General features: G+C 42.7%; 3 protein-coding genes across 3 annotated transcripts; 2 read left to right on the forward strand and 1 right to left on the reverse strand.

The window, feature by feature from the left end:
- Nucleotides 1-4330: 4330 nt before the first annotated feature.
- Nucleotides 4331-245614, reverse strand: LOC126473669 (solute carrier family 22 member 7-like). The gene is made up of 10 exons (XM_050100902.1): nucleotides 245534-245614; nucleotides 219741-220000; nucleotides 213379-213621; nucleotides 188992-189149; nucleotides 102016-102099; nucleotides 81670-81838; nucleotides 46302-46523; nucleotides 22975-23189; nucleotides 18742-18929; nucleotides 4331-4585 (listed from the first exon to the last, which is right to left on the reverse strand). Exons 1-10 carry the CDS (start codon nucleotides 245573-245575, stop codon nucleotides 4397-4399), a joined length of 1770 nt encoding a protein of 589 aa, XP_049956859.1. The 5' UTR covers nucleotides 245576-245614; the 3' UTR covers nucleotides 4331-4396.
- Nucleotides 245615-302145: 56531 nt separating this feature from the next.
- On the forward strand, nucleotides 302146-378831 carry LOC126473670 (solute carrier family 22 member 1-like). Its single transcript, XM_050100903.1, has 7 exons — nucleotides 302146-302244; nucleotides 310644-310903; nucleotides 342379-342621; nucleotides 354721-354932; nucleotides 356219-356387; nucleotides 361841-362062; nucleotides 378585-378831. The coding sequence occupies exons 1-7, from the start codon at nucleotides 302146-302148 to the stop codon at nucleotides 378829-378831; spliced, it is 1452 nt and encodes a 483-aa protein (XP_049956860.1).
- A 2590-nt stretch (nucleotides 378832-381421) lies between these two features.
- On the forward strand, nucleotides 381422-405165 carry LOC126473438 (solute carrier family 22 member 21-like). Its single transcript, XM_050100483.1, has 2 exons — nucleotides 381422-381602; nucleotides 404694-405165. The coding sequence occupies exons 1-2, from the start codon at nucleotides 381441-381443 to the stop codon at nucleotides 404880-404882; spliced, it is 351 nt and encodes a 116-aa protein (XP_049956440.1). The 5' UTR covers nucleotides 381422-381440; the 3' UTR covers nucleotides 404883-405165.
- Nucleotides 405166-457170: the final 52005 nt, after the last annotated feature.

Consider the following 457170-nt stretch of genomic DNA (forward strand, 5'->3'; position numbering starts at 1 on the left):
TAATTCATAGAAAAATATTGGAATTTGAGGATTTTTCAGTATAGTTTCTCATTGTTCAAGCTAATAATACAGTTCAATTTAAGAATAGGTACACGCATTTCGATAGCTCTACACTTTCACCTTCTTTTGCAAGTGTATCTTTAATTCAACTCTGGCATTATTGTAGTCAGTCCATCTAAGAAGAGCATCTCCAGCACTGGAACTACAAGTAAAAATTACAGTAAGATCCCCCTCCAAAAAAATTTCTTTGTAGTGCCTACAGAAACAGCCAAGCATATTTAGTGGATAGAACACTTCATCTCTCATAGTCTTTACTGTATCATTATTAAGTACGTGTTCTTCCATACTTATTTTACTACTGAGATATGAAGTCAAGCACAACAAAGCTGATGATTAAAAAAAAGAAAGCTCTATTCTAGACATAACATTATTTGCTTCCTTTATGGTTGTAAGAACAAATAGCTCTAACACATAATTAACAACTGATTTTGTATTAGAGTTTTCATCATAAGTTCTACAGGGTATTACAAAAAGGTACGGCCAAACGTTCAGGAAACATTCCTCACACACAAATAAAGAAAAGATGTTATGTGGACATGTGTCTGGAAACGCTTAATTTCCATGTTATAGCTCATTTTAGTTTCGTCAGTATGTACTGTACTTCCTCGATTCACCGCCAGTTGGCCCAATTGAGGGAAGGTAATGTTGACTTCGGTGCTTGTGTTGACATGCGACTCATTGCTCTACAGTACTAGCGTCAAGCAAATCAGTACGTAGCATCAACAGGTTAGTGTTAATCACGAACGTGGTTTTGCAGTCAGTGCAATGTTTACAAATGCGGAGTTGGCAGATGCCCTTTTGATGTATGGATTAGCACGGGGCAATAGCCGTGGCGTGGTACGTTTGTATCGAGACAGATTTCCAGAACGAAGCTGTCCCGACAGGAAGACGTTTGAAGCAATTGATCGGCGTCTTAGGGAGCACGGAACATTCCAGCCTATGACTCCCGACTGGGGAAGACCTGCAATGGACGAGGCAATTCTTCGTGCAGTTGACGATAACCCCAATGTCAGCGTCAGAGAAGTTGCTGCTGTACAAGGTAACGTTGACCATGTCACTGTATGGAGAGTGCTACAGGAGAACCAGTTGTTTCCGTACCATGTACAGCGTGTGCAGGCACTATCGGTAGCTGATTGGCCCCCATGGGTACACTTCTGCGAATGGTTCATCCAACAATGTGTCAATCCTCATTTCAGTGCAAATGTTCTCTTTACGGATGAGGATTCATTCCAACGTGATCAAATTGTAAATTTTCACAATCAAAATGTGTGGACTGACGAGAATCCGCACGCAATTGTGCAATCACGTCATCAACACAGATTTTCTGTGAACGTTTCGGCAGGTATTGTTGGTGATGTCTTGATTGGGCCCCATGTTCTTCCACCTACGCTCAATGGAGCACGTTATGATGATTTCATACGGGATACTCTGATACCTGTGCTGCTAGAACATGTGCCTTTACAAGTACGGCACAACATGTGGTTCATGCAAGATGGAGCTCCTGCACATTTCAGTCGAAGTGTTCATACGCTTCTCAACAACAGATATGGTGACCGATGGATTGGTAGAGGCGGACCAATTCCGTGGCCTCCACGCTCTCCTGACCTCAACCCTCTTGACTTTCATTTATGGGGGCATTTGAAAGCTCTTGTCTACACAACCCCGGTACCAAATGTAGAGACTCTTCATGCTCCTATTGTGGACGGCTGTGATACAATACGCCATTCTCCAGGGCTGCATCAGTGCATCAGGGATTCCATGGGACGGAGGGTGGATGCATGTATCCTCGTTAATGGAGGACATTTTGAACATTTCCTCTAACAAAGTGTTTGAGGTCACGCTGGTACATTCTGTTGCTGTGTGTTTCCATTCCATGAATAATATGATTTGAAGAGAAGTAAAAAAATGAGCTCTAACATGTAAAGTAAGCGTTTCCGGACACATGTCCACATAACATATTTTCTTTCTTTGTGTGTGAGGAATGTTTCCTGAAAGTTTGGCTGTACCTTTTTATAACACCCTGTATAACCTGTATCATCAGCTCCAATAATATTAAAGCTCATGTACAACTGAGTTTTATCAGGATGAAGCCATTTGTCTCCTATATTTATCTTAATATTTGTGTCTCTGTTAAGCATATTTAGATTCTTTTTTGATTTCCCATTCTCAGGCAATGAATAGAACTGATGGCTCTCTGTTTTGTTAACTATTGATTAAAGATAAACATTTGTTAGACCATTTCTAAAATAACTGTTACAGAGGCACCATTGAAGTCAATCAAATCACAATTTTCTTCAGCTACAGTTAGATCTAATTCCTGTATAATATTAAAAAGTGGAATATATACAGCATAATGTGGTTCATGAGCTGTTGGTCCACCAAATTCAGCATTGGACTTGAATGAAGCAATAAGCCTAGTTTCTCAATGAAAATGATCAGTATGCTCCACAAACATTCCATCAGCTAGATTAAAATTCATACTGATGAATTCAAACAGAATAAATTTAGGAACATCATTAGTAACAGTTTTTCAATAATTTGATTACTGAATCCAAACACACTTCTAATACTAAAGTTTATATCCATATATAATTATGTCACCCTCAATAATAAATCTATTTAAAATTTCACATGATTTAATGTGATTATTTGGCTTTGTTGAATGAATAAATGTTTCCAAACTACATTGGAAAACAGGAATTTCTATCGTTTCTCCATCGTAATACAATTTATTATTTTTGTGCAATACATGGAGTTAGAAATGTATAAAACCCAACTACAGCAAATTATTTAATTTTTCTCACGCAAGTACAGTCAATCTTTTTTGAGAACAGATGACTTACCACTCCACTGAAATAGTGACTCATGTAATGTTAATAAAATTTTATTTAATTATACGAAAACAGGTTGCAAACCAAAAATAAGAATTCCAGAGTGAAACCAGAAAATATGCATGGAAGGCTATTACCTAATTCTATTCCATATGCTGTAATAGCTACAAAGCTGAGGAAAAACAACATTAATGATTGATATTTATATTCTAGCTTCAGGATGGTTGAACTGGAATAAGAGAACTCACTTAAAGCTTATATCAACCACAACATCAAGAATTTGTAAAAATGTGTAAGAATGTGAAGATAAAAATAATGAGAAGATTACTATGTTTATTAAAAACGTTGACTAAATTAGAGAACTAGATCTATATTTTACATTGGTGCTGTTGAGGAACAGCAGTCAAAAAACGTATAAACACTTTACAAAACTTTAAAAACACAAAATATTTTCGTCTTTTTAAAATTATTAAAACAAGCTATCGTATATTTCAGATTGTAATTTAAATACTGATATTTGCTGTTTTTTAATTTTAAAAATTTAAAAAAACCCTTTAAATGGCGGTCTTCATTTAACTAAATGTATGCAAAGAGTAGGTGGCGTTTATATCCATATATAATTACACCACTCTCAATAATAATTCTGTTTAACATTTCACCTGCTTAAATGCGTTTTCGAAAGAATGTGGAGTGAAGAGTTGAGGAGGAGGACCCAGAAAAGTGGTTTGGGGTTGCGAACTGTAACACACACACATGGAAGCAAGAAGAGACTTCTGTTAAAGATAGAAGGATGGGTAGATCTCTGGATGGGATTTCGAGGCCAGGTTGTGAGAGGCGATTAAATATATTTTGGAATTGAATGTGGAGCGCTTGTAGGTGTAACAGGTGGGGGAGAGGGGGAGGAGGTAGTAGGTGGATACAGAGAGCGAGGAGAGTTGCGTAGTATCATTTTTGGGGGAGTGTTAAAATTAAAGGTGTGGGTGTAAGGGGGTATAAATCTAGGTGACGTTGGAATAACAGGATTAGTCCTCAGATTAAGGCTGTTAGTTGTGCAGCGTGTAGTTTTAGTCTATTGTGATATTTTGTTTTCTTTGGACAGCCAGTGGGTGCGGTTTCTTTGTTGGTTTAGTTTGGTGTAGCGTTTATTCGATAGGGCGGTCATAAATGGTTAGACAGAAACCATGGAGATGGACGTGGAGACGGATCCTGCAAGTAGTTCGTCCAGTAATTATTGCCTGTGTCTTGTAAAAATTGATTCTCAGGAGTCGCTAGTTGCACCAGAGAGTAAATTTATAATCTAATCCTGGTCAGCCTTAGTTTTCGTGCTACTGTTTACAGATTTGAAATAAAGTTCGACCTGCACTGTTAACCACTCATAGCAGGCCGAGCAAGTCATGGAAGACGTCAGCAAACAGAAGTCGTAGGCTGCTAGCGTCGCATTAACATGTCAGCTGCTACTCTATGACCAGTGTAGAACTACACTATAAGGAAGTTCTGGAAGTCCTTTATCCTGTGGCGTACTGAAGAGGTGGTTTTGGTTTCCAGCTCCAGTAAGGTTGCCCTCTGCCAAAGACGGCACCATCCCTTAACGTCTCTGGCAATCGCTGCATTGCAGATTCTGGTAGGAACGACACAGAAAACGCTACCATCAGCTCGAGGGCACAGAGGATGGCGAAGGGAAGTCGCTTGTCATTCTGCGAAAGGAAAACATACTTGTAAGTAGTGAGAATGAGAGACACGAACCACAGATACGTTTCCACGTGAATTAATACGACTCTAAAACTCCCTTGACAACCATCCAGCAGAAAGCACGTACCAGAATGAGATTACAAACCCTATTAACTGGGCGAAAAGGGGACTGCACCCCCACACTATCCTCGTCATGTACCATGATCTGACCTATAGTCTGCTATGCCAGTGTTGCACTGATGTATTCTCCACCAACGTTCTATTACTCCCTCTAAATCGGTGAGCGTCATGCACCCTGTTCTCCCTTTCAACATCTACTTAGTTTCCCTCATTGTGCCCTTTACCACCCTTATCAAATTCCCACCTCTCCTGCTACACAATGAGCACCTAAGCACATCCAACACTATCTGAAAACTCAACTTCAACATTCATATTATCTCGTCTCTAATTTGCAAACTGCTTTATTGAGTCATAACATTTGAACCTATAATGGGACACATTTACAATTTTGAGAGACAATATACAACTTGGAGATTACATGCATACATGCAGACATACAAGTTTCTCACAGCAAATGCTGGAAGTGCCCTTCACCAACATCGATGTACAACTATATTCGTTTCACCATATTCCGCAGCATTCTGCGACGTGTATCCTCACCAGTGTTGTTTATTTCGTGACTAATGGCCTCACGAACTTCTGCAGTTGTCCGTGGTCTGTTTTTGTAAATTCCGCTTTTAAGATATCCCCACACGAAAATATCTCGGGAGCCTGACGAGGGATGGGGGGGGGGGGGGGGGGGAAGGAGGGGGTGTTGGTCAGGTGATCGGGGAGGGGCACAATTTTTTTGAGATCATCGATCACCATAGACACATGTTACAAGTTGCATGGAAGCGCTAGACATGTGTCATGTTGCTCTATATTGTTGTAAAATACCTGTTTTGTTTCGACATCATCTAGCTGCTCCACAAATGTATTGAAGATGCCCTTGTAAACTGTAGAGTCTTCAGTCGTATCAAGGAAAACGGGGCCAACAATTCTGGAAGCTGACACCGTGCACCACACTCCAACCTTTTCATCATGCAGTGCTGTTTCGTGGACGATATGGGGGTTAACACCAGCCCGGCGTCTACTGTTTCGTGTTTTGGTGTAACCAGGAAGATGCAACCATGTCTCATCTGTAAACTAAGTTATGGAGAGGCTGTTGAATTAGAAACCCCTGATACCATCGACAGTAACGCATTCTTTTCTCATGATCTGTTTCTTGCATTCTTGCATCACGTGCACTCTGTGTGGTCGCAATGCCGATTTCATCGGAGCTCTCTGACATGTGCCATATGAAATGCCTGTCTCCTGGCTCAATCGATGCAACGATTTCCTTGGAGAGAACTTCTCTGCACATTATCAGTAGCATCTGCACTAAGTGGTGGTTTGTGTTTACAACTACAACAGTTTAGCTCGTCGGTTGTCAACAGCTTTTTTACAAATGATAAAATTGTTAGCTTTTCTGGAACATCGCGCATGCAGAATTTTCTCTGGAATGTCTGTCATGTCGTAAACAACAAGTTTGTCTTCCAGTATGTTTTCACAATAACAACTCGCTCTCGAAGTGTGTACTCCATGTTACTGCCAGTTAAAGACTGCGATCGAATCGCTAATTTGCTCGTTACTGTCACGCGACCCGAACTGTACACTCGCAGACTCCACAAACCGTGACCAACGAGACTACAAACGAAGTAACACGAGGCGAGAAAGAGCGGCGTTATACCGGACAAAGGACAACATGGGCAGGAACGACAGTCAACTTGGCACCAACGGGCAGTACTTCTGGTTCTCTCAGCGCTACTGAGATCATTAAAACGACTTCCCCGAATTTACGAGCTTTCCGAGGAAGTAGTTCAGATTTATACGAATCACCCTGTATTTCACGACTACGTGCCCCCCCACATCCGTTCCCAACCAAATTTCCGACCATCTCCCTCTCAGAAAACGAAATATGCCCCGATATTTATCCGTCTATCCGTCGCAACAGCTATTATTCTTGCATACCTATACCACAGTCCGCTGCTCGTGGTCTCGCGGTAGCGTTCTCGTTTCCCGAGGTTCGATTTCCGGCGGGGTCAGAGATTTTTCCTGCCTCGAGATGACTGGGTGTTGTTGTGTCGTCTTCATCATGATCATTCATCCCCATCACGGTCGGAGGAAGGCAATGGCAAACCACCCCCACTAGGACCTTGCCTAGTAAAGCGGTGCGGGTCTCCCGCATCATCCCCTACGCTCCGTCACTAGGTATGGGATTTCATCATCAAGATCACCTCTACCACCCCATATAACGAACCCGCCTTCTCGCTTCCCTCTCTACCTTTCCCTGTCCCTTCTCCTCTTCATATTACAGTCATACCCACGCTTGATATTCCTCCTTGTCTGCGATCCCTCGTCCACTGCGTCCACTTCAGTACCTACTTTCCTCTCTACAGATACTAGCAAACGAACATTTATGCTTACAGCCATACCCTACAATTTCTTCCTGGTTCAAGTTCTCCAGCTTTTTAGTGACGGTGCAGGTTACTTTTTAACATCTTTATCCGTCAGCAACGTCTTTTAAATATTTTTATTTTTTTATTTTTACGGTTCCGTGCGGCAACCTGTAAACACGGTAGTCCTATAGCCTTGCTTTGTCGTCCGTCTCTCTGTATGTCTGTCTATCTGTCCGACTGTCTAGAACAATTTTTCTCAGGAACAAGTAGAAATATCAAGTTCAAATTTACGTCACGTATTAAAGTCTGCAATCCCTTTGTGGAGTGAAAATTTAAAGCTTCTTAGTCAATGCAATCAAAAGTTAAGGCCATATATATTACGTATTTTGATACTCGAAAACTCCCCCTTCCGAACGTATAGGGATTTCCCGTTGGCCTGTTGACCTAGAACAGCAAAATTTGGTAAGAAGCAAGGTTTTGCAGTACAAGCAATGAAAAAAATCAGAAAATTGTTAATGTGTAATCATCTATCTCGAACAAAAATTTTTGTCGTTTTTTATCCATCTGTCCGTCTGTTGCCGACCGGGGTGGCCGAGCGGTTCTAGCCGCTACAGCCTGGAACCGCGCGACCGCTACGGTCGCAGGTTCGAATCCAGCCTCGGGCACGGATGTGTGTGATGTCCTTAGGTTAGTTAGGTTTAAATAGTTCTAAGTTCTAGGGGACTGATGACCTCAGAAGTTAAGTCCCATAGTGCTCAGAGCCATTTGAACCATTTTGTCCGTCTGTTAGGACGCCTCTTTCTCCTGAACAGGTTGGTGTATCATATTCAAATTTATTTCACTGACTAATTGTAAGATCTATCGTTTCTTGGATCCGTAAATGATTTAAGCTTCTAAGTCAATGCAGTCAAAAGATTCGACCATTCATGTCACATGTTTTGATACTGGCAAATTCATTCATCAAAGCCTATAAAGTACTTCTTGTTACTGTTGAATCACGTAATTTAGCAAGAATTTAGATTTCACAGTACAAGTAAAGTAAAAAAAATCTCAAAATTTTAAAAGTGTAATTATATTACATAAAAATTTTCTTTTCGGAATTATAACATAAATTCCATTCGTCATCCATCAGAAGCATAATACACGAACACTACTGCATGCAAACATAAAATGTAAGTTGTACTTCTGTTTTATAAGTAAATAAATTATAAGTAAATAATTATAAGTAAATAAAACATATTTTATTAAATCTTCTGTATCGACATATATAATATGAAGACCCCTGTTCGCTTCTCTTTGTATGTCCGTGGTAGAATGAGCAACTACTGTTGAGGTTTCGGCATGGTCTCAGAATTCCTGAGACTCATATATGGTATGGCGGACAAGGTGTGCAGCAATCAGCGGTTGATTGCAGATGATGCTGTGGTGTACGGTATGGTGTCGAACTTGAGTGACTATAGAAGGATACGAGATGATTTTGACAAAATTTCTGCTTGGTATCATGAATGGCAGTTGGCTCTAAATGAAGAAAAATAAGTTAATGCGGATGAATAGAAAAAAAACTGTAATGTTCGGATACAGAATTAGAAGTGTCCTGCTTGAGACTGTTACTTCGCTTAAATATCTGGGCGTAAGGCTGCAGCAGGTACTGGGAGATGAAGGAGCTAGCACAGGATGCAGTAACAAGGAGAGCTGCATCAAACCAGTCTCAGGACTGAAGAGCACAACAACAACAACAACAACAACAACGTTGCCAAGCGATATGAAGTCGAATGAGTACTTGAGGATAGTGGAAGGGAAGGTGAATGGTCTACTTCGGTTTATTGGGCTAATTCCAGGAAAGTATCGTTCATTTGTAAAGTAGACTGCATATAGGATGCTAGTGCAACCTATTCTTGAGTACTGCTCGAATGTTTGAGATCCATAACAGGTCGGCTTAAAGGAAGGTGTCCAAGCAATTCAGAGGCGAGTTGCTAGGTTTCTTTGTTACCTATAGCATCGAACAACACGCAAGTGTTACGGAGATGCTTCGGGAACTCAAAAGAGAATGCCTGAAGAGAAGGCAACGTTCTTTTCGAGGGAGACTACTGAGGAAATTTAGAGGGCCAGCATTTTATCTGATTGCAGAACAATTCTGTTACCTGCAACATACATTGTGCGTGAGGGCCACAAAGATAAGATGCGATAAATTAGGGTTTATACGGAGGCATATACCTACTCTTTTTTCCTCTCGTTCTATTTGGGAGTGGAAGAGGAAAGGAATTGACTAGTAGTGGCACAGGATATCCTCCGCCAAGCACCGTAATGCGGATTGTGGGGTATCGATATAGAAGTAAAAAAAATGTTTTGCTATTTATTCACGGTATATAGTTTCGATCTTACGCATATTTTAGACTTTTCAGCTATTCGTACCGCTGGCAGACCATTCCCCATCATATGGGGCGAGGAGAATGAAACAATGAATCTTTTTTGTTCTGCAGACCATATTTCCTAAGACACAGTGCGTCACTGAAAAGAACCAGAAAAGACATCTTAAAACCACCAGAAGTTGTTATTTTAACAATTTTTACTGTTTTCTACTAGATTCGGTCTCAAGCGATCATCATGTTGCCAAATATTATCAGCATAACATGAGGGAATGGTTCACTGACATCAAAAGTATAGCGAGAACACAGAAGCTCCTATACCAGCGGTTCTCAGCCTGGAGGTAATAGCTCCCTGAGGGCTAAAATGAAATTTTCTGAGGGATAAAAAGTAAAGCATTTGATTCTTTTTCAGCCACGAAACTAAATTACTTTCGAAAGATCATTGCTATTATCACAACTTTGTAGGACTCTAATATTGATTATATAAGTCATCAAGAATCACTTTTTTTCAATTAGTAGTACCAATGTGGTGGACGTTACAGGTTCCTCATGTGGTCTACCCACTACACACGTATGTTGTGCTTTGTCCTGTACATCACTGATGATAAAAGAGAGACATATACGTAACCAAAGATAAATATTTGAAGAAAATGTCTTCTCCAATTCATAGGTAGAAACTGCAGTAATCCAGAAACTGCTTCATAACTCGCTTTGAAACAGATAAATGAATTAATTGACAACATAACAAGCCAGTAACTATAAGTTGTGCACTATAGTGTTGTGCACAGTTTTATTATTATTTTTTTATAAGAGTGGTTAGATACAAAGCATTAGCAGCCTGAAGTCGTCCAAATCTGCCAGTTCAGAAGTAAGGAACACAGCAATGAAGTGATTTACGAATAGTAAGTATGGTGCACACATCTGAACTTGTTTGATTTCAAATGGGGTTGCAGCGTGCAGGTCAAACAAGTGCCGCAGTGGAAAGCGGTAATGGAGGGGAAGCATGCTTTGTAACAAGTGTCTACACTCACTGTGGACTGTTAGTTTTCCTTTTCTGAGAAGGATTTGTACTGCACCACGAATTCCTCACACATGCACACACAAACACACATACACAAACTAAATATAATTCATTTTTTATCATTTTAAAAATAAAAGTGTTCCCAGAAAAGTCTTTCATTCTACACTTTAGTTAGGTGCTAAAGTTGGTGGTAAGGTTGGGTGTGGGGGAGGGGGAGGGGGCAACAGATGGTAGGCCTTGGGGATGGTGGTACTAGCTAATGTTTGATTCCACTAAGAAAGGTTAGGAATCTACATCTACATCCACACTCCGCAAGCCACCTGACGGTGTGTGGCGGAGGGTACCTTGAGTACCTATATCGGTTCTCCCCTCTATTCCAGTCTCTTATTGTTCGTGGAAAGAAAGATTGTCGGTATGCCTCTGTGTGGACTCTAATCTCTCTGATTTTATCCTCATGGTCTCTTCGCGAGTTATAAGCAAGAGTGAGCAATATACTGCTTCACTCCTCGGTGAAGGTATGTTCTCGAAACTTCAACAAAAGCCCATACCGAGCTACTAAGCGTCTCTCTTAAAGAGTCTTCCACTGGAGTTTATCTATCATCTCCGTAACGCTTTCGCGATTACTAAATGATCCTGTAACGAAGCGCGCTGCTCGCCGTTGGATCTTCTCTATCTCTTCTATCAACCCTCTGTGGTACGGATCCCACACTGGTGAGCAGTATTCAAGCAGTGGGCGAACAAGTGTACTGTAACCTACTTCCTTTGTTTCGGATTACATTTCCTTAGGATTCTTCCAATGAATCTCAGTCTGGCATCTGCTTTACCGACGATTAATTTTATATGGCCATTCCATTTTAAATCACTCCTAATGCCTACTCCCAGATAATTTTTGGAATTAACTGTTTCCAGTTGCTGACCTGTTATATTGTAGCTAAATGATAAAGGATCTTTCTTTCTTTCTATGTTTTCGCAGCATATTACACTCGTCTGCATTGAGATTCAATTGACACTCCCTGCACCATGCGTCAATTCGTTGCAGACCCTCCTGCATTTGAGTACAATTTTCCATTGTTACAACCTCTCGATATACTACAGCATCATCTGCAAAAAGCCTCAGTGAACTTCCAATGTTTTCCACAAGATCATTTATATAGATTGTGAATAGCAACGGTCCTACGACACACCCCTGCGGCACACCTGAAATCACTCTTACTTCGGAAGACTTCTCTCCATTGAGAATGACATGCTGCGTTCTGTTATCTAGGAACTCTTCAAACCAATCACACAATTGGTCTGATAGTCCATATGCTCTTACTTTGTTCATTAAACGACTGTGGGGAATTGTACTGAACGCCTTGCGGAAGTCAAGAAACACGGCATCTACCTGAGAACCCGTGTCTATGGCCCTCTGAGTTTCGTGGACGAATAGCGCGAGCTGGGTTTCACACGATCGTCTTTTTCGAAACCCATGCTGATCCCTACGGAGTAGATTTATAGTCTTCAGAAAAGTCATTATACTCGAACATAATACGTGTTCCAAAATTCTACAACTGATCGACGTTAGAGGTATAGGTCTAAAGTTCTGCACATCTGTTCGACGACCCTTCTGGAATACGGGGTGACCTGTGCCCTTTTTCAATCCTTTGGAACGCTACGCTCTTCTAGAGACCTACAGTACACCGCTGCAAGAGGGGGGCAAGTTCCTTCGCGTACTCTGTGTAAAATCGAACTGGTATCCCATCAGGTACAGCGGCCTTTCCTCTTTTGAGCGATTTTAGTTGTTTTTCTATCCCTCTGTCATCTATTTCGATATCTACCATTTTGTCATCTGTGCGAGAATCTAGAGAAGGAGCTACAGTGCAGTCTTCCTCTGTGAAACAGCTTTGGAAAAAGACATTTAGTATTTCGGCCTTTAGTCTGTCACAGAGTGTCTTGGCATTTTGTTTTGATCCATCTACCGCTTTGACGTAAGACCAAAATTTCTAAGGATTTTCTGCCAAATCAGTACATACAACTTTACTTTCGAATTCGTTGAACGCCTCTCGCATAGCCCTCCTCACACTACATTTCGCTTCGCGTAATTTTTGTTTGTATGCAAGGCTTTGGCTATGTTTACGTTTGCTGTGAAGTTCCCTTTGCTTCCGCAGCAGTTTTCTAACTCGGTTGTCGTACCACGGTGGCTCTTTTCCATCTCTTACGATCTTGATTTGCACATACTTATCTAATGCATATTGTACGACGGTCTTGTACTTTGTCCACTAATCCTCAACACTGTATGTACAGACAAAACTTTTGTGTTGGGCCGTCAAGTACTCTGAAATATGCCCCAAGCGAAGCATAAAGGCTTACAGCAGGGTTGTCCAACCCAGCAGCTCCATGAGCCATGGTGCCCGTGATATGTTCTCCTGGCACCCTTCATAAAAAAATTTAAACACCGACATTTTCTGTTATTAAAACAAATTTCAGAACAACACATTTTATTACACAAATCTGTACTCGTTACTACTCTGAACAAACATTAGACTTTAGACCGCAGTTTTGGAATAGAAGACAGTCACTTTAGTCTCAACAAAACTATGCAACAAACAACAAGTTCTTTCTTTATATTGTTGTTTCTACCGATAGCATCTTCCTGTACAATGTTTTTGCCACTACCCGGTATAAATTGAGAGCCTGTGAGTTTGTGATAGCTAATTCTTAATAAAGTATGGGTTAAAGACGAAGAACCTACAATTCTAACAGCGATTAGGAGGAGCAATATTGTTTTCTCGAATTAAGAGGAAAACCCATGTATTTATTGTGTTAAGGTTGTGTGTTTGTTCCCAAGAAAAGTAATGTAGAATGTCGCTTTCGTTAAATCACGCGGACTTCAGCGCTCACTTCCCTGTTAATTCTGAATTACGAAAATATAAAGTCAGAGACTTGACATCTAAATTGGCCTCTTACGAAGTCTGTTGTGTTTTAGCGAAAAGAAAAAAAGCCTTTCAGTTATAAGTAGTTAAAGATGCAATGCTCAGTATCACGGAATCTCCGTTAGACAGTCACAAAAATAAATTTGCGCTTGGAACAGATTTCTAAAAATTTAGAATCTCAGTTATATCAGGACCTGAAAGAGTATATTATTCACTTCTGTCTGATGGAAGCACAGATATTTCCGATATAGGGGAGTCGTTTGTTTTTTAGGATGGTCTTTCATAATTTTATGTTAAGAAGGAGTTTGTAAAAGTGTTGCCACTTCATGAGCGTGAGACATATTTAATACATTCCTGAAAGTTGAGAAGGTAGCAAGTCACCTGCCTAAACTTATTGCTGTATCAACAGATGGGCTGCCCTCAATGACTCGAATGAACAATGGATTTCTTGCTGCTTATGCTAAGGATGATTCCTCGCCAGAATTTCTTGTAACTCGTGTAGAGAAACTACACTCAATGAGCGATAAAATTCTTTCGAGCTTCCAGCAGCAGCGAGCGGTTTAAAATCCACGAGCTTTCGGTCCAGTACTCCTCGACCACTGTCAAGTGTTGACATTCTTTTGTTGCTTTTGTCGTCCTGCATATAGCCGCTCTGCCTTCTGTGACGCCACATTTTCATTTATGACCAGCGTCAAGAGAATATCAATCCAGCCTGACAGACGCACATTTAGATGATGCATTAAGAACAGCTCGTAGCAGGTAGACATCAGATGTTTCTGAACTTACAGCGATTATGTAGTACTAAATTTCACGTTAATTATGTAAATTGCAAATCCAAGATATTTTAATTATAATTATTTGAAATACTATTATAGTACTATACGTTTGTGTTAGTAGCAATTACAGCAGAAATGCTAAAACAGCGACTATGTTGACGGCAGCAAAAGCATCACCTTAGGCATAAGTTAAATGTGCCAAAACAGTAAACACATAAGAAAGGTGGACAGCACTGCTGTACACCGTTGTTCAATTTTTTGACATCACATGAACAACTTATGAGTGGCCATTATATAACGCGAAAGCAGCTCCGAATAACTGTCGGAAAGCCGGTAAACACTGGAAAGCCACAAAATTGTGAAAGCCACAAAATTGTTTACCAGTATTCATTTCAGGTTTCAGAAGGTTCTTGCCATAAGCGATTTAAGGAAATCACGGAGAAGGTAAATTCGGATGGCTGGAGGGTCCTTGAACGATCGCTGTCCTGAAGATCGCTCCAGCCCATAACACACCACCACGTTGATCGGTCCACCGTCGCCGGGCGTTCTAACACACTGCTTTCCAGGCGGGAAGGCGTTCCGGTCCCCGGCACGAATCCGCCTAGCGGATTAGTGTATATCGCTCCCTCCGCCGTATATCTCGCGAGGAGACCATGAGGATAAAATCAGAGGGATTAGAGCCCACACGGAGGCACACTGAGAATCTTTCTTTCCACGAACGATACTGGAATAGAAGGGAGAACCGATAGAGGTACTCAAGGTACCCTCGGCCACACACCGTCAGGTGGTTTGCGGAGTATGGATGTAGATGTAGATGATAGCTAAGAGCCACGGCCGGCACCAGAACTATATAAGCAAAGTGGTGAAGAGAAATCCCTTAAAAGACACGAACAGTGCAATTAAAGTACGTGTGTAAAGGAGTGAAAGAACTACAAGTGTGTAGTGGTCGGGCTCATTACCCGGAATTTGACATTTCTTCGGACAATTCGACCTAGGAGGCAACATGAAGAAACTTAATAATTTTTTCTTATTGATAAATGTCTAGATAATTATTCGACTCTCATACCGAAGATTCATTTGAAAAGTGTTTAACACTAACGGACAAAAGAAGATTTACGCTCTTCGTTTATTAGTTTTTATAATAGGTTCCTTTCGCTGTTCTCATGTCCTGGAGATAAGAAGTATAAACGAAGTGCTCTGTAATTCCAAGTGAAATTGTGCTAAATAATGAAAGCAACTTCTCAGACAATAAGATTTTCGCATTTACGATACCATGGACACCAGCTCCTGTAATTTTGGAAGATTTTTATTGATTTAATTTTGTATGGAGAATTTAGATGGAGGCGATGATCTTCACTAGGGCGCTGCTCGACAATAGAGGTACGTGAATGTGTTCATCTCTTTCCCTTCGTGGCCGCCAGCGTCAGTTTCAATATCTAGGTCATATTTGCCGCGACATTCAGAACCTGCAGTCTTTCTTTTTATTTAATTACGATGCCCGATTATTTTCTTTCTCAGATGAATAAATGCATTTAAACCACAATTCTTTTTCGCAAGCCAGGGGGAATGATAGTACTTAGAATGTACGTGCCTCTGTTCCAATCGTACGTTCGCATGCAGCTGAATGTGTACCGCCGTAACTATTCTCATGAAGCATTTCCCTTACAGTATTAATTCTTATTTTGAACGACTCACACGCTAGTGTACGTGTCTTATTTTGTGTAGTCCGTCGTAAGTATTGCTTAATTTAGTTTAGTTTGGTTATGTCATGTTCCGTAGACCATTTTCGCGATTATTTTATCGATACGATGTGGAACAAGTCAGGTTACAATATACTACATGTACACACATGAATAGTTCTAACATTAGTATTACTGAAATTTTTAGTTCTACACAGGCAACTACATTTAGAGGTACTTCTTTTTTACCAGTTCAGAACAGAAACTCGTCCATGAAATAAAAGGAGTTGTCCAAAAGAAATGATTTTAAGCTAGATTTAAAACTTGATCTGCTACCTGCCAGACACTTTATGTTATAGGGAAAATGATCAAAGATTTTTGTTGCTGAATTAATGTACTCCTTTTTGAGCAACTGACAGCTTCAATAACGGATAGGAAAGGTCATTTTTTTCTTTAGTGTTGTACGTATGAACATCGCTGTTCTCACGAACTGAGTGGATTATTTATATCGAATTTCATTAGCGAATATATGTAATCTGATGGTGCAGTTAAAATACCTAACTCCTTGAACAGGTACCCACATGACGTCCTTGGGTGAACACCACTAATTATTCTCACTGCTCTCTTTTCTGCAATCAATACTTCTTGTCTAAGTGGTGAGTCACCCCAGAAAACTATTCCATGAGACATTATTGAGTGGAAATATGCAACGTACGTTAGGAGGCTGATCTGTTTATTACCAAGACTAGCGATTATACGAAGAGCGAAAGAAGTTGAACTTAATTACTTGAGAAGCCCAGTAATATGCTTCTTCCAGTTGAAGCTGTCATCAATGTGAAGACCCAAATATTTGGAGAAATCTGCCCTCTTAGCTCAGCCCTGTTCATATGCTACATCAATTGTCGGTATGACTCTGTTTGGTGTACAGAACTGGATACAGTGGGCTTTTTCAAAATTAAGGGAGAGTCAATCTTCTGAGAACCACTTAATAATTCTTTGAAAGACATACTTAACACTATTTCAACTGCTTTTCCTGCAGTGCCATCAGCAAAAAGTATTAGTTCTGCTTCCTAAATGTTAAGTGAGAGATCTTTCACATGAATAAGGAACAGTAGATGACCCAAAATTGAACCCTGTGGGACTCCCTTTGTGATAGCTCCCCATTCATTAGAATTTACCACCCTCCCAACATTATTTGTGTAATTCAGCACAACTTTCTGCTTTCTGTTCGTTAAGTATGATTCAAACTAGCTGTGTGTATAGCCTTCAATTCCATAAAACCTGAGTTTTTCTAAGAGTGTGACATGATCTACACAGTCAAATCCCACGGAAAGATCACAAAAAATACCAACTGGCGATAATTTGATATTTAGAGCTCGTACTATTTTATGGGTAAATGTGTAGATAGCATTCTCAGTCGAGTAAACTTTCCACAATCTGAACTGTGACATGCTGAGTAAATTATTTTCACTCAAATGTGAGACTACTCTTGAATACATAACTTTTTCGAATAATTTAGAAAATGAAGTCAGCAATGCGATTGGTCTATAATTATTTACGTCACTCTTGTCCTCTTTCTTATGAAGAGATTTGACAATTGCGCATTTCAATCTGTGTGGAAAAATTCCCTGTGACAGCGAAGCATTACATATATCGCTAAGGACTCCACTTATTAAATTAGAACAGCACTTCAAAATTCTGTTAGACACTCCATCAACACCACATGAGCTCATGTTTTTCAGAATATTTATAATTCCCTTAATTTCAGTGGTGGATGATGGTGCTATTTCTAAAGACCTAAAGTCCTGGGGAGTGACATTTTAACATATTTTTTTGCTTCTTCAACTTAACCCTTTTACCCTATTTTTGCTGCTACATTCAGAAAGTGATTGTTCAAAATACTTGCAACTTGCGAATTATAACTCAAAAGATCATCATTAAGCTTTATTGCTATGGTATGCTGTGCACTGTGAGGCTGACCAGTCTTCGGATTGACAATATTACATTTAGTTTTAATCTTATTATCCGCATTATTAATTTCTGTCAGAACATTACGTCATCACATTACTTTTAGTATTCAGTGGCTTAGTTTCCACAATGGACCTTGACCTTTGTCGCAACGACGCTTCACACGAAATATTTATTACGCGACATTCATACTAACTCTCATTTCAAAATTATGAGACCACCTGACAAGGTTTTTAACAACTGAACATGGCGGTTACACGTCACTCTTTACACCTCCTCAAGTGTCACTTAGAACTGACTACTAAAATGAGTGGGTTAAGAACCCCTCATCGACCATTGTACGCCATTCTTTTTGACTCCCTACGTACAGTCACTGTTCTATCACTTTGGAACTCCCGAGTGATTACTTCAACTGATTTCGTTGGACTGTTGAGGATTACACTCTGCAATGATCGATAGTCCCAGTTCGTCAGTACATGAGGTCTGATGAAGTCTGTCTGATCTCGGTTTAGCTGTGGTGGTCCCTTCATGTTTCCACTTCACAGTCGCATCATCAGCACTCAACATGGGCCTGATGGATTTGCTATTCAGGTGACAGCCAGTGAATAGTCCGCCGTCGAAGTCACTGGGCTCTTCCGACAGTCCAATTCTGCTGTTCTTTCTTCCCTACTGACAACGCAGTACTCCCCGCCTCGTTTTATAATGGCGCGTCAGCCTCTCGTGACATCTAATGGTCGATTCCGCTTTACAGAAGGGGGTCCTGATAGTTCAGATAGTGTACTTCTGAGGAACTAATAGTGCTTCTTCGATCGTGTGCTCTCAAAATTTTAACAGTATACTTCTCTACGATCCAAAGCACCTCCCAAGCAGCGTCTGCGACTGAACTTGGACGAAAAACCTCGTAATCGAGCAGTAAGGCTTATTTCCACCTACTGATGTGCAACGTCTTACACTTCACGTACCATCAGCGCCAGGTAGGGCAGGGAAGACATGGAAATTCCAGCAATGGCATACTCGACACCCGTTGCGATCTGGCGGAGGCAGGTGGGGTGCAGCTCGATGCTCTGCAGGTTTGCCATGCCCATACCGGCGACGGCGCTGAACTGCATCAGCATGGTCGCCATCACGATGGCTGCACCCGCGATGTGTTCTGTGCAGGAAGAGAAGTTTTGTGTGTTCAGTTCTGAGAGAGATATATACGTTCACCCGCCAATAACAGAGCGAGCTAACATATTAACCTCTTCGTCATTCCCTTGGACAGCGATTAAACAGGAACGTCACACCCTTACTCTAACACACTGGAAGACACATTATGTACGCCACATGTCTGTGAATTTTGCAAACTTTGTTTCAGCAGTTTCGTTTTTAGCTTTTTGTGTTGCTGTAGTTCGGATGCAGACATGTAAATCCAGCCTGGCACAGACACACATAGGTGTTAAGAAACAGCTGAGAACTATATCCAGGTTGTAATTCATGATATGGGCAACTCTTTTGACCCTTTACTTCTTTTTTTCTACAGTTTCCAGACGTACATTCATAATTTAATGATAACAATTGAAATTTAATATGTGTGGATTTCTTAATCAAATTTGAAATCTAAGATTCCTTTTTTTAATTAAATGTTTGGATTCTTTTCTTGATATAATAATCCCATTTTAACCCAATTTGAAATACTCCAATTTGTTTCTACATTTACATTATATTCTGTCAGTGTTACTAGCAGTCATAGTGTTACACTTCACAGCAGGCTCTTTACTATAAAAGTTTAAGTTAGATCAGATGCACCATTTCACTTCTTCTCCATTTCTACTTCAACTGTTTCTGCTTTTTCTAAGTGTAGCTACAGTTATTTAATCCTGTCAATAGCTCCAAACAGTCAGTATAAGGAAATAAAAGGTACCTTAATTATCTTAAAATAAATAGTATGTTCATTGAACTATGGAGTTAATTTATAAGTATTCAACCTACAATTTTTTATTATATTTGTATCGCAATACATCAAGCAGTTTAACAAATTGTAGCAATAATGTCTGGAAGATACTATCTTTAAATGTATATCTGACAAGTATTTGGTATATCATGAATAAATAAACCTATGATCGAATAATATAGGAATAATATAAATTCTGCAGAGATTCTACAGCATTTTCAGTATTTTAGATTAGGTACAAAAGCACTAATCATAACATTTATCTCTTGTAAACGTATTATCCAGTTCTTTAATATGTGATCACATTTTTTTGTTTCAGCACACACATTGATAATGTGTCTCTATAAACCTAACAACCTAGCGTGATACAACATATAATGTACATTTGCATCTTAAAACAATAAATTATATTTCTATTAAGAAATATACCCTAAAATAAATTGGGTTCCAATTCTGAGATGTTATCTGATAAAGTTTATTGATTTTGAGTATGCTTCTCAGATAATTATTATAACAAGTTCAGTGGTGTAGTCCTTATTTTCAAACAGATGCATATTACAAGAAAACTACATCTTCTTATATGTGGGCATTCATCCTTGGTTACTAACAAAATAGTGCTTAACTTGTAAAATAGAGTAACTGTTGTTCCTCTCTTCTATCTGAATTTCATACTGTTTCTTAAATAACCATTTTATGTATAATTATAATAAGCATTGTCAACAGCTTACAGCAGAAATAAATTATAATTATTTGATTTTGTACATTTTCCAAGCAAGAGCTTTTGGATTGAATCCATGATTCTGGACTTGAGTTTAATTATGAGCTGTGGATGGTCTCCACTTTCAGAATGGATTGTATTTTGTAGCTGTATATAGTGCTTGCACCAAACAGTAACTTTAACCAATGTCATGTTCCTCTGGTAATGTACTCGGAAATCATAGGGCTGATTATGGTAAATCGGACTGGTAATTCGCCTTTGTCAGTTCGTGTAGATCGCATTTCATTTACAGAGCTATCTGTGGGCCAACAACAGGCAACAAGCAGAAGTTGTGAGCCACTAAGACTGCCATCTAGCATCAGCAAACGATTTTTTTCCATAATTGATATGGATTTTTTCTCTCATTTTTGTTCTTCCCCATTGTGGAAGTGGCTGAATATTGACACAGAGAGTACTTACACTCGCTTCATGATTTAGGTCAAATTTCAGCAGTTTATTATACTACTGATCATATTGTCAGCATTTTTGCTATTCTTTTCGAGCTGATTAAATTTATGAATTAACTGTATAGCTGTACATTGTATTAATCAGCATATTTGAGTATTTTTTGTGTCCAGTTAAGACAGTATATCGTTTTCGCACTTGTTGTATTGTAGTCCCCATAAAATCTGCTGTCCCATTCATGATCGATTCAATTACTTACAATGACTTATTGCTGTAAATAGGAAACTAAGTGCATTACCCCTTGCTCAGAGCAGAATAGTTTCCTACACTACGCCATTAGGCCAAGGCGAATAAGAACCGCACCAAATTTGCGTTGGGGATGGTATTCTAAACATTCGAGTGTGTAACAGCGTATATTAATCATCATCACATGTTACTGTACTTGGTCATTTATTACTGAATTTCGTCAGTGTCTAACAGGTGGTTATTAATTATACCACAGTCTACGAGCAATGGGAAAAGCGACCATTCTTTTATGAAAATATGTCCACTGCTCTTTCAGTTTTACCAATCTCCAGTGTGTTAGTATCACTCCGTCATAGTCTCTACACAAGATGACTGTATGAGGTGCATTCAAGTTCTAAGGCCTCCGATTTTTTTTCTCTGGACTGGAAAGAGATAGAAACATGTGCATGGTTTTAAAATGAGGCCGTGTTCATTGTCAATACGTCCCAGAGATGGCAGCACCGTACGGCAGATGGAATTTTACCGCCAGCGGCGAGAATGAGAACTGTTTTAAATACTCAAAATGGCGACGTTTTCCTTACTTGAACAGCGTGCGATCCGTTTTCTGAATTTGCGTGGTGTGAAATCAATTGAAACTCATCGACAGTTGAAGGAGACATGTGGTGATGGAGTTATGGATGTGTCGAAAGTGCGTTCGTGGGTGTGACAGTTTAATCAAGGCAGAACATCGTGTGACAACAAACCGAAACAACCTCGGGCTCGCACAAGCCAGTCTGACGACACGATCGAGAAAGTGGAGAGAATTGTTTTGGGGGATCGCCGAATGACTGTTGAACAGATCGCCTCCAGAGTTGGCATTTCTGTGGGTTCTGTGCACACAATCCTGCATGACGACCTGAAAATGCGAAAAGTATCATCCAGCTGGGTGCCACAAATGCTGACGGACGACCACACGGCTGCCCGTGTGGCACGTGGCCAAGCAATGTTGACGCGCAACGACAGCACGAATGGGACTTTCTTTTCGTCGGTTGTGACAATGGATGAGATGTGGATGCCATTTTTCAATCCACAAACAAAGCGCCAGTCAGCTCAATGGAAGCACACAGATTCACCGCCACCAAAAAAATTTCGGGTAACCGCCAGTGCTGAAAAAATGATGGTGTCCATGTTCTGGGACAGCGAGGGCGTAATCCTTACCCATTGCGTTTCAAAGGGCACTATGGTAACAGGTGCATCCTACGAGAATGTTTTGAAGAACAAATTCCTTCCTGCACTGCAACAAAAACGTCCAGGAAGGGCTGCGCGTGTGCTGTTTCACCGAGACAACGCAGCCGCACATCGAGCTAACGTTACGCAACAGTTTCTTCGTGATAGCAACTTTGAAGTGATTCCTCATGCGCCTTACTCACCTGACCTGGCTCCTAGTGACTTTTGGCTTTTTCCAACAATGAAAGACACTCTCTGTGGCCGCACATTCACCAGCCATTCTGCTATTGTCTCAGCGATTTTCCAGTGGTCAAAACAGACTCCGAAAGAAGCCTTCGCCGCTGCCATGGAATCATGGCGTCAGCGTTGTGAAAATGTGTACGTCTGCAGGGCGATTACGTCGAGAAGTAACGCCAGTTTCATCGATTTCGGGTGAGTAGTTAATTAGAAAAAAAATCGGAGGCCTTAGAACTTGAATGCACCTCGTATGTTGGCTTTGCTCCATTTCTACTGATTTCATTATTGACCCAGCTAGTTACCTCAGCTCCCTTCTCTGACTGTTGGACAACTAACTGTGATCCCTTATGATTTTCATCCAATTTTTAGACAAAATAGAGGCTAAATCAACAAAGACGCATGGGTGCAGCTCACCAGTCAGCAGGCAGAAGATGAGGAGACTGGCCAGTGCAGCCAACAGTGCACTCCCTACACTGGGCCAACGGCGACCGAACCTCGCCGCAAAGTAGTTCACCATGAAGTGGGCAGGCAGCTTGGCCGCCCCCTGCGCCACTATCCCCAGGAAAGGGTTCGCACTCAGTCGGCTCACGGCTATCACCAGTGAGTAGATAGCCAGCAGGTGCACTGACCTAGTAACAGCCAGAAATGCGCACATTATTCCGTATCGTTCAAAGAGTCTCAACATGAACGGATTCCGTTAAGTGGGCTTACAACACATTCTTTACTGTACACTCTGTTTAAAAATTGTCATTAAGCGATGTTTGTACAAAAAATGAACTTAAATATACGATTTTACCATCGCTGTACAAAGAAAATTATGAAGATTCTACACAGATGTTAGATGGACTTAATGGTAGGTCCACATATAGAGTGACAGATGGATGGTCAGTCTGAAGCTCCTTTCTCAACAAGCCCTCTTGATCTGATGTTCTTAGTAGCTACACTAACGTGGATTGTCGGTTCTATTAATTTAAGGCCATTCCATTTCCTGATATATACATTACATAAGTTCACAACCGAGTTCATCCTTCGCATCCAGACTATTATCAAGAGGAACTGAAAATTGTGCTGTTGTGAAGCAACTTCAAGCATTCAGTGTGATGTATCCTTTGAACATGGAGATGCTAATAACCATCGGTTCTGGCAGAGTGACATCCAAAGATGGAATCTCTACCTCGACATTGCCCCACTGGAAGAACTGGAAGAACTCGCATACTGAAAGACTGATCAGGTAACCCGTGGTCAGAAAGGGTTGTGTGCAGCTGATAACTGAATGGTTCATGAACCTTGTAGATATACGCAGTGTTTCACTAAATGTGTTTGCCTCTGTAAGTTACGAAGTAACAGGCGACGGAAATATTTACTATGGTAGCTCACCATAAGAAACGTTACACTGTCTGCGGAGCTATGAACATAGTTTCCTGTGTTATTATCCAAAGAGTTACAGCAAAAAGATACAATTTTTTAAATGGAACAATAGTTGTTTCTATCATGCACTTCAATCAGTAACACCAGCTGTGTATACATCAATTTAAATTACACTCCTATCACTTTTAGTTTGGGAGCTACAACCCTTCAAAGTTTCAGGGGCAGATACCACACACGCTGCACATAACGCAATGCACCTTCTAAATGTGGTGCAGCCGAGTTGTAACGTCGCTGGTGTCACGGGGCGAGAAGCTTCCTCGATGCGCTGTTAGACTGCCGACTGTCGCCGCACACGGCAGTTCGACCCACACAAACAAACGGGGCTCAATATACCACAGTTATTGATGTCGGATGAAGATGGCATACACGAACAACGGGTACGTTGACATGTTGCTAACGCTTGGCGAGTGCCGACACGATGCCACTGAAGCAGCCGTGGCGTACGTCGTAAGATATCCTGGGTGATGAGCTCTGGCAGCCATTACGTTCTTACGTGGCGAACGACGACTTCGGGAAACAGGCAGCTTGGTAATGCGCCACAGTAACAGACGAAGAACTGCAAGAAGTGAGGAGACGGAGGTGTTTGTTTTAGCTGCAGTACACCACGATCCTCATGTCAGCTTACGAGCCGTTGCTGCAGTCGCTGGCGTCAGTCTCACATCTGTGTGGGGCATTGTACACAGTCACAGGTTACACCCGTACCGCCTGTCACTGACCCAGGAGCTGCATGGGAACGATTTCCGTGCGAGAGTTACATTCTGTGAATGGGTCATGCGCAATTTCACGCTGGAGTCTCTGCAAAGTGTTATGTTCTCTGATGAGTCCACGTTAATAAATTATGGTGCAGTGAATCGCCAGAACGTGCACTATTGGGCCGCAGACAATTCTCGGTTCTAGGCGCTACAGTCTGGAACCGCGCGACCGCTACGGTCGCAGGTTCGAATCCTGCCTCGGGCATGGATGTGTGTGGTGTCCTTAGGTTGGTTAGGTTTAAGTAGTTCTAAGTTCTAGGGGACTGATGACCTCAGCAGTTAAGTCCCATAGTGCTCAGAGCCATTTGAACCATTTGAACAATCCTCGGTGGGTGCGACCTGTCGACGGTCAACGTAGGTGGTCTATTAATGTACGGTGTGGAATCCTTGGGGATGAAATCATCGGTCAACACTACTTCCCAGGTACACTGACAGGTGAGTTATATCGCACATTCATAGTCGACAGTTTGGGTGGTTTCCTTGAACATGTGTGTATGCACGAGAGTCCATATGCGGATCCAGCACGATGGTCACCCAGCCCATTCTGCGCGTGCTGTTGTGGAAGAACTAAACAATAGGTTTGCAGGAAGGTGGTTGGGCCGCCATGGCCCTCATTCATGGCCCGCAAGGTCGCCCGACTTAACACCATTAGATTTCTTTTTGTGGGGATATCTAAAGGATCGTGTTTATGTCACTGAGCCCACATCCCCAGATGATCTAAAACGGCGCATCGAGGACGCATGTTACTCCATGACACCGGCGATGTTACATCTCGTCTGCAGATCCTTTAGAAGGCGCATTGCATTGTGCATTCACGAACATGGACACACATTTGAATATCTCATTTAAATCAACTTCCCACCTCCAGAACATCCATCACCCACCACAAAGCCATGTATTATGTACAGCGTGTGGTTTCTGCCCCTGAAACTTTGGAGGGTTGTAGCTCCTAAACTAAAAGTGATAGGAATGTAATTTAAATTTATGTATACACAGCTGGTGTTACTGATTCCAGTGCATGATAGAAACAACTATTGTTCCATTTAAAAAATTGTATCTTTTTGCTGTAACTCTTTGTATAATAACGCAATAAACTATGTGCGTAGCTCTGCAGACAGTGTAACGTGTCTTATGGCGAGCTACCACAATAAATATTTCCGTCTCCTATTACTTCGTAACTTACAGAGGCAAACACATTTAGTTGAACACCCTGTATAACTACGGCCAGATAAGCAGTGAGGAGAGACACTTCGCACCGAGATATCAACATGTCCACGTCAGACAAACGCATGCGTGCCCTGTGCTATGGATGACGTCAAAGCTAGGAAGACTTGCATGCGTTACCGTAAAATTTGGAACTGAACTAGCGAGGACGTACACCGTCTTGGATCGCTTAGATTTCACGGAAGTAACAGTCTGTGTGCCACGAACGATGTTGACAAAACCGTGTGCCATGTGGCGAGATTAATTTTCCACTTTCAAGGTGAGCAATCAACTTTTGTTGATTAGAAGTCAGAACGTTAGACCATTTGACTTGGGACTGATGACCATAGATGTTAAGTCCCATAGTGCTCAGAGCCACCGTTTGACTTGGAACTTCCTTTAGAAGTAACCTCTGAACTGTTAATGGTGCTGTTTCCGATAGGAATATTCTTATTATTACTAGTGATGTTATTATATTTTGTGCGTGTGAAGTTTTAAAGAACATACCAATCAGTTAGAACGTAAAACTTTTATTTGTAGTCATAGTGTCTGATCCTGCTAAGTAAATTGCAAGAAGGAACTTGTTTTCTTTCGGTGAGCTCGAAGAGTTGTGTGACCTAGCAGACTGGAAATTATGATCAGTATGCTTTCTGACCGAACGCAAAAACAGTTTTCAGGCTTTCTTAAACGGCGAAGGTAAGGTGTAAAGCACCCACAGACAACTTAAGTGCTTAATATAACGAAGTAACGACAGTAAAGTCTATTTATCCACTGCCCCAGCACTGCTCTGTGGACATTTATGTCCACATATGTAATTTTTTCTAGTTGTTCACTTTCTGCATCTCTGCTTCTAGTAGCAACGGCCATTCAGTTAGTTGGTTTTACCAAACAAATTATTAGATCGTTTGTAGTTGTTATTATTTGGAAGAAAGCAAGCACATGATTGTCATTAGCACTTGAACTACACTGGCATACTGTCACAATCAAAGTACATCAAACCAGAGAAAAACAATACACTATTCAAAATTCAGCAACGTTATTTAAACCATTGATGAGTATGGAACGTATTTCAATTCTGCTAGGAAAGCAGCTATACATTTAAATGACAGACGCACACCGCAAAAACCCTCACTTCATGGACTTGGCGAATTATTACCACAGGTTTGCACCAACATTTTCGGCAGTATCACAAATATTCACTCATCCATTAAAAAAAGGGGTGAAGTATTACTGGTCATTGGAGTAGTTGCTGACGTTTTTGATAATTGAACATTGAGGTAAGACTGAGGAATTATTGAAGCTGTCTGTCAGCTGTTTCCCAGTCAGCTAGAACACGTAGTCTCACCTGATAAACTGTCTCTGTCTTGACCGTGGCCGACAAAGGGCCCGATTTCATCTACCAGAGGTTTCTCATAGCTAAAAAGAACATTTGTAGGAGGTAACAGGGGAGTTATACTAACCAGAAAACATACAGATCACTTAAAAATTTAAATAAAATGTTCAAAAACCACACTGAAATCCGAGTTAGCCTGTTAGAAAATAATCATATCAAACCTGGCATGTAAATATCTGGCTCCAGGTCAATAAAGCAAGTGATTAAAACGAGTAAGTCCTTCAGCCCCTGTTTAGATAGAGTGCACTCAGAGTTATGTTAAAATGATAAGTAGCCGAGAGAACTGAGATGTCTGAATCCCAGGCAGGCGCAGTAAAAAATTACCTATAGCGAAATTTTACTTAGCGTTATCATGCCTACCAATTGGGATGCTAACAGTAGCATCATTATGATAATAACAACCGAAATACTTCTGACAATATTACTGATCAAAGCTCACCAACATGTGCTGTACGTTCCATAGCTGCTATGAAGCACAAGAAGCGTGTGCGCAGAGATGAAAATGTAGGAAACACCCTTGTTAGTGAGAATAACGACCTGCTCCAATCTACTGCAATGGTGCACAACTTCGAAGTGTCTTTCCATGAGTTTAATAAACACAAGAGATACATATAACAGAGATTTTAGTCACCAATAATATGAGGATGTTCTCCTTCACTAGTTAACAACAGTCTGCGAACGCTGGGGTAACTTCTCGATTCAGCGTCTGTAGAAATCACGTGGTTTTGAGGTGAAGTACCCATTGAGCCATGTCCGGAGCGAATTTTCATTGCTAAATGAAGTTCCTTGAGCGTTTCTCGGTAGAAAGCTGACAGGTGAAAATCTGAGGGTGCAAGATCACGTAAATAACGTGGACATGGAGTGACTTCTCAATCCATCTCCTGTATAGTGTTTTTGTCAGTCTAGCGGAATGCGGACAGGCCTCATCGTGGAGTAACATCGCTTCGCGCAGTCTTCCTGGTCATCGTTTTTGGATTGCGTCTGCAGCACATCTCAGCTGTTGACAGTAAATGTGAGCAGTAATGGTTATGCGGTGGGGAAGCAATTCGTAGTACACTACACCATCGCTATTCCATCGGCTGTGTAACCTCACCTTTTGTGGATGCGTGCAGGTCTTCGAAAGGGCCGCTGCTGCTTTGTCTGGTCTCAAACAATCCTTTCTTTTCCCCATGTTAGCATAAAGACAACATTTCTCATCAGTAACGATACAGGGTAGGGAAGGTCGTTGTTGTTCACGAGCCAGTAAATGACGAGCAAGCAGATATGCACATACGGCCCACCCGTTGATTGTTGTGATTTTAGCTTGAAACATTCGTTCGTTACCCATACATCCGATTGCAAATGTCGCACAATGGAGGAGATCACAATTCATAGCATTTGCCAGTTCTCGAGTACACCGACGTGGGGTATTGTATGCGTTTAAACGATTTTCATCAAACCCCGCATGTCTTCCTAAACGTGGATAATGTGAAAAAGATGAAAAAGATCCTGCTTAAAACGAGAAAACCATTTCATTACCGTGCTCTATCCAGTGGTATTGTCCCCACTGACGGAACAAATGGTTCTGGTTGCCTCCGCTGCTGTCACCCTCTATCGAATTCAGGCAGACTTGTAATGCCAGAAATGCATATCCTCCTATTTCCATCTATTGTACTATAAATTTTTTTCCTTATTTTGTTACCTGAAGATATGACGTCTCTCTGTCTTTGTATATTGTAATTGTTTTACTATTTGTATATATATATGCATTTATGTCAATGTATAATTGGTTTGTTTTGTAAATATTATTTGTATTTTTATGCTGGGTCTGGCCTAGGGAAAACTATGCTATCGAACGACTACATCGATAGGTCGTGTGGAGAACCAAAGTGTTTAGGATCTTTGGTAGTGTTAACTCTGCCGCGTGGAGCGCGGACAGAGCAGAGGGAGTCTGGCTGGGGTGGTGCAGTGGAGCAGGTGTGTTGTGTGACGCTCCCGCGAGTTGCCGCGCTTTCGGGGTTTGGCAGCATGTAATTGCGCTTGACTTGCTGTGATAGTTTCTGACACGGTGACGCGGACGGGAAGCATTAGCTGGCGCACATCAAGAGCCTGTTTCGCCTGGTGACCGTGTCGAGAAGGAGGCGCGCCAACATCCAGCTTCTGCAACAGCGACGGCTGACAATGAGTGACTGTCGCCACCTCCTCGATCGACGGCTTCAAACCTTCAACCAACCAACAAGGAAGACTGGAAGCACGTAAAGTTTTAGAACTGTATGGCAGACCTCAGCTTTTAAAATTGTTCCATTCTCAAAATTACAGCAACTTAACATGAACCTTTGTTGCTCATTGCCCCAATTGCATTACCAAGCAGGGTCCCTTCCCTTTCCGGAATGAACCCGAGTGTCGTTGAAATTCAAACGCCAGCATTAAAGTAATATGATTCCATTTCACTGCTTTAATTTCAAAGTTCAGTTAAAGTATTCATAGCTGGCTACAATATTTAGATTACACAAGCACAAATTAAGAGTGCGAGTTTTGTTACCATATTTTAGCTTACCTGTGACTGCAGCTCAGCTTGGTACGTACTAAATTTTACTATTGTTAATTGTTCAGAATCATTTAATTCAAGTTCAAAATTAAATCTCTTATTTCTAAATTGCGTAGATTCAAGTAGCTTTTGAAATGATTGTTGAGGTAGCCCAAGACTAACCTCATTTTATTGAATTTCGTAGTGCTTCAGAAACAAAGATCACTATTAATTCCAGTCACTAAATTAACTTTCAATTTCCTGGTTTTATTAATTCTTCTGCTAAATTAAGTCAGAGTGTAGCAAAATTTATTACTTCTGACAAACATTCAGTTTTCACACAACACGTGTCAAACTTCAGTTGCCACACTTTTAGTGCTAATTATATGTGCATTAATCTTTCATTTTCAGTTATTATAGTAGTTGTCCATAGGACTGGTGACCGTAATTTTCCCCAAATCTCAAGTATCTAATTAACGCCAGTTAATTTTTAACGTAAAGACCGCACATTTACTTTCTTTATTAACTTTACACTTTTTCAAAATTAATTTTCATCAGTTTCATTTGCATTTTTCCTTTCATTTAAATGTAACCCTTTCCTCCCTCTTTACCGACAGATTAACTTCGGTGACGATAGCTTTTCCCAAATTTCCATTAGGTACACGCGGTTTAAATTTTACTGTCATTAAGGTCGATAAGTGAGCGGGAGGTTACAGACTATGTGGAAAATGTTGCCATTTCTCCACTTGGCACTCCATTTTCTAGCGTGCAGAGCACCACTCCAAATGGAAAAGTCATAATATGTAAACTCAAATAGGAACAGTGAACTACATCAACGAGACTACCGATACGCAAAAAAAAGAAAAGAAAAATGTGAGCTTATGCAGCAGTCTAATAGAACTGCAGCTGATTGAGATGGTAAGCACCAATCTAATAATTTTTGTTAACTTGGGCGCTACACCAAGGTCAGCGGAAAGCAGACCCCGCAGTAGACCTAACTAAGGTGGCAGTTACGTTCCGAACAGCGAAGCACAGCCTCGTAGCTCAGAGGTTACTGGAGTTACTGGACAATTTTGAGAAAAGTGAGGCGCCTCGGATGGTCTATTGTCCCTCTTTTGCAAAGTATATGTGGCACAAATTTCAGAACAACGGTTTGGTCAGTCTTTGTGGATTTTCGCCGTCTTGCGAAATATCAAGAATAATTAATCTGGGGTTCGGAAAAATACTCCGCCCGCCCGAGACGACAATCCCCTGATTACGCAAGCCTTCGGTGTTCTCTAATTGCCGAGGAAATCGTTTGATGCCATTTATCTATCAATTAATTTCATCAACTTTTGAAATAATAATCGTGTCAACCCAGGAGCTATGTCAATAGATACATAATTTTATGGACAATGTGGATTTTTCTTTGTCAGGAAACTGGACAGGGCTGCTGTCGTTCCTCTTGCACGCCTTTTGGTAGGTTAGGGAAAAATTTTGCCGAACAAGATGAAAGATGACGAAATAAATCTCGGGTGAACAGCCTGGTATGAGTTTGCATAGGACACAATATTTCGGCAATCGACCCCGTTGCCATCATCAGGTGCGCTGATGTACTGACCGGCGGTGGGCCGGCGCCAGGTATACAGGGTCAGTCACCTAACGTTACCGCTGGACATATTTCGTAAACCACTTCAAATACTGACGAACCGATTCCACAGATAGAACGTGAGGAGAAGGGCTAGTGTAATTGTTTAATACAAAGCATACAAAAATGCACGGAAGTATGTTTTTCAACACAAACCTACGTTTTTTTGAATGGAACCCCGTTAGTTTTGTTAGCACATCTGAACATATAAACAAATACGTAATCAGTGCCGTTTGTTGCATTGTAAAATGTTAATTACACCCGGAGATATTGTAACCTAAAGTTGACGCTTGAAACGTCCGACGTTCAGTTGCGTGTTGTAACAAACACTTCATTGCAGGGGCCCAAACAGCTGCAACATACGTCGAGTTTCTACAGAATGATCTGCCAACGTTGCTCGAAAATGTCCCACTGGAAACGCGTCGACGTATGTGGTATCAGCATGATGGTGCACCTGCACATTCCGCAATTAACATTAGGCTGACCCTTGACAGGATGTTCGACGGGCGTTTCATGGGACGTGGAGGACGCATAAATTGGCCAGCCCGTTCTCCTGATCTTACACCTCTGGACTTCTTTCTGTGGGGTACGTTAAAGGAGAATGTGTACCGTGATGTTCCTACAACCCGAGAGGATATGAAACAACGTATTGTGGAAGCCTGCGGCAACATTACACCAGATGTACTGCGGCGTGTACGACATTCATTACGCCAGAGATGGCAATTATGTGCAGCAAATGATGGCCACCACATTGAACATCTATTGGCCTGACATGTCGGGACACACTCTATTCCACTCCGTAATTGAAAACGGAAACCACGTGTGTACGTGTACCTCACCCCTCATGGTAATGTACATGTGCGTCAGTGAAAAAGACCAATAAAAAGGTGTTAGCATGTGGACGTAATGTGCTGTTCCAGTCTCTTCTGTACCTAAGGTCCATCACCGTTCCCTTTGGATCCCTACGTAATTCGGTGCTCTCCGATACACACGATCGAACAGCGGAGGAGTGGTACTCAAGCGTCAACTTTAGGTTACAATATCTCCGGATGTAATTAACATTTTACAATGCAACAAACGGCACTGATTACGTATTTGTTTATATGTTCAGATGTGCTAGCAAAACTAACGGGGTTCCATTAAAAAAAAACGTAGGTTTGTGTTAAAAACATACTTCCGTGCATTTTCTTATGGTTTGTATTAACCAGTTACACTAGCCCCTCTCCTCACGTTCGGTCTGTGGAATCGATCCGTCAGTATTTGATGTGGTTTACGAAATATATCCAGCGGTAATGTTAGGTGACTCGCCCTGTATATAGGACAGTCTCCCTCCCGCTCCTCCGTCAGGCGCTCCATATGCACACTCATACCAGGCTGTTCACCCGAGATTTATTTCGTCATAAAATACGCCTGGAGAAATTGAAGAATCACAATATCAAAGATGCATAGAGTCGATTGAAGTAGTTGTCAGCAACCGAATATGAAAAGGAGTCTGTTGAGTCATGTGGTGCGAGCAGCCATGTGTTGGGTTGTGTGTCAAGTCAGGAAGTGAATGGGGCGTAACATCTAGTCGTGTATATCTGCAGGGTTCTACATCTACATGTATACTCTCTAAATCACACTTAAGTGCCCGGCAGAGAGTTCAGCGAACCACCTTCACAATAATTCTCTATTATTCCACTCTCGAATAGCGCGTGGGAGAAACGAACAACTATATCTTTCCGTGTGAGCTCTGATTTACCTTATTTTACTATGATGATCGTTTCTCCCCTGTAGGTTGGCGTCAACGAACTATTTTCGCATTCAGATGAGAAAGTTGGTGATTGAAATTTCGTGAGGAGACCCCGCTGCAAAGAGAATGTTTTAATGATGTCAATCCCAATTACTGTATTATTTCCGTGACATTCACTCCCATATGTCTCGATAATACGAAACGTGCTATCTTCCTTGAACTTTCTTGATATACTCCGTTAGTTCTGTCTGCAGCAGTACTTCACAACAGGGCCTACAAGCGTTGTGTAGGCAGTCTCTTTAGTGGACCTTTTGCATCTTCTAAGTGTTGTGCAATAAAGCGTAGTCTTTGGTTCGTCTTCACCCGACATTTTCCATCTGTTACTTCCAGTTTAAGTTGTTCGTAATTGTAATTCTCAGGTATTTAGTTGAATTTACGGCCTTTAGATTTGATTAATTTATTGTGGAACCCAAGTTTAACAGATTAATTTTACCACTCGTGTGGATGACCTCATACTTTTCATTATTTAAGGTCAGTCGGTAATTTTCGCACCATACAGATCTAAATCGTTTTGAAATGTGATTTGAGCTTCTGATGGCTTTACCAGACGATAAACGACAGAATCATCTGCAAACAACCTAAGAGGGCTGCTCAGAGGACCTATAACACTACCTCGGGGAATGCCAGAAATCACTTCTGTTTTACTCTATGAATTTCCGTCAGTTATTACTAACTTTGACCTCTCGGACAGGAAATCACGAATCCAGGCACATAACTGAGACGATATTCCATAAGCACGCAGTTTCATTACAAGCCGCATGTGAGGTACTGTTTCAAAAGCCTTCTGGAAATCTAGAAATACGGAATCAACTTGAAATCCCTTGCCAATAGCACTCAACACATCGTGTGAGTAAAAGAGCTGCTGGGGTGCTTTTAGGTATGGAGGCACACTACCAAGGTTATAAAATGGATGAAGACATGTGCTCCCACTCATTCGTTGCTCAGCTTGCTCTAACCTCCATTACCTTGTCTGGCAGACCATGAGACTGTGGTATAGACGTACGCCAGAGTTTAGGCCACACACACCCGGCGTCGACGCTACGAGTTGCTGTCGCAAAACCGGTAAGCGTTACTGTTTATGCAGCTCCTATCAATGAATCTCTAGAATATCATGGCTACTTAATTGGCTCTGTAAGCTGATTTCCCTCGAGTGCATTTCAAATACGAACCTGTTCTTTGTTTCCTACAAAAGCATGGTAGGCATCTTTCTCTGCTCTCATCTTTTCTTCCATTAGAAAATGCTACAGGCTGAAGGAATAGAACTTTAATACTTTTTCAGTTCAAATATTTTCCGGTGTGCAACAGGGTTATTTTCATTGACTACGCAGCATAGTGGTTTAGTGACTCCCATAATGGAAATACTGCCTCAAATTTAATTTGTGTTGAAGAATATATCTAAGCTAAGTTAAAACTCTCTTAACTGTTTGTTACCCATAACCGTGCCGCCTCTCCGAGTACTACAGCACGTTTTGCATAAACACACACAGTACGGTGAGAAGTCCAACGCTGCCACTGTCATGGTGACAGGAGAATTTTCTCTGGAGGTAAGAAATTACTTACCTGAAAGTCGGCAAAGGAGTGACAGTTAATGAAATACTAATCACACGAGTTATAGTTTGATTTTGAGGTGACTCATCGACCTGGTAAGGCCAATAAAAATTCCAATGGCCTGAGTCGGAAAATATGTATGGTACAATGTGCGAGTATCACTTTTGCAGAATGGCATAATGTGCAAGTTATTGATGTAGATAGCCAAGTATTCGTAATACAATCACAGTACCTTGGGCATGGAGGGTCATACATAAAGATATCAGTCTCGGACCTTGTATTGTGTTACCAGTCACGCGGTGAAATGATAAAAGAGGCACATGATAATGTGTTGACCGGGCACTGAGCCTGTAGAACGACAATGTGACATAAGCCCAACAGTACTGGTGGTGGACACACAGACAACACGTGTTGCAGTATGTGAACTATAGAAAAGATGCTAAGTAATCACGTCATCATAACTACTGGGGGTACTCTGGTACCTTACATAGGGACAGCATTCACTTTGAAGGCACACGAAGTTCTCAACATACGAGATAGTGTACAACCGCCAGATGCCATCACCATTTGAGCAAACCATTGGAGATAAAAACGGAGCATCAGTGCGTAATTTTGTGGAGACCTTACCAACAGTGTGGCGCAAGTGCAAAAGGTACATTTGAGGGACCTAAAAGAGGAGGAGTGTTTGGTACAACGAAATGCCAAGTTACCCAAGTACCGTGTAGGACACTGGACGATGTTGACTATCTCTTACATCCTAGACAGGAAAACGAAAAAGAAATTTAGGCCCATTGCCAGGACCAGCGCCAAGTAAAAGTTCGAGCTCCCTACTCGCACCACAATCGTCCACATTGATCGTATTCGATTCCTTCAGGGCGCGCCACATTCTTTACCACCTGTACAGGTGTCGGTCTCTAACTGGAGGAGGGTGAGATGGGAAGAGTAAGAAGGGGAACTGGCGTTACAAGGTGAGCGGGACACTCCCACTTCAGTGTATTCACTAAGATCGAGAAACAGACTGGCGTAAAGGAGGTAGGAGGGTGATAGGTGTTTCCCTTCTTTAGGTAACAATGGCGCCAAAGGTGGCCGGAAGGAGTGTCGCGATACAGGTGATGCTACACCTCTGGAGTCACGGATCGATGGACGACCAAGGAATCCCGGTAGCAAAATGGCGTCGTGGTAGATCACTAGCGAACATTGAAACAGACGTTGAGCGGCTGCACATTTTCTGTCAGTCACCACGGACCGTGGGAGATGCGTGCCAGCCTCTCTAACGGGTTCTGTTAGGAGTGCTTCTAACTCTACAACCTGTTACCTCACGTACATTTCAGCTCCTTGATTTCTCGAGTTCATTACCGTTTTTTGTAAATACATGTCTTGATGAATTTTGTTAGTAATTAGTGTTTATGAAAATGTAATGTATTTTAATAGGACAAGTAAGAATTAGAGAAAGCTTTTGACAATGTTGATTGGAATACTCTCTTTCCAATTCTGAAGGTGGCAGGGGTAAAATACAGAGAGCGAAACGCTGCTTACAATTTGTTCAGAAACCAGATGGCAGTTATAAGAGTCGAGGGGTATGAAAGGGAAGCAGTGGTTGGGAAGGGAGTGAGGCAGGGTTGAAGCCTATCCCCGATGTTATTCAACCTGTATATTGAGCAAGCAATAAAGGAAACAAAAGAAAAGTTCGGAGTAGGTATTAAAATCTATGGAGAAGAAATAAAAACTTTGAGGTTCGTCGATGACATTGTAATTCTGTCAGAGACAGCAAAAGACTTGGAAGAGGAGTTGAACGGAATGGATAGTGTCTTGAAAGGACGATATAAGATGAACATCAACAAAAGAAAAACGAGGTTAAGTCGGGTGATGCTGAGGGAATTAGACTAGGAAATGAGGCACTTAAAGTAGTAAAGGAGTTTTGCTATTTGGGGAGCAAAATAACTGATGATGGTCGAAGTAGAGATGATATAAAATGTAGACTGGCAATGGCAAGGAAAGCGTTTCTGAAGAAGAGAAATTTGTTAACATCGAGTATAGATTTAAATGTCAGGAAGTCGTTTCTGAAAGTATTTGTATGGAGTGTAGCCATATATGGAAGTGAAACATGGACAATAAATAGTTTGGACAAGAAGAGAATAGAAGCTCTCGAAATGTGGTGCTACAGAAAAATGCTGAAGATTAGATGGGTAGATCACATAACTAATGAGGAGGTTGCTGTTGTTGTTGTGGTCTTCAGTCCTGAGACTGGTTTGATGCAGCTCTCCATGCTACCCTATCCTGTGGAAGCTTCTTCATCTCCCAGTACCTACTGCAACCTACATCCTTCTGAATCTGCTTAGTGTATTCATCTCTTGGTCTCCCTCTACGATTTTTACCCTCCACGCTGCCCTCCAATGCTAAATTTGTGATCCCTTGATGCCTCAAAACATGTTCTACCAACCGATCCCATCTTCTAGTCAAGTTGTGCCTCAAACTTCTCTTCTCCCCAATCCTATTCAATACCTCCTCGTTAGTTACTTGATCTGCCCACCTTATCTTCAGCATTCTTCTGTAGCACCACATTTCGAAAGCTTCTATTCTCTTCTTGTCCAAACTAGTTATCGTCCATGTTTCACTTCCATACATGGCTACACTCCATACAAATACTTTCAGAAACGACTTCCTGACACTTAAATCTATACTCGATGTTAACAAATTTCTCTTCTTGAGAAACGCTTTCCTTGCCATTGCCAGTCTACATTTTATGTCCTCTCTACTTCGACAATCATCGGTTATTTTGTTCCCCAAATAGCAAAACTCCTTTAGTACTTTAAGTGTCTCTTTTCCTAATCTAATTCCCTCAGCATCACCCGACTTAATTTGACTACATTCCATTATCCTCGTTTTGCTTTTGTTGATGTTCATCTTATATCCTCCTTTCAAGACACTGTCCAATCCGTTCAACTGCTCTTCCAAGTCCTTTGCTGTCTCTGACAGAATTACAATGTCATCGGCGAACCTCAAAGTTTTTACTTCTTCTCCATGAATTTTAATACCTACTCCGAATTTTTCTTTTGTTTCCTTTACTGCTTGCTCAATATACAGATTGAATAACATCGGGGAGGGGCTACAATCCTGTCTCACTCCTTTCCCAACCACTGCTTCCCTTTCATGCCCCTCGACTCTTATAACTGCCATCTGGTTTCTGTACAAATTGTAAATAGCCTTTCGCTCCCTGTATTTTACCCCTGCCACCTTTAGAATTTGAAAGAGAGTATTATAGTCAACATTGTCAAAAGCTTTCTCTAAGTCTACAAATGCTAGAAACGTAGGTTTGCCTTTCCTTAATCTTTCTTCTAAGATAAGTCTTAAGGTTAGTATTGCCTCACGTGTTCCAACATTTCTACGGAATCCAAACTGATCTTCCCCGGGGTCCGCTTCTACCAGTTTTTCCATTCGTCTGTAGAGAATACGCGTTAGTATTTTGCATCCGTGACTTATTAAACTGATAGTTCGGTAATTTTCACATCTGTCAACACATGCTTTCTTTGGGATTGGAATTATTACATTCTTCTTGAAGTCTGAGGGTATTTCGCCTGTCTCATACATCGTGCTCACCAGATGGTAGAGTTTTGTCAGGACTGACTCTCCCGAGGCCATCAGTAGTTCTAATGGAATGTTGTCTACTCCCGGGGTCTTGTTTCGACTCAGGTCTTTCAGTGCTCTGTCAAACTCTTCACGCAGTATCTGATCCCCCATTTCGTCTTCATCTGCATCCTCTTCCATTTCCATAATATTGTCCTCAAGTACATCGCCCTTGTATAAACCCTCTATATACTCCTTCCACCTTTCTGCCTTCCCTTCTTTGCTTAGAACTGGGTTGCCATCTGAGCTCTTGATATTCATACAAGTGGTTGTCTTCTCCCCAAAGGTCTTTTCAATTTTCCTGTAGGCAGTATCTATCTTACCCCTAGTGAGACAAGCCTCTACATCCTTACATTTGTCCTCTAGCCATCCCTGCTTAGCCATTTTGCACTTCCTGTCGATCTCATTTTTGAGACGTTTGTATTCCTTTTTGCCTGCTTCATTTACCGCATTTTTATATTTTCTCCTTTCATCAATTAAATGAGGAGGTATCGAATAGAATTGGGGAGAAGAGGAGTTTGTGGCACAACTTGACTAGAAGAAGGGATCGGCTGGTAGGACATGTTCTGAGACATCGAGGGATCACCAATTTAGTATTGGAGGGCAGCGTGGAGGGTAAAAATCGTAGAGGGAGACCAAGAGATGAATACACTACGCAGATTCAGAAGGATGTAGGCTGCAGTAGGTACTGGGAGATGAAGAAGCTTGCACAGGATAGAGTAGCGTGGAGAGCTGCATCAAACCAGTCTCAGGACTGAAGACCACAACAACAACAAGAATTATTCATGTCAAATCATTGTAAATACGTTGGCCATGTCAGGGAAGTTTTTATTGTATAAAGCACACAGAATATCTTTTGTGTAAAATTTTGTTTAAAACTAAAATCGTTGGCGCGAGTGCACGCAGTCGCAGATGTGAAGGGAGAGAAGTAGCTGCGAAACATCTATAGTGCACAACAGATGTATATGTTGAGGTGCAGTTGCCAGAGTGTTTTGCATCGAAAATGGTGATGTAAAATGTGGCAGGGCAAATTATACGTGGGCGAGCAGGTATGTGGGCACAGTATATGGTCATAAAAAGATTTTGGAAGTAATGAGGAACATTGTGAGGGCCTAATTTATTATAACTGCTCGCTATTCAAGAAGAGCCTGTTGCCAATAATAGACCTCATAATAATCACCATTTCGCACCACAAGCAACGCATCGCAAAGTGAGATCGAGCAGTGGATTGTAGCTGTGTAATAGTAACTTTTTGGAACATTATACTATGTTTAGTCAAAGAACGAACTTGTGGAGAGAAACTTCATTGACCTGAGTGGCCATTGGCGAAAAGTGACAATTGGCACTAAATAAAGAAAAGTGCGGGGTCATCCACATGGGTACTAAAAGAAATCCGATAAATTTTGGACATACGATAAATCACACAAATCTAAGGGCTGTCAATACGACTAAATACCTAGGAATGACAATCACGAGCAACTTAAATTGGAAAGAGCACATAGATAATATTGTGGGGAACGCGAAACAAAGACTGCGTTTTGTTGGCAGAACACTTAGAAGATGCGACAAACCCACTAGAGAGACAGCCTACATTACACTTGTCCGTCCTCTGCTGGAATATACCTGCGTGATATGGGATCCTTACGAGGTAGGATTGGCGGAGGACATCGAAAAAGTGCAAAGAAGGGCAGCCTGTTTCGTGTTATCGCGCAATAGGGGTGAGAGTGTCACTGAGAGTTACAAGATGGCCGCCGAGTAAGTGACGCCAGAAACCATTTCCAGAAAGTTAAGTGATTTAGACAGGAATATAATTTAGTTTAACGCTGACAACAAATTAAATACGTGCATTAGTGTATCGTTTAGTCTTGCCGTTAAAGGTTTGACTTTTATTTGCGTATTTTTTCAGAAAACACGAAAAGATCGTAACTTCGCGAAGTCGTGCTTAGGCTTAAATTTTGTAAACGTGTTTGTTTCTTGTTTCAAGGTAATTTAACTAGTTTCTCGGTAACAAATAAGTAAACTACCGTAAATAGCGTATAACTTCATTGTTTTAATACAGATTTCAGAAAAACAGCGTAACTTTATATCAGAAACTTGCCTGTATACATTTGTTTATAGGCCTATTCTCGTAACGTTTTTGGAGAATCAAAGTTAAAATATCTCGTTTAATTGCCCTTTTTTCATTCCATCGAGTGAAATATATAATAAATAGCGTATACCTTTGTTGTTTTAATACAGATCTCAGAAAACCAGCGGAATTTCAAATAAGTAACTTGCTTATATACATTTGTGAATAGGCTTAATTCTTGTAACGTCTTTTTTGATTTTCGGTAATTTAATTGATTTATTGTAGCTAAAGTATTGTTTTTGCCATGAGTGAGAAGTGCCTGACTTGCCGTAGAATTGTTAGTTCCGGGGTTTGGTGTGATGGATGCAGTAGTTTTTTTCACTGGGGGGACTGCAGTGGCGTGGGTGTTGGGAAAGTGGATCAGGCTCATCAGTGGTTATGCAGGATTTGCAGCAGAGATAGGAAGATAGTGGAACAGGAGGGGAAAATTGCTGCCCTTCAGGCTGAGCTAGATCAGGCTAGGGTAGATCTGGACAGGTTAAGGAGGGAGAAGGGCAAAGAGAGGTGGGAAGTGGCAACAGGTAGCAGAAGGAACAGGCCTAGAACTAAGTCTGACAGTTTTGTGGTGAATGTCAAAAATAAGTTTGACCTGTTGCTTCAGTTAGAAACTGATGAGCCTCAAGCAGAGGTAGGTGTAGACAGGACACAACATACTTTCAATAGGAAATTGAAAAAGAATGTAGGAAAGTCATTGAAAAGGAAGAAAGTTTTGTTGTTAGGCAGTTCTCATGCCAGAGGTGTAGGCCAACTTCTGCAGGAAGAATTAGGACCAGAATACCAGGTCACAAATTTTTTCAAACCAAGTGCTAGTCTCGATCAGGTGACAGAGGATTTAGGTTCACTCTGTAAAGGATTTACCAGGGAAGACACCGTGGTTATTGTGGGAGGGCCAGGGAACAGCATCGACAGAGATCCTGGGTACAGTATAGAGTGTGACCTGGTAAAGATTGCGTCGGCATCGAGACACACCAATGTTGAATTTGTATCTGTCCTGAGACGCCATGACCGGCCTCATTTGAACTCTTCTGTTGGGAGAGTTAATTTGGAGTTGGAACGGCTGCTTGGGTCGGGTGCGGGGGCTCATATTGGTGTGGTTCCTGTGGATTATCTCAGTAGGTGGGAATATACCAGGCACGGCCTACATCTCAACAGGAAAGGGAAGGGGAAACTGGCTGGGGTAATAGCAGGAAATTTAAGGGGGGGAGGCACTGCCATGAATGGTAAAATACCAGTGGTTACAGGTGTTGGAGCAGCGCCTTTTTTAGGATAGGTAAGACAGAAAGATGTCAAGTTCTACGAGAGGTCAGGATTGAAACAAATCTTCAGTTTAGGAAAGAAATTAAACATCACAATTCTAGCACATTGGATCACCAGTCACAGCTGTCAATTACAAATTTTCACCAATCACCAGAAATTTTATCTCCACCAAGTTGTATCTCAGTCCTAGGTAATTGCATTGATGAATTAAAGTCACCCAACTCAGTTGACATAATCTGCCTCTCTGAACACCGTGTGACCACTGGTATAGGAACTAGGCCTAAGCACAATGAGAAACTCAGACAGGAGAGTACTGCAAATGTTAGAATAAGGAAAGGTTCTCATAAAAGTATAATTAAAAATAATGTAAGTACATTCATCAAAATATTGGGAGTTTAAAGAATAAAGTAGATGAGCTTCTGGTTTGTTTAGAAGATTTAGAAGCTGAGAATGAAATAGATATACTATGCCCGTCTGAGCATCACATTGTTACTGATATGGATAAGGTAAATGTAAGTGGTTATAAGCTCTCTGCACATGTAATGAGAGAAAATATGGAGAAAGGAGGAGTTGCCATATATGTCAAAAGTTATCATTGTGCAAGAAGTACAGAAACAAAAAAGTTTTGTGTAGAGAAACACATAGAAGCATGTGCCTGTGAGCTTAAATTAAATAAAGGCACATTTATAATTGTAACTGTATATAGGTCCCCATCAGGAAATTTTCATCTATTTCTGAAAAATTTGGACTCCTTGCTGTGCTATCTGTCAGACAGGGGGAAGCAAATTATTATTTGTGGGGACTTCAATGTAGATTCTCTGAAAGAGGGTAATAGGAAAAATGACCTTGAAGTATTACTCGGTTCTTTCAATTTGACACCCGTTATTGATTTTCCTACTCGGCTGGTAAAGGATAGCAGCTCACTGATAGATAACTTCTTTATTGACCAAGATAAGTTTAACCAGATAAATGCTCAGCCTGTTGAGAATGGTCTTTCTGATCATGGTGCACAGCTAGTTACAATATATGACATAGCTCCATTCAGCAATACTAAACAGTCCTCCAAAGTAGTATTCAGTCAACAATTTAACAATTGCAAATTTCAGGGAAAGCCTACAGCAGTTAGACTGGGATGAGGTGTACCGTGAACCTGATGCCAATTTAAAATATAATTTATTTCATGACATTTTTGTACATGCATTTGAAAACTGCTTCCCCAAGAAAATAGTTAAATATACTCGTAAGAAACCTTGTAACAAACCATGGCTTACTAAGGGTATAAAAATATCTTGTAACCGGAAAAGGGAAATGTATCTGACAGCAAGAAAGAGTAGTGACCCAGAAACTATCAAAAATTATAAAAACTACTGTGTTATATTAAGAAAAGTTATTAAAAAATCCAGGAGTATGTGTATCATGTCTGAAATCAGCAACTCTGATAATAAAATTAAAACAATTTGGAATATTATTAAAAGAGAAACAGGTCAACCAAGAGCAGAGGAAGACAGTATTACCATCAAATTGAATGAAAACTTTACGAACAAAAAGTCAGAAGTTGAAAATATTTTTAATAATCATTTTCTAAATGTTGTGGATATAGTAGGATCCAGGTGTTCATTAGAAGATGCTTGGCTGTTAATGGAAGAGGCCATACCTATGCAATTTGATACAATTGAAATCTCACCCACTTCTCCCTCTGAAATAAGGAAAATAATAAACTTGCTTAAAAGCAAAAACTCACATGGAATTGATGGCATTTCCAGCAAAATACTAAAAGCTTGTTCTCAACAGATAAGTAAGATTCTCACCCACCTGTGTAATAGCTCTCTGGAACAGGGCATCTTCCCTAATAGACTGAAATATGCTATTGTTATACCTTTGCATAAAAAGGGGGATAGATTTGATGTCAACAATTACCGTCCAATCTCCCTTCTAACAGCTTTATCCAAAATTTTTGAGAAAGTAACGTATTCAAGAGTAGCTTCACATATCTGTAAAAATGAAGTACTAACAAAATGTCAGCTTGGTTTCCAGAAAGGTTTTTCAACAGAAAATGCCATATATGCTTTCACCAGTCAAATTTTGAATGATCTGAATAACCGAACACCACCCATTGGGATTTTTTGTGATCTGTCAAAGGCTTTTGATTGTGTAAATCATGAAATTCTGCTAGACAAGCTCAAGTATTGTGGCATGAGTGGGACAGTGCACAAATGGTTTAATTCGTACCTAACTGGAAGAGTGCAGAAAGTTGAAATAAGTAGTTCTCGTAACATGCAAAGATCAGCACATTCCTCAAACTGGGGAACTATCAAGACTGGGGTTCCACAAGGGACAGTCTTGGGTCCTTTGTTGTTCTTATTATATATTAATGACTTGCCATTCTATATTCATGAAGAGGCAAAGTTAGTTCTCTTTGCTGATGATACAAGTATAGTAATCACGCCTGACAAACAAGAATTAACTGATGAAATTGTCAATACTGTCTTTCAGAAAATTACTAAGTGGTTCCTTGTAAACAGACTCTCACTGAATTTTGATAAGACACAGTACATACAGTTTCGTACAGTGAATGGTATGACGCCATTAATAAATATAGACCTTAATCAGAAGCATATAGCTAAGGTAGAATATTCCAAATTTTTAGGTATGTCCATTGATGAGAGATTAAATTGGAAGAAACACATTGATGATCTGCTGAAACGTTTGAGTTCAGCTACTTATGCAATAAGGGTCATTGCAAATTTTGGTGATAAACATCTTAGTAAATTAGCTTACTACGCCTATTTTCACTCATTGCTTTCATATGGCATCATATTTTGGGGTAATTCATCACTGAGGAATAAAGTATTTATTGCACAAAAGCGTGTAATCAGAATAATAGCTGGAGTCCACCCAAGATCATCCTGCAGACATTTATTTAAGGATCTAGGGATATTCACAGTAGCTTCTTAGTATATATACTCTCTTATGAAATTTGTTATTAACAACCAAACCCAATTCAAAAGTAATAGCAGTGTGCATAACTACAATACTAGGAGAAAGGACGATCTTCACTATTCAAGATTAAATCTAACTTTGGCACAGAAAGGGGTGAATTATACTGGCACTAAAGTCTTTGGTCACTTACCAAATAGTATCAAAAGTCTGACAGATAACCAACAAGTATTTAAGAAGAAATTAAAAGAATTTCTGAATGACAACTCCTTCTACTCCATAGAGGAATTTTTAGATAAAAATTAAGGAAAAAAAGGAAAAAAAAAAATATTGAAAAAAAATAAAAAATAAAAAAATAAAGAAAAACAAAAAAACACAAAAAATAAAGTTGTTATATTAACTTAAGTATGTTGTTAAATTAACCTAATTATGTCATGTATTGGAAAATTCGACTCGTTCCACATCATTACGAAATATCGTATTCATGATCCATGGAACTAGTATTAATCTAATCTAATCTAATGATATGATATGCCAGTTGGGGTGGCAGTCACTAGTACAAAGGTGATTTTCTTTGCGGCGAGATCTATTTACGAAATTTCGATCACCAACTTTCTCTTCCGAATGCGAAAATATTGTGTCGACACCTACCTACATAGGGAGAAATGATCATCATAACAAAATAAGTGAAATCGGAGCTCGAACGGAAAGATTTAGGTGTTCCTTTTTCCCACTCGCCATTCAAGAGTGGAATGGTAGAGAAGTAGTATGAAAATGGTTCGATGAACCCTCTGCCAGGCACTTAAGTGTGAATTTCAGAGTAACCATGTAGATTTAGATGTAGATGTTATTAACCGTTACCAGGGTCCTTCCTTTCACCATAAAAAGTCATAAGTGAAAGTAATAGTCAGAAGCAGTGAACTTTAATTAAATTTACAGTTTATTTTCAACCGAGTGATTACTGTAACAAAAGAGAGTAATAACGATAGTTGCTCATACAGTATTGCATTACTACTGCAGACAATCAGTTCAAATTAAAAGTGATTTTAATTAAAATTCAGTTTTTATAATAATAATGTGCTTCAGAACTTTATATTGTAGGCGATATTACGTGCACATGTCTACATAACTCTGGTAGTGAAAAAGAGTTGTTGCGATCAATGCAAGTTTTTACTGCATTTATTTGAAAAGCAATCAGATGTATTGATTATTATAGGTGATCATTATGGTAACTAACACCATTACATTCCAAATTAACGTCTTTGCTGTTCACATCACACATCTCTTATACATGTAAGCTTGCCCCGCCTCTGCATTCCACCACCACAAGTGCAGCACTGAAGTTAGAAGTTGCCATCCGGTGACACAACATAGTTCTGGTCGTCTTTGACCCTGAGTGGATTGCAAGGAAATTAGGAAGGTTTCATGTGTTTCATGACTTCTCTTGAAACAGGAAATTGGAGAGACTGCAGATAACGTGTGCCAGCCTTAAGCTTCTAGGTTCTAGTAGAACAAAGACGCGTCTTAAAGTTATTCTGTGAGTCACCTGGCAATGATGAGGAGTGTTGTGTTCCTGACGAGGTTAAAGCTGGAGAAGATGCTGAGGAAGCCCCTCCTGTCTGTCTTGCTCTTGCCCACGGTCTGGATCACCTGCAGGGCGAACGGAGGCACCGTGGAGCCGTTGGTGGCTGCTATGCGACGCACAACAGCCAGCGCCTCCTGCTCGCGACCCCTGCACGCCAGCCAGCGTGGAGACTCGGGGAACCAACTGTCACCAAAAAAAGTACAAGTCTCCTGTAAGTAGTAGCAGTAGTCCTAGTAGTAGTAGTAGTGCAACATTTGTCCACTGATCAATTTTACAACAATATTACATGTGTCAGCTTAGTACATAGAGAAAACACAGTGAAAACTTAATTTATATGTTCAGACATTTAAACCTTTACATTTCGAACTTAAGAATCATTTATCCATCGTGTAAAATTTCTTTGTTATGTTCATAGTCGAAAAAAAGTGAGCTCAATACGGAAACTAATGTTCCGTTATTTGTTCATACTTCATCATTAGACACACAAGAAACATTGCACATGGGAAAAATATATTATAAAACAAAGATGCTGTGACTTACCAAACGAGAAAGCGCTGGTAGATAGACACAATAAAAAACACACAAACACACACACAAATTTCAAGCTTTCGCAACCAACGGTTGCTTCATCAGGAAAGAGGGAAGGAGAGGGAAAGGCGAAAGGATGTGGGTTTTAAGGGAGAGGGTAAGGAGTCATTCCAATCCCGGGAGCGGAAAGACTTACCTTAGGGGGAAAAAGGCACAGGTATACACTCGCACAACACACACACACACACACACACACACACACACACACATATATATATATATATATATATATATATATATATATATTCTCTCATTCACTGACAATTTTCATTGTACCTATGCACTTCAGTCTTTGTAACTCCGAAAAACTGAGTAGATATCCCTCAGTAACAAAATGTATGTTCACATGATGATGAAGTAGTGATAGGAACAACTGAATAAAAGGAATCGATTCAGTCTATTATTGGAAAGCAATGCATTCCGTTTGGCCAGTGTTAAAGTTTATTGTTGACTACAGTCAGGTCGTCACCGTTGTTGCCATTTCGATGTTTGACTTTTATTGAGTGCCGTTAAGTAACTATTAGATCGGCTCTGATGCATATTTATGAAGAGGCGTTTTCTTAATAGTGAACATTGTGTTTGGATCACAATTTCGAAATTCTCAATGGCGTACGGATGGAATAAACCATATTACTGGATAGAAAATGATCCTCAAGGCAAACACAATCGATTTAAAGTATCTGCACAGAATTAATATTCTGAATCTATATTAATTAAAGAAATTCAAAGAAAGTTAAGAATTATTTCTCACAAAAACAGGCTTACAGCAAGTGACAGTATATGTTTCGAAAGCAAGTGATTACGTCAATTTAAAAAATTTTATCTTATGTGCCTTATGTTCACATCACCTTAGCATTTACCGAAAAAGGACGATTGGTGATTGGTGCAAACTAGCGGAAACAGAGAGACAAAGTTTCAATAAATGTAAATAAAAAAGTGATTGTTCAATTCATTCAACGTAAATTTACCATGTACTGTCAGTCACTAACCATTAAAAACCAACCAAAAATCCATATTTAACGCCAATCAATAAATACCTTCCTTTTCAAAATAATTCGTTTTTAGAAATATACTTGTCATTCACCTTTCCTTGAAATAAGGTGCCTTATTTTTCTCCAAAGAGATTGGCGAAACTAGTCATGATTCATCTGTAACCGAGAAGACAGAATAAGTATGCAAATGAAACCTCTCAAACTCAGACACTGAGTAAGAACATAAATATGACTGAGGTAACCATCAGAGATTTGTGTCTGTCGGTTGTCTCATATTAAGTGAAACGACTCAAGCATGGAGAGTGAGTGAAAACAATGATGTAGCTGATACGGCCACAGAGACTAGTTTCATGTGGTTGTTTCATTCGATTGAAACAAGCGACTGAACAAGAAAACAATGCACGTACCAAATGAGAATTATCTCCAGCCCTGTACAAAATTACGTACTATTTGATGGAGAATTTAAAGCTCTATCAATGACAACACATAAAATTATACTAACCCAAAAATTGCTATAAAAATTACTGTCAGAAAAAGTTCACCTCGTTTCTAACCAATAGAAAATACTTTAGAAGGAGAGACAGCATTGGTAGTATTTTTGTTTTTTTGTTTTATTAAACGCAAAATCGATTTTCGGTCACTTAGTGACCATCTTCAGTGCTGTAATATATAATTTAAATTGGTAGGCACTGGTGTCAACAAGCTTACAGCGATTTTGCGTTTAATAAAACAAAAAAATACGACCAATGCTGTCTCTCCTTCCAAGTATACCCATTATATGGTCGTGGTGCACAGGACACTCCATGGAGTCGCCAATCAAGAAAATACTTTATTACGTTTTCATCAAAAGCTCTTATGCTATCTCCTAGAAAATTTATTTTCGGACGAAAGAAGCTTAAGATTGTCGATTTTCGCACGGAATTGGAAAGATGATAGGATTTTGCTCTGCACACATTTTTCCGCAGTCCCTTGCTTATTGAAGCCAGTCATACTCACATTTAGTTTGGACTGGCTGTTGTAACATTTAGCGCCAAAATTATTCACGTGAATTTTTATAGCACCGGTTTCTTAACACTCAATTTTTTGCTAGTGCATACTTTAGATAAACAATGGCAAAAATTTAAGATACGAGAAAACAGCAAGGTGTATGCTTTTGAGTAGTTTATTATTTGTTACACGAATCATTCAGCTTGCGATGTACTAAGCTATCAAGTAAGTTTATCCGTGTAATGCGGTCATTTCGTAAGTTTATATGAGTGATATGAACTATTTACATACTTTACAATCAGAAATTTAGGAAATTATTTGACTCGTTTTTATCATGTTTATGTTTGCTGCTATTTTGTGCACTTTATTACGTATTTATGGTTATTTTTCAAATTTTTGCATTTACAATCTCATACATATGTGAATAAAATGTGAGTAACAATGTAGCAAAAAATAAAAAAACAATAAAGAAATTAAATAAAATTATAAAAAATTAAAAATGTAAAGCAAAATAATGAAAATAATCAAAAGTACAAAAAAATAAAAAGAAAACAAAAAACTCCTGTGGGATATGACCCTGATTTGGTGGGGGTGAGGTTTGTACTCTGAGGATACAGTGGTATATACTGTACATGCTCAATCATACCAGGTAGGTAACTGTAGCGGAACCAGTCGAACGATACCTAACTGAGTAACATGGTTTGGAAGACAAAAAAAAAACTGTTCTGGCAATGGCTGACGATTTTTCTAGATTTTGGGCAGAGGATCGCGGACGTTCATCCACAAATTATGAGATTCAGGTGTGCCAACAACTTGCAGCTAAGAGAAATGACTGCAGAGAACTGGAAAAGAGTATGGCGCTTGATATTTTATTTTAATATGTAAGCTTATTTCGGCTTTATTTTTTCATCAGTACACGTCCTGACATTTCAGATGGTCATTTGTCAACTCTGAGTAAATCATTATTGCTGTCTGTAGTTGCTGGTAAAATTATTTTCGACAACGTTTTAAAGTGGTTCGATAACTTGCTGTTTCATGTTTATTATAATACGTTTTTTACTATGTGACAACTGTAGGAATTCAAGTTTGACAGCTAGTTGCTTACTCAAAGATATAAAGGAGAAGAGATGATTTCGTTGGGCAAGTAGGATTAACTCGTAAAGAAGATAAGCCTTCTTTTGCATCTCTAACTCTTCCTAGGACATATATTGTCCTTTTTGTGATATGATAGGAGCATTTTTTTTTCATTTTGGTAGAAAGTACACTGCTAGAAATAAATTTATTATTCCAGAAAAGACGACGTAAACGTCGATCCGATGACGGCATATACCGCCTGGGGGACAGTATATGTAATGGTAATGGTTACAACGTCGTCCGCCAACAGACCGCATAGTGGCGTTTCTACCAGTGCGCCATCTGTGTCTACCTTTTAGTAGGGAATGCCCTCAGCCAGAAGGTTCACTGTGGTGCAAAAGTGTAAAGTGAACAGGCAACAATGCCACAGAGACGCATCTGTGCTTCCTTCAAGCTACTGAGCGATTTTGAAAGGGATCAAACTGTGGTCTTCCGAGTGGTGGGATGGTCCTTTCGGAGAATTGCCACACACAAGTTGGATGTGCTGCGTCAGTTTCGCAACGATGATGGTATCTGTGGTCACGTGAACGTTATCACGCCCCTAGACAAGGTTTTGTACGTCCACACAGCACAGACGCCCGCCAGGGTCGTCATATTGTAAGGGCAGCAGTGGCAGACGGTACAGCTACCACGGCACAGATGAGAGGCCTTGGGAGCCACAAGTGTGAAGACGAACTGTCGCGAATCGGCTGTTATGGTTAAATTCTTTTATCTTAGCGGCTCGCTCATGGCCACCCAGACGCGGGAGATTGCTGCGTTGCCAGTTGCACGCGCCAAGAGAAGCAGAGCCATAGTATAGTATAGTTTAGACTTACGTTTAGGGGGGAGCGCGCAGACGTAAAGCCACCACGGCCGCATTAACCCTTTCGCTGCTACAGAGACGTGATCCCCGCATTCCACGCTGTGCGCGATTTTGCCATCACTGCACTGCTCGCCTGTGCAGACACATGGTGTTCCGACTGCTTTGACACACTTATCATTCGATTTCACAGAAACTGTTTGGCCCAAAAATTTGATTTTTACACATCTTCTTGACTGATACCTTCCCCCCACAAATGGCTTAATTTTGTTTCGATGATCAACGCAGTTACTGTGCAGTATTGAATGTAGTAAACCATTGCACGAAATTTTGAAGAGTTTGCAGAGGTAAAAGTCCACAGCGTATACTTTCCGTATGGTCGATTTTAGTTGCCACTGGAAATTTCGAAAAATTACATTCAAACAAATAAAATTCATGAAGTGAGATACTTCGATATTGTTTTTAAATAAAGAAAATATTAAACACCAAACAAGGTTTGAACTCCCCACCTTCTGCTTAGCAGCCAAACACCTTAACCATTATGCTAATGCAACTCATCATCTAATACACTTCCTTGAGGACTTTAAAGCGTCACGCAAAATACCAACAAACACTGTTGGTATGACTATGAATTACCCACATTTCGTCGAAGTACATCAGGAAATAAACAATTACCGCTGTTCTTTATTGCGAAAAAGCGGTTAGTGAGAATGAATTTCCTTGATATCGCCTAAATTAGGAGGCTTATTGCTTGTTTGGTTTAATTAATTAATAGAATATGAAGCAATTGGTATGAAGAATGCTTTTTCCAAACATTCTTTCATAGAAAGTCTGCTATCAAGACATTGCTTTTGTTCAATTACTTTAAATAAAGTTTCTAAAACTGAAGACACTCATCCGTGCTCTGCACTGCACTCGAGCTCTGGCAATGTCGTTCTCTGTTCATTGGATGACTGTGTTTCGTGACGTCAGATGCGCAGAACGAACCTAAATTCGGCCGCCGTCGTAAATGACGCGCACTTTAGCAGTGGGACTGCAGACACACACAACTCCAGCCCGTCTTCCACTCGGCCCCTGGCATCGACGTGCACGGCTCGACTGGTACTGTCAAAGGTTTACTTTGAAGATGGAGTGGTGCGTCGCGGTTTCCAGAGATGAATGTAGATCCTGCCAGCACGCAAGTGATTTGCATTCGTCCAAGACAGACTGGCACCATCCCAGGGCTTATGGTCTGCGCTGCAATAACCTACAACTGACATTCACCTTTGGTGTTTATGCTGGGGATGTTAACCAGCAATCGTTTTTGGAGAATGTTGTTAGACCCATTCTTCTGCCGTTTTTGCAACAGGAAGGCGATGCTTTTCCAAGAGGATAATGCTCGGTCACTTACTGCCAGCGAAACTCCGTGTGCTCTGCAAGGCATGCGGCAACTTCTCTGGCCAGTACTATCTCTGGACTTACTTCTGATGGGGCATGTGTGGCGTACGAGGAGAAAAGAAGTGACTCGTCAGCCGACAACTCTTACAGAAGTACGTGAACAGGTCGAGCAGGCGTGGCATAACGTATCCCAGGACAGTATTCGCCATCTGTACGATCGACTGGATGCCGAGTCAGCGCCTGCATTGCCGCCTGCGGAAACTGCACCACATACTAATATCGGTGCTTCAGCATAGGCCGGTACCTGGTACCTCAGAACCGTTTTGCTGTTGATCTGTAAATGTAATAGTTTCATGGTCTGCATATGCACTGTTGCAACAATGAATCTTGGGTGACTTGGAAATCTCTAAAAGGATGTACTATTTTGTTCCAGCAGTGTACATTGTAGAGTGAAGTAGGTATTTATTATTAATTTAAGTTATACGAGGGTATTTCGGAAAGTAAAGATACACCGTACGCCAGAGGAACAGAAGAGTTTTGGCGAGCAAATTGGCAACACTGGTGTTAACCTTGAACCGTTAGTTTCTCCTTGCGGTCGTTCGGCAGTTGAACGTTGCTTCTGGTTGGAGTAGGTCGTGTTTAAAATGGCTGGCGTTACTTCTCGACGTAATCGCCTTGCAGACGTACACATTTTTCACAACGCTGACGCCATGATTCCATGGCAGCGGCGAAGGCTTCTTTAGGAGTCTGTTTTGACCACTGGAAAACTGCTGAGGCAATAGCAGCACGGCTGGTGAATGTGCGGCCACGGACAGTGTCTTTCATTGTTGGAAAAAGCCAAAAGTCACTAGGAGCCAGGTCAGGTGAGTAGGGAGCATGAGGAATCACTTCAAAGTTGTTATCACGAAGAAACTGTTGCGTAACATTAGCTCGATGTGCGGGTGCGTTGTCTTGGTGAAACAGCACACGCGCAGCACTTCCCAGACGTTTTTGTTGCAGTGCAGGAAGGAATTTGTTCTTCAAAACAATTTCGTAGGATGCACCTGTTACCGTAGTGCCCTTTGGAACGCAATGGGTAAGGATTACGCCCTTGCTGTCCCAGAACATGGACACCATCATTTTCTCAGCACTGGCGGTTACCCGAAATTTTTTTGGTGGCGGTGAATCTGTGTGCTTCCATTGAGGTGACTGGCGCTTTGTTTCTGGATTGAAAAATGGCATCCACGTCTCATCCATTGTCGCAACCGACGAAAAGAAAGTCCCATTCATGCTGTCATTGTGCGTCAACATTGCTTGGCAACATGCCACACGGGCAGCCGTGTGGTCGTCCGTCAGCATTCGTGGCACCCACCTGGATGACTCTTTTCGCATTTTCAGGTCGTCATGCAGGATTGTGTGCACAGAACCCACAGAAATACCAACTCTGGAGGCGATCTGTTCAACAGTCATTCGGCGATCCTCCAAAACAATTCTCTCCACTTTCTTGATCGTGTCGTCAGACCGGCTTGTGCGAGCCTGAGGTTGTTTCGGTTTGTTGTCACATGATGTTCTGCCTTCATTAAACTGTCGCACCCATGAACACACTTTCGACACATCCATAACTCCATCACCACATATCTCCTTCAACTGTCGATGAATTTCAATTGGTTTCACACCATGCAAATTCAGAAAACGAATTATTGCATGCTGTTCAAGTAAGGAAAATGTCGCCATTTTAAGTATTTAAAACAGTTCTCAGTCTCGCCGCTGGCGGTAAAATTCCATCTGCCGTATGGTGCTGCCATCTCTGGGACGTATTGACAATGAACGCGGCCTCATTTTAAAACAATGCGCATGTTTCTTTCCAGTCCAGAGAAAAAAAATGGGACGTATTGGACCATCCGCCATACAGCCCGGACCTTGTGCCCACCGACTTCCTTGTCTTCCATTACCTGAAGTCACATCTTGGTGGAAAATCATTCCACGACGATGAAGAGATCAAAGATGAAGTTGTAATGTGGTTCTGACAACAGGCGAGAACCTTCTATGACTGTGGGATACAAAAGCTTGTGCACCGACTTAACAAATGTTTGGATAAGGGGGGTGATTATGTCGAAAAATAACAAATAATCCAGTTAATAAGATGTAACTGATGTTTTCTAAATAAATTTTCTATTTAAGGACTGCGAGCCATTGTATCTTTACTTTTCGAAATGCCCTCGTATTTTATAAATGTTTGCTCTATGTTGTCTAAACCACACGTTACAATATAGTACGAATTATTTAAGAAATACATTGTAACAGTCATTTGAAAATTTTGAAGGTTGTTCTGTGATGATGGATAGAGCTGTTATTGTGATAATTCAAAATTTATGCTCAGTATGCTTTATCAAGTGATACTCTTATGACACATTAAAGTACTCAACTTTTTGAACTAAGCATTAAAGAGGCCCATGTTGTATCGTTCTTATACTTAACACAGTATGAAACTTGTCTTCTTGTTTTGTGCATTTAATCCTGAAAAGTAGGATTCCATCTTAGAGACTGAGTGTATGTGGAATGTTTGTGTGTCCACAGGGCACTGTGTATCAAAATTAGGTTCTTATTTTGTGCATTTAATCCTGAAAAAGGGACTCCATCTCTCAGGATTGAGTGTATACGGCATTTTTGTGTTTCTACAGGGTACTGCACACTACACACTCATCACAGAACTCCGCAGTAGTAAGATTCTGATGCTATTCTCTCTTGAATTAATTAAACTCATTCAAATTAGATGAATAAATCGTTGAGGAAGACACCAGTGTTAACACAATGACACGAAAGTAACTGAGAGTGAACCAAGTGCAGGACATGCAATGTAATGAATATGTGGTGAAAAATGAAAATCTCTTAAAGAACTCGAACTTGGATTTACTGCTCATAACGGCGACTGTATTCTCTTTGCTAGTATCTTCGAGTGAATTTTCTGCTCCGACTTACAGTCAGCTTAAAAGATTTTATGCTTCTAGTGTAATCATACGTACATGTAGTTTGAAAGTATTATGTTTCCTTTTTAAGTTGAAATTAGTAGTGCTTGTTTCCTTCATGCTCATTTCTAGTTTATCAATCAATTAGAAACTTCGTTGAAGTTTAGCACATAGTATGAGAAACAGGATCCTCACATGGCAGCTGCACTGCAGTGTAACACCTATTTTTGACCTAGTTTATATCTGTCTCGATATTTCTATGTCAATTTGTGGTATTGCTTATGTATAATGTTGTATCTGTCACGGAAATTCTTTGACTTTGTATACGTATTTCGGTTATGTGAAACTTTTGAACGATGTTGTTTAAATTATGCTTGTGGATTTAAATAACTACTGGAATGATTGTTATGTAATATACTGTAAATGAGTTGGTCCACAGTTAGGGAACGTAGTGTTGAATGTAAAAGATGTGGGGAAGCAGAGCAGCTCCGAACGTAGCCTGGTAGAGTGGGAAAGGTGTGGCTGGCGCGCAAGTGGCAAAACTTGTCCTTTGTGACGGGTAAGGAGTCTGGGTTGAGCCGTGCTGTGGTTAACACCTTGCTAGCAGCAGCGGATAGTTGTGGCTCATATTCCTGGAGTTTTGATGCTGGAAGAGCTTAGGGGCAGTGTTTATGGGCCTCGGATGCTGCATTTGCTAATACCATTATCATGGCATGGTTTTTGGCCCTATAAAAATATAATTTCGACGCCAAGAAAATATGTAACACGGCGAGGCCAACAGTATTGCTGTGATTCCATCACTGCCAGGTTCCAGTCACCAGAACCACAAGCCTTCCACTAAATTGTTTATATTTGGCATTCTGTAAATGGACCAGGTACTTGTGAAATTTGGTTGATTTTATAATAGTAATTGTGGTGTTGCTAAAAACTATCATACACCCGTGATTATCCCAAATCACAAACCTGGACAGGAATCCTGTACTAGCGAATTTAATTTCAGATGTCCTGATTTATTATGAGAAAGTGGTTCAGATTGAATTTAATGATGTGTTGTCATTTGTAAAGCCAATAATACTTTTGAGTAGGTAAAAAGACTGCTTATCAAAGTGCATTTGTTATTTAAAGAGTTATAGTTTGTTATGCTTTAATAAATTAATAATTAATGATAACAATACTTTCCATTTCTCATACATGCTGGTGTGGTTTTGTTAATGAGCATGGTTCTTCAAACCATGAAAGTTTAAGGGTCCTAGGGTACTAGGCTAGCTAGTTAATGAAGCAATGCAAAGGCTTGCTTCAGAGCCAGTGAAGTTAGACTTGTATTCTGTTTGGATGCTTCAAACTGAGTTTAAGAAAGAAATAATTACTATGTTATCTACTCTAATGCAAGTTGGTTATAGCACAGGCATAGAGACCCCGTACTAAGCGATGAAGTTATTGATTACGATCATTAGCAGACCCCCTGATTTAAATTCAGAATCATTTCAAGCTTTTCCCTGTTCGGTATTGGTACTAGTTTGATTTAACTGGTTTTATGAACTGTTACAGCTGGTTCATTTAAGGTACATGTTATTGAGAGGCATATGCTACTGTTGACTATCTCATTGGCCATTTTCTTGTTAGTAGCACATTTATCTGCAAGGTTGGGTTACTGTGTTGTAGTAGGAACAGATGTAACGAAAGACTTTAGTGTGTGTGTCAACGAAGGTTAGGTTAGCCTTGTGCTTTATCATTTTGCTTGACACAAGAAACCCTAATTAGGCTAGCGACCGCTCTTAATATGTAGTGTTACAACTTTTGTGCTGGGAGAACGTCTGTTCCTGATCCACCGTTTGCTATTGGTTATACTCTGCTGGAGTGTTTCGGAAACGAATCCCAATTTGATTGTTCTGTTTCTATTATTTTATCTCAAGGTCAACTTATCAAAAATTCCTCGCAGAGGTATAACGTTAGCAGCGATTGCCGTTAAAGGTCGTCGGTGGAAGCGTTAAAGTAGGAATTGAAAATAAATTAGACGTAACTGTGGGAAGATGCTTTGGTGACGTGTTCTGTGATCATTGTGTTAACGTATATCCATCGTGCACCGCTTTAAGGACTTCATAAACTGTAGCAGATGCCTGTCTCTCTGAGACATACCAAATCACATCCTTTGGGAAGTAGTATGCTGGAATGGGTGGAAGTTACGTCAACATCATTGCTGACACATATGTATCAGTCTCATGTCTATAAGGATGAGCTGAATGATTATGTTCAAAGAAGTAAGAGACCTAAAGAAGTTACCAAACATGTTCATTCAGAAAAAAGTGAATTTTACAGCAGCTTCAACAAATCAGATGATGTCCTTGCCTGGTTCTTCAGCACTTATATGGAACCCCTGTTGCAAAACTTTTACCTACGTCACAATGAAGAAGATCCTCCAAAGGGTGGCTTCCCTCTTCGTACAGCTGCTTTTGACTGAGCCTAGTCAAGGGTACGATATTAACAAAGACACTCCTCAACGCGGTCTTCACATGGGTCAATGGATAACATTCTAGCAACAAATCGTAGATACTGAACCTGTTTTAGGATACCAATGGGATATTTCAGAAGCGCATCGCGCTAGTCATCGATACGCTACCTGAACCTCACAGATAGTTTAAGATAGATATTTCGTCTGTCATACGGACAGAAGAGTGACAGAGCCGATGGAGAAAAGGCCATCAAAGACAGCAGAAGAGAGCTGACTAAACTTGAGAAATCAGAATCTACACCTGTCAGGGCCAATATAAACAACAGCACTTAATATAGCGCCGCGTGCCATTACTGCTGGAAACCTTATCGGTAAACGTCCCGTTTGGAACTGGCCTGTGGAACAAACACTTATTCGTAGGGCCACACACTGGGGTCAGACACCCGCTCGTTTGGACACAGCCTACCGAGGTGGCTGGAATCTGATGGATCGCTGAACCAGTAAGCAACGCCACATCCGCAATCCGCCAGGACCGAGTACGTTGTTCTCGATGGTGAGTATTCATCGGATGTGAGGGTATCATCTGGAGTGCCCCAGGTAAGTGTGGTAGGTTCGCTGTTGTTTTCTATCTACATAAATGATCTTTTGGATAGGTGGATAGCAATGTGCGGCTGTTTGCTGATCATGCTGTGGTGTACAGGAAGGAGTCGTCGTTGAGTGAAACCCAGCTCGCGCTATTCGTCCACGAGACTCAGACGGCCATAGACACGGGTTCCCGGGTAGATGCCATGTTTCTTGACTTCCGCAAGGCGTTCGATACAGTTCCCCAAAGTCGTTTAATGAACAAAGTAAGAGCATATGGACTATCAGACCAATTGTGTGATCGGATTAAAGAGTTCCTAGATAACAGAACGCAGCATGTCATTCTCAATGGAGAGAAGTCTTCCGAAGTAAGAGTGGTTTCAGGTGTGCCGCAGGGGAGTGTCGTAGGACCGTTGCTATTCACAATATACATCAATGACCATGTGGATGACATCGGAAGTCCACTGAGGCTTTTTGCGGATGATCCTGTGGTATATCGAGAGGTTGTAACAATGGAAAATTGTACTGAAATGCAGGAGGGTCTGCAGCGTATTGACGCATGGTGCAGGGAGTGGCAATTGAATCTCAATGTAGACAAGTGTAATGTGCTGCGAATAAATAGAAAGAAATATCCCATATCATTTAGCTACAATATAGCAGGTCAGCAACTGGAGGCAGTTAATTCCATAAATTATCTGGGAGTACGCATTAGGAGTGATTTAAAATGGAAAGATCATATGAAGTTGATCGTTGGTAAAGCAGATGCCAGACTGAGATTCATTGGAAGAATCCTAAGGAAATGCAATCCGAAAACAAAGGAAGTAGGTTACAGTACGCTCGTTCGCCCACTGCTTGAATACTGCTCACCAGTGTGGGATCCATACTAGATAGGGTTGATAGAAGACGTAGAGATTATCCAACGGAGAGCAGCGCGCTTCGTTACAGGATCATTTAGTAATCGCGAAAGCGTTACGGAGATGATAGATAAACTCCAGTGGAAGACTCTGTAGGAGAGACGCTCAGTAGCTCGGTACGGGCTTTTGTTGAATTTTCGAGAACATACCTTCTCCGAGGAGTCAAGTAGCATATTGCTCCCTCCTAAGTGTATCTCGAGAAGAGACCATGAGGATAAAAACAAAGAGATCAGAGCCCACACAGAGGCTTACCGGCAATTTTTCTTTCCACGAACAATACGAGACTGGAATAGAAGGGAGAGCCGATAGAGGTACTCAAAGTACTCACCGCCACACACCGTCAGGTGGCTTGCGAAGTATGGATGTAGATGTAGATGTCGATGTAGATGTAGATGAGTGACTGTAGGAGGATACAAGATGACTTGGACAGGATTTGTGATTGGTGTAAAGAATGGCAGGTAACTCTAAATATAGATAAATGTAAATTAATGCAGATGAATAGGAAAAAGAATCCCGTGATTTTTGAATACTCCATTAGTAGGTTAGCGCTTGACACAGTCACGTCGATTAAATATTTGGGCGTAACATTGCAGAGCGATATGAAGTGGGTAATGGTAGTTGTGGGGAAGGCGGATAGTCGTCTTCGGTTCATTGGTAGAATTGTGGGAAGATGTGGTTCATCTGTAAAGGAGACCGCTTATAAAACACTAATACGACCTATTCTTGAGTACTGCTCGAGCGTTTGGGATCCCTATCAGGTCGGATTGAGGGAGGACATAGAAGCAATTCAAAGGCGAGCTGCTAGATTTGTTACTGGTAGGTTTGATCATCACGCGAGTGTTACGGAAATGCTTCAGGAACTCGGGTGGGAGTCTCTAGAGGAAAGGAGGCGTTCTGTTCGTGAACCGCTGCTGAGGAAATTTAGAGAACCAGCATTTGAGGCTGACAGCAGTACAATTTTACTGCCGCCAAGTTACATTTCGCGGAAAGACCACAAAGATAAGATAAGAGAGATTAGGGCTCGTACAGAGGCATATAGGCAGTCATTTTTCCCTCGTTCTGTTTGGGAGTGGAACAGGGAGAGAAGATGCTAGTTGTGGTACGAGGTACCCTCCGCCACGCATCGTATGGAGGATTGCGGAGTATGTATGTAGATGTAGATGTAGGTGTAGAATACTCTTTCAGGGCAGTTTGGCCCATCAAACAAAACTTCGCACTTGTTGCCTAGGCACCTCACGTCTACATGAGACATACGGTGTTTGAAATCATATAGACTATGTAGTGTGACGTGTTTTCGGTCACACTGCTATCTATAATGTGAATATTTCTTTTAAAATATAATTAAATGGTTTTTACTCATTACAAACTGTGAAATATTTACAAAATGTTAATATTTTGTGTTTCATATTGAAAGAACAGGGGCCGGAGTGACACCTTCAACGAAGATCAGCGACTGCTGGAAGATTCCATTTTCCACCATTATTAACGTAATTGTAAAAATGAAAATATGAAAAAGATGTATAATTAAACTACTACAACGTTGGGTTGACATTTTTATTTCGTCCTAAAATCTTATTTGTCGTATGACCCAACATGGATCACGACAGCAATACGTTGTGTGTGACTGAGTTTATAATACTGCAAAATATGAAAACAAATATTTTATCTTGGAAATGTGAAGAAGTGAAATGGTGTGAAAAACTTATTTTTCCAAATTTCCGGTTTTTGTCTTGTACAAAAGTAAAACGCAAAAAGTGAAATAACGGTGTTTTAAGTTACTTAGTGAGATACATAAAGTATGATACATAAAACCAAAGACCATAAGGTAGGGCTTGTCGTCTACTTATTAAGGAAATATCTGAAACATAAAATGCTTGACAAAGATTAAAATATTATAAATTTTGTTTAAAGAAATGAAAGGTCGTGTATCTGTGCTGACTGAATCAGAGATTACAAATTATCAATTTAAATTGAATAACGTCTCTGGGATTGATTATAAAACACATCACTGGTCGACGCTGTAGTACCGAAAAGAAACCATTATTCTGAGGCTTTTTCTTACATCGCCGTTGTTGTTGTGGTCTTCAGTCCTGAGACTGGTTTGATACAACTCTCCATGCTACCCTATGCTGTGCAAGATTCTTCATCTCCCAGTACCTACTGCAGCCTACATCCTTCTGAATCTGCTTAGTGTATTCATCTCTTGGTCTCCCTCTACGATTTTTACCCTCCACGCTGCCCTCCAATACTAAATTGGTGATCCCTCGATGTCTCAGAACATGTCCTACCAACCGATCCCGTCTTCTAGTCAAGTTGTGCCACAAGCTCCTCTTCTCCCCAATTCTATTCAATACCTCCTCATTAGTTATGTGATCCACCCATCTAATCTTCATCATTCTTCTTGTCTTCTTGTCTAAACTACTTATCGTCCACGTTTCACTTCCATAGATGGCTACACTCCATACAAATACTTTCAGAAACGACTTCCTCACACTTACATCTATACTCGATGTTAACAAATTTTTCTTCTTCAGAAACGTTTTCCTTGCCATTGTCAGTCTACATTTTATATCCTCTCTACTTCGACAATCATCAGTTATTTTGCTCCCCGAATAGCAAAACTCCTTTACTACTTTAAGTACCTCATTTCCTAATCTAATTCCCTCAGCATCACCCGACTTAATTCGACTAAATTCCATTATCCTCGTTTTGCTTTAGTTGATGTTCATCTTGTACCCTCCTTTCAAGACACTGTCATTCCGTTCAACTGCTCTTCCAAGTCCTTTGCTGTCTCTGACAGAATTACAATATAATCGGCGAACCTCAAAGTTTTTATTTATTTTCTATGGATTTTAATACCTACTCCGAACTTTTCTTTTGTTTCCTTTACTGCTTGCTCAATATACAGATTGAATAACATCGGGGATAGCCTACAACCCTGTCTCACTCCCTTCCCAACCACTGCTTCCCTTTCATACCCCTCGAGTCTGCCATCTGCTTTCTGTACAAATTGTAAATAGCCTTTCGCTCCCTGTATTTATCCCTTCCACCTTCAGAATTTGAAAGAGAGTATTCCAATCAACATTGTCAAAAGCTTTCTCTAAGTCTACAAATGCTAGAAACGTAGGTGTGCCTTTCCTTAATCTATTTTCTAAGATAAGTCGTAGGGTCAGTATTGCCCCACGTGTTCCAACATTTCTACGGAATCCAAACTGATCTTCCCCGAGGTCGGCTTCTATCAGTTTTTCCATTCGTCTGTAAAGAATTTGCGTTAGTATTTTGCAGCTGTGACTTATGATACATCGCCGTACATATTGCGAAACTGTTTGAATTCGAATAACAAATATTTTCGGCAAGCAACCGCTAACAAAGAGATATTATACACACTCTATATACGGCTATGTAACCAAATGTATCTGCAAGAGACATGATGTTTACAACTAACCAGCATACAGTCACGTAAAACGAAGCGTATCCTGTTAATAATCAAGTAACCTATCCCAGGAAAGAAATTGGTCCAGATGGCATTCATAACCCAGCTCATTCATGTATGATTAGAATATTTTACAAACATCAAGAATGCTGTCCTCAAACATTACAGTTTCCTTGCGCACTGGAATGTGGCCAAGGTCCTGATGTTCAGGAAAGCAGGAAAATACAACTCTCTCCCACAAAATTACTCACTCATCATCCAGCTGAGCCCTGCCAGCAGAGTTGTTGAGTAAATAATTCAGGAGCGCCTCACATGGCACTGCATCAACAATGAAGTGCTGAGCCCAGCGGAATTCCAATTCCAGAATCACCACGCCACAACACAATTTCTCCGTGTAATAGAACGCATAACACACGACAACGACAAAAAAAGGAATAGCAGCATTGTTTTCCTAGACCGCCGAATGTATTTGGCAAACAGCTTCATATGCAAATTGAACGGCGTTAGAATTCCGCTCGGTTTCATAGGTGTCATGCACTCATGCCTCGCTGACAGAAGTTTCCAGAGATTCGAGGTAAACAGTCAATACTGCATGTAAACAGGGGGGGAGCACCTCGACGAAATATACTGGAATCCCACGTGTTAAGCCTCCACAACCACGTGATGGTAGCCATACACACCGATGACGTAACTATCCTGGCACAGTACTAGACATTATCAAACATCATCTCAGCCTACAGACAGCATTGAAAACTCTCAGGCTTTGGCTGGAGAAATGATGAGTTTAGTAAGTGCAAGTTAATTATATTCATAAGCAGATCCTTCCCCCTTCCCCCCCCCCAATCCTCCCCTCTGCACAAGCAGAGACAGTGTAGATAAATTACGTTAGACACATACAGGGTGTCCAGAAAAGGGCTCCCTGATTTCAAAATTAAATATCTCGAAAACAAGGATCGATAGAGGAATGCAGTAAACGGTATGTTTATTGTGAAATCTGTAAGAAGTTTATACAGCAGTTTGAAATAATAGTTACAAAAGCTGCTAACAGATGGCGCTGTACGCTGTACAGCTCATATCAGCAAACGTAAATGAAATAATCGAACGAAAACAATCTTTGCAAACAATCACATCACAATGTTTTCAAAATGTTCACCATTGGCACTTGTAACGCCGGAAATGCATATCCTCCTATTTCCATCTATTGTACTATTATTTTTTTTCCTTGTTTTGTTACCTCAAGATATGACATTTCTGTCTCTTTATATATTGTAATTGTTTTACTGTTTGTATATATATATTTATGCACTTATGCCGATGTATAATTGGTTTGTTGTGTAAAGAGTATTTGTATTTTTACGCTGGGTCTTGCCTAGGGAAAACTGCTATCGAACGATTACATCGATGGGTCGTGTGAAGAATCAAAGTGTGTAGGATCTTTGGTAGTGTGAACTCTGCCGCGTGGAGCGCGGGCAGTGAGAGTCTGGCTGGAGTAGCGAGTGGAGCAGGTGTGTTGTGTGACGCTCCCGCGAGTTGCCGCGCTTTCGGGGTTTGGCAGCATGTAATTGCGCTCGACTCGCGATGATAGTTTCTGACATGGTGTCGCGGACGGGAAGCATTAGCTAGCGCACATCAAGAGCCCGTTTCGCCTGGTGACCGTGTCGAGAAGAAGGCGCGCCAACATCCAGCTTCTGCAACAGCGACGGCCGACAATGAGTGACTGTCGCCACCTCCTCGATCGACGGCTTCAAACCTTCAATCAACCAACAAGGAAGACTAAAAGCACGTAAAGTTTCAGAACTGTATGGCAGACCTCAGCTTTTCAAATTGTTCCATTTGCCTCGCAAAATTACAGCAACTTAGCATGAACCTCTGTTGCTCATTGTCCCAGTTGCATTGCCAAGCAGGGTCCCTTCCTTTTCCGAAATGAACCCGAGTGTCGTTGAAATTCAAACGCCAGCATAATTCCATTTCACTGCTTTAATTTCAAAGTTCAATTCAAGCATTAGCTGGCTACAATAGTTAGATTACACAAGCACAAATTAAGAGTGCGAGTTTTGTTACCGTATTTTAGCTTACCTGTGACTGCAGCTCAGCTTGGTACGTACTAAATTTTACTATTGTTAATTGTTCAGAATCGTTTAATTCAAGTTCAAAGTTAAATCTCTTATTTCTAAATTGCGTAGATTCAAGTAGTTTTTGAAATGATTGTTGAGGTAGTCCAAGACTAACCGTATTTTACTGAATTTCGATGTGCTTCAGAAAGAAAGCTCACTATTAACTTCAGTCACTAAATTAACTTTCGATTTTCCGGTTATTAATTCTTTTGCTAAATTAAGTCAGGGTGTAGCGAAATTTATTACTTCTGACAAACTTTCAGTTTTCACACTACACGTGTCAACCTTCAGTTGCCACGCTTCTAGTGTTAATTATATGTGTAATAACCTTTCTTTTTCAGTTACTATAGTAATTGTCCTTAGGACTGGCGACCGTGATTTCCCCCAAATCTCAAATATCTAATTACCGCTAGTTAATTGTTAACGTAACGGCCGCACATTTACTTTCTTTATTAACTTTACCCCTTTTCAAAATTAGTTTCCACCAGTTTCATTTGCATTTTTCCTTTCATTTAGATGTAACCCTTTCCTCCCTCTTTACCGACAGGTTAACTTCGGTGACGATTGCTTTTCCAAAACTCCCATTAGGTACACGCGGTTTCATTTTTCACTGTCATTAAGGTCGATAAGTGAGAGGGGGAGGTTACACGTGGCGACCGTGACAGGACAATCTTCAGATTTGAGGTTGTTCTGGACACGAATTTTCTTTGGTGCAAATGTCGTAACAAAGTACTGGTTACGTACAGGCCGTTACGTCAGCGAGAATAAGTAGTGGGAGTAATCCTAATTACCTTTGAGATTTGTCATTTATATTGAAAATTATTAAAATGAGTGAAGGCAACAATTACCAAAATTTGGTAGACTTGGATACGGAACAATCGGTCGAACAGTGGGAAACGCGCACGGCGGTTCCCATTGTTCAGGGGCAGGCGGCTAGCATGAAAGACGCGACCGCCGAAACGCAACAAAGAGCAGAAATGGAATTCCAAACTTTAGAAAATGTTTCGGAATCGGAAGCGAAAATCAAATCTGTACCCCTTGATGATGAATACGGGGGAACATGTATAGAGGAACCAGCTACGGAAGTAAAACCGGTAGTCTCCGGGAATTTAACTGATTTATTGAATGTTTTGATTAATGAAATCAAGAGTCAATTGGCAGAAATTATAGCTCTGTCTGCCAAGCAAGAAGCTCAGTCTGAAAAGATTGAACGAAAGCTAGACAATCAGAACAAAGCTATTAATGTTGTTAACAACAATGTTGGAGTTGTTAATACAAAAGTTGATAAAATCAAAGAAGATATTGTTGTAATTAATACCGAAATCGGTAATCTTAAACAGGAAATGATAGGCGTTCAGGCGGAAATTGCGAGCATAAATACTCGTTTTGATTCCGAAATTAGCAGAATCGAGAAAAGTGTAGGAGAAGCAGTTGCTCCGATCATCGAGAATAAGGTGACGGAACAAATTCAATTAGTGAAAAAAGAGGATCAACAGAAGGTGGAAACTTTAAAGGCTTTAGTGTCCGAAGTAGACACTAAAGTGAGGGAGCAGGCTAATACCTGCGAAGAGAAAAAGAGGGAAGTGGAAACGCTTGCGACAACCACTTGCCAAGTAATTACGAGAGTGTCGGAATTAGAAAAGAAACTTGACGAAAAACAGAGCTATGTGCCAATCTGTGCACATAGTTCGGAGTTGTTGACGAAAGAGGAGCGGTTCGACCCCTTGAAAAAAGGCGGTATACACCCGACGGATTTCATTAAAAATTGTGAAAGAGTTTTACCCAGATCATGGACTAATGAGAGAAAAATTAATGCGGTTATTGATGTGTTGGCTGGTGATGCCAAGCGTTGGGGCTTAAACCTCAACATTACGAACATGACTTTTGACGAGTTTAAAAATTTGTTTCTGGCTGAATACTGGTCAGAGCAAAAACAGCAAAGTGTCTGGCGCGAATTTGTCGTATCGAGGCCTTTCGATGCGAATTCGCGCGGCTCGATGAAGGAGTTTTGTGAGGGCTGGATCCGCAAGTTGGAATATTTGCGTGATCGCCGCTCGGAATCCGAAATAGTCTGGGAACTCTACAAGAAGCTTCCAGATGATACAAAACGATACGTAGGAAGCAATCACAGGACAATCAATGATTTCCTGGGAAGAGTTGAGGACGAGGACTATTGGCGCAATAATCGCGACAGGGGTAGAGGCCGTGGTAACAACAACGGGTACCACAGCAACCACAACAACAATAACCATGGGAATAATGCATACTGCAACCATGGCAGCAATAACAATAATGGTTCGGACCGTAATAACAATCGGTACAATGCAAATAATAACAGGAATGACGGAAACCAGTATCATACCAACGTGATACGGGCTTCACAGAATAGTAATAACGCCAGAGGGTGTGATCAGCCGCCTCAGCAGCATCCGGGGAGCGTATCTGCTGGGACGAGACAGGGAAACCATTAGCCGCGCCGGTGAAGGGCCCACCGGGCGTGGAGAAATTTTGGCGGCCCAATAACAGGAGAAAACCCAGGTGTCGTCGTTATGAAAATTCCGTATGGAATAATCAACGGCGGGAGAGTGTGCCAGTGTTAAGAGAAAGGAGTGCGCCCACAAGTAGTAGATCAGCTGTATACACGGCAGTAGAAGATACATTCACTGTCAGTGAGAACAATTTAAGTAGTGTTCCGGAAATCGATTATAAGGTGCCTGCTGTAATACCCACAGCGGAACTGGAGATTGAGTTTAAGAATGATTCGCAATTGTTGAGAGAAGATCAGATGTCGGATAACACGTCCGTCATTGAGCGAGGGGATGCAGAGAGGGATGAGGTCTGGTTAAGGCAGTTCGGTCGCTTATACGACGAACTAAGAGATTATAGGGGCCTTTATGGGAGAAGTATTTATGGAGTGCGCGGGCAGAATGTGCCGCGTCTCGTCCCACAGGAAGATAGTATTTGTGAAGTGATGGAAAGTTCTGGCCCTAACCGGCAGACTTTACTAGAAATAGTTGATGTTAATGGGGAGCACGAGCAAGATGCGTCGTGTTTCGTCCCGCAGGAGTTGAATGTTGAAGTAGTAACGGAAAGTTCTGGCCCTAACCGGCAGACTTTACCGAAAGTTGTAATGGTAGAAGTAGCCGACCCATCCGACGCGAACATCCAGTTTAAACATTGCGAGAGTATTAAGGAGAAAGATTACGAAAATTTTAGTGATAGCCGAACACGATTGGTACAAAAGCACGCAGATTACAGAGTGTATGAGGTTAGAGCTGACGTTATACGGTCAGACGATAACGGTGTGGGTTGCGCAGATCTAGAGGAAGTAATTGCAGATACTACTGGGCACATTCCTCCAGGTAGATTGGCAGATGAGATCAATCTGACTAAAGAGGAATCAACGAAGGTGACAATTAGTGAATTGATAGCAATGCAACACTCACTAGTTGACGAGTTACAGGAAAAGGTTTCGGTATTGGAGGCGAAGCTACAGACTATGCCTCAGGACAAACGTGTTGAAATTAAAACTGTATGTGAACAGAGACTGAAAAAGCCGCCAGATAAACCGGATTTAGGATCAAAGCCGGATGGTTTTTTCTGGAATGACCTGGATATAGACGAGGATTTACTGTGGGAAAATAAAGAAACAGTCGAGGACAAGTGTAGACAGATAGTAGTGTCTGTTAATATGCACGACCTACAACTAAACGTGTTGATTGACACCAGTGCAGAATTGAGTGCTGTATCTGGGAAAATATTTGAGTTACTGAAAGACAGACCCGGCATCGTAGTTATACCAGTAACAGGAGTGGAAATTATCGGTGCTACTGGGAAGGCCAGTAAACCGGTCACAAAACAGATTTTTGTCAACTTCGAGATATGTGGGGCACGATTTGAACAAGAGTTTGTCGTCGTGCCAGACTTAACTACGGAAGTTATTATCGGGTTAGATTGGCTATTAAAGTACCGTGCAGTGATTAACTGCGAAAGCAAAACTTTGACATGTATGTCACTAGATAAAACAATGGTAGTTGGTTTTGACGAGGCAGGAGACGGTGTGCATAGGCAATACCAGCCTATACACATTGTTAACTGGCCGGATGACATTGACGTAGGAATGAGTTTGAACTGCCGTAACATGAGGAATTTCGGCATTGACAAAAGTGTAGAAAGTGAATTGGAAGAGACAATCAAATTCCCTCCACGGATTAACATTAGTATTGGTGTGAAAAAAGATCGTTTGCGAGAAGTAATGAAGCTAAAAGCTGATGCTCGCATACGTCGTCATGACGCTAAAGCGCGTTTTGCTAAGTTTGCAATCGGAGACTTAGTACTTGTAAAAGCTCATGAGAAATCGAGCGAGATAGACAATGAAATCTCTAAATTTAAGTTTGTTTATAATGGACCATATAAAGTCATTGGTATACCTCACACAAATGCTTATTGCTTAGAGTATCCAAGCTCTGGAAAGCTATTAGGTATACGAAATATAGTAGATTTGAAATTGTACCAACCTAGGATCGATTAATACCACACAATGGGTAATTTGTACAATATGTAAATATAGAGTGTAAGATTTAAGGTTTGCTAGATTGCCATGCTTTTGACTGACCAAGGTAATTAAAGAAGTTGTAATTAATAAGTAATTAATTTTGATTAATCAATTTAATTTTAATCAATTTAATCATGATCTAATCAACTGAAAAATCCAAGCTGCTAGTTAAGTTTTCAGCTGAGTCACAGTAGATTAAGGAATGTAAATATGATTTTGTAAATAGCTGTAAGATTTCATGAATATGTGATTTATTAGTCATTGCCGATGTACTTAGACGCTGTTTTAAGTTTCAGGCTAGTACATGCGTGTCATGATGGACAGTGTTGAGTTATCCGCTGTGATAGTGTTTATGGACTCCTTGAGATTACTCGGGAGTGAGTTTTTCCGAAAGAATTCAGTGAAACGGACGTTCTGGAAACGCCGTCACAAGGGCGAGTGAGATCAAGCGTGCCGCACACGAGGGCGCAACAATACTGGCGAGGCGAGCCGCTGTCGGCTCTTGTGTCGCTGTTGGCTCTTGGGCCGCTGTCGGCATTCTTTGTACTTGCGAGTACGGAAGGCGGAATTGTTTTTCTTCCTGGACAGCTGAAAGAATTCTACTGTCAATATTTATGTTTTTTTCGATCTGATGTGTATTATTTTCTTGTTTAGCGTTAAGTAGATTCTCGTGACGAGAATATTAATTATGAAAAGGTTATATAAAATGTGTAGTCTATTTAATTATTTATTTGCGTATTTTGATCTACCTGGTTTTATGACCATGCAATCTAATTAATTTTGCAAATAGTATTCCATTCCTCATAGTGTTACGAATTTTAATGATTTTGGAATAGCTAAACCATTTTCTATATTTTCTATGAATTTTAATATGTTGTCAACCTGTTTTATTTTGATCAAGATGACAGAGTGGAATAAGATTAGGAGTGTCTCCACTCAATTATTATGGTCTAAAAAATTGATTTATGGTTAATTAGACGAATGCTAAATTTTGTTGATGTTTTGAGCATATGCATTTCCGCTGTTTCTTTTTTGCGACATTTTCTGAGTCTGTTTACGTTACACGAACATCCTCAGACAATGTGGGGCACGTGTAACGCCGGAAATGCATATCCTCCTATTTCCATCTATTGTACTATTATTTTTTTTCCTTGTTTTGTTACCTCAAGATATGACATTTCTGTCTCTTTATATATTGTAATTGTTTTACTGTTTGTATATATATATTTATGCACTTATGCCGATGTATAATTGGTTTGTTGTGTAAAGAGTATTTGTATTTTTACGCTGGGTCTTGCCTAGGGAAAACTGCTATCGAACGATTACATCGATGGGTCGTGTGAAGAATCAAAGTGTGTAGGATCTTTGGTAGTGTGAACTCTGCCGCGTGGAGCGCGGGCAGTGAGAGTCTGGCTGGAGTAGCGAGTGGAGCAGGTGTGTTGTGTGACGCTCCCGCGAGTTGCCGCGCTTTCGGGGTTTGGCAGCATGTAATTGCGCTCGACTCGCGATGATAGTTTCTGACATGGTGTCGCGGACGGGAAGCATTAGCTAGCGCACATCAAGAGCCCGTTTCGCCTGGTGACCGTGTCGAGAAGAAGGCGCGCCAACATCCAGCTTCTGCAACAGCGACGGCCGACAATGAGTGACTGTCGCCACCTCCTCGATCGACGGCTTCAAACCTTCAATCAACCAACAAGGAAGACTAAAAGCACGTAAAGTTTCAGAACTGTATGGCAGACCTCAGCTTTTCAAATTGTTCCATTTGCCTCGCAAAATTACAGCAACTTAGCATGAACCTCTGTTGCTCATTGTCCCAGTTGCATTGCCAAGCAGGGTCCCTTCCTTTTCCGAAATGAACCCGAGTGTCGTTGAAATTCAAACGCCAGCATAATTCCATTTCACTGCTTTAATTTCAAAGTTCAATTCAAGCATTAGCTGGCTACAATAGTTAGATTACACAAGCACAAATTAAGAGTGCGAGTTTTGTTACCGTATTTTAGCTTACCTGTGACTGCAGCTCAGCTTGGTACGTACTAAATTTTACTATTGTTAATTGTTCAGAATCGTTTAATTCAAGTTCAAAGTTAAATCTCTTATTTCTAAATTGCGTAGATTCAAGTAGTTTTTGAAATGATTGATGAGGTAGTCCAAGACTAACCGTATTTTACTGAATTTCGATGTGCTTCAGAAAGAAAGCTCACTATTAACTTCAGTCACTAAATTAACTTTCGATTTTCCGGTTATTAATTCTTTTGCTAAATTAAGTCAGGGTGTAGCGAAATTTATTACTTCTGACAAACTTTCAGTTTTCACACTACACGTGTCAACCTTCAGTTGCCACGCTTCTAGTGTTAATTATATGTGTAATAACCTTTCTTTTTCAGTTACTATAGTAATTGTCCTTAGGACTGGCGACCGTGATTTCCCCCAAATCTCAAATATCTAATTACCGCTAGTTAATTGTTAACGTAACGGCCGCACATTTACTTTCTTTATTAACTTTACCCCTTTTCAAAATTAATTTCCACCAGTTTCATTTGCATTTTTCCTTTCATTTAGATGTAACCCTTTCCTCCCTCTTTACCGACAGGTTAACTTCGGTGACGATTGCTTTTCCAAAACTCCCATTAGGTACACGCGGTTTCATTTTTCACTGTCATTAAGGTCGATAAGTGAGAGGGGGAGGTTACACGTGGCGACCGTGACAGGACAATCTTCAGATTTGAGGTTGTTCTGGACACGAATTTTCTTTGGTGCAAATGTCGTAACAAAGTACTGGTTACGTACAGGCCGTTACGTCAGCGAGAATAAGTAGTGGGAGTAATCCTAATTACATTTGAGATTTGTCATTTATATTGAAAATTATTAAAATGAGTGAAGGCAACAATTACCAAAATTTGGTAGACTTGGATACGGAACAATCGGTCGAACAGTGGGAAACGCGCACGGCGGTTCCCATTGTTCAGGGGCAGGCGGCTAGCATGAAAGACGCGACCGCTGAAACGCAACAAAGAGCAGAAATGGAATTCCAAACTTTAGAAAATGTTTCGGAATCGGAAGCGAAAATCAAATCTGTACCCCTTGATGATGAATACGGGGGAACATGTATAGAGGAACCAGCTACGGAAGTAAAACCGGTAGTCTCCGGGAATTTAACTGATTTATTGACTGTTTTGATTAATGAAATCAAGAGTCAATTGGCAGAAATTATAGCTCTGTCTGCCAAGCAAGAAGCTCAGTCTGAAAAGATTGAACGAAAGCTAGACAATCAGAACAAAGCTATTAATGTTGTTAACAACAATGTTGGAGTTGTTAATACAAAAGTTGATAAAATCAAAGAAGATATTGTTGTAATTAATACCGAAATCGGTAATCTTAAACAGGAAATGATAGGCGTTCAGGCGGAAATTGCGAGCATAAATACTCGTTTTGATTCCGAAATTAGCAGAATCGAGAAAAGTGTAGGAGAAGCAGTTGCTCCGATCATCGAGAATAAGGTGACGGAACAAATTCAATTAGTGAAAAAAGAGGATCAACAGAAGGTGGAAACTTTAAAGGCTTTAGTGTCCGAAGTAGACACTAAAGTGAGGGAGCAGGCTAATACCTGCGAAGAGAAAAAGAGGGAAGTGGAAACGCTTGCGACAACCACTTGCCAAGTAATTACGAGAGTGTCGGAATTAGAAAAGAAACTTGACGAAAAACAGAGCTATGTGCCAATCTGTGCACATAGTTCGGAGTTGTTGACGAAAGAGGAGCGGTTCGACCCCTTGAAAAAAGGCGGTATACACCCGACGGATTTCATTAAAAATTGTGAAAGAGTTTTACCCAGATCATGGACTAATGAGAGAAAAATTAATGCGGTTATTGATGTGTTGGCTGGTGATGCCAAGCGTTGGGGCTTAAACCTCAACATTACGAACATGACTTTTGACGAGTTTAAAAATTTGTTTCTGGCTGAATACTGGTCAGAGCAAAAACAGCAAAGTGTCTGGCGCGAATTTGTCGTATCGAGGCCTTTCGATGCGAATTCGCGCGGCTCGATGAAGGAGTTTTGTGAGGGCTGGATCCGCAAGTTGGAATATTTGCGTGATCGCCGCTCGGAATCCGAAATAGTCTGGGAACTCTACAAGAAGCTTCCAGATGATACAAAACGATACGTAGGAAGCAATCACAGGACAATCAATGATTTCCTGGGAAGAGTTGAGGACGAGGACTATTGGCGCAATAATCGCGACAGGGGTAGAGGCCGTGGTAACAACAACGGGTACCACAGCAACCACAACAACAATAACCATGGGAATAATGCATACTGCAACCATGGCAGCAATAACAATAATGGTTCGGACCGTAATAACAATCGGTACAATGCAAATAATAACAGGAATGACGGAAACCAGTATCATACCAACGTGATACGGGCTTCACAGAATAGTAATAACGCCAGAGGGTGTGATCAGCCGCCTCAGCAGCATCCGGGGAGCGTATCTGCTGGGACGAGACAGGGAAACCATTAGCCGCGCCGGTGAGGGGCCGACCGGGCGTGGAGAAATTTTGGCGGCCCAATAACAGGAGAAAACCCAGGTGTCGTCGTTATGAAAATTCCGTATGGAATAATCAACGGCGGGAGAGTGTGCCAGTGTTAAGAGAAAGGAGTGCGCCCACAAGTAGTAGATCAGCTGTATACACGGCAGTAGAAGATACATTCACTGTCAGTGAGAACAATTTAAGTAGTGTTCCGGAAATCGATTATAAGGTGCCTGCTGTAATACCCACAGCGGAACTGGAGATTGAGTTTAAGAATGATTCGCAATTGTTGAGAGAAGATCAGATGTCGGATAACACGTCCGTCATTGAGCGAGGGGATGCAGAGAGGGATGAGGTCTGGTTAAGGCAGTTCGGTCGCTTATACGACGAACTAAGAGATTATAGGGGCCTTTATGGGAGAAGTATTTATGGAGTGCGCGGGCAGAATGTGCCGCGTCTCGTCCCACAGGAAGATAGTATTTGTGAAGTGATGGAAAGTTCTGGCCCTAACCGGCAGACTTTACTAGAAATAGTTGATGTTAATGGGGAGCACGAGCAAGATGCGTCGTGTTTCGTCCCGCAGGAGTTGAATGTTGAAGTAGTAACGGAAAGTTCTGGCCCTAACCGGCAGACTTTACCGAAAGTTGTAATGGTAGAAGTAGCCGACCCATCCGACGCGAACATCCAGTTTAAACATTGCGAGAGTATTAAGGAGAAAGATTACGAAAATTTTAGTGATAGCCGAACACGATTGGTACAAAAGCACGCAGATTACAGAGTGTATGAGGTTAGAGCTGACGTTATACGGTCAGACGATAACGGTGTGGGTTGCGCAGATCTAGAGGAAGTAATTGCAGATACTACTGGGCACATTCCTCCAGGTAGATTGGCAGATGAGATCAATCTGACTAAAGAGGAATCAACGAAGGTGACAATTAGTGAATTGATAGCAATGCAACACTCACTAGTTGACGAGTTACAGGAAAAGGTTTCGGTGTTGGAGGCGAAGCTACAGACTATGCCTCAGGACAAACGTGTTGAAATTAAAACTGTATGTGAACAGAGACTGAAAAAGCCGCCAGATAAACCGGATTTAGGATCAAAGCCGGATGGTTTTTTCTGGAATGACCTGGATATAGACGAGGATTTACTGTGGGAAAATAAAGAAACAGTCGAGGACAAGTGTAGACAGATAGTAGTGTCTGTTAATATGCACGACCTACAACTAAACGTGTTGATTGACACCAGTGCAGAATTGAGTGCTGTATCTGGGAAAATATTTGAGTTACTGAAAGACAGACCCGGCATCGTAGTTATACCAGTAACAGGAGTGGAAATTATCGGTGCTACTGGGAAGGCCAGTAAACCGGTCACAAAACAGATTTTTGTCAACTTCGAGATATGTGGGGCACGATTTGAACAAGAGTTTGTCGTCGTGCCAGACTTAACTACGGAAGTTATTATCGGGTTAGATTGGCTATTAAAGTACCGTGCAGTGATTAACTGCGAAAGCAAAACTTTGACATGTATGTCACTAGATAAAACAATGGTAGTTGGTTTTGACGAGGCAGGAGACGGTGTGCATAGGCAATACCAGCCTATACACATTGTTAACTGGCCGGATGACATTGACGTAGGAATGAGTTTGAACTGCCGTAACATGAGGAATTTCGGCATTGACAAAAGTGTAGAAAGTGAATTGGAAGAGACAATCAAATTCCCTCCACGGATTAACATTAGTATTGGTGTGAAAAAAGATCGTTTGCGAGAAGTAATGAAGCTAAAAGCTGATGCTCGCATACGTCGTCATGACGCTAAAGCGCGTTTTGCTAAGTTTGCAATCGGAGACTTAGTACTTGTAAAAGCTCATGAGAAATCGAGCGAGATAGACAATGAAATCTCTAAATTTAAGTTTGTTTATAATGGACCATATAAAGTCATTGGTATACCTCACACAAATGCTTATTGCTTAGAGTATCCAAGCTCTGGAAAGCTATTAGGTATACGAAATATAGTAGATTTGAAATTGTACCAACCTAGGATCGATTAATACCACACAATGGGTAATTTGTACAATATGTAAATATAGAGTGTAAGATTTAAGGTTTGCTAGATTGCCATGCTTTTGACTGACCAAGGTAATTAAAGAAGTTGTAATTAATAAGTAATTAATTTTGATTAATCAATTTAATTTTAATCAATTTAATCATGATCTAATCAACTGAAAAATCCAAGCTGCTAGTTAAGTTTTCAGCTGAGTCACAGTAGATTAAGGAATGTAAATATGATTTTGTAAATAGCTGTAAGATTTCATGAATATGTGATTTATTAGTCATTGCCGATGTACTTAGACGCTGTTTTAAGTTTCAGGCTAGTACATGCGTGTCATGATGGACAGTGTTGAGTTATCCGCTGTGATAGTGTTTATGGACTCCTTGAGATTACTCGGGAGTGAGTTTTTCCGAAAGAATTCAGTGAAACGGACGTTCTGGAAACGCCGTCACAAGGGCGAGTGAGATCAAGCGTGCCGCACACGAGGGCGCAACAATACTGGCGAGGCGAGCCGCTGTCGGCTCTTGTGTCGCTGTTGGCTCTTGGGCCGCTGTCGGCATTCTTTGTACTTGCGAGTACGGAAGGCGGAATTGTTTTTCTTCCTGGACAGCTGAAAGAATTCTACTGTCAATATTTATGTTTTTTTCGATCTGATGTGTATTATTTTCTTGTTTAGCGTTAAGTAGATTCTCGTGACGAGAATATTAATTATGAAAAGGTTATATAAAATGTGTAGTCTATTTAATTATTTATTTGCGTATTTTGATCTACCTGGTTTTATGACCATGCAATCTAATTAATTTTGCAAATAGTATTCCATTCCTCATAGTGTTACGAATTTTAATGATTTTGGAATAGCTAAACCATTTTCTATATTTTCTATGAATTTTAATATGTTGTCAACCTGTTTTATTTTGATCAAGATGACAGAGTGGAATAAGATTAGGAGTGTCTCCACTCAATTATTATGGTCTAAAAAATTGATTTATGGTTAATTAGACGAATGCTAAATTTTGTTGATGTTTTGAGCATATGCATTTCCGCTGTTTCTTTTTTGCGACATTTTCTGAGTCTGTTTACGTTACACGAACATCCTCAGACAATGTGGGGCACGTGTAACGCCGGAAATGCATATCCTCCTATTTCCATCTATTGTACTATTATTTTTTTTCCTTGTTTTGTTACCTCAAGATATGACATTTCTGTCTCTTTATATATTGTAATTGTTTTACTGTTTGTATATATATATTTATGCACTTATGCCGATGTATAATTGGTTTGTTGTGTAAAGAGTATTTGTATTTTTACGCTGGGTCTTGCCTAGGGAAAACTGCTATCGAACGATTACATCGATGGGTCGTGTGAAGAATCAAAGTGTGTAGGATCTTTGGTAGTGTGAACTCTGCCGCGTGGAGCGCGGGCAGTGAGAGTCTGGCTGGAGTAGCGAGTGGAGCAGGTGTGTTGTGTGACGCTCCCGCGAGTTGCCGCGCTTTCGGGGTTTGGCAGCATGTAATTGCGCTCGACTCGCGATGATAGTTTCTGACATGGTGTCGCGGACGGGAAGCATTAGCTAGCGCACATCAAGAGCCCGTTTCGCCTGGTGACCGTGTCGAGAAGAAGGCGCGCCAACATCCAGCTTCTGCAACAGCGACGGCCGACAATGAGTGACTGTCGCCACCTCCTCGATCGACGGCTTCAAACCTTCAATCAACCAACAAGGAAGACTAAAAGCACGTAAAGTTTCAGAACTGTATGGCAGACCTCAGCTTTTCAAATTGTTCCATTTGCCTCGCAAAATTACAGCAACTTAGCATGAACCTCTGTTGCTCATTGTCCCAGTTGCATTGCCAAGCAGGGTCCCTTCCTTTTCCGAAATGAACCCGAGTGTCGTTGAAATTCAAACGCCAGCATAATTCCATTTCACTGCTTTAATTTCAAAGTTCAATTCAAGCATTAGCTGGCTACAATAGTTAGATTACACAAGCACAAATTAAGAGTGCGAGTTTTGTTACCGTATTTTAGCTTACCTGTGACTGCAGCTCAGCTTGGTACGTACTAAATTTTACTATTGTTAATTGTTCAGAATCGTTTAATTCAAGTTCAAAGTTAAATCTCTTATTTCTAAATTGCGTAGATTCAAGTAGTTTTTGAAATGATTGATGAGGTAGTCCAAGACTAACCGTATTTTACTGAATTTCGATGTGCTTCAGAAAGAAAGCTCACTATTAACTTCAGTCACTAAATTAACTTTCGATTTTCCGGTTATTAATTCTTTTGCTAAATTAAGTCAGGGTGTAGCGAAATTTATTACTTCTGACAAACTTTCAGTTTTCACACTACACGTGTCAACCTTCAGTTGCCACGCTTCTAGTGTTAATTATATGTGTAATAACCTTTCTTTTTCAGTTACTATAGTAATTGTCCTTAGGACTGGCGACCGTGATTTCCCCCAAATCTCAAATATCTAATTACCGCTAGTTAATTGTTAACGTAACGGCCGCACATTTACTTTCTTTATTAACTTTACCCCTTTTCAAAATTAATTTCCACCAGTTTCATTTGCATTTTTCCTTTCATTTAGATGTAACCCTTTCCTCCCTCTTTACCGACAGGTTAACTTCGGTGACGATTGCTTTTCCAAAACTCCCATTAGGTACACGCGGTTTCATTTTTCACTGTCATTAAGGTCGGTAAGTGAGGGGGGAGGTTACACACTACAGAGGTGGCGGAAACGAAGAATGAAATTCGCCATCACATTTCGTAGTGTCTCAACCGAAATGGATTCACATGCCACAGAGATCGCCGATTCAAGCTCGTCCAGCGTGGCGGGATGCTTCGGGTAGACCATGTCTTTCACTGTGCCCCACAAAAAAAAAGTCACAGGGAGTCAAATCCGGCGAATATGGAGGCCAATCCATGCCTGCACCAGTAAATTTGGGATATTCCAAAGCAATGACTCGATTCCCGAAGTATTCCTCAAGAAAACGAAACACTTGTCCGGTCCGATGTGGTCGGGCTCCATCTTGCATAAACCATTCAGTACCTGGTCGATCCTCTAACGCTTGCTGTGTGGCGACAAATTGTTCCAAAATTGCAACGTAACGTGCACCAGTGACCGTTTCTCGAATGAGAAAAGGGCCAATAATGCATCTGCTGCATACTGCAGCCCACACAGTAACTTTAGGAGAATACAGGGGTTTCGCTTCGCACCAATATGGCTTTTCGGAACCACAAAATCGCCAGTTCTGCTTATTCACGTATCCATTCAGGTGGAAGTGTGCTTCATCTGTAAACCAGATGCAGTCAACATCAAATCCTTGTGAGCATCTGATTAGCAAAGGCAACCCTTTGTTGCACAGCTCGTACGGGTATGGCCTGGTGCGTTTGAATTTTGAATGGAAACGTGTGTAGGCTCTTTCTCAGTATTTTCCGCGTGCTGGAACGCTTCAAACCAGTCTCAGATGCAATTCTACGGACGGATGACATTGGATTTCGCTGAATAATTCCAGAAACTGTGGCGATGTTTTCAGGCGTAACTGCGGTTTGCTTGCGGCCAACATGCCCCACTAGATCATCAGCTACGCTGCCTGTTCGTTGAAATTTTGCGAAGAGCGTACGGATGGTTTTCGCATCGGGTCCTTTTAGAACATTAAATCGTGCTTGAAAACGTCGCCTTGTTGCCGTAGGACTCTCTTCTAACCTGTGGTACTCTAGCACCAGAAAAACGCGTTGTTCAATGGAGTACATGGTTTTAATCTCTTCCTTCGGTACGCTAGCCTCCTTTCACGTTTCAATAGTGGAACTGATCGCTCTGGGCTTCGGATCACTATTTATACTAGGCATTACGTATGGCGATTACAGCGCCATCTGTTAGCAGCTTTTGTAACTATTATTTCAAACTGTTGTACAAACTTCTTACAGCTTTCACAGTAAACATACCGTTTACTGCATTCCTCTATCGATCTTTGTTTTCGAAATATTTAATTTTGAAATCAGGGAGTCCTTTTCTGGACATCCCGTATTTCTCTGTAAGAATTAGCTGCTTCAGCGTCTAGTCTAGTTACACTGCGGGGGCGGGAGACTGAAACCAGAGCTTAAGTCGGACTTTTCTAATTCTACACAATGCTCAACAGCCAAAGTACATTGAATAGGGGTGTGGCTAGTACAGGGTTATTACAAATGATTGAAGCGATTTCACAGCTCTACAATAACTTTATTATTTGAGATATTTTCACAATGCTTTGCACACACATACAAAAACTCAAAAAGTTTTTTTAGGCATTCACAAATGTTCGATATGAGCCCCTTTAGTGATTCGGCAGACATCAAGCCGATAATCAAGTTCCTCCCACACTCGGTGCAGCATGTCCCCATCAATGAGTTCGAAAGCATCGTTGATGCGAGCTCGCAGTTCTGGCACGTTTCTTGGTAGAGGAGGTTTAAACACTGAATCTTTCACATAACCCCACAGAAAGAAATCGCATGGGGTTAAGTCGGGAGAGCGTGGAGGCCATGACACGAATTGCTGATCATGATCTCCACCACGACCGATCCATCGGTTTTCCAATCTCCTGTTTAAGAAACGCCGAACATCTTGATGGAAGTGCGGTGGAGCACCATCCTGTTGAAAGATGAAGTCGGCGCTGTCGGTCTCCAGTTGTGGCATGAGCCAATTTTCCAGCATGTCCACATACATGTGTCCTGTAACGTTGTTTTTGCAGAAGAAAAAGGGGCCGTAAACTTTAAACACGTTAACTTTTGGTGAATTGCGAATTTGCTGCACGAATGCGTGAGGATTCTCTACCGCCCAGATTCGCACATTGTGTCTGTTCACTTCACCATTAAGAAAAAATGTTGCTTCATCACTGAAAACAAGTTTCGCACTGAACACATCCTCTTCCACGAGCTGTTGCAACCGCGCCGAAAATTCTAAGCGTTTGACTTTGTCATCGGGTGTCAGGGCTTGTAGCAATTGTAAACGGTAAGGCTTCTGCTTTAGCCTTTTCCGTAAGATTTTCTAAACCGTCGGCTGTGGTACGTTTAGCTCCCTGCTTGCTTTATTCGTCGACTTCCGCGGGCTACGCGTGAAACTTGTCCGCACGCCTTCAACCGTTTCTTCGCTCACTGCAGGCCGACCCGTTGATTTCCCCTTACAGAGGCATCCAGAAGCTTTAAACTGCGCATACCGTCGCCGAATGGAGTTAGCAGTTGGTGGATCTTTGTTGAACTTCGTCCTGAAGTGTCGTTGCACTGTTATGACTGACTGATGTGAGTGCATTTCAAGCACGACATACGCTTTCTCGGCTCCTGTCGCCATTTTGTCTCACTGCGCTCTCGAGCGCTCTGGCGGCAGAAAGCTGAAGTGCGGCTTCAGCCGAACAAAGCTTTATGAGTTTTTCTACGTATCTGTAGTGTGTCGTGACCATATGTCAATGAATGGAGCTACAGTGAATTTATGAAATCGCTTCAAGCTTTTGTAATAGCCCTGTACTTGTATATAACTCTCATTACATGGCTGATGACGTACGCAACAGCAGCCTGGGAATACCCAACACCAACAGATCTTCGACCCCTGCACATGATTAATTGTGAACAATATCCCACGACACAACCGCAACAATGGACCACTCCATTGTACAGTGATACGAGCCGCTCGAATGCTCCACGTATCTCGCTACGTGCTTCGCATCACACGTTCCTACACGCTTCACTCGTAAAAATAATCTCCTGGCGAACTTCGGCTCGGCTCGTAGACAAGACACGCTGACTAAACACAACCTGTATATATTCGTCGTCCGTTGCTCATTTAGGTCAAAAACATAAAATTTTAATATTCATTGTATCTTTACGCATCCTCATGTATCGTTTATTTTGCGTGCATTACCTGAAGAAGAAGAACAGCGCAAAACAACTGAGGGCGGCAAACGAGAGGGAATAGTTCCAATTGGGCAGCGCCCAAGACACCAGACCAGCGAGCACCACTCCAGCGGCCATGCTGCAGGATGCGTAGCAGTTGATCGCAGTGCGGTGCTTGATGTCAGTCAGCTCCAAGCCTGAAACACGAGAAAACGTCATCATGTGCTTTCAGTCTTCGGTATCAAATAACACAGACTTCACTTCAAAGATGTTCCTGTGACGTTTCGATAATTTACTTGCGGCCGGCCGGTGTGGCCGTGCGGTTAAAGGCGCTTCAGTCTGGAACCGCGTGACCGCTACGGTCGTAGGTTCGAATCCTGCCTCGGGCATGGATGTGTGTGACGTCCTTAGGTTAGTTAGGTTTAAGTAGTTCTAAGTTCTAGGGGACTGATGACCACAGAAGTTAAGTCCCATAGTGCTCAGAGCCATTTGAACCATTTTGAATTTACTTGCGAGAGAGACACAATAGCAGTATGTATGGTTCCACAACAACAAATTTTTTACGAAAGCCCTCAACTGCAAACGAGCAGAAATTGCTCAGCCAGGGACACTTGTTCTTTGGCGATTGTAGTGAGAATGTTATTCACATTGAAACTGTTATTTCGTTTGCGGGCTGTTGCCGTCAGTTTTCAGGAGTTTTGGTTTATTTCTTGACACGTAACATCAGTCACATCTGCGATGTATTTGTAAGTCAGCTGGCTTATAAATATTACATATAATATCAAGGAAATTATGGCTAATAGACTGACCATTTACAAGACTGGCTTTTACATTGCACTTAATCTGCATTTAAAGATACAAGGGCAGGCCACTGTAGGTAGCGTGGCAAGTTGTTCCGAACGAACGTTTGTTTCAGGATAGCTCGCTGTACATAACTTCGGGAGTTGACATCTAGCGGCCTACCCAGGAGACACACGTGCCTACCGTGTGAAAGCTAATTTCAATATCTCTTACTGAACGCGTACATTCACCACCTATAATAATCTAAATAAAGGATGGTAGTTTTTGTGTAATCGTTTTCAAAATATGTATACTGCATCTAGAATGAAATTTTCACTCCACAGCGGAGTGTGCGCTAATATGAAACTTCCTGGCAGATTAAAACTGTGTGCCGGACCGAGACTCGAACTCGGGACCTTTGCCTTTCGCGGGCGAGTGCTCTACCAACTGAGCTACCCAAGCACGACTCACGCCCCGTCCTCACAGCTTTACTTCCGCCAGTACCTCGTCTCCTACCTTCGAAACTTTACAGAAGCTCTCCTGCGAACCTTGCAGAACTAGCACTCCTGAAAGAAAGGGTATTGCGGAGACATGGCTTAGCCACAGCCTGGGGGATGTTTCTAGAATGAAATTTTCACTCTACAGCTGAGTGTGTGCTGATATGAAACTTCCTGGCAGATTAAAACTGTGTGCCGGACCGAGACTCGAACTCGGGACCTTTGCCCTTCGCGGGCAAGTGCAAGTCTTGGGTAGCTCGGTTGGTAGAGCACTTGCCCGCGAAAGGCAAAGGTCCCGAGTTCGAGTCTCGGTCCGGCACTCAGTTTCAATCTGCCAGGAAGTTTCATATATACTGCACTTTGTTATTAATAGAAAGGTGGTGTGAAAATCTCAGCTTTCTAGCAGGCATATTTTCGGAGACAGGAAAATTTATTTTAAAGTTAGAAAAACTATACTTAACAAAGAAAATTCACCTGGGAACATTTATGACTTGTTTTTGGTTGTCAATTGAAATACTCACCTGAAGTATCAGGCTATATAATTATTTAATCGAAATTTAATTTTAAAATTTCAAATACCTTACAATTTTCGTAGTATGAAATCTAGAATAACTTCAGAAAGCACTATTAAAATCAATATTTATTTTGTTATGAGTTATGTGAGCCTGTGAGTAAACGAGAGTGTGTATGTGGGACATTCGTCAAACTTCAATATTGCATTATACAGGGTGTTACGAAAAGGTACGGCCAAACTTTCAGGAAACATTCCTCACACACAAAGAAAGAAAATATTTTGTGTGGACATGTGTCCGGAAACGCTTACTTTCAATGTTAGAGCTCATTTTATTACTTATCTTCAAATCACATTAATCGTGGAATGGAAACACACAGCAACAGAACGTACCAGCGTGACTTCAAACACTTTGTTACAGGAAATGTTCAAAATGTTCTCCGTTAGCGAGGATACATGCACCCACCCTCCGTCGCATGGAATCCCTGATGCTCTGATGCAGCCCTGGAGAATGGCGTATTGTATCACAGCCGTCCACAATACGAGCACGAAGAGTCTCTACAATTGGTACCGGGGTTGCGTAGACAAGAGCTTTCAAATGCCCCCATAAATGAAAGTCAAGAGGGTTGAGGTCAGGAGAGCGTGGAGACCATGGAATTGGTCCGCCTCTACCAATCCATCGGTCACCGAATCTGTTGTTGAGAAGCGTACGAACACTTCGACTGAAATGTGCAGGAGCTCCATTGTGCATGAACCACATGTTGTGTCGTACTTGTAAAGGCACATGTTCTAGCAGCACAGGTAGAGTATCCCGTATCAAATCATGATAACGTGCTCCATTGAGCGTAGGTGGAATAACATGATGCCCAATCAAGACATCACCAACAATGCCTGCCCAATCGTTCACAGAAAATCTCTTTTGGTGACGTGATTGCACAATTGAGTGCGGATTCTCGTCAGCCCACACATGTTGATTGTGAAAATTTACAATTTGATCACGTTGGAATGAAACTAAAATGAGCTTTAACATGGAAAGTAAGCGTTTCCGGAAACATGTCCACATAACATCTTTTCTTTATTTGTGTGTGAGGAATGTTTCCTGAAAGTTTGGCCGTACCTTTCTGTAGCACCCTGTATACTGTCTTCAGTAACGTGCAAGAGTTACACAATCCTGTTGTGAGAAAATGATCGTGGGGATTTATCCCCTTTGCTGACGACGTTCATGTCTAGGTGTGATTGCTATTGGTGCAGAGCAGCCAGAAAGTGAGCTGGAGTAAAATCTTTATCTAAAGAATATTTACAGAATTATAGTCTTTTCGTTTTCGTTTATTAAACATTACTATAATATTTGTATGTCAGATTGACGCAAATGCGTCTGTTTATAACGATTGGTGCAGACCAGTTATGGCCCAAGTATGATCACCAGCGAGTATTCTGATTGGCAGTCAATATGGTCAGCCAGTCAGAGTTGAGACGGTTACCGCTCGTTACCTGATAGTTACACTGGGAGCGAGGCTGGAAGAAGGACGTGGACGGTCATGTTACTAGTGCCAGTATAAATAATGTGTAAGATGAAGAATTACTTAGTGTTTGAGTTATTGGTGAACTAAGTCGATAGCAGTTGTTGTTGAGGATTGCTTGGCGAAATTTCAGAGGTTTTGACTAAATCTGTTGGACAGATATTCGCGTGTGAAATATTGGTCTTCATAGAATCTGCGTGGCGTGTTTCAGTATTCAACTACCGAGCATTTTTGTCGAGCAGTTTTTTTCTTAGAAATCCACAAGAAGGACCGAATGTAATAACTCTTATTAGTGGTGAAATTAATGACTGTGGAAACGTTGTTTAATTTGGGACGGGTTTGGACAGATTTCTGGCTGCTGTGTGTGTGGAATGTGTGTATGAATCGTGAACTGGAAGGAAATAGCCAGTAGTTTAAATGTGGACTGAATAGTACCTTTTCTTTGGTTATCAAGGACAAAATAAACATTATTGTATGGAAATTTCGGACATTATTTTCCAGAAGCCAATTCATTTTCTTACTGCCCGATAAAATTGGATGATAGTATTTCTATTGAACTTTCTTTCGTAACTAGAGTTGCGCGGCCTCAGTAATTGTAGATATTAGGTGGTGTTTTTTATCAACGCCACTTTTACATCATCTTGAAAGTATCTATGTTGCCGAGTGAAGGGACACTGAGCAGACGCCGTTCTGACGTAGGTGAATTTTAATTTGCAGTCTGAACAGTAACAACGACGAATAGACACGAGAAATTAAACCGCGACCCGCCGCAGCCACGACATTCGTAACATGGATGTGTTTCAAAGTTCGTATACTTTTAGTAGTGCATTAGGACAACGTAATGTGTAAATAGTAAGGCGTACTACTTAGACAATTCCGAGAAAACTGCAAGAGACGGCTTACGCGTCAGTGATGTCCCCGTGCGCTGCCATCCTGAACATGATATGACGGTGGTCATGTGGTTTGCGTTCAAGCTCCGTCATCGGTTAATCAGTGGCCCTTTCGCTGCTACAGAGACGTGATCCCCGCATTCCACGCTGTGCGCGATTTTGCCATCACTGCACTGCTCGCCTGTGCAGACACATGGTGTTCCGACTGCTTTGACACACTTATCATTCGATTTCACAGAAACTGTTTGGCCCAAAAATTTGATTTTTACACATCTTCTTGACTGATACCTTCCCCCCACAAATGGCTTAATTTTGTTTCGATGATCAACGCAGTTACTGTGCAGTATTGAATGTAGTAAACCATTGCACGAAATTTTGAAGAGTTTGCAGAGGTAAAAGTCCACAGCGTATACTTTCCGTATGGTCGATTTTAGTTGCCACTGGAAATTTCGAAAAATTACATTCAAACAAATAAAATTCATGAAGTGAGATACTTCGATATTGTTTTTAAATAAAGAAAATATTAAACACCAAACAAGGTTTGAACTCCCCACCTTCTGCTTAGCAGCCAAACACCTTAACCATTATGCTAATGCAACTCATCATCTAATACACTTCCTTGAGGACTTTAAAGCGTCACGCAAAATACCAACAAACACTGTTGGTATGACTATGAATTACCCACATTTCGTCGAAGTACATCAGGAAATAAACAATTACCGCTGTTCTTTATTGCGAAAAAGCGGTTAGTGAGAATGAATTTCCTTGATATCGCCTAAATTAGGAGGCTTATTGCTTGTTTGGTTTAATTAATTAATAGAATATGAAGCAATTGGTATGAAGAATGCTTTTTCCAAACATTCTTTCATAGAAAGTCTGCTATCAAGACATTGCTTTTGTTCAATTACTTTAAATAAAGTTTCTAAAACTGAAGACACTCATCCGTGCTCTGCACTGCACTCGAGCTCTGGCAATGTCGTTCTCTGTTCATTGGATGACTGTGTTTCGTGACGTCAGATGCGCAGAACGAACCTAAATTCGGCCGCCGTCGTAAATGACGCGCACTTTAGCAGTGGGACTGCAGACACACACAACTCCAGCCCGTCTTCCACTCGGCCCCTGGCATCGACGTGCACGGCTCGACTGGTACTGTCAAAGGTTTACTTTGAAGATGGAGTGGTGCGTCGCGGTTTCCAGAGATGAATGTAGATCCTGCCAGCACGCAAGTGATTTGCATTCGTCCAAGACAGACTGGCACCATCCCAGGGCTTATGGTCTGCGCTGCAATAACCTACAACTGACATTCACCTTTGGTGTTTATGCTGGGGATGTTAACCAGCAATCGTTTTTGGAGAATGTTGTTAGACCCATTCTTCTGCCGTTTTTGCAACAGGAAGGCGATGCTTTTCCAAGAGGATAATGCTCGGTCACTTACTGCCAGCGAAACTCCGTGTGCTCTGCAAGGCATGCGGCAACTTCTCTGGCCAGTACTATCTCTGGACTTACTTCTGATGGGGCATGTGTGGCGTACGAGGAGAAAAGAAGTGACTCGTCAGCCGACAACTCTTACAGAAGTACGTGAACAGGTCGAGCAGGCGTGGCATAACGTATCCCAGGACAGTATTCGCCATCTGTACGATCGACTGGATGCCGAGTCAGCGCCTGCATTGCCGCCTGCGGAAACTGCACCACATACTAATATCGGTGCTTCAGCATAGGCCGGTACCTGGTACCTCAGAACCGTTTTGCTGTTGATCTGTAAATGTAATAGTTTCATGGTCTGCATATGCACTGTTGCAACAATGAATCTTGGGTGACTTGGAAATCTCTAAAAGGATGTACTATTTTGTTCCAGCAGTGTACATTGTAGAGTGAAGTAGGTATTTATTATTAATTTAAGTTATACGAGGGTATTTCGGAAAGTAAAGATACACCGTACGCCAGAGGAACAGAAGAGTTTTGGCGAGCAAATTGGCAACACTGGTGTTAACCTTGAACCGTTAGTTTCTCCTTGCGGTCGTTCGGCAGTTGAACGTTGCTTCTGGTTGGAGTAGGTCGTGTTTAAAATGGCTGGCGTTACTTCTCGACGTAATCGCCTTGCAGACGTACACATTTTTCACAACGCTGACGCCATGATTCCATGGCAGCGGCGAAGGCTTCTTTAGGAGTCTGTTTTGACCACTGGAAAACTGCTGAGGCAATAGCAGCACGGCTGGTGAATGTGCGGCCACGGACAGTGTCTTTCATTGTTGGAAAAAGCCAAAAGTCACTAGGAGCCAGGTCAGGTGAGTAGGGAGCATGAGGAATCACTTCAAAGTTGTTATCACGAAGAAACTGTTGCGTAACATTAGCTCGATGTGCGGGTGCGTTGTCTTGGTGAAACAGCACACGCGCAGCACTTCCCAGACGTTTTTGTTGCAGTGCAGGAAGGAATTTGTTCTTCAAAACAATTTCGTAGGATGCACCTGTTACCGTAGTGCCCTTTGGAACGCAATGGGTAAGGATTACGCCCTTGCTGTCCCAGAACATGGACACCATCATTTTCTCAGCACTGGCGGTTACCCGAAATTTTTTTGGTGGCGGTGAATCTGTGTGCTTCCATTGAGGTGACTGGCGCTTTGTTTCTGGATTGAAAAATGGCATCCACGTCTCATCCATTGTCGCAACCGACGAAAAGAAAGTCCCATTCATGCTGTCATTGTGCGTCAACATTGCTTGGCAACATGCCACACGGGCAGCCGTGTGGTCGTCCGTCAGCATTCGTGGCACCCACCTGGATGACTCTTTTCGCATTTTCAGGTCGTCATGCAGGATTGTGTGCACAGAACCCACAGAAATACCAACTCTGGAGGCGATCTGTTCAACAGTCATTCGGCGATCCTCCAAAACAATTCTCTCCACTTTCTTGATCGTGTCGTCAGACCGGCTTGTGCGAGCCTGAGGTTGTTTCGGTTTGTTGTCACATGATGTTCTGCCTTCATTAAACTGTCGCACCCATGAACACACTTTCGACACATCCATAACTCCATCACCACATATCTCCTTCAACTGTCGATGAATTTCAATTGGTTTCACACCATGCAAATTCAGAAAACGAATTATTGCATGCTGTTCAAGTAAGGAAAATGTCGCCATTTTAAGTATTTAAAACAGTTCTCAGTCTCGCCGCTGGCGGTAAAATTCCATCTGCCGTATGGTGCTGCCATCTCTGGGACGTATTGACAATGAACGCGGCCTCATTTTAAAACAATGCGCATGTTTCTTTCCAGTCCAGAGAAAAAAAATGGGACGTATTGGACCATCCGCCATACAGCCCGGACCTTGTGCCCACCGACTTCCTTGTCTTCCATTACCTGAAGTCACATCTTGGTGGAAAATCATTCCACGACGATGAAGAGATCAAAGATGAAGTTGTAATGTGGTTCTGACAACAGGCGAGAACCTTCTATGACTGTGGGATACAAAAGCTTGTGCACCGACTTAACAAATGTTTGGATAAGGGGGGTGATTATGTCGAAAAATAACAAATAATCCAGTTAATAAGATGTAACTGATGTTTTCTAAATAAATTTTCTATTTAAGGACTGCGAGCCATTGTATCTTTACTTTTCGAAATGCCCTCGTATTTTATAAATGTTTGCTCTATGTTGTCTAAACCACACGTTACAATATAGTACGAATTATTTAAGAAATACATTGTAACAGTCATTTGAAAATTTTGAAGGTTGTTCTGTGATGATGGATAGAGCTGTTATTGTGATAATTCAAAATTTATGCTCAGTATGCTTTATCAAGTGATACTCTTATGACACATTAAAGTACTCAACTTTTTGAACTAAGCATTAAAGAGGCCCATGTTGTATCGTTCTTATACTTAACACAGTATGAAACTTGTCTTCTTGTTTTGTGCATTTAATCCTGAAAAGTAGGATTCCATCTTAGAGACTGAGTGTATGTGGAATGTTTGTGTGTCCACAGGGCACTGTGTATCAAAATTAGGTTCTTATTTTGTGCATTTAATCCTGAAAAAGGGACTCCATCTCTCAGGATTGAGTGTATACGGCATTTTTGTGTTTCTACAGGGTACTGCACACTACACACTCATCACAGAACTCCGCAGTAGTAAGATTCTGATGCTATTCTCTCTTGAATTAATTAAACTCATTCAAATTAGATGAATAAATCGTTGAGGAAGACACCAGTGTTAACACAATGACACGAAAGTAACTGAGAGTGAACCAAGTGCAGGACATGCAATGTAATGAATATGTGGTGAAAAATGAAAATCTCTTAAAGAACTCGAACTTGGATTTACTGCTCATAACGGCGACTGTATTCTCTTTGCTAGTATCTTCGAGTGAATTTTCTGCTCCGACTTACAGTCAGCTTAAAAGATTTTATGCTTCTAGTGTAATCATACGTACATGTAGTTTGAAAGTATTATGTTTCCTTTTTAAGTTGAAATTAGTAGTGCTTGTTTCCTTCATGCTCATTTCTAGTTTATCAATCAATTAGAAACTTCGTTGAAGTTTAGCACATAGTATGAGAAACAGGATCCTCACATGGCAGCTGCACTGCAGTGTAACACCTATTTTTGACCTAGTTTATATCTGTCTCGATATTTCTATGTCAATTTGTGGTATTGCTTATGTATAATGTTGTATCTGTCACGGAAATTCTTTGACTTTGTATACGTATTTCGGTTATGTGAAACTTTTGAACGATGTTGTTTAAATTATGCTTGTGGATTTAAATAACTACTGGAATGATTGTTGTGTAATATACTGTAAATGAGTTGGTCCACAGTTAGGGAACGTAGTGTTGAATGTAAAAGATGTGGGGAAGCAGAGCAGCTCCGAACGTAGCCTGGTAGAGTGGGAAAGGTGTGGCTGGCACGCAAGTGGCAAAACTTGTCCTTTGTGACGGGTAAGGAGTCTGGGTTGAGCCGTGCTGTGGTTAACACCTTGCTAGCAGCAGCGGATAGTTGTGGCTCATATTCCTGGAGTTTTGATGCTGGAAGAGCTTAGGGGCAGTGTTTATGGGCCTCGGATGCTGCATTTGCTAATACCATTATCATGGCATGGTTTTTGGCCCTATAAAAATATAATTTCGACGCCAAGAAAATATGTAACACGGCGAGGCCAACAGTATTGCTGTGATTCCATCACTGCCAGGTTCCAGTCACCAGAACCACCAGCCTTCCACTAAATTGTTTATATTTGGCATTCTGTAAATGGACCAGGTACTTGTGAAATTTGGTTGATTTTATAATAGTAATTGTGGTGTTGCTAAAAACTCTATCATACACCCGTGATTATCCCAAATCACAAACCTGGACAGGAATCCTGTACTAGCGAATTTAATTTCAGATGTCCTGATTTATTATGAGAAAGTGGTTCAGATTGAATTTAATGATGTGTTGTCATTTGTAAAGCCAATAATACTTTTGAGTAGGTAAAAAGACTGATTATCAAAGTGCATTTGTTATTTAAAGAGTTATAGTTTGTTATGCTTTAATAAATTAATAATTAATGATAACAATACTTTCCATTTCTCATACATGCTGGTGTGGTTTTGTTAATGAGCATGGTTCTTCAAACCATGAAAGTTTAAGGGTCCTAGGGTATTAGTCTAGCTAGTTAATGAAGCAATGCAAAGGCTTGCTTCAGAGCCAGTGAAGTTAGACTTGTATTCTGTTTGGATGCTTCAAACTGAGTTTAAGAAAGAAATAATTACTATGTTATCTACTCTAATGCAAGTTGGTTATAGCACAGGCATAGAGACCCCGTACTAAGCGATGAAGTTATTGATTACGATCATTAGCAGACCCCCTGATTTAAATTCAGAATCATTTCAAGCTTTTCCCTGTTCGGTATTGGTACTAGTTTGATTTAACTGGTTTTATGAACTGTTACAGCTGGTTCATTTAAGGTACATGTTATTGAGAGTCATATGCTACTGTTGACTATCTCATTGGCCATTTTCTTGTTAGTAGCACATTTATCTGCAAGGTTGGGTTACTGTGTTGTAGTAGGAACAGATGTAACGAAAGACTTTAGTGTGTGTGTCAACGAAGGTTAGGTTAGCCTTGTGCTTTATCATTTTGCTTGACACAAGAAACCCTAATTAGGCTAGCGACCGCTCTTAATATGTAGTGTTACAACTTTTGTGCTGGGAGAACGTCTGTTCCTGATCCACCGTTTGCTATTGGTTATACTCTGCTGGAGTGTTTCGGAAACGAATCCCAATTTGATTGTTCTGTTTCTATTATTTTATCTCAAGGTCAACTTATCAAAAATTCCTCGCAGAGGTATAACGTTAGCAGCGATTGCCGTTAAAGGTCGTCGGTGGAAGCGTTAAAGTAGGAATTGAAAATAAATTAGACGTAACTGTGGGAAGATGCTTTGGTGACGTGTTCTGTGATCATTGTGTTAACGTATATCCATCGTGCACCGCTTTAAGGACTTCATAAACTGTAGCAGATGCCTGTCTCTCTGAGACATACCAAATCACATCCTTTGGGAAGTAGTATGCTGGAATGGGTGGAAGTTACGTCAACATCATTGCTGACACATATGTATCAGTCTCATGTCTATAAGGATGAGCTGAATGATTATGTTCACAGCAGTAAGAGACCTAAAGAAGTTACCAAACAAGTTCATTCAGAAAAAAGTGAATTTTACAGCAGCTTCAGCAAATCAGATGATGTCCTTGCCTGGTTCTTCAGCACTTATATGGAACCCCTGTTGCAAAACTTTTACCTACGTCACAATGAAGAAGATCCTCCAAAGGGTGGCTTCCCTCTTCGTACAGCTGCTTTTGACTGAGCCTAGTCAAGGGTACGATATTAACAAAGACACTCCTCAACGCGGTCTTCACATGGGTCAATGGATAACATTCTAGCAACAAATCGTAGATACTGAACCTGTTTTAGGATACCAATGGGATATTTCAGAAGCGCATCGCGCTAGTCATCGATACGCTACCTGAACCTCACAGACAGTTTAAGATAGATATTTCGTCTGTCATACGGACAGAAGAGTGACAGAGCCGATGGAGAAAAGGCCATCAAAGACAGCAGAAGAGAGCTGACTAAACTTGAGAAATCAGAATCTACACCTGTCAGGGCCAATATAAACAACAGCACTTAATATAGCGCCGCGTGCCATTACTGCTGGAAACCTTATCGGTAAACGTCCCGTTTGGAACTGACGTTTGGAACAAACACTTATTCGTAGGGCCACACACTGGGGTCAGACACCCGCTCGTTTGGACACAGCCTACCGAGGTGGCTGGAATCTGATGGATCGCTAAACCAGTAAGCAACGCCACATCCGCAATCCGCCAGGACCGAGTACGTTGTTCTCGATGGTGAGTATTCATCGGAGGTGAGGGTATCGTCTGGAGTGCCCCAGGGAAGTGTGGTAGGTTCGCTGTTGTTTTCTATCTACATAAATGATCTTTTGGATAGGTGGATAGCAATGTGCGGCTGTTTGCTGATCATGCTGTGGTGTACAGGAAGGAGTCGTCGTTGAGTGAAACCCAGCTCGCGCTATTCGTCCACGAGACTCAGACGGCCATAGACACGGGTTCCCGGGTAGATGCCATGTTTCTTGACTTCCGCAAGGCGTTCGATACAGTTCCCCAAAGTCGTTTAATGAACAAAGTAAGAGCATATGGACTATCAGACCAATTGTGTGATTGGATTAAAGAGTTCCTAGATAACAGAACGCAGCATGTCATTCTCAATGGAGAGAAGTCTTCCGAAGTAAGAGTGATTTCAGGTGTGCCGCAGGGGAGTGTCGTAGGACCGTTGCTATTCACAATATACATCAATGACCATGTGGATGACATCGGAAGTCCACTGAGGCTTTTTGCGGATGATGCTGTGCTATATCGAGAGGTTGTAGCAATGAAAAATTGTACTGAAATGCAGGAGGGTCTGCAGCGTATTGACGCATGGTGCAGAGAATGGCAATTGAATCTCAATGTAGACAAGTGTAATGTGCTGCGAATACATAGAAAGAAAGACCCCATGTCATTTAGCTACAATATAGCAGGTCAGCAACTGGAGGCAGTTAATTCCATAAATTATCTGGGAGTACGCATTAGGAGTGATTTAAAATGGAAAGATCATATGAAGTTGATCGTCGGTAAAGCAGATGCCAGACTGAGATTCATTGGAAGAATCCTAAGGAAATGCAATCCGAAAACAAAGGAAGTAGGTTACAGTACGCTTGTTCGCCCACTGCTTGAATACTGCTCAGCAGTGTGGGATCCATACTAGATAGGGTTGATAGAAGACGTAGAGAAGATCCAACGGAGAGCAGCGCGCTTCGTTACAGGATCATTTAGTAATCGCGAAAGCGTTACGGAGATGATAGATAAACTCCAGTGGAAGACTCTGTAGGAGAGACGCTCAGTAGCTCGGTACGGGCTTTTGTTGAATTTTCGAGAACATACCTTCTCCGAGGAGTCAAGTAGTACATTGCTCCCTCCTAAGTGTATCTCGAGAAGAGAGCATGAGGATAAAAACAAAGAGATCAGAGCCCACACAGAGGCTTACCGGCAATTTTTCTTTCCACGAACAATACGAGACTGGAATAGAAGGGAGAGCCGATAGAGGTACTCAAACTACTCACCGCCACACACCGTCAGGTGGCTTGCGAAGTATGGATGTAGATGTAGATGTCGATGTAGATGTAGATGAGTGACTGTAGGAGGATACAAGATGACTTGGACAGAATTTGTGATTGGTGTAAAGAATGGCAGGTAACTCTAAATATAGATAAATGTAAATTAATGCAGATGAATAGGAAAAAGAATCCCGTAATTTTTGAATACTCCATTAGTAGTGTAGCGCTTGACACAGTCACGTCGATTAAATATTTGGGCGTAACATTGCAGAGCGATATGAAGTGGGACAAGCACGTAATGGTAGTTGTGGGGAAGGCGGATAGTCGTCTTCGGTTCATTGGTAGAATTGTGGGAAGATGTGGTTCATCTGTAAAGGAGACCGCTTATAAAACACTAATACGACCTATTCTTGAGTACTGCTCGAGCGTTTGGGATCCCTATCAGGTCGGATTGAGGGAGGACATAGAAGCAATTCAAAGGCGGGCTGCTAGATTTGTTACTGGTAGGTTTGATCATCACGCGAGTGTTACGCGAATGCTTCAGGAACTCGGGTGGGAGTCTCTAGAGGAAAGGAGGCGTTCTGTTCGTGAACCGCTGCTGAGGAAATTTAGAGAACCAGCATTTGAGGCTGACAGCAGTACAATTTTACTGCCGCCAAGTTACATTTCGCGGAAAGACCACAAAGATAAGAGAGATTAGGGCTCGTACAGAGGCATATAGGCAGTCATTTTTCCCTCGTTCTGTTTGGGAGTGGAACAGGGAGAGAAGATGCTAGTTGTGGTACGAGGTACCCTCCGCCACGCATCGTATGGAGGATTGCGGAGTATGTATGTAGATGTAGATGTAGGTGTAGAATACTCTTTCAGGGCAGTTTTGGCCCATCAAACAAAACTTCGCACTTGTTGCCTAGGCACCTCACGTCTACATCAGACATACGGTATTTGAAATCATATAGACTATGTAGTGTGACGTGTTTTCGGTCACACTGCTATCTATAATGTAAATATTTCTTTTAAAATATAATTAAATGGTTTTTACTCATTACAAACTGTGAAATATTTACAAAATGTTAATATTTTGTGTTTCATATTGAAAGAACAGCGGCCGGAGTGACACCTTCAACGAAGATAAGCGACTGCTGGAAGATTCCATTTTCCACCATTATTAACGTAATTGTAAAAATGAAAATATGAAAAAGATGTATAATTAAACTACTACAACGTTGGGTTGACATTTTTATTTCGTCCTAAAATCTTATTTGTCGTATGACCCAACATGGATCACGACAGCAATACGTTGTGTGTGACTGAGTTTATAATACTGCAAAATATGAAAACAAATATTTTATCTTGGAAATGTGAAGAAGTGAAATGGTGTGAAAAACTTATTTTTCCAAATTTCCGGTTTTTGTCTAGTACAAAAGTAAAACGCAAAAAGTGAAATAACGGTGTTTTAAGTTACTTAGTGAGATACATAAAGTATGATACATAAAACCAAAGACCATAAGGTAGGGCTTGTCGTCTACTTATTAAGGAAATATCTGAAACATAAAATGCTTGACAAAGATTAAAATATTATAAATTTTGTTTAAAGAAATGAAAGGTCGTGTATCTGTGCTGACTGAATCAGAGATTACAAATTATCAATTTAAATTGAACAACGTCTCTGGGATTGATTATAAAACACATCGCTGGTCGACGCTGTAGTACCGAAAAGAAACCATTATTCTGAGGCTTTTTCTTACATTGCCGTTGTTGTTGTGGTCTTCAGTCCTGAGACTGGTTTGATACAACTCTCCATGCTACCCTATGCTGTGCAAGATTCTTCATCTCCCAGTAACTACTGCAGCCTACATCCTTCTGAATCTGCTTAGTGTATTCATCTCTTGGTCTCCCTCTACGATTTTTACCCTCCACGCTGCCCTCCAATACTAAATTGGTGATCCCTCGATGTCTCAGAACATGTCCTACCAACCGATCCCTTCTTCTAGTCAAGTTGTGCCACAAGCTCCTCTTCTCCCCAATTCTATTCAATACCTCCTCATTAGTTATGTGATCCACCCATCTAATCTTCATCATTCTTCTTGTCTAAACTACTTATCGTCCACGTTTCACTTCCATAGATGGCTACACTCCATACAAATACTTTCAGAAACGACTTCCTCACACTTACATCTATACTCGATGTTAACAAATTTTTCTTCTTCAGAAACGTTTTCCTTGCCATTGTCAGTCTACATTTTATATCCTCTCTACTTCGACAATCATCAGTTACTTTGCTCCCCGAATAGCAAAACTCCTTTACTACTTTAAGTACCTCATTTCCTAATCTAATTCCCTCAGCATCGGTCGACTTAATTCGACTAAATTCCATTATCCTCGTTTTGCTTTAGTTGATGTTCATCTTGTACCCTCCTTTCAAGACACTGTCATTCCGTTCAACTGCTCTTCCAAGTCCTTTGCTGTCTCTGGCAGAATTACAATATAATCGGCGAACCTCAAAGTTTTTATTTATTTTCTATGGATTTTAATACCTACTCCGAACGTTTCTTTTGTTTCCTTTACTGCTTGCTCAATATACAGATTGAATAACATCGGGGATAGCCTACAACCCTGTCTCACTCCCTTCCCAACCACTGCTTCCCTTTCATACCCCTCGAGTCTGCCATCTGCTTTCTGTACAAATTGTAAATAGCCTTTCGCTCCCTGTATTTATCCCTTCCACCTTCAGAATTTGAAAGAGAGTATTCCAATCAACATTGTCAAAAGCTTTCTCTAAGTCTATAAATGCTAGAAACGTAGGTTTGCCTTCCCTTAAGCTATTTTCTAAGATAAGTCGTAGGGTCAGTATTGCCCCACGTGTTCCAACATTTCTACGGAATCCAAACTGATCTTCCCCGAGGTCGGCTTCTATCAGTTTTTCCATTCGTCTGTAAAGAATTTGCGTTAGTATTTTGCAGCTGTGACTTATGATACATCGCCGTACATATTGCGAAACTGTTTGAATTCGAATAACAAATATTCTCGGCAAGCAACCGCTAACAAAGAGATATTATACACACTCTATATACGGCTATGTAACCACATATATCTGCAAGAGACATGATGTTTATAACTAACCAGCATACAGTCACGTAAAACGAAGCGTATCGTGGTAACAATCAAGTAACCTATCCCAGGAAAGAAATTGGCCCAGGTGGCATTCATAACCCAGCTCATTCATGTATCATTAGAATATTTTACAAACATCAAGAATGCTGTCCTCAAACACTACAGCTTCCTTGCGTACTGGAATGTGGCCAAGGTCCTGATGTTCAGGAAAGCAGGAAAATACAACTCTCTCCCACAAAATTACTCACTCATCATCCAGCTGAGCCCTGCCAGCAGAGTTGTTGAGTAAATAATTCAGGAGCGCCTCACATGGCACTGCATCAACAATGAAGTGCTGAGCCCAGCGGAATTCCAATTCCAGAATCACCACGCCACAACACAATTTCTCCGTGTAGTAGCACGCATAACACACGACAACGACAAAAGAAGGACTAGAAGCATTGTTTTCCTAGACCGCCGAATGTATTTGGCAAACAGCTTCATATGCAAATTGAACGCCGCTAGAATTCCGCTCGGTTTCATAGGTGTCATGCACTCATGCCTCGCTGACAGAAGTTTCCAGAGATTCGAGGTAAACAGTCAATACTGCATGGTAAACAGGGGGGAGCACCTCGACGAAATATACTGGAATCCCGCGTGTTAAGCCTCCACGACCACGTGATGGTAGCCATACACACCGATGGCGTAACTATCCTGGCACAATACTAGACATTATCAAACATCATCTCAGCCTACAGACAGCATTGAAAACTCTCAGGCTTTGGCTGGAGAAATGATGAGTTTAGTAAGTGCAAGTTAATTATATTCATAAGCAGATCCTTCCCCCTTCCCCCCCCCCTCCAATCCTCCCCAATGCACAAGCACAGACAGTGTAGATAAATTACGTTAGACACATACAGGGTGTCCAGAAAAGGGCTCCCTGATTTCAAAATTAAATATCTCGAAAACAAGGATCGATAGAGGAATGCAGTAAACGGTGTGTTTATTGTGAAAGCTGTAAGAAGTTTATACAGCAGTTTGAAATAATAGTTACAAAAGCTGCTAACAGATGGCGCTGTACGCTGTACAGCTCATATCAGCATACATAAGTGAAATAATCGTACGAAAACAATCTTTGCAAACAATCACATCACAATGTTTTCAAAATGTTCACCATTGGCACTACAGAGGTGGCGCAAACGAAGAATGAAATTCGCCATCACATTTCGTAGTGTCTCAACCGAAATGGATTCACATGCCACAGAGATCGCCGATTCAAGCTCGTCCAGCGTGGCGGGATGCTTCGGGTAGACCATGTCTTTCATTGTGCCCCACAAAAAAAAGTCACAGGAAGTCAAATCCGGCGAATATGGAAGCCAATCCATGCCTGCACCAGTAAATTTGGGATATTCCAAAGCAATGACTCGATTCCCGAAGTATTCCTCAAGAAAGCGAAACACTTGTTCGGTCCGATGTGGTCGAGCTCCATCTTGCATAAACCATTCAGTACCTGGTCGATCCTCTAACGCTTGCTGTGTGGCGACAAATTGTTCCAAAATTGCAACGTAACGTGCACCAGTGACCGTTTCTCGAATGAAAAAAGGGCCAATAATGCATCTGCTGCATACTGCAGCCCACACAGTAACTTTAGGAGAATACGGGGGTTTCGCTTCACACCAATATGGCTTTTCGGAACCACAAAATCGCCAGTTCTGCTTATTCACGTATCCATTCAGGTGGCAGTGTGCATCATCTGTAAACCAGATGCAGTCAACATCAAATCCTTCACTATCAATCATTGTGAGCATCTGATTAGCAAAGGCAACCCTTTGTTGCACAGCTCGTACGGGTATGGCCTGGCGCGTTTGAATTTTGAATGGAAACATGTGTAGGCTCTTTCTCAGTATTTTCCGCGTGCTGGAACGCTTCAAACCAGTCTCAGATGCAATTCTACGGACGGATGGCATTGGATTTCGCTGAATAATTCCAGAAACTGTGGCGATATTTTCAGGCGTAACTGCGGTTTGCTTGCGGCCAACATGCCCCACTAGATCATCAGCTACGCTGCCTGTTCGTTGAAATTTTGCGAAGAGCGTACGGATGGTTTTCGCATCGGGTCCTTTTGGAACATTAAATCGTGCTTGAAAACGTCGCCTTGTTGCCGTAGGACGCTCTTCTAACCTGTGGTACTCTAGCACCAGAAAAACGCGTTGTTCAGTGGAGTACATGGTTTTAATCTCTTCCTTCGGTACGCTAGCCCCCTTTCACGTTTCAATAGTGGAACTGATCGCTCTGGGCTTCGGATCACTATTTATACTAGGCATTACGTATGGCGATTACAGCGCCATCTGTTAGCAGCTTTTGTAACTATTATTTCAAACTGTTGTACAAACTTCTTACAGCTTTCACAATAAACATACCGTTTACTGCATTCCTCTATCGATCTTTGTTTTCGAAATATTTAATTTTGAAATCAGGGAGTCCTTTTCTGGACATCCCGTATTTCTCTGTAAGAATTACCTGCTTCGGCGTCTAGTCTAGTTACACTGCGGGGGCGGGAGACTGAAACCAGAGCTTAAGTCAGACTTTTCTAATTCTACACAATGCTCAACATCCAAAGTACATTGAATAGGGGTGTGGCTAGTACAGGGTTATTACAAATGATTGAAGCGATTTCACAGCTCTACAATAACTATATTATTTGAGATATTTTCACAATGCTTTGCACACACATACAAAAACTCAAAAAGTCTTTTTAGGCATTCACAAATGTTCGATATGTGCCCCTTTAGTGATTCGGCGGACATCAAGCCGATAATCAAGTTCCTCCCACACTCGGTGCAGCATGTCCCCATCAATGAGTTCGAAAGCATCATTAATGCGAGCTCGCAGTTCTGGCACGTTTCTTGGTAGAGGAGGTTTAAACACTGAATCTTTCCCATAACCCCACAGAAAGAAATCGCATGGGGTTAAGTCGGGAGAGCGTGGAGGCCATGACACGAATTGCTGATCATGATCTCCACCACGACCGATCCATCGGTTTTCCAATCTTCTGTTTAAGAAATGCCGAACATCATGATGGAAGTGCGGTGGAGCACCATCCTGTTGAAAGATGAAGTCGGCGCTGTCGGTCTCCAGTTGTGGCATGAGCCAATTTTCCAGCATGTCTACATACATGTGTCCTGTAACGTTGTTTTTGCAGAAGAAAAAGGGGCCGTAAACTTTAAACATGTTAACTTTTGGTGAATTGCGAATTTGCTGCACGAATGCGTGAGGATTCTCTACCGCCCAGATTCGCACATTGTGTCTGTTCACTTCACCATTAAGAAAAAATGTTGCTTCATCACTGAAAACAAGTTTCGCACTGAACACATCCTCTTCCATGAGCTGTTGCAACCGCGCCGAAAATTCAAAGCGTTTGACTTTGTCATCGGGTGTCAGGGCTTGCAGCAATTGTAAACGGTAAGGCTTCTGCTTTAGCCTTTTCCGTAAGATTTTCTAAACCGTCGGCTGTGGTACGTTTAGCTCCCTGCTTGCTTTATTCGTCGACTTCCGCGGGCTACGCGTGAAACTTGTCCGCACGCGTTCAACCGTTTCTTCGCTCACTGCAGGCCGACCCGTTGATTTCCCCTTACAGAGGCATCCAGAAGCTTAAAACTGCGCATACCATCGCCGAATGGAGTTATCAGTTGGTGGATCTTTGTTGAACTTCGTCCTGAAGTGTCGTTGCACTGTTGTGACTGCCTGATGTGAGTGCATTTCAAGCACGACATACGCTTTCTCGGCCCCTGTCGCCATTTTGTCTCACTGCGCTCTCGAGCGCTCTGGCGGCAGAAAGCTGAAGTGCGGCTTCAGCCGAACAAAGCTTTATGAGTTTTTCTACGTATCTGTAGTGTGTCGTGACCATATGTCAATGAATGGAGCTACAGTGAATTTATGAAATCGCTTCAATCATTTGTAATAGCCCTGTACTTGTATATAACTCTCATTACATGGCTGATGACGTACGCAACAGCAGTCTGGGAATACCCAACACCAACAGATCTTCGACCCCTGCACATGATTAATTGTGAACAATATCCCACGACACAACCGCAACAATGGACCACTCCATTGTACAGTGATACGAGACGCTCGAATGCTCCACGTATCTCGCTACGTGCTTTGCATCACACGATCCTACACACTTCACTCGTAAAAATAATCTCCTGGCGAACTTCGGCTCGGCTCGTAGACAAGACAAGCTGACTAAACACAACCTGTATATATTCGTCGTCCGTTGCTCACTTAGGTCAAAAACATAAAATTTTAATATTCATTGCATCTTTATGCATCCTCATGTATCGTTTATTTTGCGTGCATTACCTGAAGAAGAAGAACAGCGCAAAACAACTGAGGGCGGCAAACGAGAGGGAATAGTTCCAATTGGGCATCGCCCAAGACACCAGACCAGCGAGCATCACTCCAAGGGCCATGCTGCAGGATGCGTAGCAGTTGATCGCAGTGCGGTGCTTGATGTCAGTCAGCTCCAAGCCTGAAACACGAGAAAACGTCATCATGTGCTTTCAGTCTTCGGTATCAAATAACACAGACTTCACTTCAAAGATGTTCCTGTGACGTTTCGATAATTTACATGCGGCCGGCCGGTGTGGCCGTGCGGTTAAAGGCGCTTCAGTCTGGAACCGCGTGACCGCTACGGTCGCAGGTTCGAATCCTGCCTCGGGCATGGATGTGTGTGATGTCCTTAGGTTAGTTAGGTTTAAGTAGTTCTAAGTTCTAGGGGACTGATGACCACAGAAGTTAAGTCCCATAGTGGTCGGAGCCATTTGAACCATTTTGAATTTACTTGCAAGAGAGACACCATAGCAGTATGTATGGTTCCACAACAACAAATTTTTTATGAAAGCCCTCAACTGCAAACGAGAAGAAATTGCTCAGCCAGGGACACTTGTTCTTTGGCGATTGTAGTGAGAATGTTATTCACATTGAAACTGTTATTTCGTATGCGGCCTGTTGCCGTCAGTTTTCAGGAGTTTTGGTTTATTTCTTGACACGTAACATCAGTCACATCTGCGATGTATTTGTAAGTCAGCTGACTTATAAATATTACATATAATATCAAGGAAATTATGGCTAATAGACTGACCATTTACAAGACTGGCTTTTACATTGCACTTAATCTGCATTTAAAGATACAAGGGCAGGCCACTGTAGGTAGCGTGGCAAGTTGTTCCGAGCGAACGTTTGTTTCAGGATACGTTGCTGTACATAACTTCGGGGGTTGACATCTAGCGGCCTACCCAGGAGACACACGTGCCTGCCGTGTGAAAGCTAATTTCAATATCTCTTACTGAACGCGTACATTCACCACCTATAATAATCTAAATAAAGGATAGTAGTTTTTGTGTAATCGTTTTCAAAATATGTATACTGCATCTAGAATGAAATTTTCACTCCACAGCGGAGTGTGCGCTAATATGAAACTTCCTGGCAGATTAAAACTGTGTGCCGGACCGAGACTCGAACTCGGGACCTTTACCTTTCGCGGGCAAGTGCTCTACCAACTGAGCTACCCAAGCACGACTCACGCCCCGTCCACACAGCTTTACTTCCGCCAGTTCCTCGTCTCCTGCCTTCCAAACTTTACAGAAGCTCTCCTGCGGACCTTGCAGAACTAGCACTCCTGAAAGAAAGGATATTGCGGAGACATGGCTTAGCCACAGCCTGGGGGATGTCTCTAGAATGAAATTTTCACTCCACAGCGGAGTGTGCGCTGATATGAAACTTCCTGGCAGATTAAAACTGTGTGCCCGACCGAGACTCAAACTCGGGACCTTTGCCTTTCGCGGGCAAGTGCTCTACCAACTGAGCTACCCAAGCACGACTCACGCCACGTCCTCGCAGCTTTACTTCTGCCAGTACCCCGTCTCCTACCTTCCAAACTTTACAGAAGCTCTCCTGCGAACCTTGCAGAACTAGCACTCCTGAAAGAAAGGATATTGCGGAGACATGGCTTAGCCACAGCCTGGGGGATGTTTCTAGAATGAAATTTTCACTCTACAGCTGAGTGTGTGCTGATATGAAACTTCCTGGCAGATTAAAACTGTGTGCCCGACCGAGACTCAAACTCGGGACCTTTGCCTTTCGCGGGCAAGTGCTCTACCAACTGAGCTACCCAAGCACGACTCACGCCACGTCCTCACAGCTTTACTTCTGCCAGTACCTCGTCTCCTACCTTCCAAACTTTACAGAAGCTCTCCTGCGAACCTTGCAGAACTAGCACTCCTGAAAGAAAGGATATTGCGGAGACATGGCTTAGCCACAGCCTGGGGGATGTTTCTAGAATGAAATTTTCACTCTACAGCTGAGTGTGTGCTGATATGAAACTTCCTGGCAGATTAAAACTGTGTGCCCGACCGAGACTCAAACTCGGGACCTTTGCCTTTCGCGGGCAAGTGCTCTACCAACTGAGCTACCCAAGCACGACTCACGCCACGTCCTCGCAGCTTTACTTCTGCCAGTACCTCGTCTCCTACCTTCCAAACTTTACAGAAGCTCTCCTGCGAACCTTGCAGAACTAGCACTCCTGAAAGAAAGGATATTGCGGAGACATGGCTTAGCCACAGCCTGGGGGATGTTTCTAGAATGAAATTTTCACTCCACAGCGGAGTGTGCGCTGATATGAAACTTCCTGGCAGATTAAAACTGTGTGCCGGACCGAGACTCGAACTCGGGACCTTTGCCTTTCGCGGGCAAGTGCTCTACCAACTGAGCTACCCAAGCACGACTCACGCCACGTCCTCGCAGCTTTACTTCTGCCAGTACCTCGTCTCCTACCTTCCAAACTTTACAGAAGCTCTCCTGCGAACCTTGCAGAACTAGCACTCCTGAAAGAAAGGATATTGCGGAGACATGGCTTAGCCACAGCCTGGGGGATGTTTCTAGAATGAAATTTTCACTCCACAGCGGAGTGTGCGCTGATATGAAACTTCCTGGCAGATTAAAACTGTGTGCCCGACCGAGACTCAAACTCGGGACCTTTGCCTTTCGCGGGCAAGTGCTCTACCAACTGAGCTACCCAAGCACGACTCACGCCACGTCCTCGCAGCTTTACTTCTGCCAGTACCTCGTCTCCTACCTTCCAAACTTTACAGAAGCTCTCCTGCGAACCTTGCAGAACTAGCACTCCTGAAAGAAAGGATATTGCGGAGACATGGCTTAGCCACAGCCTGGGGGATGTCTCTAGAATGAAATTTTCACTCCACAGCGGAGTGTGCGCTGATATGAAACTTCCTGGCAGATTAAAACTGTGTGCCCGACCTAAACTCAAACTCGGGACCTTTGCCTTTCGCGGGCAAGTGCTCTACCAACTGAGCTACCCAAGCACGACTCACGCCACGTCCTCGCAGCTTTACTTCTGCCAGTACCTCGTCTCCTACCTTCCAAACTTTACAGAAGCTCTCCTGCGAACCTTGCAGAACTAGCACTCCTCAAAGAAAGGATATTGCGGAGACATGGCTTAGCCACAGCCTGGGGGATGTTTCTAGAATGAAATTTTCACTCTACAGCTGAGTGTGTGCTGATATGAAACTTCCTGGCAGATTAAAACTGTGTGCCCGACCGAGACTCAAACTCGGGACCTTTGCCCTTCGCGGGCAAGTGCTCTACCAACTGAGCTACCCAAGCACGACTCACGCCACGTCCTCGCAGCTTTACTTCTGCCAGTACCTCGTCTCCTACCTTCCAAACTTTACAGAAGCTCTCCTGCGAACCTTGCAGAACTAGCACTCCTGAAAGAAAGGATATTGCGGAGACATGGCTTAGCCACAGCCTGGGGGATGTTTCTAGAATGAAATTTTCACTCTACAGCTGAGTGTGTGCTGATATGAAACTTCCTGGCAGATTAAAACTGTGTGCCCGACCGAGACTCAAACTCGGGACCTTTGCCTTTCGCGGGCAAGTGCTCTACCAACTGAGCTACCCAAGCACGACTCACGCCACGTCCTCGCAGCTTTACTTCTGCCAGTACCTCGTCTCCTACCTTCCAAACTTTACAGAAGCTCTCCTGCGAACCTTGCAGAACTAGCACTCCTGAAAGAAAGGATATTGCGGAGACATGGCTTAGCCACAGCCTGGGGGATGTTTCTAGAATGAAATTTTCACTCTACAGCTGAGTGTGTGCTGATATGAAACTTCCTGGCAGATTAAAACTGTGTGCCCGACCGAGACTCAAACTCGGGACCTTTGCCTTTCGCGGGCAAGTGCTCTACCAACTGAGCTACCCAAGCACGACTCACGCCACGTCCTCGCAGCTTTACTTCTGCCAGTACCTCGTCTCCTACCTTCCAAACTTTACAGAAGCTCTCCTGCGAACCTTGCAGAACTAGCACTCCTGAAAGAAAGGATATTGCGGAGACATGGCTTAGCCACAGCCTGGGGGATGTTTCTAGAATGAAATTTTCACTCTACAGCTGAGTGTGTGCTGATATGAAACTTCCTGGCAGATTAAAACTGTGTGCCCGACCGAGACTCAAACTCGGGACCTTTGCCTTTCGCGGGCAAGTGCTCTACCAACTGAGCTACCCAAGCACGACTCACGCCACGTCCTCGCAGCTTTACTTCTGCCAGTACCTCGTCTCCTACCTTCCAAACTTTACAGAAGCTCTCCTGCGAACCTTGCAGAACTAGCACTCCTGAAAGAAAGGATATTGCGGAGACATGGCTTAGCCACAGCCTGGGGGATGTTTCTAGAATGAAATTTTCACTCTACAGCTGAGTGTGTGCTGATATGAAACTTCCTGGCAGATTAAAACTGTGTGCCCGACCGAGACTCAAACTCGGGACCTTTGCCTTTCGCGGGCAAGTGCTCTACCAACTGAGCTACCCAAGCACGACTCACGCCACGTCCTCGCAGCTTTACTTCTGCCAGTACCTCGTCTCCTACCTTCCAAACTTTACAGAAGCTCTCCTGCGAACCTTGCAGAACTAGCACTCCTGAAAGAAAGGATATTGCGGAGACATGGCTTAGCCACAGCCTGGGGGATGTTTCTAGAATGAAATTTTCACTCCACAGCGGAGTGTGCGCTGATATGAAACTTCCTGGCAGATTAAAACTGTGTGCCCGACCGAGACTCGAACTCGGGACCTTTGCCTTTCGCGGGCAAGTGCTCTACCAACTGAGCTACCCAAGCACGACTCACGCCACGTCCTCGCAGCTTTACTTCTGCCAGTACCTCGTCTCCTACCTTCCAAACTTTACAGAAGCTCTCCTGCGAACCTTGCAGAACTAGGACTCCTGAAAGAAAGGATATTGCGGAGACATGGCTTAGCCACAGCCTGGGGGATGTTTCTAGAATGAAATTTTCACTCCACAGCGGAGTGTGCGCTGATATGAAACTTCCTGGCAGATTAAAACTGTGTGCCCGACCGAGACTCGAACTCGGGACCTTTGCCTTTCGCGGGCAAGTGCTCTACCAACTGAGCTACCCAAGCACGACTCACGCCACGTCCTCGCAGCTTTACTTCTGCCAGTACCTCGTCTCCTACCTTCCAAACTTTACAGAAGCTCTCCTGCGAACCTTGCAGAACTAGCACTCCTGAAAGAAAGGATATTGCGGAGACATGGCTTAGCCACAGCCTGGGGGATGTTTCTAGAATGAAATTTTCACTCTACAGCTGAGTGTGTGCTGACATGAAACTTCCTGGCAGATTAAAACTGTGTGCCCGACCGAGACTCAAACTCGGGACCTTTGCCCTTCGCGGGCAAGTGCTCTACCAACTGAGCTACCCAAGCACGACTCACGCCACGTCCTCGCAGCTTTACTTCTGCCAGTACCTCGTCTCCTACCTTCCAAACTTTACAGAAGCTCTCCTGCGAACCTTGCAGAACTAGCACTCCTGAAAGAAAGGATATTGCGGAGACATGGCTTAGCCACAGCCTGGGGGATGTTTCTAGAATGAAATTTTCACTCTACAGCTGAGTGTGTGCTGATATGAAACTTCCTGGCAGATTAAAACTGTGTGCCCGACCGAGACTCAAACTCGGGACCTTTGCCCTTCGCGGGCAAGTGCTCTACCAACTGAGCTACCCAAGCACGACTCACGCCACGTCCTCGCAGCTTTACTTCTGCCAGTACCTCGTCTCCTACCTTCCAAACTTTACAGAAGCTCTCCTGCGAACCTTGCAGAACTAGCACTCCTGAAAGAAAGGATATTGCGGAGACATGGCTTAGCCACAGCCTGGGGGATGTTTCTAGAATGAAATTTTCACTCTACAGCTGAGTGTGTGCTGATATGAAACTTCCTGGCAGATTAAAACTGTGTGCCCGACCGAGACTCAAACTCGGGACCTTTGCCCTTCGCGGGCAAGTGCTCTACCAACTGAGCTACCCAAGCACGACTCACGCCACGTCCTCGCAGCTTTACTTCTGCCAGTATCTCGTCTCCTACCTTCCAAACTTTACAGAAGCTCTCCTGCGAACCTTGCAGAACTAGCACTCCTCAAAGAAAGGATATTGCGGAGACATGGCTTAGCCACAGCCTGGGGGATGTTTCTAGAATGAAATTTTCACTCCACAGCGGAGTGTGCGCTGATATGAAACTTCCTGGCAGATTAAAACTGTGTGCCCGACCGAGACTCGAACTCGGGACCTTTGCCTTTCGCGGGCAAGTGCTCTACCAACTGAGCTACCCAAGCACGACTCACGCCACGTCCTCGCAGCTTTACTTCTGCCAGTACCTCGTCTCCTACCTTCCAAACTTTACAGAAGCTCTCCTGCGAACCTTGCAGAACTAGCACTCCTGAAAGAAAGGATATTGCGGAGACATGGCTTAGCCACAGCCTGGGGGATGTTTCTAGAATGAAATTTTCACTCTACAGCTGAGTGTGTGCTGATATGAAACTTCCTGGCAGATTAAAACTGTGTGCCCGACCGAGACTCAAACTCGGGACCTTTGCCTTTCGCGGGCAAGTGCTCTACCAACTGAGCTACCCAAGCACGACTCACGCCACGTCCTCGCAGCTTTACTTCTGCCAGTACCTCGTCTCCTACCTTCCAAACTTTACAGAAGCTCTCCTGCGAACCTTGCAGAACTAGCACTCCTGAAAGAAAGGATATTGCGGAGACATGGCTTAGCCACAGCCTGGGGGATGTTTCTAGAATGAAATTTTCACTCTACAGCTGAGTGTGTGCTGATATGAAACTTCCTGGCAGATTAAAACTGTGTGCCCGACCGAGACTCAAACTCGGGACCTTTGCCCTTCGCGGGCAAGTGCTCTACCAACTGAGCTACCCAAGCACGACTCACGCCACGTCCTCGCAGCTTTACTTCTGCCAGTACCTCGTCTCCTACCTTCCAAACTTTACAGAAGCTCTCCTGCGAACCTTGCAGAACTAGCACTCCTGAAAGAAAGGATATTGCGGAGACATGGCTTAGCCACAGCCTGGGGGATGTTTCTAGAATGAAATTTTCACTCTACAGCTGAGTGTGTGCTGATATGAAACTTCCTGGCAGATTAAAACTGTGTGCCCGACCGAGACTCAAACTCGGGACCTTTGCCCTTCGCGGGCAAGTGCTCTACCAACTGAGCTACCCAAGCACGACTCACGCCACGTCCTCGCAGCTTTACTTCTGCCAGTACCTCGTCTCCTACCTTCCAAACTTTACAGAAGCTCTCCTGCGAACCTTGCAGAACTAGCACTCCTGAAAGAAAGGATATTGCGGAGACATGGCTTAGCCACAGCCTGGGGGATGTTTCTAGAATGAAATTTTCACTCTACAGCTGAGTGTGTGCTGATATGAAACTTCCTGGCAGATTAAAACTGTGTGCCCGACCGAGACTCAAACTCGGGACCTTTGCCTTTCGCGGGCAAGTGCTCTACCAACTAAGCTACCCAAGCACGACTCACGCCACGTCCTCGCAGCTTTACTTCTGCCAGTACCTCGTCTCCTACCTTCCAAACTTTACAGAAGCTCTCCTGCGAACCTTGCAGAACTAGCACTCCTGAAAGAAAGGATATTGCGGAGACATGGCTTAGCCACAGCCTGGGGGATGTTTCTAGAATGAAATTTTCACTCTACAGCTGAGTGTGTGCTGATATGAAACTTCCTGGCAGATTAAAACTGTGTGCCCGACCGAGACTCAAACTCGGGACCTTTGCCTTTCGCGGGCAAGTGCTCTACCAACTGAGCTACCCAAGCACGACTCACGCCACGTCCTCGCAGCTTTACTTCTGCCAGTACCTCGTCTCCTACCTTCCAAACTTTACAGAAGCTCTCCTGCGAACCTTGCAGAACTAGCACTCCTGAAAGAAAGGATATTGCGGAGACATGGCTTAGCCACAGCCTGGGGGATGTTTCTAGAATGAAATTTTCACTCTACAGCTGAGTGTGTGCTGATATGAAACTTCCTGGCAGATTAAAACTGTGTGCCCGACCGAGACTCAAACTCGGGACCTTTGCCCTTCGCGGGCAAGTGCTCTACCAACTGAGCTACCCAAGCACGACTCACGCCACGTCCTCGCAGCTTTACTTCTGCCAGTACCTCGTCTCCTACCTTCCAAACTTTACAGAAGCTCTCCTGCGAACCTTGCAGAACTAGCACTCCTGAAAGAAAGGATATTGCGGAGACATGGCTTAGCCACAGCCTGGGGGATGTTTCTAGAATGAAATTTTCACTCCACAGCGGACTGTGCGCTGATATGAAACTTCCTGGCAGATTAAAACTGTGTGCCCGACCGAGACTCAAACTCGGGACCTTTGCCTTTCGCGGGCAAGTGCTCTACCAACTGAGCTACCCAAGCACGACTCACGCCACGTCCTCACAGCTTCACTTCTGCCAGTACCTCGTCTCCTACCTTCCAAACTTTACAGAAGCTCTCCTGCGAACCTTGCAGAACTAGCACTCCTGAAAGAAAGGATATTGCGGAGACATGGCTTAGCCACAGCCTGGGGGATGTTTCTAGAATGAAATTTTCACTCCACAGCGGAGTGTGCGCTGATATGAAACTTCCTGGCAGATTAAAACTGTGTGCCCGACCGAGACTCAGACTCGGGACCTTTGCCTTTCGCGGGCAAGTGCTCTACCAACTGAGCTACCCAAGCACGACTCACGCCACGTCCTCGCAGCTTTACTTCTGCCAGTACCTCGTCTCCTACCTTCCAAACTTTACAGAAGCTCTCCTGCGAACCTTGCAGAACTAGCACTCCTGAAAGAAAGGATATTGCGGAGACATGGCTTAGCCACAGCCTGGGGGATGTTTCTAGAATGAAATTTTCACTCTACAGCTGAGTGTGTGCTGATATGAAACTTCCTGGCAGATTAAAACTGTGTGCCCGACCGAGACTCAAACTCGGGACCTTTGCCTTTCGCGGGCAAGTGCTCTACCAACTGAGCTACCCAAGCACGACTCACGCCACGTCCTCACAGCTTCACTTCTGCCAGTACCTCGTCTCCTACCTTCCAAACTTTACAGAAGCTCTCCTGCGAACCTTGCAGAACTAGCACTCCTGAAAGAAAGGATATTGCGGAGACATGGCTTAGCCACAGCCTGGGGGATGTTTCTAGAATGAAATTTTCACTCTACAGCTGAGTGTGTGCTGATATGAAACTTCCTGGCAGATTAAAACTGTGTGCCCGACCGAGACTCAAACTCGGGACCTTTGCCTTTCGCGGGCAAGTGCTCTACCAACTGAGCTACCCAAGCACGACTCACGCCACGTCCTCGCAGCTTCACTTCTGCCAGTACCTCGTCTCCTACCTTCCAAACTTTACAGAAGCTCTCCTGCGAACCTTGCAGAACTAGCACTCCTGAAAGAAAGGATATTGCGGAGACATGGCTTAGCACAGCCTGGGGGATGTTTCTAGAATGAAATTTTCACTCTACAGCTGAGTGTGTGCTGATATGAAACTTCCTGGCAGATTAAAACTGTGTGCCCGACCGAGACTCAAACTCGGGACCTTTGCCTTTCGCGGGCAAGTGCTCTACCAACTAAGCTACCCAAGCACGACTCACGCCACGTCCTCGCAGCTTTACTTCTGCCAGTACCTCGTCTCCTACCTTCCAAACTTTACAGAAGCTCTCCTGCGAACCTTGCAGAACTAGCACTCCTGAAAGAAAGGATATTGCGGAGACATGGCTTAGCCACAGCCTGGGGGATGTTTCTAGAATGAAATTTTCACTCCACAGCGGAGTGTGCGCTGATATGAAACTTCCTGGCAGATTAAAACTGTGTGCCCGACCGAGACTCAAACTCGGGACCTTTGCCTTTCGCGGGCAAGTGCTCTACCAACTGAGCTACCCAAGCACGACTCACGCCACGTGCTCACAGCTTCACTTCTGCCAGTACCTCGTCTCCTACCTTCCAAACTTTACAGAAGCTCTCCTGCGAACCTTGCAGAACTAGCACTCCTGAAAGAAAGGATATTGCGGAGACATGGCTTAGCCACAGCCTGGGGGATGTTTCTAGAATGAAATTTTCACTCTACAGCTGAGTGTGTGCTGATATGAAACTTCCTGGCAGATTAAAACTGTGTGCCCGACCGAGACTCAAATTCGGGACCTTTGCCTTTCGCGGGCAAGTGCTCTACCAACTGAGCTACCCAAGCACGACTCACGCCACGTCCTCGCAGCTTTACTTCTGCCAGTACCTCGTCTCCTACCTTCCAAACTTTACAGAAGCTCTCCTGCGAACCTTGCAGAACTAGCACCCCTGAAAGAAAGGATATTGCGGAGACATGGCTTAGCCACAGCCTGGGGGATGTTTCTAGAATGCAATTTTCACTCTACAGCTGAGTGTGTGCCGATATGAAACTTCCTGGCAGATTAAAACTGTGTGCCCGACCGAGACTCAAACTCGGGACCTTTGCCCTTCGCGGGCGAGTGCTCTACCAACTGAGCTACCCAAGCACGACTCACGCCACGTCCTCGCAGCTTTACTTCTGCCAGTACCTCGTCTCCTACCTTCCAAACTTTACAGAAGCTCTCCTGCGAACCTTGCAGAACTAGCACTCCTGAAAGAAAGGATATTGCGGAGACATGGCTCAGCCACAGCCTGGGGGATGTTTCTAGAATGAAATTTTCACTCTACAGCTGAGTGTGTGCTGATATGAAACTTCCTGGCAGATTAAAACTGTGTGCCCGACCGAGACTCAAACTCGGGACCTTTGCCCTTCGCGGGCAAGTGCTCTACCAACTGAGCTACCCAAGCACGACTCACGCCACGTCCTCGCAGCTTTACTTCTGCCAGTACCTCGTCTCCTACCTTCCAAACTTTACAGAAGCTCTCCTGCGAACCTTGCAGAACTAGCACTCCTGAAAGAAAGGATATTGCGGAGACATGGCTTAGCCACAGCCTGGGGGATGTTTCTAGAATGAAATTTTCACTCCACAGCGGAGTGTGCGCTGATATGAAACTTCCTGGCAGATTAAAACTGTGTGCCCGACCGAGACTCAAACTCGGGACCTTTGCCTTTCGCGGGCAAGTGCTCTACCAACTGAGCTACCCAAGCACGACTCACGCCACGTCCTCGCAGCTTTACTTCTGCCAGTACCTCGTCTCCTACCTTCCAAACTTTACAGAAGCTCTCCTGCGAACCTTGCAGAACTAGCACTCCTGAAAGAAAGGATATTGCGGAGACATGGCTTAGCCACAGCCTGGGGGATGTTTCTAGAATGAAATTTTCACTCTACAGCTGAGTGTGTGCTGATATGAAACTTCCTGGCAGATTAAAACTGTGTGCCCGACCGAGACTCAAACTCGGGACCTTTGCCTTTCGCGGGCAAGTGCTCTACCAACTGAGCTACCCAAGCACGACTCACGCCACGTCCTCGCAGCTTTACTTCTGCCAGTACCTCGTCTCCTACCTTCCAAACTTTACAGAAGCTCTCCTGCGAACCATGCAGAACTAGCACTCCTGAAAGAAAGGATATTGCGGAGACATGGCTTAGCCACAGCCAGGGGGATGTTTCTAGAATGAAATTTTCACTCTACAGCTGAGTGTGTGCTGATATGAAACTTCCTGGCAGATTAAAACTGTGTGCCCGACCGAGACTCAAACTCGGGACCTTTGCCTTTCGCGGGCAAGTGCTCTACCAACTGAGCTACCCAAGCACGACTCACGCCACGTCCTCGCAGCTTTACTTCTGCCAGTACCTCGTCTCCTACCTTCCAAACTTTACAGAAGCTCTCCTGCGAAACTTGCAGAACTAGCACTCCTGAAAGAAAGGATATTGCGGAGACATGGCTTAGCCACAGCCTGGGGGATGTTTCTAGAATGAAATTTTCACTCCACAGCGGAGTGTGCGCTGATATGAAACTTCCTGGCAGATTAAAACTGTGTGCCCGACCGAGACTCAAACTCGGGACCTTTGCCTTTCGCGGGCAAGTGCTCTACCAACTGAGCTACCCAAGCACGACTCACGCCACGTCCTCGCAGCTTTACTTCTGCCAGTACCTCGTCTCCTACCTTCCAAACTTTACAGAAGCTCTCCTGCGAACCTTGCAGAACTAGCACTCCTGAAAGAAAGGATATTGCGGAGACATGGCTTAGCCACAGCCTGGGGGATGTTTCTAGAATGAAATTTTCACTCTACAGCTGAGTGTGTGCTGATATGAAACTTCCTGGCAGATTAAAACTGTGTGCCCGACCGAGACTCAAACTCGGGACCTTTGCCCTTCGCGGGCAAGTGCTCTACCAACTGAGCTACCCAAGCACGACTCACGCCACGTCCTCGCAGCTTTACTTCTGCCAGTACCTCGTCTCCTACCTTCCAAACTTTACAGAAGCTCTCCTGCGAACCTTGCAGAACTAGCACTCCTGAAAGAAAGGATATTGCGGAGACATGGCTTAGCCACAGCCTGGGGGATGTTTCTAGAATGAAATTTTCACTCTACAGCTGGGTGTGCGCTGATATGAAACTTCCTGGCAGATTAAAACTGTGTGCCCGACCGAGACTCAAACTCGGGACCTTTGCCTTTCGCGGGCAAGTGCTCTACCAACTGAGCTACCCAAGCACGACTCACGCCACGTCCTCGCAGCTTTACTTCTGCCAGTACCTCGTCTCCCACCTTCCAAACTTTACAGAAGCTCTCCTGCGAACCTTGCAGAACTAGCACTCCTGAAAGAAAGGATATTGCGGAGACATGGCTTAGCCACAGCCTGGGGGATGTTTCTAGAATGAAATTTTCACTCTACAGCTGAGTGTGCGCTGATATGAAACTTCCTGGCAGATTAAAACTGTGTGCCCGACCGAGACTCAAACTCGGGACCTTTGCCTTTCGCGGGCAAGTGCTCTACCAACTGAGCTACCCAAGCACGACTCACGCCACGTCCTCGCAGCTTTACTTCTGCCAGTACCTCGTCTCCTACCTTCCAAACTTTACAGAAGCTCTCCTGCGAACCTTGCAGAACTAGCACTCCTGAAAGAAAGGATATTGCGGAGACATGGCTTAGCCACAGCCTGGGGGATGTTTCTAGAATGAAATTTTCACTCCACAGCGGAGTGTGCGCTGATATGAAACTTCCTGGCAGATTAAAACTGTGTGCCCGACCGAGACTCAAACTCAGGACCTTTGCCCTTCGCGGGCAAGTGCTCTACCAACTGAGCTACCCAAGCACGACTCACGCCACGTCCTCGCAGCTTTACTTCTGCCAGTACCTCGTCTCCTACCTTCCAAACTTTACAGAAGCTCTCCTGCGAACCTTGCAGAACTAGCACTCCTGAAAGAAAGGATATTGCGGAGACATGGCTTAGCCACAGCCTGGGGGATGTTTCTAGAATGAAATTTTCACTCTACAGCGGAGTGTGCGCTGATATGAAACTTCCTGGCAGATTAAAACTGTGTGCCCGACCGAGACTCAAACTCGGGAACTTTGCCTTTCGCGGGCAAGTGCTCTACCAACTGAGCTACCCAAGCACGACTCACGCCACGTCCTCGCAGCTTTACTTCTGCCAGTACCTCGTCTCCTACCTTCCAAACTTTACAGAAGCTCTCCTGCGAACCTTGCAGAACTAGCACTCCTGAAAGAAAGGATATTGCGGAGACATGGCTTAGCCACAGCCTGGGGGATGTTTCTAGAATGAAATTTTCACTCTACAGCTGAGTGTGTGCTGATATGAAACTTCCTGGCAGATTAAAACTGTGTGCCCGACCGAGACTCAAACTCGGGACCTTTGCCTTTCGCGGGCAAGTGCTCTACCAACTGAGCTACCCAAGCACGACTCACGCCACGTCCTCGCAGCTTTACTTCTGCCAGTACCTCGTCTCCTACCTTCCAAACTTTACAGAAGCTCTCCTGCGAACCTTGCAGAACTAGCACTCCTGAAAGAAAGGATATTGCGGAGACATGGCTTAGCCACAGCCAGGGGGATGTTTCTAGAATGAAATTTTCACTCTACAGCTGAGTGTGTGCTGATATGAAACTTCCTGGCAGATTAAAACTGTGTGCCCGACCGAGACTCAAACTCGGGACCTTTGCCTTTCGCGGGCAAGTGCTCTACCAACTGAGCTACCCAAGCACGACTCACGCCACGTCCTCGCAGCTTTACTTCTGCCAGTACCTCGTCTCCTACCTTCCAAACTTTACAGAAGCTCTCCTGCGAACCTTGCAGAACTAGCACTCCTGAAAGAAAGGATATTGCGGAGACATGGCTTAGCCACAGCCTGGGGGATGTTTCTAGAATGAAATTTTCACTCCACAGCGGAGTGTGCGCTGATATGAAACTTCCTGGCAGATTAAAACTGTGTGCCCGACCGAGACTCAAACTCGGGACCTTTGCCTTTCGCGGGCAAGTGCTCTACCAACTGAGCTACCCAAGCACGACTCACGCCACGTCCTCGCAGCTTTACTTCTGCCAGTACCTCGTCTCCTACCTTCCAAACTTTACAGAAGCTCTCCTGCGAACCTTGCAGAACTAGCACTCCTGAAAGAAAGGATATTGCGGAGACATGGCTTAGCCACAGCCTGGGGGATGTTTCTAGAATGAAATTTTCACTCTACAGCTGAGTGTGTGCTGATATGAAACTTCCTGGCAGATTAAAACTGTGTGCCCGACCGAGACTCAAACTCGGGACCTTTGCCCTTCGCGGGCAAGTGCTCTACCAACTGAGCTACCCAAGCACGACTCACGCCACGTCCTCGCAGCTTTACTTCTGCCAGTACCTCGTCTCCTACCTTCCAAACTTTACAGAAGCTCTCCTGCGAACCTTGCAGAACTAGCACTCCTGAAAGAAAGGATATTGCGGAGACATGGCTTAGCCACAGCCTGGGGGATGTTTCTAGAATGAAATTTTCACTCTACAGCTGGGTGTGCGCTGATATGAAACTTCCTGGCAGATTAAAACTGTGTGCCCGACCGAGACTCAAACTCGGGACCTTTGCCTTTCGCGGGCAAGTGCTCTACCAACTGAGCTACCCAAGCACGACTCACGCCACGTCCTCGCAGCTTTACTTCTGCCAGTACCTCGTCTCCCACCTTCCAAACTTTACAGAAGCTCTCCTGCGAACCTTGCAGAACTAGCACTCCTGAAAGAAAGGATATTGCGGAGACATGGCTTAGCCACAGCCTGGGGGATGTTTCTAGAATGAAATTTTCACTCTACAGCTGAGTGTGCGCTGATATGAAACTTCCTGGCAGATTAAAACTGTGTGCCCGACCGAGACTCAAACTCGGGACCTTTGCCTTTCGCGGGCAAGTGCTCTACCAACTGAGCTACCCAAGCACGACTCACGCCACGTCCTCGCAGCTTTACTTCTGCCAGTACCTCGTCTCCTACCTTCCAAACTTTACAGAAGCTCTCCTGCGAACCTTGCAGAACTAGCACTCCTGAAAGAAAGGATATTGCGGAGACATGGCTTAGCCACAGCCTGGGGGATGTTTCTAGAATGAAATTTTCACTCCACAGCGGAGTGTGCGCTGATATGAAACTTCCTGGCAGATTAAAACTGTGTGCCCGACCGAGACTCAAACTCAGGACCTTTGCCCTTCGCGGGCAAGTGCTCTACCAACTGAGCTACCCAAGCACGACTCACGCCACGTCCTCGCAGCTTTACTTCTGCCAGTACCTCGTCTCCTACCTTCCAAACTTTACAGAAGCTCTCCTGCGAACCTTGCAGAACTAGCACTCCTGAAAGAAAGGATATTGCGGAGACATGGCTTAGCCACAGCCTGGGGGATGTTTCTAGAATGAAATTTTCACTCTACAGCTGAGTGTGTGCTGATACGAAACTTCCTGGCAGATTAAAACTGTGTGCCCGACCAAGACTCAAACTCGGGACCTTTGCCCTTCGCGGGCAAGTGCTCTACCAACTGAGCTACCCAAGCACGACTCACGCCACGTCCTCACAGCTTTACTTCTGCCAGTACCTCGTCTCCTACCTTCCAAACTTTACAGAAGCTCTCCTGCGAACCTTGCAGAACTAGCACTCCTGAAAGAAAGGATATTGCGGAGACATGGCTTAGCCACAGCCTGGGGGATGTTTCTAGAATGAAATTTTCACTCTACAGCGGAGTGTGCGCTGATATGAAACTTCCTGGCAGATTAAAACTGTGTGCCCGACCGAGACTCAAACTCGGGACCTTTGCCTTTCGCGGGCAAGTGCTCTACCAACTGAGCTACCCAAGCACGACTCACGCCACGTCCTCGCAGCTTTACTTCTGCCAGTACCTCGTCTCCTACCTTCCAAACTTTACAGAAGCTCTCCTGCGAACCTTGCAGAACTAGCACTCCTGAAAGAAAGGATATTGCGGAGACATGGCTTAGCCACAGCCTGGGGGATGTTTCTAGAATGAAATTTTCACTCCACAGCGGAGTGTGCGCTGATATGAAACTTCCTGGCAGATTAAAACTGTGTGCCCGACCGAGACTCAAACTCGGGACCTTTGCCTTTCGCGGGCAAGTGCTCTACCAACTGAGCTACCCAAGCACGACTCACGCCACGTCCTCGCAGCTTTACTTCTGCCAGTACCTCGTCTCCTACCTTCCAAACTTTACAGAAGCTCTCCTGCGAACCTTGCAGAACTAGCACTCCTGAAAGAAAGGATATTGCGGAGACATGGCTTAGCCACAGCCTGGGAGATGTTTCTAGAATGAAATTTTCACTCTACAGCGGAGTGTGCGCTGATATGAAACTTCCTGGCAGATTAAAACTGTGTGCCCGACCGAGACTCAAACTCGGGACCTTTGCCTTTCGCGGGCAAGTGCTCTACCAACTGAGCTACCCAAGCACGACTCACGCCACGTCCTCGCAGCTTTACTTCTGCCAGTACCTCGTCTCCTACCTTCCAAACTTTACAGAAGCTCTCCTGCGAACCTTGCAGAACTAGCACTCCTGAAAGAAAGGATATTGCGGAGACATGGCTTAGCCACAGCCTGGGGGATGTTTCTAGAATGAAATTTTCACTCCACAGCGGAGTGTGCGCTGATATGAAACTTCCTGGCAGATTAAAACTGTGTGCCCGACCGAGACTCAAACTCGGGACCTTTGCCCTTCGCGGGCAAGTGCTCTACCAACTGAGCTACCCAAGCACGACTCACGCCACGTCCTCGCAGCTTTACTTCTGCCAGTACCTCGTCTCCTACCTTCCAAACTTTACAGAAGCTCTCCTGCGAACCTTGCAGAACTAGCACTCCTGAAAGAAAGGATATGGCGGAGACATGGCTTAGCCACAGCCTGGGGGATGTTTCTAGAATGAAATTTTCACTCCACAGCGGAGTGTGCGCTGATATGAAACTTCCTGGCAGATTAAAACTGTGTGCCCGACCGAGACTCAAACTCGGGACCTTTGCCCTTCGCGGGCAAGTGCTCTACCAACTGAGCTACCCAAGCACGACTCACGCCACGTCCTCGCAGCTTTACTTCTGCCAGTACCTCGTCTCCTACCTTCCAAACTTTACAGAAGCTCTCCTGCGAACCTTGCAGAACTAGCACTCCTGAAAGAAAGGATATTGCGGAGACATGGCTTAGCCACAGCCTGGGGGATGTTTCTAGAATGAAATTTTCACTCTACAGCTGAGTGTGTGCTGATATGAAACTTCCTGGCAGATTAAAACTGTGTGCCCGACCGAGACTCAAACTCGGGACCTTTGCCTTTCGCGGGCAAGTGCTCTACCAACTGAGCTACCCAAGCACGACTCACGCCACGTCCTCGCAGCTTTACTTCTGCCAGTACCTCGTCTCCTACCTTCCAAACTTTACAGAAGCTATCCTGCGAACCTTGCAGAACTAGCACTCCTGAAAGAAAGGATATTGCGGAGACATGGCTTAGCCACAGCCTGGGGGATGTTTCTAGAATTAAATTTTCACTCCACTGCGGAGTGTGCGCTGATATGAAACTTCCTGGCAGATTAAAACTGTGTGCCCGACCGAGACTCAAACTCGGGACCTTTGCCTTTCGCGGGCAAGTGCTCTACCAACTGAGCTACCCAAGCACGACTCACGCCACGTCCTCGCAGCTTTACTTCTGCCAGTACCTCGTCTCCTACCTTCCAAACTTTACAGAAGCTCTCCTGCGAACCTTGCAGAACTAGCACTCCTGAAAGAAAGGATATTGCGGAGACATGGCTTATCCACAGCCTGGGGGATGTTTCTAGAATGAAATTTTCACTCTACAGCTGAGTGTGTGCTGATATGAAACTTCCTGGCAGATTAAAACTGTGTGCCCGACCGAGACTCAAACTCGGGACCTTTGCCTTTCGCGGGCAAGTGCTCTACCAACTGAGCTACCCAAGCACGACTCACGCCACGTCCTCGCAGCTTTACTTCTGCCAGTACCTCGTCTCCTACCTTCCAAACTTTACAGAAGCTCTCCTGCGAACCTTGCAGAACTAGCACTCCTGAAAGAAAGGATATTGCGGAGACATGGCTTAGCCACAGCCTGGGGGATGTTTCTAGAATGAAATTTTCACTCCACAGCGGAGTGTGCGCTGATATGAAACTTCCTGGCAGATTAAAACTGTGTGCCCGACCGAGACTCAAACTCGGGACCTTTGCCTTTCGCGGGCAAGTGCTCTACCAACTGAGCTACCCAAGCACGACTCACGCCACGTCCTCGCAGCTTTACTTCTGCCAGTACCTCGTCTCCTACCTTCCAAACTTTACAGAAGCTCTCCTGCGAACCTTGCAGAACTAGCACTCCTGAAAGAAAGGAAATTGCGGAGACATGGCTTAGCCACAGCCTGGGGGATGTTTCTAGAATGAAATTTTCACTCTACAGCTGAGTGTGTGCTGATATGAAACTTCCTGGCAGATTAAAACTGTGTGCCCGACCGAGACTCAAACTCGGGACCTTTGCCTTTCGCGGGCAATTGCTCTACCAACTGAGCTACCCAAGCACGACTCACGCCACGTCCTCGCAGCTTTACTTCTGCCAGTACCTCGTCTCCTACCTTCCAAACTTTACAGAAGCTCTCCTGCGAACCTTGCAGAACTAGCACTCCTGAAAGAAAGGATATTGCGGAGAAATGGCTTAGCCACAGCCTGGGGGATGTTTCTAGAATGAAATTTTCACTCTACAGCTGAGTGTGTGCTGATATGAAACTTCCTGGCAGATTAAAACTGTGTGCCCGACCGAGACTCAAACTCGGGACCTTTGCCATTCGCGGGCAAGTGCTCTAACAACTGAGCTACCCAAGCACGACTCACGCCACGTCCTCGCAGCTTTACTTCTGCCAGTACCTCGTCTCCTACCTTCCAAACTTTACAGAAGCTCTCCTGCGAAACTTGCAGAACTAGCACTCCTGAAAGAAAGGATATTGCGGAGACATGGCTTAGCCACAGCCTGGGGGATGTTTCTAGAATGAAATTTTCACTCTACAGCTGAGTGTGTGCTGATATGAAACTTCCTGGCAGATTAAAACTGTGTGCCCGACCGAGACTCAAACTCGGGACCTTTGCCTTTCGCGGGCAAGTGCTCTACCAACTGAGCTACCCAAGCACGACTCACGCCACGTCCTCACAGCTTTACTTCTGCCAGTACCTCGTCTCCTACCTTCCAAACTTTACAGAAGCTCTCCTGCGAACCTTGCAGAACTAGCACTCCTGAAAGAAAGGATATTGCGGAGACATGGCTTAGCCACAGCCTGGGGGATGTTTCTAGAATGAAATTTTCACTCTACAGCTGAGTGTGTGCTGATATGAAACTTCCTGGCAGATTAAAACTGTGTGCCCGACCGAGACTCAAACTCGGGACCTTTGCCTTTCGCGGGCAAGTGCTCTACCAACTGAGCTACCCAAGCACGACTCACGCCACGTCCTCGCAGCTTTACTTCTGCCAGTACCTCGTCTCCTACCTTCCAAACTTTACAGAAGCTCTCCTGCGAACCTTGCAGAACTAGCACTCCTGAAAGAAAGGATATTGCGGAGACATGGCTTAGCCACAGCCTGGGGGATGTTTCTAGAATGAAATTTTCACTCCACAGCGGAGTGTGCGCTGATATGAAACTTCCTGGCAGATTAAAACTGTGTGCCCGACCGAGACTCAAACTCGGGACCTTTGCCTTTCGCGGGCAAGTGCTCTACCAACTGAGCTACCCAAGCACGACTCACGCCACGTCCTCGCAGCTTTACTTCTGCCAGTACCTCGTCTCCTACCTTCCAAACTTTACAGAAGCTCTCCTGCGAACCTTGCAGAACTAGCACTCCTGAAAGAAAGGATATTGCGGAGACATGGCTTAGCCACAGCCTGGGGGATGTTTCTAGAATGAAATTTTCACTCTACAGCTGAGTGTGTGCTGATATGAAACTTCCTGGCAGATTAAAACTGTGTGCCCGACCGAGACTCAAACTCGGGACCTTTGCCTTTCGCGGGCAAGTGCTCTACCAACTGAGCTACCCAAGCACGACTCACGCCACGTCCTCGCAGCTTTACTTCTGCCAGTACCTCGTCTCCTACCTTCCAAACTTTACAGAAGCTCTCCTGCGAACCTTGCAGAACTAGCACTCCTGAAAGAAAGGATATTGCGGAGACATGGCTTAGCCACAGCCTGGGGGATGTTTCTAGAATGAAATTTTCACTCTACAGCTGAGTGTGTGCTGATATGAAACTTCCTGGCAGATTAAAACTGTGTGCCCGACCGAGACTCAAACTCGGGACCTTTGCCCTTTGCGGGCAAGTGCTCTACCAACTGAGCTACCCAAGCACGACTCACGCCACGTCCTCACAGCTTCACTTCTGCCAATACCTCGTCTCCTACCTTCCAAACTTTACAGAAGCTCTCCTGCGAACCTTGCAGAACTAGCACTCCTGAAAGAAAGGATATTGCGGAGACATGGCTTAGCCACAGCCTGGGGGATGTTTCTAGAATGAAATTTTCACTCTACAGCTGAGTGTGTGCTGATATGAAACTTCCTGGCAGATTAAAACTGTGTGCCCGACCGAGACTCAAACTCGGGACCTTTGCCCTTCGCGGGCAAGTGCTCTACCAACTGAGCTACCCAAGCACGACTCACGCCACGTCCTCACAGCTTCACTTCTGCCAGTACCTCGTCTCCTACCTTCCAAACTTTACAGAAGCTCTCCTGCGAACCTTGCAGAACTAGCACTCCTGAAAGAAAGGATATTGCGGAGACATGGCTTAGCCACAGCCTGGGGGATGTTTCTAGAATGAAATTTTCACTCTACAGCTGAGTGTGTGCTGATATGAAACTTCCTGGCAGATTAAAACTGTGTGCCCGACCGAGACTCAAACTCGGGACCTTTGCCCTTCGCGGGCAAGTGCTCTACCAACTGAGCTACCCAAGCACGACTCACGCCACGTCCTCGCAGCTTCACTTCTGCCAGTACCTCGTCTCCTACCTTCCAAACTTTACAGAAGCTCTCCTGCGAACCTTGCAGAACTAGCACTCCTGAAAGAAAGGATATTGCGGAGACATGGCTTAGCCACAGCCTGGGGGATGTTTCTAGAATGAAATTTTCACTCTACAGCTGAGTGTGTGCTGATATGAAACTTCCTGGCAGATTAAAACTGTGTGCCCGACCGAGACTCAAACTCGGGACCTTTGCCTTTCGCGGGCAAGTGCTCTACCAACTGAGCTACCCAAGCACGACTCACGCCACGTCCTCGCAGCTTCACTTCTGCCAGTACCTCGTCTCCTACCTTCCAAACTTTACAGAAGCTCTCCTGCGAACCTTGCAGAACTAGCACTCCTGAAAGAAAGGATATTGCGGAGACATGGCTTAGCCACAGCCTGGGGGATGTTTCTAGAATGAAATTTTCACTCTACAGCTGAGTGTGTGCTGATATGAAACTTCCTGGCAGATTAAAACTGTGTGCCCGACCGAGACTCAAACTCGGGACCTTTGCCCTTCGCGGGCAAGTGCTCTACCAACTGAGCTACCCAAGCACGACTCACGCCACGTCCTCGCAGCTTCACTTCTGCCAGTACCTCGTCTCCTACCTTCCAAACTTTACAGAAGCTCTCCTGCGAACCTTGCAGAACTAGCACTCCTGAAAGAAAGGATATTGCGGAGACATGGCTTAGCCACAGCCTGGGGGATGTTTCTAGAATGAAATTTTCACTCTACAGCTGAGTGTGTGCTGATATGAAACTTCCTGGCAGATTAAAACTGTGTGCCCGACCGAGACTCAAACTCGGGACCTTTGCCTTTCGCGGGCAAGTGCTCTACCAACTGAGCTACCCAAGCACGACTCACGCCACGTCCTCGCAGCTTCACTTCTGCCAGTACCTCGTCTCCTACCTTCCAAACTTTACAGAAGCTCTCCTGCGAACCTTGCAGAACTAGCACTCCTGAAAGAAAGGATATTGCGGAGACATGGCTTAGCCACAGCCTGGGGGATGTTTCTAGAATGAAATTTTCACTCTACAGCTGAGTGTGTGCTGATATGAAACTTCCTGGCAGATTAAAACTGTGTGCCCGACCGAGACTCAAACTCGGGACCTTTGCCCTTCGCGGGCAAGTGCTCTACCAACTGAGCTACCCAAGCACGACTCACGCCACGTCCTCACAGCTTCACTTCTGCCAATACCTCGTCTCCTACCTTCCAAACTTTACAGAAGCTCTCCTGCGAACCTTGCAGAACTAGCACTCCTGAAAGAAAGGATATTGCGGAGACATGGCTTAGCCACAGCCTGGGGGATGTTTCTAGAATGAAATTTTCACTCTACAGCTGAGTGTGTGCTGATATGAAACTTCCTGGCAGATTAAAACTGTGTGCCCGACCGAGACTCAAACTCGGGACCTTTGCCCTTCGCGGGCAAGTGCTCTACCAACTGAGCTACCCAAGCACGACTCACGCCACGTCCTCACAGCTTTACTTCTGCCAGTACCTCGTCTCCTACCTTCCAAACTTTACAGAAGCTCTCCTGCGAACCTTGCAGAACTAGCACTCCTGAAAGAAAGGATATTGCGGAGACATGGCTTAGCCACAGCCTGGGGGATGTTTCTAGAATGAAATTTTCACTCTACAGCTGAGTGTGTGCTGATATGAAACTTCCTGGCAGATTAAAACTGTGTGCCCGACCGAGACTCAAACTCGGGACCTTTGCCCTTCGCGGGCAAGTGCTCTACCAACTGAGCTACCCAAGCACGACTCACGCCACGTCCTCACAGCTTCACTTCTGCCAATACCTCGTCTCCTACCTTCCAAACTTTACAGAAGCTCTCCTGCGAACCTTGCAGAACTAGCACTCCTGAAAGAAAGGATATTGCGGAGACATGGCTTAGCCACAGCCTGGGGGATGTTTCTAGAATGAAATTTTCACTCTACAGCTGAGTGTGTGCTGATATGAAACTTCCTGGCAGATTAAAACTGTGTGCCCGACCGAGACTCAAACTCGGGACCTTTGCCCTTCGCGGGCAAGTGCTCTACCAACTGAGCTACCCAAGCACGACTCACGCCACGTCCTCACAGCTTCACTTCTGCCAGTACCTCGTCTCCTACCTTCCAAACTTTACAGAAGCTCTCCTGCGAACCTTGCAGAACTAGCACTCCTGAAGGAAAGGATATTGCGGAGACATGGCTTAGCCACAGCCTGGGGGATGTTTCTAGAATGAAATTTTCACTCTACAGCTGAGTGTGTGCTGATATGAAACTTCCTGGCAGATTAAAACTGTGTGCCCGACCGAGACTCAAACTCGGGACCTTTGCCTTTCGCGGGCAAGTGCTCTACCAACTGAGCTACTCAAGCACGACTCACGCCACGTCCTCGCAGTTTTACTTCTGCCAGTACCTCTTCTCCTACCTTCCAAACTTTACAGAAGCTCTCCTGCGAACCTTGCAGAACTAGCACTCCTGAAGGAAAGGATATTGCGGAGACATGGCTTAGCCACAGCCTGGGGGATGTTTCTAGAATGAAATTTTCACTCTACAGCTGAGTGTGTGCTGATATGAAACTTCCTGGCAGATTAAAACTGTGTGCCCGACCGAGACTCAAACTCGGGACCTTTGCCTTTCGCGGGCAAGTGCTCTACCAACTGAGCTACCCAAGCACGACTCACGCCACGTCCTCGCAGCTTCACTTCTGCCAGTATCTCGTCTCCTACCTTCCAAACTTTACAGAAGCTCTCCTGCGAACCTTGCAGAACTAGCACTCCTGAAAGAAAGGATATTGCGGAGACATGGCTTAGCCACAGCCTGGGGGATGTTTCTAGAATGAAATTTTCACTCTACAGCTGAGTGTGTGCTGATATGAAACTTCCTGGCAGATTAAAACTGTGTGCCCGACCGAGACTCAAACTCGGGACCTTTGCCCTTCGCGGGCAAGTGCTCTACCAACTGAGCTACCCAAGCACGACTCACGCCACGTCCTCACAGCTTCACTTCTGCCAGTACCTCGTCTCCTACCTTCCAAACTTTACAGAAGCTCTCCTGCGAACCTTGCAGAACTAGCACTCCTGAAAGAAAGGATATTGCGGAGACATGGCTTAGCCACAGCCTGGGGGATGTTTCTAGAATGAAATTTTCACTCTACAGCTGAGTGTGTGCTGATATGAAACTTCCTGGCAGATTAAAACTGTGTGCCCGACCGAGACTCAAACTCGGGACCTTTGCCCTTCGCGGGCAAGTGCTCTACCAACTGAGCTACCCAAGCACGACTCACGCCACGTCCTCACAGCTTCACTTCTGCCAGTACCTCGTCTCCTACCTTCCAAACTTTACAGAAGCTCTCCTGCGAACCTTGCAGAACTAGCACTCCTGAAAGAAAGGATATTGCGGAGACATGGCTTAGCCACAGCCTGGGGGATGTTTCTAGAATGAAATTTTCACTCTACAGCTGAGTGTGTGCTGATATGAAACTTCCTGGCAGATTAAAACTGTGTGCCCGACCGAGACTCAAACTCGGGACCTTTGCCCTTCGCGGGCAAGTGCTCTACCAACTGAGCTACCCAAGCACGACTCACGCCACGTCCTCACAGCTTCACTTCTGCCAGTACCTCGTCTCCTACCTTCCAAACTTTACAGAAGCTCTCCTGCGAACCTTGCAGAACTAGCACTCCTGAAAGAAAGGATATTGCGGAGACATGGCTGAGCCACAGCCTGGGGGATGTTTCTAAAATGAAATTTTCACTCTACAGCTGAGTGTGTGCTGATATGAAACTTCCTGGCAGATTAAAACTGTGTGCCCGACCGAGACTCAAACTCGGGACCTTTGCCTTTCGCGGGCAAGTGCTCTACCAACTGAGCTACCCAAGCACGACTCACGCCACGTCCTCGCAGCTTTATTTCTGCCAGTACCTCGTCTCCTACCTTCCAAACTTTACAGAAGCTCTCCTGCGAACCTTGCAGAACTAGCACTCCTGAAAGAAAGGATATTGCGGAGACATGGCTTAGCCACAGCCTGGGGGATGTTTCTAGAATGAAATTTTCACTCTACAGCTGAGTGTGTGCTGATATGAAACTTCCTGGCAGATTAAAACTGTGTGCCCGACCGAGACTCAAACTCGGGACCTTTGCCTTTCGCGGGCAAGTGCTCTACCAACTGAGCTACCCAAGCACGACTCACGCCACGTCCTCACAGCTTCACTTCTGCCAGTACCTCGTCTCCTACCTTCCAAACTTTACAGAAGCTCTCCTGCGAACCTTGCAGAACTAGCACTCCTGAAAGAAAGGATATTGCGGAGACATGGCTTAGCCACAGCCTGGGGGATGTTTCTAGAATGAAATTTTCACTCTACAGCTGAGTGTGTGCTGATATGAAACTTCCTGGCAGATTAAAACTGTGTGCCCGACCGAGACTCAAACTCGGGACCTTTGCCCTTCGCGGGCAAGTGCTCTACCAACTGAGCTACCCAAGCACGACTCACGCCACGTCCTCACAGCTTTACTTCTGCCAGTACCTCGTCTCCTACCTTCCAAACTTTACAGAAGCTCTCCTGCGAACCTTGCAGAACTAGCACTCCTGAAAGAAAGGATATTGCGGAGACATGGCTTAGCCACAGCCTGGGGGATGTTTCTAGAATGAAATTTTCACTCTACAGCTGAGTGTGTGCTGATATGAAACTTCCTGGCAGATTAAAACTGTGTGCCCGACCGAGACTCAAACTCGGGACCTTTGCCCTTCGCGGGCAAGTGCTCTACCAACTGAGCTACCCAAGCACGACTCACGCCACGTCCTCACAGCTTTACTTCTGCCAGTACTTCGTCTCCTACCTTCCAAACTTTACAGAAGCTCTCCTGCGAACCTTGCAGAACTAGCACTCCTGAAAGAAAGGATATTGCGGAGACATGGCTTAGCCACAGCCTGGGGGATGTTTCTAGAATGAAATTTTCACTCTACAGCTGAGTGTGTGCTGATATGAAACTTCCTGGCAGATTAAAACTGTGTGCCCGACCGAGACTCAAACTCGGGACCTTTGCCCTTCGCGGGCAAGTGCTCTACCAACTGAGCTACCCAAGCACGACTCACGCCACGTCCTCACAGCTTTACTTCTGCCAGTACCTCGTCTCCTACCTTCCAAACTTTACAGAAGCTCTCCTGCGAACCTTGCAGAACTAGCACTCCTGAAAGAAAGGATATTGCGGAGACATGGCTTAGCCACAGCCTGGGGGATGTTTCTAGAATGAAATTTTCACTCTACAGCTGAGTGTGTGCTGATATGAAACTTCCTGGCAGAATAAAACTGTGTGCCCGACCGAGACTCAAACTCGGGACCTTTGCCCTTCGCGGGCAAGTGCTCTACCAACTGAGCTACCCAAGCACGACTCACGCCACGTCCTCACAGCTTTACTTCTGCCAGTACCTCGTCTCCTACCTTCCAAACTTTACAGAAGCTCTCCTGCGAACCTTGCAGAACTAGCACTCCTGAAAGAAAGGATATTGCGGAGACATGGCTTAGCCACAGCCTGGGGGATGTTTCTAGAATGAAATTTTCACTCTACAGCTGAGTGTGTGCTGATATGAAACTTCCTGGCAGATTAAAACTGTGTGCCCGACCGAGACTCAAACTCGGGACCTTTGCCCTTCGCGGGCAAGTGCTCTACCAACTGAGCTACCCAAGCACGACTCACGCCACGTCCTCACAGCTTTACTTCTGCCAGTACCTCGTCTCCTACCTTCCAAACTTTACAGAAGCTCTCCTGCGAACCTTGCAGAACTAGCACTCCTGAAAGAAAGGATATTGCGGAGACATGGCTTAGCCACAGCCTGGGGGATGTTTCTAGAATGAAATTTTCACTCTACAGCTGAGTGTGTGCTGATATGAAACTTCCTGGCAGATTAAAACTGTGTGCCCGACCGAGACTCAAACTCGGGACCTTTGCCCTTCGCGGGCAAGTGCTCTACCAACTGAGCTACCCAAGCACGACTCACGCCACGTCCTCACAGCTTCACTTCTGCCAGTACCTCGTCTCCTACCTTCCAAACGTTACAGAAGCTCTCCTGCGAACCTTGCAGAACTAGCACTCCTGAAAGAAAGGATATTGCGGAGACATGGCTTAGCCACAGCCTGGGGGATGTTTCTAGAATGAAATTTTCACTCTACAGCTGAGTGTGTGCTGATATGAAACTTCCTGGCAGATTAAAACTGTGTGCCCGACCGAGACTCAAACTCGGGACCTTTGCCTTTCGCGGGCAAGTGCTCTACCAACTGAGCTACCCAAGCACGACTCACGCCACGTCCTCGCAGCTTTACTTCTGCCAGTACCTCGTCTCCTACCTTCCAAACTTTACAGAAGCTCTCCTGCGAACCTTGCAGAACTAGCACTCCTGAAAGAAAGGATATTGCGGAGACATGGCTTAGCCACAGCCTGGGGGATGTTTCTAGAATGAAATTTTCACTCTACAGCTGAGTGTGTGCTGATATGAAACTTCCTGGCAGATTAAAACTGTGTGCCCGACCGAGACTCAAACTCGGGACCTTTGCCTTTCGCGGGCAAGTGCTCTACCAACTGAGCTACCCAAGCACGACTCACGCCACGTCCTCACAGCTTCACTTCTGCCAGTACCTCGTCTCCTACCTTCCAAACTTTACAGAAGCTCTCCTGCGAACCTTGCAGAACTAGCACTCCTGAAAGAAAGGATATTGCGGAGACATGGCTTAGCCACAGCCTGGGGGATGTTTCTAGAATGAAATTTTCACTCTACAGCTGAGTGTGTGCTGATATGAAACTTCCTGGCAGATTAAAACTGTGTGCCCGACCGAGACTCAAACTCGGGACCTTTGCCCTTCGCGGGCAAGTGCTCTACCAACTGAGCTACCCAAGCACGACTCACGCCACGTCCTCACAGCTTTACTTCTGCCAGTACCTCGTCTCCTACCTTCCAAACTTTACAGAAGCTCTCCTGCGAACCTTGCAGAACTAGCACTCCTGAAAGAAAGGATATTGCGGAGACATGGCTTAGCCACAGCCTGGGGGATGTTTCTAGAATGAAATTTTCACTCTACAGCTGAGTGTGTGCTGATATGAAACTTCCTGGCAGATTAAAACTGTGTGCCCGACCGAGACTCAAACTCGGGACCTTTGCCCTTCGCGGGCAAGTGCTCTACCAACTGAGCAACCCAAGCACGACTCACGCCACGTCCTCACAGCTTTACTTCTGCCAGTACCTCGTCTCCTACCTTCCAAACTTTACAGAAGCTCTCCTGCGAACCTTGCAGAACTAGCACTCCTGAAAGAAACGATATTGCGGAGACATGGCTTAGCCACAGCCTGGGGGATGTTTCTAGAATGAAATTTTCACTCTACAGCTGAGTGTGTGCTGATATGAAACTTCCTGGCAGATTAAAACTGTGTGCCCGACCGAGACTCAAACTCGGGACCTTTGCCTTTCGCGGGCAAGTGCTCTACCAACTGAGCTACCCAAGCACGACTCACGCCACGTCCTCGCAGCTTTACTTCTGCCAGTACCTCGTCTCCTACCTTCCAAACTTTACAGAAGCTCTCCTGCGAACCTTGCAGAACTAGCACTCCTGAAAGAAAGGATATTGCGGAGACATGGCTTAGCCACAGCCTGGGGGATGTTTCTAGAATGAAATTTTCACTCTACAGCTGAGTGTGTGCTGATATGAAACTTCCTGGCAGATTAAAACTGTGTGCCCGACCGAGACTCAAACTCGGGACCTTTGCCTTTCGCGGGCAAGTGCTCTACCAACTGAGCTACCCAAGCACGACTCACGCCACGTCCTCGCAGCTTTACTTCTGCCTGTACCTCGTCTCCTACCTTCCAAACTTTACAGAAGCTCTCCTGCGAACCTTGCAGAACTAGCACTCCTGAAAGAAAGGATATTGCGGAGACATGGCTTAGCCACAGCCTGGGGGATGTTTCTAGAATGAAATTTTCACTCTACAGCTGAGTGTGTGCTGATATGAAACTTCCTGGCAGATTAAAACTGTGTGTCCGACCGAGACTCAAACTCGGGACCTTTGCCCTTCGCGGGCAAGTGCTCTACCAACTGAGCTACCCAAGCACGACTCACGCCTCGTCCTCACAGCTTCACTTCTGCCAGTACCTCGTCTCCTACCTTCCAAACTTTACAGAAGCTCTCCTGCGAACCTTGCAGAACTAGCACTCCTGAAAGAAAGGATATTGCGGAGACATGGCTTAGCCACAGCCTGGGGGATGTTTCTAGAATGAAATTTTCACTCTACAGCTGAGTGTGTGCTGATATGAAACTTCCTGGCAGATTAAAACTGTGTGCCCGACCGAGACTCAAACTCGGGACCTTTGCCTTTCGCGGGCAAGTGCTCTACCAACTGAGCTACCCAAGCACGACTCACGCCACGTCCTCGCAGCTTCACTTCTGCCAGTACCTCGTCTCCTACCTTCCAAACTTTACAGAAGCTGTCCTGCGAACCTTGCAGAACTAGCACTCCTGAAAGAAAGGATATTGCGGAGACATGGCTTAGCCACAGCCTGGGGGATGTTTCTAGAATGAAATTTTCACTCTACAGCTGAGTGTGTGCTGATATGAAACTTCCTGGCGGATTAAAACTGTGTGCCCGACCGAGACTCAAACTCGGGACCTCTGCCTTTCGCGGGCAAGTGCTCTACCAACTGAGCTACCCAAGCACGACTCACGCCACGTCCTCGCAGCTTCACTTCTGCCAGTACCTCGTCTCCTACCTTCCAAACTTTACAGAAGCTCTCCTGCGAACCTTGCAGAAGTAGCACTCCTGATAGAAAGGATATTGCGGAGACATGGCTTAGCCACAGCCTGGGGGATGTTTCTAGAATGAAATTTTCACTCTACAGCTGAGTGTGTGCTGATATGAAACTTCCTGGCAGATTAAAACTGTGTGCCCGACCGAGACTCAAACTCGGGACCTTTGCCTTTCGCGGGCAAGTGCTCTACCAACTGAGCTACCCAAGCACGACTCACGCCACGTCCTCGCAGCTTCACTTCTGCCAGTACCTCGTCTCCTACCTTCCAAACTTTACAGAAGCTGTCCTGCGAACCTTGCAGAACTAGCACTCCTGAAAGAAAGGATATTGCGGAGACATGGCTTAGCCACAGCCTGGGGGATGTTTCTAGAATGAAATTTTCACTCTACAGCTGAGTGTGTGCTGATATGAAACTTCCTGGCAGATTAAAACTGTGTGCCCGACCGAGACTCAAACTCGGGACCTTTGCCTTTCGCGGGCAAGTGCTCTACCAACTGAGCTACCCAAGCACGACTGACGCCACGTCCTCGAAGCTTCACTTCTGCCAGTACCTCGTCTCCTACCTTCCAAACTTTACAGAAGCTCTCCTGCGAACCTTGCAGAACTAGCACTCCTGAAAGAAAGGATATTGCGGAGACATGGCTTAGCCACAGCCTGGGGGATGTTTCTAGAATGAAATTTTCACTCTACAGCTGAGTGTGTGCTGATATGAAACTTCCTGGCAGATTAAAACTGTGTGCCCGACCGAGACTCAAACTCGGGACCTTTGCCTTTCGCGGGCAAGTGCTCTACCAACTGAGCTACCCAAGCACGACTCACGCCACGTCCTCGCAGCTTTACTTCTGCCAGTACCTCGTCTCCTACCTTCCAAACTTTACAGAAGCTCTCCTGCGAACCTTGCAGAACTAGCACTCCTGAAAGAAAGGATATTGCGGAGACATGGCTTAGCCACAGCCTGGGGGATGTTTCTAGAATGAAATTTTCACTCTACAGCTGAGTGTGTGCTGATATGAAACTTCCTGGCAGATTAAAACTGTGTGCCCGACCGAGACTCAAACTCGGGACCTTTGCCTTTCGCGGGCAAGTGCTCTACCAACTGAGCTACCCAAGCACGACTCACGCCACGTCCTCGCAGCTTTACTTCTGCCAGTACCTCGTCTCCTACCTTCCAAACTTTACAGAAGCTCTCCTGCGAACCTTGCAGAACTAGCACTCCTGAAAGAAACGATATTGCGGAGACATGGCTTAGCCACAGCCTGGGGGATGTTTCTAGAATGAAATTTTCACTCTACAGCTGAGTGTGTGCTGATATGAAACTTCCTGGCAGATTAAAACTGTGTGCCCGACCGAGACTCAAACTCGGGACCTTTGCCTTTCGCGGGCAAGTGCTCTACCAACTGAGCTACCCAAGCACGACTCACGCCACGTCCTCGCAGCTTTACTTCTGCCAGTACCTCGTCTCCTACCTTCCAAACTTTACAGAAGCTCTCCTGCGAACCTTGCAGAACTAGCACTCCTGAAAGAAACGATATTGCGGAGACATGGCTTAGCCACAGCCTGGGGGATGTTTCTAGAATGAAATTTTCACTCTACAGCTGAGTGTGTGCTGATATGAAACTTCCTGGCAGATTAAAACTGTGTGCCCGACCGAGACTCAAACTCGGGACCTTTGCCTTTCGCGGGCAAGTGCTCTACCAACTGAGCTACCCAAGCACGACTCACGCCACGTCCTCGCAGCTTTACTTCTGCCAGTACCTCGTCTCCTACCTACCAAACTTTACAGAAGCTCTCCTGCGAACCTTGCAGAACTAGCACTCCTGAAAGAAAGGATATTGCGGAGACATGGCTTAGCCACAGCCTGGGGGATGTTTCTAGAATGAAATTTTCACACTACAGCTGAGTGTGTGCTGATATGAAACTTCCTGGCAGATTAAAACTGTGTGCCCGACCGAGACTCAAACTCGGGACCTTTGCCTTTCGCGGGCAAGTGCTCTACCAACTGAGCTACCCAAGCACGACTCACGCCACGTCCTCGCAGCTTTACTTCTGCCAGTACCTCGTCTCCTACCTTCCAAACTTTACAGAAGCTCTCCTGCGAACCTTGCAGAACTAGCACTCCTGAAAGAAAGGATATTGCGAAGACATGGCTTAGCCACAGCCTGGGGGATGTTTCTAGAATGAAATTTTCACTCTACAGCTGAGTGTGTGCTGATATGAAACTTCCTGGCAGATTAAAACTGTGTGCCCGACCGAGACTCAAACTCGGGACCTTTGCCTTTCGCGGGCAAGTGCTCTACCAACTGAGCTACCCAAGCACGACTCACGCCACGTCCTCGCAGCTTTACTTCTGCCAGTACCTCGTCTCCTACCTTCCAAACTTTACAGAAGCTCTCCTGCGAACCTTGCAGAACTAGCACTCCTGAAAGAAAGGATATTGCGGAGACATGGCTTAGCCACAGCCTGGGGGATGTTTCTAGAATGAAATTTTCACTCTACAGCTGAGTGTGTGCTGATATGAAACTTCCTGGCAGATTAAAACTGTGTGCCCGACCGAGACTCAAACTCGGGACCTTTGCCTTTCGCGGGCAAGTGCTCTACCAACTGAGCTACCCAAGCACGACTCACGCCACGTCCTCGCAGCTTTACTTCTGCCAGTACCTCGTCTCCTACCTTCCAAACTTTACAGAAGCTCTCCTGCGAACCTTGCAGAACTAGCACTCCTGAAAGAAAGGATATTGCGGAGACATGGCTTAGCCACAGCCTGGGGGATGTTTCTAGAATGAAATTTTCACTCTACAGCTGAGTGTGTGCTGATATGAAACTTCCTGGCAGATTAAAACTGTGTGCCCGACCGAGACTCAAACTCGGGACCTTTGCCTTTCGCGGGCAAGTGCTCTACCAACTGAGCTACCCAAGCACGACTCACGCCACGTCCTCGCAGCTTTACTTCTGCCAGTACCTCGTCTCCTACCTTCCAAACTTTACAGAAGCTCTCCTGCAAACCTTGCAGAACTAGCACTCCTGAAAGAAAGGATATTGCGGAGACATGGCTTAGCCACAGCCTGGGGGATGTTTCTAGAATGAAATTTTCACTCTACAGCTGAGTGTGTGCTGATATGAAACTTCCTGGCAGATTAAAACTGTGTGCCCGACCGAGACTCAAACTCGGGACCTTTGCCTTTCGCGGGCAAGTGCTCTACCAACTGAGCTACCCAAGCACGACTCACGCCACGTCCTCGCAGCTTTACTTCTGCCAGTACCTCGTCTCCTACCTTCCAAACTTTACAGAAGCTCTCCTGCAAACCTTGCAGAACTAGCACTCCTGAAAGAAAGGATATTGCGGAGACATGGCTTAGCCACAGCCTGGGGGATGTTTCTAGAATGAAATTTTCACTCTACAGCTGAGTGTGTGCTGATATGAAACTTCCTGGCAGATTAAAACTGTGTGCCCGACCGAGACTCAAACTCGGGACCTTTGCCTTTCGCGGGCAAGTGCTCTACCAACTGAGCTACCCAAGCACGACTCACGCCACGTCCTCGCAGCTTTACTTCTGCCAGTACCTCGTCTCCTACCTTCCAAACTTTACAGAAGCTCTCCTGCGAACCTTGCAGAACTAGCACTCCTGAAAGAAAGGATATTGCGGAGACATGGCTTAGCCACAGCCTGGGGGATGTTTCTAGAATGAAATTTTCACTCTACAGCTGAGTGTGTGCTGATATGAAACTTCCTGGCAGATTAAAACTGTGTGCCCGACCGAGACTCAAACTCGGGACCTTTGCCTTTCGCGGGCAAGTGCTCTACCAACTGAGCTACCCAAGCACGACTCACGCCACGTCCTCGCAGCTTTACTTCTGCCAGTACCTCGTCTCCTACCTTCCAAACTTTACAGAAGCTCTCCTGCGAACCTTGCAGAACTAGCACTCCTGAAAGAAAGGATATTGCGGAGACATGGCTTAGCCACAGCCTGGGGGATGTTTCTAGAATGAAATTTTCACACTACAGCTGAGTGTGTGCTGATATGAAACTTCCTGGCAGATTAAAACTGTGTGCCCGACCGAGACTCAAACTCGGGACCTTTGCCTTTCGCGGGCAAGTGCTCTACCAACTGAGCTACCCAAGCACGACTCACGCCACGTCCTCGCAGCTTTACTTCTGCCAGTACCTCGTCTCCTACCTTCCAAACTTTACAGAAGCTCTCCTGCGAACCTTGCAGAACTAGCACTCCTGAAAGAAAGGATATTGCGAAGACATGGCTTAGCCACAGCCTGGGGGATGTTTCTAGAATGAAATTTTCACTCTACAGCTGAGTGTGTGCTGATATGAAACTTCCTGGCAGATTAAAACTGTGTGCCCGACCGAGACTCAAACTCGGGACCTTTGCCTTTCGCGGGCAAGTGCTCTACCAACTGAGCTACCCAAGCACGACTCACGCAACGTCCTCGCAGCTTTACTTCTGCCAGTACCTCGTCTCCTACCTTCCAAACTTTACAGAAGCTCTCCTGCGAACCTTGCAGAACTAGCACTCCTGAAAGAAAGGATATTGCGGAGACATGGCTTAGCCACAGCCTGGGGGATGTTTCTAGAATGAAATTTTCACTCTACAGCTGAGTGTGTGCTGATATGAAACTTCCTGGCAGATTAAAACTGTGTGCCCGACCGAGACTCAAACTCGGGACCTTTGCCTTTCGCGGGCAAGTGCTCTACCAACTGAGCTACCCAAGCACGACTCACGCCACGTCCTCGCAGCTTTACTTCGGCCAGTACCTCGTCTCCTACCTTCCAAACTTTACAGAAGCTCTCCTGCGAACCTTGCAGAACTAGCACTCCTGAAAGAAAGGATATTGCGGAGACATGGCTTAGCCACAGCCTGGGGGATGTTTCTAGAATGAAATTTTCACTCTACAGCTGAGTGTGTGCTGATATGAAACTTCCTGGCAGATTAAAACTGTGTGCCCGACCGAGACTCAAACTCGGGACCTTTGCCTTTCGCGGGCAAGTGCTCTACCAACTGAGCTACCCAAGCACGACTCACGCCACGTCCTCGCAGCTTTACTTCTGCCAGTACCTCGTCTCCTACCTTCCAAACTTTACAGAAGCTCTCCTGCAAACCTTGCAGAACTAGCACTCCTGAAAGAAAGGATATTGCGGAGACATGGCTTAGCCACAGCCTGGGGGATGTTTCTAGAATGAAATTTTCACTCTACAGCTGAGTGTGTGCTGATATGAAACTTCCTGGCAGATTAAAACTGTGTGCCCGACCGAGACTCAAACTCGGGACCTTTGCCTTTCGCGGGCAAGTGCTCTACCAACTGAGCTACCCAAGCACGACTCACGCCACGTCCTCGCAGCTTTACTTCTGCCAGTATCTCGTCTCCTACCTTCCAAACTTTACAGAAGCTCTCCTGCGAACCTTGCAGAACTAGCACTCCTGAAAGAAAGGATATTGCGGAGACATGGCTTAGCCACAGCCTGGGGGATGTTTCTAGAATGAAATTTTCACTCTACAGCTGAGTGTGTGCTGATATGAAACTTCCTGGCAGATTAAAACTGTGTGCCCGACCGAGACTCAAACTCGGGACCTTTGCCTTTCGCGGGCAAGTGCTCTACCAACTGAGCTACCCAAGCACGACTCACGCCACGTCCTCACAGCTTCACTTCTGCCAGTACCTCGTCTCCTACCTTCCAAACTTTACAGAAGCTCTCCTGCGAACCTTGCAGAACTAGCACTCCTGAAAGAAAGGATATTGCGGAGACATGGCTTAGCCACAGCCTGGGGGATGTTTCTAGAATGAAATTTTCACTCTACAGCTGAGTGTGTGCTGATATGAAACTTCCTGGCAGATTAAAACTGTGTGCCCGACCGAGACTCAAACTCGGGACCTTTGCCTTTCGCGGGCAAGTGCTCTACCAACTGAGCTACCCAAGCACGACTCACGCCACGTCCTCGCAGCTTTACTTCTGCCAGTACCTCGTCTCCTACCTTCCAAACTTTACAGAAGCTCTCCTGCGAACCTTGCAGAACTAGCACTCCTGAAAGAAAGGATATTGCGGAGACATGGCTTAGCCACAGCCTGGGGGATGTTTCTAGAATGAAATTTTCACTCTACAGCTGAGTGTGTGCTGATATGAAACTTCCTGGCAGATTAAAACTGTGTGCCCGACCGAGACTCAAACTCGGGACCTTTGCCTTTCGCGGGCAAGTGCTCTACCAACTGAGCTACCCAAGCACGACTCACGCCACGTCCTCGCAGCTTTACTTCTGCCAGTACCTCGTCTCCTACCTTCCAAACTTTACAGAAGCTCTCCTGCGAACCTTGCAGAACTAGCACTCCTGAAAGAAAGGATATTGCGGAGACATGGCTTAGCCACAGCCTGGGGGATGTTTCTAGAATGAAATTTTCACTCTACAGCTGAGTGTGTGCTGATATGAAACTTCCTGGCAGATTAAAACTGTGTGCCCGACCGAGACTCAAACTCGGGACCTTTGCCTTTCGCGGGCAAGTGCTCTACCAACTGAGCTACCCAAGCACGACTCACGCCACGTCCTCACAGCTTCACTTCTGCCAGTACCTCGTCTCCTACCTTCCAAACTTTACAGAAGCTCTCCTGCGAACCTTGCAGAACTAGCACTCCTGAAAGAAAGGATATTGCGGAGACATGGCTTAGCCACAGCCTGGGGGATGTTTCTAGAATGAAATTTTCACTCTACAGCTGAGTGTGTGCTGATATGAAACTTCCTGGCAGATTAAAACTGTGTGCCCGACCGAGACTCAAACTCGGGACCTTTGCCTTTCGCGGGCAAGTGCTCTACCAACTGAGCTACCCAAGCACGACTCACGCCACGTCCTCGCAGCTTTACTTCTGCCAGTACCTCGTCTCCTACCTTCCAAACTTTACAGAAGCTCTCCTGCGAACCTTGCAGAACTAGCACTCCTGAAAGAAAGGATATTGCGGAGACATGGCTTAGCCACAGCCTGGGGGATGTTTCTAGAATGAAATTTTCACTCTACAGCTGAGTGTGTGCTGATATGAAACTTCCTGGCAGATTAAAACTGTGTGCCCGACCGAGACTCAAACTCGGGACCTTTGCCTTTCGCGGGCAAGTGCTCTACCAACTGAGCTACCCAAGCACGACTCACGCCACGTCCTCGCAGCTTCACTTCTGCCAGTACCTCGTCTCCTACCTTCCAAACTTTACAGAAGCTCTCCTGCGAACCTTGCAGAACTAGCACTCCTGAAAGAAAGGATATTGCGGAGACATGGCTTAGCCACAGCCTGGGGGATGTTTCTAGAATGAAATTTTCACTCTACAGCTGAGTGTGTGCTGATATGAAACTTCCTGGCAGATTAAAACTGTGTGCCCGACCGAGACTCAAACTCGGGACCTTTGCCTTTCGCGGGCAAGTGCTCTACCAACTGAGCTACCCAAGCACGACTCACGCCACGTCCTCACAGCTTCACTTCTGCCAGTACCTCGTCTCCTACCTTCCAAACTTTACAGAAGCTCTCCTGCGAACCTTGCAGAACTAGCACTCCGGAAAGAAAGGATATTGCGGAGACATGGCTTAGCCACAGCCTGGGGGATGTTTCTAGAATGAAATTTTCACTCTACAGCTGAGTGTGTGCTGATATGAAACTTCCTGGCAGATTAAAACTGTGTGCCCGACCGAGACTCAAACTCGGGACCTTTGCCTTTCGCGGGCAAGTGCTCTACCAACTGAGCTACCCAAGCACGACTCACGCCACGTCCTCGCAGCTTTACTTCTGCCAGTACCTCGTCTCCTACCTTCCAAACTTTACAGAAGCTCTCCTGCGAACCTTGCAGAACTAGCACTCCTGAAAGAAAGGATATTGCGGAGACATGGCTTAGCCACAGCCTGGGGGATGTTTCTCGAATGAAATTTTCACTCTACAGCTGAGTGTGTGCTGATATGAAACTTCCTGGCAGATTAAAACTGTGTGCCCGACCGAGACTCAAACTCGGGACCTTTGCCTTTCGCGGGCAAGTGCTCTACCAACTGAGCTACCCAAGCACGACTCACGCCACGTCCTCACAGCTTCACTTCTGCCAGTACCTCGTCTCCTACCTTCCAAACTTTACAGAAGCTCTCCTGCGAACCTTGCAGAACTAGCACTCCTGAAAGAAAGGATATTGCGGAGACATGGCTTAGCCACAGCCTGGGGGATGTTTCTAGAATGAAATTTTCACTCTACAGCTGAGTGTGTGCTGATATGAAACTTCCTGGCAGATTAAAACTGTGTGCCCGACCGAGACTCAAACTCGGGACCTTTGCCTTTCGCGGGCAAGTGCTCTACCAACTGAGCTACCCAAGCACGACTCACGCCACGTCCTCGCAGCTTCACTTCTGCCAGTACCTCGTCTCCTACCTTCCAAACTTTACAGAAGCTCTCCTGCGAACCTTGCAGAACTAGCACTCCTGAAAGAAAGGATATTGCGGAGACATGGCTTAGCCACAGCCTGGGGGATGTTTCTAGAATGAAATTTTCACTCTACAGCTGAGTGTGTGCTGATATGAAACTTCCTGGCAGATTAAAACTGTGTGCCCGACCGAGACTCAAACTCGGGACCTTTGCCTTTCGCGGGCAAGTGCTCTACCAACTGAGCTACCCAAGCACGACTCACGCCACGTCCTCGCAGCTTCACTTCTGCCAGTACCTCGTCTCCTACCTTCCAAACTTTACAGAAGCTCTCCTGCGAACCTTGCAGAACTAGCACTCCTGAAAGAAAGGATATTGCGGAGACATGGCTTAGCCACAGCCTGGGGGATGTTTCTAGAATGAAATTTTCACTCTACAGCTGAGTGTGTGCTGATATGAAACTTCCTGGCAGATTAAAACTGTGTGCCCGACCGAGACTCAAACTCGGGACCTTTGCCTTTCGCGGGCAAGTGCTCTACCAACTGAGCTACCCAAGCACGACTCACGCCACGTCCTCGCAGCTTTACTTCTGCCAGTACCTCGTCTCCTACCTTCCAAACTTTACAGAAGCTCTCCTGCGAACCTTGCAGAACTAGCACTCCTGAAAGAAAGGATATTGCGGAGACATGGCTTAGCCACAGCCTGGGGGATGTTTCTAGAATGAAATTTTCACTCTACAGCTGAGTGTGTGCTGATATGAAACTTCCTGGCAGATTAAAACTGTGTGCCCGACCGAGACTCAAACTCGGGACCTTTGCCTTTCGCGGGCAAGTGCTCTACCAACTGAGCTACCCAAGCACGACTCACGCCACGTCCTCGCAGCTTTACTTCTGCCAGTACCTCGTCTCCTACCTTCCAAACTTTACAGAAGCTCTCCTGCGAACCTTGCAGAACTAGCACTCCTGAAAGAAAGGATATTGCGGAGACATGGCTTAGCCACAGCCTGGGGGATGTTTCTAGAATGAAATTTTCACTCTACAGCTGAGTGTGTGCTGATATGAAACTTCCTGGCAGATTAAAACTGTGTGCCCGACCGAGACTCAAACTCGGGACCTTTGCCTTTCGCGGGCAAGTGCTCTACCAACTGAGCTACCCAAGCACGACTCACGCCACGTCCTCGCAGCTTCACTTCTGCCAGTACCTCGTCTCCTACCTTCCAAACTTTACAGAAGCTCTCCTGCGAACCTTGCAGAACTAGCACTCCTGAAAGAAAGGATATTGCGGAGACATGGCTTAGCCACAGCCTGGGGGATGTTTCTAGAATGAAATTTTCACTCTACAGCTGAGTGTGTGCTGATATGAAACTTCCTGGCAGATTAAAACTGTGTGCCCGACCGAGACTCAAACTCGGGACCTTTGCCTTTCGCGGGCAAGTGCTCTACCAACTGAGCTACCCAAGCACGACTCACGCCACGTCCTCGCAGCTTTACTTCTGCCAGTACCTCGTCTCCTACCTTCCAAACTTTACAGAAGCTCTCCTGCGAACCTTGCAGAACTAGCACTCCTGAAAGAAAGGATATTGCGGAGACATGGCTTAGCCACAGCCTGGGGGATGTTTCTAGAATGAAATTTTCACTCTACAGCTGAGTGTGTGCTGATATGAAACTTCCTGGCAGATTAAAACTGTGTGCCCGACCGAGACTCAAACTCGGGACCTTTGCCTTTCGCGGGCAAGTGCTCTACCAACTGAGCTACCCAAGCACGACTCACGCCACGTCCTCGCAGCTTTACTTCTGCCAGTACCTCGTCTCCTACCTTCCAAACTTTACAGAAGCTCTCCTGCGAACCTTGCAGAACTAGCACTCCTGAAAGAAAGGATATTGCGGAGACATGGCTTAGCCACAGCCTGGGGGATGTTTCTAGAATGAAATTTTCACTCTACAGCTGAGTGTGTGCTGATATGAAACTTCCTGGCAGATTAAAACTGTGTGCCCGACCGAGACTCAAACTCGGGACCTTTGCCTTTCGCGGGCAAGTGCTCTACCAACTGAGCTACCCAAGCACGACTCACGCCACGTCCTCGCAGCTTCACTTCTGCCAGTACCTCGTCTCCTACCTTCCAAACTTTACAGAAGCTCTTCTGCGAACCTTGCAGAACTAGCACTCCTGAAAGAAACGATATTGCGGAGACATGGCTTAGCCACAGCCTGGGGGATGTTTCTAGAATGAAATTTTCACTCTACAGCTGAGTGTGTGCTGATATGAAACTTCCTGGCAGATTAAAACTGTGTGCCCGACCGAGACTCAAACTCGGGACCTTTGCCTTTCGCGGGCAAGTGCTCTACCAACTGAGCTACCCAAGCACGACTGACGCCACGTCCTCGCAGCTTCACTTCTGCCAGTACCTCGTCTCCTACCTTCCAAACTTTACAGAAGCTCTCCTGCGAACCTTGCAGAACTAGCACTCCTGAAAGAAAGGATATTGCGGAGACATGGCTTAGCCACAGCCTGGGGGATGTTTCTAGAATGAAATTTTCACTCTACAGCTGAGTGTGTGCTGATATGAAACTTCCTGGCAGATTAAAACTGTGTGCCCGACCGAGACTCAAACTCGGGACCTTTGCCTTTCGCGGGCAAGTGCTCTACCAACTGAGCTACCCAAGCACGACTCACGCCACGTCCTCGCAGCTTCACTTCTGCCAGTACCTCGTCTCCTACCTTCCAAACTTTACAGAAGCTCTCCTGCGAACCTTGCAGAACTAGCACTCCTGAAAGAAACGATATTGCGGAGACATGGCTTAGCCACAGCCTGGGGGATGTTTCTAGAATGAAATTTTCACTCTACAGCTGAGTGTGTGCTGATATGAAACTTCCTGGCAGATTAAAACTGTGTGCCCGACCGAGACTCAAACTCGGGACCTTTGCCTTTCGCGGGCAAGTGCTCTACCAACTGAGCTACCCAAGCACGACTCACGCCACGTCCTCGCAGCTTCACTTCTGCCAGTACCTCGTCTCCTACCTTCCAAACTTTACAGAAGCTCTCCTGCGAACCTTGCAGAACTAGCACTCCTGAAAGAAAGGATATTGCGGAGACATGGCTTAGCCACAGCCTGGGGGATGTTTCTAGAATGAAATTTTCACTCTACAGCTGAGTGTGTGCTGATATGAAACTTCCTGGCAGATTAAAACTGTGTGCCCGACCGAGACTCAAACTCGGGACCTTTGCCTTTCGCGGGCAAGTGCTCTACCAACTGAGCTACCCAAGCACGACTCACGCCACGTCCTCGCAGCTTTACTTCTGCCAGTACCTCGTCTCCTACCTTCCAAACTTTACAGAAGCTCTCCTGCGAACCTTGCAGAACTAGCACTCCTGAAAGAAAGGATATTGCGGAGACATGGCTTAGCCACAGCCTGGGGGATGGTTCTAGAATGAAATTTTCACTCTACAGCTGAGTGTGTGCTGATATGAAACTTCCTGGCAGATTAAAACTGTGTGCCCGACCGAGACTCAAACTCGGGACCTTTGCCTTTCGCGGGCAAGTGCTCTACCAACTGAGCTACCCAAGCACGACTCACGCCACGTCCTCGCAGCTTTACTTCTGCCAGTACCTCGTCTCCTACCTTCCAAACTTTACAGAAGCTCTCCTGCGAACCTTGCAGAACTAGCACTCCTGAAAGAAAGGATATTGCGGAGACATGGCTTAGCCACAGCCTGGGGGATGTTTCTAGAATGAAATTTTCACTCTACAGCTGAGTGTGTGCTGATATGAAACTTCCTGGCAGATTAAAACTGTGTGCCCGACCGAGACTCAAACTCGGGACCTTTGCCCTTCGCGGGCAAGTGCTCTACCAACTGAGCTACCCAAGCACGACTCACGCCACGTCCTCGCAGCTTCACTTCTGCCAGTACCTCGTCTCCTACCTTCCAAACTTTACAGAAGCTCTCCTGCGAACCTTGCAGAACTAGCACTCCTGAAAGAAACGATATTGCGGAGACATGGCTTAGCCACAGCCTGGGGGATGTTTCTAGAATGAAATTTTCACTCTACAGATTAGTGTGTGCTGATATGAAACTTCCTGGCAGATTAAAACTGTGTGCCCGACCGAGACTCAAACTCGGGACCTTTGCCTTTCGCGGGCAAGTGCTCTACCAACTGAGCTACCCAAGCACGACTGACGCCACGTCCTCGCAGCTTCACTTCTGCCAGTACCTCGTCTCCTACCTTCCAAACTTTACAGAAGCTCTCCTGCGAACCTTGCAGAACTAGCACTCCTGAAAGAAAGGATATTGCGGAGACATGGCTTAGCCACAGCCTGGGGGATGTTTCTAGAATGAAATTTTCACTCTACAGCTGAGTGTGTGCTGATATGAAACTTCCTGGCAGATTAAAACTGTGTGCCCGACCGAGACTCAAACTCGGGACCTTTGCCCTTCGCGGGCAAGTGCTCTACCAACTGAGCTACCCAAGCACGACTCACGCCACGTCCTCACAGCTTCACTTCTGCCAATACCTCGTCTCCTACCTTCCAAACTTTACAGAAGCTCTCCTGCGAACCTTGCAGAACTAGCACTCCTGAAAGAAAGGATATTGCGGAGACATGGCTTAGCCACAGCCTGGGGGATGTTTCTAGAATGAAATTTTCACTCTACAGCTGAGTGTGTGCTGATATGAAACTTCCTGGCAGATTAAAACTGTGTGCCCGACCGAGACTCAAACTCGGGACCTTTGCCTTTCGCGGGCAAGTGCTCTACCAACTGAGCTACCCAAGCACGACTCACGCCACGTCCTCGCAGCTTTACTTCTGCCAGTACCTCGTCTCCTACCTTCCAAACTTTACAGAAGCTCTCCTGCGAACCTTGCAGATCTAGCACTCCTGAAAGAAAGGATATTGCGGAGACATGGCTTAGCCACAGCCTGGGGGATGTTTCTAGAATGAAATTTTCACTCTACAGCTGAGTGTGTGCTGATATGAAACTTCCTGGCAGATTAAAACTGTGTGCCCGACCGAGACTCAAACTCGGGACCTTTGCCTTTCGCGGGCAAGTGCTCTACCAACTGAGCTACCCAAGCACGACTCACGCCACGTCCTCGCAGCTTCACTTCTGCCAGTACCTCGTCTCCTACCTTCCAAACTTTACAGAAGCTCTCCTGCGAACCTTGCAGAACTAGCACTCCTGAAAGAAACGATATTGCGGAGACATGGCTTAGCCACAGCCTGGGGGATGTTTCTAGAATGAAATTTTCACTCTACAGCTGAGTGTGTGCTGATATGAAACTTCCTGGCAGATTAAAACTGTGTGCCCGACCGAGACTCAAACTCGGGACCTTTGCCTTTCGCGGGCAAGTGCTCTACCAACTGAGCTACCCAAGCACGACTCACGCCACGTCCTCGCAGCTTCACTTCTGCCAGTACCTCGTCTCCTACCTTCCAAACTTTACAGAAGCTCTCCTGCGAACCTTGCAGAACTAGCACTCCTGGAAGAAAGGATATTGCGGAGACATGGCTTAGCCACAGCCTGGGGGATGTTTCTAGAATGAAATTTTCACTCTACAGCTGAGTGTGTGCTGATATGAAACTTCCTGGCAGATTAAAACTGTGAACCCGACCGAGACTCAAACTCGGGACCTTTGCCTTTCGCGGGCAAGTGCTCTACCAACTGAGCTACCCAAGCACGACTCACGCCACGTCCTCGCAGCTTTACTTCTGCCAGTACCTCGTCTCCTACCTTCCAAACTTTACAGAAGCTCTCCTGCGAACCTTGCAGAACTAGCACTCCTGAAAGAAAGGATATTGCGGAGACATGGCTTAGCCACAGCCTGGGGGATGGTTCTAGAATGAAATTTTCACTCTACAGCTGAGTGTGTGCTGATATGAAACTTCCTGGCAGATTAAAACTGTGTGCCCGACCGAGACTCAAACTCGGGACCTTTGCCTTTCGCGGGCAAGTGCTCTACCAACTGAGCTACCCAAGCACGACTCACGCCACGTCCTCGCAGCTTTACTTCTGCCAGTACCTCGTCTCCTACCTTCCAAACTTTACAGAAGCTCTCCTGCGAACCTTGCAGAACTAGCACTCCTGAAAGAAAGGATATTGCGGAGACATGGCTTGGCCACAGCCTGGGGGATGTTTCTAGAATGAAATTTTCACTTTACAGCTGAGTGTGTGCTGATATGAAACTTCCTGGCAGATTAAAACTGTGTGCCCGACCGAGACTCAAACTCGGGACCTTTGCCTTTCGCGGGCAAGTGCTCTACCAACTGAGCTACCCAAGCACGACTCACGCCACGTCCTCGCAGCTTCACTTCTGCCAGTACCTCGTCTCCTACCTTCCAAACTTTACAGAAGCTCTCCTGCGAACCTTGCAGAACTAGCACTCCTGAAAGAAACGATATTGCGGAGACATGGCTTAGCCACAGCCTGGGGGATGTTTCTAGAATGAAATTTTCACTCTACAGCTGAGTGTGTGCTGATATGAAACTTCCTGGCAGATTAAAACTGTGTGCCCGACCGAGACTCAAACTCGGGACCTTTGCCTTTCGCGGGCAAGTGCTCTACCAACTGAGCTACCCAAGCACGACTGACGCCACGTCCTCGCAGCTTCACTTCTGCCAGTACCTCGTCTCCTACCTTCCAAACTTTACAGAAGCTCTCCTGCGAACCTTGCAGAACTAGCACTCCTGAAAGAAAGGATATTGCGGAGACATGGCTTAGCCACAGCCTGGGGGATGTTTCTAGAATGAAATTTTCACTCTACAGCTGAGTGTGTGCTGATATGAAACTTCCTGGCAGATTAAAACTGTGTGCCCGACCGAGACTCAAACTCGGGACCTTTGCCCTTCGCGGGCAAGTGCTCTACCAACTGAGCTACCCAAGCACGACTCACGCCACGTCCTCACAGCTTCACTTCTGCCAATACCTCGTCTCCTACCTTCCAAACTTTACAGAAGCTCTCCTGCGAACCTTGCAGAACTAGCACTCCTGAAAGAAAGGATATTGCGGAGACATGGCTTAGCCACAGCCTGGGGGATGTTTCTAGAATGAAATTTTCACTCTACAGCTGAGTGTGTGCTGATATGAAACTTCCTGGCAGATTAAAACTGTGTGCCCGACCAAGACTCAAACTCGGGACCTTTGCCTTTCGCGGGCAAGTGCTCTACCAACTGAGCTACCCTAGCACGACTGACGCCACGTCCTCGCAGCTTCACTTCTGCCAGTACCTCGTCTCCTACCTTCCAAACTTTACAGAAGCTCTCCTGCGAACCTTGCAGAACTAGCACTCCTGAAAGAAAGGATATTGCGGAGACATGGCTTAGCCACAGCCTGGGGGATGTTTCTAGAATGAAATTTTCACTCTACAGCTGAGTGTGTGCTGATATGAAACTTCCTGGCAGATTAAAACTGTGTGCCCGACCAAGACTCAAACTCGGGACCTTTGCCTTTCGCGGGCAAGTGCTCCACCAACTGAGCTACCCAAGCACGACTCACGCCACGTCCTCGCAGCTTCACTTCTGCCAGTACCTCGTCTCCTACCTTCCAAACTTTACAGAAGCTCTCCTGCGAACCTTGCAGAACTAGCACTCCTGAAAGAAACGATATTGCGGAGACATGGCTTAGCCACAGCCTGGGGGATGTTTCTAGAATGAAATTTTCACTCTACAGCTGAGTGTGTGCTGATATGAAACTTCCTGGCAGATTAAAACTGTGTGCCCGACCGAGACTCAAACTCGGGACCTTTGCCTTTCGCGGGCAAGTGCTCTACCAACTGAGCTACCCAAGCACGACTCACGCCACGTCCTCGCAGCTTCACTTCTGCCAGTACCTCGTCTCCTACCTTCCAAACTTTACAGAAGCTCTCCTGCGAACCTTGCAGAACTAGCACTCCTGAAAGAAAGGATATTGCGGAGACATGGCTTAGCCACAGCCTGGGGGATGTTTCTAGAATGAAATTTTCACTCTACAGCTGAGTGTGTGCTGATATGAAACTTCCTGGCAGATTAAAACTGTGTGCCCGACCGAGACTCAAACTCGGGACCTTTGCCTTTCGCGGGCAAGTGCTCTACCAACTGAGCTACCCAAGCACGACTCACGCCACGTCCTCGCAGCTTTACTTCTGCCAGTACCTCGTCTCCTACCTTCCAAACTTTACAGAAGCTCTCCTGCGAACCTTGCAGAACTAGCACTCCTGAAAGAAAGGATATTGCGGAGACATGGCTTAGCCACAGCCTGGGGGATGTTTCTAGAATGAAATTTTCACTCTACAGCTGAGTGTGTGCTGATATGAAACTTCCTGGCAGATTAAAACTGTGTGCCCGACCGAGACTCAAACTCGGGACCTTTGCCTTTCGCGGGCAAGTGCTCTACCAACTGAGCTACCCTAGCACGACTGACGCCACGTCCTCGCAGCTTCACTTCTGCCAGTACCTCGTCTCCTACCTTCCAAACTTTACAGAAGCTCTCCTGCGAACCTTGCAGAACTAGCACTCCTGAAAGAAAGGATATTGCGGAGACATGGCTTAGCCACAGCCTGGGGGATGTTTCTAGAATGAAATTTTCACTCTACAGCTGAGTGTGTGCTGATATGAAACTTCCTGGCAGATTAAAACTGTGTGCCCGACCAAGACTCAAACTCGGGACCTTTGCCTTTCGCGGGCAAGTGCTCTACCAACTGAGCTACCCAAGCACGACTCACGCCACGTCCTCGCAGCTTCACTTCTGCCAGTACCTCGTCTCCTACCTTCCAAACTTTACAGAAGCTCTCCTGCGAACCTTGCAGAACTAGCACTCCTGAAAGAAAGGATATTGCGGAGACATGGCTTAGCCACAGCCTGGGGGATGTTTCTAGAATGAAATTTTCACTCTACAGCTGAGTGTGTGCTGATATGAAACTTCCTGGCAGATTAAAACTGTGTGCCCGACCGAGACTCAAACTCGGGACCTTTGCCTTTCGCGGGCAAGTGCTCTACCAACTGAGCTACCCTAGCACGACTCACGCCACGTCCTCGCAGCTTCACTTCTGCCAGTACCTCGTCTCCTACCTTCCAAACTTTACAGAAGCTCTCCTGCGAACCTTGCAGAACTAGCACTCCTGAAAGAAACGATATTGCGGAGACATGGCTTAGCCACAGCCTGGGGGATGTTTCTAGAATGAAATTTTCACTCTACAGCTGAGTGTGTGCTGATATGAAACTTCCTGGCAGATTAAAACTGTGTGCCCGACCGAGACTCAAACTCGGGACCTTTGCCTTTCGCGGGCAAGTGCTCTACCAACTGAGCTACCCTAGCACGACTGACGCCACGTCCTCGCAGCTTCACTTCTGCCAGTACCTCGTCTCCTACCTTCCAAACTTTACAGAAGCTCTCCTGCGAACCTTGCAGAACTAGCACTCCTGAAAGAAAGGATATTGCGGAGACATGGCTTAGCCACAGCCTGGGGGATGTTTCTAGAATGAAATTTTCACTCTACAGCTGAGTGTGTGCTGATATGAAACTTCCTGGCAGATTAAAACTGTGTGCCCGACCAAGACTCAAACTCGGGACCTTTGCCTTTCGCGGGCAAGTGCTCCACCAACTGAGCTACCCAAGCACGACTCACGCCACGTCCTCGCAGCTTCACTTCTGCCAGTACCTCGTCTCCTACCTTCCAAACTTTACAGAAGCTCTCCTGCGAACCTTGCAGAACTAGCACTCCTGAAAGAAACGATATTGCGGAGACATGGCTTAGCCACAGCCTGGGGGATGTTTCTAGAATGAAATTTTCACTCTACAGCTGAGTGTGTGCTGATATGAAACTTCCTGGCAGATTAAAACTGTGTGCCCGACCGAGACTCAAACTCGGGACCTTTGCCTTTCGCGGGCAAGTGCTCTACCAACTGAGCTACCCAAGCACGACTCACGCCACGTCCTCGCAGCTTCACTTCTGCCAGTACCTCGTCTCCTACCTTCCAAACTTTACAGAAGCTCTCCTGCGAACCTTGCAGAACTAGCACTCCTGAAAGAAAGGATATTGCGGAGACATGGCTTAGCCACAGCCTGGGGGATGTTTCTAGAATGAAATTTTCACTCTACAGCTGAGTGTGTGCTGATATGAAACTTCCTGGCAGATTAAAACTGTGTGCCCGACCGAGACTCAAACTCGGGACCTTTGCCTTTCGCGGGCAAGTGCTCTACCAACTGAGCTACCCAAGCACGACTCACGCCACGTCCTCGCAGCTTTACTTCTGCCAGTACCTCGTCTCCTACCTTCCAAACTTTACAGAAGCTCTCCTGCGAACCTTGCAGAACTAGCACTCCTGAAAGAAAGGATATTGCGGAGACATGGCTTAGCCACAGCCTGGGGGATGTTTCTAGAATGAAATTTTCACTCTACAGCTGAGTGTGTGCTGATATGAAACTTCCTGGCAGATTAAAACTGTGTGCCCGACCGAGACTCAAACTCGGGACCTTTGCCTTTCGCGGGCAAGTGCTCTACCAACTGAGCTACCCAAGCACGACTCACGCCACGTCCTCGCAGCTTTACTTCTGCCAGTACCTCGTCTCCTACCTTCCAAACTTTACAGAAGCTCTCCTGCGAACCTTGCAGAACTAGCACTCCTGAAAGAAAGGATATTGCGGAGACATGGCTTAGCCACAGCCTTTGGGATGTTTCTAGAATGAAATTTTCACTCTACAGCTGAGTGTGTGCTGATATGAAACTTCCTGGCAGATTAAAACTGTGTGCCCGACCGAGACTCAAACTCGGGACCTTTGCCTTTCGCGGGCAAGTGCTCTACCAACTGAGCTACCCAAGCACGACTCACGCCACGTCCTCGCAGCTTCACTTCTGCCAGTACCTCGTCTCCTACCTTCCAAACTTTACAGAAGCTCTCCTGCGAACCTTGCAGAACTAGCGCTCCTGAAAGAAACGATATTGCGGAGACATGGCTTAGCCACAGCCTGGGGGATGTTTCTAGAATGAAATTTTCACTCTACAGCTGAGTGTGTGCTGATATGAAACTTCCTGGCAGATTAAAACTGTGTGCCCGACCGAGACTCAAACTCGGGACCTTTGCCTTTCGCGGGCAAGTGCTCTACCAACTGAGCTACCCAAGCACGACTGACGCCACGTCCTCGCAGCTTCACTTCTGCCAGTACCTCGTCTCCTACCTTCCAAACTTTACAGAAGCTCTCCTGCGAACCTTGCAGAACTAGCACTCCTGAAAGAAAGGATATTGCGGAGACATGGCTTAGCCACAGCCTGGGGGATGTTTCTAGAATGAAATTTTCACTCTACAGCTGAGTGTGTGCTGATATGAAACTTCCTGGCAGATTAAAACTGTGTGCCCGACCGAGACTCAAACTCGGGACCTTTGCCTTTCGCGGGCAAGTGCTCTACCAACTGAGCTACCCAAGCACGACTGACGCCACGTCCTCATAGCTTCACTTCTGCCAGTACCTCGTCTCCTACCTTCCAAACTTTACAGAAGCTCTCCTGCGAACCTTGCAGAACTAGCACTCCTGAAAGAAAGGATATTGCGGAGACATGGCTTAGCCACAGCCTGGGGGATGTTTCTAGAATGAAATTTTCACTCTACAGCTGAGTGTGTTCTGATATGAAACTTCCTGGCAGATTAAAACTGTGTGCCCGACCGAGACTCAAACTCGGGACCTTTGCCTTTCGCGGGCAAGTGCTCTACCAACTGAGCTACCCAAGCACGACTGACGCCACGTCCTCGCAGCTTCACTTCTGCCAGAACCTCGTCTCCTACCTTCCAAACTTTACAGAAGCTCTCCTGCGAACCTTGCAGAACTAGCACTCCTGAAAGAAAGGATATTGCGGAGACATGGCTTAGCCACAGCCTGGGGGATGTTTCTAGAATGAAATTTTCACTCTACAGCTGAGTGTGTGCTGATATGAAACTTCCTGGCAGATTAAAACTGTGTGCCCGACCGAGACTCAAACTCGGGACCTTTGCCTTTCGCGGGCAAGTGCTCTACCAACTGAGCTACCCAAGCACGACTCACGCCACGTCCTCGCAGCTTCACTTCTGCCAGTACCTCGTCTCCTACCTTCCAAACTTTACAGAAGCTCTCCTGCGAACCTTGCAGAACTAGCACTCCTGAAAGAAACGATATTGCGGAGACATGGCTTAGCCACAGCCTGGGGGATGTTTCTAGAATGAAATTTTCACTCTACAGCTGAGTGTGTGCTTATATGAAACTTCCTGGCAGATTAAAACTGTGTGCCCGACCGAGACTCAAACTCGGGACCTTTGCCTTTCGCGGGCAAGTGCTCTACCAACTGAGCTACCCAAGCACGACTCACGCCACGTCCTCACAGCTTCACTTCTGCCAGTACCTCGTCTCCTACCTTCCAAACTTTACAGAAGCTCTCCTGCGAACCTTGCAGAACTAGCACTCCTGAAAGAAAGGATATTGCGGACACATGGCTTAGCCACAGCCTGGGGGATGTTTCTAGAATGAAATTTTCACTCTACAGCTGAGTGTGTGCTGATATGAAACTTCCTGGCAGATTAAAACTGTGTGCCCGACCGAGACTCAAACTCGGGACCTTTGCCTTTCGCGGGCAAGTGCTCTACCAACTGAGCTACCCAAGCACGACTCACGCCACGTCCTCGCAGCTTTACTTCTGCCAGTACCTCGTCTCCTACCTTCCAAACTTTACAGAAGCTCTCCTGCGAACCTTGCAGAACTAGCACTCCTGAAAGAAAGGATATTGCGGAGACATGGCTTAGCCACAGCCTGGGGGATGTTTCTAGAATGAAATTTTCACTCTACAGCTGAGTGTGTGCTGATATGAAACTTCCTGGCAGATTAAAACTGTGTGCCCGACCGAGACTCAAACTCGGGACCTTTGCCTTTCGCGGGCAAGTGCTCTACCAACTGAGCTACCCAAGCACGACTCACGCCACGTCCTCGCAGCTTTACTTCTGCCAGTACCTCGTCTCCTACCTTCCAAACTTTACAGAAGCTCTCCTGCGAACCTTGCAGAACTAGCACTCCTGAAAGAAAGGATATTGCGGAGACATGGCTTAGCCACAGCCTGGGGGATGTTTCTAGAATGAAATTTTCACTCTACAGCTGAGTGTGTGCTGATATGAAACTTCCTGGCAGATTAAAACTATGTGCCCGACCGAGACTCAAACTCGGGACCTTTGCCTTTCGCGGGCAAGTGCTCTACCAACTGAGCTACCCAAGCACGACTCACGCCACGTCCTCGCAGCTTTACTTCTGCCAGTACCTCGTCTCCTACCTTCCAAACTTTACAGAAGCTCTCCTGCGAACCTTGCAGAACTAGCGCTCCTGAAAGAAACGATATTGCGGAGACATGGCTTAGCCACAGCCTGGGGGATGTTTCTAGAATGAAATTTTCACTCTACAGCTGAGTGTGTGCTGATATGAAACTTCCTGGCAGATTAAAACTGTGTGCCCGACCGAGACTCAAACTCGGGACCTTTGCCTTTCGCGGGCAAGTGCTCTACCAACTGAGCTACCCAAGCACGACTCACGCCACGTCCTCGCAGCTTTACTTCTGCCAGTACCTCGTCTCCTACCTTCCAAACTTTACAGAAGCTCTCCTGCGAACCTTGCAGAACTAGCACTCCTGAAAGAAAGGATATTGCGGAGACATGGCTTAGCCACAGCCTGGGGGATGTTTCTAGAATGAAATTTTCACTCTACAGCTGAGTGTGTGCTGATATGAAACTTCCTGGCAGATTAAAACTGTGTGCCCGACCGAGACTCAAACTCGGGACCTTTGCCCTTCGCGGGCATGTGCTCTACCAACTGAGCTACCCAAGCACGACTCACGCCACGTCCTCGCAGCTTGACTTCTGCCAGTACCTCGTCTCCTACCTTCCAAACTTTACAGAAGCTCTCCTGCGAACCTTGCAGAACTAGCACTCCTGAAAGAAAGGATATTGCGGAGACATGGCTTAGCCACAGCCTGGGGGATGTTTCTAGAATGAAATTTTCACTCTACAGCTGAGTGTGTGCTGATATGAAACTTCCTGGCAGATTAAAACTGTGTGCCCGACCGAGACTCAAACTCGGGACCTTTGCCTTTCGCGGGCAAGTGCTCTACCAACTGAGCTACCCAAGCACGACTCACGCCACGTCCTCGCAGCTTTACTTCTGCCAGTACCTCGTCTCCTACCTTCCAAACTTTACAGAAGCTCTCCTGCGAACCTTGCAGAACTAGCACTCCTGAAAGAAAGGATATTGCGGACACATGGCTTAGCCACAGCCTGGGGGATGTTTCTAGAATGAGATTTTCACTCTACAGCTGAGTGTGTGCTGATATGAAACTTCCTGGCAGATTAAAACTGTGTGCCCGACCGAGACTCAAACTCGGGACCTTTGCCTTTCGCGGGCAAGTGCTCTACCAACTGAGCTACCCAAGCACGACTCACGCCACGTCCTCGCAGCTTGACTTCTGCCAGTACCTCGTCTCCTACCTTCCAAACTTTACAGAAGCTCTCCTGCGAACCTTGCAGAACTAGCACTCCTGAAAGAAAGGATATTGCGGAGACATGGCTTAGCCACAGCCTGGGGGATGTTTCTAGAATGAAATTTTCACTCTACAGCTGAGTGTGTGCTGATATGAAACTTCCTGGCAGATTAAAACTGTGTGCCCGACCGAGACTCAAACTCGGGACCTTTGCCCTTCGCGGGCATGTGCTCTACCAACTGAGCTACCCAAGCACGACTCACGCCACGTCCTCGCAGCTTGACTTCTGCCAGTACCTCGTCTCCTACCTTCCAAACTTTACAGAAGCTCTCCTGCGAACCTTGCAGAACTAGCACTCCTGAAAGAAAGGATATTGCGGAGACATGGCTTAGCCACAGCCTGGGGGATGTTTCTAGAATGAAATTTTCACTCTACAGCTGAGTGTGTGCTGATATGAAACTTCCTGGCAGATTAAAACTGTGTGCCCGACCGAGACTCAAACTCGGGACCTTTGCCTTTCGCGGGCAAGTGCTCTACCAACTGAGCTACCCAAGCACGACTCACGCCACGTCCTCGCAGCTTGACTTCTGCCAGTACCTCGTCTCCTACCTTCCAAACTTTACAGAAGCTCTCCTGCGAACCTTGCAGAACTAGCACTCCTGAAAGAAAGGATATTGCGGAGACATGGCTTAGCCACAGCCTGGGGGATGTTTCTAGAATGAAATTTTCACTCTACAGCTGAGTGTGTGCTGATATGAAACTTCCTGGCAGATTAAAACTGTGTGCCCGACCGAGACTCAAACTCGGGACCTTTGCCCTTCGCGGGCAAGTGCTCTACCAACTGAGCTACCCAAGCACGACTCACGCCACGTCCTCGCAGCTTCACTTCTGCCAGTACCTCGTCTCCTACCTTCCAAACTTTACAGAAGCTCTCCTGCGAACCTTGCAGAACTAGCACTCCTGAAAGAAACGATATTGCGGAGACATGGCTTAGCCACAGCCTGGGGGATGTTTCTAGAATGAAACTTTCACTCTACAGCTGAGTGTGTGCTGATATGAAACTTCCTGGCAGATTAAAACTGTGTGCCCGACCGAGACTCAAACTCGGGACCTTTGCCCTTCGCGGGCAAGTGCTCTACCAACTGAGCTACCCAAGCACGACTCACGCCACGTCCTCGCAGCTTGACTTCTGCCAGTACCTCGTCTCCTACCTTCCAAACTTTACAGAAGCTCTCCTGCGAACCTTGCAGAACTAGCACTCCTGAAAGAAAGGATATTGCGGAGACATGGCTTAGCCACAGCCTGGGGGATGTTTCTAGAATGAAATTTTCACTCTACAGCTGAGTGTGTGCTGATATGAAACTTCCTGGCAGATTAAAACTGTGTGCCCGACCGAGACTCAAACTCGGGACCTTTGCCTTTCGCGGGCAAGTGCTCTACCAACTGAGCTACCCAAGCACGACTCACGCCACGTCCTCGCAGCTTGACTTCTGCCAGTACCTCGTCTCCTACCTTCCAAACTTTACAGAAGCTCTCCTGCGAACCTTGCAGAACTAGCACTCCTGAAAGAAAGGATATTGCGGAGACATGGCTTAGCCACAGCCTGGGGGATGTTTCTAGAATGAAATTTTCACTCTACAGCTGAGTGTGTGCTGATATGAAACTTCCTGGCAGATTAAAACTGTGTGCCCGACCGAGACTCAAACTCGGGACCTTTGCCTTTCGCGGGCAAGTGCTCTACCAACTGAGCTACCCAAGCACGACTCACGCCACGTCCTCGCAGCTTGACTTCTGCCAGTACCTCGTCTCCTACCTTCCAAACTTTACAGAAGCTCTCCTGCGAACCTTGCAGAACTAGCACTCCTGAAAGAAAGGATATTGCGGAGACATGGCTTAGCCACAGCCTGGGGGATGTTTCTAGAATGAAATTTTCACTCTACAGCTGAGTGTGTGCTGATATGAAACTTCCTGGCAGATTAAAACTGTGTGCCCGACCGAGACTCAAACTCGGGACCTTTGCCTTTCGCGGGCAAGTGCTCTACCAACTGAGCTACCCAAGCACGACTCACGCCACGTCCTCGCAGCTTCACTTCTGCCAGTACCTCGTCTCCTACCTTCCAAACTTTACAGAAGCTCTCCTGCGAACCTTGCAGAACTAGCACTCCTGAAAGAAAGGATATTGCGGAGACATGGCTTAGCCACAGCCTGGGGGATGTTTCTAGAATGAAATTTTCACTCTACAGCTGAGTGTGTGCTGATATGAAACTTCCTGGCAGATTAAAACTGTGTGCCCGACCGAGACTCAAACTCGGGACCTTTGCCTTTCGCGGGCAAGTGCTCTACCAACTGAGCTACCCAAGCACGACTCACGCCACGTCCTCGCAGCTTGACTTCTGCCAGTACCTCGTCTCCTACCTTCCAAACTTTACAGAAGCTCTCCTGCGAACCTTGCAGAACTAGCACTCCTGAAAGAAAGGATATTGCGGAGACATGGCTTAGCCACAGCCTGGGGGATGTTTCTAGAATGAAATTTTCACTCTACAGCTGAGTGTGTGCTGATATGAAACTTCCTGGCAGATTAAAACTGTGTGCCCGACCGAGACTCAAACTCGGGACCTTTGCCTTTCGCGGGCAAGTGCTCTACCAACTGAGCTACCCAAGCACGACTCACGCCACGTCCTCGCAGCTTGACTTCTGCCAGTACCTCGTCTCCTACCTTCCAAACTTTACAGAAGCTCTCCTGCGAACCTTGCAGAACTAGCACTCCTGAAAGAAAGGATATTGCGGAGACATGGCTTAGCCACAGCCTGGGGGATGTTTCTAGAATGAAATTTTCACTCTACAGCTGAGTGTGTGCTGATATGAAACTTCCTGGCAGATTAAAACTGTGTGCCCGACCGAGACTCAAACTCGGGACCTTTGCCTTTCGCGGGCAAGTGCTCTACCAACTGAGCTACCCAAGCACGACTCACGCCCCGTCCTCGCAGCTTTACTTCTGCCAGTACCTCGTCTCCTACCTTCCAAACTTTACAGAAGCTCTCCTGCGAACCTTGCAGAACTAGCACTCCTGAAAGAAAGGATATTGCGGAGACATGGCTTAGCCACAGCCTGGGGGATGTTTCTAGAATGAAATTTTCACTCTACAGCTGAGTGTGTGCTGATATGAAACTTCCTGGCAGATTAAAACTGTGTGCCCGACCGAGACTCAAACTCGGGACCTTTGCCCTTCGCGGGCAAGTGCTCTACCAACTGAGCTACCCAAGCACGACTCACGCCACGTCCTCGCAGCTTTACTTCTGCCAGTACCTCGTCTCCTACCTTCCAAACTTTACAGAAGCTCTCCTGCGAACCTTGCAGAACTAGCACTCCTGAAAGAAAGGATATTGCGGAGACATGGCTTAGCCACAGCCTGGGGGATGTTTCTAGAATGAAATTTTCACTCTACAGCTGAGTGTGTGCTGATATGAAACTTCCTGGCAGATTAAAACTGTGTGCCCGACCGAGACTCAAACTCGGGACCTTTGCCTTTCGCGGGCAAGTGCTCTACCAACTGAGCTACCCAAGCACGACTCACGCCACGTCCTCGCAGCTTTACTTCTGCCAGTACCTCGTCTCCTACCTTCCAAACTTTACAGAAGCTCTCCTGCGAACCTTGCAGAACTAGCACTCCTGAAAGAAAGGATATTGCGGAGACATGGCTTAGCCACAGCCTGGGGGATGTTTCTAGAATGAAATTTTCACTCTACAGCTGAGTGTGTGCTGATATGAAACTTCCTGGCAGATTAAAACTGTGTGCCCGACCGAGACTCAAACTCGGGACCTTTGCCTTTCGCGGGCAAGTGCTCTACCAACTGAGCTACCCAAGCACGACTCACGCCACGTCCTCACAGCTTCACTTCTGCCAGTACCTCGTCTCCTACCTTCCAAACTTTACAGAAGCTCTCCTGCGAACCTTGCAGAACTAGCACTCCTGAAAGAAAGGATATTGCGGAGACATGGCTTAGCCACAGCCTGGGGGATGTTTCTAGAATGAAATTTTCACTCTACAGCTGAGTGTGTGCTGATATGAAACTTCCTGGCAGATTAAAACTGTGTGCCCGACCGAGACTCAAACTCGGGACCTTTGCCCTTCGCGGGCAAGTGCTCTACCAACTGAGCTACCCAAGCACGACTCACGCCACGTCCTCGCAGCTTCACTTCTGCCAGTACCTCGTCTCCTACCTTCCAAACTTTACAGAAGCTCTCCTGCGAACCTTGCAGAACTAGCACTCCTGAAAGAAAGGATATTGCGGAGACATGGCTTAGCCACAGCCTGGGGGATGTTTCTAGAATGAAATTTTCACTCTACAGCTGAGTGTGTGCTGATATGAAACTTCCTGGCAGATTAAAACTGTGTGCCCGACCGAGACTCAAACTCGGGACCTTTGCCTTTCGCGGGCAAGTGCTCTACCAACTGAGCTACCCAAGCACGACTCACGCCACGTCCTCGCAGCTTTACTTCTGCCAGTACCTCGTCTCCTACCTTCCAAACTTTACAGAAGCTCTCCTGCGAACCTTGCAGAACTAGCACTCCTGAAAGAAAGGATATTGCGGAGACATGGCTTAGCCACAGCCTGGGGGATGTTTCTGGAATGAAATTTTCACTCTACAGCTGAGTGTGTGCTGATATGAAACTTCCTGGCAGATTAAAACTGTGTGCCCGACCGAGACTCAAACTCGGGACCTTTGCCTTTCGCGGGCAAGTGCTCTACCAACTGAGCTACCCAAGCACGACTCACGCCACGTCCTCGCAGCTTTACTTCTGCCAGTACCTCGTCTCCTACCTTCCAAACTTTACAGAAGCTCTCCTGCGAACCTTGCAGAACTAGCACTCCTGAAAGAAAGGATATTGCGGAGACATGGCTTAGCCACAGCCTGGGGGATGTTTCTAGAATGAAATTTTCACTCTACAGCTGAGTGTGTGCTGATATGAAACTTCCTGGCAGATTAAAACTGTGTGCCGGACCGAGACTCGAACTCGGGACCTTTGCCCTTCGCGGGCAAGTGCAAGTCTTGGGTAGCTCGGTTGGTAGAGCACTTGCCCGCGAAAGGCAAAGGTCCCGAGTTCGAGTCTCGGTCCGGCACACAGTTTTAATCTGCCAGGAAGTTTCATATATACTGCACTTTGTTATTAATAGAAAGGTGGTGTGAAAATCTCAGCTTTCTAGCGGGCATATTTTCGGAGACAGGAAAATTTATTTTAAAGTTAGAAAAACTATACTTAACAAAGAAAATTCACCAAGGAACATTTATGACTTGTTTTTGGTTGTCAATTGAAATACTCACCTGAAGTATCAGGCTATATAATTATTTAGTTGAAATTTAATTTTGAAATTTCAAATACATTACAATTTTCGTAGTATGAAATCTAGAATAACTTCAGAAAGCACTATTAAAATCAATATTTATTTTGTTATGAGCTATGTGAGCCTGTGAGTAAACGAGAGTGTGTATGTGGGACATTCGTCAAACTTCAATATTGCATTATACAGGGTGTTACGAAAAGGTACGGCCAAACTTTCAGGAAACATTCCTCACACACAAAGAAAGAAAATATTTCATGTGGACATGTGTCCGGAAACGCTTACTTTCAATGTTAGAGCTCATTTTATTACTTATCTTCAAATCACATTAATCATGGAATGGAAACACACAGCAACAGAACGTACCAGCGTGACTTCAAACACTTTGTTACAGGAAATGTTCAAAATGTTCTCCGTTAGCGAGGATACATGCACCCACCCTCCGTCGCATGGAATCCCTGATGCGCTGATGCAGCCCTGGAGAATGGCGTATTGTATCACAGCCGTCCACAATACGAGCACGAAGAGTCTCTACATTTGGTACCGGGGTGGCGTAGACAAGAGCTTTCAAATGCCCCCATAAATGAAAGTCAAGAGGGTTGAGGTCAGGAGAGCGTGGAGACCATGGAATTGGTCCGCCTCTACCAATCCATCGGTCACCGAATCTGTTGTTGAGAAGCGTACGAACACTTCGACTGAAATGTGCAGGAGCTCCATTGTGCATGAACCACATGTTGTGTCGTACTTGTAAAGGCACATGTTCTAGCAGCACAGGTAGAGTATCCCGTATGAAATCATGATAACGTGCTCCATTGAGCGTAGGTGGAATAACATGGTGCCCAATCAAGACATCACCAACAATGCCTGCCCAATCGTTCACAGAAAATCTCTTTTGGTGACGTGATTGCACAATTGAGTGCGGATTCTCGTCAGCCCACACATGTTGATTGTGAAAATTTACAATTTGATCACGTTGGAATGAAACTAAAATGAGCTTTAACATGGAAAGTAAACGTTTCCGGACACATGTCCACATAACATCTTTTCTTTATTTGTGTGTGAGGAATGTTTCCTGAAAGTTTGGCCGTACCTTTCTGTAGCACCCTGTATACTGTCTTCAGTAACGTGCAAGAGTTACACAATCCTGTTGTGAGAAAATGATCCTGGGGATTTATCCCCTTTGCTGACGACGTTCATGTCTAGGTGTGATTGCTATTGCTGCAGAGCAGCCAGAAAGTGAGCTGGAGTAAAATCTTTATCTAAAGAATATTTACAGAATTATAGTCTTTTCGTTTTCGTTTATTAAACATTACTATAATATTTGTATGTCAGATTGACGCAAATGCGTCTGTTTATAACGATTGGTGCAGACCAGTTATGGCCCAAGTATGATCACCAGCGAGTATTCTGATTGGCAGTCAATATGGTCAGCCAGTCAGAGTTGAGACGGTTACCGCTCGTTACCTGATAGTTACACTGGGAGCGAGGCTGGAAGAAGGACGTGGACGGTCATGTTACTAGTGCCAGTATAAATAATGTGTAAGATGAAGAATTACTTAGTGTTTGAGTTATTGGTGAACTAAGTCGATAGCAGTTGTTGTTGAGGATTGCTTGGCGAAATTTCAGAGGTTTTGACTAAATCTGTTGGACAGATATTCGCGTGTGAAATATTGGTCTTCATAGAATCTGCGTGGCGTGTTTCAGTATTCAACTACCGAGCATTTTTGTCGAGCAGTTTTTTTCTTAGAAATCCACAAGAAGGACCGAATGTAATAACTCTTATTAGTGGTGAAATTAATGACTGTGGAAACGTTGTTTAATTTGGGACGGGTTTGGACAGATTTCTGGCTGCTGTGTGTGTGGAATGTGTGTATGAATCGTGAACTGGAAGGAAATAGCCAGTAGTTTAAATGTGGACTGAATAGTACCTTTTCTTTGGTTATCAAGGACAAAATAAACATTATTGTATGGAAATTTCGGACATTATTTTCCAGAAGCCAATTCATTTTCTTACTGCCCGATAAAATTGGATGATAGTATTTCTATTGAACTTTCTTTCGTAACTAGAGTTGCGCGGCCTCAGTAATTGTAGATATTAGGTGGTGTTTTTTATCAACGCCACTTTTACATCATCTTGTAAGTATCTATGTTGCCGACTGAAGGGACACTGAGCAGACGCCGTTCTGACGTAGGTGAATTTTAATTTGCAGTCTGAACAGTAACAACGACGAATAGACACGAGAAATTAAACCGCGACCCGCCGCAGCCACGACATTCGTAACATGGATGTGTTTCAAAGTTTGTATACTTTTAGTAGTGCATTAGGACAACGTAATGTGTAAATAGTAAGGCGTACTACTTAGACAATTCCGAGAAAACTGCAAGAGACGGCTTACGCGTCAGTGATGTCCCCGTGCGCTGCCATCCTGAACATGATATGACGGTGGTCATGTGGTTTGCGTTCAAGCTCCGTCATCGGTTAATCAGTGGCCCGAACCCCGCTCATGGTTTTCTTAATTTGTATTTTTTAAACAGTAGTCATATTATTTCATACATATTGCAAGGAAATGTGATGAAAAGACAAGTATATTTGCATGAACTTTTACTGAATTTCTAATGTTATTTTGGTATTTTCTAATTTATATTGGCACAAAAACTATTATAATTATGTAGAATTAAACGACCAAACGCATAATGCTATCTTGAAAATGTATGCGTTTCGTGATTTCCGAAATCCCATATACCTGCAGTCGGGTAAGGTACCGAAGCTGCTTCGCGCGCTGGACGCTGCGATCTGAAGACACAGGTTTCAAGGACGAGGGACAGGTTTGGAAAGCCCGAGTCAGATGCCGACAAATACAGAACTTTATCCAATAATAGAATGAGTTACAATATGCCAGAATATGAGGGTAATGTGCGATTAATTGTCCGATGTGCTCCATACAGAATTTGCAGAATATATTTTTAACATAGACACGGAAAACGGTATCTGGCACATATAATTAATGCAACTTTCACGCATGCACAAGAAATCTTCTGGCGTCGATATTTTAAAAAGACTCTTTCTTCCGACAATTTGGATGCAAACCATGGGTAACGCAATATTTTCGTAAATATCGGTGCCGAAAACTGTCGATGTATGACTGGATGTATTTTAACAGCATATTCATGAAAATCAATTTGTCGTTCGTTGTTAGTAAAAAATGAACAGGTCTGAAAACCCTCGATAAAGTTTTTAATTTGCCTGTAGAAAAAAAACCCCAGAATATTTGTTGTAATAATAAAAGTTAGCAAACAGCGAAATATCAATGGAAATTCAAGAAACGTTCATGCAAATGCACGTGTCTTTTCGTCATATTACCTTTCAAATGTAATATGTACGAAATAATGTGACTAGTGTTGAAAAAAAATATACCGGTAACTTAAAAAAAATGAAGAGTGGGGCTCTGTCCAACGATCCACCGATTACGGAGCCTGAAAGCTAACCAGACAACCACCGTCATCTAATTTTCAGGACGGGTTAATGAAGCGTGAAACTTCTCTTGCGATTTTCTCCAAATTGCCTAGGTAGTATGCCATAGTACGAGGGTCACTCCCAAAGAAATGCACACTACTTTTTTTTAAAATACGGTTTTCATTCTGCATGTGTGAAAGTTTTACAGTGTGTAGATACATCCTTCCCACTTGTTTTCAAACTTAGTTCAACCTGTTCCCGTGAGTGGCGCCATCACAGCATGTCTTCAAGGTGGCTGCTACACTTGACGTTCGTCAGAAGCAACGTGCTGTCATAGAATTCCAGTGCTGTGAAAACGAGACAGTGGGAAACATCCACAAGAGGTTGAAAAAGGTGTATGGAGATGCTGCTGTCGATCGCAGTACAGTTAGTCGGTGGGCAAGCAGGTTACGTGATGAAAGCGGGCACGGCAATGTTGAGGATTGTCCTCGCAGCGGCAGGCCTCGTACTGCACACACTCCAGACAATGTGCAGAGAGTTAACGAATTGGTGACTGCTGACAGACGCATCACAGTGAACGAATTGTCACGTTACGTTGGGATAGGGGAAGGAGGTGTTTGCAGAACACTGAAAGTGTTGGCGTTAAAAAAGGTTTGTGCCAGGTGGGCTCCCAGGATGTTGACAGTGGCTCACATAGAAACAAGAAAAACGGTATGCAGCGAAATTTTGGAACAGTACGAGAATAGTAGAGATGAATTTCTCGGAAGAATTGTGACAGGTGATGAAACATGGCTCCATTATTTTTCACCAGAGACGAAGAGGCAATCAATGGAGTGGCATCATGCAAATTCACCCAAGAAAAAAAATTCAAAACCACACCTTCTGCTGTAAAAGTTATGGCTACGGTGCTTTTCGATTCCGAAGAACTCTTGCTTGTGGACATCGTGCCAAGTGGGGCCACCATAAATCCTGATGCATATGTGACGTCACTGAAGAAACTTCAAGCTCGACTGAGTCGTGTTCGACCACATCGGCAAAAGCAGGATGTTTTGCTGTTGTGTTGAGTGGTACTTAAGTAAATAAATTAGTGAAATCAAAGTGAACTAGAAATTAGAATATAAATGGAACACTTGGTTTAGTTTAGAGAGTTACATACTGGCATTCAGCGGGCAGAACAGCAGAACAGAAGAGACAATGACCGTGAAGTCAGCAAGTTCCACATAAGCGGGCGCAGTTGATTCAGCCGTCAGGGCATCGCCCGACTGGCTCACGTGTTTCTCAGTTGCCGCATGTGAGCAAAGGCCCTCGCCCACATTCCAAGAGCCAATGACCGACGTTAAGAAGATTCTTCGAGAAGCTTTTCAACGTCACGGAAGAGGCAATGACCGGCTCACGTGTTCCTCAGTCGTCACATGCGATCAGAGGCCCCCGCCTACATTCCAAGAGCCAATGACCCAGGTCAAGAAGATTCTTCGAGAAGCTTTTCAACTTGACAGAAGAGACAATGGCCGTGAAGTCGTTCACCTCCAGTGAACTGAAGTGAATAAATACGCGAGACGTGGTGGGCCCGACAGATGAAGACAGATGAAGACGGGGACTAAGTCGAAGACAGAGAAGGGAACGGAGATGAAGACGAGAGACGAAGGAAGAAAAGAAGAGTAGCAGTAGTGTTCAGTCAGTTTCGCTGCTGAAGACCATCATGCAAGAAGAGACTGCATCATGCACAGACGCACCAAGTCCGCCGCTGTAATGGAATAGCAAGCAGCAGCCGCGGCGCCAGAAGACAGAAGTTAAAAGGTATTTGAAGTCTGATCTTTACGTACCCGGGTGACTCGTGAGGACGGGAAGGAGACGGCCTCACATCAGTAGTCACCTGTGAGCTGGGATGAAGAGCTGACAGCCGAAGACTGGCAAGCGGGAGTCCGTTGTTCGAGTCCGCCACACTGGCCTTCTCCCGCCGCACCGCTCCGCTGGCCGACGCAGAACACACGCGGCCGCTTAGAGAAGAGAATCACTGGGACGCCACATCCGAGGTATCACCATCCGATACACGACTTCGCTCGCAATAATTAAACGGGCCACCTCGCGCTGCGCGCCTCCAGTCAACTGGGCGAGACGGCGACACGAGATACACACCGCTACGCGTAATCAGACGCCGCCGCCGCCGCCGCCGCCGCCGCTGCCGCAGCAGAAGACTTCACAAACGACACAGCTGCCGCTCTCCGAACCAGAACATCCCGTAAGATACAGTTGTACAAGTCTTCAATAAAAGTTATCTTATGTAAAAATGATGTTTCATTCGACCTCATACCCGAGCCAAGGAAGAACCCACCCTGCCCGCATGTTGTTAAGAGAGAAAAGTTAATTTATTTAATATTTTCACCCTGACAGAATGCTTTAGAATGTTCATCCTGACAATTGACAGCATCAAAAGAGAAAACCCAGTTACATTGATTAACAGAAGTGTCACATTTAGTAACACAACTGTTACATTTAGTGTCATAAGCCGTTTTAGTTGTTACATTTGGTGTCAGAGAAAAAACCCTTGGCTCAATATGAGGTGTGAATGACAGTCACTAAAGGTCCACGGTTAGTATTGTTTAATGTGTGAAAGGATAGAAGTTTGCATAGCAGTCCTAATATTTTCTTTATTTAGAAGTGTATTTTCTCTCATGATTTTAAGAGTTTTGTCGAAAGTATTTAAACATCTTTTGAATTCAGTGTAGTAAGATTGTGTAACTAACAGTTTGTAAAATGATGACACGAAATCGTACAAAGTCAGAGTCAGCACCACAAGCGGTTTCTACTGAGGAAGCTATTCAGAGCTTAGTTAATCAAATAGCACAGCTTAAAAATGATAATAATGCATTATTTAAGCAGTTGTGTGAGGTTAGGCAAACCAGTTCAATCCCTCCCACCCTAGATTCCTCAGCAGCAGCCTTAGTAACTCCTTTTTCAGGTAAACCTGGCGAGGACATAACAGCCTTTTTTGATGATTTAGTAGCAGCTGCAAAGTTAGGATCATGGTCAGATGAACAGCTCTTACAAATGACAAAGTTAAGATTGACAGGAGAGGCTAAAGCACACGTCTTATACCATGAAGAATTACGGAATGCTCCAACATTTGAGGAATTGAAGAAAGGATTGCTTAAACGTTTTCAAAAACAGAACAGCTGTAGATTTTATAGGGAAAAATTACACACTATCACTCAGAGGCAAAACGAGTCGTTAGAAAGCTTTGTAGATAGGATTAGAAAAGTTAATATTAACACCTATCAGTTGACAACTAGTGATGAAGCAAATAGTGTTATTTTACAAGAGGCAGAAGATAAAGCTCTGGATACATTTTTACGTGGGTTACCTCCTGAAACGTCCCGTCGTGTCAGGACAGAGTTTCCTAAAAATTTAGCAGAAGCTGTATCTGTGGCGACAGCTTTTGAAGAAATTGACATTGCCACCAGATACAAGGAGAAGCGAAATATATTTTCAGCAGGAGTACGATGTTTTAGGTGCGATCGACAGGGACATATAGCAAAAAACTGCAGACAACCTCAATGCACTAATTGTTAAAGAATAGGTCACACATTGAAGGAATGCAGGTCTAAGAAAGTTTTTGGAAATAGAAATCAGTTAAACTCAAACGGGAATGTCGGAGCCGCCGCCAGGCGTTCCCAATAAAATTTCATGCCATTAAGGCGAATGTGAAGGCGGAATGCTGGTTATCTGCTACCATACAGGATAGAGAGACAAGGATACTAGTGGATACAGGCGCAAACGTATCAATAGTAAGTAATGAATGTATTGGAGAAAAGAAATATGACCCTCCAAGGTATAGATTGAATGGAGTAGGAGGAGGTACAGTTAAGTCATTAGGATGTACATCATTGATTTTCTATATTCACGGTGTACAATTTCAAGAAGATGTAGAAGTGGTAACAAAGGTAACTGACGGGTACGACGCGATCCTAGGGTTGGATTTCCTGAACAAACATCACGCTAAAGTCGACCTCAGACAGCAAACTGTAGAACTTAGCGGAATAGTGTTTCGGCTAGGTGACACCGCTGCAAAGGGCCCTCTGCCGCAAGATTTCCCTAACCGGAAGGCGAAATCAACTATACTGCGTGCAACGTCCTTGAAGGTTGATTCGCGGGATCAGATACCATCTGGCTCAGGAAAACTTCTCTGGATGAGCGTTGACCACGAAGTACCTACAGATACAGTGTGTCTAATAGAGCCTTTAGAGGAAAATGAGGAATTAGATGTATCACATTGTTTTATACGTAGGAGTGTTGTACGGGTTCAAGACGTTGAGGGAGAAAGAAAAGTACCGGTACATATTGACAATTTCGGAGTGGAGGACAAAGAGTTGCATAAGGGAATATTAGTAGCTACAGTCAGTACTTTTGAAGAAGAAGATTTCATTTGGTCAGATATTAATGATGGTCAGAAACCAGACGCCTATAAAACCGCATTGCGCCAGAAGATTGAGCATTTGAAAGGAAAGGATAGAGACACGATAGCAGCAGTTTTAGTTGAGTTCCAAGATTTATTTAATGCAGAAGGTCCACTGCCAGCAACAGATATCACACAGCATAGGATCCCAACAGGAAATAGCCCCCCAGTTTATAGGAAGCCTTATAGAGTTCCGCATCACTTACAGCCAGTACTGGATGAATTTTTAGAACAGCATCTAAAAGATGGAATTATAGAATATTCTGATTCGCCTTATAATTCAAATATCGTAATTATTCCAAAGAAGTCTGCCGACGGTACGAAACGATATAGATTTTGTTGTGACTACAGACACCTTAACAAACAAACTATCTCAGATGTTTATCCTCTTCCAAACATTACAGATATCATTGACAGTTTGGGTAACAGTAAATACTTTTCAACAATCGATCTACGTAGTGGATATCATCAATTGGAAGTTGCTCCTGAAGATAGGCATAAAACAGCATTTTCTACCCCTGGAGGCCACTGGCAATTTAAAAGAATGCCTTTCGGTTTGAAAAATGCACCAGCAACTTTTCAAAGACTACTCGATGGAGTATTGCGAGGAGTCAGAACTCAGCAATGTTGTGTATATCTAGACGATATTATTGTATTCTCCAGAGACATTAATGAACATGCTGTGCGTCTGCGTAATGTTTTTCAGAGACTTAAAAAAGCTAAATTAACATTAAATATGGAAAAATGTAGTTTTGCATTGACAGAGGTTACATACCTAGGGCATGTCATTAGTGAAAAAGGAATTAAAACAGATCCTCGATTAATTTCGGCAGTTAAGGACTTCCCAACACCACAACGCGTTAAGGAGGTACAAAGTTTCATTGGTCTCGCATCGTATTACAGAAAATATGTTCAAAATTTTGCTGAAATTGACCGACCCTTAACCCAATTGTTGAAAAAGAGTGCAAAATTTCATTGGTCTGAAGATTGTGAATCAGCATTTCAAACCCTTAAAGATAAGGTAACACACTGTCCTGTATTAGCCTACCCAGATTATAATAAAGAATTTATTTTATCCTGTGACGCAAGTGGTCATTCAGTAGGAGTTGTTTTGAGTCAGAATATTAATGGCGCGGAACACCCCATAGCCTATGCTTCGAGACAACTAACAACGGCAGAAAGAAATTATTCCACAACGGAGAAAGAATTGTTAAGTGTTATTTATGGTATCAAATACTTTAAATGCTACTTGTATGGTAGGAAATTCAAGGTTATTACAGACCACGCAGCTTTAAAATGGTTGCTTGGATTAAAGGATCCATCTAGTCGTCTTACCTGTTGGGCCCTATGTCTTTCCGAAATGGATTTCGAAGTTATCCATAAACCAGGCAAAAAACACACAAATGCAGATTGCCTAAGTCGGAAAATAGCACTTTTGGAAGCAACAGGCCGAGATACTGAGGACTGGAGAAAGGCACAAGATGAGGATACAGAATGTAAAAAATACGCAACTAAAAAACAATTTTGCTTTGAAGATGGTGTATTACGCCGTAAAACAAAACTTGGACTGCGAATTGTTGTTCCCCAACACCTTAGACAAGAAATAATGGCAGAGGCCCACGATCATATCCTTGCAGGACACGGTGGACAGCGGACAACCGAAAGACGAGTAGCAGAGCTATTTTGGTGGCAAACCACAAAGCAGGATGTTGCGCAGTACGTTCGTAATTGCATTGCGTGCGCACAACGAGCTGAACTTTCTCGTTCAAAAATACCCTTACAGAGGCTCCCCAAGGCTTCATGTCCATTTCAAATCTGTGGACTGGATCTCTACGGGCCATTTCATAAAACACCTGCTGGTAATAAGTATGTTCTTACAATTATCGATCACTTTTCACGCTATCTAGCTATGGTGAGTCTCCCAGATCAGCAAGCAAATACAGTTGCCCAAGCTTTAGTTAACAACTGGATACTTAAATTTGGCGTACCTGAAGCTATTATCACAGATCAGGGATCTAATTTTATGTCTGAATTAATGAAACAGCTATGCCACTTATTAAAAATACGCAAATTACGCACAACTCCGTTACACCCTCAGTGCAACGGGCGCACAGAAAGAGTTCATCGGACAATTGGCAAGATGCTTAGTTATTATATTAACGAACAACATTCTAATTGGGATACGTATTTACCAATAATCGTGTCGGTATACAACGCCAAAACACATGAAGCAACTGGCATGTCACCTTATGAAGTGGTCTATGGGAAAAAAATGCCGTCCCCTTTTGATGTAATCAGGCAGAAAAACGGAAAAGTCGGAGAAACAGTAAGAGATTTCAGTCGAATGATGAAGGATGTATGGAAAAAGGTTCAAAAATCTAATACAAAGGCTTTAGAACGACAGGAAAGATTAGGTAATACCCAAGCTAAATATACAAATTACAAAATCGGTCAGTGGATTATGCTTTCAACTCCTTACATAGCGAAAGGAAAAACGAAGAAATTTGTAACAAACTACAGAGGTCCTTATCAAATTATTGAGATCACGTCACCAGTCAACGTTAAATTGCAACTGCCCACCCGAACTACCATTGTCCATGCAAGTCGTTTAAAACCTTTTAAGGGCGCTCCAGATGTAATTCCTTCAACAATAGTGTCTGCTTTTCCGAAGGGTGGAGGAAGTTCCCGAAAAGGAAAAAGAGTGGCCACGCCAGCACAACATTCTGACACGGCACCATACAATCTTCGACCAAGAGTGCGAATGTCCTAGTTGAATCTTAGTAGACTGTAGTATACAACTGTAAATAATTAATAAATGATAATGGTTTATTTTTTAAGAAAAAAAAGTTGAACGTAGAAACATGTAGATCTTGTAGTTAACAATGTATTTCCTTTTTTCTTTACTTTTGTTTTTACTAGGTTGGTAGGTTCATAACCATGTTGTTTGCTTTTTTCAGAAAACGCCATGCAAGCATTTCCTACATAAAACCTATCCTACCTCAATTACTCCCTTGACAGTTCCCTTCGGAAGTCATTAGATATGTTCATAAACTCGCAGCAAGGCAAAATTGATGCCAATGTTATGATGCAACATGTCTTACAATTAAGAGGTGAACAAAACTAAAATTATAATGCTAGAAACGGGTATATCTGCAACCTTTGTGTTGGTGTTTCTGCTTTGTACAGACGAAAAAATAAGCCAAATAATAATATACCACTTCATCAAATCCCTGTTAACTGGATACCACACTCTTAACTGGTGTACTTCAGCAGTTACTTTTGAGCATTAATGTATTAATTTTGTTTATTGTACTTCATTCTTTATTAAACAGTCTCTTGTTAACACAAACAATACTGTAGAATAGATATTCTTGCATTAGTATAGGGTAGATTAAACAGCTGTTGCTCTGTAATTTTCTAAGTGCAAAATCTATTTTTTGTTTATTCATTGTCATTGAGATTTGTTACACTTATTACAACCATTTATGTAAGAACTATGTGATTCCTGACCGTACAGTGCTTTTGTAAAGTGATAAAGTATTTTCCACATACTTAATGTGAAGCGTGTGTAATCTTCTAAGTCGAGAGTTTTCAGTGCTTGTGCTTTTTCCGTGTGAAGAGTGGAGGAATGTTGAGTGGTAAATTCGAGGGCGAATTTCTCCGAAGGGTGGAGGAATGTTGAGTGGTACTTAAGTAAATAAATTAGGGAAATCAAAGTGAACTAGAAATTAGAATATAAATGGAAAACTTGGTTTAGTTTAGAGAGTTACATACTGGCAGTCAGCGGGCAGAACAGCAGAACAGAAGAGACAATGACCGTGAAGTCAGCAAGTTCCACATAAGCGGGCGCAGTCGATTCAGCCGTCAGGGCATCGCCCGACCGGCTCACGTGTTTCTCAGTTGTCGCATGTGAGCAAAGGCCCTCGCCTACATTCCAAGAGCCAATGACCAACGTTAAGAAGATTCTTCGAGAAGCTTTTCAACGTCACGGAAGAGGCAATGACCGGCTCACGTGTTTCTCAGTCGTCGCATGCGATCAGAGGCCCCCGCCTACATTCCAAGAGCCAATGACCCAGGTCAAGAAGATTCTTCGAGAAGCTTTTCAACGTGACAGAAGAGGCAATGGCCGTGAAGTCGTTCACCTCCAGTGAACTGAAGTGAATAAATATGCGAGACGCGGTGGGCCCGACAGATGAAGACGGGGACTAAGACGAAGACGGAGACGGGAACGGAGACGAAGACGAGAGACGAAGGAAGAAAAGAAGAGTAGCAGTAGTGTTCAGTCAGTTTCGCTGCTGAAGACCGTCATGCAAGAAGAGACTGCATCATGCACAGACGCACCAAGTCCGCCGCTGTAATGGAATAGCAAGCAGCAGCCGCGGCGCCAGAAGACAGAAGTTAAAAGGTATTTGAAGTCTGGTTTTTACGTACCCGGGTGACTCGTGAGGACGGGAAGGAGACGGCCTCACATCAGTAGTCACCTGTGAGCTGGAATGAAGAGCTGACAGCCGAAGACTGGCAAGCGGGAGTCCGTGGTTCGAGTCCGGCACACTGGCCTTCTCCTGCCGCACCGCTCCGCTGGCCGACGCAGAACACACGCGGCCGCTTAGAGAAGAGAAACACTGGGACGCCACATCCGAGGTATCACCATCCGATACACGACTTCGCTCGCAATAATTAAACGGGCCACCTCACGCTGCGCGCCTCCAGTCAACTGGGCGAGACGGCGACACGAGATACACACCGCTACGCGTAATCAGACGCCGCCGCCGCCGCCGCCGCCGCCCCCGCCCCCGCTGCCGCAGCAGAAGACTTCACAAACGACACAGCTGCCGCTCTCCGAACCAGAACATCCCGTAAGATACAGTTGTACAAGTCTTCAATAAAGGTTATCTTATGTAAAAATGATGTTTCATTCGACCTCATACCCGAGCCAAGGAAGAACCCACCCTTCCCGCATGTTGTTAAGAGAGAAAAGTTAATTTATTTAATATTTTCACCCTGACAGAATGCTTTAGAATGCTCATCCTGACAATTGACAGCATCAAAAGAGAAAACCCAGTTACATTGAGTAACAGAAGTGTCACATTTAGTAACACAACTGTTACATTTAGTGTCATAAGCCGTTTTAGTTGTTACAGTTGCACGACAATGCACGGCTACATGTCAGTCAAAAAACCATGGGAGCGATCACAAAACTCGGATGGACAACTCTGAAACACCCTCCTTACGGTCCTGACCTGGCTCCATGTGAGTATCATGTCTTTGGGAAACTGAAAGACTCTCTTCGTGGAACAAAGTTTGAAGATGATGACTCCCTTGTGCACGCTGCCAGACAGTGGCTCCAACAGGTTGGTCCAGAATTTTACCGTGCGAGTATACAGTTGCTGGTTCAAAGATGGCGTAAGGCAGTGGAGAGGGATGGAAATTGTGTGGAGAAATGAAAATATTGTTCCTAAAGGATGTATCTACACACTGTAAAACTTTCAAACATGTAGAATAAAAGATGGATTTAAAAAAAATAGCGTACGTTTCTTTTGGAGTGACCCTCGTACTTGCACGTTGTGTTGCCCTGATGGACTTCTAAAAGTGACCTGAAAGTCGTGGCCTTCACTTGTTAGTAACTGAATTCCTCTTGTGTAGATGTGTTACCTGCTCTGAAATTAATCAGTGTGGCAGAAACAGTTACTAAGTCGAAATGTCATTTGTTTCAGCTATTTTCACGTCCAGCTGATAAAGAAGGTAGGAGTCGAGCGTATACGGAGGAGCGAAAACATTACGGCTGCTGTCCACCACGAGGCAGAATGTCGCCTGGTGAAGTTGCGGGTGCGTGACGTGGTTAGGAAAGGATAGCAGCAGAGCAGAGACGAAGTGGGAATCGTTCTAGCGATGTTACTCGCCACAAAGGAGGAAAATCTCTGACAGAAGTGAATTCGACTGAGGGCAGATCGCTATGGGAACGAGACTCTCGGATATCGAGAAGCTGGTCGGCTGTTTACGTGCTGCTGTCGTAAGCATCTATGGGAAAAGGTTCAAGGACTGTGGATCCGAGAGCGGGCAACCCGGTGTTGACTTCTACAGCTCACCAGATAACGTGGAGAGTGGAGGCTTACCAGCTCTCTAAATCAGCACAGACGGCGATCTATGGCAGATCTGACGACAGGGTACAGCTCTAATCCAGGCACATGCGTTAGGCAACACGCTGTTCAGTGCACATTACTGAACATGGCTACTGGACCGTGAATGAATCGAAACATGTCGCCTCGTGGGATGAATGACGTTTCTTGCCACACCGTGTAATTGGCCCCACCCACATACGCCGTCACCCAACAGAATGGCTTCTCGATACGCTACTGACGCATCCGGTGGGCGCCGTATTATGCTGTGTGGGACATTCATCTGGACTTCCATGGCACTTGTGGCAGTAATCATGATAGACGTGGACTACTTGAAGATTACTGCGGACCACCTTTATCCCCTCCTGCTTGACCTCTTCCCCGATGGCGATGGTATCTGACAGCTTAACTACTGTCCATGTGGTAAGGCCGGAATCGTGCTGCAGAGGTTTGAGAAGCATGGCAGGGATCCCACATTCATGTCTTGGCTACCAAATCTGCCACATATATTATGCATCAGATGGAACACATTTGGGACGCTATCGGACGCCAGTTCAACGCCCACGACACACCGACCCGGAATTCACGGGAATTGCGTGATGGGCGTAGGAATGTGGTGCTACATCCTTCCGAATAGGCATCAAGTGCTTATCGAACCAATGACACGCAAAATCACTGATGTATAGCGTTCCAAAGGTGTGCCAGTACGCTTTTCAGTGGGTGGATATAATGTTTTGGCTTCTCGACTAACACGATAGACGTCGCCCAGCGACTGTGAGCGTTGGGAGAAATGATGCCTTCGCCTTGTAAGCGGAGAAGTTCCACCTGGAGCCTGTCTCGGAGAGCAGAGGGGACCGTGCGGGCCTTAAAAATCCAGGGATAGCGAAGGGAAGAAGCTGAACATGTGCGGTGAAACCATTCACCCCTGGTGTGGAGGATGAGAACAACGTTTTGTATTTGCTGAGCAACGGGGCAAGGAGGGTATCCGAGGAGGGGATCGAGACCGCCTGTACCTCGTCCTGCACCGACAAACCCAGACGACCAAAAATGTCCAAACCCACGAAAAACTGAGCGGTGAACGAACGACCGTTGTCGGAGATCTGTGTTGGAAACATGCCGCCAACTGAGATTTGGTGAATACTGAAACTACGCAAGTTGCGAGCGTACAGAGACAAAGCTGGCGAGCCCAAGTGTTGCTATGTGGCACAATCCACAGTAGAAACGGAAGAGACTGTGTCGTGGACGACCACAGGAATATGCACGACCTCCAAGGTAAGGAGGAAACGTGCTCCCGACTGGTGAATGATGGTGAATACCCGTCCGTCAGTGGAATGCGAGGCTACGAACTCTTGCGGTGACGATTCGTGACGACCCTGTACGTTCGAAGGAAGCGTGGCACCTACTACGCGATGTTTCCGCAAAGCCTCACCCACAACGGCAGGATAGCCTGTTTGGCTGCAAGCTGTGCCCCTTCCTCTCTGATAGTGGCACTGCGACCATTGGTGAGTCCAGAAGAAACGGTCCAGACATGATGGAAAACGTGCGGAAGACTTTCTGTCACGGAGTGCACCAACGGACCGACGGGCCTCGCGCTCGGCGCTTAGGCAACTGGCGAGCCGCGAAAACAGCCAGATCAAAACGCGGTGGTTGTAGCCGGTGAGACTGTTCGCACGCACGAGTGGTCGGCGGACACGTGTCGAGGCATGGCTCTTGCAACTTCAAAATATCAGCCCGTTACGGCAGACAGTATATCCCAGTTGAAAAAACCGAATTCCTGTGAGCAAGTGCCAAGCGAATAGTGGACCTGCATGTCTGCCTAGCAAGAGAGATTGACTAAGGACAGAAAATATAATGGCGATACGTGTTTAACGCAAGTGCAACAAATAATGTCAAATTTTTCCGTATCTTCTGCTGCTGATTCTGCAGATTTGTACTGCAGTAAACATTACATGTTTTGAGCTGTTACTGTGTTTTCTCAAAGTAACGTTTCTATGTTTGCAGTAACACAGAAAAACCAGAGTGTTTCATTAGCAAAACGTTGTAACTGCAAAAATTCAACGTTGTTCGCCCAGGAAAATAGAAAAGATACTGCTACTTATTTCAAAGATAGCGTGAGTAATTGTGTAATAGCTGTTACAAAAGTATGCAACATGGTGTTTCATGTCATGTACACTGCCTGAATCAAGGAAACCCATATATGTGAGCATGAAATACGTAAGCAAGAGACGTCCAGAACACAGAATATATCAGTTAAATAAAAAGCAAAACCCGTATCTGATTCATTGTGCACTGGAACACACGCTCATTTGCTCGACAGTGAGTGAACGAATACAGTTATTGAACGTTTCATGAATGAAACTCTTGGTGTAGGCAAGAAAAATTCATGTATACAGCATGTCGCTAACTTTGCCGCAGGATCTGCTATTATCTGCCTGTAGTTTTATAATGAAAATAGCTCTTAAGACAATATTAGCTCAAAATGTAATTGTATCTAACTTCATAAGCCACGCACGAAACAGAAACATGAGGCACAAAGTCGCATACAGCCTGATCATAATGTGAATGTTGCGCGTTGTAGCTCGCTCCGGCCGAACGTCCAAATATATCACTCATTTGCTCACGACTGGAATGAGGTATCGCCCTCCTTCCATCGTTAAAAGCAATTTCGATTGTCAGCTACATTTCGTGAGCAACAAACCGTGTCCTAGAACCCACCAAAAGCAAAATGGCCAGGCGACTACTTTCTTCAATGCAAACGTTTCAATATATGCGCGGCGGTACTGGGGAATTATCACAATAACAACAACCAATAACGAAAATAAAACCAGTTCGCTATCAAGCTCTGATGTCACACTATAAGATGCAGAAAATTCACTTTTTTTTTTTTTACCGATTGGCTTCCCCAAAATCGAAGGAGAAATACTGTATGGCGGAAAACACGAGCATATCCCAAACAACAGTTTTTAATTTTTTAAGCGATAAGTAAACGTTTTGCTTAGCAGCTATCTACAGAGACGGATCTAGCTTTGCTTCATCTGGATAAAACAATTTTTTGAAGCACAGGGAATGACTTCAAAATAATGAAAACAACAGCACTCCACCCGACGTCTCCGCCACACTTCTCTTCGGTGCGCCATTTCTGGTTACAAACGGACGCGGCACGAACCACAAAGCGAAGCCTCTGTGTCAATTGTCTCAGTTGTTAACACGGAGGTGGTGCGAAACAGTGCCACATCCCTACCACCCATTTCTGTGTGCATTTGGCCTTACAATTGAGTTCCTACGACTCTTCAACGCATTAACCACGGGGAAAGCTCAGGAAAAGAATATATCAGCACAGCATGAAATACTTTTCTAAATGAAATTTTCAAAAAGCTCTCCACTAGCAAGGATACACGTATCAACCCGCCGTCGCACTGAATTGCTGACCTGTTGATGTGTTCCTCAAGGACTGTGTATTGTTTCACACCCTCTCACATTACGTGCGTGGAAACTGTACGTATTGTATCAGGACTCCGTACACAAGAGGTTTCAGATGTCCCCACAAATAAAAGTCTAGAGGGTTTGGACACGGAGAGCGTGGAAGACAAGGAACTAGACCTGCTCCCCCTATCCATATGTCACGTAATCTGTTATTTAGAACATTAACAGTGAAATGAGAAGGAACTCAATCGTGCATGAAGCACATGGTTTGTCGCTCTCGTAGAGGCACATGTTCTAGCAGAACAGATAGTGTGTTCTCTAAAAAAGCACAGGAAGTTGCTCCGTTGAGCCCGGGTGGAAGTACATGAGGCGCTACACAACAATCACCAACAACATCGGCCCAAGTGTTCACCTTAAATCGTACCCGATAACGCAAATGCACAATTGCGGAAGGATTTTCGACAACCTATACGTGCTGATTGCGAGACTTTACAATCCCATCTCACTGAAACGAAGCCTCATCCGTGAACAATACATTAGCACTAAGGTGAGCGTTGACACACTGTTGAACGAACAACTTGCAGAAGTGTACCTGCGGAGGAAAATCAGCTGCTGATGCTGCCTGCGTACGCTTTGCGTGGTACAGACACTGCACATTCACCTGTAGCACTCGCCACTCCGTCACGTCGTCAGCATTACTTGTTGCAGCTATTGTCTTACGCTGACGCTAGTTTGTCATCGACTGCAGGAAGAGATTCTTCCTCCAGTTGAGGTGTACTCGTCCTTCTGGGTCTCCCCTAGTCGCGAATAGTGGGCGTAAACGTGCCATGCTCCCTAATGCTGCATCCTACATCAGCGTCAGAAGCGACCGACAGCAAGTGACCTCTGGTTAACCCTCGAGTGGTCGCGTGGTTAGCAATAGTCATCCACTGCTCTTCGAATTGCCACCGTTCATTGTTTTGGCAACAATGAGAACCAGCCGCCAGGAGACGTTGAGACACATTGTAGCCACACGCGTCAGTTGAAATTTGCCCTTCGGTAAGAGCAGTTGCACTTTGTTTTGCCTAAATGACATATGTCATCCATGCGACCTTTCGTGTAAGTATTTCTGACTGATGTATTCCTTCAGTGTTTCTCTTACTTAACAATTTTTAGCGTATATTACATCATATTAAATATGCTAATCGCATTTCTTTCTATTTTTTAGTTACGTTCTTGTTTTATTCCAGTAAAAGATAAAGTTTCCATTATGGCAGAAGGAAGTTCAGACCCTAACATTTGGATAAAGTGCTTGGAGTGCGGCGGCGCGGTTCTTTTCGTCCCTTTACGCCGGACCTTCACCTGCCTGTGATCATCAGTAGCAAAGCCGAGTGAAACCTACTGTACTTCGACGTGAACCAGGCTGCAATTAAAGTCACTAATCAACGTTTCGGGAGAAACACGAAATGAAAGGTTGGAAATTTTGTCCTCAATTAATATATTCTGAAACTTAGGTGAACAAGTATCACTGCCAAGCCCGTGCTAGCCTTAACACAGTCGCTCACAATCCCTTTCACTCACGTTAACCCGTTTATGGGGTTACATTTCCCGAAAACGTAATAGGTACAAAAGTATTGATTGTTTTTGATTGATAATGCTCGCCAAATATTAAGTCTGTCGGTACCAAATGCAGTCACAGTTTTTAGCCACCGACCTGCTCAATACGCCACGTGGAATGTATGTATTTTCTCGTCACAAAATTCACTTAAATACTCCGAAATTTATACACGCTAATCGGAATAATTATGCCATCACTCTACCACACTTTTGGTGCATGAAACACTGCTAGATCCGGCAACTTATCGTTTCCATCGGAACTACTGCTACACACGTCCGAACTGTTTCATGACTAGGCTCCCACTCTTCTCTAGAATACTGTAAGTCTTCTCTACCAGCAGAGAAAGGCGCGCGAAGAATACTGCTTTACCATTCGTCAGTTTACTCAACAGCCATTAACACAACAACATTCTCCCGCGTCAATCCGCGCTTTTCATCAATAACCAATCGCAAAATAGTAAATCTAATGACTGCAATTTTTACCGACGTAATTATCTAATACGCTGAAGTTTTGCTTATGCATAAATTTATTTACTATTGTTATTTATACCTGAATTAACTTCCCCTTTACCATAAACTTACTTTACAAATCTATTCTACAAAAATGCCCCTTATTCATATCCATACTTCTTCGAAATGTTCCCACACTAAAACCTACTACATAACTCGTTAAACAATTATCTTCATATTAACCTTAAACCACACTCACGCATCATTCATACTGCTAAAACACATTTATAACATTTTACATACACAAAAAGACATGATAACACTTTATGAAAATACTAGAACAGCTTATGAAAAACATTCTATTACTTTTGTGCACTCTAGTGAGCACAATTGAAACTAAATCAGTCCCCTATCCAATACTGTCCTCTATCGGGTGATACATAAACTACGTGCGCGTCCAGTCTCGCGTCACCATCTGTCAGTATCCAGCTCTGCGACACATCTCCCACTTAACAGCTTCCAAGGCAGGATCGTTATACGGCGCTACGCCTCAGGAGGAATGTGATTGAAACGAAGCTGCTCTAGATTGCGAGAGTGACAACAGTGACTATGATAGCTATTATGTAGCAGCAGAGAATCATAGCTCTGAGACAGAGCAGGAGGCAACTGACTTTGAAGAGAGTGGTAAGGATTGTACTTTAGAGGAATTTGTAGGTATTGATGGAAGCACTAAGTGGAGCAAAAAACTGCCCCGGAAAAATGTGAAAATTCGATCACCGGGACCAAAAGACAGAGGTAAAGACTAAAACAGAAATAGATGCATCTTTCGATGACGGAATAATCAGTATCATTTCAAAATGTACAAATCTGTATATTCAGAAAACTAAGAATAAGTTCTCCAGAGATAGGGATGCTCGTCTCACAGGTGAAATTAAAATTTGTGCCCTGATTGGAATTATTTTTCTTATTGATTCTCGCCGTTGTAGCAAAACAAGTACTAAAAAAATATGGGATAACTCCAAAAGACGTGGAATAGAAGCTTGCTATTTATCAATGAGCGATCGTAGATTTCGTTTTCTGGTGCGGTGCCTCCGCTTTGCTGAGTACAGCACGAGAGAAGACAGAAGAAAATCAGAGAAGCTAGCGCCAGTTCGTGACCTTACGGAACAATTTATAAAGAATTTTCAGCGTTATTTCACACCAGGCGAATACCTCACGGTTGATGAACAACTGCTTCCTTTTAGGGAGAAGTGTTCCTTCCGGCAGTTTATTCCAAGCAAACCTGCCAAATATAGAAGAAAGGTATTCGCACTTGTAGATTGTAGAGTGGTGTACACGATTAATTTAGAAGTTTACTGTGGAAAACAGGAACCAGGGCATTATTTAGTCAGCAGTGTTGGAAAAGATGTTGTCTTTCACCTTGGCAGACCAATTTATAGCTCTAATAGGAATATTACTTGTGATAGTTGGTTTTCCAGTATTCCGCTGGTGGAAGCGTTCCATGAAAAAAGTTTGGACCCTGAAAAAAATAAAAGGGAGCTGCCAAAAGAGATCCTACAAAATAAAAATAAGCAACTGAATACTTCTGTTTTTGGTTTTCAAAATAATAAGACTCTTGTTTCGTACACCCAAAGAAAAAATAAATCCAAGATTCTGATATCTTCAATGCACGATGATGATTCAATTGATGGATCTACTGGAGATAAAAGAAAACCCGAAATAGTCACTTTTTAGAATAAGTCAAAAGTTGGTGTTGGTGTAGTGAATCAGCTTTGTGCAAACATTCGGTGGTGAGGAATGCAAGGAGATGAGCTGCCGTTTAGTTTCTTCCGTCTTGTGAACTTGTCCCCAAACGCACAGTGTATATACTCAGTGAATAATGGCTAAAAAGCAGTCAAACGAGATGATTTTATAGAATCATTTTCCTGGGAGCTGATTTCACCCCAAATACAACGACACGCCGAAAACCCTCAGGTGTCAGTCGAAATTATGAAAAGAGGTGCTCATTTACTCAAGACAGAAGTACCAAAATCCAGTCAAAATGAACACCGGCCTGCAGGTGCAAGGGGAAGATGCCAGATCTGTGGACGAGCGAAAAATAAAACTACGAGAAGAGTTTGCTCAAAGTGCCTAAATTGGGTATGCCCAGATCATTGTTCCGACATGTGTAACGACTGTTTTGAATGATTTTATTTTCGTTTATTAACTTTGTTAAATGGAACTGATATAGGGTCAAAATTACATTTGTAAAGTAGGTTTACGAAGTTTGTGTATTTCATGTCTTGTATTTGTACTTATTTTCATACGAACTAAGATTCATAATTAACAATAAACCATTTTAACGTTTATTTCGTTTTTTTATCCCATACTATGGCAATAATACGTGTTAATAGAAATAATAATACATTATATAATCGTATAAAATAGAGAAACTCATTGGGTGACTATTGTCATCCACGCGGCCTATTGTGTAACTTTCTTAGGCGCGACCACTGGAGGGTTAAGTGACACTCCAGCAAAAAGCTGGAGCATCGGGCGATACCCTTGGGCGTCCTGCGTGCGAGCGACGATCTCCCGCTACAAGATGGCTACTACAGTCGACCAACTGTTTCCATAAAACGGCGCCGCTAAATCGTAGAATACTGTAGCCCGAGAGTAAGGCAGCAAAATTAGCTTTACTTGGGATGATAAGGCGATTAAGGAGGGCTGTGCATGAAATTTACGAAGGGAGAAACCTTCATGGAGAGATACGTAATTTATATAATCAACTACGAAGATCACAAGACAAATTCTTCGAGAATACGTGGATGAGCAGAGAGACATTCAACAATTTCATGAATGACTTAAAGACGAACGTTTCTTACATGACCTAAATCTTTCAACAGCCGATAAAAGCGGAAGAACGATTAAATAGTTAATACAGGAAAATCAGTCCTATCTACAGGAGGCGTACGTGGTGCAACAGTAGCGTTGTGAATGAGTGATACTTACTGTCCTGGGTTCGGCGCTGGTTGCTTACTACATTTTAACTGACTTGGTCGCAATCCTGTCATCAATTCTGTGTACTAAGTTTCTTCTATACTGTCAACACTGCGTCTTGCCAAATCAGCGTCAAAGCATAGCGTTTCAATTAACCCAAATAGTCTGCATAAGTAAAGGATAGATCATCTTTTAAAAGAGTCTAATGTTTTGTGAAATTATTTGTCTAAAAGTAATTAGTAAGACATACTTGAGAAATATTTGATGCACCCTATTTTCTGCACGTGATATCGAGTATCTTTCAAAGGCATGTCAAATATTTCTCTGCTCTGTTCTATTTCTTTTAGACAAACCCTTCGACAAAATATTTGACCGATCTGTTTCACTTTTTTTATTTTAAAGTTTTATTCAGGAAGCATGATCTTGTTGCTACGTTATTTGCATTCCTAGCATCTTCTGTTCTCTAAATTCCCAAAATTAGTACTTGGAAGCCTTTTTGACAGTTACATATTACACCAATTTATCTTTTTATGCACAGAACAGCTAGGACTTGAAGAAATGAACTTTTTGACCCTTCATTTAGATAGCTAGATGCAGCAGCTGTTCGTGAAATATTTCAAGCTTTCCTTAATATAATTAAGTTTTCCTTAATTACCCTGATAGCTTTTAAGCAATTAAGTATTTACCGGGTGATCAAAAAGTCAGTATAAATTTAAAAACTTAATAAACCACGGAATAATGTAGATAGAGAGGTAAAAATTGCTTGGAATGACATGGGGTTTTATTAGAACAAAAAAAAAACGCCCCATATTGCTAGACGCGTGAAAGATCTCTCGCGCGCCACGTCGTTTGGTGATGATCGTATGCTCAGCCGCCACTTTCATCATGCTTGGACTCCCAGGTCCCCAGACCTCAGTTCGTGCGATTATTGGCTTTGGGGTTACCTGAAGTCGCAAGTGTAGCGTGATCGACCGACATGTCTAGGGATGCTGAAAGACAACATCCGGCGCCAATGCCTCACCATAACTCCGGACATGCTTTACAGTGCTGTTCACAACATTGTTTCTTCACTACAGCTATTGTTGAGGAATGATGGTGGACATATTGAGCATTACTGTAAAGAACTTCATCTTTGCTTTGTCTTACTTTGTTATGCTAATTATTGCTATTCTGATCAGATGAAGCGCCATCTGTCGGACATTTTTTGAACGTTGAATGGGCTGTACAGACGTAAGTCTGATGTTGCAACAGACTGGATGCAATTGGTTTCCTCGTTTCTTTATTCTGGTCGGACAATATTCTCCTACCCAACGTACAGAACTCTTGGAGAAGACCAGTCTTTCAACAATGCCTATCACGCAGCCTTTAGCGACAGACAACTGGCGAAACAATTCATTTGTTACTACCTCGCGGTCGTCACGGATGATTTGGCCGACGTGCTGGATGCAGTGCGAAGTTGGTGCAGCCACAGGGCTGTACGCCAGGACAAAAGCTGCAGTCGCGGTAGTGCGATGACGTCCCGTAAGTTTGCTGGCCGTGGTGTCCTTAGCGAAGGGTTCAATCATCCGGGAACGTGTCAGCAGTGTCATCGTCCTATTGTTCATCGCAAGACGAACTGTCTACCCGTGTCGAATCTGAGCAGCAATGTGTCTGCAATGTTTTCCTCGGCCACCAATAAGAAAACCGCTTAACTTCAAAGCTGTGAGTCGGGGTTCTGACCTCCGTCGCCGAGTAGTCAAATGAAGGGGTTAAATGTGGGTATGAAGGTGTGCGACCACTTCCCCATCGTGTGACAGGTAATTTTGCAATGTAAATATTTTAACGCCGCAAATTTAGGTAATGGGAAGAACCCTAGTTTTTGTGTTGGCTTTATGCAAAGAGAAACGCATACCCGAGATAGCAGAGTGTAAGGGATGCGTGATCCCACGAACATAGATGCTAGTATCCGACACCCAGTCGATAGTAGACAGAAGTCGATAGTCGAGCACTGCAGGAGGCAGTAAGACTATAGTTCAATTCTTTTATCTTGGCGGTTCGCGCATGCCCGCCCAGACGCGGGAAATTGCTGCGTTGCCAGTTGTATGCGCCAAGAGAAGCAGCGCCATAGTATAGTTCGCAAACTTACGTTTACGCGGGAGCGTGCAGTTTATGAAGTAAAGCCACCACGGCCGCATTAACCCTTTCGCTGCTACAGAGACATGCTCCCCGCATTCCGCGATGTGCGCGATTTTGTCATCATTGCACTGCTCGCCTGTGCAGACACATGGTGTTTCGACTGCTTTGATAGACTTTGTCATTCGATTTCATAAAAACTATTTGGCCCAAAAATTTTGATACCATCCCCCCATAAATGACTTCATTTTGTTTCGATGTTCAACGCAGTTATTGTGCAGCATTAGATGTAGTAAACCGTTGCACGAAATTTTGAAGAGTTTGCAGAGGTAAAAGTCCATAGCGTATACTTTCCATATGGTCGATTTTAGTTTAGTTTAGTTAGAAATTTCAAAAAATTACATTCAAACCAATAAGATTCATGAAGTAAGACACTTCGATATTGTTTTTAAACAAAAAAATATTAAGCACCGAAGTAGGTTTGAACTCAGAACCTTCCACTCAGCAGCCATACACGTTGACCATTAAGTTAACGCTACTCATCATAAAATTCATCTCTTTCAGAACTTTAAAGTATCACGCAAAATGCCGACAAACACTGTTGGCATGACTATGAATTACTGACGTTTCGTCGAAATATGATAGGAAATAACAATTACCGCTGTTCTTTATTGCGGAAAAGCGGTTAGTGAGAATGATACAAACACCTTTCCTTGCTATCGCCTGAATTAGGAGGCTTAATGCTTGTTTGGTTTAATTAATTAATAGAATATGAAGAAATTGGTATAAAGAATGCTTTTTCCAAACTTTCTATATAAGAAAGTCTGCTATCAAGACATTGCTTTTGTTCAATTGCTTTATTTATGACTGAACGTTTCTAAAACTGAAGACACTCGTCCGTGCTCTGCACTGTAGTCGAGCTCTGGCAACGTCGTTCTCTGTTCATTGGCTGACTGTGTTTTGTGATGTCAGATGCGCAGAACGAACCTAATCTCGGCCGCCGTCGTAAATGACGCGCACTTTAGTGTCGACTGAGGAGTGGGCACTGGAGAGACGGGCAAGAATGGCGGTCGAGTGAGCAGTAAACGGTAAATTCACCAGAGTGTGACAAACGAGCGCGTCCCCCTAATCGTCGTGGGGTGGACCCTCATCGATATCGATTCGCGAGTGGTATGAAACCAAAAATGACAAATGCCAAATTATGTGTTTCGCGTCAACCGCGTCAGCCAGAAGCAACCATGGATTGCAGTGAGGATTGCTGTGAATGTTAATCATCATCATTGCGTGTGACGAAGCACTTGAAATCAGCAACCAATAAAAGATATCACTGTAATTAGACATGTAAAGGCGAAGGTAGCAACTGCCTCAGAATTTGTGTGTTATTAGAAAATACATATCAGTTTGTACATCGCAACCCTTATGGTCGTTAATAATAGACAAACATTCAATCATTAACTATTCCATCTCAGAACAGCCGCACGTGGTTGAAATACCCCCGAAGCCACAGCAGAAAAACTGATAGCCTTTCATCCATTAAGCACATGGTCATATAATTATAATAATTAACTGTTTGGCGGCTTTGGTAAATCACACAAAACCCAATTAAGGACATAACGGGGGGTGTTTCAAGAGCGATCGACGAATGTAAAGTGCCTTGCAACGTTTACTCGCAAGAACCCTCCATGCACAGTGGACAACCTCAGTCGAAGAGTGCGACACTTCGATGACATCACAACATTTAGTGTTACTCAGTAATAGACTTTGATTTCACAGATTTGCAAATGAGTTACTGTCATACTTATTGCCTTTATTTTCGCTGGTGCTAGGTTTGCAGTGCACTGTATAGTTAGTATTTTTGGTCCAAAAAGTTTATTCTTTTACTCACTGATCTCGTAGAAAGTAACTCTATAGGCGTTAACACAGGTTTAGGTGATTTTTGGGTGTTTTATCTGCTGTGGGGCCCCAGGAACATCTGGTTTTTGCGCCAGACGTAGCTAATATGGAGATGCTACTTAAACGTATTATTTAAACCTTTAAAACAATTCAACACCATTTGTTGCTGTTTGAGTAGATGTGACAGAACATTATCTGATGAGTATATATGTGTGTAGAAAAAGGTGAAGTATATTGTCAAAAAAAACTTTGGGGTTCAGACTTGAGAACTTTGCAAGAGGTTCTTTCATATAGTATTTTCGAATATCCTCGGAGGAAAAAAATGCAACACTATCAAGGACAAGGTCATTTTATTCACAAGTGAGGTGACAGGTAGTTCACCATTATTGGTCTGTGTGCGAATATGGTAACAAATTCAGACCAAACGAAACACACATAACACAATAAAGGGTGTACATACAGTTGTGTCAGTACACAGTTTACACCCTCTGGTGGCAATGCAACCGTGTATTCTCCCATGCAAACGATCATTAAGGTGTTGAATAGCGTCCAGCGACAGACTGCATCTAGCATTTTGCGGCTTTTGTTGCAGTTTGGCAATAGTTCTAGCTGTCCCTGGAGAACGAATAAGTTCCAGTATGGTCCTTACATGCTCAGCTGGCGACAGATCGTGTAACCTTGCTGGCCAGGGAAGTTGTTTTACACCACTAGAAGCACGTTGCGCCACAGAAGCCATATGTGGCCGTGCATTGTCCTGCTGGAAAACCACACCGCCATTCTGTCGAGGAAATGGCAGTAGCACATGAATAGTAGCCTGTCTAGTGTAGTGGACAATGGTTACTTTACCCTGCAGAAACGACAAGTGTGACTGCAAGCTTTACTAGTGTCCGCCACACCACGAAGTCTGGAACAGGACATGTGTGTTGTGGAGAATGCACTCAGAAATAGGCAGCTAACCAGGTCTATGCCATACTCCATCACCCACACAGTCAGTACCTATTCTCATAGTTAAAGACGACAGAGTGCCAATTTATTTTATTTAATATATTTAATGGTATGTCTAGGGCCCCCGTCGGGCAGACCATTCCCGGGGTGCCGGTCTTTCAATCTGACGCCACTTCGTCGACCTGCAATCGATGAGAGTGTTAGGATGATGATGAGGACAGCACAACACCCAGCCCCTGGGCGGAGAAAATTCCTGGCCCAGCCGGGAATCGAACCCGGGCCCAGAGGATTGACAATCCGTCACACTGACCATTCAGCTACCCGGGGCGGACAGAGTGCCAATCATCTCTCCAGTCATCTCTCCCGGGACGCAAGAGTAGCCATGCTTGGAGTGTCATGGTGTCAGTGGTAGCATGGCTAAAGGCAACTGTGACCTTAATCCAGCTGCAAGCAGACGGTTGCCACTGAGCCCTCAGGAGACACCAGTGCAACATGTGTCTGGATTTCGGCCCTCGTTGATGTTCGGTTGCGCACTGCAGCTCCCTCCTGCCGGAGGTTCGAGTCCTCCCTCGGGCATGAGTGTGTGTGTTGTTCTTACCATAAGTTAGTTTGAAGTAGTGTGTAAGTCTAGGGACCGATGACCTCAGCAGTTTGGTCCCTTAGGAATTCACAAACATTCGAACATTTTTGCACCACAGCTCGCATAATGCGTCTATTTTGTCGTGTGTCTCTCCTGTGCAGATGTACAAAACCCGGTCTACAGGTGGGGGAATGTTGCCCAGACCACTGTTGAAAACATCCACACACCATCGGCACATTGTACCCAACGTGTGCAGGAGTCCATGTACTCGTCCATCCAGCTTCCCACATCCTCAAAATGAGACACCGTTCAATTGGCTGAAGCTGTTCAAAAGGAGTACGTACTCGTTGGTGGGGCGTGGTTATGCCGTATGAAGAATGTTGTGAACACTACTCACCTCCAAACTGAGCACAGTTACTGCCTGCAGAGCCAAAACTCAGCACTATCTGATTGTCGAATACCGTGACAGATGACTCACTAATACTACACTCCATTAGTATGCACAAATTATACCATAGTTGCGCTGAACGTAGACCTTGAGTGTTGCATTTTTTTGCTCAGGCATTTGAAGTTCATACAGAGCTTCTCCCAGTTTCTGGAATGAGTACAATGCCCCAATTTTTATAAAGGTTTCCCGGTACTGCTCAGATTGCTGCGAAACTTACTCAGTTTTTTTTAACACTCACCAACAGACAAGACCGATTCTACCATGGGCCCAGTTGCGGCTGACACGAGGGATGCTGCCAGGATGAAGAGCGGCAGCACGTGTGGAGCGAGGACGACCAGCACTCTGCTGACCACGTGGGCTGACAGGCACAGCAGCTGCTGGGGGCGTCGGCCGTACCTGTCGGCAGCAAGAGTCAGCTCAACCCGTGTGTCGAGGTCCTGGGCAGTCCAGCTAGCAGATACACTCCCACGATTATGCGCTGCCACTTATTAAACGAAATACTCCATTTATTTGTTGATGGGCTTTGTAGTTGGGACAGAAAATAGCAGAAAATGGAGTAGCCGAGACCTTAGACTGTTTATGAGTGACTGTCAACATTTTCGGCTCTAATCCCATATGCCAAAGGGGCGCGTGTGTGTCGTCCGTGTGGACGGCGCCCGTATCCCGTAAGGGCGCAGCTTTTGAAATGGTTCAAATGGCTCTGAGCACTATGGGGCTTAACATCTGAGATCATCAGTCCCCTACACTTAGAACTATTTAAACCTAACTGACCTAAGGACATCACACACATCCATGCCCGACGCAGGATTCGAGCCTGCGACCGTAGCAGCAGCGCGGTGCCGGACTGAAGCGCCTAGAACCTCTCGGCCACAGCGGCCGGCGCGCAGCTTTTCCATTTGCTGCAATGTGCTTTCCCATGTGCTCCAAGACTTTCGACTTCTGATAGCTGTGGCAGTTCGTATTTTGCCTTCTTGATGCAGCCGACATAAGTATACATGTAAACTCTCGTGAAGAAATGAAGAACAGAAATGTCTTCCAACGAGCTTTAAAGCAAGGAAGCTGAACTTTCTGCCTTTTCCCTTCTTTTTATTTTTGGAAAAGTGTAAGAACACTAGAGCCAAACATCATCGTAATCTAACATGGACAAGACCGGTATAAATTGTGTCAACCAGATTTACAGCTACTACCTAGTTGCGAGAAACACAATGAAGTGGTGAAAAACCCTTCTTTCCCGTTTCCCTAACGTCTACTGTGAATGCTTTTATTTTGTACACGGATGTCACCAAGCAGAAGGTACCTCTAGTGGAACTTGTAAAAAGGAAGTTAGTATGGACTTGTTAGTCGATCACTGGAACCAACAGCAGCCTTTAGCCTGGATAGAAATTTTGGTCATCTTCTTCCAGAACAACAAAGGAAACGCCACGTGCTACTTTAAAGGTCGCTTTGGCAAAGGAAAGAAAGAGTCTGGGAAGCGGATAACGAAAGAAACCAGAATGTCATACAAAGACTGCAGTGTCTGACTTCGTGTACAACAACGTGTGAATTACAAGTCATCATTTTTTGTCATTGCATATGAAGTAAATTTGCAGTTGTGATGTTAATTTTTTTGTTTTTATTTGTGACATGATATAAAAGTTTTTCGAGAGTGGGGGAGGGGGAATTTTTTCTTGTTCTTGGCAACATTAATATACCAGTGCTAACGCGAACGTATATACATAAAACGAAGCCCATTTCCTGATCTCTAATGTGTGGGGTATAAAATGACATATGTATGTGAGTCTCTGAGTCTCTTTAAGTTTACAATCAAAACATCAGGTCACCTACACTGTCGAAGAGGAGAGGTATCAGAGTTGAATGCGTTAAGCCTAGTTACGAAATGCCATCCATGAGGCAAAACATGTTTGTGAAGAACGAAGAAGAGCTGAAATGGTTCAGGGGATGAGGCATGTGACCCTTTTCATAAACAAGATACTGTTGATGATAAAATAACGCGAATATCTCTTCTTTGTCAGTCTATTCGATTTAGTCACTATCCGTCCTCGACAATACGGTCAGCAGCTCACGGGCTTGCGCTTCGCGATGCTGTCTCTCGATCACGGGCCCTGTGTCGATTCCTGGCCAGGTCGGGGATTTCCTCCACTGGGGACTGGGTGCGCGTGAGTTGCCCTCATAATTATTTCATCATCAGTGATGTGCGAGTCGCGGAAGTTGAGTGAAAAAAAAAAAAGTACATAAACTCTGGCGGGCCAACTTCCCAGGATGAGACCTCCGTCCAACAGTGCTACACGCACATTTCATTTCATTTCATTTCAAAGAAACACACGGAACACACAATGGAGTCAACATCTGCAGTTGCGCTGATGGGATGGCCCAAAGCATTATGACCGCCTGTTTACTAGTATGATTATCACTCTTTGGAACGCATATATCAGCAATTCTGCATGGCATGAATTTGCCCGATAGTATACCAAATATTCTCCACCGAGCTCGTGCTAATTTTGTGGCCCAGGTATCAAAATGAGTTCACAATCGTGCTCCTCAAACCACTGTAGCTTGATTCTGGCCTTGTAACGCGGGACAGTTAGCGTGGTGGAAGATGTCGCCGCCGTCAGGGAAGACATTAAAGATGAAGGAATACAGGTCTTCCACAGCAATAAACACACAATCCACATCTGCAGTGGTACCTTCAACAGAGCCATAGGACGGGCGAAAACGCAGTTCAATGTCCGCTGTAACATAATACTGCCTCCACCGACCTGCGTCCATGGGACGGTAAGTTGGCGATATTTTTGGAGTAGCTTGGGAACCCAACAAGTTCGTCTGCTGCAGGTTCAATAACTTGTAGTAAACGGTATGCTCAGAAACAAGTGTGCCTGCACCACCATTATGCTCCGTCTTCAGATCTGCGACAGATCGCTGCCCATTCTGCGTAATGGGCAAACCTCCGACCTTCGTGTTCTGCAATGAGGTATGGACGTTCAAACCCTTCTCGGCTGCTCGTGGTTTCACAGTCGTTCATCCATTTTCCGTAGATACGACAGTAGCAACCGAACAGGAGACCAGCTTCACCGAGATGTTCGTTCCCAGGCGCAGCGTCATAACGGTTTGTACTTTGTGAGCGACGTATCTCAGTGTATTCTCCAATTTGCGTCCTAATATCGTGGCCGACCTCCTTTAGCCCGGCGTAGTAGTGCAACTCGACACAGTATGGACTCAACAAGTCGTTCGAAGTCCCCTTCAGAATTACTGAGCTATGCTGCCTCTATAGCTGTCCATAATTACGGAAGTGTTGCTGGTGCAGGATCTTGTGCGCACACTGACCTCTCTATTATGTTCCATAAATGTTCGAAGGGATTCATGTCGTAAGATCTTGGTGGACAAATCATTCACTCGAATTGTGTGGAATGCTCTTCAAGCCAATCGCAGACAACTGTTTCCCAGCGACTGACGTATTGTCATCCATAAAAACTCTATCGTTGTTTCCGAACATGAAGTACACAAATGGCTGCAAATAGTCTCCAAGTAGACGAACATAACCGTATCCAGTCAGTGATCGGTTCAGTTGGACCAGAGGTCCCAAGCCCATTCTATATAAACACAGCCTATAACGTTATGGAGCCACTACCATTTGCACAGTGCACTGTTGACAAATTGGGTCTATGGGTCGCAGGGTCCGGGCACACTCGACCGCTACGATCAGCTCTTACTACCCCAAATCAGGACTCATCTGACCGAGCCAGGGGTTTCCAGTCGTCTAGGGTTCAACCAATATGGTCACCTGCCCAGGAGAGGCGCTGGCGGCGATGTTGTGATGCTAGCAAGGGCTCTCACATTGCTAGGCTGCTGCCTTAGGCCGTCCTACGTGAGCGACAGAAGCACGCGACAGCGAGCGACAGCTTAAGGCGACAAAACACAACAGCAGGTATAGTTACGGAAGTGCCTACGTGAGCAACATCTGTGTCGCTGCCTGTCTCCCGCTGCAACTGGCGTCGTTTGAATTCAAACGTGTTTAAATCTTGTCACTGCAGCACGCGCAACACAGAGCGATAGGCACGTGTCTTCTTGGCAAAGCAGTCGAGCGGACGCGACGGCAGCTATGAATTACTTATCATCCGATTTTAAGAAAACTATTCGGTGAAAAAATCTGATTCTTCCGCAACCTATAGCTTGATATCCTTAAATGATAAAGGTCAGAATCTATTTTCGTTATTCGTCATAGTTACTGTTCTGCACGAAATTGAGTACATGGCTGCACGTAATTTTTAAGAATTTGCAGAGGTAAGAATCACGTTGTGTAGACTTTCCGTATAGTTCATTTAAGGCCATACATTATCGCATATGAAATGTAACCAATACATCTCAATTGTGTTTAAAGTTGAGACCGCAATGATACCTCGTTTCATTCTTGAGATATTGGTTGTTATATCCCTGGTTTCCTGCGCTTTGGGAATCTAATGGTTGTAAAAATCGTCGTATCTCATAAAAGGTCCAAGATATCGAAACGACAAATTCTGGAAATGGCAGCACGCAGAAAGGACTATTTTATCATATGATTAACACTCAATACGTTTTTGTAAACGCGTGAGCAGAGCTAAAACAAGACTCCCTATAACTTACACCATGAGGTTTTGTCCAAATTTTCATAGTCAAACAAAGGGAGTGAAGCAGGTAAACGGGGTATCAAAGTGACCAGCATGAGGTCTAGTTCGGCATGAAAATATTTAACTGCTTGAATATAATCAGGGTAATGAACGAAGACTTAATTAATAAGCTGAGGAAAAATTGAAATCTTTCACGAAAAGCTGCTATAAATGAAGTGTCAAAAATGACATCTGTTCAAGACATAGCTATTTTGCACATAAAAAGACACATTGGGGCGGTATTAAAATGTCAAAAAGACTTCCTTCGAATCAAGTACGTTAGGAAGGCAAACGAGGAGTCAGTAAGATCATGCTTTCTGAATAAAACTTGAAATTCAAAAGTGGAAGTAATCAGTCAAATATTTTATGAAATGATTTATGTAAAAGAAATAAGTAGGCCTAGGTCAGAGAAACGTTCTACGTGCCTTTGAATGATGCTCGAAATCATGAACAGAAGACGAGGTGCTCCAAACGTTTCTCTAATATTTTATATTTCATACTTTTAGACAAATCATTACACAAAACGTTTGACTTTCTTTTCAAAAACTTTGTAAGCTATACTTTTACAAACTATTTAGTGTAATTGAAACGCTTGGCCTTAACACTCACTGCTGATGAATTACGTTCGCAACATCAAATATCTTTAAAATTTCATGGTTCATTGTAATTTATTAGGAATTAAAAGTGTGTGGTAAACTGGTGTAGGTGTGAAGATAAGTTCTTTGGCAAGACCTTAAAAATATTCTTAGCGATGCAGTGTAAACAGTATACATAAAACATGGTATACAAAATTGTAACTGAATCAGTAAAAATACAAAAACGTCCAGGTATCGAACCCAGAACCTTTTCCTCACATGTGATTATGAACTGTCTACGCTACCCCTACAGCTAGCTGTTGTTAACTGGTGTCAATCTGTGTACTTATGTTGGAATTTAGTGTAGTTAATCATGTAATAGCCATTCGTCCGCATTTATTGGCTGTTAAAAGGTCTTGATCATGTAAAAAAAAAAACATTCATATTTAATTTATTGATGAGATAGTCGAATGCTGCTCTGTTCATTCACGTGTATTGGAACAATTTGTCTGGTGATCTTCGTAGTTGACGATACTTACGAAATTCTCCATGGAGATTCCTCCCTTTGTATATTTCATGCACAGCATTCCTTTCCACTTTATTTTCTTGAGTAGACCTAATTCCGTAGCCTTACTCTCCAGCTACAGCATTCTACAGGTTAAGGACGCCGTTTTACAGAAACAGCTGGTTGGCTCTAAGCAGCCATCTTGTAGCGCGACATGGTCGCTCGCACGCAGGACACCCAAGGTTGTCGCCCGACGTTACTGCTTGTCGCTGGAGTGTCGCGTATCCAGAAGTCGCTCGCCTCTGTCGCTCACGTAGGACACAGCCTTAGCCGATTATTGCCTGATTTCACCGCACTGTCTCAACGGATACTTTCGTCGTGTGCCCCACATTGATTTCTGTGGTTATTTCACACAGTGTTGCTTGTCTTTTAGCACTGGCAACTCTACACAAACACCGCTTCTCTCGGTCATTAGGTGAAGGACGTCGGCCACTGCATTGTTCTTCTTGAGAGATAATGTCAGAAATTAGGTATTCTCGGCGCACTTATGGCACTGTGCATCTTGGAATATTGTATTCCCTAACGATTTCCGTAATCGAGTGACCCAAGCGTCTGTCTCCAACTTCCATTCCTGTTTTAAAGTCTATTAGTTCCCGCCGTGAGGCCATAATCACGTCGGACAACTTTTCACACAATCACTTGAGAACAAATGACAGCTCCACCAAAGTACTGCCCTTTTAAACCTTGCATACGCGATGCTACTGTCATCTGTGCGTGTCAAGTCAGTGTATATACAAGGGGCTCCAAAACGTAGGTTACACATTATTATCGCAGATCAAGTAGCTTTCATTGAATGCTACACTACACTCAAAAGCGAGTCAGATAAATGACAGTATTCTTCAACATTGCCACTAAATCTCTGCAAACAACAACCGGAACAGAATGAGATTTTCACTCTGCAGTGGAGTGTGCGCTAATATGAAACTTCCTGGCAGATTAAAACTGTGTGCCCGACCGAGACTCGAACTCGGGACCTTTGCCTTTCGTGGGCAAGTGCTCTACCAATTGAGCTACCGAAGCACGGCTCACGCCCGGTACTCGCAGCTTTACTTCTGCCAGTACCTCGTCTCCTACCTTCCAAACTTTACAGAAGCTCTCCTGCGAACCTTGCAGAACTAGCACTCCTGAAAGAAAGGATATTGCGGAGACATGGCTTAGCCACAGCCTGGGGGATGTTTCCAGAATGAGATATTCACTCTGCAGCGGAGTGTGCGCTGATATGAAACTTCCTGGCAGATTAAAACTGTGTGCCCGACCGAGACTCGAACTCGGGACCTTTGCCTTTCGCGGACAAGTGCTCTACCAACTGAGCTACCGAAGCACGACTGACGCCCGGTACTCACAGCTTTACTTCTGCCAGTACCTCGTCTCCTACCTTCCAAACTTGGCGAGGTACTGGCAGAAGTAAAGCTGTGAGTACCGAGCGTCAGTCGTGCTTCGGTAGCTCAGATGGTAGAGCATTTGTCTGCGAAAGGCAAAGGTCCCGAGTTCGAGTCTCGGTCGGGCACATAGTTTTAATCTGCCAGGAAGTTACATTTCTAGATGTCGCTTCATATACGAGGGTGAGTGAAATGACAACCTTAAATTTGTAATAACAAATCGAAAATTTCACGCCGTTATCCTGCAAGTTGGTAAGCGTGCTACAAACAGCGTGCAGATTGGCCTGTAGGTGGCAGCATAGTGCAGATGCACACATACCGTCGCAGTATCAGTATAGAGATTACCGCCCCCCTTGCGACTTGCACCAGGGAAGAACAGCGTTCTGTTATTCGGTTTCTGCGTAGTGAAGATGTGAAACCTATTGAAATTCATCGACGAATGAAGGTTCGGTACAGTAATGCATGTTTGTCACAGCAGCAATTCTACAAATGGAGTAGGAAGTTCGCAAATGGTGTGACTTCAGTGGAAGATACTCCTCGTCCAGGTCAGGCACAACGAGTTGTGACTCCACAGGACATTGCAGCAGTTGAAGCCATAGTGAAGGAAAACCGCCGAGTGACACTGATTGACGCAATGGGGGGAAAGAAGTTCCGTTCTGATGAAGAGGTACGCCACATGGTGCATGAGTGGTTGTGCAGAATACCAAAAGAATTTTTTTCTAAAGGAATTTATGCACTTTGTAAGCGCTGGAGGACTTGCATTGAGCGTGGGGGAGATTATGTTGAAAAGTGATACAACTTTGTACCACTTCTGCACAATAAATAATATTTAAAAAAATATTAAGGTTTTCATTTGAGTCGCCATCGTAATTTGCACGTTGTGATGCACCTGTTATCTGTACCGTAGCACAATGGTCAGTACAGGAAACCCGGAACATAACACAAAAAGGGAAGGGACCCGTGGTCTAGGGGTAGCGTCTTTGATTCATAACCAAAACGTCTTTGGTCCTGGGTTCGATCCCCACCATTGCCTAAATTTTGATAAATAATCGGCATTGGCAGTCAAAGACTTCCGGCATAAGAAGTCAGCCTCATTCTGCCAACGGCCTTGTCAAAGAGGGCGGAGGAGCGGATAGAGGTTAAGGGCACTCTCTTGTCCTAGGGGTGGGAAATTGCCCCTAAAGGTGGAAGAATCAGCAATGATCAACGACATGAGGATGCAGAAGGCAATGGAAACCACTGCATTAAAGAGACGTAACGTGTATCCACAGGACATGTGGTCTGTAATTGAAGAAGTGTTATGATGATCTCTCCATTGGCAAAAGATTCCGGAATAGTCCCCCATTCGGATCTCCGGGAGGGGACTGCCAAGGTGGAGGTTACCATGAGAAAAAGATTGAATAATCAACGAAAGGATAACGTTCTGCGAGTCGAGGCGTGGAATGTCAGAAGCTTGAACGTGGTAGGGAAACTAGAAAATCTGAAAAGGGAAATGCAAAGGCTCAATCTAGATATAGTAGGGGTCAGTGAAGTGAAGTGGAAGGAAGACAAGGATTTCTGGTCAGATGAGTATCGGGTAATATCAACAGCAGCAGAAAATGGTATAACAGGTGTAGGATTCGTTATGAATAGGAAGGTAGGGCAGAGGGTGTGTTACTGTGAACAGTTCAGTGACCGTGTTGTTCTAATCAGAATTGACAACAGACCAACACCAACAACGATAGTTCAGGTATACATGCCGACGTCGCAAGCTGAAGATGAACAGATAGAGAAATTGTATGAGGATATTGAAAGGGTAATGCAGTATGTTAAGGGGGACGAAAATCTAATAGTCATGGGCGACTGGACTGCAGTTGTAGGGGAGGGAGTAGAAGAAAAGGTTACAGGAGAATATGGGCTTGGGACAAGGAATGAAAGAGGAGAAAGGTTAATTGAGTTCTGTTACAAGATTCAGCTAGTAATAGCGAATACCCTGTTCAAGAATCACAAGAGGAGGAGGTATACTTGGAAAAGGCCGGGAGATACGGGAAGATTTCAATTAGATTACGTCATGGTCAGACAGAGATTCCGAAATCAGATACTGGATTGTAAGGCGTACCCAGGAGCAGACATAGACTCAAATCACAATACAGTAGTGATGAAGAGCAGGCTGAAGTTCAAGACATTAGTCAGGAAGAATCAATACGCAATGAAGTGGGATACGGAAATACTAAGGAATGACGAGATACGTTTGAAGTTCTCTAACGCTATAGATACAGCAATAAGGAATAGCGCAGTAGGCAGTACAGTTTAAGAGGAATGGACATCTCTAAAAGGGGCCATCACAGAAGTTGGGAAGGAAAACATAGGTACAAAGAAGGTAGCTGCGAAGAAACCATGGGTAACAGAAGAAATACTTCAGTTGATTGATGAAAGGAGCAAGTACAAACATGTTCCCGGAAAATCGGGAATGCAGAAATAAAAGTCGCTGAGGAATGAAATAAATAGGAAGTGCAGGGAAGCTAAGACGAAATGGCTGCAGGAAAAATGTGAAGACAGCGAAAAAGATATGATTGTCGGAAGGACAGACTCAGAATACAGGAAAGTCAAAACAACCTTTGGTGACATTAAAAGCAACGGTGGTAACATTAAGAGTGCAACGGGAATTCCACTGTTAAATGCAGAGGAGAGAGCAGATAGGTGGAAAGAATTCATTGAAAGCCTCTATGAGGGTGAAGATTTGTCTGATGTGATAGAAGCAGAAACAGGAGTCGATTTAGAAGAGGTAGGGGATCCAGTATTAGAATCGGAATTTAAAAGAGCTTTGGAGGACTTACGGTCAAATAAGGTAGAAGGGATAGGTAACATTCCATCAGAATTTCTAAAATCATTGGGGGAAGTGGCAACAAAACGACTGTTCACGTTGGTGTGTAGAATATATGAGTCTGGCGATATACCATCTGACTTTCGGAAAAGCATCATCCACACAATTCCGAAGACGGCAAGAGCTGTCAAGTGCGAGAATTATCGCACAAACAGCTTAACAGTTCATGCATCGAAGCTGCTTACAAGAACAATATACAGAAGAATGGAAAAGAAAATTGAGAATGCGCTGGGTGACGATCAGTTTGGCTTTAGGAAAAGTAAAGGGACGAGAGAGGCAATTCTGACGTTACAGATAATAATGGAAGCAAGGCTAAAGAAAAATCAAGACACTTTCATAGGATTTGTCGACCTGGAAAAAGCGTTCGACAATATAAAATGGTGCAAGCTGTTCGAGATTCTGAAAAAAGTAGGTGTAAGCTATAGAGAGAGACGGGTCATATACAATATGTACAACAACCAAGAGGGAATAATAAGAGTGGACGATCAAGAACGAGTGCTCGTATTAAGAAGGGTGTAAGACAAGGCTGTAGCCTTTCGCCCTTACTCTTCAATCCGTAAATCGAGGAAGCAATGATGGAAATAAAAGAAAGGTTCAGGAGTGGAATTAAAATACAAGGTGAAAGGATATCAATGATACTATTCGCTGATGACATTGCTATCCTGAGTGAAAGTGAAGAAGAATTAAATGATCTGCTGAACGGAATGAACAGTCCAATCAGTACACAGTATGGTTTGAGAGTAAATCGGAGAAAGACGAAGGTAATGAGAAGTAGTAGAAATGAGAACAGCGAGAAACTTAACATCAGGATTGATGGTCGCGAAGTCAATGAAGTTAAGGAATTCTGCTACCTAGGCAGTAAAATAACCCATGACGGATGGAGCAAGGAGGACATCAAAAGCAGACTCGCTATGGCAAAAAAGGCATTTCTGGCCAAGAGAAGTCTACTAATATCAAATATCGGCCTTAATTTGAGGAAGAAATTTCTGAGGATGTACGTCTGGAGTACAGCATTGTATGGTAGTGAAACATGGACTGTGGGAAAACCGGAACAGAAGAGAATCGAAGCATTTGAGATGTGGTGCTATGGACGAATGCTGAAAATTAGGTGGACTAATAAGGTAAGGAATGAGGAGGTTGTACGCAGAATCGGAGAGGAAAGGAATGTGTGGAAAACACTGATAAGGAGAAGGGACAGGATGATAGGACATCTGCTAAGACATGAGGGAATCACTTCCATGGTACTAGAGGGAGCTGTAGAGGGCAAAAACTGTAGAGGAAGACAGAGATTGGAATACGTCAAGCAAATAATTGAGGACGTAGGTTGCAAGTGTTACTCTGAGATGAAGAGGTTAGCACAGGACAGGAATTCGTGGCGGGCCGCATCAAACCAGTCAGTAGACTGATGGACCAAAAAAAAAAAAAAAAAAAACTCTCTTCTGACTGTGTGCCACTCTTGTTGCGCATTAGTCTTAGCGTGAGGCGACATGAGTATCTCTTCTTCTGAAGTCCCCATGTGCTCTCCTTACAGCTTCAAGTGTCGCCACAGGGCGGCATTCAGTGTCGTGGTGGGTGGTGGTCGTAACTGTTGGCTCATCACTGTAGGTACAGCCCGTGATGGGTTATCTCTCTACTTCTCGTTCTTCTTTATCTTTTGTCATTAACCAATAGCGTTACACTGAGGTGACAAAAGTATTGGGATAGCGGTATGCACATGTAGAGATGGCAGTAGAATGGCGTACACAACGTATGAAAGGTCAGTACGTCGCCGAAGCTGTGATGTGTACTCGGGTGATCCGTGTGAAAAGGCTTCCGAACGGATTATGGCCGTACAACGGGAATTAGCAGACTTTGAACGCGGAATGGTGGTGCTACCGAGATGTATGAGACATGGCACTTCGGAAATCGCTAGAGCATTCAATACTACGAGATCCGCAGTGCCAAAAGTGTACCGAGGGCACCAAATTTCAGGCACTACCTCTCACCGAGGAGAATGCAGTGGCCGACGGCTTTCACCTAACGACCGAGCGGTGTTTGCGTAGAGTTGTCAGTGCTAAAAGGAGAGCAACACTGCGTCAGATAACCACAGAAATCAATGTCGGATGTACGACGAACGTATCCCTAAGGACAGGCCGGCGAAATTTGATGTTAATGGGCTTTGGCAGCAGACGACCGAGGTGAGTGTTTGCTAACAGGGCGACATCTGTGCAGTGCCTCTCCTGGGGTCGTGACAATATCAGTTAGACCCCAGACGACTGCAGAAAACAGTGGCTTGGTCAGAAGAGTCCCGATTTCAGACGGTAAGAGCTGACGCCAGGGTTTGAGTGGGGCGCAGACCCCATGAAGCCATGGACGCAAGTTTCAACAAGCTACTGGTGCCTCCATAACGGTGCGGGCTGGAATGAAGTGTATCCTCTGGTCCAGTTAAACTTTGACTGGAAATTTTTATGTACGGCTACTTGGACACCACCTGCAACCATTCATGGACTTCATGTTCCCAAACAAAGATGGAATTTTTATGGACGACAATGAGCCACGTCAGTGGGCCACAATTGTTCGAGATTCCTTTTCAGAACATTCTGGACAATTCGAGCGAATGATATGGCCAGCCAGGTCGCCCGACACGAATCCCATTGAACATTTAAGGGGTTTAATCGAGAGGTCACTGCGTGCAGAAAATCCTTGCACCAGCAACGCTTTGACAATTTTGGCGGGCTGTGGAGGCAGCACAGCTGAGAATTTTTGTAGGGGACTTTTAGCGACTTGTTGAGTCCTTGCCATGTCGAGATGCCCCACTACGTCTGTGAAAAGAAGGTCTGAGTCGATCTATCTTAGGCGGATCCCATAACTTTTATCACCTAAGTGTGCAATATCTATTGGCATTAAACTCGTCACTCGCATTAGCTACAAGCCACAGAATGCTGTGGACAGATATATCTGTAGAACCCAGTGAGAGCGAGCATACCATGGACGGACATATGCGTCACACCCACTTGCGCACATGCTGATAACATCCTTCGGCCATAGAACTGAGCTATAGAGTGATATACAGTTCAACGTGAACCCTCGAACCACAGTGCAACTACGCATATTTCGTATATGCAAATCACTCCCGAATGTGAAAAGTATCAGATAAATATTGTGGGATTGACTAGGTGCCAAACCCATGACCTTTCGATCGGTAGTATAGCTCTCAACCACTGAGCCACCAAACCACATAAGTGGATATTAATACCGTATTAATACTGTTAAATTAACATCATCATCATCATCATCATCATCATCACCATTTAAGACTGATTATGCCTTTCAGCGTTCAGTCTGGAGCATAGCCCCCCTTATACAGTTCCTCCATGATCCCCTATTCAGTGCTAACATTGGTGCCTCTTCTGATGTTAAACCTATTACTTCAAAATCATTCTTAACCGAATCCAGGTACCTTCTCCCGGGTCTGACCCGACTCCTCCTACCCTCTACTGCTAAATCCATGAGTCTCTTGGGTAACCTTGCTTCTCCCATGCGTGTAACATGACCCCACCATCTAAGCCTGTTCGCCCTGACTGCTACATCTATAGAGTTCATTCCCAGTTTTTCTTTGATTTCCTCATTGTGGACACCCTCCTGGCATTGTTCCCATCTACTAGTACCTGCAATCGTCCTAGCTACTATCATATCCGTAACGTCAACCTTGTTGATAAGGTAACCTGAATCCACACAGCTTTCGCTCCCATACAACAAAGTTAGTCGAAAGATTGAACGGTGCACAGATAACTTAGTCTTGGTACTGACTTCCTTCTTGCAGAAGAGAGTAGATCGTAGCTGAGCGCTCACTGCATTAGCTTTGCTACACCTCGCTTCCAGTTCTTTCACTATGTTGCCATCCTGTGAGAATATGCATCCTAAGTACTTGAAACCGTCCACCTGTTCTAACTTTGTTCCTCCTATTTGGCACTCAATCCGTTTATATTTCTTTCCCACTGACATTACTTTCGTTTTGGAGATGCTAATCTTCATACCATAGTCCTTACATTTCTGATCTAGCTCTGAAAAATTACTTTGCAAACTTTCAATCGAATCTGCTATCACAACTAAGTCATCCGCATATGCAAGACTGCTTATTTTGTGTTCACATATCTTAATCTCATCCAGCCAGTCTATTGTTTTCAACATATGATCCATAAATAATATGAACAACAGTAGAGACAGGTTGCAACCTTGTCTTACCCCTGAAACTACTCTGAACCATGAACTCAATTTACTGTCAACTCTAACTGCTGCCTGACTATCCATGTAAAGACCTTTAATTGCTTGCAAAAGTTTGCCTCCTATTCCATAATCACGTAGAACAGACAATAACTTCCTCCTAGGAACCCGGTCATATGCCTTTTCTACATCTATAAAGCATAGATACAATTCCCAGTTCCACTCATAACACTTCTCCATTATTTTCCGTAAGCTAAAGATCTAGTCCTGACAACCTCTAAGAGGCCTAAACCGACACTGATTTTCATCCAATTGGTCCTCAACTAATACTCGCACTTTCCTTTCAACAATACCTGAGAAGATTTTACCCACAACGCTGATTAAAGAGATACCTCTGTAGTTGTTACAATCTTTTCTGTTTCCATGTTTAAAGATTGGTGTGATTACTGCTTTTGTCCAGTCTGATGGAACCTGTCCCGAATCCCAAGCTATTTCAATTATCCTGTGTAGCCATTTAAGACATGACATTCCACTGTATTTGATGAGTTCCGACTTAATTTCATCCACCCCAGCCGCTTTATTGCACTGCAATCTATTGACCATTTTTTCCACTTCCTCAAATGTGATCCTATTTCCATCATCATTCCTATCCCATTCTACCTCGAAATCTGAAACATTACTGATCGCATTTTCACCTACATTGAGCAACTCTTCAAAATATTCCCTCCGTCTGCCCAAGGCATCCACAGGATTCACCAGCAGTTTTCCTGACCTGTCCAAAATACTTGTCATTTCCTTCTTACCTCCCTTTCGAAGACTGCTAATTACACTCCTGAATGGTTTTCCAGCAGCTTGACCCATAGTCTCCAACCTGTTTCCAAAGTCTTCCCACGATTTCTTCTTGGATGCTGCAATTATCTGTTTGGCTTTGTTTCTTTCTTCAACATAACTTTCTCTGTCTATCTGGGTTCTGGTATGTAGCCATTTTTGATACGCCTTCTTTTTCCTTTTACAGGCTGCCTTGACTGTATCATTCCACCAAGCTGTTTGCTCCATCCTACTTTTACACACTACTGTTCCAAGACATTCTTTAGCCACTTATAGTACTGTGTCCCTGTACCTTGTCCATTCCTTTTCCAATGACTGTAATTGACTACATTCAACTATGTGGTACCTTTCTGAGATCGCTGTTATGTGCTTGTGCCTGATTTCTTTATCCTGAAGTTTCTCCACTCTTATCCTCCTACATATGGACCTGACCTCCTGCACTTTCAACCTCACAATCCCAATTTCACTGCAGATTAAATAATGATCAGTGTCATCAAAGAATCCCCTGAATACACGTGTGTCCCTCACAGCCTTCCTGAATTCCTGATCTGTTATTATATAGTCAATGACAGATCTGGTTCCCCTGCCTTCCCAAGTATACCGGTGAATGTTCTTATGTTTAAAAAAGGAGTTTGTGATTACTAAGCCCATACTGGCACAGAAATCCAAGAGCTGTTTCCAGTTCCTGTTGGCCTCCATATCCTCTCCAAATTTACCCATAACCTTTTCATACCCTTCTGTTCGATTTCCAATCCTGGCGTTAAAATCACCCATGAGCAGAACACTGTCCTTGTCCTTTACTCTATCAACTACATCACTGAGTGCCTCATAAAAACTATCCATCTTATCATGATCTGTCCCTTCACAATGCGAATATACTGACACAATCCTAATTTTCTTGCTAGACACTGTCAAATCTATCCACATCAGTCGTTCGTTTACATACCTTATTGCAACTACGCTGGGTTCCCCTTCTTTCCTGATGTAAAGCCCTACACCCCATTACCCTATTCCTGCTTTGACTCCTGACAGGTAGACCTTGTATTCTCCCACTTCCTCTTCTTTCTCACCCCTTGCCCGAATGTCACTAACAGCTAAAACGTCCAGCCCCATCTTACTTGCAGCCTCTGCCAGCTCTACCTTCTTACCAGAGTAGCCCCCATTGATATTAATAGCTCCCCATCTCGTTACCATTCGTTTGCCGAGTCGTATCTTAGGAGTCCCTGGTTTGTCAATTAGAGGTGGGACTCCGTCACCTCCAAAGGTCTGAGGCATTTTGCTCTGATTGTTGCCAGCATCATATTTATAGTACCAGGGAAGCATGTTGCTAGCCTTACTGGCCCCGGGTCCCATTGAGTTTTACCCCTAACCGCTGAGGGACTAACCGGTGGATTTGGTAGTCTTTGCCGTATGAGCACAAAGGTGACCACGACTCAGAATATGTCCGAGATGCCCAGCCTTCTACCAAAGTAACTGGCATCCAGACTGTCAGGACCACTTACTTGGCCACTCACACGTTGCCCGTGGTTCATGAACTAGGACATGATGCCAGGAACCCACACCATGAACCATTAAATAACCATTAGGTGATAATATCTTGGATTGTGTAATAACAGTATAAATTTCAAGGTTAAAAATTGTCACCTGGCTATCGACCAGCGCTGCCCCCGACACCCACTGGTCGTGATTATCCAGATCTCCATTCCGACCTCCATCAAGATGGATGGTCTGTCGTCTATGTCTGGACCCCAGGTCACGTTGGGATCCCAGTGAACGAATATGCTGACCTGTTGGCCACGTTAGCTACCAGATCGGCGACTTTGGAGTTTAAAGGTTCAGAACTTGGCCTGCAGTCGACTCTCCACCATCAGCTGAGCACCGCTTGGTGTGCCCTGCTTTCTCTGAACAAACTGCAAGAAATAAGCCACCGTTCTATGTGGCACTCTTCCCTTCGTGCTTCTCACAGAGAATATGCCATTCTCTGCCAGCTTCACATTTAGAGACAGGAAGATAGTGGAACAGGAGGGGAAAATTGCTGCCCTTCAGGCTGAGCTAGATCAGGCTAGGGAAGATCTGGACAGGTTAAGGAGGGAGAAGGGCAAAGAGAGGTGGGAAGTGGCAACAGGTAGCAGAAGGAACAGGCCTAGAACTAAGTCTGACAGTTTTGTGGTGAATGTCAAAAATAAGTTTGACCTGTTGCTTCAGTTAGAAACTGATGAGCCTCAAACAGAGGTAGGTGTAGACAGGACACAACAAACTTTCAATAGGAAAGTCATTGAAAAGGAAGAAAGTTTTGTTGTTAGGCAGTTATCATGCCAGAGGTGTAGGCCAACTTCTGCAGGAGGAATTAGGACCAGAATACCACGTCACAAATTTTTTCAAACCAAGTGCTAGTCTGGATCAGGTGACAGAGGATTTAGGTCCACTCTGTAAAGGATTTACCAGGGAAGACACCGTGGTTATTGTGGGAGGGCCAGGGAACAGCATCGACAGAGATCCTGGGTACAGTATAGAGTGTGATCTGGTAAAGATTGCGTCGGCATCGAGACACACCAATGTTGAATTTGTATCTGTCCTGAGACGCCATGACCGGCCTCATTTGAACTCTTCTGTTGGGAGAGTTAATTTGGAGTTGGAACGGCTGCTTGGGTCGGGTGCGGGGGCTCATATTGGTGTGGTTCCTGTTGATTATCTCAGTAGGTGGGACTATACCAGGCACGGCCTACATCTCAACAGGAAAGGGAAGGGGAAACTGGCTGGGGTAATAGCAGGAAATTTAAGGGGGGGAGGCACTGCCATGAATGGTAAAATACCAGTGGTTACAGGTGTTGGAGCAGCACCTTTTTTAGGATAGGTAAGACAGAAAGATGTCAAGTTCTACGAGAGGTCAGGATTGAAACAAATCTTCAGTTTAGGAAAGAAATTAAACAGCACAATTCTAGCACATTGGATCACCAATCACAGCTATCAATTATAAATTTTCACCAATCACCAGAAATTTTATCTCCACCAAGTTGTATCTCAGTCCTAGGTAATTGCATTGATGAATTAAAGTCACCCAACCCAGTTGACATAATCTGCATCTCTGAACACCGTGTGACCGCTGGTATAGGAACTAGGTCTAAGCACAATGAGAAACTCAGACAGGAGAGTACTGCAAATGTTAGAATAAGGAAAGGTTCTCATAAAAGTATAATTAAAAATAATGTAAGTACATTTCATCAAAATATTGGTAGTTTAAAGAATAAAACAGATGAGCTTCTGGTTTGTTTAGAAGATTTAGAAGCTGAGGATGAAATAGATATACTATGCCTGTCTGAGCATCACATTGTTACTGATATGGATAAGGTAAATGTAAGTGGATATAAGCTCTCTGCACATGTAATGAGAGAAAATATGGAGAAAGGAGGAGTTGCCATATATGTCAAAAGTTATCATTGTGCAAAAAGTATAGAAACAAAAAAGTTTTGTGTAGAGAAACATATAGAAGCATGTGCCTGTGAGCTTAAATTAAATAAAGGCACATTTATAATTGTAACTGTATATAGGTCCCCATCAGGAAATTTTCATCTATTTCTGAAAAATTTGGACTCCTTGTTGTGCTATCTGTCAGACAGGGGGAAGCAAATTATTATTTGTGGGGACTTCAATGTAGATTCTCTGAAAGAGGGTAATAGGAAAAATGACCTTGAAGTATTACTCGGTTCTTTCAATTTGACACCCGTTATTGATTTTCCTACTCGGGTGGTAAAGGATAGCAGCTCACTGATAGTTAACTTCTTTATAGACCAAGATAAGTTTAACCAGATAAATGCTCAGCCTGTTGAGAATGGTCTTTCTGATCATGGTGCACAGCTAGTTACAATACATGACATAGCTCCATTCAGCAATACTAAACAGTCCTCCAAAGTAGTACGTTCAGTCAACGATTTAACAATTGCAAATTTCAGGGAAAGCCTACAGCAGATAGACTGGGATGAGGTGTACCGTGAACCTGATGCCAATTTAAAATATAATTTATTTCATGACATTTTTGTAAATGCATTTGAAAACTGCTTCCCCAAGAAAATAGTTAAATATACTCGTAAGAAACCTTGTAACAAACCATGGCTTACTAAGGGTATAAAAATATCGTGTAACCGGAAAAGGGAAATGTATCTGACAGCAAGAAAGAGTAGTGACCCAGAAACTATCAAAAATTATAAAAACTACTGTGTTACATTAAGAAAAGTTATTAAAAAATCCAGGAGTATGTGTATCATGTCTGAAATCAGCAACTCTGATAATAAAATTAAAACAATTTGGAATATTATTAAAAGAGAAACAGGTCAACCAAGAGCAGAGGAAGACAGTATTACCATCAAATTGAATGAAAACTTTATGAACAAAAAGTCAGAAGTTGAAAATATTTTTAATAATCATTTTCTAAATGTTGTGGATATAGTAGGATCCAGGTGTTCATTAGAAGATGCTAGGCTGTTAATGGAAGAGGCCATACCTATGCAATTTGATACAATTGAAATCTCACCCACTTCTCCCTCTGAAATTAGGAAAATAATAAACTTGCTTAAAAGCAAAAACTCACATGGAATTGATGGCATTTCCAGCAAAATACTAAAAGCTTGTTCTCAACAGATAAGTAAGATTCTCAGCCACCTGTGTAATAGCTCTCTGGAACAGGGCATTTTCCCTGATAGACTGAAATATGCTATTGTTATACCTTTGCATAAAAAGGGGGATAGATCTGATGTCAACAATTACCATCCAATCTCCCTTCTAACAGCTTTATCCAAAATTTTTGAGAAAGTAATGTATTCAAGAGTAGCTTCACATATCTGTAAAAATGAAGTACTAACAAAATGTCAGTTTGGTTTCCAGAAAGGTTTTTCAACAGAAAATGCCATATATGCTTTCACCAGTCAAATTTTGAATGATCTGAATATCCGAACACCACCCATTGGGATTTTTTGTGATATCTCAAAGGCTTTTGATTGTGTAAATCATGAAATTCTGCTAGACAAGCTCAAGTATTGTGGCATGAGTGGGACAGTGCGCAAATGGTTTAATTCGTACCTAACTGGAAGAGTGCAGAAAGTTGAAATAAGTAGTTCTCGTAACATGCAAAGATCAGCACATTCCTCAAACTGAGGAACTATCAAGAATGGGGTTCCACAAGGGTCAGTCTTGGGTCCTTTGTTGTTCTTATTATATATTAATGACTTGCCATTCTATATTCATGAAGAGGCAAAGTTAGTTCTCTTTGCTGATGATACAAGTATAGTAATCACGCCTGACAAACAAGAATTAACTGATGAAATTGTCAATACTGTCTTTCAGAAAATTACGAAGTGGTTCCTTGTAAACGGACTCTCACTGAATTTTGATAAGACACAGTACATATAGTTCTGTACAGTGAATGGTATGATGCCATTAATAAATATAGACCTTAATCAGAAGCATATAGCTAAGGTAGAATATTCCAAATTTTTAGGTGTGTCCATTGATGAGAGATTAAATTGGAAAAAACACATTGATGATCTGCTGAAACGTTTGAGTTCAGCTACTTATGCAATAAGGGTCATTGCAAATTTTGGTGATAAACATCTTAGTAAATTAGCTTACTACGCCTATTTTCACTCATTGCTTTCATATGGCATCATATTTTGGGGTGATTCATCACTGAGGAATAAAGTATTTATTGCACAAAAGCGTGTAATCAGAATAATAGCTGGAGTCCACCCAAGATCATCCTGCAGACATTTATTTAAGGACCTAGGGATATTCACAGTAGCTTCTCAGTATATATACTCTCTTATGAAATTTGTTATTAACAACCAAACCCAATTCAAAAGTAATAGCAGTGTGCATAACTACAATACTAGGAGAAAGGATGATCTTCACTATTCAAGATTAAATCTAACTTTTGCACAGAAAGGGGTGAATTATACTGCCACTAAAGTCTTTGGTCACTTACCAAATAGTATCAAAAGTCTGACAGATAACCAACAAGTATTTAAGAAGAAATTAAAAGAATTTCTGAATGACAACTCCTTCTACTCCATAGAGGAATTTTTAGATATAAATTAAGAAAAAAAAAATATTAAAAAAATAAAAAAATAAAAAATAAAGTTGTTATATTAACTTAAGTATGTTGTTAAATTAACCTAATTATGTCATGTATTGGAAAATTTGACTCGTTCCACATCATTACGAAATATCGTATTCATGATCCATGGAACTAGTATTAATCTAATCTAATCTAATCTGGCCCCACTCGGCTGACCCACAGCCACAGCCTACAACATGAGGATTCACCCCACTGTCGGTGTGGTGCCAATCTGATGGGTGTCCACATCCTTCTGGAATGCTCTAAACTGGCCACTGTACCGTCAAACCCTAAACCTGCAGATACGCTGCTTCTGGTGCTAGTGGATGACGTCAGAGTGGCTGATCTGGTTTCACATTTTACCCATAAAGTTGGTTTCTACTCCTCTCTGTGAGGGAGGGCACAATGGCATCGTCAGTCACTTGAGGGTTGGAGGGGTACCCCCTCTCCTGCTCCAACCCAGGGGATGGTCGGTGATCCAGCCTGGCTTTTGCCCTTCCCACCTCTCAAGTCCTTATTCTTTTACTCATATATCGTTGGTTTACTGTCTCATCGGTGCTATTGTCTTCCATGACGTTTAATAAACTTGCCTGTTTTGCTAGTTTTTATTGTGATAATGGAGGGAGAGGAAACGCCAGTCGCATGCAGAGGGTGCACCTCAGACATGACATGTTTTGGATGCCTCCAGCTATTTTCTGAGTGGAGAAACACACCCCCATTCTCCCGCTTACCCGTCACTCACTTCTGCTTGCTTCTACTAGTATCTTTTGGTTTTATTGATCCTCAGTTACAACACGTTCATCAGGGTTTGCCTTCTGCGTCCTTCCACTCTGAGGACACTTCCCCACTTGGCACATATAGGATGGACCGACTGATAACCATGTAGTTTGGTCTCTTAAACCCCACCAATCCTACAGACAATGGGCATCAGAGTAATAAGTAAAAATAGTAACTCGGTTTACTATAAAAATCTCTTTCAGGAATTAAAGTTTATACTAATATCATGGAGCACATTTAATAACCTTTTATCCACATTAAGAAAACATCAGTTGGTAGTCCCATAAAGTTCTGGTTATGATTATAGAGCATGATCAAACTTGACGTTAAATATAGGAGGAAAAAACAAATGGAAAACTCAGAATAACATTTTCTTCCTGGGAATAAAAATGTGCTGTAAACTGCTCAAGGAAAATAAGAGGACAAATAAGACCAATAAATTTGTGAAATACATCTTACATCGTTACGATATATATTACATTTTCCTATACAACTGAATACTAATTGGCAGAAATGTGTCATAAATTAATAGTAAAAAACGATTCGAGAACACACTTTCACAATGTAATACATCGTACTGCAGTATCTTAATCTTAGGTCAATTACGTGTAACATTAATCTACTTTTAGCTCCTTGGACTCAATATTTACTATAGAAAAGTATGAAGGATAGGTGGGTGTGTATGTCTGTGTGTACAAAAGTCGTAAAATTCTTAACCAACTAAACCCTTAAGTACCTTTGGCTTCTATGTACGAATAAGATTAGCTTTCGGTTTCCTCTTTTTGCTAAGATAAATATCTAGTACCACTTTAAAAAGAATCCATGGAGCATAAACAAGTAACTAACTTCACCACAGAGCCTAGAGAAAAAGATACAATGCGAAAGAACAGTTTAATGCACGTGACATATAGGAATACATCGATAATAATAATAATGCACTCTTATTATAGTGACTGAAACGGTAGTGATATGTGAAATGTACTACATATCTGTCGCTATGGAAAAACCTATCATAAATTCTAAAAATAATTTAAATTCTTATACAGGGTGTTACAAAAAGGTACGGCCAAATTTTCAGGAAACGTTCCTCACACTCAAAGAAATGAAAAATGTTATGTGGACATGTGTCCAGAAACGCTTACTTTCCATGTTAGAGCTCATTTTATTACTTCTCTTCATATCACATTAATCATGGAATGGAAACACACAGCAACAGAACGTACCAGGGTGACTTCAAACACTTTGTTACAGGAAATGTTCAAAATGTCCTCCGTTAGCGAGGATACATGCATCCACCCTCCGTCGCATGGAATCCCTGATGCGCTGATGCAGCCCTGGAGAATGGCGTATTGTATCACAGCCATCCACAACATGAGCACGAGGAGTCTCTACATTTGGTACCGGGGTTGCGCAGACAAGAGCTTCCAAATGCCCCCATAAATGAAAGTCAAGAGGGTTGAGGTCAGAGCGTGGAGCCCATGAAATTGGTCCGTCTCTACCAATCCATCGGTCACCGAATCTGTTGTTGAGAAGCGTACGAACACTTCGACTGAAATGTGCGGGAGCTCCATCGTACATGAACCACATGTTGTGTCATACTTGAAAAGGCACATGTTGTAGCAGCACAGGTAGAGTATCCCGTATGAAATCATGATAACGTGCTCCATTCTGCGTAGGTGGAAGAACATGGGGCCCTATCGAGACATCACCAACAATGCCTGCCCAAACGTTCACAGAAAATCTGTGTTGATGACGCGATTGCACAATTGCGTGCGGATTCTCGTCAGCCCACACACGATGATTGTGAAAATTTACAATTTGATCACGTTGGAATGAAGCCTCATCCGTAAAGAGAACATTTGCACTGAAATGAGGGTTGACACATTGTTGGATGAACCATTCGCAGAAGTGTACCCGTGGAGGCCAATCAGCAGCTGATAGTGCCTGCACACGCTATACGTGGTACGGAAACAACTGGTTCTCCCGTAGCACTCTCCATACAGTGACGTGGTCAACGTTACCTTGTACAGCAGCAACTTCTCTGACGCTGACATTATGGTTATCGTCAACTGCACGAAGAATTGCCTCGTCCATTGGAGGTGTCCTCGTTGTTGTAGGTCTTCCCCAGCCGCGAGTCATAGGCTGGAATGTTCCGTGCTCCCTAACACGCCGATTAATTGCTTCGAACGTCTTCCTGTCGGGACACCTTCGTCCTGGAAATCTGTCTCGATACAAACGTACCGCGCCACGGCTATTGCCCCGTGCTAATCCATACATCAAATGAGCATCTGCCAACTCCTCATTTGTAAACATTGCACTGGCTGCAGAACCACGCTCGTGATGAACACTAACCTGTTGATGCTATGTACTGATGTGCTTGATGCTAGTACTGTAGAGCAATGAGTCGCATGTCAACACCAGCACCGAAGTCATTACCTTCCTTCAATTGGGCCAACTGGCGCTGAATCGAGGAAGTACAGTACGTACTGACGAAACTAAAATGAGCTCTAACATGGAAATTGAGCGTTTCCGGACACATGTCAACATAAACATCTTTTCTTTAGTTTGTGTGTGAGGAATGTTTCCTGAAAGTTTGGCCGTACCTTTTTGTAACACTCTGTGTACTGAAAATAATAAGTGTGTCTTTTCATGGTGGATGAAACCGGTAATAAAAAAAATAGCTACGCACATGTCGCCAATGTAGCCAAACAGTAACCCCAGGGCCACTCCAATAATCTGTGAGTAGAAGAAGACGTCATTGACGGCCTGCCGGTTGTCGCAGACCCAGTTCATCTGTGACGTCACCGTCAGGGAGAACCACGTGTCGTCATACTCCCAACCGTGCTGGCACTTCACAGGTTCCCTGCTGCCGCCGAAGTCAGTCACATCACTCCGGTTGTACATCAGGCACTTGCTGAACGAGGCTCCTTCCCTGTAACAAGCAGGACATAACTTAGGGCGTAAAAGAGGAGCCCACAGCTTACTCATGTGACGCGAAAACAGTGATGATGAGGCGCCATACTCCGAGGAAAGTAGGGAAAGATGCAGGAGACCCGCGCTGATGACTAGGTAAGGCGCTAAAGGAGGTGGTTTGCCATTGCCTTCCTCCAACAGTAATGTGGATGAATGATAATGATGAAGACGACACAGCAACACCCAGTCATCTCGAGGCAGGGAAAATCCCTGACCCCGCCGGGCATCGAACCCGGGAGCCCGTGCGCGAGAAGCGAGAACGCTACCGCAAGACCACGAGCTGCGGACCGAAAAGAGTGGAAAAATAAATATACGAAATAATTACATCCAGACAAGAAGAGAGCTTCTTGATACTACTGAAGAACTTTTCGTCGTGTCATATTAACACGCTATTGTTTTGCGACCTACAGTTGTCTGTTTACGCTGTGAAATGCACAAAATGTTCTGAACACCAGTACATGCAAAAATGTAAATTTGGACAGAGATAGGCTCTAGCTTGTGTCCAGCCACTAGCAACTGAACATATTTCCTAAGTACACAAAGTCTCAATATTAATAGTGATTTTTTTTTTCAGTCCTCGTACACGACGTTTCTAAGGGAGCTTAAGAACACGCTTGTAGTAAATGGTCATTCCCCTGTGGTTGAGTTGATGGAGCAGGTTCAAATTCTTCGCAGCGCAAGCAATCGGAGTTCGAATCATAATCGCGGACTAACGCGCCACGAGAAATAGTGCCTTTGCAGTGGGTGCAGTATCAGTTCTTCTGCACGAATGTAGGTATCTGGCTGACGACATGAAATTTCTGACTCGGTATGCGGACAGATGTCTGAGAAAAGTTAGAACAGGAATTACTGGAGCAACAAATGTATTTTATGTACGGACCTAGAAGGGAGATGTTACGTCACGAAGCATCGTTCCAATATACAGGATGGTCCATTGATAGTGACCGGGCCAAATATCTCACGAACTAAGCATCAAAAGAAAAAACTACAAAGAACGATACTCGTCTAGCTTGAAGGGGGAAACCAGATGGCGCTATGGTTGGCCCGCTAGACGGCGCTGCAATAGATCAAACGGATATCAACTGCGTTTTTTAAAATAGGAACCCCCATTTTTTATTACATATTCGTGCAGTACGTAAAGAAATTTGAGTAAACACTCCACTTTTTTCCCTTTGTAATAGTCACAAACGTACAAGTACGTGGTATCACGTAACATTCCACCAGTGCAGACGGTATTTGCTTCGTGATACATTATCCGTGTTAAAATGGACCATTTACCAATTGCGGAAATGGTCGATATGGTGTTGATGTATGGCTATTGTGATCAAAATGCCCAACGGGCATGTGCTATGTATGCTGCTCGGTATCCTAGACTACATCATCCAAGTGTCCGCACCGTTCGGCGGATAGTTACGTTATTTAAGGAAACAGGAAGTGTTCAGCCACATGTGAAACGTCAACCACGACCTGCAACAAATGATGATGCCCAAGTAAGTGTTTTAGCTGCTGTCGCGGATAATCCGCACGTCAGCAACAGACAAATTGCGCGAGAATCGGGAATCTCAAAAACGTCGGTGTTGAGAATGCTACATCAACATCGACTGCACCCGTACCACGTTTCTATGCACCGGGAATTGCATGGCGATACTTTGACCGTCGTGTAGAGTTCTGCCACTGGGCACAAGAGAAATTACGGGACGATGACAGATTCTTTGCACGCGTTCTATTTAGCGACGAAGCGTCACTCATCAACAGCGATAACGTAAACCGGCATAATATGCACTATTGGGCAACGGAAAATCCACGATGGCTGCGACAAGTGGAACATCAGCGACCTTGGCGGGTTAATGTATGGTGCGGCATTATGGGAGGATAATTGGTCCCCATTTTATGAATGACAATCTAAATGGTGCAATGTATGCTGATTTCCTACGTAATGTTCTACCGATGTTGCTACAAGAGGTTGCACTGCATGACAGAATGGCGATGTTCTTCCAACATGATGAATGTCCGGCACATAGCTCGCGTGCGGTGAAGCGGAATTGAATAGTATACTTCATGACAGGTGGATTGGTCGTCGAAGCACCATACCGTGGCCCGCACGTTGACAGGATATGACGTTGCCGGATTTCTTTCTATGGGGAAAGTTGAAGGATATTTGCCATCGTGATCCACCGATAACGCCTGGCAACATGCGTCAGCGCATTGTCAATGCATGTGTCAACATTACGGATGGTGAACTACTCGCTGTTGAGAGGAATGTCGTTACATGTATTGCCAAAAGCATTGAGGTTGATGGACATAATTTTGAGCATTTATTGCATTAATGTGGTATTTACAGGTAATCGCGCTGTAAAAGCATGTGTTCTCAGAAATGACAAGTTCACAAAGGTACATGTATCACCGAAATAAAATGTTCAAACGTACTTGCGTTCTGTATTTTAATCTAAAAAACCTACCTGTTATCAACTGTTCGTCTAAAATTGTGAGGGATACGTCTGTGACTCTTACAGCGCCATCTATCACAAATCGAAAAAAGTGGTCCAAGTAAAACATTCATATTTCTTTACGTACCACAGGAATATGTAATAAAAATAGGGGGTTCCTATTTAAAAATACGCAGTTGACATCCGTTTGACCTATGGCAGCGCCATCTAGCGGGCCAACCATAGCGCCATCTGGTTTCCCCCTTCAAGCTAGACAAGTTTCATTCTTTGTAGTTTTTTCGTTTGACGCTTATTTCGTGAGATATTTGGCCCGGTCACGATCAGTGACCACCCTCTATATCAGACGGTGGAGGTGAAACTTCCTGGCAGATTAAAACTGTGTGCCCGACCGAGACTCGAACTCGGGACCTTTGCCTTTCGCGGGCAAGTGCTCTACCATCTGAGCTACGGAAGCACGACTCACAGCTGTACTTCTGCCAGTATATCGTCTCCTACCTTCCAAACTTTACAGAAGCTAAACCTCATTCTGGAGACGGTGGAGGTGTTCATCAGGCAACAAGTGTTAAATGATCAAACGTTCATTCCGTTCGAAAATGGTGTAAATGATCAACATCAGTATGGGGTTCGACACCCATGGACCCGAAGACACACTTGTATTCATTGTGTCGTGGAAGCAAACTGCCTCCTAAAGGTACATTGGGGAACGTCTTGTCATGCCTGAAATTCAAGGTGGGTCATTCATAAAAGTTGCCGGCTAGAGACTGTCGTGAAGTGTACGTCTTCCTATCACGCTCGAGACGTGATCTGTAGGCGGCAAGCCGGCCGCTGTGGCCGAGCGGTTCTAGGCGCTTCAGTTCGGAACCGCGCTGCAGCTACGGTCGCAGGTTCGAATCCTGCTGCGGGCATGGATGTGTGTGATATCCTTAGGTTGGTTAGGTTTAAGTGGTTCTATGTCTACGGGACTGATGACCTCAGATGTTAAGTCCCTTAGTGCTCAGAGCCATTTGATCCCACTGGGATACAATAAAATGATTAACATCTCGAGCATACAGGATAAGTCTTCCGTCGTTCTTACGGTAATTACTGGATGTATCGGATTGCAATATTCGCTATCTGTTTCTCAATTATTTCATGAATTGTGGTGTATATCGTTCCCTAGCAGTACTGACTACAAACCCCACACGTTATTCCAACCACTTCTTCTTGAGCAGTGAATACTTTTTGCCTGAGTGTTGAGTTACCCCAAAATACACTCCTGGAAATGGAAAAAAGAACGCATTGACACCGGTGTGTCAGACCCACCATACTTGCTCCGGACACTGCGAGAGGGCTGTACAAGCAATGATCGCACGCACGGCACAGCGGACACACCAGGAACCGCGGTTTTGGCCGTCGAATGGCGCTAGCTGCGCAGCATTTGTGCACCGCCGCCGTCAGTGTCAGCCAGTTTGCCGTGGCATACGGAGCTCCATCGCAGTCTTTAACACTGGTAGCATGCCGCGACAGCGTGGACGTGAACCGTATGTGCAGTTGACGGACTTTGAGCGAGGGCGTATAGTGGGCATGCGGGAGGCCGGGTGGACGTACCGCCGAATTGCTCAACACGTGGGGCGTGAGGTCTCCACAGTACATCGATGTTGTCGCCAGTGGTCGGCGGAAGGTGCACGTGCCCGTCGACCTGGGACCGGACCGCAGCGACGCACGGATGCACGCCAAGACCGTAGGATCCTACGCAGTGCCGTAGGGGACCGCACCGCCACTTCCCAGCAAATTAGGGACACTGTTGCTCCTGGGGTATCGGCGAGGACCATTCGCAACCGTCTCCATGAAGCTGGGCTACGGTCCCGCACACCGTTAGGCCGTCTTCCGCTCACGCCCCAACATCGTGCAGCCCGCCTCCAGTGGTGTCGCGACAGGCGTGAATGGAGGGACGAATGGAGACGTGTCGTCTTCAGCGATGAGAGTCGCTTCTGCCTTGGTGCCAATGATGGTCGTATGCGTGTTTGGCGCCGTGCAGGTGAGCGCCACAATCAGGACTGCATACGACCGAGGCACACAGGGCCAACACCCGGCATCATGGTGTGGGGAGCGATCTCCTACACTGGCCGTACACCACTGGTGATCGTCGAGGGGACACTGAATAGTGCATGGTACATCCAAACCGTCATCGAACCCATCGTTCTACCATTCCTAGACCGGCAAGGGAACTTGCTGTTCCAACAGGACAATGCACGTCCGCATGTATCCCGTGCCACCCAACGTGCTCTAGAAGGTGTAAGTCAACTACCCTGGCCAGCAAGATCTCCGGATCTGTCCCCCATTGAGCATGTTTGGGACTGGATGAAGCGTCGTCTCACGCGGTCTGCACGTCCAGCACGAACGCTGGCCCAACTGAGGCGCCAGGTGGAAATGGCATGGCAAGCCGTTCCACAGGACTACATCCAGCATCTCTACGATCGTCCCCATGGGAGAATAGCAGCCTGCATTGCTGCGAAAGGTGGATATACACTGTACTAGTGCCGACATTGTGCATGCTCTGTTGCCTGTGTCTATGTGCCTGTGGTTCTGTCAGTGTGATCATGTGATGTATCTGACCCCAGGAATGTGTCAATAAAGTTTCCCCTTCCTGGGACAATGAATTCACTGTGTTCTTATTTCAATTTCCAGGAGTGTAGTATTCCGTATGACATCACAGAGTGAAGGTATGCAAAGAATATTAGCTAGCTAATTTTTATATCCTCTAACTTAGCAATTATTCTGATAGCACAAGTTGATGAACCTAGTCGCTTTAGGAGATACAAAATATGAATTTTCTAATTAAGATCCTTGTCTAGATGTACACCCAAAAACTTAGTATGCTCTACCCTGGCTACTGACTTCTGCTGATGTGTTATATTTATTGAAGGAACTGTATTCCTTGCAGTAGAAAAGCGGGTGTACTGTGTTTCTTCAAAGCTCAGAGCAAGCCCATTCGCAGAAAACCAATCAATAACTTTTCCAAAGACTATATTAGAAATATTAACGTTAGATTTTAGGATTAAAACAACAGGTTTTATTCCAGTGTAAATGCGATGACAGACCATTTAACTAAGATAAAATATGTGACACATTAATTAATGGACCGTATACAAATTACAATAGTTGTTCACAGAAGAAAATAAACTGAACAATACATATTCGAAAGAGGTGTAATTTACAACAGGGCCTGGCTGGGATTATGAATCTGGTCATTCAGTACTAAGCTTAGGCTGATGGATACATGTTTATTCATTCCAAATTATTTCGAGATAGTTCGTCTTCCTTCCTTTATTTTATCTTAGTTAAATTATCTTACATAGCATTTACACTGAAACAATCCCTCTTGTTTTATTCTTAAACCTAACGTTTACATTTTACATGTCTGGAAATAGAGATACTCTCTAGATGCACTAGTTTAAAATACATGAGGCAACAAAATTTCACTGCAGCACATACTTATCTTTGTACCTGACGGTTGCATAAGAGCCGTTTGTGCAAAAATAATAAATACTGTAGAATTTTACATCGAAGTTGTGTGTGTTCCCATTCATACTGTATAAAACATGCTACCAAGAATCGATCGATGAAAGCTAAAACATTTACTGCTACAAACCTCGGTATGGTGAGGTTCTTCCACTCCTCAACTGAAAGGTTGGAAAGTTCCCTGCCAGGGACGTAGCACCAGTGATCAGGAGTCTGCATAGCCAGGTAGAACATGTTGACGCTCATCAGGTCGAAGCATGAGGCAAAGCAAACGAAGACGATGTTCAGCCTCGTCTGGAACTTCCCCCTGGACCCAATGGCGTCCAGGACCTCTTCGAATGCTGGAGAAGCCTTTGTTTTTGTACTGCATTCATGGATTCCAGTCCTCTCCTGAAAATGAATAACCAAGCAGCGGTGACACGGAAAGGTAGTGAGTCCCCAGGAAAGCAGAAGACATTTGTTTTTTGTTTGTACCGGCTAGCCGGTATAGAATGTGGGCAACAATTTTATGTCTCTATAGAATTATCTAGTTCTGTTTCCAGTGACCAACAGCAGCAAAGTTACAAGTTTCATTGTCGGTAATGAGCCTAATTTATAATTGTACATTGTTTGCTGTGGCAAAAGTAGCTAATTTCTTATGACAAAATGTTAATGAGTTTTATTTATTTATGTCTATGTATAATCACTCAGTCCATCCTGTTTGCTGTCTTCTTTTACAATTACTGTTTTTTTTTCTTTGTTGGATTCAATTCTTATATGCCTGTGACTCACTCATGTCAATATTTGGTGTTTGAGGTATTATTAGCATGTCCAGTAGCTGATGATCGATTGAGGTGGAGCTGTAACGAGGTACGATTTAATGGTAGACTTATGATGGATTCTAGAGGGGGAGAAGTTGCTGCTGGTCAATTTTTCCACTGTCAGGATGCATCAGTTGCATGACATAGTCTTCGTTCGACTCATATACAGCCACGTGTTCTGTATATGATTTAAAGCACTGTCTACTTGCGACTGTTAACGGTAAACCTATCGGTCATCAGTATACTTTTAGACGAACAGGATGCATTTGGGGGAAAAGCAGGATTTTCGCCTTGGCGCCGCGAGGCATTTCAGCGAGACTTGCGGCTGGGGCTACACGGGCCGCGAGACTGTAAGTGTAGTAGCTCTATCTCATAGTTTGTGATTGTATATGGATGAGAATGCAGTCTTTTAGGATGACGATTTCCCCCAGTACTGTGATGCTTTTCTTTCGATCAGCTGTTATAGCTTGTTTTGGCTTTGGTTAGGGCAATTTTTTTTTTAGTACGTGTGTGTAGTGGTGTCTGACGTCAAAAATGGATATGCTATACTCTTGCAGGTAACACACTTTTTTTAAATTCATCTCTGTCCAACACCAGGATCTAGTCAGTTGGACGTTTTTACCCCTAGCTTGTAGGTGTTGGGTAGAGTTTGAGTGTTTCTGTTGCAGGTTTCGAGTGGTATAAATCTTTATTATACTGTGCATACATTTGTGTAATTATGGCGGATCTTTGTGATTAATTACGTAATTAGGATAGATATTTGAGTAACTTTGGTGTGGTATCACGAATTTTTTTCCAGCTGGATAACGCAAGCTTTATGGTATAGTTACTTTTTGCGATTTTAAGCCCTCCTTGTGCAGCGCTATGCATGTTGTTGTTGTTGTGGTCTTCAGTCCTGAGACTGGTTTGATGCAGCTCTCCATGCTACTCTATCCTGTGCAACTTCATCTCCCAGTGCCTACTGCAACCTACATCCTTCTGAATCTGTTTAGTGTATTCATCTCTTCGTCTCCCTCTACGATTTTTACCCTCCACACTGCCCTCCAATACTAAATTGGTGATCCCTTGATGCCTCAGAACATGTCCTACCAACCGATCCCTTCTTCTAGTCAAGTTGTGCCACAAACTTCTCTTCTCCCCAATCCCATTCAATACCTCCTCATTAGTTATATGATCTACCCATCTAATCTTCAGCATTCTTCAGCACCACATTTCGAAAGCTTCTATTCTCTTCTTGTCCAAACTAGTTATCGTCCATGTTTCACTTCCATACATGGCTACGCTACATACAAATACTTTCAGAAACGACTTCCTGACGCTTAAATCTATACCTGATGTTAACAAATTTCTCTTCTTCAGAAACGCTTTCCTTGCCATTGCCAGTCTACATTTTATGTCCTCTCTACTTCAACCATGCGCAATGAATATAGATGTGAAATTAGGACCGATCTTTATAATTAATTAAGTAATTAGGATGGATAATTGAGTCAGCTTGCCAAGCAAAATAAATGAAGTACACTAACTTAACCTTCCTCTACCGCATGTAGACAGTTTCTGTTAGGAGGTGGACTTAGGATTTCCATTCAATAGAATCAGGGTTCAAGTGGCTGGCAAGTTGCATTTTTTTTACTTGCACAGTGTGTTTGTGCGTTGAATTATTTTCAGGTGTTTGAATGCATTATTTCAGTGATCTCTCAACATTCTGCGTGGTGTCTGTTTGCTCTATATCGTGTCTCCCTACCACTTTCGCGCAACGACGCTCTGAGCGTGTTTTTTAGGGAATTGAATAGTTTCAACCTGGGACCTGTTGCTGGTAAGGAGACGTCAGACCACACATGACATGTAGAATTCAGAAGAGTTCGGTGAGACTAGCGATGATATAACCAAATACTTAATGATTTCAGCGTCAGCTCCACTGCACTCCCTGTAAAGGAATCTTAATACTAACTAAATTTAGTGGAAGGGGTTCAAGGCTTCCTATTTTTAGTTAGCTGGTAAAATAACGTCGAAAAAGCAGTTAAGTTTACCATTGGAAATTTTATTCTACTCACAAAACATCGTTCATAAATTGCACTAATGATAAAAGGAAATGTTTTAATACAGGATGGTAACAACCAACTACGTTCAACAAAAGTGTGAACGAATATTCTTTCCAAGTTTTACAATGGATCGAAGGATGACCTATGCCATATCACATCTATAATCTAGGTTTAAATTAAGTTTCACAAAAGAGAAAACTATCAAAATGGTCTACAGTGACCCTCAATTATCTTTAATTACTTATCTAACTTGTCGTAAATTACAGTGGTTGATGTGGCTTCTCAATAACTATATAACAGAGAAATCATCGCGTTTCAGATTTTTACTTCAAGTGGTAAATGTGAACACCATGAGCTTTAATTGACGAACGACACTAGTATTACGCATAAAGGGGGTGTACCAGATGAGACTTCTGCAGTTCTGAGTGAAGCTTTGTGCGCTGTTATGCGGCATCGCGTGCGTTCATTACCTTGTCGGTGTTCGTCAGGGGGCGGTGGACAGCACAACTCCGCTCACCTCGCTGTCTCGGAAGCAACTCTCTCCTAACTTCTCCTTACTACTATTTATCGAAGTTGCTTTAAAAAACTATCTGGCTGTGTTTTCATCTGACCAATCAGGGTCTGAATGTTAACCTTAAGCTCCGCCTACAAAAATTCTGTCTATCCAATGAGAAACGTTATACTTTTCGTGGTGGGGCAATGTTTTTAAAGTTTGCAACGTAACAGAAACGCGAAAAAGTCTCACGCTAAAACTTACAGCTGGTGTGGTCCTTTTAGCGTTATCGTAAGATGTATACTGTACTTCTGGAGGGCTCCAGCTTTTAACACGGGCTGGGGGGTGCTCCTAACGTAACAGAGACGCGAAAAAGTCTCACGCTAAAACTTGCGGGTGGTGTAGCCCTTTTTGTGTTACCGTAAGATCTATACTGTTCTTCTGGAGGGCTCTAGCTTTTAACATTTGCTGGGGGGTGGTCTTGACGTAACAGAGATGCGAAAAAGTCTCACGCTAAAACTTATGGGTGGTGTGGTCCTAGCAGTTAGCTGGCGACGTGGGTGTCCGTCCGTCCCTTATCGTAGTGCCTTCCAGCTTAACACGGTTCTGCTCTCGGCTTCTGTTCTCGTTTCCCCCTCGGAACTGCGTCTGTCTCACGGTGAGAAGGTATGACTTGCATTTAGGCATTCTTGTGTTAGTCTATTGTATTCCATTTGCTCACTCGTTACTCGTATTACTTTGGTTAATTTAATGTCACGATTTATTTGGAGCTATGTGACATACTACTGGATTTGCTTATCATGTCAGGGTTTTCATGGAAGGTGTTGGATTTGCCTGACACCTTACAGATCTACGAGTAGTTTGCATGTCTGCATGGTGTGTACTGGATTATTTGAGTAACTTACGAGTTGTTTGGGTCTCTGCATATCAGCATAATGCATTATTTAAAAGCAGTTTCCAGGTCTGTAAACTGTATATTGTGACCCAAGCACGTCACTGTGAGTGTTTTGCATCAGCATAATAAATAAATAAATTAGGTGAAATCTGTGGCTAAATAAACTGTTCAAAAAATAAATAAAATACCCTCCTTCCTCTCTCCAACATCCCAGAACAGGCTGATCCCTTTTTCACATCAATTCCCCTCCCCCCCCCCCCCTACCTCTAGACCACTGGCAAGGTGAGTTTTTGTACCAGCATAATAAATAAACTGGGTGACATCCGTCCCTCAATGTGTGTAGGAAATATGGTTGGGTGACCTTGAAAAGTAGTTGAAACTAGGTGTCTTCCCTATATGATGGTTGTACTCCCGCTAATTGTTTAAATAAAAACTTATGTCCAGAGCATAATGAGAGCATGTAATACAGCTACTAAAACATGGACCACCTGTATCTCAGCCTCTTGTGGCGGTAACACGACACTAATGCTGTGGGTAGCTAATAAATTTAAAGAAATTTAATCAAAGTTAAATTTATAAAAAATTATATTTGAATTGAATGAGTAGTCTCCAGTGGGGCGACACCATATTAACTTGCCTCAGCTGCAGGAGTAAGCTCTTATAGCAAAATTCACGGCCTTTTTCCAAGAGGATGGCGAAAACACTTGATGGTGGTACTTGTTCTAATTGTTTAAATAAAGATTCATGTGCAGTTCCTAGGAAGAAGCGACTTAGGTTAGTGGAGGTAACCCAAGTGCCCTAACTTTCCCACCATTTTCTTAGGTTAGTAGAGGCAGCCCAACTGACCTATCTTCCTGCCGAAAGCTGCCATTTTCGATAACAGTACTTGCATCATCAGCTGACGTCATGTGGCATTGCATACTTGCTTCACGGTCGCCATATTGGATAATGGTACTTCAGGGTGACGCCGCCCCTGGGGTAATGACGCCCTTCCGCCGTCTTGGATAATGACACTTTGGGGTAGAAACCGCCTTGCCCCACTACTGACGTCTCCCGCTGCGCCTCTGCTGGGTTCATGACCATATGAGTTGGACACCAGGCGATTGGAAAACCGTGACCTGGTCAGATGAGTGCCGATTTCACTAGTAGTTAATGGTAGGTTTTGAGTGACATAGACCACACGAAGCCATGGATGAAGTTGTTGACAAGGCACTGTGTAAGCTGCTGGTGGCTCCATAACGGTGTGGGCTGTGTTTACATGTAAAGTACTGGTTCCTCTGGTACAACTGAATCAATCTTTGATAGGAAATGATTATGTTCGGCTACTTGGAGATCAGTTGCAGCCATTTATGGACTTTATGTTTCCAAACGATAATGGAATATTTATAGATCACAGATTCCTTCTCGTTGGGCCACAACTGTTCGCCATTTGCTTGAAGAACATTCTGGACAACTCGAGCAAATGATTCAGCCACCCAGATCAAAAAATTTCAAATGTGTGTGATATCTTATTGGACTAAACTGCTAAGGTCATCAGTCTCTGAACTTACACACTACTTAACCTAAATTATCCTAAGGACAAACACACACACCCTTGCCCGAGGGAGGACTCGAACCTCCGCGCTGGACCAGCCGCACAGTCCATGACCACAGCGCCTGGGATCGCTCGGCTAATCCCACGCGGCCCACCCAGGTCGCCCGACATGAATTCCATCGAACATTTATAGGACACAATCGAGAGGTCAGTTCGTGCACAAAATCCGGCGAAGTCAACATTTTTACAATTATGGACGGCTACGGAGGTAGCATGGCTCAGCTGGACTTGTTGAGTCCATGCCACGTCTAGTTCTTGCAACATGCTGGGCAGAAAGAGGTCCGACACCATGTTAGGAGGTATCTTATGACCTTTGTCACCTCAGTGTAAACACCCTGTGACCACCCCAGGGTGTTCACTTCCTGCCAACTTGTATGTTGGTGAATACAACAATATAGAAATTTACGTTAAAAACACAAAAACAGATAACTTGAAGTGGTATATCAAGACAAGTGACCACATTTCACGCTGCGCTTGATAAATTGATGGATTAAGAGTGGCATATTATAATTGTGAGAACTCACTCTTGCCTGTAAGGGGCGAGGGAATGTAAGAACAGGAAACAGAAACAAACTATGAATAATAATTGCGAAAACAGTCGATAAATGGTTCAAATGGCTCTGAGCACTATGGGACTTAACATCTGGGGTCATCAGTCCCCTAGAACTTAGAACTACTTAAACCTAACTAACCGAAGGACATCACACACATCCATGCCCGAGGCAGGATTCGAACCTGCGACCGTAGTAGTTGCGCGGTTCCGGCCGGACTGAGCGCCTGAACCGCTAGACCACCGCGGCCGGCTACAGTCGATAAGTCCTACACAAAATCAGTATCAAGAAACGAACAAAACCAGTGGACATTATAAATGAGGACCGATTGGTTCAAAAACAGGCAGCTTGTTTTGTAATATCCCGAAACAGCGGGAAGAGCGTCCTGGATATGATGAGCTAGGCCGGCAGTCATTAAAACACAAGCTTTTTACAGAAACTATATCTACATCCTTTTCTACGCAAATACTCAGAAAGCCACCGTACGGTGCTAGGGGGAGGGTACCCTGTCCCACTGCTAATCATTTCCTTTCCTGTTCCACTCGTAAATAGAGCGAGGGAAAAACGACTGTCTGTATGCCTTCATATGAGCCCTAATTTCTCGTATCTATCTTCGTAGTCCATCATCAGCAACTTTTGAATTTCGTTAATAAACCATGGTGGAAGTTTCCCATCCTTTATCCACTTACTAGGCACGTAACTCCCGAGACCAGGATTTACAATCTGCTTGAACTTTCCTCATAATTCCTCTACGTCGCTCTTGCTGCAACTAAGTGACATCAGTTCAGCCTCTAAGTGAGATGCTAAGAACATCTTATCTGCTCTATATAGCAGAAACGCTCTCCTAGCCGTCTTGACTGTTTTATTAACTTTTGTAGCCATAGCTGCTAAAATGGCATCATGAACGCTATCCCTGTTTCTATCCTGTAACCTCCCCAGAGAAATTTGAAAGACAATATTTAAATGTTAACGAGAATAGAACCTAGTGTAACCTCCCAGCAAATAAAATAATTTATTGACAATGACAATTAAATGAGAACTAGCAATCTGAACCAAGTGTAAGCTGCCCACAAAAATGTAAGACAATTCAATGATAATGAAATCTCAGTGACAATGAAAACGCAAATAGACCGAAATGTCGATCTTAGGCCCTGCGCAACTTTGAATTTAAGTGAAACTTTTCTTTAAGGAAATGCATGGGAGACTTTCTTTCAATTCAAATGATGGTTTTCTTAAAAATGCTTGGTTTGAAAACAAAATTATTATTGGGGCGATTCTTGAACAAATTAATTACAGTTAAGATGCATTACATTATCAGATGAGCGCAATGCTGCTTCATTACCTTATTTAAAAAATATACCTTTTCCTGAATCTTGACCAGAGGGCCATGTCGACGCCCTCCGACTCCTCACACACAACTCCGACTGTCTCTTGCGCGCTACTAGCATTGACTGAGTGCAACTAGCAACTACTACTACTGACTCCCTACATGCAACAGAACTCTCGCGCGGTCAAGCGCAGACTAGCAACGATAAATAACTCTCTGGTCAGAGATTCTGTCATGCCTCGCCATCGCTGCTACATAACATACGTGTTTCAATCCTCATCAACTTTTTCCTCCGAAAGCGGAAATATTTTGTTGATTGCGTAGGGAAAAATGACTATCTACATCCACGTGACTACTCTCTACTTCACATTGAAGTGCCTGGCAGGGGGCGTAATAAAATACGAGAAAAATAAGAGAAAAATGAGATCGCTCAGAAAGATTTAGTTCTTCATTTTTCCCACGTTGTATTCGAGAGAGGAACGGTCGAGAAATAGTCTGGAAGAGGCTTTGTGAACTGTAGAGCAGTTCCGTAGACGCAGATGTAGCCCTCCGTATGTCTTGCAGACTACGTGGCCATTGAAGTTAAAGGCATACATAATAACACGCATTACCATAAAAATGGGTTGCCGAAAAATGAAATTGATTTTGTGAATAAAGAAGTAGATAGTGTCGGAATTTCCATGCGGATTTTCGCGGATGATGCTGTAGTATACAGAGAAGTTGCAGCATTAGAAAATTGTAGCGAAATGCAGGAAGATCTGCAGCGGACAGGCACTTGGTGCATGGAGTGGCAACTGTCCCTTAACATAGACAAATGTAATGTATTGCGAATACATATAAAGAAGGATCCTTTATTGTATGATTATATGATAGTGGAACAAACACTGGTAGCAGTTACTTCCGTAAAATATCTGGGAGTATGCGTGCGGAGCGATTTGAAGTGGAATGATCATATAAAATTAATTGTTGGTAAGTCGGGTACCAGGTTGAGATTCATTGGGAGAGTGCTTAGAAAATGTAGTCCATCAACAAAGGAGGTGGCTTACTCGTTCGACCTATACTTGAGTATTGCAGATCGGTTTGACGGAGGAGATAGAGAAGATCCAAAGAAGAGCGGCGCGTTTCGTCACAGGGATATTTGGTAAGCGTGATAGCGTTACGGAGATGTTAAGCAAACTCAAGTGGCAGACTCTGCAAGAGAGGCGCTCTGCATCGCGGTGTAGCTTGCTCGCCAGGTTTCGAGAGGGTGCGTTTCTGGATGAGGTATCGAATATATTGCTTCCCCCTACTTATACCTCCCGAGGAGATCACTAATGTAAAATTAGAGAGATTAGAGCGCGCACGGAGGCTTTCCGGCAGTCGTTCTTCCCGCGAACCATACGCGACTGGAACAGGAAAGGGAGGTAATGACAGTGGCACGTAAAGTGCCCTCCGCCACACACCGTTGGGTGGCTTGCGGAGTATAAATGTAGATGTAGATGTAGATGAAGTCTTAGTTGCAACGTAGGTGGTACAGTGGTTTGCTTTTTCAAAGCAACCATCCCAGCATTTGCCTTAGGAGTTTTAGAGAAACCGCAGAAAACTTAAAATCCTAACCTTCGTTCATCCATAGTTGAAATGGAAGACAGTGGGACGTCAGCTGTTATAAATTTATATTAAAAATGAAGAAATTGCTCCAGCTGTATTTAAGGAATCGATTTATTTTGGCAACTAGTTACAACGTTGAAACTAGTTGCCAAAATAAAATCGACACCTTAAATACAGCTGGAGCAATTTCTTCATTTTTAATATACAGTCTTAACAGCTGTATTTGACCATGGTCCTCCAATACTCGAAGAAGAAAGGAAGATCTGGGTTTAACATCTCGTCGACGGTGAGGCCATTAGAGACGGACGGCATGTTCAGATTGAGAACAGGTGGGGAAGGGAATTATGGTATTCACCACTATTAAATCTCTGCGTCGAGCAACAGCGCGCTCCATTACGCGCGGGCAAAAAATGCATCGTCGGCCGCACTTGTCCTTGCACCGCCCCCTACTAACATCACAGGTCGGCTTCGTGTGAGCGCGCGCGATTGGTCACCCATAACACTCAGCGATTGGCCGCCCACACTGTACCGCGACCCCAGCCGCCGGCTCGGTTAACTATGGAGCAAAGACCTTGTAAAAAATAACTAGACTCACTGATGGCGCTGCAGTCGCGGGATAATTTGAACCTTCGGCTGGACGCCATTGTAGTGGTTGTAGTCTGATGTGTTGTGTAGTATTGTTCATGAAGATGGTTCAAATGGCTCTGAGCACTATGGGACTCAACTCCTGTGGTCATCAGTCCCCTAGAACTTAGAACTACTTAAACCTAACTAACCTAAGGACATCACACACATCCATGCCCGAGGCAGGATTCGAACCTGCGACCATAGTGGTCACGCGGTTCCAAACTGTACCGTCTACAACCGCTTGACCACTCCGGCCAGCGACTGTTCATGAAAACCCTGATTCAACGTTGTATATTTGTTGGGGCGTACATACAGTATTTGTTACTCGTAATTCTACTGTCTGTACGTTCCAATCAAAAGAAGTACAATGGTGAAGAGTTGTGCAGCGATTAATTGTACGAATAAATTCGAGAAAGGTACGAATATTACATTTCACCGATATGTGAATATTTTAAGTTGTTTTGTATGTCAGTGCACTTAATAAATGATTTTGTAACATGGTATTAGCATAATGTCTGTGCATCTATTTGCAGGTTTCCTTTCTCAAAACCACAGCTGTTACAAAAATGGTTACACGCTGTCAGAAGGCTAGATTTCCGACCGATAGAATACCATTTTATATGTTCTGATCATTTTGAAGAAAGTTGGCTGATCGGTAGTGTTTTCATGGTCTAGATTAGGTTGAAACTTGATAATTTGGTCGTGAGTTGCCAAAGCACTATGCCATAAATAACGCACTTCTCGTCATAAAATCTAAAGCAAGGCAGAATCAGAAAATATCTATTAATGTAGTGGGCAAATCTTAGAGTATTTTGATGCATTTTGCGTACATCTATCTTAAATGAACTACGAAAACTGCTAGGGGTCCAGTACATAACTTTTAGCTACGGCAGATTCCATGTAGTACGTAAGATAAATTCTTAAACAGTGACTAGTTGCTGTTTGTTCATAAATTAAGAAGTATATTGTAGTAACGTATTTAAATGAGGCATTATGTTTGTGACCTAACTCAAGGGAAGGCATTTTATAACCAAAAGCGATGTATAAGCATTCGAACTCCGCGTGTCACTTTACCACTCTAATGGCCGCCGCCCAGCTATTCAATTTGTCCGCTCTTCACAGTCGACTACTTGTGCGGTTGTGGGGGCCTGCTATGGAGCCTCATTTAATGCAGCAACTGACGTCTTCAAGTGAGTTCTCACCGCGCTGTGTTCTACTCTACAACTTTGAAGTGCTACGCTGCAGTGGACCTGCTGTTCGATACTGATTTGGCTGCACTCTGGACTTGGAATCGGAATGCTATACTGGAAGTTGGACTCGAATGTTCACTAGGCTTAGTACGTCGACGGGATTCTGATTTCCGCTGGAAGTCTGCTTTTCACTTGCACTCCCCGGACATTGGTATAACCGCCATCGTTTTATGTAATTTTCCATGAAGTGTTCATCTACAACTTGGCGCCCAGTAACACAGTTATTTGCATCAGTGCAGTGTCAATAAGTCGAGAATGGTGATATATTTATCGTGTTATTCCTAGTTATAACACAATAAAATGGCGGTGGGCTAGGACCCACCTACACTGGAAGTTCTACTCACGCAACTTACTCATCAGCAGAACGAGAACCAACAGCATCTAATGAAAACGTCCTTGCAGACAAACAAAAACTACAAGAAGCGAAATGTAATGTGAGGAGGGCTATGCGAGCGGCGTTCAATGAATTCGAAAGTAAACTTCTATGCACTGACTTGGCAGAAAATCCTAAGAAATTTTGGTCTTATGTCAAAGCGGCAGGTGGATCAAAACAAAATGTCCAGACACTCTGTGATCAAAATGGTACTGAAACGGAGGACGACAGACTAAAGGCCGAAATACTAAATGTCTTTTTCCAAAGCTGTTTCACAGAGGAAGGCTGCATTGTAGTTCCTTCTCTAGATTGACGCACAGATGACAAAATGGTATACATCGAAATAGATGACAGAGGGATAAAAAAACAATTAAAATCGCTCAAAAGAGGAAAGGCCGCTGGACCTGATGGGATACCAGTTCGATTTTACACAGACTACGCGAAGGAACTTGCCCCTCTTATTGCAGTGGTGTACCGTAGATCTCTAGAAGAGCGTAGCGTTCCAAAACATTGGAAAAGGGCACAGGTCATCCCCGTTTTCAAGAAGGGACGTCGAACAGATGTGCGGAACTATTGAAAGGTGGTTACACTGAGTCACAGCGCCAGAGATTGCGACAAAGATTATTATTCCGCCGCCTCCACTAGTCGCAGTAGTAGTTCAGAGGGTGTCGAGGGCAACTGTTGTTCTGTTGGGATGAGAGGGTAGACGATCTGAGTGTTGTACTGTTTGGTTGGTGTAATGTATAGATGGAACAAGATGCAATTGTCAGAATATATTTGAGAAAGGAGATGGGCTTTTGATTTATGATGCTGGTGTAATGGAATATTTTCGTCAATATGTAATGAGGTAGAAAGGTGTTATAGTTTTCTTTAAGAACAATCCCTCTTGCTCACAGTCAACAAAGCATCTGGCTCGTGTTCCTTTATTAGACTTGTAATTCTGGTTTCTATGTGCAATTATAGTATTTCTAGTTTTTCAATTAATTTATTGTAAATGGTGTTTAAAATATTTTGTCGTATTGAGAAAGAACAGAGCCAGATACATGTACGTTGAGTCACACTACCACACACAGAACAGTTACACTTGTGCTTTGTTGTTTCGTTGCTTTTATAGTTGCAGGGGACTTAATTAATCAATTGTGTTAATGGAAATTCCTTGTCATTCTTTATTTTTATTTTATGCAGTCAGATTGCGTGCTAATACTAGTCAGGTCCAACCGGTTACGAGACTTAGTAACCGGTCATACAGCTAGCAAAATTATTGCGTTTATTCATTAATATTAGTCTTTTCTTTTTAGTTAAGCCCCCATGAACGTGGCGACCGCTGCTTCGGATCGTCCCTTGGAATTCTTTTCATAGTAAAAATAGTAGACAGTAGTATTGTTGTAGTCTATATTGCAAGTGTAGAATTTGTAACTGAACATTTATAGTTGTCTTGTCATTCTTCCAATGGTATTTTTGTAGATTTTAATCTTTGATGTGTCGTATAAAGGTTTGACAATTTTGTGCAATTGTGAAGGTTTTAATTGTTCGTTAATCGTGTTTGTCAAGAAGCATTTCGTGTGAATGGTATTGTTGGTGATAAAGTGTTATATTGTGTGTAATTTTCGTATACTGACGAGTTTTGTATGTTTTGTAAATGATTACGCAATCGATGAAAAAGGTAAGAATGATGGATAGTCAGAATAACGAATTTGTTAACATGGCGAACTCGCCAACACAGGAGAACAGTTTGGTGAATAATAAAGTAGAAACCAATTTAATAAGCCGGGAAAATAGTCCGGAACCAGTTCAAATTTTTTCACAATTTTTTCAGAATACGAGATTAACGTTAGAAGATTCTGGAATAGTATCGAACACAGATAGTTTTACGGCTATGACGAAGGAAGTTAGTTTTATGGTAAATGTTAGGGGCGAAAAGAATTTCGAACCACTTAATATGGAGCAGTTGATGAGTGCAATATTAAATTTGGGATCACAAATTGGAACAATTAAAACTGATATGGGAACAATGAAAACACAGTTAGGATCTGAATTTAAAACAGAGATGGGAACAATGGCAACACGGTTAGACTCACGAATAGGGACATGTTTTGAAAACATGAAAGATGAATTAAAGAAAGAAATTAGAGAAGAAGTACAACCGATTTTGAATGCTCACAATAACAGATTAACTTCAATAGAAATTAGACAAAAGGAACAGGATAGAGAACAGGAAGAAAGAGATCGCGTGATAGTACAAAAATTTTCAGAGTTAAATTTACAGCGTACACACGATACGGAAGAAATATCTGAAACAATCGAGGAATCCGTACAAAATGACAAAATAAATAACCTAAAACAACAATATGAACAGTTAACTACTAAATGTGTCAATACTGAAACCCGAGTCGCGACACTTACGGAAGACGTAAATAAACAGAAAGAACAAATAGGTGACTTAACGGAAAAGGTTGAGGAGATTTCAGATAAATTGACAAATCTTAGTTTAAATGGGAACAGAGATTCAGATGATACAGCTCCATTGCCATTTGCAGGAACAGAAGAGTACGAGAATATAAATAAACATGTTGAAAATCAGGGCAAATTTAATGAACGCGTTAAAAGGGAATTTGAGGCTTTACGAAAGCAAGTTACACAAATTGAAAGCGAAATCGTAGGAAAAGACAGTAAAAGAAATTTAGAATCGCCGATAGCGGGGGGTTTTGAAGAAAGTAATTTATTTCATTTACGAGATGCAACAAGAGAGCGCCATGCTCGCGAACTTGACAATAATCGACATTCCGACTGGGACAGACGCGGTAGGTCTTTGTCGCCACGAGGCGAAAACTTCGACTATAAACACTTTTTAACTGTTCGGAAATTTAAGTTCTTTCGCAATTCTAATAATGACATACATCCATGCGCATGGTTAGATCAATTTATGTACGCACTTCCGCCAAATTGGCCACTGAGTCACAAACTGGAATTTATGTGTGGATATTTAGAAAACGAACCGGCGACGCGCATGCGCGCACTTATTAGAGATTTTAATAATTTAAATGATTTTTATCATGCATTTCTATCGGCATATTGGTCAGAAAACACGGAAGACAGAGTCAAACATAGTCTTATTATGCAGTGTAATTTTAAACAGTCTGAGTTCCGCACGCCGGCAGAATACTTTGAAGACGTGATTCAAAAGAATCAATTCCTTTCCAATCCTAATAGCCCGACTGAACTGTTTAACTAAGCTGCCACAATCGATAAGATACATTGTTTTAGCCGGAAGATGTAAAGACGACATTGAAACTTTTAAGACTTTGCTGCAAGAACTTGAGTATGACGACGACGATGTAACTTCTTGTAATTTTTTCAGTAACGGTAACCACAATAGATTTTCAGAGAAAAGCGATAATGATCGGAACGGACGTTATAACGTTAATTTCGGAAATGAGAGACGAAACAGACAGGACAATAAATACCAGCCTTATGACAATAACAGACGTTCTAACAGAAATTACACAGACAATTATAATAACAGAAATTCTTACCGGAATGATCAATCATACAGAAACAGTAATCGGTATCATCAAGACAGAAACTATTCATACAATAATGGGAATTCCTACTACAGGAATAACCAGGGTAGTAGCCCTAACAAGAATTTCAGAAGTGACAGTCGAAATTACACATGAAGTAGTCATGCAGATAGCCATGAAAATAGAAAGTTTAATAACAGACACAGCCAAGAATTTACATCTAACAGACAGGAAGGACCTAATTGGCATCCTCCACGTGACAGAAATTCAGAGAGACAAGTGCAAATCGTAGAAAATGATCCGTGAAGTGACGCGAATAATCAAAGACGTGACACAAACAATCGACAATGACTTGTAGCTTCGGCTTCTGGCAGCAATACAGACGGTTCAGAAAGTAATGACACTACGACTTTACACTACGTGCGCTTGGAAGACATTAGAGATATTTTGCTAGACGAAAAGGAAAACAATGCAGACACATTTTTACATTCTGTTATTGAAGTATGTGTGAGTAAGAATAAGTTCACTGCGGTTTTAGATTCTGGGAGCCCACTGAATTTTATTAGTGAATTAGGTTTTCGTATATGTGTAAGAACTATTGCTTATCCTGTGTTACCTGTTTCTAAAACCACAATTCGAGGAGCTATTTCTGGAAAAAGTGTGGAAGTCAAACAACAGACCAACTTAAATTTCATTTGTCAAGGATATGAATTTTCTGCTAATTTTATTATTGTTCCATTACTCAATACACAAATTATATTAGGTATGGAGTTTCTTAACACATATAAAGCAATTTCAAACTTTAAGGAAGGAAGTGTGAACTTGAATGTTGCCGGAATGCCGAGGTGTTTGAAATTTTTCGAGTGAGTAACGAAATCTGAATCAGACACAAATTGTTTAAGGTTTCTTACTTCTGATGTTTTCGCTGAGTATTATGACGACAATGTGTTCATTCATGACAACGACAGTAGATACAGAGACGCGATGGATGATATGATTAATAGTGAAGAATTAATTAATGAAAAGGTTAACAAAGCTGAAGTGACAGATGACGTTGCAAGAGAAAAATTACACCACATTTTGACTTCACATACTACAGTATTTAGTCATCACACAGGAACTATACAAGGCTTACAATATTTATTTAAAGTAAAAGAACACACACACCATTTCGGGGAAAAACATACGCTATTCCTGTGGCTTATAGAGACAAGGTTAAGAAATAACTTCAATCCATGTTAGATCAAGGCATTATTGAGCCAGCTGTCAGTCCTTATACCAGCCCATTACATGTCGTTCTTAAAAAGGATGGGTCAATTCGTTTGGTTCTGGATTCCAGACTGATAAATAATATCATCATTCCTGAAACTGACGGTCCACAAAATTTAGATGAACTTCTTCAACATTTCCGTGGAATTAAAGTTTTATCCACAATTGATCTCCGTGCAAGTTTTTGGCAAATTGAACTCCACCCTGATTGTTGAAAATACAGCGCCTTTTTAGCCTTTGGTAACTGTTATCAATTTCGGAAATTACCATTTGGACTTACTGTATCTTCAGCAGCATTCATTCTTGGTTTAAATGAAATTTTACCTGTTTATCTTCGTAACAGTATTACTTCATATGTTGACGATATTCTTATTGCTAAACGTTCTTGGAGTGAGCACAACAAAATTTTGGATTCGTATTTTTGCAAGAGTTGGCATTACAGTGAACTTGGGAAAATCTGAATTTGGTCGTTCTCAGGTGAAATTTCTTGGTCACATTATTTCAACAGAAGGTATCTTCCTGATCCAGAGATACGAGACGTTATTCGTAATTATGCTGTTCCTACTACTAAACGTGATGTTTGTAATTTCCTTGGTGTCTGTAAGTTTCTTAGATGCTTTGTTAGATTGGACAATTTGGCCACACCTCGTTTATGTGAACTTTCTGGAAAGAATTCTAATTGGTGTTGGGATGAGGAAGCTCAATTAGAATTTTGTTTGGCGATGGACTCATCATACAAAGGCCTAGGTGCGCACTTATTTCAAGAGATAGAAGAAAACAACGTTGTAGTACAGAAAACTATTGCATTTGGAAGTCGTGTTCTCTCTAAATCAGAAAAGAATTATTCGATCACAGAACATGAAGCTTTGCCTGTTGTTTGGGCTTTCACAAAATTTCGCATCTTTTTGTATGGCAGACATACTAAGGTTTACACCGATCATCGAGCTCTGGAATTTCTTATGTCAACTAAATTAACACATGGAAGATTATCACGAAGGGCACTGTATCTACAGGAATTTGATTTTAGTATTGTTTACATCCAGGGTTCTTCTAATATTATTGCTGATGCTTTATTACATGCACCTATGGGTTTGAAACAAAGTGCTGAGGAAGACTGCAAAGAAAACAATTATTGCTTGATGTATATTCAAGGTGTTGCGTTTGAAAATTTCATGTCGTCTTCGCTCCAGGACATCGCTAAGGAAGCAAAACAAGGATCCAATCTCGAAGGACATTAAGGAGAAGTGGAGGAGAAAGGGAAGCGTAGTGATTAGACAGTATTATTTAGTTCGTAATGATGTTCTTTCTAAAAGAAATTCGGTTGACAACTCTGTTTGGTTAGTTTGCATTTCTGATGAGAGGGTTAATAAATTGATTTGGTATACACATTTCAGCTATGCACACTTTGGTGCATGAAAATGCTTTCATAAATTACGAGAAAATTGCTACTTCAGTAATATGGAAAAACGTATTCGATTTGTTCTTGCTAAATGCAAATTATGTCAAAAGGCTAAGCCGCCAACTATTTCTCACAGAGCACTGTTGTTTCCTATCATTCTAGCGAGATTAAAGGAAATGGCTGCAGTCGATTTGTCCAGTCCAGTGGTTTGTTCTACTAATGGTTTTGCGTACATTATGGTAGTAGTGGAAATGACATCAAAATTTGTGTGTTTTACACCTTTACGCAAAGCAACAACTCCTTCAGTATCTAATGCTTTCATCAAACATTTTCTTAAAGAAGTGGGACATGTTGATAAAGTTATATCAGATAATGGATCACAGTTTCGCTCTAAAATTTGGCTTCATACTCTACGGCGTTGTAAGATTAAACCAATTTTCATTTCACTTTTGCACCCTCAATCTAACCCGTCAGGGAGATGGATGAAGGAAATTAATAAATTGTGTCGTCTTTATTGTCATCATAATCGCAGAACGTTGGATAAGTATTTTCATATTTTTCAAAACATTCTGAACGAACTCCGTAATGATTCAACTTCTTTACCGCCTATATTGATATTAAAAAAGAAAGCACCGACAAATCGTATTTCTGAAATATTTCCTTTTCCACCTACTCGGAAACAGCGGCATTCTGAAGTTGTCAACCTGGTACTACAAAATTTGCATCTGCGGTTGCTAGAAGAGAGAAATCAGCTAAATGTCCCGGTCGTTTCAAAACTTTGTCAGTTGGTCAAAAGTTATTAATTAAGTCTCATCATTTGTCTCACAAAGGAAAAGGCTTGTGTCGCAAATTTTTTCTGCCTTATAGCGGTCCATATATAGTTCGCAAAATTATTCATGATAACACTGTTGAAGTAGAAACTCAACAATCACGGCGCTCTAAGGCAATACATCATGTATCGAACGTTAAAATTTTTGTCGAATGACATACTTTTGAGAAAATTAACAGTTACACGTAAACATGCAGAGAACACATGGATACCGGGCCGTGTTCTAGCGGCAGCACAGACACAAAACGACAGTCAGTCCGCGCGCCGCAGAAGGGAACCGTTGACCGCAAACAATTACTTCCTACGTCACGACTACCTACAGCTAATCGATCGCTCAGTGCGAATGCACTGACAGCCGTAGACAAATACACAGTCTAATTACTCCGGTTAAATTCAGTATAAGGCTATAGTGACTTGATAACTTATGATATTAATGTTCAGTTTTCACAGGATACATTTGTATAAATCTTTAAGAATTACAGTAAATTCTCTGCGTGTCCGACATTAAGAAGACCTGCTATCGAGAAAATTTCAGGAAGAATGTAATTTCGAGGAAGAAAGTAATAAACTAAAAAGGTAACTATTAATTGAGTTTATTTTTCAGGTAACATAAGTCTACTTAAGTATGTACTTTAAACGTAATTCGCTGCTCGCGATTACCTGATTTATACTTTGTGTTAAATTTTATGCTCTATGAATTTACTTGTGCAGCGACATGCTTGCGTACATTTGCTGATTTTGACAATGTTTTATTAATGAACAGGGTTGTTACTTGTGTGTATTTTGCAACACAAGGCTGCTATTCTTATTCACTGATGTCATATATTTCATTATGTGCCCCCCCCCCCCCCCCCGAGGAACCATGGACCTTGCCTTTGGTGAGGAGGCTTGCGTGCCTCAGCGATACAGATAGCCGTACCATAGGTACAACCACAATGAGGGGTTTCTGTTGAGAGGCCAGACAAACGTGTGGTTCCTGCAGAGGGGCAGCAGCCTTTCCAGTAGTTGCAGGGGCAACAGTCTGGATGATTGACTGATATGGCCCTGTAACACTAACCAAAACAGCCTTGCTGTGCTGCTACTGCGAATGGCTGAAAACAAGGGAAAACTACAGCCGTAATTTTTCCTGAGGGCATGCAGCTTTACTGTATGATTAAACGATGATGGCGTCCTCTTGGGTAAAATATTCTTGAGGTAAAATAGTCGCCCATTCGGATCTCCGGGCGGGGACTACTCAAGAGGACGTCGTTATCAGAACAAAGAAAATTGGCATTCTACGGATCAGAGCGTGGAATGTCAAATCCCTTAATCGGGTAGGTAGGTTAGAAAATTTAAAAAGGGAAATGGATAGGTTAAAGTTAGATATAGTGGGAATTAGTGAAGTTCGGTGGCAGGAGGAACAAGACTTTTGGTCTGGTGATTACAGGGCTACAAATACAAAATCAAATAGGGGTAATGCAGGAGTAGGTTTAATAATGAATAAAAAAATTGGAGTGCGGGTTAGCTACTACAAACAGCATAGTGAAGGCATTATTGTGGCCAAGATAGACACAAAGCCCATGCCTACTACAGTGGTACAAGTTTATATGCCAACTAGCTGTGCAGATGATGAAGAAATAGATGAAATGTATGATATAAAATAAATTATTCAGGTAGTGAAGGGAGACGAAAATTTCATAGTCACGGGTGACTGGAATTCGACAGTAGGAAAAGGAAGAGAAGGAAACGTAGTAGGTGATAATGGATTGGGGCCAAGAAATGAAACAGGAAGCGGCCTGGTAGAATTTTGCACAGAGCATAACTTAATCATAGCTAACACTTCGTTGAAGAATCACGAAAGAAGGTTGTATACATGGAAGAGGCCTGGAGATACTAGAAGGTTTCAGATAGATTATATAATTGTAAGACAGAGTTTTAGGAACCAGATTTTAAATTGTTAGACATTTCCAGGGGCAGATGTGGACTCTGACCACAATTTATTGGTTGTTACCTGTGGATTAAAACTGAAGAAACTGCAAAAAGGTGGGAATTTATGGAGATGGACCTGGATAAACTGAAAGAATCAGAGGTTGTACCGAGTTTCAGGAAGAACAATTGACAGTAATGGGGGAAAGAAACACAGTAGAAGAAGGATGGGTAGCTTTGAGGAATGAAGTAGTGAAGGCAGCAGAGGATCGAGTAGGTAAAAAGACGAAGGCTAGTAGAAATCCTTGGGTAACAGAAGAGGTATTGAATTTAATTGATGAAAGGAGAAAATACAAAAATGCAGTAAGTGAAGCAGGCAAAAAGTAATACAAACGTCTCAAAAATGAGATTGACAGGAACTGCAAAATGGCTAAGCAGCGATGGCTAGAGGACAAATGTAAGGCTGTAGAGGCTTATCTCTCGAGGGGTAAGATAGATACTGCCTACAGTAAAATTAAAGAGCCTGTATCTAATATTTTCTGGGTCTCATGAACAAATAAAGCGAGTTGGGTCTCACACAATCGCTGTTCCCGAAGTCCATGTTGATTCCTACAGAGTAGATTCTGGGTTTCCAGAAATGACAGGATACCCGAGCAAAAACCATGTTCTAGAATTCTAAAACAGATCGATGTCAGAGATATGGGGGTATAGCCAAATGACGATCCTCTTCTGAAGTCACACGTGGTCGTCCCTGCACTGGTCTTTGGGACACAGTTTCGGTCTTTATAAACTGCCGCCACAACCGAGAAACAACAGAACGATTCACACTAAGTCATCGGGTCACATCATATTGCGACTGTCCTGCCTCCGTTCTCTCTGTGTTTCTCCACCGCAGAGAGTCTGGTAGGCATCTTCTCTGCGCCATACTGCACAGTCTGTGACTGTGTACACAGCGATTGTGGATGTGGGACTAGCCGGCGAACACTACCTCGTTTCACAGGTGCCCTGATGTCGTCACTGGCATTGTAAGAAAATGTAGGCCCTACAGCCGTCCTTGTGATCTTATTTATTGTGTGGCTAGCAGTTTCGGCGCATCAGCGCGCCACCTTCAGAGCTTAGTTGATGCTGAAGGTCTTATCAGCGTCAACTAAGTTCTGAGGGTGGCGCTGTGATGCGCTGGAACTGGTAGCTTGTAATGCCGGAAATGCATATCCTCCTATTTCCATCTATTGCAGGTCGTGTGGAGAACCAAAGTGTTTAGGATCTTTGGTAGTGTGAACTCTGCCGCGTGGAGCGAGGGCAGAGCAGGGGTCTGGCTGGAGTAGGGCGGTGGAGCAGGTGTGTTGTGACCCTCCTGCGAGTTGCCACACTTTCGGGGTTTGGCAGTATGTAATTCCACTCGACTTGCTATGACAGTTTCTGGCACGGTGTCGCAGACGGGAAACATTAGCTGGCACACATCAAGAGCCCGTTTCGCCTGGTGACCGTGTCGAGAAGAAGGCGCGCCAACATCCAGCTTCTCCAACAGCGACGACCGACAAATAGTGATTGTCGCCACCTCCTCGACCGACGACTTCAAACCTTCAATCAACCAACAAGGAAGACTGAAAGCACATAAAGTTTTAGAACTGTATGGCGGAACTCAGCTTTTCAAACTGTTCCATTTGCATCACTAAAATACAGCAACTTAGCATGAACCTTGGGTGCTCATTGTCCCAATTGCATTACCAAGCAGGGTCCCTTCCCTTTCGAAATGAACCCAAGTGTCGTTGAAATTCAAACGCCAGCATTAAAGTAATATCGTTCCATTTCACTGCTTTAATTTCAAAGTTCAGTTAAAGTATTCATAGCTGGCTACAATATTTAGATTACACGCACGAATTAAGAGTGCGAGTTTTGTTACCATATTTTAGCTTACCTGTGACTGCAGCTCAGCTTGGTACGTACTAAATTTTACTATTGTTAATTGTTCTGAATCATTTAATGCAAGTTCAAAGTTAAATCTCTTGTTTCTAAATTGCGTAGATTCAAGTAGCTTTTGAGATGATTGTTGAGGTAGCCCAAGACTAACCTTATTTTATTTTATTTCCTAGTGCTTCAGTAACAAAGTTCACTATTAATTTCAGTCACTAAATTAACTTTCAATTTTCCGGTTTTATTAATTCTTTTGCTAAATTAAGTCAGAGTGTAGCGAAGTTTATTATTCCTGACAAACATTCAGTTTTCACACAACACGTGTCAGCCTTCAGTTGCCACGCTTTTAGTGCTGATTATATGTGCATTAACTTTTCTTTTTCAGTTATAGTAGTTGTCCATAGGATTGCCGACGGTAATTTTCCCCAAATCTCAAATATCTAATTAACGCCAGTTAATTTTTAACGTAACGACCGCACATCGCTCTTTCTCAAAATTAATTTCCACCAATTTCATTTGAATTTTTCCTTTCATTTAGATGTAACCCTTTCCTCCCTCTTTACCGACTGATTAACTTCGGTGACGATTGCTTTTCCCAAATTACCATTAGGTACACGCGGTTTAATTTTTCACTGTCATTAAGGTCGATAAGTGAGGGGGAGGTTACAAGCTACACAGTTAATAAGATCATAAGGACGGCTGTAGGGGCTTCATTTTCTTATCATAGTGAACGGCCATGGAGACCAAGATCTCCAGTGAAAAGGACGGACATGCAAAAACCCATCAATGACATGGTTGTCCATCGACCGGAATGCCATCTTCTGAGCAGAATAAGATTGTGTGGGCATCTGGTTGACAGTTTGTATCATTATATTGAGAAATAGACGCGGGAGGGGGAATAACGGTTTGTCGCGTTAATTTTGGACACAAAAGTAAATTAAAAATATCTACCACAAGGACCACTCCTTGCTCCATTTCTCTTCAGCGTCTACGAAGCAGACGTTCCAAAAACAAAATCAAGGAAGTGATTCGTGAGTTTCTCCCGGCGTATTAGATAACCAAAATATCCACGGGTATGCTGCCAGTCTATAGTGTCCAACGGGCACAATATTTCGGCGATCATACATGTCGCCATCATCAGGTGAACTGACGGACTGAGCTCCTGTGAACGTGCCGGCACGGAGATCCGTACGCTATGGCTGCTCAGAGGGAACTGGGTTCGGTCGCAGCGGCGGCCGATTTAAATACCCTCCGCCCGCGGCGCGTTCCCTCCGCCGTCCGCACCCCGCCCCACGGTCGCGCGGTGGAACAGATAGCGACGGCGTCTGAGATGACGTCGGTGTGATGGCTCTGTCCGCCGTGGTCGTCACACCTATACGTTTGCTCGATTTACTCTTGATTAACCCGATCGCTGGTTCCCAAGCCTTGCTAAGATTATAGCCACAGTCACGGTTTATGAGGTCGTCATTGGTGCGAATTTCCATGGCCTCTCTAACAACGCTGTCCCAGTATCTCGACGTCTGTACCAGAATCCTCGTGCGGTCATACTCCATGGCGTGATTTTCTGACAAACAATGTTCAGCGACCGCCGACTTGCTCGGATACATCAGACGAGTGTGCCTCTGGTGCTCACGGCATCGATCCTCGATGGTACGCATCGTCTGACCAATATACGACTTGCCACATTGACACGGAATCTGGTACACGCCGGCCTTCCTCAAATCGAGGTCATCTTTGGCGCTCCCCACCAGTGCACGAGTTTTATTTGGAGGGCAAAACACAGTTCCGACCCGGTGTTTCTTCAGAATGCGGGCGATTCAAATGGACGCAGGAGTGGACTAGAGAAAAGAAGAAAATACTGCGCCGTGTATCATTCAAGAACAACAGGGATTTGACTTGCCACGCAGACCATGGTCAATGCTAAACAGGGTTAGAACTCAACATGGGAGATGTGTATATTTTTTACGGAAACTGCGTAAGTAGCCATGCCTTCTTGTGACTGCGGAGAACCACAGACCGTCGTCAGACACATCACAGAAGAATTCCCCACAAGATCACACGACGGCAAACTTCGTGCTGGCGACTCTAGAGTGGACAGTTTACATAAATGCTCTACATGTTTTAGATTTTACTAGGATACATTAGGATGTATATTCTATGAACTTACTTATTTTTTCAATGTGTCAAAAGCGATACGATAAATAAATAATGTCACAGAAAGTCATTCAGGTTCTCTCAAATTTGTATGATTAGCTAGGATGAGAATCTTGCGAGAAAAATCGGAAACGCGCTTACTGTCACCGTTACACATCTCGCGTTGTTATGATGAGAAAAGGACGAGAGAGATATGGGCGCTTAGGGAGGCATATAGACAGTCATTTCTGCCTCGCTCAATACGCAAATCGAAGAGGACTGGAAACTGTTTATGTTGCTACCAGGTATGTTGGCCATACGCTGTTAGTGGGTTACAGGCTATAGAGGCTGAGGAATATAAATATATTTTTGGAAATACGCGGAAAACTACAAATCAGATTAAAAAAGTTTGGAATGAAAGTTGTTCACACCCAGTGACACGATACTCGATCCCCTGCCCCCCTCCAGGAGGTGGGGGGGGGGGGGGAGGAGTCCAGTTTGAAATCGTGAAAAGGAACCCCAGTTTCTGTTGCGGATTCTCCAGGAAGAATACGCAGGCTGACTTTTGCATTAAAATATTTTACAGTCCGTTATAGATAGTGCTGTAATCGACAAAAATGGAATTGCATTAAAAACTATTTAAACACACATCAGATAAGGATCCCAGGAGTTAGAAAGGATGTTTTCCTAAAACCTTCAATAAGAAACCGGTTTTGTAGCAAAAAAGACTTGATTCTCCGAAACACAATTACTTGGTCCACATTTTTGGTGTAATTTCTTTCATATATGATCCTCGACTTCCTTTAGTTAACGCGGATTATTAGCTTACGAATAACGCCTATTATGCCTATTCATTTGGCGATTTGTTTCATCAGAGGAAAGTATCTGTGAAAGAAAATCTACATAGGCTGCTAGTTGTTATTGTATCCAAATGCAAATTTTCAAGCGGTTTTGAAAGCCGTCCCAATGTAGTTCTTATGCAACGATAAGTGATGCCAATCGATCTGTGCTCAAGCAGTATTTGCAGAACACTTATTTGCGAAATTCCTGAATATAGTGCGATTTGTACAGAAGTAAAGTATTTTTGCTATAAAAGCCGGTTTCACATTAAAGATTTGAAAATAATTGCATTTCTAACCACCTGGGACCATAATCTGATGTGTATTTCTTGAGATGTTACCACTTTTCAACGGCTTTTTACCCATTTTGACTTTAGTCAATTACAGCGCCATCTGTCACGTCACACCCTTGGAGGTGAGGCACGAGGGTCGAGTTTGGAGTCATTGGATGTCACTCTTCGAGACGAACAGCTTGTATTAGAACATTCTTCTTTTTAATCCTGACCGTGTGCAATTATGTAAACACGTAATGGAGGATGCTTTTGGTGTATTCTACGTGGGTAGACGTTCCACAGTACCTCCAATGTTTGCAGTTCGCCGTTGCCGATGTCTTTCCCCATCCCTGCAAAGAGACGTCTGTTCAAGGGAGTCGCACACAGACTGACTGCGACGGCTTGTGAAGCAAGAGACCGACGTTACGCGCCACTGAACTACTGTGATACTCCTTATCTGCTGGCGTCACCCACAGTAGGAAAATAACGCCATTGATAAAATACGTGTTTACCGGGTATAACAGTCACGAGTGGAAGAATGTGGGGTGTAACTAACTTCAGGGTGTTTCAAAAATGACCGGTATATTTGAAACGGCAATAAAAACTAAACGAGCAGCGATAGAAATACACCGTTTGTTACAATATGCTTGGGACAACAGTACATTTTCAGGCAGACAAACTTTCGAAATTACAGTAGTTACAATTTTCAACAACAGATGGCGCTGCGGACTGGGAAACTCTATAGTACGATATTTTCCACATATCCACCATGCGTAGCAATAATATGGCGTAGTCTCTGAATGAAATTACCCGAAACCTTTGACAACGTGTCTGACGGGATGGCTTCACATGCAGATGAGATGTACTGCTTCAGCTGTTCAATTGTTTCTGGATTCTGGCGGTACACCTGGTCTTTCAAGTGTCCCCACAGAAAGAAGTCACAGGGGTTCATGTCTGGTGAATAGGGAGGCCAATCCACGCCGCCTCCTGTATGTTTCGGATAGCCCAAAGCAATCACACGATCATCGAAATATTCATTCAGGAAATTAAAGACGTCGGCCGTGCGATGTGGCCGGGCACCATCTTGCATAAACCACGAGGTGTTCGCAGTGTCGTCTAAGGCAGTTTGTACCGCCACAAATTCACGAAGAATGTCCAGATAGCGTGATGCAGTAATCGTTTCGGATCTGAAAAATGGGCCAATGATTCCTTTGGAAGAAATGGCGGCCCAGACCAGTACTTTTTGAGGGTGCAGGGACGATGGGACTGCAACATGGGGCTTTTCGGTTCCCCATTTATTGACGAAACCGTCCAGGTAAAAATAAGCTTCGTCAGTAAACCAAATGCTGCCCACATGCCTATCGCCGTCATCAATCCTGTGCACTATATCGTTAGCGAATGTCTCTCGTGCAGCAATGGTAGCGGCGCTGAGGGGTTGCCGCGTTTGAATTTTGTATGGATAGAGGTGTAAACTCTGGCGCATGAGACGATACGTGGACATTGGCGTCATTTGGACCGCAGCTGCAACACGGCGAACGGAAACCCGAGACCGCTGTCGGATCACCTGCTGCACTAGCTGCGCGTTGCCCTCTGTGGTTGCCGTACGCGGTCGCCCTACCTTTCCAGCACGTTCATCAGTCACGTTCCCAGTCCGTTGAAATTTTTCAAACAGATCCTTTATTGTATAGCTTTTCGGTCCTTTGGTTACATTAAACCTCCATTGAAAACTTCGTCTTGTTGCAACAACACGGTGTTCTAGGTGGTGGAATTCCAACACCAGAAAAATCCTCTGTTCTAAGGAATAAACCATGTTGTCTACAGCACACTTGCACGTTGTGAACAGCACACGCTTACAGCAGAAAGACGACGTACAGAATGGCGCACCCACAGACTGCATTGTCTTCTATATCTTTCACATCACTTGCAGCGCCATCTGTTGTTGAAAATTGTAACTACTGTAATTTCGTAAGTTTGTCCGCCTGAAAATGTACTGTTGTCCCAAGCATATTGCAACAAACGGCGTATTTCTATCGCTGCTCGTTTAGTTTTTATTGCCGTTTCAAATATACCGGTCATTTTTGAAACACCCTGTATCTGGCAAGTCAATGGGATAATTTATGGCTCTAAGCACTATTTTAACATCTGAGGTCATCAGTCCCCTAGACGTAGAACTACTTAAACCTAACTAACCTAAGGACATCAAACACAGCCATGCCCGAGGCAGGATTCGAACCTGCGACCGTAGCAGCAGCGCGGTTCCAGACTGAAGCTCGTAGAACCTCTCGGCCACAGCGGCAGGCGGATGATTTATGGTCATATGTGTTTTCTTTTAGAAGTTCCTTACTCTGTAACCACAGATGGTTGTGAGCCTAACATTTTCCGAAGAGAGTGTTGGGAATCGCCTAAAAACTGCATTCAGGCTGGCCAGTGTACTAGCTGACAGTCGCTTTAGTCCGCCACGTGGATTCGACGAGCGTCTCGCTCATCCGCCAGCCTCGTTATAGTCCGTGAGACGAGTGATTGGTAGTGACAGTTCCGGCGGGCAGACGGCGCTGTTGCCGAACGTGGCTCACAGCACGCGGCGCCCTGTCTGCTACACGCATTCTCTAGCAGCAGAAATAAAAGCGAGACAAAATACAAGTCGTATTAGTACGCGTGAATTTATTTAAAGTTGATGCTTGAAATATATTAACTCGAAAACTGATAAGAGCTATTTAGTACAAATATCTAAGATGCTGAAACATAATAAAGTTATTTGTTAAACTTCACAACTGAAATGAAAACTATTTTCGCAAGTTGTTGAACATTAGCAGTTTTGGTTTCCATCGTTAAGTATTAGCATTATTAAATTTGTTCTACTACAAGCTACGTAATAATTGGTCAGTGTATTAAGAGTTATAATCTTAAGAAAGTACTCACAATATGATGATCTGGTTGTAGATCGATAGGAAACTCCCTCCTTACATTCCTGAATACGTTGTAGTTACTGTAATGGAAAAACACCACTCACATCACTGTCAGAATCTGATCTGACATTGTCTTCCTCAGCACTACTCGAACTATCACTGCTCTCTCCCAGATGTATAATTAAATTTTCGATGCATTCTTCCACAACCCCTTCGGTTTTGGCCGCCTCTCTGATGGCACTTGCAGTGCTGTTTACAATTTTAGCCCACGTCTCGCTTGTCACTTTATTGATAGCTGCTGGAAGGAGAATTTCCACTTCAGAGATCGTGAATTTTTTATTGTTTGCAGCAATGTAATTTTTTATCTGCGCCCACACTCCTTCAATTGCATTGAAGTGACAGTGGTATGGAGGAAGCCGAACGATTTCATGCCCGTGCCTTTTAGCAATCTCGTCAATTACATATGTTGGAAATTGGGGTTTCTTTTGTGCCACAATTTCGAGCAGTTCCGCCTTCCTTAAATCTTCTCTGAAATCTACTTTTCGCCGTTTCAACCACTGAATGATATCGTCTTTTTTTGTTGCCAAGGTTGGTGCCTTATCGTGAACAACGGAATGATAAGGCGCATTGTCCATAACAATCACTGATGGACTTGTCAGATTCGTCATAAGCGATGTCTCGAACCATTCTTGAAATACTACACTGATCATTCCTTCATGGTAATCTCCCGTCTTTTTTGACCGAAACATTTTCAAGCAGTTTGGCACAATACCTTTAGATGTACCTGCATGTGAGACAATAATACGCCCTCCTTTGCCAACAGGCACTGCCATTGTCCCCTCGGGTGTTCCATCATTCCAGCCTCTACGTAAAGAATGGCTGGCATTGACCCAAGTTTCATCTAACCACACTATACTTTCGAATTCCACACCCATGATCCTGCGCAGAAATCTGCACCGCCATGCAACTACGTCTGTCCTTTCCATTAATATTTTGCGTCCGTTAAACAGTGAATAACTGAAGCCTATGTCTTTCAACACTGTACGCAATGAAAATTTGCTCCCTTTAAAAAGATCGTCTTTCTGAAGCGACACCAGTAATTTAGATAGAGTGGGATGTTCCTTTCTCTTATAATAGCTGTATATATGACGACGAATAGCGTCTTTCTGAAAATCGTCCAAAGCTGTCACCTGCTTATTCCTCGGTCGCTTTTTTCCTGGTGTGTGCAGCTTTGTTGTGCCACTCTCGTCACAATCTACACTATACTGTTCTTTCCCTATCTTTACAACAGTGTTCTTATTTATTTTCAATTCTGCTGCAGTTCTCTTCACAACCTGAACAACAGGAATTAAGGGCCCACCTTTGTCCTTTTCTTTCTCAAAGTAATCCCTCACAGAGCACACGAATTCACGGGCCTGGGTGTGTAGCACACTTTTCTTCCTCCGTTTCACTTCTTGTGTTGGGCTGGTACTACCCGCCGCACTAGACATTGTTTACAACGAAACATAAACAAAGAAACACTAAAAACAACAAAAACGAAATAAACTGCGAATTCAACTTCAGACAAACGACGAACGACCGCACCGCCTGCACGCGAGACGCTGGTAAGTTTCATAAGCGCGCGCGACCGGGTTCCAGGGCGGCAACGTGGCCCTTGCTACCCGCTCAAAGTCAGGCCGTCATTGGCTGCCTGCCTGCGGTCGCTAGGCAACGGAAAGACGCTACCGAGCTGTCAATACCAAAGACTCGTCTCCCAGACTATAGGTAGTGTCCTGCGAGATCCTCTACAAGGCATATTGTCGTCCACAAAACTTACATTGTTGTCTGGGAACAGGAAGTCCATAAATGGTAGCATATAGTCTCCAAGTAGCCCAACATAACTATTTCCAGTCAATGATTAGTTCAGTTCGATCACAGGACCCACTCCATCCCACGTAAACACAGCCCACACCGTAGCTACCACCAGCCTGCACAGTGTATTCTCGACAACTTGGGTACGGCTTCGTAGGGTGTACGGCACACTCGAACCGTACCATCTGATCTTATCAACTGAAATCGGAACTCATCTGATCGGCCACGGTTTACAGTCGTCTGGGGTCCAACCGATATGGTCACTAGCCGAGGACAGGCGCTGCAGTCGATGTGCGGTCGTCCGTTGTCATGGCCCAACAACGAAAACTTTCGCCGCACTGTACTAAGGGATACGTTCTCGTTATGTCCCATATTGCTACCTGCGGTTATTTCGTGCCTGTCTGTTGGCACTCACAACTCTGTGCAAACGCAGCATGCCCGAAATTTGCTGCTCTCGGCACACTCTACACACTGTGGATCTCGGAATACTGAATTCCCTAATTATTTCCGAAATGGATCGTCTGAAGCTTCCATTCCAGTGCCAAGTCTGCTAATTCCCGTCGTGCAGCCATACTCACGTCGGAAAGCTTCTCACATGAATCATCCGAATACAAATGACAGCTCCACCAAAGCACTGCCCTTTTCTACTTTGCGATACTACTCCCACATATCCATATCACTACCCCATGACTTCCGTCACCTCTGTATACTGTACATTTACATGTTACTTCTACAGTTAAAAATATGAATTACATGTTTTCATCCGCAAGACAATGCCAGACTCCATAAAAGCAGTTCTGCAGCAGGTAGGATGTCACAGATTTTTTAAAGGTACATCATTGAGACAGAGATTTTACATATCTGCGTAATTTGTTATACAGTTTATTTCCTCCACGACATACACTTGAAACGCACAACGTGGTGTTGGAAAGACTGGCAAGAAATGTCACTGTTTGACCTGCTACTGCAATCGTGAACAGTTCTATTTTGAGGAAAACTCTATCTTTTCCACAGCATAAATTTTTAACGTGCGTAACTACTTCCAATATATCACCTCAGGAGAAGGTTTAAGATTTTTGAATTCTTAAAAAAAGGTTTACATTGTTTTCTGCTGCTTGCTTCTTTCATTACTCTTACAGTTGCCTTTTCTTCATGAAAGCAGTTTTGGTCTGGTGTACATTCCCTAGAATATGATCCCTTACTTCTGTAATGAATGTACACGAACAAAGTATACATCCCTAACTGTTTGAGCATTAGTGGAGTAGCAAAAAATTCTTCCTAAACAGCACGTTTTTGCTACTGGCACTGATGTAATACAATTTCGAATCGTATCTGTGTAGAGCAAAGGCCTCTACAGTACGAAGTAACTGTTAATACAATGTTGTTGTTATGGCCTTCAGTCCACAGACTGGTTTGATGCAGCTCTCCATGCTACTCAATCCTGTGCAAGCTTCTTCATCTCCCAGTACCTACTGCAACCTACATCCTTCTGAGTCTGCTTAGTGTATTCATATCTTGGTCTCCTCTACGACTTTTACCCTCCACATTGCCCTCCAAAACTAAATTGGTGATCCCCTGATGCCTCAGAACATGTCCTACCAACCGATCCCTTCTTCTAGTCAAGTTGTGCCACAAACTCCTCTTCTCCCCAATTCCACTCATTACTTCCTTATTAGTTATGTGGTCTACCTATCTAATCTTAAGCATTCATCTGTAGCATCACATTTCGAAAGCATCTATTATCTTCTTGTCCAAACCATTTATCGTCCATGCTTCACTTCCATACATGGCTACACTCCACACAAATACTTTCAGAAACGACTTCCTAACATTGAAATCTATACTCGATGTTAACAAATTTCTCATCTTCAGAAACGCTTTCCTTGCCATTGCCAAATGGTTCAAATGGCTCTGAGCACTATGGGACTCAACTGCTGTGGTCATAAGTCCCCTAGGACTTAGAACTACTTAAACCTAACTAACCTAAGGACAGCACACAACACCCAGCCATCACGAGGCAGAGAAAATCCCTGACCCCGCCGGGAATCGAACCCGGGAACCCGGGCGTGGGAAGCGAGAACGCTACCGCACGACCACGAGATGCGGGCTTGCCATTGCCAGTCTACATTTTATATCCTCTCTACTTCGACCATCAAAATTATTTTGCTCCTCAAATAGCAAAATTCATTTACTATTTTAAGTGTCTCATTTGCTAATCTAATTCCCCCAGCATCGCCCGATTTAATTTGACTACATTCCATTATCCTCGTTTTGCTTTTGTTGATGTTCATCTTATATCCTTCTTTCAAGACACTGTCCATTCCGTTCAACTGCTCTTCCAGGTCCTTTGCTGTCTCTGACAGAATTACAATGTCGTCGGCGAAACTCAATTTTTTTACTTCTTCTCCATTGATTTTAATTCCTGCCCCGAATTTTTCTTTTGTTTCCTTCACTGCTTGCTCGATATACAGATTGAATAGCATCGGGGATAGGCTACAACCCTGTATCACTGCCTTCTCAACCACTGCTTCCCTTTCATGCCCCTCGACTCTTAAAACTGCCATATGGTTTCTGTACAAACTGTAAATAACCTTTCGCTCCCTGTATTTTACCCCTGCCACCTTCAGAATTTGAAAGAGAGTATTCCACTCAACACTGTCAAAAGCTTTCTCTGAGTCTACAAATGCTAGAAACATACTTTTGCCTTTCTTTAATCTATCTTCTGAGATAAGTCGCAGAGACAGTATTGCCTCACGTGTTCCAACATTTCTACGGAATCCAAACTGCTCTTCCCCGAGGTCTCCTTCCACCAGTTTTTCCATTCGTCTGTAACGAATTCGTGTTAGTATTTTGCTTCCGTGGCTTATTAAACTGATAGCTCAATAATTTTCACATCTGTCAACACCTGCTTTCTTTGGGATTGGAATTATTATATTCTTCTTAAAGTCTGAGGGTATTTCGTCTGTCTCATACATCTTGCTCACCAGATGGTAGAGTTATGTCAGGGCTAGCTCTCCCAAGGCCGTCAGTAGTTCCAATGGAATGTTGTCTACTCCTGGTGCCTTGTTTCGACTTAGATCTTTCAGTGCTCTGTCAAACTCTTCACGCAGTATCGTATCTCCCATTTCATCTTCATCTACATCCTCTTCCATTTCCATAATATTGTCCTCAAGTACATCGCCCTTGTATAGACCTTCTATATACTCCTTCAACCTGTCTGCTTTTCCTTCTTTGCTTAGAATTGGGTTTCCATCTGAGCTCTTGATATTCATGCACCTGGTTCTCTTTTCTCCAAGGGTCTCTTTAATTTTCCTGTAGGCAGTATCTATCTTACCCCTCGTGAGATAACCTACTACATCCTTACATTTGTACTCTAACCATCCCTGCTTAGCCATTTTGCACTTCCTGTCGATCTCATCTTTGAGACGTTTGTATTCCTTTTTGCCTGCTTCATTTACTGCATTTTTGTATTTTCTCCTTTCATCAATTAAATTCAATATTTCTTCAGTTACCCAAGGATTTCTACTAGCCCTCGCCCTTTTACCTACTCGATCCTCTGCTGCCCCTCACTATTCCGTCTCTCAAAGCTTCCCATTCTTCTTCTACTGTATTTCTTTCTCCCATTCTTGTCAATCGTTCCTTAATGCTCTCCTTTAAACTCTCCATAACCTCTGCTTGTGTCAGCTTATCCAGGTCCCATCTCCCTAAATTCCCACCTTTTTGCAGTTTCTTCAGTTTTAATCTACTGTTCACTACCAATAAATTGTGGTCAGAGTTCGCATCTGCCCCTGGAAATGTCTTAAAATTTAAAAGCTTGTTCCTAAATCTCTGTCTTACCATTACACAATCTATCTGAAACCTTCCAGTATGACCAGGCCTCTTCCATGTATTAAGTCCCATAGTGCTCAGAGCCATTAGCCGTCTTCCATGTACACAACATTCTTTCATGATTCTTGAACCAAGTGTTAGCTATGATTAAGTTATGCTCTGTGCAAAATTCTACCAGGCGGCTTCCTCTTTCATTCCCTACCCCCATTCCATATTCACCTACTACGTTTCCTTCTCTTCCTTTTGCTACTATCGAATTCCATTCACCCATGACCATTAAATTTTCGTCTCCCTTCACTGTCTGAATAATTTCTTTAATCTCATGATACATTTCATCTATCTCTTCGTCATTCCTATTTTTTTATTCATTATTAAACCTACTCCTGCATTACCTCTATTTGATTTTGTATTTATAACCCTGTATTCACGTGATCAGAAGTCTTGTACCTCCTGCCACCGAACTTCACTAATTCCCACTGTATCTAACTTTAACCTATCGATTTTCCTTTTTAAATTTTCAATCGGAGACAGAATGAGGAAGACACTCAAAATGCAGGTCTGTGATTGTTGCACCTGTTGTACGGGCAGTGTGGGGCCTTGCATTGTCATGTTGAAAAAGGACACCTGCTGACAGCAATCCACGTCGCTTTGATTTGATTGCAGGCCGCAGATGATTTTTTAGGAGATCTGTGTATGATGCACTGGTGACAGTGGTCCCTCTAGGCATGTAATGCTCCAAAATGACGCCGTTTTCGTCCCAAAAGAGAGTCAACATAACCTTCCCTGCTGATGGTTCTGTTCGAAGCTTCTTTGGTTTTGGTGATGAGGAATGGCGCCATTCCTTGCTCGATCTCTTCGTTTCCGGATGATGGAAGTGAACCCAGGTTTCGTCCCCAGTAACGATTATTGTGAGGAAGCCATTACCTTCTCGTTCAAAGCGCCGAAGAAGATCTTCACAAGCATCAACACGTCGTTCTCTCATTTCAGGAGTCAGCTGCTGACACTTCGTGAAACTGGAGCACATCATGCACAATGTGGTGTGCTGACCCATGCTGCAATGTCATTCAGTGTCGCTCGGCGGTTTTCCTTCACTATGGGTTCAACTGCCGCAATGTTCTGTGGGGTCACAACTCGTTGCGCCTGACCTGGACGAGGAGCATCTTCCATTGAAGTCACACCATTTGCGAACTTCCTACTCCATTCATAGACATGCTGCTGTGACAAACATGCATCACCGTACTGAACCTTCATTCATCGATGAATTTCAACAGGTTTCACACCTTCACTATGCAAAAACCGAATAACAGAACGCTGTTCTTCCCTGGTGCAAGTCGCAAGTGGGGGCGGCCATCTTTATACCGACACTACGACGGTATGTGTGCATCTGCACTATGCTGCCACCTCCAGGCCATTCTGCACGCTGTTTGTAGCACGCTTACCAACTTGCAGGACAACGGCGCGAAATTTCGATTTGTAATTACAAATTTAAGGTTTTCATTTGACTCACCCTCGTACTTTGTCGTCCATACGGGAGTCTGTGCGATGGCCAACTGACGGTGCGTTTGTACGATTCTCCTTTGTGAACGATTTCTTGAACGTGAAATCTAAAACTTCGGCGTTCGTTTTGCTGTCTTCAATTGCCGCACCAGAATGGTCAACAAAGATCTTTTGCTAAGATGTGACGGTGGTAGTTATTGTATGCTTCGCATATAGATCTTTTCGCAGACGCACTAATCTCTACTAACCTTCGCTTGTCGTCATTTATGCGTTCCCTTTTGAACCGAGAGTGCAACGACCTCTGCTTTCTCAGCATCTACTGAATTTCGTTACTAAATCATGCTGGGTCTTTTCCATAATTTATCCACTTGCTAGACACATAACTCTCCAGTCCACGACTTACAATCTGCTTAAACTTTGCCTATAATGTCTCTACATCCAGCTTACTGGAACTAAGTGATGCCAATTCACCGTCTAAGCGAGGCGTTAGTAACTGCATATCTGCTCTATCTAATTTAAGAGACAATCTGAGCACCCCGCTTAAAATGTTTACCGTCTCGTAAAATCATCAGGAGATCAGAACCAATTGCAAAACGACATAGCCAAGATATCTGTATGGTGCGAAAAGTGGCAGTTGACTGTAAATAATGCGAAGTGTTAGGTCATTCACTCGAATACTGTAAGGAATTTCGGATACGCGATAAGTCGCACAAATCTAAAGACTGCCAATTGAACTAAATACCTAGATATTACATTTACATAACAGATCTACTAGACAGTTGTCGACGCTATGCTCGTACGGTCTCTTCTGAATGTTATTGCGCGGTATGGGATCTCTACCAGACAGAGGTCGCGGGGGACATCGAAAAATTTCGAAGAAGGGTAGCGAATTAGGCGAGATAGTGATACGGATATGGTACGAGAGTGGTGGTACACATCAAAACAACGTCGTTTTTTCGCTGCCAAATCTCTTCCCTGAATGTATAAATATTTTGTTGACCCCATATTCATAGGGAAAAATAACTATCGTAATAAAATAAGAGAAATCAGAACTTGCACGGAAAACTTTAAGCGTTCGTTTTTCCCGCGCGCTGTTGGAGAGTGGAACGAAAGAGAAATAGTCTGGAGGTGTTTCAACAAAACCTCTGCCAGGCAGTTAAGTGTGAATTGCAGAGAAGTCATGTTGATGTAGATTAGGGCGTAACCGATATGCTATCAAGATAAGCGGGTAGGTACCAACACCAACAGTGCTGCAGCTAATTAAGGGTACAGTTGTGTAGCGTGATTTCGTGTTTTCAGTCAGTTATAAACAGTCTAGAACTGACTTGGTCAAATGAGAATTGGCAAAAACGTTTTTTGTATTCTGCAAAAAAATATGCAGGGTGGTCCATTGATAGTGACCGGGCCAAATATCTCACGAAATAAGCGTCAAACGAAAAAACTACAAAGAACGAAACTTGTCTAGCTTGAAGGGGGAAACCAGATTGCGCTATGGTTGGCCCACTAGATGGCGCTGCCATAGGTCAAACGGATATCAACTGCGTATTTTAAATAGGAACCCCCATTTTTATGACATATTCGTGCAATACGGAAAGAAATAAGAATGTCTTAGTAGGACCACATTTTTCGCTTTGTGAAAAAAGTGGTCCAACTAAAACATTCATATTTCTTTACGTACTACACGAATATGTAATAAAAATGGGGGTTCCTAATTAAAAAAACGCAGTTGATATCCGTTTGACCTATGGCAGCTCCATCTAGCGGGCCAACCATAGCGCCATCTGGTTTCCCCCTTCAAGCTAGACAAGTTTCGTTCTTTGTAGTTTTTTCGTTTGACGCTTATTTCGTGAGATACTTGGATGATTGACTGACCTGGCCTTGTAACACTAACCAAAACGGCCTTGCTGTGCTGGTACTGCGAACGGCTGAAAGCAAGGGGAAACTATAGCCGTAACTTTTCCCGAGGGCATGCAGCTTTACTGTATAATTAAATGATGATGGCGTCCTCTTGGGTAAAATATTCCAGAGGTAAAATAGTCCCCCATTCGGATCTCCGGGCGGGAACTACTCAAGAGGACGTCGTTATCAGGAGAAAGAAAACTGGCGTTCTACGGATCGGAGCGTGGAATGTCAGGTCCCTTAAACGAGCAGATAGGTTAGAAAACTTAAAAAGGGAAATGGATAGGTTAAAGTTATAGTGGGAATTAGTGAAGTTCGGTGGCAGGAGGAACAAGACTTTTGGTTATAAATACAAAATCAAATAGGGGTATTGCAGGAGTAGGTTTAATAATGAATAAAAAAATAGGAGTGCGGGTAAGCTACTACAAACAGCATAGTGAACGCATTATTGTGGCCAAGATAGATACGAAGCCCACGCCTACTACAGTAGTAAAAGTTCATATGCCAACTAGCTCTGCAGATGATGAAGAAATTATGGAAATGTGTGATGAGATAAAAGACATTATTCAGGTAGTGAAGGGAGACGAAAATTTAATATTCATGGGTGACTGGACTTCGACAGTAGGAAAAGGAAGAGACGGAAACGTAGTAGGTGAATATGGATTGTGGCTAGGAAATGCAAGAGGAAGCCACCTGGTAGAATTTTGCACAGAGCATAACTTAATCATAGCTAACACTTGGTTCAAGAATCATGTAGACACGAAGCCCACGCCTACTACAGTAGTAAAAGTTTATATGCCAACTAGCTCTGCAGATGATGAAGAAATTATGGAAATGTGTGATGAGATAAAAGACATTATTCAGGTAGTGAAGGGAGACGAAAATTTAATATTCATGGGTGACTGGACTTCGACAGCAGGAAAAGGAAGAGACGGAAACGTAGTAGGTGAATATGGATTGTGGCTAAGAAATGCAAGAGGAAGCCACCTGGTAGAATTTTACACAGAGCATAACTTAATCATAGCTAACACTTGGTTCAAGAATCATGTAAGAAGGTTGTATACATGGAAGAACCCTGGAGATACTAGAAGGTTTCGGATAGATTATATAATTGTACGACAGAGATTTAGAAACCGGCTTTTAAATTGTAAGACATTTCCAGGGGCAGATGTGGACTCTGGTCACAATCTAGTGGGTTATGAACTGTAGTACAAACTGAAGAAACTGCAAAAATGTGGGAATTTAAGGAGATGGGACCTGGATAAACTGAAAGAACCAGAGGTTGTATAGGGTTTCAGGGAGAGCATGAGAGAGCAATTGACAGGAATAGGGGAAAGAAATACATTAGAAGATGAATGGGTAGCTTTGAGGGATGAAATAGTGAAGGCAGCAGAGGATCAAATAGGTAAAAAGATGAGAGCCAGTAGAAACCATTGGGTAACAGAAGAAATATTGAATTTAATTGACGAAAGGAGAAAATATAAAAATGCAGAAAATAAAGCAGACAAAAAAGAATACAACCGTCTCAAAAATGAGATCGACAGGAAGTGCAAAATGGCTAAGCAGGGATGGCTAGGGGACAAATGTAAGGATGTAGAGGCTTATCTCACTAGGGGTAAGATAGATACTGCCTACAGGAAAATTAAAGAGACCTTTGGAGAAATGAGAACCACTTGTATGAATATCAAGAGCTCAGATGGAAACCCAGTTCTATGCAAAGACGGGAAAGCAGAAAGGTGGAAGGAGTATATAGAGGGTCCATACAGGGGCGATGTACTTGAGGACAATATTATGGAAATGGAAGAGGATGTAGATGAAGATGAAATGGGATATGTGATACTGCGTGAAGAGTTTGACAGAGCACTGAAAGACCTAAGTCGAAACAAGGCCCCGGGAGTAGACAACATTCCATTAGAACTACTGACAGCCTTGGGAAAGCCAGTCCTGACAAAACTCTACCATCTGGTGAGCAAGATGTATGAGACAGGCGAAATACTCTCAGACTTCAAGAAGAATATAATAATTCCAATCCCAAAGAAAGCAGGTGTTGACAGATGTGAAAATTACCGAACTATCAGTTTAATAAGTCACAGCTGCAAAATACTGACGCGAATTATTCACAGACGAATGGAAAAACCGATAGAAGCCGACCTCGGGGAAGATCAGTTTGGATTCCATAGAAATGTTCGAACACGTGAGGCAATACTGATCCTACGACTTATCTTAGAGCAAAGATTAAGGAAAGGTAAACCTACGTTTCTATCATTTGTAGACTTAGGGCAAGCTTTTGACAATGTTGATTGGAATACTCTCTTTCAAATTCTAAAGGTAGCGTTGGTAAAATACAGGGGGCGAATGGATATTTACAAATTGGAAAAGAAAGCAGATGGCAGTTGTAAGAGTCGAGGGGTATGAAATTGAAGCAGTGGTTGGGAACGGAGTGAGACAGGGTTGTAGCCTCTCCCCGATGTTATTCAATCTGTATATTGAGCAAGCAATAATGGAAACAAAAGAAAAATTCGGGGTAGGTATTAAAACCCATGGAGAAGAAATAAAAACTTTGAGTTTCGCCGATGACGTTGTAATTCTGTCAGAGACAGCAAAGGACTTGGAAGAGCAGTTGAATGGAATGGACGGTGTCTTGAAAGGAGGGTATAAGATGAACATCAACAAAAGCAAAACGAGGATAATGGAATGTAGTCGAATTAACTCGCGTGTCTGCTGAGGGAATTAGATTAGGAAATGAGACACTTACAGTAGTAAAGGAGTTTTGCTATTTGGGGTTGCAAACTAACTGATGATGGTCGAAGTAGAGAGGATATAAATTGTAGAATGGCAATGGCAAGGAAAGCGTTTCTGAAGAAGAGGAATTTGTTGATATTGAGTATAGATTTAAGTGTCAGGAAGTCGTTTCTGAAAGTATTTGTATGGAGTGTAGCCATGTATGGAAGTGAAACATGGACGATAAATAGTTTAGACAAGAAGAGAATAGAAGCTTTAGAAATGAGGTGCTACTCTTCTGTATGCTGAAGATTAGATGGGTAGATCACATAACTAATGAGGAGGTATTGAATAGAATTGGGGAGAAGAGGAATGTGTGGCACAACTTGACCATAAGAAGGGATCGGTTGGTAGGACATGTTCTGAGGCATCAAGGGATCACCAATTTAGTACTGGAGGGCAGCGTGGAGGGTAAAAATCGTAGAGGGAGACCAAGAGATGAATACACTATGCATATTCAGAAGGATGGAGGTTGCAGTAGGTACTGGGAGATGAAGAAGCTTGCACAGGATTGAGTAGCATGGAGAGCTGCATCAAACCAGTCTCAGGACTAAAGGCCACATCAACAACATTTGGCCCAGTCACAATCAATGGACCACCCGATATATATATATATATATATATATATATATATATATATATATATATATATATATATATATATATATATATATATATATATATATAAGCTTTCACTGAAGAATGTCAGGAATCATGGTAGCCGTTTTACTAGGGATGCAATTCAGCTTTTATGTTGTTTCTGTGATGTGGTATGCTGAATGATATCATACCCATGTTCTGGACATTAACAATCCTGTGCTGATGTTGTACGCGAAGAGGTAGGGTGCACTGCCAAATACTCTCAGTTCCTTACGCTGGCCGCCACCAACTATTTCGAAAATGAAAGGGATGTTAGTGAGAAAATACGTGAGTAGACCAGATGCAAAAGCCGCTAACTGTATGATAAGCGAAACTGAGATAATCGCGTAAAACTCGTCGCATCCAGACCATTAAAGTTAAAGACTTTATTTCTTATCTAAAAAATAAGTAAAAAAGTAATTAATTAGACGGTATTAATGGCTGAAATCTGCGATTTTGTTTAATATATAAAAATCTTAAGTGAAATATTGACTTAGCAGTTTTTACATCCGATTTATGCAGTTAGCGGGTTCTGCAAATGTATCGATCCAATTAGAAAATAAACGTTCGGTTCCAAAACCCGCTATACTGTGATATGTTAAGAATGATAAAGAGATGGAGTTTAATTATTGCGAACATAAATAGAATAAGTTTTATTTCAAAGAGAAGTCTGAAAATTCTACAAAATTGGCATATAAAAATAGGAAGGTGACATTATTTTACCAGGATAAACTGACTTACTTAACATCTAAAATAGAAAAGATATGAAGGGTTAACATTAGGTTTTTTTTTCAAAAAAATTCGCCTCGTCGTTTTTGGCACCACAAGATATTGTAGAAAATAAAATTAGCTCCAAATTGCATCTTACTAAACACTGACAAAATTTTAGAAAGTAATAAAATTGTCCGGAAGTTGCATCTGAATTAAGACAGTGACAAGAAATTCTAGAAAATGGAATCAGCTGAAAATTGCTTTTAAGTGAGATCGACCTCAACACTGCCCATCGACACACAATCGCTTCCGGCATCTTCAGATGTTTGGCAGCGGCAGGAGCGGCTCTAGAAGTGCCTTCTTGTTCGTCCAACACCTCAGTGTAGAACTTGAATTTGTCGTTGGTCGCCCAGTCTTCAGCAAAGTGGAGCTCCAAAAGTTTTTTGACGTCTCCAAGTTTGGCTTCTGAAAGTTTTTACAGCAGCTGTGATTGCTGTTGCGCCGTTTCCTTTGCCGAAATTTTTTCCACTCTTCAGGATGATCTTTCCGTCTCCAGCTTCAAAGTTGTAGAAGGGCTCTCCATGGGCTAAACAAAACTTCTTGTTTTTGCTTTTCGTGAATGCAATTTTTTGGGGTTTTTGAATCTGGAAATGCCAGTTACCAGTAACTTGGATGGCCAAGTATGTCATAACAATTAGTGTCAACACAGTAGTCATTGCATAACGTTGCTTCAATAATACTTTTCATGTTTTTACCTTTCTGTTTGGAAACATTTCTTTTGCACTGATCGGGATGCCTCTTCCTTTTCCGGGAGGGACTGTCACCCTCGGTCTCGTTCTTCTGATTTGCAACTACGATGATGGATTCGACTTCTTGCAGAATTCCTACTGTTTCCATTACTCCCACATCGTTTGTACCATCTTCTGCATGTAAACCATCCACAACATCACTTATTTTCTCCAAAACACTTCCACTCGGCTCCAAACCAGAGGACCGCGATCGGTTCTGGGAACGATACTACAAATAGTTAGCTCAGATTCCACCCCGCGAGCGGGGCTTTCCGCCTTCACTGACTCCGCCAACCGCCTGTACGGACTGAGGATGACCTCTGAACTCAGACGGCAGGAGTCATTGGTGCCGACACGAGCAACAATTTGCAGTCGGGTGCACCCAGTGCTCTCTATCGCCGCCGGCAGGGCCTCCTCCACATCTTGGGTGAGACCTCCCGGCAAGCAGACAGAGTGAACACTGGCCTTCTCCCCGACCTTTCCGCTATTTCCGTAAGGGGCTCCATCACCCGCCTAACGTTGGAGTTCCCAATAACTAATAAACCCCTCCCCCCGTGTGCCTGCTCGGACCTTGCTGAAAGAGCGGCCACATGTCCACTCACAGGCAGAGCGGGCGATGCCACACGGCCAGCCTCCACATTGACCCTCCGCCTCGTGAGCCGCGAACGCCGCTGAACCCGTCACTCCCCTTGGGGAGAGGGTGGCCCAACCGCGCCCGGTACCCGCGAAGATGTCTCGACAGCAGGGACAGTGGGTGAAGCGTGTAACACCTGGGGTGCACCATGCGACGCACCAGACTCCCCACTGCCGCTACACTCCGAGGCAGCAGCCTGGAGACGGCTGACCGCGGCCATCAACACGTTCAGCTGTTCGCGAACAGTGGCCAGCTCCTCCTGCGTCCGTACTCAGCAGTCACACGTACTATCCATACCAAGGGACAAAGAATGCAGTGAAATTTTTTTAAGTGCTTTATCTGAAAACTACCTTGAGCAGTTAAACAGAGAACCGACTCGTGGCGATAACATGTTAGACCTTCTGGTGACAAACAGACCCGAACTATTTGAAACAGTTAACGCAGAACAGGGAATCAGCGATCATAAAGCGGTTACTGCATCGTTGATTGCAGCCGTAAATAGAAATATTAAAAAAGGTAGGAAGATTTTTCTGTTTAGCAAAAGTGAGAAAAAGCAGATTTCAGAGTACCTGATGGATCAACACAAAAGTTTGGTCTCAATTACAGATCGTGTTGAGGATCAGTGGGCAAAGTTCAGAACCATCGTACAATATGTCTTAGATGAGTATGTGCCAAGCAAGATCGTAAGAGATGGAAAAGAGCCACCGTGGTACAACAACCGAGTCAGAAAACTGCTGCGGAAGCAAAGGGAACTTCACAGCAAACATAAACATAGCCAAAGCCTTGCAGACAAACAAAAATTACGCGAAGCGAAATGTAGTGTGAGGAGGGCTATGCGAGAGGCGTTCAATGAATTCGAAAGTAAAGTTCTATGTACTGACTTGGCAGAAAATCCTAAGAAATTTTGGTCTTGTGTCAAAGCGGTAGATGGATCAAAACAAAATGTCCAGACACTCTCTGACCAAAATGGTACTGAAACAGAGGATGACAGACTAAAGGCCGAAATACTAAATGCCTTTTTCCAAAGCTGTTTCACAGAGGAAGACTGCACTGTAGTTCCCTCTCTAGATTGTCGCACAGATGACAAAATGATAGATATCGAAATAGACGACAGAGGGATAGAGAAACAATTAAAATCGCTCAAAAGAGGAAAGGCCACTGGACCTGATGGGATACCAGTTCGATTTTACAGAGATTACGCGAAAGAAATTGCCCCCTTCTTGCAGCGGTGTACCGTAGGTCTCTAGAAGAGCGTAGCGTTCCAAAGGATTGGAAAAGGGCGCAGGTCATCCCCTTTTTCAAGAATGGACGTCGAACAGATGTGCAGAACTGTAGACCTATATCTCTAACGTCTCTCAGTTGTAGAATTTTGGAACACGTATTATGTTCGAGTATAATGACTTTTCTGGAGACTAGAAATCTACTCTGTAGGAATCAGCATGGGTTTCGAAAAAGACGGTCATGTGAAACCCAGCTCGCGCTATTCGTCCACGAGGCTCAGCGGGCCATAGACACGGGTTCCCAGGTAGATGCCGTGTTTCTTGACTTCCGCAAGGCGTTCGATACAGTTCCCCACAGTCGTTTAATGAACAAAGTAAGAGCATATGGACTATCAGACCAATTGTGTGATTGGATTGTGGAGTTCCTAGATAACAGGACGCAGCATGTCATTATCAATGGAGAGAAGTCTACCGAAGTAAGAGTGATTTCAGGTGTATGGTAGGACCGTTGCTATTCACAATATACGTAAATGACCTTGTGGATGACATCGGAAGTTACTGAGGCTTTTTGTGGATGATGCTGTGGTATATCGAGAGGTTGTAACAATGGAAAATTGTACTGAAATGCAGGAGGATCTGCAGCGAATTGAAGCATGGTGCAGGGAATGGCAATTGAATCTCAAGGTAGACAAGTGTAATGCTAGCTACAATATAGCAGGTCAGCAACTGGAAGCAGTTCATTCCATAAATTATCTGGGAGTGCGCATTAGGAATGATTTAAAATGGAATGATCATATAAAGTTGATAGTCGGTAAAGCAGATGCCAGACTGAGATTCATTGGAAGAATCGTAAGGAAATGCAATCCGAAAACAAAGGAAGTGGGTTACAGTACACTTGTTCGCCCACTGCTTCATTACTGGTCAGTAGTGTGGGATCCGTACCAGATAGGGTTGATAGAAGAGATAGAGAAGATCCAACGGAGAGCAGCGCGCTTCATTACAGGATCATTTAGTAATCGCGAAAGCGTTACGGAGATGACAGGTAAACTCCAGTGGAAGACTCTGCAGGAGAGACGCTCAGTAGCTCGGTACGGGCTTTTGTCAAAGTTTCGAGAACATACCTTCACCGAAGAGTCAAGCAGTATATTGCTCCCTCCTACGTATATCTCGCGAAGAGACCATGAGGATAAAATCAGAGAGATTAGAGCCCACACAGAGGCATACCGTCAATGTTTCTTTCCACGAACAATGCGAGACTGGAATAGAAGGAAGAACCGATAGAGGTACTCCAGGTACCCTCCACCACACACCGTCAGGTAGCTTGCGGAGTATGGATGTAGATGTAGATGTAGATACGCAAATACCTCAACAAACACTCCACCGATCATCTGAACTGTGTGCTTCCCGGTATATATTTCCACAACGCATCGGCAGCGAGAGCTTCATTGTTGTGTACGCGTTCGCTACACCGCAGCCAACCTAACTCTGAATAAGAAAAACATCCTTTCGAATCGTAAGAAACTGGAAGGTAGCTTTGAATGTTTAGATATTGGTAAGTCTGATGTCAGTTGGCATTCCTTGCATCTGGACATGGCACGTCGATTGGTTTGCCTATCGAACTTGGCAGGTTTCGCAAACGATAGACGTTTAGTGATCTTTGTACCCAAAGAAAACTTGCAGTTAGCGACTTCTGCAACCGAACACGGTTTTCTACAGCCAATTTCAATGGTTTATAGCGGGTTTTGCACCCTGGCACCTATTCCGTTGTGTCGGTGCTGGAAAAATCTATACGGTAGTGTGCTCAACTCAAAATCGACAAAAATGCGTTTACTGGCTTTTGAATCTAACCGACTCAAATGTCTTCGTGGCTTTGCAACGCCTTTTCTGGTCTAATAATTAGACGTTTGCTACTATCGCGCGCTTGTTCCCCCAGTTTCAGATTAACACGTGTGTTATCAGCTGCATTGTTTTCCGACGAACAACGTATTTGGGACTGGTGTCCCAGTTAAGTTGTTTTTTGCAGATATGAAATATCGCAGTATACTCAGTAACCAACCACGAAGGGCTGTCCTAGGCGCACAGGTCGACTTTGTAAGCGAGTGTATGTACAGGGTATTTCAAAAATGACCGGTATATTTGAAACGGCAATAAAAACTAAACGAGCAGCGATAGAAATACACCGTTTGTTGCAATATGCTTGGGACAACAGTACATTTTCAGGCGGACAAACTTTCGAAATTACAGTAGCTACAATTTTCAACAACAGATGGCGCTGCAAGTGATGTGAAAGATATAGAATACAACGCAGTCTGTGGGTGCGCCATTCTGTACGTCGTCTTTCTGCTGTAAGCGTGTGCTGTTCACAATGTGCAAGTGTGCTGTAGACAACATGGTTTATTCCTTAGAACAGAGGATTTTTCTGGTGTTGGAATTCCACCGCCTAGAACACAGTGTTGTTGCAACAAGACGAAGTTTTCAACGGAGGTTTAATGTAACCAAAGGACCGAAAAGCGATACAATAAAGGATCTGTTTGAAAAATTTCAACGGACTGGGAACGTGACGGATGAACGTGCTGGAAAGGTAGGGCGACCGCGTACGGCAACCACAGAGGGCAACACGGAGCTAGTGCAGCAGGTGATCCAACAGCGGCCTCGGGTTTCCGTTCGCCGTGTTGCAGCTGCGGTCCAAATGACGCCAACGTCCACGTATCGTCTCATGCGCCAGAGTTTACACCTCTATCCACACAAAATTCAAACGCGGCAACCCCTCAGCGCCGCTACCATTGCTGCACGAGAGACATTCGCTAACGATATAGTGCACAGGATTGATGACGGCGATATGCATGTGGGCAGCATTTGGTTGACTGACGAAGCTTATTTTTACCTGGATGGCTTCGTCAATAAACAGAACTGGCGCATATGGGGAACCGAAAAGCCCCATGTTGCAGTCCCATCGTCCCTGCATCCTCAAAAAGTACTGGTCTGGGCCGCCATTTCTTCCAAAGGAATCATTGGCCCATTTTTCAGATCCGAAACGATTACTGCATCACGCTATCTGGACATTATTCGTGAATTTGTGGCGGTACAAACTGCCTTAGACGACACTGTGAACACCTCGTGGTTTATGCAAGATGGTGCCCGGCCACATCGCACGGCCGACGTCTTTAATTTCCTGAATGAATATTTCGATGATGGTGTGATTGCTTTGGGCTATCCGAAACACACAGGAGGCGGCGTGGATTGGCCTCCCTATTCGCCAGACATGAACCCCTGTGACTTCTTTCTGTGGGGACACTTGAAAGACCAGGTGTACCGCCAGAATCCAGAAACAATTGAACAGCTGAAGCAGTACATCTCATCTGCATGTGAAGCCATTCCGCCAGACACGTTGTCAAAGGTTTCGGGTAATTTCATTCAGAGACTACGCCATATTATTGCTACGCATGGTGGATATGTGGAAAATATCGTACTATAGAGTTTCCCAGTCCGCAGCGCCATCTGTTGTTGAAAATTGTAACTACTGTAATTTCGAAAGTTTGTCTGCCTGAAAATGTACTGTTGTCCCAAGCATATTGCAACAAACGGTGTATTTCTATCACTGCTCGTTTAGTTTTTATTGCCATTTCAAATATACCGGTCATTTTTGAAACACCCTGTATCTTCTGTGCGCAGAACTGTCTTCAGGAATGGAGAAACATATCCAGAACGGCGGACTGCAAGCTTTAGTTGTACTGTTTAACGTTTTTATCCTCTGTGTTTAATATCTGTCTATTCATAGCAGCGTCGAATACGTCCTTTATTTGGTACACTCATTTGTACCATTTGCTGAGGATCTAGTGAAGTAGGGGATACAACCGTCGGCCTTGACCAATGACTTCATACATTACTCATAGATAATAATGTCTTCACTTTCAGCCATAGATAATAAAACAGTTCTGTGTTCCGGATAAGCGCTATCATTGTACATTAAAATAACTGAATGTGAATTTAAAAGAGATCGCTACATATTGCTCAAAATATTCTTCGTGCGCATTTATTTAAATAATTGGTTGTTTGCAATTCATTCGGTACTTAATTTCATTCTTAGTGATATTGAGGTAATTTGGAACATTAGTTTCTTATTTTAGGACAATTTTTAGTATCTCATTTTCGTTTGTAGGTATGGGTTTATCTGTTCCGATGAACCTGGATGATTTGAGAGATGCTATGGGTGTAGACATGTGGACCACGATTTGTTTTTTACAAATGTGTGGTCTCGTTGCCGAGTATGTTCGATGTCGTGAGTGTGGCGAACATATGCGCCTCACAAGTGTATCTCGTCGCCGTATTCACGACTTATCCGTATGGCGCTGCAGCTAAGATCGGTTGTGGCGGTCCATTTGACGAGGGACATGGTTCGAAAAATCTAAGTTCGCCTTGAGAGACCCCTTCATTTTCCACAGAAATAATATGATACAAACACGCGATATGCTTAACGTGAAAATACTGCTTGCCTTGATATATGTCAACTGTATTTTTCGTCTCTCGTATTCCTTTGTTTCTGAACAGTCTTGTCAGCTCTTTCATCTGTGTAATAAACGCTCTCTGACCAATTCTGACGTCATTGGACAAAGCCGACGGGTTGTATCCCCTGCTTCACTAGACCCTTTGTTAAAGACATGCTCTCAACTGTTAATTTAAATTTGATAAAATTTAATGTCTTTCTGTAAATGTAGAGGTCGCCATACGAATCACTTACAACAAAAATTAGAGGCATTGCCACGATGCGGCCGTACTTCGAAATAATTAATGACGCACCTGACACTTCTGTGGGCCTTATACAATTTGAAAAATCGCGATTAATATCCCTACTGGTTTTTGAAGGTAGGTTCTTACGCTACTGTCCATGCATTTGCACTACACTTAAAATCAGTTCTACCATATCTTTAAGGACTCACAGCCTGACAGATTCACTTTTCATGATTAACGTTCAAGTTCGTTTGGAAATAATACACCATCAGTGCTTTGTAGCTGTACCATATTATTTTGGGTCCTCATTGTGAATGGCACCTGTGCCTTGTCAGACTAACACCCATGGAATTTATAATACGCACTTTCACTTTTGCACTTTACAGTTTTCTTGAAAACAGAAACTACATTAAGAAACACTCATGCAATTGAAACCCAATATCTGTCTCTGTATTAATCCATATACATCCGTTATCACCTGGCATAGCGGATTCACTGCTTTTGAAACTGCCTCCAATAGTTGCCAACACACTGTTACCTTTCTCTCCAGGATGGTTGGTTTATTGTTATAAACCCATAGCAACCGCTCCACTGGACATACAATCAAGCAAACATAACAACTGAACAGACAAGCTCGTCAATATAACGTAAAACATCCGCCATGTGAAGTTTCCTCAGTTCGTACAGGTGGTTGGCGGAATTGGTGAAGGCGGAAAGCCTCGCTCGCGGAGTGGAATCTGAGCTAACTATTTGTAGTATCGTTCCCAGAACCGATCGCGGTCCTCTGGTTTGGAGCCGAGTAGAAGGCTTAAACCAGAGGCTCAGACGATTCTGCGGAGATCTGGGGTGCAAATTTCTCGACCTCCGCTATCGGGTGGAGAAATATAGGGTCCCCCTGAATAGGTCAGGCGTGCACTACACGCCGGAAGCGGCTACAAGGGTAGCGGAGTACGTGTGGAGTGCACATGGGGGTTTTTTAGGTTAGAGAATCCCCTCCCTAGGCCCGACAAGACGCCTCCTGAGACGCGGCAAGGTAGGAGTAGGCGAAATGCAACAGGGCATAGCAATATTAATGTGCTAATAGTAAACTGCAGGAGCGTCTATAGAAAGGTCCCAGAACTGCTCTCATTAATAAACGGTCACAACGCCCATATAGTACTAGGGACAGAAAGTTGGCTGAAACCAGACGTAAACAGTAATGAAATCCTAAACTCAGATTGGAATGTATACCGCAGAGACAGGCTGGACAGTGAAGGGGGAGGCGTGTTTATAGCGATAAGAAGTGCAATAGTATCGAAGGAAATTGACGGAGATCCGAAATGTGAAATGATTTGGGTGAAGGTCACGGTTAAATCAGGCTCAGACATGGTAATTGGATGTATCTATAGGCCCCATGGCTCAGCAGCTATTGTGGCTGAGCACCTGAAGGATAATTTGGAAAATATTTCGAGTAGATTTCCCCACCATGTTATAGTTCTGGGTGGAGATTTTAATTTGCCGGATGTAGACTGGGAGACTCAAACGTTCATAACGGGTGGCAGGGACAAAGAATCCAGTGAAATTTTTTTAAGTGCTTTATCTGAAAACTACCTTGAGCAGTTAAACAGAGAACCGACTCGTGGCGATAACATATTAGACCTTCTGGTGACAAACAGACCCGAACTATTTGAAAAAGTAAACGCAGAACAGGGAATCAGCGATCATAAAGCGGTTACGGCATCGATGATTTTAGCCGTAAATAGAAATATTAAAAAGGGTAGGAAGATTTTTCTGTTTAGAAAAAGTGACAAAAAGCAGATTTCAGAGTACCTGTTGGCTCAACACGAAAGTTTTGTCTCAAGTACAGATAGTGTTGAGGATCAGTGGACAAAGTTCTAAACCGTCGTACATTATGCGTTAGATGAGTATGTGCCAAGCAAGATCGTAAGAGATGGAAAAGAGCCACCGTGGTACAACAACCGAGTTAGAAAACTGCTGCGGAAGCAAAGGGAACTTCACAGCAAACATAAACATAGCCAAAGCCTTGCAGACAAACAAAAATTACGCGAAGCGAAATGTAGTGTGAGGAGGGCTATGCGAGAGGCGTTCAATGAATTCGAAAGTAAAGTTCTATGTACTGACTTGGCAGAAAATCCTAAGAAATTTTGGTCTTATGTCAAAGCGGTAGGTGGATCAAAACAAAATGTCCAGACACTCTGTGACCAAAATGGTACTGAAACAGAGGACGACAGACTAAAGGCCGAAATACTAAATGTCTTTTTCCAAAGTTGTTTCACAGAGGAAGACTGCACTGTAGTTCCTTCTCTAGATTGTCGCACAGATGACAAAATGGTAGATATCGAAATAGACGACAGAAGGATAGATTAAAATCGCTCAAAAGAGGAAAAGCCTCTGGACCTGATGGGATACCAGTTCGCTTTTACACAGAGTACGCGAAGGAACTTGCCCCCCTTCTTGCAGCGGTGTACCGTAGGTCTATAGAAGAGCGTAGCGTTCCAAAGGATTAGAAAAGGGCACAGGTCATCCCCGTTTTCAAGAAGGGATGTCGAACAGATGTGCAGAGCTATAGACCTATATCTCTAACGTCGATCAGTTGTAGAATTTTGGAAGACGGATTGTGTTCGAGTATAATGACTTTTCTGGAGACTAGAAATCTACTCTGTAGGAATCAGCATGGGTTTCGAAAAAGACGGTCATGTGAAACCCAGCTCGCGCTATTCGTCCACGAGACACAGAGGGCCATAGACACGGGTTCCCAGGTAGATGCCGTGTTTCTTGACTTCCGCAAGGCGTTCGATACAGTTCCCCACAGTCGTTTAATGAACAAAGTAAGAGCATATGGACTATCAGACCAATTGTGTGATTGGATTGTGGAGTTCCTAGATAACAGGACGCAGTATGTCATTATCAATGGAGAGAAGTCTTCCGAAGTAAGAGTGATTTCAGGTGTGCCGCAGGGTGGTGTCATAGGACCGTTGCTATTCACAATATACATAAACGACCTGGTGGATGACATTGGAAGTTCCCTGAGGCTTTTTGCAGATGATGCTGTGGTGTATCGAGAGGTTGTAACAATGGAAAATTGTACTGAAATGCAGCAGGATCTGCAGCGAATTGACGCATGGTGCAGGGAATGGCAATTGAATCTCAATGTAGACAAGTGTAATGTGCTGCGAATACACAGAAAGATAGATCCTTTATCATTTAGCTACAAAACAGCAGGTCAGCAACTGGAAGCAGTTAATACCATAAATTATCTGGGAGTACGCATTAGGAGTGATTTAAAATGGAATGATCATATAATGTTGATCGTCGGAAAAGCAGATGCCAGACTGAGATTCATTAGAAGAATCCTAAGGAAATGCAATCCGAAAACAAAGGAAGTAGGTTACAGTACGCTTGTTCGCCCTCTGCTTGAATACTGCTCACCGGTGTGGGATCCGTACCAGATACGGTTGATAGAAGATATAGAGAAGACCCAACGGAGAGCAGCGCACTTCGTTACATGATCATTTAGTAATCGCGAAAGCGTTACGGAGATGACAGATAAACTCCAGTGGAAGACTCTGCAGGAGAGACGCTCAGTAGCTCGGTACGGGCTTTTGTTGAAGTTTCGAGAACATACCTTCACCGAAGAGTCAAGCAGTATATTTCTCCCTCCTACGTATATCTCGCGAAGAGATCATGAGGATAAAATCAGAGAGATTAGAGCCTGCACAGAGGCATACCGACAATCCTTCTTTCCACGAACAATACGAGACTGGAATAGAAGGGAGAACCGATAGAGGTACTCAAGGTACCCTCCGCCACACACCGTCAGGTGGCTTGCGGAGTATTGATGTAGATGTAGTAGATGTAGAACAACAGGGATAGAGAAATTATTTTACTGCCAATTATTCTAAATGATGAAGACTTTTAACTTGACATCGGCTCTGATTGTCAATGAGGACGAGGTATTAGAAGTTGCCGACTGAATCAGTCTGAGACAGCATCATTTGTATGAGAACTACTTGCAGGCTATGTGTATCACAGTCCCCCCGACAGTTATGCAAATACTGTGTGTCTAGAACTCTATTTCAGTCACTGGTAACGAAGTACGACAATGCAAGTGTGTGTACAGATTTTCTAAGTTTGTCTTTGTCTGAAAGCTATCAGCATTTAAAAGTGTGACTAGTGACTCTGAAATCACATACAGAATAAGCAATTATTACACAGTAACTTATTACTACAGCGGTGTAAGCACCAGTCAGGGACCAATGCCAACATCGTGCTTGCTGACACCTGCTGACTCAAGCATTTGCTCCATATCAGCTACTCTGCAGCTGTGGCCCAGGAGCTAGGGTAGTAACCGGCGGTTTGAGACGTTTCGATTGTACTTGGCATGGAGCACGCGTGACCTCAACCGCAATAAGAACTTTTGACACTCCACTCCTTTTCACATTTGTCAGACATCAGCAAAAACACCCTGTGAGTGCATTAGCGTCTATAGAATAAATGATTAGGGTTAGAAATGGACCCTCATTCTATGACAGAGCACATGTGTGTTTAGCTGTACACACTGACACTTGTTGATGGTGCAGCATTCAAATCTGCAGCAATTTGCGGAAGGGTTGCACTTCTGTCACGCTGAACGATTCCCTTCAGTCGTCGTTGGTCCCGTTCCTGCAGGATCTTTCTCCGGCAGTGCGGTGTCGGAGATCTGATGTTTTACCGGATTCCTCGTATGCACGGTACACTCGTGAAATGCTCGTGCGCCAAAATCTCCACTTCATCGCTACTGTGTCCCATCGCTCGCGCCGACTATAACAACACGTTCAAACTCACTTAAATCTTGAAAACCCTGCCCTTGTAGCAGCAGTAATCGATCTATCAACTGCGCCAGACACTTGTTGTTGGTGTTGTTGACCGCAGCGCCGTACTCCGCCTGTTTACATACCCCCGTATTTGAATATTTGATACAACGAAAGCCGAAAATACCTGGGAGTCACTTTGAACAGAACTTTAACATACAAAAAACACCTTTCCGACTTGGCCAAGAAGATACAAACACGAGTGAACCTTGTGAGAAAGCTGGCAGCCAGTACATGGGGAGCAACCATATCAGTCCTCCGAGGAGCATCCCTTCCACTGGTATATTCTGCAGCAGAATACTGTGCACCAGTTTGGCTCCGAAGCGCTCAAGTAGTGAAAGCAGACGTCCAACTGAACTCACTTATGAGAGTAATTAGTGGTACAGTCCGGCCTACACCTACTTGTGGCTACCAGTACTTTCAAACATCTGTCCACCAGACCTCCGTCCAAAGGCTGCTCTTTACAACCTCTGTCAACAAGTTTCTGAAAACAACTCGATCCCTCTTCATGACGATTTGCTATCACTGCCCAGGAAACGCCTCAAATCTAGAAGACCAGCATATGAAATGGGAGTCCAAATGCTATCCACAGGATTCGACCATGACGCAGAGTGGAAACGTGAGTGGCAAGCTACAAGAACCCGAAACCACGAACTTGTAGACAATCCAACAGTTCCAGTTCCAGGCTTCCACCTGCCGAGGGGGGTGTGGGTGCAGTTAAACAGGTATCGGACTGAAGAGGGTAGGTGCTAATACAACATGCACAAGTGGGGCTTTTCAAGTGACAGTGTGTGTGACTGTGGTGACACCCAAACAATGAGCCACATTGTGAATGACTGTCCTGTCAGACGCTTCCCTGGTGGCATTGAGATGCTCCATCAAGCATCCCACGAGGCACTCCGCTGGATCGAGTCCATCAACATCCGAGTGTAGTCTGAGCCATTTGAAAACTTGTGTACTATATATTTATTTATTTATTTATTTATTCTTTGCCCATGGACTCCAGCTGAAAATCCAGCTGAGAGTATTGGGTGTGTCATACAATAGCCTATTAACATCAAACTTGATTTCAATATATATATATATATATAAATGAAACAAATGATTAAACAGAAATAGTCCATAATCATACAAAGGTTTTACATGTTTCACATTATACGTACACACAAATCAAAAAAACATACAGAAATGATAATTTTTACAGGTACATTTCAGTTATGATATATTTAAACACCATCTTAGTATTCACTCAAACTGTATATACATTTCTCTGTGAGATATAGTTTCAAATGATTTTTAAAACATTTTAGATCCGTTTCTTTTTTAATGGTTTTGGGGAGTTTATTAAAAAACCTTTTGCCTGCTTCTTCTAAGGCAGTCATAGACAGTTTTAGATTTCTGTTTATCATGTAGTAATTTTCATTTCCTCTTGTACCATGTTTGTGTACATCTATGTTTAGGAGGTGTTTATCACTTGACCTTACCACCATTATGCTTTGGTATATATACAGTGAATATACTGTCATAATATTATAGTGTACAAAAGCTTGCCTACAGGTCTGTCTTGGTGGTATTTTGCAATGCATCTCACTGCCCTTTTCTGAATTGTGAATATTCTTTTTAGGTAGCCAGCTTGTGCATTTCCCCATATATGAACTGAATAAGACAAATGTGGGAAGACAAGTCCATAATACATTGATCTGAGGACTTTATCATCCACAGTCTTAGCTGTTTTATGTATGATGAAGATCTGTTTGTTTATCTTTTTACACAGTGCATCTATGTGCTCCTCCCATGCCAAATGTTTGTCTATTATAGTTCCTAGAAAATTTGTGCTGGTTACTTCTTTAATAGTCTTTCCATTTATATTATAATTTTCAATATGCTTGGTCTGAAATACTACATTCATTGTTTTAGACTTCTCAAGTTCCCCTTTGTGTCAGCTGTGCAAATGATTGTTGTGTCATCAGCATACATTATAAGTTTCTGATTTATATAGCTAGGGAAGTCATTTACATAGAGTATAAATAGTATTGGCCCGAGCACAGATCCTTGCGGCACACCGTGTTTAACTGTTTGTAATTCTGATATGTAGTTTGTTATATTTCCCCCACTAGTATGTCTGATTTCTGTGCATTGTTTCCTATTTGTAATGTATGATTTAAGTATGTCATAGCATTTTCCTATAATTCCATACTGATATAATTTCATCATTAATTTTGAGTGGTTCACACAATCAAATACCTTAGATAGGTCCATAAAAATCCCACAAGTCTTTTGCTGCCTATCAAGTAAATTAAGAATGTGCTCAATTATATCTGTTGATGCTGTTTTTGTTGACTTCCATTCTCTGAAACCATGTTGTGATGAATGCAGTATACTGTACTTTGTTATAAAACTTACAATTCTATTCTTTATTATCATTTCATAGATTTTAGCAAATGTTGAGATCAATGATATTGGCCTGTAATTTCCTAATTCATCCCTGTTCCCTTTCTTAAATATTGGCTTCATTTTACTTACTTTCAGTGAATCTGGAAATATACCTTCTTCTATCGCAGCATTCAGCATGTGTGTCAATGGTTTTAATATACATTCTCTGCATTCCTTTATGAGATGTGATGTGACACCATCCAAGCCAGATGAATGTTTAATTTTAAGTTGTTTTATTAGGCTTGACACTTCTGTATCTATTGTAGGTATGAAAACCATAGTATGATTTGTATGTGGGGGTTTTAACAATTTACTTACTGCATTTGTTTTATTTTGACTTATTAATTCGTCTGCTACAGTAATATAATATCTGTTAAAAGTATTGGCTACTTCTAGAGGGTTTGCGTTGCTTTTCCCGCTCATCAGTGGGCAGATGTCCTCTGCCCGATTTGTTACTTTTCCTCTCTCTCCATTAATGAACGACCATAAACCTTTTGAGTAGTTCTTTCCCTTATCTATAGACATCCTGATGAATGGTGCTTTAGTTTCTCTGATAAAACTACAGTACTCTTTCTTTTTTATTTTATACAGTGTCTTGTAGGCCTCATTATTTTTTTGTTTGGAGAGGTCATAATACACTCTCAGATTATTTCTGGCATGGATTACTTCTCCAGTCACCCAGCTTTTCTTTTTTTGTTGCTGTTTGACAAGCCTTTTACTAACAGGACATGTAACATCATAACAATAATTGAATAAAGAATAAAACTGGTTCCATTTGGTGTTTGCATCTTTAGCTGCATGTATTGTTTCCCAGTTTTCTGCCTCTAACATCTTTTTTAGCAGATTTATGTTATGTGGGTAGTTCTGTCTTCTCATCTCCCATATCTTCTGCACTGAATCACTTGTCTTTATATTTATGTCTATCATGATTGCAAAATGGTCTGCTAATGTGGAGTTTATTACCTGTGTGTCACAATAGCATGTAGGAATATTTGTTATTACATGATCAATAATAGTTTCAGTATGCTTTGTTACTCTGGTTGGTTTATCTATTTTTATTTTTAGATTGTATATGCACAATAAGTCCAGTAGGGTCTTAGTCTTGTCTGTATTTTTACTCGTGTCTACGTTCAGATCTCCTATAATGATCAAATAAGCATATGTTTTTGAGAGGTGATGGATTATATCTTCCAGCTGTTCAAAGAAGGTTTTAATTATACCATTTGGTGATCGATACAAACCTAATACACAACATAAATTCCCAGCAATTTTAGTTTCCAGTGCTGTAGCTTCAAAGCTCAATTCTATAGCATATTTTGTTATATTTATGGCTTTAGTTGATTTATAGTTAGAAAAAATGGCAACCCCACCACCTTTATAGGAAGTTCTGCAAAAACTGGCTACTTTCACATAATTCTTCAAGTTGTAAATTCCTATGTGATTTTCTTTTAGCTCATGTTCTGTAACTACTAGAAAGTTTGGCCTATACTCCTGTAATATTACCTCTAGTTCCTCTGTTTTATTGTTTATGTATTGAACATTTTGGTGAAGTATTCTAACAGTTGGCTTTAAATGTAATAGTTCCCCTTCCTGTAATATACCTAGCACTTCACTTGCTCCCTTTGCTTCTGGTACTATGCAGTGATTTTTTTCAGTTTGTGTCATTAAACCTGGATCGTATCTTTGTCTGGTGTTTATATTCCTCTCACTATTGTCACACTGGTATTTAAGATGGACTGTTTTACTTACATCTTTTTCCATGTTCTCTTTCTGCTTACTCGGTATCATAAAAAATCCTCACTTAGTGTAGCAGGTCTCCTAGTTCTCAGGCATCTGTCTTGATTGGAAGCTGCTTCTGCTGTTGATCTCCCAGGCCTCAGGCACCTCTTCTGTGTGGTTGCTGTTGCTGGTGGCTCCTGTGCTCCCTGACTTGGTGACTGCCCTTCTTTGTTAGCTGCTGCGGCTAATGACCTTTGTATGTTTTCCTCACATGCATTTTCATTGCCTTGAGGTAGTATTATGGGGTCCGCTGTTCTGGATGCTGTTGCTGATGACGGCAGCTCTGCTGATGATTGTGGTGATTCTGCTGCTATTGGTTTATCTGACACACGTTTTCATTTTTACATATATTTCTTTGTTTTGCTAAATGTGTATTACTGTAATTGATGCATACCATAATAATAATAATAATAATAATTTGAACAGGCATGTCTATACCAGAGTCTTTGGCGCTTCAGTGTATTTGTTTAGGTAAGGAACGTTTTAGGCCAGAGGTCATCCACCTCACTTAAAGTGGCGGCCCTGTACTCTATAAAGAGAAAAGAACTTCCGTTCATAAAACAGGTCAGCCACTTCTCATGGAACTCTAAGATGTTTATCTATTGCTGACTTCCTGGCGTACGAGTTTTCGAAGCAAAACAAACTTTCTGTGAAGCCCTCTGAACCCGAAACCTCTGCTTGTAAAAATTACTACTCTCTCCAAGCACTGAAGTTCTTCACGCCATGTCAACTATTTCCTTGAAACTAGGTCTGGACCCACGTAGCGCACAGTGCCAAAGCATTATGTGAAACTGGCAGGAAGTCAGCTGGACACTGCCACCCCTGACAGTACTGGAGTTGTCACCTGACACCTGTTGCAGGTTATGCTGACCTCTGAAATGGGGGCCCGTAGTCCCAAAACGAGCTTCAAGCCTGTGCGGGCTCCGGAGTCCCGGAAGTGACGTCAAAGTGACGTGTACGTGGCCAACAGCCCATTTTGAGTAAGCTGAGCGTGACACAAATAGCACCTTATTGAGTGATCCTTCGGAAAGCGCAGAAACAACAGCTAAATATTTCACTCGCAGCAATTTGGTCCAGTTAGGGACGTAAGAAATGCGATAAGTTACATTACAGATGTTTTGCACCAGGCCGAAGAGGAGTAAATAAGCACAAGCTTTTATTGCAAAGAAAAAGCACAATAAATTTACGTGAAAGTAAACAAGTGTGAATATGTACTTATTATGCTGACTAAAATGAAAAAAAGTATGAAAAACGTGATCATATCTGTTGCGAACATTCATGTTTTCTACAATAACAAGGCTGACCTATCACTATAACGTCAGAGATTTTTGATGATAAATAAATGTAGTGCACCCAGGATCACACTATCTGGCCACTAACAAACCCTAAGCAGATTTTACCAAATAATCTATGTGACAGGGCGTATGTCTATTCATTATTTCATTCATTTCATTAATCATATTTTACTGATGTTATCTTTCTGATATATAAGTTACTTTCATAAAATCCGTGAACTGCTTCGCTTATGTCACTGCACACTACCTCATTTATAGCTGCTACTGTAATGCAGACCAGTGACTAACGTAAATGTCTCTGACTGCAAGTAACCAGAGTGTTAATGTTGTTCTTTCTTAAAGTTACGTTGATCGTCAGTAATTAGTGTTCTGCTTTCAAATTTCCTCCTCAGTTGTAAGAAGAAGCCAGCAAAAAGTGTCAGCATACATGTGTTGAATGCTAAGCTCTAACTTCAGTTCAGTGCTCACTGCACTAGCTCCACACTTTTCACGTTTATGTACATTTTCTGACTTTTTAGCAGAGCAAACCGTACCGGTACTAAAAAATGCGCGTTTTGGAGACATCTTTAATGAGGTAGTACGCAAGTGTAAATACGGAAAACACCAAATACGTCATGTTAGCTTCACACAAGAGCGAATACAGTGTGATTGTTGGTTCCAAAAACTCTTACAAAAGGAGCAAAAGGAAAAAAAAGTTACATTTATGTCGAAGCGTACCTGCGTCTTTCGGTGCACTAGTTCAATGTCTTTATCCACATGGCCACAGTGAGCACTTCGGGTAACCAACATTGTTATTGACCATACAGTGTCCTGAAGCATTTTCCTGCCAATGCCTCATTAATTCACATTTGATTACGAGAATTCGATCGAAGGGTGACTGGTTTGGGCATGAATCTTCAGTGCTCCATTCCCTTGAAACGGCGTATTGCAAGTTATAATACAACAGAGCAAAACGCCACGATACTAATGTGAGTGTCACCCGTCGGTATGACGTCACTTCCCAGCGCAGCTTCCAGAAAGGATGAGGTGTGGGGGGAGCCCCACAGGCCTCAATGTTTGTTGTAGTTCATAACATTGTGTCACTGCTCTAGCACATCCAGCTTGACTCATCATATACGAGACTGAGCTACAGAGAAAGTTAACGCAAAACTTCCTCCAGTAAAGAGAAGCAATTGGTATAGAGGAATACGGCTTACTTTTAGCAATCACTTAAGGGGACATTGCACATGAAATTCCTTGAAATTTGACATTTTCTGTTTTCTACTCCATACTGTACTTTGGACTTTCCTGAACACTTTGGTATATAATACATTAAAATCAGACAATTGTGAGACCTTCAAATAATATTTTGAATGTTAACATGCGACAGTCAAATTTCGCGGCTACGCATATACTACCACAGTTGAGCAGTCATATCTTGGGAACAATACAGTCTGGAAGGCTGTGAATTACTTTGTTTTATGCCTACTGCTACGTCTCAGAAGTTGGCAGCACGAATAAACAAATCAGTCCTTCGCTTCTGATACTCGTTTTCGTTGAAAGCAGAGTGGTTATCAGCTATTTTTGTAGTAAGCTAACTTCTATTGCTTTTTATACGTAAATAAAATGACTAAGCGTAAAAGTAACTTCAAGAAACGCAAATTTGCGGCTAACAGATAAGTGAGATCTGCATTTTCTTCTGAAGTACTTGAAAACACGTGTGCTAGCATTGAAAGAAACCACGATAATGTTTCTGAAGTAATGCACTAGGGGGTGTGGTCACTTCTGAATTTTGTGGCACTCTGCACGAATTTACACATAAACACTCTCTTACTTTGGCAGTAATGGAGGCAATCAAACCTATTTCCAGAGATTTGGCAAATCCTGAGCTACTAAAGAAGTGTTTACATGGGTAGACCCAGAATGTGAATGAGCCCTTCAATAATGAAATGTATTTGTTGGCCTTATGACTCTAAAGTTAGCGGTGTCTGATGCTGTAATAACTTTTAATGGAGGGAACTATGAAAGACTTAAGGTTCTGGAGAAGTTAGGGGTAAGATTTGGACAGAACACAGCTAAAAGACTGCGAGTCCCGGATGAAATTCATGTACATGAAGCAGAGTTAGCTCCTCAGCAGATGACAAAAGAAGCAAGAAATAAATGGAAGAGGCAAGCACTGGATTGTTGTGACACTGAAGTAGACACAGACTATGCAATTCTATTGCATAAAAGACGCAGAAATGTAAGTCTGTATAAGAATCTGTAACAAAACAGTTTTCAACCTCAATATCTCTGGACTACATTTTTTGCAATAAATGACCGATTTTCTAAAAAAAAGTACTGACTGTAGGGATATGAAATTTTCACATCATGGCAAACGTGAGATTCAACACATATGGAACTGGAACAATTAAAATATCCTGAGTTGTTTTGTTTTTATAGTCATTTATTAACAAAATTCTGTCAAAAAACTGAGTGTTTGAAAAAAAATATAACATGCCGTGCAATACAATTTTAGTAATAATTCTAGTTCAGTGTATGTACAAATTACAGTAATTATGGGATATTGTAAGTTGGTGTCTTAAAAAGTTTCCAAACTAATGGGTCACAAAATTCGATAATTTAACATTGGCGGCATATGACATACAACATCCCCTTAAGTTTTTCATTACAATCATTACCTGCTTTATAAATCAATGGGAATGAAGCACAGACATTTGTGACTATAAATTCAATTATGAATGGTACATGAAATGTCCCAGTAGGGCAATAGTCTGCTGGGTATCTTCACTCCTACTGCTGGTGAAAAATTTGTGTATACATTGTTGCACTGGTTTATAAATTATAGAGTGTAGCAGATTTTATTTGGCAGATCCATATTTCGGCTAGTGCCTAGCCATTATCAGTGCAATATTTTCTTGACTCGATGCATGTCAGTTCCCTGTTGTTTCCTAATGGAAGGTAACCTGATGATAGTTACACTGGGACCCTTTATAGTGTGACTACATGCAGAAAAGTTTTTTTCATAGTGATCTCCCATTCTCAATGGAACTAGATGGTCGGGATGAGCGGAAAAGGAATATTTGTCAGGGAAACAGCTTAATACTCACAACATTCACTCATTCTGAAAACCACCATATCCATTCACTCCAAATGTTGAAGTAAGGGGGCTGAAAACTTCATTTTAGGGGGAACCAGCTTACAAACTTCATTCATCCCATTTATAATACTCAGCAACGGTTATAATCTAGACATCTCCCACATTTATTCTTAGATACTCTTACAAATGTGCACATCTTGCTGTCTCTGACTCTTAATCCCTCTCCCTCCAGTGATGGCGGCTTGAGTACTCACATTCATCGTTATTAGAGGAATTATTAACAAGTCACATTCACTCCTTAATTAAACAATTTACTCTCTCTACAAATATTCACGCACATCCCCAATGCACATGACAGCACATTACAAAAGAATGAGACAGAGTCAACATCAGGATTACACATCAAAAACTATCATAAAAAGAAGGATTTTAAACATAAAGTTAATTAAGTGGCTTTCCAAACTATCTTCACGAAATCAAAGCATTTAGGAATGTGTTTGGCGTGCCCAAAAAGTAACAGTACATAGATGTAAATCAAATTACGAATGGTAAGTAAAAACCTGTAAGAACAAACATAAAACATTTTTAAGTTATGCAACATGATTTCCAGTCTCTCTGCCGGAAGACCTGACATTCCATAAAATACACAATAAATATATACCAAACTTTACAGTCATTACAGGGCCTATAAAAGGATAAAATAATTACCTCTAAAATCACATCACTGGCGATGTAGCCAAGAATGTCCTACCAGACTGGTAGTCATACCAATGTCTACAATCACAAAGTAAATTGTGTACATATACAAGTGTCAATATTAATTACCAAGACGTAAAGGTCAGACCGAGAAATATAAGACAACTACATACATTATGAAACATCTATTCGAGGTTGTGTTTTCACTTATATTCGATGTTTCTCTTAGTTTGTCACACAAGTGTAGTTCACTACATTCCACTATGTATGACACAAAGACACACAGTCAGTGATCACTGAAGACGGTGAGAATGTCACTTTCAGTGTCTAATGGATGACATTTTGTTCAGGATGATCTTTTAAGGACTCAGTTCAGTTCAAAGTTTGTCTAGCGTACTCCCACTGGAGAGCAACAGCAAGTCGTTCAGCACGTAGTCTTCTCTCTATATAGGGTCATTCAGAATGATCAAGATATTTTATGAGATAAAGTATTATATTATGTGTACTGTAACAGCAACGCTAGAGGTCTTCCTATGTTATAGTGACTTCCATCAACATGACCACTAGACCAATGGTCAAGGCATTTTGTGTGATGGAGCTCTGCAAGAGCGATTCCACCATTACAGTCCATAGAAAATTCTGGACCTCATTTAACAAGGCCTCATCTACCAGACAATCCATTTACGAGTGGAAATTGAAGTTTAAGAGAACAGGAAAACTTTGTAAATAAAAAAGCAGAGGGCGGGGCAAGGAAACATTCCTCAGGAGTCCACAAAAGTCAATGTCTAGTGTCGGTCAGCTGTTTGGAGAGTGCTGAGAAAATGTCTGCAACTGAAACTGCATCATATTTATCTGCTCCAAGCCATTACACCTGGCGAGAAACATTTGCGGAAACGGTTTTGCATTCACAAGCAGTTGTGGACTCACTCTTACTGAACTTCAACACTCAAAATGCCTTCTTCGTTGGACTAGCAGCCTTGTTACTAGATATCACAGTAAAAAATAAATAAATAAAATAAAAACGTGAAATGTCCTCTCAAGCAATAGATCTCAATAGCTTGGTTTCCAAATGTCAGTGATCACTATTCACAGATGCCTTCTCACTGGGTATCAATTGTCTTGTAATCCTCCTTTCCTTAGCCCATGAAGTGCAAAGTGCATTATGTTTGTCCAGCATTACGTGTAGAGGAGGAAGATACATTCGGTTTACTGAGTCACATTGATATATATATATATATATATATATATATATATATATATATATAGCACAAGATTAACATCAAACGACAAAATTAGGAACAACAAATTAATTGTCCCAGTGTGTGTATTTTTTTGTGTGTGCACTACTTTTTTCCTGTTAGTATCTCGATTTTACAGTCGCCTCCTTTTTGTCTGTTCTCTTTCGTACTGTTCCCCATTTTTTATATCCATGTACACCATATTTTCTCCATTCTGTTATTTTAAATGTCTTCTTTGTATAATTACTGTCTTTCGTATGAAGAGCAGCGCATATACTGCTGCAAGCCGCCAAAGACGGGGCGCTGAAACACAATAAAGGAAAAAAAATGCTTGTCCAGTCCAAAAAATTACGTGGAAGACATAATCATCTTAAAATGGAACGTTTAACTGTCGCAGAAAAGGTAGATATGGTGTTTATTTATGGCTATTGTGACCAAAATACGAAACAAGCTTGTGCTATGTGTTAAGTACGTTGATCAAGACCTTTCATCGGATTGTTAATGTATTTAAAGAAACCGGAAATGCCCAGCCAAAGAAAAAAACGCAACCAAGAACTGCAAGAAATGAAGATGCCCAAATAAGCGTTTTAGTTGAAGTTGAAGCTAATCCGCACATCAATAGCAGAAAAATTGAGGGGGAATCGGGAATTTCAAAAACGTCGGTTTTTAGAATTTTACGTCATCATATATTTCACCCTTACCTTCTTTCTATGCACCAGGAATTTCATGGCAATATTTTGAACGTTGCGCAAATTTTTGCCACTGGGCACAAAATAAATTACGAGACGACAACAGTTTTTTTTTTCAAGAGTCCTATTTAGTGACGATGCGTCATTCACAAACAGAGGTAACGTAAACCGGTATAATATGCACTACTGGGCAACGGAAAGTCAACGATGGCTGCGACAAGTGGAATATCAGCGACCCTGGCGGGTTAATGTATGATGTGTAATTATGGGCGGACCTCTAATTACCCCTTATTTTATCGATGGCAATCAAAATGGCGCAATGTATGCCGATTGCTCAATTAACGTATTACCGACTCTACTACAAGATGTTTCACTTCATGACAGTATGGCGATGTACTTTCAACATGATGGGTGCCCGGCACATAGCTCGCATGCAGTTGAAGTGGTATTAAATAGAATATTTAATGACAGGTGGATTGGTCGTAGAAGCGCCATACCATGGCCTGTACGTTCACCGGACCATACATCTCTGGACTTCTTTCTTTGTGTAAAATTGAAGGATATTTGCTATGGTGATCCATCGACAACGCCTGAAAACATGCGTCAGCGCATTGTCAATGCATGTGCGACAATTACTGAAGGCGATCTACTCGCTGTTGAGAGGAATTTCGTTATGCTTATTGTCAAATGCATTTAAGTTGAAGGACATCATTTTGAGCATTTAATACATTAGTGAGGTTATTATAGTTGCTCATGCAGTAACAGCATGCGTTCCCATAATTATAATAAGATCACAAAACTACGTTCTGTATTTTAATTTAAAAAAACCAGTGTTACCAACTGTTCATCTAAGTCAGTGAGGCACATTGTATGTGTTGGAATACTACAGCGCAATCCATCACAAAGCGAAACACATGTTCCAAATCAAACATTCCTATTTATTTGCGTACTATACGAATTTGTAAAAAAAAAAGTGGGTACCTATTTTTAAAAGAATTGCAGTTTCTATCAGTCTGATCTATGGTAGCGACATCTAGTGGGCCATCCATAGCGCCATCTGCTTTCTCCCGTGACGCTCAATCAGATTTTTTGTTCTTATTTTTTTCGTTTGATGCTAATTTCGTGAGATGTTTGGCCCGGTCACTATCAATGGACGTTTTTCTCTCGGAAGTCTCAGTGATGCCCACGAGAAGGACAGGCCGGGCGTAAGTCACAGAACGTGACGCTCCAGGTCTTACGAGCTGCAGCTACAGTCTCCAGCAGGAAACGAGTTACTATTTGAAACCACTGTAATACTTCGTAGTTGGGCGTTTAAACACATTCATGCTCTTGATCATAGGTGACAAAGCCGTCGACACACAAACCGTGCATCCGAGCGTAGAGCTTTGAATGGATCCGAGTTTCTGTGCCCACAGTGTGAAATACCACGCTTTCCGAACGAGCAGGGCGATATCTAGATGTCAGATATTTTGAACGTGCGTTTGAGCGTTGACTAACGAGGTGGCAGAACTGCACCTACGTTACATGACACGGCATTTCTCTTGAGTAATGAGTTGTGAGGCGCTGTATTGACTTTCAGATGAAGCCTATATGTATATCAGCCGTTTCTGAGCACCAGCAAATTGAGGATCTCTCGAAAACCTGTCGTTAGTTGTATGATTTGTTGTAATAAAATGACGAGAACGTCATGTTTGTGGCTAAAGAATTATTGTAACTTGCATATTACGAGAGTATGTCGTCGAGGAACCATCAAAATCGCACTGTTATTGGAAAAATTTGTTGTAATTAAATTTCAGTTAGTAACATAGCTACGATGAAAGCTTTCGGGAGATGAGAAGATAGTAAGTATGATCATCAAACACTGGTGGTCGTTTTAGCGAAATGAGTTGCGTCACTGATTCGTAAGAAAAGTGTGATGTGTTGGAGGTTCGCTGTCCACTACACCCAAATATTTTTTTTTTTTTTTACTAAATTTCGCGTTTTTAATAGGATCTTATACTTGCTTTCGATGTTATGTTATTATAAGTGCGCGCCTTTTGTGGAGTGAGTCTGTTTGATTGGTTTTATCTACAGGACAGCTGGAACTATGTGGGGCGGCGGGTTTATAACAATAATAAATCATAGGAAATATTAGAATATTGTTCGCCGTCTTTTATGAGATCCTGGAAACTATTTCTGTGGTCAGCCAGACCACTGAAGGAAATGTTTCTATTCTCTATTTACTCAGCGGGATCAGGACTATAATTATATATGATTTTGAGTTCTAATTGATAGATATATTTGGTAAATTTTCACACGCACGACATAGTAATATTCATTGTGCTAATACTAATAATAAATTTCTCTATCCTAGACAGCACTATGAGCAGTTCAGAGGCGACCTCTACGGTAAGTTCCCATCAAATGGTCTTTCGCTCTGACTTCTGATAATCGAAATAACTTCTGCCACAAAAGTGGAAAATAATTATCACCAATTGCCACACGCATTTGTTAACATTACAAATTTGTTAAGGTTACAGTTGCTTCCGCGAAATCTAAGCGCTGCAGGATGGAGTACAGTCCTCGCGATTGCACTTCCTATTTGTACCGAAAACATGAGTTCATTTGCGGTCTGGCTGTGACGTCATCCGAGGAATCGCTTACTCCAGCGTTTCACTGACGTGGACCGTATGGTAGCTGGACGCGAAGAGAAGTCAAGTTCTGCCTCTCCGGCCGTATTTAAACACGGACGCAGCGGACGGTCAAGGGAACATCTGCTGTTATCCAATCTATGCCCAGGGTAGTAGCCTCTAAATGGCTCTAAAGTTATGTTGGTTAAAATCACAGAAAAAGTTTTAGCTCGCCTGCTTCAAAACTTTGCCGTCTAGAATTCTTAGAATGGAACCGACAGTAGAACACGACCTCTGAACTACAACTTCAAGAAACCTTGTATTGGTTGTCATTAACATCAAGGTCTTGAAAGTTGTTATAGGTCTATTATTTAACAGGTCTCATCACGATAAGAACTTTGTAGATTAATAAAACAGATATCACCATGGGTTCGGTGTAGGGTGGAGGAGGGGTGTGTGGACTGCTGTGGCCTATTTTGGGGTTGTGAACCACTGGGGACTACAGCGGGACGAAGCCTCTCCATCGTTTCTAGGTTCCCAGTTCAATACACAATATAACAGATACGTAATCTACTACGAATCAGAACATTTTTGTTCCAAATTTAGTTTTCAGGAAATTACTCAGAAGCCACTAGAGATAGATTAGTGGTGTCACGTAGTTACTATTTTTATGTTGAACTGAAGCTTCATACAAATTTTCATATTTCTAAGTCTAATATTTAGTGCCTTAAATTTTTCTTAAAAATGTGGATGCTGACCAAAATATTGCTCTAATCAAACCGAAATTTGTAACAGCTAATTTTGACACACATTTGCATATTCTGATCAATTTTTCGGTAGGGAAAGATGTTCATCTGATCAATCTGAGATTTGGTACTCTAAACATTAATGTACTAAAACACATGCTGACAAAATTAGGAAAAACAACATTAATTTTTAGTTTCATTCTTAAATTGTGGTACAATACTTGTAAGCCACTCACAGACGCGCTAAGGTAACGTGGCGCTGCCAGCAGTGAACTGGGGTAAGTCCTGGAGCACTCGCTCGCCTTTGTATCTCATACATGATACAGCGCTTGTTTCGTCACAACTACTGGCAGCCTTTTTTTCTTTTAAGTTTTGTATTTCGTATGGAAGTGAAACATGGACGATAAACAGTTTGGATAAGAAGAGAATAGAAGCTTTCGAAATGTGGTGCTACAGAAAAATACTGAAGATTAGATGGGTAGATCACATAACTAATGAGGAGGTATTGAATAGAATTGGGGAGAGGAGGAGTTTGTGGCACAACTTGACTACACAAAGGGATCGGTTGGTAGGACATGTTCTGAGGCATCAGGGGATCACCAATTTAGCATTGGAGGGCAGCGTGGAGGGTAAAAATCGTAGAGGGCGACCAAGAGATGAGTACACTAAGCAAACTCAGAAGGATGTAGGTTGCAGTAGGTACTGGGAGATGATGAAGCTTGCATAGGATAGAGTAACATGGAGAGCTGCATCAAACCTGTCTCAGGACTGAAGACCACAACAACAACAACATGTAAGGATTCTGCAACAGAATAGGAACAGTGATCAAGTAAGAATGACCTCTCAGTTTAACTAAATGACGAGAATGATGAAATAATTTTTGTCTTATATGGAGAACTACAGTCAATTTGTATCCCACTGTTTGAAATGCCTCTCTAGTTCCTTTTCCGGATCTGAAATCAAATTGGTCTTCTTCTAGGTCTCCTTCAATTTTCTTTTTTATTCGATTTTTTATTGTATTTAATATTATTTTGGAAGTGTGGGATAGTAAGGAGTTAGTTTTATAGTTCTCACAGTGCAGAGCATTTCCTTTTTATTGGATTATTACTGTTTTGCTGTTAAGCAAATCTGTAGATCGTTCTTTTCCATCTTCATAGTACTCTTTAATTAGTTTATATAAGTATTCTTTTGTTGATTCTCCAATTTCCCTCAGTATTTCTGCTGGGATGTTATCTGTGCCTGTCGCTTTGCCATTACTTAGATCATTCAAATCACTGTTGAATTCCTCTTTCGATGTAGGTGCCCCTATCGTGTCGAAATCCACACTGCTCAGAATTTCCCCCTCATTAGCAATATCTTCTCCTTCGTATAGTTCCTCAATATACTCTTTCCATCTTTTGCATAGATCCTCTAATTCGAACAGTAGGTCACCGTTTTTATTCTTGACCATGTTTGTTTTTGTTCTTGACTTTATCTGAAATGATTTCATTTTAGAGTAGGCTCTATTGATTAGACCTCCACTTAGATCTTGTTGAATTTTGTTAAGTTTGTTGTGCATCCACTTTTCTTTTTCAAATCTACATTTCTGTGTGGATGGTATTAGAAAGACGAATTGAGTTAATAGGAAAACCTATTTGACCTTTATAGATTTTCAAAAAGCATTTGACATGGTTAATTCGAAATTGTTATTCCGAACAATGAAGGAAATAAATCTTGATTGAAGGGACAGAAGATTTATCTGGAACCTGTATAAAAGGCAGGAAGCAGAGATAGAAGTGAATGGTGTGAATAAGAAAGCAAAAATAAGGAGGGGAGTAAGGCAAGGATACCCATTATTACCATATTTGTTCAAATTATTTATTGAAAAAAACCATTGAAAAATTGGAAAGAAAAACCAAAGGAATTAAAATTAAGGGGGAAGGAATACATTACATCCATTTTGCAGATGATAGAGTAGTACTTGCTGAATCAGTAAAGGAAATGGAGTTTATGTAGCTAAAATTTGCCAAAATCGTAAGAGAATTTAATCTAAAAATAAATAAGAAGAAAACAAAAACTATGGTAGTAGGGAAGACAAAAGAAAATGATAAAGTTAATATTAAACTAAAAGAAGATGTTATAGAGTAACTTGAGAACTTCTGTTATTTGAGGAGCACAATCGCCTGCGACAATAAATGTATCACAGATATAAAAATAGCCTTGGCAAAGCAAGCTTTCCAAAATAAAAGGAATTTACTAACAGACAACCATATAAGCATAGAAAGTAGGAAAAAGTTTGCCAAAACTTTTGTCTGGAGTGTCTTAACGTACGGATGTGAAGACTGGACTCTGGGAAGGCAGAGAAAAAGAGGCTGGAAGCAAATGAAATGTGGATACAGAGAAGAATGACGAAAACAAGCTGGGTAGATAGAAAAAGTAATGAACAGGTCTTAAGAGAAGTAAATGAGAACAGAACGCTGCTAAATTATATAGGAAGAAGAAAATCAAAAATCATAGGGCACATAATGAGACACAACCAGTTCCTAAACAATGTATTTGAAGGAAAAGTTTTAGGGAAAAAACCAAGAGGCAGGCCAAGAGCAACAGATTTTAATAACATCAAAGAAGATATGGGGATAAAATCGTATGAAGAATTGAAGAGGATGACAATGGAGCGAGGGACATGGCTAAATCGACAAGGCATAGCCTTTAGTTTGTGACGATGATGATATTTGAAATGGAATTCGTTTAAGCCAAAGTCCTTATTAATCAGGCACCATACTTTCTTTTTGCTTTAAAACATGTCCATGGATATTGACTTTTTATTTATGTATACTAAAGACAGTAGTTGTTTCTATCATGCGCTGGAATCAGTAACGCCTGCTGTGTATACATGAATTTAAATTACGTTCCTATCACTTTTAGTTTGGGAGGTACAACCCTTCAAAGTTTCGGGGGCAGACACCACACGCTGTACATAACACATGGCTGTGTAGTGGGTGATGGATGTTCTGGCGGTGGGAAGTTGATTTAAATGAGATGTTCAAATGTGTGTCCATGTTCCTGAATGCACAATGCAGTGCACCTTCTAAAGAATCTGTGGACGAGATGTAACATCGCCGGTGTCACAAAGCAACATGCGTCCTCGATGCGCCGTATTAGATCATCTGGGGATGTGGGCTCAGTGATACAAACGGGATCCTTTAGATATCCCAACAAAAAGAAGTGTAATGGTGTTAAATCAGGCAACCGTGTGGGCCATGAATGAGGACAATGGCGCCCCAGCCACCTTCCTGCAAACCTGTTGTTTAGTTCTTCCACAACAGCACACGCAGAATGGGCTGGGTGACCATCATGCTGCATCCACATATGGACTCTCATGTGTAAACACACATTTTCAAGGAGACCACCCAAACTGTCGACTGTAAATGCATGATATAACTTACCTGTCAGCCTACCTGGACCGAGCGAGGTGGCGCAGTGGTTAGACACTGGACTCGCATTCGGGAGGACGACGGTTCAATCCCGCGTCCGCCCATCCTGATTTAGGTTTTCCGTGATTTCCCTAAATCACTCCAGGCAAATGCCAGGATGGTTCCTCTGAAAGGGCACGGCCGACTTCCTTCCCCATCCTCCCCTAATCCGATGAGACCGATGACCACGCTGTCTGGTCTCCTTCCCCTAAACAACCAACCAACCAGCCTACCTGGGAAATAGTGTTGACCGATGATCTCATCCCCAAGGATTCCACACCACACATTAATAGACCAACTACATTGACAGTCGACAGGTCGCACCGACCGAGCATTGTCTGCGGCCCAGTAGTGCACGTTATGGCGATTCACTGCACCATAATTTGTAAACGTAGACTCATCAGAGAACATAACTCCTTGTAAAGACTCCAGCGCAAAATTACGCAAGGCCCATTCACAGACTGTAACTCTCGCACGGAAACTGTTCCCATGCAGCTCCTGGGTCAGTCACAGGCGGTACGGGTGAAACCTGTGGTCGTGTACTATATGCCACACAGATGTGAGACTGATACCAGCAACTGCAGCAACGGCTCGTAAGCTGACATGAGGATCGTGGTGTACTGCAGCTACGAGTAAAACAAACACCTCCGTCTCCTCACTTCTTGCAGTTCTTCGTCTGTTACTGCGGCGAATTACCAAGCTGCCTGTCTCCCGAAGTCGTTGTTCGGCACGTAAGAATGTAATGGCTGCTGGAGCTCTTTGCCTAGGATATCTCACGGTTTACGCCATGGCTGCTTCAGTGGCATCATGTCGGCACTCGCCGAGCGTCAGCAACATGTCAACATACTCGTTGTTCATGTGTGCCATCTTCACCCCATGTCAGTAACTGTGATATATTGAGCCCCGTTTGTTTGTGTGGCTTATACGGCCGTGTGCAGTGACAGTCGGCAGTCTAACAGCGCATCGAGGAAGCTTCTCGCTCCGTGACACCGGCGACGTTACAACTCGGCTGCACCACATGTAGAAGGCGCATTCCGTTATGCGCAGCGTGTGTGGTATCCGCCCTGAAACTTTGAAGGGTTGTAGCTCCCAAACTAAAAGTGATAGGAATGTAATTTAAACTGATGTATACACAGCTGGTGTTACTGATTCCAGTGCATGATAGAAACAACTTTTGTTCCACTTAAGAAATTGTATCTTTTTGCTGAAACTCTTTTTATAAAAGCACAGTAAACTATGTTCGTAGCTCCGCAGACAGTGTAACGTTTCTTATGGTCACCTACCGCAATAAATATTTCCGTCGCCTATTACTTCGTAACTTACAAGTACAGAGGCAAACACATTTAGTGAAACATCCTGTATGTAAGTACAATCTAACTTCTGCGTCATTTCAGTGCAGTGACGTGTTCATTGTAAATAAGTATTGTATCAGTTCTATTATATGTTTGTTACCTTATAAATAAAAAAAAATTTTTTTAATTTTACATTCAGTGCATTAATATGATCTTAGTAAATGAGTGCTTATAAAATGATTCTTTCATGTAGTATTCATTAAAAAAATGACGATCATTCCACTTGGAACCTGTGGAAGGTACATTAGCTTATTTGTTTCAGTTGTAAATTTTGTCATGTATTATTGTTTTTCTGACATGTTCTACATCCTGCAGGACCTCTTCACTGTGGATCAATTGAAATGAAAATAAATCTAATCTAATCTATCCATGATTTGGAAATTAATAAATCTAAGTGAATTTTCTACTCGAAGGGGTTATCTTGGTTGTCGAAGACTGACATTATGTTAACAAGGTTCTGTTTGGACAAACATGTCTTCATAGTTTATCGCGCCATTCACTTGCCAGATAGCTAGACAAGCGCCACCTTCGTTTGCTTGTTACTCCAAGACTCATTAACATGAGAATTATGTCACAGTGCCGTCTTACAAACGCCAGTGCGGAATGTTTGTCTCATTTCAGGTTTAGTTAGTGATACGAGGCTTCAGTCTCCTGTGCCACAGGCCTCTCCACTTCAGAAGTGAGCAGATGTGTGAGTGTTGAGTACAGCATTCTCTCTGTAGGGATGGAGAAAGACCGTCACAACAGCGAAATGCAAACACTAAAGGTACATACAAAGTTCTTATCGCTTATTATGAGTGGCTTGGGTGCTATTCTGTCATTCTGCACAACGGATTAATCTGAGATGTACCCTTTACCCTGTGGCTCCTGCAATCGCTTATTGTGAGTGGCGTGGGTGCTATTCTGTCATTCTGCACAACGTATTAATCTGAGATGTACCCTTTACCCTGTGGCTCCTGCAAGATGCAATTTCCACCCCCACACTACTACAGAAGTCAGACAGACGCTCCTAAGGTTCTAAAGAGAAATGCCTGAAAAACTTTCAGCAATAAATATCTTCTGGAGTCGTCCACTGTAAGGAAAAGACACAAAAATTCACAAAATTTCTTTTGTAGCTAGTGGGATACTTGGGTACTGGAGTAGTGCTAGTTAGTGTAAGAAAAACATGAAACTAACGAAAATTATTATTTATTTTGCAAAAATTTTGAGAAATCACAATGGCACTTTTAGTTATGAACTGAACAAATTATTTCCGGGTTCTTTTCGGAATGTGAAGTTACCTCTTAAGGATAGGATTCGCTAATGAAATTTCTATACAAACTTTAAGATTGTTATTAACTTGGCAGAATAGCTGAGAGCCACACCTACTCAACTTGAATAATTATCCGTTAGAATGTTGTTAGGTACAATTGAGGCTGTCGCGTGTGAAATGCAGTGAAGTGTACTGTTGTGGAGGAAATATGGGGCTCACAAGAGCTGTAGCGCACAATACTGTAAGCTGCGATGATTACTGTCTGTGCCGCTCGCTACTGACAAATAAGATAACTCTCGTTCTATCTGGATTGACCTTCGCCAATCAAACTCTCCCCACGCCTTGATGAAGTCAAGGACTCCTGTTTGCCCCTAGTCTAACTATTGGCGTGGTACGCCGGTCAGATAACCAGTCCACCGCGATGCCACTCAAAAATTAGCTCACAGGCGTTTAGCTATAACTCTGTCCGTTCTCACCACACAATAAGTGTGGTGGCCAACACAGTGAACAATGCTTAATTGCAAGGACTCAATATAGAGTCGCACTCCGATTCGCTCTCGACAGAGGTGCTCTCCCAGTGAAGTACTGAGGAGAGACTTGTTCCTCGCTCTTTGAGTACATGTACGAGCGCGCACGCTCTCGTTACATGTTCTCGCTCCAAGAGCGACAACAGAACGGCCCCTCTCCACGCCAAATGTGAAGGGGTATATCTTTCAGTCTCTTCCATTACTCCTTCAGCTGAAGGCGTCAGAAATATGTCTGAAAATCAGCATTGCTCTTCTAAAATGGGAGAATGACATTTAGTTTAAGGCGACCAATCCGGAAATCTGTATCATCAGCATTTGGCGTTTGCTGTCTCCCTGTGAAAATCTCTGAAACTGTGTGCTATGTTGTAAAGAATGCGTAGGCTGGGTGCTCCCACACAATGTAGCGGAATTTGCTTTTAAGCTGAACACGGGGTCGTTCTTCCTTTCACTTGGGCAAATGCTGTCTGCTCTATGGGCGGTCACTGGCCGACATAGATAGGCTAAGTCGTCCTCTGAAGGGACCAGCCCCCCGGCATGCAGTTTGCGTCTCCCGAACTAAAAGTCCCTGCGACCATCGTTTCTCGAATGTGTGTGTACGCCAGCCTCAAGTATTTCAAACAAAAAACCCCTGTGACCGTCTTGTCTTGAATGTGTGTGTGTATGCCAGCCTCGAGTATTTCAATCTCGGAGCGCATTTGCGATTTATTGGTTATTTGCATATCGTTTTCATGAATTCATACATTGACTTTATCTTATCGAGTTTGGGTTCGAATGAAGCGTCTTGATGTGCGGAATATGATTGTGAGGGCGGAATATGTAAGCAATGAAGGTCAGGAGACCACGACGTCTTACATTATGTCTAAAAGCGCACTTCCATTTTACAAGCGCTTTTGCAAATTCTGCACGTGTGACGCGTTAGCCACCTGAAGCAGGTGTTTTCGTAAGATATTCTGAAGCTGCAGTGCTCATCTTTGGCACGTTCGTGGAAAAAGGAACGAAAAACCAGCTAAGTTGCAAAATCTGTGGAATTCGCATGGCTGTTTAAATGTACTTACCTTTATATGCTGACTCCGGGAATTTCCTTTCCCTTAATCACTTGCGTCACATAAATTGATTTCGAAAACTTGGGTACAAAAACTTGATGTAAAATTTAAACGTGTTTTCCGTGTTGATTATAGCAAGACTCGTGTGGGTATCGTGATATGACGAGTAGTATTTGTACGTCGATTGTAAACTTAACCTGTTCTTTTCAGGAACGTGATATATTGTGTAGTACTATATCGCCCACTGTAACTTCAGCTGTTCTCTTCATACACTTTGGCCACAGTATCCTCGTTCACAATTAACAGTTTCCAAATTCCATCACATATTTACGTGAAAAAGACATATTTTTGAGAAGTTCTGGGATGCTTGCAAAGATTTTCCTAATTTACGAATGTGCTGCTTAACCTGTTCCATAATGAATCGGTGTCTGTGATTTAGAGTTACTGCAAATAAGTAACAAATGGTCTCACATTGTTCTCTATTTTAATAGGAGTGTATATTGCCCGCATTTATTGTACATTGCTGCCGTATTATCTCAGCGTCCATAACGCGAAAAACGTTGAAGAGAAACAATAAAACTTGTACCAATTTTTCAGTTGTTGAAGAGAAACAATAAAACTTGTACCATTTCAGTTGTGGAAGATATCTCGTTTTTGGCTATAAATCACTTTAGTTCCAAAACGCCACTGGGAAAACTTGTAGCATATCAGACGCACAAATTAAAAGAGAATCGGCAATCCTAGTATAAAGTTATTTGTTTATTATTCTGCAAAACACTGCACCAGGCATAAGTTATTTGTTTACTGTTCCTTAAGATATTGCAGCAGGTATAATACAGCCTCACTGTGTTTGCTGAGTTGACGGCTGGAAATCGCCCTCACTAACTGCCAGGTGTTCACAGGCTACTTTGGATGGGTGTGTTGGGAGGGCTGCCAAGAGTTGTGTATCAGAAACACCAAAGGTATCTGTAGTACCTCTGCTGTGCATATTGTCTCTCCTGGTGTAAATACAGCACGCATCACTAAGCGGCTCTGCGAATTGAGTCTTATGATATACTTATAAGCAGTTGGTAGTCCTTAAGCAATTCGGAATTTCTCTCCCACTCTTCACCCAGTTTGATGTTTTATCCATTGCGTCTTCAATTACTTGACTCTGTTACTTGCTTAGATTAGGAACGTTTTAGGCCAGAGGTCCTCCACCTCGCTTAAGGTTGTGACAAGAGAGGCGGCCCTGTACTCTAAAAATATAAAAGAATTTCTTTTCAGAAAAGAGGTCAGCCACTTCTCACGAAACTCTAAGTTGTTTATATATTGCTGACTTCTTGGAGTACGAGGTTTTGGCCCAAAACAAACCTCCTGTGAAGCCTGCTTGAACCCGATACCATGATACCTCTTCTTGTAAGAATTACTACGCTCTCCAAGCGATCTTTCCGACACGAACTTCAAGCCGGATGCCTGCTTGTTCAACTGGGATTGTTTCAAGTAATCTTGTACTGGGTCTATTATCCATAAGCCGTTCAAGTAGCTTGTAGGTCACACTTAGCAGGGCCATTCTTCGATAACTCTTAGGGTTATCAGCTGATTTGCCAGGTTTTAGGTACTATTGAGGTTATCTTCGAGCATTTAGATTCTTGCGGTATGTTATAAAATCAAAGCATAGAAAGCAAAAGACCACAGAGCAGTAAGTTGATGCAGTCTTTCTCCAGTATAGTTAGTGAAGCACCTATCGCTTATGTGTGGGTTTATGTTTTTATTGTACTGTAATGCTCGTTACTACGCTTTTGTTCATGTTTTTGCAGCCCACTTAAAATCAGTTCACATCATATCTTTGTGTACTCTAAGGCTGGCAGATTTACTGCATATTGTTCGTCAAGTTATACGCCATCAGCGCATACTACCACTTGCGGCGTGGCGGGGTCGGTCGTCTGCGTTTTTGTTAACGCTATCGCTCAGTCCAGCTACCTCGATAGGATTCTCGCCGATGTCCCTTCACTTCTAACATTCTGCGTGGTGTCTGTTTGTTTTATATCGTGTCTCCCTACCACTTTCGCGCAACGACGCTCTGAGCGTGTTTTTTAGGGAATTGACTAGTTTGAACCTGGGACCTGTTGCTGGTAGGGAGACGCCAGACCACACATGACATGTAGAGTTCAGAAGAGTTCAGTGAGACTAGCGATGATATAACCAAATACTTAATGATTTCAGCGTCAGCTCCACTGCACTCCCTGTAAAAGAATCTTAATACTAACTAAATGTAGTGGAAGGGGTTCAAGGTTATTGTTAGTTAGCTGGTAAAATAACGTCGAAAAAGCAGTTAAGTTTACCATTGGAAATTTTATTCTACTCACAAAACATTGTTTATAAATTGCACTATTGATAAAAGGAAATGTTTTAATACAGGATGGTAAAAGCCAACTGCGTTCAACAAAAATGTGAACGAATATTCCCTGAATGGGTTTCCAAGTTCTACAATGGATCGAAGGATGACCTATGCCATATCACATCTATAATCTAGGTTTAAATTAAGTTTCACAAAAGAGAAAACTATCAAAATGGTCTACAGTGACCCTCAATTATCTTTAATTACTTATCTAACTTGTCGTAAATTACAGTGGCTGATGTGGCTTCTCAATAACAGAAAAATCATCGCGTTTCAGATTTTTACTTCAAGTGGCAAATGTTAACACCATGAGCTTTAATTGACGATCGACACTAGTATTACGCAAAAAGGGGGGGTGTAGCAGATGAGACTTCTGCAGTTCTGAGTGAAGCTTTATGCGCTGTTACGCGGCATCGCATGCGTTCATTACCTTGTCGGTGTTCGTCAGGGGGCAGCTGGCAGCACAGCTCCGCTCACCTCGCCATCTCGGAAGCAACTCTCCCCTAACTTCTCCTTACTACAATTTACCGAAATTGGTTTAAAAAAACTATCTGGCTGTGTTTTCATCTGACCAATCAGGGTCTCAATGTTAACCTTAAACTCCGCCTACAAAAATTCTGTCTATCCAATGAGAAATGTTATACTTTTCCTGGTGGAGCAATGTTTTCAAAGTTTGCAACATAACAGAGACGCGAAAAAGTCTCACGCTAAAACTTGCAGCGGGTGTGGTCCTCTAGTGTTATCGTAAGATCTATACTGTTCTTCTGGAGGGCTCTATCTTTTAACATGGGCTGGGGGGTGGTCCTAGTGTAACAGAGACGCGAAAAAGTCTCACGCTAGAACTTGCGGCTGGGGGGTGGCCCTATTTGTGTTATCGTAAGATCTATACTGTTCTTCTGGAGGGCTCTATCTTCTAACATGGGCTGGGGGGTGGTCCTGACGTAACAAAGATGCGAAAAAGTCTCACGCTAAAACTTGCAGCTGGGGTGGTCCTAGTGGTTAGCTGGCGACGTGGGTGTCCAGTTTGTCCCTTATCGTAGGGCCTTCTAGCTTAACACGGTTCTGCTCTCGGCTTCTGCTCTCGTTTCTCCCCTCGGAACTGTGTCTGTCTCACGGTGGGAAGGTATGACATGCATTTAGGCATCTTGTGTTAGTCTGTGGTATTCCATTTGCTCACTCGTTACTCGTATTACTTTGGTTAATTTAATGACACGATTTATTCGGAGCTATGTGACATACTACTGGATTTGCTTATCATGTCAGGGTTTTCATGGAAGGTATTGGATTCGCCTGACATCTTACACACTCTGTGGTAGCAGACGCGTGCTAGGCAGTGTAAAGCAGGCATGATGAAACCACCACCTAATACGTACCACACAGAGGCCTCGTAACTCTAGTTGAAAGTCAGTTCCTGAAAGGCCATGATTAAAAAATCGGACGTTCGGGATCTTCAGTCTACTTGCAGAAAAGCGTTTAAAATTAGATTAGCTCTGCTTTTTATTCATATTGAAACACATGAAATGGCTATCAAGTCCGTATTTAATATGGTAAAACGTTATCATTCAAAGTTCACTGTCTTTATAACAAATATTCACTCGGAAAACAGCCAGAATTTAGTAAGTCCCACCCGACTAATTATCAGGTTCTATCAGTCACAGACCCACCACTATCGCGAGTTAAACATTCGGTCGTTTCAGTGGTCTTCTTCGTAAGAGGCGTTCGCTAAAATATTCCGTACAGAGTACGAAACACGCCACGCGAAGTTGTTACTACGACCAGAAAGTTCACACGCTCATATCTCTCAAAGTATTTAATTTAGAAACAACAAACCTTCATCAAATTGTTCGTAGTTCCAGTCGTGTCGATCACGATATGTTTGAACCGAAATTAGATCACTATTTCCTCATATTACAGAGTATTTTTATGGAGCGATCTGACATCGTGTTATCCATAGACCGTCTAGCAAGCGACTCACTCTCGAGGTACTCTCCTCTCTGCACACTCCTCTTTTCGCGTGGGAACGGCGTGATTCTGATCGGTTGTTGATCTAAATAACCAATCAGAACGTTCCTTCCAGATCATTATCGTGTCAAATCTTGCCTTATCCCATCACTAATTCGATAGTAATTAATGTCAGCAAAACTTCAAATTCTTGTATTTTGTTTAATCAAAATAAACGAAGTGCGAAATATTCTTCAAACTGATAAATAAACTTATTAGGCCTCTAACTTAACAAATCTGTATTTGCAATTCGAGTGTTAGCAGACATAGGCGACATAACAATTAAAAAGCTTGCATACTTTGCCTACTTTCATTCCATAATGTCATATGGTATAATATTTTGGGGTAACTCTTCAAGTCTAACAAAAGTTTTCAGAGTCCAAAAGCGTGTAATACGTATTATTTGTGGAGTAAATTCACGGACGTCCTGTAGAAACCTCTTCAAAGAACTGTGTATACCAACTACTGCCTCTCAGTATATTTACTCCTTAATGAAATTTGTCCTAAATAACATATCTCTTTTTGCAACAAACAGCTCAGTTCATACATACAATACCAGGAACAAAAATGATCTGCACAAGGACTTAAAAGCACTCACTTTAATTCAAAAAGGGTTCCACTACTCAGGAACACTCATCTTCAATAATTTACCAGCAAACATAAAAAATTTAGTTACAAATAAAGATCAGTTTAAAAGGAGCGTGAAAGACTTACTTGTGACCAACTCCTTCTACTCCATTGACGAATTTTTTAATAGAAATGATGTATTGTATATACTCATAATATTAGTATTGTTATTTCAGCTTAAAAATGATGTATATACTCATACTATTTGTATTGTTATTTCAGCTTAAAAAAAAATTGACTTGTTCCACATCCACGAGGATCTCCTCAGCACGGATCTATGGAACGAAAAACTAATCTAATCTAATCTGGCTACTTCTATACAAAAGCAAGCACACACCGACATACACCACCTGAATCGTGGTTGCAACATAACTTTCCCACGGTTCGTTATTACAAGGTTTTATGTAAAATGAAATATTAAATTTTAATGCATGTCCCACATACACTCTCTCAATCATTCTCACGCATTCACACGGCAAAATATAATCAAATAATAAGTTTGACCGATTTTTATATTACGTAATGCACAGTGACTAAAGTTTTTTTTTTTTAAAAATCCTAATTAATTGATTTTTATGCACTGCTAACTTTGGAATGGCTTCAAATGATAATGAAAGTCAATCTGTTATTGTTCCTAACTTGGTTTTAAAAAATAAGTGTAGGTTTTAGGACTCTTAGGTAATTCTCTTTTTCTTCAGAACTATAATAAATAAAAATCTGAGATTTTGACAGCATCATTCTATTAACAAAAGGCTGTGTACTAAATTCGAACAACTTCGGATAGTAACTAATATGGATTATTTAGATTCGTAGAGGGTATGAATCTTCATATCGACTGAATGTTACGCTATGCAGTTCCTACGTCAGGCGGCGTCAGCTGTACTGTGGGTAAAGAAAAAAAAAAAAGGAACCATAGCCATCCTGCAGCTACCGTACTACACGACTGCGTGCTTTACTGCAACGAACGTCATCTCGTAGAAACTTGCTGCGTTACGCACTACCGCATTCTTTGGAGCTGTCATTATCGACGGTGACTGTACATTGTCCGCCAGACACCCACGGAAGTTAACGTATGTACTTTGACTTAAGGGGTCAGCAGGTTCCTTGAACAAAATATACATTGGTAAATGCTCGAGCTATTCAAACTCAATATTGGCCTCCAAATTCCTGTTCACATACAACGTAGCACAGTCGCTACACTTGTAACCACTTTCGTGTTGTCAACACATGTCTCCTTCCAAGGCTGGTTGATTTAGCACTATTAACCAAAAAGAATCGCTAAAATGCTCACTTAAAGAAGAAGCAGCAGAGGAAAATAATAGTTCCACACTAAGCCAGGTACAGACACATTAAATTGTGAACTGTCTCTGCGTCGTGAGTCTACGAACATGTGGAACAATGCGTATGTGTACGACTGGAAGCTCAAACTGGGGAAAGTTGGATCAAGGCAGACAATGATGACGGAGCCCGCTGTTAATGGTTGCTGTGTATCTGAGGAAGGGATGGACAGTTCGCTAGTCGAAGCGGAAAACGCTCTACGTTAAACATCGTGAGGTCACTGATCTGAGTAATAGGCCCAGTTGTAAAGTTCCTTAACCCAAATGTTGTGTGCCCTTGTGCGTTGATCTTAGTAAAATGAGTTCTCTCTTTGAGACGCTATTGCAGCAATACGTTTTATAAACCAGTATCATGTGGGAAGACAGGCATTGCCCAAAACGACAGCTGTTTCAGCAAATAAAGCTATTGATTCTTCAGCTATCGACGACCTCAAAAAAATTACATTATTCCAGTGAAAAAAATCCATAGTCACTTGCATATCGTGGTATGTAAGAAAGATTGGAATATTAAAAACGTGGAAACATACTGCCCTCTTTGCATGTTATCATTTTCTAACATCTAGTTTTGATGGTTCAAATCGTTAACGAAATACGATGGATGTTACGAACATTTTATTCTGTCTTTATCATTTGCTTGTGTAATCAGTTCTCACTGTGCTACCTATAAACCATTTTCTGAAGACTGTAAATAGATATAGCTCCTTTTCCAAATTTAAAGAATTATTCAATATCTTAGCTACATTTTGCAAGGAGCGGTGTATGATCACTGTGCACCAAAACCAAACTCATAGCGAGCAGCTCAATTTTATAGGCAATTCATCACGAAGCACCATGGAGCCATCACCAGCTTGCACAGTGTCTTATTCACAACTCGGTTCATGGCTTCTTGTGGTCGGTGGCACTCTCGAAACCTACCACCTCAAATCTGGACTCATCTGACCAGACCATGGTTTTCCAGTCGTCCAGGGTCCAAACGATATTTCGCCGCACTGTACTAACAGGTACGTTCGCCGTACGTACCACATTCACTTCTGCGGTACTTTCACGGAATGTTCGTTGTCTGTTAGCACTGACAATGCTACGCAAACGCCACTGCTCTGGGTCTTTAAGTTAAGGCCGCAGGCCACTGCATTGTACGTGGTGAGAGGTAATCCACAGATATACAGAAAACAGGGGAAACGCAGTGCAAATGTGGAATATGTGGTTGGAGGCGACTAGATGCAGCCGAGTACAATGCTATACTACGCGTCCCGATCCCAAATATAGTGGATTTGCGCTAGGTGTTGGCAGCTGTACTACGAGGGTCCTCCAAAAGATGCACACTATTTTTTTTTAATCCATCTTTTATTCTACATGTTTGAAAGTTTTACAGCGTGTAGATACATCCTTTAGGAACCATATTTTCATTTCTCCACATCATTTCCATCTCTCTCAACTGCCTTACGCCATCTTGGAACCAGCGCCTGTATACCCGCACGGTAATATTCTGGAGCAACCTGTTGGAGCCACTGTTTGGCAGCGTGCACAAGAGAGTCATCATCTTCAAACCTCGTTCCACGAAGAGAGTCTTTCAGTTTCTGGAAGAGATGATAGTCGGATGGAGCCAGGTCAGGACTGTAAGGCGGGTGTTTCAGTGTTGTCCATCCGAGTTTTGTGATCGCTTCCATGGTTTTTTGACTGACATGTGGCCGTGCATTGTCGTGCAACAGCAAAACATCCTGCTTTTGCCGATGTGGTCGAACACGACTCAGTCGAGCTTGATGATTCTTCAGTGTCGTCACATATGCATAAGAATTTATGGTGGTTTCACTTGGCATGATGTCCACAAGCAAGAGTCCTTCGGAATCGAAAAACACCGTAGCCCTAACTTTTACAGCAGAAGTTGTGGTTTTGAATTTTTTTTTTCCTTGGGTGAATTTGCATGATGCCACTCCATTGATTGCCTCTCCGTCTCTGGAAAAAATGATGGAGCCATGTTTCGTCAGCCCTCACAATTCGTCCAAGAAATTCGTCTCCACCATTCTCGTACTGTTCCAAAAGTTCGCTGCATACCATTTTTCTTGTTTCTTTGTGAGCTACTGTCAACATCCTGGGAATTCACCTGGCACAAACCTTTCTTAACGCCAACACTTTCAGTATTCTGCAAACACTTCCTTCCCCTATCCCAACGTAGCGTGACAATTCGTTCACTGTGATGCGTCTGTCAGCAGTCACCAATTCGTCAACTCTCTGCACATTGTCTGGAGTGAGTGCAGTACGAGGCCAGCAGCTGCGAGGACAATCCCCAATATTGCCGTGGCGGCTTTCATCACGTAACCTGCTTGCCCACCGACTAACTGTACTACGATCGACAGCAGCATCTCCATACACCTTTTTCAACCTCTTGTGGATGTTTCCCACTGTCTCGTTTTCACACTACAGGAATTCTATGACAGCACGTTGTTTCTGACGAACGTCAAGTGTAGCAGCCGTCTTGAAGACATGCTGTGACGGCGCCACTCACGGGAACAGGTTGAACTAAGTTTGAAAACAAGCGGGAAGGATGTGTCTACACACTGTAAAACTTTCACACATGCGGAATGAAAACTGTATTTTTACAAAAATAGTGTGCATTTACAAGCAGCTTTAGAACACGGAACGAGAAGTTATGTCATGAGAGCGTGGGTAGAAGTGACATAAAAAAATCGATAGAATTGCGAAAAATGATGGAAAATACGTATAAATTGAGGGAAAATAAGCTGAAAGGGAAATTGAGAAAGTAATTGCGTGTCTGCTAGTTGACGCAGAACAATTCCTGTTAAAGGGGACAAGTATGCGACAACAATAGGAATCCGAGAAAACGTCGATATGGAAGCGAAAGGAACCAGGGAAACAGTTACTTTTTTCCACCGAGGCAGCATTCTACTGTATGTCTATTGAGGTAACAGTGATACACGCGAGTTGCTTCTGTATTTGACGCTTTTAAGGAAAACAGAAACCGTTTGCCTCTAAACTGACATACATCTTCGTTAAAGGATAACAGAGAGTGGACGGGGTGATCGATAGAGATGGAGCTGTAACGAGGTACGATTTAATGGGAGACTGATGGTGCGTTGTAGAGGGAGAGGGATATGTTGGAGCAGGCCATTTGGCCATTTATTCCCCAGTTCTGTCAGGATGTATCAGTCGCGTGGCACAGCCTGCATTCGAATCGGATACAACCACGTGTTCTATATTTGACTTAGGGCAATGTCTACTTGCGATCGTTAACAGCAAACCTCTCCGTCATCAGTGGGCTTCCATCTCATGTGTGATGAAACGTGACCATCCTGTTTCGACACATTCCTCTAAACGAACGAAGATTTACGCGATGTACTCCATTCCCTTGTCGCATCTTGGGTATAAAATCGGGACTTTAGTTTTATAACTAAGATGATTCTAAGTTAGCGATAGGTGTTCGTGAGACGCTGCAATCCCCATGTATACATCTGCTTGACAGATGTCCTGTTTACAGAGTTAGTGGAGGCATGATGCGTAATTTCACATGTCGGGCGCCGCTGCTATGCGTTTATCTATTTCCTTGTAAGAGGTATTCTCCATTACTAACATCACTTTATATAGGACTGATGCAAGCATAGTATAATTTCTGAACATTGATCGGATATGAACAGTGGACGCTATACATCTCTGGAGAGCTACATTTTGCATGTATCACACCCAGCCACTGTTTTAAGGAAGTAGTTTTTTCGTTTTACAGTTTGTTACCATAGTTTATCTTAGAGAAACCTGCAAGAAGGATGTATGTCATGCGCTTGAGATATATTTCTTACACTGGAATATTAACAGCGCTATACAGTACATGTTTGTGTTGCGTCATGTGCAAAGGAAATGACTATGTCCAGTCGCAAGGAAGGTATGGATTTCACACGGAATACTGCGATAGCAAAGGGGAGAGTATGTCAAGTCATTGGATCTGTACAGATATTTCTATTTCCAGAGCCACAGCCATCAGCAAGGAATATTTCCGATACTTCACTCATTGTTGAATGTCATACAACTGAGGTCACAATAGCTACATTCAATTGTAAGTACAGTGATCAAATATATAAGCGACCAATTTCCTAGGATGATGATTCTGCCTATGCATGCTTGGCGTGCAGCGCCGGTGGCATGTGGAGGTAATGATTAATGTTTCCCATTAATAGCAGGAGCTGCCGAAATAGAAAGGCCTGTTGAGATGCAGGAACGTAATTGAATGAACCGATTCGTCCTCTAGACGACCAAATAGCGAACTAATACTTACTATGTGTTGGGCAACTTTCGTGATTGCATGGCAATTTTAGAAGATTCAATATGGACAGGTGTTTGCGATGTACCATTATTCTCTCCCATGTAAATTGTCTGAGTGACTGCTTCTTCACATTTCGCATCTTTATTTGGTTGAGAGAAGATCGATTGTGTTGTGTGTTGAGTGCATCTAGCAGGAGAAAGACGGGTGGACGACACGTTTGCTGGTTCTCTAGACATGAGAAACACCTTAGTTGATTTTGTAAATTACAGTTTGATTTGGAATCTGTTAAATCACCAACATCGGTATTCACGAGTGAAAATATCAGTTTCGTCATTTGGTTCCGAGTTTTCACGTAAAGGTCTTAACAGACGGGATAAGTTTCTAGTTACTCAATGGCTCACAATGATTTCTTACTCAGGGGAAAATTGTGTGACCTGGGTGGTGGAAGCTATGCATGGAATGCACTGACACAAACCCCGACTTGGCAGTCTGAAAATATAAAAGGTGCCATTGTGTGTTGGCTGGATTTACAAGTATCGAAAGTACAAAAAGTTTTCGTGTAAGTGGTGAAATCGATAAACTGAAAAGACTCTAGGGCTTTTTAAAATTATAATTACATCCTTTATTCATCGACAAGTATGTGATGGCAGGAGGCTTTTTGCAGTGTGAAAACGACACCCAGCTGGTGCAAGTGTGGACGTATCATAATTTTTTTATACACCTATAACTGATAATCAAAAATGTTATGTTGCTGCTTGAACATAAAGAGAGTGTGGCTTATGTTCCAACATATCACCAGATGTTTGTGGGACGTAATCAAACTACTATTCATGTAAAAGAAAATTTTGTATGTCTAGTCGTAAGGGAAGGACACATTCAACATGGTGAATTGTGATTTCAATGCACTGAGGAGTACATCCGAACGTAAGTGGTGATAGATTCATTTCGTAAACAGCTGCACAATATAGCAATGCAAGTGTTCAACTGGATCTGCTATAGCGTACAAACAAGACAGGTAATACGGCTGTGACAATACATCCCCTCATCTGCACCCTTAAGCATACCCTCGCATTTTCATCGTTGTTCTACCGATAGTGATGTTGAATTCAGTACACCAACCCGCAACGGTGGTGTCTTTCCAAGCATTACGTCCGCAGGTGCGGTATTCATTACCGCATAGTGCCGGATGCCTGTCCTTCATAACAGTTGTTTGAGAGAATCTTGGCAGGATGCAGCACCTTCCAGAAGCACTGATTCAAAGACTTAGTCAGATACTTTCCTAGGACTGAGGAGAATAGAGACATATAGCCGGTGTGAGTGTAGGCATACCATAACTTTTTCGGGTGCTGCACAGATATAAATGGTAACTGCACTGTTTGTGTAAAATGTGTACATATTGCAGTGTAATGTTCTGTGGCTTATGTCGGGCATGACCAGAGAAAATAAGTGTGTGTCCTATCATCTGGGACGTATAGATTCAGCACATCCATAGCTGCAAGGTTATGAGAGATTTTTATGTGGAAAATTATGTGCCCTATAGGTACTCAGATTCGTTCCAGTACCACAGCCATCAAGAGGAGACATTGCTGGTACATCTATCGGTGTCAGACTGCAGAAGCAATCGTAATATTTAATTGTAGTTACACTGGTAATTATGTTCCTGGTTCCCAATATTCTTGTGAGTCTTGTATGTATTTGATGATCTGTAAACAACTTTTGTGACGTTTAACTGTCAGTCCAATATGGCGATGTGTACAAAATAGTTTTTTGCTGCTGAAAGTCTTGTCTGCAGGAAATAATGGTGGGCAGTGCTCCCACACTGGCAGCAGCAGCGGTTTGATGGGTAAATTCAGTGACAGATGGGCTGTCCCATAAGGATTGCAAGGAAAAATACACCCTGTGCTATTCTGAGAAGCACTGCAACATCTCTCTCGCCACTGGACCCGCACCGCAGCTATGTGTCATCGCGGCGGCAATGGTGCCTAGGTGAACACGTATTTTGACAGGTATTTCTCGGGTGTCATGCATGAAAGAGATGCCGCCTTCTCGTGCTTGCGGAACCCGAATGGACACCTGTGCGTGGCTCGGCAGTTGATTGCCGTGTCATCACTTCGCAGGGGCTGCCGGTGCACCCTGACCTTGGCGTCGCCGTTGGGCAGTGGGATGTGTTTTTTATTAGTGATCTTTTCTTTAAACTATATTCCATTGACTTCACGGACTAATAGGATGCCACGAATTAAAAAAAAACTACCCCATACATGTGAAGAATATCGATTTAATTAATTTGCATAAATTTTTTATATCAACATAGTATTAGCAGTACAATAGTGAAGGGGAGGATGTGCGTGAGTGGGCGACATGGAGCAGAACAGCAGGTTAAGTGCAGAATACTACATTAATTTGAATAAGTTTTATGTGAAATGCAGTACAATAGTTTATGGGGGTTGGTGACAAAGAAGAATGCGCCATAAATGGCGTTCAAAACCATCTGAAATTCGAAAAGTGTATCAGAAAATGGTGAGAGGACATGAATAATTACTTAATTTGGTATCAAGGGCAGTACAATAGTTCAAGGAAATGAGGGTGATATGGAAAACCACTAAACATAACAATAGGTTAAGTGCTGACAAAGGGCCAAACATTAGGTTAAGACACCTAGAGTACAGTGCTGAACATCAGGTTATGCAACATGTTTGCCCCACGTAATTGCTTCTTACAAGACCTACTTGTTACCAAACACCAGAGAATGATGAGCAAGAGAAATCCATCCCCCACAATCTGAATGCTTTGTAAATAAATAATATATCCTTTAATTTCCTGTTATGAGATCCTTCCTCTCCACCAATTTCCATATATTCCATACACAGCAATCGATTTCTGGACAAATTCTTTAACTAAATATATTAACTATATTCTGTACACTGCCATAAATAATTAAATAATATTCTGTACATTTTCTAAAGTGTTTAAACAATATTCCACACACTGTAACCGCATTTGCTCCAAATCAGCAATCAGTTGAGTCTCTTTTCCTGCCGATTTCTGGGAGAGATGTTGGGAGGGGAGGGGACTTACCAGAGGGGGAGAAGTTAATTAATTGATTAGTTTAATTAAGTAGTCAATCAAATTGATAAGAGTGAGAGGCGCTATCCAATAACTCAGACCTGAAAGTGTACCTGTAGCAGCGAGGGTGAGGTTTCCTGATGAGGGACGGGAGTTGGAGGGGGCAGGGAAGCAATAGGTTAAGTTCCTGTCAATCAAAATGAAGGGTCCTTTAAGTAGAACAATAGGTTAAGTACCTGTCACTCGAAGGAGAACGATAGGTTTGCCCCTGAGTGCATAACTGCCTCTCAGGTAGGCAACCCGCACTAACAAAATGCGCTGATGGCTGCTTTGCTCTACTACTCAAATGTACTGTTCACTAATGAGGTTTCACTTCAACATGCTATAAGTTACTACAGCATTAGGAGACTATTGTAAATGGTGAAGGAGAATTTATTATTGATGACTGAAGCCTCTGTTATATGTATCTGTTGTGTTCATTAAAGTTACAGAAAAATGCTATGAACTTATGCATCAACCTAATAGCTGCTTGCATGAGGGCCAGAGGTGGACCAACGTGATATTGAAGCATCCAGTTTCTCATGACCTGTTTGCTTGCAGTCAGCACATGTACACCATACCTACTAATTTCCATCCCATTGGGTTATTTCTCTGTGGTGCGTCATTTCTTCATTTTCTTTTCTTTTTTTTGGTCCTAGAGTGTATTGCTGCACAGTCGTTGTTATTCTCGAAATGGTAACGATATAACACTGAACTCACAGAGCAAATACGCTACTGGATGTACTAGTAATATCTCAAACACCCAATACCGACACAAGTTAATCACATGCACATAGGAATTGAATTCAACAAACAAAGAAACCACGAATTGTAAGAGAAAACAGCAATAAAATGTACTGAGCGATTATACACAAAAACAAAAAACTTAAATAAATAAAACTGATTGAAATATTTCGAAATAAATTAGGGTCAATGAGACTGGTAACTTTTGCTGCTGTGGTAATTGGAAACAGGACCAGATAGCTCTACAGACACAAAAAACTATTGCCCACATGCTCTACCAGCAGAGTATGGCTCTCGCTGCCTGATGCTGCAGGTAAATAACTTTTGTAGGCACAAACAAAAAACAAATGTCTGCCTGTCTTGCTGGGGACTCATTACCATTCCCTGTCAGTGAGGTTGATAGTAACACCGCTGCTTCGTTATTCATTTTCAGGAGAAGGCTGGAATCCCAGAATGCAATTCAAAAACAAAGGCTTCTCCAGCATTTGAGGAGGTCCTGGACGCCATTGGGTCCAGGGGGAAGTTCCAGACGAGGCTGAACATCGTCTTCGTTTGCTTTGCCTCATGCTTCGACCTGATGAGTGTCAACATGTTCTACCTGGCTATGCAGACTCCAGATCACTGGTGCTACGTCCCTGGCAGGGAGCTTTCCAACCTTTCAGTTGAGCAGTGGAAGAACCTCACCATACCAAGGTTTGTAGTGGGAAATACTTTAGCTTTCATCGATCGAATGTTTCATCGGTTCTTGGTAGAATCTTTAATACTTTATGGATGAAAACACACGCGATACTTGTGTAATATTATATAGTATTTATTATTTATTTCACAAATCGTTTTTCGCCTTTTATGAAATCATCAGATACAAAGGTATGTGGTGCAGTGAAGTTTTATTGGACATTTTAAACTAGAATATCTGCAGAGTGTCTCAATTTCCAGAGATGAAAAATGTTAACGTTAAGTTTAAGAGTAAAACAAGAGGGACTGTTTCAGTGTAAATGCGGTATAAGATTATTTAACTGAGATAAAATAACGGAAGGAAGACGAACATTTTTCGAGTAAATTAAATTAATGAACATGTGTCCATCACACCAAGCTTAGTACTGAATGACCAGGCGCAGCTCCCTCACTCGCCACTACTAACTGCAGATGTTCCTCATAACCCCATCCAGGCCACGTGGTAAATTCCTCCCCTTACTCACGCACCCCATTTTCCTCTATTTCAGTTACTATAATTTCTTATGTTGTGTGAAAAAATACATTGTGTAATCACACATGACTGGCTCACCTGCTTAATTTCTCTAATACAACTTATCTGTTTGTAATGCAGGAGCTATTAAAGACAAAATTATTTTTTTCAGCCACATCTTTGGAATATGTAAACAAATTTTACTGTTTAATTTATTTTCTTCTATGAACAACTATTGTATTTTGTATATAGCTAATGTGTAACAGGTTTTACCTTGGTTAAATGGTCGTACATCGCATTTACACTGAAATAATCCCTGATGTTTTATTCCTAAACCTAACTTCGGAAATGGAGATAATCTGTAGATGCACCAGTTTAAAGTATTTGATCCAACAAAATTTCACTGTATCACATACTTTAACTTTGTACCTGATGATCACGTAAAAGCTGAAAACCGGTTTGAGAAATAAACAATGTATGTTGTAGGATATTACACCAACGTTGTGCATATTGTCATTCAAATTTTGGCTTTCATCTACTACAGTTGCCTGTTCATTCCATGGTAGGTGAAACACAGTAAGTACAGCTTATTATAAATGTGTGTACCGCATAAAATGATAATAGATGGCACAGACCAATCCTGGTTTAACGTTATCATTCGGAATATGTAGCATAAACAGAAAACGTTGCACTTTCAATATTGAAAAGTAATATAGTGTTGGCGCAGCTTGCTTACTGAAACACGGGACATGTGCAAAGGGTGCAACTACTTTCAGAATAAGATCTCGGAGAAAAATCTATCAGAAAATCCAGAGAAGTTACGGTTCTATGACACACTGTAAAGGCAACGTTTGGATACAGAGCTTCTGCCTAGTTCTTCACACAAGAGTCTAGTGTCAAAAATGAAAACAGCAGACAGAAAGTGGGAACATTAATCTCCAAATTTAAAAATGAGTTCACCCATAAGGACACTTCTAATGTAACGCTGTCTGACCATCGTACGCACAAAAATAAGCACTACCAGTACTGAAAAGCAGTTTAGACCATCCATTGCGATGACTGCTCCAGAAAAATTTCTATTACAAACAACTTTATGCGGAGGGTAACTATAGCTGAGAGTCATTGTGAATAATGATAACAATACTCAACACTCAATAATCATTCAAATTATCACATAAATTCTAACAATTAAAAAGTCAAGAATAGTGGGGTATTTCCAAAAACCACTGATCTGTATCAAGGTGATTTATTCCTACCCTTTCAAAATTTCACTCAGTGATTTGTATTCTTGGCAGATGAACTAGAAATGCGTCTGACATGAAACCGGTAGCTTCGTATAAAGCACTTTCCATACTGCTATGCGGCTTCTGGAAACACCTTACCGTTCTTGACTTTTTAGTTGTTATAATTTTTATGATAATTCGAATGGTTTTTGAATGGTGACTGTTGTTATTGTTAATCACAAATTGCTATTAGCTTTTACACCGAATATGGTGTGGAAACTGATCCTTTTTATTACTTATCTGTACCAAGACTCTCTCAGTAACAAAACAGGTGCACAGAATCTATATCTCCATACACACTCTGCAAACCACCGTGAAACGCACGGTTGTACAACATGTTAAGATGTTTATCTTTTCCATTCACGGGAAAGTGATTGCTGAGTTGTCACTATGCTCGCTGTAAATAGTCTCCTTTTGTCTTCGAAGTACAAAATACGTAGGAGGTATGGTACATTCCTTGGTTTGTCAGTTAATAACAGTTCTTGAAACTTAGTAAATAGGATGTAGGGTATAGTTGACTTTTATCTTCAAGCATTTTGTAAGCGGCCTGTGACGGGGGTGGGGGTGGGTTGCGTGCGACGGGTGGTGGAGCTAAACACAGACAATCCCTCATACGACTATACACCACGTTACGTAGGACATGCACATCGCCATAATATTCTATGACTGAGCGCCTAGACCTCACGTACCTATATCCTCTCTGCACTTGTTCCCTTTTTGTTCCAACCACCAACTAAAGATGGATCTGATATGTTTCTTTACTAATTAGCTGCGGGTTGAGGGAGCATACAATACACATAGCTTGAACCACAAACATCTGGTAAACACATTTGTTCCACCAGTGCAATGTGGGCTGCACTGTTCACACAAAAGGTGTAACTAAGTGCGTACATGACAACTCGCACTTTTCGGAGAGTAATTTCTCGGCTTCTGCTGGTCACAGAGACAAGGGGTCAAGTGTTCTGGATAGCCTTAAGCCTAGAGACCATTTGTATACTTTGGGAATAACGGACATGCTGTCCCTTCTTGTTTTTCTTTCCGTTTTGGCCATCTGAGGACAACGTTAATTCGCGTCAAGTATCTTTTCTTCTGGGCTATCTCATTGTCCAATATTCTTTTATTCTCATGCTTTGCAACCTTCTGTCTTCTGTCTTATGACTTTTCTGTGGGTCTAGTTTCGTCTTCGAAACCTGTGAAAGCCTAGATTTTTTATTTAAAAATTACTCTTTTGTATTATCTGTTTCCTGTATTCCCATTTCTTCTAGACGCCTTTGCACCTCTTGGACCCAGTGTACTTTGGTTCTCTTGTCCATCAGAAAATTATTTGCTGTGTTAACCTCCCATGGTCCATTCTGAGGATGTGTCCAAAGATCAGAATCCTCCTTTCGCTGCTGATGTCCGAGATTCTCTCTACCTTGGTGTATAGTTCTTGGTTCTCTCGTCTTCTAAATTGACTACCATATGTTCTTTGAGGTCGCACTGTTCTCCTGAGAATTTTTCGTTCCACGCGTTCTAGTCTCTTACGTACTCCTGTTCTTACTAGGATAAGAATTTCTGCTGCATGTAAGACTATTCTACAGTTCAGAGTCAAAATTTAAACAATACGCATTTCCTCCAGCCCAAGAAAACTGAACATATCGGGTGGTTCTTATACATTAGGTGTGGTCTAGGGTGGACCTTAAGAGGCTTAGAAAGCACTATTTGTTCATGGGCAGTTCCTGAGAAAACCTAAAAGAAAAAAAAAAGATTTTTGGGTGTCAAAAGCACCAATTGTGGCGATATCGACTTCCATAATTTCTATTAATGGCAAATAGTCGAAATTATTATCATATGTTTTTAAGATGATGTTATTCAGAACCTTGCAGTTTTCTTCAGTATCACTAACCATAAGCAAGATTCAGAGATTCAAAGTTACCGTACTTGCGCTTGTAAAATATGGAGGTAATATCTCTTGTGAGGCATAAATGTAGCTTTAACTCACGTAGTTAACACATGGAAAAAAACTGTAGGATCACCAAAAGGGTTCTGAGGTCACAAAACAATGTTTTTAGCCAGCATTTTTCCGCCAACAAAACTTTGTGACGCCTTGTCTCAGGAAAAACAACACTTCACGCCTGTACAAATACGCCCAAAGTGTTACTGCAATGACAAAAATTGGCTGAAAAGAAAACCCCGAAACATTGCAAGTAAAATATTTCTAATAACATTTTTTCTATTTTAAGATACCATGAGCCAGACATTTCGGTGATCTGCTATAAATGCGCAAAGAATCCAAGAAAAATGTCAAACTATTTTGTGTTAAACTTATATTATGCTTTCTCATTGTCTATATGTGTCAAAGTATCTAAATTTGTCGAATTACACACATCAAAAAAAGTTTTCATCACCTCGGTTCCCAGAGTTCCACAACCTGTACAGAAAATTGGAATAGAGATCAACATAAACATCATGTCCGCCCTTTTTATTGCTCATTAAAACCACACATTGCGTGTTGTAGTACCATACAGCGAGACCTTCAGAGGAGGTGGTCCAGATTGCTGTACACACCGGTACCTCTAATACCCAGTAGCACGTCCTCTAGCATTGATGCAAGTCTGTATTCGTTGTGGCATACTATCCAAAAGTTCATCAAGGCTCTGTTGGTCAAAATTGTCCCACTCCTCAACGGCGATTCGGTGTAGATCCCTCAGAGTGGTTGATGAGTCACGTCGTCCATAAACAGCCCTTTCACATCTATCTGTCCCAGGCATGTTCGATAGGGTTCATGTCTGGAGAACTTGCTAGTCACTCTAGTTCGGCGATGTCGTTATACTGAAGGAAGTCATTCACATGATGTGCACGACGGGGGCTCGAATTGTTGTCCATGAAGACGAATGCCTCGCCAATATGCTGCTGATAAGGCTGCACTATCCGTCGGAAGATGGCATTCACGTATCGCAGAGCCGTTATGGTGTCTTCCACGACCACCAGCGGCGTACGTCGGCCACACATAATGCCACCCCAAGACAGCAGGAAACCTCCACCTTGCTGCACTCGCTGGACAGTGTGTCTAAGACGTCCAGCCTGAACAGTTTGCCTCCAAACACGTCTCCGACGATTGTCTGGTTGAAGGATATGCGACACTTGTGAAGAGATCGTGCTGCCAATCCTGAACGGTCCATGTTGTTGGGCCCACCTGTACCGCGCTGCGTGGTGCCGTGATTGCAAGGGTGGACCTCGCCATGGACGTCGGGAGTGAATTTCCGCACGACGTTCTGTGGCTGCACGAAAAGCATTATTTAACACGGTGGCATTGCTCTCAGGGTTCCTCCGAGCCATAATCAATAGTTAGCAGTCATCCACTGCAGTAGTTGCCTTTGGGCAGTCTGAGCGAGGCATGTCATCGACAGTTCCTGACTCTCTGTACCTCCTCCGTGTCCGAACAACATCGCTTTGGTTCACTCCGAGACGCCTGGACACTTCCCTAGTTGAGAGCCCTTCCTGGCACAAAGCAACAATGCGGACGCGATCGAACCGCGGTATTGACCGTCTAGGCGTGGTTGAACTATAGGCAACACAAGCCGGGTACCTCCTTCCTGGTGGAATGACTGTAACTGATCGGCTGTCGGACCCCCTGCGCCTAATAGCCGCTGCTCATGCGTGCTTGTTTACATCTTTGGACGGGTTTAGTGGCATCTCTGAACAGTTAAAGGGACTGTGTCTGTGATACAATATCCACAATCAACTTCTATCTTCAGGAGTTCTGGGAACCAGGGTGATGCAAAGCTTTTTGTTGTGTGTCTATCAATGAACTGTCAAAGGTTCACTAACCTCTGGAACTGGTTTTATATAACCAGCATACCTTGCTCTAACAAGCAATAGAAGAGTGCTATCGGGGAAGTACTCCTGTCGGAGCACAAACGAGGCGGCTATGTTCCTCTTTAAAAGACTTTGACAGAAGATGTGCGATACCAGTCACCTCAAACGTCATTCCGCCCTCCTCATCAAAAATTTTGGCATGCTGACATATTCGCGCTTTTTTGTGCAGAAGCAGAGTAGCAGGCAAACAGTGACGGTGGAAGGGAGACGAGACAGTGTCGGTGGGAGAGAAAGAGAGAGGAGCCAGTGACGGTGGGAAAGAGAAAGTGGTAGTGTAAGAGAAAGAGAGGTGGATGAAGACAATAACAGTGGCATCAAAAGAGAGAGGAGAGAGGCAGTGTCAGTAAAAAAAGAAAGCGATTGGATAGAGATAGAAGCAGTGGGAGAAGAAGAGAAAGAAGACACTGGAAATGAAAAATACAGATGAGCGGAGACCATACATAGGCCTGGGGACCTGAACACTTTCAGACCAGCGGACTTTTAACACGTATGTATGGGCGACGGCGCATTTTGGACCGAAATTTTAAACACGTTAGTATAGGGTTTCGTTAGACCCCTGAAATTATTGAGCTGTCGGAGTATGGCGGGGACAGTTGCAGGGAGAAAGAAAGAAAAATGGAGACAGTGTAACTGATGATGATGATGATGATGATGATGATGATGATGATGATGATGATGATTTTTGGTTTGTGGGGCGCTCAACTGTGCGGTTATCAGCGCCTGTACAAATTCCCAATCTTTACTCAGTCCAGTCTCGCCACTTGTATGAATGATGATGAAATGATGAGGACTACACAAGCACCCCGGGCGGAGAAAATCCCCAACTCTTCCGGGAGTCTAACCTGGGACCCCGTGATCGAGCAGCGCTAGCCACTAGACCATGGGCTGCGGACAGTGTAACTGAGTGAGGAGACAGTGGCAGCAGGGTATACTGTAAACCAATGGCTGAAAAGGGAGACAATGTGAGAGACGTATGTAGACTGTGGCAGTGAGAGGGAGATGCTAAGTATGAAGGCTTAACTTTAAAGAGAGACTGTGTAAGACGATTTAGAACGCTCTGTGTTAAAAGAGCGCGAAAACGTCCACATGCCAAAATGTTTGGCGTGGAAAACGGAATGAGGATTGAGGTAATTGGTTTCCCACTTTTCTGTCAGAGTGGTTTAAAGAGGATCGTATTCGCCTTTTGTTGTGCTCCGACAGGAGCGTTTACATAATTAGTATTTCTGCCACACGGTGTACTTGCAGTACAGTATACCCTATAGTTGTACTGCACAGCCTCTCTATTCGATTACTGGTTCCGTAAACAAGCAAAATCGCTGTCGACACTTCTCTCGCCATTAATGTTAATTCATCCAAAGTGTTCAGCTAATGTTTTTTACGAGTTCACACACAATCGTTTCGCGGCGTGGCTGGCTGTTGATCTATCGATGCGATATGCGAACGAAAGTGTCCACTCGTAAAATTCAGTTACACAGATGACAAGTTCCCCTCAATCAGAATAATCACCGAATCAGGATCAAGGCATGCTTGTTGATTCCGTAACAGTGGCGACGCGGCTGGCTGTTACCTTGACGATGTGGCACGGGACTGTGGAACTCGCACCTTTCATAATACTTCGCTGATACTTTTGAAAAAACTGTAAAACACACGGCCTTTACGGTGAAAGCCTTGACCATATCTCACCAAAGTGCTGGAATTTCCGTTTTCGCACGCCACGACTCCGGCACTATGTGTAGCGTCCACCGCTAAGGCACTAACTAAAGCACTGTATAGTATAAACTAAACAATCCACCATTTTGAATACCACGTTGAAGGTACTCGTTTAAAACTCTAATCTTAAATTCATCAAATGTATATTCCTTGCGCAGATAATATTACAGCGTAGTAAATGTATTCGCTCAGATTTGACTTTAAGAGGCAAGCAAATTAAAGTAGATGATTAGACGAGTATTTCGAGATATGATACGTTCACTTACGTTCCACGCAAATCATACATTGCTCTACTACATATTTACCAAATAGTGTTGAAATACGTCTCCAATATTGTATTTTCTGGTTTATATGTGGTATATCCACGTAAGTTTACGCTAAGTAGGAGTTGCATTCGTAAACAGTTACGGAATAACGTTAAAATGGAACACAACAGGCATAAAATTCTAGTGTCTGATTCCACTCATCAGCTTTGAGCAATGACGTCATACCAGAGGCAAGGATGCTAGACAAAGGCAATATTTGAAAGCAGCGGATGATATTCCTAAACAAAGGAATGTAGCATACGATAAAATTAGTCACAGTTCACGCTGTTATTTAGTTATGCGCGAATTACATCGAAACGAACTGGAGATAACAGAGCAAAACCAAAGAGAAATATTTATGCTTGAAATGAATTACCGTCGTAATTTATGCGAGAAAGAAAAACACAGAGAACCTTTAAATAAAATTCATTAACCATAGCGCGTGATGAAGTCGTAATATTATAAAATGGCGTTAATTTATAACAATAATTATTGAATCAAAGGGGACTACCACTGGCAAGTGGGGGTTTTGGGCGGGGAGAAAGTAAAATGTAATACGGCTACGGGAAAATGAAGTAAACAATAACATATTTGAAACAGTAGCATGAAATTTGGAGACTGACACAACAATCCTAAAACAAAAGACAGTACACAAATAACAAAATTCACAAAACGTAAGAAGTATTGGAATCGATAACTAGAACTGACCCATATACATTAATTCTAGTTTCCAATTCCAATATTAGCTACTTTTTCGCAGGAGTTCAGAGAGCAATTACAAATACAGAGATACTATTACATTTCAGTACACACACCCGCTGCAAAAACGATCTAAATAATGAACAGTCCAATAGCTGGAATCAGTAACTGGAATTGAGCTCTTATATAGTATAATTATAGTCACCGATTCCAGTATTTGTCAGTTTTCCCAGTAGTTTAGAGAGCAATTACAAACGTAGAAATCCTATTACATTTCAGTGTACGCACCTGCTGGAAAAACGATCTAAATAACGAACCATGGAAATATTGGAATCGATAACTAGAATTGACCTATACAGGAGGTCAGTTCTTGTTACCGATTCCAACCATTCGATGGTTCATAATTTTGGGCACGTTTGCAGTAAGTGCGTGAACTCGGTTTTTGTAGGATTTGTAGAGAGCTCTTATTGATCTCTGGACTGCGGCGAAAAAGTAAAAAATAGTGAAGAGAGTAGTACCGAATGTAAGGAACATGTAGCACTGTAATACAAACACTTGTTGCAAAAATGGCCTAAATAACAAACCGTGGATTCGTTGGAATCGGTAACTACAAATGAGCGATATAGCTCAATTCTAGTTACCGGTTCCAACATTTGTTACTTTTTTAAGTTTCCATTACTTGTGTACTGGCGTTTCTTTTAGGATTTCTGTGTCGGTTTCTCCACATTTCAGGCTCCTGTTCTTTTTTTTTATTTTTCATATACGTTATTATTTATTTCATGTTTCCCGTTGTTGTGTTACATTTTAATGTCTTCCAACCCCTAAACCCCCACTTTCCCGCAGTAGTCTTGTTAATTCCATAATTATTTGATAATAAATTAACGCTATTTCGCAATATCACGACTTCAGAAAGTGATATACTGTAATGGATTTAAAGGTTCTCTGTACTTTTCTCACTCACATAAATTACAATAATAATTTATTTCAGACAAGTGTGCTCCTCTTGTTCTATTCTCATTCGCTTCCATTACCTTCACAGCTTTTCGACATAATTCATGGCTGAGTAATTAGTCATGTCAACTGTGATTGTAATTTTATCGTACGCTACATTCGTTTGTTTACGAATATGATAGTTGCTTTCACAGATTGCCCCCGTGTAGAGTCTTTGCCTTAGGCATGACGTCATTGCTCAAGGCCGACGGGTGACATCAGACATTAGAATTAATCCAAAATTTCATGTCAGCACAAGAGGGAATTGCATGAGTACCCAAAGTATATTACTGATGCGAATTGTATTGAGTATTTCAAAAGCTTTCAAAGAAATCTGTCAGAAATTATTTAAAAAGTAGAAAAAGAAAAAACTGCAAATGTTTTGTTATTACCAACAAGCTGCGATAAAGCATTATTTATTTACTCTTTCTATAACATTAACAGCTCCTTAGGATGAACTGTGGTTTTATACAGTTGTAAATAAAATCAAGAAAAGTAGCTTACTTTAAACTTACAATATTACGTCATGTTATGTAAACATAATCTGCAGCAAGATAACTAAACACACATCTTACAAATATAATTTCATGACCACCGGTCTGTAGCACATCTATTTTTAAAGCAAAGAAAAATGCATTTTACTTACATTATACAAGTAGCCGCTCGATTTTGTTGTTCAATCTTTACCCCTTGAATTGACAAGCCACCTTTTACGCCGATCTATATCTGAAGGAAACCGATAAAACTTATAGCGACCATTTCTGCTATTATTTGAGCAATTTGGAGATGCACACTCAGCTGTTCGACGCTGTGGAACAATAAAATTAAGCAGAGTTCGTTGATTCACTTTCCTACGCCACGCGAAGCACACAACACTGTCTTCGGATTGGTATTCAAAATAGCGAATTGTTCAGCTCTGTATATCCAGTGCTTTATCTCTAACAATGACGTCACTCTCCGCGCTGGCGCCGGCCGCGGTAGTTTGGCGGTTCTAGGCGCTCAGTCCGGAAACGCGCGACCGCTACGGTCGCAGGTTCGAACCCTGCCTCGGACATGGGTGTGTGTGATGTCCTTAGCTTAGTTAGGTTTAAGTAGTTCTAAGTTCTAGCAGACTGATGACCTCAGAAGTTAAGTCCCATAGTGCTCAGAGCCATTTGAACCATTTCTCGGCGCTGGCAAGTCAGTCGACAATCCATACTGCGATGGGGCGGGCAACGATATTACAGTCTGTCAGTTCAGGTTTTTCAGCATCTCAATGACGATGTCGGATGACCCGTTGGTCAAACAAACCTGTGACCATTTGCGCTGCCCTATTTCCTTACATTTGATAACACCTGTAGTCATATTTCGTATAGGTCCTACTCAGTTGAACAATATTCTGGACGTACGAATGTTCTGTAAGCAGTCTCATTTGTATCCCCGTTTAATCTTCCCAGTATCATACGAATGAACCAATATACACCACCTGGTTCACATACGACTGAGGTTTTGATGTCATTCCATTTGTATTTATTTGTACTGTAGTCGTAGGATTGGACTATTTGCGTTTTGTGAAAAGCAAAAATTTACATTTCTTTACCTTTAAAGGAAGTTGTTAGCCCTTGCACGGCCTTGAAATCTTATCAAGCTCTGACTAGGGATAGTGGATATGGAAATAACCGGTTTTCGATTGTATCGGTTTTTTCCACGCAGTTCAACCTATTAAAACCGCTGAAAATAACCGGCTTCTGAAATAACCGATTTTCGGTATTTTATTCCTATTGTTTCCTGTAATAAATGTAGATATCGAACTAAGATTAGATGGGTAGATCACATAACTAATGAGGAGGTACTGAATAGGATTGGGGAGAAGAGGAGTTTGTGGCACAACTTGACTAGAAGAAGGGATCGGTTGGTAGGACATGTTTTGAGGCATCAAGGGATCACCAATTTAGTATTGGAGGGCAGCGTGGAGGGTAAAAATCGTAGAGGGAGACCAAGAGGTGAATACACTAAGCACATTCAGAGGGATATAGGCTGCACTACTTACTGGGAGATGAAGAAGCTTGCACAGGATAGAGTAGCATGGAGAGCTGCATCAAACCAGTCTCAGAACTGAAGACCACAACAACAACAACATCGAACAAAGATTGAGAAACTTTGATGTTTTCCAAAATAACCAATATTCCAAACCAGTGCAAATTGTGCGAATAAAAATTACTCCATTTTTAAAAATCTTTATTAAAAAACAAAAAAGTTTAGCACTGCTTCTATGGCTAACAGATATTTCGATTTTTTTACTCGGTTATTAGTGAAAAATAAAAAACGCCTGTTATAACAGAGACCAAAGAAATACCAAAAAATACTGGTTATCCAAAACTAAAATACCGGGATCGATTTTAACTGGTCTGTTTTTCCCATACCTCGATCTGACTGTTCGTGCAGTTTTTTTCATTACAGATAAACGAATCACTTACAAAGGATGTGAAGTTACTACTTATATTGTCTTCCAGGTCGCGAATATATTGTGCAAATGGCAGCAGATAATTCAGAGGGAATGGAGTTAAATGGAAATACTAAGATATTAGGGTATGCAGGTGATCTAAACATCATTAGCGATAGGAAAGAATCTGTAACAGCAAATGCGAATGCGTTAATCAAGGCTAGTGAAGATGTAGGTCTAAGGATAAGTTGAGACAAAACTAAATACCTGGTTACTATTAGAATGCCAACAGCTGTAGATCATGTAATGTTAAGAGTTGGAGACATGCAGTTTGAAAAAGTGAACACATTTAAGTATTTAGGCGTGGACATTACTTCGAGAAATGAGTTTGAATCCGAACTGAAGAAGAGATTGCGGGCGGGAAATGTGTGCTACTTCTCACTGAATAGATTAATTTCATCACGGATATTGTCTAGGAATTTAAAGATTAAAATATACAAAACTATTATTCCACCAGTTATGCTGTATGGGTGTGAGACTTGAACTCTCACTGTGCAAAATGAAAAGCCGTCTCGAGTATTTGAAAACAAAATTTTGAGGAAAATTTTCGGAGCAAAAAGGGATGACATTAGTGGAGAGTGGCGAAAACTGCATAACGAAGAGCTTCACGAACTCTATTCAAGCCCTGACATAATCAGTATTATTAAATCACGTAGGCAGCGATGGGCGGGTCACGTAGCTCGAATGGATGAGGGCAGGGCAGCGCGCAGAGTACTGGTAGGGCACCTAGAGGGAGAACGTCCTGTGGGGAGAGCGAGGCGTAGATGGGAGGACAATGTGAAGGCTGATTTGAGGAGCCTGGGTATTGAAGGTGAATGGAAGGAAATAGCCCGAGACAGCGACAGGTGGGGAAAATACGTCGCTGCGGTAATGGACTCTCGAGTCCGGTATGGCCAGTGAGCGAGTGTGAGGTCGCGAAAATACAACAAGAATAGCAAGGGACTCAACACATTTCCTTGAGCACACCTGGAGGTGCTTCTACTCTGTGTATGATTCTCCATCCAAGACAACATCCAGAGACCCGACTATCAAGAAACCCTCAATGCAGTCACCAATTTCGTCTGATATTCTATTTCAGTTTTGGTGTACTTGCTTGAGTAGGCTTTGACGTGATACTGAGTCAGATTCTTGGACGAAACAAAGAATTACAGACCAACATTACTGAAGTCCGTCTGTCCCGTAGCCCAGAGCTCATTATCATTGTGATTGTCCTGGAGAAACAGAAAATAAAAGCTTACCTCCACACTCAATTCTTATGATAATGATGGAGTGATGGGAGCAAGTCAGACATCATTTTCACACGAAAACACCGTGCGGAGTCGAAAAGGAAGATTACGATTTTACATCATGACGGAAAAAGCTCATCAGAGCTACTAGGGTGGAGGAATAAACGAGTTAATTAAACCAGGGTCCGATTGAGGAGGTGCAGTGATGAGACACAGCACTCGTACAAAGGGCGTCCAAAACGTTTTGCACAGTCGTTTCTAATTTCTTAAATTTTTGCATGAGGAGAGTGAAATTTTTTGTGAACATACTTGGAACATTTAGCTATACATTGAGCCTACTCAAGGTAGACTCCACCAGCTGTGACGCATCTGGCCCAACGTTCTTTCCATGATGTAAATACACGTTGGTAAAATTCTGGGGATTGACTTTTACACCATCGTTTGACTCAGGAAATAAGGTCTTTCTCACTATCAAATGTTTTACCACTCAGGTGGGCCTTCACACGACCAAAGAGGTAAAAATCATAAGGAGACAAGTCCAGACTCTCAGACTCTAGGGAGGATGAGGAACAATTTTCCAACCCATTTCCATGATTTTCTCCTGCGTCATAAGGGCTGTAGGGGGTGTGGCATTGTCATGGTGTAGTCTGACGAGCTGACCCTGAAGCTGTGGTCTGTGGGTCTTGATGGCACGTCGCAGCTTTTCCAATGACAAACAGTAACGGTCCCAGTTAATTGTGGAGCCAGATTCCAAAAAGTCAATGAAAATGTCACCATACTGATCCCAGAAGAAGGAGGCCATCACCTTTCGGCCTGCTGTTCATGAAAGTCTTGGTTTCTTCTTCTGAGGGGAACCCAGATGACGCCACTCCATGGATTGGGTTTTGCTCTCAGGTTTGGACAGAAACAACCATATTTCATCCTGGGTAACACTGTTTCCACTCTTCAGTGAAGGTCTTCATGAGACCCTCGCACACATTTTTCCTCATTTCTCTTGTCAGTAATCTAGGCACCCAACGTGCACATATTTTTCTGTACCTTAGTGACTGTGATGCCACACTACCCAATGACAAACGAATCATTTCAGCAAGCTGTCGTGTCGTCACACATCTGTCATTTTGGATGATTTGATCAATGGTCTCCTTATTCACATCACACGCTGCCGTCGATGGTCTAACGGATTTTGTATTGTCCAGTATCGAGAAATCACCTTCTTTACACCTCTGCAACCACCGCTGGATACTGCTGCGATCCAATGTGTCCTCCCCATAAACATGGAGCAACTTCCTGTGAATCGATGTGGCAGAGTCTTCGTTCTTCTTGAAGAGGAACTCCATCACCGACCGTTGTCGCAACCTGACACCTGACACCTACTCCACGGTTCATTATGGCTTACCTGTAAATAAAAGAAAATGCTTTTATACACAAACTTACAGCTAGATGTTCCAAGCATGTTCACAAAAAATGTCATTCTCCTCCTGCAAAAAATAAAAAAAAATTAGAGACGACTGTGCAAAACGTTTTGAACGCCCTTCGTATTTGGGAAGACTGACCTCCGCCCAGTAATACAAATTCAGGTTACCTGTGATTTCCCTAATTCACCCGAGACAAAATTTGGGATCGTTCGTTTGGATGGCTAAGCCTGATTTCCCCCATCCTACTCTATCATGTGCAGACCTCTTCGTCGCCGAGTAACTGCTGCAACTCACATCCTTCTAATTCTGCTTACTGTATTCATCTCTGGGTTTCTCTTTACGGTTTTTATCCTGGACGCTTCCCTCCAGTACTAAATTGGTGATCACTTAATGCCTCAGAAAGTGTCCTACCAACCGATCCCTACTTCTAGTCAGGTTATACAATACATTTCTGTTCTCCCCAATTCTATTCAGTACCTCCTCATTAGTTACCTGATCTACCCACCTAATCTTCAGCATTCTTCTGTAGCACCATATCTCCAAAGCTTCTACTCTCCTCTTGTCTAAACTATTTATCGTCTGTTTCGCTTCCATACATGGCTACACTCTATACAAATACTTTCAGAAAGGACTTCCTGACACTTAAATCTGCACTCGATGTTAACAAATTTCTCTTTTCCAGAAACGATTTGCTTGCCATTGCCAGTCTACATTATATATCCCTCCTTCTTCGACCATCATCAGTTACTTTGCTCCCCAAATAGCAAAACTCCTTTACTACTTTAAGTGTCTCATTTCCTAATCTAATTCCTTCAGCATCACCTGATGTAATTCGACTACATTTCCTTATCCTCGTTTTGCTTTTGTTGATGTTCATCTTATACCCTTCTTTCAAGACACTGTCTATTCCGTTCTACTGCTCTTCCAAGCCCTTAGCTGTCTCTGACAGAATTACAATGTCATCGGCAAACCTCAAAGGTTTAAGTACTTCTCCCTGGACTTTAATGCCTACTCCAAATTTTTCTTTTGTTTCTTTTAGTGCTTGCTCAATATACAGATTGAATAACATCGGGGGTAGGCTACAATTCTGTCTCAGTCCCTTCTCAACCACTGCTTCCCTTTCGTGCCCCTCGACTGTTACAACTGCTGTCTGATTTCTGTACAAATTGTAAATATCTTTTCGCACCCTGTATTTTACCCTGCCATCTTTAGAATTTGAAATAGAGTATTCCAGTCTGCATTGCCTAAAGCTTTATCTAAGTCTACAAATGCTATAAACGCAGGTTTATCTTTCATTAACTTAGCTTCTATGAGAAGTCGAATGCAACTACAAAACGCTAAACGTTCCACTACTTTGAGCAGTGTTCAGTCGGGAACCACTTCATGAGGGAACAAACAATTACAAAACGTCAAGAAGTACGCTTTTAGAGATTTTCCTTTTCTTACCTTGCTTTTGACACAACAACTTCAGACGCGCACCAGTCGGTCAAGTTGATAAGAAGGAAGATATCGCTAAGTGGCATTGTTGACGTAAGGATTCCGCGAGTGGCCTGAGAAAATTTCGAGAAAACCTATTATTCAAGTTCCCAGTAGAATCCAAGGCTAAACACAATATAGATATGAAAGCAAAATGGACTGTGACGTCCCTTATCAATAAATGTCGAATGGTAGTTGTTCATCGTCTATGACGTTATTTGAAGAAAGACACTTTTCAGAAAGAATCAGGGGAGCTTCAGCAAGAAACATTCAGCTGAAAGTAGCTCACCTTTGAATGGCTGTGAAACTAATGACACAGCTGATTTTATTCACACAGATTTCCGAAAGGAGTTCGGAACCGGACCATATGGTCGACTAAGAACCAAAATATAACCTTAAGGAGTATCCTCACAAAGATGCCACTGGTCGAAGAATTTTTAATTAATAGAAGTCAATACGTTGTATTGGACCGTGAAAGCTTAACAGAAAGTAAAGTGGTATTAGGTGTCCATAAGGAAGCGTAAGAAAACCATTAATACTATCTAAGGCGTGTTACTTGACTTTCGGAAGCCTTTCGATACAGTTCGATACAGACATCTAACGAACAAAATACGAGTGTGCGGAATGTCACGGTAGCACCACCTATCACGAATAGACAACAATGGTTGATTAAAATGTGCATACTTTTTGGTGTGTAATCTGAAGGGGTGACTGGTCTGATGGGGCCCATCATTAATTCCTCTTCTTAGCCAACTTCTTCATCTCAGAGTAGCAGCTGCAAGCTACGGCCTCCATTATTTAATGGATGTATTCCAATCTCTGGCTTCCTCTACTACAGCTCCCTCTGCCAATATGGAAATCACTACCTGATGTCTTAACAGATGTCCTATTATCCTGTCTCTTTTCCTTCTCAGTGTTTTCCACATATTCCTTTCCTCTCCAATTCTGCGCAGAACGTCTTCATTCCTTACCTTATCAGTCCACCTAATTTTCAACATTCGTCCATATCACCACATCTGAAATGCTTCGATTCTCTTCTGTTCCTTGTTCCACTACGATACAATGCTGTACTCCAGACGTACATTCTCGCAAATTTCTTTCTCAAATTAAGGCCTATGTTTGACACCAGTAGTCTTCTCTTGGTCAGGAATGTCCTTTTCGCCAGTGCTAGTCTGTTTCCGATGTTCTCCTTACTCCGTCCATCATTGGTTATTTTACTGCCTAGGTAGTTTAACTCCTTAACTTCATCTACTTCATGATCATCAATCCTGATGTTAAGTTTCTCGTTGTTCTCATTTCTGCTACTTCTCATTACTTTCGTCTTTCTTCAGTTTACTCTCAACCCATATTCAGCACTCACTGCATTCAAAAGATCATATAATTCTTCTTTACTGTCACTGAGGATAGCAATGTCATCATAGACATCCTTTCACGTTCAATTTTTAATTCCACTCCTGGACCTTTCTTTTATTTTCATCATTCTTTCTTCGATGTACAGATTGAACAGTAGGGGCGAAAGACTACATCCCTGTCTTACACCTTTTTAATCCCAGCATTTAGGTCTTGGTCGTCCACTCATGATATTCCCTCTTTACTATTGTCCATATTGTATATTACCCACCTCTCCCTACAGCTTACCCCTATTTTCCTCACAATTTCGAACGTTTTGCACCATTTTACATTACTGAACGTTTTTTCTAGATCAACAAATCCGAAGAACGTGTCTTGATTATTCTTTAGTCTAACTTCCATTATCAACCGCAATGTCAGAATTGGCTCTCTGGTTTCTTTAGCTTCCCTTAAGTCAAACTGATCGTCATGCAACACATCTTCAGTTTTCCTTTCCATTCTTTTGTATATTATTCTTGTCAGTAACTTGGTTTCATGAGATGTTGAGCTGATTGTACGATAATTCTCGCACTTCTCAGCTCGTGCAGTTTTCGTAGTAGTATGGATGATGTTTTTCCGAAAGTCAGGTGGTATGTCGCCAGTCTCATACATTCTACACACCAACGTGAACAGTCGTTTTGTTGCCACTTTCCGCGAAGATTTTAGAAATTCTGATGGAATGTTATCTATCCCTTCTGCCTTATTTGATCTTAAGTCCTCCAAACATCTCTTAATTTCTGATTCTAATATTGGATCCCCTACCTCTTCTAAATGGATCCTGTTTCTTCTTCTATCAAATCAGACAAATCTTCCCTCTCACAGAGGCCTTCAATGTACTCTTTCCACCTATCCGCTCTTTCCTCTGCATTTAACCGTGGAATTCCCGTTGCACTCTTAATGTTACCACTCTTGTTTTTAATTTCACCAAAGGTTGTTTTGACTTTCGTGCGCTGAGTCAGTCCTTCAGACAATCATTTCTTTTTCGATTTCTTCACATTTTTCATGCATCCATTTCGTCTTCACTTCCCTGCACTTCCTATTTATTTCATTCCTCAGCGACTTGTATTTCTGTATTCTTGAATTTCCCTTAACAATTTTGTACTTCCTTCTTTCAACGATCAACTGAAGTATTTCTTCTGTTACCCTTGGTTTCTTTGCATTACCTTTTTTCTACCTAGGTTTTTTCTTTTCAGCTTCTGTGATTGCCAATTTTAGAGATGTCCATTCCTCTTCAACTGTACTGACTGCTGAGCTATTCCTTATTGTTGTATCTATCGCCTTAGAGAACTTCAAGCGTATCTCGTCACTTCTTAGTACTTCAGTACCCCCCTTCTTTGCATGTTGATTCTTCCTGACCAATCTCGTAAACTTCAGGCTACTCTTCATCACTACTACATCGTGATCTGAGTCTATATCTGCTCCTCACAATCCAGTATCTGATTTCGGAATCTCTGTCTGACGACGATGTAATCTAACTGAAATCTTCCCGTATAACCCAGCCTTTCCCAAGTATACCTCCTCCTCTCGTGATTCCTCAGCAGAGTATTCGCTATTAGTAGCAGACACTTATGACAGAACTCAATAAGTCTTTCTCCTCTCATTCCTTGTCCAAAACCCATGTTCTCCTGTAACCTTTTCTTCTACTCTTTTCCCTACAACTCCATTCCAGTCCCCCATGACTATTAGATTTTCATCTCCCTTTCCGCACTGTATTATCCTTTCAATGTTCACATATACTTTCTACATCTCTTCACCTTCAACTTGCGACGTCGGTATGTATACTTGAACTACGGTTGTTGGTGTTGGTTTACTGTCGATTCTGATAAGAACAGCCCTATCACTGAACTGTTCACAGTAAAACGCTCTCTGTACTACCTTCCTATTCATAACGAAACCTATTCCCGTTAAACCATTTTCTGCTGCTACATATTCCCTATACTCATCTGACCAGAAATCCTTGTGTTCTTTCCATTTTACTTCACTGACCCCTCCTAGATCTAGATTGAGCCTTTGCATTTTCCTTTTCAACTTTTCTAGCTTCCCTACCACGTCCAAATTTCTGAAAATCCACGCACCGACTAGTAGAACGTTATCCTTTCGTCAGTTATTGAATCTTTTTCTCACAGTCACCTCTCTCTTGGCAGTCCCCTCCCAGAGGCCTGAATGGGGGACTATTCCGGAATCTTTTGCCACTGGAGAGATCATCATGACCATTTTTAATTACAGGCCACATGTCCTGTGGATACATGTCATGTGTCTTTAATGCAGTGGTTTCCATCGCCTTCCTCATCCTCATGCCGTTTATCACTGCTGATTCTTCCTCCTTTAGGGGAAGTTTCCCACCCCAAAGCCAGGAGGGTGCCCTGAACCTCTGTCCGTTCCTCCAGCTTTGTTGACAAGGCCGTTGGGAGAAGGAGGGTGACTTCTTATGCCGTAAGTGTTCCGTCGCCAATACTGATTATTAATCAAAATTTAAACGGTGGAGAGTTTCGCATAAGGGACCGAGGACGTTGTGGTTACTAATCTAAGACGCTACTCCTACACCACGGGAACACCACATAATAATCCGAATATGTAATAAAAATGGGGATATCCGATCTGAAAATACAAAGTTGATCCCATCCATGTATGAAGTGTGGTTAGGAGGTGGCCAGTTGTAGCACAGCCTTACCAATGTCAACTTTCAACAATAACATTTTTTTTGTAGTATGCGTCGTTTCCGGGATACAAACCACATGTATAGAAATGACCTAATCGATAACGTCAGAAGTCCATGAGGCTTTTCGTGAATGATGCTGTTGTGTACGGGAAGGACAAAACGTTAGGAAATTGGAGCAAAGTGCAGGAAGACCTCTAGAGGTTCAACGTTTGGTGGAGAGATTGGTGGTTTATCATGAAGGTAAATAAATATAACGTATTGTGCATAAATAGGTAGAAAGGTAAATTACTGTATTATTACACGGTTGCAGAATAATCACTGGAAGCAGTTACGTCAATAAAATATCTAGGAGTAAGCGTACGGAGCGATTTAAAGCGGAGCGACAATAGAAAACTAATCGCAGATAAGGGAAACTACAGCCAGATTCATTGAAAAGGAACCTAGGAAGTACAGCCACCCGCTAAAAAGATAACTTACAAAACACTGGTTCCACCAATATTTGAATATTGCTCATAAGTCTGTGACCTGCACCAGATATGATGGATACAAAAACCAGAGTAGACCCAAAGAAGAGCATGTAACGCCAGAAGTGCATATCTTCCTATTTCCATCTATTGTACTATAATTTTTTCCTTATTTAGTTAACTGAAGATATGAAACTTCGGTGTCTTTATATATCGTAATTCTTTTACAATTTGTATATATATGCAAATATTATTTGTATTTTTAAGCTGGGTCTTGCCTAGGGAAAACTATGCTATCGAACCATAACATCGATAGGTCGTGCAGAGAACCAAAGTGTTTAGGATCTTGGGTAGTGTTAACTCTGACGCGTGGAGCGCGGGCAGAGCAGAGTCTGGCTGGGGTGGTGCAGTGGAGCAGGTGTATTGTGTGACGCTCCCGCGAGTTGCCGCGCTTTCGGGCTTTGGCAGCATGTAACTGCTCTCGACTTGCTATGTTAGCGTCTGTCATGGTGTCGCGGACGGGAAACATTAGCAGGCACACATCAAGAGCCTGTTTCGCATGGTGACCATGTCGAGAACAAGGCGCGCCAACATCCAGCTTCTGCAACAGCGACGGCCGACAATAAGTGATTGTCGCCACCTCCTCGATCGACGACTTCAAACCTTCAATCAACCAACAAGGAAGACTGAAAGCACGTAAAGTTGTAGAACTGTATGGCAGACCTCAGCTTTTCATAGTATTCCATTAGCATCACTAAAATACAGCACCTTAGCATGAACCTTTGTTGTTCATTGTCCCAATTGCATTACCAAGCAGTGTCCCTTCCTTTTCTGAAATGAACTAGAGTCTCGTTGAAATTCAAACGCCAGCATTAAAGTAATATCATTCGATTACACTGCTTTAATTTCAAAGTCCAGTTAAGGTAATCATAGCTACACTCCTGGAAATTGAAATAAGAACACCGTGAATTCATTGTCCCAGGAAGGGGAAACTTTATTGACACATTCCTGGGGTCAGATACATCACATGATCACACTGACAGAACCACAGGCACATAGACACAGGCAACAGAGCATGCACAATGTCGGCACTAGTACAGTGTATATCCACCTTTCGCAGCAATGCAGGCTGCTATTCTCCCATGGAGACGATCGTAGAGATGCTGGATGTAGTCCTGTGGAACGGCTTGCCATGCCATTTCCACCTGGCGCCTCAGTTGGACCAGCGTTCGTGCTGGACGTGCAGACCGCGTGAGACGACGCTTCATCCAGTCCCAAACATGCTCAATGGGGGACAGATCCGGAGATCTTGCTGGCCAGGGTAGTTGACTTACACCTTCTAGAGCACGTTGGGTGGCACGGGATACATGCGGACGTGCATTGTCCTGTTGGAGTAGCAAGTTCCCTTGCCGGTCTAGGAATGGTAGAACGATGGGTTCGATGACGGTTTGGATGTACCGTGCACTATTCAGTGTCCCCTCGACGATCAGCAGTGGTGTACGGCCAGTGTAGGAGATCGCTCCCCACACCATGATGCCGGGTGTTGGCCCTGTGTGCCTCGGTCGTATGCAGTCCTGATTGTGGCGATCACCTGCACGGCGCCAAACACGCATACGATCATCATTGGCACCAAGGCAGAAGCGACTCTCATCGCTGAAGACGACACGTCTCCATTCGTCCCTCCATTCACGCCTGTCGCGACACCACTGGAGGCGGGCTGCACGATGTTGGGGCGTGAGCTGAAGACGGCCTAACGGTGTGCGGGACCGTAGCCTAGCTTCATGGAGACGGTTGCGAATGGTCCTCTCCGATACCCCAGAAGCAACAGTGTCCCTAATTTGCTGGGAAGTGGCGGTGCGGTCCCCTACGGCACTGCGTAGGATCCTACGGTCTTGGCGTGCATCCGTGCGTCGCTGCGGTCCGGTCCCAGGTCGACGGGCACGTGCACCTTCCGCCGACCACTGGCGACAACATCGATGTACTGTGGAGACCTCACGCCCCACGTGTTGAGCAATTCGGCGGTACGTCCACCCGGCCTCCCGCATGCCCACTATACGCCCTCGCTCAAAGTCCGTCAACTGCACATACGGTTCACGTCCACGCTGTCGCGGCATGCTACCAGTGTTAAAGACTGCGATGGAGCTCCGTATGCCACGGCAAACTGGTTGACACTGACAGCGGCGGCGCTCAAATGCTGCGCAGCTAGCGCCATTCGACGGCCAACACCGCGGTTCCTGGTGTGTCCGCTGTGCCGTGCGTGTGATCATTGCTTGTACAGCCCTCTCGCAGTGTCCGGAGCAAGTATGGTGGGTCTGACACACCGGTGTCAATGAGTTCTTTTTTCCATTTCCAGGAGTGTATATTTAGATTACACAAGCACAAATTAAGAGTGCGAGTTTTGTTACCATATTTTAGCTTGCCTGTGAATGCAGCTCAGCTTGGTACGTACTAAATTTTACTGTTGTTAATTGTTCAGAATCATTTAATTCAAGTTCAAAATTAAATCTCTTATTTTTAAATCCCCCCCATGAACCATGGACCTTGCCGTTGGTGGGGAGGCTTGCGTGCCTCAGCGATACAGATAGCCGTACCGTAGGTGCAACCACAACGGAGGGGTATCTGTTGAGAGGCCAGACAAACGTGTTGTTCCTGAAGAGAGGCAGCAGCCTTTTCAGTAGTTGGAGGGGCAACAGTCTGGATGATTGACTGATCTGGCCTTGTAACAATAACCAAAATGGCCTTGCTGTGCTGGTACTGCAAATGGCTGAAAGCAAGGGGAAACTACAGCTGTAATTTTTCCCGAGGGCATGCAGCTTTACTGTATGATTAAATGAAGATGGCGTCCTCTTGGATAAAATATTTCGGAGGTAAAATAGTCCCCCATTCGGATCTCCGGGCGGGGACTACTCAAGAGGATGTCGTTATCAGGAGAAAGAAAACTGGCGTTCTATGGATCGGAGCGTGGAATGTCAGATCCTTTAATCGGGCAGATAGGTTAGAAAATTTAAAAAGGGAAATGGATAGGTTAAAGTTAGATATAGTGGGAATCAGTGAAGTTCGGTGGCAGGAGGAACAAGACTTCAGGTCAGGTGACTACAGGGTTATAAACACAAAATCAAATATGGGTAATGCAGGAGTAGGTTTAATAATGAGTAGGAAAATAGGAATGCGGGTAAGCTACTACAAACAGCATAGTGAACGCATTATTGTGGCCAAGATAGATACGAAGCCCACACCTACTACAGTAGTACAAGTTTATATGCCAACTAGCTCTGCAGATGACGAAGAAATTGAAGAAATGTATGATGAAATAAAAGAAATTATTCAGATAGTGAAGGGAGACGAAAATTTAATAGTCATGGGTGACTGGAATTCGAGTGTAGTAAAAGGGAGAGAAGGAAACGTAGTAGGTGAATATGGATTGGGGCTAAGAAATGAAAGAGGAAGCCGCCTGGTAGAATTTTGCACAGAGCGCAACATAATCATAGCTAACACTTGGTTTAAGAACCATGAAAGAAGGTTGTATACTTGGAAGAACCCTGGAGATACTAAAAGGTATCAGATAGATTATATAATGATAAGACAGAGATTTAGGAACCAGGTTTTAAATTGAAAGACATTTCCAGGGGCAGATGTGGACTCTGACCACAATCTATTGGTTATGACCTGTAGATTAAAACTGAAGAAACTGCAAAAAGGTGGGAATTTAAGAAGATGGGACCTGGATAAACTGAAAGAACCAGAGGTTGTGCAGAGTTTCAGGGAGAGGATAAGGGAACAATTGACAGGAATGGGGGAAAGAAATACAGTAGAAGAAGAATTGGTAGCTTTGAGGGATGAAGTAGTGAAGGCAGCAGAGGATCAAGTAGGTAAAAAGACGAGGCCTAGAAGAAATCCTTGGGTAACAGAAGAAATATAAAATTTAACTGATGAAAGGAGAAAATATAAAAATGCAGTAAATGAAGCAGGCAAAAAGGAATACAAACGTCTCTAAAATGAGATCGACAGGAAGTGCAAAATGGCTAAGCAGGGATGGCTAGCGGACAAATGTAAGGATGTAGAGGCTTATCTCACTAGGGGTAAGATAGATACTGCCTACAGAAAAATTAAAGAGACCTTTGGAGATAAGAGAACGACTTGTATGAATATCAAGAGCTCAGATGGAAACCCAGTTCCAAGCAAAGAAGGGAAAGCAGAAAGGTGGAAGGAGTATATAGAGGGTCTATACAAGGGCGATGTACTTGAGAACAATATTATTGAAATGGAACAGGACGTAGATGAAGATGAAGTGTGAGATACGATACTGTGTGAAGAGCTTGACAGAGCTCTGAAAGACATGAGTCGAAACAAGGCCCCGGGAGTAGACAACATTCCATTGGAACTACTGACGGCCTTGGGAGAGCCAGCCCTGACAAAACTCTACCATCTGGTGAGCAAGATGTATGAAACAGGCGAAATACCCTCAGACTTCAAGAAGAATATAATAATTCCAATCCCAAAGAAAGCAGGTATTGACAGATGTGAAAATTACCGAAAAATCAGTTTAATAAGCCACAGCTGAAAATACTAACGCCAGTTCTTTACAGACGACTGGAAAAACTAGTAGAAGCCGACCACGGGGAAGATCAGTTTTGATTCCGTAGAAACACTGGAACATGTGAGGCAATACTGACCTTACGACTTATCTTAGAAGAAAGATTAAGGAAAGGCAAACCTACATTTCTAGCATTTGTAGACTTAGAGAAAGCTTTTGACAATGTTGACTGGAATACTCTCTTTCAAACTCTAAAGGTGGCAGGGCCAAAATACAAGGAGCGGCAGGCTATTTACAATTTGTACAGAAACCAGATGGCAGTTATAAGAGTCGAGGGACATGAAAGGGAAGCTGTGGTTGGGAAGGGAGTAAGACAGGGTTGTAGTCTCTCCCCGATGTTATTCAATCTGTATATTGAGCAAGCAGTAAAGGAAACAAAAGAAAAATTCGGAGTAGGTATTAAAATCCATGGAGAAGAATTAAAAACTTTGAGGTTCGCCGATGACATTGTAATTCTGTCAGAGACAGCAAAGGACTTGGAAGAGCAGTTGAATGGAATGGACAGTATCTTGAAAGGAGGATATAAGATGAACATCAACAAAAGCAAAACGAGGATAATGGAATGTAGTCGAATTAAGTCGGGTGATGCTGAGGGAATTAGATTAGGAAATGAGACACTTAAAGTAGTAAAGGAGTTTGGTATTTGGGGAGCAAAATAACTGATGATGGTCGAAGTAGAGAGGATATAAAATGTAGACTGGCAATGGCAAGGAAAGCGTTTCTGAAGAAGAGAAATTTGTTAACATCGAGTATAGATTTAAGTGTCAGGAAGTCATTTCTGAAAGTATTTGTATGGAGTGTAGCCATGTATGGAAGTGAAACATGGACGATAAATAGTTTAGACAAGAAGAGAATAGAAGCTTTCGAAATTTGGTGCTACAGAAGAATGCTGAAGATTAGATGGGTAGACCACATAACTAATGAGGAAGTATTGAATAGGATTGGGGAGAAGAGAAGTTTGTGGCACAACTTGACCAGAAGAAGGGATCGGTTGGTAGGACACGTTCTGAGGCATCAAGGGATCACCAATTTAATATTGGAGGGCAACGTTGAGGGTAAAAATCGTAGAGGGAGACCAAGAGATGAATACGCTAAGCAGATTCAGAAGGATGTAGGTTGCAGTAGGTACTGGGAGATGAAGAAGCTTGCACAGGATAGAGTAGCATGGAGAGCCGCATCGAATCAGTCTCAGGACTGAAGACCACAACAACAACAAATTTTTAAATTGCGTAGATTCAAGTAGCTTTTGAAATGATTGTTGAGGTAGCCCAAGACTAACCTTGTATTATTGAATTTCGTAGTGCTTCAGAAACAAAGTTCACTATTAATTTCAGTCACTAAATTAACTTTCAATTTTCTGGTTTTATTAATTCTTTTGCTAAACTAAGTCAGAGTGTAGCGAAATTGATTACTTCTGACAAACATTCAGTTTTCACACAACATGTGTCAACCTTCAGTTGCCACTCTTTTAGTTCTAATTATATGTGCAATAACCTTTCTTTTTCAGTTATTATAGTAGTTGTCCATAGGACTGGCGACCGTAATTTTCCCCATATCTCAAATATCTAATTAACGCCAGTTAATTGTTAATGTAATGACTGCAGATTTACTTTATTTATTAACTTCACCGCTTTTCAAAATTAATTTCCACTAGTTTCATTTGCATTTTTCCTTTCATTTAGATGTAACCCTTTCCTCCCTCTTTACCGACAGATTAACTTCGGCGACGATTGCTTTTTCCAAATTTCCATTAGGTACACGCGGTTTAATTTTGACTGTCATCAAGGTCGATAAGTAGGGGGAGGTTACAAGCAGCACATTTCGTTATAAGTTCAGTAACGCAAAAGCATCATGGAGATGCTAAGCCAATTCCAGCAGCAGCTTCGACTAATAGAATTAGTGCTGAAAGTTGCGTTAGAGTTAGTAGAGGGTCGGGTAAATGTGCAACCTCCTAGGTTTTAGGCTCAACACAGTGCTTCGTTTACGTCCCTTTGGCCAACTTGGCTGTAGAGTCCTTAGATTTTACTGACTTATCTAGAAGGTGATGGTAATTAGAAAATACGGCAACATCTGCAAATAAAATTAGTAATGTAGGTAGTTAAGTAACTGGAGATGACTAGTAGTTATTGAAATTTAACACAGTTTATTTTAACAAATCAAGTAGAATTCATTTGCAAATGGCGGTCTTACAGTAGAAGAAATAAGATAGAAAGAGTTTTAGCAAGAACAGTCCGTCAGTAGGAGTCCGTATGTGTGCAGTGAAGCTAGCAGCACATCTTATCTCAACAAAGAAAACTACTATACCAAGGAAACATTACACTTGGGCGCTCAGTTTCGAAATCCGGAAGCGTCATAACTTCAGAAAAATCGGAAATTAAAGGCCCTCGCTTAATTCTGCACTCACAGAAAATCGGTAATAAAACGGTCAAACACTACCTATTCAATTTCTCTTTAGCGCCTCTAGTTAGCAACCAATTGCTTTAAAAAGAGTTTTGTTTAGAGCAACAATCGCGACTCTGCAAAGTGTAATGGTTGAGGACGCTTCAGTGTCTTGACACCTATGTAGAGTTTTCGCAGTCTGACTACACGTATCACCCGTCAATGATGAATTAACTTAAGAGTTCAACACATGGCATAAAACTTGGTCTTTCACACACGGAGCGGCCGATACGTCGCACAAAAGCTGTCTCCAGCACTGCCTATCCTGAACTCATTACCCAGGCCGGGACCACAGCTGAGGCCCAAAAGACCCCCGCCACTGTCGCGTCTCCATTACAGAGTGTGCTGACGTCACACTTCTCTGTTCCTTACAACGAAAATTGCTTTTATGGCGATCATTCAAATATGGCAAATAAAACATGTGGTTGTTTGCCGCCTTGTTACTGCCAAATTCATATTGAAAGCTTTTGCAACACTGGTTTACACAAAGAAAACATGTGTTTAAAATTAACGTAAAAGTTAAGGGGACAGTTATTCCGAAACGCCCTAATCATTATAGGCTATTTCTTCTGTAATTGTTCTTGGCAGTCTGCGAGTACACTGCTGTCACATTCTGACATCACCCTGATGTGTGTGCAGCATGCATCTCTGTAATATGAGAAATAAGAAACCTCCAAGTTTTAATACATCAACAAGTGTCGACTTGTCTGGGACCTTAATGTAAGGAGATTCACACAACTCAGCCCAGCCCCGCCCCTTTACATAATCATGTCGTCACTTCTGATTATACCATTTAGATTCAGAACAAGTCTTGACTCTTCTCAGACCTTGCTGACTAAGAATACATACACGTATAGCAAAGGGGGCCAGAGGGGGACAAAGGGGTGGATTAGAGGGGCAGCGAGTTTCAACACCCATATCCCTCCGGTTCCTGGAATCACGGTTGTTGTTGTCGTGGTCTTCAGTCCTGAGACTGGTTTGACACAGCTCTCCATTCTACTCTATCCTGTGCAAGCTACTTCATCTCCCAGTACCATCTGCAGCCTACACCCTTCGGAATCTGCTTAGTGTATTCATCTCTTGGTCTCCCTCTACGATTTTTACCCTCCACGCTGCACTCCAGCACTAAATTGGTGATCCCTTGATGCCTCAGAACGTGTCCTACCAACCAACCCTTCTTCTAGTCAAGTTGTGCCACAAACTCCTCTTCTCCCCAATTCTATTCAATACCTCCTCATTCGTTATGTGATCTACCCATCTAATCTTCATCATTCTTCTGTAGCACCACATTTCGAAAGCTTCTATTCTCCTCTTGTCTAAATTATCTATCGTCCATGTTTCACTTCCATATATGGCTACACTCTCTACAAATACATTCAGAAACGACTTCCTGACACTTAAATCAATACTCAATGTTAACAAATTTCTCTTCTTCAGAAACGCTTTCCTTGCCATTGCCAGTCTACATTTTATATCCTCTCTACTTCAGAATTTTAAAGAGAGTATTCCAGTCAACATTGTCAAAAGCTTTCTCTAAGTCTACAAATGCTAGAAACGTAGGTTTGCCTTTCCTTAATCTTTCTTCTAAGATAAGTCGTAAGGTCAGTATTGCCTCACGTGTTCCAACATTTCTACGGAATCCAAACTGATCATCCCCGAGGTCGGCTTCTACCAGTTTTTCCATTCGTCTGTAAAGAATTCGCGTTAGTATTTTTCAGCTGTAACTTCTTAAACTGATAGTTCGGTAATTTTCACATCTGTCAACACCTACTTTCTTTGGGATTGGAATTATTATATTCTTCTTGAAGTCTGAGGGTATTTCGCCTGTTTCATACATCTTGCTCACCAGATGGTACAGTTTTGTCAGGGCTGGCTCTCCCAAGGCCGTCAGTAGTTCCAATGGAATGTTGTCTACTCCCGGGGCCTTGTTTCGACTCATGTCTTTCAGAGCTCTGTCAAGCTCTTCACACAGTATCGTATCTCCCACTTCATCTTCATCTACGTCCTGTTCCATTTCAATAATATTGTTCTCAAGTACATCGCCCTTGTATAGACCCTCTATATACTCCTTCCACCTTTCTGCTTTCCCTTCTTTGCTTAGAACTGGGTTTCCATCTGAGCTCTTGATATTCATGCAGGTTTTTCTCTTTTCTGCAAAGGTCTCTTTAATTTTCCTGTAGGTAGTATCTATCTTACCGCTCATGAGATAAGCCTCTACATCCTTACTGCAGAAACTAAACTTGGCAGTGTAGTTTCAGCTCTCTGAGATTGCAGACGTGTGTGCAAGCTGCGCGTGCGTGAGAGTGTGTGTGTGCGTGTGTGTAAGTGTATCTACTGCTCACAAAGGCCTTAATGGCCGAAAGCTATGACTGTATAAATCATTTTATTGTGCCTATCGCGACTCAGCATCTCCTCTATATGGTGAGTAGCAACTTTCGTTCTCTCGTATTGTTACATTCCATCCTGGATTTTCCATTGTCTGAAATCATGTTGTCATAATTTTAATGATCAGGGTCCCAATGTTTCAGGACAATTCCAGACCCCACATTGCAGTTCCCACCATAAACACTTTGAGAAATGTACGAATGTCTGAATGGTCTGACCAGTCCTCTGATTTGTCAGCTACAGGGAACGTCTCAAACACGACGGGATGACGTATACTTCCTACGGGCTTCTAGCCAGCAACTTATGTGACTGGCCCACCATGTGTTTCAGGCATGGCAAGAGGTTCCCCAAGGCCATATTAGGAGGCTGTTTGCTTCCACAACACGATAAACACAAGTGTGTCTTGGGGCCCACGGGTGTCACACCTCATACTGATGTTGTTATGTTACTTAAAACCAGTCTTGATTGCAAATTTTTTATTATTTATTTATTCATATGACCGGTTTCGGTTCATTCAGAACCATCTTCAGATCTGATATTTCAGTTACAGGAGTAACCCGTCCAAATCCAACAACTTTCACATGCTATGTCACATTAAATTTTATGTGACGTAGCATGTGAAAGTTGCTGGATTTGGACGGGTTACTCCTGTAACTGAAATATCAGATCTGAAGATTGTTCTGAATGAACCGAAACCGGTCATATGAATAAATAAGTAATAAAAAAATTTGCAATCAAGACGGATTTTAAGTAACATTATAAAATCACTGATTGCTGTTATCCCATAAGACATTACGTCTGTTTTTGCAAACTGATGTTGTTAATTTACACCATTTCCGGAAGGAATAAAAGTTTAATCATTTAAAAACTCGTCATGTGATGAACATCTCTACAGTCTCATATAAATCTGAATGGTGCTTCAGCATGTAACATTTCCCTTCTAGGACAGTATATGAAATACTTTTTTTTTCTCGGTAATGCCTATTGGAACTTTTCTCAGACATCTGTCAGCATACTGAGTCATAAATTTCATGTCGTCCAGTAGATACCTACATCGGTGCAGAACAAACGATGCTGCTCCCACTGCTAAGGAACTATTCCTCGTGGCGTGTTCGTCCATTATTATATTTCGGCTTCTGGTTAGGTGCTTGCGCTGCAACAAATTTGAACTTGCTCCATCAACTCAATCACAATGGAAAGGCCATTTACTGCAGGCATGTTCTTAAGCTCCCCTGAAAAATATCGTCTACGAGGGCTGAAAAAAAAAAAGAATCAAGGCTAATATTAAGACTTTGTGTACTTAGAAAATACGTTCAGTTGCTTGTGGCTATCCAAACTAGTACCCATCTCCACAACATACATTGACATTTTCGCATGTGCCACTCTTCAAAACATTTGTGCATTTCACAGCGTATAGAGACAATTAAAGGTCACAACACAGTCGCGTGTTAATATGACACAACAAAAAGTTATTCAGTAATATCAAGAATCTCTCTACTTGTCTGGATGTAATTATTTCGGATATTTAGTTTTCCACTGTTTTCGCGTCACATGAGTACGCAGTGAGCTCCTCTTTTATGCCCTACCGCTATTTCCTCCTTGTTACAGGGAAGGAGCCTCGTTCAGCAAGTGCCTGATGTACAACCAGAGCGATGTGACGGACTTCGGCGGCAGCAGGGAACCTGTGAAGTGCCAGCACGGCTGGGAGTATGACGACACGTGGTTCTCCCTGACGGTGACGTCACAGATGAACTGGGTCTGCGACAACCAGCAGGCCGTCAATGACGTCTTGTTCTACTCACAGATTATTGGAGTGGCCCTGGGGTTACTGTTTGGCTACATAGGCGATATGTGCGTAGCTATTTTTTTATTACTGGTTTCACCCATCATGAATCACTTAATAATTTTGATTAATTCACGAAAAGACAAACTAATTATTTTTAGTAAATAAGAAGTTGAGCTATTTTTAGAAGTTTTGATTGGTTTTTCAATAACGACAAATATGTGGTACATTCTTCACAATTTGCTACCGTTTCAATCACTATAATAAGAGTACATTGTCATTATCGTTGACGTGTTCCTATATGTCACACGCACTACATTGCATTTCCACATTGTGTCTTTTTCTGCTGGCACTGTGGTGAAGTCAGTTACTTGTTAATGCACGATGGATTTTTTTCAGTAGTACTAGACATTTATGTTAATAAATAGAGAAAAGCAAAAGATAATCTTATTCGTACATAGAAGCCAAAGCTACTTAAGGGTTTAGTTGCATAACGATTTTACAGCGCTTTCTTGTGTCCACACACACACACACACACACACACACGGCTATCGTTCACACTTTTCTATAATAATACTAAGTTGAGCTCAAGAAGCTGAAAGTAGATTAATATTACACATCATTGACCTAAGATTTAAGATATTTCAGTACCATGTATTGCATTGTGACAGTGTGTTATAGAATCAATTTTTTACTATTAATTTACAGGACATATATACAGGCATTTCGGTTGCACAAAATTTTGTCAACTGACCATGGTTTCGATTGCAGTAGGGTAATCTCCATCGGAATAGAAAGTTACATGGAATACATGTAATCACACCATGGTTTAAAACGTCTGAGCGAAAGTGCTCTCGCCAAACAGAAACCATGGTGTGATTGCATGTATTCCATGCAACTTTTTTTTCTGATGAAAAATCGAAATCGTGGTCAGTTGACAAAATTTTGTGCAACCGTAGTGGGTGTATATACGTCCTGTAATTAAATAGCTTATAGTTGCTGGATCACAGCCAACCAAATGTTTTGCTATTAGTTTTTTCTACCAATCCATACTCTGTTCTATAAGGAAATATAATATATAGGATAATTATGTAAGATGTATTTGTAAATTTATGGTTTTAGTTGTCCACTTATTTGCCTTGGGCTGTTTATAACATATTTATTCCCAGGTAGAAAGGGTTATTTTGAGTTTTCGATTCATTTTTTCCTGCTATATGTAAATAAAGTTTGTTCATGTTCTGTAATCATAACCAAAACTTTAAGACAGTACCAACTGACGATTTCTTAATGTGGATAAAAATTTGTTTGATGTGCTCCATTAGTTCTTAGAAACTAAATCCTTGAAAAGATTTTTATGGTATAACCAGCTACTGTTTTTGCTTTTACTCTGATGTCCCTTGGATTGATGGAGTTTAAGAGACCAAACTACGAGGGTATCAGTCGCTCCATCGTATGTGTGTCAAGCCGGGAGGTTCCTCAGAGAGGAAGGACACAGAAGACAAATCCTGATGGACCCATTGTAACTGAGAATCAATAAAATTTAGAGATACAAGCAAGTAGAAGTGAGTGAAGTGTAGGTAGGAGAAAGTGGGTGTATTGCTCCGCCCAGACAGCAGGTGGAGCTCCCCAAAACATCTCATGTGGTGGGAGACATTCCCTCTGCATGCGATTGGCTTTTACTCTCACTCTATTATCACAACAGAAACTAGCAACACAGACAAGTTTATAAAACCTCAGGAAAGACAACAGCGACGACGAGATAGTAAACCAACGACATACGAGTAAAAGAGTAAGAACTTGAAATGTGCGAAAGCCAAAAGCCAGGCTGGACCTCCGACAAAGGGCAGCCACGTACCCCCTCGGTCGGAGCAGGCTGCAGGGAATCCCTCCAACCCCTCAAGAGACTGCCGAGGCCATTATGCCCTCCCTCACAGAGACGATTAGAAACCACCTTCACTGCTAAAATTTAAAACCAGATCAGCGACTCTGACGCCATCCACTAGCACCAGAGGCAGTGTATCTACAAGTTTAGGGTTACACTGTGTCTGTGTGTGTGGGGGGGGGGGGGGAGTGGGGGAGGTCAGATTAGGGCATCCCAGTAGGATGTAGGCGCTCAGCACCCTTCAGATTGGCACCACACTGACAGTGGGGTGGATCCTCACGCCGTAGGCCGTGGCCTTGGGTGAGCCAAGCGTAGCCAATGTGAAGCTGACAGAGAATGGCATATTCTCCGTGAGAAGCACGAAGGGAAGACTGCCACATGGCCGTGGTCGCCTTTATTTCTCGCAGTCTTTTAGAAGAAAGCAGGGCGCACCAATCAGTGTTCAACTGGTAGTGGGGAGTCGAGCACAGGCCCAGTTCCGGCACCCTCAACTCCAAAGTCGTCATCCTGATAGCTAAATTAGCCAACAGATCAGCATGTTCGTTCACTGGGATCCCCGATGTGACCTGGGATCCAGTCAAAGACGGTCGATCGTCCGTCTTGATTAAGGTCAGAGAGGGGATAGGAACAATCACGATCAATGGGTGTCGAGGTCAGCACTGGTCGATAGCCTGATGACAAGGTTCTAGAGGCTTCAAATATTGCAATTACTAGCATATTTGTTGTTCATTTCACTTCAGGTAATAATTTTAAACCTTTAAATTTTAGTTGTTACACAGTCCATGAAATTATCACCTAATTTTAATTTAACGGTGTTAATACGCTATTAATACTCTCTTTCAAATTCTGAAGGTGGCAGGGGTAAAATACAGGGAGCGAAATGCTATTTACAATTTGTACAGAAACCAGATGGCAGTTATAAGAGTCGAGGGGCATGAAATTGAAGCAGTGGTTGGGAAAGGAGTGAGACAGGGTTGTAGCCTCTCCCCGATGTTATTCAATCTGTATATTGAGCAAGCAGTAAAGGAAACAAAAGAAAAATTCGGAGTAGGTATTAAAATTCATGGAGAAGAAGTAAAAACTTTGAGGTTCGCCGATGACATTGTAATTCTGTCAGAGACAGCAAAGGACTTGGAAGAGCAGTTGAACGGAATGGACAGTGTCTTGAAAGGAGGATATAAGATGAACATCAACAAAAGCAAAACGAGGATAATGGAATGTAGTCAAATTAAGTCGGGTGATGCTGAGGGAATTAGATTAGGAAATGAGACACTTAAAGTACTAAAGGAGTTTTGCTATTTAGGGAGCAAAATAACCGATGATGGTCGAAGTAGAGAGGATATAAAATGTAGACTGGCAATGGCAAGGAAATCGTTATTGAAGAAGAAAAATTTGTTAACATCGAGTATAGATTTAAGTGTCAGGAAGTCGTTTCTGAAAGTATTTGTATGGAGTGTAGCCATGTATGGAAGTGAAACATGGACGATAACTAGTTTGGACAAGAAGAGAATAGAAGCTTTCGAAATGTGGTGCTACAGAAGAATGCTGAAGATAAGGTGGGTGGATCACGTAACTAATGAGGAGGTATTGAATAGGATTGGGGAGAAGAGAAGTTTGTGCCACAACTTGAGTAGAAGAAGGGATCGGTTGGTAGGACATGTTTTGAGGCATCAAGGAATCACAAATTTAGCATTGGAGGGCAGCGTGGAGGGTAAAAATCGTAGAGGGAGACCAAGAGATGAATACACTAAGCAGATTCAGAAGGCTGTAGGTTGCAGTAGGTACTGGGAGATGAAGAAGCTTGCACAGGATAGAGTAGCATGGAGAGCTGCATCAAACCAGTCTCAGGACTGAAGACCACAACAACAACAATACGCTATTAATATACACTTGTGAGGTTCGGTCGCTCAGTGGTTGAGAGCCATACTACCGACCCAAAGCGCATGGGTTTAGCACCAGGTCAGTCCGACAATATTTATCTGATACTTTTCAATTCTGGGAGTGATTTGCATGTACAAAATACGCATAATTGCTCCGTGGTTCGAGGGTTCACATTGAGCTGTAGGTGCCATTGTAGCTTACTGGGTAAGTCAGGTGTATGGCCGGGGGAAGCTAACAGGATATGTGCAAGTGGGTGTGACACATATATGCGCTCATGATTCGCTCGCTGTCACTGCATTCGACAGATATATCTATCTACGACATTCCGTGGCTTTTAGCTAATGGATTAACGGGAATGATGAGTTTCATGCCGATAATTATAAGCTGACGTGATAAAAGTTATGGGATAGCCCCTAAAAACAATTCGGACATCCTTTTGCCCCGTGTAGTGGAGTATCTCGACACGGCATGGATTCAACAAGTTGTTGGAAGTCTCCTGGAGCTGCACTGCCTCTACAGACATCCATAACTGCCAAAGCGTTGCCGGTGAAGCATTCTGTGCACGCAGTGACCTCTCGACTAAGCCCCATAAATGTTCGATAGGATTCATGTCGAGCGACCTGGCTGTCCATATCTTTCACTCGAATTGTCCAGAATGTTCTGCAAAGCAATCTCGAACTATTGTGGCCCAATGACATGGCTCATTGTCATCTATAAAAATTCCATCTTTGTGTCCAAGTAGCCGAACATAACCATTCCCAGTGAGTGTTCGGTTCAGTTGGATCAGCAGATCCTGTCTGTTCCATGCAGACACAGCGCACTCCATTATGGAGCCACGAGTAGCTTGTTGACAACTGCGTCCACGGCCTCATGGGGTCTGCGTCCCATTCAAACCCTGCCATCAGCTCTTACCAAGTGAAATCCGGACTGTTTTCTGCAGTCGTCTACGGTCCGACCAATGTTTTCGAAGGCCCTGCTGCCATAGCCCAGTAACGCCATATTTCGCCGCACTGCCCTGACGGTTACGTTAGTCGTACATCCGACATTGATTTCTGCCGTCATTTGACACAGTGTTGCTTGTCTGTCAGCACTGACAACTCTACGCAAACACCGCTGCTCTCGGTTGTTAAGTGAAGACCGTCGAGCACTGCACTGTCCTTGGTGAGAGGTAACGCCTGAAATTTGGTATTCTAGGCACACTTTTGGCATTATGGAGCTCGGAATATTGAATTTCCTAGCGATTTCCGAAGTGATAAATCTCATGGATCTAGGCAGAACCACCATGCCGCGTTCGAAGTATGTTAATTCCCGTTGTACGGTTATAATCCGTTCGGAAACCTTTTCACATGGATCACCCGAGTGCAAATGACAGCTCCGGCGAAGTACTGACCTCTCATACGTTGTGTACGCCATATTATTTCCATATCTACATGTGCATATCGCTATCCCAATGCTTTTGTCATCTCAGTGTAACGCTATTGGTTAATGACAAAAGATAAAGAAGAACGAGAAGTAGAGAGATAACCCATCACGGGCTGTACCTACAGTGATGAGCCAACAGTTACGACCACCACCCACCACGAGATTGAATGCTGCCTTGAGGCAATGCCGACACTAGAAGCTGTAAGGAGAGCACAAAGGAACTTCAGAAAATAAATTACGCATGTCGCCTCACAATAAGTCCATTGTGCAACAAGAGTGTCACAAAGTCGGCAGAGCCGCGAGGGATAGCCGCGTGGTCTTAGGCGCTTTGCCACGGTTCGCGCGTCTTCCCCCATCGGAGGTTCGAGTCCTCTCTCGGGCATGGATGTGTGTGTTTATCACCGTATAAGTGTATATGTATGTGTGTGGGTGTGGGGGCGCTTTATCACTGGATAATTACATATTTTTATTTTTATAATTATGTTTTATGATTTTGGTTGGGGTAGCTTTAAATATTGTGGGCTAGCATGAGACTTTTTGTTAACTTACACCGCGATAACACTCGTACGGACATCTGCTGCACCGAAGTACGTACGATATAATATTTTTTAAACACAACGCGCAATTCACCGCCTTCTAATAAATAGTTTGCGTGAGCGTTGTTATTTAGAAAAGAAAATTTGCGTATTCTTACGCAAACTGTAATTATTAACATGGGTCTCAGGGGCTACTGGTTATTTATGTAACAAACTACACAAAGATTAACTGAGATATTGCGGAATGTAATGATTTTCAATATTTCTTGTTCATTATTTGCAATGCGAAACTGGAGAGAATCTGATCTGGCGTTAGGCAGCCAAAATGAAACATACTGAACTCATTCAGTGCTGTGAACTTTAGTAAATGAAATCTATCACTACTGTCTTTAACTTTGAAATTAATGAAACATCAAAATTGAGAAGTCGCTCGCATTTACATTCAATAACATGAATCGTCAGCGTAATGGCCGACTAAATCCTGCTAGGGGAGATGAGCTCCCTGCACTACCAAGTTCTGTAAAAATGTCGTTAATTATAATTAATGGTTGGGCCCTTGAGAGGTTACAACTAAGTCCATAATACACTCTTTCAAAAATACAGATAAAACTTACGTTAATTATCAAACAGCACTACAATGGCGGTCTACCGCTAGACGAAACAAAACAGGAGAGCTGGTTCAATCAAAGCATTGTATCTGATCTTCATGGCCTATATTGCACAGAGATTATACTAAAAAACTGTGTTTTGTTAATTACATAGATATTTCTGTTTTGATAATTATAACTTGCCTTCTTTACTTTTTGTTATACATCGCGCAGACGTACTTAAGGCCCGTCCGCACGCAACGATCTGTCTGCGCAAATGTCTGTGCACATCACATGTGCGCAGACAGATCGTTGCGTGCGGACAGGAGATTTGCACCGACATGAGGTGTGTGCAAACCTGGAAGCTGGAGTTGGAGGTCTGAGCGAAATCTCTCAAATCTGTGGGTTCAAACCACATCTGCGCAGACAAGTTGGAGTGTGTGGACAGGAGATCGCCACAAATCTGGCGTGAAACAGCTGCTTTTTCAGTCGAGTGTTTGTCTTTGTGCGCACGGAGCATTAACATGGCTGACGCTCGTCAGTGTTCTAGACAGTTTATCAGTGAATTCATTGAACTTTATAGAAATGACTCATGTTTGTGGAAGATTAAAAGTAAAGAGTACAGTAACAGGAACAAAAAGGCAGCTGCATACAATGCAACTGAGAAACGGTAATAATAAAAATCTTTGTGGACTGTTTACTGTAAATAATTATCAGAAGTTCAAAAATTTCGAAGATCTGGTGTTGGACTGGATGAAATATACCAGCCAAGTTTGTGGTATTTTGTGATTCAAACACGTCTAAAACAGCAAAAATATTGTGATTCTTCACCAGCAGAAATATTGTTTGTAACCTGACAGAATTTATGTACTTGACTTGCCTTCATGAACTCTTCCTTCAGGACAGCGTAAATAGCTTCACTTGTGTTGGGTATAATTTCACTCAATGCTTGTTTAGAAATTGCAGTTGAAAATTAAAGTCCTTATAGCTCCTTTCTGTTGCCAGGAATCTTAATGTCACCGTCAGCCGTTCATGGAGAGAAATTGCTCTTCTCATTCAAGTATTATTTCGTATAATATGAGAGATTACGAGCGTTAAGAGACAATTATAAGTTTCGGCATCCATCTGTAAATAATTACGCCAGTCGTTAGGGTGGCCCTGCAACTCTCACAGTAAATGTAAGTGCGAAAAATGCTTTCGCTTTAGCAGCCATTATGTATACCATTTTGACCACTCTCTCTGTTTCCTGCGTTTTGTCTGAATGTTTTTTGCAACACAAGTTGCGAACACAGACCACAACAGAATTTCTTCAATTCCTCCATCTCAAAATAAATTAATTAAACTTCTGACGTTTTCGCCGAGCGTAGTCGCTTGCCACTGATATTTCTTTTCTACACCGACAGATGGCAGGCAAGTAGTAGATTGGAGTTTGTGTCGTGTGAACACAACAGATTTGCAGCGATCTTTTGCATGTACAGACATCCTTGCCGCGCACAGTCGCTGATGTATGCGCTCCAAAGGGATATCAAGACACTATTAAACAGCTGGTCATAATGCTTTGGCCCATCAGTGCAGGTGTAAGCTCCACTGGGTATTCTGCGTATTTTCGTTGAAATGAAATGAAATGTGCGTGTAGCACTGTTGGCCAGAAGTCCCATTCTGGGAAGGTATGGCCACCAGATGCAAGTATTTGTCTTTATTCGACGCCACTTCCGCGTCTTCCGCATCGATGATGATGAAATAATTTTGAGGGCAACCCACGAGCACCCAGTGTCCAGTGGAGAAAATCACCGACCCGGCCAGGAATCGAATACAGAGCCTCTTGATCGAGAGTCAGCATTGCGAAGCACGAGACCATGAGCTGCTGACTGTATTGTTGGACACGGGCAGCGAAGAAACGGAATAGACTGACGAAGGTGTGAAATTGAATTATTTTTTCATCAACAATGTCTACTTTATGAAACGGGTCGCGTGCCTCATCCACTGAAACCATTTCAGCTCTTCTTCATTCTTCACAAACATGTTTCGCCTCGTGCATGGCGTTTTGTAACTACATGTAACACATTCAGCACTGATAACTCTGCTCTTCGACTGCGTAGATGAACTGGCGATTATATTGTAAATTTAAAGAATAATTACACATTAATGAAGCATCTCAGAGGCACATATATATATATACATCATTTTAAACCCGATACATTACAGTTTAGGAAATACGCTTGGTTTTATATACAGGGTGCCCCATTTATCTTGACCACCCTAAATGACTGTTTGTCCAGATGCAAACTACAAAATGTTTCAAGCAAATGTTCTTTAGCCGCCAGGGAGACACCAGTCAGCATGATTGCCTTTGTTGTAGATTGGGTTTTTACTGAGATATGAACAGCGATATGACTTTTTTAAATAGCACCCTGTATTTTGTATTCGGTAATTCAATTCTCCTCCTAAAGACGTATTCAAAAATGTATCACAGTGTACCATTCACTGAAACACAACGTTATTAGTTACATAACACAACACTGACTTTGAGCCTGGGGTCACAAACTCGTCCACTTGCTAGAATTGTCAGAAAACAAGGGAAAACCAAGTAAAAACATAACACAAAATTAACTTTGACTCTCCTGTACCATTGCCCAGGAGTAGAACATTCAAAGGTGCTCAAAGTGGTGACCCTGGACACTGATACACTGGTGCACTCGTCGAATGAAAGAATTATTTACTGCTTCTAGTGTTGCCAGCTGAAGAGAATTACAAGCAAGCATGATGCATTCCTGCATGTCCTCTGAAGTTGTTGGAATATCGCAATAGACAACGTCTTAAATGCATCCCCAAAGAAAAAAGTCCAGAGGATTTAAATCAGGAGACCTAGCAGACCAAGCAACTGTTCCTCGTCGACCAATCCATCTGGCAGGATACCTTCGGTTCAGAACACGACGTGCACGCAAGGCATTATGTTCATCTGAGGAAGCTGGCACACACTGTGCCGTTTAGACTACCATTGATGAAATAAGGGCCAATAATTGTAGTACCGAGCATCCCACACCAGACGCTAACTCACCATCGATGCTGATGTTCCACCTGTCTAAGCCATCGTGGGTTGTCGCTGGACCAATAATGCATGTATCTTGTGTTTACCTGTCGTTTGTTTGAGAAGGAACATTCATCGGTAAACAGAACATTGGAGAAGAAGTTCGGGTTGGCCAGGATTTGCTGCTGTGCCCACTGACAGAACTGTACGCGATTCTGGAAATCATTCCCATGCAATTCTTGATGTAGGTGGGCATGGTAAGGATGGAACCGGTGACGTGTAAAAATACTATGTACTCTGGTTTTAGGAATGCCAATCTCGTGTTCAAGCTGTCGTGTGCTCACATGTGGATTCATAGCAACGGAAGCGAGAACAGTAACTTCGGCAACTTCGTCTGTGCGAGTGCTACAACCACTGCGTTGTCGTGGGTCGAAACTTCTCATTTCCTGAAGCGTTGCAACAAGACGAGAAAACATCCACCGGGAAGGCGTTTTCTTGTCAGGATATCGCTCTGTACAGTTCACTGCCTGCGTAGCATTTGGCCTACCTTCAGCAACTACAAAAAAGAAACATCTGTCGATGCAGTTTGTAGGAAGGACAGCCTTTACTGTATGCCTACTCTACACAACAGTATTTCAAAAGGACTACACTACTGTACTAGGTGTACCCGTACATAAGAAAATAGTATTGCAATTACTGTTCTGCTAACTTAACATTCCCCACAGATGAGTAGCATTTCTACCTTCTCTTCGTTGGTGTACATTCTACTTACACAACTCTCCAACCGACGATGGTTGACAGAATGACGGGTGTGCATTCTACTTATGTTTACATTTGTCCTATGTCAACGTCAGCACGTGGATGTGTTCCATTACCCCGACTACCTGCACTAAGCGCTGGGAGCGTCTACTTCAGTGTTGTGTTATGTAATTAATAACGCTGTGTTTCAGTGAATGGTACACTGTGACACATTTTTGAATACGTCTTTAGGAGGAGAATTGAATTACCGAATAAAAAATACAGGGTATCATTTAAAAAAGTCAAATCGTTGTTCATATCTTTGTAAAAAAACAAAGCTACAACAAAGGCAATCATGCCGATTGATGTCTCCCTGACGGCTAAAGAACATTTGCTTCAAACATTTTGTAATTTTCATCTGCACAAACAGTTGTTCAGGGTGGCCAAGATAAATAGGATATATGTGTGTGTGTGTGTGTTCGCATTAGTACTGATATATTAGGGTTTCCAAGAACACGAAAAAATTCCCCCTATTCACTCGAAAAAGTTTCACATTAGTTCACAAATAAAAAGAAAAATATAACTTCACAACTGCATATTTACACTGTACGACAAAAAATTATCACTTGTAATTCATATGTAATTTACACACGTGGTGGTACATGAAGTTAGACACTGCAGTGTTTGTACCACTATCTGGTTTCTTTCGTTATCCACTTGCCAGTCTCTCTCTTTCCTTTGTCAAAGGAAACTTTACTGATGCGCGTGGCGTTTCCTTTGTTGTTCTGGAAGATGACGACCAAAATTTCTATCTACACTGGTGGCTGGTGTTGCTTCCAATGATCGAATGTCTGCTCACGCAGCTAACGAGTGTATGCTAACTTCCTTTTACAAATTCCACTAGAAATATCTTCTGCTCGGTAACATCCTTGTACAAAATAAAACCAATCATTCACAGCAGACATTAAGAGAAAGTGAAAGAAAAGCTTTCTTGCCACTTCATTGTTTTTCTTGCGAATGGGCAGTAGATGTGAAGCTGAATGACACAGTCTACACTAGTCTTGTCCACGTTAGATTACGATAATGTTTGGCTCTATTGTTCTTGTAAAATATTCTTTTGAACATACAGAATCTGTTTGGTGGTTGCCTGATGTTTTGCAGAGAGTCAATGTATAACACGTTATTTAGCCATTTGAGTCTGGAATATATGCTTGTTTTATTTTTTAAAAAAGGAAAAAAACTAACTTACTTTGCTTTGAACCTCGCTGGCAGGCCCTTTCTGTTCTTCACGAGAGTTCCCACTGGTAGTATCTTCTGATGTTCCTACAATGTGCAGTGCGGCCGAGTGGTTCTAGGCGCTTCAGTCTGGAACCGCGCGACCGCTTCGGTCGCAGGTTCGAATCCTGCCTCAGGCATGGATGTGTGTGATGTCCTTAGGTTTAAGTAGTTCTAAGTTCTACGGGACTGATGACCTTAGATGTTAAGTCCCATAGTGCTCAGAGCCATTTGAACCATTTGAACCCACAATGTTTTCAGTAAAGGCACACCTGTAAATCGATTCCTGCTGCATCTAGCGGATAAAATATGAACTGCTACGGCTATCCTACAGTCGAAAGTTGCGTAGTACGTGGGGAAACACATTTCAGCGAATGGAAAAGCTGTGCCCGCACGGAATAAGGACGCCGTCTACACAGCCAACACACGGGCGCCCATATTGCGTACAGGCATGGTGTCGATAGGGTTAACGGTCACTTGTAAACCATCTAAGGTCACGGTTACTCCAGTTTCTGCTCTTTTCTGTCCCAAGCACAAAGTTCATCAACAAATAAAAGCAATATTTTTGTTAATAAGTGTCAGCACATGATCGGCCAGCCGGAGTGACCGTGGGGTTCTAAGCCCTACAGTCCGGAACCGCGCGACTGCTACGGTCGCAGGTTCGAATCCTGCCTCAGGCATGGATGTGTGTGATGTCCTTCAGTTAGTTAGGTTTAATTAGTTCTAAGTTCTAGGCGACTGATGACCTCGGACGTTAAGTCACATAGTGCTCAGAGCCATTTTGAACCTGCACATGATCATGGGACTTTATCTGCTAGCTGGATCGCCCAACACCTCGACACGCAGGTTGAGCTGACTCTTGCTGACGACAGGTACGGCCGACGCCCCCAGCAGCTGCTGTGCCTGTCAGCCCACGTGCTCAGCAGAGTGCTGGTCGTGCTCGCTCCACACGTGCTGCCCCTCTTCATCCTGGCGGCATCCCTCGTGTCAGCTGCGGCTGGGCCTTTGACAGAATCTGTCTTGTCTGTTGGTAAGTGCTAGAAAGATAGATTCAACTTTCACAACAATCTCAGCAACAAGCCAATGCAGTGCAATATTAAACCAGAATTGTAGAATGTGAGGTCCACCAGTTATGCAAAACACCGTTTTTTCTCAGTACCCAAACATGTTCCTGCACCACTGTGCCATCATCAGTGGGTTTCCGTTTTATTTATTCTGCAGTGTGAACACGTTTACTAAATAATTACAAAATTATGTTGATATTTAGTTCAAACACTAGTTCATTTCTTTTTGTTAATACCTTGGTGTGCGTGATTTTTCAGGACCACTTGTGTATTATTTATTACAGGTTGCTTGTCATCTGCAACCAAACGATGTTGATGAGAAATTTTGTTTGGTTGCAGATGACAAGCTACCTGTAATAAATAATACACAAGTGGTCCTGAAAAATCACGCACACCAAGTGTAAAGGTGATTGGATTAGGAAATGGGACACTTAAAGTAGTAGGTGAGTTTTCCTGTTTGGGGAGCAAGATGATGGTCGAAGTAGAGAGGATATAAAATGTAGATTGGTGATGGCAAGGAAAGCCTTTTTGAAGAAGAGAAATTTGTTAAGATCGAGTATAGATTTAAGTATCAGTAAGTCGTTTCTGAAAGTATTTCTATGGAGTGTAGCTGTGTATGGAATTGAAACATGGACGATCACTAGTTTAGACAAGAAGAGAATTGAAGCTTTCAAAATAATGTGCTACACAAGGATGCTGAAGATTAGATGGGTAGATCATGTAATTAATGAGGAGGTACTGAGTAGAATTGGGGAGAAGAGCAATTTGTGGTACAACTTGACTGGAATAAGGGATCGGTTAATAGGACATGTTCTGATGCATCAAGGGATCACCAATTTAGTATTGGAAGGCAGCGTGGAGGGTAAAAATTGTAGAGGGAAACCAAGAGATGAATACACTAAGCAGATTCAGAAGAATGTAGGTTGAAGAAGTTACTTGGAGATTAAGAAGCTTGCGCAGGATAGAGTAGCGTGGACTGCTGCATCAAACCAGTCTCTGGACTGATGACAACATCAACAACAACACCATTCGTACTAAATCGAGTAGAAAAAGTGGCTTGGTTTAGCAAACACTGCTCGTTTACAGTTTTAGGCTTTCATTAAAAGTTATTTATTGTGGAAGTATACACAGTGCTATGGTGTCTGTCGTGCAAGTGCACTATAGAATATCCTCCGAAACATTTTTGAAGTGAAGTCTGTGTTATTTGATACGTAATATTGAAAGCATTTGACGATGATTTCTCGTGTTTCAGGTTTGGAGCTAACTGATATCAAGCACCGCACTGCAGTCAACCGCTATGCGTGCTGCAGCATGGCCGTTGGAATGATGCTTGCTGGCCTGGTGTCTTGGGCGCTGCCCAATTGGAACTATTCCCTCTCGGTTGCTGCCCTCAGTTGTTTTATACTATTCTTCTTCTTCAGGTAATATACACAAAATAAACGATACATGGGGATGTGTAAAGATGCAATGAATATTAAAATTTTATGATTTTGAGATGAATGAACAAAGGACGACGAAAATGTACAACTTGTGTTTAGTCAGCGTGTCTTGTGCAAGAACAGAAGTTCACCACAGATTATTTTTGAGCGAGAAGCATGTACAGTAGAAAGGCGTGATGCGAAGCACATAGCGAGCTACGTAGAGCTTTCGAGTGTCTCATATCACTGTACAGTCGAGTGGTCCGTTGTTGTGTGTGTGTGTGTGTGTGTGTGTGTGTGTGTGTGTTGTGGGACATTGCTCGCAATTAATCAAGTGCAGGGGCTGAAGATCTGTTGGTGTTCGGTATTCCCAGACTGCTCCTACGTACGTCATCAGCCTTATAATGAGAGTTACATACACGTACTAGCCACGCTGCCATTCAGTGTACTTTGGCAGCTGAGCATTGGGTAGGAGGAATTAGAAAAGTGTGACTTAAACTCTGGTTTCAATTTCCTCCAGTTCAACTTAACGCCAATGTAGCTAATTCTCACAGAAAAATGTTTGTGCAATGTGATTTATCTACACTGTTTGTGCTTGTGCATATATATATATATATATATATATATATATATATATATATATATATATGTGTGTGTGTGTGTGTGCGTGCATGTGGGTGCATGTGGGAGGGGAGGGGGTGCGGTCTGCTTGTAAACAGAATTAACTTCCACTTACTAAACTCACCATTTCTCCAACCAATGCCTGAGACTTTTCAATCCCGTCTGTAGGCTGAGATGATGTTTGGTAATTCCCAGTACTCTGCCAGAGTAGGTATGTCATTGGTGTGGATGGCTGCTATCACATTGCCATGTAGGCTTAATGCGTGGAACTCCAGTATATTGCCACGAGGTGCTCCCTCCTGTTTACCATGTAGTGTTGATTGTTTACCCCGAATCTCTCAAAGCCCCTGTGATTGACACATATGAACCTGTGCGGAATTCTAGCGAGTTGGCACATGAAGCTGTTATGGCTAATACGTTCTGCGGTCAAGGAAAACAGTGCCTCTGGTTCTTTATTATTATTGTCGTGTGTTGTGCGGAGAAATTGTGTTGTGGCGAGGTGATTCTGGAATTGGAGTTTGTCTGGGCTCAGGTTACTGATGCAGTGCCAGTGAGAAGTTTCTGAATTATTTACTCAACAACACTACTGAAAGAGCTCAGCAGGATGATGAGCCTGTAATTTTGTGGGATGGAGTCGTCTTTCCCTGATTTACTGAATATCAGGACCTTGCCCAGTTTCCAACGTGCAAGGAAATACCAATGTTTGAGGATAGCATTCTTGATGTTTGTAAAATATTATAATGATGTACTTACGAGCTGGGTTTGAATTCCATCTAGACCAGTTTCTTTCGTAGGATGGATTACTTGATAGTTAGCATGATACGCCTTGTTTTACGATACCATATGTTGGCGAACCTCGAACATCACATTTCTTGCACATATATTTGGCTACAGTATGTATAATCTTTCTTTGTTAGCAGATACTTACCGTGAATAATTTTTATTACAATTACGATAGTTCTACAATTTGTACGACGACGTAATAAAAAAGGCATTAGAGCAGTGTTTCCTTTTCGGTACTACAGCGTTGTGTTTTATAATTAGTCCCAGAGATGTTGTTCAACCTCAAAAAATTTATTAAATTGATAATTTGTAGTCTTTGATTTAGTCTGCTCTGATGAACAACCGTTTCCGTTCTTTAAATAAAATTAGTACTGTTTGAACCTTTTTCAAAATTTTATGCTTCAGGTACTTCCACAATATGCAGACGATTAGCCCTAGCTTATGCTCTTTGGCGTTATGTATCTCTTAACTTATATAAACACTCTTATTTCAGTTTTTCCGTTTTACTTCTCTGAAAGACAAAAACTGGATGTTTGGTAAAATACGTTGTTCGTATAATTTAACTTCTTCACGTTTGCAAGATAAAATATTTATTTTTAGATTTTACACTATTATAAACTCAGTAACAACGTTCTGCTTTCCTGATGCACGTTAAGCTTTTGGGACGAAATATAAACGGTAACTGAATACCGTAAAAGTTTATTGGATGAGGAATTCCGTTTTATGAAGACACCTTTGGAGTTTTGTTTTACCGAGACATGTTTCAACATTTTTTGTGCTATCTTCAGTGGATTACTTTATCTTCTTTCTTACATGAAGCTATTGAATGTTAGTGCAGGTACACGATATACAACTTAGTATGGCGGCGAAAATACTGAGTAACTTCGAAAAATCGTAGAAAATTCCTGTGAAATGACAAAAGTGGTAGAAATCAGCATGTTACCATACTACAAACAAAGGGGACAAAAACATCAAAGCCATGACAAGTTGCAGATTGTGTAGCCGACTCACCGCTACCAACATTAACATTCAATAGCTTCATGTGAGAAAGGAAATAAAGCAATCCACTGAAGATACCACAAAAAGTGCTGAAACATGTCTGGGTAAAACAAAACTCAAAAGGTATCTTGCATTAGGGGGAATTCGTCATCCAACTTTCTTAGCAAGCATGGGAATAAGAAGAACTGCAACACCAAAATGTGATCGTACAAGTTCAATCCATACAACTTTTTCTTACTTTCTTTTTACATTTACATTAATAGTGGTCGAAAATTGTGTTTTCTAGCTGTCGCTGGTCTTCGGTAAAGGTGGCGGCTCTGGTCCCTGTCCTTTCCATATAAAACATAAAAATTTAACATTTTGTAATTATTTCACAAATTGTAATGGGTAAAAACCCTTTAATTGTAATTTGAAAGAAATATTTATCTTACAGACAGCAGCGTCACCGAAATGCAGTCGCACTATCTAGTCCATATGATTTCAAGTATCGTATGCCTGACGTAGGCGTGAGGCGCCTAGGCAACAAGTGTGAAAGTTGTGTTTGATGGGCTAAAACTACCCTGGAAGAATGTTCCGCCTGGTCCCGGAGGGTTGCGAATCTAGCGTCTCTTACTGGTTCACCGTCCCATCAGATTAAACACACGTTGGCAGGCGGTGTCCAACCCAGTGAGTGTCTGATTCGATTGTGGGCCTCAGTGAGTATGTGTTTGTTCCACACGTCAATTCCGACTGGGGCGTTTACCGATAAGGTTTCCAGTAGCAAAGGCATGCTGCGCTATATTGAGTACTCTGCTTTTTATTGGCCCTGAGAGGTGCAGACTCCGATTTCTCGATTTCTCAAGTTCCGTTAGCTCTATTCCACTGTCTTGGTGGCCGTTTGTCGATCGGTTCTGTCAATCTGTCTATCGGTACAACAGACAAAACATCTGATTATCTTAAACTGTCTGCGACGTTCTGATAGCATATCAATCAGTACCGCGATGTGCGTGTTCTTCTGATTGCTGAACATGATCGCTTCGAACCTATTATTATGCACATTGAGGAAAATTGTAGTAATTATCACAAAATGGCTCTGAGCACTATGGGACTCAACATCCGTGGTCATAAGTCCCCTAGAACTTAGAACTAATTAAACCTAACTAACCTAAGGACATCACACACATCCATGCCCGAGGCAGGATTCGAACCTGCGACCGTAGCAGTCGCGCGGTTCCTGACTGAGCGCCTAGAACCGCTCGGCCACCGCGGCCGGCCACTAATTATCACACCAGCAATCTGTCTATCATCACAGGACAAGAGTCACAGTTAACTTTAACAATTTTCATATGACATTTATAGATCATTTGTTAAATAATTCCTATTATACCTTAATGGGTTATTTACACAACGTAGAACAATCGTTTGTAAAAATGTAACTCATATTTATAATACAATACCCACTTCATTCTACAATATACTTTCTATAATACACATTCTTACTGGAAAATCTTACATGTAGATCTGTGTGATAATAGTAATAATTTTTCTTCTTCCTCATAATGAGGGGGGATAACCAACTGGTTTTAACAACCGATTGTCCAGTCTACAATTTTTTGTTCAGTCGTTTTTTTTTCAGTCAAGTGAAACAACCAATAATTGAATGTAGTCTCTGCAGCCATGTAAGCTGTATCAGTGTTCTCACTCAATCTCAATGTTTGAATTGTTTCACTTAATGTGAGACAGCTGACTGACAAGTCTCTGATGGTTACATCAGCCATATTAATGTTTTCACTCAGTCTCTGGGTTTGAGAGATTTCATGTGCATACTCTTTCAGTCTTTTCGGTTATACATGACTCACAACTAATTTTGCCAACTTCTTTAGAGAAAAGTAATGTAATTTATCTCAAGGAAAGCTGAAAAAAGTATATTTCTTCATTTACTTAAATATGCATTTTTCGTCCTTCTGGTATTAAATATGGATGTTTGGTGGGTTTTAATTGGTTAATGATTGGTGCTACAAGATAAATTTATGTTGAACTAAATGAACAATCACTTTTTTATTTAAATTTACTGAAACTCTATTTCCTCTGGTTTGCACCAATCAGCAATCATCCTATTTTGGTACATGCTGAGGTGAGGTGAACATAAAACATATAATGTCAATTGTTGGAAGCTTTTTTTGCGAGAAATATTTGTTAATTTTCTTTGTATTTCTTTAATTAATATAGATTCAGACTATGAATCATCTTTGCAGAGACTTTAAATCTCATTGAGTTTGCCTTGAGGATCATTTTCTAATCAGTCATAAGGTTTATTCATCCTCACACCACTGAGCATTTCGGAATTCTGAAACCAAACACAGAGTTCACTATTAAGAAAATGCCTCTTCATAAAAGTGGATGAAGAGCCAAACTAATAGTTAGTGAATGCACTCAATAAAAATCAGATGTCAGGACGACAACAACGGTCATGACAAGTGATAACAGAGTTGAGTCAACAATAAGGGTTAAATAGTGGCATAACAATGGAATGTTCACACTCAAAATGGAATGCATTGTTTTCCAACAACCAACTGAATCGATTCCTTTGATTCAGTTGTTCCCATCACTACTTCCTCATCTGAATATACATTTTATTGCTCAGGAATATCTACTCAGTTTTTCAGAGTTACAAAGATTCAAAGATTGAAGTGCATAGGAATAACGAAAGTTGTAAGGTGAATTGGAATGTGTATATATATATATATATATATATATATATATATATATATATATAAAACATATGTGTGTGAGTCTCATAATGGAACATTCGTTTCCCTATTAAGCTTAATTTGTTTCGAGTATGAACATACTAAAATACTAAAGAATATTGTGCACTATCGATAAATTATTGTTAAGCTCGAAATGTAACCATTTAAATGTCTGAATGTATACGTAAAGTTTTCATTGTGTCTTTTCTTTGTATTAAGCTGACAGCTCTAATATTCTTGTAAAGCTGATAAGTGGACCAATATTCTACTACAACTACTACTGTGATTAGTACTTACAGGAGACTTGTATTTTTTTGGTGACAGTTGGTTCCCCGAGTCTCCACGCTGGCTGGCGTGCAGGGGTCGCGAGCAGGAGGCGCTGGCTGTTCTGTGGCGCATAGCAGCCACCAATGGCTCCACGGTGCCTCCGTTCGCCTTGCAGGTGATCCAGACCGTGGGCAAGAGCAAGACAGACAGGAGGGGCTTCCTTGGCATCTTCTCCAGCTGGAACGTCTTCAGGAACACAGTAATCCTCATTGTTGCCAGGTGACTTACCAAACAATTTTCCAACTCGTCTTTGTTCTACTAGAACCTAGCAGCTTATGGGTGGTAAACATTATCTGCAGCCTCTTCAAATTTCTAGTTCAAGGGGAAGGCGAAGGTGTCACGAAACTTGTGAAACCTTCCTAATTTCCTTCCAGTCTATTCGGGACCAAAAATGACCAAAATTATGTTTTGTCACCAGGTGACAACTTCTGACTACAGTGCTGCATGTCTGATGTTTTCTCCAGTACTGTGGCGGTCGTGGAGTTACCAATGCACAAGCAATCTGCACTTTATTTATTGACTGATGCCTCCATACAGCAATACAGTTAGCAATGCCATGGTGCGGCCACTGTCACATGGGCAGTGTGTGAAGGTGGAACGCAGAAGCAGCACATCAGCAGCTGACAGCGCTGTATGTGATGTGTCAGCTTATAACGTATCTATACTTTACTGTGCATGTAAGGTTTCTATCGTGTCCACCCATTCGGCTAATACAGGGTGCCTAGGAAGCTGTTTTCTCCGATACCTAGACATCAACTCAAGCAAATCTTATTAATGGAGTTTACTACAGTAAATTAAATTGACAGTACTTAACTTTGCCTTTGTCACAAATAGGTGTCGCAACCAATTGGCGACACATATATATATCGAAGGACATTGATTATTTGCAACTCCCAAGAAAGCAATTTGTGTGGATCACAAGTCACGGCTGATCGTTTGGATCACGGGCCGTCTTCTAGCGAGGCTGTGGCTATGCAGAGTGGCGCTTATACTCTCTTCATGTAGGGGCTGCTACTGTCACTGTGTCACCCTAGTGAGCGTGCTAATGGCTGATGTCGTCTCACAGTCCTCTCTGCTGTATCATTCTAGACCGACGTGCTGGTGCTTTGATGTTACACTCGATCAGTTTTAATTCTGACATACGCATATAAGATTCCACTGTTGGTGGAAACGAGGTGTGAAATTCGATGATTAATGCTTAACGATTGAGTACAGACAGGTACAATCTGATTGCTATTGCAAGAGTATTTATTACTATCTAAACAATGATCGAAATGTAAAAAAAAAATGATAATAAATAAAAATATCTTTGTAGTTAGCCATAATTTTAAATCCTATAATATCGTTTGAATGAATTTAAATTGCAGAATAAAACGGTCGTCAGCTCCATAAATGAGCAAAATTTTAGTAAATGAGTGTAACGTCATTGAAATCACCTGAATATTGTGTGTCAAAGACAAAACATCAAGTTGACAAAATCCACCCATGCTAGCTGACATGTGAAAAACAAGTGTGACATGAACACAAAAGATGTCAATTTGGAATGCAATGGTGTTAGTTACCATAGTGGTCACCAATATCAATCAATGACTAGTAAAATTTTACGAAAACTGTGCTATGTTTGAAACATTCCCTTTTTGAACTCACTGTTATTGACTTGTGGATAATAGCCTAACAGTTTAGAATAATCTGACTGTGTGTAACTGATAAAGGCTGATCAGTTAATATTTGAATGGGAGTTGTTTCGTATCAAATCCAACAAAGTTAATTTGGATGACAGGTAGCAATAATCGGTACATACTTTGTTGTTAGGGTTCTACATTTACTGTCTAAACAGCACGAATGACGCAGTTACTCCCTGCATCTGACAAAATAATAATAGTTTACTCATCACAGGCCGCCTATTAATATCGTCACATGCCAATATGCTTTTTGTAGCACTGACTGTGCAATCCTCACTGCAATCCAAATCGTTGGTACCTGGTGTGGTTATTTGCGTAATCGCGGTACGCAAATGAACAGTTAAACGTACCAACACGTCACTCAGTTAATGGCATTTCCGTATTTGCTGGAGGTCACGCTCACGGCGATGGGTGACACACACAGCCGTTAAACAATGGTAAATGCGGTCAGCCGTCCTGCCGAAATCCGCCCTGCTCGTTTCGCAGGCAACAACTTACTGTTTCAGAGTCTCAACACTGACTACTTTCTGGTGCATTCGGCTCTCGACTATGGATAGTACCTACTGTTCTTCATACGTAAGGGGCGGTTGACCCCTTACATCCTCACCTCCCCCCCCCTCCCCCCCGCAAATGCCAAATGGACCTCTTTGAAACTGGAGATAGAAAAGAACATAGACAGAGTTAACAGTGATAGAAGGTGAATTATTATATACATTTAAGAACAATGAAATTTACAAACTGAATGGTAAATCCTCTGACTCCGGTTGTAAACTGCCGCTACAAAACAGATTACAGCTCAATTACAAACTATACGAATGACACAACTAAAAATTGTAATTTGTTGAAACAATACAATCGCATATAGATTATAACAAAACGCCTCACTACCATAATTTATTAACTATACAACGCTGGATGTCTATTGAATCATATTGTAACAAAACTACTTTCATTTTGGTTCATCTCTGTGAGGTTTGCTGTGCAGAATACAACGAAAATCCTACTATATTAGCACCACACATCACAGGAAACAACTATCTCTAATTAGACTAATACCTACTTAATACAAATGCAGATAAATGACAATAATTTCATCTCTGCTCACAAATGTATATATAAATCTATCGTTAGTGTGGTCATCACAAGATAAATCTCTAAATAAATGTCTTTCTCATTTGTTACAAATTGTGTTTCCTGCTTTTGAGCGTCTGTTATTCCCACAGTTCATAGAATGCTCCATATCTAGGTCATATTAATACACTCTACAATATTCTAAACACTAATACTTCTCACACTATAAAGGATAACTATGTCTCAGTTCTTACATGCAATTGATCCCTTAAATATGGTTAAGTCTTTTGTCATCATGAAAACCCATAATCCAGAATAGAAACAAATATAGTAAATAAAAGACTACAACTGACACTTGAACACCAGTTCTCAAGATCTTTATTCTCCAAACACACATAATAACCAAAATCATCCATACACACTTATGTTTGTGGCTGTCTAGGCCCTACTTCATCGTCCTGATTACTTCTCTCCTTCAGATTGCCCCAATCTTCACATGGATAGTAGCTCTTTATATTTTCAATATGTTCCTTGCCATGCACTCCATCGGTTTGAGCATATTCCAACTCCAAAGTATTGTGGTGTTCGATCTTGATAATTTTATATGGTACCTCATATACATGGTTAAATTTATGTATTTCAGAATCTGTCTTCTTGGATTTAGCATGCACTTTCACCAACACTAGGTCTCCTACCCTGTAGCTTACAGGTTTCGCCGATTTATCATGTCTTTCGTGTCTCCTTATAACATTCTCTCTCATGGTTCATTTCTACTAGTTCAAGTTTCCTTTCCCAAATTAGGTTATCTTCTTGTGGATATTCCACCAACTCACGAAAAACAGTCAGGTTCCTGATTAAGTAAGATTTCGCATGGTGCAAATCCTTTCGAATCATGTGTTAGGTGGTTCCAAATACACTCGGATTCCTCTAGGTATTCCTTCCAAGTACCGTGTTTCTTGTCACAATAGGTCAGAGACAAACGATTTAACTCCATCATCCGTTCGGCCTGGTTCGAAACCAGTTTGTATCTACAGATGGCGATCTGTTCTATTTGATGCCTATTCAACATTTCCCTCCACTTCTTGGATCGGAATTGGGATCCATTATCACTTAGGATTCGTTTCAGTGTACATGCATTGCTAAAGCGATATTTTTCAAACTTATAAATGATGACCTTGCTGGTTGCTTTCTTTAATGGATAAAACTTCACAAATTTAGATACTAATTTTTCTGCAACTAGAATTTGGGCGTAATTTTTTTTTGCCACAGGCAAGGGACTGAACAAGTCCACTGTCACGATGTCTCTAATTGATTCTGGTATGACTGGATGCATGTAACCTTTATGTTGAACAGTGGCAGTTTTACTTTTCTGACAGGTATCACAAGTGCTCAGCAACTTGTGTTTATGCGTATATGTTGAAGATGCTGTCCAATTTCCGTTTCTCAAGGCATTTCTTAGGTCCATAATGGGCATTGCTATAATGTGTGTACCAGATTAACTTGTCTATTATATGCTCTGGTATACATAGTCTCCAGCTCTCTTCATCCTCTATTTTTCTCTTGTACAGTATCCCCTGGTGGATATAACAGTATATCCTAATCTTTTCTTTACCAGCACATCTATACTTATTCTTGATTAATTTCAGTTTTTCGTCCTGGTTCTGCTCTCTACGTGTGTTCCTCAAGAACCTCTTCACAAAATCTTCATGCTGTACTCCCTTCATTATATTTACCTGAACTTCTCCGTCTTCTGGTCCTCTCACACCTGTTCCCCAAGAATCGAGTGGCTGCCTTGATAATGCATCAGGTACGGTACATGACTTACCTGGCTGGCTTGTATATCACTTTGCATTCATGATCTTGCAATGCAATTTTATCAACCAGCTGTGTTTCAGTTTACTTGTGGTTAAGAATGTTAGGGCTTTGTGGACCGTGACCACCTTTACATGTCATCCTGTTAGATAATAACGAAATCGCTTAAAAGTCCACCCAATAGACAGTGCCCCTTCCTCCATAATACTGTATCTCCTTTGCCATGCATACAAGCTTCTGCTTTATAACCTTGATCTCTCCTCCTTTCTCTATCTAGTTTAAATGCGTGCCTAGTCCATAATCTGAGCTACCCACTCCCAAATAAAAGTCTCTAGAGAAATCAGGATGGCATAATATATCTGCATTACACAATGCTTCTTTAATCCTTTCAAATTCTTCTTGACAATCATCATTCTAATGCCAGGTCATTTTGGCTTTAGTAAGTGTTCTCAATTTGGGGGCAGTGAGTACAGGTTCTTTGAGGAATTTTCGATAGAACTCACAGACGTCGAAGAATGCTCTCAGTTGCCTTTTTTTAAGGTCTGGAAATTGCCTAATTGTCTCGAGTTTACTTGGATCAGGATAAATTCCCTCTTCCGTAATTATGAAGCCAAGAATTTTATCTGGGATTTACCAAATTCTGACCTACCCAAGTTTGCTGTTACCCAAGCTTTCTCAAACGCCTGCAAGACTCCCTCAAGTGTCTCTGTATGTTCTTCCCATGTCTCAGTTGCAATTAATATATCGTCTACGTAAACAGTAAACTTCTTAAGTAATTCTTCACCCAAAATATTGTCCAATGCTCTAACAAATTCCAAGACCGATACATTAAGCCCGAATGGCTTGGAATGTATACTTCAGAGAAAGGCTGGATAGTGAAGGGGGAGGCGTGTTTATAGCGATAAAAAGTGCAATAGTATTAAAGGAAATTGACGGAGGTCCGAAATGTGAAATACTTTGGGTGAAGATAACGGTTAAAGTAGGCTCAAACATGGCAATTCGATGTCTCTATAGGCCCTCTGGCTCAGCAGCTGTTGTGGCAGAACACCTGAAGGAAAATTTGGAAAATATTTCGAGTAGATTTCCTGACCATGTTATAGTTTTGGGTGGAGATTTTAATTTACCAGATATATACTAGGAGACTCAAACGTTTATAACAGGTGGCAGGGATAAAGAATCCAGTCAAATTTTTTTAAGTGCATTATCTGAATACTACCTTGAGCAGTTAAACAGAGATCCGACTCGTGGCGATAACATATTAGACCTTCTGGTGACAAACAGACCCAAACTATTTGTAACAGTTAATGCAGAACAGGGAAACAGCGATCACAAAGCGGTTTCAGCATCGGTGATTTCAGCCATAAATAGAACTATTAAAAAAGGTAGGAAGATTTTTCTATTTAGCAAAACTGACAAAAAGCAGATTTCAGAGTACTTGATGGCTCAACACAGAAGTTCTATCTCAAGTACAGATGTACAGATAGTGCTGAGGATCAGTGGACAAAGTTCAAAACCATCGTACAGTATGTGCCAAGCAAGATCGTAAGAGATGGAAAAGAGCCACCGTGGTACAACAACCGAGTTAGAAAACTGCTACAGAAGCAAAGGGAACTTCACAGCAAACATAAACATAGCCAAAGCCTTGCAGACAAACGAAAATTACACGAAGCAAAATGTAGTGTGAGGAGGGGTATGCGAGAGGCGTTCAACGAATTCAAAAGTAAAGTTCTGTGTACTGACATGGCAGAAAATCCTACGAAATTTTGGTCTTACGTCAAAGCGGTAGGTGGATAAAAACAAAATGTCCAGACACTCTGTGACCAAAATGGTACTGAAACAGAGGATGACAGACTAAAGGCTGAAATACTAAATGTCTTTTTCCACAGCCGTTTCACAGAGGAAGACTGCACTGTACTTCCTACTCTAGATTGTCACACAGATGACAGAATGATAGATACCGAAATAGGTGAAAGATGGATAGAAAAACAATTAAAATCGCTCAAAAGAGGAAAGGACGCTGGACCTGATGGGATACCAGTTTGATTTTACTCAGAGTACGCGAAGGAACTTGGCCCCCTTCTTGCAGTGGTGTACCGTAGGTCTCTAGAAGAGCATAGCGTTCCAAAAGATTGGAAAAGAGCATAGGTCGTCCCGGTTTTCAAGAAGGGACGTCGAACAGGTGTGCAGAACTATAGACCTATATCTCTAACGTCGATTAGTTATAGAATTTTGGAACACGTATTATGTTCGAGTATAATGACTTTTCTGGAGACTAGAAATCTACTCTGTAGGAATCAGCATGGGTTTCGAAAAAGACGATCGTGTGAAACTCAGCTCGCGCTATTCGTCCACGAGACTCAGAGGGCCATAGACATGGGTTCCCAGGTAGATGCCGTGTTTCTTGACTTCTGCAAGGCGTTTGATACAGTTCCCCACAGTCATTTAATGAGCAAAGTAAGAGCATATGGACTATCAGACCAATTGTGCGATTGGATTGAAGAGTTCCTAGATAACAGGATGCAGCATGTCTTTCTCAATGGAGAGAAGTCTTCTGAAATAAGAGTGATTTCAGGTGTGCCAAAGGGGAATGTCGTAGGACTGTTGCTATTTACAACATATATAAATTACCTTGTGAATAACATCAGAAGTTCACCAAGGCTTTTGCGGATGATGCTGTAGTATATTAAGAGGTTGTAACAATGAAAAATTGTGTTGAAATTCTGGAGGATCTGCAACAAACTGACGCATGGTGCAGGGAATGGCAATTGAATCTAAATGTAGACAAGTGTAATGTCCTGCAAATACATAGAAAGGAAGATCCTTTATCATTTAGCTACAATATAGCAGATCAGCAACTGGAAGCAGTTAATTATATAAATTATCTGGGAGTAGGCATTAGGAGTGATTTAAAATGGAATGATCATATAAAGTTGATCGTTGGTAAAGCAGATGCCAGACAGATTCATTGGAAGAATCCTAAGGAAATGCAATCCGAAAACAAAGGAAGTAGGTTACAGTACACTTGTTCGCCCACTGGTTGGATACTGCTCTCCGGTGTGGGATCCGTACCAGATAGGGTTGATAGAAGAGATAGAGAAGATCCAAAGGAGAGCAGCACGCTTCGTCACAGGATCATTTAGTAATCGTGATAGCATTACGGAGATAATAGATAAATTCCAGTGGAAGAATCTGCAAGAGAGACGCTCAGTAGCTTGGTACATGCTTTTGTTAAACTTTCGAGAACATACCTTCACCAAGGAGTCATGCAGTATATTGCTCCCTCCTGCGTATATCTCGCAAAGAGACCATGAGGATAAAATCAGAGAGATTAGAGCCCACACAGAGGCATACTGACAATCTTTCTATCCATGAACACTGCGAGACGGGAATAGAAGGGAGAACCGATCGACATACTCAAGGTACCCTCCGCCACACACCGTCAGGTGGCTTGCAGAGTGTGGATGTAGATGTAGATGGCAATACTCTAAAATGATAACTTCTGCCAGCTTACATGAAGGCAGTATACTGACGTGACTCAGAGGTCAGAGGTATTTGCCAGTATCCTGTGGGCAAGTCAATGCTACTAAGTATCTTTGCACCCTGAAACCTTTGAATTAATTCTTCTATCGTTTTTGGCTTGTCTTGATCTGGTTCAATGATTTTATTTACTGCACATGCATCCAAAACTATTCTCACTTCCCCATGCTTCTTGTCTACCACAAATAATGGACTGTTGTATTGGTCTTGGTTGTCTCAATAACCCCAAGGTCAACGATTCTTTGTATTTCCTCTTCTACTGCTTGCCATTTAGCGTGAGGGATGGAGTATTGTTTTGAAAGGCTTGTGTTCCTTAATTTTCAATTTACATTCTACCTCTTTCATGATTCCTGGCTGCTGAGAGAAAACTTTGCTGTGCTTATGTGAGATCTCTGGTAACCTCTTCCGAATCTCTTCATCCAAATGTGTCATATATTCTAGTTTTTTGCCTATAGCATCTTCACTAGGTTGATCTGCTTGTGCTAATCCCTCGTAGAATATCAATACTTGCTCATCAACCGGTTGTTCTTCTGTAGGCCCACTGCATAACACAAATTCACCAGTCAGAACTGTTCTGACTTCTAACTTTCTACCAAGGTCAGTTCTCTCATTTCCCCTTCCCGTCCTTTTACACTCGCTGTGCATTCATCGAAATTTATGATTGCTTCTACTTCATTTAGCCAGTCAATTCCCAAAATAACTGTCATCTTAAGATATGATACCACCAAAAATGTCGCTTTATATGCTTCTCCCTCTACTTCAAACCCAGTCAATGCTTATTCCTTAATGGGCTTACTTTTGGCACCTACAGCATTTGCAACTTGGACACCATTTCCGGGAAAACTTCGTAAACTGGCGTTAGTATTCAGTATCTGTTCATATAGCTTTTGAGATATAGCACACACTTCACTCCCGGTGTCAACTAAGACATCACCATCTAGCCCATACATCATTATACTGACTACGACTGGACCTAATCAGGAGTGCGGTCTAGTTTACTTTTTCTTTTCTTCCTGATCTTAGCCCTCACTATTTATTCGCCTGCCACCTTCTCTTTCATATTCCCTCGTATTTTCATCTCTTCTGGAAAGGCCTTGGAACTGATGTCCATTTCAATGGGCCCTACTTCCATGATAGTCTCCTCTTCCTCAGTTGAACGATTGATTATTAAACTGATTCCGTTGGTAATTGTCTTCTTTTTGGCCCTGCTCACCTGCTTGATTATTCTCTTACCCACATGTGTGCTCCAGTATCTCCATCAGGGCTTCTCTATCTTCAAACTTCTGAACACTTTGACCAGTACTTCTTTATAAATTGTCCTTTAAACTGCTCATAACTACTAACCTTATCTTTTTTCTTCACTCCCCATGTAGAAGCTTCACCTTCCATTCTATCTATTGCAAACCGAATTTTGTCTTTGTCTCGAAAATGTGTTGGAAAAATGTCTCTCAACCATTTCATAAAAATCTTCAGGTGCAGCACTCCCTTTGGCTTATATTTTTGTCCCACATGAACTTGTGGATGACGATTATCACCAAACATGAATGTTATCGCTTTACCTTCTCCTATAGCTAGTGTTGCATAACCAATTTTTCTGTCAGTCTCCTCAGTTTTCGTTTCTAATTGTTGGATTTCGCTTTGTAAATGTTGTATGTCCTTTGCAATCCTCCTGTTATCTTCGCCCCTCTGCACTGTTATTGCGCTTTGTATATTTTGAGCTAGTTCAGTCTGTTTGTTGCCTACTCTCTAAATAGCTACTTAACATTGCTGTTGTTTCTGCATTATCTCTTTGATCTTTCCCCCTAATTCTTCTTTAACTTCTTTAACCTCTTCATGGGCTTTCTCGCTTATCTCTTCTCCCATCTTCTTTGCATCTTTTTAGAGCAGGTTTATGCCTTGCTGGAATCTGCCTTCTCCCTCCTTGCAGTCTTTCCTCACCTATTCCTTATAATTCTGTAATTGTCTGTTAAAATTTTCATGCTCTTGTAGTGTCATCTGAATTTCCTCATTGAAAATGTCAATCTTTTCTTGGGTTTTTCTATTGGTTCCCTCGATTTCCTGATTGGTGGCTCTGATTTCCTTATTAGTGGCTTCAGTCTTTTCTTGGGTCATTTTACTGTGTTCCTTGGTTTCCTGCTTGGTGTCCTCCATTTTCCAATTGGTGGCTTCAATCTTGGCATCAATCTTTTCTAATATCGCCAGTAGCACATATTGCTGTCTGCCCACTACAATGTTTACTACAGGTTTAATTGGTATCTTGAGGTAATTGGTGGAATGAGGTAATGGGCTTTTTATTGATAGTCCACAGCCACTGATTCCTGAATCAACTCTATCCTCCTGTCCTATCTCCTTCTTCCCAGGTTCTACCTCCAGAATCTCCTGCTTGATTTCAGTAGACATGTTTGGTTACATATATTACATACAGGCAACACTATAAATTAACCCTTGGGTAACCTAAGACTCTTGACCACCTGACAATTAAAACAAAATAAAGACAGCAGTACTTCAACCAGCTCAAAACAGAAACAATACCTGTTTGCACTGGATATACAAAAAACTTCACCAACTTATCTGAATTAAACACCAATGGTAATATTCGTCACCTCACATCAAAGCATCAAAAATCAAATAACTTATGAAACCTGTAATCAACAATTAATGCTAGAGCATAAGTCTTAAAATCTATTCGCAGCTGTCTTGCTGGTGAAAACATAAAAATATATGCATAAATAGACAAACTACTGCAGAGCCAGAAAATACCGAAATGGAAGGAAAAATTACTATACAATTCTTGTAGCGTTACAAAATGTGATTATAGGCTCTGCAGATAGCCTAATTAAATAATTATTGCGCCAGCAGGTTGTCTCGACTCATCGCACGACGTTAATACTTGCTGTGGAATTCGATATTCGTTGCGTGCTGTGTTAACTGGTAGCTGGAGTAAGCGTTATCACAGTTCCAGTTATATTTTTAAAACCGTTATTGTAACAGTTATAAATAAGTTTCAAATTATTTTTCACTACTGAATACTCCAATGGGGTTACAGTTAAATAACGACACAAGTGGAATCCATCAGTTTAGTTATCAGTATAACTGCGAGTAGAGCGAAATGGCAGGAATGTCGTACGAATCGTGCCACAACCTTAGCTAATTAACTGCGGGTAGATTTCACTTGATGTTCGAACGATTATTAGTGTTTCATATCATATGTATGTATGTATGTTATCACAGTAGCTATTATAAATATTATCCTCACAGCTGCAGCAGAAAGTGCAGAACTTCGCCACAGCACTGTTTAAGTTAAATGTTAACAATGTGCATTTTTAAGTATGAAGTAATATGTAAGCTGAATAATGCAGGTTGAATTCAAAGCTTGTGCTGTTTGCTTAATAGGATAAGTGTATGGCCTTGTAATAAAATACAAAAATATACATAATGTGATAGATTCGTTTACTCCTCTACGCTATCCAAGTTTTAGTTGAGATTTGGAAAACTGCTCGATTTCTTCAGCTACAACATGTGTATGAAAAGTTTGACAGTGTTAAATTTCTGGGATTACAACTCAATAATTAATTCAGTTGGGAAGGGCATACCACAGAATTGCTGAAACGCCTAAACAAGTCTGTATTTGTAGTGAGAATGATGTCAGATGTAGGAGACATAAATATAAAAATAAAAAAAGCTATATACTTTCATTCTATTATGTCATAAGGGATCATATTCTGGGGTAACTCAACAAATCGATCAAACGTTTTTAGCATGTTAAAATGTGTAATAAAAATCATTTGTGGTATAAATTCAAGAACAACATGTACAAACCTGTTTAAGGAACTTCGTATTCTAACCACTGCTTCCTAGTATATTTATTCCTTAATGAAATTTGTTGCAAGTATTTCGATCCAACAGCTGAATACATAATATCAGTACTAGGAATACAAACAATGATCTACATAAAGACCTAAAATCACTTACCTTGGTCCAAAAAGGGGTCCAATATTCAGGAACACACACTTTCAATAAATTGCTAGCAAGTCAGCAACCAATAAAAACTTGGTTTCAGATGAAGCACGGTTTACAGGGAGTTTGAAAGACTTTTTGATAGGCAACTCGTTCTACCCTATAGATGAATATCTTAACAGGGACTGTTAGACCACCTTAAGTAAAAATTCTGCTATGTTTCAGTTTTGACAGCACTTGGTCACAGCAGTCAAGATCAGGTACCTGTATCTGAAAAATTTATTAAACATGCATAACTATATTTTATTCTGGCAGTGTATTAATCCTGTAAACATTAGCAACTCCAGTTTACTGTAATACATTCATGTATTTTGACAATCTCCTGACAAATTATGAGGATAATAAGTATTATATTCAAATGTTTTATGTTATACTTTGTCCTCTCCGATAGCCACCGGCTATTTCCATAGCGGTATGAAAGTATTTGTTCATTCCAGTAAACATCCTCTCTGCAAATATCACCGGGCTCTATGACCTCCAACTAGAGTCAGGAACACAGTTACTAACTTCCAGGTTACCTGTACTGGTAGCCGTTAACTTACAGAGAAGTAGAACTGTGACCAAATAACAATAACTACTGAAGATAAATACTGACCTCATGGTTATTTCCATAGTCGCTCTAATTCCTTATGGTAGCTGTATTTGTACTACCTGCCCAAACTAAATTGACAAACAAGGCGGTGGCTTAAGGGAACGACCATACATGTCAACGCGTGTACTGCAGCCCCTGTTAGCCACCACTCTTACATTAACTTCATTTAACTGTTTGTACTGAAAGTAGTGATGGCGCATGAAATAGTACACAGTTCTATTAACAGATGGCGCGCAGTCTCATAGTTATTTCCATGACCTAGAGAACACCCTCAAAATGGTCTATCCCTCTCCTTCGATGAGTTGACGCGCAAGCGTAGTAAGATTTTCGGGTCAACAGATGGCGCGAGGCACCATTGGCAGTTATTGAGATACCTGCCAGTATGAGGTGAGCGGTTAGCGCAGTAACCTTTACTTCTCAGTAATCGGTTATTTCTATCAGTTAAGTTATTTTTTGCCACCTCTAGTCGCTGCCGCTGGTGTCAATGCCATTGGCTCGTTATAAGTGGCGACTTGGCTGACGCGTCGCTGGCTGCCCGCCGCCCGGTGTCATCTGTATAGACGTTGTTGTCGAAGTTCGCTGATCGGTGGCCACGTGGCACTGCGGTCAGGATACTTAGTAGCTTCTCCACGAGATGTCAGCTTCGGCGGCGTGTTGGTGGCTGCTCGGTGTAGCATGTCTACGCCGTCGAAACTCTCACGTGGCTGTAACTGGTGCTGTGTCGAATTACTTCCTGACTGACGTTCTTTGACGCGGCTGCTGGGCTCCGTGCATTATTGCCTACGTATAAGATTATGGGTCCACATTAATTTTCGAGATTTTAAAACGGTTTACAGCTGGTTTCGTGCATAAAGACTGAGCACAATACTTCTTTGACACGTTTGTAATGAATACGCGATCAGTTACGTCGCGATAATTTCTACCCGTGTCTCTCGTTAATATTAATCTCGCACTGTTTTACACACGGATTTCCGTGCTTGTACTCCACAGTAGAGTTCATTAACACTGTCCTTGTCGTCCGATACTGCCAATTGCTTTTAATTATTAGGTGTTAGAACGTTCTATTATCCTGCAATTACATCGTAATACAGTGTCCGAAGTTTTTTATGCATTTTCACAATGAAAACCATTACAAAGTACCGTTTATCGAAGATGGTTTTCCTCGAAATTTCTGAATTGTTCATACATACGTAAATTAATGAGAAGTTTTCGTTGCCATTTAAACTTTTGGTGATTTTCTTAATACTGCCAATGTTCTTTCGCGATAAGCACACTTGAACCATTTGTTGTTATTCTCCTCCTCTTATCGCACTGCACACTGTCCTTTCATAGAATGCCACAATGAAACACTCCCTTTTAGAACTCATCGTTATTGACTTGTGGATAACAGCCTAACAGTTTAGAATAGTTCGACCGTGTGCAGCTGATAAAAGCTGATCCGTTAATATTTGAACAGGAGTTGTTTCGTATCAAATCCAACAAAGTCAATTTGAATGTCAGGTAGCAATAATCGGTACATACTTTGTTGTTAGGGTTCTATATATATTGCCTAAACAGCACGAATGAGAAAGTTACTCTCTTCATCTGACAAAATAATAACGGTTAACTTATCAAAGGTCGGCTATTAATATCGTCACACACCAATATCCTCCATGTAGCACCAACTGCACAATCCTCACTGCAATTCAAATCGTTGGTGTCCGGCGCGGTTATCGCGTAATCACTGTATGCAAATGAACACTTAAACATACCGACAAGTCACTCAGTTAATGCCATTTCCGTATTTGCTGGAGGTCACGCCTACGGCGCTGGGTGACACACACAGCCGTTAAACAATGGTAAATGCGGTCAGCCGTCCTGCCGACATCCGCCCTGCTCCTTTAGTAGTCAACAACTTACTTTTTCGGAGTCTCAGCACTGACTACTTTCTGGCGCACTCGGCTCTCGACTATCGATAGTACCTACTGCGAGCTGCGTGAGGCAAAGATATATTGTTCTCCATATGTAAGGGGCGGTTGACTCCTTAAATGTTGCGCAATTCACGAGAATGCTGTCTGCCTGAAAATATCCTTCGTGTTAAAAACTGTTTATTATTCTTTACTTTTTGCTCTACAGCTGACGGTTTATCAAATAGATGCAGTAAAAACTTTCATTCATCGCAACGCCATACCTGTTTTTCACTAACAAGAGTTATTCTGATGTGCGCATAAAATATCACTTACAAAATATAACATAAAATTCTAAAACTACTTTCACTACATGAAATCCATCATATTATTATCATAGAAACTGTACTTCAATTAAAATCACTTTTAATTTGAACTGATTGTCTGCATTAGTAGTGCAATACTAATGAGCAATTGTCGCTACTACTGTATTTTGTTGCAATAATCTCTCGGTCGAATATAAACTGTAAATTTAATTACATTTGGCTTCTTTTGGCTATTTTATTTTCACTTGTAACTTTCTTGGAATCGTGGTTAAGTGATAGAAAAAATCCTGTTAATGATTAATGACTAGTGTCAATGAAGTTTCTCTCGACAAGATCATTCTTTGACTAAACAAGGTATAATGTTCCAAGAAGTTACTAAGATGCTAGCATGCGAATTACACATCTACGAAACACTGCAGGATCTCACTTCGCTGTGCGTTGCCTGTGGTGCAAAGTAGTGCTTATTATGAGTCCCATGATCGACAACAGGATCTTTTTGATTAGTGTGCAGCTTGAATAAATCTGGCCCACACAATATTATTCATTGCTTCGATAATCTTCTTGTGATCATGTATTGTGGCCACATATTTGCTCGACCACTTATAATTTGTCTGGCCACATATCACAACATTTTCGACGCAAAACACTCTGGCGTTTGCACTTTAACGAATACGTCCGTTCCTCGAGACAGATGCTTCGCAACTACTTCTCTGCTTTCACCACTGCGCACTCTTGCCAACGACGATATTGTTACTGTGCTTTACACAATAGAAGCTTCCCTGACATGCTCAGCGTATTTACTACAATGATTTGACACGAATAATTCTTACTTATCCTGTCAACAAAAAATAAAATTTTCATAAACACTAATAAATGAGAAAATTCATTAATACATGTATTTACAAAAATGGTTATGCAATCGAGAAATCAAGGTAGCTGAAATGTACGTGAGGTAGTGGGTTGTAGTGTTGCAAGCTCTCGTAAGAGAGCGCGTGAGATGAGCTGGCATGCATCACCAGCAGGTCACGGTGACTGACAGAAAGTGTGCAGGCGCTCAACGTCTGTTTTAATGTCCACTAGTGATCTGTCATGACGTCATGTTCCTGCCAGGATTCCGTGCTCAGGGCGTCCAATCATCTGTGGTTGCAGAGTTGCAGCATCACCTGTATCGCCATCTATGGGGCCATTGTTATCTACAGAAGGGAAACACCTATCATTCTCCCATCTCATTTACACCAGTCTATTTCTCGATCTTAGTGCATACACTGAAGTACGTGTAGACGGCGTGGGAGCGGCTTGCTTACCTTGTCACGTGACTTTTCCCTTCTTACACCCCCCCACCAGTTAGAGACCGACACCCGTACAGATGCTTTACAACAGCACCACTTTCAATCTACTTGAAAATGGCCTGGATGCGAAGCCTGAATTCGGTCGTGAACTTAAGAGATGTATATATTAGGAAATAGAGCGGCCTTAAATTAATAGAACTGACAATCCACGTTACTGTAGCTACTAAGAACATCAGATCACGAGGGCTTGTTTGGAAAGAAGCTTCAGACTGGCCATCTATCTGTCATACACTTTACATGGATCTGGTATCAAGGGTACCTAAAACCAATGTACAAGTTTCGTAAGTCTTTATGTATGATGATGGTAAAATCGTATTTTTTAGTTCACTTTTGGTACAGATATAGCTTAATGACAATTTCTAATCAGACTTTACAATAAAGACTGTGTCGTAAGCCCATTTAAAGGAGTCTGTGCGTGTTGATTTGTTAGTGGATACGGAATAATGTGCGCATTTCTGGTCGTTACCAGGTCGGTACACCTGCTGACAATGTACTCACCGGTGATAGCAGTGAGCCGATTGAGCGCAAACCCTTTCCTGGGGATAGTGGCGCAGGGGGCGGCAAAGTTCACTGCCTACTACCTGGTGAACTACTTTGGAGCGAGGTTCGGTCGCCGTTGGCCCGGCGTGGCCAGTGCAGTCTTGGCTGCAATGGCCTGTGTCCTCATCTTCTGCCTGCTGACTGGTGAGCTGCGACCATTCTCTCTGCTGATTTAGCCTCTATCTTATCTAAAAATTGGATGAAAATCGTAAGATAGATCAGTTAGATGTCAATAGTCAGAGAAGACTGCTGTGCTAACCAAGTGGGTCAACTATGAGATCAGTACAGATGGAGCACATCCAGGAATGTTCGCTTCTCTGTTGCTCATAGACTGTTGCAATTAAGAACCACAGGTTAGATATTGACGAAATTCAATAATAAATAACCATGTACAGTAATGCGTGATGATGGTCGATATGCGCTGTTACACATTCTAAGGTTTAGGATGCCATTGTACTGCCGTTGATTCTTCTTGGCTTAATGGAATAGTAGACATTTTGCTTTCAGCAAGGGGTAAATTACTTAGTTACCTATTTACAGGAATAAGTCACTGCAGGTAATCGAATTGACCAGGAATGGGATAGAAGGGGGGATACAATACAACAAACGAGAAAATAATATACTGCCATAACTCCACTCAACAAATACTCAGATATACTGATTAATACACTGTACAGCTATCAGCTACATAGCTAGTCCATAAATTTAATCAGCATGAGAACGGCAAAAATGCCAACGATATGATTCACGGTTATATAAACACAAATCTACTGAAATTTAATCTAAATCATGAAGCAAGTAATCGCTAAGTGAATATTCAGCTGCTTCGTCGATGGGGGAGAACAAAAATAGGGCAAAAAATATAGAAGTAAAGACATGCCAGTTATGGGTAAAAGACGTTTTGGTGGAGCTAGACGGTTGTCTTAGTGGTTTACAACTTCTACTTGATGTCTGTTGTTGGGCAACAGGTATTTTAGTACATGGAACGAGATCTATTCGAACTGATAGGGACAGGTTAACAGCTTCATTTATCATAATCCACCCTATAATTTCCTAGTCCAGTATCATGGGAACATGGAATTTGTGAGAGTAACTGTTGATGCAAGTACAATATATAGCTGCAAAATCTAACCTGTTTTGAAAGTGGAGACCATCGTCAGCTCATAATTAAATATAAGCCCAGAAGCATGGGTTCAACCCAAAAATCCTTGCGGAGAAAATGTACAAAAACAAATAATTATAAGTTATTTCTGTTGTAAGCAGCTGATGATGCTTACTATGATTACACATAAAGTGGTTTTTTAAGAAACAGTAAGAAATTCAGTTACAAGAGATGAACAATTGTTATTCTACTTTACAAGTTAAGCACTATTTTGTTAGTAACCAAGAGTAAATGACTACATATAATAAATGAAGTTTTCTTGCAATATGCATCCGTTTGAAAATAAGGACTACCCTACTCAGTTTGCTATGACAGCCATCTGAGATGCATTCTCAAAATCAATCAATTTTATCAGATTACATCTCAAAACTGGAACCCATTTTATTTTAGGGTTCACTTTAATTAACAAATACAAAGACCATTTACTGTCAAAAGATCGAAAATATACGTTATATGTTATATCACAGTAAGTAATTAGATTTATAAACACACATTATTACTGTGTGTGCTGAAATGAAGAATTGTGACCATGTATGATAGAACGATACAAAAAGATTACAGTGAATAAATGTTACTATTGATGGCTTTGTATCTTTTTTAATATTGAAAATGTTTTAGAATATCTGCAGAATTTACATTATTCATACATTATTCGATCATAGGTTTATTTATTTGCAATATACCCAACACTTGTCAGAAATGCATTTAAAGATAGTATCTTCCAGTCATTATTGTTAAATTGCATAATGTGTTGCAATACACATATAATAAATTTATGGGTTGCATACTTATCAATTAATTGCCTAGTCCAGTGAACACACTATTTATTTTAAGATAATTATGGTACCTTTAAGTCCATGTTACTCAGCGTTTGGAGCTTTTAAAAACATGAAGTAACTTTAGTTTCACTTAGCAAAAGCGAAAATGGTTGAAGTAAAAAAGGAGAGAAAGTAAAATAGTGCACCAACTTTAATTTTAGGTTTTAGTGTAAACTATCCACACGAAAATATAACACCATGCTGTCAATAACACAGACAGAATATAATGTAAATGTAAACAAAAATATTCAGCAATTTCGAACAAACTTGTTTAAGAAGGGGTGTATTATATCAACAAAGGAATCCAACTATTTAAGAAAAAATGGGATCCTGGATTTGAAATTTGATTAACAAAACCATAATGATCAAATTTCAGTTGTTAGCATTAAATTACGAACATACATCTGAAAACTGTAGAAAAATGAAATAAAGGGTCAAAAGGAGTTGCATGTATCATGAATTACAGGCTGGGTGTATTTTTCAGATGTTTTTCACACCGATGTATGTGCATGTCAGGCTGGATTTACATATCTACCTCGGAAGTACAGTAATACAAAAATCTAAAACCGAAACTGCACCAATAAAGTTTGTAAAATTCAGAGACAGATGGAGCACATAATTTATCTTCCACTCTGTTAGAGTAGGGTAGTGGTGTTCTTGTTTAATCGCGTGTCCAGGGAAGGATCAAAGTGTTAATACGGTAGCTCACTCTATTGCTGGCATGAAAATGTATGTCTCTTCCTCAGAACTGAACATACAAAAATTCTCGTTTTGTGCAGCGCACGTCGCGGGTGCAGGCATCGTGATGGCGACCATGCTGATGCAGTTCAGCACCATTGGCAACCTGGGCATGGTGAACCTGCAGAGCATCGAGGTGCACCCCACGTGTCTCCGCCAGATCGCAACGAGTGTCGAGTGGGCAGTTGCCGGGGTTGCCATGTCTTCCCTGCCCTACCTGGCTTTGATGGTACGTGAAATGTAAGGCGTTGCACACCAGTAGCTGGAGAAAAGCATTATTGCTCGATTACAAGGTTGTTCATCCAAATTCCGTCGCAGACGCTGCAGGGTAGGGGTTTTGGACCATACAGAGGTATGTTAAAATTCTGAGAGCACATGATCGAAGAAGCGCCAAGTACAACATTAGTTCCTCCGACACACACTATCTGAACTATCGGGACACCCGTCTGTAAAGCGAAATTGACCACTAGATGTCACGAGATGCAGACGCGCCATTATAAAACGAGGCGAGGAGTATTGTGTTGTCAGTAGAGAAACAGTGGCAGCTGAATTTGACTTTCAGAAGAGTTCAGTGCTTTGATCGTGGACTGTCATTGGCTATTACCTGAGTAGCGTATCATCAGGGACATTTCAACTCCTCTAAAGCTGCCTACGTTAACTGTTGGTGATGTGATTGTGAAGTGGAAACGCGAAGGAACGATCACAGTTAAACCAAAATCAGACAGATCAGACATCATATACTGATGGACAGGGACCATCGAGCATTATGGAGTTTGGTCGAAAGAAACCGGTGGACGTACTGACTTGGGAGTTAAAAAGTGATTTGAGCAATTCAGCTAGCACATTGACGGTACATATGGAGTCAAAAGAATGGAATACAGTTATCGACCAGGTGTTCGTAATCCATCCATTTATGTAATCAGTTCTAAGCGACACTTGACATGGTGTAAAGAATGACGCCACTGGACACTGGATGACTGGAGACGTGTAATTTGGAGTGATGAATCACGCTATACCCTGTGACTATCCGATGGGAGGGTTCGAGTTTGGCAAATGCCTCGAGAACATTATCTGCCATCAATGCCAATACTGAAGTATGGAGGAGGTGGTGCTACCACTGGGGGGGGGGGGGGGGGGGGTTCTGGGGTTATAGTGTGGTCCCCCTACTGCGTTTAAGGAAACGGTAAAGGCAAAAGGATATGAACACACTTTACACCATTATATACAGTGTACAGTAGCGCAACAGTTCAGAAACAATGACTGGATCAACACGACAATTCACCTTGTCATAAACCAATGTCTGTGAAGCAATGGTTTGTAGACAGATTCATTCCTGAAATGGACTGGCCTGCCCAAAGTCCAGACCTGAATTCAACAGAACACTTTTGGAATCTGATAGTACTTCGACTTCGCTCCAGATCTTCTCTGGTTTCGGCTATTGAGGAAGGATGGGTGGCCATTCCTCCACATACGTTCAAACTACTCATTGAAAGTGTCCTCATTAGAAAGGGTGAAGGGAGGACACATCCATTATTAACTTCCACGTATAGGTGATGGAACACTTTTGATAAGATAGTGTAAATCTCGTGAAGAAAATGAAGAACATTGCAGTAATATCAGATATACTGTATTCAAGTTCATACCGAGATGTATCGGTAGTAATTCTGCCAGAGCGCCATTCTAAACTGTAGCAGGAGAGAGTGACACCACAATATCGTTTTGCGATGTTTATATAAATATGGATATAGCAGATTGATGCAATTATTATCGCTTACATTCCCTTAACATGAGGTAAACAATGGTCTCCATTGACAATGAACCTGATACAAAATGTGAAGAAATCAAAAAGACAGATCCAATATGTCTCAGAAAATCACTTTGTTGTAAATTTTCAACCAGTATAATTACGAATTTGAGACAAAAGCTGTAAAAGTTTAGATTATAGTTCCAATACGACGGATAAATTCCAAAAGAATAACTGTATTTTTCTCTTAGACGTATTTCTCTCTCGTTGATACTTTTCATAAACCAGCGTAAACAATAAGGACCACATCTGACAAGGTAGAATTTAAACCTGTCATATTGCCCTGGATGGGATGGAAAATGAAACATTATTTACGATCCTCGGAGTATTCTATTTTCCTGAAGGTCAGAGAGTTGTTTGTACAGCGCCTGATAGTTCAGCTGTACTGAAATTCTGTACATTTGGGGAAATACTTGGTGGTCATAACTAAACTGGCAGTGTTCCTAGCGCTGCAGTGCTGGCTATACACATCACAGGACGTTGTAACGTCGTACGTATATCCATTAGCTGGCGCGCTCGCGGGGTGTACTAAAAAAAAGTTTCACTTTCCGCCACAGGTGAAAATATAGAGCAGCCAGAATGTGATGTAGGTCCAGGGAAAGAAGGGTCAAATGTGCTTTGTCCATCCAAAGAATATTCCCCAGCCCCATGTCATCCAGTCCTGTGCGTGCCACAAAACGAAAGACAAAGTCACGGCTTTGTAGCCTATCTTGGATCTTCATTTTGTGCACATTCTGAATCTCGTAGGGGTACCAGTGAAAATCTTTAGAACAATTGACCAGGGAAGAGACAATTTCTGTGACAACTTGAGCGGTGGATGCAAATTTTAAAGCGAGTGCTGCACTTCATCAACAACTGCCATGGGAATGGGCTGCTTCCCTTTCCCATCTGCACCACCATTGTTCACCTGTTTCTTCAGGTTAATTGATCGTATTCCTTAGCCCATTTACTATCATGGGGCCTCTTCGCAGTTGTTCCTGTCGGCGATATACCCACCCTGCAGCGATGTTGTTGCTGTCGTTGTGATAAAACAACTTTGCCAGCAGTGTACGTCTTTTTCTCAACGGCCATTGCGTTTCATACACCCTTTACACCAACAGTCACTTCATAAAAGAAATCAAAACGTATCGCCTAGTGACATACACCATACTGACGTCAAAACACCAGACATTTCACATTCTGAGTGCTTACAGTGCCATATTTTCAACTGGTAGCAGCAAGTACAACTACGGGTATAATTTTTTTCAGCATGCTTTACAAGCTCAACGATTAATGAACGTACCTACGATGTTTCAGCGTCCAGCAACGTGTACTACCTGCACTGCAGCTCTTAAAACACCATCACTAAAACTACACCTACTGGGTATTTGTTTTAGCACCATTATATGGAATGGCCAATAAATAATTTATAACTGCTTGTGTATTTGTTTAGTAATAATGGAAATAGGTCATTCTCGTTGACATAAAGATCTACATAGCTGTGTGTAACATGCATATAATAATTTTTTCATAGTGTGGAGCCAGAGTCGTAATATATTTCTTTAAAGTCAGTACCGCCATTAGAATCTTGTTTATTTACAGTGTTACAGTTACACTTACACAATCATGATTTCGACTTCAAAGTGCTATTATCAAGTGTTTTCTGAAAGCAGATTAGACAATAAGAGTGAAATACATAACAAGTGATGTAACCATATAAGAATCCATATTTATAATGTTTACTTACAAGTCTTATAAATCTCCTAAGATGGCATACTGCCGTATTAAAATGCACTATTAGATACATTGTCTAAGAGTCGGTATTTCTGGCAGAGCCTACTGCTTTGTTTCATTACTGAGTACACCATCTTGACTGAATGACAGTTGGCTAAGTGTCAAATTGTCTTGGTCAAAGAAATTCCTGTTACAAGCAGGTGACTTTTTTTTTTTAATCTTTGGACTCAGTGTATGGTAGGGAAGGAAAGGTTAGGAGCAATTTATTTTCTTTGGTAGTTGTTACATCTTTGCAGGACCTGTTTATCTTAGTATGCAATGAAGTTGCCTGCTCATAAACATAAACAGTAACAAACCTCTCGATAATATTCGCTGCATCCATAAATATAACAGTCAAGCTAATCATTGTCGTTGTTTAAAGTACATTTTAATAGGTAAATATACAGCTTTGTACATGAAATTAACACATGGCCAACTGTAAGTTGTGTAATTTTGCCTCAATTCAGAATTAATACAATATAGTGCAATTACTTACTCTACTCACTCATTAATTAACCAGTGAGTTTTGAAGCAATATTTATGACGTACATATCATCAGACATGTAAATCCTGTTATATGTGGTAGAACATTACTTAGGAATAAGTGCAAATAATAGAGGTATGTGAAACAGGACCTGTACATAAAAGTATTTCAGCAAATAAAAGAATCAAACGATTTCATGTTAAACAACACATTTAAATTCAGCATAATATAAAGAGTAGGGATATCCTAGTATTTGTTAATAGTTGATGAGATGCAATTACAAATGTGAGTGCACCATGGTATTGATACATATGGCTGCAATCTTGGTGATATAAATATTATTTACATGTTATAGTAGTGATGTCTTACTTATATGATGTAAAGATGATATAGTAATGTTAACAACTTAATCAGTTACCACATATGAAAGCCCCAAGTGGGTCAACTCCTATTTCTTAACAACAAAGATAAATGTAACATTATTGATCATAGTTACTTCTTAGAGAGGTAATAAACAATTGAGAAGAAATACAAGGTCAAGAAAACTATGAATCATTCATTGAAGACTGTAGGCATATGGAATGGGAGTGTAAGGAGGGGTGTAGAAGGATGGATTGGGCGCTACCAATTGACTAATGAAATGAAGGAGAAGCTATTATAGGGGGTGGGGGAAGGGTAGCTAATAAAGGAATAAGAATCAAAAGGTGAAGTGAATTCTTAAAAAAATTTAAATACACCTATAGTAAATAGTCATTTTTAAATGTTAAATCTGGGATCAAATATAGCATATGTTAGGGTATTGTGTGGGAATGATGTGTCTAAAGTGAAGGTACATTTAAGTGTGTATCAGTACATTCTCTGTGTGGACTCATAAATGCTAGTGTTTTATGTGTTAAATAGTTGTGATACTAAAATTTATTCCATAAATTTAATAAAATAAAAGGTTTTATTGAGACTTTCTCAGTCTGTCCTTTGGTTAATGATAGAAGTGAGGTATGAAGAGGGATACTGACTCCTCATGAAAGTAGTATGTCTCAGAAGGAGGAAAGGGTTAGTGAATCAGTGGTTAGCAATAATCCCTGAGGGAGGTGATGGGCATGATAACAATACATCCAGGGAAGGGGGGAGGGGAGGGGGATGCTGAAGAAGAGAGGAATTATGCATAACAATGTGAATAAAACCCTAATAAATTAGAGAATACGAAGGAGACAATGTTATAAAAAGCAAAAGGGGAGAAAAGACATAAATATCCCACATTGTGAACTATCAAAGGAATAGTCCACAAATATATTCATCTCAAAATATAAATTTGGTGGCCAGGGTATACATATCCAATTATAATATAATACATTTTATTTATTAACAGATTTCTCACAGGAAACTTCTATCATTATTCCTTGGTTAAAGATCACACTCCCCCCCCCCCCCCCAACTCCCACACTCCTCTTAAAATACTCCCTTTTCTTCACTTACTTAGATGTCTACATATTATTATGTGTTAATATTTTTATTTTTGAGTATTTTTTCACTTCACATTTTTATTCTCATTCCTTTATTAGTTATCCTTCCCCCTCCCCTCCCCCAACAATAGCTTCTCCTTCATTTCAGTAGTCATTTGGTAGCCCCCCATCCGTCCTTCAACACCCCCCCTTACACTCCCACTCCATATGCCTACAGTCTTCAATAAATGACTCATAGTAATCTTGACCTTATGTTTCTTCTCAATTGTTCATTACCTCTCTAAGAAGTAACTATGATCAACAATGTTACATTTATCTTTGTTGTTAAGAAATAGAAGTTAACCCACTTGGGGCTTTCATATGTGGTTGCTGATTACGTTGATAACATTACTACGTCATCTATACATCATATAGGTAAGACGTCACTACTATAACATGTAAATAATATTCATAGCATCAAGATTGCAGCCATATGTATCAATACCATGGTGCACTCACATTTTTAATTGCATCTCATCAACCATTAACAAATACTAGCCAACTGTCATTCAGTCAAGATGGTATACTCAGTAGTGAAACAAAGCAGTAGGCTCTGCCAGAAATATCGACTCTTAGACAATGTATCTAATAGTGTATTTTAATACGGCAGTATGCCATCTTAGGAGATTTTTAAGACTTGTAAGTAAGCATTATAAATATGGATTCTTATATGGTTATAGCACTTGTTATGTATTTCACTGTTATTGTTTAATCTGCTTTCAGGAAGCACTTGATAATAGCACTTTGAAGCCAAAATCATGATTGTGTAAGTGTAACTGTAACACTATAAATAAACAAGATTCTAATAGAGGTACTGACATTGTTGTTATATGCATGTATTACATATCTTTATCATTTTTCATTTATTGCAATTTATAACATAGATGTTAATAACTTTTTAATAATAATTTTATGAATGTGGTAATAATTATAGTGAACTCGTCTCACTACCGTGAATCCGACGCTGTCTAGATTTTTCTTATCATGTCCTGGAGTGGTTTCACAAGGAGAGGACATGACGTAGGGATCACGTATTTACTTGAAACTTTCTACAGCTGCAGTAGGCCATTTAAACAACATATGTGCAAGGAGTAAGGTGCACTACTCTGGAAATTGCGAGAGTATCGCAAGAGAAGTTTTGTGCCTCTATGTGCCTGTGCGAAAATGCTGGTGGAAAGACCTAATTGTGGGCAAATGGTACAGCCGGAGTTGTAGCCCAGCGTGTTTGGACAGAGGGTTAGCTGCCCTCTGTAATGAGAAAGAAAAAAAACCAAGTGAATGGACCAACGAAGCCGGCCGGGGTGGCCAAGCGGTTAAAGGCGCTACAGTCTGAAACCGCGCGGCCGCTACGGTCGCAGGTTCGAATCCTGCCTCGGGCATTGATGTGTATGATGTCCTTAGGTTAGTTAGGTTTAAGTAGTTCTAAGTTCTAGGGGACTGATGACCTTAGAAGTTAAGTCCCATAGTGCTCAGAGCCAGGACCAACGACGAACTTGAGCGAGTATCACGGGAAGTCCGCCTCGAACTAATTCAACGAACAAAATGAGCTAAAAAATAAAAGTAGTTAGATCTCGCACTTAGGAAGAAGGACGTGTGCGAGGCGACGGTTCGAATCCAGCTACAGTGACTGCTAGTTCTTAATCTATATTTTTCCCACCACCTGTGACATTATTTAATTTATATGACATTTGAGAGCTAATACGATGAAAAAGATAATCCAACGTGCATTTTCGTGAGGTTGTTGTGAATTTCATATGTTATTTGACTGTTTACTATTTTTAACTAAATTTTCAAGGACCGGCGACAGGCTTGGAAAGCCCAGACTAAACTCGATATATAATAATGCGACTGACTTTATTCACAGTCACTAACATAGTAAATCACAATGTGTCAGAATACAAGAGTAATGTACAATTACCCGTCGGATGTGCTCTCGACATCACATGTTGCAGGATGGTGTTTGTCACACAAACGTGGAAAACAAATTGAAATGGTACCTACTGGTTCGAATTAATGCAGTTTTCCAGCATTTACAGGGAATATTAAGAGATTCTAAGGAGAAACGTAACTCGTTGACATTTTGAAAAATTTCTCTTTCTTCCGACAGTTTGGATGAAAACTATGCCTAACGCGAAATTTTGGGAAATTTATAGGCGCTGACAATTGGTGATGTACGATGGAATCTAATTAAAGATATTAAGTAGTCAAATGACATGAAATGCACTAAAACGCCATGTAAATACACAAGTTTTTTTATTATATTACCTCTCAAATGTCATCTAAGTTAAATAATATGAGAAGTAATGAAAAAAATAGTTAACGAATACGTTTGAGCAGGAGTCGAAACGTCGCCTCATAAATGTTCTTCTTATGAAGCTCGAACGCTAATCACTTGACTACCACGAATTCGAACGGTCAGCACCTTCGTACAGGTACATCAGTTACATAATTGATGCGTAAAAAATCTCTTGCGATTTCACGGAATTGCCACAGTAGCACATCATGCTACTTTCACATTTTGTTGTTTTAATGGTCTAATAAGGTTTACAAAATTTGAAGTAAATCTGTGATCCCAACTTCATGGCCTCTGCTCGTTAGTATTTTCAGAGAGTATTTTCAGCTTCAGTTTTAACGTAGTCAGTTCGTGGGTCATTTTGCCTGACTTCACCAAGGACGTGGCGGCGCACCCATTCCTACCACTTCGGATTTTCCAAGACGCTGGACCACTGCAGCCGGCCAAGCGATCCCACACGTCCGTCCACAGCTCTCTACAATAGCCCGTGTACTCTGCCCAGCGCCAGCTCCGACTTCCTGGCCCAGCAACTTCACGGCAACTTGCCAGCTATACACTACCCAACCAGATAACCTACTCTGAAATATTGTGCTTAGCGGACTCGCCTTTCATGTCACAGTACGACGAAAGTTGCTGTAGTTGACAGAGGACAGTTCTGCCTTTAGTTCTCTGAAGCTGAATGCTATTCAATTTCGAAGCTTTTCCATCTGTTCTTCAGGTCTACTGTGGCACTCAGCATGCTCTTGAAAACGTCCCCATCTGTTGAGTCAGGGGTCGAGACATGGCTGCACGATCCGTTACATCCATGCGGATAAGATGCCTGTCATCTCGACTGTTAGTGATACGATGCCGTTGGGATCCAGCACGGCGTTCCATATTACCCTCCTGAACCCACCGATTCCATATTCTGCTAACAGTCATTGGACCTCGACCAACGCGAGCAGCAGTGTCGCGATACGATAAACCGCAATCGCGAAAGGCTACAATCCGACCTTTACCAAAGTCGGAAACGTGATGGTACGCATTTCTCCTCCTTACACGAGGCATCACAACAACGTTTCACCAGGCAACGACGGTCAACTGCTGTTTGTGTATGAGAAATCGGTTGGAAACTTTCCTCAAGTCAGCACGTTGTAGGTGTCACCACCGGCGCCAACCTTGTGTGAACGCTCTGAAACGCTAATCATTTGCATATCACATCGTGTTCCTCCTGTCGGTTAAATTTCGCGTCTGTAGCACGTCATCTTCGTAGTATAGGAATTTTAATGGCCAGTAGTGTATATCTCGAAAATTTGCTGTATAAGAGTGATTGGTTTAAAATCTGGTACACGAGTACTAAAACTGAAATGTTGCACAGCATTCGTAGTGATATGTAAGATTACAGATGGCGCATGGTCATTCAGCTTGCCATATTATCTTTCAAGAATATTTCTGGTAACCAGTCAAAAGCTATCTTATAAGCAACGTCATATGAAGTTACCCTCACTCCACTTTGGCATAAACAATCAAGAGCAATTTACAGGCCTATACCTTTGACGTCACTGTCTAACAGCATTATTGACCATGTTTCACACTCGCGTATTTTGAAGTTTATGGAGAGCAAAAATTTGTTTATAAATGAAAGTGGATTCCTTAAGCGTGTATCTTGCAGAACGCAACTCGTTCTGTTCTCGCATGAAATCCAGAGCGCCTAGGTTGATGCCGTATTCTTTTACTTTTCTATGATCGGACGTGAAACAGGAATATACGAAGTCTCCTGGTAGGCCTGTCAGCCAACTAGCAGCCGTCAATATGGAACGAGTCAACTATGGCGCGAAGATTCGTTTGAAGCTGGAGGAGGAAAGAGACCAAAAATTAAGAGATCCAACATCCAGAATAGTGAGGAAGGCATCGGAGTTTCTCAACAGGCCTTCACTGGAAGAAAATGTCATTCAAAAGCTCCTCCCGCGGGCACCTCGACCACCTACATTTTATTGTCTCGCAAACGTTCACAAGAGGTACACACCTCCACGCTCTACCGTGAGCACATCTGGCCAGCCTCCTTACCCCGCACGTTGGTCTCACTGTGCATCGTATAAGGAACACGACCCACTTCATCAGGCGAATTAAATGCCTGCTCCTTGGAGAAGAAGATATTATCGTCAGCTTTAATGTGCTCTGAATATTCACGTGCCTTCCCATCGAGCATTCTATAGACCTGCCCTCCCAGTTATTTGACGGCGCTGTTATGGATTTATTCAAGCACACTCTGACGTCATCATATTTTCTATATGATGGAGAGTATTTTAATCAGACTGACGGCGTCGCGATGTGCTGTCCATTAGCTCCAGTTTTAGCCAACCTGTTTATGGCGCATTTTGACGGTATCGCTCTGGACACAACTATTGCAAAGTCTAGTTGATTTTATCGTTACGTCGACGACACTTTCGCTGTCTGGTCTCAAAGACGTGAAAAGCTGGGAGAATTCTTGGACCAAATCAACAACTGCGATGCCACTACCCGAATTTACTGTATTATTATTAGACGACGTGGCATCGCCCTTGTATACACCCTCTATATACTCCTTCGACCTTTTTGCTTTCCCTTCTTTGCTTAGAACTGGGTTTCCATCTGAATCACTGGATATGGGGTGATAATGCGATATTTCCTTTAAATAATTGATTACACTAGGGGAATGCAATTGAAACCACAAAATTATTATTACCTCCAAACTTTACACACTGTAGAGAATTTGGTTTGACTATTACACAAACTGATTCACAAAATATAAATGTACTGGTTATGGCGTCGGTATAACAGCCACTGTTCATAATAATACTCTTGTAAGATAACTTCCCAAGCAACCCGTTGCAATTAACGCAGCATTGCACCATGCAGTGACATTTGCCTCAGAGCGAGGAACCGTATTATTTTGCCGCTCACAGCTCATCTCCGTCGAAATACCACGTCTTACAAGCCTTAGTGTCCATTTAGCTTGTAGCCATACGATGAACGAAGTCCATATCTGTCTTCAGATCACTTCTAAATGGTCTGTTAGCGACGTTGCCATAGCACACACTGGCATTCACTTTTACGCCACTTAACACTTGTTCTGCGTCAGAGCTACGCCAACTTACTTCTACTGCCAATATTACGCGCCAACCTGTACACTAGTCTCGTTCTTGGGGATTCCCCCCCACACCTAAACATTATTTTACATTACGCCAAGTTCTCTATTTACAATTAAACATACCATAGCGTTACAATATTCAATTACAATCATTTTCATATATTAAAGTAATATTACATTTATATTTTTACTACATGTAACAATATTATTTAGTTTAATTCTTTTGTTATTTCGCTGTCAGAGTGCAGCACAAGCCAGACACTGTCTCCTCCATAGCGTTATTTAATTTAGCTGCCACAAGGCGGAAGCACTTCCGCTTTGCCTTCGATTTTGGCCCACAGATGGCATAAGCGTCCACTTTCTCTACCGTTGCGCCTTGACTATGCCTGGCATTCACTAGACGGCACGTTGTAACATTACACAATATGCATGACAACAACAAGCTCACGATCGACTTAGAAACAGATGGTGCCTTACCATTCCTTGACATGCTCGTCCGCCCTAAAGTATATGATTATCCCAGCCACACGGCCTGGTATCCGTCGCAGAAGTATTCTGTTCTGAGGACCATGGTGCATCAAGCGGAAGACGTCTCAGACATTAAAAACCTACCGAGGGATCTGAGTCACTTACGGAAAGTATTCAAGGAAAACGGCTACAACAACCGCCAGATTTCACAAGCAATATTTCTGAAAACACAGACATATAAGGACCCCAAGGAGGACTCTTAAGAATCTTGGGTTTTTGCCTTTCTGTGGCTCAGTAAAAGGAAAAATTACCTGGCTCCTAGAGAGGTATAAAAACGGTTCAGTCATCAGTGCTCCAATTAAAACTCGACTCATGAGGGCTATGAAAGACGATGTAGGCATCAGAACGCCAGGAGAATCTAAAATACTGTATGGGTGTGGGTAGTTTTATGTAGAACTGACTGTGCGTACTCTTGAACACATCACGAGGGATGCTTTCGCCTTCAGTACCCTGACAAATCAGCGGTAGCAGAGTACGCACTAGAAAACTGACAACATATTGTTTTGGAAGATACAAATGAGGTTACAGTACTAACAATTCCTGGGACAGCGTAATAAAAGAAGCTACCGTGATAAAAAATTTGTTACGATAAAGAAAACCTCTGCCCAACTAGTGCAGCTCTCGTAAAAGTACAATAAATGGTACACTAAATGTTTTGCATACTTTATTTGCTTTTAACAGACATTCTGCTTTTCATTATAGTTTAACTTTTGAAATAACTGATTACAAAAGCAATATTATCCACTAATACCAGTCAGACAAAAAGGACAATATTTGTTCAGACAGTTTCTTATGCTATTAACAGATGGCATTACCGGTTGCGGTTACAGAAGAATGCCGCATTGTTTGGAATATCCCAGATCGTATTTTGAACTGTAATCAATAAATTAATAAATAAATTATTCGGTCCTTTTATGTTTCGAAACTGAGTGAGTTTAGGTGTATGTTACTGTCTTGACATAACTGTGTCCCCACAAAATGTTGACGAAGTAGTGGACAAAATGAAGAAATTGTGCTACCTTGGAAGCAAACTAAAGAAAGACGGAGAAGGCAAGAAGGATATACAAGTATAAATGCACAGACAGACAGACATTTCTCGCTGAAAGAAATCTACTAGCATCAAACATATGCTTTAATACGAGAAAGTTATTTTCTTGTGACACACTGCCTCAATAAAGACAGCGGCCTGCAGCTTAGCACGGCTTGGGAACACCGAGTAAGGTGGCACAGTGGTTACAAGGGACATCTTTCCCTTGCAGCTCTGTTATTTGAACAGCAGGGAGCGTAGAGCTTTAACAGGGTTGCTACCCCATTCATAACGCCTTTGACTATGCTTTCTTCTGGCTCTTTTTCTACATTCTGTAACTTTAATCCATCCGTAGTCAAAATTCAACAATTCCTGCCGCCGATGCCAACATTGTTATGTACGTATATGACTGAAAGGAACCTATCTCTTCACAAATGACTTCTTGCAAAATAGCAATATCAATATGATTAGTTCGAAGCAAATTTCCCGAAAATATTTATCTTTATTTCATTCCTTGCCCCATAAATGGTTCTGAGCACTATGGGGCTTAAGATCTGAGGTCATCAGTCCCCTAGAACATAGAACTACTTACACCTAACTAACATAAGGACATCACAAGCATCCATGCCCCAAGCAGGATTCGAACCTTCGACCGTAGCAGTCGGGCAGTTCCGGGCCAAAGCGCCTAAAACCGCTCGGCCATCGCGGCCGGCCTGTCCCATAAATATTTAACGTTAGCGCATCCCCCGCCATTAACTCCAAGCAGCCAATAAGATTCATTTTCTCTTCGCGCGGCAAGCTGCGAGTTACAGCTAGACTGCGAGAATCTCTCTCCCGCATGCTGCGCTGTTGTACTTTACGACAATGCTGTTCCATTCACAGAGCGACCAAATTATTCATTCACTTGTCGATGTTAGTTTCTTGTAGTAGTATAGGTGTAAATGTTTTAATGCGATTTCCAAATACGAGGGCAGTTCAATAAGTAATGCAACACATTTTTTTTCTCGGCCAATTTTGGTTGAAAACACCGGAAATTTCTTGTGGAATATTTTCAAATATTCCCGCTTCGTCTCGTATAGTTTCATTGACTTCCGACAGGTGGTAGCGTTGTACGGAGCTGTTAAAATGGCGTCTGTAACGGATGTGCGTTGCAAACAACGGGCAGTGATCGAGTTTCTTTTGGCGGAAAACCAGGGCATCTCAGATATTCATAGGCGCTTGCAGAATGTCTACGGTGATCTGGCAGTGGACAAAAGCACGGTGAGTCGTTGGGCAAAGCGTGTGTCATCATCGCCGCAAGGTCAAGCAAGACTGTCCGATCTCCCGCGTGCGGGCCGGCCATGCACAGCTGTGACTCCTGCAATGGCGGAGCGTGCGAACACACTCGTTCGAGATGATCGACGGATCACCATCAAACAACTCAGTGCTCAACTTGACATCTCTGTTGGTAGTGCTATCACAATTGTTCACCAGTTGGGATATTCAAAGGTTTGTTCCCGCTGGGTCCCTCGTTGTCTAACCGAACACCATAAAGAGCAAAGGAGAACCATCTGTGCGGAATTGCTTGCTCGTCATGTGGCTGAGGGTGACAATTTCTTGTCAAAGATTTTTACAGGCGATGAAACATGGGTTCATCACTTCGAACCTGAAACAAAACGGCAATCAATGGAGTGGCGCCACACCCACTCCCCTACCAAGAAAAAGTTGAAAGCCATATCCTCAGCCGGTAAAGTCATGGTTACAGTCTTCTGGGACGCTGAAGGGGTTATTCTGTTCGATGTCCTTCCCCACGGTCAAACGATCAACTCTGAAGTGTATTGTGCTACTCTTCAGAAATTGAAGAAACGACTTCAGCGTGTTCGTAGGCACAAAAATCTGAACGAACTTCTCCTTCTTCATGGCAACGCAAGACCTCACACAAGTCTTCACACCCGAGAAGAGCTCACAAAACTTCAGTGGACTGTTCTTCCTCATGCACCCTACAGCCCCGATCTCGCACCGTCGGATTTCCATATGTTTGGCCCAATGAAGGACGCAATCCGTGGGAGGCACTACGCGGATGATGAAGAAGTTATTGATGCAGTACGACGTTGGCTCCGATATCGACCAGTGGAATGGTACCGTGCAGGCATACAGGCCCTCATTTCAAGGTGGCGTAAGGCCGTAGCATTGAATGGAGATTACGTTGAAAAATAGTGTTGTGTAGCTAAAAGATTGGGGAATAACCTGGTGTATTTCAATGTTGAATAAAACAATCCCCGGTTTCAGAAAAAAAATGTGTTGCGTTACTTATTGAACTGCCCTCGTAAATATGCCAGGTGACGGCAATAAACGTGAAGTTCTTCATAGATTAGATTAGATTAATACTTGTTCCATAGATCATGAATACGACATTTCGTAATGATGTGGAACGTGTCATGTTAATAAAAGATGTCTGTACAAGATATTACATTACACAAGATATTGCATTACACTAATGTTTCAGTTGGTTTTTTTCCCTTAATTTATATCTAAAAATGCAGCCAATGAGTAGAAATTCTTTTAATTTATTTTTAAATGTCAGTTGGCTATCTGTCAGGCTTTTGATGCTGTTTGGTAGGTGGCCAAAGACTTTTGTGGCAGCATAATTTACCCCTTTCTGTGCTGAAGTCAGATTTAACCCTGCATAGTGAAGATCATCCTTTCTCCTGGTGTTATAGCTATGCACGCTGCTATTACTTTTGAACTGGGTTGGATTATTAACAACAAATTTCGTAAGTGAATATATATTTTGTGAGGTTACTGTGAGGATTCCTAGATCCTTAAATAGATGTCTGCAGGATAACCATGGGTGGGCTCCAGCAATTATTCTGATTACACGTTATTGATCAATGAATACTTTTCTACTCAATGATGAATTATCCCAGAATATGATGCCATACGAAAGCAGTGAATGAAAGCAGGCATAGTAAGCTAATTTACTGAGATTCTCATCACCTAAATTTGCAATAACCCTAATAGCATACGTAGCTGAACTCAGACATTTCAGCAGACCATCAATGTGTTGCTTCCAGTTTAACCTCTCATCAATGGACACACCTAAAAATTTTGAAAATTCTACCTTAGCTACAGACTTCTGTTGAAAATCTATATTTATTACTGGAGTTGTGCCAGTTACTGTACGGAACTGTAGATACTGTGTTTTATCAAAATTTAAAGAGAGTCCATTTGCTGAGAACCACTTAATAATTTTGTGAAAAACATCATTTACAATTACATCACTTAGTTCTTGGTTTTTGGATGTTGTTACTATACTTGTATCATCAGCAAAAAGAACTAACTTGGCATCTTCATCAATGTGGAATGGTAAGTCATTAATGTATATCAAGAACAGTAAAGGACCTAAGACCAAACCCTGTGGGACCCCGTACTTGATAGCCCCCCCCCCCCCAGTTTGAGGAATCAGCTGTTGTTTTAACATTACATGAACCACTTATTTCAACTTTCTGCATTCTTCCAGTTAAGTATGAATTAAACCATTTGTGCACTGCCCCACTCAAACCATAATGATTTAGCTTATCTGAAAGAATTCAATGATTTACACAATCAAAGGCCTTTGAGAGATCACAAAAAAATATGAATGGGTGATGTCCGGTCATTCAGAGCATTTAATATTTGATCAGTGAAAGCGCGTATAGCATTTTCTGTTGAAAAGCCTTTCTGAAAATCAAACTGACATTTTGTTAGTACTTTATTTTTACATATATGGGAGGCTACTCTTGAATACGTAACTTTCTCAAAAATTTTTGGTAGAGCTGTCAGAAGAGAGATTGGGTGGTAGGTGTTGACATCTGACGTATCCCCCTTTTTATGCAATGGTTTTACAATGGCATATTTCAGTCTATCGGGGAAAACCCCCTGCTCCAAAGAGCTATTACATATGTGGCTGAGAATCCTACTTATCTGTGGGGAACAAGCTTTAAGTACCTTGCTGGAAATGCCATCAATTCCGTAAGCGCTTTTACTTTTCAGTGAGTTTATTATTTTACTGATATCAGAGGGAGAGGTTGGTGGAATTTGTTTCAAACTGCACAGGTATGGCCTCTTCTATTAGTAGCCTTGCCTCTTCTAGTGAAGATCTAGATCTTATTTTCTCCACAACATTTAAAAAATGATTATTGTAAATATTTTCAATTTCTGATTGTTTGTTAGTACACTTGTCATTCAGTTTTATGGCACTGAAGTCTTCCTGTGCTCTTGGTTGCCCTGTTTCCCTTTCAATGATACTCCAAATTGCTTTAATTTTATTATCAGAGTTACTGATCTCAGACATGATACACATTCTTCTGGACTTTTTAATAACTTTTCTTAGTACCGCACAATAGTTTTTATAATATTGAACAATTTCGGGGTCAGTACTCCCTCTTGCTGTTAGATACAGTTCTCTTTTACAGTTTCAAGATATTCTTATTCCTTTAGTTAGCCAAGGTTTTTTATATGTTTTCTTGGAATTATGTTTAACTATTTTCTTGGGAAAACAATTTTCAAATACCCTTAAAAATGTATCGTGAAATAATTTCTATTTCAAGTTTGCATCGGGTTCCTTACACACTTCATCCCAGTCTAGCTGCTGTAGGCTTTCCCGAAAGTTTGCAATATTTATATTGTTAATTGAATGCACTGGCGAGTAGGTTTATTTATCGCATGAACAACTTTTTCGAACAGGGATCTGAGAGAGGGACTCGAATTTTTTACTTTTGAAAACACAATAATGAACTGCAGAAACATGTGTCGGCTAGAGAACTGTACAGAGAATAGTAAACGAAAGGGTCAAAGCTGTAGAAATCTTGGTTTCTTGCAGCCTGGAAACCATCGAAATCTAAAGAAACCTGCGACACAAAGTGGTGGCTCTGAAATGTTTACAAGTAGTGAATACTCGAAATCAGAAAAACTTGTCACGATTATGACTGAGGAAATTGGCTTCAAAGGTAGCGCTTGGTCAACGCAAAGAATTTTAAAAGACATTGTTTTCAAATATAGTAAGAAGAGAGTTTTTGATTGAAAGAAGTGACATAGGTGCAGCACGATGTCTTATAAAGATGCATGATACAAGAGAAGTGTATTATCCTGCTGAAACATTGGTGAATCAGAATTGTTCCATGAATACCTGCTGGAAAATGAGCGGTGGTACTGGCGGTTTTAAAGTTCCCGTAGGAAACGGTTCTCTGATGATTATTCTCTTTTTCTGGTTTTGTTGTTGGTAGTGAACTTATAATGGGGTGTAAGAACAACAGCAGTGACTACCATTAGGAAAGAACGTTGTCAGTTTCAAAGTGGTTCACTGGATAATTCTTGTCATACGTTGCTTCGAAGTCGGTCATTGTAATTACCATGCCTGTTATCATTCAGCTGTAAAAAACACGAAGTACAAACACCAGGAAAGCGGATATTGTGCTCTGGCTTAAAAATAAAAGTACCGCGTGCAGTATAAGTCAGACTCCCGACGAACTTCTGCAGCTCGTTACCTTATAGAAGTCACGCGACAGAACGTAGAAATTTGACTCTGTTGCACGTGAATGAGGTTTCAGGGGTTTCTTATTCAACAGCCTCTGCATACCTTACTTTATAGATGAGGCATGGTTGCATCTTCCAGGCTACATCAACACGCGTTAACTGGTGTTAACCCCCATATCATCCATGAAACACCACTGCATGATGAAAAGGTCAGTGTGTGGTGCTCGGTGTCAGCTTCCAGGAGTGATGGCCCCATTTTCTTTGATATGCCTAAAGACTCTACAGTTTACACGGACATCTTCAATACATTTGTGGAGCAGCTGGATGACATCGAACTTATAAAAGCTTAACTACAGGATGGAGCAACGTGCCGCACGCCTAGCGCTTCCATGTAACTTGTAACAAGTGTCCATGATGACCGAACAACCGCCCCCCCCCCCCACTCTCTCACCCGTGCTTGTGGCGGTATCTTAAAAGCTGAGTGTACAGCCACAGACCACGCACAACAGCAGAACTTCGTCAGGCCAAGACACACGAAATAAACAACACTGATGAGAATACACTTCACACAATGCCACGGAATACGGCGAAAAGAGTGCACTCGTACATCTATGCTGGTGAAGGACACTTCCAGCATTTGCTGTGAGGAGTTTGTGTGAATGTATGTATGTGATCTCTCAATGGTATTTATCATCTCCTAAAATTGCAAATATGTCCCATTATTGGTTCAGATATCTTTAAAGTAGCTCATGTTTATATGGACTGAACTGCATGTCGATGTAGGTGCGAAGGCGTAGCAAGATTTCAAATTAGAGAGTATACAAATGTTGAAGTCGAGTTTTCAGATAGTGTAGGATCTGATTAGGTGTTTATTGTATGTTAGGAGAGGTGCGAATTTGATGAGGGGGTAAAGGATCCACATGAGGGAAACTAAACAGATGTTGAAAGGGAGAACAGAGTGCATGACGCTCAAGGATTTAGAGGGAGTAGTAGGACGTTGGTGGACAGTACATCCATGCAACACTGGCATAGCAGACTGTAGGTCAGATCATGGCCAGATCGTGGTCATGGTCAGGCCTAGAACTTTATCTGACAGCTTCGTGGTGAATGTGGAAAATAGATTTGACCTTTTGCTTCAGTTAGAAACTGGCGAGCCTCAAGCAGTTGCAGGTGTAGACAGGGCACAACAAACTTTCAGCAGCAAATTGAAAAGTAAGAAAGTAGAGTAAGCAGAGAGAAAGAGAAAGAAAGAGTTGCTGTTAGATAGTTCACATGGAAGAGGTGTTGGCCAACTTTTGCAGGATGAACTAGGATCAGAATACCAGGTCACCAATTTTTTTTTTTAACCTTGTGCTGGTCTGGAGCACGTGACAGAGGATTTAGGATCACTTTGCAAAGAGTTCACTAAGAAAGACAGCGTGGTTATAGTGGGTTGGGCAGGTAATAGTATTCACAGAGATCCTGGGTACAGTATAGAGTGTGACCTGGCAAAGATTGCATCAGCATCAAAGCATACTAGTGTTGAGTTTCTATCTGTTCTTGGGCGCCATGACCGACCTCATTTGAACTCTTCTGTCAAGAGAGTTGATTAGGAGTTGAAACAGTTGCTTATGTCTGGTGCAGGGTCACACATTGGTGTGGTTCCTGTTGATTCTATCAGTAGGTGGGATATTATAGGCATGGCCTTCACCTCAACGGGAAGGGGAAGGGTAAACTGGCTGGGGAAATAGCAGGAAAGTCAAAGGGGGGAGGCACTGTCATGAGTGATAAAATACCAGTCGTTACAAGGTTCAGAAAAGACCCTTTTTTAGGGTAGTGTGGTCAGAAAGAAACCAAATTTTAAGAGAGGTTAGGACTGAGACAAACCAGTTTGAGAAAGAAACTAAAAAACATAATTCTAGCTTATTACATCAGCATAAACAGCCATTGGTTAAGAATTTTCAGCAGTCAGCAGATATTTTAACTCTATCCAATTTTAACTCAGTCAATGTGAAATGTCAGCTATCTTTATTGCATCAAAATGTTCGAGGACTAAGAAATACAATTAATGAATTAGCTATCTGCATAGATGAATTAGAGTCTTCAAACCCAGCTGACATAATCTGCCTCTCTGAACATCCTGTGACCACTGGTATAGAACTTTTAAGTGTTACAGGGTTTAGGTTAGCATCTCACTTTTGTAGATCAGAAATGGAGAAAGGAGAAGTTGCAACATTCATCAGGAACTGTCATAAATTTAAGAACATAGACATTTATAAATTTTGCCTAGAACAGCAACAGAAGTAGAATTTCACAAAAAATCCTTCATAATATTAAGTGTATATCGAGCACCTGCAGGTAACTTTAATCTGTTCGTAAACCACCTTGAAGCTGTACTAGCCCATTTAACACTCAAAAACAAAGAAATAGTGGTTGCTGGTGATTACAATGTAGATTTCCTTAAAGACTCTTATTTGAGTTAGTAACACTATCATTCAACTTAATTTCCACTGTAATGTTTCCCACTAGGGTAGCCAATTTCTCACAAACAGCCATTGATAATATCGTTATAGAAAAGTCCAATGAACAAAATTATATTACAAAACCAATAATCAATGGCCTCTCAGATCATGGCATGCAGTTCCTTCTGTTAAATGTTAATACTGAACAGGATATAAAATCTGTTAAATCTGATCTCAAGATGGTAATCAATAAGCCAAAAATTGATTATTTTAGGACACTCCTCAGAGACATTCACTGGACTGATGTTTACAGTGCTCATGGCATGAATGAAAAATATAACACTTTTGCTAATCAAGTGCTTACCTTATTCGAACACTGTTTTCCCCAAAAACTTACCAAGGTTAGAGCAAAGTCTATAAAGAAGCCACAGATTACTCAAGGAATAGAGGTATCTTGTGAAACAAAAAGAAAACTGTATCTGTCAATCTGAAACAGTTCCGATGTTGATGCTATAGCACATTCCAAGAAATACTGCAAAATATTAAAGACTGTAATATGGACATCAAAGCAAATATATTACAAGGAAAAGATAGTCATATCAGATAACAAAATAAAGACAATATGGGATATAGTGAAGGAGGAGACCGATAGAACCAGACATGAAGAGGGACAAATAGCATTAAAAGTAAATGATACATTGGTGACAGATGTGTATAGTGTCGCAGAACGTTTCAATGAACATTTCATATCTGTTACTGAAAAGATGGGGTTGTCAGGTTCTGTAGATACTGCTGTGGAATACCTCAGATGAGACATTTCAAGTAACTTCCATAATATGAATTTGACCTTCACTACCCCAGCAGAAATAATATCCATCATAAAATCTTTAAAATCAAAAATATCTAGTGGGTATGATGAAATATCAGCAAAGCTAATTAAAGAATATGATTCTGAGTTAAGTAACATATTAAGCTATCTGTGTAACCAGTCGTTTATCAGTGGAATAATTCCTGAATGGTTAAAATATGCTGAAGTTAAGCCACTGTTTAAGAAGGGAGATAAAGAAATAGCATCAAATTTCCGTCGAATTTCACTTTTGCCAGCATTTTCAAAAATTTTAGAAAAAGTAATGTACAATCGGCTTTATAACCACCTTGTCTCAAATAACATACTGTCAAAGTCACAGTTCGAATTTCTAAAGGGTTCTGATACTGAGAAGGCTATCTACACTTACAGTGAAAATGTGCTTAATTCATTAGACAAAAAATTGCAGGCAACTGGTATATTTTGTGATTAAGTAAATTAGAATATTACAGTGTAACAGGAAATGCTGCAAAATGGTTCAAATCTTATATCTCTGGCAGGAAACAAAGGGTGTTATTAGGAAAGAGACATGTATCAAGCTATCAGGCATCACCCAACTGGGAACTAATTACATGTGAGGTCCCACAAGGTTCCATTTTGGGCCCTTACTTTTTCTTGTGTATATCAATGACCTTTCATCAGTAACATTACCAGATGCCAAGTTCGTTTTGTTTGGCGATGATACAAACATTGCAATAAATATCAAATCAAGTGTAGTCTTAGAAAGATTGGCTAATAAAATATTTGTGGACGTTAATCACTGGTTCCTAGCCAATTCTTTGACACTAAACTTTGAAAAACTCATTACACGCAGTTCAGAACTCGTAAAGGGTGTCCCACGAGTATATGCCTAACATATGATAACAAGCAGATAGAAGAAGTGGACAGTGTTAAATTCTTGGGATTACAGCTTGATAATAAATTCAACTGGGAAAAGCACACCACAGAACTGCTGAAGCGTCTTAACAAATCTCTATTTGCAATGCGAATTGTGTCAGACATAGGTGATATAAAAATGAAAAAACTGGCATACTATGTTTACTTTCATTCCATAATGTAATATGGGATTATTTTTTGGGGTAATTCATCAAGCCAAGCTAAAGTTTTCCAGGCACAAAAACGTGCAGTAAGAGTTAAATGTGGTGTGAACTCAAGAACATCCTGCAGAAGCCTGTTTAGGGAACTAGGGATACTAACTACTGTTTCCCAATATATTTTTCACTTTTTCAAAGCAACAGGTCAATTCATGGAATCAATACTAGAAATAAAAATAATCTTCACAAGGATTTAAAGTCACTTATTCTTGTACAAAAAGGTGTGCATTATTCAGGAACACACATTTTCAATAACTTGCCAGTAGCCATCAAAAGCTTAACAACCAATGAAATTCAGTTTAAGAGAAGCCTAAAGGATTTATTGGTGGCCAACTCCTACTACTCCATTGATGAATTTCTCAGTAGAACCAACTGATCTGTGTGTGTGTATATATTATATATAAGTACAATATAACTTGTGCACAGTTTCAGTGCAGTAATGTGTTCATTGTAAATAAGTATTATAGTAGTTGTATTATACGTTTATTACCTTATAAATAAATAAAAAAAACTTTTTTTATATTAAATTCAGTGCATTAGTATTTGTAAAATGAATTCTTTCATATATTGCTCATTAAAAAATGACGATCATTCCACTTGGGGCCTGTGGATGGTACATTAGTTTATTTGTCTGAGTTGTTAATATTTGTGATGTATTGTTGTTTTTCTGACATGTTCCACATCCGGGATGACCTTGTCACTGTGGATCAATTGGAATGAAAGTAAATCTAATCTAATCGAATGTGGGGGATAGTGCAGGGGTGCAATCACTTTTTTGCTCAGTTAATAGGTTTTGTAATTACAGTCTGGTGCGGGCTTTCTGTTGGGTGGTTAGCGAGGAAGCCTTAGAGTCGTAATAATTCACGTGCAACCATATCTGTGATTGGCGTCTTTCATTCTCACTATTTACGAATATCTTTCCCTTTCACAGGACGACAAGCGACTTCCCTTCGCCATCCTCTCAGCCCTGAACTTGGTGGTGGCGTTTTCCGTGTCGTTCCTGCCGGAATCTGCGCTGCAGCGATTGCCGGAGACGTTAAGGGACGGTGCCGTCTTTGGCAGAGGACAGCGCTACTGGAGCTGGAAACCCAAACCGACACCAGAGTACGCCAAGGGATAAAGGATTTCCAGAAGTTCCTTTTAGTTTAGAAGGAACGATAATGCGATGCTGGCAACCTCCGAGTTCTGTTTACTGACGGTGCACATGACTTGCTCGGCCAGCTATGAACGAATAACAGTGCACTTCGAGCCCTATTTCTAATCTGTAAACAGTAACACTAAAATTAAGCCTGACCTAGATTAGATTATAATTTATGGCCGTCATATTCAGTAAATGCTACATGCCAAAATAAACTGACATGGAAACCGCACCTACTGCGCTATCCAAAAAAGAAAAAAAAACCTCATAATGGACTAAAACTACATATTGCACTCCTAACAAAGCCTTAGGCTGACGAGTAATCCTCTTACGCTAACGTCGCCTGCATTCATACCAGTTTCCCCTCGCATTTTTAACTTTAACACTAACTCCAAAAATACTCTAATGTTATGCAACCCGCCTCGCCCTCTGTACCCGTCCAATACCCCCCGCCCCCCCTCCCCGCCTGTTACACTTACATGCTCTCCACATTCTATTCCAAAAAACTTAATCACCTCCAATAACGTGCTCAGGAAATCTCGCCCAGAGATCTACTCATCCTTCCAGCTTTTAACAGAATCCACTTCAAATGGTCCAAATGGCTCTGAGCACTATGAGACTTGACTTCTGAGGTCATCAGTCCCCTAGAACTTAGAACTAGTTAAACCTAACTACCCTAAGGACATCACACACATCCATGCCCGAGGCAGGATTCGAATCTGCGACCGTAGCGGTCGCGCGCTTCCAGACTGTAGCGCCTAGAACCGCTCGGCCACACAGAATCCTCTTGTTGCCCTCGATGTCAGCGCTGGAGTTCGTAGCTCCTCGCCACTTCTATGGGCCCTCTTCCCCACCTCTTCACTCCCGCATTGTTTCTGGATCAGTCTTCCCCTCACCTACTGTTTCTGTACCTGTAGTGAAATGAAGTCTTCCGTTCAAAACATTTTTTTTAAATTAAAAAAAACAATATTTTATTTACAATTCGAAATGTAAAATAGCTTGTTTTAATAATTTAAAAAAGACGCACATGTTTCGTATTTTTAAATTTTTGTAAACTGTTTATATGTTTTATGACTGCTGTTCCTGAAGAACAGGGATGTAACGCATAGAGTCCTGACGGACGATGGCTGCAAATAATAATAAAAAGGACAAAAAAATTGTCCAATACTGTAATAAAATTCCGCGATTATTGATGTGATGTGCATGTCATTACCATTATTTGCTCATTGTCAGCGCATATCAGCGCTTTTTCCTTCCTTTATTTTGAAACAGGTTGAACCGTGATTTATTTTCAAAGAATATTCTTAAAAACTTATTTTATTTACTAGCGATTCATAAAGAACATTAACATATTTAATCACGCTATATAAGCATGGAAGTAATTGACAGGGAGTAACTGAAGAAATCATAACCAAATTCCTGTTAACAAATGGGAATTTTATTCACTTTAATAGTGCCTAAAAGAATTTTTTGTAAAGAAACAGATTTAAAATTGTAATCAGAAAGCACCCTCTAAATATCAAAGTTACAGTTTATTCAGAGGCAGAAAGAAGCAAGTTTTGACTGTATGAGCTCACGGTCACAGAACCTTGCCACTCCCTTTTGTCACGGCCATAGTCACGACCGCTCACAACAGCCTCTGTTTACACTGGTGTAAATCTGCAACACACCAGATAACTTTAAACCAAGAGTTTTAACAATTTACACAAGCACACAAACTATGGACCCCCCGTAGGAGGAATGGAAATGCTACAGAACACTAACAATTAAAATATTAACCTTGCCACGTGAAAGTGCAACTTGATTTTAACTTCTAAGAAAAGTCTTACGGTGAAAGGGTGGCAACTTTATGCACTAAAATGATCATTTAAATAAAAGCTCATTAAATGCAATCTTATATAAAATTCTACAAGGTTGGCCAAACAATAGTTAAGATGGTCTACAGTACACAGATACCGCCTCTCAAGATCATAGGCAATAATATCAAAGTTTCCAAGGATCAAAACATACACTCCTGGAAATTGAAATAAGAACGCCGTGAATTCATTGTCCCAGGAAGGGGAAACTTTATTGACACATTCCTGGGGTCAGATACATCACATGATCACACTGACAGACCCACAGGCACATAGACACAGGCAACAGAGCATGCACAATGTCGGCACTAGTACAGTGTATATCCACCTTTCGCAGCAATGCAGGCTGCTATTCTCCCATGGAGACGATCGTAGAGATGCTGTATGTAGTCCTGTGGAACGGCTTGCCATGCCATTTCCACCTGGCGCCTCAGTTGCACCAGCGTTCGTGCTGGACGTGCAGACCGCGTGAGACGACGCTTCATCCAGTCCCAAACATGCTCAATGGGGGACAGATCCGGAGATCTTGCTGGCCAGGGTAGTTGACTTACACCTTCCAGAGCACGTTGGGTGGCACGGGATACATGCGGACGTCCATTGTCCTGTTGGAACAGCAAGTTCCCTTGCCGGTCTAGGAATGGTAGAACGATGGGTTCGATGACGGTTTGGATGTACCGTACACTATTCAGTGTCCCCTCGACGATCACCAGTGGTGTACGGCCAGTGTAGGAGATCGCTCCCCACACCATGATGCCGGGTGTTGGCCCTGTGTGCCTCGGTCGTATGCAGTCCTGATTGTGGCGCTCACCTGCACGGCGCCAAACACGCATACGACCATCAGTGGCACCAAGGCAGAAGCGACTCTCATCGCTGAAGACGACACGTCTCTATTCGTCCCTCCATTCACGCCTGTCGCGACATCACTGGAGGCGGGCTGCACGATGTTGGGGCGTGAGCGGAAGACGGCCTAACGGTGTGCGGGACCGCAGCCCAGCTTCATGGAGACGGTTGCGAATGGTCCTCGCCGATACCCCAGGAGCAACAGTGTCCCTAATTTGCTGGGAAGTGGCGGTGCGGTCCCCTACGGCACTGCGTAGGATCCTACGGTCTTGGCGTGCATCCGTGCGTCGCTGCGGTCCGGTCCCAGGTCAACGGGCACGTGCACCTTCCGCCGACCACTGGCGACAACATCGATGTACTGTGGAGACCTCACGCCCCACGTGTTGAGCAATTCGGCGGTACGTCCACCCGGCCTCCCGCATGCCCACTATACGGTCTCGCTCAAAGTCCGTCAACTGCACATACGGTTCACGTCCACGCTGTCGCGGCATGCTACCAGTGTTAAAGACTGCGATGGAGCTCCGTATGCCACGGCAAACTGGCTGACACTGACGGCGGCGGTGCACAAATGCTGCGCAGCTAGCGCCATTCGACGGCCAGCACCGCGGTTCCTGGTGTGTCCGCTGTGCCGTGCGTGTGATCATTGCTTGTACAGCCCTCTCGCAGTGTCCGGAGCAAGTATGGTGGGTCTGACAAACCGGTGTCAATGTGTTCTTTTTTCCATTTCCAGGAGTGTATTTCAGGTATTAGGCCATTACACTCCAAGCGATAAATTCGTTAACATACCAAATCCGACAAACATGCAGAGGCAGCTACTAACGTACGGTAGATTGATAGGGAGATTACCGAACAACCCGAACCGCAGGTTGCTCTAACCTGCCCTTACTCCACAATGCAAAACGGACCACCCAGTTTATAAACAACCACCTTCCCGCAGGTGGGCAACCGGAGAAGAATGGTGGGACGACCCCAAAGCAAAACCGCTGGTAATCTCACACAGAAAACAAGTGTAATTTAACAAGTAAATGAAAGAACATATCACCAATCACTTAACTTCTAATAAACTGCCATTTCTCGAGAAGACCTGGCGCAGCACCCCCAAATCGCTCTCCCGACCGTCCGCTGCCAGACGCTTCAACGGACGCAGGAAAGCGCGCCGATCTCCCGTCTCACGGCGTCGCAGCTCGCACCGGCCAGACCGATGTCGTGGGTTGACTCCTGTTGCTCACGTGTCGACCGCGAAGCCACTACCCCTCGCTACACGCCGCGGCCCACTGGACTCACGTGGCGACCTCACATGCGCCGACGCTCAAGACGGACAAGTCATCTTGTGTCTGAGTGCGCACCGACCAACCGATCGATCCAACCGCCAATGACCATTGCCCGAGCAAACTCGAGCAGACTGACGGCCTAAAGCGCAGACTCAGATGCAGGAACTAAGCCCCGACCGGGCGACCACTCGCTGAGTTCTCTTACTGCCTAACAAATGCGGACGAGAGACAGACTAGCAAGCTGGGGACGAGAGACTGACCCAGACTGACAGACTGGCCAGCTCATAGTGCCCCTTAAATGCACGTGAACAGGCAACCTTTCCCCTTTATGGAAAAAGTTCAAGGCAATCGTAAAATGCGTTTTAGACAGGTACGTGCCGAGTAAAACTGTGAGGGACGGGAAAAATCCACCGTGGTACAACAACAAAGTTAGGAAACTACTGCGAAAGCAAAGAGAGCTTCACTCAAAGTTTAAACGCAGCCAAAACCTCTCAGACAAACAGAAGCTAAACGATGTCAAAGTTAGCGTAAGGAGGGCTATGCGAGAAGCGTTCAGTGAATTCGAAAGTAAAATTCTATGTACCGACTTGACAGAAAATCCTAGGAAGTTCTGGTCTTACGTTAAATCAGTAAGTGGCTCGAAACAGCATATCCAGACACTCCGGGATGATGAAGGCATTGAAACAGAGGATGACACGCGTAAAGCTGAAATACTAAACACCTTTTTCCAAAGCTGTTTCACAGAGGAAGACCGCACTGCAGTTCCTTCTCTAGATCCTCGCACAAACGAAAAAATGGCTGACATCGAAATAAGTGTCCAAGGAATAGAAAAGCAACTGGAATCACTCAACAGAGGAAAGTCCACTGGACCTGACGGGATACCAATTCGATTCTACACAGAGTGCGCGAAAGAACTTGCCCACCTTCTAACAGCCGTGTACCGCAAGTCTCTAGAGGAACGGAAGGTTCCAAATGATTGTAAAAGAGCACAGGTAGTCCCAGTCTTCAAGAAGGGTCGTCGAGCAGATGCGCAAAACTATAGACCTATATCTCTGACGTCGATCTGTTGTAGAATTTTAGAACATGTTTTTTGCTCGAGTATCATGTCGTTTTTGGAAACCCAGAATCTACTATGTAGGAATCAACACGGATTCCGGAAACAGCGATCGTGTGAGACCCAACTCGCTTTATTTGTTCATGAGACCCAGAAAATATTAGATACAGGCTCCCAGGTAGATGCTATTTTTCTTGACTTCCGGAAGGCGTTCGATACAGTTCCGCACTGTCGCCTGATAAACAAAGTAAGAGCCTACGGAATATCAGACCAGCTGTGTGACTGGATTGAAGAGTTTTTAGCAAACAGAACACAGCATGTTGTTATCAATGGAGAGACGTCTACAGACGTTAAAGTAACCTCTGGCGTGCCACAGGGGAGTGTTATGGGACCATTGTTTTTTACAATATATATAAATGACCTAGTAGATAGTGTCGGAAGTTCCATGCGGCTTTTCGCGGATGATGCTGTAGTATACAGAGAAGTTGCAGCACTAGAAAATTGTAGCGAAACGCTGGAAGATCTACAGCGGATAGGCACTTGGTGCAGGGAGTGGCAACTGACCCTTAACATAGACAAATGTAATGTATTGCGAATACATAGAAAGAAGGATCCTTTATTGTACGATTATATGATAGCGGAACAAACACTGGTAGCAGTTACTTCTGTAAAATATCTGGGAGTATGCGTGCGGAACGATTTGAAGCGGAATGATGATATAAAATTAATTGTTGGTAAGGCGGGTACCAGGTTGTGATTCATTGGGAGAGACCTTAGAAAATGCAGTCCATCAACAAAGGAGGTGGCTTACAAAACACTCGTTCGACCTATACTTGAGTATTGCTCATCAGTGTGGGATCCGTACCAGATCGGGTTGACGGAGGAGATAGAGAAGATCCAAAGAAGAGCGGCGCGTTTCGTCACAGGGTTATTTGGTAACAGTGACAGCGTTACGGAGATGTTTAACAAACTCAAGTGGCAGACTCTGCAAGAGAGGCGGTCTGCATCGCGGTGTAGCTTGCTCGCCAGGTTTCGAGAGGGTGCGTTTCTGGATGGGGTATCGAATATATTGCTTCCCCCTACTTATACCTCACGAGGAGATCACGAATGTAAAATTAGAGAGATTAGAGCGCGCACGGAGGCTTTCAGACAGTCGTTCTTCCCGCGAACCATACGCGACTGGAGCAGGAAAGGGAGGTAATGACAGTGGTACGTAAAGTGCCCTCCGCCACACACCGTTGGGTTGCTTGCGGAGTATAAATGTAGATGTAGATGCAGAGGGAGACACCAAAGCTGCGATTGCCACAGCGGCGCCACCGCCAGAAACGGAGGGCGACTGCTTCACACTACGCGCTGCGGCTCGCTCTTCAAAACAGCAATTTTTACCGCGGCTCACAGGTATCCATTCCCTTCGTTATGTACAGTTGCATTCAACTGCCGCGCTTCTCTACGGCATGCTGGTTTATACTTTCTTCTGAAGTTAATACGACGCTATGAACCACTGGGATCAGTGAGCATACTTCCAAGTATGAATCAAGTTTTCATTGTCAGTGTTGTGACAATGTGTTTCAGTCCTATCGATTCACTGATTGAGGGACTGAGAACCATAAGGGCCCAAAGCACGGAAACAAAGTCTTGAGAAAAATAGTTGTTTGCTACAGTGAAACTCTTAGACAAACCTCCACTTTCATTGGTCTGAATTGCTTTTTAACCATGTCCTAACTTCCTAAGCTTCCTATGAAAACATAACATACCACTGTGTTCTTTTTTTCTTTTGCTTGTGCCTTTTTCCCGCAATGACGCAGGATTGGCAAGGTTAAACGGATTTGGCTAGGTTAATTTAAGGGGTGGCCGGATGCCCTTCCTACCGCCACCCCGTACCCCCTAGGACAGAATTAGTGTACCCCAACTCTCTGTGTCTAGTGTAATCCATGGAATAGTTCGAATGTGTTCAGATGTCTGCGAGCCGTGTAACTGAGGCGGGACGTGGGGACCAGCCCGTAATTCACCTAGTGGGATGTGGAAAACCGCCTAAAAACCAAATCCAGGCCTCCGTCGTTAAGCCGCCGGGCGGATTCGATCCGGGGCCGGCGCGCCTACCCGAATCCAGGAAGCAGCGCATTAGTGTCCTCGGCTATCCTGGCGAACACACACACTATGTTATGGAATGTTAATTAATATTTAGGAGTATATTTCTTATTAACGATAATTCACAAAATTTCAATGTGTAGGCTAGTGACAATAGTGTCTTTTCACAGTTGTAAAGTTTGTAATTTATGTGAAACTGGAATCTGAACGTAAGAGATACTGAGTGCACCACAACACATAATTTATTTATATTCGGACACGTCATAGCACTCATTAGCATTATTTTCATTAAGCAGTTTCTGTGGCTGAAGGTTCAACTGAAACCTACCGGTACATCTCCGTTTGTAAAGTATTGCTTCTACGTACATGACATAGTCACTGAATTATGTTGTCAACCCCAGGAGACACATGAACAATGCATAGCAACAAAACAATGCTTTGTTGTATGGGCTCACCTGGAAATGAATATCCGAGAAATCAGTGAGACAGTTTTTTGTGAATGTTCGTGTATACGGTGTAGGGCTGCTTTATTCATTTATTTTTTTTGAGTCATCAGTCTGACTGCTTTGATGCGGCCCGCCACTAATTCCTCTCCTGTGCCAACCTCTTCACCTCAGAGTAGCACTTGCAACCTACATTCTCAATTATTTGCTGGATGTTTTCCAATCTCTGCCTTCCTCTACACTTTTTACCCTCTACAACTCTCTCTGATACAATGGAAGTTATTTTCTTGATGTTCCACCATCCGGTCCCATCTTCTTGTCGGTGTTTTCCATTTATTCCTTTCCTCGTATATTCTGCGGAGGAACTCCTCATTCCTTACCTTATCAGTCCACCTAATTTTCAACTTACTCATTTAGCACCACACCTTAAATACTTCGTTTCTTTTCTGTTCCACGTTTCCCATAGTCCATAGTTCACTACCATACAACGCTGTGCTCGAAAAGTACATTCTCAGAAATTTATTCCTCAAATTAAGGCCTATGTTTGATAGTCGTAGATTTCTGTTGGCCAAGAACATCCTTTCTCACAGTGCTAGTCTGCTGTTTACGTCCTCTTTGTTCCATCCGTCATTAGTTATTTTTTTGCCTTACCTTCATCTACTTTGTGATGCCCAATTCTTATGTTAAGTTTATCGCTGTTCTGATTTCTGCTACTTCTCATTACTATCGTCTTTCTTCGACTCTTGAACTCTTCGTTTACTTCCATCATTGCTTCTTTGATGTATAAATTCAACAGAAAGAGCGATATAGGTCCACTACATTCCTGTCTTACACCCTTTTCTTCAAAGCATTTCGTTCTTGTCTCCTATTGTTCCCTCTTGGCTCTTGTACACATTGTATATTACGCGTCTTTCCCTATAGCTAAATCCTATTTTACTCGTTATTTCGAACATCTTGCACCATTTTAGGCTGTCGACCGCTTTTTCCAGGTCGACAAATCCTATGAACTTGTCTTGATTTCTCTTTAATCTTGCTTTCATTATCAACCACAACTTCAGGATTGTCTTTCTGGTGCCTTTACGTTTCCTAAAGCCATACTGATCGTCATCGAACACATCCTCAATTTTCTTCTTCATTTTTCTGCATATTCTTGTTAACAACTTGGATGCGTGAGTTGTTAAGCTATTTGTGGGATAATTCTAGCACTTGTCAGCTTTTGCAGCCTTCGGTACAGTGTGGATGTTGTTTTTCCGCAAGTCAGATTGCACATCGCCAGATTCGTATTTTACACATCAACGTTAATAGTCTTTTTGTTGCCACTTACCTCAATGATTTTAGAAATTCTGGTGGAATGTTATATATCTCTTCTGCTTTATTTAATTTTAAGTATTCCAAAGCCCTTTAAATTCTGCTTCTAATATTGGAAGTCTGATGCCTTCTATAACGACTCCTATTTCTTCTTCTATCACGCCATCAAACAGGTTTTCCCCCTCATAGAGATCTTCGGTGTTCTCTTTCCACCTGTCAGCTCTCTTCTGTACATTTAACACCGGATTTTCCGTTGCACTCATAATGTTGCTATCCTTGCTTTTATTTTCCCGAAGGTTCTTTTCACTTTTCTATATGCTGAGCCATTCCTTCCGGCAATCATTTCATTTTCGGTTTCTTCACATTTTTCTGCAGTCAGTTCACCTTATATTCCTTGCACTTCCTATTTATTTCATTCCTGAGTGGGTTGTATTTGCCGGCCGGTGTGGCCGATCGGTTCTAGGCGCTTCAGTCTGGAACCGCGCGTCCACTATGGTCGTAGGTTAGAATCCTGCCTCGGGCATGGATGTGTGTGATGTTCTTAGGTTAGTTAGGTTTAACTAGTTCCAAGTTCTAGGGGACTGATGACCTCAGATGTTAAGTCCCATAGTGCTCAGAGCCATTTGAACCATTTTTTGGCTTGTATTTCAGTGTTCCTGAATGTATCTGAGTATTTTTGTATGTTCTTCTTTCATCAATCAACTGAAGTATTTCTTCTGCTATCCATGGTTTCTTCGGTGTCACCTTATTGGTACCTATGTGTTTCTTTCCAACTTCTGTGATTGCCCTTTTTAAAGTTGTCCATTGCTCTTCAACTAAACTGCCTACTGAGCTATTCCTTGTTTGATTAGCAGCACATTCAGCTACACAGAAAATCGCTGAATATTCTCCTCGAAAATTTCCTGACGGTAGCAACCTTTAGCATAAAGTAAATTTCAAAGCAATACTGAATGCGACTTAGAGCATAACAGTGACAATTGCGAAACACACATAGAGAGCTTGACGTTACACTTCACAGACACGCACAATTGTGTCACCCCTTCATAGGACAATTATAGTTAGCAAAACATTCCATAGTTCGTAAAATGCTTATGGCATACGACTCCACAATGTAGTGTGTTGTGTAAGTTCTGGCATCCAGTGGCCAGTATTCCAGTAGCAAACTGCCTATTGGCTTCCGTCTCGGGTTCTTCGGTCGACGTTCGTCTAATGATTTTTCTGACGTTTCGCCAGCACGAGTGGCTGCCATTGTCAAAGCTTCACCCTCCATTGCCGGTGGTGAACTGGAGGCGAGCTCGCGGCCGCAGACTATATGTACCTGGCGCACCAACGTCCGAGGGCTTCTCCGCGGTCATTTCCGGTGCGGTTCTCCTCTTGCTACCTGCGACGGTCGTTCGCTGCAGTACGGGAAGCCAGGATCTGTTTACCTTAAGGCTTTCCTCTTTCTTGTTGAAGCTGTTCGCCCCTTCACCTCCGAATAACTACTGCAACTGACTTCATTTTGTATCTGCTCACTGTATTCATCTCTTGGTCCCCCTCTACAATTCTTACCCCCCTCACACTTCTTTCCAGTTCTAAACTGGTGATCCTTTGATGTCTCAGAATGTGTCCTGTCAATCAATCCCTTTTTCTAGGCAGGATGTACCACGAATTCCTTTTCTCCCCCGTTCTATTCAGTAACTCTTCATTAGTTACGAATCTCCTGCTTTCTTCTGCAACACTATATTTCAGAAGATTCTATTCGCTTCTTGTTTAAACTATTTATCGTCCATGTTTCACTTCCATACATGGCTACATTCCGTAAAAATATTCAGATGGGACTGCCTAACACTTCAATCTATCTTCGATATTAACAGATATCTTTTCTTCATAAACTCTATTCTTGCCATTGCGCCAACTGTTTATATCCCCTCTACTTGGAGCGTCATCAGTTATTCTGCTGCCATTCCCTCAGCGTCACCTGATTTAATTCGACTACATTTCATCATCCTCGTTTTGATTTTGTTGATGTTCATTTCATAATCCCTTTTCAAGACAATGTCCATTCCGGTCAACTTCTCTTCCAAGTCCTTAGCTGTCTCAGACAGTATTACAATGTCATCTGCAAACCTCAAAGTTTTTATTTTATTTATTTATTTACACGAGGGTGCTGTGTACTTGTTAGATAGCAATTACTTCTGTACCAACTGATATCTGCTTGTTCCCACATTAAAATGACTGGCGGAAATTGATGGTGGAGACTTATTTGCATCAAACGAGTCAGCCAGAAATTGATGGACACGTTTCATCACGGGATACAAAAAGGGCAAGCATTTTGATATGTCCACCTTATTAATTTCTCTGTTTTATTACCTGTTGTCGGACAAAGTCCGTATTAACTGCTTTGACATAGAGGTACTGATCACGAAAACATAGAGAATTAAATGACTCACTTCCTTTCAAGAGGCTTACTACCTTCACAAACAGTCCTTTTTGTGGCAAAACAAGTAAACAGTCAAGAAACGAAGAAAGATATGTAAGAGGGATTCATCACAACTCATACACATTTTACGGCGGTTAATGTTTCCAGTGATACGTCGCCAATAGAGTAATTGGACAGTCGTGGATTTCTTTGCATTTTATGCACAATATATCTGTTTTAGGTTCATGGTCAACTGCTAGACCCTGCACCAATCTTTCATTCTCTTCAGTCTTCCCAGTAATTCGCATATTTTCAGGTGTTTGGTACCTTTAAACGGTCATGTCAGACTTTCTTGGGGTACTCCTGAAATTACCTTCATAGCTATTTGTTTCGTTCCGCTCAGAAGGGCGTGTTGACTTCTATCTGAAAGAAAAGTCCTGAATCGAGTTACAAATCTGATCCGATGCTGGGTAAGCTCGTATTTTGCTCTCTAACCGACAGAGAGTAACTCTGTCGAAAACCTTCCTGAAGTAAAGGGACTATGTATCAAATGGTTCAAATGGCTCTGAGCACTATGGGACTTAACATCTATGGTCATCAGTCTCCTAGAACTTAGAACTACTTAAACCTAACTAACCTAAGGCCAGCACACAACACCCAGCCATCACGAGGCAGAGAAAATCCCTGACCCCGCCGGGAATCGAACCCGGGAACCCGGGCGTGGGAAGCGAGAACGCTACCGCACGACCACGAGATGCGGGCGACTATGTATCAACCTGGGCGCCTATATCTACGCGCTCTGGATCTTACAGACCTAGAAAATGAGCTGAGATCGCAAAATATTTGTTTCCGCCCATAATGATTTTTATAGACTTTTTACCTTCAAAAATAGCATATTATGTCAGTTTTAAACATATTCCATAATTCCACAACAAACTGACATCAGCCGTATAAGCCTGTTTATTAAGTGCATCTGTCCTACGACCCTTCTTGAAAATGGGAATGGTCTTCGCTTTTTTTCAGTCTCTAGGTTCTCTACGTTGCCCCAGAGAAATACGACAAACTACTGCTACAAGGAAAGCACGTTCTTTCGCATAGTCTCTGTGGAACCTGACAGGTATTTCGTCTGGTACAGATGCTTTTTCACTATAAAGGGACTGTAGTTGCTTTCTTACTTAAATATCTGCCACTTCGGCGCCAAAAAGCAGTTGCGAAAGAACGAAATTAGTATTTCGGCCTTTTCTCTGTCATCTTCCGTTTCAGTGCCAGCGACGGAAATACATGGGTACTTTCGACGCTTAAGACCAAAGATTCTTACAGGTTTTAGTCAGGCTGATCGGAGAATTTTCTCTTTGAATTTCGTTGAAGCTTCTCTCACTGCTCTCCTTACGCTCGTTTTCCCTTCGCTCTGCTTTTGTTTGTCTGCTAGACTTCGACTTTTCTTAAACATATAATGAAGCTTCCTTTGATTTCTAGCAGCTTACACGGCAAATTCAACCACGGTTTCTTTCTTATCCCGCAAAACCTTGCTCGGAACGTAATTGTCTAAGGCGTATTGACGATGTCTTTGAATTTTATCCATTTGTGTCCACATCTGCGTCCTCAGGACTGAATATCTGACTCTGACGCCTCAGATACTCTACTGCTTCTATCCTGTCATTCTTGTTGTTGTTGTTGTTGTTGTTGTGGTCTTCAGTCCTGAGACTCGTTTGATTCAGCTCTCCATGCTACCCTATCCTGTGCAAGTTTCTTCACCTCCCAGTACCTACTGCAACCTACATCTTCTGAATCTGATTAGTGTATTCATCTCTTGGTCTCCTTCTACGATTTTTACCCTCCACGCTGCGCCCGAATGCTAAGTTTGTGATCTCTTGTTCCCTAGAACATGTACTACCAACAGGTCCCGTCTTCTTGTCAAGTTGTACCACAAACTCCTCATCTCCCTGATTCTATTCAGTACCTCCTCATTAGTTATGTGATCTACCCATCTAATCTTCAGCATTTTTTTGTAGCACCACATATCGAAAGCTTCTATTCTCTTCTTGTCTAAACTATTTATCTAACATGTTTCACTTCCATATATGGCTACACTCCATACAAATACTTTCAGAAACGACTTCCTGACACGTACATCTTTACTCGATGTTTACAAATTTCTCTTCTTCAGAAACACTTTCCTTGCCCTTACCAGTCTACATTTTATATCTTCTCTATTTCGACCATCATCAGTTATTTTGCTCCCCAAATAGCAAACATCCTTTACTACTTTAAGTGTTTTATTTCCTAATCTAATTCCCTCAGCATCGCCCGACTTAATTCGACTACATTCCATTATCCTCGTTTTGCTTTTGCTGATGTTCATCTTATACCCTGCTTTCAAGTCACTGTCCATTCCGTTCAACTGCTCTTCCAAGTCCTTTGCTGTCTCGGACAGAATTACAATGTCATCGGCGAACATCAAGGTTTTTATTTCTTCTCCATGGATTTTAATACCTTCTCCAAATTTTTCTTTTGTTTCCTTTACTGCTTGCTCAATATACAGATTGAATAACATTGGGGAGAGGCTACAACCCTGTCTCATTCCCTTCCCAACCACTGCTTTCCTTTCATGTCCCTCGACTCTCATAACTGCCATCTGGTTTCTGTACAAATTGTAAATAGCCTTTCGCTCTCTCTGTTTTACCCACGCCACCTTCCGAATTTGAAAGATAGTATTCCAGTCAACATCGTCAAAAGCTTTCTCTAAGTCTACAAATGCTAGAATGGTAGGTTTGCCTTTCCTTAATCTAGCTTCTAAGATACGTCGTAGGGTCAGTATTGCCTCACGTATTCCAACATTTCTACGGAATCCAAACTGATCTTCCCCAAGGTCGGCTTCTACCAGTTTTTCCATTCGTCTGTAAAGAATTCGCGTTAGTATTTTGCAGCTGTAACTTATTAAACTGAGAGTTCGATAATTTTCACATCTGTCAACACCTGCTTTCTTTGGGATTGGAATTATTATATTCTTCTTGAAGTCTGAGGGTATTTCGCCTGTCTCATACATCTTGCTCACCAGATGGTAGAGTTTTGTCATGACTGGCTGTCCCAAGGCCGTCAGTAGTTCCAATGGAATGTTGTCTACTCCCGGGGCCTTGTCTCGACTCAAGTCTTTCAGTGCTCTGTCAAACTCTTCACACAGTATCATATCTCCCATTTCATCTTCATCTACATCCTCTTCCATTTCCATAATAGTGTCCTCAAGTACATTGTCCTTGTATAGATCGTCTATATACTCCTTCCACCTTTCTGCTTTCCCTTCTTTGCTTAGAACTGGGTTTCCATCTGGTCTCTTGATATTCATAGAAGTGGTTCTCTCTTCTCCGAAGGTCTCTTTAATTTTCCTGTAGGCAGTAACTGTCTTACCCCTCGTCAGACAATCCTCTACATCCTTACATTTGTCCTCTAGCCATCCCTGCTTAGCCATTTTGCACTTCCTGTCGATCTCATTTTTGAGACGTTTGTATTCCTTTTTGCCTGCTTCATTTACTGCGTTTTTATATTTTCTCCTTTCATCAGTTAAATTCCATATTTCTTCTGTTACCCAAGGATTTCTACTAGCCCTCGCCTTTTTACCTACTTAATCCTCTGCTGCCTTCACTACTCCATCCCTCAGAGCTAACCATTCTTTTTCTACTGTATTTCTTTCCTCTGTTCCTGTCAATCATTCTCCAACACTCTCTCTGAAACTCTCTACAACCTCTGGTTTAGTCAGTTTACCCAGGTCCCATCTCCTTAAATTCACACATTTTTGCAGTTTCTTCAGTTTGAATCTACAGTTCATAACCAATAGATTGTGGTCAGAGTCCACATCTGCCCCTGGAAATGTCCTACAATTTAAAACCTGGTTCCTAAAACTCTGTCTTACCATTATACAATCTATGTGATACGTTCTAGTATCTCCAGGATTCTTCGATATATACAACCTTCTTTTATGATACCTGAACCAAGTGTTAACTATGATTACTTTATGCTCTCTGCAGAATTCTACCAGACGGCTTCCTCTTTCATTTCCTACCCCCAATCCATATTCACCTACTATGTTTCCTTCTCTCCCTTTTCCTCCTCTCGAATTCCAGTCACCCATGACTATTAAACTTTCATCTCCCTTCACTACCTGAACAATTTCTTTTATCTCATCATACATTTCATCAATTTCTTCATCATCTGCAGAGCTAGTTGGCATATAAACTTGTACTACTGTAGTAGGCGTGGGCTTCGTGTCTATCTTGGCCACAATAATGTCATTCTTACTAAGCAAAAATAGTTTCCTCCTATTCTTAACATTCCTTGTAACACCCATGGTCATTGATGAGTTAACTGATAAAAAAAATTTCAAGGCTCTTTTTTGCTATCGTTGCTAGGAGATTAGGACGTTATCCTCACGATTTGGTTCTCTACCTACACTGCTCAAAAATTTAGAGGCACTTTTTAACACTTGCATTATTTCTTCAGGAACGTTTGGAGTGAAACAGATTTTTGTTCTGGGAAAAGAAACCTTATTTAAGGGAAATGTACTGGGTCATGTTATGCCCACTGCAGTTTTAATGGGTCCCCACATTAAGCTACAACAAGACACTGGGAGAGCGCACTCAGCAGCAGGCACCATGGGAACCGTACAGCACCACACACGTTGGTGCTACGACCAGGAATTTAACACAGTATCGTAAATCAAAGTGGAAACACCTTCACTTAAGTCCCATAAGGCAAAGAAGAAACATTTACTAAATCTAGTGGGCCCTCCACATGCCCGTATTACACATGTTCGAGGCATGCTCCTGACAAATGTGGGAAAATTTTCTTGTGGAATTTTTTTCCTTGATCAGCAACAAATTATGCTGGACAAGTAGTGAGTGTTGTGACGAATACAGGAATCAGCGACCACAAGGCAGTTGCTGCTAGGCTGAATACCGTAATACCTACAACCATAAAAAAGAAACGCAAAGTATATCTATTTAAAAAAAGCTGATAAAAATGCTCTTAACGCCTTTTTAAGAGACAGTCTTCACTCCTTCCGATCTGATCATGAAAGTGTAGAAAAGTTGTGAAATGTTATCAAAGAGCAACAGCAATTGAGAGATATATACCACATAAATTAATAAGTGATGGTACTGATCCCCCATGGTGCACAAAACGGGGCAGATCGTTGTTGCAGAAGCAACGAAAAAAGCATGCCAAATTCAAAAGAACCCTAAATCCCCAAGATTGGCAAAGTTTTACAGAAGTTCGAAATATGGCGCGTACTTCAATGCAAGATGCTTTTAATAATTTCCACAACGAAATTCTGTCTCGAAATCTGGCAGAAAACCCAAAGAGATTCTGGTCATACATAAAGCACACCAGTGGCAAGACGCAATCAATACCTTCACTGCGCGATAACAACGGTGAAGTCACTGATGACAGTGCCACTGAAGCAGAGTTATTAAACACGGTTTTGCGAAACTCCTTCACCAAAGAAGACGAAGTAAATATTCCTGAATTCCAATCAAGAACAACTGCTAAGATGAGAAACATTGAAGTAGATATCCTCGGTGTAACAAAGCAACTTGAATCACTTAATAAAGGCAAAGCCTCCGGTCCAGATTGTATACCAGTCAGGTTCCTCTCAGAGTATGCTGATAAAATAGCTCCATATTTAGCAATTATATACAGCCACTCGCTCACATAAAGATACATACCTAAAGACTGGAAAATTGCTCAAGTCACAACAATACCCAAAAAGGGAAGTAGGAGTAATCCGCTGAATTACAGGCCTATATCAAGAACCTCGATTTGCAGTAGGGTTTTAGAACATATACGGTATTCGAACATTATGAAGTACCTTGAAAAAAAACAAAAACCATTTATTGACATATAGTCAGCACGGATTCAGAAAATATCGTTGTTGTGAAACACAACTAGCTCTTTATACTCATGAAGTAGTATGTGCTATCGACAGGGGATGTCAAATTGATTCCATATTTTTAGATTTCCAGAAGGCTTTCAACACCGTTACTCACAAGTGTCTTCTAACCAAACTGCGTGCCTACGGAGTATCGCGTCAGTTGTGCGACTGGATTCGTGATTTCCTGTCAGAAAGGTCACAATTAGTAGTAATAGACGTAAAGTCATACAGTAAATCAAAAGTAATATCCGGCGTTCGCCAAGGAAGTGTTATAGGCCCTCTATTGTTCCTGATCTATATTAACGACATTGGAGACAATCTGAGTAGCCGTCTTAGATTGTTTGCAGATGATGCTGTCATTTACCGGCTTGTAAAGTCATTAGATGATCAAAACGACTTCCAAAATGATTTAGATAAGATATCTGTATGGTGCGAAAAGTGGCAATTGACCTTGAATAAAGAAAAGTGCGATGTTATTCACATGAGTAATAAAAGAAATCAGCTAAATTTCGATTACGCGATTAGTCACACAAATCTGAGGGCTGTAAATTCAACTAAATACTTAGGGATTGCAATTACAAATAACCTAAATTGAAACGATCACATAGATAATATTGTGTGGAGAGCAATCCAAAGACTGCGATTCATTGGCAGGACACTTAGAAGGTGCAACAGGTCTACCAAAGAGACTGCTTACACCACGCTTGTCCGCCCTATTCTGGATTACTGCTGTGCGGTGTGGGATCCGCATCAGGTGGGACTGACGGATGACATCGAAAAAGTACAAAAAAGGGCAGCTCGTTTTGTATTATCGCGAAGTAGGGGAGATAGTGCCACAGACTTGATACGTGAATTGGAGTGGCAATCATTAAAACAAAGGCGTTTTTCGTTGCGACGGGATATTCTCATGAAATTTCAGTCACCAGTTTTCTCCTCCGATTGCGAAAACATTCTGTTGGCACCCACCTACATAGGGAGAAATGATCATCACGATAAAATAAGAGAAATCAGGGCTCGCACGGAAAAATTTAAGTGCTCGTTTTTTGCGCGTGCCGTTCGAGAGTGGAACGGTAGAGAGACAGCATGAAGGTGGTTCGTTGAACCCTCTGCCAGGCACTTTATTATGAATAGCAGAGTAATCACGTAGATGTAGATGTAGATGTAGACGGACGTCTGTAAGTTGTTCAAGAATCTGAGATGCTACAGGACGTGTCAGAAGTTGTCTGTCCAGTGTAACGCATACACGCACAAGGGGTTGAAGCCAGGACTCAGGATGTTTCAATCGCGAGGTCCTGTATTGTTCCCGTGCTGGCCGCTGCTCAAAGCGCTGTCGCATTGTCTCGTTACAGAATAAAATGGGGACCCATTAAAATGCAATGGGCATAACAAGATCCAGTACAATGTCGTCGCTGTACCTCTGAGCACCAAGTCGACTTCTGAGTGTCCAAAGGTCTGACTGGTCATCAACTGCGATGCGACCGCAGGCCATGACAGCCGTAGCGAAATCTGTACGTTGCCTGGACCGCTGCTTCATTACAACATTCACCACGGAGACGACATACACTTTGCACCTTGTTAGACGAAAGTGGGACTCGTCTACAAACAAAACACTGCGGCAGTGCTGCAGCTGCCAGCACCTATGTTCCTCGGCACATCGAAGTCGATCTCTCAGGTGTCGAGCAGTTAATCGAGGGACGTGATGAGGTCTCCCTTGTCTTCCACCGGCGTCTCGGTGTCTGTTCCGTACTGTTTGGTCTCTGACACTGTAACCAGTTGCTGCCCTTAGACCATATTGTAGGTCCCAGGCAGACGCAGAGCGCTGACGGATATAACAACACACATCGGTCGTCTCTGGCTGATGTTCGGCCTTGCGCTAACTTTCTTGCGTACGCAATTGTTTCACGAGATAGTTTTTAAACCCGCCGAACAACATTAAGCTCTGTAGACACTACATGGATGATCGAACCTTCCTGTCGTCATGCCAGTGGCGGGACAGGTTCTGCATCAGGCAGACGCGTCATCTTGATTCATGAGACGTACACAAAGAGTAAAGAGAGGCACACGTTTCTTACACTCGCTATGCTCGTCCAGTTCACTCTTAGACATAGCACGATGCACCTGAATACCACCACTAAGCCACCTCTTTCAAACGTGTCGTGGGGAACTGTCCTCATTCTTAAAGCATGTTGCAAGAATAAGAACAATAGTGTACACACTGGCGGAAAAAAATGGCAACACCAAAAAATAATTAATGGCAGTGATCGCACAAGACATTACCGATGCACAGAAACAGCTAGAATTATTACAAGAACGGGCAGCTAAAATAGGATTACAAATTTCATTTGAAAAAACAAAATTTATGACTGACATCAAAGATGCACCTTCTGATCTCAAAATTTGTAATAACTACATCTCTCGAGTAAAAGAATTTAAATATTTAGGTGAATGGATTGCAGAAAATTGTAATGAAAAGAAATCTGTCAGATCAAGAGTGCAGAAAATGGAGACGGCGTTTCAGTTAACAAGAAACATTTACAACAAAAAGAGTCTCTCGTGGAACTGCAAAATACGACACTATACAACAGTAATTAAACCCGAAGCTCTCTACGCATCTGAGACACTAAACCTTAAACACAGAACACTAAAAGAGGAATTAGAAGTGAAAGAACGTAAGATAATGAGGAAAATCCTAGGACCAAGAACTAAAGATGGGGTACATTATCCAAAACGCAATGCAAAAATATATAAAAATATCTCCAAAATAACAGACACAATGCGCATGAGAAGAATCCAATTCATGGGGCACTTAGAAAGAATGGACTCAATTAGGTTAACGCACAAAATCCATACATTTTTAAAGAACAAAACTACAAGACCGAACTGGTACAAACAGACGGAAAAAGACCTGAGAGAATTAGGGTCTCCAAATCTACATGATAGAAATGAAATTAGAAAAATCACAAACACACGGGGTTTTGAGGAAGAAGAGAAAAAAAAAACTAACCGACATACATGGTCTACGCAACGAAAGCTAGCCCATTCGTTGTTTATGAAGGAATACTGGGCGAAAAGGAAGGCCAACAAATGTTGATTACGCGTGGTCCTAAGTGATCCATCCGCGAAGAAAAAGAAGAAGAAATTAATATAGAATAATGGATTAGCCATGTGCAGCTTGCGTTGGCGCCGTTGGTAGATTAGCATCGTGTAATAGGGAAAGTGGTGTCTCGTTTTCTTCTTGTGTTATGGTGCCACTATGTTTGCTAGAGTTGCCTGTCCGCGAGTGGCAGCAGCAGCGTTATCTATATCTAGTTCAGTGATACTATCTTTGGAAGGATGCGAGGTGTTTTCCGGGACGGGTGTGTTGGCAGTTCGGTTTGGACGGAGCAGCAGTGGGGTCCGGCAGCGCGAGGACATGCCTGGACTGCTGGCGACACCCAGGCACTGCCGGATCGAGGGGCTGCAGTTGAGAGGGCCACAACCTCGTTCTCCACCGGACCCAGGAGGTTTGAGTTAAGTGAGCATTAATCCAGTAGTGAAACCTCCACTATTTGTTCGCGCATTGCTGCTCGCAGGGTCCCTGAGACAAAGAGCACCGAGTGGAGTGTTCGGAGTTGGCGAAATTAATTACCCGCCCTCCACCTTTCATTATTAAACATTGAATTCCTTACGTTTATTGATGAAGTTCAACCAGGCCTTCAGCTGTGAAATTGTTTTTGAGTAATTACTGTTGGGGCCTTCAGCCGCCAAATGATTTGGATTTCTTGTCAATAAGGCCTTCAGCAATGAATGTAGTTTGTATTTTTAATTAGGTATTGTCTCTTAATATAGTTGTCCTTTCTTTATAATATTTTAGTAAAAATTTGCTATATAGGTCTTCAGCAATCATATTGTTTTTTGAGTTATTACTATTGGGGCCTTCAGCCGACAAATAATTCGAATTTTTGGTGAATAACGCCTTCAGAGCGTTTCTGAAGAAGAGAAATTTGTTAACATGGAGTATAGATTTAAGTGTCAGGAAGTCGTTTCTGAAAGTGTTTGTATGGAGTGTAGCCATGTATGGAAGTGAAACATGGCCAATAAATAGTTTGGACAAGAAGAGAATAGAAGCTTTCGAAATGTGGTGCTACAGAAGAATGTTGAAGATTAGGTGGGTAGATCGCGTAACTAATGAGGAGGTACTGAATAGGATTGAGGAGAAGAGAAGTTTGTGGCACAACTTGACTAGAAGAAGGGATCGGTTGGTAGGATATGTCCTGAGGCATCAAGGGATCACAAATTTAGCATTGGAGGGCAGCGTGGAGGGCAAAAATCGTAGAGGGAGACCAAGAGATGAATACACTAAGCAGATTCAGAAGGATGTAGATTGCAGTAGGTACTGGGAGATGAAGAAGCTTGCACAGGATAGAGTAGCATGGAGAGCTGCATCAAACCAGTCTCAGGACTGAAGACCACCACAACAACAAGGCCTTCAGCCACGAATGCAATTTGTCTGAAGAATTTTAATGAGATATTGTCTCGTAATATGATTGTTCTTTTTCTTTTAACAATATTTTAGTAAGAATTTGCTATCTAGGCCTTCAGTCATCATATTATTTTTTGAGTTATTACTATTGGGGCCTTCAGCCAACAAATAATTTGAATTTCTGGTCAATAAGGCCTTCAGCTGCGAATGCAATTTGTCTATAGAAATTTTAATTAGATATTGTCTTAACAGTGAAAGTTGATAATTGTTGCTTACTGTCAACGTTATATGCCATTGGTTCAAAATAAAGTGTACGTGATTTTTAAAAAAATACCTGAGCAACCAACGGTAGCTGAATATGTCCCCGTCCACACCTTTTCCTGCCTTCCCTATGTCCCAAGTTTCAATGGAATTTCTGTAATACGTTTGTCTAGGTAACATATTTATGTGGTTAACATTGCAAGATCAAAGGTTAATGTAAGCGCGAGATACGCCATTGCGAATTTGACGTGCTGGTACATTAATAATCGGTGTAACCGCCAGAATGTCGAGTGAAGCCACGGAAACGTGCATGCTTTGTGTTGTACAGATGCCCGATGTCAGCTTGTGGGATGGAGTTTCATGCCCGTTGCACGTGAACCGCCAATACAGGGACTGTTTGTGGATGACGCTGCATTTTCCGTCCGATAGTGTCCCGTATGTGCTCGATTGGAGACAAATCTGGTGATCGAGCAGGCCAGGTCAACATGTCGGCACTCTGTAGAGCATGTTGGGTTACAACAGCGGTATCTGGGCGAGCGTTATCCTGTTGGAAAATACCCCCCAGAGTGCTGCCCATGAGTGACAGCACAACAGGTCGATTCATCAGATTGACGAACAAATTTGCAGTTGGCGTATGTGAGATGGCCACGAGATTGCTCCTGCTGCTGTGCGATATAGCATCCAGACGATAACTCCAGTTGTAGGTCCTTTGTGACCGTGCATTCCCGCGACCACCCTGCCAACAACCATGTGCAGTGGCTCCATTCCTGCCAGGCCTAACTGCAGTATCGCGAATGGAACATTCAGCTTCTCGTAGCCCTACCATACGGCCCCTTAAAACTCAGTGTGGTGTTGATAAAGGCGTCTTTGTCACCTTAAACGCATTCTTGACTAACATCGAGTCGCCACGTCTAATCTCATAGGTATCTAACGCTCACGACTGAAATAGCGTGCCGGCGGCTGCTGTGGCCGAGCGGTTCTAGGCGCTTCAGTCCGGAACCACGCGGCTGCTACGGTCGCAGGTTCGAAACCTGCCTGGTGCATGGATGTGTGTGATGTCCTTAGGTTAGTTAGGTTTAAGAAGTTCTATGTCTAGGGGAGCGATGACCTCAGATGTTAAGTCCCATAGAGCTCAGAGCCATTTGAACCATTTTTTTTTTCTTTTGTTATAGCATGTGTTTAGAGCGAACCTGATTTGCATCGTCATTGTCGCGCTACTAGCGCCACCCTTATGCGACTGGCGTGATATTCTCAACAGGCATCGTCTTTCAGATGTAGAAACACGCTTACCAACTTTCGTTTATTTCGCACAACTCCTTGGCTCTTGCGATTTTTTTCCGTCATTGTATCTTAATCGCGGACTACATACGTGATACGCTCGACCAAATTCTTGTCCTCCTAATTGTTTTGCGCACCGTATCTTCTCGAAATAATTTACAGAAAACACGTTCAGAATAGCTTCACAGGAAATCCTGTAAGACGTGTATATTTCTATTGTCTATTGTCAAACCACAATTTACGAAAGATGTTTATATTTTATCAATAGGATTAAGTAGGAATAATTAATATTTGTCATGTTGGAAATAACTGAGGTAGCAGGGAATGTGTGCACCAAAGTATTGTTGGCAGAAGAGATCGGACATTGATATAATTTTTAAAAGGGCGGGAAAGACCGCATATGGGTAGATTTTAAGAAAAGAGCGGGAAAGACCGCGCATTGATACATTTTGTAATGGTAGCAGGGATCGTCTGAACCAGAAAGCATTGTTGGCGGGAGAGACCGAACTTTAGCGTTCGTACGAAGTCAGTCGTACGCGAGATGTGAAGCGAGTCGGTAGCACGTCCGAAGCGAGAGGTTGAGAGGAGCGGTGTGCCTGCCAGCCACCAGCTGTGATTTACAAGAGATTATAAACGGATGTACAGAGACATCAGCTAACTATTATCATAAGAGGAACTAATATTATTGAAATTTTTTTTTTTTTTTTTTTTTTTTTTTTTTTTTTTTTTTTTTTTTTTTGAGAAACTCAGTACTACTGAAGGTATGTTTGCGCATTGCTAGTTGTAAAACGTAAGTCCCATTTGAACGATTAAAATCATTTCATTCAGAATATAATTAATTTTTTCCAGCAATATTGCATTACTGATTATAGTCCATCCCAAAAACCTTCAACGTAAAACTTTGCAAAATTTTATTGTTGTCAAGAAAAAGTTTCAGTCAAATTAATTAAAGAAAAACGTCAGCTTTGCTATTAAAGAATAACGTCGGCTTTCGTAATAAATACAGCCACTTGTAATGACAGCCCACCAGCAGCTAATAGAGTATAGTAAAACAGAGTAAGCATATTCATGTCACAGTTCGATATAGCAGTCAGATGGCGATCCAGTAACAGTAAAAAGGTAAGGAACAGTTTTGGGTTATTGCAGTAACGACTGAGGGCCACGAACGACACATTCTGTTTCGTCGAAATAATCAGAAAATCACTTTTAATAATCAGCATTTAAATTTGTTATGCGAAGATTGGGAAAGAGAATTAATTTAAAAGGGAAGATTTCATTTGCTATCATTAAGCAAGAGATAGAAATCCTAAGGGAAGGTTTCATAGGTTATTGTAGAAGGGAAGGTTCCGTAACAAAAGAGGTATAGAGGAGACGGGAAGGTTTCAGTCTTGTCTCTAACACCAGTTTAGATCGGTGTCAGTCAATTGCTGTCCGGTTTCTGCGTTCTTTGACGAACTGAAGACGTGTCGTTTTATCTGCCTCTATGAGCACTAGCCATTTGCAAGCTACCCGACCCAGTGTCTATCGCATGCTGTTCCGTTCACAATGTTCGCTCGGAGACTGATTGAGACAGACCTGTATTCACCGACAGCAGCAATTATTGTTGGGCTTGAAACCGTTTTCACGGGCAAGGCGTAAGCCTCAGTCTGCGATGGAGATTAGATTAGATTAATTATTTATTCCAGAGACCCATAAAAGAGGGAATCCTCCTGCGTGTGGAACATGTCAGATAAACACATTACAAAAATGCAATTAGAAAAACTTGAGTTTCATTAATTTTAATGATCCACAGTCAATAAACAGTAAAATTATGTACACGAATTAAATTTAAACTTCTAATATTTGCAGGTTTAATACCTACATGTGCTTTCAATAAATCCATCATTCAGACATTTGCTAGTTTCTTGGTTATTGCAACCAAGTATTATCAAAAATTAAAGCAAATTATTCATTTCAGTGATCCTCGGTTAAGAACAGTCAGATTGTGTACAAGATTTAAAATTATACTTCCACTATTTACAGACTTAAGACTTGCATCTGCTTTCCATACATCCATCATTCACACAGTAGGTAGTTACTTGGCTGTTACAACCAAGTATTGTCAAAAATTAATGTAATAGACGGAGTTGGCCACCAAAAATTCTTTTACATTATGTTTAAATTGTGCCTTCTCTGAAATTAAACTCTTAACGTTTGCTGGTAACTTATTGAAAATATGCGTTGCTGAATAGTGGACTCCTTTCTGGGCAAGAGTAACTGATTTTAAATTTTTATGTATATTGTTCTTATTCCCAGTATTGATACTGTGTACTAAGCAGTTTGTTGAAAAAAGAGATGTATTATTTACAACAAACTTCATTAAGGAATAAATATACTGAGAAGCTGTGGTAACTATGCCCAGTTCTTTGAATTGGTTTCGACATGATGTTTTTGGATTTACACTACTCATTACTCTTATTATGCGCTTCTATACTCTAAACATTTTTTCTCTGGTTGTGGAGTTACCCCAAAATACACTCCTGGAAATTGAAATAAGAACACCGTGAATTCATTGTCCTAGGAAGGGGAAACTCTATTGACACATTCCTGGGGTCAGATACATCACATGATCACACTGACAGAACCACAGGCACATAGACACAGGCAACAGAGCATGCACAATGTCGGCACTAGTACAGTGTATATCCACCTTTCGCAGCAATGCAGGCTGCTATTCTCCCATGGAGACGATCGTAGAGATGCTGGATGTAGTCCTGTGGAACGGCTTGCCATGCCATTTCCACCTGGCGCCTCAGTTGGACCAGCGTTCGTGCTGGACGTGCAGACCGCGTGAGACGACGCTTCATCCAGTCCCAAACATGCTCAATGGGGGACAGATCCGGAGATCTTGCTGGCCAGGGTAGTTGACTTACACCTTCTAGAGCACGTTGGGTGGCACGGGATACATGCGGACGTGCATTGTCCTGTTGGAACAGCAAGTTTCCTTGCCGGTCTAGGAATGGTGGAACGATGGGTTCGATGACGGTTTGAATGTACCGTGCACTATTCAGTGTCCCCTCGACGATCACCAGTGGTGTTCGGCCAGTGTAGGAGATCGCTCCCCACACCATGATGCCGGGTGTTGGCCCTGTGTGCCTCGGTCGTATGCAGTCCTGATTGTGGCGCTCACCTGCACGGCGCCAAACACGCATACGACCATCATTGGCACCAAGGCAGAAGCGACTCTCATCGCTGAAGACGACACGTCTCCATTCGTCCCTCCATTCACGCCTGTCGCGACACCACTGGAGGCGGGCTGCACGATGTTGGGGCGTGAGCGGAAGACGGCCTAACGGTGCGCGGGACCGTAGCCCAGCTTCATGGAGACGGTTGCGAATGGTCCTCGCCGATACCCCAGGAGCAACAGTGTCCCTAATTTGTTGGGAAGTGGCGGTGCGGTCCCCTACGGCACTGCGTAGGATCCTACGGTCTTGGCGTGCATCCGTGCGTCGCTGCGGTCCGGTCCCAGGTCGACGGGCACGTGCACCTTCCGCCGACCACTGGCGACAACATCGATGTACTGTGGAGACCTCACGCCCCACGTGTTGAGCAATTCGGCGGTACGTCCACCCGGCCTGCCGCATGCCCACTATACGCCCTCGCTCAAAGTCCGTCAACTGCACATACGGTTCACGTCCACGCTGTTGCGGCATGCTATCAGTGTTAAAGACTGCGATGGAGCTCCGTATGCCACGGCAAACTGGCTGACACTGACGGCGGCGGTGCGCAAATGCTGTGCAGCTAGCGCCATTCGACGGCCAACACCGTGGTTCCTGGTGTGTCCACTGTGCCGTGCGTGTGATCATTGCTTGTACAGCCCTCTCGCAGTGTCCGGAGCAAGTATGGTGGGTCTGACACACCGGTGTCAATGTGTTTTTTTTTCCATTTCCAGGAGTGTATGATACCATATGACATAATGGAGTGAAAATAAGCAAAATATGCCAGTTTTTCTCCTATGTCTGACATCATTCGCAATGCAAACACAGACTTGTTTAGGCGCTTTAGCAGTACGTTAGTATGTTGCTCCCAACTGAATTTATTATCAAGTTGTAATCCCAAGAATTCAACACTCTCAACTTCTCCTAATTCCATGTCATCATATTTTGTACACACACCAGAAAGAAATCTCTTGGAAGTTCTGAACTGCATATAGTGGGTCTTTTCAAAGATTAATGGCAGTGAATTGGCTATGAACCACTTATCAATGTCAGTAAAAATTTGATTAACTGCACTTTCTAAATGCCTGTCCACTAGGATATTTTTGCGACCACTGCTCATACATCGCGTTACATAGCTGTGTGTGGTACTGTAACCTTCCCCTCATTTATCGACCTTAATGACAGTGAAAAATTGAAGCACGTGTACCTAATGGAAATTTGGGAAAAGCAATCGACACCGAAGTTAATCTGTCAGTAAAGAGGGAGGAAGGGTTACATCTAAATGAAAAGGAAAAATGCAAATGAAATTGGTGGAAATTAATTTTGAAAAGAGGTAAAGTTAATAAACAAAGTCAATGTTTGGTCGTTGCGTTAACAATTAACTGGCGTTAATTAGATAATTGAGATTTGGGGAAACTTACAGTCGCCAGTCCTAGGACAACTACTATAATAACTGAAAAAGAAAGGTTATTGCACATATAATTAGCATTAAAAGTGTGGCAACTGAATGTTGACACGTGTAGTGTGAAAACTGAATGTTTGTCAGAAGTAATAAATTTCGCTACACTCTGACTTAATTAAGCAAAAGAATTAATAAAACTGGAAAATTGAAAGTTAATTTAGTGACTGAAATTAATAGTGAGCTTTGTTTCTGAAGCACTACGAAATTCAGTAAAATAAGGTTAGTCTTGGGCTACCTCAACAATCATTTCAAAAGCTACTTGAATCTACGCAATTTAGAAATAAGAGATTTAACTTTGAACTTGAATTAAATGATTCTGAACAATTAACAACAGTAAAATTTAGTACGTACCAAGCTGAGCTGCAGTCACAGGTAAGCTAAAATATGATAACAAAACTCGCACTCATAATTTGCGCTTGTGTAATCTAAATATTGTAGCCAGCTATGAATACCTTAACTGAACTTTGAAATTAGAGCAGTGAAATCGAATGATATTACTTTAATGCTGGCGTTTGAATTTCAACGACACTCGGGTTCATTCCAGAAAAGGAAGGGACCCTGATGGTAATGCAATTGGGACAATGAGCAACAAAGGTTCATGCTAAGTTGCTGTAATTTTGTGAGGAAAATGGAAATTTTTTTTAAAATCTGAGGTCTGCTATACAGTTCTAAAACTTTACGTGCTTCCAGTCTTCCTTGTTGGTTGGTTGAAGGTTTTAAGTCATCGATCGAGGAGGTGGCGACAGTCACTCATTGTCGGCCGTCGCTGTTGCAGAAGCTGGATGTTGGCGCGCCTTCTTCTCGACACTGTCACCAGGCGAAACGGGCTCTTGATGTGCACCAGCCAATGCTTCCCGTCGGGGACACTGTACCAGAAACTATCACAGCAAGTCGAGCGCAATTACATGCTGCCAAACCCCGAAAGCGCGGCAACTCGCGGGAGCGTCACACAACACACCTGCTCCACCGCCCTACTCCAGCCAGACCCACTCTGCCTGCGCTCCATGCGGCAGAGTTAACACTAGCAAAGATCGTAAACACTTTGGTTCTCCACACGACCTATCGATGTAATTCTTCGATAGCATCCCCTAGGCCAGACCCAGCGTAAAAATACAAATAATATTTACAAAACAAACCAATTATACATCGACATAAATGCATATATAACCGTGACAGGTCTCGCGGTTCCAGATTGTAGCGCCTAGAATCGTTCTTAGTCGTGCCGAATCTATCTATCGACCTGATAATAGGCATGGACATTCTAAATAAACGTCAAGCTGTCCTTGACTTAGGAAGGGGAGAGATTGTACTACGGAAAGACAAGATCTGTCATAGTCGCTATTTTTGGCTTCATTAAAACAGCAAATAGTTAACACTTTCAGCCAGAAGGCGAATACTTGTTTATGAAGAATGATTAATGTATAATAAGGCGTCGCAAAGCGACGTTGGAATTTCCTACATCATGTAATTCGTCGTCTTTGAGCGGTAATATAGACTGAGAAGTATACGGTTCGACATGCTATCTCTATTTTGTTCACTGGAGAACAAATGAAGCCTTGAGCGCCAAACGCTTGTACTGTTTTTCTTAAGTAAGACGGGTGCAGATTTGTGGCGGTCTGATCTAATTTTTACCAAATGTATAAAAACGTGATCCGCCTGGGGGCTGTGGCTAAACCATGTCTCCGCAATATCCTTTCTTTCAGGAGTGCTAGTTCTGCAAGTTTCGCAGGAGAACTCCTGTAAAGTTTAGAAAGTAGGAGTCGAGGTGCTGGCAGAAGTACAGCTGTGAAGACGGGGAGGGGAGTGAGTCGTGCTTGGGTAGCTCAGTTGTTAGAGCACTTGCCCGCGAAAGGCAAAGGTCCCGAGTTCGAGTCTTGGTCCGGCACGCAGTTGTAATCTGCCAGGAAGTTTCTTACACTGAGGGTAGTTGACGTCATAAAGCCCTGCTCGAAACTGGAGGGAACGGTCGCTATTGGCGCGAATGATGTTCTGAGACAGTGTGGGGGGATTTTTGGAATCAGCACTGAATGCTGATTCGCGGTTTTCGAGGATGGTAGGGAGTTGAGCGATGTTGGCTTCGCTCCTGCGTTGCGCGGGTGCAGGGCATTCGGGATACGATCTTCGTCAGAGGCTGACGGTCTTGCGACTTAGTCGCGCTTTTTCGTCAGTACTTAGAATTCTCGGACAGCTTTCGAGGCCAGGGGTTGAAACAGAGTTGCTGCACAGCAGAAGTCGGCGCCTACATAATCAGAATGCTGCCTACCGACGACATAGTACAGATTTCGGGATTGGTAAAGTATTTTGAGGCTCCGGCATTGTAGGACCTATCAATTTTTAAACTGGTCCTCAACAGCACGCGCGATCACTTTGCTACAAGTCCACCTTGCTTGTTTCTCCATGTGATGCCATTTGAGCTCTCACTACTAATCGCGATACTGCTATATAGTCGGGGGATTTATATTTGGTCTATTGCATCATAGAGAGTAGGGGCCCCTTGTTCTCGAGCCAACTTTTATACTCATAATAGTTCAGTATACCCTATCCTTTAACCTACTGTTTGTGTCGATAATCTCATTGTAATATTTAATCCGCATATCATTTGGTATATATATGCAGAAACCCATGTCCTGTAGTTTATTACGACAAAGTTCTGTTTTTCCCCTTGAGTAGATTACGATTTTTATTAAATTATTGTGAGTGTGCACTCCTTATTTTACCAACTAGCAGGGTCTTCCATCATATCCTTTCTTTACCATTGTGCGCGTAATTAATTATGTGGTAGGTAAGGAGGGGTCGAGTGCATGTCTCGTTGTCATGCAAAGTTCGTCAGAATTAAAGAGGTACCAACTCTTCTCCCCCCTGGCACCTTGCAAGTGTTCAACACGACAAATTAACAGTGCATTGCTGTATCGTTAAGTATCGTAAATAGATTATCTGAGGGAATAAAGAAGCATCTTACCTGTTTTTTTAGTGAGGTATTGTAAAGCTCTCAGTGACTCTCTAAAAGTTACCAGTGATTAATTCTTATTCGTTGAGGTAAACTGCTTTCCCTCTAGAAGTGTCATTCTGTTCGCCCTTAAAACATGTTCTAAGATCACGCAACAATGAAGTGAAACTTTTCCTTGTCCTTCTTACAAAAGGAATAACTGTATTCTTTTCCCATCGAAACTGAGAGAAATGGTACAGTGATTAAAGCATTAAGGTCAAATTTGAGGAATGAGCGAAGTGATGTGCTAGTTAGCACATCGAAGTGGCATTTCAGAGATGCGGCAGTTCAAATTTCTATCCAGGAATCCAGATTTAAGTATTCCGTGGATGGTTCTTTCGAAAAGGACAATACCCGTTTCCTTCAACACCAATTCACAACGTGAGTTTATGTATCGTCCCCAATTTCCTCGTCGTTGTCGACATTCACCCCAAATCTACGTCTCTTCTTCGAATTTAGGAGGACCAGGGTGAAACCACGTCGGGTAATCCAGATCGCTTTCTGTGGTTTCTTTCAGTCGCTAGAGATGAATGCAGGGATGGCTGTGCATAGTGAAAAGGACGGAATTTAGCAGCCTATTTGCAAATGAAGAGTCTTTTTTTTTTAAGAAGACCTGTTTCAGTGTTTTGTATTCAATATTCTAGCTTATATGCATTATTTTATGTAACATTTTCATATGAATGAGCATTCATAAGCTGCATCCTGATACCTGCGCCTAAAGAAGTCGATAACGCACTTGGTCCTATTTTATGACGTTCAGTGGTTTTCAATCTCTTATAGCTACCGTATTTACGTACATCGCACAGACTGTTCTTTTACTTCTATACTCATGCATCCGAATTGCACTGTTACAGAGCACATTAAATCAATATTTCAAATATTGCTACGTTCATTTTTACTATACAGAGTTTTTTTCCTTATTGTTGTTTCATTTCCTCATTCTGATCATGGAAAAAAGGTGGTCTGGCAGTGTTACGACACGCCGGTTGTAACCACCCAACATTAAAAACTTCGTAATCTACCAGTAATAAGTTTCGTAACTTATCAACAGTTCATTATTCCGTAACCTCACAATAATAACGTGACTAATTTCTCAAGAAAATTGTGGTTCACTTATAACCTTTGTCAACAATTGACTGTGAATTTAAACTGGTAAATTTTGGACGTCAGCAGTGCTACGTCATGGCCTGAAAGATCATTCTGAATAAATTGAAAACTCTTACCTCAGTCAAGTCGCCGGATAACGCATATATATCTGCTCCTATAAGAAATTTTTCTGACACAACCCAGTGCAATGCTGGCCGATAGATTTGTCATGTATAAAAGGAAACAACTGATTTTTCTTTACAATAATCAGGATGACCATGGATTGGAGAAATTAGTAAATTCTTTAATTTGAGATGAATGATTGTCAAAAGTTAATTTTTATAAGAAAGATTATTATTAAGAGATTTTTTGAAAAACATTTACATGGGACTTGATATTACAATAACGCGATGCTGCTTTTACCTTATACTACAATGCTCAGGCACCGCCATCGCTCCACACGATCAGCCCAGACAACTCGAAACACCAGACAGCTAGCTACTACTACTCCTACTGACACACAGTTCCTACTGCCGACAACATTGCTCTCCGGTCTGAGAGTGTCTTATAGCTTACATATCGCAGGCAGCGCTTGAGCAACCCTCCGAAATTACATCTGTTCGAGTGCGCTAGCAACAAATTCCTTAATCATGGATCTCCACTGGAGGGGAGGGGAGGGGGCAAAAATTTGGCAGCGATGGTGAGTCAATTGGAATTGCCATGAGCAACAAATTTTTCTATAATCTATTTAGTTACTAAGTCTACAGACACAGAGTATATACATTATTGATAAGTGCAGAACATATTAAGAAATGAAATAGAATGCACACGCACTGAGTTCAGAACATATTTAGAAATGACAAAAATGAGTACAAAATATATTAACAAATGACATAAAGTGCACATGCACTGTATAAGTCTTTAGCATTTCTTTACAAGAACTGAATACATTAAGAAATTAAAATAAAGTGCACACGCACTGTAGAAGTCTTTAGCATATTTACATGAACTAGGAAAGGAATGGGAAGGATAGCATCATGGTTGTAGCACAGTGGGTTGCACGTAGCTGCACTGAAAGTCCATATCTTTATACAGAAGCACAACACCAAGCGAGACAATCTGAAGTTCTCTTCGCTGAAGTATTTATCAGTGTAACCAAAACACTGAAATGTTGTATTAATATTCTATGTTATCATTTTGGTAGTACATTAGGTACACCAAACAGTAGGACCATAATGACATCTCCTTCGGTCAGAGTGGTGGACAGGTTGATATGCCAACACCACATTCTTATAGAATCCATACTTTTACATCAACGTAGAAATAGTGTAAAAATTAAATATAGTGCTCCATGATCATGAGAATGGACAGGACATATGGATATCGCAGTAATTGCTGGTAATTAGGTCAGAAGGTGAAGGACATTAAGTCTTATGCTAGTCTTATGCTAGTTGTCATTCAGAATTACATTAATGTATTAACTAATCTGAATAATTATTGGCACTCATTGGCTAGTTACTAAACATTTCTGTAGTATTTATGGAGTATTACAGAACATTATTCATAAATCATCTCATAACAGCAATTATCGCCATAGCATTTATGCATAAGTCATCTCATTATAATAATCATTGGCATACCATTTATGCAGCATTACAAAACATCATTCATAACTCACCTCATTACAGTAATTATTGGCATCATGTCATCTCCTTACTGTAATCATTGGCATTCAGTTATGCGTAAGTCATCTCATTACAGTAATCATTGGTATAACATTTATGCAGTATTAGAAATTTTCATTCAGTATTATTCAGAAGTCATCATTCAAAACAAGAGTTACTGCATGTAGCATCAAGCTGCTAGTGTTTATATATGATATCATGTAAGTGACATAAGACATATTTAAAATGTAAGACATTGTAACTATTACTCAAGGTCTGTGGTCTAATAACACATTGACATAAGGGAATCAATACATCAGAGAAATTTGCATTACATTTAGGACTAGAAATATATCTTAAACTGGTAGCATTATTTGGTTGTATACTGGTAGTAGTTGTGACTAGTAATAATTTTTTTGTACTAGCAATGCATTGCATTGGGATCAATAGTCAATTGCTGGGGCATGAAAATATTTGCTTTTACTTATTGCTGGAAATAAGGATTAATAATGTCATTCGTCATGAGTCAGCTGTAGCAAGGTTATGAAACAAGGACAGTGTATGTGATCACATTCATAAATGATAGACACAACTGGGTGAAAAAATGCAAGTATTAGAACAGGTATGTACTCTAGCTGTCTTTCCCAAAACATTCAGTCATTATACTATGCGACATAAGACATACTGTCAAAAGGAACTGCAAAAAATACTTAAATAACTACATAGCATTTCTTAACTAACAGAAAGTATATAAACTTCATCATTATCATCATCTGCAAAGAAAAACTTCATTATTCATATTACCATATTTTTCATACAACTATTCATTATCATTTTTTATCATCTGCAAAAAATAAACACTTCATTATTCGTTATTTGTATTACCATTTACTTCATACAACTATTCATAGTATAGAGTTTCTTACTTCTTGCATATTTCATCACTAAAATTAACATGTGTAGTTCTGTCTGACAGTCTGCATTAATTGCCTCGTATTCTGAAAGAAAAATAATTAGTTAATACTGCTATTATACAGTGTGTATAGTATATTCTTGTTAATGCTTGTTAATTCTGATCCAGTTACTCTTCATGACAAGGTATTGCATTTTCTTTTCATTCCAATGGTGAAATTTCCATTTCATAGTAAACCACTATGGTTTGTTTAATTTATTTCTTTTACACGTCATTGCTTTCTGAAAATGATGAATATGGATTAATATCTTACATTTAAATCATATACCCATTAAATGAAAACATGTTTCTGTAACTAAGCATACAGCATAGCATGACAGAAAACGTATTAGGTCAAAAACATAGACAGATTTCAAGTGAGAAAAAAGTACACACAATATCATAATTTAGTAGCAAAAAAATGTAAAATAATCAAGATATTGAGATATCATAAGGCAATATGTCAATGTCAAGTGGTGTTTGTTATTTCTTAAAGATTTCATAGTGCATACAGGGAAAAATTCTACTTTCGATAGGAGAATAATAATGCATACACAAAAAAATGGAAAAACGTGCACAGTCTGATGTATAACGACAAGAAAAGCGACCTGCTAACCTTACCTTGCCAGGTACTTGCCAAGAAAAAATACGATCATCATCAGTAAGTAGTCACATAGATATAATTGCATAAGTGGTTATATAAATATCAGGAAATGGCATTACAGTGTGATAAATCATAAAGTATGTTCATTCAATAAAGGGTTTAATATTGAAAATATTGCTTTTTCTGGTTCTCAGAGTTTCGACATGTACTACATTGGGGTGAGGAATGCTGCGAATTCTATATGGACCTGCGTATAGAAATTCAAATTTACTGTATCTACTCTTTCCTCTGTTGGATAAATGATGTGTGCGTACTAATATCTTCTGTCCAATGTGAAAGTCACGGCGTGTACAAACCTGTTTTTGCTGTCTTCTCCGGCGCTCTGCGGCACGTTTGATGTTGTTGAGCGCAATGTCAATTTTTTCATGGTGACGTAATCGACGATATGTATGAAAGGATACTAATTCTTTAATTTTGTTAGGTGGCTCAACATTTTTCAATATAACAGTCGGAGATAGCATAGTGGATTCATTTGGTATGGAGTTAATTGCATCCTGGAATGAGAGTATGTGTCTGTCCCAGTCAATATGTCTTTTATGGCGGTATATTCTACATAGTTTACCAATTTCTTTCATCAGTCGTTCAGAAGGGTTCGAAGAAGCACGGTACCTGGATATATATATCGGAGAAATGTTTCTAGCTCGTAACATACGTGTCCATATAGCAGATCGAAATTGTGGTCCATTGTCGGAAATTACTTTCAGTACATGCCCTATATGAAATAAAAAATGTTTTGCAAATGCATTCGAAATAGATTTAGCAGTAGCTTTGCGTAACGGAGTGAAGGTAACAAATTTCGAAGTGAGTTCAACAGCGGAAAAGATGTAGCGGAAACCTCTATTAGGTCTGGGAATCGGACCGAAAATGTCTACAGCGGCCATGTGTCTCAGTTTAAACGGGTACAATGGGATGTAACGGAGGAATATGTGAAGTCATGTCTGATTTAGCTTTCTGGCAGATTTTACGTGACGCTAAAATTCGTTGAATACGTTTCTCCATGTTGACAAAATAAAAGTTCTGTCTCAGTATGAGAAAACATTTTCTGGCTCCATAATGTGCGTAACTTAAAAGAGTATACCAAATTAATTTGTTAACAAGCTCGTCAGGAGTACATAATAACCAGTTGTTGCTGTCAGGGTGAGAGCGGCGAAACAGTATGTTGTTGCGTACAGTATAATGGTTTCTAATGGTAACGTTATTCCTATCCTGCCAAAGGCGTTTAATTTCTTTCCATACGTTGCCTTTGCTCTGCTCATGTGCCATGTCTCGTAATGACGACGAAATAAAATTTTCAAATGCAACTTGTTGAATACACATGACGCTAGAATTTGCTTCGCAGAAGTTGGTTGCGATGTCTTGTTGATTGTTGCTGAGAGAACGGGGTAGTGCGTCTGCTACAATATTTTGTGTACCGGGAATGTGAACAACTGTAAAATTAAATTCCTGTAAATAAAGTTTCCATCTGCTTAATCTGTCATGTGTAAATTTATCTGAAAGTAAAAACTGTATAGCTCTATGATCTGTGTAAACGGTAGAATGTCTTCCATAAAGAAAATCTGGTAAATGCCCATACAACACATAATGTTTCAAGTTCTGTAACAGAATAATTGCGTTCAGCAGGTGACAGAATTAGACTTGCAAGAGCGATGTTTTTAATTACTGTAGTACCGTCTTCTTCAATTTCCTGAAAAATGTGTACGCCTAAAGCAGTGTTAGAGCTGTCGGTGGCAATGGAAAAATTTCTGGTAGGATCTGGGTGTGATAAAAAGTGGTGCGTTCAATAAAGCTTGTTTCAGATTGACAAATTGAGACTGTGCTTGGCTATCCCAGGACCAAATAGCGTTTTTACCCGTCAGTTGGCATAATCTTGGGGTGTATAAAGCAGAGTAATGAATAAATTCACGGAAAAAGTTAATTAATCCCAAAAAACTGCGTAGTTTTTTCTTCGTCATTGGGACAGTAATGTCAGGTAAAGCTTGAAGTTTTTCCGGATCAGGCGCAGTGCCTTCTGCTGAAATTACACGTTCAAGAAATTTTCTAGAAGTTTTGCCAGAGTGTGATTTGCTAAGATTAACTGTGAGTCCTTGTGCACGAAAGGTTTGGAGCAGTTGTTCAAGAATCAGATTGTGATCAGACCAATTAGCTTCTGCAATAAGGATGTCGTCTACATACGTTGTGATTCTGTCTTTCAGTTCTGTCGGAAGTATAGTATTCAAACCGCGAATAAATGTTGCTGAAGAAATTGTTAAACCGAACGGTAATTTGCAAAACTGGTAACAGTCAGCAAAACAGAGAAATGCTGTGTATTTTCTGCAGTTGGGATGGAGCTGAATTTGCCAAAATCCCGATTTCAAATCTAACGTGGAATAAATATCAGTACCATGAAATTTCTGTAAAAGTTCTTCTAGTGTCTGTGGGCGAACTGTTTCATTAATAATAATGTCGTTGACATGACGGGAATCAAGTACGAGGCCAAGTGAGCCATCCTTTTTCTTAACAATATGCAGCGGGTTCATGTACGGACTAACTGCCGGTTCAATAATGCCTTGGTCTAGCATAGCTTGCAATTCCTTCTTAACTTGTTCTCTGTGGATATATGGAATAGGATAATGTGTAGCTTTAAATGTGTCATGCTGTTTAGCTTGAAATTCATACATAAAACCGGACACAGTAACAGGGATGTTGTCAAAAAGTGGAGCTTGCTGTAAAAGAATTTTGCGTAGTTGAGTACCTTCGTCATCTGTATTTGCACTGCTCTGTTTTACCTTCTCAGAAATCATTTGCGTAACGTCATAGTCGGCTTCGTCTGGTGTATTATAATTGTGTACGTACCTATCTGTGAACAATGTGGAATGACAGTCCGTGTTACGCGATGTAGAAATGACCTCTGTTCGATTAATTGCCTGTTTATCTGCAGATAAAGTGTGCTGAAACTCTAATGCCAGTTGTACATTTTCATCCTTTAACATTAAATACGAATTTCGAAAGTCAATAACTGCGTCATGTTGTACCAAAAAATTCGTACCTGAAATAACGTCTATTGTCAATAAGGGAACAATCCAAAAATTTGAGTGGAACGTATGACCTGCAATACAAAATGATAAGTGTGTCTGTAATTTTACGTCTACTCCTTTACTAGATAACGCTCCTTTTACTTTAGTTTTGCCTAATGGTAACGTAGGATAAGTGTTCTCTTTGTTACATTCATTGAGAGTTTCTTCATTTATAACTGACATAGGTGATCCAGAATCGATAACTGCTGAAAATGTGGATGACCCAACCTTTACTTTATGGCGAGTGTTATATTTATAACACAGAAAACACCATTTACTTTCACTACGTAATATTTTATTGGCAGACGATAAATCGAAAGACAAAGAAATAGATTTCGACAATCACGGTAACAGTCATGACGAATGTCTCACAGCAACTAGTCAACAACCAAAGTAAGTAAAAACGAAGTACAAAAGAGCAAAGATATTAATATTTTCTGGCAGTTCTGCCACAGAGCCCCCCCTCCCCCCCCCCCCCCTCCGAGGAGCGCGGAGCGCATAGGAGGAGTGATGAGGAGTAAGTGATGAAGGGAAGGTAAACATTTAAGGCATGACGTAATCTGGAAGTCTGAGAGGTGGCCGTACGGTGCGGCCAGCACGGGTGATGGCAATAGGGGTAGGAGGATTCGGGGGAGACGAAGGAGAAGGGGGGTGGTTACTCTTATAAATAAAACATTATTGGAGTCTACATAGGCTGAAATGTCATTTTGTGAAGTACCAGGAGTCACATTGAAGCACTGTAACAGCTTAATGTCTTTCTGGTCAGATGGCACAGAATTGTTTTGATTTCAAATAAAAAAAGAAAAGTGTCCACAAGTTGTATTTTTATAGAGTCCACATCATAGTCACTCAAGTTTACTTGAAACACCAGTTCATTACTGCTGGCACTCGGAGGCGTGAAGTACAGAAGAGGGGGGCCTGGACTTGCAGAGTGTGTTTGATTAGCTTGTGGAGAAGGGTTAGGACAGGCCTCTGAAGTTTCTTGCAAAACAGATTCATTATCGTGTATGTCGGTGTCGTTAAGGATCCGTGCTGGTTTCAATCGCTCAATGGACACGACGGATGGTTTGTTCTTAAGGAGGATCGTATAAGTATTTTCAGAGCGTGACAGGACCCGGTATGGGGCAGTGTAGGGTGGAGCAAGGGGTGGACACACGGCGTCTTCTCTAAGCATCACATAGTTACAAGAACTGAGGTGTGGGTGAGTGAAAACCGGAGGGGTAGCATGCGATCGAGGTTGCGGAAAACGTAACTTGGTGATGTGCTGTCGAACCTGTCGTACCAACTCGGGAAGTTGATCCTCGGGAAGTAGAGGAGGAAAATCCGCCAGAAGTGCGAGGTTTTCTCCGTATACCATCTCAGAAACTGACACTTTAAGGTCTTCTTTGAAAACCGCCCTCTACCCTAAAAGGACCCAGGGGATTGCCTCAGTCCAAGAGGAAGAATGACACATGAGAGCGACCTTCAGGGTACGGTGCCATCGTTCTGTTAGGCCGTTAGATTGCGGGTGATAGGCTGTAGTTCTGAATTTGTTGATGCCACACAGTTGACAGAGGCGATTAAACAGATTAGATTCAAATTGTCTCCCCTGGTCTGTGGTAAGTGAAGTACGGCAACCAAAACGAGAAAGCCAATGGTGGACAAAAGCGTTAGCTACAGTGTCGGCCGTAATGTCCGCGATGGGGATAGACTCGGCCCAACGTGTGGTACGATCTATCGTGGTCAGTAAGTAACGGAAATTGTTGGATATCGGTAACGGACCGACAGTGTCCAAGTGGACATGACGGAATCTACCCGAGGGCACAGTAAATTTGCCTAATGGTGGCTTAGTATGTTTGTGTATTTTGGCGCTCTGGCAAGGTATGCATGCTCTCGCCCACCGAGTACAATCTCCTTTTACATTAGGCCAAACGTATCTCTCTGTAATGAGGCCCGTAGTCGCGCGAATGCTCGGGTGAGCGAGATTGTGGATTGTGTCGAAAACGTCTTTCCTAAGAGCTTTAGGGACTATAGGACGAGGATGACCTGTTTTAATGTCACAATACAAAGAGCAAATCGTTATTAGGGAAGGGAAGTAGAGCAATTTGTAAGGAAGTATCAGAGTCAGGGAGAAGGTGCTGTATCTCTGGGTCGGATAGCTGGAGCTCGTGTAAGTGGTGAGGATCAATAGCTGTCTTCAGGGAGGACAGGCGTGACAGGTAGTCTGCTGCAACATTGTCATTACCCCTGATATATTGAAAGTCTGAAACATATTCTAATACTAAATCCATATGGCGGAACCTTCTGGGTAGTACATCTAATACCGGTTTCCGGAGAGCCTCGACAAGGGGCTTGTGATCTGTGTAAACTGTCACAAGTCGGTCTTCAATATCGGTACGAAATTACTTTACGGCCTCATAAATGGCGTAGAGTTCACGATCAAATGCGGACCACTTTCTTTGCGTTTCGGTGAGCTTTTTTGAAAAGAAACGCAGGGGTGTAGTACCTGTTGGTAGGGTCTGTTGCAAAACTGCGCCAATGGCATTATCGCTAGCGTCTGTGGTTATTGTCAGGGAGGCATCAGGGTGAGGGTGAGACAGGGTAATAGCGTTCACTAAGACGTACTTAAGCGAGTCGAAGGCTAGCTGCATGGCCTGATCCCATTCTATGTGTCTGTCGCCTGTGGTATTCTTTCCCTTTAAGGCCTCAGTGAGAGGGGCCTGAAGAGATGCCGCATGTGGAATGTGGAGTCTAAAAAAATTTACCATTCCGAGGTATCTACGTAACCCTTTATAGGTTTGAGGGAGGGGAAGGTCAAGTATTTGTTGTACTCTATCTGAGGCGGGACGAATGCCCTCATTATTGACCAAATGTCCCAGGAAAATAACCTCCGGCTTCTCCAGTTGGGATTTGTCACGATTAATCTCAACTCCGTGTCGTGCCAATCTATCAAAAACCTGTTGGAGGTGTTGTTTGTGTTCCTCTGCAGTTGTGGAGAAAATAATAATGTAGTCTAGGTAGGCATAGCAAAAATTAAGGCCACGTAGAATGGCCTCAGTGAATCTCTGCCAGGTCTGAGCGGCATTCTTCAATCCGTAAGACATAAACAAATATTCGTATAGTCCAAATGGGGTGATGATAGCGGTTTTGGGGATATCTTCTGGGTGCATCGGAATCTGATGGTATGCCTTTTTGCAGTCTAACACAGAGAAAAAGTTGGCACCGAACATGGATTGTGAAAAGTCGTGGAGGTGTGGGACGGGGTAGTTATCAAGTATTGTTCTGGCGTTCAAACGCCTCAGAGTCGAAAGGAATTGTCCTTTTTGGGAACGACATGTCTTGGGGAAGACCACGCACTGTCCGAGGGGCGGACTATACCCAAGCGTAAAAGTTCATTAATACATTCTTTGGCAGCGGTAAGTTTTTTTGCATTGAGGCGAAGGGGGCGAGAACGGACAGGCGGTCCCTCAGTTGCGTTAAGCCGGTGACAGACGCCCATAGTAATGGCCTTGATTTTGTGAAAAGGTGTGGCGGTAAGTATGAAGACCCGCCTTAACAGCTGTCGCCTCTGTGTTTTGATGAGAGGCGGACGGCGAAGCGCAGGGTGGGGGGTTGCTGGGCGGGTTGCCGTCTTCGCTGTCCGGGTCGTGGCAGGCGCTTCTGTGGCTGCGGTGCGGTATGCAGGTCCCGTGTAGTTTCGTGCGTGTTATTACTTTTAATCTTGATCTCCTCTCTAAACCCGCCCAATTCATCACAACGTGGAAGTAGCCTCGCATTGTCTTCAGACAGTTGGTCGATTTCGAGGCGTTGCGTAACTAAGTTCACTACGGCTGCTTTGACCTCCTCAGATAGAATAGAAACTGTCTCTTTGTCTTGTTGACAGGACGTATTCGAGCTGCATTCTGTCGGCGTGGATGGGGAAAATCTCGCCGAAAAATTTTGTTTAAAATCCACCTAGCAGAGGGCAGGTGTAATTAAGTCCAAAGAAAAGTTATGAGCAGTTAAGAAGTCCAATCCTAATACTGGCTCGTCGATTTCTACTACCGAAAATGTCCATTCATAATTATGTGTATCATCGAAGTAAGTGCGAAGTTGCGTTGCACCATAAACCTTTAATGAGGAATTGTTGGCTGCTCTGATTTGGTGAGGCGAATGCTTGATTGTAGAAGTGACCATTGAACGTGGAATGACGCTCACATCGGCACCAGTGTCCACTAAAAACCATTTCTGAGAAGCTATATCCTGGATATACAAACGTCCGAGAGAATATTTCGGAAGTACTAGCCTGTGATCTGTTAGGCGACTTGACATCACAGTGCGGACCGGTGCGCCTATAACGGCCCGCCGTGCGTGTTTGGGCGCATTGCTCAAGGTGAGCGGCAATTCCTGGCTGTATTACCGTAAACGGAGTGATACCAGCAAAGAGGATAAACTTGCTGATCCTGTGTTGTTACCGGGTGAAGGACGTCACTTGAAGCTGTGGTATGGGATGGTGAAGGTGTGGAATCTGGTGCTCAGCCAGTGTACTCTGTCTGTTGTTTTGGAAAGATCGGCCTCTGCCACGCGGGGGAGCCGTAATATCGAGGGGGGGACACGTAGATAACTTTCTTCTGCTGATTATCTTATATGCGGCGTCGGCCAGCAATAATTTCGCTTGTAGAGGTTCCTGGTCGTGTGATAGGAGCTGCAGTTGGATAGCTTGCGGCAGCTTTGCAACCCAGAAAGAAAGTAAAGCTTCATCAGGCATAGTTTTGCTATCGAAGGCTGCTCTGATACGTCGCCACAGTTGTGAAGGAGTCGACTCTTTGAGATGTACATCTCGCAGTACGTATAAAACAGACTCTTGCGTAGTCTGAGCTAGGCGTTCGCAGATCTGTTGTTTTGCCAGTGCGTAACGATTTGCGGGGGCCGCCGACAGCACTAACAAGGAAACCTCCCCATCGCACCCCCCTCAGATTTAGTTATAAGTTGGTACAGTAGATAGGCCTTGAAAAACTGAACACAGATCAATCGAGAAAACAGGAAGAAGTTGTAAGGAACTATGAAAAAATAAAATATACAAACTGAGTAGTCCATGCGCAAGATAGGCAACATCAAGGAGTGGCTGAGATCGGGTGCGCCGTGGTCCCGTGGTTAGCGTGAGTAGCCTCCGAACGAGAGGTCCTTGGTTCAAGTCTTCCCCTGAGTGAAAAGTTCAATTTTTTATTTTCAGACAATTATTATCATTGACCTTGTTATTGAAGTCGCGAGCTACAGTTGCTGGATTCATATTGCCCACTGAATACATCTCATGTATTTAATGCACTCTCGTCCAAAGTAGCGAACGGTCAACTGCCAACCAGAGAGCCTCGATAGCAGGAATACTCTCTCTTCCGTGGGCTGCAGTCGACTGACGTCGTGTGTTTCGATGTTTGTTTAGGTGTAGCGTCCCCATACTACGGCGCGGTTACTTCGCATCGGACAGATAATAATTGTCTGAAAATAAAAAAATTAAACTTTTCACGCGAGGGAACACTTGAACCGAGGACCTCTCGTTCCGCAGCTGCTCACGCTACCACTGGACCACTGCGCTCCCGATCTCAGCCACTCCTTTATGTTGCCTATGTTGCGCATGGACTACTCAGTTTGTATATTTTATTTTTTCATAGTTCCTTACAACTTCTTCCTGTTTTCTCGATTGGTCTGTGTTCAGTTTTTCAAGGCCTATCTACTGTACCAACTTATAACTAAATCTGAAGGGGGTGCGATGGGGAGGTTTCCTTGTAAGTGTCCTGCCAATAAAACGCAGTCTTTGGTTAGCCTTACCCACAACATTTTCTATGTGTTCCTTCCAATTTAAGTTGTTCGTAATTGTAATTCCTAGGTATTTAGTTGAGTTTACGGCTTTTAGATTAGACTGATTTATCGTGTAACCGAAGTTTAACGAGTTCCTTTTAGCACTCACGTGGATGACTTCACACTTTCCGTTATTTTTGGGACAACTGCCACTTTTCGCACCATTCGGATTTTGTTTCAAAATCATTTTGCAGTTTGTTTTGATCCTCTGATGACTTTATTAGTTGATAAACGACAGCGTCATCTGCAAACAACCGAAGACGGCTGCTCAGATTGTCTCCCAAATCGTTTATATAGATAAGGAACAGCAAAGGGCCTATAACACTACCTTGGAGAACGCCAGAAATCACTTCTGTTTTACTCGATGACTTTCTATCAATTACTACGAACTGTGATCTCTCTGGCAGGAATCCACAAATCCAGTCACATAAATTGTAACGCTGGAAATGCATATCCTCCTATTTCCATCTATTGTACTATTAATTTTTTTCCTTATTTTGTTACCTGAACATATGACATTTCTGTGTCTTTATATATTGTAAATGGTTTACTATATATATATATATATATATATATATATATATATATATATATATATATATATATATGCATTTATGTCGATGTATAATTGATTTGTTTTGTAAATATTATTTGTATTTTTACGCTGAGTCTGGCTTAGAAAAAACTATGCAATCGAACGATTACATCGATGGGTCGTGTGTAGAACCAAAGTGTTTAGGATCTTTGGTAGTGTTAACTCTGCCGCATGGAATGCGGCAGAGCGAGTCTGGCTGGAGTAGGGCGGCGGAGCAGGTGTGTTGTGTGACGCTCCCGTGAGTTGCCGCGCTTTTGGGGGTTTGGCAGCATGTAATTGCGCTCGACTTGCGATGATAGTTACTGACATGGTGTCGCGGACGGGAAGCATAAGCTGGCGCACATCAAGAGCCCGTTTCGTCTGGTGACCGTGTTGAGAAGAAGGCGCGCCAACATCCAGCTTCTGCAACAGCGACGGCCGACAATGAGTGACTGTCGCCACCTCCTCGATCGACGGCTTCAAACCTTCAACCAACCAACAAGGAAGACTGGAAGCACGTAAAGTTTTAGAACTGTATGGCAGATCTTAGATTTTAAAATTGTTCCATTTTCCTCACAAAATTACAGCAACTTAGCATGAACCTTTGTCGCTCATTGTCCCAATTGCATTACCAAGCAGGGTTCCTTCCTTTTCCGGAATGAACCCGAGTGTCGTTGAAATTCAAACGCCAGCATTAAAGTAATATCATTCGATTTCACTGCTTTAATTTCAAAGTTCAGTTAAGGTATTCATAGCTGGCTACAATATTTAGATTACACAAGCACAAATTAACAATGCGAGTTTTGTTACCATATTTTAGCTTACCTGTGACTGCAGCTCAGCTTGGTACGTACTAAATTTTACTGTTGTTAATTGTTCAGAATCATTTAATTCAAGTTCAAAGTTAAATCTTTTATTTCTAAATTGCGTAGATTCAAGTAGCTTTTGAAATGATTGTTAAGGTAGCCCAAGACTAACCTTATTTTACTGAATTTCGTAGTGCTTCAGAAACAAAGCTCACTATTAATTTCAGTCACTAAATTAACTTTCAATTTTCCGGTTTTATTCATTCTTTTCCTAAATTAAGTCAGAGTGTAGCGAAATCTATTACTTGTGACAAACATTCAGTTTTCACACTACACGTGTCAACCTTCAGTTGCCACACTTTTAGTGCTAATTATATGTGCAATAACCTTTCATTTTCAGTTATTATAGTAGTTGTCCATAGGACTGGGGACCATAACTTTCCCGAAATCTCAAATATCTAATTAACGCCAATTATTTGTTAATGTAACGACTGTATAATTACTTTCTTTATTAATTTTAACCCGTTTCTCAAAATTAATTTCCACCAATTTCATTTGCATTTTTCCTTTCATTTAGATGTAACTCTTTCCTCCATCTTTACTGACTAATTAACTATGGTGATGGTTGCTTTTCCCAAATTTCCATTAGGTGCACGCGGTTTAATTTTTCACTGTCATTAAGGTCGATAAGTGAGGGGGAGGTTACACGTGGCTACCTGGTGACAGGTCAATTTTCGGATCTGAGGTTGTTCTGGACACGAATTTTGCATTGTGCAAATCTCGTTACAAAGTACCGGGTACGAACAGGTCGTTACGTCAGCGAGAATAAGTAGTGGGATGAATCCTTATCAGAATTGAGATTAGGCATTTATTATGGAAATTAGTAAAATGAGTAAAGGCAACAATTACCAAAATTTGGTAGACTTGGATACGGGACAATTGGTCGAACAGTGAGAAACGCGCACCGCGGAACCTATTGTTCAGGGGCAGGCGGATAGCATGAAAAACGCGACCGCCGAAACGCAACAAAGAGCAGGAATGGAATTCCAAACTTTAGAAAATGTTTCGGAATCAGACGTGAAAATGAAATCTGAACCCCTTGATGAGGAATACGGGGGACAATTAAAGAGGCACCCACTGCAGAAGTAAAACCGCTGGTTTCCGGGAATTTAGCTGATTTATTGAATGTTTTGATTAACGAAATCAAGGCTCAGTCTAGCAATATAGAAACTCAATCGTCAGAAATTAAAGCTCAGTCTGCCAAGCAAGAAGCTCAGTCTGCCAAGCAAGAAGCTCAGTCTGAAAAAATTGATAGGAAGCTAGACAATCAGAACAAAGCTATTAATGTTGTTAACAACAATGTTGGAGGATTAACACAAAAGTTGATAAAATCAAAGAAGATATGATTAATACCGAAATCGGTAATCTGAAACAGGAAATGATAGGAGTTCAGGCGGAAATTGCGAACATAAATGCTCGTTTTTAGCAGAATCGAGAAAAGTGTAGGAGAAGCAGTTGCTCCGATCATCGAGAATAAGGTGACGGAACAAATTCAATTAGTGAGAAAAGAGGATCAACAGAATGTGGAAACTTTAAAGGCTTTAGTATCCGAAATCGATACTAAAGTGAGGAAGCAGGCTAATACCTGCGAAGAGAAAAAGAGGCAAGTGGAAACGCTTGCGACAACCACCTGCCAAGTAATTACGACAGTGTCGGAATTAGAAAAGAAACTTGCCGAAAAACAGAGCTATGTGCCAATCTGTGCACATAGTTCGGAATTGTTGGCGAAAGAGGAGCGGTTCGACCCCTTGAATAAAGGCGGTATAAACGCGACGGATTTCATTAAAAATTGTGAAAGAGTTTTACCCAGATCATGGACTAATGAGAGAAAAATTAATGCGGTTATTGACGTATTGGCTGGTGATGCCAAGCGTTGGGGCTTTAACCTCAACATTACGAACCTGACTTTTGACGAGTTTAAAAATTTGTATCTGGCTGAATACTGGTCAGAGCAAAAACAACAAAGTGTCTGGCGCGAATTTGTCGTATCGAGGCCTTTCGATGCGAATTCGCGTGGCTCGATGAAGGAGTTTTGTGAGGGCTGGATCCGCAAGTTGGAATATTTGCGTGATCGTCGCACGGAATCCGAAATAGTCTGGGAACTCTACAAGAAGCTTCCAGATAATACAAAACACTACGTAGGAAGCAATTACAAGACAATCAATGATTTCCTGGAAAGAGCTGAGGACGAGGACAATTGGCGCAATAATCGCGACAGTGGTAGAGGCCGTGGTAACAACAACAGGTACCACAACAACCACAACAACGATAACCATAGGAATAATGCACACCGCAACCATGGCAGCAATAACAATAATGGTTCGGCCCGTATTAACAATCGGTACAATGCAAATAATAACAGGAATGACGGAAACCAGTATCATACTAACGTGATACGGGCTTCACAGAATAGTAATAACGCCAGAGGGTGTGATCAGCCGCCTCAGCAGCATCCGGGGAGCGTATCTGCTGGGACGAGACAGGGAAACCATTAGCCGCGCCGGTGAGGGGCCGACCGGGCGTGGAGAAATTTTAGCGGCCCAGTGACAGGAGAAAACCCATGTGTTGTCGTTATAAAAATTCCGTATAGAATAATCAACGGCGGGAGAGTGTGCCAGTGTTAAGAGAAAGGAGTGCGCCCACAAGTAGTAGATCAGCTGTAGACACGGCAGTAGAAAATACATTCACTGTCAGCGAGAACAATTTTAGTAGTGTTCCGGAAATCGATTATAAAGTGGCAGCTGTAACACCCACAGTGGAAATGGAGATTGAGTTTAAGAATGATTCGCAATTGTTGAGAGAGCAGATGTCGGATAACACGTCCGTCATCGAGCGAGGGGATGCAGAGAGGGATGAGGTCTGGTTAAGGCAGTTCGGTCGCTTATACGACGAACTAAGAGATTATAGGGGCCTGTACGGGAGGAGTGTTTATGGGGAGCGCGGGCAGGATTTGCCGCGTCTCGTCCCGCAGGAAGATAGCGTTTGTGAGGTGATAGAAAGTTCTGGCCCTAACCGGCAGACTTTACTAGAAGTAGTTGATGTTAATGGGGAGCACGAGCAAGATTAGTCCTGTTTCGTCCCGCAGGAGTTGAATGTTGAAGTAGTAACGGAAAGTTCTGGCCCTAACCGGCAGACCTTACCGAAAATTACAGTGGTAGAAGTAGCCAAACCCATCCGACGCTAAACTCCAGTTTAAACATTGCGAGAGTATTAAGGAGAAAGATTACGAAAATTTTAGTGATAGCCGGACACGATCAGTAGAAAAGCATGTAGATTACAGCGTGTATGAGGTTAGAGCTGACGTTATACCGTCGGACGGTAACAGTGTGGGTTGCGCAGATCCTGAGGAAGTAATTGCAGATACTACTGGGCACATTCCTCCAGGTAGATTGGCAGATGAAATCAATCTGGCCAAAGAGGAATCAACGAAGGTGACAATTAGTGAATTGATAGCAAAGCAACACTCACTAGTTGACGAGTTACAGGAAAAGGTTTCGGCATTGGAGGCGAAGCTAGAGACTAAGCCTCAGGACAAACGTGTTGAAATTAAAACTGTAAGTGAACAGAGGCTGAAAAAGCCGCCAGATAAACCGGATTTAGGATCAAAGCCGGATGGTTTTCTGGAATGACCTGGATATAGACGAGGATTTACTGTGGGAAAATAAAGAAACAGTCGAGGACAATTGTAGACAGATAGTAGTGTCTGTTAATATGCACGACCTACAACTAAACGTGTTGATTGACACTGGTGCAGAACTGAGTGCTGTGTCTGGGAAAATATTTCAGTTGCTGAAAGACAGACCTGGTATCGTAGTTATGCCAGTAACAGGAGTGAAAATTATCGGTGCTACTGGGAAGGCCAGTAAACCGGTCACAAAACAGATTTTTGTCAACTTCGAGATATGTGGGGCACGATTTGAGCAAGAGTTTGTCGTCGTGTCAGACTTAACTACGGAAGTAATTATCGGGTTAGATTGGCTATCAAAGTACCGTGGAGTGATTAATTGTGGAGGCAAAAGTTTGACATGTACGTCACAAGATAAAACAATAGTTTTGCAGTTTCTTCAGTTTTAATTTTCAGTTCATAATCTATAAATTATGGTCAGAGTCCACATCTGACCTGGGAAATGTTTTGCAGTTTAAAATGTGGTTCAGAAATCTTTGTCTTACAATTACGCTATTTGTCAGTAATTTTCTGGCATCTCCAGGTCTCTTCCACGTATACTGCCTTCTTTTACCATTCCTAAACCGAGTTTTAACTTTGATTAAATTATGTTCTGCGTAAAATCCTGCCAAGTGGCTTAGTGTTTCATTTCTTTCCTCCAGTCCATTTTCTCCACCTATTTTTCCCTTCCTTTTTCTTCTATCGGATTCTCATCACAATTAAATTTTCGTCTCCCATAACTAACTGAATAATTTCCTTTATTTCATCGTACACTGTTTCTGTCTTTTCGTATTCTGCGGAGATAGTTGACATATACTCTTGTACTATTGTAATGAGTGTTGGCTTCCTGCCTTAGCTTCGCTAAGATAATGTGCCCACTATGCTTTATATGGTAAATTAACTCATTTCTATTTTCTTGTTCACTATTACACCTACTCTTGCATGATCCCTGTTTGACTTTGTTTTTATAACACTGTAGTTACTTGAACAAATGTCTTGTTCTTCCTGCGCAATACTTCGCTAACTGGCTGCTTAACTGTCTTGGTCCAAAATTTAAAAAGAGATATAGACAGGTTGGCAGATTTATCCAATCAGAAAAAGCAGTTAAAATAGTAATGTAATGCAGTTTCCATAAGCACTGAAGTGATGGAAAGTCACTCACTTCGTGATGTCTTCTTAGCAGTGGTGCGTCAATTCCATCAGCTGCCCTATCGGCTTACTGCTTGTCATCAGCTAATTTTGTATGAAAATAGTTGAGAAGGAAGTAGAAACAATGACTCAGCTTTTGCTCTGAAGAATAAATATTTAAATCAAACCTTCATTTTTTGTACTGTAACGTCAACTATATTCTATAACTCTTGTGAATGGCAGTAGTGGAACAACGAGCTTTCGCTACACAGCTGAGAGCAGTTAGAACGCCTCTCCTAAAATTAATGTCTTTTAAAGATGGCGGCGGTGTCCTTTCCCCTAACTCAGTGGTCGCCGTACTGCGGCCCGTGGGTCACATGCGGCCCGAATCAGGGATTCGTGCGGCCGGCGCTTCTCAGCCGTATTTTATAATAACATGCACCTAGCAACTAACAGTCGCATCCAAAAATTCCTCAACTAGCGTTAAGAGCTCCCTGAGAGTGTATTTTTCTTGCTCAGTAACGAACAAAAATACTTGCTGAGGAAGTAATTCTTTAACCTGTGATTAATTTTAATTGATTTGGTGAAATCGCCCGTGAATTACGTAAAGATTGCCGCTTACATCAGGGGCGGTTAATAGAAACAAGAGGGGGAACATTTTATTGTTTGGGGGAATATTTTATTGTTTTTCTTCCAGTCTGGCGACTCGCAAGCATACGAAGCTAGCACCTATCAGCTGCTATGGTATAAATGTCTAACGTAAGTAACATGGATTCGTGAATGTGCTTTATAGAGACGGCCATTTTTCAAGTGTTGTACATGTTTGTAGCAAGTAATATGCAATCAAAGTAAGGCAATGTAATGAGGAAAATAATAATGTCATTCGAAATGTTTGTGATCGTGTCTTATATTGCAATCTCTGTTACTAACATAACATAATAATTTATATAAGTATATTTAAGTATGTCGGTAGGTGGATGTGTGGTAAAGTGGTCGGCACGGGGAAAGTGGCCATTGCACTTTTTTTATTTTTTCTTTGCCCAGACAGCCCTGCTGCCTGCCGAGAATTGGTCACACTACTTCTAACATGCACTGTCATTGTTGTTGGTGAGATTGACAGAGGAAGTTTGTTCCTTTATTTTTTAGTAAAAATGTTCTTGCTTTTGTGCCATCTGATTTAAGATAAGTCATTTATATAATTCTTGTTGCCTCACTTACATGAAGAGTAATAATTTGTTACCATATCAATGTTTAAACATCTTATTGGACCTACAAATATAGTTCCTTGTTATTAACTTCAGTTTGATAGTTTCTCCTGTGGTTCACTAACACCAGTTTCCTTCTCTCAACACCGATTAGCGTCAGACAAGTTCCCCACCTTTGAATGTAACATGCCTTACTTGACGGTTTTCATTTTCGTACGTGTTTCCATGACACTCCGCAGTAATGTCTCCCCAAAACACGTTGTTCCAGTGTGATTTATTATGCTATAGCGGTAGGACGTGCGACTTCCGTGTGTATAAAGGTATTGTCAGTGAGGTTATGAGCAGAAAATGCTTTAGTTACTATTTGGTCACGATAACGTGACGGTTTCGCTAGTGCTGCGAGAAGCAGAGAAAGTAGGCACTACTTTAAAGACGTTCATTTGTCTCCGAGCGCTGCCAGCATCAAGCTGTCTCTAGACGCGAAGTAATTAAGAAATGCTTGCGTCAAGTAGTAAGTAACTTCTGTAAACACTTGCTGAGGTGTTTACATTAGGACATGAACTTACTCAATTTACTTCTCGAAATCATGGGGACAAGTTTATTTCAGAAACTCACCGCTAGTACTCGAGACAGAAGTGCAGTTATTCTTAAAAACCAGTGAAGTCACCACCGTTGTTGCATTACTATTAATGAATGAAAATAATCACGAAACACAAAAATAAAAAAAAATTGAAAAAAATATTAGAGGAGAACATATTGATGTTATCAAG

The sequence above is a fragment of the Schistocerca serialis genome, chromosome 4, assembly GCF_023864345.2.
Source record: "Schistocerca serialis cubense isolate TAMUIC-IGC-003099 chromosome 4, iqSchSeri2.2, whole genome shotgun sequence".
NCBI lineage: Eukaryota > Metazoa > Arthropoda > Insecta > Orthoptera > Acrididae > Schistocerca > Schistocerca serialis.

What these genes read in the sequence shown, in the direction of transcription:
- LOC126473669 (XM_050100902.1), bottom strand. Translation starts at nt 245,575, where the DNA reads ATGGGGAAAGACATCGGCAACGGCGAACTGCAAACATTGGAG. An exon ending in GCGAACTGCAAACATTGGAG is followed by an intron (nt 220,001 to 245,533) that starts GTACTGTGGAAC and finishes ATTCATTTTCAG; the next exon opens with GAGAGGACTGGAATCCATGA. An exon ending in AGAATCGGTCTTGTCTGTTG is followed by an intron (nt 102,100 to 188,991) that starts GTGAGTGTTAAA and finishes CTCGTGTTTCAG; the next exon opens with GCTTGGAGCTGACTGACATC.
- LOC126473670 (XM_050100903.1), top strand. Translation starts at nt 302,146, where the DNA reads ATGTGGAACAATGCGTATGTGTACGACTGGAAGCTCAAACTGGGGAAA. An exon ending in AGAATCTGTCTTGTCTGTTG is followed by an intron (nt 354,933 to 356,218) that starts GTAAGTGCTAGA and finishes CTCGTGTTTCAG; the next exon opens with GTTTGGAGCTAACTGATATC. An exon ending in ATACTATTCTTCTTCTTCAG is followed by an intron (nt 356,388 to 361,840) that starts GTAATATACACA and finishes TTTTGGTGACAG; the next exon opens with TTGGTTCCCCGAGTCTCCAC.
- LOC126473438 (XM_050100483.1), top strand. Translation starts at nt 381,441, where the DNA reads ATGGCGACCATGCTGATGCAGTTCAGCACCATTGGCAACCTGGGCATG. An exon ending in TGCCCTACCTGGCTTTGATG is followed by an intron (nt 381,603 to 404,693) that starts GTACGTGAAATG and finishes TCCCTTTCACAG; the next exon opens with GACGACAAGCGACTTCCCTT.